Source organism: Ambystoma mexicanum, chromosome 2q (genome assembly GCF_040938575.1).
Source record: "Ambystoma mexicanum isolate Mex_15411 chromosome 2q, UKY_AmexF1_1, whole genome shotgun sequence".
Taxonomy (NCBI): Eukaryota; Metazoa; Chordata; class Amphibia; order Caudata; family Ambystomatidae; genus Ambystoma; species Ambystoma mexicanum.
In genome coordinates, this window is record NC_090924.1 from 492161429 (window position 1) to 492738144 (window position 576716).

The 576716-nt window shown below is 45.7% G+C and overlaps 1 protein-coding gene across 3 annotated transcripts; it reads right to left on the bottom strand.

The window, feature by feature from the left end:
• Positions 1-206711: 206711 nt before the first annotated feature.
• Positions 206712-485714, bottom strand: CHST12 (carbohydrate sulfotransferase 12). Of its 3 annotated transcripts, XM_069647613.1 has the most exons (3): positions 462423-462608; positions 227267-227384; positions 206712-208425 (listed from the first exon to the last, which is right to left on the bottom strand). In XM_069647613.1, exon 3 carries the CDS (start codon positions 208334-208336, stop codon positions 207062-207064), a length of 1275 nt encoding a protein of 424 aa, XP_069503714.1. In that variant the 5' UTR covers positions 208337-208425; positions 227267-227384; positions 462423-462608; the 3' UTR covers positions 206712-207061. The 3 variants fall into 3 exon arrangements, with proteins under 3 accessions (XP_069503714.1, XP_069503715.1, XP_069503713.1); XM_069647614.1 differs by lacking the exons at positions 227267-227384; positions 462423-462608 and adding an exon at positions 485121-485714; XM_069647612.1 differs by lacking the exon at positions 227267-227384 and having other exon boundaries at positions 462423-462628.
• Between the last annotated feature and the right edge of the window lie 91002 nt (positions 485715-576716).

The window sequence follows — 576716 nt, forward strand, 5'->3', positions numbered from 1 at the left end:
AACTTTTTGCTGCTGGAAGTACATCTCCCCTACAATACTTCCACCCACTTCAGAATGGTGGTGCTGGAAACTGAAGGGGAGACTATCATATTTCCAGTGCTTTAAGTGGGCTGGGGCGAGCCGGGGCTGGGCCTCGGCAGTCTCCAAAAAGTGGGGCTTAGCAGGGGCCCTGCTGGGGCCCCCCAGTCTCACCACACCACAGCGGGACACATTATCCGCCACAGCCACAGTCGCCTCTGGAGATTGCGCCCGCCATTAAGTCAGGCAAGCTGACAGAAGTTCCAGGCAGCCAGCCACAGCATGGCTCAAACAGTTTGAGCTACGCTGTGGCTGGCTGGCACTTCTCTCTGTCACTGTAACCTCCTCTGGTGACCTCTCGCACGAGGGGTCACCAGAGGAAGTTACTGTCCTTTTGTTTCCACACCCCCTTGCCAGGTCACCGAGGCGTCTTTAACCCTCAGCGAACCTGGGGACTCTGTGACAGGACATAAAACTATGTTACATATTTCTATGTTTAAAAATAAAGGCTTGAAAAGTGCACAAACCATAATAAGATACGCACACAAATATATAAATGCTATATATGTGTGTGTGTACCTAAATATGGTTTGTGTACTTTTCAAGCCATCTTGAAATACATAAACCATAGTAAGGCAGCAAACAAATATATAAATGTAAGCATTTATATATTTATGTGCGTACCTCACCATGGTTTGTGTACTTTCCAAGCCACCTTTTAACATATTTCTATATTTATAAAAGATAGCTTGCAAAGTACACAAACCATAGTAAGGTACGCATACAAATATATAAATGCTTACATACATTTATATATTTGTTTGCGTACCTTACTCTGGTTTGTGCACTTTTCAGACCACGCCCCCAAATGAGGGCCCCTCAATGTCTAACCCCACTTAAAGCCCTGCATATTTCCACACTCTTTTTATCATGAGCTCAGAATCGGCCCCTGGGTTGTTCGCGCAACCGCAACAAAAGATTCGGTGAGATCTTGCAGCAGGAAAGCACGGCCGCACCCTTCCAATCCTTCTACCCATCTTAGAATGGTGGTGCTTAAACTGGAGGCGAAAATGTCGGCTTTCCACTCCAGTTTTCGCCACAGATGAGGATTGGGCCACCACTGGTACTCATTTTAATCGATTTCAGATGATGCCCGTACTAGTCAGTTCAAGTTCAAACCTGTGATTAGCAGAATTATGTTGCCAAGGTTAATAATGAAAAGATGCCAATTGAGTTTTAAAACCGCGCTGACAATGAACCACGAAATGTGTCTATAAGCACCTGTGCGCGCAAAAGCAGTGTCATATAGTCCCACGTCAAACTCCTTATTTAAAGAAGACGTGTCTACACTGTGTTCTTGTGCACGTTTGGCCTGAAGGAAACACTAACTTAATCTCTACTCCATTCTGAAAATATTTGACACATCATTTTGTATGGGGGGGGCAGGAACCATGAAACAAATTCGCTTTTTCCTCCCCCCTCAAGCGCAGCAGGTTTTTGGCGGCAATATAGAGAGGTGGCAGGACTCAAAGGCTTAGCAGCCAAGTCTGGCCGAGCTCTGCGGCCCAGGCATTTATTCACATCATCTTTTGGATGGAGCTAGTACGAAGCCTGCCCAGAAAGCAGTGCGTGCCACATCAGCTAAGGGGGAAAATTAGGCTGACACCCTAGCACACTTAAGATGTTACATACTAGGGGCAATAGTGGTTTGCGTACTTTTTCATGTCCGTTGTAAACAAAAGTACATCCCGTGCCGCGTGCCTAATTAAATACACGCATCGAATTTAGTCAGTAGAACGCTTTCACAGACAAATACTTCCCGGTTGTTTCATGTATGCTGAAAGAAGATGTAAAAATAGCCGAGATCAGGATGTCTGGTGTTAGTTACTTTTGCTGAGTGACTGCTGGCACGTGGGAAGTCTGCTGGGATCAAGTTGTGGGGAGAAGCAGACTATTGCTTAATTAAATCATGCATTTATTTTTGACAGAGGGAGAGAGGTGGCGACAGTAAAGCTCGCCTAAACATTTAATGCGAAGTGCGGCTTGAAAATCGGGTGCGGGTTCCCTGAATGGGGAATTACCAGGCCATTCCGAGTTTGGAGGGCCCGGTAATTCCTCCATCAGCGAACCCGGGCCCGGTCCTTTCCCATTCCCATTCCCATTTGAGCCCCCATAGGGCTCAATGGGAATGGGGAGGGAGCTAACAACAGGCCCACTCATAATGGGCCCGTTGTTAGGCCCCTGGTTCCCTCGAGGAACCCGCTATGGACGTCTGGATAAACCAGATGTCAACAGCAGGTCCCTCGAGGGAACCTAGTAATAGTGCGGAATGCGTTTAACGGCGCCGGCACCATTACCAGCGCCATTAAACGCATTCTGCAATAGTTATAATGAGGCCCATAGAATCGGGATTACAGGGGCCAGCAGGCAGGTACTATCAGACAGGTGAAAACAATGCGATGTCATGGCACCACCCGGATGCCCCTTCGAAACGAATTACCAGCACAATATGCTGGGCCAGATTGCCAAACCAAGCCGTGGAGAAGGGTCAGGAAGTGTGTGTGTGTGTGGTTCGATGAGCCCTTTCCGCACAGCCAGGAAGTTGTTAGGTGTGACCCTCCCATGTGTATTGCCCCTTCAAGGGGATGTGTCCCTCCCACGTTTATTGCCCCTTTAAGATGAGCCATGACAAAAAGGAGCCCCTGCAGGCACGTGAAAGAGAACAGCTGCAGACTCCAGAAGAGGAGGTCCTGAGTCTGTGTCTCATTTCATGTATGCTGCAGGCCTACACGTGGAGGCCCAGGTGCTGTGGGACCGTGGTGCCAGGACGGTGGCAGAGGTCCGCATGGTCACGGGCCTGGCAGGCTGTACCCCCAACCCCGATGGTGCTGATGCCCCATAGCACCGGGGTGCCTGCCGGATGTCCATGGCATGCCCCAACCCCCACAGGCTCTGGGCCTGACATGTGCTGAAGCGAATAGCACCTGGGGTGTCTGCCGGATGTCCATGAAAGGCAACCCCCAACATTGGTGATGAGGAAGTCACCTACTCGATGCTGAGAGGAGAGGTGACGACGAGCCCGTGGCGTGCAGTCCCTGCCTGCGGCTCTCGTGTGAAGGAAAATGTGCGCACTGGGGGAGAAGATGCGCTGCTCCCACGGCATCTGCGTGCGATGGAGGAAGGAGACAGCCGAACCCCTGCTGCACCTGCTGCGAAGAAAAGAAAATATCTCGGGCCTCGCCTGCAGCCCGTCCCGTCTAGAGGTGCAGAAACAAGACCTGCTGCCCCGAGGTATGGCAGTGCTGGCGGCGCTGCCGCGACTCCAGAAAGATCTCTCCCACCCGCAGAGAGAAGATGTTGCGTCCCTGTGGGCAAGCTGGAGGAGGTGGGTGCCCAGCCCGCCCAGGAGGAAGAAGTACCCTTACTGTGGGTCCTCCCCGGCTACAGCCCTCGGTGAAGAGGGTGCTTGTGCGGCCTGGGGAGGATCCAATATGTTGCCCCTGCGGCATCTGCCGTGCTGGAGAGCAGTGTGCGCCTCCCCAAAAGGGAAAAGGTGGCAGCCCCTGCCATGACGCAGAGGTAGGAGCCAGCCCGCAGCAGTCCCTCCCACCCCCGCAGCAGAAGAGGATGATGTGTCCGCTGCTGCGGAGGATCACCGCACCCCAGTTGAGGACAGAGCAGTGCTGACCCGCCCCCAGGCGAGAGGCGAAATGAAGAAGCACCCTTTACAAGGGGTCCTCCCCGGCCGTGGCCCTCTGCGAGGAGGGTGCTCGTGCAGTCTGGGGAGGACCCAATCTGCTGCCCCAGCGGCATCTGCCGTGCTGGAGGGAGTGCGCCATATTGGAAAAGAGAGATGCTGACAGCGCGGGTCAGCTGTATCAGCAGCCCTCCTCGAGATGCGGGGATGCCGGGCGCAGCTGGTTTTACGCTCCATTCCGCAGCGAATATCAGGGAGTGGATCCCTCCTGTGGGTGGCGGCACTGACTGGTGTTGTGCCGCCGTTGAAATCCACACAGTGACCCCGGGCCCGGCGGTGCAGTGGGATGTTCTGGTCGGGAGCCTGAGAGGAAGAAAGCACCCGGGAAGAACACCGGGCTGCTGGGGGTGAGTGTGGTTATGCCCCGGCAGGGCCAGAGCGATATTAATATGTGCGCGTGCTCCCTGCCAGAGCGAATCAAGAAACAGCAGATGGCCCTACGAGAGCCAGGGCCGCTCAAGGAGCGACGACAGAGTGCTCTACCCACAAGCACGGCAAATGGGCCCTCAGCATGATCCTGGGCCCGACTGTGAGGGCCAAGAGGTGCTCACCCCTGGAGCAGCAACAGGACAGGTCTGCCATGATCCCGGGCAGACAGGCGGTGAACTGGAAGCATAGTGCCCCAACCAGAGAGGCATCAGGGAGAGTGTGGGCCCTGCAGTGGTGACATCAAGAAAGTGCTCCATCCATTCTCGAGCACTGCCCCAGTGCTCCCGTGGGAGCAGAACGAACACCTGCCGGAGCCCCCTGCATGATCTCGGGCCCGGCGGTGATGGAAAAGGATAGGGAGCCGGAAAAGTCTAGAGAGGGGCGCGGTTTAAGGAACTACTCAATAGCCGAGTGCTTCGTTCTTCAAGGCTTAAGGCTGTATCCTACACTTGTTAAGTCTCTGTGACAAATCGCCACTATAACATAAGGAATACAATGAAGAGAGCCCAAATTTCACGATTGTGGAGTCCTATCTTGTTTTTGGGACTTAAGGTTACACAAGACTCGAAAATATAGGACTTAGGGCCTCATTACACGGTAGGCGGTGAGCCATGGCGCTATTAGCGCCATGGCTCATGCCGGTAAAATACCGGCACCGCCTTGGCGGAAAGGGGATTTACCGCCCCATCCCAAGGTTGGAGGGGCGGTAAATCCCCCTTCCGCCATTGCCCTTCCCCATTCCCATTTCTGCCCCATAGGGCTCTATGGGAATGGGGAAGGCGCTAATTACGGCACCACAATTAGCTCCGAGGTCCCTTAGCGGGTTGGTTGCAAAAAGCAGGCGTTAAAGCTCCAACCCGCTAAGGGACCTCGTAGTAAGGCGGCAGGGATTTACCGGTACCGGTAAATCCCTACCGCCTACCGTGTAATGAGGCCCTTAGTCCTTTATCAACAGTTATCCATTCATCTGAATGCCATTGGTTAATTCAAAAAGTACAAATTTTAATGGAGATAGCAAAATAGTCTAAAATACATGATTAAACCCTCTAAAAAGATACAAGTGTATCGTGTTGACAAAGACAAACATTAAGAACATACAATTCTAAAAGATCTTAGAGATAATGACTTTCTAATCTCTAATTCTTCTATTCTAATTCTATTCAATAGTTAGGATTAGATTGTCCCTTCATTGGAATTTTCAATTCACTCAGACAGTTTAACTAATTAGACTGACAAAAAATTCTCGACATGTTTCAGTCCTCTGTGTAGGTCTTGGGACTTTCTTCAGGACTGGTCAATAAGGGGGGTTTAGAATGGGCTTCAGCTAAGTATGAACTCTTCTGGCCTCTTCTTTAAGATGATAATAACTGTTGATAAAGAAACATTAAAAAAGAATCAACTTATGTTTCTTTAGACACGTTTAGAGGTGTCAAAAAAGACTACAGGGTCCATTTAGTTACCTGGTCTTCTTAGTGTGGGGGCTTTCTTGATTAGCAGGCGAAAAAATGTCCACATGTGTTGGGCATAATTTTCTTGGGAGGAAGGATATTCCTACCGAATCTGCAAACAACAAATTATTTTATTTACAAGAAAGTCTACTCCAGCCTTCAGCTTAGAAAACACAAAGCATTCTGGTAATTGCAGTTCCTCTGCGAGGTCATTTAATTTGGAGAGGAGTGGTGTCCTTTCTTTAGTAGTTGGTTATGGTTTCTATATATTTTAAACGTATTTTAAACATAATGGCGAGATCATAATAGCTTATCCCTTATGCATGGGTTCTTAGAAAGGTCGCATTTTAGTCAGTTTACCAGTAGTTTAGTCAGAAAACTCTCTCTGTTCTTTTCCTTGCCGCGATGTTTTGCAGATGTGTTAATGCAGTTTTAGCTTCTGTGTAGAGGCTTCTACAATTGGTTTCTGAAATACACCACACGGGTTGTATCCGTTAGTTCTAAATGGATTCCTGTTTCCCATTGCTGAAAACAGTTCGAAAAAAGACTTCAGTAAAACTGTTCTCCAGCTATTCTTAAAGCTAGAAAAGTGCTAAAAAAATGCTAAAAGGATGTTAAAAAATGCAAGTCAAATGCTGAGTTTAAATCTAAGTGCTATGTTACTTCTCTGTATTTCAATACTTTGCACAGGCTACCGTGTGTATCATGATTTACCTGTTTCTTGGTCTCTAGTCATTCCCAATGGTGCCACTACAGGGTGGAGTGGTATCCCTGTGGGCTGGTGTCTTCTATGGGCTGATTTTAGCTCCTTCTGTAAGATCCTCCTTCATGAGTGCCTGCGCCTGTTCTGGTTAGTATCTATGTTTGGGCCGCCATTTTGAGAGGTCTATATATAGCTCTCTAGTAGTCCTTTTTTAGTGTTTATGTCATTAAAGGGCCTCTACTTCAATTGTGTTCTCTGGCTCTGCTATTAACAGTCAAAAAGAAGGTTGTGCCAATGGTTATAAATTATACATTAGGGCGATCAGATTTTTAACCAATCTGTAGACTCGTTGAGTCCTATTTTGTCACTTTTAGTTAAAAAAATTAATCTCTGTTCTTTTTCAAGTAGGATTCTATTTTTTGTATTGTGATCTCTCCCTTGTACCATTAGTAAAACGGTCCAGCTGAAGTTTTCATAACCATGTTGTGCTTCCCCAAAATGTTTTACTAGAGGTGCGTTAGTGACTTTATTTTTCAAACAGCTTTTATGTTCAAGCATCCTGGTTTTTACCTTCCGGTTTGTTTTCCCTATGTAGTGTTTATTACACGGACATGTGATCATGTATACTACATATTCAGAATTACAATTAGTCATTAGTTTTTGTTTCCAAGGGGTGAGTAACCCTATGTCTATTTCTTTGGTTTTTTGGGTTAATTTACACATTTCACAATTAGTGCATGGGTAATGTCCAATTATAGGTTTAAGTCCCCAGGATTCAGGCAGGCTCAGGGTTTTTGTTGGTTTTTCTTTGAGTTTGTTACTACTCACTCTGTTCCCAATCGTCTTGGATTTTTTGTATGCAAAAAGAGGAGCAGGAATCCCCATTTCACTCTTCTCAAAGATTTTCCATTGGGTTTTTACTATTTGGCTAATTTTCAGACTCAAATTAGAGAAAGTGTTAACACATACTAGCATATCTTGTTGCGGTTGTTTAATTTTTGCTTCTAGGAGGGCTTCCCTGTTGTTGTTCGCCGCTCTTTTGGCTGACTTTTTGATCAGTTGTTTAGGGTATCCTCTTTGTTTTAATTTGGCCGTCAGATTTTTTGCTTCTCTTTCAAAGTCTGCATTTTGGCTGCTATTTCTCTTGAGTCTTAAAAATTGGCCGTATGGAAGGTTATCTCTCAGGTGTTTAACATGATGACTGGAGTAATGTAAGAGTGAATTTTTTTCTGTTTTTTTATGGTAGGGTTTAACCAACAGGCGCTCGTGCTCATGAAAAATGGTGAGGTCGAGGAAATCGATGGATGTTTTTTGAATATTAATGGTAAATTGAAGATGTGGGTTACAATTGTTGAGCCAAATTAAGAATTCCTCTGCTTTTTCTATTGTCCCTGCCCAAATTAACAGGACATCATCGATATACCTCGCCCATGACTGTATATGTGCTTCAAAAGGATTTGTTGTGTAAAGGTATTTTTTCTCAAAAAATTCTACAAATAGATTAGCTAGGCTGGGGGCCATCGTAGCCCCCATCGCTGTTCCTTCTATTTGTTGAAAGTATGAGCCTTGAAACTCGAAATAATTTCGTGTAAGAGCTATTTCTATACACCACATAATAAAAGAGCTGGGTACTGGGTCGTTGTCAAGTCTATTGAGTAGAATTTCGCTGATGGTTTCAAGTGTAGCTTGTTGAGGGATGTTAGTATATAGGGATACAATATCTAGACCTATAAGGAGTGTTTTCGCGGGATCATATGGGAGATTTTCATATTTATTGATCACATCTTTGGTATCTTTTAGGTAAGATCTCATTTTCTCTACATATCCTTTCAGGTAGTGATCTGCATACTTAGATAACGGTTCTAAAATAGAATGAATCCCTGAAACTATGGGTCTACCCGGTGGTTTAGTCAGCGTTTTATGGATTCTGGGTAGACAGTAGAACTTGGGTGTTGCTGGTTCCTTTTTATTCAGAAAAGCCCACTCCTGTTTGCTAATCCATCCTCTATCACAAGCTTTGGTAGTTTTAGTTTCAATTAGGTTTTCCAATTCTTTTGTGGGATCTGTAGGTAATCTCTTGTAATAGTTCTCATTTTCTAGTTGTCTGTGGCATTCTTCTATGTATTCTGTCTTATTTAGCAACACTATAGCTCCCCCCTTATCTGCTCTTTTAATAATGATCTTATCATTGGAAGCTAGTGATTCGATCGCTGTTCTCTCATTAGTGGTGAAGTTTTGATACATAGGGATGTTTTGTTGTTCCAACTTGGCTACTTCCGCCAGAACTCTTTTTTCAAAAATTATTGATTCTGGTGAGTAAGTGTATGAGGGGGGGACAGAAAGTAGAGGGATTTTTGAGCCCTGACTGGTTCAGAGTGTCGGGTTCTCTATTTGTTTCGTTACGTGTATCAAAGAATTCTTTGAGTTTTATTTTCCGCATAAATTTAAAAAAATCTGTGCGGAACAGAAAAGGATCATGTTTGTTCGAAATAACGAATCCTAGGCCCTTTTCCAGAACTTGTTTTTCCATGTTAGTAGGCGTATGCGTGGATAAATTCACTAGAATTGATTTCCGCTCCTCAGGTATCTCTGGTTCCCGTTCCATTGGCCCCGATTGGGCCCTTGGTATAAAAAAGGCCGTGTCCCTTGATTCCTATTTCCTCTTTTTTGTCTATGATTGGGGTTTCCTCTTCCACGATTTGGTGGATTTTGACCTGGGTTAGTATTATCTGGATCGCTACTTGAATTGCTTGAGCTGTATGATGTCGCCCTGAATCTAACTCGTCTGTTGTTTCGTGGTAGTCCTTGTATCTGAGCCATCTGTGTTTTATATCCTTCTTTAGTGTAGGGATATGCCTTTTCATGTGAGTATTTACTCAGATCTTTTTTTAATCTTTGAATTCTTTCTAATGTGTTAGTTTGTTTGAAGTCTTTCATTTCTTTCTCTATCTCTTCCAGTCTCTTTTTGACTACGTCTAGTGCAATTAGTTTTTTAATGTCATCTTCCAGTTTTTTTAGGTCGATTTCTATTTTGCTAGATGTTTCTTTGGCTGTATCTATTATTAATATCAGCCAATCTCTCCCACAACGGTTAGCTATGTAGCTCCATTGTAGGATGAATTTGGCGTTGTCTAAGAACAGTCGTGGCTCATTTGGAACCGTTAAGTCTTGTGGTAAGGCTTTGTTCTTTAGGTATTCCAACATTATGGCGCCATGTAATTCTGTCCTTATCAGTCTTTTGCGAAGTTGGATTATTTCATCCCATTCGTCTGATTTATCTGGGATATCGCCCAGTTCACTGTTATTGATGATCGAGATGGCGTTCATGAGTGCCGTTGCATAGTCATCGCTATAGCCTAGCGTTCTGTCTTCCGACATATTAGCTTTTTAATATGTCTGGATAGGGAGCCGGAAAAGTCTAGAGAGGGGCGCGGTTTAAGGAACTACTCAATAGCCGAGTGCTTCGTTCTTCAAGGCTTAAGGCTGTATCCTACACTTGTTAAGTCTCTGTGACACATCGCCACTATAACATAAGGAATACAATGAAGAGAGCCCAAATTCCACGATTGTGGAGTCCTATCTTGTTTTTGGGACTTAAGGTTACACAAGACTCGAAAAGATAGGACTTAGTCCTTTATCAACAGTTATCCATTCATCTGAATGCCATTGGTTAATTCAAAAAGTACAAATTTTAATGGAGATAGCAACCCTCATGCTCATCGAGTCTCCAAGCCAGGACGTTGGAGCGTCCTGCGATCTGCCCACTGTACACCGCACTAACGGTGCCACCCTTGAGGCGCTGCATGGGATAAGAGACATTCTGCACTACCGGGCACTCTGAGAAACGGGTATCATTGCGCACCTGCTATGCCAGTACTGTCCAGCAAGGGATGCAGCTTTAGCAAAGAAGGACGAGGTAAAGGCCCTCCAGCACTGGGGAAGAGGTGCGATGCGCTATCAGGTGATTCGAGAGGGTGGTTCGCACCACGCACCTGTGACGCCAATCCAGCTCAGCGTTGGCAGCCAGACAAGAACTGGTACACCGTTACAGCAATCGGAAGGGAAGGCCAACCAGCATAGAAGTGATCATCTCCAGGCACAGCGCCATCGGAACACAAGCCACCCTGCCAACCATGTTAGTGGCCCTGACTGACTGCCACTGAGGACACCCTGCACGCTATGCCATTGAAGAACCAGGCTAAACGGGGCTTGGGGGAGATACCTGCCGGACGCCCTGAGTTCAGCCGACAACTTGTGTCCGACCAAGTAACCAGGCAGCCCTAGGCACCAATACCAAGAATCAATACATCAGGCGAGAGATGGGTTGCAGCTCATCATGAGTGCTTGTGCGCCCCTCCTGTGCTCCTGGAGGGAAGAGACGTGCCAGATCGGGAGAACATCGCCAACGAAGGGGTGTGTTAAACGGAAATCATATTGTGCCTCCTTTTGATTTATATTGCCCTAAGTCTAGTCGCTCTATGGGGAAAACCACGTTGCAAAGTTCCGATTTTGGATCAACTTCGCCGCCATTTTAGGATCATCCGCCATTTTGATTTCTGTTCGTACATTCTCTGTTCTAAAATGGTGGACTGTGTTTTCAACTTGCAACCAAGCCTCCCGACCTTTGAGTTCTGTTAATGGTTAGACTGTCCAAGGGCTGACTGTTTAGACTAGGTAATGAGGCCTTGGTACTATGCATGAACTGTTGCCCTAGCATTGTCTACGCTAAAAAGACTCATCCACAAATACACATCTGGAACAATGCAAACTAAACGCCAAGCGTGGACATAGGCTGAACTCGATTGAATGCACCTTGTAAAGGGAGCTTGCTGTAGGATTTGGGAACATATGTTGTCATTGTATCACTGTGGAAATACACACATGTATAATCCTTTGTAAAATATTATGTGAACTGAATGTGAACTAGGCACGAACTCTAAACTGCAGATTATTACCGTGAAGAGGGGCTGGACAATGTTACTCAAAGCTGTATAAAAGCATGCATGTTTAGATGTCCAGCACTCTCTCTCCTGCGGGGTTGCCTGCCGGATGTCCATGGCAGGCAACCCCCAACAGAAGTGGCATGAGGTGCAACAGAGATGAGGCACACACGGGGGCTTATCAGAGTGTGGTGAATTCGAAAATACGCCAGATTTCCACTGGCGGAATGAAGGATATTTAAAGTTAACACTCCCTATTGGAGACTGGCAGACTTTCCGACAGATTTCCACCGGCGGAAATCCAGTTTAAAGCTGGTGGAGTGCCATCTTTAAATATCCTTCACTCCCCTGGTGGAAAGCAGCTGGTGTATTTTCGAATCCACCACATTGTAAATAAGCCCCACAGTGTTTCACTGTTAAGGGTTCCCCTTCTGTATGTGCGTCTGACCTCAGGTGCACGACGTGCGAGCGTGATTATCGGAACGAGAATGCGACCTAGAAAATGGTCTGCACCACCGCGTACTTAACAATGGACTCTACCTCATCAGGTCCCTCACATACTCATAGCCCTGCAACCTGCTGGGGGCTGGGCCATTTGGCAGAGAAAACATTGAGAGGTCTGAGCTGAACCCATGACAGGGAACTCACCAGCTGGGGACACGTCTTTGTGCCCTAGTGGGGCAGCAGGTCTGGGCTCACCATTGGAGACTCATGATTTGAAGACTCCTCAGGGCACTGCTTTCTGGGGCATCATCTATCTCACTCTCCTTTTCGGGGTCTCCACATAGTCTTTTGAACCATGGGATATTCTCTGAGTTACTTGTGACCATCCTTGGGCCGCAGTTACCATCATGCCATTTCTGGCGACTACCTTCCAGGGCTGGGCTTCATATGGGATCCTGAATTTTCAACTGGGGTTACAGTCTTTGATAAGAAGACCACTGTATGTTATTGGGAGGACTGGGTGCCCTTTCGATTACTCTTTCAGTGTTTGTTAATCTTCCTGTTCCATTCAATGTCTTGAAGGCAGGGGCTTGTAGGGCTCCATTGGGAATGATTGCGTATGGTGCCAGTCACACGACGGCCAAGAAGAATGGCCACTGGAGAGTTTTCTGTGGATGTGTGCGGGGTGGTTTTATACTCTTGTAGAATTAATAAATAGCAAGTCCATCCGGACTGGCCTGATTGCAGAGATCTGCAGTCTTATTGATGGTTTACATGCACTTTTCAGCCTCATTGTTAAATTGATGCCAGCGAGGCGTTCTTTTGTGATGTTTGATGCCTAGTTATTCCAGGTGTGCTTGCCTTTCCCAGGCTTGGAAGGAAGGGTCATTGCACGTCATAATTTCATTAGGATGTCCATGCATGGGAAATATCTCATTGAGTTTATCCAGTTTTGGAAGGACAGTCTCTGCTTCAGGATACAGTGAGTGTTCATGCATTTCAGCCAGCAGGTGGTGTCTGTCTGGACATCTGTAGACATCCATGCTGACCATTTACCTGGATGAGGTGTTGAGTGCGTCCAAAAGGATGGGGGGTTGGTACAAGTCTCCACTCCCTGTGATCTGGTCGGGGACACATCAAGCGACTTCTGCATCCACTCCGGTGTGAAGAAACAGGAACAATGTTTTTTCTCCCTTATTTGATCTCGCATCTCCACAATTCCTTAGTGAACCACATGAGACACTTGTAGAGCTTGTTGGGGGGAATCTGTGGGGAAGTTTAAACCTAGCATTGCGGAGAAGGATGCCATCTTCAGACACCAATTGTTCACACCTGATGTTGCGCACTTCTATGTACTCGTGTCTGTTTCTGCCAGGTTAGTTTTCCATCTTCTCGTTAGGTAAGCCACCAGCAACCCCTAATTTGTACTGCCTGGCTGCCTGGATCTCCTCCAAAAACAGCGCCATGGGGCAAACACTCTCTACCATCAGCTGTATGTTCTGTTCGGGCTAGTTGGCTTCTCTTTCTTTGTGGCCTGCCGAAGATGCCTCAACAGGTATTCTGCTGTATTATGCATTTTAGTGCAGTATTTAACAATGTATTGATATTCTTACAGCCAAAGAGCCAATTTCTTAATCTAAGGGGAAGCCGTGGAGCAGACACCATGATCACCTCACTTGATAGAGTCTTTCTGATATATTGGAAGGCCCCTTTGTGTCGTTCAGGCCAAATCAATTCAATGTTCTCTGGTCGCTCAGCTTCTCAGTGACAGTGACCAAGTTGGGTATGAAACACCCACAGAACATCACCATACCCAGAAAAATGCATACCTCTGGAATATTCTGTGGGGCCTGGTGCTTTTTACATCCAGAACTTTGTTTGGGCCGGCAGACACCCCTGACTAGAAAACACATGTTCAAAGAACTCCATTTTGTGATACATTGAGCGCCTGAGTTCTGGGGCACCTGATGGTACCCGGTTTTTATGCCCAATTGTGTGAACCACATGGCACCATATTAGTCAGTCATGAGATCATCCATGATGGGTGTTGTCTCCCTCTTGGCAGATGGCTTTGTTGGGGAGCCTTCTGTCTATGCACATTCGGATTTCCCCGGGTTAGTTTCTTTTCTTAGTCATCACAATGGGGACACCATGGGCATAGGCCTGTTAACCTTCTTGATGATTCCCTCTTGCTAATTAATAGCTCGATCTCTTACTAATTTTCCAGATTTGGAAAGGTATTCTGCTGTGTGTCAAAACACCAACGGCGCTGGTTTGATCTAAATGAAGTGCCTTTCAGGCAAACAATGACATCAAGCGGTGTCAAAGATTCCTCTAGTAGGTCATCACATGTACAAATGCTGTAGGCAAAGTGCACAAGCTGCAGCTTCTCTGCCTTGGTGCATCTGAGTAACATTTTGGTGCCTGTGTCCTTCAAGAAGATCTTGGTAACAACATCTTGTTGACAATGCTTGATTTCCCTTCTAAAGCTACCCCACAGTGTACTTAGAATCAGGGTATCATATGCATATATGTTCGTAGACGTCGACTTGAGTTTCAGTTAAAGCTTGAGTTGCAGAAATTGTTCTTTCACCATAAGGTTGACAGAGTGTCAGGCATCTATCAACATCTTGATCGGCAGGCCCAAAATGTAACCTCAGCACTTTGGGTGGGACAGTCACTTGCTCGATTTCGCTTTAGGCATCGAGATTTTGCACACCATGGCCTTTTCCTTTTCACCCTCAGATGTGGTGCTTTCCTGCAATGACGCTGGATGTCTGGTGGCCTCCTTTTTGCTGGGTTTCTCGCCTTACTTGGTGTAGATGAGCAATCTTTGGCATAGAACACCAGCATAGCAGCTCTGACCCTCGGCTGGAGACATATCTTCAATGCAGGAGCAAACCCCTGAGGTGACCATGGGGGTCATTCCGAGATTGGAGGCAGCCATGGTGCTATTACCACCATGGCTGCCTCCAATACCCGGTCTGGTCTGGCTGAATGTGGACATACCGGGTCATTCCGACCCTGGAGGACCCGGTAAATCCCCATTCAGAAAACCATTCCCCATTCCCATTTGAGCCCCGATAGGGCTCAATGGGAATGGGATAGGCGCTAATAACGGTACCGCAAATTGCGGTACCGTTATTAGCTCCAAGGTCCCTTAACGGGAACCGCAGAGAACGTGTGGTCAGACCACCCGTTCTTGCTTGGACCCGCTAAGGGACCTCGGAATAGGGCGGTAAGGGTTTACCGGCATCCTTACTGGTGCCGGTAAACCCTTACCGCCCAACTCGGAATGACCCCCCCAAATTACATTTTGGATCTCCATGTGTGTCACTTGCATATGCAAAAGTTTGTGAGCTGTCCCCAGCTTGATACTATTGTTTAGTGACATTCCTGTTTCTCTGAGAATAAGGTATCACAATTTGGTTGAGTAACATCCTTGTATTACCTACGCCTTTACCTCATCATCAGGATAATTTGTGGTGTCTGAACTCACCAATTCTCTCAGCCGTGAGTAAACAGCTTTGATGGATTCTCCAGCGGTTTGATGTGCCTGTCACATTATGAACAATTCATAGTCAGCATTGACCTGTGGCTGAAAGTGGAAATTGCGGGGTGCTCCCATTGCATCACATTCAACTTCACTTCCAGCCTTGGTCAGGGTTAGGAATAACTGAAGCACATCATCCCCTGGAAAGGTCTAGTTGTGTGGAGGATTTTGCAGCTGCATAGTATCATTGTATGGCCTTTTTGAATTTGGCCTCCATAATTTCCACCGTGGAACATTTGATGCAGGTATAGGGTTGGGTCACAACAAGGGAATTGGCAACATGGACCTGGCCTGTATAGATCTAGCCACTGCCTCCACCAGAGCTGCCTCATTCACCACCAGTTTGTTCTTCTGGTTTTAGTCTTATTGCTATTTTTCTTTCCTCACTGTGTGGGCTGGGGATCCCGCTACTTTGACTATGTGGCGTTGCGTCTTCGTAGCAGGAGAGGGGTGGCAACCTTTGGAATGGGCGGGAAGTATAATTTTCTGGCCCATATTGCAGTGGCCTAAACCCACAATGAACTGGCTCCAATGTCTAGAAAAGTAAACACAATACCAACCTCTCCCCTCTCACACATTCTCAAGTATATACAGTAGAAATTATTGACTTTCCTTTCCTTTTAGAGGCACTAACCACAAGAAACTCTGCCCTGTACCAAACATAGTAAAATGATTTCACCCGGATAATATAATTGGCGAAATCAGAAAACTGGTACTTGAGCCCAGGTTTCCTCGTGTCCCAGTTTGCAATTCTACAGGAGTCTATATCTCCTCTCATCCCATCTGATGCCATTTATAGTTTTAGACCAATGTAAAGAGGTGGGGAGGCTACAGAATTAATTAGGAGAGCCGAACCATTGCTGAACCTGAGGCCTGGTATCACTCTCAGATCCATATGAACATGTAGAGATCCTCATGTCTGTGGCCTGCCTCTTAAAGTATATTTTACTCAAAAGACACCTTGGGAAAACAAATATACCCTAAGACATTCGGTGGTATTGAATAAGTTTCACTATTGTATTATTAAGTATACATTTTTTTAAACAATAAGACATTACTAACATTGGTGAAGTAGAATCAGAACCAATAAGTGCATACATACCCTGACTTACATATATACAAATGTCTTCAGTTCCACAATTGACGTGAACAATTGAAAAATCACAACATTCAAATGAGTTCTTATTGATGTTACGGCACCAATCTCGAAAATGCACAGCCTAAATATGTGCACGATAGTTTTACTGTACAATTCCCTTCTATACTATCTACTACTGTGGACCCCTGTCCGCGGTGTCCTTTTTTGTTCTTAGCTCTACCCTACATGTTTCAACCCTCCACTTTGATCAAGGGCTTTTGTTCAGGGGCTTATAAATTGTTAGAGGTGCAAACTTGACCTGATTGTTGAATTGGGGAGTCACCTGTAGTATTACCATTTAATCTAAACAGGTCACACTTCTTCATACATTTAGTCCCCCCCAATCCTCTCGATTCTCTACCCTTAAGAATGAGAAGTTCCGGTAAACTACAGATAGTTCTCCTACACCTTCTTCTTCATCATCCTCCTGGCACATACATTTTAAATCCTCTGTGCAAATTACCAATGCGGACGGGCATGCTAACATCCATAAGAGGAGATATGTATCTAATTCCCTCCAAATGTCAGTGTCCTCCACAGTCACAGGGTTACTTACAATATATGTTGAATAAAAGCATATTTACTATTGAATTCTTACTACTAGAACATACCTTAGTCACTAAAATGGAATCGACATTTGACTTCCACTCATCCAAGGACAAGCTCATATCATTCCTCACAGCCAATAAGAGGCATCCAGACGTCCGATCTCTTGCACCCTTCTTGGCATTTGTATGTGGGTTGTAAATCCATCAGCAAGTGGTATCCATGTTTCCTGGAGAAACACAAATTCACACTCCTTAATTTCATCCATCATTTGCACATAAAAAATAAAAAAAATAAAACCACTTGTATTCCAACATAAGAGTGAAACTTCCTGATGGTTAGTCCCAGGCCTGAGTCCTCTATAATTTGATCATGTGCGAGGCAACCAACCCCAATCAGCTTTTGCTACCAAAGACTAAGTCACGATTAGCACCCGTCTCTTGCTTGAGACATCCACATTTAATTGGACATTCACAGCCTCCATTTGTTTAAACCATTGCCTCAACCTTCTAGGACATCATTCCCAGGCATATAGCTTCCCTCCAGTTTGGTGACAAGTGTATCATAGCCTCTTATGATTAAGGTCTCATGTGCCCCCTTTACAACACCCCAAGCAAGTTCAGAATAAAAATGCACAGGGCAGTCATTGTACAAATCCTCCTCATTAAGTTCAGTCCATTTTAAGTCACTGGATGAAATACCTGACGACGAGGGAATACTTTTCAAAATAGCTATAACTCTACCTCTATTCATACGGCTTTCCACTTCATCCCAAAATAGAGATACATTTAATACACAACTGATTTAAACCTCTTTGTACTTGACCCCTCCACAAAATCCTAATATTAGTATTATCAAGTACTTCCCTCGTTCTCTGAGCTTCTGCCAGAGTAAGAGATATATCTTCACAACTCGAACACAAATCATTCAGTCCCATCTCCACAGTAGGGGCCTCGTGGCCGTCAACACAATTTACCAAAGCCTCACCTTCCTGTAACAATGGGCAGTCCACCTTTTCCACTCTTTCCACCAAATTCCCACACAAGGCGCTTTCCAGTGGAGTCAGAAAAAACCTCCAATATCCTTAATTTTCCTTCTAAATGTATTGTATTCTATTGTATTTTATTTATATAGCGCACCGAGCCCTGAGGCAACTGGACACATTTCTTGGGTACATATGAAATACATCAATTACATTATTTACAGTTACAGGCAAATCAATCAGTGGAATATATAATTACGCACATAGATTATACAATTTACAGATGGTTACTATGTGATACAGGAAATATACATAGTGGGATCAGCAGTAATTTACATAGTAGAATTAGAGGTAGGAAAAAGTAGTGAGTGGAGAGTGGGCAAAGCCCAGGAGCAGCATGATCTAGTTTTCATTCACGGTGAGCCAGGTTCTGGCATCATTCCTGAATTTATGGAATGACGGTGTTAGTCTGATGTTGGGTGGTAGGTCATTCCAGATTTTAGCTGCTAGGACTCGGAAGCATTTCCCTCCTGCTTTTTGCAATTTGTACCTGGATATGATAAGGTAGTTGGATAGCGAGGATCTAGTTTGTCTAGGTGAGTTGTGGAGGTTGAATTTATCGCCGAGGTATTTGGGTGCTTGGTTGTGTATACATTTGTGTGTGAGGGAAAAAGTCTTAAGCTTGATTCTTTGGTTGATTAAGAGCCAACGAACACTACGCCTCATTTCTGAGATGTGCAGTTATCTGGGGAAGTTAGTTGCTGCTCTGAGTGCATTGTTTTGAAAAGATGAAGATTGCGTAGGGTATGCTGGCTGATGGCTAGGTATAATGCATTGCAGTAATCTAGTTTGGTTAGTACAAGAGCCTTGGCCAGGATGATACAGTTGACAGGTGTTAGGAAGGGTCTACAAGCGTTAATGAGCTTACATGTGTAGGCTGTAGTAGATTCTGTGGCATTGATTTGTCTTCGCAATGTAAGAGTGGAGTCGATGTACATACCTAGCGTTTTGATGTCTTTAGAGACTTTGATGTTATTGCTGATCAATGATGAAGGTGTTAAATTTATTTGTCATCAAGTTTGTTGATTCTAGCTTGGATGCCTACCAGGAGAAGCTCAGTCTTGTCGTCGTTAAGGCAGAGACCGTGTTGTGCCACCCATGCTTAGATGATGGGATGAATGTCATTGAGTCGTTGAGTCTATGTCATGGTTGCCTGTGATGTGAATGAGGATTTGTCTGTCATCAGCGTAGTTAGAGTAAGAAATGCCTGGGCAGTCAAGTTTGTTGAATAGTGGTTTTGTCAATATATTGTAGAGTGTAGGGGAGACACAAGATCCTTGTGGTACTCAGGTGACAGTCGATGGAGATGCAGAAGCTGTAGGTGCAAGCACTCTAGTTGTTCTATTGTTCAGAAAAGATTGTATCCAGGCAACGGCATCGTTAGAGAAATGTGCTGCAGTGGACAGATGGTTGCAGAGGGTTTTGTGGTCGACGAGGTCAAATGCCGCTGAAAGATCTAAGAGCAGGAGGGCGAGGTTGCCTGAGTCTTTAATTTATTCAATTTGGGTTACTATGTCTACAGGGCAGGTACCATGCCATGTCCTGTTCGGAATCCTGATTGTCTTAGCCCTAGCAAATTGTTATTTTCCAAGTGGTGCTGGATCTGCAAATAGGCTGCTCGGTCAATGATTTTCAGGAGGAAGGGTACTGTAGTGATTGGCCTATAATTCAAAGGGTTTTTAGGGTTGAGTGTTGGTCTCTTGAGAAGTGGCATGACCCATGCGTCCTTGAGGTTAGCAGGGATTGTGTTGGTCTTGACGGTGGCGTTGATTAGGGAGGTGATAAATGTAGCGATCTGATTTGCTGGCTCTTATGATAGGTGCAGGGCAGGTGTCACCCATGCATCTGGATGGTTTTAAGCTTAAGATAATATCTTCAACTTCTTTGACACTAAGTGGAGTGAATTTGAATAATTCAACTTGGTCGGGAGGTGGTATGGGCGTAGTAGGTACAAGGGGGGTTATAGGCAGGCTAGCCTTTTTGGACTCAATTTTTCTTTGTAAGAGCTCAATTTTGTCTGGTAAAGCTTTTTGGATGTTCTGACACCAGGTAAAGTCCTTGGTGCAGGTTGGAGGGGAGGATGGAGACTCTAGCTCTCTAAGTATAGTAAATAATTATTTAGTATTGGATTTGGCGTTGAGGATACAGTCATTATACGAGTCAGATTTGGCTAGGAAGATTGCAGATTTGTATGTGGCTGAGGCTACTTGGAAGTTTTTCTTGTTAAGATCTGATGGGAGAGTTTTCCAGCTCGATTCTGCTGCTTTTTTAGTTTTTCGTAGCAATCTCAAATGTGGGGTAAACCACGTATTTAAGTGGGTAGATGGTTTGGTTTTTCAAAGCTTTTGCAATGCTATTTTGTCAATAGAGGTGGTATTGTATAGGTTAACCAGCTTTGTAGGGTCCTGATTGGTGGTGGTGTCACCTGTAAGAGTGGCTGCAGGAGTGGGAGTAGCTTAAGGGCTGTTATATTCTTGGTAGTTCTAGCTGATCTTGGTGGGGCTATTGTTTTCTCTTGGGAGGGGGGACTTCTTGGAAGGGAGAAGAGGATGGCATGATGGTCGGTCCAGGCGAGCGAGCAGTTAGCAGTGATGGTGGTGTTACAATTGCAGTCGGCTATCCAATCTAATTGTCTCCCTTTAGAATGCATGGGTTGTGAGAGTTGAGTAAGGCCTAGTTCAGCGATGCTGTTGCTAATTGTTAGTGCATGTTTGTCATTGGTATCGTGGAGGCCAAGGTTAAAGTCTCTGAGGAGGAGAGTTTGTGAGCTCGGTTTAACATTGTTGGTTAGAAGTAATGTGATGTCATCTTCGAAGGAAGAGAGAGGGCCCGGGGATCTGTAAATTAGATGGGTTGTGATGGTTTGTGATGATGATAGTGGCAGTTTAAATGTTAGGTGTTCTGTGGATGGGAGTGTTTGGCTAGGAACCTGTGTGAGGTCTAGGGCGGTTTTGGCAATAATGGCAACACCACCACCTTTAGAGGAAGTTCTGTCTTGTCTGATAATTGTGTACTGGTCTGGGATGGCTAGTGATAGGAGGGGGCCAGAGGCTGTGTGGAGCCACGTCTCTGTGATGGCTAGGAAGTCTAGGTCATTGGAGGATATGAAGTCATTCATGTCTAGTGCGTGGGCTGTTAATGACCTGCCATTAATGAGGCCTTCTTTCAGGGTCGCTGGGGTGTTGGTTAGTGGTAGTTGGTGGCTAGTGTTTTTAGATGGAGTGTTAGGTGAGGTGTGTAGGTTGCTTGGGATGTGCACTATGTTCTGGTCAGCGTTGTGTGGCTGTATCAAGGCATGGTTAGGAGGTGCCTTAAGATGTCTTTTAAAATGTCTTTTTCTTTTCAAATAACAGCAATTGTTTAATGTGGATCTGAATAGCCTTAACTGCTTCATTTTGATCCTGGACCATAGAGTCAACCTGAGTCCCTTCATATACCTCTTGAGAGTCGGGAATAGACATCACGTCTATGGAGTCAAGGATTTCAATAGCGACCATCGTAAGAGCAATGGCATGTATATTTGCAGGGTTCCCACTCTTCTGAGAAGCCGGTCCACCTCCAGGAAGGGCCACACTTCTGATTTTCTTACTTCTTTTATAGAGGAGACGGTGATCTTTTTTTGTTGCTCTTATAGTTTTTTGAGGCTACAGGAGCTGGATTGGGTGCAGTAACTAAAATAAGCACAAACCATCCAGGACAATCTTTGGCCCTACATAATGCTTCAGGTCTTTAACAAGAAGATGGTCAAAAATTCCTTTTAATGATTCCTTTATATTAGACAGAGTAAGAGATTGCATCTTGACATTGTGGCTTATATTGTCATGCATCCTCACTAAACCTTGCAGAACTAGATTTAAAGCAGCAAGTGTGCGCCAAGCCAAACTCAAGGAGTCTAACATTTGAGCCCCCCCCCTTTATCAAACCTGCGGGGGCACAAACTAGGATGTTGGTTGTCCATAGACACATAGCATCCCTAACTTGTATTACTATGTGTATATGTTTTAGATGTGTTTTTACTCTGGTATTGAGTTGTTTCTAGTTATTGGTCCTCTTGTTTGCTGATAATTATAATCGATTCGATTTTGACTCTTTGCATTGTGTGGAATGTGTTATTAATAGACATTTGCTATTTACACATTCCAATTATTTCTGGGTCACTGTGGGTTTCCCCGGTCAAGTGATCCCCTTCACTCATCTAGGGATACCCTCGAGTCATCCTTATGTTTATCATCGGGATTTATTACGATCGATTTATTTCCCGTTGATATCACCTCGAGGTTCACAACTGGCACTAGCACTTTACCGCAGTATGCACTTTATTCTTTTTCTCTTTAATTGTACGATACAATTTCGTGTATTGCACAAGTACTGTAGACTATTTAATCCCTTTTTAAACTTTTTGAAATAAATTTATAAGAAATTTAATAAACATGTTATCTTTTATCATGTGTTGATTGACGTATGGTGATCTGACTTATGACCAGCAGTGCTGTTTCTATTTCTTTAACGCTAGGACGATGTCCTTGAAGTGAATTAATATTTTGGTTTCCGCTGACTTGACTCTTGTTTACTATGGTTGTCCATAGACATGTCATCACCATTCCCTGATATATCCCGCCCGAGCTTTTTCAGAATACATAAAAAGTCAGGGAGAAGCAGTCAAATTTGTGTCAGGCATAGTGAGCTCCAGTATTTCGTCCCTGAGGCTTAAACACGCATCTAGTAGAGATAGGTTTGCGTTATTAAGAGGCACTTTTCATTAGCCTCATCCAAAGCTCCTTTAGGAAGTTGCAAGCTGCCCAGCTCTTTATTTTCCAAGGCCCCATTCCCCTTTCCCCTTGGTGGCTACTTAACAACATGGCAAAAACCTTTTGGGGTTGCCTGTGGAAAAAAAGCTCTTATTTTTGAACGAGGCACTGTATTCCGGGCCAGATTTGAATTGGCTTCTTCCAATACTCGTGATACTTCGTTGTCCAGAGGAGTCATTTCACTGCTCCTCAAATTATCAGTCACTCAAAAAGTTTTATCCGGTAATTTTTACCATCATCATACACAATTAATTGTGTAATTCACAGTAAGGATTAAAACAACCTCCATGGTGATTCACATAAAATATCATAAAAACCTCTGGACATCAAAATAAAATCAACCATTAGATACAATCATCCTACGTAACCAGGCGCGATATATATATATTTGGCAACAACATAAATGTCATTAGCTGATACAGTGGACAGGTATAAGGCAACCGCTTCACGGCTGCTTCAGACACATTCTCTCGAACATTGCACTTAAATACATTTTCCTCAGACCACAATAGCATTTGCAAATTAACTGGAAATGCATTTCTGATTCAGCGGCAAGGCCACACGTTGGGCAAACCGATGAAGAACCCCCCCCATTCAACCGCACATTAATGTTGCCACCTATACAGTGATTAATATACAGGGTACGACTGTAGGCAGAGGAAATAAGGTCCAGGTAGCGTTCTCTATCCAGGCTAGGCTTCGAAAAGGAGATATTCCTGTCCGGACTTCAGTTTTAGGCATATACAGACAAGATGTTCCTGGGTATTATACCTTATAGTGCGCTTCACATCGGTTTTTGAGCCAGTAGACATAAGAAGAGGATTGTTCCAAAGATCTTCCAGACCTCCCATTACTAATTGATGCTTTAGGTGGCACAGCCAAGGAAGAGACCAACCACCCGGATAGTTCAACAGGACGGTAAGGGCTTCCCAATATTTACCAAGCTCCGGGGAGCTCCATAACCTGATCCAGTAAACAAAACGGTTTCCACATTAGTTGACAAACCACTGGAACCAAACCACACTCCGTCATTAGTGGGGCACTCTGGGTACTATACGGTAAACTAAGGAACTTCTTTAAAAAATTGTGCTCAACCACTGTTAGGGAGAATTCTCATCTATGGCTAATTTCCCTCACCTAGTGAGTCCCCCACCAGCTTTGCTGGACTTCTGGAGTTTATTTTTTTCCACTTGGTAAGAGTGAGAGCTTTTCCCCCACTCTTACCTGTGTTTTGCTATGTGTTTCCATCTGTTTTTGTGATTGTGGACTCTGAAGTACACCACTCCAGTAGCCCCCTTCTTTTTGTGGCGCACAACACCTTCAGTGCCGTGGCACAGGGTTGTCTTTGTGACTTCCCTCAACTCCATTTCTAACTTTACTTAGTCAATCTACCATAGAGCCAGTACACCCCATCTTCCATGGAGTACTGGAAAGGGTTAAATCATAGCCCATTTTATCTGTACCTCCTAGAGCATTGTTTCGCTCTTTTAACATTTAGACTTGGCTGGTGGCAGTGGTATCTACCCTAACTTTTCTACCGCGATTATATTCGATAAACGTGGTACTGTTCTGGCTATTATATTAGCCTCAAACATAAAGCTGCTTGACCAAATCGTCTTTCTTTTGGCTCTGGTTGGGTTTATTCACCATTTCTTTTTGTTAAAGTCCTTCTTGTGTTTTACTTTGCGCGGCAAACTAGGTTCGCCTTCTTTGTTCACTGTCTTTTGGCAGGCTTCTGCTCAGAAGCCCTCCTCAAGGCGCCTGGGTGTCTAGGTGGGCTGAATGTGAGGGAGGGGTGTATCACCCCTTGCATAGGGTATCCTAGGAAACCCAAGTCGCACTTTGTCATGATTGGCCAGGGTAGTTGTCCGGGCTGGACAACCACCCTGCTAGGTGATTGACAGCCAGGCTGTGTGAATGGGGTTTTTTCGCATAAAAGGCAGGTCTTTTGGGCTAGAAGTCAGAGAGTGTCCACTGGAACTACAAGGAACCGAAGAGAAGTAGAAAGAACAACGGCTGCTGCAACTACCCTGTCCCGGTGAAGCCCTGCTGCAGTCCTGAGCTATCTTCCCTTCAACGACTTAGAGAAGATCCAGTCCGGAGTCTTCTTCCCTTGAGCTTGGTGGGGATAACCAGCTCATCTTCTACATCCAGAGGATCCTCTTCCTTGGTCGAAATCGTTGCACGCTGCTGTAGTGGTCCGGATAGCCACCTGTAGAGCCTCTCCTGTTTTTAAGGAGAGCACCTTTTATTCCTTGTCGCTGCTGCCAGCTTCATCCCTGTATGGTGTAAACCCCCTTCAGACGTCCTCCTTCACAACGAAGCTCCAGGAATCGTGGGTCTGCGGGAAACCAACAGGAACAACTGCCAGGGCACCAGCTGCATCATTGGAACAAGGTATTGTGTTCTGCTGAGGAAACTGGGTGAATCCCTTTTTCTTCTTTTCCAAGGCTTGCCCTGGTCTTCCCTCCTTCTTATAACTTTTGCTTCCAAACATTGACAATATCGAAGTACTTTTGGCTACGTTGAATCGTGAACTGTCCGACTGTGTGATCTTCGGCAACAGGCCCTGGTGTTTTTCGATCCTGGCTCCGGCCCTTTTTTCTTTTGAACTCCTGTCTCTGAGTGTTTCTCGATTCTGCCTGCCTAACCAAAATATTGCCTGTGATTTTTGCCTCCAACTCCCTCTGGGTATCTCAGGTGCTAAGTGTGTTTCTGCCCCGGCAGCATTTCATGTCACGGATACGCGTTTATTTAGTAGACCGAACTGTCAAAAAGTGATCGCAATTGTGTTCACTGTAACGTGTTTTGTGCCTAACACCGGTTCATTCAAACACAGGGTACTTACCTTGAGACATACTGTACAAAGTGAATTGGTTAGTTGTAGTATATTTAACGTGTGGTTTTATTGAAGTTTAATAGAAGTGTTCTGTTTATAACAAATGGTTTAAAAATAAATGTACTTATATTTTTCTACCTGAAACCTTGAGTCAGTGTTTGCTTGAGTCACAGTAATTGTGGTCCCTTTGTGTAATCTCTGGTGCTGCTCATATACTCTTGAGATAAGCCTGGCTGCTCCGCCACTGCTAGTAGTACAGGCTTGTACCAAAGGTAAAACGTGTATTGCCACCTGTAGTCTTAATTGTGTGTAGTGGTCCCTAAGGGCACTGCACAGGATTCTGCCTAACACACACCCAAACTAGAGCAGTTAGAACAGCCCCATATTTTAGCTCCAATTTTATCTTTCCTCCTTCGTTTTAATTACGGGAAAAGAGATGATTCCTGAGAAATACACGTTAACGTAAATACACAATATGGGCCTGTTCCCCCAAAAAGGTCTAAATGTTTCCACATGCTTACTTGGCGAGGTGATTCCTAGCAAAAACACGTAATGTAATTCTTAATGCACAGGATGACCCTGTTCGCCAGAAAACTCTAATCGTTACCACACACTAGCACAGCGAGCCAAGTATATGTTCACCAGGCACACTAAACTGGACGTTACGGCTTAGAGAGGAAGGACGGCCTCCAGTCCCTCATGTCTCAATCTGTTTTATGCATCCTATCTTAATCCAGCAGTAGGCATGAGTTGCAAAATCAGGTAGCTATTTCTCCACTATGGAGCCGCAATCATGCTTGTCTCAACTGCACTTGCCTGCACTTTTCGTGCCGCCGGCTGTAGTTATATTCTGCATCTGCCCAATGTCAATCACCAGTAGCTGCCAGGGACATCGGGAAAAATAGCAACGCAATGCTCTCAGCAAAGCCTGCAGTCTCGACTGCACTTGCCCACACTTTCACTTGTCCGAACACATAATGTATGAAATGTGGAAGGTAGGGATTTGAGCTCTGTCTCCCAGGTTCCGCAGTTTCCAATTCAGAGAGTAAGGGAGACTGGCCAAATTACAAGTTAGGCAGTGTGGGAAGAAACTGGCGGTAATTCAGTTACTGACACTTTTTTTGGGGGTAACAGAATTTCTGCTGCTTTTCTCACACTGCAGAATTAGAAATTTTGAGGTAAAGTGGAGGATTTACCTCCAGCAGCAACATCGAGTTAAAGCCACCACTTTACCTAAACAAAATCAGCAGATTTACCACACAGTAAATCTGCCAAAAATACCCATGGAATCCTATGGACTCCAAAAATGTTGAATTACCACCACTTGTAATCCCGTGGTAAATTTGCAGGACCAAGTTGCTTCAACGGTGATCGAGTTTGGCGATAATTTGAAGGATTAACGGCCGCATTACCAATACACATATAATGAGGCCCTTAATCCTCTCCTATTCCATCTTTCATATTAGAACCACCAAAAGACTTTCTGCAAAGTTGTTATTCAAGGGATACACTAGTACACTATTCAATAAATCTGGATTTTAAAGCACCAATATATCTGCAGCAGGGAAGCCTATTAATTGTCCGTATCCTGAGGTAAAAACATCTCAGAGTACGTTCGTCTGTACAATTGTGTGTACTTCCAAAGCACCAAGTCAAATGATAAAGCAACTCTTGATTGAAACATATGTTCTTAAAGCAGGTTTGTCAGAGAAAAGAAAGGGTTCAAGCCAGTCCCATAACAGTGTTCCATTTGATTTTAACGAATCACAAAACAAATGCATTTTTTTACGAACCAAAAACACATGAAAAAATAACCATTTTATTTCATTGTTTTGGGGGGTACCCTAACCAAATCCCCCACCCCACTTTTTAATTCATACTTTTCACATTCCTCCTAAAACTACCATTCCCAACCATATATATATTTATATATCCTTTTTTTAAATGTGTTTTCTTTTTTTAGGTGTTTCAGTTTGTTAAAAATTCCATTTGTTATTATCCATTCGTTAAAATCACTGCCTACCCCTCAAGATCTAGTGCAATGGCATGCAGGTCAGGAACAGATCCAGTAACAATCAATCCACCTGCTGACCTACCTTTACAGATGTGTACCTCTGTATCATTTACCCTGTTTTCCTTACCCATCACCCTAAGGTGTCCTTCCCTTGTTTCACATTTTTTTATTCCCTTTCACTCTGTGTTTCTTACAATGAACTTTCAATCTTTCACTGCCCTTTTGCTCCATCATTTAATCCTTAACTCAATCCCATTCCCTTGACCACATTGCAAAGTCACCAATAACTTGCCACTCCCCCCTGCAATTGGCCATCACACTAAGCCCATTCCTTGCCACTCACCCCCTTCTGTTGCTCTGGCTCACATGTACAAAGTATACTCCCCGTCAGCCTCTGCTAGACACGACACCAAGCTGTTATCCTGGTCTTGCTGATCATTGTGGCTGTGGGGTGACAATAACAAGTGAACGCCATTAAGGGGACTTGCTTTACCAACTTCGTAGGTGGTGATTCTCAAATAGCTTTGGAGGTATTTGTAACACTTACCTGGTCTCCACAGGAATGTAATGATTCCCCGAGCCTGTTGATTCCCTATACTGATGCTTAAAGGGTTTTCTCCTCCCAGGCAGAGAAGTAATAAGATAGGAGGTGCTGTAATTGGTAAGAATGGTGAAAACTACTAGATATCTGTGTCTACCTTTCACCCAGAAAATGACTCCCCTCTATTTCTAAAACCACACTCGTCTCACCTGTGTTTTGTGTTTAGAGAGCTCTCAGTCCTGTTATCATACACGGGCCCATTGATGTTGAGGTTCTGAAGACTATGATGCTGTTGAACTCAGGAAACCTCTGGAGGCAAGTGTCTAAAAATGTAATTGAGTCTCTTGACAGAATCAAGATGAAAAAAGCTGATGTATCTGAGGAATAAACGTTTTTTCTAAGTTGGAGAAATCTCTCTTTATAACTAATTATTTCTTCTTTCCTTTTTGCAGATTCTCGGAGGAAAAAGCTTTAACAGAAGAGTTTGGGCTTTCAAGAAAAAGAACGTGAAAGTCTTTTCTTGTGGGAAGTTGGCACGCTTGCTATACAGAGCTTCAGGTACGTATGCACGTAGAAATGATATCTTCACTCTTAATTCTGTAATGTTCATTTTTTAACTAAGGTACCTTTGTATTGCAGGTCTTCGGATACAGCGATAAAACCTCAGACTGCTGCTGTGGCTGTGAAAGAAAACTGATGACTGAAGAGGAACTGTGACGGAAGAAATTTCTTCTAATGGAAAACTGCTGCAGCGAAAACTTCGGTCATGTAATTCTTGTCTGTAGTCAATACATATTCTGTGAACTATTCAAAATATTACAAGCATTTTTCTTTGATTTCGCAGGCTCTGTGAGAAGAAGCGCCGGTAGCGTTACACCGCTGTCAGCGGACCAAGCGCGAAGGGCGCGTTACTGCGGGGCTTAAGTAGCTCTCAATGTTCAATGTCTAGTTCTCTGCTGAAACTTGTCCATGACCCACTGGGCTGCCATCTTGTGGTTATTTAATGCTGTGAATTGTGAGAATGCTAAGTGTGCCAAGCTAACACCTAACTAAAACCTACTTATTTATACAAAGAATCCCGCCTGGCCTGAACCACTGAATCTAGGCTATGAACCCTGGATGTGATCATGACAGTATTCGAGAAATACCACCTCTGCTAGTGGTAAACCTTTGAGTGGATTTTCTAAATTATGACCAGCAGAGGTGGCAACTTTCTCCAGCAATATTTTGTTAAAAAACATCCACTTAACTCTGAATTGCCCCCTTCATTTGTAGGCTACTAATAACCAATACCTTAATGTTACATCTTTCTGTGTGCATTTTTCAACTGTGCCCAAAAGTGAGTACCAGAAACTGTCCAACAGCCATTTCTAGAACCACCCAAAATCCATAGGTGATATTCAGGGCACTACTAGCCCGTTTGTAATGAACTCACTAGTGATCACGAAATTCCCTACAACACAAGTGATGCATTCTTAAAGAGTGTCACCCAAGAGAAACTTTAATAAGATATTGACCCTTACTTCCTTGGCAAGTAGGAGTCACAATAAGCTGTTGTTGCTGACATCAAGTCTAGAGTATTGCAACATCTACACAGAAGTAAAGTGTCATATGAGCACATTTTGGACCACCTTAATAAGCATAGCGTTCTGTCTAAGTGGCAGTCTGCTCTGAGAAACCTGAAGGTGTCTTCCGGGGAGACAAAGGTTCTCTTCCAGAACCATGGTGAGATCCCATTTGAACTACATCATGGGGACAACTTTGACCAAGGGATTCTTGAAAAAAGCTTGATTTCCTAATTTTAGAGAAAGTGAACCAGAAGAAACGGAGACAGGTACCTTGGGTTTTGGGGGAGCAGATGAACCATCGAGCACTGAAGAGAAAAAGGGAGAAGAGCCCAACATAGCCTTCACCCAGCGAAATGACCCAGCTCTTGCTGAGGCTTTCTTACAAGCAATTCCCGAAGGAGACAGGGTGTAGAGAAGGGGAGCCCTTTATTCTCCTTAAAGCAAGGATTGCTATATAGAAAAGAAACCTCCACAGAAGGCTGGAGTAAAACCCAGTTAGTAATCTCCAAAACCCACCGAAAGATCGTGCTAGAGATTGCAAATTCCCATATGAGCGGGTGACACTTAGGTCATTCTAAAACACAGACACACATTTGCGGGAAGTTTTACTAGCCAGGTATGCATGCTGATATAAAGAACAGCCTAGAGGACAGCCATACCCTGTCACCAACTTGAAGGTCAGGCTCAGGACTCCGTTTCTTGTCAGCCTGTTCCTTCATACGTGCTTGTGCCACTGCCAAGGTACCGGCCGCCAGACGATGGTGATCGCGGATCTGAGTCACCAAGGCATCTGCGGACGGTACAGTACTGGTAGAAGTAGGACGAGCAGGTAGTAGCTTGGGATGTAATCCGGCAGAACAGAAAAAGGGGCTGAGTCCGGTAGCGGAATTAACAGCATTGTTGTAAGCCACCTCCGCGGTGTCCAACCACTCTGACCAGTTGTCTTGAGTGGCATTGGCATAACAACGTAGATACTGCTCAAGAGTTTGGTTGGTATGCTCTGTCTGCCCATTGGTCTGGGGATGATAACCAGAACTCAGAGCACGCTGAATGTCCAAATGCCGACACAGTTGGTCCCAAAATGAAGAGATGAATTGAGACCCACGATCCGACAGAATCTTCTCAGGAAGACCGTGGAGACGATACACCTCGTGAAGGAAACGTCGTGCCATCTGGGAAGCGGTGGGCAGTTTAGGAAAGGGCAAGAAGTGAGCCATTTTGGTGAAGCAGTCCACTACCACCATGATACACGTGTAACCACCAGAAAGCGGCAAGTCAACAATGATGTCCGTAGCAATGGTATGCCAAGGGTATGGAGGCGTAGGCGTGGGTTTCAGGAGACCAATGGGTTTCTTGCGAGGAATCTTGGTCTGGGCACATACTGGACAGGAATCCAGGTAGAGCTTCACCATCGTGGCCCAGCCAGGCCACCAGAATTGCCGCGCGACCAGTTCTTGAGTTGTGCGAACTCCTCTGTGACCACAAACTACGGAATCGTGACAATTTTGCAGAACGATCCTCTGTAGCTCTAAGGTGGGAACGTACAGACGATCCCTGAAAAACAACAAGCGGTCACGTTCCTTGATGTCAGAGCGTTGCAGTATCTGTGACCTGGAGGGATCCGTCCGTGTGGCTTCTAACAACTGTTGAAGCTGGGGAGTCACCATCGACAGGAAATGCTTCGAAGTAATCAGAGGTTCCGGGTCCTTGGCCCCTTCGACGTTGTTTTCCAGGGACCGGGACAGGGCGTCGACCTTCATATTCTGGGAACTAGGGATGTACGTAACCGTGAAATCAAACTGCGAAAAGAAGAAGGCCCAACAAGCATGCCGGGATGTTCCGCATTGCAAAGACCGTAAGAATTGAAGATTACTGTGATCCGTGCGAACTTCCACCGGATACCTCCCACCCAGCAAGTGATGACGCCATTCCTCGAATGCTGCTTTTATAGCCAGCAATTCCTTTTCAATCACAGCGTAGTTTCTTTCACTCACAGACAATTTCCAAGAATAGTAAGCCACCGGGTGTTCTGCTTCCATAACTGGATCTTGCTGTAGTAAGACCGCACCAATTGCATAGTCCGAGGCGTCGGTTTCGACTACAAACGGCTTTTCATCATCCGGATGTATCAAAACAGGAGCCGACATGAAGGATTTCTTCAATTCCTGAAATGCCACCTCAGCCTGTGAGTCCCAGAGAAATGGTACTTTGGTGCTGGTCAGGCGGGTTAACATGTTGGCAAGGTGAGAAAAACGTGGTATGAAGCGTCGATAAAAATTAGCGAAGCCCACGAACCTTTGTAAAGACTTAACCCCGTGTGGCTGTTTCCATTCCTGTATGGCTTGCAGTTTCGCGGGGTCCATCCGCACTCCCGTGCTGCTGACTACATAGCCCAGAAATTCCATACTCTCCAGATGGAATTGACACTTCTCAGCCTTGGCATACAGGTGATTGGCCGTTAACCTACAGAGTACTTCCTGCACGTGTGCAACGTGCGCAGTGCGAGTGTCAGAAAAAAACAGGATGTCATCAAGGTATACCCATACTGATATACCAATAAGGTCCGAAAAGATATCGTCCATGAACCGCTGGAAGACGGCCAGGGCATTGCAGAGCCCAAAGGGCATTACTCTGTACTCGTAGTGGCCAAAAGGCGTCTTGAAGGCCGTCTTCCACTCATCCCCCTTCTTAATCCGCACCAGGTGATAGGCCCCTCTAAGATCCAACTTGGTGAAGACCTGCGCGGATTTCAGGGATTCGATGATGTCCCGGATGAGTGGCAGTGGGTATCTGTCTTTCCTTGTGATCTCGTTTAATTGGCGATAGTCGATACAAGGGCGCAAAGTACCCTCTTTTTTCTTGACAAAGGAAAGCGGGAATCCTGCAGGAGACTTGGACGGCACGATGTAGCCCTTGTTGAGGCAATCCTTGATATAATCCTGTAGGACTGCCTTTTCGAGTTGGGTTAATGAATAGATCTTGCCGTGGGGAATGACAGCATCAGGATATTGATGGAGCAGTCAAAGTGTCGGTGAGGCGGTAAAGGAATGTCCTCTGGCTTGAAGAACACCTTGAGGTATCCGGCATACTCCTGAGGTACCGACTGAGTGGCACATAGACGGTCAGATACATTTGCAGGATTAAGAGACTCCAACATCGCTGGGAAGGAATCGTGAAGACCACAGTCCAGAGGACAACGTGCCGAAGTGAATACCAGGGATCGAGCAGTCCAGTTGACCTGAGGATTGTGATAAAGCAGCCAAGGCAAGCCCAGCACCACCGGAAAAGAGGGAGACTTGATGACGTCCAACGAGATTCGTTCAAGATGTCCTTCCACACAGAGCCACAACGGATCGGACCGTTGGCACACCGGACCCGAAGACAATGGAGAGCCGTCGATCACTTCGACCACTGTAGGCCGTTCTTTGTAGTGTAGACTGATCCCATTGGAAATCGCGAACGAGGCATCGATGTAGTTGCCCGACGCACCACAATCCAAAAGGGCCTGGGTCTTCATACACTTCCCTAGCCAAGCCATACCAACTTCCAAGACCAACAAGGGTACCGGGTTCATGGGATGAAGGTCTGATTCAAGGAGGCGGCCCGTCGTTGCCTTCACACCAAACAACGGGCCTGTTAGTTTTCCTGCTTCCTCAGAGGACGTAGCGGGCAGGTGCCTAGAAAATGGCCAGAACCACCGCAGTACAAACACATGTTTTGCTGCCGTCTTCTTTTCTTTTCGGCCTCGGACAATGGACCTCGGATGGCACCCAACTGCATGGGTTCTGGGCCCACGTCGGTTGAGGTAGCTGGCCCGGATGATTGTACTGGAAGGGCTGGGTGATACTTGTCAATTCTGCGACGTTCACTCCGTCGTTCCGCTAACCTGTGGTCGATGCGTAAGACTTGTTCCACCAATGCAGGCAATGTTTCCGGCTCCGGAATGTGCAACAATTCGTCCTTGTATTCTTCTCGCAGACCCCGACGAAATAATGTCTTCTGAGTGATTTCAGGCCATTGGGAATCGGTTGCCAGTTGTCGAAACCGACTGATATACTGGATGATATCACCCGATCCCCGTTTGATCTCCATTAGTTGGTTCTGGGCCATGGCTGCCAAGTTAGGTGGTTAAAAGACATCCAAAAAGGCTTTCTCAAAAGCGGTGAAATCACCCAGCAGGGGACTGTTAGTAGAGACCAGAGGTGTGGCCCAAGCAAGCGCGCTACCGGTCAGGTTTCCTAGAATGTACCCGATCATGGCCTTGTCTTGACCGAAATGACTGGACCTAAACTGAAAATGGATCCTACAGTGGGTACAGAACTCTGCCACTCGACGCGGGTCTCCATCAAACTTCATGGGAGTCGTGTAAGCCATGGTGTTCTCAGGCGGTGGAACTGGTTATGATAGTCCGCCCATACCCCGGCCCATCGCTTGTCAAAGGGTGTCGTTCTCCTGGCGAAGTGTAGTCATCTCGAGGTGCATGGCACGCATTTCTTCACGTAGTTCCTGCATGTCATCCATGTCGAGGCTGGAGGAAAGGCGTCTCAATCTGTTAAACGAGGTTTCACGGGATCGCTGGTTACCTTTTCTTCCCGGGGTTCGTGGAGTCGAGGCAGCCAGTCTGTCGGAGCGACAATGCCGATGAAGCAGTAACGCGGGAAATTAACCCAACACTCTCCTGACAATAAATGACAGGATAGCACTGAACCAACTCCCAACGCCACGGGTGGCACTTCTCTGCATTAACGTGACGTCGGGACAGTGTTTCCACTGGCAGAGAAGGCGAGTGAGTCCTTATAACACCAGTAGATGGATGAGCTGTTCTTCGGGACTTCCAGGAAGGCAGTAAGGCACGGGTACCGGCAGGAGAAGGGAAAAGGTCAGGCAGCAAGGACAGGGAGGACTGATCAGGGAATACCCACGGGACAGGAGGCAAGGAAGGCTAGACAGGCAACCCAGACAAGACCCCTCCAAACCCCAAAACCAGAAAGTAGGTAAGGTCAAGACAGGGCTGGGAAACCAGGAACTGAAGGTACCATGGAGCAGAGAAGGAGAGGAAGGATGGTAGGCAGGACAAGGCAGGGCAAGACTAAGCAAAGGGTAACTGGAGAGACTGTGGCACAGGTAAACAGGCTCCAGCAGCACATACACGGCAACAACCGCGTTGAGACGTGTTGTCTCCGTGTATGCAAAGCCCTTTTAAGGTCCGGGGCCAAAGCGAGGCCTGGGACGCAAGTCCGTCTTACTGCGCATGCGCGAACGTCGAATACTGACGATCCGCGCATGCGCAGAACATGCAAGATGGCTGCGCCCACGGACCGCGGAACGGCGTGGGGAAAGACGCCACCGCGGATAGAGTCTCCATGAAGGAGGAGACTGCCGAGGCCGAGGACCCAGATCCCCGTAGCAGGTAAGTGGCGCACGCGAGCGAGCGCACGGCGTGACACTAAGACAAGAGCACCAGATCTGCAATGGGCCTACAGTGTGTATCTCATAGTGGAACATAGAAAACCTAGTCTTACCGTAACCTATTGGCAAAATGATATTGCTGAAAGAACCTTAACAATAAACTTTAGATACTAGAAAGGTTTGCAAGATAATTTTCTATAGGTGGCGGTTTAGCACACCAAATGGCGTCTATTATATCCCAATTAAGACACACCACTAAAATATGTTGTACCATTTCATTACCCTAAACAAATCATATTTCTGCCCAGTATCGGTATAGTTTTCCTTCATTATCTGAATCCACAATTCTTATGAAGAAATGTCATAGTTCTGCATATCGTTTTCTGCACAGTCATGGTCAGATTTAAACGTTATGTTCTCTTAAGGCCTAGAGATCCCGCTCCTACTCAGTCCTGACGCAACCACTCCCAAACTGACCCAGAAGGCACCCACAACGATTCTGGATATGTAGTTGAACAACAAATCGAGCCCAGGCAGCTAAAAGATGTGCCTTCTTCCACTTACACGTTTGTGGAGCAGAAGCGGAGTGCACCGTTGCTCAACACATGTACATTTTGCCTGGTGATGACAGGAGACTTCCAGCAGCCTTCTGCTGAAAGCCTCCCTTTGAGGAAGGTGCAGTTCTTGGCCTGCCGCTTCTTTTGTTGCATGTTCCCTTCCTTAGAGTTCTAGGCCTCTTTAGCATATGTCCTCTTGACAATAATTGAGAGGTGACACAATCTGGAGACACTGTATAGCCCTATTTGTTTCCCTTTAATTATATAGTGAAAGGCGCTATATGGGCTTGCCCTTTAAATTTAGAAAGATCAAAAGGGTTTATCTATAATGCTTTGCAACCTTATTCTCAGCCATTAGCCCTTCATCCCCCTTCCTCATTCTCAAAAAGGACCCTGGCTTGCCGAGAAAGGCAGTATGCTACTTTAATTAAAAAATAACTAAACCTTTGTCGATAACCCATACTGGCTAGAGGAACGCTACAATATTGCGACCATTCCATCAATGAGCCTGTCTTGGTGGGTTCTAAGCTGCTGCTTCAGATCCCGTATGGGGTCTAGAGGACAAGCACTTAACATTCAATTTTTCGCAGTTTCCCTTTTTCTACCTCGGAACCAGTGAAGAATTGTGGTCCTCTCCGAGTCAATGCATTGCTCGAGGGAGTTTACACCATGTCATTCGCTGTACTTGAAGGGTGCAATAAGCATCCATCTCCTGTTACCATATTCCTTCCAGAGTGGCACACTGCTCCCCCTTGCAGTGACTATGGATCAGATGAGGTCCTTCACTGTGGAAAGGATGGATCAGCAAAGAGCACTTCAAAGGAGATGAAGGATAATGGGGGGTAGCAGGACATCCTCAGCCCTGCAGGTGACTCAAGAAATATTTCAGTTCCAATGCAACACGTGCCAGCCTGTTAGGGAGAATTCTCCAGAATGGCTAATTTCCCTTCCCTACTGAGTCCCTCAGCAGCTTTGCTGGAATTCTAGGATTTCTTTTTTTCACCTGGTAAGTGTGTGAGCCTTTTTTCCCACTCTTACATGTGTTTTGCTGTGTGTGTTTAGCATTTTGTGTGTTCATAGACTGTGGAACCTCACCTACTCCATAGGCATCATCTTTTTACTCTGTGTTACACAGCACCTTCAGTGCAGTGGCAAAGGGTTGTCTTTTAAGACTTCCCCCTTTAAACTCAATTTTCTGGGACTGACTACCGTCTCCCAGAACATGTAAAGTTGCCATTGACTTTATTAGTCTTTTTAAATCCACAGACCCAGTACAAACTATCTTAGTTCTGGAAAGGGTCAATAGTTATCCCTTTTTGTCTGTTTCTCATGGAACATTATTTTGTTCCCTTTTCATTAAGATTTGGCTGGTGGCAGTGGTATCTACACTATTTTAGTAGCCTCGAACTTAAACCCGCTGGACCACAATTACTTTTACTTTTATTTGGTTCCGGCTGGGTTTATTCGCCATTTCTTTTTGTAAAAGTCTTTCTCGTGTTTTACTCTGTGCGCCAAATCAGGTCCGGTTCCTTTGTTTGCCGTCCTTTGGCGGGCTTCTGCACAGAAGCCCTCCTTAGACGCCTTAATGTCTGAGGGGGACAGGATGTGAGGGAGGGGTTTGAGACTCCCTGTACAGGGTCTCCTTGGAGACCCATGTCGCACCCTGTGTGATTGGCTGTGGTGACTGTCCCGCCGGGACAGCCACCCTGCTGTGTGATTGACAGCCAGGCTGTGTGAATGTGGGAAAACTGCATAAAAAGCAGGTCTCTGGGACTGAGAAGGCATAGTCGCCACTGGATCGAGAGAACCGAAGAGAAGCTGACAGAAGAGGACCTCTACCAGAACTGGACCTCCCGGTGAAGCCATGCTGCAGGTCTGAATCTCCAAACTTCGACGACGGGGAAGATCTGCAAGGATTCTTCTCTTCTTGAGCTGGTGGGAACAACCAGTTCGCCAAACTGCAAGCCAGGCCTCCCTCCTCTGGTCGAATTTGCTGTGCACAGCTACAGTGAACCGGATAGCCAGGAGGACCGGATCCTGCTTGGGTTTTAAGGAGCGCACCTTTTATTCGTTGATTTGCTCTGCTGCTGGTTTCTTCCCTGGGCAGTGGAGGACCCTCCAGTCTTCCTACTTCGTGTCAGTCTGACAGTCGCTTCAGGAACCATGAGCCTGCAGGACCTGCCAGGAACGTCCGCCTCAGCTACAGCCTTCTTCGCCATTTAAGGTACTGTTCAAATCTGGATGTTCGTTCTGTTCCGACCGCAGTAAAAGTGCTTAAAATCTTTTGCCAATCTGAGGGCTTGTCCTTCTCCATTCTTTAAACTAATTTTTCGTCCAACCAACTTGGTTCTGAACTTTTGGCAAAGACTTAACCGCAAACTACTCTGAACTGTGTGATCCTCTGCAAAGACTTTGGTCCATTGACTTTGGTCCAGGACTCTTGATTTGATTTCCTCACTGTTGTTACTTTTCTAGATTGCCATGCTTACTTACTTGTTGGTGCTGCTCAAGTTTTGTCTAACTTTGTCTTTCCCTCCTTTTTAAATTACTGTAGTGCCATTTTGCTCACACTTCATTTTGAGCTAAACCTGTCCAGAATCTATTGGGTGTGGTGTAGTGTATTAAGATTGTGATTTTTCAACTGCTTGATAATAGTGAAATGTTTTATAACTGATGTGTACATAATTGTATATTCTTTTACTCAGAAACCTTGAGTCAGTGTTTGTTTGAACCATAATCATTGCTGTCCTTTGTGTAACTATTGCTACTGCTCACTTTATTCTTGAGATAAGTCTGGCTGCTCAGCCATCGCTACCACTTTACTGTGTAGTACGGGCTTGTACCAGAGGTGAATTTGTACTGTCACTTGTAGTCTTAATTGTGTGTGGTGTTCCAAAGGGTACTGCATATGATTCTGCCTAACATAGCCTAGCAAGGGAGGGACTGAAGTTGAGGTTTGCCAGTAGATGCAGATGGTATGGCTTCCACAACTAGGTAGGTGATATGCCTGTCTCGATTTTAAAGGCTCCATTCACACTAGTTGCTGTGTAGTGTGCCTGCTGGGGAGCGCAGAATAAGCAATATCTTGGCTCAGGATTGGGATCGAGCAGTGGCAGGGAGTAGAAACACAAAAGCAGGTGCTTCTGCCGCTCTCTCTACACCTCCATCTCCAGTACTCACCTCTTTGGCCAAATTCAATTTGGTTCAATTTTATTTTTACCACATTATATTTAACTTTTTTTTACCACAAATAGGTAGATGGTGGGTTTGGGTTAGGTATATAGAAAGAGGGGTGGCTAGGGAAGGGAAGGGGTTCTCGACCTCACCCCCTGCATCCTGCAGTAGAAAATGTAGTAAAGAAAATTCGGCCAAATTAAATTAGGATAATTATTTTCAGTGTTCTAACATAGATCTGTATCTCCAACACCCACAAGCCTATTTGCCCCTACACTCACAACCTCATCTCAGAAGAACTACTCATGCTCATTGTGCTAGACCTGTCACCAGTATTAGAGGTCCCAGCTGACCCCAATTATCATGGACATGTTGATACCCAAATGGAGTGAGCATAGGTTGCAAATATTTGCGGAAGGAGATTGTTGTTAAAGTTACTATGCACCTCCAGGCTAATCTGGGACTCCTTGTTCCTGGTGTTGCTGTAGAGTCCATCTCTTTGGTTGATATATATTTGTATTTATTTATATCTATACAGGAGAAACAATTCCCTTTTGATCACAAAAGAACGTACAGTAGAGAAGAAATCAGATTTGACGGGAAACATTGAGCTTCGTACAATGGGGTGAGTTTGAGGGACATTCTGACTAGGTTGTGGTTAAGGACGATGAACATTGGACATTTTTAAGTGCATGTAGGCGGTAATGCCAGCAGTACTCAAGATGCAACCATGATGGATGAAGTGCTAGTGGGGAGACAGAGGAACTGAGACACAGTGGCAGGTTAGAGGCAATGGGAACATGTTAACTGGCATTCAGATGAGAAGTAGGTTAAGAGGGTAATTCAGAAGCGTGGAGGTAGGCTTTTAGTTTGGTTTTCAACAAATCCATGTGGACTGTTTCTTGACTGTCAGGAGGAAGAGATTTCCATGCAAGTGGGGCAAGAAGAGAGAAGGAGTGGATCGAGAGGATGCATCGGAAGGCGGTAATGCCAGCAGTACTCAAGATGCAACCATGATGGATGAAGTGCTAGTGGGGAGACAGAGGAACTGAGACACAGTGGCAGGTTAGAGGCAATGGGAACATGTTAACTGGCATTCAGATGAGAAGTAGGTTAAGAGGGTAATTCAGAAGCGTGGAGGTAGGCTTTTAGTTTGGTTTTCAACAAATCCATGTGGACTGTTTCTTGACTGTCAGGAGGAAGAGATTTCCATGCAAGTGGGGCAAGAAGAGAGAAGGAGTGGATCGAGAGGATGCATCGGAAGTGTGAGGAACCACAAGGGTAGTCGATGAGGCAGAGTAGAGATTACGAGAAGGCTTGTAGAGTTGGTTAGATACAGAGGTGCCTTACCACGGATAGATTTGTGAACCAGGATAAGACATTTCAATCTGGCCCTGTTCAGCATAGTCAGCCATCCAGCATGTTGATGGTATGAGGAAGTAGGTGTAAAGTGAGGGAGTTCAAAGAGAGTCCTGGATAAGAAGTTAATGATTTTGTCGAGAGTGCAGAAAGCATAGTTGGGGAGACCAAAGAGGATGATGGCACAGTAGTCCAGTTTAGAGAAGACAGGAGGGGTTAAGAGATGATTGTCTGTCTTGAAAGGAAGGATGTGCCCGATTTCCCTAATATTTAGAAGTTTGAGGCAATCTGCTGTTCCAGTTTTGGAGATGAAAGTAGAGAAGTTGTGAGAAGGGTCATAGATAATGCAGAGGTTCTAGCTAAAGAAGAGCAGGGGAGAGTGTCAGGTAGAAACTGGATAGGCAGAGAAAGAGATGTGAGTTTTTGGCGAGGAAGAATAGCACCTTTGTTTTGGTGGAGTTGAACATCAGAGAAGGTGAAGCCATCCTATATTTAATGGCAGAGAGACAATTTTGATAGAGAGATGAAAGAAGAGTTCAGGAAAAGAGAAGATGATTTGGGGGTCATCCATGAAGAGTTGGTATGAGTACCCAAAGGAGGAGATTAGTGCCCCAAGAGCAGAGGTATTGAGTGTAAAAAGGAGTGGACCCAAGAAAGAGCCTTGTGGAACACCAACAGTTAGAGGAGTTAGTTGAGAGGTGTAGTTGCCCCAGGAGACAGATAATTGTCAAGGTGCAAGGTAGGATTTAATCCAGGCAAGGGCTTGATCATGAATCCCAAGAAGAATGAGAGTAATAAGGAGATCAGAGTGATTGACAGTGTCATTGGCAGCAGACAGATCAAGGAGAATTAGGATAGATGATAAGTTGGAGTGATTAGCAGAGGCGATTAAGTTGGATACATTCACGAGAGCAGTTTCTGTGGAGTGGCAGGAGCGGAAACCTGCTTGTAGGTGGTCTCAAAGGTTGCATATTTATTTATGTATTTATTGTTTGCTTGTTAGGCACATATACAGCATATACAGCCAGTATATTCTGTTTCAAAGCACCCACAGGGCAACAGGGAGCGAACACGGGAGTAAGACAAATTAAAGTACATCAAAATATCAAATACCGTGGGGGTTGGAGGGGCGAATCTACTATACCTTGAGACCTTGTGAGAATTCAAAACGTGCAAGTGCAGCAAGGAAGAGGGAATTGGGGGTAGGTGCTGGAGTGTCCATGCATGTGGGTGAGCCACACATGAAGTCCAAGGTAATGTAAGCAATACACGACCTGGAGCTGCATTGGGTGCAAGTGCGAGCCTCAAGGGTGGAGGGGTGCCTAGGCAAGTGCTGAAGGTAGGCAGAAGCTGGGGCGATTGGGTGTGGGAGGTCAAGGGTCCCGAGGATGCATAAGGGCCAGGACACCAATCACAGCAACTTTGAGATTAGCAGAGAGAAGAGGGGAAGGAGGAGGTAAAGAGGAAAGTCTTGAGGAGTTTACAGAATTTAAGAAAGTCCTGCTCAAGACGCAGTGGGAGAGGGAGGCTGTTCCATAGGAGGGAGCCAGCTGAGGGAAGCGATCAACCTCCTGCCCTCTGTTTATTGAAATGCTTTACACACAAAGAGTTAGTGTCAGACGAGCGTAGAGGTCTAGATGGGGAGTATTTATTGAGAGTGACTTGAAGATAGTGTGGTCCCTGGCCATTCAATCCATAAACCAACCGGGAGCCAGTGAAGACTTTTTACGGCAGGAGAGATGTGGTCCCTGAGCTTAGGCCATGGATAAGTCTCTCTGCCCTATTCTGGATTAGCTGGAGGGGTTGCATAGTGGAAGAAGGTACATTCATGAGGAGGCTATTGCAATAGTCAAGCCTAGAGAGGACCAGGGCTCGGGAAACATTGAGCTTCTGGGGGAAAATGAGAAAAGGTAGAATTCCTTTGAGAAGGAAGAGCAGAAAGTGGGACTTCTTGGCAATGTCCTGAGTGTGAGGGAGGAATAAGAGGGAGGAGTCGAATATGACGCCAAGGTTTTTGGCTTCCGGAGAAGGAGCAGGGGGAGAGCTCATGGATGAAGGCCAGAGTGAAGGGAAGAAGGAGGGAGCAGGGGTCCCAATGGGAAGGATCTCAGTTTTACTGGCATTGAGGCAGAGATTGTTGGAAGTGCACCAGGACTGGATGGCAGATAGACATTCAGGGATGATGGAAAGTGCAAGAGGGTCAGCAACAAGTTTGAAAAATAGTTGTGTGTCTAAGAAATTGGTAATATGGTTGAACACAACCCTTTTGAGCATTCCTGCTCTGAGAATATAATACCCCCCAAAATCATATTAGAAAACAAGGAAATCTTCTCTCTAGTTTTGACCAAAATAGTAAATGCCTCATTCAAGGAAGGCACCATTCCCAAGTCCATTAAGGCAGTTACCATCACCCCTCATCAAGAATCCAGGTCTAGACCCCAAGGACCCAGCTATCTTGCATCCCATTACCAACTGCAACTTCATACTTAAGGTTCTGTACAACATAGCAACAGTCCAACTTCAGAAGCATGTCGAAGCCAATTTCATCTTGCATGACCAACAATCAGGATTCTGTGCTGCACACAGTATGGAGACCGCCATGCTGGATTTACAGACATTTATGCTGAGTGTCCTAGATAGGGGCAAGACAGGGCTTTTGATGTTATTGGACCTGAGCGCGGCATTTGACTTAGTAGACCACCACCTATTGCAACAGGTCCTGGATAAAATGGCTGGTTGCTCTAAGGAAACATTGGCATGGCTGATATCATTCCTGGCTGACCATGTGGCAAATATCCATTGGGGGGAAAAATTCCCTAAGGCAGACCATATAAGCTATGGGGTTCCACAGGGAGCTAGCCTATCCCCCCTTCTTTTCAATGTGTATATGCGATATTTGGGCGAACTACTGGAAAGCGTCAGCACATTTTTTACAAACTACTCCAACGATACCTAGCTGGTGGTAGAGCTGGAGGGCGACTATCTTAAGGAAGGCACCAACATTTCAACACTGTACAACATCATAGAAAATTAGATGGAAGGTAATTGGATGTGCCTCAACAGTAAAAAGAGAGATGATGATGATTCTCGGTACCCATCAAGCCCGAGCTAAGCTTAGTGAGATTATGAGTCCTTTTACATTAAGGACTCATGTATACATGTGTCAGAGCAGGCTAAAATCCTCGGAATGATCATGGAGGCATCTTTGGGAGCTGATGCGCATGTTCATTACCTACACAAGAATAATTCGTACTATCTCTGCCTTCTCAGATCCATTCGTCCATTACTGAGTGAGAAGAATACTGCTACATGTGCCAGGACAACTATTCTGTCCCGACTGGACTATGGAAACTCTCTAATGCTTGTGGCTACTAAGAACTGAATAGAGAGATGCCATATCATGGAAAATAATGCTGTACGTGTTATCAAGGGTATGAAGAAAAGAGATCACATGTCTATGGAAAGAAAAGCACTGCACTGGCTTAAGATCAAAGATAGGATCCAGTTCACAACCCTGATTTTAGCGCACAGGTGCCTATATGGCACCATGCACGCATATCCCAAGAAAAAGATATCACGATACATCCCGAATCGTCCACGGAGATCAGAGGCTCAAGGTAGGATCACAGTGCCCCCCCTAACGCCGAGCAACGGGCTCAGGTAGAACCTTCCCAGCTCTGGCAGCAAAGCATTGGAATAATCTACCCCTAACTCTCCTACTTGAACCAAGTTACTTGGTCTTTAGTAAGAACCTTAAAACATACTTATTTAAATAGAATATTTTAGATTCCGTCTGCTAGCCATTTGAGGTCAGAGCTTCTTAGTCCTGTTTGTCAGTTATAGGTTTTATGTTGCGGGCTTTCGGCACCATATACGCATATGAATAATACAAATAATAATAATAATAATAGTAGTGCCAAAGGAGAGCGACAGGGTGAAAGGTAGCCGGTAGTTTCCGGTCAGTCCCTTGCTTTTCTAGGAGAGGGATGACCATGGCTGTTTTGAAAACAGAGGGGCGTTAATCAGAGTTGAAGGACAGGTTGAAGAGTTCAGCTAGGTGAGAGGCCACTCAAGGGGCATTAGACTTGAGGAGCAAGAGGGTCTGATGGGACACAAGAGGGGTTAGCCTTCATCAGTAGAGATAGCACTTTGTCCGTATTAGTGTGACTAAAGTGGGATACAGAGGCAGAGGAGGATGATAGAGTAGGCGGATTGTGAAATGTAAGAGAAGGGTGTATGTGGAAGATCAGGGGAGTGTCTCTAATTTTGGAAACTGTTGCAGCGAGGTATTCAGCTAGGTCATTAGCTGTGAGAGCGGAGTTGATAGTCAGACTTAGGAGGAGTTAGGAGCGAGTTTAGGGTGCCCTGTAGCTGGCGAGAATGGTTGGAGTGAGAGTCATTGAGGGTTAGGTAGAATTCCCTTTTCGCTCTATCAACAGTGGACATGAGAGAGTTCAGGGAAGAAAGTTTGAGTTGCAGGTCCTCATATGAGTGGGTCAGTCTCCATTTGCACAGTAGCCAATGCATGTCTGTGCAGAGAGAGCATATGAATGGAGTGACCCATGCTTGAGGATGATGAGGCTTAGGGATGAAAATTAGCAGTGGGAACTGAGAGGAGAATGAATCATGTAGTAGGGATTGGAAGCTGAAGAAGGCAGTGTTGGTGGAAGAGGCATTGGGTGTAAAGGAAGAGAGTGAGGACTGTAGGTCATAGTGAAAGAGGGGAATGGCAGAAGGTTTACATTTACTTTCAGTAATAGGTGAAGCAAATGGTGAGGAAAGGTCAGAGGTTGGAAAAGAGACAATGGTGGAAACAATTCAGTAATCCCATGTGGATGGTGTGACAGTAGTATTAGTGGCTGAGAGAGGGGTGGAGATGAATAAGAGATCCAAATAGTTACCCGCTGTGTGGTTAGGTAGGTTATGGAAAGAGTGAAGAGCATGGACACTAAGAAAAAACTGAAGTTCAGATTTCTGAGAAGTGGTTGGAGAAGGGAATGGCAGAAGGTTTACATTTACTTTTAGTAATAGGTGAAGCAAATGGTGAGGAAAGGTCAGAGGTTGGAAAGGAGACAGTGGTGGAAACAATTGAGTAATCCCATGTGGATGGTGTGACAGTAGTATTAGTGGCTGAGAGAGAGGTGGGGATGAATAAGAGATCCAAATAGTTACCCCCTGTGTCGTTAGGTAGGTTATGGAAAGAGTGAAGAGCATGGACACTAAGAAAAAACTGAAGTTCAGATTTCTGAGAAGTGGTTGGAGAGGGAAGGTTAAATGACCTGCAGTAGATACAAATGACTTCCTTACTGCAGTCATTCACCCCTCAAGAGTGTAGGACACATCATTAACAAAATGAAAGAACCCAGAATGGATTCATGTGCAGTTTCCTGAGACACTAAAAGTAGACTCCATTAACCTTTTTCTTTGACACACTACAGTGACCTCTGAGTATGCAACCCAATCACTTAGAGAAGAAGGTGGAGATGGCTGTCATGTGAGTGCATGGGCACAGCTCTGCACTCAAAGCAGCCATATACTCGATAAACATTTGACACTCGAAATTCGACAATCACTCGAAAATCACTTCTCAATGGTGTTTTGAGATGCTGGAAAGAGCTCTGCTTCTGCAGCACTCTCATATGCACATCCAGAAGCCATCTTGGCTTCTGTGTTCTTCCTTTCCCTGTCCTGGAGGCCTGGCACTCTTGCAGTGTTTCTGTGACAGACATGGACTGTGGATCCTGCTTGACAATTCGGTGATAGTCTTGTTTTACAAATGGAGATTCCTCTTCTGCATTTGACCGACTGGGTCCCACAGCAAGTTTCTGCTTCCTTTCTCCCACTCTTGCAATCCCTCTTGGCATTAATTTTGATTTGGAGGGTGGGAGATAATGTTTATGGGAAGTTTTAGACAAAGCCCCTTTTACTTGGCTGTATTTGAATTTTGGTTTTATACATCACAGATCTAGCTAGGAGGCAAGGGTGCAGTGTACATTCCGTTGACGGTGTACTGATCTTGCTAAACGAACACGTTAAACTCCCCAATCACCCCTCTTGCGTTATTGGTAGTGCATCGTCTGGAAGCTTGCGGTGGGGGTTGGGGGGGGTTCTTCATTATCAAACACATTAATTTGTGTAGGAATCAGAATCTTGCTCTGCAAGTTCATATGCCCCAAATCTCATTATCCTTTCCGCTGAGTCTACGGTGGCTATAGCATGCCGGAGCTGCGGACCATGATCCTTCTGGGGTTGGAGGATTTTGTTTATCGGCTGTTTGTAAGAGAGTGACAATGCAATGCAGTTTTAGACACTCATTTGAACTTCCTTGCTTTTTTGGGGTTCTGTTTTTCTTTGAAGGTATTAGGGGGTACTGCTACCTTCTGTCATTGTCTAACTGAACCCAAGCCCATACTCTACTTACAGTCTGTCCCTTTGCAAACACCTTCTGAGAGGGGTGGATGGCGCTCTGTCTTTGAAGCCATTATTGAAGTTGATGGGACCACACAGATGGAATGTCTCAGCAAGCAGACACCAGAACCTCCTGTAATGGCTAAGTGGTGGTTTGCTGATTATGAACATTGCAGGACCTAGATTCCTGAGATAATTGGCTAGTTTCTTTTAACCTGTTACTGTGTGCATTGTGGAGTAACACATCTCCCATGTTTTATGTGTATTATGGGCGCTAAATATTCTCTGCCTGGCTCTGAGTGGTCTACTTGTTTGCCTCGGTGCACTTTTGGTCCAATTACAGATGTTTGGCTGTGATCTACGTGCACTGATCCCTGTGTTATCTCCATGAGACATATGTCTGCAGTTTGGCACTACAAGACCCATCATGCTTGCCTTTTCCCTGAATCATTTGAACTCCCCGCTCTGCATGGTCTCCAACCTTTTCCTCCGTTCTGGTTTGGAATAATTAGCTCAGACTGCTGAGTCACCTCTGATATTATCCTCATACAGTCTCCATGAGATATTGAAGGTCTGATAGACTACGCTGGTCTTCATGCTCCATACTTTATTTGGATTCCTTTACATGATCTCCCGTTTAGCCCGGTTTGAGGAAACGTTAAATACACTCTTAGTTTTGTGAACTTCATTTGGAGTTTGGCAGTATGGGAAAAAGTAGTGGTAAAATTTAGATTTCCTTTACTTTAATGGCAAAAGTGGGAAATTTACTGTGGATGGGATTACCTCCCAGGCTAAATCTACCAAATCCATGATGGAATACAATGGGCTCCAAAAATGGAGATTAGCACTCCATAACCCCACTGGTAAGCCAGCAGTAAATGACCTGTCCGAGTGGCTGAAACAGTAACTAGGTTCAGCAGTAGTTCTGTGGCAATACTGCAAGAAAACGGACAAACTTGCAGTTAGGTCCCATGTCTTTATTTTTGTGCATTTACATCTTTTTGCACTTACATGGGTATATCGGTACATTTGCACCTGCTAATTTGCATAATAAAAAACAAAACATTGGGACAAGCCTCCTTAGCCTGATCCATTTTCGTTTTTTCTAGACACCCTCACCAATTTCTACATGTTTGCTTGTCCTCTGAAAAATGAGTGAATATCTCTGATGAATCCTCACAAAAACCATACCTAAAGTCTCCTCCCAGGTGGCCAAGGGCAGGCAGATACCACCTCATCCTGACCCTTGGGGTGGTATTAGCTTGGAGGATCACCTGGGAGGAGAAGGGGGACAGGAGGACTCCATCAGGAGAGACACAGTATTCGTCTTCCTGAGAGGAAAACATTTCAGTGATGCCAGAATATGTAATGGTTTGATGACAGAGGGGAGGTTTTCTTTCTCAAAGCAAATTATTCTGACGGTCGTGAAAGCTGTCACAAGCAATCATTTATTGTGAGTAAACCCACCCTCCAACACCCAAAAAAGTCACCCACATTTATGATGGTAAAGACTCTGAAGATTCACATGGGAATGTTAAATCCGAAACTCAGAACATTAACATTTTAAATTCTGGATCTTCAAAATCTCAAGTAAAGCAGAACCACTCAGCTAGCCCTTATGATACTTCTTTAAAAAAGGTAATTACGGATAGAAAGTATATGGGGATTTGTATATAAAGTGACTGGGGCCTTTTGTCCATGACTGTAATTCCATCAAGACTGAATCCTTCTGGCGCTACTGCATCAACTCTGGACATAAGTCAATGCGAATTGCTCTCTACAATATTTGGAAAGACATTTTTAATTAGAAATTTAAGTGAGGTAACTTGTGCAAATTAAATATTATCGTATTGGTCTAAGATATCTTATTACCAGTGAATTTCCCGACTGGTCTCCTTCCAGATTGCTAACTTAAGCCCCACCCGACATCCTGATACAATGCAATGAATTATATATATGATCCATAATGGAGTTATCACTCTGCACGTATAAACAACTATTTTTAATTAGTATTTTATGACTGTATCTGACTATTGTATATAATGATGGTACTTCTTGATACGTCTTATCTTTTACCTCCCTTCTGAACCGTAACTGTATTCTACTATTTATTGCATTGTAACTACTTGCTATATGTATTCTTAATTGTATTTGTATTGTATTCTATTCGTATTCTATATGTATATTATGATACCGCTCTTCGAGTTATAACAATTATAATAAATAAAATAAATTGATAATTTATTATTGCTGATGCACATATATTGTGAACTGTGGTGGAGCCACCCTGACAAAAGCATTTGTGTTGATACAGACGAACTGTGCAAGTATACTTATTTTCTAATAAGAAGTTATGTTGAACTCTCTCTCATAAGTGGAGAGGTAAAGACTTGTTGAATATTTTGAACTGTTGGTCAAGTCCAAGGGAGAGACTTGTTGGAGCAAGAAGAACTTTATTAGAACTTTGTTACAAGATGGAACCTTCCTATTATTAACTGTCGATTGAAAATCCTGTTGGATCTGGGGGAGGGGAATTCATCCAGGTTACAAGGAGAAACAGTTATCAGGTTTTGAACATAACTGTTATTTCTGTGTATTTGAATTGCCATACATTACCTTGTTAAGTTGTTGTATGTACAAGTGTGAGCGACAGATTCCTTTTGTTGGAGTGTTTCCTTTAGTTTATTTTGACAGGCAGGGAAATCCTTGTAAGGGTTAGATTTATATTGTTAGATCTATCGGCAGCCTTCGACACTGTCGACCACTCCAACTTTGTGTCGCGCATGGCATTAGCAGGCCTCTCTGGCCCGTCCTCACTCGGTTTTCATCTTTTCTATCTGATAGGGGCCAATCCCTTTCCCTCCCCCCCCCTTTCTGTCCTCTGTTTGTTCACTTTCTTGTGGTGTTCCCCAGGGCTCTGCCTTGTCCCCAATGGTTTTTAACATTTATATTCAACCTAATCCACTCCCACTGCTTCCATTGCTACTCCTATGCCGATGAAACCCAAGTCCTGGTTCGTTTAGGCCTGGCAGCCGTGAGGCGCTGGATGGGCAGAAACTGGCAGACATTAAATGGGGACAAGACGTAGATCCTGATGGTGGGTTCTCCTCTAGATTCTTCTCTCTGGTCTTCATCTTTCTGGCCCTCTGACTTCGGGGTCTTATGCACTACTGTTACGGTGGTCAAGAACTTGAGGGTCCACCTCACTTCGTCACTATCAATGATGGCTCAGGTGTACGCAGTTTGTAAATCAGGAGACTCCCTTCTGCAGGTACTCCGTGGGATACTACCCTATCTTCCTATCATTCTTTGCCCCCGGGTTGTCACTGCAGTGCTCATTAGTCATAATGACTACTGCAACACCCTGTTCCTGGCCCAACCATTGGGTGTGATCCTTCTGATGCAACGTCTTCAGAACCTGGCTGCTAGGGTGGCCACTTCCACTCCCAATATGGCTCACATTAGCCCGGTACTTTGTGCCCTCCACTGGCTCCCAGTGGCAAAAAGGATTGATTTCAAATCCCTGTGGATGGTGCACAAAGCATATTATCACCAAGGGGCTGATTATCTGCAGGACAAATTCAAGCTCTATGTGCCAGGGCGCTCTCTCTACGATCAGGTGATGCTCTCCTCATGGCCATACCCTGGTTTCGTCGACAGAGAATTGGGGGGCGTGCCTTCTCTTTCACGGCGGCTAAACTTTGGAATGGTCTGCCTACTCCCCTCAGACAGGTTGAGAACCATCTTAGTTTTCGTCAGCTACTTAAAACCTGGCTCTTCTAAAGCCTTCCGGTGGCATTGATATTTTGTGTTTCCTCATGCCATGATGCCTTCTGGCAACCGTGCGTGTTACAAATGTTTTTAACATAACATAACAGGGTCGGGATAGTGAGGCATTTATCAAACCTCTTTTGAGTTAATAAATTGCCATCATTTGAAAACTCTAAACCAAGTTGTCCGCCTCACATTTCTCATCCATCACAATGCTTCTATGCACGCATACCAATGCAAATGCATTACTGCAAAGACACATCACTGAATTGATTGAGGCAATTTTGGGCTTTGTTGGAGTTTGCGGTGTACTGCAGATGCAATTGAACTGCCCCTTATCTACTAGGGTTAAGAAACTGAATAGCTCTTCATTTCTTGTTTCATATTATTACAGTCACAATAATGATCAGAATTACTGATAGTTTAGTCATAAGTATGCCCCCATACCCCTTTGAAATAACTGTATGATTAGGGAGATATTTTGTTGTTTGAGCGATTCCAGCGTATATGATTGTCCAAAAAGTGATTTCTTTGTGCGCAGTGGGAAATTACTGTTGTGCATGACAGTTTCTCTACAATCTTTGAAAAAAGCAAAAAACTTGTATTCCAAAAAGAGATCCCTCAATATGGTAATTGTGAGGTCAGTCATATCTAACCTTTTCTTTCAGCGCCCAACTAGCTCAGTTGGTACAGCCTGGAACTTCAATCCACAGAGACATGGACTTAGGCGCCATGTTGAGGAGAAGCATGAAACACGTGCATACTTCAGTCTAGTACACCTCAATTGGCAGAGCAGTGAAACGCCAAACTAAATGTTTGACGGTATATGGTATCCATTAATTAATGAATTTCAACTTTCAGTTTCCAGGGATGAATTTCTTCATGACCTGGCCCAATTGTTCTTTGCTGGTCTTTTGGTGTTGTGACAGATATTATCTTGCTGATATCAACTGATGTTTCCCCTCCCGCTATTCTGATTGTTCCTGTTTGTTTGTTTGTTTTTATTATTTGTAAAGTGCGCCTAACCCGTGGGTAGCAGGTCGCCAAGCAACAAGAGGGGTGTACAACTTAAGTTACAGAGCACGCAGTAAATGAATCCAAGTAGGTTACAGTGTTGGAAGCATCAAGCATTAGGACCGATACATCAGAGTATAAATTATAGGTGCATATACATAGTTTACAAGTTATAGATATAACTGAGCATAAAGGTGGTAGGATATACAATTTATACACAATTTACAGTAGGTGCAGCAATGGAAGAGATGTCATAGCATTAGGTGTCATGTTCCTTGATCCAGCGGATGGTATTGGATCTGAATTGTGGGTAGGGAAGGTCTTCCCTGAGAGATGGAGGTAAGGAGTTCCAAAATTGTGCCGCTTTGACAGGAAAACTATTCCCTCCAGACATAGTACGTTTGAATCTTGGGACAAGGAGGTTTGAGTTGGCCTTTCTAGAGGGGCGGCGGGAGGTCGGTCTGGTGAATTTCGTTATCAAATATTGAGGGGCCGCTTGGTGTAGGCATTTATGAGTCAGAGAGACCGATTTAAGGAAAATTGTATCTTTAGTAGTGAGCCAATTGTACTATCTTCTAGACTCTGAGGTATGAGCTTTCCTCGGGAGGCTTAGGGCTGCTCTTAAGGCATTATTTTGTAAGGTTTGAAATTTATTTGTAATGTATTTGTTGCTGCCTACGTAGAGCGCATTGCAATAATCCAACTTGGATAGGATCGATGCTCTGGCTAGAGTGATGCAGTTATTTGGTGAGAGAAATGGTTTGGATGCCCTAATGAGTTTGCATGTATAAAATGTGGCGGAAGCCACGGCGTTGACTTGTTTTTTGAAGGTGAGCGTTGAGTCGAAATAGAAACCTAAGGTTTCAGCCTCCTTAGCTACGGTGATGATATTGTTATCGATGACAAAAGAGGAGTAGTTTTGACCTAATTTATTGAGGTTAGGTGCGGTGCCTAGGATGAGAAGTTCTGTCTTGTCATCATTTAGACATAGGCCATGAGAGAACATCCATGCCTGGATGATGAGGTACACCCGATTTACAAAGGCCAAATCCTTGTCATAATCCCCCGTCAGCGGGATGAGGATCTGGGTATCATCAGCATAATTCGTGTAGGTAATACCCAGGCCATCTAGATCATCGAAAATGGGCTTTGTAAAAATGTTTTACAGGGTGGGGGGGACGCAAGAACCCTGTGGCACACCACAGGTAATGGGCATAGGGTCAAAGGCTGCTGAAGGGGAAAAAACGTGCATAGTGCGGTTGTTGAGGAAGGACTGGATCCATTTGGTTGCCTCCAGGGAGAAATTAGCTGCCGACTGTAGGTGTGTGCAGAGGATCTCGTGGTTGACCAGATCAAATGCAGCTGAGAGATCGAGAAGTAACAGAAGTGCTGTCTTGCCCTCATCTCTCAGCTCATCTATCTGTGCCTTAAGATCTATAAGCGCAGTCTCAGTTCCGTGCTGAGGTCTGAACTGCTTCACATGATTGCTGTCTTTTAGCCAGACCTCTTTTTTGTTCTGTTGCTTCATGTTTTAAGAATTGTGCCAGTTTCCTTTAAATTACCATTTCATTCATGGTTTCAAAAGAAAGTCCATACGGCCATTCCTAGTTATCATCCTCTGGGGGCGTGTGTAGTGGTTCTCTAGTTGTATTTTATGTTGGTTCTGGAGTAGATTGTTTCCAGGTTCTACTGTCGCATGTGACCAAAGGTTCTGATCATCCCAAGAGAAGTCATTCTTTTCACTACTATTCTTCCAAGTTAAATGTTACTGCTTTACGTGTTTCTAATTCTTCTCTGGATTTATAGGTTGTGACTTGCTGTATGATACTACCTGGTAGGCGCCTCTCCAAATTCTCTAACAAGGTCTTGTCAGTAGATAGTGGTTAGGCTATTATTAGTTTTTGATTATTCCTAGCAAAAGTTCACTATTTCCCCCTTCTTAATGTCTGCCATATGACGAGGGTGAAGCTTTTGACTCTGTCTACAGAGGTGTTCATTTGCCTGGAGTCACCCTCTGCCAGAGCCCCAAAAGCTCAGGTATGTTACGGTGAAGAGAGACTGAGCTAGCACCTTGAGCTTTTTAAGCATTACCCAGTCCTTGGGTACGCAGAGCATGGCCAATCACATACAATCCAGACCATTGCTCTAGCTTATCAAATATGATGGTGTGTGCATGATTCTTTTTAGACCTTATTTCGGTATGGGGGGGGAGGGTGCTACAGAATAAGTCTGTTTGCATGGCTCTTTGTCGTGTCTTGTGAATTACACTGTTTTGCCATGTAACTGCTGGTCTATGGTTTCTAAGAGTGAACATCTGTTTGGTTCCACTTGCTGTATCCTAATTGAGCAAGGTCTGGGACAGGCAAAAGGGAAAAAGGAGCAATGGCAATATGACTTACTGGTGATGATCCCCACACTCTACTTTATCCCAGGCCCACATACTACTCGCCCACTCTGAAATGAAAGGCCCTTAAGATATTAGTGGATATTGATCAAATATGTATAACTCTCCACTAGAGAGAGAGGCCAATAGCAAGAAAGTTATTTTCCTCATTAATGCTCTGAGGTTCCTGTTTCTGGAGGTTGGGGTAGTCCTTGAGTAATGACTGGGGCGATGATAGGTAGGGCTCAGTATAATGAGGATTAGTGGTAAGTAATTGAGGCAATTCCCGCTATTTCACAGTATTGCATTTCACGTTCCACATCTCCCAGTCAATGGGCAGGCGTCTCTGTCTCCAGCACCTACATAGAAGAACTAGCTCTTTATTAGTGATCCCCGCAACTGTCATAAGCCACATACAATATTACTGGTGGGTCACCCACAAGGCTGTAAATAGGGTAGCGCTAGTAACTGCCATCAGGAGGGCAGGTATCAGATATTTAGGTGATTGAACTCATCAATAGAGAAAGAATTGGAAAGGGATTTCCTCTAACTAACAAATGACATTGTTTGTGGGAGTTTTACAGGTATCCACTAAAGCTCAGGAAGGGAGAACAGGTCAACCACAAGGAAGACAAACAGAAAATATGTTAAGAGGCTGTGATGCCTATGTGTAGTTACATATAATTATTTATTTTATAAAAATATGTTTCCCAATGATCACTTTTCAAGTTCTTCATTCTAAATGCTATGCATTGACTTTGCAATACTTTCTTTTGAATAATTTGCTTGGACAGAATTGGAGGCAAAAATCACAGGCAATACTTTGGTTGCAGACAGAATTGAGAAACACTCAGACAGGAGTTCAAGAGTCAAAGGGCGGGAGCCAGGGTTAAGTGACACCGGGGACCTGTTACCGAAGATCACACAGTCAGACAGTTCACGGTTCAACATAGCCAAGAGTACTTCGATATTGTCAATGTTTGGAAGCAAAAGTTATAAGAAGGAGGGAAGACAAGGGCAAGCATTGAAGATGAAGAAAAGGGGTTCACCCTGTTTCCTCAAGCAGAACATAGTACCTTATTCCAATGGTGCAGCTGGTGCCCTGGCAGTTGTTCCTGTTGGTGTCCCGCAGACCCACAGTTCCTTAAGCTTCGAGGTGAAGGAGGACGTCTGAAGGGGGTCTGCACCACACAGGGATGAAGCCGGCAGCAGCGACAATGAATAAAAGGTGCGCTCCTTAAAAACAGGAGATGTTCTTCAGGTGGCTATCCGGACCACTGCAGCAGTGTGCAGCGATTTCGACCACAAAGGCGACCTCTGGCTGAAGAAGATGAGCTGGTTATCCCCACCAAGCACAAGGGAAGAAGACTCTGGACTGGATCTTCTCTAGTCGTCGAAGGGTAGATAGCTCAGAACTGCAGCAGGGCTTCACCGGGACGGGGTAGTTGCAGCAGTCGTCGTTCTCTCCGCTTCTCTTTGGTTCCTTGTAGTTCCACTGGCGACTCTCACTTCTAGTCCAAGAGACCTGCCTTTTATGTGCAAACCCCCCATTCACACAGCCTGGCTGTCAATCACCCAGCAGGGGGGGTTGTCCAGCCGGGACAACCACCTCAGCCAATCATGGCAAAGTGCGACTTGGGTTTCCTAGGATACCCTGTGCAGGGGGTGACTACACCCCTCCCTCACATTCAGCCCACCTAGACACCCAGGCGCCTGGTGGAGGGCTTCTGGGCAGAATCCCGCCAAAAGACTGAACAAAGAAGGCGAACCTAGTTTGCCGCGCAAAGTAAAACACAAGAAGGACTTTAACAAAAAGAAATGGTAAATAAACAGACAATTTGGTCAAGCGGGTTTATGTTCGAGGCTAATATAATAGCCTAAAACAATACCACGTTTATCTAATATAATCGCGGTAGAAAAGTTAGGGTAGATACCACTGCCACCAGCCAAGTCTAAATGTTAAAACAGCGAAACAATGCTCTAGGACGTACAGATAAAAAGGGATACGAAGTAACCCTTTCCAGTACTCCATGGAAGATGGGGTTTACTGGATCTGTGGTAGATTGACTAGGTCAAGTTAATGGTTACTTTACCCTTTTCTGGGGGGCTGTAGTCAGCCTCAGAAATGGAGTCGGGGGGAAGTCTCAAAGACAACCCTGTGCCATGGCACTGAAGGTGCTGTGTGACACACAAAAGAAGGGGTCTACTGAAGTGATGTACATCAGAGTCCACAATCACAAAAACAGAGAAATATACCTGGCAAAACACTTGGTAAGAGTAGGGAAAAGCTCACACTCTTACCAAGTGGAAAACAATAAACTCCAGAAGTCCAGCAAAGCTGCTGGGGGACTCACTAGGTGAGGGAAATTAGCCATCAATGAGAATTATACGTAACAGGCTCAAGAGGCAGACAGCAGGCAAGATGTTGTCCAGTCGGACGAGCAAGCAGCATCCAAAGTAGTGGCGTGACCACGGACATCCCATGTTGGCCGGGCACAGCAGGGCTGAGAGTGGCACCAGATCACAGGGAAAGCCGTACAGTGAAGGCAAAGGCCAAGAGGCACGCCAGACCAGGAACGAGCGAGAAACCAGACTGGAGAGAGGCAAGTGAGAAACCAAAGTGAACGGACAGTCGAGAAAGATGACCAAGGAACCTGATTGAGTGTCGAGCCCCACAAGCATAATCCCAATGAAAACAGCTACCAGGGTATGCTGGAGTGGCAGAAGGCCACCAGGAAAAATATTACCGAGTTGGGATGATAAAAGTCATAAATGTGATAAAGGAAAAAAAACAGGTCACTGAGACATCAGAGGAAATATTCAAGAGGAATGATGAGTGTAAAGTATTAACTCAGAGGAGAAAGACATTTGGGGTTATAAGCAGCCCAGAGAAAACTCAAGGAAAGTTACTTGAAGACAAATGGATAAGCCATTTAATAAAGAGTGACAAGACACAAGGAGTTTGCTGGTTGGAATTAGTGTGCCGATAATTCCCTTTACCGGCACGTTTCCACATCGCCAAACTCCAAGTTTGCCGGTGGGGTGGCCAGAAGTACCTCCAGCCAGGAGCTGGAGGGAATTCCACCACCCCACCGCAAGGATTGTTGGTATTACCAGTGCCGGTTCTACCGGCAACTCCCCCCATGGAGTTAGTCCTAAGGCACTCCATGGATTTGGGGGTAACTACCCTTACCGGCACTTGTAATCTGCTGCTAATTCCGGCAGAGCAAGTGGTGGTAACGATAATTACATATGGTGGTATCCCACTGGATTTACCGGTGGGATGCCAGCAAACTGGTAATGAGGCCCATAGTGTGTAATAAAAGTGTTGAGTGAAATAAAACAAGACAGCTGGGATATATTAAAGAGTTCCCAAGAGTGGAGAAACCTCAAAGTGTTTAAAAAGCTCAAATAATAGACAATAAGAGGAAGAAGGTGGAGCGCATACGTGGAAAACGTTAAGGACAAGAGTCATGTGAATTGGAGCCTAAGATGTACAGCCTCATCACGAGTTGGGCAGTATCCCTTAAATGCAATCGTAACGCTATTACCGCCACATTTAAGGGTCTGCCCAAACATGAGTCTGGCAGCATTAAGCCCCAGCTCCAACGGACCCAATGGGGAATACCCATTACCGCCAAACCCTTGATCCAGCGCTAATAGCGCCAGACCGGATGGCAGTAACGCTGTTAGTGCGGGCGGTATCCCGGTGGTGACACCACCGGGATACTGCCCAACTCATGATGAGGCCCATAGTGACTCCTGAAAAGAGTTACAGGAGCTCCTAGATCAGTCCTCCCGGTCTTACTTCAAAAGAGCACACTAAAGAGACCAATTTAGAAAGAGAGCCATTTGTATTTGCATGAACATTGTTAAAAGAAGAATAGGCCACAAGGCAAAAATGCAGATGGGAGGCCACATAACCGGAGACATTTGTCTGGCTCAATTTAGTTACCGGTTAATAGTGGTAGGGATAGATAGAGATTGGTTTGGGCAGAGGACATTTCTGTTATTGATTTCCTAACAACATACCTTTAGTTTAGTTGGTGAGGCAGGGAACTACCCCATAGCAATAGGCAGAGTTTGGTCTGTTTTCCTTATCATTTAAATGAAATAAGTGACCATGTCCACCTTGTGTCCATATCCTCCTTCTAACCCACCACATATGATGTCAGAGGGGGGATGCTAATGGCCCAATATAGAGTCAGGCCCGATATCCACCAAGTCTATCCTTCTTCTAATCCACCACAGCAACACTAGGAAGTATGCATATAGCAGCGAGACCCAGTGGGAGGACCATGGCCATGGGATAATGCTATCCACAGCTGCCCATTACTATGCAATGGTTTAATGTCAGGGAAACATCAAGCAATTTTAATGTAAGGGCTGACCAGGTACCAGGAAAACAGTCTGTAGAGCTTACCAAGTTGCAGTGCATGCACAATACAGGGTGTTGCAGTGGCTACCGGGGTGTTGTGAAGGACAAAAAAGATTATGCCCTTCCTCATGGCTCATCCCACAGAGACATGTTGCCAATGGCAGCACGACAAGCTTCAGCTGTGAACTGGAGTTTGAATTTGACATGCCAAACCTGGCGCTGAGCAGGCCGCAAACCACAGTTGACAGAAGTTGGTTACTATCAGACCCAGATGGCTGATGTTATCATTACACCTCACTAATGGTGCTTTGCTGTCATATTTTACTGGTGGTATCCAGCTTGCAGACATAAAATATTCTGCAACAAAACTCCTCCAGCTTTCTAATCGTTCATACATGTCCAGGGTGGGAAAAGACTGATTATGCGTGCCCCTTTGACAAAGGCTCAGTGGCAGACTGTGCAGAAGTAAAAGGATGCTGAGAACCTGCAGACTCACTCCTGAGAGAGTTCTGTATCTAGGAGTAGCATTTGTCCCAGTGCCATGCTGTTTTCCGGTGTTGTTGCTCTTCTGCACTTTGGAACTTTGGCCTGCTTCAAGACCTGGTGCCTGGATAATTTGGATTTGGTATTTTTGGTGATCACCCGGTATTGGCTTATCTTTCCTTCCAAATTGATATCCCTTTGAGTTGTCCACTGCCACTGTGTTGAAACATCTGTTGTTTACACTCTTGGCCTGGCTCCTGACTTCCAAGTAAAAGGAAGGGTCATTGTTCTCCTATACTTTCCTGGAATCTTGAAAACACCCCCAGTTTTTCAGCTCACACCCGTGTTCCATCTGGCTGCCCCTCACAGGAGCATTACCATCCACACAGACAATTGCCACCTTCTTTAGCACTCATATTGCACTGCACAAGCAACAGAATGTGTTACCTGCTATTTGTGTTCTCGGTTAAGAAAACTTAAGTATACTGACTAGTGTCGATATCCTACTTTAGCCTGTGTAAATTAACCCTCACTATGTGATGGTGACCGGACAAATAGATCTAACCTGATCGGTCAGGGAAATGTCCTGCTTAAGCTTTAACTTGAGCAATTTTAATTTACCTTATAAGGGGAGAGCAACATTGTAATATATTCTTGGCCTACAAAGGATTGTGGGTATAGAAATACTCTTAACACTACTCATCCCTGGCATTGCAATACAATAATTCAGAAATGTACAATGCTTTCCCGGTAGTCTGCATATTTTCAGAATTTCATTAGGCATAGACTTTAATGATTAGGCGGGACAAAGACTGATATGCAAATGGTTATTTCCCATCTGTGAAAGGTACAGTGAACAAAAAGCGTGTGCTGCAAACGCTCATCTCAGAACAGGTTATCATGCCATTTTCTTTCTGGAGAGGAGCGCCTGCTACCTTTTTTGAAATATTTGCAAGGAACTTGGGGTTGGTCACCCGGAGTTACCTGGGGGCAACCAGACGTGGACTCCCTGCTCACTGTGCTCAGAGAGACAAAGCTTCACCTCACTGATGAGGCCCAACAAGGCTGAAACACATGTATGGGGTTGCTTTTGATACTCTTGTTCAGAGAGGAATTGCCATAGCATTTCGGTGCTGGACTGCCCATATGGGCGGGACAAAGACTGATATGCAAATGGATATTTCCCATCTGTGAAAGGTTCAGTGAGCAAAAAGCGTGTGCTGCAAACTCTCATCTCAGATCAGGTTATCATGCCATGTTCTTTCTGCAGAGGAGCGCCTGCTACCTTTTTTGAAATATTTGCAAGGAACTTGGGGTTGGTCACCCTGAGTTACCTGGGGGCAACCAGACGTGGACTCCCTGCTCACTGTGCTCAGAGAGACAAAACTTCACCTCACTGATGAGGCCCAACAAGGCTGAAACACGTGTATGGGGTTGCTTTTGATACTCTTGTTCAGAGAGGAATTGCCATAGCATTTCGGTGCTGGACTGCCCATGTGGGCGGGACAAAGACTGATATGCAAATGGATATTTCCCATCTGTGAAAGGTACAGTGAGCAAAAAGTGCGTGCTGCAAACTCTCATCTCAAAACAGGTTATCATGCCATGTTCTTTCTGGAGAGGAGCGCCTGCTACCTTTTTTGAAATAGTTACCTCTAGTAACAGTCTAGGAAACTGCACATTCTGATTCTTTTCAGTGCTCAGCTGCTGAGGCTTTTCAGTATAATCATGCATTCTATGTTTGGAGCCTCTAGTATTGCGTCTACCTTGTTTAACTGCTAACAGTGAATTTGAAAAGAAGGGCCCTTAGTGACAGAAGAAGGTACTGCATCAGTTATACATATCAGCAGTGCAGCAATTATATGCCACACCTATGTGATTTTGTTTAAGGGAATGCCCTCAGTGAGGTTCTTATTTTTTTAGATTGTGACGAGGCAGGGTGGGCAAAACAACCATAGGCCAAATTCTGTGCCAAGTCATTTAATTCCCTATGACAGGGTTACACGCATGGAACGAAGATAAGATTTTGAAGAGCATTTTACTATCTATTTTTCTGAATTTTGGAGTACAATGTTTTTCAGACAATAACAAGTATTCTACTTTGCCACTGGTGGTACTTTATAGGCAAGCGGAAATATATTTAACATATATCTTTTTGTAATCCATACTTCTTTCCACCTACTAATTCATTCCAATTAAAAGATTCATCTGTCCATTAAAGTTTCTCTTCATAAAAGGCAGGAATATTATCAGAGCTGTCACTTATGCCACAGTGCCACTGCTCTGCTTGTACCAATGATCCAAAAATGTCAGTGAAAGGAGGGTGGTAGGCCGCTATATGTCTATTGTTTGTACTCCCCATTTGTCTTTTGTGGAATATTTGCCTGTTTTTAGGTAGTAAAAGTTTCTGATCCTCCCACTTATCTGTACAACTAGTTATGAATAAGTATTCTCACTGCTTTTTCTCAGGGCAATGGATTGTTGATGGTAAAGAGTAGAACATATGTTACTTTATGCTTATATCATTGCTTTAGCGCAAACCTAGCTTGAGCACTCAGGAGTGCTTTACAATGGGAGTGTGCTGGCATTGGGCATGGCATTTTATACAGTAAATGAGTACTGTTAATGGAGGGATTTTTATTCGTCCAGCAGGTATTGCTAAAAGAGACACAGTTTTCATTTTTTGAGGAACTGGAAGATGTTGGGGGCACCTGGAACCTCTTCCAGGATTGAGTGCCAGGCTTGCTTGGACTCTAACCTTTTGATAGATTCGCTACATGAGTCGAGAGATCCTTCAGAAGTGTGGAGTCAGACGCCCATTATGTTGCTGTTGTGTTTGAGACTTCTTTTTGTACATGATACAAGCAGTTTTTAATATGAACCTGGCGGGGAGCCAGAGCCAATGAAGCTTTTGCAGCAAAGGCGAGAAACAGGCATATTTGGGAGCACCTTTAATGAGGAGGGTTGTAGAGTGGTATACTGCCTTGAGAAGGGGACAGTTGTGTGGTTGGAGGCCCAGTAAGGAGGGTGCTCCCCCGTTGATATTTTAGATCACAAGGGCTTGGAATGCCATGCAGAGGCATTGATTATGCATTTTGAGTGTGGAGATCTGTATCCATGCAGTCTGTTTCCTTTTTGGCTATGTGCTTTGGGAAGGAAAGGCTACTGTCAACAATGAAGCCTGAGGTATTTTGGAGATTGACAGCTGCTGAGCGAATCCTTCCAGGTGCATATTGTACAGCCGTTACTGCATGATTTGTTGTTTGGTGAGAGGGTCAATGAGGATACATATGGTCCTGGCGGGATTCAGTTTGGAGTAGGCATTAAGCATTCATGTTTGGATGGTACCCAGGCATTCGGAGAGGTGAGCGATGTCCTCTGGGCAACTGACCCTAAAGGGCAGCTTAGTGTTTGAAGTGTACTGATGGATGGCAATGTTAGGAATATTTAGGACAGTTCCTAAGGGTTGCATCTGCAGATTGAAGATAATTGGCAGATGATGGATCCTGTGGGCATTCAGCACATGATAGAGTTGGTTGGCTCTGAATGAGCCCATCTGTATACCATGTGTAAGGAAGGCATGGTAATAAACAGTAAGAAAGACACAAGTGACCACAGTTCAAGGGTGTTTATTGAACTTCAGAAAGGGTGGGAAAAACTGCTATCTAAACCTAAAGCTAAATATGGGAGCAAGCTAAGACCATAAAATAATAATAACGCAGTTCTAGTAGTGTCTTGTCAAAATAAAAGGGCCTATATTAATAAACCTATTGCCAATCCTAACCTCTAAATACAAGTAGTGTCAGAAACAATGTTGCCAAAAAGAAAGAAGTGTTCACAAAATGGTATGTCACGATGTTCAGGCTGTTGGCCTCCCTACCCCACGTTTTTAGCATGGCACAAGTCGGTATGCTCGAGTTTAGCACAGTCTCTGGCTTCTCTATCATAAGAATACAGTTCAATCATTAGCATCAGGGCCTTCCGTGCCCAAGTCTCTGATATGACAAACAAACGATCAGTCCTTTTCCTCATTCAGATTTTCACAAGTACTCAATTTCTTAGTCGATTCACTATTCACCTTGGATCCCCCTCAGCCAGGCTCAGATCCTCTCAACACAATGTTCGTACATTATTTATGCATACAATTTCTAGTAGGATATTCTTTCTCGGGTGACTCATGGTTCACCCCGGAACCACCTCAGTTGGCTTAGATCTTGGATCCCCCTCAACTGGGCTCAAATCTCCGATCCCCCTCAGTCGGGCTCAGATCCCTTTTAACCCTCCTGCCAGGCTCGGATTAATTCTAAATCTAACTTTACACAAACTTGTTTTAAATTCTTTTCATTAACTATCAGGGGTTTTGCTTGACCCGCTACAGGACCACTTCGATTTCACAATTCTTTATCACTCGTCACATTTGCCACCTTTCAGCTGGTTACCTAACAGAGACATTTGAATGTGGACCCACGTGGTGCCGGACCACTCTGTCTATGGTATCGAATCTTGGCTTCAAAGTTCAATCATTTGTCTGCTGCTTACTTGTGTTAGCGTTGCTTGCCACATAAGCTTCATACACTGGACTCATTAGTTTTCACTATACAATGTTGCCATTTGCAACCTTGGCTTCAACACAAACCAGTCTGGTATCAGTCTCCCAAACTAACCGGCTGTGCTGACTTCACTGGCACTGCTTTGTTGTAGGAGCCAAGGACAGTACCACAATGGCAAACGATTCTCCCCTCCTTGACTATCGACGCAGGAGAGCCCCGGTTACCTCCAACACACAATGCAGGATCCTTCAGCCTTGATTCCTGGTCTTACGTTTCCTATTCTAGAAGGTTCATGAAAGTAACACTCTTTATTTGAAAAGGTCAAGGGCACTTCCCTCCTTGCAATCCTCTGTCTGTCGCCTTGTACTAATCTGCCATCTTGGAACTGCTGTTTCCTCATGTGCTTTGCCTTCCTCAGAGTGTGCTTTTGTGCTCCACCTTTTATCCGTGTTGGGAAGTGTGTGTAATGGTCAGCAGTAATTCCCTGACCCTACCTGCCCATTGTATTGGGACATGTCAGGTGTGCGGCTCAGGTGTTAGTCTGTTTTCTCTGGTAGTGAGCTGTCCGTGAGGAAATGTTCATGTTGGGAAAGAGGGGGGTTGAGTTTGATTTGATTTGAAGGATTTATAACACGCTCAAAACAGACTGAACCATATAATGGCGCAGATGACATTCACAAAGACAAATTACCAGAATTGTATAGATACCCTGCATCCTGTCCTAAAGGCCAAACAATTCCAGACAGGCCTGAAGAAAGCTGTGCCTTAATTTAAACAGAAATGTGTTTAGGGCTGCACCGCTTACCTTGGGACTCTGCGGGAGCGTAATGCCTTTTCAGCTACAGGACCTGTTATCTGGGCTCTTATTCTGTGGAAACAACAATTATAACAATAGAACTGCTGAAATTCCCATTCGCAAACAAAAACTGTGGTGCAGTGTACCTTTGATTAAACCCTCCCTTCTCACCTATGCTTATGTGTTTTAGAGCTCTGCATCCTGTATTCTACATGGGCGCGTTGGGTTGATAACTTTTAATCTGAGGGGCTGTGATGTCGGCAGATTCTTTACTGAATTATGTCCTATCCTCTTCTAGAGGTATCTTGGGTAAGTCTTATGGAGAAAATATAATTATGTACAGTTCATCAGATTCTGAGTTGTCCTACGTTGGAGAGATCTCTCTTAGTAAAATTCTCCTTTATTTTTGCAGGTTCTAGGTTCCCAGAAAAAGGGCAGGTGCTGCGGTCTGGCTGCAACTATACTCGGTTTGAGGAATCGTTAAATAACGTAAGTTCGTCGAATCAGAGTAATAGTTGCCTTCAGTGACAAGCGCAGTAATAATTAAGCGAAGAAAAGTCTTGCATAGACTTCAGGTCAGCACATATGTAACTTCTTCTTTCTTTTCACAAGTTCATTCATTCAGTAAAGACCTTTGTTTTGCAGGTCTTCGTAAAAAACTGTCGATGAGAATACCTTTGGACGATGCAGAGGCTGCTGAGGAAAACTTTTGATTGAAGGCATGCAACCGCGAACAAAGGCTGCTGAGAGACGAAATGCTGGGGCTGCGACAGAACTTCTGACAGAAGATGCGGAGACTACAAAATAACAGCGGACTGAGGAAAAGCTTCGGAAAAACTTTGGTTCGGTAACTCTTTACAATTATACTGGTATTCTATTGGTTTGCTGTGGAAATTAATATCTTTTAACTCGTTTTTCTATTGACAGGTTCTGTCAGGAGATCGCTGGTAGCGTTACCCGCTGTCAGCGGAGAAGACGCGAAGCGAGCACTCCAGCGGAGGTGGGGCTTAAGTATCTCCCTCCGCAACAGGTGTAGCATACACGCCGAGTTAACTATGGACTTAGCAGCAGCTGTGTTGAGTGTAGGGAAAACCAATGTAAGTGCAATGAGTTTATGGGTGCAATGCGAAGAGTGAGGCAAATGCCTTTTGCGCAAGGCTTGAAGCCACTGTTGACCCACTGATTGATATGAAGTTCCTTGCTTCCCTAGTGTTTCTGAATGGGATCTGTATTCCTTTGCTGGGATCATAACAAGGGCCTTGCGGAACTTGAAGAGTGAATCAAGGGTCCTAATTTACCTAGGTATACTATTCCAGAGTCTCGGGCCAGGCACAGCAAATCTTCTATCCCCTCTTGATACCAATGCAGATGTAGCAATAGCCAGCAGAGTTTGGTCCCTTGATCGTAGACATCTGGTCCGCTCATATTGCTTGAGCTTGTCCTTCAAGTAGTCAGGTTCTAGATTGTACAAACATTTGAATACTAGACATGCTACCTTAAACTTAATGCGATCCTCAACCGCTAACCAGTGGAGTAATTGACGTGAAGGAGAAACATGGGAAGTGTTGTTTAGTCAGCAGATCAGCCGGACTGCTGCATTCGGGGCCTTTTGAAGTCTGTAAAGTTGTTTTTTTGGAATGCCCTTCAGTTGGCTGTTACAATAATCTAAATGGGCATTCGTAAGTGCTCCCACCACGAGCGCATGATCCTCTTCCAGAATATACGGAAGAGTCTGCCGAAGAAGTCTCAGAGAATAAAAAAATGCTTTCACCTTAGCTCCAATCTGACTTTTGCAGCCCATATTACCCTGCCAGATACAGCCAATGTTTTTTTTACTTTAGCAGAGAATTTGGGTTCCACTCCCAATAGATAGGGAAATTACTGTTTTTTCATGGTGGTACAAAGATGTTCAGGACCAAACAAGATACATTCTGTTTTTGCAGCGTTGAGTTGCAGTTGATTGGAAGCCATCCCCTTGCTAATCTCTTGGAGGCATTCACTGATCCTGGCAAAGGTTTCCTCGTCATTATCAATTGAAATGAAAATCGGAGTTTCATCTGCATACGATTGGAAGCTCATTCTGTGACAACTCAAGATGTCCATCAAAACTCGAAGATACAAATAAAAGAGAAGCAGCGATAACGACAACCCCGGTGGGACGCCACATCCCATAATACTAGGGTCTAAAGTAAAGGCCCCCAGCCTAACGCATTGTTGGCGATTCTCCAGGAAGGATCTGAACCACTGAATGGTGTGCTCCGAAACTCTACCGACCAACCTCAGTCGGTCTAGGAGAATAGCATGATTAACTTTATCAAAGGCGGCTGACAGGTCAAGCATCACCAAAAGTGAAAGCTTGCCTGGATCAGCCACCCTCAACAGCTCATCATAAACCGCCAGCAAAACCATCTCTGTGCTTAAGTAGTAGGTAGAATGGGGTAAAGGTGTTACAGGGATGGGGTAACTGCATCACGCCATCCAGTGTCCCTCTTCCACTCCCAGAAAGACCCCTCACCCAGGTGAACCTCCCACACTGGCCCTCCCCCAGGAACTGGATCCAAAAGCAATGGCTGTGTCCTGGCCATCTGGATGACAGAACCCTGGGAACTAGCGGGTAAGACACCTCCAGGTTCCTCTCACATGACCTCTGCCGGGTTAGACTGGTAATCGTGGAGGAGGCCAAGCTAGTTGATTTTGGCAAGTAGTGGGGTCACAACTACACTCTCAATAAGCTTCCTGATTAACAGGAGGCTTGTGTTGGGTCTGTAGTTGGCTAGTTCATCTGGGTCAAGGGAGGAATTTTTAAGAATGGGTAGTATGAGTTCTGTCTTCAACACGTCTGAGAATGTAAATTCACTGATGGAGGCATTCACAATACCGAGGACTGCATTGAGCCATGGGCCAGTACATTTGTTTAATGAGGGAGGCTGGGAGGTAGTCGTCCATGTAAGTAGTAGTTTTATGGGTGCAAGTGTGTCTGAGAGATTGTTGGGAGAGTGGAGGGTGAAGTCGGTACAGTAGGACAGTGCCAGGGGTGGAGGGGGATGGGGGAGTTGGACCGAAGGCGGGACTCCATCTGATTTTTAAGGCATTGATGAGACCTCTGATCTTATCAATTTTGGTAAGGAAAAAAGGTATTGATCAGTTGCATTTCTCTTGTGAAGCTGGCATCTGTGGGTTTGGTGCAATACTTCACTACTTTGAATAAGGCGTTCCTCCTGTTAGAGGCTGCCTCAATGGTGGAGGTATAGCAAACCAACTTAGCCATGCAGAGCATGTGTCTGCATTGGTTGCATAGGGGTTTCAGGGATGAGAAATCACCTGGGCTGTGGTCTTTGCACTGGTCAGGCATTTGTTGGCGGCATGCTTGGATGTGTTCCAAGTTGCAGACGGTTTGACTTTGGTGCGAATAGAATTTATGGGCATGTGGGTGTGTACTAGTTCTTTGGTGAAGTGTTTAAATGTATCCAGAAGTGCAGAGGATTTCCATGTGGTGGGAAACATTGTGAAGGCTGCCTCTAGTCTGTCTAGTGGGAAATTCTGGAATTGCAGCGCTCAATCAGCAGGGCTTTAGCCTGGCCTTTGTGGTAAATGTGTGTGTATTACATGAGAAGAGGAATTGCGGCACGGTAGGTCCAGTCAAGGAGCAGAGAATTTGAGCATCAGAGAAGTGGGAAGGATGTGAAAACAAGGTCATGCCTTTGGCCTTTGACATGCGTGGGGTGGGGGGTGCGATCAGTTTAAGGTCCATGGAATCAGTTCAAGAGAATAGAGAGTCACGTAGGTGTGTTGATGTTTGGAACTCTGGGACCTAAATTGTGAATCTCATACTCTGTAGTGCAGACATTTCTTTTTTTAAATCTTTTTTTATTGTAACAGTAACATTTCCAGAAAAAGGCATTGCAAAATTAATTGCAAATATTCAAGAACACATTTTAAAAGGGAATGAGTACACTTTCAACTGCTGCAATATGCAATTAAAAGATTAAAATAACACATCAACATCAAATAAGTAAGGTCTCATTTGTCGATGGCTGCTTACTAAAGTGTTACTTTAAACATGCCCAAATGTCCTTAGGTTGGGCGGCACAGTGTGACAGTTCCCTACAGGTATCTTTATAATTGCACATTCCAATAAGTTCACGCATCCATGCTGAGCGAGTGGGAGGTGTTTTTGCTGGTATTAGCATACTTGGTCAAAAAACATTTGGCCTTTTACTTTTGACCAAATTCTTATTCGTGTTTTTTTTGGTCGAAATTTGATCAAATCTAATTAAATATTTATGGGGTGGGATAGGGGAATATCGAGCAAAAAAGAGCAATATAAATCTGGTCAAATGTGAAAAGGTCAAATGTATTCAACCAAGTAGACCCAAACCGTTTTGCTCATCCAATGATTTGAACCCTGTTTGCGGGCTAATACGATTGCTAAATTGACAAATCTGCCATGGTTTTACCAACAGTTAGGGGTATGCTCAGAAGACATGCCAAAAGAGCAGCCTGTAATGGCTTTCTTATAATGTTGCATAGCTTTGCCACAACAGACAGCTTAGATTTGCTCTAGTGCACACACTTTCCCATTTAGGACACGTCCCTGTAGCAGATGAATCAAATGTACGCACCTTTAGTGGTGTATAATAGGTTTGGTGCAGAAACTTCAAGTGTAAGGCGGGGTGCTCACGGTTCATTTATGTAAAGCGTGTTTGAGCGCATATTTTGGATCAGTTATATTTCTCAATGTATGTATTTAGTGCAGACTCCCATTTGCGCCTAGCAGCGAAAGTACCATCTTTAACCCATCCCATCTCTAGTTTGTATAATGAAGAGATGGCCAAAGAGGTAATGCCAACAATGGTGATGTATTGCCTAACAGTATTAATTGCAGGTTCTTTGGAGAATACTGCAAACTTGGCAGCTATCTCTCCCATAATGCAGTGATATAACATGTGAAGGAAGGTGAAGCCACCCAGGTCACAATGTCAAAGGGCAGAGATGAAAGATCAATGTGTATATGTATCAAAGTAGATCCAGGCTCCCTGCGCCCATACAACCTTCCTAATATCACTTCAATCAATATTCAATTGTAATTGACAGTCCAACACTCTTGTGTTTTTCTTCAAAGGAAAGTTTATATATTCATCTATTGTTAAAAAAAATCCAGCCACAGCAACACGTGTGTTGGACACTTCTTGGCCTTCCTCAGTTCTGTATTGTTAAGTAAGATATCCACAGAGCTGGTAAATCTTCCTTTCCTGGTTCAACTCCAGAACTTTTTGCTTTTCTAGTGGGATATTTTTCATTAATACCTCAGTGAGTGGAAACCTTTTTCCACACTCACCTAATCTTTAACTCTTTTTTTGGGTGTCATTTTTAATACTCTCCATAGTGTCTTTTTAAAATGATCATGTCTAACAACTTATTGGCAATAAGTGGCTGTTGCTGGGTTGCCATAGGGGCTCCCCATTTAACTTTCTTCCGCTAACCTTGAGTGAACTACAGTTCCTAAGGGTAGAAAGGATCTTTGGATCCTTTTTACATTTTATTCTGTGAAACCAGCACACCCCACCTTATGTGGAGTGCTGGGGAGATACAATGTATCCCCTTTCACATTTAAACTGTAACAATTCTATTACAGTGACAAGCTTACCTTTAATGGCTGGTGGCAGTGATACCTTTTACTAATTTGGTGCACCTTTACCGCGGGCTGTAATCACAGCTGCAGTAAAGGTACCTAAGGGTGCTCATTTTACCAAAATGGCCCCTGTCTTCTTTTTCTGCCATTTTAGTGTTTCCTGTCGTTTCTTGTTCCTTCCCCTGACATCCAGGGTGGGAAATTCCTTTGTTTGAGTTTTGTCTTTGGCGGGAGTCCCCTGGACACCCCGCCCAGGCTCCGCTCAGTCTGTAAGCACAGGAAGTGGGGGAGGAGTCCAAAGCTTCCCCCTCCTTTGTCTCATGCCTTCCTTCAACTGGGCCAAATCCCAGTGGGGGTTGGCTGTCCTGATTGGACAGCCAAACACCCCTTTCTTGTAAAATGCGGGGAGAGAATGCAGAGGTTGTGTTGCAGTTCCTGATAAATACTGGAAACCTGGAAGCTGAAGTCATGTCGACCACTGGAACAGAAAACCCAGGAGGATGACGAAGGAAAAGCGGTGGGAATGATTTCCAGCGACCAGAGAGCCTGCTGTGTAACCGGAGCCTGCTGTACCCCTTCCTTCCGATCGACTTGGGGTCTCCGAAAATGACGACCCGAACCCAGAACCTGGTGAGACCCACTAGACTCAAGAAGACCTGCATTTTGAGCCATTCCATGGGTTGCTGCGACCTTGCAATACCCCAATACCCTGGGACCTCCAGCCACTGTGCGGTGCACGGTCTTCCGAATTCTGAATCTCACTGAAACTTCGTGGGCATCCTGGTGTATCTCCAGAGACACGAATCGAGTCCAAAAAGTCCCCCCACAAGCGTACTGGACCTTTTAAACGACGAGAATTCAACCGTGATTTTCTGTCTTCTTCTGTGCTCCTTGAAAAGGCGCCAAACCCGCAGAACCGCATTCAGCCACGAGAGAAATCTTGCCTAGAGCCTTCGCCATCGATACCTGCTGCAAAGTCCCTTCTGAGGTCTTGTGTTCAGTCTCCAGGACAAGGAATCCAATGACCATGTATTTGGCTGCAGTCCCTGAAGTTCTCCTGCTGCAATCTCTTCTTCATTGCTGAGGTACTGTGTTGGCTTGGGTATATACTTACCTTAAGCCTGTTGGGATTTCTGTGTAGTGCTGGGGTGTTTTCTGTGATTGGGAGGTCCCTCGTCCAGTACACCCAGTCCCACTGCTAGAATCCTGCTGGGGTGTCTTCTGTGAAGCCCCTGGACCCCCTATTCTAACACTAGAAGTAAAGTACTGACTTGTTTGCCAGTTGTCCTAAGGTAACTCTGACTTTTGCTACTAAAGAACTTATTCTAACACTGCCTGTTGGTCACTAGTCCTAGTGACCCCCTTCTGCCACTGAGAACACTCATGCTCCAAGGGAAAGACTTTGAAGGGATTGGGACTTCTGCTTAGAAAAGAAATCAAGTGTTTTACTTACTTGTAAAGAGTTGGTTGGTTGGTAACTGTAATTCTAAGAGTGAACAGTTACAAAAGTTCTTACTGATCTTGAAGGTGTGATGCACTATTCTTAAAAGTATGGTTAACATCTTTTCTTCCTTAGCCACTGTTTTACCAGTCTAAAGGAAAGTAGATGTGAAGGTATTTTACTCTCCTGTGTTTAGGTTGTGCCTCTTTACAAAAAGTAATGTGTTGGTTTCACCAGAATATTCCTGTAGGGTAATTGTATGAGTGTCCTCCAACTGTTGGTATCACCAGGTTAGTCCTGTTAGGATAACTGTATGAATGTCCCCCAACTGGGTCTTGCTTCCCTTGACTTGCTGCTAGCCTGTCCTTAATACGTCTACATTAGGTTGTTGCCTACCTAGAATAATTATTCAGTAAAGTGTGACATTGGGTTTTACTTTCCCCTTCATTGTGAAGTTAAAGTAAGTGGGTTTTACTTGCCTTGTGTTAGCTGTGTGCCTTCCAAAACAAGTTACCAGAGTTAATGCTTACCTCAATCTGGGGTTCCCTGATTTCCAAAGCATCTGTAATTGTACATTACATCCTTAGGGTTTACTCACCTGGTATAACTGTGTGTTATGACAAAAGTAGTTATAGGTTTTTACTGCACCTAGAATAAGTGTTTCACTTTTCACCAAAAGTATATTGACGAGTTGACTGTTTATGTGATTTGTTCCAAGAGTCACTGTACAACTGGAAGAGCCTACTGTCCTTATATTACCAAAAGTAATCTAAAAATAACCATTGGTCTTTTACTCCCAAAGAATAGGCTTGGCCTATACTAAATGTGTATAAAAAGGTTTTGACTTCCCTAGAACTACTGTTAGGTGTTCCAAATAAGGTTTACACTTGGGCCTGTGTGCTTTCAAGTATAGTGTTGTGTTTTATATTGTGATTTCATATAATGTGTTAGTACTTACTTAACCCCTAGATTTATCTTGGCCTACCTGTATTTAAATAAATCCTTTATTTTTACAATACATAGTGTTTCAGTGTTTCTTTGGATCATTTGTATTACAATTTTCACTTGTACTGTATCTACTGCCCTCTCTCCCTCCTAAAATAAGCCTGGCTGCTCTGTCTACGCTACCCCGAACTCAGGTGGTACAGCCTTATACTAAGAGTGGAGTCTTTTACTGCCTCAGTAGAATGGTTTTGCTAAGCCCTTAGTTGGACTTCAGAAAAACTGTCCTAACATGTATCACAAGTATTTATCAAACACAGTAAATTACACATTTGTCAGACAAATTATCAAATATAAAATGGTACAAGAACAATAGATCAAAAAGACAAAATAAAAAGGGGGAAAGGGATATTCCAAATACAACAGACATAATAGACATTAACATTCCATGTAATCATGTTCTATCATTTCCAAAATATTCACAATAAAAAACGTTTTATTTTGTTTGTGGTCACCTGCACGTAATTATCACTTTTTATAAAAATGAGCCTGAATGATTGAATTTCTTATATACATAGTATGAGAGCATTTTATTTACTGATATTTATTTACAAACTAGGACATAGAGATACATTTACAATATGCCGACTGGATACAAACCAGACCACCTCAGACCATGCCGAGTGACCCGGAATACCTATTTGCAGGGTCTCGTGATTTATTGTTTGGGGCCTGCTGTTTCCTTTTTAGGCAATTGCCATCACTATTTAGACCATTCCCGTTGTTAGAACCCCCCTCAATTTCACATTTACGAGATTTTTCTTGTGTTACCATACAGAATCAGTTGTAAATTGTATGGATTTGTACCCCCTTCTTCTAAATAATGGTGAAAATTCACCATTTCAAAACATTATTTTAAACATCTTCTCAGGTGTAATCTGCCTGCGTTACTTAGGGCTCACTAACTACGCTCAGTCACTTGAACTAATTTTTGGGAGATGTTAATGCCCCATCCACTAAACATATTCACCCTCCGCCTCTGACCTTGGAACGTTTAGAATGTCAAGGACCGCACAGCTGCTGCCAGCCCCCATTAACTAAACTTGCCTCTGCCATCAGCATATGCATAATCATTTTACTGGCTGGGCACAGGGGTGGCTGGTTTGTTTCAACAATGAGGGCAGGTTACGCCCCACTCGTTTATGTGCCAGATGAAAGATGTAAAACATGATTTCATATTTCTCCTAGTGCAGTGCATGGCATGCCTCTGTGGCAGCATGATCATCTGATCATACGCACTGCGCATGCACGATTGCCCAATCTGTGGTGCATTGTGCACTTCTTCAAGCTTCTGGGGCACCTGCAGCAGGGCTTACAGACCACCCCCTCATTTTTGTGTTACGACACTGACACACAGACTTTAATCTTAACTGGACTCCTGTGCTGGCCTGGCAATAACACTGTTATGGTGATCTTCCTTTCATCATGATGCCTATGGTCACCTTTTGATGACCATTTCTTATGCTTTGACTGCTGCAGTTCACTATTACTTTGCACACTTTGTGAGCTCGCCAGGTGTCAGATGCTGGCCTCTACCACAATGTCAGGCCACTAAGCCAGAGAGAGCGAGACAGTATCAGTCAGATACTAGAATGAGGCAGAAGAGAACTAAGCCAGCCACAGCCCACCCAACATCCACAATTGAAAGAAAATCATCTCAAATTTTACACCCTACAAAGCACAGCCTGTGCTGAGCAGCCCTCTTACTGGGTTCAGGGTAATGATGGGATACAAACAAATGCTTTACTTCTTCTCAAAAGACCTTGTTCTTTTCTACAGTATTGTTTTATCTGTTTTAACTTCCCGTTTCTCCTACTGCCCCCGAAACTCATACCTATAAAACAAAATACTCACAGTCCAACGACTGATCGGATCATGAAGCAAGACTGGTAGGATAATAAAGCACTGTTGGGGCTAGGTCCTAAATAATCAACGAGATTGGGCTGTGGGAAGTGCATGGAAAGTGATGCTGATGAATATTGGGTGGGAGCCATCGGAAAGAGTACAGTGAGCAGAGCAGGACAGATGAAAATGGATTGATACCAGGGAATATATATCAGGAAACAGAGTGTGCACCTCACCTTTGGATGAAATCTCTCCAGCGAGGGAACAAAGGATGAATGTGCATGAATATAGAACTCCTCCCCTGCAGAGGAATCTATACAATAATATTATATTTATTTATTTATTGCTTGCAACACGCCACAGCCCGCAGGCATCAGGGCACGCGTGAAACAGGAAGAACAAAACAACTCACAACACTGACAGACGAGTTTGCTAATAAATCAACATAAGGAGACAGAGATTCTAATTGAATAGTAAGGTCTTAAGCCGCTTACGAAATCGGGGGACACTCTTCTCTTTACGCAACTCGACTGGGAGCCCATTCCAGGCCAATGTTGCTAAAACCAGAAATGAACGTCCCTTACCGCTTGTTCTCTTAAACTTCCGGCATATGAGCTGGAAGGTATCGCTAGATCTTGTTGATCTTCCCTGTGGTTGTAGGTTGAGACTGCTTTTGAGATACACCGGTGCATATCTATGCAGACATTTGTGTGTCAATGTAAGGATTTTCAAGGTAATTCTGGACGTTGCAGGAAACCAATGAAGTTCCTTCCTAGCGGGGTTATGTGGTCCCTTTTAGAAATGTTTTTGATGATTCTAACCACATTATTTTGAAGAATCTGGTGCTTATGTATGCTGTTCTTACTTGCTCCGCCAAAGAGCACATTACAATAGTCTATATGAGGCATACTGATGGTTTTTACCAGAGTTTCACAGTTCTTACTGGTGACGTAAGGTTTCACTAGCCTGAGTAGCCTAAGATGATATTGGGATTTTTTAATAACATTTTCCACATGAGCATCAGCACCTAGTGAGTGATCTACTATAACTCCCAGGGTTTTAACTTTATCTAAGATTTTAATGCAGTGGCTGTCAATTGAGAATTCTGAATCCAACTTAATTCTTGCTTGAGGGGACCCAAAGACCAGTAACTCCGTCTTCGGACTATTCAGACAGAGCCAGTTAGCCGTCATCCAGTTTTTGACCAGTTGGTAAATACTTTGAATGTTCCTTAAATCCTCAGCATAGTCCCCACTCAGTTCGATCAGTAACTGAGTGTCATCAGCGTAATTCATGAATCTGGGTCCTACTCGATCAAGACTATTGCACAAGGGGCACAGGTAGACATTAAAGAGTGCAGGAGACAAGCACGCTGCATGCAGAACTCTGCAGTTAGATGTTCTTTGAGTGGAGGATGCTTGTCCCCAACACACTCTCGACATCCTGCCTGACAGAAATGACCCCATCCAATCAAAAGCTGACGGTGAACATTGGCCCACAGAAGATAATGTACCAATAGTTTCCTATGGTCTAGAAGGTCAAATTCTATCGATAAATCGAGCAACATCAGCAATCCTGTCTTAATCATATCCATGCAGTCCAGCGAGTTTTGAAGATCTAATAATGCACTCTCTGTGCCATGATGCGCTCTAAATCCAGACGGTCTGGGGTGTAAGACATTGGCACTGGCGAGATGTTTTTGTAGTTGCATAGTAGCCACCACGATCTATTACTTTTAAAAGAAATGGAACATTTGTAATGGGTCTGTAATTGTTCATGTTTTTTTCGGTCCAGTCCTGCCTTTTTTAGTAGTGGCGTAACCACTGCCTTCTTAACGTCATCCAGAATGGGCCAGGAATTTCATTGACCTAACATCAAAAATCAAGAGTGCACATCTATAGAGAGTGAGACCAAAGAATGGGTGATCAGGTACAATGAACAACCTCAATGTAAGGTCGCCATAAAGAAACCAAGGACACATGACTTTTCAATCCCCTTCGTGAACCTTTCAAAGTGAGTTAGGCATCCCCATGCAATTCCCATACATGCAACTAATTTCATTTAAGGTTGTGTTTGTTAATATGGATCTTAATTCATCTGCCAATTTCCTAAACTTCATTCAGGTCTAGAGATTATATTGACAGATCCCCATATTCCTGGGCACAGTTCCGACTCCATAAACTCTCAGAGAGGGGAAGTTCAGTTTCTTTGTTAAATCCTGTGTCCTTTTCTAGTCTTGCGGGACCAAGCTACTATTGGAGATGAACAACTTTGCTTGCCTGCTCGGATCCATCCTGCACTGTGGGTGAAATGCTCTGCATCACTGGGCTAAACACTTCAACCGATCCTGTCTTGGAGAGGGAGCATGTGTATCCCTGTGACAGTACTGTGGACCTTCCGGCCTCTGAGATCGAAGGCTATGTACCTATGTGTAAAATCCATAGGACTATTTGATTTTGAGAGGTTCTCTGCTACAAAGTTAAAACGCTGGTTCTGTATAGCGAGTCCTGCTGCTTTTCTGCAGCCTCCAAGTCCTGTGATAGTGGGTGTTATTTATAGCCACTGTAATAGCATTCAATTTATAAGCATCAAATTGGTGAAGGGCTGAGTTGGACTTGCTTGGCTTCGAACCTATGCTCTGTAGAATAAGTAAAAACACATGTCTGAAGCAAGTGCTTAACTCAGCAAGCGAAGGCTTAATAACCAGAAACCATTATTTCTGCATGTGACACTTTAGATTTCTCCTGAATGAATACTTAGATGCACGTCCTGCACACAGGCACATTCTCCTGTCTCTGGAGGGAATACTGAGTGTTGATGTTCTGCAGATGATCCGTTCTCCTTCCCTGCATGAACTCACCCTTTTTAATATCAACAGTTTTCCCAGCAGAGCGTACTCATAGAACCCACCTTTGCCAGAGTTTACCGGTTGTATATCCCTTGGTGACTTCCCAGAACTTGTCCCTTCTACAGGTGACATGTTGTCTGTCCTTGGTTGAAGACACAGAACAAGTTGACGCAAGGACTCTGCTGCTGTGGGCTACCCTGCTGTTCAATTTTCGCCCACAGGACGCCGTTGGAAAGCGAAAGCACAACGTCTGCCGCAATACGGACCGTGGATTCTATTTGGAGACATTTAATGAACCTGATGTGAAAGGCAAACGAACATTTGTACCTGTGCTGGCTGTGGGAGAATAGCGCTGGGAGTTTCCTTAACTCGCACCTCACCGACACCCACTTCCTGGAGGGGGAGGAGCATCGTGACGCTCACGTGACTGCTCACGTGACACTGCCTGCCATTGAAATCAGGGTGAGCGCAGCCGAGCGGTGCTGACTTTCTCCTTGCAGTGAACCTGATGTGAAAGGCAAAAGAACATTTGTACCTGTGCTGGCTGTGGGAGAATAGCGCTGGGAGTTTCCTTAACTCGCGCCTCACCGACACTCACTTCCTGGAGGAGGAGGAGCATCGTGACGCTCACGTGACTGCTCACGTGACACTGCCTGCCATTGAAATCAGGGCGAGCACAGCCGAGCGGTGCTGACTTTCTCCTTGCAGTAAACCTGATGTGAAAGGCAAACGAACATTTGTACCTGTGCTGGCTGTGGGAGAATAGCGCTGGGAGTTTCCTTAACTCGCGCCTCACCGACACCGACACCCACTTCCTGGAGGGGGAGGAGCATTGTGACGCTCACGTGACTGCTCACGTGACTCTGCCTGCCATTGAAATCAGGGCGAGCGCACCCTTGCGGCGTTAAGCCCGTTAGGAGTGAAGGCCACCGGCTGTTGTGCGGCTGTTCGGCGCTGGTAGAGCCTGGGGGAGACTGCAGAGGAATCACCTCTTTGATCCCCATATGGTATCCTGCCAACACTTGTGCTATTGAGTGAAGTTGAGTGTTGCCTGAGGTGCAAGGCACACTGCACATACTGCACTCACCCTCCGAATCTCCAAAACTACCGTCCTCTCAAAACCGAACATCGATTGTGCGTTTCCTGAAAGACGAATGAATGAGCCAGGGCCCTCGGGTCTCTTCCTGACCGAAGCGGCCGCAGTACTACCGGGAGACGATGGAGGAGTGCATCCGCTTACGAGACAGCAACGCCGCTGCTAGGCTGCCACTGCCTATGGAAGCACGCCAATGGAACTGAGAGTGGTACCGCCGGTAAGCTGTAGCAGGTCCCGCAAAAGGACCTGTGCTTCTATTCCTTCAACTAACTCTGAAACTTTTTTTGCCTGTCGAGCCAGTAGCTCTCCCTTACTTGCTTTGGCTATAGCCCCCCCTACTCCCTTCACCCCCTCTACATCTCAGGCTCTCTCAACAATACATACAGCGAGTGACATAACTGATATAACCCACGAGACAAATGACGAGAGAGTAAACAAGAGCCCTGTTATGCCTGAAGTATTCTCAGAGCTTGTTATTGACCTTGCTACTGACGATAATGTAGGAAACAAAGAAATTCTTAGTGACACACAAACTCATCAGACCATCACTGCCCTTAATAAAACTGGAGCTTATGAGACTCTATCACGACTTTCCAGTCAAGGGTTCACTCTTTAAGTGACTGTAAAGTCAGATCTGGGGAGAGTGAGAGAGAGAGTGAAAGTGAAGAGAGCCCTAATCGATCGCTTGACGAGGATCCTGATGAGGACACTGAATTAGGCCGTAAAGACTCTATTACATCAACCCACCTTGTCCAAACGCAAAGCGAAAGGTGCATAAATGACAATTTACTTAATCCCAGAAGTGAACTGTTAGCAGCCGGCACAACTGGCTTACAAAACAATGTGATGTGGTCTAACCCAGCTTGTCTATCTGACCAACTAGCTTGTATCACTAGAATCGACGCAGTTCGATCGCTGCTGTGGACAAAGTACTAAAAGATCTAACTCAAATAAATACTAGAATGGGAAGTAAGTATACTGCTCAAAACAAAGCGGAAGCAAACTCCACTGAATTACATAAAGAACAAGAAGTCGAGCCCCAAATGGAGCTCCGAGTGGAAAATACGAAGAATATTGTGAACTTACGATCTGAAATCCAAGAATCCCATGAAAAACAGAACCTGTGGCTTAAACCCATGCCTAAAAGGAAAAGACTTGATTCCTTAGGTGATGACCATAGAGACCAGCTGTTCACATCGCAAAAAAGACATGCCGAGATGCGAGAAGCAGCGGTTCTGGATTGTCCTGGACTTGAGTCATACTTTGTGCCGCTTTCTGCTGATCCCCTTATACAAAATTTCTCCACAAAGGATGATACACAACAACAAATCAAACTTCCAAACACAAAATATGGCAGAATGCCTATCGAAAGAAATATCCAGAGATCTGAATGCACTTATAATGTCCGCACATACCATATCCATGGTGCCGTATATGAAACTATATGAACAACTGAATGAGACCTTAAGAGATCAAACAACACTTTTAGCTATGATGAACACAAAAATGATCAACGTAGAGCAAAATCAGAAAATTACAAAAAAAAGCACGGCAAGATGACCACTTAAGAGCTGAAACAAATGTGAAAATCATACTGGAACACACCAAAAACAGTGCTCTCGACAAACGACTATTTGCAGAAGTAGCAAGAGAAGCGATCGCCCTGTTAAAACAACAGAAGTTGAATCCCACATCCACCGAGATGGAACTAAATGAGAACAGAGAGCAACTGGACGACAGTGTGAAAATAACATTGATTACTAATTCAACTGATCCTAATATGGAATCCGCAGTCCCGAAGACGGGAAAAGCTGTAAAGACGAACCAACAAGAATTAAGCAACTAAATGCAAACAAAAACTGAAACGATTAAATGATACAACTAGTACAACAAGGCCGTCCAACCGAGTGAGAAACCTGGTGTAATAAATGGCGCTCTTGCAAGTACTGGAAAGAAAGAAAAGTTGAATTTACCTCGATCACAAGTGATGTATCCTAAAAGTTTGGCTGTTCCAACACCGCTGCCACCTGGAAATGGAGGTTCAGTGACTAATCAGAATAAAAGTGCGGAGAGTGAAGCTGCCCTAGATGCTGATCAATTGGAAGCCAATCTGGCTACCAAGTCTAAAGATAATCATAACCTGGAAAACTGTGAAGAGAACGAGGTAGCGGATGTTATGTCAAAGAAAGCAAAAGCGACTTCAAAAGAAGTGTTCGCAATTTTTGACCCAAAGAGAATGGAGCCAGAAAAAAATCTTAAAATAGTGGGATCAAAAGATGAGAAACAAATGAAAACCATGAAGAAAAGGAAAATGCGAACTAGAGCAATTGTGCGTTCGTTTCTAAGGAACATCAAAAGCTTTAGCTTCACAACTTCATCTAAGCATGCAGCGGGTCCTTTGGTAAAGGCCAATATTGCCACTCAAATAGCTTCTGCAAATGTCAACCAAAGGGATAACATTGAGGCATCAAATGATGAGCTAATGGCCGTTGAGAGCCCTACCGAAGATCTATTAAACTTCTCGACGTATGATGAATGTGAAACAGACAAAGGCAGCTTGACCGAGATCCCTGATTTAGTACTGAATGAAGAACGTGCACCTACTAATGGCCTAATTAACATCAACCTCACTGCTCCATTAGATGAAGTTATAACATCTGCAAAAGAGACTATGCCAAATATGCCACCAATTGGTTCTGGGAATGGAACTAACTCCAACTTAAGCTGTATCCCGAGTGTGAAACTTGTAAACCTGCAAAGAGGTGTAACTATAGATCCATCGAAACATGATGGTGATTCGCCACTCTTAGCAGTAGACTCATCTAAAAAATTCATCACACTTGAAGCTAAAAGAATATTACTATTGACCTCGATGAAACGAGATCAATCTGACATGAAGTCCACTACTCGAAATACGAATTTGTGGAAATATGAGCAAGAATTTGGAGCACTTGAGGCAAAAATGGCTTTAATGGATGTTGGCTTAACCAAAGCTCTACCAAAGATTGAAGAAAGATGTGGAGCTCTGTACATGAACAAATCTGAATGCCACTCTCAGAAGCTGTCTAAAGATCTATTCTCGCAATCAAAGAGACCATGTGACCATCCACAACCATTGTCAGAGACTAGGCATAATCACTCAAAAAAGAACCCTGATATCTACAACGATTCTGACCGTCAATATCGTCAAGTGAGAAATAACAAAACAAAAGGGAAATATCTTTTGCGACTTGAGCGAATAGTAAGAGAAAGAGATGGACTCTTACTAAACAGGAAAAATGTGATGAACCTATTACACCACATACCACAATTAAGAACTGTGGTCTCTGAAGACATCCAAGTGGTAGAATTTGAAAAGGAAAAAATGAACGACTGTGTGATATTGCACATAGCCTCAAAAATCATTTGTGACTCACTATTAAACGTGGGTACGATCTTGAACTCATTGGGATTTGACATAAATGAAATCTGGAATCAAAAAGAGAAAGAGCGTTCGAGAGACTTAGAATCTCCTCCGAAATATGAAACAATATCTAACTATTGGCCTCGACACCAAGGCGAAAATAGTAGCTTAGAGAGCAAATTTGTCTCCGTCACGAGAACAAACAGTGATGAAACACAAAATCAGATCATCGACTGCAATATAGTAACAGATGTGAACATAAACACTGAAATACAGAAGAATACCAGTTTACAAAACGAAGATCTTGACTGGACCTGGGTCGCTAAAACGATCAACATCACTAAAAACAGCTAATGTCTAAATCCCAAGGATCCTGGCAATACATGCGTAGCCTCATGGAACACGCGAGGGCATACGCATCTATTTGGAAACATACCCAAGGAACTGCGGGACGTAGATTTACTTTGCCTGCAAGAGACCTGGTTAATGGAACCACCCATTGCAGGAGGATTTGAAATTGCGTTTAACCCAGCGATCAAAGGGAATAAAGGACGCCCCATGTCAGGGATGGCGATCCTTGCAAAAATCAAAAGTGGCATACGTATTTTATCATCAACTCATGTATCATCGTATGTACAAGTATGCAAAATCAAATTCCCGGTGAGACATGGCACAGAGGAGAACGTGCTAATACTGGTAAACATCTACTGGCAACATGCTGCCATACAAGTGGAAAATTTCATTGAAACAATTTCGGAAATCATCTGCGAAATTAAAAGACATGAAAAAGATGTACACATTTTAATATGTGGCGATCTCAACATAAATTGTTTCCAAGATAAAAACCATAATGAGCACAATGAGAAAAAAACCAAAGATGGACATGCGGCAACACTCTGGATGCTAGAAATAAACGCATGGAATCTACAGATGCTAAACGGACAGACAACAGGAGATATCCCCGCCCAACCAACATGGCGAAGAAATGAGTCAAGCTCAACAATTGACTATATGTTCGTAAATGGAAAGCTAAGAAGTGAAGTAAAATGGCTAAAAATCATCAAAATGAAATCTAGTGATCACAGCCTAGTTAAGCTGTATGTGAAACCACAACAATGCGGGAGAACAAGCGATGCAGTTAAAACTGCTCTTGAAGTGGGACCAGGCCGCAATAGACTACGACTAAATGCGACCCAAATAATCTCACTGCGGACATCATTAGAAGCAAAACAAGATCCAGATAAAATTGAATACACTACTCTCTTGGAAACTTATCGAGAGAAGAAAATCCACAAAAATAGATCTGATTTTTCACAACGTCATATATGGGATGCTGAGCTTAATCTAAGGAAAAAAAATTGAACAAAGACCTAAGATTGATAAAGAATAAAACTGATCCAACCAGCAAAAGCAAAATAAAACAACTGAAACAAATGTATAAGAACTGTCTAATCAGCCATAAACACATAATGTAGCAAAGAGATGCAGAAAGCATGATGACAACGCTTGCTAATCGAAATACTTTTGGGCATACCTGAATAACATCTCAAGTCCCCAAGGAGCAATTATAAAATCCATAACTTCGGAAGAAATTTGGATAAAACATTACACTGAAATTTTTTACAACGACACCGCCAAAGGAATTGTACCATCCACTGCAGAGTCTGAGTGGTCAATCGAAATAAAGAAAGAAGATATATATTGCAACATCAAAAATCTGAGTACATCAAGAGCCCCTGGGCCGGATGGTTTAACAAATCATCTCTTAAAACAACATCCGGAACTCTGGGCAGATTTATGCCACTCATTGTTTAAATCGATCTTACAGAACCGATTGATTCCATCGTCCTGGCAAAGTGCTATTGTCGTACCCATCTTCAAAAAGGGAGATTGCACAGATCCAAAGAATTATCGGCCAATAGCCCTGCTAGATGTGGTGGGGAAAGTTTTTGCCACCCAGCTTCAAAACCAACTGTTAAAGTGGATCCAGGATTCCAAGAGATACGATCCACGCCAATCCGGATTTGTGAAGGAGGTTGGCTGTGGGCTGAATTTAACAATCCTAAATTTCATAAAGATGGAAGCTATTCGCCAAAATAGAAAAATCTACGTGGCTTTTGCCGATTTGTTCAGCGCTTTCGACACCATCGATCGAGAGATGCGGTGGAACAAGTTAATGAAATGGAAATGTCCGGATAACCTACTTCAACCTATAAAAGCGCTCCATACAGACACGGAAATTAAGGTCAGATTAGACGCCTGCGGAACCTTAAGTAAATCAATAAAAACAAATCAAGGTGTGAAACAAGGCTGCCCATTGGCAGCCACGCTATTTGGCCTATTTTTGTCAGATATTGGAGAAGATCTTGAAGCTGTCAACTCTTTCCCACCAAAAATCAACAGGATGATTGTAAACTGGATGCTCTATGAGGACGACATCGCATTGTTGGATCTAACCCCCATTGGTCTAACATGAAAACTATCTGCTCTTGAAGGATATGTAAGAAAAAACAAACTAAAAATCAACCCTGCAAAGTCGGAAATAATAATACTCCAAGATCTATCTCGAACCAACAAGAGAAACATGAAATGTACACCAAAATGGAGATTATCTAACGAAAATCTGAAATGCGTAAGTAAGGCAAAGTACCTAGGTACTTGGATCAACAGTAACATAATGGATGCACCATGGGTCAAAAATGCTAAACAAAAATGTAAACAACTTGCATGTCAAGGAGTAATTATAAACAAAAAATTTGGAAAATTCTCCCTGTTACCTGTGTTAGCCCATTATAATCAAAAAGCGACACCAACATTGATCTATGGCGCTGAAAGTGCCCTAGGAGTGTCAGCAATGTTGTGGCCAGAACTAGAAAACCAGTACTGGAGGCTAGTACTACACCTACAAAAAGGAATCTCGAGTGCTTGCGTACGATATGAACTCAATCTAATATCTATGCAAGCCCGAGTGTTATGGAATATGTTATCCATATACAGGAAAATCATCCTAACAAACTGCACTCCTCAATTTAAGATCTTACAAGATGCACTGCAAGGCAACCAAGAAGCGCTTTTTTGTAAATGGGCTACTGAATGTGACAATCAATTAATACTCCTGGGTACAGATCAAGTCACTTTGAAAAATAACCCAAACTATGTAAAAAAAAAAAGCTATGGGAGCTCCACTGGTGCACCACGATTGATGACCAGAATCGTCACAAGCTCATGGAAGACGCAGCAATTGAGGCTAAACATCGTAAGCAACCGCTGCAATACCTGATGAAGTCAGCTAATGGAAAACATCGAGCTATCTATATGAAATTTCGACTAAATCTCTTTAACACCAGGGTGAGTCAAGCAATCAGGGCGCGAAAAATGACAGCGACCTTGAGCTGTCGCTTCTGTAACAGACAGCAAGAGACTCTCAAACACTTAACTCTATATTGCGAAGGCTTGAAAGATATGAGATCTGTGCATTTGGGAGACCTGGTGCGATAATATTCTACTCTATGCGGCGATGAACTCTGGCAAAAATTCTACAGCCCGCGTGAAAAAGACATATGGGCTGACCAACTTTCTACAATCTCTAGAGCCTCTGCCAAAATCCCAATAAGAAAGGAATGGAAATCATACAGAAACTAATACCAATGTGTCGGAGATGAAGAAGTGTGAACTTGCGTCAAAAGCAGTCTTTTGATGCTGAATCGGTGGAAACAAAGTTAGTTGACTGAACTAGAAGGAATTAACGAGAACCATAAGACAGTTAAGACCCTAGCCGCGGTAAAAACTCTGTCCTTATGCACTGTAATACTGCCAAAACTTGCCTCTGCAAGGCCCTACGACACATTATAGGAGGAGGGATGATGTAACCTTTTCAAAAAGTTTGTATACACTAAATGAAATAAAATTAAAAAAGAACAAGTTGTTCCTCATAGTGACATGCTTTATATCCCTGGGTGAATGAATCTCAGAATCCATCCTTCCTATTGGTGACAGAATGAATTCCCTGGGCTAATCACATTAATCAATTATTGATTTTTCACTTCTTAATTCCATTGTAATTGAAGGCCATTATTCCGCTGAAACATCTGGCAGAGGTCTTCAACTCGCTCTAAGCTACCCATGTGTAAGCAAGGTGTGCTTTGCGGGGGACTTTGGCCGGTCTCTGACTGTGGTCGGTTGAAAAGAGTGCTGTGGGAACTCTGCTTTTCTCACTAAGCTTACAGCCACTCTACCAATTTACTCCTCACAGGGTTCAATTCTCTGACTAAATCCACAGAATCCGTCCTTCTTGCAAGTGTCATATTTGTTTGATGCTGGTGAATCCCCAAAACCCATCATTCCAACACTTAAGCAGCTGATTATGCTTGATCCACTCCCCATAGCCAACCTTTCCTAGAAGTAACTTGTCTTGTTATAGCTGTTGCTGGCACAGTTTCACATTTTAATGACAGGTTCTTTGTCCTTGTGCTGAACCCAACAGCCCCATTCTTTTTACAGGTAGAAGTTTATTTGGCTATCAGCTAAAACACAAACCTATCCTTCCTACTGTTGACAAGTTCTTTGTCCATCAGGAACCCCAGAACCACTGCTTCCTAACAGGGAACGGTTATTATCCTTGAATACATTCCTAGAATCCACCCCTCCTACAGGGGACCTATTCTCTATCCCTCAAAGAATCATTTCAGCCATCCAACCATCAATTAATATAGATCACCCTTTGTTCCTCGGGAATGGAAATTCCTCACAACTCATTGTTTCAACAGATAAGCAGGTTACACATCCTTCCTTCGAGTGAGACAATGCTCAGACTCAAACAGATGAAATACAGTGCTTTGTCCTGGGGTCAATGGGCAGAAACTATACTTCGTAAAGGTGAATTTTAGTATTTTGGCCCAGCACAATGTTCTGAATCCATCTGCCTCTAAAGGTGAAAGTTAGTTGGTCCATTAGCAAATGCCCAGACCTCATCCACTAAAAATAACAATTCTCTTTCCATAAATCCATCAATCATTGAGGTCTGAGACCATCGGGCTTGATGAATCCCCTTCGCTCATGCATTAAAAAACACTTCTCCAAACTCATCCTTCCTAAGTGAAAGGCTGTCCTCACTGAATCCATCAAACAGAAAACAGGTCCCCTGTTCCTTCCTGCAGGCTGCACACATGTTGCCACTGCAGACAACTAATTTAGTTTGCAAAGATAACTATACAGAAATTGTGCATATAAATAAAGCTGTTATACCACTCAAACACAACAATCCTAAAAGTGCATGTGGCAGTATTGCTCTCCCCCACCCTTTCAACGCTGGTTGCTGCCCTAGTAATCAGTGTACATATCCCCACTATCCCACCGACACATGGCATACTTCCTGGAATAAGGCACACCCCTCGCTAGTGGACCCTGGAGGAAAGAAAGCCTTGCTTTCAGATTGAAGGCCACCCATTCTCCAGGTGTATGCCGCAGGCCCAGTGAATTTCCATTATCAAATTTGGAAACTATAACAGCCTGTGCTTCCAGGAAACCATGAACAACTGCGACTTTCCTACATGCATAATGTATGAAGTGATGGAAAACTAAATTATTCAATACATAATTGGTTACTTTACAAAAAAACACAATGTGTCAGTACTATGCAACATCAAAGCTATTTGTTTTGCACAAAAGCAAACTACGCAAAGAGCACCTTTCCTGTTAATCACTCATTTCAAAGTTGTGGACAATTAAGTATACTTGTCATTATTAACCGTGGGTCCAAGGCATATTGTGGCATTATTTTTAATTAATTATCGCTTGGTGTGCTTAATGCGCGTAGAAGTTTTACTTAGTATGCACCTCACTAGCTGCTTCAAATGCACACAGGTGTCACAAGCCTGCTGCCATCGTCCATATGGGAAGCTGAGGTGATGAATGCCCAATAGGGATGGTCCTCCAGAAAAGTAGCCGGCTGCTTCGAAAACCTGGATCATGGTGGCTTGCGCGACCCCTGTGGCCGGCATTTGAAGGTGGAGGATTAGGGCGAGAAGAGCTGACTTTCTTAGGGTCTTGTGTAAGGGAATCTGGGGCTGTAGGCTTCTCACTTGGGAGCAGAGGGAATTGCATGCTATGAGTGGAATCATAAGAACCCTGTATTATTGATTTAGTTGTAGAAACAACTTTTCAATACATTTCAACATACAAAACAAATTAACATAAAATCAAATATAACAACGCAACATAAAATCAATCAAATATAACAATAGCGATATAGTATCTTATCACAATAATGGAGTAATCAAAATCTTCCAAAAAAAGAGGACTGGTGCTATGTACAATGTGGTGGAATACGCAGAACACCTTGAACTGTATGTTTCTATCCATAGGCAACAAGTGTTAAGACCTGGGAATGCTTGAGATGCGATTCTTACACTGTATTCTGGTAAGCATGCGGGCAGCGGCACATCACTACTGCGGGTCACTTTTCTGAAAAAGCTAGCACTATAGGTGGAAAATAACCAGTGTGATGACCATCTGGACTTGATGTAGTAGGCCACCTAGGCAAAGATCTTTTTGTTTGTGCTACTTGTTGGTAAAGAAACCAGTTACCTGGTGTTCGAGGGAACAGATGACCAGGTGGTACTAAGTGAAGAAATCAATTTAAGGAACTATAGGTGGAAAATAACGAGTGCGCGCAGGGGCTGACAGGCGCGTCTGGTGCCGGAAGAGGGGAGTTTAAGTGTGTGCATGTCTGTCTGCCTCTTAGTGTGTCTGTGGTGGGGGTTACAGGAGAAAGGCTTTTGGTGGGGAAGGGGGAGGAGTGGGAGGAAAGGGGGGCTCGGATGGTGAAATCCCCCTGATTTACAAAATGATCTCGCCTGTGTTGGAGGGGTGAGGATAGGCGGAGGACCGGATTCGTGGGTTGGGGTAGGGTTGGTGGTCATGTAATATCATATTTCTGCATATTGAGGGCTGCACAAAATCGACCGGAAAAAAATAAAAATCTGTCTTTTTGTGTTCGCTCTTCAACATGCAGAAATATTGCATAGAACCGTCCCAGTTTCTCGCCACTTGAGAGGGTTTGGAGAAAGCTTCCCGGGGCTGCCAGCCAAACCATGTTACTAACCTGCTGGTGGGCTTGATGTGTGTAAGGTTTAACTTTTAGAAGTCCTGCCCCTCCATTGTGCCAAAAAAATTTGATATGGTATCAAAGTTACAGACGTAATGGAAAAACTGTAGGCTAACACATCTAATGAAGAAGCCAAGGTATCAAAGATACTTATGAAATAGAATGCCAAGTCAGACCCAAACCCTGCAGAAACTCACATCTTAAAGTGATTGTAGTTGGGGAAAGTGAGACTCTGAGCCCTGACCTAAGGATATAGGACAGTCCCAAACTCCTAATCCAGAAGTGCTTGAATTGAGGCAGCAGATTGTCCTGGAAGCCATTAAACACATGGAAAGGGAACAGAGGCACTTTATAAAAGCCCCTGGGTCATTCAGGGTGTTGATTAAACACCAACACAAAAACCCTTGGTTTTCACTACATGCTATAAATAGCCCTGTGGCATATCGGCCAGCCCAAACCTTCCCTTAATTTTTCCAGGACGATAAAACGAATACTACAAAGTGCGTAATAATATCCTCTATCACACCGCTTAGAAGCGTGAGGAATAGCGGTGTCTAAAACCAACATATTTTGATATCTGGCCCGTGGCTTGAACGATGATCCACAGCCTTTATCATCTGGATTCCAAGGCAGGGATGGATGGGAGGGATGGGCAGTCCAGTGAGGCAGGCTGCAGGAAGTTGGATGGGAGGGATGGCCAGTCCAGTGAGGCAGGCTGCAGGAAGTTGGATGGGAGGGATGGGCAGTCCAGTGAGGCAGGCTGCAGGAAGTTGGATGGGAGGGATGGGCAGTCCAGTGAGGCAGGCTGCAGGAAGTTGGATGGGAGGGATGGGCATTCCAGTGAGGCAGGCTGAAGGAAGTTGGATGGGAGGGATGGCCAGTCTAGTGAGGCAGGCTGCAGGAAGTTGGATGGGAGGGATGGCCAGTCCAGTGAGGCAGGCTGCAGGAAGTTGGATGGGAGGGATGGCCAGTCCAGTGAGGCAGGCTGCAGGAAGTTGGTGAGGCAGGCTGCAGGAAGTTGGATGGGAGGGATGGCCAGTCCAGTGAGGCAGGCTGCAGGAAGTTGGTGAGGCAGGCTGCAGGAAGTTGGATGGGAGGGATGGGCAGTCCAGTGAGGCAGGCTGCAGGAAGTTGGATTGGAGGGATGGGCAGTCCAGTGAGGCAGTATGCAGGAAGTTGGATGGGAGGGATGGGCAGTCCAGTGAGGCAGGCTGCACAGCGGGCTGCCTTCCATTGGTAATGACACCGGTTTTATGGCAAACCACCACCATCAGAACAATCCCTGCAACTGTGTACAGCTCCAATATCTCTGCTGGACGAATTCGCGGGTATTCTAGCATTACACATCAAACCTCTACAGCAGTGGTTTATTTAAAAGCTCTGGAGGCGAGGATCTGCGTTTAAATGCTACATGCCTGGTGGTGGTAGTGGGCTTCTCCTTTGCTGCCAATGAGGGCATCCCATTGAGCTCTTCTTTCTGCATTTGTTGATGTTGAACTTAATTAATTGAGATACGGGGTGACCTGCTTGAGAGACTGCAGCATATTTTGACATCTTGCTAATGCTGGATTCATCGGATTCCACTGGGAAGGATTTTGCACTTGCTACTAAAAATATCATACGTTTAATTTCCAAATGTGCCACATAGGTTACAAAATCTCTCGAAAAAGGTTCAAAATATAGCATACTACCTACCTGAAGCTCATTTAAACTGAGCTTGAGGGCTAACATATGCCAAAGCACCCTGACCGTAAACCTACAGGTTACTGGAGAGATAGCCATCTTGAATCTTTGATTCCTGGAGGAACTGTCAGATTGGAGTTGGATCACAATCCCAAAGTCTGCACTCTTGCTGCAAGCAACAATCTTTGGAAGGAGGCCCAATGGTGATCATATGCCCGCAAAGTTGAAGAACGTCAGGAGGCATGGATCAAGACAGGCAACACTCGGGAGGGAAACAGTGTTAGGAGGCATTCCCCTCCAGCCTCCTTGTCGACGAAGGAACAAATGTCATGGCTGGATCAACAGAAGGGTGGCACTAGTATGGACTGGTTCATCCCCACACATACTCATTCAGTGTCCTTGCCACACACCAGAAGAAAGAGAAAACCAGCAATCTACCCGAAAATACCAGAAGCCTTTCTGAACACTCCCTCCTGGATTTGGCTGAAACTATGGGTATTTGCTGGAAAGGGAGGACACCGTACAGCAGACCACATGACAAGGTCACATGTCATCCACAGCCAACCATCCTCCTACTACAAGCATGAGCAAAATGGAGGGAGTAATGACTTTTCCCATGGATAGTAAAGTGGTCTGAGACAGAAGTCCTGAACAGTAACATAATTCTTCTGAATATACAGGGAAAGAGGCATACAGAATAATGAGACTGTTCCTGTGCACAATGTGATCTTCCTGCTTGCTCCTTCCTCCTCCAATCTCCTGCTCCTCACCATTCTGTTAAGCAATCTCCAACCACATCCATATTTCCCCTCACCTTAACTAAGAAAAAAGCCCTTTGTATCCCTCTCAGACCATATACATTCTCCCGGATTGGCTGGGCCGGCCAGATGATCTTCTGCCCTGATCTGATTGGACCGGATGCTTTTCATTCCAACACTCATGGGCAGGTCTTTAAAAGAACAGGCAGTCGTCTTAGATATATACGCTTTGGCTGGAAAGATTGTCCGTGAAGAGAGAGAGAGAGAGAGAGAACCAAATCTTGGTCCAGTTTCCTACCCTTTCTCAAGTAATAGACTGTAGGTGGTCTGAAGTTCCTTCTTCGGCTGTAGAATTTTGAATTGGGCCCCAAAGCTGTTTGTAGGAAACGATACGTGTTGATAAGAGGCATGCCCTGATGCTAGCTGTAGAGTGGGAGCTTCTCCCCTTCCCTATTCTGGCTGTTAGGGACACTTGTGGGGAAAACCTTTCTACCTTTCCTGTGTATGGAAAGGAGCTTCAGAGAATGTTCCAGTCACTACTATCTCTTTCCCTAATCTAAGTGTGAGTAATACTGAATCCATTCTAGCTTTTTGGTCTGAGGGATCATTGCGTTCTTGGCAATGTAGTGGCAGACATTCCAATACTGAGATGGTCTTTTGGAACTCTGGAATTGTAGGACCTGGAGTCTTAGCTAGGAGGGTTCTGCTTCTCAACCTACTGGGGTGTCCCCCGTCCCCTGTGCCCAAAAGCCCAAATGAGGTTCTCACTGCATCTAACATAGGGGTTTATGAGTCCTTGGAAATAGTCTCCTCTCGCCTCTATTTATACCACAGCAGAGGGCAAAAGGATACCGGTGGGGGGCATATATTGTTTTAGGGGGCAGGCATCACAATCCGATGAGACCCCACTCCCCAGTGGTAGTCTCACCTCTACTACCTGGCCTTGACAATGTGACTTTGCCACAGGGCTGAGATCCCAAAGAGGAGGATAGGTGTAGCCCAGTTCTCAAGTTTGCAGATGAAACAAGCACAAATAAGCTTTCACCTGGGAAGCTGCTAGAGGGTCTGGAAGAATTCTGCCTACACAGAAAGATGGTGATAAATGGGGTAAATCTAAAATTATGGCAGGCAGCACTTGGTAAACAAAGGTCCACACAACAAACAGGCTCTTGTCATTCATCAGGAAAGAGGGGTGTCCAATTATTGTAGAGTCCCTGGACATATGTAGGGCTGGAGTAGTCTCAACTGGCACCTATAAACCGAGCAGAAGTTTGGAAAGCAAAAGCATTCACTGGTGCAGACAATGCATACCCACTTTGTGAGTGCAAATATGGGCTAACAACTATACAGTCTTCTATCACAGGACAAGCAAGGATGCAGATAGAAAGAGCAGATGCAGTGCCTAGACTCATCCTGGTCAAGAGTGAAATGTGAAAACTGGGATTAGTGGAATACAGGGGGCACCCCAGGCCCCTCACCAAAGGCACAATAATAAAACAATAAGAAAAACTCATGGGCACAGTAAAAGATTGGCAAGAGGTGGCTAGGGGAGCCAGATGTGCTTTGTATATTTCAGGCTAAAAACGGTTGAGAGCTTAGAAGAGTTTTGACATATGGGCTAGGTCACTTGTTGCAAGACCAGGACTAGCATTGATAGGATGGTGGAGAAACCTCGAAGCTCCAAACAGCATGTGCAGACTTGTGATCCCGGGGGGTAAGGATTAGGGGAATGGTGGAGACGGTGGCATACTTTGGCGTACCCCTTGTTCTTCTGCTCCATTAGTTATAGCTTAGAGCAGGCTGGATGAAGCCTATATTACAGAAGATAGCGCCACGCTATCTCAGAGGCCCTGGCCATGTCCCTCTCCACCTGAAACCCAGTGAAGGTTTTTGCAGTTTGATAATATCGGAGGAGATCCTGAAGCCAAAGTTGGTGCCTACTGTGCAGGTCAGGGAGAGGAGGTTACCCTCTTACATTGACAAGTGTTTTTATAGAACCATTTCAATGCGGTTGTGTTTTACGAAATGTATCCAAATGTTTTAGAGTAAACCACAATTTTAATGCATGGGTTTGTTTGATTTTACAGGGTCCAATTGTCCAATAAAGATTGTGTATCCAACAAAACCTCAAAATAATTATCTTCCAACAGCTCTGGGGTCACGCGGGGAGCCGAACCACATCATGCACAAGACACAAAATGGATTTATGGACTGAGACAGAGGAGGGGGTCAGACTCAACACACCCAGCCATCAGCAACATGTTACAGAATAACACAGACAGGGACACACTAAGCTCTTTGTTTTGGTTTTAAGAAGATTAAATAAGCGTTTGTAAGATTTGCTTTAGAGTAATGGTACTATCATTACATTCGAACCATCCACATTTATTTTTATATATGCAGTATAGTGACCTGCATTGGTTGTGGCTCCTGTGTGGTAGATTATACCTATTGTTGTGATGGTTTTTTTACCAAGTGATACTTGACGATGTGTGAATCCAATCAGCTTGTAGTTGTTTTTGGTACCATCTGCATTGTAACGTAGAAGCATTAGTATTACGTATTTACTATATGTTTGTATTAGTAAGGTGGAGCGATTATCCGAATTGCAGGTAGTACATAATCTACCATGGTTTGCATTTTGTACAAGTTGCTGAAATGGAACGGATTCACAATTAGATATTGATACATACACAAAGCGCTCATTTGTTCTTATGTCACATTGTTGCACAGAGTGCATGTATGTTTCCACATGTATGAAATCTGGAGATTTCATTTATAGGTATGTTTTTGGTTTCCAGTACTTGTAGTAAGTACATTAAAAATGATTGTGGATCTTCCTGTGAGTTTATAGTGAATTTCACCATTCCAGCACAGTAGTCCAATTGTTGTTTTATTCCATAAACACTATACGTGTTGTCAGGATTGTTTGTTGCGTTTCTATGAAGTACTAACATTTACAAACACAATTGGTCTGTACTGTGTAAGTAAATGGTATCAACTATTGGTGGTAATTGAAATAGAATATTCATTGCTACATTTGCGTAGCAACTTACACCAATTACATTTGAAAGTATAAATGGACCAGGTAGTTCTGTATCTGAGTGCTTTTTTTGGAGTTTGTCTTCCTTCTTTGAAGAAGTACCTGGTTTACTTTCCCTAATAGGTTCTTTTTTGATTGTGGTACTTGATGAAGTATTAGTTTCTTTTAATCTCTTTGGAGGATTTGCAGTGACTTTCTGTTTGATTTAGTTTTCTTTTAGAACATTTTACTTTTTGTGGAATAGGATATGTTTTTAGATGGGGGGTGTATAGTGAACGAAGTCTATTGTATTCAGAAATGCAAGGAATATCAGCGTTTACTTTCATCAAAGTTGATTAGAAATAGACCGTCAAGTGTACGTAAGCGTGATAGTACTACGTAGCTCATGCCTTCTTCAAAAGACTGTGTTACCAATGTCTATCAATGCTTTGTCTAGGGTAGGACCTTGTGATTTATGAATGGTGACTGCGTATGCAAGAGTTAGAGAACATTGTTCTCTTCGTACATACATGTCTTTGAAGAGAAGGAATCGAGCTGTTGAGCGTCCTTTCCTTTTCACTTCTGAAAGTATGTCAAAGAGAATATTGACAAACTGAATGTTGTCAAATGGGTATGTTTGAAAGCCAACAACTGTACCCAGTGCTCCATTAACTAGTCCTTGATCCACGTCAAGGTTACGTTTAAGCATTACTCTGCAATTTAAGGATAATTTTAATATTTTTCCAATCCAGCTGTGTTGGAGATTGAATTTTCTAAAGTATTTAGTTTTGTTGTGGCTTGTTCACACATGGGTAGTGTCATACCATGTATTGTATGTCTAGTTTGTCTGTGGCGCTAATTTCAATTATTGGTTGCATTTCTTTTTTAACATTGTTTCATTGAATTTGAAACAGCTTGCAAGAGTTGGCATTAAGGCCATACAATTGACATTTTTGTGGGCTAATTGTTTCATAACATCCATAGCAGATGCATTATCACCATAAAGTGCATGAATGTGCCAGGTTTTGAATATTGCTTGTGCTTCTTAAGATAATATATCAACTCTAATACTTTTTAAGATGTTGGCATAAGTGAGATCTGCAGATTGCAGCATGTTTTCTGTTAATTCTCTGTATTGGAAATGTTGCCAAAGGTTGACATTTCCAATGCCGCCAACAGTTTGTGTCCTAAGGTTTTAAAAATAGGCTCACCTTTCACTGGTATCAACTGAAGAAGATCTCCGAAAACAATAATGTGTTTTCCTCCAAAGAGCTCTTCGTAGTTTGTTTTGAGTACTTCTTGTAATCGGAGGTGAATCAAGGCCAACATTAGGTTGGAGACCATGCTCACTTCATCCATTAGTATCATTTTCATTTGCTTTAATACTCTGCGTAGTTCCTTTGCAGCTTCTGTAGAAAGTTTGTAATAGTCTAATTTGTTTTGGTGTTCTACTGGCAGGAGTAGTAATCGGTGTAAAGTGACACCGCCTATGTTGTAGGCAGCTAACCTATGGGGGCAGTGACAACAGCTGACAGTTTGTGGTTTGTCAATTGTTGAAGGAATTTACTGATGATTTTGATTAAGAATGTTTTGCCAGAACCAGCTTCACCACTGACGTACAGTAGTATAGGTTTGTAATTTTGGCAGGTGCATTTCTTTTGTTACTTCTTTAAAAAATGCTACGTTGCTCATTGTTTAGTTTTGATTGTAGTATAGTTAACTCTTCTTAACATGGTGTTTTCTACTTCTGTCATAGCTTAGCTAATTCTGCCTCATTTGTTATTATTGGCTTTCCCAATGGTTCTAGGCTTCCTGTTACAGAAGGTTGACTACTGTCAGGAGTGTCCTTATCTAGTTGGGCCTTCGTGTTGCTGTTCATTGTGCAACATTGTTTTGTAGTGTGTAAAGTTTACATCAGTTATAGTGCTTTCATTTGCTTTGAAAGCGTCTTCATAGGAGTCATAGTTATATAGTATTTCTTCTTCTTTTCTCCATGGTTTAAAGAGTTGTAGCAGGGACATGTAATATAGTTCTTTAAGTTGAGGAGTCTTAAATGACAATTTGATATGATTAATTAAATTTGGTTTGGTGAGTTTAACTAAGCTGCCTTCACAATTTGTCACTCTGTATCTACCTTTTTTTTCATCGGGTTTTATATTATTTTTGTATGTGAAGGTTTGGGCTATGTAGTATAGACACATGGGGCCTCATTACAAATCAGGCGGTCCGGAAATAACGGTGGCTGTAAACCCGCCGCCACCGTTGTTTCCGGACCGCCTGATCCTGACTCCTGCAGGCGGGAGGTGATGTTCCCACCAGGTTTGACCTAGCGGGTTTAACACCGCCCGCCTGCAGGCGGACGAGGAAACACCGGCAGAAATAAGAGGTGCTGCTGGTGTTTCCATGATCCCCATTCCCATTGAGTCCCATAGGACTCAATGGGAATGGGGATTAACACTATTCCGCCTCCGTGATTCCCGGAAAACCAGAGTTGTAATGCCCCGGTAATTCTGGGAATCACGGAGGCGGAATGGTAATACGAGTCCGGCGGTAACCAGGCAGATTTACCGGCTTGGTTACCGCAGGACTCGTAATGAGGCCCATGGTTTCCAAAGTGGTACTTCTGTTGGGTAGTATGTGTCCAGCAAATTGTTTTTTAAAATGTCTTGGCTGTTAGGATCGTGTTTGGCTATTTTTTTCTATATCTTCGTATGATTTTAGAACTCTTTTTCTAGATTTAGCAGGACCAAGACTTAGCCATACTATATTTTCAGATTTTCCATACAAAGCAGTACCTGTTAAACGATCTGCTGCTTCATAGGAGCCACATTCTCTATGGGAGAGCATTTTTATGCCCAAGCTGTATAGTTTCTGAGACAGTGTTTTGACTGATGACGGGTCATTCCAGAGCTCTTGTAGCTCCTTTTTTTCTGCTTTGGTAAAGTATGCTGTAACATATCGTGCAACTGCAGTGGAATTGTCTGCAATGTACTGCACATCTATGTTTGCATTCCATAAGTGGGTAATGATTGCATTGTAATCATTGATATATTTTTCTTCTGTTCTTTTTATGTAATATGTATTTTTAGGTAATTTACTACACTATGGGCCTCATTACAACCCTGGCGTTAAGGGGTTAACGGCGCCGTAAAAGGCTGCAGCGCCGTTAATCCCTTAACGCCTGATTCACACTTTAACGCCTGCTTTTTGCAGGCGTTAAAGTCCAACCCGCTAAGGGACCTTGGTGCTAATTACGGCACCGTAATTTACGGTGCCGTAATTAGCACCTTCCCCATTCCCATTGAGCCCTATGGGCCAAAAATGGGAATGGGGAAGGGGCCATGGTGAATGGGGATTTACCGCCCCACCAACCTTGTAATGGGGTGGTAAATCCGCCATCCACCATGGCGGAATCCGGCATGGACGATGGTGCTAATAGCACCATCGTCCAACGCCAGAGTTGTAATGAGGCCATATGTCTAACTGAAGACATGAAACTGTTCACTTGACCTGTTTTTTGTAACCGGTCTAGGGAAACCAAAGCGGCATTTGGTGTAGTATTTCCCTTTGTTTTTGTATTTGTGATGACAATATTTGCCACATTTGTGTCTTTGAAATAGTAAAATTTGTGCATGAAGATCACCATTTGTTGCTTCTGATGGAATTTGACTAGTGACATATTTTTGAATAAACTGTAAAACAGTAGCGTCACTGTCTTGACCAAATTTAGGAGCATCTTTAATCCATAAAAGCATGTGGATATGTGGTGCTCCTCTGGCTTGCTATTCTCTTCTCCAAAAAGAAGTGTTGCACTTCTCCAAGGGCAGGAGCAGTTTTATTACAAATAAAGTGTAGCATAGCAATGAAGCGATGGTGAAAATATCTTGAAACATTAACAGGATCTAGAGAACAAAGTTCTCCAGGTGTTAGTATATCAATGTTTGTTTTGTTTTTGTTTGATATGCGTAGGAAATCATGTAAATCTTCCCATGCATATTCTACACAACTTAATGTAATAAACCAAGTGGGTGGGCCAAGGGTTCTTATCATACAACGTACATTTCCATGACGTCGAAACCAGTATTCTTTAGTACCACGCATATTTGCTAATACATTTGTAATATTTGATTGTAAAACCTCATCTTTTTGTTGCACTTTTTGTAATAATTGTGTAGCTGACATATTTTGAAAGTGGGATCCTGATTTTAATGTGTGCAACTCCGTAGCAAAGTTGCTAGTTCACTTTCAAAGAGTATAGGTGGAATATGTATTCCACATTTTGTCTAAATCTGGGATCTTCAGAATACTTCCGTAATGAGCGATATTCTGATGCTGTTATTTGAATAGGTCTATCATCGTACCTTCCCTCCCTTGCCAGTAGGAAAAAGTAGAGGAAAAGCATGTGCTTCTATACTTTTTTCCCATATGCTGATTGGTGATCCTTTTGTTTGACGCATTTGGTACGTTTCTAGTGCATCTTCTACGGTGTCATTAGAGTGCAATGGGTGAATTGTATAATAGTCTAAAGTATTGGATATTGTAGCAGGATCTAGGAGCTCAAATTGACCAGCTTCTTGCGTCTCTTGAATTATTTCAGTGGTATCCTTCAAGTTTTCTTCAATATTAATTTCTTTGTAGTATTCATTATTGTCTTTTAGATATTGCAAGGCTTGTCTAACTCTAATTAAAGATTGCTCCATTGGATGTTGCACTCCTAGAGTGTGCACATTTTCTTTTAGATCTAATGGTAAATACACTACTTTTCCCCGAATACCTTTCACTAATTCAGAGGCAGGTAATTTTGCTGTTTTTGGTTGAAGGCGTATTATTGCTTGAAATGGGTGCACTGTTTGAATTATGATGCTTTCATATAAATTCAGTTGTTGTAGGGGTTTTGGTAGTGGAAATAATTCCAAATTATTTGTGATAGCACCTGAAGGAGTTTGGTTGTTGTCAAGTTTTGGAGTGCAGTAACTGCAAAGTATTAAGGGGTCAGTTATTTCGTATTTGTTTTCTGCTATAAGGTAGAGAGCTAATTCAAACCATTTAGAATCTTCATTGTCTTCTATTTTGTATGTTAGGTCTACAGTTTGTGTTACTTTTATAAAAAGTTCTACGGCAACATACATATATGGTTTGTTATTTCAGCAGATGTACTTTTAAATTTCAGTATTTCTTTTTTGTATGTGTGTAGTAGAAGGTTGCCATGCATAGAATTGTTGCTAATTTGTTGTAAAGCTATTTCATTCTGTAAGTGGCTTTCACTTCCAAAATATTTTTTCTGGATATAGTCGATTTCTTCAAGTAGGTCTTTTGCTGTACCATGTAGAAGAAAGGTATTTAAATTTGCTAGTGCCAAAGCAGGACTTTTAGCATAGTACAGTTTATAGACTAGATTTCTTATAGTTGAATGATGTGTTGATATCATTTTGATATAATGGAAGGTGGTTTTGCAAGTAGGTCCTGAAATGCAGGCCAATTAATGTCCTTGTAGTCCTGTGTACTTGCGCACTGGACAGGTATCCATATTTTGCAGTAGTTTAATTTTGATTTTGTCTTTGCCTTTCACATATTGATTGAGGAATTGGCTTAAAGACTTGAAAGATTCTTTGGGAATGTCACACATTGACGTGCATGGCCATTTGTATACTAGATGTTCTGATTCAGTTGAATGGAGAGGTCATTCTAAGTTTTCTGGGGATATTTTTGTAAGCAGTATTTCTTGTTCCAATATGGTATTAATAACTTTTTCATAACCTCGTCCACTGCTATGTATGGCAATTGTATTTGTTTGCTTTTGTTTGTATGCTTCTTCATTAAAGTATGGTTCTGTGCTCGTAGTGTGACTCCATTCACCTCCACAGATACTTAAGAAGTTATTTAAGAAGTTATTTCTGTTGACATTTTGTTTATTGAGAAGTCTTTTTTTGTAATTTAGTCATTAGTTTTGTTAGTAGTTTCATTTTGTTTAACACTAAAATAAATAACTCTCTTTTGAGAAGGATTGCACTGTCTATCAACGTTTCTAAGATTAATTTCCTACGATAGGTTTTAAGGGTTCAGTTTGATTTCTCTCCTGTTTTTATAAGATTTTGAAGGACTCTGACGGAACATTTTTGCTAAAATACTTTTTTTGTATGCTTAGTTTGCACTATATCTAGATTTATAGGAGCAGTTTTATCTGTAGTGGTAGCTGATTTTTTGTTAATTGTTTTGTGGTTTGTTTTACATTTTGATAGAGGAGGCAAAGTTACTGTACTTGAAGCTTGTTTTGTTTCGCTAAATGACTATTCGCTGTTTTGTTTTAACTTTTTTTACAAATTCTGCTAGAGATGGATGCTCGTTTTGGACACTTCTATTTTCATTTGCTCTGCTTCTGCATTGCTTTCTACGGACTTTTGGTAGGCATTCTTTAGGGTCTGTTGAAAAAAATAAAGAAGGTATGGTTGGGGTGTTCTTAATGCATGTGTGCTGTGTGCATGAGTGTGTGAGTAAGATAATAAAGATGTATGTAATGGCGTGTGATTGTGCATTGGACAACTACAACTAGTTGGGATGGGTATTCTTGAATTTATGTGCTACTAAACTGGGGTTCAGATGATAGTAGAAAGTAAGCTGGTGGTGTGGAGAAGTAGAAATAGTAAATTTAATGGTATACAATTAAAACAGTTGTTTGTTCTATAATATCAAAATTCTAGGGGTTGAGTTGGGTTATTTGTGTGTCGAAAAATAAGAAATTGTGCGTCAAATCTCTGTTTAAGAAATGGGGATTTGTAGACAGAATGGTGCACAATCTCTATTTTTAGACACAGAAATAGCATGAATTAACCTTACACTGTGTTTGAATAATAGTACAAATAATATGGTGGTATTCAACTCCATTTTTTTCTGAAATGAGCAGGTTACTTCTTAGTTGTTCTTTGTACTTCAAATTCGGCTGCTTCTTTTCAGGAGAATGGTCTTCACTGCAATTGTAAAGGAAACAAATAAGGAATTTTGTTTGTATATAGCATTGTTTTTAATTTAGACATTGATTTTTTTAATTGACATTGACCCTCAGCGCCTTCCTCAAAATCATGAAAACTATCTTATTCACATAAGATGTGTCGCACCAGTTGAATACATATCATATGTTCTTAATGCATAAACTGTATTGTAATGACTAACTGTACCAACCAAAATATCATTTGTATGCCTTGTGGAATTCATAATGTACCACTGAATACCACTATTTCTGTAACTAAGCTCTTCTAAGTAACAGAGCCTCAATGCCATAGGCTGCTTGTGCAGTATATGAATACAAGTAAATAAAAAATAAAAGTATTGTTTGATTTTTGAACATGCTGTGTGCATGCAATTTTGTTTGAGTATGTTAACTCTTCATATTGTACTTTAAATATGTTAGTTCAGCATGCTTTGAAAATGTGTGTGTAAAAAGAAATTAAATAGCAGATAGGTTTGGAAGTGACAGTTGATTTTAGGAGTTGGAAAAAATGACGGTAAATTCATTTTATAGATTATACAAGCTAAAAGTCAGTTAATCTGTTTATATGAATCTATAAATATTGTACATGTACTATATAGAAAATATGCATACCTGTAGTTTGTGTTCATGCATGCAGCTGCAGGCAGAAATCTTGGAGACTTGTACAGTATTTCTGGTAGAAGGTGCTTTCCAATGATATGACACTTGTACTCAGATTAACAGTACATTTAATGTGCTGATCTTTGAGGATGCAGTTAGATGTAGAGGTCTTGGATGTGATTGGTGGATGTTCATATGACTTCTTAGCTATATCTAATGAAGGAATGGCACAGAAAGTGAAAAGGAAATAGTAGAAGGACTGTCCATGTTACGATATGTCCGCGGACATCAGGTGTTACATCCGGGGATTTTTGGGTTAGGGAGCCATGCAAACGAGAATGAGCAGAGAAAGGGATTGGTCGGGAAAGTTTAGTGGTGTGTTGTGCCAGATGAGAGTTTCTCAGATACTCTTTTTGCTGGGAGAAGAACAGATAGCTATGGCTGTGTGTTTCAAAAAACAGATTGTTTGGAGTTTGGGAGACTCGTGGATACATTGGTTGAAGGTGCATGCAGAAAGCTGTGGAGTAGCTGTAGATCTTGGATTCCCACATGTGGAAGTGCACTGGCATGCAGTATGTGGAATGAAGTGGTTGGACTTGCTACCTCTCTGTGCTACTTTGGAGACAGAGCAACATCCAGACATAATTGTAATTCATTGTGGAGGGAACCGTTTAGGACATGTGTCTGGAATTTCTTTGCAATTTGCAATGAAAGAAGGACTTGGAAAGGTCATGGACATGTTTCCAAATTCTCAAGTTATTTTTTCACGGATTGCGCAGAGACAAATGTGGCTTCGTTCTTCATTTGGTCCACAAATGGAGAAAGCAAGGCGCAATGTCAATAAGGCTGTTTGTGCCTTTCTAAGAGATTTTGGCATGTCCCCTTTTCACAATGAAAATATTATGTTTCGTAGTACATACATTTTTCGCAGAGATGGAGTCCATCTTACTTATGCTGGCAATCAGATTTTTTTGAGAAATGTACAAAATGCATTGCGACCTTTTTTGGAATTACAGCATCCATTTTATAGTAGGAGTTGAGCATTTCAAATTTTTCAAACACAAACACCACCAAAAGGCTCTTTTCAGAGCCACCACTTCCTCCCAGATAAAACTGGAATGGTTATGATAGGGTAGCACCCCAAAATTTTAGATGTCCGCAGACTTCTAAAAAATACACAGGGACCTTCTTCATTTATTTTCACTTCTATTTTTTAACTGTAAAAGGCGGCTCTAAAAAGAGCCTTTTTTTTATTTTTGTTGTTTTAAATTTTTTTTGTTTTTTTATACAAGACACACTAGGAGAGGAGGGGAAAGAAGGGTAAAGGGGGGGACACCAACCACAGGGATAAGAAAGGGCGAGCTGAGAGAGGAAGATGTAGAGTGGGTTTCACTTGGGTAGTGGGCAGACCTTCTCGTGCTCTGAGACGATAGCCTCAAAAGCACTACAAAGTCTCTCCTCCCTGCACAGTACTGCATCGCAGTACATACACACAACTGTGACCCTCGAAAGGTAAGGGTCATCAGCATTGCGTATGGCCTGTGAGGCAGCTTGAGGAATACGCTGTCCCACAGGAGTGTTCCTTGTGGTGACAGGATCGGAAACGGAGGATGAAGTAGACAAAGTCAACCTGCTACGCTCCTCGCAAGGTACAACCTTGCGAATGGCCCCCGAGTGGAATGACTTTAGAGGTGTCGCTCCATGATAGTTGTCCCAAAACTATATGAACCATGCCTCCCGCGACTGAGTACCATTTTGCACTCGTTGCAGGTGACTTGGTTCCCAAGCGCTTTAGGACGATTACCACAAATGGTAAATAACCGCCACACCCAAGACTCACGCCGAGTGCTGGTAGTAGGGACTTCCACTAGCTCATTCTTATCATCCTCTTCATCCTCCTGTGCATCCTCACTCCTGTTCCCATCTTCAGGCCCTTGGGGAGGTGGTGGTGGTGGTGGAGGGGGTGGGAGTGGTGCTGAGGCAGATGCAGCACCAGGTGGCATGAGTGGAGCCATGGAAGCCATCAGCTTGGCATTGAAAATCTGCAAATTGGCAGCAAAAGTCGCTGTGCTCTCTAGGATAGCCAGAAACACAATGAGAATGAGCTCTAGGGCGTGGTCTTTTATAGGGGTGCTTGTGCGCAGTTCGCGGACATGCGCACTGTCCGCGGACAGATCGAACAGAAAAAGGTTAAAAAAGTCACAAAAAGTATGTAGAAACTCAGGATTACTATGTGGGACTTGTTCTATGGTGAGTTTTTATTGGACAATATTGTAGATTACTTGAAAATGTAGTTTTCAATTGTTCGGGGACACGAACATTGTTCGCAATCAGAACATATGCTGATCGTGGGCGCGGTCACATGATAGGTTCGCGAACATGTTCGCGAAGGGAGCGGGTGTCCGCAGGACACCAAATGCACTAAACTATTTTGCGCATGCGCGTTGGTGTTCTACGGACACTGTTCGGGTCCTGAAGTGATTAAAAGTATGGCACAATTGAAACTAACAGTTATGGACAGGCGTTTGTTCTTAGAACAGTTTCAACTTGTCTGCGAACAATACGGACAGGCAAAGCGTCCTCAGGACACCCCCATTTCGTTTATTTACGAAAATTTTAGGACACAGCCTGTGTTCTCAGAACAGTTTCAACTTGCCTGCGAACAATACGGACAGGCATAGCGTCCTCAGGACTCCCCCATTTTGTTTATTTATGAACATCCCAGGACACATGTGGTCTAAGAACACTTTCATCTTGCCAGCAAACAATACAGACAGCATCCTCAGGACACCCACATTTCATCCATTGACGAACATTTGAGGACACAGCTTGTGTTCTTAGAACAGTTTCAACTTGCTAGCGAACAGTACGGACAAGTATAGTGTTCTTCGGACACCTCCATTTTAATTTCTTCACAGACATTCCGGACACCTCAACTGCTTTTTTTTTTTTTTTTAAACATGAAATAAATTAGGACACAATATAATAATTTTACTTTATTTTACATGTATGTTAAATTTATGACAGAGAAGGTGAGGCAGAAACTGAAACAAAAACAGGAGAATTGGGGGTTTCAATAGGATTTATATGAGGTGAAGAAGGGATGGAAGTCTCATCAAAACGTTTTGGGGATAATTGACTGGGATATGGTGATGGGGGACAGGTACATGTGGGACAATGGTATGTAGTTGTTTGTTTGAAGTGATCTTCCACAACGTTTTTTAAATTATTAAAATTTGCCAAGAGTAGGTCCATTTTCTCTTCTATGTGCTCTAGAGTCTTATCCAAAACAGCTTTTTCCTTAGAATTTTCAATTTTTGTATGGTCTGTACAAAAAAATATATATATGTTAAATGTATATAAAATAATATGAATTAATTGGTTTATATAGTAAAGTGTCTAACATTAGATTCAGCATCTTCTGACATTTCCTCACGTGGGAAATGCTCCTCTAACCACTCCGGAGTACTAGACATTTCTGTGAGAAAAAAAAACAATTTTTTTTGCATCTAATACAGAAAGTTTACAAATATATGAGTAAATTGCAGTACACATACTATTTCAGGTAAGGTGTGTTCTGAGTGATCTGTAGATCTGCTGTTGCTCTTAGTTGTGGAGTTTCTGTGAGGTAATCATGTGGGAAGCCTATCTTTCTTCTTTTGGTATATTCCATTTTAGAAAATATTGTATTTAAATGAATGGTTAGTGTGTTATATATATGGGTTACAATTCTTATTTATTACTACATATAATGTGTATGTGTGCTGGTTTGTAAATTTGTAAAATGTTCAAATGTTATGATATAACAATTAAACATACCCCCCAGACTTTTTGGGTGGTGGTGCTGTTGTCCGAACATGTCCGCAGACATTAAAAGAGTTTGCAGACATCAAATTCAATAGAGGGGGTTCAGTATGTTCCATATTATATGTACATAAAGTCAGAGTTATTATTGTTTAGTTGCGCTACTAAAAACGTATGAAATTCAGTGAAAAAACTTTGTTAAAGGGATGTTATGGTTCCAAGTAAAACCGAAAAACCCCTGAAATTCGCCAGTTATGGTAAGCTAAGCAACCATAGCTCGCGCCATCACCGTGCACTGCTAAGACTAACATCACATGTGCGTTTACTTTTCATGAAATGTCTGTACAAAGGATTCTTATTATAAAAAAGTGTCAACGATCATTGGAATAAATATCAAGAGCTAATTAGTGCATTAAGCGATGCATTGATATAAATGGCATTCTATTATGAAGTTCTATCCAGTATACTAAGGTACTCATGCAGAAACATAGGGATTGTGTGCAGCATACATGAAGGTATAATATTCATAATGTTGATATGTTGAATAATGAAATAACAACTGTTTTCTTATTAGAGTTTCGTGTACTGTGAAATATGTAATAAGTAGCTAATAAAACCCACATATAACATAATTGCATTATTACAAACAAAACACAAAGACACAATAACACATACAAATATGGATATATACAGGGAGAGTGAAGTAAGCAAAAAAAGCAGAAGTAGTAGCAGAAACAATTCATAACCTAGCTGATTATCTTTATGCAAATAAATGATTGCTCTGTTTCAAAGCTGCTATTTACCCTATGTACATGTATCACATGATGTGACTGGACCCTTAGGAAAGTAGTGAGAGTACAATGTATAGAATTATGAGCATATACAGGGAAAATATAGTAATAGAAAACAGAACTATCAGAAAGTGCTGATAACTCTACTGATTATCTTCATGCACCGAAAGAATTGCTGTCTTTCAAGCTTGTATCTTCCCATATGTATATGTTTCATATGATATGACTGGACCCTAAGGAAATTACTGTAAGAACATACTTGAAGGATAAGTCTACAAATATAGTACGTTTACAATTTTTAGTTCATGACTGTTACTGAAGAAAACCATGTGGCCTAGATATGTAGTAAAGGAAAAAAGAGGGAGACAGACATGTGATGTCATCAGTGATGTCATCAATGACATTTGTGATGTCATCTTTGATGTCGTGGGTTTTAGTCTTAGCAGTGCACGGTGGTGGCGCGAGTTATGGTTGCTTAGCTTACCATAACTGGCGAATTTCAGGGGTTTTTCGGTTTTACTTGGAACCATAACGTCCCTTTAACAAAGTTTTGTCACTGAAGTTCATAGGTTTTTAGTAGCGCAACTTAACCATAACGTTTCCTTTAACAAAGTGTTTTCACTGAATATATATATATTCTTTTTTTTTTTCATTCTTTCATAACCGCTAGTCGCAAAGGTTCAGCCCCTGGTGTGGTCTGATGTTCTGTTTTCAATCTAGCTAAAATGTCTATAAAAGAATCAACGGAGTAGCCCATATCCTGGGTTGATGTACTTGATTTTTGTTTCAGGAACTTCCTTTATGTTTATAATAAATGTTTCACTGCTATGTAAACTGTGTGGAAAAAGGCTTCCATTCCAGAGGAAAACAATTCTTAGTTGCAAGGATTTCCAAGTTTTCCCGAAGGATTCAAGATACTTATTGAAGCATATATACTTTCTCCATTTGTTTTTTGTGTTGCATGTTTGTGCAAAAAATAAAAATGTGTTTTTACAGAGTAAGTAAAGGGAAGTCTTTGTACAGCATACACATTGTTTAAGATCAGAGCCACAGGATCATTTGATTATAGGCGCATAAGAGCCCCAGGAAGTCTAGATGTATGGTACATTTCTGGGGTGCTCTTAATATATGGAACATAATATATTATTGTAAAGTGAGCCAAAAAGAGAGTGGGTCTGAATTCTAGGTCGAGTGGTGCGAACAGGATATAAACTGCAAGCTCTCCACCCAGCCTTATTCATCTTGCAAATATTTTCACCAAGTGGACCTGAGTTGGAAAGAAAAAAAGATGCTGGCAGAAGCAGACGCGCACATGGGGACAAGGTGTCCGACAACAACTAGCTGGCTTAGAGCACAACTGTGATGAATTGGCATCTGGCAAGGGTGTGAAAGCCCCAGGTTTTTAAATGTTTTTATTAATGAATACAATGATGCGGGTAATTCCAGCTCTGAAAGGGAAATCTGCTGATCCAATTACCCTTTCATAAGCTCCATGCCAAAAGCATAGTGTGTACCGGGAGGATAGCACAGCGGCAGCGTGCGCGTCTTGGAAGCAAGACGACACAAAGCAACAACTGGTTCGATCCCCGGGTCCGCGCTTAGAAACCTCCGAGTGTGTAAGCGCGTTGTAAATACGTAACTAAGACAAAGAAAAAACCTAATCTTAATCTGTGTTTCCTCTGTAACAGCGCCTCGATGCCTCATGGGCTGCAAGTGCGCTTAACAAATGCAAATAAATAAATAAAAATAAAATATCTGTGCCCTGTTGCATCAGTATCCGATCTGCAGCCTGCTCTACCAGTGGCACAGAGCAAGTCCAGATGTCAAAGTTGCCCATTTGACAGCTGTAGTGACAGCCAAGTCTCTGCAGCATAGGGGCTGCATTTAAGATATGCACACCTGCACCAAAACTATGATGATCATAAGTAGCCCATGCTGGTGGCAGGGTAAACTCTAAATATAAGCTATGCCTGGGTGAAGACATGGTGCATGGCACTAAATCATTACAGACAAATCCAATTTGATATCACACATGTGTCAGCTAGCTCCTGTGAACCAGCTGAGCTGTGGAAAGCGATGCATATTCTGTCCAGAAAGGCTAATCATGCCAAAGTGACAGAAGAGGAACCTGAATGGCCATGCCTCTTCTTTGATATCTTTGGGAGGGTAACATCCTCCTCCAGAGACAGCCACATAACATGCAGCTCTCCTGGGCCCAGCCATCAAAGGAGCACACCCATTCAAAGGGTGTAGCCTCACACCATGGTGCTACATTTCTTAAGTTATTTGACCCAAAAGGGTGGGCAAGGGATGGTATTAGAGTAGACAATAGACCTCTGTACAGCAGAGGACTTCCACCATTTTGTTTCTCTCTGCCTCCACCTCTCCTTCATGTTCCTTGCACTTCCTCTAGAGCAAAGCACTTTGGGTGTGATGTAAGAAGGGAACAGTCCACTTCTTTCAGGAACATGGATTGGATAACTAATGAAGGCTCGCCCTGCTCCAATCACATGTGGACTTTTACAAAAAGAAGGGGTCTCCCACCACTTCTTGGAATCCTCTCTGGAGAGCAACCGGTTGCAGACACTTGCTTTAAGAAGCCTTAGGGGACATCAAAGCACAAGTAGTCATTGATCCAAGTACGAAGGTGTAAAGCTCTTGCTACGATAGAGGATGATGCCAAAGCGTACACATGGTGGTGTAACGTACGCCTGTTCGACCTGCCATAGGGTGAGCAGGAACTCAGCACAGAGTCCTTTCTGAAGAATTCAATACTAAAAGCACTCTCCCAATTCTTCAGATTGGAGAGGTGGCAGACTGCCGAGGTAGCTCGGCTGCCACTTTGAGCACTGTATAAACCTACACTTACAAAGCATTCACATTTCAGGGAAATTAATGCTATTTTGCAAGCAGCGCACAGGAACAGTCCCATTCAATACAGCAAAACAAATGGCATTCTCTTCCCACATAATACTAAAAACATTGAGAAAGTAACTCGGGAGAATAGATGTAATATCTCATTGATTTGCGCAAACCTTACGTTTTTGATGCATGGGAAATTCAGGTTGTCCCCCAATCCACTAGAGGCACAGAACTAGGCAGCAATACAGAGTGGCTGCGCCGGCAGGGGATGAGGTGGCAATGGGAATGTGTGGGGAGACAGGAGATTAACAGCTGGGTGCTTGGAGGGGAATTTGGACAAACCTGTCGGGGAAGCTGCAAAGCATTGGAACAGAGCTGGTGCTGGGAATATGGCCCTCACAGACAGATGGTTGCTGTACAGGAGAGACGGCGCATATTTTCAGTGTGCAGTATGAAGATATATAGAGAGATGAGAATAATAGCAAATATTTAATGGTCTCTTTTCAAAGCTAGAACGAGTGGGAGGAACTATGCTGTGTAGCTCATCATTCTTAGCAGTAAGGAAAACATGGATTACAATTATGTAATGCACGTTTGATCATGCATGCATGTTACGTGGAGACAATACAAGGCGTAAAGGCTCAGACAGGAGGAGGCCTGCCGGCTGGGTGCTAAGTGGTTGAAAAGGTGCAAAAGGACAGTGATTGGACTTTATTGGAGGTAAGCCTCAGCTTACCGTAAATTAATCAAGTTGGTTGATGACTTACTCTACACTAAATCAGTGGATTGTGCGATATCACTAATTACCTTATACTGAATACCAGAGTGTGGCAGTGTTGTGCTGGTGATACTGCCACTGGATTGAGCACTTGGGTTCTGGATAGAGAACACCTCTACGCCAGATTAATCAGTTGGGCTGAGCCCACTGAAAAAGGAAATAAGGTATTGTGCTCTCTTCCTTATAGAAAAGGGGTCTGCAACCTTTGGCTCTTCAGATGCTTTGGACTACAACTCCAATCAACCCTAGCCAGCATAACCGATGGTGAGTGATCGTGGGAGTCATAGCCCAAAGCATTTGGAAAGCCACAGGTTGCAGATCCCAGTTATAGAGGGAGTAGACCAGGATGATTTTCTGCTCGTTCAAGTTGTGTGTGTGCGTGTGCGTGTTTTCCAATGCAAAATATATCAAATGTTGATAAGGAGGCTTTGGGGCTATGGTTAGAGCAGGGTGTCACATGCATGAAATACCTGAAGCTAGACGGCAAACTAAAGAGTTAGCAATTAAGATAAGATAGGAGAGGATTTAAAAACTTGTTCAAAAGGATTCAAATTCTCTCATACTTCAAGTGCAAGAAGATTACAATGCTGTTACAAGAGTCTCTCATTTAGTGCTTATAGGGTGAATTAAGTGACTATCTGTGGGGGTGTAATGCCACAGAATTAACTGACCGGGTAGGGATATTTATTTATGTACTCAATGTGGCTCTAAACAAATCGACTCTGAACAATTGGACACTTGGACAAGTGTCCTGTAGCAGACTGAAAACTCTACTGGAGAATTGGTGTTTGTGAACTAGAGGGTGCAGCACAAAAGTCATAACTTAACTACTTAACTTGAACACATTTTCCCACTCTGAATGTGTTGCTAGAGATTTCTGATTATATATATATATATATATATATATATATATATATATATATATGAATAAAGCATGGGCAAACTATATACTGTTATAACTAGGTATACATTAATAAACCATGGGTAAACTATATACTGTTATAAATGTCAGTCATGGTGTAACATTTTAAATACAATACAGTTAACTGTTTGCATACACATCTTATGGTGCTGTTAACTGTAAGTATAAACATGTTATGGGATCTGCAGTTTTCCATTGTGTATTTGGTTATCTAGTTGCTTCCCATGCAGCTAGCATAACAACCAGTGGTGGCTGGTAAAATTATATAGTGGTGGTGTGTAAATGGTAATTTAGAAACATGGGGTTTTACTGTGCACTTTACTGCATTATTTCACACAAACATTTACTACAAATCATTAGGATTTTGGTGAAAAGCGCCAGAGCGTAGAGGGTTATCACAGCAAAATGGTTTTGACTGGATTCCGTTACTGACCAACTTTATTTTAGGTTCAGGTAACCACACACACCAAGCAGCCCACAGTACCAAGATGTCATACAAGATGTTTAAAAAATCTGTGGTACCTCAGAGTGCTTAACATATTGCAAATTGTGATTCTGCAAGCCCACTTTACAAACTCAAAACTTCAAATGAAATGGCAGATTGCTTTGTTAATGATTTAAAAAAAAATGCATTGGTCTTGTGTCTGAAACACAGAAAAGGTAAATTATTTAGAGCTTCAGTCATAATAATCTGAGACTAAGAACAAAATGTGTGTTTTTATATGCACTGTATGTTTTTGAGTGTTAGGGAGAATTATCAGTTCTGTGCTAATTCCCTTCAAACTTAGAGACCCGGAGCTCTTTTGCTGGACTTTAGGACTTTTTCATTTCAGCCCTAGAGTGAATGTAACCTTTTTCGCACTCGCTCATGTATTTTGACCTGATTTGGATTATAGGTCTGTTTTTGGAGTCTGACAAACTCCATAGACATCTACTTTTTGTATGGTGACACACAGAACCTTCATTGCAATCCTTTAGATTTCTCATAAGGTTTAAATACCTTTTCTTGTGTGAACTACTGTTCCCAAGAATAGTAAAGTGCAATTGACTTTACTTTCCTTTTCTATCTGTAGGTCTAGCACACACCATCTCATGTGGCGTGCTGGGGGTTACGTAGTAGCCCCTTATCCTAAATTCTCATGTAACATTTTTTATGTTACCTACATTACTTTAAATAGCTGGTGGCAGTGGTTTAATTGTCCTACCATTGTGCTTTTCTACCACAGGTTGAATCCTCAACTGCAGTATAAAATTCATGGGTGGCTATTTTGTCAAAAGAGCCTCATTCTTCATTTTTTGCCATTTTCTGTTTGTGAGGTCTTTCTTGGGTTTTACTCTGTGCGTTGAGGCTGAGTTGAGCCCTTTGCTCGTTTTGCCTTTGGCAGGTGTCAGGGCTGAAGCCTGCCTCTGGCTCCAGTGTATCTGGAAAGGCAGGATGTGAGGGAGGTTCCCGAAACTCCCCTATCCTTTGTCTTTAGAAGTGCATTAATGCAACCAGTCCTGATTGGCTGGCTGTCTGTCCTTTTAGGACAGACACCCTGCTGTGTGATTGACGGCCTAGCCTGTGCATGAATGGGAGAAACCTGCTTAAAAGGCAAGGGTTTTGGGACTAGAGTCAGAATTGCCCACTGGGAGAAACACCTGACGAAGAAACTGTGAACGAAGCTTGCTGCATCCTCCTGGACGTTTGAATTGCCCGGTGAAGCCCTGCTACTGTGCTGAAACTCCTTTTTCTGATTGACAATAGAAGCTCCGGAAGGGACAACTTCTTCCCTTGGGTTACTGGGACCAACTAACCCAGAGACGAACTCCACTGGACCATCTTCCCTGATTGGCTGTACTTCTTCGCTCCTGCAAGAACTGAGTGCCTAGGGTCGAGAAATCTGTAGTTGAGTGCAACGTCTGCAAACTGTCCAGAAGCTCCAGGAGTCTTCGAAGGACACCTCAGAAGCAGGACAACCAGAGCTCGAGTACCCTCACCAGAGTGCAGGACCCAGGGAGTGAAGGAAGCCCAACCGGTATCCGAGACCCGCAGTGGTGCTGTTTACCGATCGCTGATACTGTGAAGTGCCGCTGATCTGAAAAGAGACCGTAGATGTTGATGACCTCCAAATTGCTGCAGCAGGAGACCTCCAGACATCCTCCCTCTTGTCCCCACGACTGAGGCTCAGGAAAACAGGGTCTTCACCGCTGCAACAGGACATAATCCAGCTAGACCACTCTTCTTCAAACCAGGGGTACTGTTCAGACTTGGGGTACTTACCTCAGTGTCTTTGAGTTGTGCTTTTCTCAGTTGAGACTGGCAGTGGCTTAGGCTTAACAGCTTGTGACCCTACAAGTGATTTTTCTACAAACTGTCTAACTTTGTGCTTAGATAACTTGTTATCTAAGAAGTGCCTCAGCTCCATAGACTGTGTTTCAATTGACTTTGGCTGACTTGGCTCCCTGCAGACTCTTCTAGCCCATTGACTTTGATATTGTTTGTCGCTCCGAGGTGGTAACTTGTTTCAGACTCTTATTGCTGGTAAAGACTTGTCGAGATTTCGGTGGACGGTTTAGTTGTCCTCACATATATTGAGAACCTGTTCAACCTTTTAGTTCCTTAAACTTTTCCTTTCTGTAACCTCAGAATCTGCAAAGTATAACTAGTGATATATAAATGACATTACTGTCCTTGTGAATGAAGTCACCTCCGGGTGTAGGTTGTGTGTAAAAAGCATATCCAACGTGTATCCACTGACTTGTGCTGATTCTGGAAAGGTATTTTAAAGGATATTTGATTGTAACATATCATGCCCTTTTTAAAGAACGCATATTTAAAAATCTATGTTAAATAAATGACTATTCATAAACAGAAACCTTGAGTGTAAGTGTTACTTGGTTACTTGTATTTGCGAATTTCATTGCTACAGCTCTACTACTCACATTTACCCCTCTTGGTCTGGCTGCTCAGTCACACTACCAACTTGTGTAGTACAGACCTACACCAAAAGGTGGGTTACCAAATACCAAGCAGATAGTGTTGTGTAGTCTCACACAGTGTTACTACACCAATTCTTACCCAACATTGGTGCCACAGAAAAAACCTGGCATTGCGAGTCTTCAAAATAGAGCAGACTTTTCAGTTTGGAAAATAACTTTGTTGGCAGCCATGCAAACTGTAAAAAGTCTGCTTGCAAAAAGACGCAAATTACCTGAAATACTGTTAGGCACATAAAACACGAAGGGACTGGTCTGCATCAGTTCCAGCAAGAACCCGAATGTGAGTGAGGTATTCCAAGGATCGGATACCTCAAATTAATTAGCTCCACAAACATTTTCTCAATCAAAGCGTATGTGCTCTAGAGGCCATGATACCATCTTTTTCCAGCACCTTTGGCCCTGTTCCTGTGTCACTCCTCTCTATGTGGGCCTCAGCCAGGCATGGGATTGGACCATACGGGGAATGCTACTCCATGCTAAATGCTGCAGATCTTTTAAACTGGTCAAAGAAAGATACATCCATATTATTTGTTTATTTTTTCATTTATAAAGCACGCTAAACCCAGAGGCATAAAGGCACGGTTACAGTTATACACACGCAGAGTTCAAAGTCAGGTCAGTGGATCAACAGTACCAGTTACGCACAAGCAGTGTTGAAGGTCATAACAGTGGATAGACACCGCCACAAGTGCAATTATGCGAACCTACCGCGTTTTCAGTGATCTCCTGAACATCCAGTATGATTGTTCAGCTCTCAAGATGAGCAGGAGTGAGTTCCATTGTTTTGCTGCAAAGGTGGGAAAGCTTGCACCACCAGCTTTTATCCATCTGAATTTCGGTTGTACAAGTCTGTTAGTGTATGCCACTGTAAGGGGCCTGTCCGATCGAGCTCTGGTGATTTTCTGAGACTAGGTAAGCGGGAGCTGAGTTGGAGAGGCATCTGTGTGATGGACAATGTCTTGAATATGATTCGTTCACGAATCAGAAGCCAGTGGGCAGCTCTTCTTGCGGCTGAGATGTGTTCACATTTTGGAATATTGAGAGCAGCTATAATGGCGTTATTCTGTATCAACTGCATCTTCTGGATGTTGTGCAATGAGGTCCCAGCAAACAAGTCTAGTCCTGACCCGATGACAGTTTGGGCAATGGGAAGGCGGCTATCCTGACAGAGGAAGGATCTGGATGCATTAATCAGTTTTGAAGTGTATGTTGCAGATGGCATTCACTTGGCACGCAAGTAGGAGAGTAGCGTCAAAATATACTCCCAGCATCTTCACTGAGGAGGAAACCAGGATTTGCATGCCGCCAAAATTTAATGATGCTTATTGGGCATTGAGCTTCTTGATCAGTGTCAGGGCCCCTACCAGAAGGATTTCTGTCTTTTCGTTGTTCAGATAGAGGCGGTGGTGGCCATCCAGGCCTGGGTCATTGTGTACACTTTGTTAGTGAGCAGGTGTCAACAAGATAGTTGCCCGACAGGGGGAGGAGGATTTTGGTGTCATCAGCATAGCTGGTGTATGAAATGCCGATGGAGACTAGCAGGTCAAATAGGGGTCTGCTGAATATATTGTAGAGGGTCATGGGATGCACAAGACCCTTGGGGCACATCACAGAGGATGGGTGCTGGGGGGCCACTGGCGTTCACAGCAAACACACTCATGGATCTGTCCTCTAAGAAGGATGCCACCCATGAGAGACTTTGGGTGAGAAGTTGGCCATGGTCGTGAGATGGTGGCACAGGATCTGATGGTCAACCAGGTTGCAGGCAGCTGAGAGATTACATAGGAGGAGGAGTGCAGGTTTCCCCTCGTCTCCGATCTCAAAGAGCTGGTTCTTCCAGTCGAGCAGGGCATATTCCGTACCATGGCCAGGTCAGAAGCCAGACTAACGTGGCCCAAGGATGTGGTGTGACTCCAAGAGTTGTTGAATCTGGATGTAGGTAGCTCTATCCAGGATTTTCAGTAGAAAAGAGTCTGTGGTGGCGGGCCGATAGTTGTTGGGGACAGAGGGGTCAAGCGCAGGTTTTTTTTAATCAGAGGGAGTACCCAGGCATCTTTGAGTCTGGAGGGTACTAGACCAGAGGAGGAGGCGGCATTAATGAATCTGGTGATGAAGGGGTTCAGAGCTTCTGAGCAGTCCTTGATGATACTGGCTGGACAGATGTCGCCTTTGCACCCTGAGGGTTTCAAGCTCTTTAGAATGCCCATAATGCGATGGCATACAAGAACAGTATTGAATGTTTCACTCTTTTTACAATCACTAGAAGAGGTACCTAACCATTAACAATTGGAGCTGAGGCAGGAAAAGGTCAGCTAGGGTTTGAAGGAAGGTGTGAGATAGACCTGCACCCTCATTGTGTGCGTGCCAATAAGTTTGCAAATGAGAGATAAGCTGATGTCCATGAAGGATAATTGTGCTCTACACAATAAGGTCTGTAGAAGCCTATCCCCTGATCTATACTTGATCAATGCGAGATCTTGCATTAATGCATGCAGCAATTTAAAATTGTTAAATTTGATCTACAAACAGAGATAGGGGGCTGGGATTGGTGCATTAATATCTATCACTTGCTCCAAAATCAGCAAGCAGCAGCCTGTAGCAGAACAAATGAAGATGTAATAGTGTTTATTTTATTTTGAATGCACTAAATGATGAAGCCTGCTCTACTTGGAAAGCCATACTGCCTGTCTGCACATTCCTGAATTGCTTTCGAATTTTATGAGGCCAGGGCAGGAGAAAGTGAGACAAACAGCCATGTTTTCAAAGTATCTGCAGCCCGTACCATCGTCCTATACCTTGACAGCTCTGTGCGATTAGTGTAAAAAACGGATTACGTCAGCGCCAATACAGAGGAGCCACTGATCACAAAAACATGTTACTAGGTGACTATGGAAAAATGTAACCATCAAGGGTTCCAAGGTGTTATGTTATAAGGATTTATAGAGCACACTACTGCCACAAGGCATCTTGGCGCTAGGGAACCACAATACGGTCCACCTCATCCTGCTCTAGAATGGAAAGGTTTTCAGGGACCGTCTAAATTCCAGATGGTCTGTGATCTGTTTAATGCGGGTGGCATGCCATGCCACAATCTGGCCACTGCCACCGAGACTACTCGGCCCTCCATGCTAGCACGCTTATAGGTGGGAATCACCAGAAGGCCAGCTGTCCGTGAGCATAGATCGCACTTCAGGCAGAAGCAAACACATTTTTCCTGCAGGTAGCCAGCCCCAAGACCTAGCAGGGCCTGGTGAGCCAGACACAGTGATTTAAAGTCAATGCGCTTGAACACTAGAAGCCAATGCAAGCGTCGAATGGTGGGGGTGATATGGGCTCCAAAGGGGGAACCAGTGGCCACCGGTGCTGCCAGGTTTTGCAGCCGCTGTAGTCGCTGGATCACGCCCTTTGGCTGGCTAGATAGAGCGAGTTACAATAGTCTATTTGACTAAGGATAAGGGGAGCTACCACTGGTGGACGAAGATGGGGAGGAACGAAAGGGAGTACCTTACGCAAAATCCTAAGTTGGAAATGCCGCAATTTACAAACTGCTGCCACTTGCGGAGTCATGGACATGAATATAGACGTTAAAAAGTATCAAAAACAAGGCAGAACCCTGCAGGAAACCACTGGAAAGTGAAGAGAGGAATGGAGGCAGAGAGAGATTTTTTGGTCCCTGTCAGCCAGGAAGAACATAGACCAGGCCAGGACAGTGCCCTCCTGTGTATAAGGCCTGGTGATTATGCAGGTTGCGAGATGCAGTCTGGCCAGGAGGGCCTCCTTAGGATATTAAAACAATCTTTCTTACCTGGATTCTTGTGGATCCTTCTTCACAGCAATAGCAATGAGATGAACCTCTGGGTGGCCCTACTGGTTATATTTTGTAGCCCTGCATGGTGTTCTATATTTCCTGTCTTCTTCCTGATTCAGCATCTTCAGGTCGAGTTTGTCACTTTCTGGCCTCAGCTTCCAGTGCTTTCTCCCTCTTGCAAGAGAGGTCAGCTCTCCTGGGTCCTACTGGAAAGAAACCACTCCTTGCTGGATTTTTACAGTTACTTTTAGCTCTGTGTGCCACTCCAGAGCTGTAAAGGAGAAAGGGACCTGTTCTTTCTGCTCGCGGTCAATTGCCTGCACCTTAACCAACACTGGAAGCATAGTCGAACAGCAATTGCTTTGGTTCTTCGGATTCAACGTGGTCTGTACTGATCCTGGGAGACGTCGCCTATATACGGTGGTTACTGTGTTGCTCCAGACATCTGCGCTAGAAGCATAGCGACAAAGCAGTTAGTTTATTGCTCATAATGGCTGCGCTAGAAGTGTACCTACAAGGCTCCCTATGCTGTGGGCACAGTGACACACTCCTAATGATCTTGGCTGTCCCAGCAACTACATTTGTCCCGTAGCACTGTGCTTTGGATAATAACGTCCTCTGAGTGGGGTGTTCTATTTCTGGAACTCCTACTGTTCCTCGATTTAGTTTCCTGCATTACTGGTTCCACGCAGGTTCCACATATCCTACCTTCTTTCATCTGGCAGTGCCTCATCTACAACTAATTGGAGTAAACTCCCTACGGTTTTCTGCATGGGTCACTCTCAGCCCTGAAAAGAACATTTGCTGTACTCCTCTTAAAGTGTTCATTTGGTCTACTATCCCCTTACACACAGTTGTGCTGGTATCCTCACCTGTCCCTACTGTAAACACTTAATATTTATCACTATGAGTAACCAGCCTCCCCAGTGTCTTGCGTTCCCTGGGGAGCCAGTAGAGCCATAGGACACATGGGGGGATAACTTTTTATATTATGTTACTGCTATCCATGGTGAAAATTTTAACATGGAACGCCCCTGAGCGCTTCTCATGCAAAGCTTGCGGTATGAAGGCAGGCGCATCTTGAAAGGTTTACCTGATCTGGTCAGCAGCACGCAAAGATCTGGGGATGTTTCAATTGCGTACAATGTCATAATAAGGAAACTGGACAAACAATATGTAAAAGAGTTAAGCATTATTCTTCAGCCTTATCACATTCGTATTAGGAAGCATGCCATTACTGCCCTCAGGGAACTTGCCAATAAATGCAATGTTGGTTCATCTTATGATGAACACCTCAGAGACCAATTTATGTTAAAGGTGAAGGAGGCAAAAATAAGAGAAGACATTTGGCCAACTGGTGACCACAGTCTGGAGGAGGTACTGGATATTGCAAAAAGAGATTATAACATATGTTGGCTTGTGTGAAAGAGCTAGACTGTAAGGAGGACAAGGATTTCATTAACGCTTTGCCTATGCACAAAGGCAACAACCCTTTCAAAAAGAAAAACATTGACCCTACCAAACAGTTTTAAAAAAGAGATGAGCGTGATGCGATGCCAGACCACTGAAAAGGATATAAGTCTTCACCCAGTTTCAGTCCCAACAAATGCTTTAGATTTTCCTGGCCATCATGCTCAATGTAACAAATATAGTAGAAAGGGTCATTTCACAAAATGTTGTCAGAACATATAACATAAAGTAGTAAAGGAGATTACTGAAAATTCTGAATTTGAATGCATAGAGGATGCTTGTTCGGATGGTGAGGCATGTGGCGTAAACTAGTCAGTGTGTGTAGTGGGCCCAACTAAGTGTTTGGATAAAATAAAATCTCTTTCTATTGAGTTGACAAACGGCATAGGGGTCAGAATGTTAACAGACTCAGGTTGAGAATATACCATCATTAATAGAGAAACATGACAAAATAAATTTGCTAATATTAGTTTGCGGCCCTCTCATATCAAAGTGAGTGCATATAGTGGTGCAATAATTACCATGGTGGGTTGCTTTCTAGTGATAATTGAACAAGGTCTGGGGTGGGAGGCACAACTGTAGCCTAGTGTTCACTGTATGGTAATTTGACCAAGTTTTCTAATAAGGTTCTGTGTGGTTAATTCAAGTTAAATTTCAGGTGCAGCAAGCAGGGAGAACCTCAAGGCCACTCAGGGTTCAAAAAACAAAAGCAAAAAGACATACACCCGCAGTTGCCAGCTGGTAGCCCTAAGCTGCACTCCTAGTGGGGCATAGACCCCAAGATAATTTCCACCTTGTGAGTCCAATTCAACTTCAAGTGGGAAGTCTATTGTCTCACAATGGCTCTTTCAGTAAATATGGTTCCAATTTAATGTGTTCCACATAGATTGAACAGTATTCACTTAATAGACAGTCTATAATAATCTCTGTCGGTCTGCTTGTCTACAGACAGGAACCACAAGGCTGAGACAAAACAGGCATTAAGCAGATCATGTAGTATTTCATATTAGCAGCAAAGAACAATTGATACCACACTATTCGCATTTAGTGTGGAATAACGCTTCATCAAACATTTAAAGTCGTACAATTCAAGGGACAATATTAATCATACAATTAAGCTGAAAGCAACGCTCCCAAAAACCGTGAAATGTAAGCAATAATGCAGTTTATGCACAAAACAACTCATTGGTGTAGGTAATCAAAAAGAGAGAATTCATTTTTGACTAAGGAGTCACGTTAGCATGTTAGTCCTTCTGGGCAGTATAATTTATTCTGCTCAGAATTTCCTAAAGGCACTCCTATGTCAAACATGTATGCCAACGCGTTTCAGATTAATCAAAATCCATCTTCAGGGCAAGGTGTGTTTTAGTTTAAACAGTGTTCAGTTTGGATTCCTAAAACAGATAAAGATAAACTAATTAGACCTCTGGGGCAGCAGGGAGATTTGTCAAGTAATTTTCATAGAGTAAAAGTCCACCAACTTTAATTATTGTGAAAGTAGAGAATACTGACAGTTATCTGTGAAATAAATGCAAAACCCCACAAGTTGTAAGTGTCCATTGTAAAGCAAAAGTCTCGTCCTAAAGAGATACTATAGTTGTCAACTCTACTTACCCGGTAGGAAGATCAAATCCTCTTCCCGGGTAATAAGAAGATGGCAGGCTGTGGTTTCCAGTGTGAGGCGCTAAAGGCACGGGGAAATGCGGAGGGTCATGTATAGTCAGATTACACCATCATTCTTGGATAAATCTAAGAATCAAGATTTGTGACTCAATTAGGCTCAGGTGGAATCAGATGGATTTCGACTGAGGTAACTATATAGTAAAGAAACTAAACTTCATAGTTGTTTATATAATCAGTGATAAAACGCTAGATGACCTCTTGACACGTTGCTCTCCTTGACAAGTACGCACTCGTCTACAGAAGAACACACGCGCTCTTATATTGTAATTCCGTCCGTGTACGAGCGGCGGATTCCGAGCTCAATGTTACTCGTTACGGGCGCTTACCTACATGAACCTAAATCCAGCAGTAGAGAACACGCAGCCCGTTGTTAGGACGCTTCACTCGCTTCTGGTCTGCTCATATGGTTGCCATGGAGGCGGCACACACGCACGTCCCTGCTCCTGGCACCATCTTGGTATGGGATTTTTCAATTTGGAAGACGTAGATATTGCAATAGTCGCCACATACACAATGGTTTTGTGTCTGTCCCAAGATGTGCATCATAATATGAAGCAGAGAAATTAAAAACATCCTGTGGGGCGTTGTTCATACATCGCGTGAATATAGAGGAGGAGAATGCTGTGTGTATCAAACCAATAGGGAGTGATGAAACAAAGTAGAGATCTGTTCAACTGAGTCATAGCTTGTGTCAGAGTCTGAATCGTGGTAAGAGACTTACTGTGTAATAAAGAGAGTAATACTAGCGCTTAATGAAATGTAAGAACCGGGAGGCGGGGCATCAAAACAGTAGAACACTGCACGGTGCCCCTACCTTCCGCTGACTATTCTGGAAATCATCTGGCCAAGGTGGGTTATTGACACTAATCATGGACATAACCAATGAGAGGATTATTATATTTCAAGAAGATTAAGTGCGGGAGGAGGGGCACTGCAGCAGTAGTCATACTACACGGTGTCCCTACCCCCGCTATGATTTTGGTGACCTAATGGTGAGAAAAGGGGCATAGATTGGCATTCAACCAACTACTCCTTCTCCCTAATGGTCACCAATATGGATAACTAAATAGAAAAGGATACCATATTCCTGGTCTGGATTCAAAAACACCTAGAGGCTTTTGGGTCTCCCTCAAACTCTTATATACACACCATCGTTACATGTAGAGTTTTAGTCTCCCGGTGTTAGAGCCGTTCACATTCTGTATAATTAATGAGCTTAGCAGATAATTCTCTCCAAGCTAAAAAGCTGTATTAAAAAGTCATAATGGGACCTCTCGGTTCCAAAGCCGCTCACAATCTGAAATATCCCAGTGGAGCCTGACCACTAGATCATGTTTAGGTACATTACAATAAGATCATGTATTGGCAAACATATGTTCTACCAAATTTTGACAACAGTTCTTGCTCAAGATCTAACCTCAAGCACACTGTAGTCGGTGCTGTGGGATACACTGTTAAAAACACTACAACAAAACACTAGAACCAACACTATAAAAAACACATTTTATCAAATTCACAGTTCATCCCTCTTGGGTTCAGACAGTCCAATAGATTGATCCAAGCAATCTCCCTCTGGAGTAGTTTCCTGTGGACATCCCCCCTCTTGAGCCCACCTTCACTTGTTCCAAAATCATACATTTTAGTTGGGCAATAGAATGTCTTGCTTCCACAAAATGCGTGGACACTGGTGATCTGAGACTTTTTGTCCTAATGTTCGATTTATGCTCAGTCCAACGTTATTTAGCCTTTCTCATGGTGATCCCCACATGGTAAAAGCCACAAGGGCATTTGAGGGCATACACTACATTTGTGGAATCACAGGTGCATGAGTGCATGAGTGTGATCGGCTTCCCTGTGTGTGGATGTGAGATTGTGTTACCTGGAAGGATATTACCACAATGCTGGCAGTTATGGCAAGCCTGTGTCCCCTTGTACCTTGTGGCTGTCCCTTGAGGCAGAGCTAAATCTGATCTAACTAGACTATTTCTTAGGGCATTACTATTTCTGTAAGCGACAATTGGTAGAACATATGTTTGCCAATACATGATCTTATTGCAACATACCAAAACATGATCTAGTGGTCAGGCTCCACTGGGATATTTCAGATTGTGAACAGCTTTGGCACCGAGAGGTCCCATTATGATTTTTTAATACAGCTTTTTAGCTTGGAGAGAATTATCTGCTAAGCTCATTAATTATACAGAATGTGAACGGCTCTATCACCAGGAGACTAAGAAACTCTACATGTAACAATGGTGTGTATATAAGAGTTTGAGGGAGACCCAAAAGCCTCTACGTGTTTTTGAATCCAGACCAGGAATATGGTTTCCTTTTCTATTTAGTCATCCATATTGGTGACCCTTAGGGAGAAGGAATAGTTGGTTGAATGCCAATCTATGCCCCTTTTCTTGCCATTTGGTTACCAAAATCATAGCGGGAGGTAGGGGCACCGCGCAGTATGACTACTGCTGCGATGCCCCCCCCCCGCACTTAATCTTCTTGAAACATAATAATAATTCCACTCATTGGTTATATCCATGATTAGTGTCAATAACCCACCTTAGCCAGTTGATTTCCAGAATAATCAGCAGAAGGTAGGGGCACCGTGCAGTGTTCTACTGTTTTGATGCCCTGCCTCCCGCTTCTTACATTTCATTAAGCGCTAGTATTACTCTCTTTATTACACAGTAAGTCTCTTACTACGATTCAGACTCTGACACGAGCTATGACTCAGTTAAACAGATCTCTACTTTGTTTCATCACTCCCTATTGGTTTGATACACACAGCTTTCTCCTCCTCTATAGAAGTTCACGGGATGTATGAGAAACGCCCCACATGACGTTTTAAATTTCTCTGCTTCATATTATGATGCACATCTTGGGACATACACAAAACCATTGTGTATGTGGCGACTATTGCGATATCTACATTTTCCAAATTGAAAAATCCCATACCAAGATGGTGCCGGGAGCCAGGACGCGCGTGCGTGCCGCCTCCATGGCAACCATATGAACAGACCAGAAGCGAGCGAAGCGTCCCAACGACGGGCTGCACGTTCTCTGCTGCTGGATGAAGGATCATGTAGGTAAGCGCCCGTAACGAGTAACATTGAGCTCTGAATCCGCCGCTCGTACACAGACGGCATTACAGTATAAGAGCGTGTGTGTTCTTCTGTAGACCAGTGCATACTTGTCAAGGAGAGCAACGCGTCAAGAGGTCATCTAGCATTTTATCACTGATTGTATAAACAACTATGAAGTTTAGTTTCTTTACTATATAGTTACCTCAGTCAAAATCCATCTGATTCCACCTGAGCCTAATTGAGTAACAAATCTTGATTTATAGATTTATCCAAGAATGATGGTGTAATCCGACTATACATGACCCTCCGCATCTCCCCGTGCCTTTAGCGCCTCACACTGGAAACCACAGCCTGTCATCATCTTATTACCCGGGAAGAGGATTTGATCTTCCTACCGGGTAAGTAGAGTAGACAACTATTGTATCTCTTGAGGACGAGACTCTTGCTTTACAATGGACACTTACAACTTATGTTGTTTTGCATTTATTTCACGGATAACTGTCAGCATTCCCTACTTTCACAATAATTAAGGTTAGTGGACTTCTACTCTATGAAAGTTACTTGACAAATCTCCCTGTTGCCCCAGAGGTCTAATTAGTTTATCTTTATCCGTTTTAGGAATCCAAACTGAACACTGTTGAAACTAAAACACACCTTGCCCTGAAGATGGATTTTGATTCATCCGAAACGCGTTGGCATACATGTTTGACATAGGAGTGTCTTTAGGAAGCTCTGAGCAGAATGAATTATACTGCCCAGGAGGACTAACATGCTAACGTGACTCCTTAGTCAAAAATGAATTCTCTCTTTTTGATTACCTACACCAATGAGTTGTTTTGTGCATAAGCTAGATTATTGCTTACATTTCATGGTTTCTGGGAGCGTTGCTTTCAGCTTAATTGTATGATTAATATTGTCTCTTGAATTGTACGACTTTAAACGTTTGATGAAGCGGTATTCCACACTATATGCTAATAGTGTGGTATCAATTGTTCTTTGCTGCCAATATAAAATACTACATGATCTGCTTAATGCCGGTGTTGTCTCAGCCTTGTGGTTCCTGTCTGTAGACAAGCAGACTGACAGAGATTATTATAGACTGTCTATTAATTGAATACTGTTCAATCTATGTGGAACACATTAAATTGGAACCAGATTTAATGAAGAGCCATTGTGAGTCAATAGACTTCCCACTTGAAGTTGAATTGGACTCACAAGGTGGAAATTATCCTGGGGTCTATGCCCCACTAGGAGTGCATCTTAGGCTACCAGCTGGCAACAGCGGGTGTATGTCTTTTGCTTTTGCTTTCTAGTGAACCTTGAATGCAAAAACAAATCCACCAATGCAAAAATATATGCATCAAATTGGGGTAGTTGCATTTTGGGATGGTTCCAGCAAAGTGACATGGGGTTAGTGATTGACCCAAAGACTCCTGACAGCGTTGCAACCATTACTGCAGCCCCTGAAAGCAATATTTCTGATGTTTTCAGAGAGAAGCTTGGATATCTCAGAGGGAGGTGTCACAGAATTAAGTTGAAAAAGGTGGCTGTACCGGTAGCAGCAAAAATGAGATGTGTGCCTCTTGCTCTAAGGGAAGACGTGTCTAAGGAAAGTAAAAGGTTAGCTGGGGAGGACCTAATTGAACCAGTAGAGGGTGCTAAATGGTGCTCCCCCTTTGTTATAGTTAGGAAACCCAAAGGTAGTGCTCGTCTGTGTGTGGATTTGATAACACTCAAAATGTGATTGTTGATCGGTATACCAAATATAGGGGAACTTGTTAGTCTCACTTCCGGTGCCTAAGTATTTTCTACTTGAGACCTGGCATCAGCGTATCACCAAATCATCCTTCATCACGAATCTAGGGACCTTACTACGTTTATTACCCACGAGTGCACATTCAGGTTTAAGAGGATGCTGATTTTGGCAGCTGCCTTTTTTCAAAGAGTTATGAAGGATGTTTTGGGTGATGTTAATGGGGCGTTTTATCAGGACGCTAGTCTGGTTATGGTGTCATCAGTAAAAGATCATATCATCAACTAAAGAGTGTATTAGACAAACTGAACAATACAGGTTTGACACTACAAAATCCAAGTGTTGCTTCTGGGTTTCACAAATGGACTATTTGGGGCACAGTTTATCTAGTGAAGGGGTGTCACCAGGGAAGGCATAGTCAGTGCTATAGTGCAGATGGTTTATAGTGATAATACCGAACGCAAAAATCTCGAAAACAAAAATATCGAAGAAAAAAGGCCGAAAACAAAAATATCGAATTTTTTTTTATGACGTTTTTTTTTCGAAATGGGGGGGGTTCCCCCCAACCCCCCTTTTATTCTAATTTTTTTATTTTAACCCTTTTTTTTTTTACTTACCTGACCCCCAAAAACACAAATAAATAATTAAATTATTCGATATTTTTTTTTTCGAGATTTTTGTTTCGAGATTTTTGCCGTTCGGTATTATTGTTTCGGCCTTTTGACTGACCACCAGTGCGGTTAGTTCCGCCTAAGGACAAACATGATGTCTTGTCCTTCATGGGCGCAGTTGAATATTATTCAAAATTTATAAGAAACCTTTCAGATAAATGCAAAGACATTAGGGCCTTATGTAAAAAAGGGATGTGCATTTGAATGGTCCCAGGAATATCAAAGAATTTGCTGACATCAAATAAGCAATCTCCAGTGCCCCGGTCCTAGCTGTGCTCGATTCCTCCATAGACACGTTTATAATGACAGATGACAGCAATATGGGTTTGGGGGCTGTTCTTATGAAAAGGGATAGGAATGTTTAAAGGTTGTAGCCTTTGCATCACGATCTCTTAAGGATGCTAAACTTAGATATTCAGTCATTGAAAAGGAGGCACTCTGTGGTTTTGGGAAATAAAGACATTTAAGACATTATTCTGGGGCAGAAGATTTGCTGTACTAACGGACCATGAACCACCTGCAGCTGTTTTCACATCAAAAGGTCTTGATGGTGTATCTAGACGCATAATAAATAGGCTAACTGCAGTACATGGTCATGAATTGGACATTAAATATGTGGCTGGCAAAGAAAATGTTATTGCGTATTTCCTATCCAGAAATGCAGTCTGCAACCATGATACTGTGATGCTGTGAAGAATCAATACAGGATGTGTTTTGGGTGTGTGAGGATTCTGTCTCGCAGAATGAGTGGGACATCCCCCTGAGAGAGGATCAGGAACTGGTTAAAGTCAAGGAGTTTATACTGAGCAATTCGTCAAGTTGGTCAACTGAGATGGGGCTTGGTGTTTTTCACAGTGTGAGGGATGACTAAGGTGTGGGAAACAGACAGATTTTACATGCTGGTCGCATTGTGCCTCCTGTGGGTGAAAGGACAAAGTTACTGGATTTGGCTCACATTGTGGACCTGGGTATTTCTAAAAGCAGAGGCAGGTTAAGTGTTGACTATTGGTGACTGGTTTTGGATACTGAGGTGGAGGAAATTGTTCGGGAATGTTCAGTGTGTGCATCCTCTGATAAAGTGATTAAAACTTATGTACAACCTCTCAAGCCATTTGAGTTTCCCAAATTTCCATGGGAATATGTAGCTTTGGGCATTTTGGGTCTGTTATGGTCAAGAGGCATCAAGAAGTATATACTAGTATTGGTGGCTTTATACTCTAAATGGGTAGAGGTGAAGTGTGTTCTTGAGGCAGATTCAAAGGCAGTGGTAAATGTATGGATGGAATATTTCAGAGGGAAGTTGTGCTGCTGAAGAGCTTAACAGCTAATGGTGTTCAATTGACTTCCAGGATTATCAATAATTTTCTTAAAGACATGGGTGTAGAACACCACAAAACTGCTCTCTTTCATCCTTCCACTAATGGCACGGTAGAGAGATTCAACAGGACGCTTATGCAAGGGGTGCGCATGGCAGTCAGTTCTGGTCGATGGTGGTAGGAAGACAGAGAAATTGGTTTAGGTTACAGATTAGCACCACACTCAAAAACAGGGTTAATTCTGTTTGAAGTTTTGAGGAGAAGAAAAAACGCCACTTCAGTGTGGCCTCCATGGTTGGGAAGGATGCGTTTTGTGGAGGGGGATGAGGGAGTCCCGAGAGAAAAGATGAAAAAAAAATGATGACATGAACAGGGTACATGATAATAAATAGGGTGCTAAACTTACTAGAGTGGAGTCTGGTGATCAGGTGTGGGTGCAGAGACCATGTAATATTCTGAAAGCGGAGAGCAAGTTTGTTGGTCCTATATACTCTTATAAATACATATGAATCAATAAAGCATGGGCAAATTATATACTGTTATAAATGTAAGTTAGTCATGGTGTAATATTTTAAATACAATACAGTTTACTGTTGCTGTTAACTGGAAGTATAAACATGTTATGGCATCTGCAGTTTTCAATTGTGTATTTGTTCATCTAGTTGTTACCCGTGTAGCTAGCATCACAACAACATGTTAATAAGCTTCAGCCGGTCAAGTGGCACAGCGGGCCAAACTCAGCCTTTCATCCTTCCGAGGTCGATAAATGAGCACCACACACCATGGGTAATAATAAGCAGCGCTCAGATGCCTGAGGGTTCGTAGCGCTATTTAAATGCCAAATTATTATTATTATTATTATTATGGAACCGCCAAGGGCTCCAAGGTGCTGTGTATATAAGGCCTGGTGATTGTGCAGGTAGAGAGATATTAAAATCTTATTTCTTATCTTGACTCCTGTGGCTCCGTCTTCACTTCAGTTTCTGGATCATAATACACTAATCCTAAAAGCAGAATTCGGGCAGTCACTTGAACCCATGACCAAATGGTGGCCACATCCTGGAGAGGATGCAACCTTTGGCTCTCCAGATGTTTTGTACTACACGCCCCATCCGCTCTAGCTAGCATAGTCAATGGTTAGGGATCGTGGGAGATGTAGTCCAAAACACCAGGGCAGCCAAAGGTTGCAGACCCAGGCTTAGTTTAATAGTTGTTAAATGGGGGCATTTTTCAAGGTCTACAGGATAGTCATGGTCCAGAAGCATTTATGGTAATAGAGGGTTTTGCTAAATGATGCCAGGCAGAGAGGTGAATGTCTTGAAAGAGCATTCAAGACATAAGAGAAGACATTTGGCCAATGGCTGAACACACTCTGGAGGAGGTACTGGGTATTGCAAAGAGATTAGAACATGTGTTGCATGTGTAAAAGAGCTAGACTGTAAGGAAGACAAGGATTCCATAAATGCTTTGACTGCACACAAAGGCAAACCCCCTTTCAAAAAGAAAAACATTGGCCCTACCAAACAGTTTTTTAAAAAAAGAGGAGCGTGATGCGATGCCAGACCACAGAAAAGGACATAATAAGTCTTCACCCAGTTTGAGTCCCAAGAAATGCTTTAGATTGTCCTGGCCATCATGCTCAATGTGACAAATATGGTAGAAAGGGTCATTTCATAAAATGTCAGAACATATACCATAAAGTAGTAAAGGAGATTACTGAAAATTCTGAATTTGAATGCATAGAGGATGCTTGTTCGGATGGTGAGGCATGTGGCATAAGTTGGTCAGTGTGCGTAGTGGGCTCAACTAAATGTTTGGATTAAAAAAAATCTTTCTATTGAGTTGACAAACGGCTTAGGGGGTCACAATGTTAATAGACTCCGGTTCAGACTATACCATCATTAATAGAGAAACATGACAAAATAAAGTTGCTAATATTAGTTTGCGGCCATATGAAAGTGAGTGCATATGGTGGTGCAATAATTACCATGGTGGGTTGCTTTCTAGCGAACCTTGAATGCAAAAACAAATCCATCAATGCAAAAATATATGCATCGGTTTGGGGTGGTTGTATTTTGGGATGGTTCCAGCAAAGTGACATGGGGTTAGTGATTGACCCAAAGACTGATGACAGTGTTGCAACCATTACCACAGTTCCTTGAAGCATTATTTCTGATGTTTTCAGAGAGAAGCTTGGATGTCTCAGAGGGAGGTGTCAGAGAATTAAGTTGAAAAAGGGGGCTGTAATGGTAGCAGCAAAAATCGGATGTGTACCTTTTGCTCTAAGGGAAGAAGTGTCTAAGGAAAGTAAAAGGTTAGCCGAGGAGGACATAATTGGAGCAGTAGAGGCTGCTGAATGGTGCTCCCCATTGTTGGAGTTAGGAAACCCAATGGTAGTGCTCGTCCGTGTGTGGATTTAATAACACTCAAAATGTGATTGTTGATCGGTATACCAAATATAGGGGAACTTGTCAGTCTCACTTCTGGTGCCAAAGTATTTTCTACTTGAGACTTGGAGTCAGCGTATCACCAAATCATACTTCATCAAGAATCTAGGGATCTTACTACATGTATTACCCATGAGTGCACATTCAGGTTTAAGAGGATGCCAGTTGGGCTCATTTCGGCAACTGCCTTTTTTCAAAGAGTTATGAAGGATGTTTTGGATGATGTTAATGGGATGTTTTATTATCAGGACGTTATTCTGGTTATGGGGTCATCAGTAAAAGAATGATATCGGGGGCGTGGCTTGGAGCTGCCGTGATCGGCATGACTTCGTAGAAGCTCATGGATGGCCTGATGCGCGGAACGTGATATCGCCGTCTCCAGACCCTGTTTTTCGCCAAAAAAGGACCGCAGCGTGGGGGAAGCTCTGGAGCTGCGGTACGGAGTGGCACCCTGATCGGTGCCCAGCCTGCCACGATCGGACGCATTTAGAGCCGGGGATCCCCCGGCGGCAAGATGGCAGCCGCTCCACTGAACCTCGAGAAGCGGCGGAATGGGGGAGGGGCAGCTGTATGAACACGACAAGGGCTGCCAAGGAACTGTTGACCCATGCGGTATCGTAGTGCCGTAACAAAGAGTGCCGTGTGCCAGCAATCCTCCAGCCAGTCCCGGGAGGCTGCGGGCACTTAATATCTCGCCGACGGAAGGCTTCTGAAAGACACTCAACAGCGGAGCAGTGAGGATTTCTGACAGGCGGGGGGGGGAGGATTCGAGAAGCCCTGGGTTCTTCCCTCGAATGTCGAGGATCCTGCCCGAGCATTAGCCCACATCCCTGGTCCGGGATGCTTGAGGGGGGGGGGGGAGGAGATTTAAAAAAAAAAATGAAAAAAAAAAAGCTTGCGCTCACGCTTCCCAAGGCAGCACGGAGGGGATCGTGTCTATGCAGACCTCGCTGGCCACATGGAACTGTGGCACGTAACCGAGCCTCATCCACAGAGGGGGCACTGCCTGCTCCGAGGCAGGGATCGGAGGCCGTGGCGAACGGCGTGACTACGAAGCCATTGCACTACAAGTTAGTGCGCAGGAAAATATCAGCCTCGCTGGGCCCCCCGCAGCCTTGGAGATTGGAGGAATAGAGCGAACACAGCAGTACTGCAGAGACAGGGTGAGGAGTAGGGTATTGAACGCAGCGATTCCCTCCTTCGCATGGTTGAAGAAGGCAGAGGCAGGGAATCAATACCCCGTACATCACCCAGAGGGACCACTCTCAAAGCTATATCGTACAGTGATCACCAGCCCAAAATCACCAAAGAATCCGCTCGCTCTGACACCTGGACCCCTCTGGCTCACTGTCGCCCCCCCACCCGGCAGCAGAGTAAACAAGCGTAAAGAGCGCCAAGGGGGTGAGTCGGAGTCTAATCAGGGGCAAGGATGTCTAGAAGTGGGAAGATGTTAAAGCAAACAGATATTGCAGCATTGATGGCCAATGCCCCGACCGAACGCTCCAAGAAAGGGGAAACGCCCGAGACTCTCAACGGCAAAAAGAACCCCGCCAACGAGGCATCGGCGAATAATGCAGCACAAATGGTAACTAAGAATGACCTGCAGGAACTGCTCGCAGCACTGACGAAGGAAATTCATAAAAGCACAGAAGAAGTAACCCAAAAAATAAACTCCCTGGACAAGAGAGTGATTGAGGTGGAGAGAAGGACAGCAGAGCTCGAGTCAGAAGTCTGCGACCAGCGGTTTGAAGGTGAGATCGGCAGGGATAGAATCAGAGCTCTGGAAGAAGGTGTGAACTCTTAGAAGCGAAACATGAAGATGCCGAAAATCGATCGCGGAGAAACAACATCCGCATCCGGGGGATACCAGCATCCATACCGGACACAGAGCTAAGAAACTACGTCTCCCAACTGCTCAGATTCATCATAACCCTGCCGGTCGAGGCATCCCTGGAGTTGGACCGGGTGCACAGGGCGGCTCGGAGATCAACTTCCAACTTCCCCCCAGATGTCCTGGTAACAGTCCATTTCTACCAAATCAAAGAAGAAATCATGAATGAAGCACGACAAATGGGCCAAATAACGTTCCAAGGACCCAACATAACACTCTATCAAGATTTGGCCAACTCCACGCTCCAGAAACGCCGAGCCATGAGAACATTCACACAGTGGCTGAGGGGGAAAAAGATTACCTATCATGGGGGATTCCCAACGTCGGTCAGGTTCATTTGGGAAGGGACTCAGACAAATCCGTTCACAGAAAGAGGCCGACAAATTCATGGGCATCGGAGAAACAGGTGGAGGATCAGACTCTGAGGAACCGTCCCAATCTCAACACAATAAACCTTCTGATGGAGAGTGGTCAAAACCTGCACGGCGACGCAGATGCCAAGGGCCACCTACAAAAAGCTAAGTCCCTGGTTGATATCTAATCACGTACACCCATCCAAATCCCAGATGATAGAGCTTTTACAACAAAATGAGCTAACTGACAATGGGCAAGATGGACGGATCCTCGGGTCCAAATGAAGATAAGAGTCTCACGTTGGAGCACGCGCTCAACAAGGCACAGGAATCGACACCCCAAGAAGGGGGGGCACGTAGCATTTCTTCCCTAAGTTTACAGTTGACTCGGCGGCCCAGTTGGCCAAGATATGCGCATCGGCGCCACCAGTTCCCGGTGGCAGTAGGACAATGTTCATTCTACAGGTTTGTTCTATGGGGGGTGGGGGGAGAAGGGATTTTCGAAAGACAAATGGAGACCCTGGGTCTGGAGGCCCCAGCTGTTCAGCCCGGGACTCAAGATCACATCACGACATGTCAACAACAGCAACAACGAAACATTACCAAAACATCGTAGTGGCTTCAGATATGGAGGATCATTCTCAGCAGACGGACATGAGCTCATTCTCAGAAGGAAAAAAGGAATAAGAGAATATGGCTGAGACAAGTGCAATAACAATTCTCTCATCGAATGTGTAAGGGCTCAACTTACCACGGAAGCGGAAATCCGTAGAACACAGGCTGGGTCAACTAATGGGAGACATTGTGTTGCTTCAAGAAACTCATTTACTGCAGGAAGACGAACACAGAGTAAGATTTTACAGGTACAAAAAGGCATATTTTGCCACCTCGGGCTTAAAAAAAAAAAAGGGGAGTGGCAATACTCTTAAGCGATAGGATACCCCTATCAAAAGTCACTATAAAAAGAGATCCAAATGGGAGATTCCTCCTACTCAAGGGGATGTTTGAGGAGCTCCCAATCATTATAGCGTCAATTTATGGCCCCAACTCTGCTCAAGCTACCTTCATCGCAAATTTAATCCCAACCATTTTAACATTCCAAGAAGGGCATCTGATCATAGGCGGAGACTTTAACTCAATGTCAAATCCCCAGATGGACAAGACCCTTCCGCCTACTAAAACTGACTATACACAAGCACTCTCACTAGCCAAGCTATTAAGGGAAACAGAAACAGTGGATGCCTAGAGGCTCTTCAACAGGACCTTAAGAGACTACTCCCATTATTCTCAGGTGCATAAAGGCTTCTCAAGAATCAACCTTATTTTGATCTCGGGGGTCATTTACCCATGTTTGGAAGCAACGGCAATACACACCTGTATGATCTCGGATCACGCCCCAATGTCGGCGAAAATAGCTATATCGGGGCAAAAGTTCCCGGACCAAAGACACTGGAAACTGAATGACGCTTTGCTACTGGATGAATGCATTAAGATGGAAATAGAGAACACAATAGTCAACTACTTCAAAGAAAACACCACAGAGACCTCGCCCATTATCATCTGGGATGCAATGAAGGCAGTTGTCAGAGGCTCTCTAATCAGTGCAGGTGCGGAACAACGAAGGGTCTCTAATATAGCCGCAGCCAGATTGGAGGAGAGGGTGAATCACCTGGAGACCGACCTGAAAAGACGATACTCCAGAAAGGCTGGAAGAGAGCTAAGAAAGGCCAAAACAGCCTTAGAAATGCACTGCGCCGACCGCACCGCTAAATCCTTAGCCTTCACAAAACAGTTTTATTACATGAAGGGGAACAAAGCAAATAGAGTATTAGTACAAAAATTGAAAAAGACTCGAGCCAGAAACAACATCCTCACAATAACTGGAGCGGACGGCAAAGCTCTCTACACCGAGGCGGATAAAATGGAGGAATTATTGAGATACCATTCAGAAATCATGAGAGGGTCACCGACAGTGCTAGACAACTTACCCATGTATCTACAGTCCATACCCAAGCAGAACGCGAATCAGCTGGAACACCTAGAGAGGCCTATTTCAGCGGAGGAAATAATCGACGCCATCAAATCATTGAAACCTACGGCTCCCGGACCTGATGGCTTATCCGCATCGTTTTATAAGAAGTTCTGTAGGCTCCTGGTCCCTCAGCTGGTGGAATTATTCAACTCTTTCCTGACATCTGGCTCTGTCTCCAGATCTATGGCGGAATCATTGACCGTACTATTGCACAAACCCGGGAGGGATCCTGAACTAGCTGCCTACCACCGCCCGATCACGCTTATGAACAATGATGGTAAGATTTTTGCTAAAGTGCTGGCGGGCAGGTTGGGCACGGCTCTTCCGGGCCTAATTGACAGTAATCAGACAGGGTTTATATACCTGGGAGAGGGACGCATGACAATATTCGAAGAACAATAGACATTATTGAACATGCCCACAGGTCTGGGGACGGAATGGCAGCGATTTCATTAGATGCTCACAAAGCATTCGACATGATTGATTGTTGGTACATGCGGGCAACCCTGGAACATTTCGGATTCGGCCCAAACTTCACCAAATGGGTCATGGCCAACTACCAAATTACCTCAACACAATTAAGGGTTAATGGCAGGAGATCCGAGGCAATACAGATATCAAGGGGCACCAGACAGGGGTGTCCACTATCCCCACTGATTTTTGCTCTATCTATGGAGCCCTTTGTCGCCAAGATTAGGCAGAATACCAGTATAAGGGGGGCTCGGAATATAAAATTGCGCTATATGCGGATGATGTTTTAATAACAGCATCGAACCTGGCAACATCCCTTGATTCCCTATGGAAAGAAATTGACGAATTTGGAGTATTATCAGGGTTCAAAATTACCCTAGATAAATCATCAACCCTAGCGATCAACGTCACTAAACTGGAAAGAGCAGCCCTCCGCCCGTTAATGTCTATTCCATGGGCAAAAGAGGGGATGGATTACCTAGGGGTAAGAATTACTAAGGACCCGGCCCAACTATACGCCGCAAATTTTCCACAACTAATTACAAATCTTAAGAATGACCTAAAGCCCTGGTCCTCCAAGGAAATTTCCTGGTTCGGCTGTATTTCGGCCATAAAAATGAATATTATCCCCAGGTGGCTATACTCCTGCGCCGCAATACCGACCCGTATCCCGGGCCCGGTACTGGTGGACATGCAAAAGAAACTGCAGGGATTTGTCTGGGGTGGGAAAAAGCCGTGCATCAGTAAACGAATAATGATGCAGGACAAAAACCAGGGGGGACTCGGGGTCCCAGACATAGCCAGATACACTCTAGCAGCTCAAATATCACATGCCTTTTCATGGGTGCAAGAAGAGGATCCCCCAAAATGGACGCAGATAGAGGAGACCTGGTGCCTGGGCAGCCCGGCGGACCTCCCGCACCTGCCAGAAAGGAAAGGGCAGGCTAGCACAGGCCCTCTGGCTGCTACAATCACAACAGCCCAATGTTGGAAAGCAGCGGCTAGGAAGTGGGGTGGTAGGGGCACGCTGGGCCCTCTATCCCCGATTTGGAACAACCCAAAGTTTTCGCCAGGCTGTAGCCCCAATAATTTCCTGTCTTGGAGGGAGGGCGGATTATTTAAAACGGGTGACTTTCTGGAGGAGGGCGTGCCCATCACATCTGAAAGGTGCAAAGAGAAATTTGGGATGGAGGAGAGGGAAAGATTTCATTACACCCAAATAAGACACTGGTTATCCAATAGGGCGGTTCACGAGAAATGCTCGAGAGAGCTAATGGCTCTGGAAAGCACTCTTAGAACCCCTACAAAAAGAAGCAAAATCTCTACACTGTACCGTCTCCTAGACAGGGTGGACCCCACGAAAAAAGAAAGATACATGATTGAGTGGGAGAGGGACCTGGGACGGGAAATAGAGGCGGAGGAATTGGCAAAAATATGGACCAGGCTGCATAAAAGCTCACAATGCATTACCAACAGGGAGGGGGGCTACAAATTGTGCTATAGATATTATGCGACCACGGTCCAAATCAACAGAGCTAATCCACATCTCTCGGACCAATGCTGCCGGGGATGCGCCACCCCCGGTTCACTATTTCACATGACATGGGCCTGCCCAAAGGAGGAGGCATACTGGAGGGAGGTGATTAAACACATTAAGGACATTACGGGACTCACTATTCTTTGGGACCCAGGGATCGTTCTCCTAGGGGAAACAGGGGGAGGGGCATTGCCGATTTCAGGTCACATACCTCGTTTGTGTACGCACTTACTCCTTGCTGCGAAAATTGCCATGGCCCGTCTGTGGAAACATGAGGAGGGACCTTCAATAGCATTATGGTGGCACAAATGTTGGGACATTGCAGTAGCAGAAAAGGTGACCGCGATCCGGAACAACTCATTCACCAAAAACATGAACATCTGGGATCCTTTCATGGACTATCCAACCAACGAGATTCCCGGCCCTGTCCAGAAGGCCACCACTCACCAGATGGCTACAAAGCAGCCCCCTATACTGACCAACCCATAGCCCTCAATCACAGTCACCCTTCCCAGAACTCTTGACAACTCTGCTAAGTCCAAATAAAATATCGGACATTCGAGCTAGCTATGCCATCCACAGACTATTTTCTTATCCTCCATATGAACTTATATTTCTGAAGATTGCGATTATTGATCAAATTCTGTTGTTGATGTATCGATGACTTTGTACACCTTAATAAAATGTTATGAAAAAAAAAAAGATAATGATATCAAACTAAAGAGTGTATTAGACAAACTGAACAATGCAGGTTTGACACTACAAAATCCAAGTGTTGCTTCTGGGTTTCACAAATTAACTATTTGGGGCACAGATTATCTAGTGAAGTGGTGTCACCAGGGAAGGCGTAGTCAATGCTATTGTGCAGTTAGTTCCGCCTAAGGACAAACATGTCTTGTCCTTCGAAGGCACTGTTGACTATTATTCAAAATTCATAACAAATCTTTCAGATAAATGCAAAGACATTAGGGCCTTATGTAAAAAAGGGATGTGCATTTGAATGGCCCCAGGAATGTAAAAGAATTTGCTGTAATCAAATAAGCATTCTCCAGTGCCCCGGTCGTAGCTGTGCTCGATACCTCCATAGACACATAACGACAGATGACAGTGGTATGAGTTTGAGGGCTGTTCTTATGCAAAGGGATAGGAATGTTGGCAGGTTTGTAGCCTATGCATCACAATCTCTTAGGGATGCTGAACTTAGATAGTCAGTCATTGAAAAGGAGGCACTCTCTGTGGTTTTGGGCAGTAAAGAAATTTAAGACATTATTCTAGGGCAGAAGATTTGCCGTACTAACGGACCATAAACCACCTGCAGCAGTTTTCACATCAAAAGGTCTCGATGGTGTATCTAGACACATAATAAATTGGGTAACTGCAGTGCATGGTCATGAATTGGACATTAAATATGTGGCTGGCAAAGACAATGTTATTGCGGATTTCCTATCCAGAAATGCAGTCTGCAACAATGATGAAGATGTTGAAGAACCAATACAGGATGTGTTTTGGGTGTGTGAGGATTCTGTCTCACAGAATGAGTGGGACATCCCCCTGAGAGAGGATCAGGAACTGGTTAAAGTCAAGGAGTTTATACTGAGTAATTCGTCAAGTTAGTCAGCTGAGATGGGGCTTGGTGTTTTTCACAGAATGAGTGATGACTTTGTTGTGGGAAACAGCCACATTTTACATGCTGGTCGCTTTGTGCCTCCTGTGAGTGAAAGGAAAAAGTTACTGGATTTGGCTCACATTGTGCACCTGGGTATTTCTAAAACTAGAGGCAGGTTAATTGGCGACTATTGGTGGCTGGTTTTGGATACTGAGGTGGAGGAAATTGTTAAGGAATGTTCAGTGTGTGCATCCTCTGATAAAGTGATTAAAACTTATGTACAACCTCTCAAGCCATTTGAGTTTCCCAAATTTCCATGGGAATATGTAGCTTTGGGCATTTTGGGTCTGTTATGGTCAAGAGGCATCAAGAAGTATATACTAGTATTGGTGGATTTATACTCTAAATGGGTAGAGGTGAAGTGTGTTCTTGAGGCAGATTCAAAGGCAGTGGTAAATGTATGGATGGAATATTTCAGACGGAAGGTGTGCCGCTGAAAATCTTAACTGCTAATGGTGTTCAATTGACTTCCAGGATTATCAATAATTTTCTTAAAGCCATGAGTGTAGAACACCACAAAACAGCTTTCTTACATGCTTCCACTAACGTCACGGTAGAGAGATTCAACAGGACGCTTATGCAAGGGGTGCACATCGCAGTCAGTTCTGGTCGATGTTGGGAGGAAGACAGAGAAATTGGTTTTAGCTTGAAGATTAGCACCACACTCAAAAACAGGGTTAATTCCATTTGAAGTTTTGAGAAGAAGAAAAAACGCCACTTCAGTGTGGCCTCCATGGTTGGGAAGGATGCGTTTTGTGGAGGGGGATGAGGCAGTCCCGAGAGAAAAGATGAAAGAATGATGACATGAACAGGGTACATGATAATAAATAGGGTACTAAACTTACTAAAGTGGAGTCTGGTGATCAGGTGTGGATGCAGAGAACATGTGGTATTCTGAAAAGGGAGAGCACATTTGTTGGTCCTATATACTCCTATAAATACATATGAATCAATAAAGTATGGGCACTCTATATACTGTTATGAATACTGTTATAAATGTCAGTTGGTCATGGTGTAATATTTTAAATACAATACAGTTAACTGTTTGCATAAACATGTTATGGTGCTGTTAACTATAAGTATAAACATGTTATGGCATCTGCAGCTTTCAATTGTGTATTTGTTCATCTAGTTGCTACCGGGGTAACTAGCATCGCAACATGTTATTAGGCTACCAGGGAAACATGGAACCACCAATGGTTCCAAGGTGCTGTGTATATAAGGCCTGGTGATTGTGCAGGTAGAGAGATATTAAAATCTTATTTCTTATCTTGACTCATTTGGATCCTTCTTCACTTCAGTTTCTGGATCATAATACACTAATCCTAAAGGCAGAATTCAGGCAGTCACTTGAACTCATGAGCAAATGGTGGCCATGGCCTGGAGAGGATGCAACCTTTGGCTCTCCAGATGTTTTGTACTACACACCCCATCCGCTCTAGCTAGCATGGTCAATGGTTAGGGATCATGGGAGTTGTAGTCCAAAACGCCACAGCAGCCAAAGGTTGCAGACCCAGGCTTAGTTCAATAGTTGTTAAATGGGGCATTTTTCACGGTCTACAGGATAGTCATGGTACAGAAGCATTTATGGTAATAGAGAGTTTTGCAACATTATGCCAGGCAGAGTGAGTAATTTGCTGGGCAAAGAGTTGAATGTCTTGGAAGAGCTTTCAAGACAGTAGACAGAGGCTGGGAATCCAGGTGCCAGACGGCAGAGGGTTAGGGTGCATAATTGGCTTCATCAAGCCTACTACAGATGAATCCACCAACTTTAGTCACAATGCTACATTTGGCATGGCAACACAATAGATAGGGCGGGCAATGAGGGCCAGCCACGGTTGAGCCTTGTATATCGGTAGAACAAGATAGCTTGGTCCTTGTAGGAAATACCACACTAAATGTGTCAAGTCCACCGACATCTCCATGGAAACAGTTGGGAATCCTCAGAGCACACATCTGTCTCCAAATCATCACGAGTCCCCACACTTGAAGAAGTAATGGGTGTTAGGCTGAATCCTGTGCAGTGCCCTTAGGGACCACTACACACAATTAAGACTACAGGTGGTGATACAAGTTTTAACTTTGGTACAAGCCTGTACTACTATGTCATAGTGGTAGCAGTGGCGGAGCAGCCAGGCTTATCTCAAGAGTATATGAGCAGTAGCAGCGATTACACAAAGGGACCACAATTACTGTGACTCAAGCAAACACTGACTCAAGGTTTCAGGTAGAAAAATATAAGTACATTTATTTTTAAACCATTCATTATAAACACAAAACTTCTATTAAACTTCAATAAAAACCACACGTTAAATATACTACAACTAACCAATTCACTTTGTACAGTAACTCTCAAGGTAAGTACCCTGTGTTGGAATGAACCTGTGTTAGGCACAAAAACACGTTACCGCCGATATGAATGCCATCACTTTTTGACAGTTCGGTCTACTAAACAAACCCGTATCCGTGACATGAAATGCTACCGGGGCAAAAACACACTTAGCACCCGAGATACCCAGAGGGAGTTGGAGGCAAAAATCACAGGCAATATTTTGGTTAGGCAGGCAGAATCAAGAAACACTCAGACAGGAGTTCAAAAGTCAAAGGGCTGGAGCCAGGGTCGAAAGACGCCGGGGCCAGTTGCCGATGATCACATGGTCTAACAGTTCACGATTCAACGGAGCCAAAAGTACTTCGATATTGTCAATGTTCAGAAGCAAAAGTTATAAGAAGGAGGGAAGACAAGGTCAAGCCTTGGAAATGAAGAAAAAGGGATTCACCCAGTTTCCTCAACAGATCGTACTTACCTTGTTCCAATGGTGCAGATGGTGCCCTGGCAGTTGTTCCTGTTGGTTTCCCGCAGACCCATGACTCCTGGAGCTTCGTCGAGAAGGGAGGACGTCTGAAGGGGGTCTGTACCACACAGGGATGAGGCCGGCAGCAGCGACACGGAATAAAAGGTGCGCTCCTTATAAACAGGAGAGGCTCTTCAGGTGGTTATCTGGACCACTACAGCAGTGTGCAGCGATTTCGACCACAGAAGAGGATTCTCTGGCTGTAGAAGATGAGCTGGTTATCCCCACCAAGCTCAAGGGAAGAAGACTCCGGACTGGATCTTCTATGAGTCGATGGGCAGATAGCTCAGGACTGCAGCAGGGCTTCACCTGAACGGGGTAGTTGCAGCAGCCGTCGTTCTCTCCGCTTCTCTTCGGTTCCTTGTAGTTCCAGTGGCGACTCTCTGACTTCTAGCCCAAGAGACCTGTCTTTTATGTGAAAAACCCCCATTCACGCAGCCTGGTTGTCAATCCCCCAGCAAGGGGGTTGTCCAGCCCGGACAACTACCCTGGCCAATCATGACAAAGTGTGACTTGGGTTTCCTAGGATACCCTGTGCAGGTGGTGACTACACCCCTCCCTCACATTCAGCCCACCTAGACACCCAGGCACCTTGAGGACGGCTTCTGGGCAGACGCCCGCCAAAAGACAGTGAACAAAGAAGGCGAACCTAGTATGCCGCACAAAGTAAAACACAAGAAGGACTTTAACAAAAAGAAATGGCGAATAAACCCAACCGGAGCCAAAAGAAAGACGATTTGGTCAAGCGGGTTTATGTTCGAGGCTAATATAATAGCCAAGAACAGTACCACGTTTATCTAATATAATTGCGGTAGAAAAGTTAGGATAGATACCACTGCCACCAGCCAAGTCTAAATGTTAAAAGTGCGAAACAATGCTCTAGGAGGTACAGATAAAAAGGGATACGAGTTAACCGTTTCCAGTACTCCATGGAAGATGGGGTGTACTGGATCTGTGGTAGATTGACTAAGTAAAGTTAATGGTAACTTTACCCTTTTCTGGGGGACAGTAGTCGCCTCAGAAATGGAGTCGAGGGAAGTCTCAAAGACAACCCAGTGCCACGGCACTGAAGGTGCTGTGTGACACACACAAAGAAGGGGGCTACTGAAGTGGTGTACTTCAGAGTCCACAATCACAAAAAACATATGGAAACACATAGCAAAACACAGGTAAGAGTGGGGGAAAAGCTCTCACTCTTACCAGGTGGAAATAAATAAACTCCAGAGTCCAGCAAAGCTGCTGGGCGACTCACTAGGTGAGGGAAATTAGCCATACATGAGAATTCTCCCTAAAAATGGTTAAGCCTGAAGGGGCTGGGGAGGGCGAGCAGGGGCTAGAACCTACATACACACAGGTAGAGAAAACAGGAATGGACTTCTATCTTTCCTTAAACAAAACTGTGTGCATTTGCACACAAAATCTTACCAACTCCCAAGGACCTCTCTGTCTAAAAGATGTTCAGTGTTTTCAATTTGTATAATTATTTTGTAACCATGATATGGAAAATGAAATATACATGTAAATATTGTGATAATCAATACATATAAAAAAATAACTATATTACAAAGCACAATTCATGAAAAACAGGAACTAGTTCAATTTCAACTCTAAAAACGTTATTTGGTGGGTAAATATGGTGATCCAACTTGAAACAATCCATTTCAAAACCATAACATCTTCATCCAATAATCTTCTTTCTCATATGTCAGGTGAAGCTATTGCTCAGTAAATATGGTTACAATCCATGCACTTTTCATCAATACCTTTTCACGTCGTGCTATTCATTTAATTATACCTTTCTATACAAAGAAAAGAAACAATGAAACCCTTTGCACTATCTTTCAAAAGGAATGAGTCAAAAACAGATTAAAAATTCAACTAGCGCGATCAGTCAGAAAATCTACTAGGTATAATACAGATCCTTATGGACGGAGTTAATCCACCCCGATATGATCCAAAATATACTAAAATAAGCCGATTTCTCATATCATAAGTCATTTTCTTTAATATCTATCAGTCTCAAACCACTTACTAATATTCTATTATACAATGACTCAAATATTCCTCAAGCTCCAGTTGGATCAGCCGAAGATTTGAGGAAGCATGCCTTCAGCTCTAACAAAAAAAAGACAAATGATATCAGTATTTTCATAAACTGTCTAGATAGTACTTTAGTTCATGGATGTTTCTTCACTCATTCATGTCATTTATTTGCTACCAATTTGCCCACAAAAACTTACAGCGCAGGAATCCACGAAAAACAATGTGCATGCAAAAGTACAAACGCTACATTCATGGCACTTTAGTGGCCATCTTACACATTGTTTTACTTTTGATGTTGAGCATGACACATACTAACCAATTCAAGTATATGGCTGTACCAAAGCCATAACTATGTATAAAGATATACTCTTCTGTAACACTAGCATCCTTTGTGTCTACATCATACTGAAACCATCCCATACATGAGGCTACTGAACTATCCCAGACTTCCAATGTCCTTACTCCAGAATATGTAAGCATAGCAATATCACCATCTTACTTAGGCTAAACTTATTGCATCGCTATTGAATGTAAAACATATTTGCACAACTGTGAATAAGTGATGTGTTTACATTCAAACTAATCCATACTTCTATTGGATATAGGCTAATGCGTATTGCAACCTTGCATCAGAATGGGGATATTGTCATCTCCCTGGCCACCTGCAGCACTTCAGACCACTTTCTGAGGCTCCTCTAGTCTCACCTTTGCTCTGCCTCTGCTGCAAAGCCAGGCACTAGAGCAAAGAAGCGGACAATGACTCTGCTCGAGGAATTTAGACCTTGGTTGGTTTGGCACCTAGGTAGCCTTTTTCTTTTATAGAGACGCAGCATTGCAGGCGCTGCCATCACACGCAAACACGGCCGCAATGTCTCGCATGCATTATTTAGTCATCAAAAGTAACGCGCAACCTCCCATGTCTAGTTGCTGCCATCGTACTTCTTTCACAGGTTCAAATGCCACAGTAGTGCATCTCTTAAGCATGGTATATCATCAAACGCGAAGTGCAGCCTTGCGCGTTTGGTTGCTGCGATAATCTACCAAGTGCAGCATTCGATTGCCTCAGTGATACCATCCATATTAGTTAATGCCTCACATGCACGGTATAACAATCTGTGTTCTCATACAGCGCTTCATGCCAGATTCCCCCACTTCTTAGTGCTGTACAACGCGTGCAATACCCAATTTCCAAATTCTTAAAATGATGGAAGGCTAAATCGGCAGTGCAGGAATAATTCGCACTTGCAAAGTGCAGACTGGCCCCATGTAAGAGGCGAGCACTTTAGTGATCGATCCAGACAGCACAGATAGTTACTGTGCAGCCTCACATGTGAATGTAATCCCATCACATGCCAAGCAAAGCCTTAAAAGCCATACTAATGCCACCCAATGGCAGTTAATTCCTCATATGCATGATTCTGGCCCAACCTGCCTTAAAACTAATGGTATTAAAATCATTTTCTTAAAACGTCTTTTTGAATATGTCCAACGCCTGCGAAAATTGTTTCTTTTTTAAAAAAATCCCATAATATTTTTGTTTAGTGTTGTGGCTCAAAGTACTTTACAGAGTTTCTTTTTCAAAATGATTCCTTGTGGTGATCTCCCAAACCACCTTACAAATTGAAAATTGCACCCTTTAATGTATTACGAGCGATACTTGCCTGCGTGCTGTAAAACGCACAAGCAATCCAAAATCCTTGGGTAGAACCACTAAGCTCTTCATGATTTGGTATTTAAAGCATTTGATGTTTTAGCTTTATTACTTGCTCAATGTGCTTTTAAGAGTAGCTAATTATTTTCGGGGGTCATGAAACCCCATCATGGGGAGAGAGTCCCAAAAGGCTGGGGAAGAGACAGACACACCCAGGACTCTGAGAAGAGAGAGACCCAGAAAGTTGTTTGAGAGCAAAGGGCCCAGGACATTGACGGGGAGATTACCGAGTTAGCTGTGGTTAAGGCGGTGTGCAAATAAGAGGTGGTGAGATAAGCTGAAAAGGAGGCAGTGAGAGGTTAGGGGGATGGGGGTTTAAGAACCCTGTCTGTAATATGGTGGTGTCCAAAAACGAGGTGCCTAAAGAGAGGAAAGTGAGGAGACTATTAAAGAGAAGCTTGAGCAGATTGGAGAGATGACGTGAGGAGAATCAGCAGGGGTGGTGTAAGAAAGGAGGAGGAGGAAAGGAAAAATCGGGGGAAAATAGAAGCGCTGCAGGAGGAATATGAGACAAAGAAAACGCAAGGGGAAGCCTGGGACAGGTGGGGAAACCAGCCTGAGGCAATGCCTGAAGAACATACAGGAGGAGCACAAGGACAAAGGGAAGAAGGACGCATTAAGAGATGGGCTCTCAAGTATGAGCATGCAGCAGGACATCGGGAAGGAGAGTGTGTTTGGGTTGAGAGGCTGTAGCACAAGAACCCAGTATGAGGAAGGAGGTGAGAAGTGTACAGGAAGACTCTCTAAAGAACATGGGTTTGCCTCCTGTGTTACTGTGGCTCTGGTCCTTTGTTTAAGACCAACTCAAGCGTGACAACCAGGGCCGACCTTAGGGCATGGCGGGCGACTGCATGGGGCACCATGCCCCCCAGGGCTCCATAAACCCCCTAACACGCCAGCTCAGGGGAGTCTTTCAAGGGCTCCCACGAGCTGGAATAGTGGGAGAAGGCACCACAGGCGTCCTTTTGTTATTAAATGTGCCCGCAGTGGCATCCGCACCCTATTCAGATGGTTACCTCCCCGCTCCGACGCGGGGATGAGGCGGCTTTCATTGTAATAGGGTGCTCATGCATTATCATGAGCGCCCTATTCTAGTGATTAACTCCCTGCCAGGCACTGGAGTGGGAGTTAGAAATAAAATGTGGCACTACTGCTACACTCACGCCGCCTCCGCCCCACCCCCTGTTGACCAAGGGTGCGCAGGGAGGGGAGGTGTCAATACGTCCAGGGAGCTGCTGCTGCTAAGGCCGGCCCTGGTGACAACTGCATAACTACCCGTCTGCATCGTCAATTTAAAACCGGAGAGGAGGAGGCCTCCCCATCGTCCACAAAGTGCACAATAACATTGATTAGGAGACTATGAACACCAAATAATCTTCTATTAACTGGAACAAGATGGTACACATTTTCTTGGAATTGTGCATGCTTGATTTGGGACACGGAGTATGTCCCTTCAAAATGTTTTGTGATGTTGTTGCTGGGAAGGACGTAACTAGCCCTAATTAGAACTGAAATAACATTTGCGTTGGACTGGTCTCAAAGCTGTACAAGACGCTGATTTTCTTGTCTTGGGCACAACTGTCCAAACTATGTTTGAGTTACTTTAAAGTACATTCCTAAAAGAGGTGATAGGAAACATGGTTCTATGTGAAAACGTCCCCAAGAAAATGCAGTCATGTGAAAATGTAGCCAGCAAAAAGTAATTTAAAAAAAATTAGTCATTCAATACAAAATGTGAAAATGTCATTAATAAGGTCGCTAAAAAAGCTGTTATTAAACACACAAAAGTACAAGGCTATAACCCTAACAATGCCTCAAATCTTTAATTAAAATCCACAATCACCCTCACTCCATTCCTAAGCCATCCCCTAACTCCAATTACTACCCTGAACTCTTTCAGAACACGAACCTTTCAGCATGCGAATGCATTTGATATCCTAACCCCTATTCTACACCGCCATCATCAGCCCTCCACCATCTTCCCTATCCTTTTCTTTAATACTTACCCAAACCATTACTCTATTAGCCCTAGCCTCAACATAACCCCTACTCTAAACACTAACACTGGCACTTAATCTACTCTAATGACTAACCAAACCTCAACATCACCAGCACTGCAGAATCCACACTGACACCAACTCTTACCATAATTCTAACCAAAATCTTTACTCTAACCCTAATCTCTAACCTTACCCTAACCCCCATCCTAACCCAAGGGCAATCACAATCCCAAAACAGCCCCCTTAATCCTAACAATTACCAAAGAAGCACTACATTTTTGGCTACTTCATGTTTTGACAGCTTTTTGCTTGACAACTTTTTTCACTGCAGAGGTATTTTCACCATGGCTTTTTGACCGACTACATTTTTGCCAGTAACATTTTCACTGGATACCGGAAACATAAGTCACAGCCTGTGCAAGTTTGATCCTTATACACCAACCATGGGCAGCTTGCCCATAATCGGTGAGGGGGCATCGACCCAGCTGAGCCACTCATGGGTGTTTTTTCTATTCGTATGCAGACACACAACTTATTTTGAGAGTGGATCAAAATCCAGCTGGCCTCTTTCCAGGTGCCGGAGAACGTGCCTTGTATTAATCAGTAGCTGGATGAGTGCCAATTGGCTTATGCTCAATAGCGAGAAGTCCGAGGTTATGGTCATTGGCCCAATGGCTCAGAGTCAGGCTTGGATCTCAGACTTCTGGCCTACTAGCCTAGGGAAGATGAGCGTGCCTGTTGACTCCCTAAAAAATCTTGGCATTAAAATCAGTTCTTCTTTTTCTACCGAGCTTTAGGTCAGTGTCACTTGCAAATCGGGTTTTTTTAAACTCAAAATGCTTGGGAAGGTCATTTCCTTCCTACCCCAGCACTATCAGGGCCTTTTTATTGCCACAGCAGTTTCGGGGGTCCTCAATTATTGCAATGCGATTCTTCTTGCCATGCCTATATACATCTGTATGCTTCAGATTTTGCAAAATCTGGCGGCACGTTTGGTGATGGGTTGTGTCACTTCTCCCATGCCTCAGCCTATTTTGACCCAGCTTCACTGGCTACCCGTTGAATGCTGCATTAAGTTTCATGTCTTTGTCTGGCATACTGTGCGATGCGTAGCGGCCTATGTCCCTACTAGGGCTCCTCGCTCGGTAAGCCTTGGCTTGCTGGTGGTTCCCCGTTTTAGGAAGGCCACAGAGGGCAGACCAAGCCTTTTCCGTGGCTGCACCCCGCCTCTGGAACTCCCTTCCTCCTTTCCTTAGACTAACCAAGGATTTATTTAATTTCAGGTCATTTCTTAAAACATTTCTCTTTGATCACTGAGTCGCTTTCTGTATATTAATCCCTTTCTCCTCACTCTTTCTTTCTTTAGCTCCAGTACCAAGATCCCTCTGTGTGATAGCACACTATAGAAGCAAAAATGACAAAATAGAAGATCCAGTCAAGACAAGAGAGGACATCCTTAGGAAGTAGGAAAGATAAGGAATACGTTACTTACCTGTAACTCCTGTTCTCGAGCATGGGTCTTACATGGATTCACATGCTCATAAATATTCCCTGTCGGCTTTAAAGCTAAAAACTGCTTGTCGCTTCTATAGCCTATTGCTGTCACTTTAGGTCATACTGCCCCAGCCAATGACATTCGTTCCCTCTAAGCTCCACCCCTGGTGGCCTTCTTCAGATTTGGTAGCTCATGTAAAGAGGCAGTAAGAACCAAGACGACCCAAGGAGGGATCCATGCGAATCCATGCAAGGCCCATGCGAATCCATGCAAGGCCCATGCTGAGGTCTTACATGGATTCACATGGTCTTGAATACGATTAAACAGCAGTACGCATACATAACCATGGGAGGTGGCTGGCAAGGCTCAACAGAAGCAATGAACTTACCACTGGAACAGACGACTCACCTCGTGCAAACAGGTTGAAAAGCACTGCTTGGCCAACTCGTGACTCCTCCCGGGAATCGCTGTTGGCACAGTAGAATCTCATGAAAGTGTGGGTGGTCCTCCGTGTAGCAGGCCAGCAGATGTCAGGCAGGGAAACACCAGAGAGAAACGCTGTAGTTGCTGAAATGGCTCTGGTGGAGTGGCTTCTCGGTCGGCCTGGTAGAGGTCTGTGTGCGATACAGCCAGAGAGCCACGTGGAGATGGAAGCCCTAGACTAGACAGGGCCTTCCCATGTCCCATAGGTCAGAAAGCAATGACAAGCTGAGAAGTCTTTCAAAATGGTTTGGTGCATGCCACAAAGTATTTCAAGGCACGCAAATCAACCAGCGAATGCAACACCCTTTGTGCCGGTGAAGATGGGTTAGCAGAGAAAACCAGCAAAACCAAAGGTTCATTCAAGTGAAAGTCAGATGGAACCATAGGCATAATGGACAGATGAGTCAGCAAACCCACTTTGGAAGGATGGAATTACAAATACGGAGGCTTATATGAGAACGCCTGAATTTCCCAAACACGCCTGGCTGAGGTGATAGCCACTAGGAAGGTCGTCTTCCAGGAGAGAAACTTCAAACATGCACGATGCATTGGCTCAAATGGTGGGGCTATTAGCTTCGACAAAACCACATTGAGCTCTGATGCTGGAGCTTGAGCCTTCACCTGAGGGAAAGACCTGAAGAGGCACTTGAAGAATTCCTCCACAAATCTGTGAGAGCACGGGGGGAGCTTGCCAGGAGCCAGAGTATACCGGGATATGGCAGCCAGATCCATCCCGATAGATGCATGGGCCAGGCTGGACTTCGCAAGCAGGAGTAGATAAGGATGAAGCTGTGGGGCTGTGACTTGTGGAGAAATCCTTTGAGAATGCCACCACACTGAAAAGAGTTTCCACTTGTGCTTATAGCAGGAGAGTATTGATGGAGCTGTGGCTGTTTCTAGAATGTTGTTGTATTTTAGAGGTATCAAGTAGTGTCTGCATTCTAGGACTGCAGTAGCCAGGACGCTAGGTTCAGCAACTCTTGGTCGTGGTGTAGGATTGACCCTCCTTCCCTGGTGAAAAAGTCTGGAAGAGGAGGCGGCTTCACCCCCAGGAAATCTCCTACCAGCTGGCTGAGCACATGTTGCAACGTGACCAGCCTGAATTTTTGGGACTTGAGAAATGTGTTTAGGCGTGATAAGTCTATAATGGATTTCCACCCTCTTGACTTTTTTCACACCAAAAGTATCTGGAGTACACTCCGGAGACGCAGAGGCACAATTTCTATTGCCCTTTTAACATGGCTTGAGCCTCCTTTATCAGCTGCAATATCGGCTTTTCTTGTCTGGAGATGGACGGAATGTAAGGACATTTGTCCTGAAATTCCAAGGTGTACCCCTGTCGGATGACTTTGCTCCACTGGTTGACAAATTGAGATAACCGGCCACTGGGCTGCTGAGGTGAGGGCACAGGTCCTGGGTCGGGTTAGGTTTGCTTTGGCATCTGCGGTTTGGATGCTGGAGTGAGACACTCCTGGGTTCTGCCTCTGTAGGCTTGGGCACGTCCCCTATAATCCTCCTGGGTGTTGAAATGGGAGGGCTGACGATCGGTTGAGGCAAACCCTTTTGATGACCTCGACACATTCCCTTTAGAGTAGCGAAAGGACTGCCTCCTCTGTTGGAGTGCAGAACTAATGTGCCGTTTCAGTGTCCATCTTTATGGACTTCAGGGTCTTGTTGACTGGCTTTCCAAAAATGTATCATCATCGAATGGCATGTCCACCACTTTCATCTGAACATCCGGGCAGAAGTTGGTGGCTTGGATCCAACCCTGGTGGCGGTGGGCCACTAGAATCCCCATTTGCCTAAAGCCTGAATCTGGATGTCCAGGGCGGCGGTTATCAAATAGTTGGAAGCTGCCCCTTCTTCATGGAACAAAGCTAGGGCTCCAGCCTTCCTGCCATCCGGGAGGAAATCAAGGGTGAAGCCCAACTTATACCAAAGCTCTCCGTTTCCTCTCAAGAAAATGGCTAAAGCATTGGCGGCTTTGATAGTAGACACTGCAACTGAGATGATGCGCTTCCCAATCCAATCCAGCCTTTTACCCTCTTGATCGGGAGGAACCATAGAAGGGTAAGATGGTTTGGAGGGGCTCTTTCTAGCTACAGCAGAGACCATAGAGTCTGGCGATGGTTGGGATCTGAGGCCCTTCATGCTGTGCCAGGGACCCAACACTTTTTCTCCAAGCGGTGCTATTTCACAGGGACCGTGTTTGGTGCCTTCATAACTAGCATTGCATCTTCCAAACGTCATCCGGAAGGGGATCTGAAACCATAGTCTTCCTGGAGGATTCGCCGTTTAAAGAGGAAGCCTTCCTATTCTTTTCTTCAGGAATGAGGTTAACAGTTCCACAGCATGCAAGATCATGGTATGAAACAAACTGAAATCATTCGGCATAGTGTCCCTGGAGTGCATCTCAATATCAAGAGGTTCCCCAGTCAGCAGGAACATAGTCAAACTCATCAGTCCCCTGTGTACCTTGGGTCATAACAGTATTGTTATTGGAGTCTTTCTGAGATGCCTCTTCCACCACAGGGGGAGTTGCAACCGCCAATTGCTGAGAGGAAACCGGGGCTGGAGGAGATGGAGACAGTCAGGCACAGGAAGGCATAGGGGTACTCCCTGCTGGAGCAGGTATGGGTGGTGTCGGAAAAGGCTGCTGGATTTCTGACACTGATGTGTGAAGAGTAGCTAAAATGTCAGTGGACAAATCTCTAGGTGCTTGCAGAGCCCACTCTGGGCGAATGAGGCCAAGAGCTAGCTGGCCAAGATGGCGGAGCCCCTTGTCTAGGCACTGGCGGAATGGGAACAGGTTCACTGTGACCGTCTTCTCGGTCTGAGTAGAATCCTCTGGGAGGTCCTCTTCAGAAACACTGGATCATTGGAACTGTGGATGGCACCCTGGGGGGATTCAATGGAGCCAGTGGCAAGAGTGGTGTGGCCTTGGTAGGTTTTAGGAATTTGAGAGCTGGAGGCACCTCTCTCTCCAAACTAGTGACCCTATAAAATGGGGCAATCACCAGGGCCTGTATGACAGGTATTGGTGCTGCCACTGATGGGGCCAGTGCCGGTATATCCGACACAGCCGACGGATGCCTTTGCGGCAGGGCCACTCTGGGAGTGGTAGTCGTAGAAACAGTGACTGTGGTGGACGAGCCGGTCTAGGTAGCAGTCTTTGCGTACAAAGTCGTTGCCTACCCTCCAGAAGGCTTTTTTCAAGAAGACTGGTCTTCCATGCCAACAGAAGACCAGTCTTCTTGGACAAAGTAATCCGTGGGGTAGTCGTCAACGAGGTAACAGTCTTGGTGGATGAGGTAGTTGATGGAGTAGCTTTGGACGGTCCCCTCAATGAGGTATGTGATGACGCAGAGATTGTCGATGGTGAAGCCCTCAACAGGGTCTGCGAAGACGAAGATTTATGCTTATGGCGTCAACGATTTTCTCGCCAATGGAACATAGCCGCTCAACGGTAGACTACCCGTTGACGGGGAGGGCGACGACAACCTGCATTTCCCAGACTGGGGGCACACCTCAGCCACGGTGCTCGTCGACGGAGCAGTCAGTAGGTTAGACGCTTAGCCTTTTTATGGTACCTTCCCCCCTGGAAGAGGCATGAATTTGTAGAGAGGCCGAGTCAGAGGCCCTGCACTCCTAAATTCAAGCCACTAGCCTTCTATGCCATCTCTACTTGCATGATCTCAATGGCACCTGGCCTAGTAGGATCGTTGTCTGTCTTCCCTCCGTTTCCCTTCTCTTGCCTGGTCGCGCCTTGAAACACTTGTGTACAGGAACGTTATAAAAACCATATCATATCATATCATATGGCAGTCTTTCCACGTTTTAGAAGAGAAGGCCTGGCAGATGGAATATCCATCTGCGTCGTCGTCTGGATCCAAGCAGTAGATGCATTTGAGATGCTGATTCTCAACGAAAATGTTTTTCAGGCTGAATTTTGGTACGATACAGGGAGAGTGCAAGAGTAATGCTGAAGCTGCTTGACTAGTCATGCAAGTGGCAGGTTACAGAGGGTATGGATGGACATTGGTATTTTTGACCCTCTTTCTTTAGGAACACATTGTTGGTATTTAACCATTGTACAAGAAATCCACAGTCAGTGGATTGAGAGTATGGCACTATCCCCAGTGTAGAAAAGGACTGGGAACACAACCCCAAGAACTAAACTAAACATACAACTGAGTCTCCGACTGAATTTTCTAGCCTTGATATTTTGAACTTCAACACCACCAGTATAACCGAAGAACATGCTAAATGTATCTCTGGTTAGAAATTGTTCAATTAATGACTTGGCAGACACACTCATAATTGAAAAACATATATTTTGAGATAGACCTGAAAACAAGACAATCCAATAGGGTGACCTGAATGAAAACCAACCATATCTGTACAAATTGGTTCAGGTATCCTGGACAGGCGAACAGAAAGGGGATGATTTTGTGCCTCCCCATCTTGCTCAGAGGCTTGTAACCACAGCTTTCTAGAAAGTTCCCCGAAACACAAGTTCTTACAGGAGCCTGGGGCAATGTCCCTACATGGCTCCAACATTCCCAGGATAACGATCATGCTGTCAAATCTAGTGAGCCAAAGAAAGAGTTGTTCTACTCAAGTATTACAAGTGAGAGCATGGGATTTAGAAACTACTGAAGTATTGTTCAAGTAGTTCAAGTAATTAAAGAAGCACTAACAATGCCATGTAAGTCAAGAAAAGACTAGCAAATTATCTCGAGCCAAGTACTGAAGTACTTACAAAAGGACACCTAGCAGCAATAATATTGGTAATAAAAACAAGACTAAAGAGAAGAATTCCTTGCAAAACGTGGTTATCCAACTACTTCAGCAACTTGGCACTGCCAGCAGTTAACAAAAGTAATTAAAAGGATTCAGACACATTTTAGTTATTGAGGACCAGACCTTTTCCTGGTTCAGTTCAGGAACATTGACCAGGGCATTACATTCAGAAGAGTCTATTCTGGGAATTGGGTTCCAGGCACTCAATCCATGCAAGCCGGTAGTACTAAAGAGGATTAAGCTCATTTCAGTGAGAGGAAGAGGCACTGACGTAGATATGTATTTTCACAGATTGTTGCAAGCCAGAGATGACGATATAAGCATAAGTATCAGATACCCTGCATTTCTAGAGCACTTCAAATGACTGAGCCTAACAAAGACTGAGAAACATGTTGAACTTACCGTAAGCGAAAAAATCATGGAGCGAAAAAAATAATACGCACTGACTATTATAACGTTGTGGTCTATCTAACTTGTTATGAACATAGCACAGCACTTTAGATCACAGAATACCTCCGCAGCATTCCAGCATGCTAGCTAAGGTGGTGCTGACTGTAAAGGATGCATACAGTGTGGCTTATTGAGATGAGATATTTCTGCTTTCAGTTCTAGGTGAAAATATCACCTTTGATACTTTGGGAGATTTCGATAGAGGATACAGACAGCCAGTCTTACTACCAGGCCAGTATTTGATTTGCTGTCTCAATGGCATAGGTCTGCGACCTTTGTCAGTCTTGAAGTGGGAGGGGGAAGAGCAAGAAGAGGGTGTGAGCCTCTCTAGATCACAATCACAAGACAATCCTAGAGTAAAAAGTGCCAGATTCAGGATTCTCTTTTGGCACCAAGTTATTGAATGTTTGCCGAGGGCTACGAGTCATACTTGAAGTTAAATGTAAGGAGGCAAGAAAGTACTGTTGATTTGATATAGGAATGCCAGAAGGCTTCACAGATAGAAGGTAAAATTATGAGACAGTTATCTAATTTTAAGTAGCAGATAAGACAGTAGTTAATCATTCAGAAAATGGTTGTGGACGGTCTACAACTTGTTATTGAATGAAGCACGATGATTGATCGGAGGGGGCGGGGGGTGATGCCATTACTAACCCATGTCAAGTCTGGAAAGCAAATAAAATGAAATCTCCAATTGCCCTACTTTTCTCTACTTTGCCTGAGGTATTTGGAGCTGGGGAGGGTTTGGGTTAATAGGTATGGCCAGGCATTTAAATGGCCAGCTTGAGAGGGGGATTGTAGCTTTCATTTTCTTAGAAAACGATTTTTAATATAAATTCCATTGAGTGCATTCCTTGAGTGCATCCCGTGAGTGCTGTTAGCTGCCCTGTTCTGCTATGCCTAGAATGCCAATTGTCTGCTGCGTATAGCAGAGGAGATAACATAGATTCTTTTGTATTGATCTTGGTCCCGCCTACCTAAACCGGAAGCAGTTATTAAAGAACAAGGGTGAGTGCATCCGCGCGTGTGCATCCTGTGAGTGCTCCTGCGAGTGCTGTTAGCTGCCATGACGTGTGCTGCTCTGCCTGGAACGCCAATTGTCTGCTGTGTACAGCTGAGGAGATAAAGATTATTTTGTATTGATCTTAGTCCCGCCCACCTAAACAGGAAGCAACTATTAAAGAACAGGCACGTGCGCATCCCACGAGTGCTCCTGCGAGTGCTGTTAGTTGTTTGCGGGTGGTGGGCAGAGATTTTCAAGGAAAGAGCTACATTAAGTGGAGACAGTTCGTCTCTGTATTTTGGAATACCACCAATCCCATATGCTCTAAACTTAAGTGTGATAGTTGTTGTAAATCCTGTACTTACAGACAACACACACTTGCTTACAATAAAAATTCAACCGCCATATAGAGCCCTCGCTCTCCCACTAACTCCTTCTCCGGGTGAAGGAGAGAGCGGGCCAAACAGTTTTCCAACGAGTTTGAAAGTATGGTGAGGGTAAACAACACCACAAGCAACAAAGTCGTAATGAGCTCTCCCTTATTATTAGACACCCTGAAGAGCCAGACTTACTATCCCAAGAAGCTTTCAACCAGAGCCCGGCTCAAGATAAAACAAATACTTTCAGACCCCCCTCCACCAGCAAACAACTCCTTCCCAGACACCCCCCTACCTTTGCAATGGGAGAAGTCTGCCTATTAGCCCTATCTGAACATCTGGATTTAGGAAATGGCTGAGAAGATGTAAGCTTTTCGGCAGCCCAAAAGCAGCCCGATTCTATTCTGGAAGTAGTAAATGCAACCACGATTTCTCCCATGGTTATTCAAACTATGCACAATAATATATACAAGGAATTGCAAGACCGCATCAAGAATTTAAAGCTAATCTGCTTGAATATTGCTAGCCTTGTGCGGCTCCTCGGGTGCGAGGCAAAGATTTTAAAACTTGGTCTCTGGGGCCACCGAAGACTAATACCCAACTTCAGATATAAAAGGCCTTACACAAGCAATTTCCTTTAACAGACAATATGATCCCGATACTCATAGATGATGAAGAAACATATAAGGCGGTGATTGATCCAAATATGGTGATTATAGAAGAGACTTTGCTTCGAGTAGGAGATACAAGTTATTTAATAAACAACAGTGAGAATAATATAGGGGAAAAAACAAAGAACAGAATAACAATAATACAAAGAAAATGTTAGACACATTCAGGCCTTTAAATAAAAATGTGTGCACATTTCTCCGACCCTTCACAAAGGTAGATATAAATGAGATGGAGTACAAGTACAACGTAGACTGTGAAATGGAGGACTTTGATAGAGGCTATATGGATGTGACAAGCAGTAAAGGTTGCAGTTAACCTTGGGCATGACAAAGTAAATAAGGGGGAAGACATTGAAAGTCTAGAACTTTTCAGGGTGGAATTACAGGGACAATCGGATGAAAGACTGATAGATTCAATGACGCAGAAAGGTAAGAACAACAAAGATAAAAGGGACAAGGAGCCTTTTACGATATCTTTAATCAGACAAATCCTCAGACTAAAGGAATGACAAAGGGAGCAAGAAATTGTCTTGGCAGATGGTAATGAGTGATTTAATAACATAAATATACCAATAATAACTGAGAGAATATTAGAATGAAGACCAAAAATGCTCCCTCTCACTGAAGAAGGAATCCGAAAGACTGCAAAGAATATTTTAGATAAAGATAAAAGGAAAAACCAGGATGTAGGAGTGAATGTGATGGTAGGTTAGAGAATAGTTTAGCACATGTAGATGGTCTCGAAGTTGGTGAATACAATCTACCCGTTTTATATCTTTAGAAGTGATGAGTCTTAATTTTAGAATTTCCTTTAGGAGGGCCATAACTTATGTTCTATTTAATGATTCTTGTCCCGCATAATGGTCCCACATAATCGAAGATGTATTAAAGAATGAGGCTAGGCTCTTTCGTAAATAAGGGCTCCCTTCGGCATGATCCATGAGCTTTCTCATAGTAGTAATCTTCAACGTGTTATATCGTATTTGTCTTTGCAGATCCTTATGGGAATGATTATTCTGAGAAGCTGGGCACATTTCTCTCTCTTTGAGAGAGAGAGTGTTGTTTTAATGGGCTATCACTAAAACTCAGAAAATCTTTTAGTTTATTCGACAGATAGTTGCATACTTCATTAATACCTTCTTGTTTTGTTGAATCCGTGGCTCCTATTTGCCCTGTTTCAAAAAGTAACTTTAAAGTCCACTTTTGTTAAAGAACATGTGTAAAACAACACAAAGGAACACATGTTAGGACAAGCATTTGAACAAACTCACAATAAGGAGTGAGACAATGAATAAAGAATAATCATTACACATTAAATCAACACATTTTGAACTAAAGAGAAAAAGATAATGAATAAAGAACACTCATTACAAATAATAAAGAAGCACGTTTCCAAGGTGCTTCTGAATGTGCCAATTTCTCAAATTTTTGAATTGGCTTGTTAATCAATTGCAGGTCTGCCTATGTGTGTGTGTCAATTACAAATTGATTTACAAACAGTTCTGAAATTAAATAGACATCTAGAACATCAGTTACACCCAAATCAATTTGAACGACAGCACCTGAAGAAATCAGGGTAGATGGCTTAGTGATTTGTAGTTTCCTCTTTAGGGTCAACATTTTCCGTTGGGGCCCCTGGCCAACCCCCAGGTGCAACCAGAGCCCTGGCCCATATACAGGGAGTGATATTGGAGTCTCCAAAAGTTCTGCTGCATTTCCCTGATCAGACTCCCAAACCAATGGTGCTGCAATAATGGGAGTATGGAGTCTGTCGGTGCCTCTGAAGAATCTTTTTCAGTTTTTACCGTAATACAGTGTGCCCGGACATTAGGCTACAGCCAACAGTTACGACCTTTTCAGCAGTTAATCACACTGTGAGAACCAGGGGGCGTTGCTCAGATTGGTCACAGGAAGTAAGGGGTGCATATCCCCCTCAGGTCTGCTAACACCCCCAGCGAGATGCGAACACCCTGTGCCCTTGACTCCCCGCGGGCTTCACCATTGCGGGGGAGGCCAGGAGCTCTTATGGCAGTGAGCAGACAGAAAGTGGGAGGGGCTTGTGCCAAGCAGCAACAGCAGCAGAAAATGCTGGGCCAGCGGGATGCCAACACCCTGCACCCTGGACTCCCCGCGGGCGGAAAGGGGCCGTTCGCAGCCAAGCCTTTAGGTCGCACTACAGATACCACCTAATGGATGGGGCGTGGCATTTCAGGAAGGGAAGAAAGAGAAATAATACAATGAACACATGTGTTTTTATAAAAATCCTGAACAAGAAAGCCAAGAGCAAAACACGGGTTGATAGACTCTTAGCAACAGGTTGGATTTAAAAAAAAAAAACAAGCTAACATGGATGTTTGTGTTTGATTATGTCCTAACCTTCAATTGAAACATTTGTTCACCACTGTATAATGAGAGATTGATTGCATTATGAACCGTACAACTTACAAATATGAAACTTAGAAAACGTTGCACAAGTCCTCTTTTTCTGATCTATACACACCATTGCCAGCACAGTTTCTCATGGGATTCCTACAGCATATGACAGCCACAAGGTGCAGAGATGTAAGAGTAGGCCAGTCCATTGGATGAATGGAGCAGCTTTGGGAACAAGGGGCTCATCTGTTCAAGAAAATCAGTTTGTAGAACAACACATTGGAAATGCTGTGCACAGTCAGGAATTTGAGCCCCAAAGCCGAGCAATACCATGTGAATGCTTGAGAAAGGCAATGTACCTAACTTCACCATAATCTTTCTAACACTGCAACTACCGGATATGACCTCTAGCATCTGACTCATGTATACACATCTGCTTGCCCTATAGAGCCCCATATTTATTTATTTGAATTTGTATAGCGCACACATCGGCCCAGGGGCGTGGCTATGTTGGGCCCTGCATTTACCCTAACCTTATTTCGACTTCCGTACTTGATGTAGCCCCTCACAACATGAGGCGTGGCTTTACCAGTGTTTGCATGTACTCCTACTTTGACTTACCAACCCTACGCTGTGCCTGAATTTTACCTACCTGCAACTACCTAATGTGACCCACCCAGCCCTGTGCTGTGCCTGAACTTTACCTGCCTGTAACTACTGAATGTGACCATGCACTTTCTGTAACTAGCGCCTAGATGCCTCTGGGTTTTGTGCGCTGGATAAATGGAAAAGTAAATAAAATACCTGGGCGTCCGACTATTTAACAATTGTCTTATATTTACAAATATGCTAGGGGAAAAGGCAAGTGTATCACACCGTACAAAAGTAAAATATTTACTAGCAACATCAGTTCAGAGGTAGACGCAAAACAAAACACACCTGCAGAGGAACAAAAAATATATCAACACCTACAATATTTCATGATTAAGCACCATTTCACAAGGTTTAACTGTGGTCGAAAGAAGCCGGCTGCATCCACCAGTTTCATCAGCCTCACATGAAGTGCTATTCTGTCTTGTACTTTAGGGATGAAAAGAAAAAAAAGGGGTGTAGAAAAGTGGGAGAACACCAGTGGAATGGAAATTCAGCAGTAGGCGCATCATGCCTGGAATGGACAAGAGCAAGCACTGTCCGCTGAAACTTGTAGCACACACATATTGTTAAAAGAAGGCAACTTGAATTGACAGTCCAGCTTGGAAAAAGGTCTTCATGCTCCAGGATTTCGAGAGGGTTCCTCTTACAATAGGATTCTCCAAGATCACCTTCCATCATGCACACAAGCACATACAGTTCCTCCAAACCAGCCACCGAAACCATAATGACAGCTGACAAACTATGTGCTGCAGAATCTGTCAAGATAAGTGCAAGCAAATGCAGCAACCACAGTGATAAGATAGCTGAAGACTGACGAGCAATGCCTTGACGGACCTCACTTGTCTGCCCAAATCTGCTAGGCAGAAACCTGTGCAGTTCCCTTAGGGACCACCGCAAAAGGTTTAAGACTACAGGAGTAAGCAGTAAACCCAATTGGTAGCAGTCTGCACCACCCAGATTTACCTGGTAGCTGTGGCTGAGCAGTCAGAATTCTCTCAAGAAGAGTTAGGCAGTATAAAGAGTATACACAATAGGGCTAAAAATACAGTAGAACAAACAAACACTGACCAGAGCTTTGGTATAAAAGTATATCATTATTTATTTAAAAACACACTTATGAAAATACACTGGCACTAATATATCAAGCAAGTTCAAACACAGTCACTATAAGTATATACACCTCCCTAGTTAATTATTCGACAAGTCTAGGTTAAGACACCACTTATTTAGAGGTGAGCGCGTAACCGTAAATGGCACTCCAATAATTTGTTTTAAAAGGGAGAGAAAAGCAGGAAAATAACACAGAAATAACACAGTACCAACACTTTTAAGAAACCACAGCAAGTCAAGAAAGGCAGGGTCTACTGTAGAGCAAAAAGTTCATAGGCCAGGCCCACTCTTGGAGAGAGCAAGGCGGAATGTGCCCGAGACCACACATTGGAAATACACTCAAAGTCTTTGCAGAAAAGTCAAAAGAGGTTGGATCAGTTCAGATAGGCAGAGTTAGCAGGTCTGAGGTCAACCCAGTTAGAAAGTCAAGGATTTACGGGACACCTTGGACAATCTGTTGCAAGGGAGACCAGGCGGGACACAGTACCTGAAATGGTGAGAAAGCTCCAGCAGTGGCAGTTGTTCCTGGCAGCAGGTGCAAGTCATGGCTTCAACCAGAGGAAGAGATGATCTCGACGAGGAAGAAAGCTGGAGGTCGTTGCACTGCCAGGGAAGAAACCAGCCGCGGAGTTTCCCGATTAAAAGGTACGACCCTTTTATTCGCGGTAGTGGTGAAGCATGGCTATCCGGCCGCCGGGGTGCTTGGCACGGGCGATTCGACCACGAGACGATCCAGGAAGGTGAAAAAGGCGAACTGGTTGGTCCCACCAGCTCAAAGGAAAGAAGACTCTCCTGGAAGAATATCTCCTCTGTCGTCGGGGGAAGTGGTGAGTTCGTACAGTAGGGCTCCACTGGTGGTGTCGTCGTTGTAGATGGCTCAGCTTCTCCACTCTTCCGATTCTTTAGGTCCTGTGGCGACTTCTGAAGTTCCAGTCCCCAAAGCCCAGCTTTTATGCAGAAAACCCCCATTCATCAGCCTAGCTGTCACTCAAACATGCTAAGTGGTGAGCCCGGGGACTCACCACTGGGCCAATCACACAAGAGTGTGACTTCAGTTGCCAAGGCAACTCAGTCCAGGGTGCCTAATCCCCCTCCCACACATCCTGTAGACCCCAGACAGAGTGGGACCATTTGGAGGGCTCCTGTGGAGAAGCCTGCCAAAAAGTGGAACAAATTGCTCGACTTGGGTTAGAGTTTGAGGCGAACACAAACGCCATTTTAAAACCGAGTCCTGGCAAAAAGACCCAACCGGGGAATAAATATTAAATAAATAACCTGGCGGTATCTTTCACATTGCACCAAAAAGTGGTGCGTTTAAAATGAATGGGAAAATCCCATAGGAAATATTCCGGGGGAATATTTTGCGTGGCATCCACTGCCACCAGCCAGAAACTCGACAAGGGGGGACTGGACAGTACCCCCTTGGAAAACAGACCCAGGGGCAATCAAATTACCCCTACCAGTACTTCCACAATATGATGGTTTGTACTGGTTCTGTTCACAATTTGAGACTAGTAAAGCCAATGGTGACTTTAAATGCCCCGGGAGACTGTAGTCAGTCCCAGGGTATGGAGTCTATGTTTGGGGGTCCCTATGACACCCCTGTGTTACTGCACTGAGGGTGCTGTGTAACACACATACCAAAAACAAATGAAGCCCTATGGAGTAAAAGACCCCATGGCCCATAAAACACATTTACTGTCAAAGGACATACTCAAATCATGCCTAAGAGTGGGAGAAAAAGAGTCTCACTCTTAGCAGGAGAAAAAAATAACCCCCAAAAATCCAGCAAAGCTGCTGGGGGACTCACTAGGTTTGGGAAATAAGCCTTAACAGAGAATTCTCCCTGACATTGACATTCCGCGTAATCTTCTTGTACTCCTCATTTGCAAGATTTGCCTTAATATTTTCCAACCGGGCCACAAGTTCTGGATTTGCTATCATGCAGCGTCCCTCGCAACTCCCGCAGGGCTTTAAAGGACATCAGGCTGGGTCCGTCTCCAATCAGCACAGCTCTGGGGAAAGGCAGGCATTGTCCTCCTGCAAAAGGACTCACGCAAAGCACTTGAAACTCTCGCATATCCCAAAGCAGTCCTCTGATCTGGACTACCTATGCTAAGACGCCACACAGGATATGCAAAATGGTATTGAAAATTGGCCTGACCAGAATGATAGAATGTACGCCTCAAGGAGGTAAAGAGTTTCAAGGCCAAATTTGGAGACAGAAAGTAGAAAATTGGGGACTATTTTTGGTAAATGATTTGTATTACTGAGGAAAAGGAAGTTTAATAACATGGTCCAATGGGTACGCATCTTCATGCATTGATTACATCTTTGTAACAGAACGCTTATGAGATTTGGTAAGGGATTTCAAAGTGGTGCAGAACGAATTTAGTGATCACAGAATGCGATGTATGAGTTTGAGTGGGATGAAATCTATACTAAAGTCGTCCTATTATAGTACACTATTAATGACTAATGCAAAAGGGAATCGTATGGTTTGGCACGAGGGCAACATTTAAAAATCCAAGAGGCTTCTGTTGGGAGACTTTGAAAGCTTCTCAATGGAAGAAAAAATAGGCACATAGAGGAAATAGGCTTGAACAATCCTTAAAAACAGTGATGGACCATTAAAACATAATTAAAAATATGGAAAAAAGAACCCACAGACATAAGTTTGATGTGCAAATCCAAGAAATGAAAAAGAAGAAAAGACGACGCGAAAGTTGCTACAGCATCTAAGCAAAATGCCAATGGACAGGCCTCTAAAGTTGGGGATGGTACAGGTGGTGAAGCAAAAACAACACAATTGGCTAAAATCCTACAAATATATCGTACATCAAAGAGATGGAGAAGCCATGATGGATGCCTTAAGAGATCGCAATTCAAGAAGTTTTTGGACTCAAATAAATGGCCTAGAAATTAACCAAACAGGGGTTCATATAAATCACATTTCAAAAGACTCCTGAGGTCAGCACTTAACACAATGTTATAGGCCAGGATGAACAGCTGATACATAATTCAATCTTGAAAGGTCCCCATGGTCTTTGGAAATATTAATTGAGGCTATAGAGAGAATGATAAGAAAATCTAGTAGATCCAAAGCAGGACTAACAAACTCACTAATGTGATTCTAAAAAGGAAATGTGGAATTATGGGTTGGGATTCCATTGGCTATGTTTAGGGAGGTGATTACATCAAGAGCAACACCACCATCATGCAACAGCTCTATAATAATCCCAATTTACAAAAAGGGAAATAGATCAATTCCCTTGATCGCAGCTCTATTAGATGTAGACTCAAAAATATTTGTGTCTTTAGTAAAATTGAAGAATGGCGTGTCTCTAAGGAAATCCTATGTCCCTTTCCGTTAGGCTTCAGAAAAAAACATAGGTACGGATAGTGGTGGCCTATTCCTTGCAGAGTCTAGCCTGGAGGCCAAATGCAGCCCCAATATATATTGCATCAATAGATTTATCACCCAATTTATTATCAATCCTAATACATCTACATGAAAGGTCGAGGTTGCAAGTGAGGCTAAATAGTGAAGGGCAATTAAGTATACCCATTTGTACTAAAAATGGATTGAGACAGGTCTGTATATTGGCCCCATGCCTATTCAAAGCTTATGTGGTGGATGTAGGGCATTGTCTTGGCAGCATGCAAAAAAGGCAGCAGGCACCCCTCTCTCGAAAGGGTTCCATTTAATAATGTCCCTTTAAAAAAAAAAAATAATTCGGCCAAAAATCGCCGCTTTTTTCCGGGGATATTACTACATGTAACATGCGACACCCCCGCAGCCCTAATATATATATGGTCACCTATATAATGTTGTAACAACTTTTTCCCAGCGTCACTATATACGGTGACCATATATATAGGGATATTATGACCTCATACCCTCGAGAGAATATGGCATGATTACCTTTCCTGTGGTTTTTACCCACTGTGAAAGTCCGCAGGCATCGCTTTTAGCTTGCTGTACTTTTCACAAAGGAGGAATATCAATTTGCATATCGGTCTTTGTCCCGCCTACAAGGGCAGTCCAGCACCAAAATGCCAGGCAAACCACCTTTGAACAAGAGTACCAACCACAACCCCATACACGTTTTTCAGCCTTGTTGGGCCTCATCAGTGGGGTGGTGCTGTGCCTCTCTGAGCACAGTGAGCTTCTTTTGCACCCCTGAAGATAGGGGTATATGAAAATAGCCTGGGCCCCCTATGCAGATGATTTAACTATTTTTCACCATACACCTATAGGATTCCAAAATATATCCAAACAAATAATCAGTAGTCAATTTCGCTAAATCTGTAATACCAAGGTTGACCAGGAAAAAAAGCCAGATAAAATCTGCTTGGTTTCTAGATGACACCAAACTCCAGATAATAATGCCAATGATCTATTTAGGCTTCCCTATCATTTCTTCCCCAAAGAAAAGCTTTTATTGAAGTTATCTGAGGGAAAAGGTATTAAAATCAATTGCACAAATGAAAAAGGATTGATAGAAAATACAGGACATTTTCTTTAGTACCCATTATAACATTTCACATCGTAAAGTGATTCCTCGTATAACCTACGGTGCTGAATTATTCCCAAATTGGATGATCCAAGAATCGGGTAAAATGGAAGCACTAATCTGAAGAACAATTTGACATGTTATGTTAAATGTGTTATGCTACCCGTTTTAAGAGAGGAATTAGGATTGCAGTCTATACAAAGTGTCTTTGAAAGAAAAAGATTGGCTCTTTTCAGAAAATGTTACACCTCTCAGGAAGAAAGTCTGTATTATTGATTAAGTAAGGGAGTGAGAGAAGGCAAAACCCAAGAGGAATTTATTGTTGACCTACAAATTGAATGCCTAGATTTATGAATTAAGCACCACCCAGAAACACTATTGGCTAATCCCTTAAAGGTTAAAAAGATATTGCAAAGATAGGATTCGATACGTACCACTGATGCAATTTTGAATTCACAGCTGTATGCACAAATTGTTTCTCCAAAACCATTAGGAGCCAAGGAATTTTAGCTTATGCAATTTCCAAATGGAAAAATGAGAAACAATTTCATGCGGTTTAGATTACATGTGGTACCTATCAATGTGATTCTAAGTATCAGAGACGGGACAATGAAAGCCTCGCCAAAATGTAATTTCTGTGAGAAGGAACAAGAAAAAGAAACTCTTCCTCACTTGATTGTGCATTGCGAAGGCCTTGGAATCACAGAGAAGAGAATATTTTAGTCAATTTGTGACTAATGTAAACTGGGTGTTCACTGACCTTTTGGGGCTTAATATTAAACATAGAAAATCCGTTGTGCTGAGCTCAGCTGTACTGAGATTATTAAAAAAAAGTATGTAAATGGTATGAATGATTTGATAGATTTGATGTGTTCTTTTCCTGACTATCTACACAATTTGTCATAGTGTGAGAAGGTTTAATTTGGCAATTTGGTTTGTTTTCTTGTATTTTTGTTTTACTTTGTAATATTTATTTGCAAACTTTTTGTAAAGGTTTTAAACAAACCAATACAAATAAAATAAAAGAAATTCCTTTGTCCTCTTTTCACTCTGCAATGTGGAATTCGATGTTTGGACACTTCCCAGTGAAACAGGGCTGCTTGTACCCTTCTAGGGAAAGGAAGGAGCTGTATGAATGAAAAAAGGGTCATGTTTGCACGGTTGGAAGGTTGCAATCTGACAAATCTTTTTTGCCCTTGGAGAAGGCTACGGCAGTAAGAAACCTCCATTTAGATCCTCCACCTAAAGTTTAATTACCCAAGCATTTAGGAGAAGGTTAAAGTAGACGTGACACTTTAAGTAGAACCCCTTTATGTTTTCAGAGCCCCAATGGTTGGACCCAAAACCAATTTAGGAGTGGAACCAATCCAATTGTTTATTTTGCAGGTAAGACTCTGGATTCCTAAAAGAAATTCGCCAAATCAGTGATTGTCTTCTCATATAGTCCCTGCCTACCTGACCCTGCATGCGGTTCTTGAGCTCCTGAAGCTGCGCACACAGCTTTTTAGTTTTGTACAAGGCTGACTAAAGGGGCTCCAAAACACAGAGTGCAGTGTAAAAGCTGTTCCAATGTTCCCACGGGAGTGCACCAGGATTTCTACAGCCTGAATATGCATGTGGCTAAGGTCAATATTCAGTACCATTTGTTTTTTGAGGGACCACCCTGGTCCTGGCCTGCACAGACTGCATCCTCCATTGGGCATCTGTCATGTAGGGGAGTCAGTGAGCAGTCCTGTAAGAGAAAAAATGAAAAATTCAAATACTTCAGGTCACCAACAATACAATTCTATCTTACTAAACAAAACAACAAAAGGGAAAATTTGCTTCGCCACATCATGATGCGTCCCTCAGAAAACGGTGAGCCCCACAGAAATAGTGGATACACAGCACAGGTACAGACATAGTGCATATTCGAAACAGCATCTAAGTGTGCCGCTGCCACCGCCGCCGCCACCACTACCACCACCACCACCACACATAGGTTGAAAGAAAGGACAACAATTTAAAATATAGTCGTAGGAGATTTATCATGTTATGCACAACACTGAGATCAAAATTGATATACTAAATTACAATTAGTTTCAAGGCAGCAAAGTTACTGTCACCAAATGGTACCTTACTTCCAAAGTATGCCCGAGGTCAAACAATTCAGGGTGCTAGCAATTCTAGAATGTTCAAGTCCAACTCTGTCAAAGATAATGCTTACTTCACCATGCTATTCTCAAATACAGCACAGTTAGGCTCAGTGTGAAGCCAATTTCAAATGACCACAGTTAAACCTTGGTGTAGCATGGCCTCTATATACTGTGGTGGAAGTACGGCCAAAAGGGAGTCTCTCTCCCTACATACTGCCACAAGTATGCCCACTGGCCCATCTCTAGCATGAGTGAAATGCTGTCCCAGCCCTACATTGATTACTCGAAGTATGTGCATGTAGGTGCTGCAGATTTACGGTCTGTACCTGCACGATAGACCCTGTAGCACAGACACACTGCTTAAATCTGTGCTGTCCAGCTTTGCTTGAGTACACAGCACTCTGCTTTAAGTCAGGCCCGAGACATGACTTTTCCATAACGAGTGGCAGGGCCACAATCAACACCCATTAAGAAGAAGCAGTCAATGTTCAAACCTGTACTGTTTGGCTTTTTTACACTGACACTGCTAACTGGATCGCCCGGTGAGCTTTGACGAACACAGAAGAATTACTGACCTCTTGTAAAACAACTGTGGACAAAGCAGGATGTGTACAATACGGCACTGCATACAGTACATTAAGAACTAGGTCTGTGGTACAGGGAACATACGTCCAAATCCACACATTGCTATTTGACAAAACTGTGTGATGCTGACTCTTCCCCATTTTCCTTATGGGCACTACTCAACATGCTGGCAGGACCTGGGATAAGGTGTGAACACCGGTCACATGTTCACACTATCCAATATTGTGTGCACTACTGCGCATGCTAGCCAGATCCACCTGGCATATGGAAGTATTGGTATGCCTAGTGATACTGATATTACTGGAAAATCAGCACACAGGCATACAAGCTGCCAACCAGTCTACAGTTTCCGGGGGCAGAAAAGATGCAGAGTTCTGAAATGCCACATGTGGCCTTCATCAAATATGGGATATCTTATGTAATTGTAATCTCTCAAAGTGAATAAGAACAAGATTTACTATGGCGTTATCTCAGGAATGTTTGTATACATTGTGATGAAAACACATTTCCCCTTTACTGGCTATATTGGTTTGATGCTGCCACAGAAAGACAGATCCTTTCTCAATTCACATGGTGGGCAAGGACCTTGGAGAACCAAGCACCTCAATTTGAAGTTCACCAGATGCCCCATGCAACACTGAAGTTAGGGGATCCAGGCAATTAAACGTTTTTTCGGGCAGGTAGGAATGTTTAAGAATGTTGTGAGACAGCTAAGGAAAGCCACTGTCTAGTTTGCATGGACGTGTTGGCTGCTTCAGTGTTGAGGCATTAGGAAACAAAGCATTCTGCTCATTAACAAAAGTTCCCAAAAGATTAGCCTAAAAAATCCGGCAAGATACCCTGCTGAAGAATAATTTGAAATGCAGACAAAGATTCTCCAGAATGCAATGTCTGTAATTGAAGTGGCGACTTTGGCAAGCCATGATATTGCTCATTTGCCAGCAAAAAATACAAATCCTTTCTCAAAAGAAATACTTATTAAGGACTGTTTCCTTAGATCTTCAAAGAATGTGTTTCAACAATTTCAAAACAAAGAATGATTTCAGGTGGATTCACACTCCACACATTTACTGTAGAGTTAATGATATTGTAGAGTGGTTAGGCAACCAACCAATTGGCTATGACTAAAGCGACAGAGGCATACTGTGAAGCTCTGGATGAATCCAAAGCCAACAGTGATGTTTCCCAACATTTTAATTCCCTTCGTGGACAGAAGGTTAAGTTTAACTGAAGACTATTTTGGAAAAAAAGGATTACATGGATTTATATAGGGGACTGACTTTTTGTAAACATTAATTTATTTCTTTAAGATGCATGCTTTGCCACAAGATAAAATATCTGTCGCAACTGATGGTTGCCTTTCTATACTTGCTATAAATCAAGGATTTACAGATGCATCAAGTTCAGTTTAAATACAAAAACTATAGCCATATGGCATTTGGTGCATCAATCAAATAAAATATCTAGAACATAAGCAAAATGGTTTCAAATAGTAGGGAGAAAAAGAAAATGAGAAAGAGGGACACCCAAAACATAAAGACAGTCAGTCAAGGAAAAGGTACTTTTGCGAAATAGACAGTGAATATTCAATAAAAAAAACTCCATAGAAAGGTGAGATGTTGCAGAAACAAAACCCACCAAGTATTTTTATTATATATTACACAAACAAGAGTGTTGGAGTGTAAAATAACACATCATTCATTGAATTCTCCAAGTTTATAACAAGGTTGAAAGAACAGCAGGCATTCTAGGCTTCAAATGCTTGCTCTGAACTGGGAGTGGAATTCTTGCTAAGCAAGCAGATGGCATATATGCATAGGTATCGAGAGAAGCAGGGGAGAATATAGGCATGTCAAGTAGGGTAAGTATTTTGTAGGCCGTGTAAACAAGTCACATTTTGCTTATATGCTAGGATGTTGGTCACTCAGGTGTGGGTTAATAGTGAGTGGATCAGATGACCATTTGTAGCTAAGACCGGTGGATCAGCTCTCTATTCAGGCGCAATTATTCTGGAAGATTGTTCCGCAACCAATGATGATGCAACCCATTTTTGTTTGGTCCCATTCCGATATCTGCACCATTGTTAACCTCCTCAGGTTGCAACCTATTACACTTGATCAGACCTTTCCTGGAAGTCAGGCAAGGACTTAATTCCACAAGACCACCCATGGTTCTACTTTTTCCACCTCAGACTCATTGTGATGGATTGCCTGGTAAGAAGATGGGAGTTATTGCCTTTAGAGGGTTTTTAGTTTGAAGTTCTTCAAGCAGTTTTTACATCACTTTTGCTAGCTCTAATTGTTGGGGATTGGGCATTGACATTATCTTGGCTTCAGGTTTAGATTGAGAATTTGTGTTCACAGTAGGTGCTCACAAGTGAGAGGAAAGACTGGAGACAGAGGTAGGTGGAGGTTTTGATGTAAGTTAATTATTGTGTTTGTTCATCAGCTGAGAGGTGTGCAGTGCAGCTCACGGTTTGTTTTTCTTTTGGGACAAAGATTCTGATTTGCATCCAGGGGCAGAATTAGTTCTGAGCTCCTCCTTTAGTATACAGATGTACTTTTTTGTGCTAGCACGATTAAAAGTAACTCATCACATTGATATGAGGGACAGAGCCTCACCCATAGAGATTTCCACGTTTTCTTCTCTTTGTTGCTCAGCCTGGAATGTGGACTGAGTGGTAAATCTGGCCATAAGAATCCAGGCTACAGACCAGGTTTCATTCTGCTCCATCGATAAAGGTGAATTTATCAAGAATGTTTGACCCTCTGGAGTCTGTTACTCAGCTCCCTTCCTACTATTATCCAGCATCGGCTGTTTTCTTTGCTCACTTATTTCAAATATAGAGGTAAAAAGAAAATCTGATAATCCAGCTTAATCGCCCAGATTTCTCAAATTACTGGCGTTACCTTTGGGCTTCTCTTGAGTGCACCTGTTCTCAATAACCATTATTGATGCATCACCTACAACCCCAGAAACCATCAACCTATGGTTTGTGGATACAGCTGGCACTAGCTCTAGGGGTCCATGAGCAGACAATGCATTTGTCCTGCCATCTGACTCACCTTGACGAATCAAGGTGAGAGTCGTCCGTTAAAGACTCACTGCTCACTGGACATCTGCCTCAATTGCTGCTATTGCTTTTTCCATTGCTAGATGCCTTACGGTATGGTGGCTCTAGGAATAGGGCCACCCCAGAGGTAGCTCCTGCATATAAGCATCAGTGAGCTTTCCCTGACCTCTTGTCTGAGGACCTTTAGCCACAGTGTTAAGTATAACTGTGGTCGAAGGGCTTCACTGGTATCCCTAAAAGGGAGGGCAGGGATGGACTTATCCGCCAACTCCTGCTTTTGTCCTGGAGATTACCGTGGCAATTTTATCATCATTCATCAACAAAAGTCATTTTAGTAAGGTTTAGTTCTGAATGTGAATAAGTGTAGGAAATTGTTCAAGTTGGGCTTCAACAAAGTCAAACAGTCGAATGTGGGGAGTCAAGAATTTATAAATGAGCATAAGATATGAAAATGGAAAGAGTTGTGTGGTATAAATATGTATATATCTGTGGAGATGGAAGTGAATAGAAGCAAAGTGTTGTGGACGAGAGAACATTCTGAGGAGTGGTGGTTCAGTGAAAGTGAAGGAAAGGAAAGAGAAGCTGGTGGGGCGCATAACATGCAATTTGCCTTAGATGCCTGTAGAGAATTAGGAGTGCAACCGCCTCGTGTACTTAATGACATTGGTGATGAGAGGCAACCTGGGTAACCCACGCAGTGGCACGGATACCCATGATCCGTAAGTCCTTTGGATGTGCATGCAGTAAAACAAGGTGTCCCGCAGCTCAGCTGCTCCAAAGCGGAAAGTGAAGAAAAACAAGGAGAAACGCAGCATGAGCACATACGCTCTGGCAGACCATAGAGGAAAGGACTGCAAAGCGGCGTATGCAAGTTCCTGGCGAAGTAGACGCATGTAGCAGTCGACTGTTGCATGTATTTATGAAACCGACACAGGCAATACTGGAGAGATCTTCTATTTTCACTAAAGACGTGAATGTAAAGTAGCAAATTTTCTGGAGAGGCCTCCTGGATGTCTATTTAGAACAAAACGAAAATAAAAGGGTGGGGGGCGTTTTACATTTCCTTTTTTAAATTAAACTTTTCCCACATTATTGTTGGTCATAACACCTAAATATGATCATGCACTCTCCAGGAGTCCCTCAAGTAAAATGATGCCAATGGAAAAAAGGCTTCATGCACTACATACGTGCCATATGGGGAAGTGGCTTTGCCATTGATGGGAAGGCGTCACTGTTAATGCACTTTCTTGGGTGTGAAGTACAGAAAATGAAGGATACTTTGACAGACAATTCAGACAATGCGTATAATGTGGATGAAATAAATGAACTTAAAATGGCTTTACAAAGCTTGATCTTTACTTCAACCCCAAGACAAGCACTATATTGGAATGCCTTAAGTTTGGCAATCGCATACAAGATCAAGGTAAAACCATGGAAGAATGTGTCACGGCTCTGAGTCACCTAGTAATCACATGCAATTTCGGTAGTGCACTTGATGAACAAATACGTGATCAAGTTATGATACATTGTTGCAACAATCGTATCAGCACTATGGCTCAAAGATGATCCATCATTAGATGAAGTTCTGAAGATACCAAAAACATTCAATGACATGTATCGCTAAATTGAATAAGGTGGAACAAAAAAGCCCCTCAACTCAAATTTTTTAAATAAAGGCAGAAGAAAGAAAACCTTACGAGAATAAAGAACAAAACCCTTTAATTGATAGTACTGCCCAACATGGAAGAGGTGGGGGATTCCAAAGACGAGCCATTCATAGTGGAACCACAACTGATTGATTATGTTATTGGTGTGGTAGTAAGAATGACCTGGCTAGTGTTCCTGTGTGTGCAGCGAGGAAAATCATGTGCACAAAATGCAAGAGATGGGGTCATTTTGCCAATTACTTTAGAAACTTCCAAGGAAATCCAGGATACATCAAAAAGAATATAAAATTTGTAGTAAAATGTTCCAGTACGTCCTCAGAAGATGAAGAAAATATAAAACCGGAAGTGGTTACAGTAACTATAGTTGAGTGTGATGAGGATGATGACTGTGAAAGTCCAATGACAAGTGTTTTAATAAATGGAAGAGCTTTATGGATGATGGCGGACTCTGGGTCCAAGGTGACATTAATAGAAAGAAATGTATTCGAGAAGCAATTGGTAGGGAAGGTGGAAAGTGTAATAACTCTGGACAACAAAATAGGGAGTTAGAATATGGATTGTATCAAGCTTCTAGTAAACTTTATTGGACATTTCAAATTAATTCAAAAAGACAGAAACCTTTCCTGAAGTTTTTCTGCAACAGGAAAAGGTGCATCTCTATTGGGCTGGAAAGATCAAAAACATGTGCATAGGAAACTGGATCCAAACACCAAGGAACAAGTGTTACATGTGCAAACAAGTGAAGAAAATGTGTTTTGTACAAGTCAGAGATTTCCAAGAAAATTGAAAAAACGAAAAGGAAGGTACATCAGATTGTTCTAAAAGAGGGAAGTGTCCCCATTGCATCCACAGTTCGACCCATTATGGTGGCAAAGAAACCAAATGGAAAAATCAGTCTGTGCGTAGACCTCGGGCCACAACAATGTGTTGCTGTGGAAAGACATCCTCTACCAAACACAGGGAAATGTTAAAGTATGATTGGGAATGTGAAAGCTTTGAAAGTTGGATTCATCATCTGCGTATCACCAGATTGTTCTAGAACAAGAATCACATAGGTTTGCAGCTTTAATAACCCACAAAGGATATTTCAATTTTGCAGGAAGCAATTTGGGCTTGTGTCAGCCTCATCAGTTTTCCAAAAGGCAATGCATAGGTTATTTGGTGAAATGCGAAACGTACTATGCTTTCAGGACGATATATTGGTAGTTGGAGAGTTCATAGAGGAACATGACAATAATTTAAGTTGGTCTTACAGGTGTGAGAGGTTTGCCATTGAGCAAAGAGAAATGTGCTTTCAAAAACAAGTGGTGGAGAATGTGAGACATGAAGTGTTCCAAGGAGGTGTTAGACCAAGGGGAATTGGTATACGGTATTAAGAAAGTAAAAGACACCAGAGAATAAAGGAGAATTTCGCTCCTTTCTAGGTACAACAGAACTTAGGACTTTGCAGAAGTAGTAGAGGTGAGGAAGTTGTTATGCAAAAATGTGGCATTGGAATGGAATTGGAGTTGTGAGAACAAATATTGCATGATAAAGGATGAAATAGACTTGACGGTTCCTTTAGCCAATTTGAAACATGGAAGAAAACATATCACAGTGGATGCTTGTGATGTAGGACTTGGAGCTGTGTTTACTTACAAGTGTGAGAATGGAAAGGAGAAAGTTATTGTGCATGCTTTGCATGTATTGTTAGGTCTGGAAAAAAGATATTCTGTAGTTGAAAAGGAAGCTTTAGTTGGTCATTGGGAAGTAAGAACATTTTGAATATTTGTGTGGGGTTCTGATTTTATCTTGCGCACTGATCATCGTCCTTTAAACGTGATTTTTGAGTCAAAAGAGTTAAAGTATCTAGAAAACTGACAGGATTGGGTGACAAATATGCAGTGTCATTCATTTAGCGTGGAAGTAATAGCAGGCAAAAATAATGATTGTTGATTGCCATGTTTAGAGGGAAAGAAGTTGAAGAGAAAGAATGGTGTGAGCAAGTGTTTGTAACTCATGATGGAGTTAAAGGTCGAAAAGAATGGATGGAAGCAATGATGCAGGATACAGACATGGTCACATGCAGTTGTTGCAGACACAGGCCACAGAAAGCATTGGGGTGGTCGATAAAGGTTTCAATAAGAAAGAAGGGTTCATGTTGCGTGTGCCATTTTGGTGACTGTTGCCGCGTTGTTAGAGCGATGTTGCAAATTAGCATGTAGCTAGTGGGGTTAATGAGAATTGGATGAGTGTTACTATCGGTGTTCTTTGTGTATAGTGGATACATTTTAAATGTGCACGCACATAGCAACATAATAATAAATCTGCTGATACAATGTAGTCATGTGGCGTGCTACGTAGTGCCTAAAAATGGGAAGCAAGGAGCTTTATATGCACACGTAAGAAAGGTGATTCACAGATGGAGGCGGTAGTCTTGAACATAGCTGCACAGACATATATACACACACTAGATTCCCAATGAAATTGCTTTGGGACTGTTTGTGAACAAGGGGGTACATGGCCAATACACAAATCTGCATATCGTGGGTCCCTTATTAGTTTGGGTTTGTGTAGGCTGCAAAAACCTGGGGTGGCAAGATAAACTCTGGGTGATTGGGAAGCTGGTTGATCGAAAAAAAAGGATGGGGGAAGGTGGCTAACTATATCCAGGCAGCTGCGATAACATCAAATGGTCCGTTACTGCCAGGCAATGGTTTACGACTTAGTGCTATTGTGGAGAGGAGATCTAATGGGAGTTTCTTATTCAGTGACCAGGGAAGTCCGGCCACCTGGTAGGGTCAACTTGGGGCCAGGTAATCAACCCGGTGCAAGGGGTGCTTAAGGGCAGAGTTGGGCAATGGTTTAAGGGTGGTGATTAAGTTTTCAGGGAAATTACCAGGATGTGGCCAGAGGCCATGCTTGTGAAAACAGTAGTCGTTAGCGTGAAATGAGAAATAGCAGGAACGGCAGCAAGTCTGGGATAAGATGGCTATAATTGGTTCCAAAGGGAACTTGTTTGTTTCACTTCCTCCTCATATTGTTTAAGTGTCCTAGCAAATGCCATGTGCATCCTGACCGGGGCTAGAGGTTCCCGACTAGATGGAACTTGTAATAAATTAAGTTGGTTGTGCGAGAATATGTAACCATGGGATGATACGGAAAGATCAAGAAAAGGGGTGTGCTGTGAATAGGAGTTAATACAAATGTGTGTTGAAGAGTTGATGATTAAGTGAATGTATCCAATGAGAGTGTGGGAACTTGGGGGGATAGGATTTCCTTGTATAGGGCTAACCAATTATGTTGAGGGGATGACTTTGTAATAGAATATGTGGGAGTGTGTCAAATGTTGCAAAATGTATAGAATGTCTAACCTTTGTGTGGTTCAGAGAGAATCGGGTTAGTTTGGACTCTAAGGTGCAGTCTAGCCCCACCCGGCCATTTTTACAATTAACTTGGTTTATGGACAAACGTGTACTCGCTTCTTAAGGGGTGGGCCTATTTTTGAGTAAGGAGATTGGAGGTACATCTCCACATTTGGTGACTCCAGTGTGATCTCCAGGCTTTCCGAGACGCTGGGAGTTTACGGTCCACACAAATCGGCTGCAGCGCTTCTCTGCAGGAACCAGTCCATAATGCACGTTAAAAGGAGGTTTACAGGTGCCATATTGGTTAAAGGCCTATCTGCTCCCTTAAAGTGTGGTGCCGCAATCTAGCTATGCAGGGCGAATTAAAGGAGCACCACTAAGGAGGGTTTCGGGGGGGGGGGGGTAAAGCAAGGGGATGATGGGGGGAAAAAAGAGGGCTTTTCTTTGATCATGGGGTTTTTATGGTAAGGGTAAATTAGGCATGTATGTGTGGAGTCAGACCAGGTTAGGTGGGCTGAAAGGGTGAGATTTGGAGGAGTGGATGAACTGTTCTGTAAATCCCTTTTCAATATATTTTAACAAGTCTTTTTTACAAAGAGGAGCAGGGTGGCATCTTGATATTAAGTCCTTCTGTAGATATCCTTGTGGAGTGTTCCCCAATGCCCTTCAATTTTCTTGTCTGGTTGGCTGGAGCCCTCACCCAGGGAGGCATCTTTATGGTAGGTCCACAGGTAGATACCTTTCTGGAGGATACACATGACACCCTTCATTTTGCTTGTCCACACAGCAGGAGCTCTTGCCCCGCTAAAGCGATGTTTTTACCTAGTTTGTTATTTCCTTTTCATGGTTAGTCGAAGTACTGAAGGGTATCTTTCTATAGTAAGAAAAGGACAACATTGTAGTTGAAAATGTTGTAAAAGAGATGAATACAAAGTGATGAAGAATTAGAGTATTTGGGCCGGCATTCTGTTTTCGATAATATGCTGTCTTTTGTGTAAGAGTGAGAAGTATAATTAAAATTCAATAGTTAGTGAGGTAATCATGGTGAAAATAAATGAGGCGAGTGGCTGCAGGGAAGCTTTACGGAATTGGGGAGGGGAAAAATGTACGTGGTTCTTTGGTTTCGAATTTTTGTTTCATGGGTTTGGCTTCTGTGTTTAGATTGTTGATTTTCAGAATACAGTTGTTAGATTTAGGCTGGTTTGGAGTATGGAGATTCCTCTCGACTGCTTGTGTCAGTTGAGTATATGGTAAAGATAGTGAAATATCAACGAGAATAGTTGCAGGAAACTTAAGGGTAAAATGCTTAATTCTTGGCCTGAAGAGGGGGGTTTATGATAAGGGTATGTTGCAAAACTTGTATACCTTCTTAGTTACTAGATATAAGGGATCAACATAAGAGAAACGTTTCAATATTTTAGAAATATGAGGAGGACAGAAAAGCCCAGAGTGTTAAAATTGCGGCGGAAGGGCCAAGAAAGGACGATGCAGAGATTCCTTCTGCTGCGTCACCATACGGACGCTATCCTTAGTCCCCTCCAGAATGGTGTACTAACCTGGAGTTCGAACACCCATTACCTCCAGCGGCCACTCAAGTGGTTATGAGACGGGACACGAGTAACGCCTCCTTCAGCTATGGCTTCTGAAAGATGGGGTACTGCGAAAAGTGGAAGGGTAACTCCTTCAATTGTTAGGGCCATAGAGGGATTGAGAACAGGGGTGAAAGCACAATAACTCCCCCAACCATTAGGCTAGCGGAGAGGAGCGAGAGAACGTGAGACTGCCAACCGCAAGTTTAGGTGAAGGGCGGAAAATGAGTAAGAAAGGGGGAACCATGCCTCCTACCGCTAGAATAGAGGATAGGTTGTGAATGGCAGTGGAAAATCAAGAGCGGAGGAATCTGGAGGCAGTATTGAGACTAGCGGAAGAGGAGGCAATTCTGTTGCAGCAGCAGAGAAGTGAAGTACAGGAAGAAGGGAATTGGCAGGTATAAGATGTAGAATATAAGTGGAGGCATGGACAAGTAATCTTTGGACTCAATAGGTCAGTCATCAAGGATGTCCACGTGGACCTTGAAGAGGAAAGTGTTGCTTTGGGTACAGGTCTTTAACGAGGAGAACGGGAACTGGCATTTAATCCTTGCATGTGTCAAGTATGCTTCCATGCCCATGCAAAAGCCAGGTGATGTGATGGTAGGGGAAAAGAAGGAGGGGGATGAATGGCGAACGGAGAACAGGATGCAGCAGTCTCACCTCCCGCTCCAGCAACTGCAGCTACAGAAATCACACCATGGGGTTGTGCTTGTATGGGGTGTCCAGTGAAATGGTCTAAAACAAAGGATCGAATGACCATTTGATCGGCAGTCAAATGGTCGGAAAAAAAACGTAGTATTTTTTTCTTTATTTATATATTTTTTAAAGTTTGGGTTGGTAGAAAAATGTTTTTAATAAAGAAAACGGGGGGTTAGGGGGCAATCCCCCCATAAAAAATAAAAAATAAAAAAATCGACCCTTTTTTTGATCATTTTACTGTTGATCAAAAGGCATTCGATCCTTTTGTTTTCGACCATATGACCTACAACCCTTATATGGCTGTGGTAAGAAGTAAGGGAAAGACTGGGAGAGCCCCAGTAAAAGCAAGAGTAACTCAGTATCAGTTGCTTCAGAAGAGACAAGGAAAGGCATATGTCCTGTGGTCAACATAGACCAGCATAATTGAATGAAGACACACACTTCGCTCACGGCAGGGGCGAGGAAGTGGATTTATGCATTGGAAAAACAGACTGCTGGTGTTATGTTGACCATAGGGTACATGAATAGCATATCCAATGGGGGAACAGTCAAATGAACCATGGAGGTGATCGAGGTATCCAGGAGTTCAGTCAGATACAAACACCCACGATGGGCCACCCTTTAATAATTACGAGGCACAGGTTTGGGAGCCATGCGGCTTATGTACCCAGATACACCAGATATAAATTAGATCCTGGCTCAAACAATTAAATTAGATGATGATCCTGCTGCACATATGCAGCTGAGACATGATAAGCATGGGACAAAAATGTGGCTATTTTCTACCACATGTTAAAAAAAGGGGCTTGGCAAAGAAATTCAGCATGATTTAGATAGGGTGGTGGGAATGGAGCCCAAGAGTTGTCCATAAATTCAGGCAAACACTGCATTTTTGTAAGAGAAGGCAAAGGAGAGTACTGAACAGGCACACACAGCAGACACAAAGCTTATTCAGAAAAAACAGACCAAGATCAGTTTAGGAGGAGTAGTAATTACCAGCTCCACGGAAGGACAGTAGAGGCATATTGAACCAAGCATGGCACAGGGTGGGATGGATGGGTATGCTCCTGATAAACAGCAAATAAGAGGGTTTCCGAGGGGAAGAGAAGGCTGTGGATCATTTGGTGCGTTCGGAGGAATGAGGCCTGGTTTAATGGGCCAATGGGAGATAATTAATGAGGACTGTATAGGAACCAGTGTTGGTCGTGCAGAAAAATAGGACATGTGTCAGGGTAGACCACAGTATTTTAACCAAGGTGCTGCTCAGCAAATACAACCCCGACCATGCCATATGCCCCAAGTTCGGTGCAATCACAGCAGGTATGGATTGAACAGAACCCAGCGCCTTGAGCTGCACACTCCTATACGTTTCAGCCAACCATACCAGCGCAGGCACTGGTACAGGCATTGGAAAACATTCTTCTACCCCAAGGAATGATCACTCTATTATACTGGAGCAAGTGTTTTTGGAGGGAATCCTTTTCCGCTCCCAGGTACTAACAGGTTTACGGATTAGGACAGCCTACAGAGCCCTCCCATGTGTCCAGTCCGGTCTGTTACTGCCGATCCAGAAGAGGTAGGCGATCGAACGTTTTCATTCATGATCGATACAGGGGCTATGAAATCTTGCATCAAGGAAGGTCAGTTTCCCTTGTCAGGCAAAACGATGGACACAGGGATTCTCTGGGGCTGTACTGTTGGTTTCTTACAGTGAGGGTCTAAGACTAGGTAGTAGGGTAGGTAATCAAAATGTATCTGCTCCCTTGTTATAATATACAGATACCCTAGCAAACCTCTTGGGCAGAGATTCTCCCGAGTAAGCTGAACATGGCGATCGCTTTCACGGAGGAGGGTATAGTATGTCCGACTTAAAGTTTGAATCCGGTTAGAGAATCATTGCTTTTGCATGCATGTTATAACGACAGCAAAACAAGGGGGGGGGTGTATGTACATTCAGCTTTGTTCCTTTATGGAATAATGGTTGTGTTAGGTTGGGTCCCGGGGATCAAAGATCAGACATGGTGGATAGCAATAGATTTTTTGTTTCGCCCTGCTGTCACAGGAGGTAATGTCAGGCACCATTGCTAAGGCTCTTTTGGAAGCAGTGGTCATTAAAAAGAACAGAGTGGTTCTCTCCTGCACGGATGAGGAAGGAGGTTGGTGCAGTGTCTTGTGCATCGATCCAACCTTATCGCTAAGGGATGTGTCCGACAAATTGTTCGAGGATGCTGAAGATACAGACAAGCTGGTTTTGAGATTGCGGTGCCTTGCCAGATAGCGATAGAGCAAAGGGAAATACCACAGACCATGTTCATCATTAGGACTACATTCCCATATTCAAAGGAAGATTTGGGGAAGGTGCCAGACCATTTGTGGATCAGCAATCCTCATGATGGGGAGTTGTTAAAGAGTGTTGGAGCAGTACAGATAAAATTGAAACCTGGTGCAATATTACCATTTGTGAAGCAGTAACCCATGAGACCACTATGGTATTGTGAAGCAAGGCATAATACAACGGTTAGGCAGAATTATATGCAGTACCCTTTGGGAACACTACACACAATTAGGACTACAAGTGGCAGCACAAATTCACCTTTGGTATAAGCCTGTCTACACAGTAAAGTGGTAGCAATGGCTGAGCAGCCAGACTTATCTCCAGAGCAACTGAGCAGTATCAGATAGTTACACAAAGGACAGCAATTACTATGATTCAAACAAACGCTGACTCAAGGTTTCCAAGTAAAAGAATATACATTTATTTACTTTTTAGTTGTGTAGCATTTCACTAAAGTAAAGCAGTAACAAAATCACACTCATAATACACCACACCACTCCCAATAGTTTCCAGACAAGTTAAGCTCACAAAATGAAGTGGGAGCAAAATGGCACCCTGTTAATTAAAAAGGAAGGGAAAGACAAAGTTAGGCAGAAACTGAGCAGCACCAACAGGTAAGTAAGCAGGGCAATCTAGAAAGAGGAACTTCAGTGATAGGATCAAATCAAATAGGCTTAAGGCCAAAGTCAACAGGACAAAAAGTATTTTGCTCAAGATCACACAGTTCAGGGGAGTTTGCGGTTAAGTGTTTGCCAAGAGTTCCGGACAAAGATGGTCGGCAGAAAAGTTAGTTCAAAGAGTAGAGAAGGACAAGCCCTCGGATTGGAGAAAGATTTCGCACACTTTCACCGTGGCTGAATGAAACGAACAACCGGATTTTGAACAGTACCTTAAATGGAGAAGAAGCTGTAGCTGAGGCGGACGTTCCTGGTAGTTCCTGCAGGCTCACGGTTCCTGAACCCACTGTCAGACTGACAGGAAGTAGGAAGACTGGAGGGTCCTGCACTGCCCAGGGAAGAAACCAGCAGCAGAACAAAGCAACAAATAAAAGGTGCGCCCCTTAAAACCCAGTATGTTCAAATAGGTAAACAAAATCCCTATTCAACAAATTCCATCTTTCTCCACTAACAGGGAGGTCAATATATACAATAAGATAAAGAGTAAGATGATTATTTCTCTCCGCTCACATCATCCCACCAAGATTTAAAACCTCTGTTGGATCTTCCGGCACTACAAGTCCTCAAAAAATGGACTGAGTGCTTTGATTCATTTACAAAATATTTAATCAATATGTTTCAACAAATATTAAAGCGTAAAAACAACCCTTACATGATACAGTGCAGTTTCTGATAATAGACAAAACAAACTCTAAAATATAAAACACAATTCATACAGTTTTACAAGACACAGAAGATATCACATAACAAAACACAAAAATCTCAATGCATCATCAAAATCTCAATCCCAACATGTTTCTGTTCTTCACTGCCCATCTAGGGCGAACATTCTTCAGGGGATAATCTAAAACATCCAAAAATCTCAACACCGTGGTGACTGGGTTGTTTGTTTCTGGCAACCTCAATGGCCAAAATACCAGGGCCTGTGGAGGAAGAACAGAGGAACTATTAAACACCAGGGGAGGGGAGGGGGAGAATACTAAAAGTGGAGAGATGGGTGGCCTTTAAATGGGCCAAACTCTAAAAGTTCCAAAGGATGGAACACAGAGATTTACCTTCAAATGGTGAACCTTCTGGGAGCGTCTAAAGATGACGAATAGCCCTTCTCTCACCAATGGGAAACCAATGAATCAATGGGCGTCACAGTCCGCCAAAGTATCACAACACCTAAAGAGACAAACCACAGACAGAGACAACATTCTCTGTATCAGACCCGAATTAACATCACACTGGCATCACATCATTGGAACCAGAAAAAGTGTGGGGTCGCAAAAGGCTGGTCAAAATTACCTAATCCGATGAAGGAACGGGTGCTGTTGAAGGAAAATGCACCCGATGGACCAATACGCGGCAACACTATTGCCAACAAACAGTGTCAATCTGTAAAGCAAATACAGAAATCAAGGCATCAGCGGGAAGCCGAACCACGACATACAGGACCCCCCCCCCCCATCAAGGAGTGGCACAGCACCAAACACCATTGACTTGCCCCTATTAAGTCAGTGACTTACCCTTCAATGCACGGCCGTACACCCCAGTGTTAATAGGTGACGGACAAAGGTGACAGGTAGATAACAAAATGCCCCATGATGACAACACATGCAACTGGACATGCCCCTAAATAGCTCAGTTTGGAACTTCCACGAACGCCGTAGCAAGTTAAATAAACCACAACAACAGTCTCCATGGCACCATGCATAAAGCCCGGATCAAATGCCAAGTCACCTCATCTGCACGGATGACCACGGCAAAACGCCAAAGCAATCGTCACTCCCTAGGAAACTTCAAAGACCCGGCATACGTGCACAATAAAAACATACGCAACAAGTCAAAAAATCTGACGTGTAGCAACACGTTTATCTGTAAAACGGGCTAGCTCTGTCCACAATTCAAACTATACGGCGGTCAACAGCCGCAAGTCTTCCCTCCTCAGGTGCATACACGCGAGAGACGCTGTTCGCCTAAACATATCCCAAAGGTGGATGTGAACACAAAGGACGGACTAGTCTCCTAAAACGTTCTACAGGGCACCGAAAAAGCAGAGCCATATTTGAATGAACCAGCTAACATAACAATGGCCAGCCGCACAGACTGTGTTTAGAAAAGTAATGGCACATCAAATGAAAACTGGACAAATATTGACAAATAGATGTACAGAAGATAAAGATGTGTACATCCGGCACAACAGCATAATGTAATTTGAACGGATTTGGTATTTAGCAAAAAAACACTGAATCGTGAGCCAGTACAATAACACATTACCTAAATAATGGGAGCTTGCAGCAACCTTGGCAAAAAAACATGCATGTGATAACATCTCGAATACCCAGAAACTGGCAACACTCAAAATTGTGTAGATGGACTGACCCATGGGCTTACAAGGTGGAAAAATGCACAAACACTAGTTGAGGCTGAATGTATGCACAATACATTCTAGCTTGGACTATTGTAACAGCCTCTTTCTAAATCTACCTGCCTCTACTCCCCGCCCTCTGCAACTAATCCAGAACAGGACTGCGAGACTTGTCCTTGGCCTCAAGCCCTTTGATGGTATCTCTCCAGCTCTGAAATCTCTCCACTGGCTCCCAGTGGATGCAAGGATTAAATTCCAAACCCTCTGGATTGTCTACAAGGCTTTCTGGGGCCTGGGTCCAAAACACCTTCAGCTATCCCTCTGCAAATACCTCCCCTCTCGAGCTCTTCGCTCCTCTACCTCCAACTCATTCGGGGTCAGTCGTTTTTCTAAGAAACAAGCTGGGGGTAGATCTCTGTCTTCGGCTGGGGCCTCCCTCTGGATCAGCCTCCCTGCCACTGTAAAACTTGAGGAGAACCATCTCCGGTTCCAGAAGAACCTCAAGACCTTCCTCTTTTCTTCTGCCTTCGCTCCCCCTGTCCCCTGCTGATCTGTTCTCTCTTCGCACCGTGCACCTGGCCACCCTCTGTCTTTTGGGCCCAGGTACCTGCTCATCCTGCCACCCTCCCGCACTGCCTTCGGGCCACCCCTTGCACTGGGGTCTGTATCTGTACCCATACAGCCCCACCTTTTTCTTCCTGCACTTATCAGACCTAACCTGTCTGCTGCCTTAAACCTAGCACTTGCAAATTGCTGGCTGCATTACCACGGTTTGTTGCCTTTATTATTTTTTATTGTTATTTATCTATTTCTCTTCTGCTTCGCACTTTCCACTTCTCCCCCCCTCCATGCACTTTTCCCCTCCCCCCTCTCCCATGCACTTGCGCGTTCTCAATGTCACTGGGCCTAGTAAGATCACCGTTTTGTTCTCCCCTGTTCCCCTCCCTTGCCTTGTCGCGCTCTGAAACACTTGTGTAAGAGCGCGATAGAAGAACAAGTTACTTCTTACCTTGTAACGTTCTTTCGACGGGATGTTCCTCCGACGTATTCCTTATCTTTGATAATACGTTTCCAGCTTGCTGGCCTCGGAAATTTTTTCTGTAGAGGGCGCTGCGCTCGACGTCCGCCGAGTCGATGTCCCTCGACAGCCACCGTATCGGCGCCGACGTAACCATGCCCATAAATGGCCACACGCGGCATCCGTTGCTCAGTTCCGTTTTGTAGCATAAGAAAGGTCATGCCTGAATTGGTTATTGACCTTGAAGGAGTGCAAGCTGCAACCACAAGGGAAGTATTACTGCGGGGATGGATGGGAGGGGCGATAAGGAATACGTCGGAGGAACATCCCGTCGAAAGAACGTTACAAGGTAAGAAGTAACTTGTTCTTCGAAGGGATTGTGTCCTCCGATGTATTCCTTATCTTTGATAGACTCCCATAGCAGTGGCATGCAATTGGAGGTGGGACAAAGAATGTTATGTATCCCATTAGGGATGGACCGAATGTAATACGGCCTTGCCAAATCTGGTCTCTTGACTAGTGGAGGAATCCAGGTTGTAAAATGTTGTGAATGTATGTGCGGACGACCATGTGGCAGCCGCACATATGTCTCTGACCGGTACCCCTCTTTGGAGAGCCGAAGAGGCTGCGATACCCCTGGTTGAATGAGCCCTAAGATTTTGGGGTGGCTCTTTCCCTGCCAGTTTGTAACATTCCAGAATGGCCAAAATAATCCACCTAAAAATGGTTTGTTTTGTTATGGGTAGTCCCAACTTGTGACCCGAGTATCCTACAGTTGGTCTGCTTGCCCGATTCTAGCCATTCTGCTGATGTAAAAGCTGAGAGCTTGCCTTGGGTCCAGCCTATGTAGCCTTTCTTCCTCTTTCCCCGGATGGGGAGGAGGGTAGAACGAAGGTAAGGTAATTTTCTGAGTAAAATGAAATTCAGAAACCACCTTTGGGAGGAAATTAGGCTTCACCTGTAGGACAACTTTGTACTTGTGGAAAATTGTATGTGGGGGTTTACAGGAGAGAGCTTGTAGCTCGCTCACCCTCCTAGCAGATGTTAGTGCTACCAGTAGGACAGTTTTAAGCGTGAGAAATCTCAGCCAACAAGAGTGAAGTGGTTCGAATGGAGTGCCCATTAGGAAGTTTAAGACCAAATGTAAGTCCCATAAGGGAACTTGGAATGGTTTTGGAGGATAAACATTAGTTAATCCCTTGAGAAATTGTATCACTAGAGGTAGTTTGAAATACAATGGTTCCTCCGCAGAGCACTTGAAGATTGAAAGCACTGCGAGATAGCCTTTTACAGTGCCAACTTGAAGGCCTGAGTTTGCCAAGTAGAGTAGAAACAATAACACCGTTGGTGTACCACATGAAAAAGGGGCGATATTCCCTTCTCTACACCAGCTGCAAAATTTGTTCCAACGGCAGCAGTATAAAGACTTTGTTGCTGGCCTTCTGGCCGAAAGCAACACCTCCATGATGTCATCAGGGAGATCCCAATCCTTGTACCTCACCCTTTCAGAAGCCAAGCGTGAAGGTTGAGGGTTTTGATGTCTGGATGGAGAACCTGACCTCCCTTCTGCGAGAGAAGATTCTCTTTGAGTGGAAGATGGATTGGAGGGCAGATGGACATATCTAGAAGGTCCGGGTACCACGTTCTCCTGGCCCAGTCCGGGGCAATTAGGATCATGGTTTTCCGGAAGCTTCTCAACCCTCCTGATCATTTGAGGAATAACAGGGACTGGTGGAAACGCGTAAAGGAGTGGAAACTCCCAGTCCACTACGAACGCATCTCCTAGAGCTCCTTTCGGGGGAAATTCCCTTGAACAGAACAGATCGCACTTCTTGTTGGTGCTTGTGGTGAATAGATACACCTGAGGGGTTCCCCAAAGGGCGAAGATCTCTTGTAGGATGTTAGGCAGAAACCTGTGCAGTTCCCTCTGGGACCACTCCAAAAGATTTAAGACTACAGGTGTTTGGCAGTAAACCCACTTGGTAGCAGTCTGTACCACACAGATTCACTTGGTAGCTGTGGCTGAGCAGTCAGACTTCCCTCAAGAAGAGTTAGGCAGCATACAGAGTATTCACAATAGGTCAAGGGAACACAATAGAACAAGTAAACACTGACCAGGGCTTGGTGTAAAAGAGAATTATTTATTTAAAACCACATCTAGAAAAACACACAGGCACTAATAGTAAGCAATTCAAAAAAACGGTCACTAAAAGATATACACTCCCTTAAAAGAATATTAGACAAGTCTTAAGTAAAGCCCCACTTATTTTCAGACAGCGGTGAGCGCTTAACGTAGATGGCACTCCAATAATTGGTTTTAAAAAAGGGAGAGAAAAGCAGAGAATAAACTGAAACAGATCCCAACACTTTTTCACGAACACAACAAGAGAGGAAGGCAAAGTAACACCGTGAATTCAGAGTCAGTAGGCCGGATCCGCTTTAAGAGGATCAAAACGAAATGTGTCCAAGGTCACACGGTTGGAATGCACAAAAGTCTTGTAACAGTTCAAAAAGGAGTTGGACCAAAGAAAGGGAACAGTTAGAGGGTCAAGGTGACCAGCCCAGTCCAGAAGGTTAAGGGGTTATTATTACCTTGTAGCAATCTTTAGAAAGGGAGGCCTGGCGGACACGGTACATTAAAGTGGTGAGAACACTCCAGCGGGGGCAGTTGTTCCTGGCAGCGGATGCAAGTCGGTGCTTCGTCCGGGGGAAAAAGAGGATCTCGTCGGGGAGGAAGACAGGAGTCCGTTGCACTGCCAGGGAAGAAACCAGCCGCGGAGTTTCTCAGGTACAAGGAGCAGTCCGTTGATTCGCGGTTCAGTGGTAAGTGGCTATCCGGCTGCCGGGGTGCTTGGCACGGGCAGTCCGACCACAAACCGGTCTGGGGTGCGAACAAAAGAAGGTAAACTGGTTGTGCCCACCAGTCAGGGGAAGAAGCCTCTCCAGCCGGGAGATCTTCTCTGTCGTCGGGAAGTGGTGAGTCGGTTCTGCAGGGCTCCACCAGTGGTGTCGTCGTGGTAGGTCGGCTCAGCTTCTCCCTCGTCGGATTCTCAGGTCCTGTGGCGACTTCTGAAGTTCCAGTCCCAAAGCCCTGCTTTTATGCAGCATACCCCCATTCACTCAGCCTAGCTATCAATCAAACATGCTAAGTGGTGAGCCGAGTGGCACCACTTTTGGAGGCTTCTGTGGAGAAGCCCGCCAAAAAGTGGAACAAAGGGCCCGACTTGGGTTGGAGTCACAGAAGAGAACAAACGCCATTTTAGAATCGAGTCCTGGCAAAAAATACCAACCGGCGAATTAATATTAAATAAATAAACCGGCGGTATGTTCGAGGCTATGAGAATTAAATAATTAAAGTTGGTAGCCTCGAACAATGGGAGAATCCCATAGGGATATATTTGCGGTCAAATATAAAAATTAGTATCCACTGCCACCAGCCAAAACTCGATAAGGGGGGGACGGAGACGTGCCCCCTCGACTAACAGACCCCGGGGCAATCGAATTGCCCCAACCAGTACGTCCACAGTATGATGGTTTGTACCAGTTTCTGTTAATAATTTGGGACTAGTAAAGCCAATGGTGACTTTACATGCCCTGGGAGACAGTAGTCAGTCCCAGGCTATGGAGTCTATGGTGGGGTATCACTATGACACCCCTGTGTAACTGCACGGAGGGTGCTGTGTAACACACATAGTAAAAACATGAGACCCTATGGAGTAAAGGACCCCATAGCCCAGAAAACACATTAACAGTCAAAGGAACACCATAAATCATGTCCAAGAGTGGGAGAAAAAGAGTCTCAGCCTAAAGATAGAATTCTCCCTAACAAAGGACTTCCTGAGCTAGCTCCCACTCACGGGAGCCTGTGCTCTGCCTGCTCTGAGCGTCCGCTGTCAAGTTCTTCTCTCTGGCTAGGTGGACTGCCGATATTGAGATTCCTTCTCGAATTGCACAAAACCAGAGCTGCATTGCCTCTCTGCACAGTGGCAGTGACCATACGCCTCCTCTTTTGTTGAGGTAGTGCATGGCCACCGTGTTGTCTGTCATTATCCGGACATTTCTCCCCTGTACTGATGGCAGGAAAGCTTTCAGCGCTAGTCTGTCTCAGCTCCAATAGGTTGATGTGTAGTCTGGACTCCGATGGAGACCAACGACCGCTGATAGTCAAGTCGTTGGCATGGGCTCCCCACCCCGTGAGTGAGGCGTCTGTGACTACTGTTATCTCCGGCCATGGTTGCCAAAACAGTTCTCCTTTCAAGATGTTCTCTGGATAGGCCCACCATTGAAGGTCATGGCTACTTTGTCCGGAATCCAGAGATCTGTCATTATCCCTGAGAATTGCGACCACTGAGTTCTCAGTGCCCACTGAAGAGATCTCATTCTCAGGCGAGCCTCTGGCACAAGGAAGATGCAGGATGGCATGAGGCCTAGCAACCTCAAAAAGTCGAAGGCTGGGAGACGTTGGGCATTTTGAAACTTGTTGATCATCTGCAGAATATTTTGAGCCCTCACCTCTGGTGGCAAGGCTTTTCCCAGGGAAGTGTCCAGGACCGCTCCAATGAACTGGAGTCTCTGTGATGGTATCATCTGTGACTTATTTAAATTGAGGGAGAAGCCCAGTTTGTGAAGGAAGTGGCAGACATAATCTAGCTGGGTCTGAGCTTGTTGCAAAGATACAGCCCTGATCCGCCAATCGTCTAGGTAGGGGTAGACGTGGATCCCTTCCCTCCTTAGACTTGCAGCCACTACCGACATTAGCTTGGTGAAGACCCTCGGGGCAGAGGTCAGCCCAAATGGCAGAACTCGAAATTGATAAGGAGAGTCGCCAATTGCGAACCTCAGGTATTTCCTGTGTTTGGGATGGATTGGCACATGGAAATAAGCATCCTGAAGGTCCAGAGATACCAGCCAGTCCTGGAGCTGGAGGGCCTGAAGGATCTGAGAGAGAGTTACCATCTTGAACTTGTCCTTCCTGAGGAACTTGTTCAATTCTCGTAAGTCCAGGATGGGTCTCAGTCCTCCGTCCTTCTTTGGTATGAGAAAGTAGGGAGGAGTACCAGCCCTTGTTCCTGTCCGCTACAGGTACCGGTTCTATGGCACCTTTCTCTAGCAGGTCTATAATTTCCTGCAAGAGGAGCGGATCCGGAACTTTTAGAGAGCTGTTCCCCGGTGGATGACTGAGGGATGTGTAGAAAGGGTAGGCAGTAACCATGGGCAACTGTCTCCAATGCCCGAGCATCTGACGTAATAGCCTGCCATTCCGTCAGATGGTGAGTTAACCTGCCCCCTACAGGTGTCTTGTGTGGAAAGACCTCAGAGACGTTTGGGGGCGGCGGCTGATGCAGATGCCGAGGGTAAAGAGGCACCTGCTGCTGCTGCGGCCTTACTACCTTTGACCCGTCCACCTCGGGTGGATCTCCTTTGGCCTCTTTGAGCCAGCTGTCCTCTGCCTTTTCCGAATGCAGAATAATAGCGAAAGGACTTTCCTTTCCCAGAGGTTCCTGAGGGGCGAAAAGGAGTTTGGCGGATAGCAGCTCCTAAAGATTTTGCTGCTGCTTTAGATGTCTGCAACTTTTCCAGACTGTCAGCCTTTTTTCTGAATAATGAAGAGCCGTCAAAGAGCATATTCAAAAGTCTGGCCTGTACATCTGGAGCAAAGCCAGACTTTCGCAACCACGCATGCCTGCGGATTGTTGTACTTGCCGCCATGGCCCTGCTGATACTGTCAGCGGAATCAATGCCAGTTTGAAGTGACTCCCACATGGCATCCTTGCCATCTTTAATAATGTTAAGGAAGGCTTCCTTTTCCTCTCCTTCGGGTATGCAGTCAGCCGTGATGAAGCACACTCACACAGTGTGTGACTGAACCTGGCGAGCGTACAGGTGGCGTTGATGGACTTCAACACCATACTACAAGCAGAGAAGACTTTCTTTGCCATAGAATTGTACCTCTTGTCATCTTTATCCTGTGCGACAGTAGGGTAAGCAGTCCTGCTGCTTGATGAAGTTACTGCTTGGACCACCAGACTCTCTGGAGTCGGGTGTTTCGATAAGTATTCAGGGTCAGCAGTAGCTACCCTATACTTGGCTGATAATCTTTTGTTGACAGCAGGGATAACTTCAGGAGTTTCCCAGTTAGATGCAATTTTTCTTTGTAAGGCTGTATGGAAGGGGACCACAGGATCCTCCTGTGGACCCTTGTCTAATAAGTCTGTCAGGTCATCATGTTGAAAAATAGGCAAAGGCGCAGACCAACCCATGAATTCAATAATTCTTGCCATCAGGGTTCTAAAGGGTGTTGTTCCGCTGGGTCTGGCTTAACAAAAATCACATGTTCCCCTGGGTCTGGCTTAACAAAATCCACTTCTGGGGAAGTGTCCAGCCCACTTGCCTCATGTAATGACTCCTGTAGGTCTTTCAACCTTCTTTCCTCAGATGTGAAATCCTCTGAAACAGGTAGTGTGGTCCTCTGCAACTCGAAGGTTTCCTGGTCAGAATCTTCCCCTTCTTCATAAATTGAAGATAATCCAGAGTACTCTGACCTCTGAAATGGTAAAAAACCCATTTCTAAGGCAGAAGGAGCCAAATTTGTCATTATTGGGTGAGAAAACATCGATGTCGTTGACGCCGATGTGACAGGCTTCGAAGGCGCCGAAAACGGCATCGAGAAAACCGGAAGAGGCCTCGAAGAACTCGAGAGGATCGGGATCCTACTCGAGGACATAGACGACGGTCTTGGCGTTGTGTCGGAGGCTCTTGGAATCACCGTGGTCTTCTCTTTCATCGGCGTCGATGTCGGCATCGACGATGGCGTCGAGTTGATCTACCGATGCGTTGAAGAACCCTTCGACAACTGTGTTGATGGCGCCGATCCATGCGTCGAAGAAATCTTCGACGACGGCGTTGAAGACGGTGCCTTTTTACCCATTGGCCCGTGGCGCTCTTGGGTGGAATGTTTTGCCGGGTGCTGCGACTCAGGGCGTTCATCCGGGGTATCACCATCAGCTGTCTTCGAGGGGGACGAGGCCGCTTTCTCGAAGACGCTTAACATTTTCTTCCTGAATTCCTCCCACTCAGCCTGAGAGCTGTATTTTGTGGGGCAAGAGACCCTTTCTGGGGAAACAGAAGACGAGCAAGGGGATCTTCGACATGTCTTCTTTGAGTGTCTTGATCTCGACGAATGGTGGGAGCTACTTCGAGATCTAGAATGGGAATGTTTGACGGCGAGGAGACTAATGCCTCGACTCGGCCGAAGAAACTTTCGAGGAGGTTTTGACGGACTTACCTCTCTCGAGCTTCCCCTTGCGCTCCTTCAAGGCTTTCGCCATCATGGACATGCAGTCCTCACACTCCGAACAATGGTGCTTGGCTTCCAAGCACCACAAGCAGATCCTGTGTGGCTGCGTTATCGACATTTTTTTTACCGCAGTCTCGACATTTTTTAAAGCCGGATCGTGGCGTTGTCGGTTCCGATGAAGATTCCAATCGAGAACGAGTTGGTATATTTCGAGTAGATGTAAATTAATTATCTGACTGAACTGAGCAACGATGTTCCGAGGCCCCACGAAGCGCAGAAAAACAGAACTGAGCAACGGACGCCGCGCGTGGCTATTTATGGGCATGGTGACGTTGGCGCCGATACCGTGGCCGTCGAGGGACATCGACTCGGCGGACGTCGACGCGCAGCGCCCTCTACAGAAAAAATTTCCGAGGCCAGCAAGCTGGAAATGTATTATCAAAGATAAGGAATACGTCGGAGGACACAATCCCTTCGAAATAAAATATCAATCAATCAATATAAATACAAAAATTGTGTTCACGTTTGACCAACCATATGCCAATCAATGTTCTCGTTCAGCCCCAACACATGATTTTGTAATTTAAAGATCATTTTCTGATCCAAATTCATTCATTTTTGGTCCGTGTCAGCTTTGTTACGACCATACACCTTGTTCAGTATGAGCCAGGTAAAATCATTATGGCCATGCTTCATTTCAACAAAATATTTGACTAACGGGGCCATAATTACTTGATTTCTGATGCAGCTCTGATGTTCCACCATTCGTACTTTACATTGTCTGTTAGTCTTACCCACATAATGTAAGCCACAAGGACACGTGATCAAATACAAAACATTGGAAGTATTACAGTTCGTCATTTCAGAAAAAACCCACAAGACATTTGGCAAAATCTGTATAGATTTAATTTCTTTCGTTTGGACACGCATGCTGCATTTGCCACAGGGGAAAATGCCCCTTTACTTCCGGCAAACCCCATAATCTAGTTTGCCTGACGGGTGGTGTATGCATTTCTGTCACATCATTTCTGATGAGCATGGTACGTAGGCTTTAACTTTTCTTGAAAGCCAACAGTGGGGGCAAAACCTCTTTGCCTCGGTATACTTTCTTCCATGTTTTCTTGATAATAGTTTTGATTTTGTAGGACAGATTAGAAAAGGTATTCACAAACCCAATACGAATCTTTTTTCGCTGTTTTGTTGCTTTTCTCTAATAAAGCCTCACGGTTATTATTGTAGGTTCTTTTGGACGCATTTCTGATCACTCTGGATGGATAGCCTTTTTCTAACAACTTATGGGTAAGTGCATCCACACTTTGACTGTAGTCCTCTTTCAAGCTACTATTGCGTTTCAACCTCAAAAATTGTCCGAAAGGCAAATTGGTTTTCATATGTTTGGCATGATGACCATTGAAATGCAATAGTGAGTTCTTGTCGGTGATCTTGTTATATGGCTTAACTTTCAATAACCCATTATGATGAAAAATGGTGATGTCCAAGAAATGGGTCTCTAGGTCACATATCGTTCCTGTAAATTTCAGAAACCTGTTCTGTTGATTAAGCCAAGTCACAAAGCAATTGGCCTCTTCCCTCGAACCATCCCATATGATCAGAATGTCATCTACTTCAGCCACTTTCTCAAATGATGAATATAAGGATTCGTGGCAGGGTATATCACCGCTTTCTCAAAATACTCCACATAAAAAGGAAGGGTCCCAGTGTTTTACATTTTGCCGAAGGTACATAAGAGTCTAGTTATGCCTCCTGGGCGACCCATAGTATCTGGAGTCAATTCCATCTTGGAACCCCTGTCTAAATTTGCAGATTTTTATTTGAGACCGTTTGTTGTGAAAATGCAAAGCTACTTGAGGGATACTACTGATGCTATTAATAAAATAGAGAATGTAGATTTTATTCCTGGTCACTCTCTATTGATAGGGTTGGATATCCAATCCTTATACACGATGATTCCCCAAAGAGCGACGCTAGAGGTAGTTGAAGAAATACTACTCAGCAGAGAGGACGGACATCCCGTCAGTAATGCCTTCATTTTATGGTGCACAGAGTTTGCCCGGACGCAGAATTTCTTTCAATTTCAAGGTGTGTTTTTCCAACAAATTGAATGGACGGCCCTGGGGGTGGCATGGCCCCTAATTTGGCCAATCTTTATGTGGAATATTTTAAGAAAGCGGTGATATATCCTGCCACAAATCCTTATATTCATCATTTGAGAAAGTGGCTGAGGTATATAGACGAAATTCTGATCATATGGAATGGTTCGAGGGAAGAGGCCAATTGCTTTGTGACTTGGCTTAATCAACAGAACAGGTTTCTGAAATTTATAGGGACGATATGTGACCTAGAGACCCATTTCTTGGACATCACCATTTTTCATCATAATGGGCTATTGAAAGTTAAGCCATATAACAAGATCACAGACAAGAACTCACTATTGCATTTCAACAGCCATCATGCCAAACATCTGAAAACCAATTTGCCTTTCGGACAATTTTTGAGGTTGAAACGCAATAGCAGCTTGAAAAAGGACTACAGTCAAAGTGCGGATGCACTTACCCATAAGTTGTTAGAAAAAGGCTATCCATCCAGAGTGATCAGAAATGCGTCCAAAAGAGCCTACAATAATAACCGTGAGGTTTTATTAGAGAAAAGCAACAAAACCGAGAAAAAGATTGGTATTGGGTTTGTGAATACCTTTTCTAATCTGTCCTACAAAATCAAAACTATTATCAAGAAAACATGGAAGAAAGTATACCGAGGCAAAGAGGTTTTGCCGCCACTGGTGGCTTTCAAGAAAAGTCAAAGCCTACTTACCATGCTCATCAGAAATGATGTGACAGAAATGCATATACCACCCATCAGACAAACTAGATTATGGGGTTTGCTGGAAGTAAAGGGGCATTTTCCCCTGTGGCAAATGCAGCATGTGTGTCCAAACGAAAGAAATTAGATCTATACAGATTTTGCCAAATGTCTTGTGGGTTTTTTCTGAAATGACGAACTGTAATACTTCCAATGTTTTGTATTTGATCACGTGTCCTTGTGGCTTACATTATGTGGGTAAGACTAACAGACAATGTAAAGTACGAATGGTGGAACATCGGAGCTGCATCAGAAATCAAATAATTACGGCCCCGTTAGTCAAATATTTTGTTGAAATGAAGCATGGCCATAATGATTTTACCTGGCTCATACTGAAAAAGGTGTATGGTCGTAACAAAGCTGACACGGACCAAAAATTACTGAATTTGGATCAGAAAATGATCTTTAAATTACAAAGTCATGTGTTGGGGCTGAACGAGAACATTGATTGGCATATGATTAGTCAAACGTGAACGCAACTTTTGTATTTATATTGTGCATACATTTAGCCTCGACTAGTGTTTGTGCATTGTTCCACCTTGTAAAGGCATGGGTCAGTCCACCTACACAATTTTGAGTGTTGCCAGTTTCCGAGTATTCGAGAAGTTATCACATGTACGTTTTTTTGCCATGGTTGCTGCAAGCTCCCATTATTTAGGTAATGTGTTATTGTACTGGCTCACGATTCAGTGTTTTTTTGCTAAATACCAAATCCGTTCAAATTACATTATGCTGTTGTGCTGGATGTACACATCTTTTATCTTCTGTACATCTATTTGTCAATATTTGTCCAGTTTTCATTTGATGTGCCATTAATTTTCTCAACACCGTCTGTGCGGCTGGCCATTGTTATGTTAGCTGGTTCATTCAAATATGGCTCTGTTTTTTCGGTGCCCTGTAGAACGTTTTAGGAGACTAGTCCATCCTTTGTGTTCACATCCACCTTTGGGATATGTTTAGGCGTACAGCGTCTCTCGCGTGTATGCACCGGAGGAGGGAAGACTCACGGCTGTGACGTATGGTGAAGACTCACGGCTGTTGACCGCCGTATAGTTAGAAATGTGGACGGAGCTGGCCCGTTTTACAGGTAAACATGTTGCTACACGTCAGATTTTTTGACTTGTTGCGTACGTTTTTATTGTGCACGTATGCCGGGTCTTTGAAGTTTCCTAGGGAGTGGCGGTTGTTTTGGCGTTTTGCTGTGGTCACCCGTGCAGATGAGGGGACTTGACATTTGATCCGGGCTTTATGCTAATGTGCCATGGAGACTGTTTTTGTGGTTTATTTAACTTGCTACGGCGTTCGTGGAAGTTCCAAACGAAGCTATTTAGGGGCATGTCCAGTTGCATGTGTTGTCATCAAGGGGCATTTTGTTATCTACCCGTCACCTATTAACACTGGGGATATAATGTGTACGGCCGTGCATTGAAGGGTAAATCACTGACTTAATAGGGGCAAGTCACCGGTGTTTGGTGCTGTGCCACTCCTTGATGGGGGGTACTGTATTTTGTGGTTCGGCTTCCCGCTGATGCCTCGATTTCTGTATTTGCTTTACAGATTGACACTGTTTGTTGGCAGTAGAGTTGCCGCGTATTGGTCCATCGGGTGCATTTTCCTTCAACAGCACCCGTTCCTTCATCGGATGAGGTAATTTTGAACAGCCCTTTGCGGCCACACACTTTCTGGTTCCAATGCTGTGATGCCAGTGAGATGTTAATTCAGGTCGGATACAGAAAATGTTGTCTCTGTCTGTGGTTGGTCTCTTTAGGTGTTGTGATACTTTGGCAGACTGACGCCCATCGATTCATAGGTTTCCCATTGGCGAGAGACTGGCTATTCGTAATCTTTAGACTCTCCCAGAAGGTTCACCATTTGAAGGTAAATCTGTGTTCCATCCTTTTGAACCTTTAGAGGTTGGCCCATTTAAAGGCCACCCATCTCTCCACTTGTTGTAGTATTCCGTCCCCCCCTGGTGTTTAATATTGTTCTCTGTCCTTCCTCCACAGGCCCTGGTATTTTGGCCATTGAGGTCGCCAGAAACAAACAACCCAGTCACCACGGTGTTGAGGAGATTTTTGGATGTTTTAAATTATCCCTTGAAGAATGTTCGCCCTAGATGGGCAGTGAAGAACAGAAACATGTTGGGATTGAGATTTTAATGACACGTTGAGATTTTTGTGTTTTGTTATGTGATATCTTCTGTGTCTTGTAAAACTGTATGAATTGCGTTTTATATTTTAGAGTTTGTTTTTTCCATTATCAGAAACTGCACTGTGTCATGTAAGGGTTGTTTTTAACGCTTTAATATTTGTTGAAACATATTGATTAAATATTTTGTAAATGAATCCAAGCACTCAGTCCATTTTTTGAGGACTTGTAGTGCCGGCAGATCCAAAAGAGGTTTTAAATCTTGGTGGGATGATGTGAGTGGAGAGAAAGAATCATCTTACCCTTTATCTTATTGTATACTCCTTAAAACCCAAGCAGGGTCCGACCTTCCTGCCTATCTGGCCCACTGTAGTGCTGTAAAGCGAATTCGACCAGGGGAGGGAGTCCTGGCTTGCAGTTTGGGTGAGCTGGTTGGTCCCACCAGCTCAAGGGAAGAAGATTCCTGGAGGATCTTCTCGGTCGATGGATTCTGACGATTCGAACCTGCAGCAGGGCTTCACCGGGCGGTTCAGTCGTTGTAGGGGTCCTCTTCTGTCAGCTCCTCGTTGGTTCTTTCGTTCCAGTGGCTACTCTGCTTTTCCAGACCCAGAGACCTGCTTTTAATGCACTTTTCCCCCATTCACACAGCCTGGCTGTCAATCAAACAGCAGGGTGGCTGTTCTGGCCGGACAGTCGCGTAGCCAAACAGAAATGCGACTTGATTTTCCAAGGGAACCCATGGCAAGGGTCCTAAGACCCCTCCCTCACATCCTGCCTACCCAGACTTTCAGGTGCCTAAAGGAGGGCTTCTGTGCAGATGCCAGCGAAAAGACGGTGAACAAAGGAACCAAACCTGGTTTGGCGCGTAGAGACGAACACAAGAAAGACTTTTCCAAAAAGAAATGGCAACTAAACCCAGCCGGAACAATATTAAAATCAATATGGTCAAGCGGGTTTAAGTTCGAGGCTACCAAGATAGCCTAAAATATACCATGGTTATTTAAGATCACTGCGGTAGGAAAAATAGGGTAGTTACCACTGCCACCAGCCAAGTCTTAATGGAAAGGGAGCAAAACAGTGCTCCAAGAGAAACAGACAAAAAGGGATAAGGATTAACCCTTTCCAATACTCCATAGAAGATGGGGTGTACTGGGTCTGTGGTTTAAAGAGACTACATAAAGTTAATGGTAACTTTACATGTTTCTGGGAGACCGTAGTCAGTCCCAGAAAAATGGAGTCAATGGGAAGTCTGAAAGACAACCCTGCGTCACTGCACTGCGGGTGCTGTGTAACGCACATTAAAAAGATGATGCCTATGGAGTAGGTGGGGCGCCATTGCCCAAGATCACACAAAAAGGTAAAACCCACACAGCAAAAACACATGTAAGAGTGGCATAAGAGGCTCACACTCTTGCCAGGTACAACAAATAAATCCTAGAACTCCAGCAAAGCTGCTGAGGGACTCAGTAGGTAAGGGTAATAAGCCATTTTGGAGAATTCGCCCTAACAACAACCTTCCGTGCTCTGATGCAACCCAACCATCTATCCAGTAAAGAAAGCAAAGGGGTCCAGTTTGAGGATGGTTCAGGATTTGTGCCCTCTGAATAAAATTGTTGAGGCAGAGTTTCTGGTGGTGCTAAATCCCACTACTAATCTCTGTAACATCCCTACTGGGTTGACCCACTTTACTGTGATTGATTTTAAAAATATGCATTTTTCTCGGTCTCCTTGCACCCAGATTCTCAGTACCTTACAGCGTTTACGTATCGTGGTCAGATTTGAGCACACAAGGTTGCCCCAGGGGTTCTGTGAATCTCTGAGTATCTTTAACAGGGTGGTTCCGATGGGTTTGGGGAACTTACATTTGTCTAGTACACTAATCCAGTACGTGGACCATTTACTAGTCTGTAGAACTTCAGAAGAGCAGTATCAAGGAGATTCAATAATGCTCCTCAACCTGCTTGCGAAGAGGTACAAATTGCACAAAGAAAAATTGCAGTACTGCCAGACAGAGGTAGTATATTTGGGGCAAGTGATATTGGGCGCAGGAAGAAAGGTAACGCTTGAGAGAGCCACTGCAGTTCAGAATACAACCCAGCCAGTTACAGTCAAACAGATGCAGTAGTTCTTGGGACTAACTATTGTAGATCATGGATCAGACTGTGGTTGCTGCAAGTACTTAAGGGAGCACAGGAGGTGAAAGGACCAATTGAATGGTCCAGCAAGATGGTGACCTGCTTTCGGGAGCTCAAGGCTGCGATCAGCAATGCTCCCGTCCTGGTAACCCTGGATTACCAAAAGCCATTATATTTATTCTCACACTCAGATGGGCAGGTGATGACAGCGGTCCTGACCCAGATAACATCATTATATCATAAACCTTTGTCTTACTACAGCATACTCCCATACCCAGTTATGCAAGTCCAGTTTACATGTGAATACGCTCTAGCGGCAGAGGCTTTTGCAAACCAAAAGTCTTTGACCATTACTATGGGTTGCCTGGGGACATTGTATGTGGAGCATGCAGTTTTTGCGATTTTGGTGAAGTCCAAATTGACTCAGACAAAGCAGAGTTTCTGGGTCTGAAGTTATCCTGTCAAATGCTTCCATAAATCCAGTAAGGAGCCACCTAGTCAATCCTGTGACATTTGTGTAGCTGAACCAGTGAAACCTGATGACATTGTCCATGACTGTATGACTTATTAATGGGAAGAGGAAGAGAGGATGAATGTTAGGGAGGATGCCTTAGAGGGAGGCAAGGTACTCTTTGTTGACAGTTCTTCGACACTTAATCAGGACACTGGTGAGACGCATACAGGTGCCACCATTGTGGGCCTTGTGTATGGGGAATACCGGGTCAGGATGAAGAAAGGGTTGACTTCACATTACTCCATCCAAGCGCAGAACTAGTGGCACTCAGAGGCTCTAGAAATGAGTAAGGGGAAGGTACTCATTTTTTATTCTGACTACATATGTAAATGCCACGATATAATCAGGCTTGTCAAGATGGCAGAGAATAGGGTTTGGGAGATCTGACGCGACCCCTGTCCGGCATGCTGCTCTGCTATACAAACTAATTGAAGCGTTAATACGGTGAAAGGATGTAGGAATGCACTGCGCATATTCATCATACTAACTCAAAAGCACTTGGAAATGATGCCGCGGAGAGACCGGCAAGAACCCAGAAAATAAGATGTTGTGGATATGATACAAACATCTAATAATTTTCGATATCTCATTGTGGTGGTTTCCACCCCCCCCCCCGATGGCTTCAGGCTGGTCCCTGTGTAAATCCTTTTGCAAAGTCTGCAGCAAAATTTGTGAGGTTCTGACAATGGGACACACTTCTTTAATGCCCCGTTTTCAGAGATTACTTTGCTTTTGGGAATCAAGCACAGGTTGCGTTTGGTGTACCACCCTCCAGCCAACAGAATCGGGGAGCGTTTGAATGGAATTCTTAAAGTTCGATTATCAAAATTGTGCAATGATCCAAGTAAGAATTTAAGAAATCAGCCAGGGAAGGAACACCATCTCAGTCTTCATGAGATAGGGATAGGGCGAGGATCACACACACCATTATCACCTGCATGCACAGTATCAGATGCACACAAGTCAGCAGAGATTCTTGTTGAGGAGTTTAGGAAATACATGAGGCCTTTCATCAAGAGTGACAGACTTATTTCTTTATCGGCTGTGTTCTTTAATCAACAGTTAACAGGAGAAACCGTCCAACAACCTGATGATCTACATCTTTTGCAGTTGCTCCCCAGGGACCTGGTTTTCATCCGTTTCTTTGTACGATGCTGGAACAAGAGGCATGTCCATGGGCCACACCGAGTGATTGTGGCGACTCTGACTGCTGTGAAGGTTTAGGGCAACAAGAGTTGGATTCATATCAGTGACGTGTGAAGGGAAACCGGCACCCCTCCACCGGCACAAGAGCAAGTTCAAAGTTAAATATGCCCTAAGATTCAAAGTTTGTTACAGTCGAGAAGGGAGGTGGGAAAATAAAAACCAGAGACTAATTGTAAATAGGAAAAAGAAATTTGGTCATAAAAATGAATGTTAGGATGTTTCAGTATGTTTTTCTAGTTTCCCTTGTTATTTGTTTTATGAGTGACAAATAGTGTAAATGTAAATATGTTTAACTTGTCTAGTGATGAAAGATTTGATAAACTTATTTAGATCACAAAGGAGCAACGATGCAGAACTCATGAAAGATGACAATGTAAATGTATATGAGATAGTGTGTACACATGGCTTTGCAGCAGATGTTTGCTATCGGCATGCGAGGAGGGTGGGTAGAGCGAGATCTGTAGGGTCTTGCAACATATGCTCTCTGTGCTGTAAATATGAGTTCATGCAAATGTGTGCTGAAAAGAGTTGAAGATTAAGTGAATGCATCCAATGAGAATGTGGAACTTGAGGGGTGGGGGGGGGATTAGATTTCATTGAATAGGGCTAACCAGTCATTTTTGTGGGGATGACTTTGTAATAGTATATGTGGGTGTGTGTTAAATGCTGCAAAATGTATACCTTTGTGTGGTTCCGAGGGAATCTGGTTAGTTCTAACTGTACGGGTTGTCAACACCCCCCTGGCCGTGTATACAATAAACTTGTTTAATGGACAAACATGCACTTGCTTCTTAAGAGGTGGGCCTATTTATGAGTAAGGAGATCAGAGGTCCACCCCCACAACACATAGCATGGTCGGAGATGTAAGGGCCTATTGAGAAGTTTGAGAAGAATTGGATATTGAGAATGGCATACTTTATCATTCCGGGAAGAAAACTGTTGTCCCATCTGGTGGATATGGCGCATGTTGGAATTCTAAAGACAAAGGGGGTGTTAAAGACAGACTATTGGTGGCCAGTTTTGGATAGGAAGGTATAACGGATGTTAGAATTGTGTGTGGAGTGTGAAAAGAGTGAGAAGATGCTTTGTGCAGGATGGTATGTTCGGATGTTCCACATAATGCATGGGAAGAGTTACAGATGGATATCTTGGGTCCACTGGATGTTGGTGGTGGATGTGGAAAATATGTTGGTGTATTGATAGTTACATTACCTTGGTGGATTGTGATAAAGTTTGTCCGGGAGGCGAGTGCAGGAACAATTGTGACATTTCTTGAGTATGTGTTTGGAAGGGAAGGATATCCAGCATTTATATCGACAGACAATGCAGTTTTGTGGAAGGGTGATGGAAGAGTATTTTAGGACATGTAGGGTTAAGCATAAGAAGACATCATTGTATCACCCTGAAATTAATGGATCTGTGAAAAAGGATGAATAGATGTATAATGGAGGCCATATGAATGCCAGCGTATGTGGACGGGGGAAGCAGGATATGGTGGAGGCAAGAATAAAAGCGTTCATAATGTCTGCTCATGCTGTAATGGGAGAAGTAGCTTTTACGCTGCTAAGGAAGAAAGGGAAATTCTCATGCATGTCCAACATGGTCAGGGCGGGCTAAGGTTACGGATGCAGATTTGGGAGCAGTGAGGAGAAGGTGTATGCTACACAAAGAGCCGATGAAAGAAGAATGTGAGGCCAGGAGAGTTGCAAAAGAATTGGAAGTGAGGAAGGGGGATTGGGCGAGAGTGTACAAAAGAGTGCTGAGGAGAAAAGGAGAAGTACTGTACAGCAATCCCATACAGGAGGAAAGCATATGTACACGGGCTGTGCAGGTGAATGGTGGAGAAGTGTGGAATCTTGGAAGAGTGGTGAAGGTGCGAGGGCCATGGGTGTGACGAGGAGTGGCTCAATAAAATAAAGAAGGGATGCTTGTGCTGTAAATATGTACACATCTTTACATGGGAGATAGAAGTGAGAAGAAGTGAAGTTTCTAGAAGCGTGGAGCGTTGTGGACGAAAGAGCATTGAGCTCAAGCTGCCACAGGCCCCAAAGTCCCAATGAACTGCATTTGCCAACCCGAGTGAATTTAAAACACTAAACTCTACTTGGGCAATGGCCGTCCATGGGGATGGCTGTGGACCGCATGCCCTGAGGGGCAGCAGAGCTGCACACTCAAGTATTCAACATCCAGGAGTAGGCAACATCCCACGTGGGAGAGATGACCAGCTTCTCTATCGGGATTGCAAATGCTTTGTATGCGGGTACGCCGACGCTACCGCTGTCCGTCTCCACTCTACCACTCAAACTTGATCACAGGAACCACCTTTATTTGGGGCTCACTGTATTGTGCAATAGGCGGTTCTCTAGGCAACGTTAGGGTAGCAAAATAGGAAAGGGACTTTTGGACAAGGTGGTGCAGATGGTTAATCTTCAGCATGGCCGCTTAATCACCACCAGTTTCTAGAACTGATGAATTAACTGGATACCAAATATTAAGATCTGATTTGCTGGGTAATGTTCTTGAAAGAGTCACTGCCCTTTTTCCAGTCCACTGTCAGTTCCCGATTTAGAGTTCACATGCAGACCCAGAACTTGGACAGTGGTTACTTATTTTGGCCATACCCACTGATACCACAGATCTGAACATTTCTGTAAGGGGTAAGAATCTATCTGTAATGTTGGATCGACTAAAATCTCCTGATTTTGCACACTTCCCCACCTTAAAGAAGCACGTTATCACAAATCTCAGATGTCTGCCAAGCAGAATAGTGGGCTTAGAGCACCTTGACATGTTTACAATGCTCAATGGGTGCTTTGAAGGGTATTCTATCATTACATCGCAGAATATTTCAATGAAGACCATTACATTGAATGCTTTTAACACATTTCGTCGCAATGTACATGGGAGAGGGGTTGGGTTAGGGTATTAAGGTCGGGGCTCTGGGGGAGAGGGGTTGACTGCGGGAGGTCTCCCCTGCATTGCGGTGAAATGTGTTAAAAAATTATAATTCAATGAAATCACGTAGATCCCTTTGAAAAGCAATTTGCTCTAGTTGATATGCCAAAATCTTTCATTTACGTACTAACCAAACCATTTAATTTTAGATTTGGTAGAAGTGCACTTCTATGTGAGAAACCTGGGTTTGAGGAACAGCTCATATGCAATCAGTGAATGAAGGCACAATTCACAATCCTAAGAAATCAAACAATCCGTGAATTTGGAAACAATCGCCAGGGCCTTTTCTGCTGCAACATGTCACACAGCGGTTACCTATTTTGGTTTCATGTACACATATGAGCAGTCTTTCACAGGGTATACAGAAACAAATATAAAATGTCAATGCTGTATCTTCCATCACTGGTTATTGTTAATATTTATAGACAACCTTGCTGCCGGTTTTATTTCCTTTGCATAGGATTCCAGAGCCGAGCAGCGGAACCAGAGTGAGCACTAGAAAAAGGTTGTGCATGTCATGTCACCTTAACGGTGAACGGTCTTACCACTGGTAACACTACTTACCAAAAATTGAAATTATATTCTAAGAACCAAGTGGCGTTTTATCTTTGGTGAAAGGTCACATTTTGAGTTTTAACAACTGCATATATAAGGTGCTGCTCTTTTGAGAGTTCAAGGGCAGAACATATGTGCCGTGGATACCCATTTTGTGGATGACCACTGCTACAAATTAAATTTAGCTGTTAGACAATTTTGTGCATGGAGAGCCGACTGCTGAGATCTGTGTGTGATCTTCCAGTCGTAAGTTTCAATCCTGACAATGGCACCTTTTGTCTCAAATTGATAGGGTAATAATAATCACAATTGTAAATGTTTTACGTAATTAATTGTGGTGCAAGTGCCAAATGAATAAGAGTTTGCCCTTGTACATTAGCTTCAAGAGCAGTTAATCATTTGCAGGATGGCTGTAGACTACAACACCATCATCGAAGGAGATCTGCAGGCAAGACTATACATCAGTCCCAGACCAACCCAGACAGGACATCCAATCTCATCTTCAACATCTCTTTGCAGAAGGACCAGGAATTTGGTGGATCATGACACTTGCACTTGGAAAAAAGCGCATGCATATTCTACCATTAAATATATTGGATTCTAGGACACCGAAGAGGTCAAAACATGGATGATTTGCTCCAAAACATAAGTTATTTTGAAGTGTCCCTTACTGCAAACTTCTATTTTTTTGTGCTAAGAGGCTACAAGAACTACACCACAACATGGTCTAATGCTGTTCATACTTAGTATGCTAACAGCATTTTTGAGACCATCGTCTAAGCGAATAGGCTGTGCGGGAGAAACATCACAACTAAGACTGCCTTTTTGTTCCATCAGCAACCCCTGAGCACATCTAGAGGACTGTGTGCCGAGGTGTCAGATAGTTGGGGTTGTCACCCTTATTTGACACTAGTGCAGCAGACAAAGTGATAATGGTCCTTATCAAAAGAGTGCTGGGTGACAAAAGAGCAACAAAAACTAAGTCTAATGCCAGGTAACTCTAAACATGTAAGGCTAACACTCTACAAGCACAATTCCTACTTCCAAATTCCTCCAAAAACAAGTTACATCAGAGTAGCAAACGGCGACGCAGCCACCAAATACGTGTTTATGGCCACATTCACCAGAATGAGGTACTTCATTGGTCGTGGTTGCCACTTACTTTTGCAGGCATCACATTGTTCTAGTGACAAATTCCCACTTCAGCTAATCAGAAAGGCAGAGACAACAAAAGTAGCCTAACCAAGTAACTATTTAGGCAAGAATCCCTTGAGAGTGACCATGTTCAACATTTTTGTATTGTCCTTGTCTCCAATAAATATTTAAATTCCCAACATCCCAGTTTGTTTATTCCAATATCAGTTGCAATTTCTTTCCAGTCTGCATAATTTTATTTTCTAACAAAGCCTGAACAGTTTTTTCATTTAATTAGAGTGATTCCCTATACTCTTGATACTAGAAACTGAATTGTATCGGGGAGATACAGCAGTTGAAATCAAGCGCCAAGCAGACAAGAAATCTCACTGGAAGAGTAAAATGTCAAAGAATCGGCTTAGAAAGTGGCTAAAGGCACACATTGTGCATTGTAGCATAGTTCAAATGATAAGTTGGATGTCCCTTCTTCTGACACTCCCAGGTTTATGAACATCAGCAAAAGATAGATCACCTGGTCATAGAACTTATATGGACAATACCAGTTGTAGTTCCTACAGAAAGTGAGAAGTAATATGCCATGGAGACATAAGAACAGTAAATGAAGAATCCTAAAGTGAAATCCTGTGCACAATTCCATTCACATGGCAGAGGAACAAACAAATGAATATCTTCACTAAGTGAGGCATATCATCAAATCTTTCCTGGAGCCTTTGCTTGCAGAGACCACAATACATTCTAACAGGTAATACTAAAAGAAGATAGCATGTGGAAGATATACAGCATCCTTTTTAGAAACAAGGCCAATTTTCTTGACCTTGTGTACCTACATTTAAGGCAGAGTACCAGCCAGAAGAATACAATACTTATTTCTTGTTAGAAGAATTACTGTACAGCTTTGCAAGTTTAGCACTGTGTGGCCTCATCAGGACTGCAATGAAAGCCATACCCATCACTGCTAGCACATCCGACATGATCAAGTCCGATGTCGTTTGGTCAACCAGAATCTACTGTGTTCTATGTAAAATACTAAAGTGTTGCTGACTGGGTAACGAGGGGTTCATCCGCCTTGACTCTGAGACCTCGAAGTTTAGCATTATGTTATTGTTCATTAGACTACTTGCTTGGGCTGTGGTGGGTTATGCTTCACTCTACGGGGAAGTGTAAGGCTCTGCAGCCGTGCAGGACCCTTCGCTTGGCAGAGAATAGACAAAGCAGTCAGGGATAAATGACAATGCTGACAGACTTGACCTTTGAGAACTCACATCTGGTGGGGGTTTTGTGTTGCTTAAGTGACCATTTTAAATATACCCCAGGACTAAAACGCAGCCACTAGGCCAAACCCTGGGGCTCTCTCACCCAGAGGGAGAGAACTCCATAACATGACAGACTCATTAAATTGCAGGCTCCAAACCCTCTGAAGTAAATCATCCAGAAGAAGATTGTCATTGGTTCAGCCAAAGCAGAGCACCTGGCGGGACATTGGTACCAGACAGCAATGGGCAGGATGACTTGCTGACCAAATGACAAGTTGGATGATAAAGGTAGTAAAATGTGTTCTGAGCAAAAAGTGCACATAACCTAAATCAGAGCTGTAATGTCAAAGCATGTTCTTAAGCTACTGATGTGACCATGAGCTAAATGCTCCCCCCCTAAAGTGTGCCACTGCAGAGTTAGTGACATTTAGGTGCTGGGGGTGGTGGCAGGGTTTAGCCAAGGCCCCCTGAAGGTTCAAATATCCTTCGCTAATGCAGAGTATTAGCATTGTGTGTCTCAGTCATTTGCTTGGTTCGGCAATACAGGCACACCAAATATCATCCTCCTTTTGAGGTAGACCTTTTTAAGCAGAGAGAGAACTGTCAGGCCAGCACTGTAGTTGGTTTAGGTGCCCATATTTAGAGGCTGTATTCTAAAGAAGGTGCTCTCACTGAATCGGAGTCCATAAGAAATGAGACATCACAAATCCATACGCAACAAGAATTCTGATCACCAATGTATCTACAGAAAACTGACAGAAATTACCACCACAAGTGTTGCAAAGCAAAATATTTATATTCAGTTGCATCTTTTCCCACAGCAAACTATGTATTAAATATTTTAAATATATTAATTTAAGACAATACAAATAAAAGCAATTAAAGGAGATGGGGCATGTCCGACAACAACACTCCCCTTTGTAAACGTAAGTAAATAAACTGTCTATTCAGATGTGGTAGGAGGAATGAATGTATCGACCCATCCACTGTTCGTCAAATGTATCCATAATCGTTGCATTAACTAAAAACAAAGAAAAAAGCAGTAAACCAGGTACATGTGAGCCATCATAAAATATTAAGGAAGGCAGTGAAAGAAAGAATCGATTTTTTTGGTATTTTGGAGCGTTTCAGTCTTCAAGCAGGTTTTCTGGCTTTGGGTATCCGAAGAGAACAAAATCAGCCTCATAAAGCTTGTACAACTGCTGTCGCCATGCTACAGGAATTTTAGCAAACCAGTCCTCCTCCCAGCTGCTTGCAGTCCGATTTCTATAGCTTGGAGGGAACTGCAGTCGCGTGTCCACATCAAGCAATCGAAGCAACTGAGCAGCATCCTCATTCAATGTTTCTAATTTACCAATAAAGTCATACTCAATCTGGCATGGATGGCATAGACGGTATACTTGTCGCCAATGCTCATTAAATGGTTTCTCCTTTTCTGTCTGCGAGTCCAAAAGATACTGGATGAACTGGTTAAAAGAAGGTATCATGCCTGAAGAAAAAGCTTCACTCACGGTGGCTGGGAAGTCTGTGTGGTTGGAAAAGAGTTTGAGTATAGGCACAGCAAAGCTGCGATAAAATTCCTCATTCTCCAACAGAAATTTACTCCGAAAGGCGGAGATGAGGCGCACAAAAGGGTCACGAACAAATAGAAACTTGGTGTACTTCTTCAGCTTGATCTTCATCAGGTGGCGTGAGAACTTCCCATATCGACGCCAGAACTTGTTGAATGTTAAGTGTGTGCTTGAGTTATGAACGTCTTCCCTGGGGATCTGGAGGGGATCGCGATACGGGATTCCATGTCCACGTTCTGTGAGAGACTGACTCAAAACAATCATCACTCGCTTCCAGTTTGTGCAGGCCACCTTGGGCACATAGCAGTAAATAATTCCATGGCGGTCATCCACAATCAAGTGGTCCAGCTCTTTATTTGGAATGTCATCAAATGTGCGGTGCTTTGTTGCGAAGGAAAAGCTGGAGTTGGCGCAGAAGTGACGGAGTGTTTCCTTTCTTGCTGCCTGCTGCATTTCCTCATCCAATGGTTCTTTATTGTCCTGAGAGGTCCAATCGTATCCCCTCACATTTTCTTCCAAACTGGCCACAATTGCCCGGCTGGAGCCCAATGGAAGTGTCTGTGCAGTCCTTTCATTCACATTATTAGTTTTTGTCATGCTAGAATTCAGAAACATGTCTAAAAATTCATCTACATCTGCCATGTAGGCAGTTTCCTCATTCCGGATTGTGGCAGGTGGCTTCTCTGTTTTCTGAGGCGACACTGGTCTGGTGTAGGACGTGTGAAGGTAAGACTGAGTGGTCCCACCATTGTCCCAAAACACAATGATGAAAATAATCATGAAGATGGACCCCAACACAAGGGAAAGCCGAAACATCCGTGATTTGGTCATTCTTCCACTTGATGTGGGTACCACTTCACTTGCTCACGTCAGCTTCATGCAGCTACCCCAATAGTCCATGATTGTATCGCTACAGGAACCTGCAAAAAATAAAACACATATGTAAATCAATTCAGGAAAAAGAAAATAAATTGGAGAAAAACAATCTAATGAATTCCCAAAAGAGCATTCCAAGTTTTAACGTATGCATGTCTATGGATATTTTTATTGGGATTAAATCCAAATATAACATTGTATGTTTGCACAATATGAATCCAGATTAGCTTTGTCACTTGAGCATATCAAAGGTTAATTCATTCAAAAATGACAACACACATTATGGTGGCAACATAAAAACGATAACAGAAGTAGCCTTTTCCTGATCACCTGCCTGCCCTTTTTCTGCACGATATGGCCTTATACACTTCACAACCTGGTGGCCTTAAAAAATAAAATATTTTTTTTTAAAAAAAATCATACTTATCCATCATTTCCATATGCTATGGGACCAAAAGGTACCATTGTGAAACATTCTAGAGCACTCCCAAATATTTAAAAGATCTGCAAACCTCCATGATTGCTGACATTTAACGGTCATCAAAAGCATTCTATTTAGATGTAATAACGCTTATGGGCTACACTCTTTAAATTATGGCGACCAGTCGAAGCAAGAACCTGGATCAGGGATCTATAACCTTTGCCTCTCCAGATGTTTTGGACTATGCAAGCACGACCAATGGCTATGCTAGCTTGGGCTTATGGTAGTTGACCCCTGACCTAGATTTATATACCTACTCCTCTTGTCTATATATTTTAATTCAGGTGAACAGCGATTAACAATTTTGCCTATGCACGCTGAAATTACGACTGTGTAAATTGTCAAGCAGACAGCAGTATCCATACAACTAGTGGTGGTACAGGATGCTCCACTCGACATCAAATCAGGTACAGGCTACTACTGAAGATTTAAGATATTCTTGAAGAATAGGAATGATTCTGAACTGTACATCATCATCCTATATAGATTCCCTATGTACATTCACGATCAGTATGGATCTGCAAGTACCCCATTTGCAAGAGCCAGCTTCGCCTCACTCTGCTGGTAGGGAGCTTCTAACTAATCTTATGACCGGTCCACTTGGGGGTTGATGAATCATATCCTAAGCTAACCCGCGTCTACAATATATTCCCTCTTTCCCTGTATAGTACTTTATATGAAAGTCAGAAATAAATGTGGTGAATTAAGCCACCCTGTTCTCCCAACACAGGTAAACAATGGGAAAAAATGTTCTCACTATATTTTATCTTTAGTCCCAATGATTCGCTTTGGGCTCATGCAAGGAATAACTGGAGAATGACTTGCATTCATTTTTCAGTAATAATGCATCAAACATGTGGATTATTGTTTAACACGACCCATCAAGAAAGAATAATTAATGTGACTAAGAGAGGACTCTACGTGTTTGTTAATTACCATATGTTCAAAACGTTTGCATGTATTGTTTGTTTGCCAGCATGTTTTACATGAATGATGCGAATAATAAACGCACTTTGTCACATGAGGACGTTTCTTTGTCCTGGATCTTTATAAACACTCATTTATGTAAATTTGCTTTATGTTATTGATCTTTCTTAGGACATTTCTGTGGTATATTTGGACAATGAAACAAAGTCATTTTCCTATGAATATTTTAAATAAAAAACATACACAACGTTCTATCTGGTGTCTTTTTGAAAACAGGTAGGGCCATCAATTAACCCTTAACCGAACAAACATTAAGGTCTGATTTGGTCACAGAAAGAAGAAAACCCAAAACTGAAGCAAGAGGACACAGTAACAGGTCAATCTTCACTTTGGGACACCAGCTTGAATCAGATATGACTGGACTTCGTGGACTGGCAGCAAGCTAAAAGCCTAACTTCCAGAGCTTACTCACGCATTCCAATTATAGTACCCCAGCCTCTCAGCCAGACACAAAGGTTCACGTGGCTGGAGCTGGGGTGAAGTATTATTCTGCAAGCCTGCAACAGCTATTCCTTACAGGGTATCCTCTAGAATTCCTAGGGGGATCCCAAGCACCTCCTGACACTCTCCATGGGAACATTTCCTAGAGCAAAATAGCTTGCACTTCTTGCTCATGCTGGACGTGAACAAGTTAACCTAGGGAATGCCCCACTTGCTGAACTCCTCCACAATTTTTCTATTCATTTCCCATTTTAGTGAGACCAAGAAAGCTGGACTAGAGCATCCGCCTAATATTCTGCCTGCCGATCAAGTGAGCTGCTGAAAAATCGATAACCAAAACCAGATGAGTATGGCCATCCCTGCACAATAGGAGAGACCCTCACAACACCCTACTTGTTGATATACACCATACTGGTGTATTAGAATTGTGCATGATGAGGGGAGTAAAGACCTGTCTGCCAACCCCCGCCCTCCACCCATCTTCTTGGGCACAAGGAAGAATGGGCAATGCCAGCAGCCCTGAATCTCGGATACAGGAACAAAATATCCACTGTTCCTTTGAGCAAAAGCAGAGATATTTCCTCTGGTAAGTGTAGTTCTGGAGATGAAATGGGCCCACCCTTGGTTAAACAGTTATATACTGTTACCCAGAAAGGAGGAGGGGTGGGGGGTGTAGGTTCCAACACAATGCTGATTTGGCAAAGGAGTGTCAGATAGGACAGAGGAGGAATAATGCCCTTGGCTCACTTGTTTGCCAGTTTGTGGCAAAGGTAGCATTATGTGGTGGAAACTGCTGCTCTTGAAGGAAGGACCTTGGCTGCTAGAAAACCAAGCAGGAATAAGGTCGGGAAAACTGTCTGGAGGATGACATAGCAGATGAAGAAGAGAGGGCAAGACACCTCCAAAAATGATGCAGTAGAGCTCTGAAGGTTTTAGATGTCTTCAGGCTATCATCAGTACTATTGAAAAAAAGGTTCACCCCATCAAAGGCATGTCAAGGAGTTTCCATCTGATAATTGTAAGAACTGAGATATCTTCATCCAGAAATGTTTTCTTACAGCTGTTGCCAAGGCCATGGATCTTATGATGCAGTCAGTCAGTCAGTAGTGTCTTGAATGGTTATCAATGTTGGTTTTGTATAGTTTCCTTCCCATCCAGAACCACATAATGCAAGGGTTCCTGCATATAAAGAGAAATGAACAAGTTACATACCAAACTGGTAAGATTCTTTCGATGGGATGTTCCACCGACGTATTCCACATCTATGACAGTTGTGTCCCACAGCTGTGAACTTCGGAAACTTTTCAGCAGAGGGTGCCCTGCATCGATGGCGTCGAGCCGATGTCCCTCGAGGACGTCACCGGATGTTATAAATAGGACGCACGGCGCCCTTAGCCTCAGTTTATTTTTTTCCCCCAGAACGTGTGACACCAATCTACTGCCAGTATAACTGCCTACAGCCTTGCGTAAATAGAAGCTGTAATCACAAGGGAAATTCTCCATAGGGGCAGGCTGGGAGGGCGATGTGGAATATGTCGGAGGAACATCCCATTGAAAGAACTTTACCAGTTTGGTAAGTAACTTGTACTTCGAAGGGATTGTGTCCTCCGATGTATTCCACTTCTATGACAGACTCCCAAAGCAGTACCACACTGTGGAAGAGGGAAAGAATTTAGAATGTGAAATTTAGAGTACCCAATCAAATGGCTGAATAGAGGACTGCCTTACGAAAGGCCAAATTCCACCCATGGATGGAGTCCAGGGAATAGTGTTTAACAAAAGTATGGACAGAGGCCCATGTGGCTGCTTCACAAATATTGCGAATAGGAACACCCCTGTGTAGAGCAGTGGTGGCAGCCACACCCCTAGTACAGTGAGCCCGTAATCTTACCGGAGGGTCCTTCCCCGCCAAATGGTAGCATTCAGTGATAGTCAAAACAATTCATCTGGACAAGGTCTGTTTGGAAACAGCCTGAACTAAGCGGTGTCCAGCATTACCAACAAAGAGATGATCGTCCACTCTGACCCGGGACATCCGTGAAAGATAAAAGCTCTCCTAGGATCCAACCTATGGAGCCTCTACTCTTCCTTATCAGGATGCGGAGGAGGATAAAAAGCCGGAAGAACCACCTTCTGGCTCAAATGAAATTCAGACACAACCTTCGGAAGAAAAGAAGGTTGCACCTGCAGGACAACCCTGTCCTTATGGAAAACAGTAAAGGGTGGCTTGGCAGAAAGTGCCTGTAATTCACTTACTCTGCGTGTGGAAGTAACCGCAACTAAAAACACAGGTTTAAAAGACAACAGTCTCAGAGGATAAGGGCTCAAACGGAGTTCCCATCAGGAACTTTAAAACCAAATTCAAATCCCAACCCGCCACCTGGAAGGGGGAAGGTGGAAACACATTAGACAGCCCTTTCAGAAACTGTGAAAACAAACGGAATCTTAAATTAAGAACACTCTTCAGACGAGCGCTTAAATATAGAACGCGACGCCAGGTAACCCTTAATGGTACCCACTTGAAGACCCTTGTGGGCTAAAGATAGCAGAAAAGACAACACTGTTAGGCAGAAAACTGTGCAGTTCCCTTTGGGAACACTGCAAAAGATTTAGGACTACAGGTGTTAGCAGTAAACCCACTTGGTAGCAGTCTGTACCACCCAGATTTACCTGGTAGCTGTGGCTGAGCAGTCAGACTTCCCTCAAGAAGAGTTAGGCAGTATGCAAAGTATACACAATAGGTACTCAGATACAATAATACAAGCAAACACTGACCAGAGCTTTGGTATCAAAGTATATAATTATTTATTTAAAAAACACACTGTTTGAAACACTCCAGCACTCTTATTGTAAAACACTCTAAACACAGTTACTATTATAATATATACAACCCTTATTCCTTATCAGGTAAGTCTTAGTTAACACCACTTATTTCCAGACAGAGGTGAGCGCTTAACTATAGATGGCACTCCAATAAGTTCATGAAGAAGGGAGGGAAAAAGACAGAATATGGAAAGATACACCACTCTAAGATTTAGGAACACTTTTAGCAAGGCAGAAGAGCAAAAGTCACTTGTGAGCCAAAGTCCATAGGCTGGGCCCATTCTTCGAGAGAGCAGAGCACAAATGCGCCCAAGATCACACAGTTACACTAGGCTTTGAAAGTCTTGCAGAGAGTTTGAAAAGAGTTTAGAGAGGCTCAGAAAAGTTTAGCCAGGGTGTCCCAGGCTAACCCAGGTTCGAAAGCCGGGGGATAAATCTACCCCATACAGTCAGTGGCAAGGGAAGCCAGGTGGAACACGGTACCTTAAGTGGGAAGGATCCTCCAGCGGTGGCAGTTGTTCCTGGCAGCGGGTGCAAGTCTCGGCGTCGTCCAGGGGAAGAGAAGATCTCGACTTGGAGGAAAGCTGAAGGTCGTTGCACTGCCAGGGAAGAAACCAGCCGCAGAGTTTTCCGGTTAAAGGTATTACCCTTTATTTCGCGGTCGTGGTAAAACGTGGTATTCCGGTTGCCGGGGTGCTAGGCACAGGCAAGGCGGCCACGAGATGCGTCGGGAAGGCGAAAAGACGGTGAAACTGGTTATCCCCACCAGTCAAAGGAAGAAGACTCTCTGGTGGGAGATCTCCTCTGTCGTTGGGAAAAGTGGTGAGACGGTCCAGCAGGTCTCCACCGGTGGTGTCGTCGTGGCAGGTCGGCTCAGCTTCTCCCTCGTCAGATTCTTATGTCCTGTGGCGACTTCTGAAGTTCCAGTCCCCAAAGCCCTGCTTTTATGCAGAAAACCCCCATTCACTCAGCCTAGCTGTCACTCAAACATGCTAAGTGGTGAGCCGGCCGGCTCACCACTTGGGCCAATCAGGACGGAGTGCGACCTGAGTTGCCTAGGCAACTCAGTCCAGGGTGCCTAAATCCCCCTCCACCCCTCCTAAGTACCCCAGATAGAGTGGCACCACTTTGGAGGGCTTCTGTGGAGAAGCCCGCCAAAAAGTGGAACAAAGGGCTCGACTTGGGTTGAAGTCACAGAAGAGAACACAAATGCCATTTTAGAACAGAGTTTTGGCAAAAAATACCAACCGGAGAATTAATAATAATTAAATAAACCGGCGGTATGTTCGAGGCTATCGTAATTAAATAAATAAAGATAGTAGCCTCGAACAATGGGAAAATCCCATAAAGAAATATTTGCGGTTGAATATAAAAAGTAGTATCCACTGCCACCAGCCAAAACTCGATCAGGCGGGACGGAGACGTGCCCCCTCGACTAACAGACCCCGGGGCAATCGAATTGCCCCAGCCAGTACGTCCACAATATGATGGTTGGTACTGGATCTGTTCAGAATTCAAGACTAGTAAAGTCAATGGTGACTTTACATGCCCTGGGAGACAGTAGTCAGTCCCAGGGTATGGAGTCTATACTGTGGGGTCACTATGACACCCCTGTGTTACTGCACTGAGGGTGCTGTGTAACACACATCACAAAAACACATGAAGCCCTACGGAGTAAAAGACCCCATAGCCCATTAAACACATGTAGAGTCAAAGGAACACACTCAAATCATGTCCAAGAGTGAGGGTAAAAGAGTCTCACTCTTGGCAGGAGAAAAAAAAATAAATCCCAAAAAATCCAGCAAAGCTGCTGGGGGACTCACTAGGTTAGGAAATTCAGCCTAAACAGAGAATTCTCCCTAACAAACACCATAAGAATGGAGCATTGGAAAGGATCCACATTCTGACCCCTGAACCAGTCGCGGAACTTCCGCCAATGGCAACAGTACAGGGATTTTGTTGCGGGCCGCCTGGCCGAAAGCAACACTTCCATCTGGGAGGTCTCAATCCTTGTATCTCAACCTTTCAGATACCAAGCATGAAGGTTGAGCGACCCGACCTCTGGATGGAGAACCTGACCCCCCTGTCATGGGCGCTACTCCCGAGGGGCCAGGACTGGCCCAGCGCCCTCGGAAGCAGACCCGTCTTCCACTACTCCGGACCCAGCAGACCCCTACAGGGGCCCTTTGGACCGTGTCCTGGCGCCTTTGGCGCCAGGCTCATGAAGGGTTTCAGTCCCGGCGCCATAGGCGCCAGGCTCATATTGATAAACAGTGTAATAATGCTTGGGTGGACTTACCTGAGGCAGACCATGCTGCATATTTACCCAGAACAATCCAGTCTGGTTGAAGTCCCCAGCCATCAGGGCTGGGAGGAACTATTCCCTCCATTCAGGAACTCTTTTCTTACCTGGGTGGAACCGGTGGAAGAACACACACTGGAAGCACTTCTCTGCTATTTAAACCACACCCGATGGAAAACACGTGTTTCGCGTTATTCTGCAGCAGGACGCTCACCGAGTCGGCTCCTGCATTCCAGGTCCAGAGTCATCTTCAGCTTTCGCACAGCAACCTGTGGATGAAGAAAGACACAGAACAATACTTACCAGATCCCGGAATCCAGTCACCGGCAAAACCTGCAAAGAATAAACATAAGGTTAGAAAAGTGCAACTCGCTCGCAGCCGCGCCCGCTTACCTGATCCATCCGTGATTGCAACGGAGCTAACCGCGGCCTTCTCTTCGGCAGCTTCTCTGCACCTGAAAGGCAAAGGACATAATTAAAAAGGGGTTCGGGTGAAGGCAGTCGCATTCTTCTTAACTTACCAGTTTTTGCACGCGCAGAAGCGGCCGCATCAACCGCAGCATCCCGGCACCTGAAAACTAGAAAAAGGACATTATTAGAGGTGCCATTAAAAGCGGCCAACGATCATTATACTTACGTGCATCGGCACGTGCAGCGGCAACGGAAAACTACGCCCACAGCATCCCGAGGCCTGAAACAAAGGAAAAGGGACATTATTGAGGTGCCCATCTTTTAAAGCCTAAAGACTACAGTATACTTACAGGCATCCGCTCGTGCAGTAACGGCGGCATCACTCTTCGGCATCCCAGCACCAGTGCCACAACTAAGGCCGCAAAAGACTTGAGCCTCAACACTGAACTCGTCCAGTGACGTAACTGGAATCCACACACCCCTGCACCAGACGCAGGATGGAGAGCTCAGCATTTATACGCCTAAAGTGAGAGCTCGCCGAGACAAGTAGAAAGCTAGGTTGTGGGAGAAACTGGCGATTGGTGGGAGAAGGAATCCCATCAAACGGTGATTAACCCTTTTTCTTCCACCTGCAGAAAACTTACCCTGCAAGTCAGACATTCGATAAGAGGAAGCCCAGTCCTGAGAGTCGTCCGAGCTCTACGCTTCTCAATTGAAGAAACGATAACAGCCCAGCCGGGATCAGCACCTCCGTGGGAATCAGGTGAGCGTTACACCCCAACCCCTCCCGTAGGGAAGATGGTGTGGAGGGCAGATGGACATGTTGAGAAGGTCCGGGTACCACGCTCGCCTGGCCCAATCCAGAGCAATGAGGATCATTCGGGAACCGAACCTCCGTAACCTCTGCAAAACTTGAGAAATGACGGGGACTGGAGTAAGGCGTACAGCAGTGGGAAGAACCGTCCCCCAAGGTTCCTCTTCGGGGAAATTCCTGTGAACAAAATCTCTTGCACTGGTGGTGAAAAATATCCACTTTTGGGGTTCCCCAAAGGGCCAAGACCTCCAAATGGACTTCCTGAGCCAGCTCCCACTCGCGAGAGACCGTGCTCTGCCTGCTCAGAGCGTTCACCACCACGGTTTAGTTTACGGCCAGATGAACTGCCGAGATCAAGATTTCCTGTTGTATGGCCCAGAATCAGCTGCACTGCCTACATGCACAACGGGAGTGACCCTGCCCCCCCCTTTTTGTTGAGGCAATGCATGGCGACTGTCTTGTCCAGAACAGTCTTCCCCTGCACAGACAGCAGAAAAGCCTTCAGGGCCAGCCTGATGGCTCTCAGCTCTAACAGATTGATGTAGAGTCTGGACTCCGACGTTGGCTGTTAACTTGTTGGCTTGAGCGCCCCATCCTGTGAGGGAGGCATCCGTTACGATAGTCACCTCCAGCCATGGTTGCCAAAACAGTGCCCCCTTAATCAGATTGCCTTCATCGGCCATAGAATATCCTGGGCGACCGAGATCTGAATATGAACGGGATCGGACATCTTGCCAGAGAACAGCGACCATTGCATCTTGAGAGCCCACTGCAGGGATCTCATCCTCAGTCTGGCTTCAGGCATCAGAAAAATGCAGGATGCCATGAGGCTGAGCAACCTTAAGAATTTGAAAGCCGGGAGACTCTGGGCACGTTGAAACATGTCCACCATCTGCAGAATGTGATGAGCCCGCACCTGGGGAGGCGAACACTTGCCCAGGGACGTGTCTAGCACTGCTCCGATGTATTGGAGCCGCTGGGAAGGTGTGAAATGTGACTTCTCCCTAAATTTAAAGAAGTCCAGCTTGTGAAGGGAATGGCAGGTGACGGAGAGGTGATCCAGGGCTTGCTCCGGAGAGCGCGCTCTGATCAACCAAATCGTCCAGGGAGGGGTAGACGTGAATCCGCCCTCTCCTGAGGTACGCTGCCACCACCACCATTAGCTTGGTGAAGACCCTCGGGCGGAGGTCAATCCGAATGGCAGGACCCGAAACTGAAAGTGCGAGTCACCAGCCGCAAACCTCAGGTTCTTTGTGTGCTTAGGATGAAACGGCACATGAAAGTAAGCATCCTTGAGGTCTAGGGACACCAACAAATCCTGAAGTTGAAGGGCCTGGAGGATTTGAGATAGAGTGACCATCTTGAACTTGTCCTTCCCGAGAAGCTTGTTCAACCAACGCAAGTCCATGATGGGTCTCAATCCCCAGTCTTTCTCTGGGATCAAAACATAAGGGGAATACCATCCCTTGTTCCTCTCCGCTACAGGCACAGGGATAGGATTACCTGCGCAAGGAGCGGATCCGGACGCTTAAAAGAGCTTCCCCGGTGGATTGTTGTGAGGCTGCTGAAAGAAGGGAAGGCAGTAGCAGTGGGCTATGTTAACCAGAACCCACACATCCGAAGTAATGGCACGCCATTCTCCAAGATGCTGCGCAAGTCTGCCCCCAACCGGCGAACCATGGGACATGGCCTCGTGACTGAGCTGGCACGGCTGCGGCAGTGCCTCAGGGCAAATAGGCAACTGCCCGAATGGCTTTGGCACCCTGAGTACCCTGTTTCCCACCACGGGTACTCTTACGGTGGCCCAAATGTTTGGCAGCTCCGCTCGATCTACCAAAAGAGGAGTAGAAACGAAAAGGAAACTCCCCTCCATTGTTGTCCCCTAGGGCGAAAAGGCAGAGGGTGACGTACTGCAGCGCTCAAAGACGTCACTGCAGCTTTGGAGCTCTGAATCTCTCAAGGCTCTAGTCAGCCTTGCTGCCAAACAAATGAACGCCATCAAAGGGCATGTTCAGAAGATGGGATTGCACATCAGAAGCAAACCCCGACTTCCGCAACCATTCAAACCTGCGTAGTACGGTGCTCGCAGCCATGGACTGGCTGACAGTCTGCCGTGTCCAACCCCGACTGAAGGGATTCACAGATAGCAACCTTGCCGTCGCGCACAATGGCTAGGAAGCTATCCCTTTCCTCCTCCTCGGGAATATGCTCAGTCGCGTAGAAAATACAGGTCCACAGAGTGTGTGTAAATCTTGCCAGGGCACATGTGAAGTTGACAGCTTTCAGTGCCATGCCCCGTGACGAAAAGACCTTCTGAGCCCATCCGTCAAATCGCTTGTCGTCCCTTTCCCGAGGGATAGTAGGGTACGCCTGTTGTCTCGAGGTGGCCGCAGCCACCTGAACCACCAAACTCTCAGGAGTGGTGTGAGTAGACAAATAGCTGGGGTCGCTAACAGATGGGTGGTACTTTTTCGCCAAATTCTCATTGACCGTCGGAAGCGATTCCGGGGCCTGCCAAGCCAATGACACCCTTTTTTGCAATGTAAGATGGAAGGGCAATACCTGGTCAGAGGGGGGACCTTGGTCCAAGAGGTCAGTAAGGTCATCCTGAATAAAATCCTCAGGAGGACTGGACCACCCCAGGTATTCGCAAACCCTAGACATGAGCCGCCTGTAGGAAGAGTCTGCATGAGCCCCCGGCTCAGGCCTACCAAACTCAACCTGCGGAGAAGTATCCAGGCCACTGGCGTCATATGTAGGGACTGCCTCAATTCCTCCAATGGACTGTCACCCAACAATCCCAGAGCCTCATCCTGAGAAACAGGATCTCCAATGTTTGATCTTTCCTCCTCTTCAAAAATGTCAGACAAAGGCTCGGAAAACCCAGCCAAAGTGACAGAAGAGGGCTTGGAGCCCAATGCCGGCCTTCCAGACATAGAGGAAGCCCCAAGAAACTCCTCAGACACAGTACGCCCAAAAAACGCTGAGGGCGCCGAGAGCCTCGAGAACATAGACGTCTAGACCCCCCCCCCCCCCCCAAGGACTTTGATGCCGGAATCCGCCCCAATGGTATCGACGCCGAGACCTTCAGCGTTGACGCCAGAACAGGCGTGGGTCGATACAGAACAGCATCGTCCGAGTCTCAGTGGACCGGCGCCGAACAAGTCGACGCTGGCGTCGGTACCTCCACAGGCTGCACCGGTCTCGCTGGGGATGAGGACCGCGACCTGGATGCACAGCTCTTGCGACTGCTCTTGTCCGCACAGGACCTCGGGGGCTCCCGGTGTGAGTCTCAGCACGAGCCCGAAGGCGTGCAAGCCACGGATCGAGAGTGTTCTCTACCGGGTTTGTGAGAAGTTGCGACAGGAACCGTGCCTTGCGACTGGAATATCGCCATCATTTGCTCTTTAAACACCGCCCACTCCTCCGGCGTCGAGGACTTCGTGGGACAGGCAACCATACGCACAGAACCATTCTCTGAAGAGGACGGGGAAGGTGGCCGGTGTCAGCGCTTCCGAGAGTGCTGCGAAGACAAGGAATGGTGGGAACCTCTCTGGGTCCGAGAACCTAGAGCTTCCTCCCGATGCAGAGAATCGCCCCTCGAGTCGTCGGTGGAAACCCTAGAATTCGATCCGGTGTTACGGGACTTTTTCGATGGCTTATCTGCACGGAGCTTCCCCTTTCATGCAAGACCTTGGCTGTAAGAGACTGGCCTTTGGAGCAGTTGTCGGTGTCCTGCGACTCACCCAGGCACCATAAGCAAATAAGGTGCTGGTCGGTCAGCGACATCTTGGACTTGCAGTCCCGGCAAGTCTTGAACACCGACCTTGGAGTCGGAGGGGTCAAAGAAATAGACATCCTAAGCGATTCAAAGAATCCACAAGGCGCGCCGAGTTTTACTAAGCTAACACATTTGCTGTCGGAAAAAACAGAACTAAGGCTACGGGCGCCGTGCGTCCTATATATAACATCCGGTGACGTTGACCCTCGACGGAGGCCCTCGAGGGACATCGGCTCGACACCATCGACGCAGGACACCCTCTGCTGAAAAGTTTCCAAAGTGCACAGTGCAAAGTGCTGTGGGACACAACTGTCATATATGTGGAATACGTCAGAGGCCACAATCCCTTCGAAATGTTTGCTGCATCGCTAGCACAGCCCCAGGGGAGAGGGTGTGAAGCGCCATGTTAATGGATGATTAAGCCAGGTTGCTCAAAAGGGAGCGATTCTCATCCCAACTTTCTTGACGCGCTGTTAAGTGGGATGGTTGGAAACACCACTGGGCAGGCCTTTGCTGAGAATCTTGAACTAATAGGCTCTTTAGGGAGGATAAACATTTTCACCAGTCAAACAATGTTGGGTATAGCCGGGTGGGCATCTGCCAAACTGACAGAATGGTAAAATGGTGTTGTTAGAGGAAGCTAATTTGTTTCCAAGAGACCTGCGCCACCACAGCTATTAGCTTACAAGGTTTTGCTTCATATGTCATTTTTGCTAGTAAAGGACACAAGGGTAGACCGCTTGTGTAGTTGGGTAGATCCGGCGATAGTTAAATCAGTTGATGCCATGGACAGCAGGAGTATTGATGTGCAAGAATTACACATGGTTCTTAAAAATGGAGAGTTTTATTGATTAAAGGAACCTGGTTTTACAATGTCAGTCTGTTCCCCATGCTCCACTAGGAGGCCAATGTTGTCCACTGGTCTGACCATCACACTTCTTAATGAGCCAAACCTTTGATACCTAGGCATGTTGCCATAACAATCCCTGAATCAGTGGCTTTATGAAGGCTGATGTTGTCCCGAAGGCCTTCAGCCAGCTTCCAGATTTTTCCATGTGTGTACTGCAAATTTCGGTTGATGGGTGAGGCAGATCCTTCTTGGCTCCAGTTGGCCCTCTTGCCCACAAACCTTGTGCATACCATCAGCCTCCCCTCACCCCCACACCAATTTCTGAAAGGGGATACCTTAGATTAAATTAGATAAATATTATATACCAGCATTTGCCATGATTCATTAATTGCCTTATGAAGAAATGTTTCCATGGAGCGCTGGCAGAGATTAGTATGTAGAAAGGGGCAGTGATGCTTCAAATTGGAGACTGCATTTTCGTTGTACTGCCCATCCTAGTCACCTCACCAACCCTTTCTTTCTTTCACTGTCAGCATGTTTCTCTTCTGCAGCCCGGCACCTCTTTTGGCCAAGATATTCAGATACCGAAGTTATGGAAATGCCACAAACAACAAGAGGTGAAGGGTGGCGGTTGGGGACAGAGACGGCTTGGGGACATTTTGGCTTGTGGCTGTGTGCACTGTGCAAGAGGAGTGTATGGCTTGTGGGAGGCACTGGGGTTGAATTCTGGGACAAACTAAGAAATTCTGTCCTGTCCTCTGCCTCAATCGCAAAACAAATGCTGTTTTTTACTCGGCCACGGAGCACAGCGCTGAGCAAGTCACAGTTCAGCAAGTCATAGTAACCAACATAAGGAAGGCAACATGGGCACATAGGATTCTAATTTTCCAGGCAGCAAGGTCTATGAACCAAGCTTTCATGCCTCCCATAAATATTGTATGAAAAAAATAAAACTGGGGATGAATGAATATAGAACCCATTTTGAGCACTTCCTGCTATGTTCATTCACCTCAAGTTTTTTTTCGTGGCTTTTTTGCTGAAAAGGTTTACCTGAAAAATACGACGGCCACAAAGGAGAAATACTGTGAGTAGGGGGAGCAGGCTGAAATTATGTGGCACCATAAACCAACACACCTGAGCCAGCAGGTAAGTTAATGTGGGTTTATTAAGCAAGATAGTTCACAGGAAAACTGGCACGTCCCTCAACGCCAGCCAATCCTCTCCAACTGTCCCACTTGGAACACATTCAGATAACAACACTAACACTCCATGTGACATCACAGTATAGCGTCCACTCCACACCGACATCACCATACTCACAGAGCAAAAGGGAGACATACATATCAACACCTCTCCCTCCTTATACTTCTGAAAACCCAGAGAATTTGCAGCAATTAGTACCTTCCTACACCAATACACCCAATCCGCCCTACAAATACGTGTGGCCATCATGTACCTGCTCCAACAACCCAGGAACCCCAAATGGACCCGCAACCCAAACCCTCAGGGAAACTGTCCACATGGAGCATCACACACTCCACAAAACAACACCAAAGAGCACCAACTAGAATATCCTACAACAACCATATCACACTAAGGACGGCTGAGCTCAACAATAAACCCCACACGGCACCCCAACGGTTCTATACCCAAACCGTGCTAAGAGATACAAATGACATGCACCCTAACCGTGCCAAACAATACATTATACTCCACTCCATCCCCACAACACCACTATCCAAGAGGAACCTAACGAAGTAGAATAAGGCCTAACACCTCCCCTCAACCTGAACTGGGAAACACTTGAGGATCAAAAACAAAAAACCATGCACTCCACCTGTTTCAAGCTGCCCCTTGAAACCTAGAGCCTGCCACGCCCCAGCGTCCCACAAAATTACATTACACTAACTATGAACACCCCTCTGTGCACCAACAACCTTCCACCCTGGTCTGCACCCCAGGGCACCAGGGCTGCCACCCCCGGGCACTGTCCCAGCTCAACAGAGCAACAACAAGCACACACCCTAACTTCAGTCCATACAGCTCTCACACAGAGAACACACACACACACACACACACACACACAAGAAAACCAACCGGAAACACTGTCAAGCACAACAGCGATAAACCATGCGTCACTGAACCACAATGCCACAAGACCCCCCTAGTCCCTGACAAACTGCACCTGAAGTACACCAACACTGCACATCCGGGACCCCTAGTCCCTGCCAACTGCACCGCAGCACCTACAACTGCACCTGCAGCACACTAACACCACACACCCAGGAACCGTAGTTTCTGCCAAAACGTCACTGCAGCACACATATATCAAACAATGCAGTACACCTCACAACACCCCGAGACCCCTAGTCCCTGCCAACTGCACAAACGCAGTGCATCACCCGTTGCCGTAACAGAACACTACCAAACTGCCCACTATTGCATTTCACCCTGACACCACGGGACCCCTAGCCCCAGCCAGACTGCAAACACAGTAAACACCACAACCACAAATATGGGATGCCTAGCACAGGCCAGGCTGCCATCACAATCCCCCCTCTCCCCCCCAACATGCACAAGGGACCATGATCCTAGTAACCGTAACAACAACGCAAATGTCATCAACGCCAAGAAATATGTGAAACCACTAGAGGACCCGGCCGGACTCCCGCAGAGCGAGGACACACACTACCCCACTCGGTATTCAGCACCCTACCTCCCAAAAACAACACCTTACCGCAAACTCTGCACACATGCACACCATACAACCCCGACACAGAAGACAACAAATGATTGGATAACTCTAATCACAACGCATTATGTCTTCACCATAATAGTAGCACACTAAACAGTGCTTTAACATTTCCGTGAACAACGTATCTCTTTGTTGTACAACATCCATATTGAAGTATCACGAACGTAGGCAACCCAAACCGAAAACTTATACTAATGCAGGATAGAAACACAGGAAAAAGAACAGTTGTGATTTGTGAACAGATATCATTTAGGTTAATATTCCCACCTGCAAAGTGGTTTAGATACAAATGAGCAATCCTACACCAATATGAGTAATCAGAAGGTATTCAGACATGAAAAGACAAGGTCTAGAGTTTATAGGCAATCTTCCCTCCCCAAACAAGAGAGAAAACCGTTTTTGTTAAATGACACTTTAAACTGACAGATGAAAATGGCTTTGTAAAATACTGCAAAAGGGTGCAAAATGGTTAATTGGAGAAATGTTCAAAGGAAAACAACACTAAACATGTCAAACAGAAAAAAAGACGCATGCAACTTTGGCAAAAAAAAAAACGGGTCAAATACACTGTTCTGCAATGTTTTTAGTTGTGGATGTAGCTAAGGGTCTTAGGTACCCGTGAGAGTTGAAATTGTGTTTCTATCGTTAAAAGTGAAGAAGTTATAGAGGATTTAGTGAGAGGCGTTTTTGCAAAATAGGCAAGAAAAAGAAAACAAATTTTATTTAAAAAAAATGACAGATCGGTTTTCCTATACTATATTAATGACTATGAAAAAGAAGAGACCACACATTAATCTTCACGGCTACGTGGCCGCGCAACCATTCACGTGATGGATCCTCAATTTCTTCTGGGATTTACTTTAGTTACTTAAATCATTAAGGAGTTATGGTTTCGTAACCGATGAGACAAATCAGTGCAAGGAGGATTCTAACAATACTAGGGTTCTGAATTAAAGATGGGATGGGTTGAGATTGGGATAATACAATGCAGATATACTATGGGTCACTGTTCTTCCTGTTAATACTTAGTCATTTATAATTAAATTGGACCGTCAGCTCTGGTCAATGAATCGGGTCAGGTCTACCAGCAGCAGGGCACCTCTGGGGGAATTGGATCAGCGGTGCGGTTCTGGTCAATTTTGGACTGCACCTCAGACTGGATTTGGAAGAGTCCTTCTGGTTACTGGACACGGTAGACAGCAGGATGCAAGTTTCAGCGGGCAAGACTTAATGGTAGCAAGCCAAGCTGAATCAGAATTATTCTTTTAAATTTTGGAGGTTTGCAATTGGGTCAAGCTAGCAAGAATTCAGCAATGCGAAGTCTGGATTCTGCAAAGAAATCTGGATCTACATCTTGTAGCTGACTCCAGAATTCTTCAAAGAGTTCTGGAATAAGGTGCTGCGTGGACATCTGGTTGGGTTCTGGAAGCAGTGTGTATCTATTAGTAGTGAAACTCCTATATTTATACTGTCAAATGCCATCCCCCCAGTTTATGGTGTGGGTAGAATTTCAAAAACACAACCCCACATCTGTGAGTGGCTGCAGGCACATACTTTGTCCTGGTTGGCGGTCTGAACGGAACTGTCATCTTTACGATGGGATTTAGGAACTCCCACATTGATTTTTACCAAAACATAACTGTTGCACAAATGTACATTTCCAAAATTGTGTACCCTAATAAAATTATGTACATATTTTATATTCGATTTTCTACATCCACATTCACTCCCCATCTTTGTGCGAGCTGTCTTTCTCATTCTACGGATTTGTATCACTTTTAACCCTAACAGTTTCGATTACTCATTTCTAATTCGGTACCTCTCTGGGGGCTGATCAGTGGATCATGTACATACAATTTTAAGCCTGCAACATTAATAGTTTTGCCACAGTGTTCTGTAGTAAGAACGCTTACCAAATCTTCAACTTCCTAGAATGAGTTCAGATTAAAGTTTGTATTTTTCACTTGTCTAATTATTTTGAATGCCCTGTTAGATGTCAAAGTTCATTTCCATTCAAAATCCAGGCCAGGTTTTTTTTTACTTCCCAAGTGAGCAAATGGCCAGTCCTTTGAAGTTCACTGAGAAACCTCTGCCACATCCTGTCCCCCTTTTAGGAGGATGGGTGTCCAAGCCTTTCTTTGTCCTTGGGTTAGCCCGAAGACAAAAGTCTGAGGCTCTCTTTGTTTTCATTATGCAGGAATCATTAAGCAGCCATTAGCCTCCCTGTAGCAACTGAGTGTCAAGCTGAAATGTGAATCTTCCCAGGCGGGGCTGTCAGATCAGAATTAATAGTTCATTAGCTCCAGACTGGGTCCCTTTACATTAAAGTCTTCTCATTTCACATATAAAATACAATCACAGTTTATAAAGGGATTTGGACATTTTAAAAGAATTAGCCCTTCACAAACATGCTTAAATAGGTGAATTTTGCCATTTTAATCAAGAAACAAACAATTTTAAACTGGGTTTGACAGCTAATTTTCAGAAGCACCCGTCAGTCAGTGAGGCCTGGATTCCTCCGACTGCAATGGAAAATCTATGAATTGAGGATCCAGCCCACTTTCTTTTCAATAATTCACTGGGGAAAATGACTGAATTTAGCACCAAAACAGCACTTTGAAGGTTGCCATCGATTAGGAAGCTGTATTTAAAGGGCATTTTCGGATTTTAGTCCACTTCTGTGGCATTGATTCATGTGACAGGTAACAGTAGACAGGTGACAGGTGACAGGTGACAGGTGACAGATGACAGATGACAGCAGCAATTCCGGTTTTTGCACCACTATGCCTGTGTGTGGCAGGGTGTGCAGCTCTTTTGTGGTTTGTGAACCATGCACAGTTTTGCAGATTTGGCGCACACGGGGGTTATCGCCTCCATTTTTGGAAGTTTTCTTTCCCCATTGGCAAAGGGGTGCAGTGTGGTGCATCTGTGTGGATAAAAATATTCCACAGTGTGATGATTGCAATTTCACCTCTATCTCAGCTAATCTAAGTAATGCTTTATTGCAATCCTGCCATGCCTATTTAATGCGGACATTGAGAGGTTTTGATGAACCTTTGTGACAATGCACTATAATGAATGCAATATTCCTCAGGTGACTTTAAAGTCGAAGTACCACCCACAACATGAACAAATAATATTAATCACTGCATTAACAGGAAGAGGCCTTTATGTGATGCAATCAGTTCATAATGGCACATGAAGCGCGTTGCCAAATAAACACAGGACAGGTCTGCTTACCGGGTTGGTTGCCCCCTTCTCGCATCCTCCGACGCAAACCAAGTTGCTCCCATCTCGTCAAGCGCCTGCTGACTGTGTCTGCTGAGTGCAGATATGCTTCTGTGCCACACGTCTAGGACTGCTCCCGGGAAGCAGCGGGACAGTGAAAAAACCTATTTGTCAGTACACACTTACGCGCACTCAATATTCTAAATGGTATACATATGTTTGGCATGTTCATGTATGACGTTTCCGCCCACAAATATTGATTATAGTTTGATTCAGCAGAACTGCACAAAAATAATGTATTTGGTACCTCTGGCTTAAAGCATGGTTTGAATTTGCTGGAAGCTTTTTAAACACCTACTTGTGACTAGAAAAGCCTAGACAGCTTAACAGCAACAGCTAAAAGGAGCTACCTCTGGCTCCCCAGGCAAAATGGTGCCATAAAAGCACACAAGTGACATTAACTCTGTTTGGAACAGTGTATAAAAGGGCACAAATGTTATAGTTTGCAACTCATCTGAGAGGTTAGTGTATTAAATCCTCTTTCCCCAGAGGAAGCTCCTTCTTATGAGGGGATGTTCAATCCCATGAGATGCTTTCAGGGCATGCTCAAAGAATCTTTATTTCGATCCCTGCCCTGCAACTACTGCTGTGTCAGAGTGTGCCCCTTTGGGCAAACTTGATATGATATGGCATTTGTAACGCGCCTATTCGACAATGCATTACTTACCGTAAAAGCATTTCTGATGGTTGTATCTGCTTAGATTCACATGCTGTGCATAGGTCCGACATCCAGTGGTCACTGCGGAGTATTGCATTTTGTTTTTCGTAGTCGAAAAGGGGCCGTCGACAAGGCGTGTCTGTAACACTATCCCTATAGTGACGTGCGTTGTACCCACAATCCCCCACGCGTCGAGGTCCCTCTGTTTGTATTTTTCTGCCCTGAGGGAGCCTTCTAGACGTGAGTGAGTACAGAAAAGAGAGAAATATAGAAAAGGATGTCTATGTTCCTTCCATCTGAGCGGGGAGGAAGGGTGGGCGCATGTGAATCTAAGCAGACTAGCGAGCAGTACCCGGAGTTGGCGGTGGGTTATGAGAAGGAACAGTAGAGAAAAGATGTCTTAATACTGCCTGTCCCACCTGGGAGTCAGATCTAGAGTGTGCATCTAGACAGTAGTGTTTTGTAAAGGTGTGCACAGAACTCCAGGTAGCCGCTTTGCAGATGGACTCAAGGGGAACATTTGCAATGAATGCTATGGACGCCCCCGTGCCTCGAGTAGAATGTGCTCTTGGCCTAAAGGGCAGTTCTCTCTTAGCAAGAGTATAGCAGAGAGTGATGCACTGAACAATCCATCTAGAAATAGTGGACTTTGAAACTGCATCCCCTTCTCTTCCTGCTGCCACCGAGACGAAGAACTGATTAGTCTTCCTCAGTGGTCTGGTTCTTTCCATGTAGAACATGACCGCTCTGCGGACATCTAGTGTGTGCAGAGTCCTTTCTCCCAAGTTGGAAGGATTTTGAAAGAACGCTGGTAGTTCTATATACTGGTTTACGTGGAATTTTGAGATGGATTTCGGAGCAAACCTTGGGTGAGTGTGTAGAACCACCTTATCTCTGTGAACTGTAACAAAGGGGTCTAGAACAGAAAGAGCCTGTAGTTCACTTACTCTCCTGATGGAGGTGATAGCTATTAGAAAAGCAGTCTTAAGAGTGAGGTGTTTAGGAGATGCTTTGTGCATGGGTTCAAATGGTGAGCCCATGAGTCTGGTAAGTACCACATTAAGGTCCCATCCGGGAGCTGGGTCAGCTATCGGGGGGTGTATTCTCTTTACTCCCTCCATGAAGGCCTTTATAACAGGGATCTTCCACCACGACACTTTGAGTTGGGAAGTGGTGTATGCAGACAGTGCCGCTAGGTGGACTTTAATGGAATTGAACACTAGACCTGAATCCAATAAATGGGTCAGGTATAGAACAATATGTGTGGGAGAGCAGTCAATTGGGTTAATGCTCTTTCCTCTGCACCAGATGACAAATCTCTTCCACTTGCTAGAATAGCAGTGGCGAGTGTTAGGTTTTCTGGCTTCCCTGAGGATGTCCATGCATCTCTGCGGGAGCTGTAGATGTCCAAATTCTATGATCTCAGGAGCCAGGCTGCTAAGTTCATGTTCTGGGGGCATGGATGCAGAGTCCTGCCCTTGTCTTGTGACAGCATGTTGTACGGGCAGGGGAGTTTCACTGGGGGAGATTGAGACATCTCCATCAAGTGAGCGAACCATGGCTGTCGGGCCCACATTGGGGCCACCAGTATCATGGTTACTTGTTCCTGGTGCATTTTGTGCACCACCTTGTTGAGAAGGGGAGTCGGGGGAAAAGCGTAAACAAATTTCCCTGACCATTGAATCGACAGACCGTTCCCCTTGGATTGGTTCTGGGGGTACCTGGAGGCGTAACTTTGGCATTGTGAGTTCTCCAGGGTTGCGAACATGTCTATTTCTGGGAATCCCCATTGCGTGAAGACGTCGAAGACGATGTCTTCGTGCAGTCGCCATTCGTACTCTTCGGGCAGGGGGAAATCCCTGCTGAGTTTGTCTGCCAGCAGATTGAGTTCCCCTGGTACATGTTGAGACAGTAGGAACATATTTTGTTTCAGAGCCCACTTCCATATATTTTGGGCCAGTTTGGACAGTCCTGGAGAGTGGGTTCCCCCCTGCTTGTTGATGTAATACATGGCTGTGGTGCTGTCTGTAAGGACCATCACTGTCCTGCCTTGTAGGTGTTCCTGGAAGGCTTTTAGCGCCTTGAACACCGCTAGTAGCTCCAGAAGATTGATGTGTTTGGATGCTACGTTCGGAGTCCACACTCCGTGAGCAGTCTGATGGGATAGGGGAGCCCCCCATCCTGTGAGGGATGCGTCTGTGGTTAGAGTGGCTTCCGCCGCGGGTGTGGCAAAGGGTTTCCCTTTTTCCAGGTTTTCCTTTGTCCACCATCATAGCGAGAGAACTAAGGCCTGCGAGACCACCACTAGATCGTCCCATAGTCCGCTGGCCTGACACCACTGGCTGTTGAGCCACTCTTGCATTGGGCGCATGCGCAGGCGCGCGTGAGGTACCAAATAAATACACGACGCCATCATGCCTAGCAAGCGCATTGCTTTGCGTACCGTCACCTCTCGACCGGTCACATATTGAGGGATCTGAAACAGCATGTTTTGGACCCTCTCTTTGGAGGGGAGGACGAGGCCGTCCTTTGTTTGAATTAGAGCCCCTAGGAATTGTTTGATTTGGCTGGGGTCTAGGCTGGACTTCTTTTCGTTGATAGAGAAGCCCAACTGGAACAAAAGGTCTACAGTCTTTTGGGTATTGGAGAAGCATGTTTCGTAAGAATCCCCTGTTATGAGCCAGTCGTCGAGGTAAGGGTAAACTGGGATGGACAACCTGCGCAGGTGGGCCGCTGCCACTGCCAGCACCTTCGTGAATACCCTTGGTGCAGATGCTATGCCGAAGGGTAGCACTCTGAACTGGTAGCGTTTGCCCTCTATCATGAACCGGAGGTATTTTCTGTGCGCTGGCAACATTAAAATATGAAAGTATGCATCTTGTTCGCTGGGCGCAGATCTAATACAGGGCGCATGGTTAGATTCTTTTTGGGTACAAGGAAGTACACTGAATAAATACCTTCCGTTACCTGAGATAGAGGTACGACCTCTATGGCTCCTTTTTCCAGCAGTTGTTGTACTTCTTGGAGAAGGATGGCAAGATGTTCCGGTGTCATGTGACGTCCCCTCGGGGGTTTGTATGTTGGGGAACTGTTGAATTCGATGCAGTATCCGTGGGCTACGGTGGAAAGTACCCAGCGGTCTGACGTTATACCCTCCCATGCTGGAAGAAAGGATGTTATCCGGCCCCGACCGGTGTTGCATGGGAGGGGACGCAAATCTTCGTGTCACTTGGTGTTGTTAGGGGCTTGGGAGCCTCTGGGGGTGGACCCCCGGCCTCTTCCTTTGCCCCAGCGCTGGCCTCTTTGGCTGTACTGGCCACTATTGGTCTGGAAATTGGTGGCAGGGTACTGTTGCTGCTGGTTTTGTTGTTGGCGTTGGCCACGAAAAAAGCGTTTGTTGCCATAGCCGCGCCTGGTAGAGGGCTTAGAGATTTGGTCAAGAGTTTTGATAGTATCGAACTCTTTTTTAGCCATCTCCAGAGCCTCATCCACCGCTTTCCCGAAGAGGTTTGAGTCTTCAACAGGTTTATTTATTAAAGACGCCTGTGTCTGCGGTTTGAACCCTGAGTTGCGCAGCCATACGTGGCGTTTTAGGATTATTCCCTGAACTAGGGAACGTCCTGCTGTTTCTGCCGCATCCAGAAAGTTCTTTACAATACTCTGGTTGACCTGGGTTCCTTCGCCAATAGTTGTAAGCAGGCGTGTACGTAATGGTTCCGGTGCTTCTTCGGCGTCTTTGCGCAGTTTGGCCCACTGCGCGTCCGCATAGCTAGCGAGCAAAGAATTGTTGGTCAAAATTCTTGCCGAAAAGGCAGCCGAGGATGTAACTCTTTTTGCAAGGGCATATAACCGCTTGCCCTCCTTGTCAGGTGGTGCCTCACTGGTGGAAAGTGGTACCCCTGCCCTCTTTCTTGTGTTGGTTACTACCAGGGAATCCGGAATGGAATGTCCCCTGATGTACAGCGGGTCTGAGGGTGAAGGAGTGAAAAGTTTTTCAATTCTAGGATTGACCCCTCTGATTAGTGCGGGTGAGGACAGCGAAGGGATGATTCTTCTCTTCACCGAAGCGAGGAGGGGAATGGTCTGACTGACCGGGGGTTTCTCCTTAATTACTCTTTCCACAAAGTCTAATTCAGGAGAGAGCTCCCCAGTGTCCAGTTCGAAATGTGATGCTGCGCTGCGCAACAGGGCATTAAATGTGGGCTGATCGTCAATGGGAGAAGTGTTTCTAATAGGTGAATTGTCAGGAGGATTTAGGTTCAGGACATCAGTGTCGGAATATATTGATGGGGATTGCCAGGGGTGAGAAGGTCCTTCTTGTGGATCTTCTCCGAAGCCTTCTCCTACCAAGTCTGGGCTGTCTTCCAGACCTTTCTCCTGGTTCCGTCCCTCTTCCTCGTCCATAAAATCCTCCTCTTCCTCAAAATAATGTTCTTCCCCAGTGAGGTCATACACACTATGGAAGTCTGAGGCTGTGTCCTGGTGGGGATTGACTAGTCTCGGAATTTTGTCCCTGGGGCCCTCCTGAGGCCCTTCTCTTATTCTCTTGGGAGTGGGAGGGTTCTGGGTATTCATAAACCTCTCCATTCTTTCCATGCAGAGATGGAGCCTTTCCATGGTTTCATGGGGTACCCCTGAGCGGTCTAGCGGGGGAAAAATGGTGTCTTGTAGCTGAAAACGGCTCGACCTCTCCCACAACGTCAAGGAAAGTGTCCCGTCGCCCTCCGAAAAGCCTTCAGGTGTGTTGGGAATCCCTTCGACTGAAGGAGATCGTCCCTGCCTTTCTTCGGGCATTTTCGGCGTGTCTTTCGACCTTTGCGTAGCGCTCGACGTGTCTTTCGGTGTACGCTTGTGGGCGTCGGCTACCACGATCCTCGCCAAGCTCTCAGCGACTCGTTTGTCAGCGGAGGGCAGTGGTTTCGACGTTATGGGTGTCGATCGCTCTACGGCGGCATGCGCCTTCTGCTGATGCGCGCCGGCCGATGATTTGGGGGCGGCGCCCTTATTTGCCGAAAGCCCAGTCGCTGGTCGCGGCTGCGGTTGCGAGAGGGGCTTCGAACCCGAACGGTCCGAGGAGGCCACCGGTGGAACCTGCGTCTCCTTGGGCGCTGATGCTCTCTTCGCCTTCGACGAAGAAGAGCCATGGGTTGTGTGCTTATGTGTGGTCTTGTGTGCGTCAATGTCGCCGGGGTGTTCATCCCCATAAGCAGGGCGTGAGCCGAGCCCCTCAGGGCCGGGGACAGACGACGAAGCGCGTGTGCGCTCTCTAGGGGCGTTTTCGACTTCCGTAGCGGAGGTCGTGGTATCACGTTCCTCGTCACTGTCGGAGGTAGCAACGGTGGGTGGAGCGTCGGCCTTCGACATAGCGTAGGCCGCCCACCTCTTGACCCTACGGTCTTTTAGAGTCTTCAGCTTAAGAAGCCGACAAGCCGTGCAACCTTCCTCTTTGTGATCGAGGGGCAAGCAGCGGTTACACCGTGAATGCTTGTCCTTCCAAGTAAACTTGCCCTTGCAAAGCGGGCAAAACCTAAAGGGTGTCCTCTCCATAGCCGAGGCAATAAATCGTGATAACCACCCCAAGGGAAAGGAAGGGGAAAAGGAAAGGCATTCTCAGAAAAGAACTAGAGATGTCCCACGACCCCCACTCTCCCTACTGTATTTGGCCTGCGAGGCCAGGCCACGTGTTCGGCGACGCCGAAGGATCTCCTCTGCTCGTCCACTCCGTCGAAGATCTTGCTCAGCGGAGACAGCTTCACAACAGCGTCGAGGGGGGGATCGATATGTTCTATATTAATATAGGAAAACGACCAAAGGTCGAGGAGATGAAATCTGCAATGTCTCTCGAGGAGCTCCGCGTAAAGGCGACCAGTAGCTGGGCGGAAAAAAACAATCTGAGGGACCTCGACGCGGGAGGGATTGTGGGTACAACGCATGTCACTATAGGGATAGTGTTACAGACACGCCTTGTCGACGTCCCCTTTTCGACTACGAAAAACAAAATGCAATACTCCGCAGTGACCACTGGATGTCGGACCTATGCACAGCATGTGATTCTAAGCAGATTAACAAACATCAGAAACAAGTCGAGGCGCGACGAGGCAAGGGAGGGGTAACAGAAGGAGGACAGACAACGATCCTACTAGGCCAGGTGTCATTCAGATCGTGCAAGTGCAGGTAAGAGCAGACATAAGTGCTGGTAGGGGACTGTGGGGATACAGAGCAACAGTCCCCAGGTGCGGGGGTTGCCAGGGAGGCACTGCAGGTGTGCAATAAGCGGGGCCATGGCCCGAAGATCAGAAGGGTGGCCAGGTAGCCAGTGCAATTAAAGACAGGAATTCAGCAAGGGAGAGGGGGAGAGAAAGCAGAAGCAAAGAGGAAGGTTTCGAGGTGCTTCCGGAACTGGAGATGGTTCTCCTCAAGTTTCAGGGAGGCAGGAAGGCTGTTCCAGAGGGAGGCCCCTGCCGAAGAGAGAGATCTACCACCAACTTGTTTCTTGGAGAAACAACTGACCCTGAGGGAGTTGGAGGCTGATGAGTGAAGAGCTCGGATAGGGAGATATTCGGGAAGAGAGTGTTGAAGGTATTGCAGCCCCAGGCCCCAGAAAGCCTTGTGGACAATGCAGAGGGTTTTGAACTTAATCCTCGCAGCCACTGGGAGCCAGTGTAGAGATTTCAGTCCTGGAGAGATACGATCCCTGGGCTTGAGGCCAAGGACAAGTCTCGCAGTCCTATTCTGGATAAGTTGCAGAGGGCGGAGAGTGGAGGCAGACAGATTTAGATAGAGGCTGTTACAATAGTCCAGTCTAGAGAGAACCAGAGCTCTGGAGACGGTGAGCTTCTGGGGGAAGGAGAGGAAGGGAAGAATACCTCTGAGGAGGTGTAGCTGGTAGTGTGACTTCTTAGAGACGTTGGAGATGTGAGGAGAGAAGGAGAGTGTGGAGTCGAAGGTGACTGTTACGCTCACCTGGACCCCACAGGGGTGTCGATCGGACCCGGACAGCTGCGGTCTCCTTCAACGTGATGCGTAGTGCAGAGATGACTTTATGGACTGGCCCGCCTAGTCTTGTCTGCTGGACCCGAAGAAGTATTTTCCTGCAAGTGGAGATAGGGATTAACCACCTGTGGGTTTTAGTGATGGCCTCCCAACTGTTCTAGCTCTCCCCCACTAATCACCTCCGATATCCCCTTAGTAACCTCACCTTATGTTCGTAAAAGATGAGCACTCCATCCTGCGTGTCTTGCAGAGGCGCGTAGATACCAGTTACTTCACTGGTTTGAAGGCGTTGGGAGAGTTCCGGTAAGTATTGACTCTGAAGTCCCTGGCGGGATTGATAAGTATCAAGTTCAAAGAGTTCAATGTGCCCGATGTTCACTCTTGTCCCCTTCCTTCCTTAAGTTGCAACTGAGTTTGTGAGAAGAAGGTCTCGTAGCTACTGCTGGCGTTCAGGTAAGAGTCTGTGTTACCCAACGCTGTCCGGTAACTATTGCATGCGTTAATGTGTTTTTCTCCCTCTTTATAGATGCGGCATATGAAAATGTGGAGAGTTATGGAATAATACCGCCTGTGGTGAATCAGGTAAGTCTATGGTGGTAAGAGGTTGTATTTGTTGATTCCCTTGGCTCACCTTGTTTTTTCTTGTGTCCCCTAAGTGCCGGATTACGGCGAAGAAATGATGGAGACAGTGCCCGATCGAAAGATTCAGTGGGAACTGGGGAGTATGGCGCCGTGCTGGAGCTGGCGAAGCGACGCGTGCAGGACTGATGTACTTTCCAGGTCCGGAGATGAAATGGTTCCGGAATTAGGTGAGGAATTTGAAATAAGTTCGTTTTCTAACCTTGTCCTTTTCCTCTTCTTTATTCTAGGAGCTCTGGATTCGAGGCAGGCGTGGCAGAAGACTGGATGCTGGCTGCAGGCACGCGGGCTTGGCAGAAAACTGGATGCTGGCTGCAGGCACGGTGAGCGTCACGCTGCTGGATGCAGAATAACGCAAAGCATGTGCTGCTGTTCTTGTGTGGTTTAAATAGCCTCCAAAGTAGTTCCAGGTAAGAAGTTCCCTAGAGCCACGCCCGAGTACAAAATAGTCCCTGTAACAAAATAGTCCCATCCAGGCCTCATGTAGGCTTGGACTCTTTTGCAGCATGGTCTGCATCAGGTAAGTAAAGTTTATGAGCCTGGTGCCTAAGGCCCCAGGACTGAACCCAGACAGCCCCTAGCCGGGGCTGCTGAGGTTTAAACGAATGTCTGGATGCCTGCTCCTGGATCCGAGGGCCTTGGTCCCGATGCCCGGCGGTAGGCATCATGACAGTGACCAAGGTTTTTTGCCTTGCAGGTGGGAGCAGGAAGAGGGCCAAAGGAGGCCAGCCGGAGAGCTGCAGGGAAGGAGGGCGTGGGTGTGCCAATGAGTACAATCTGAGTCTTACTGGCATTAAGGCAGAGGTCATTGGTGGCAGACCACTCCTGGATAGCAGACAGTCGGAGATGAGGGAAGGAGAGGAGGAGGCTGAGGGTATCCTAAAAATGAGCTGGGTATTATCCGCATAGCACTGAAAATTAGGGCAGAAAGCAGCGATGCAGTGGGCTAGGAGTGCCAGGTATTGGTTGAACAGGCAGGGAGAGAGGTTAGATCCCTGGGGGACACCACAGGTAGAGAAAATGATAGAGAGGAAGGACCCCAGTTGGACCTGGGAGGGTCGGTCAGAGAGGAAAGTGGTCAGCCATGCCAGAGCCTGGCCAGTGATAGACAGGTTATCACAGAGACGGTTGAGCAGGATGGCATGGTTGACAGTATCGAAGGCGGAAGAGAGATCAAGCAAGATGAGGACACAAGGGGTGTTGAAGTCAAGGTTGGAGAGCAGGTCTTCACGGATGTTCAGGAGAGCAGTTTCCATGCTTCCGGCAGCTCTGAAGCCAGACTGATGGTCGTGAAGACAACCAACAGATTCAGTGTGGAGATTCAGCTGGGAGATGTGGGCAGTTTCTCCAGGAGCTTGCCCAGGAAGGGAGTAATGGAAATTGGACGATAGTTGGCCGGGCAGGAGGGGGTCGCCAGAGGGTTTCTTAAGAAGGGGGTGCACAAGGTGCTGATGTTTAGACTGTTCATAATGGAGCATATGTTAACGGGCACTTGACTACACACTTCATCAAAGAAAGGGGAGGAGCCAGAGGAGGGAGGCGATGTATGGAATGAGGACAGTGTTGATAACTGCAAGTAACTGTGGCAACATTTCCGAACTGTGCATTTTCTGAGTTTCACAGTAAATGCAGTTGTTTGCAGAAAGTCTCAGCAGCAAGAGAAGATTATTTTGTATATGTGCTCAACAAGTATAGGGAATGTAACAAGAGCGACAGGAAGGAATAACCATGCCAAGACTGAACTCTGGTTGAACTACTTTCATTTTAAGGAAGAACACCACAGAATGGACCAAATCAACAAATTGGGAGATATAACTATAAATCAGAAAATCATGGGTGTAATATTATTGGTTAGGCTCTCTCGGATTGCCTGCAGTCAGGCTAATTGAGGGCTTTTTCAGGTTTCCTGTGGTTTGTACCCTCGCAGGCAGTCTTCACGCAGTCTAAACTAGAGGTTGAAGATTCCCTGCACCATTCCTCTGTTTGCTCCCGAGTACGTTCTCTGATTTTAGGCCAGTTGTAAAAACATTGCTACAGCTTTTAACTTTGGTGTGCTTAATTACATTCCCCGACACTTTTGATTGATTGGTTATTTATTATGCGCCTATACACAAGCGTTTCAAGGTGCAACCAGGCAAAGAAAAGACAAAGGATCTTAATAGCTCTAGTGTCATTTAGATCGTACAAGTTCGCAACAGGAAGTGCAGGGGAGAGGCTACAGTGGGGGGGGGGGTGAATTGCAACCAGAGCAGCAGGGCTTTGAGTTAAGTGCAAGGAAGGCTGGGGCTACAGAACAACCCAGCCAGGTAGTGTACGGTAGGCCAGGCGGCAGTGCAAGGTGGGCCAGGCGGCAAGCGCACAGGGACTTGTCGGGGTGTGGGAGGGCATGGTGCCCTGTAAGACTCAGAGGAGACCAAGCATCCAGTCAGCAGATGAATCTGCAAGGAACTTGCCAATCCTACTGCAGTCTCCTCTCTCGCCCTCCCTCCCAGGACCTCTACTCTGCACTGGCCGCTCACTTTTCCTAAAAAAATCTGCTCCCCCTCCCCAATCCTCCCTTCTCTTGCCTTTCTTGGCACCCCCTAACCCCCATACTCTCCGCTTTCTCTCCCACTGAACCAGATGAGATTTCTAGAGTTGTCCGCTCTATGAAAGTCTCCTCTAAATAGGTGCTCCCCTGCTCCTCCAGAACCATCAAGGACAACATTGTCTCTCTGGCTCCTGCCTTGGCTGACCTCTGCAACCACTCACTTGCCACAGACTCCTTCCCTCAAAAGTTAAGCACTCTTGTGCACCCTCTCCTAAAAAAGATGTCTGCTGATCCTTCTTGCCCAGGCGTGCTGACCTTCTTGCCCGGCTAACTATCGCCCTATCTCCATCATCACTTTTTTGGGCAAACTCATGGAGAAGCTGTCCATTCCCCCAACTGACCCTGCACACCGAAATGGCTAGCTCCCTCCATGACCACCAGTCTGGTTTCACGGCAGCCAGAGGCACGGAAACCACGCTCCTGAACACCTGTGAAGAGTTACTCTCTAACTTGGATTCTAATACTTTCTCTGTTCTGATCCTCCTCGATCTTTCTTCTATATTTGACACAGTCATCCACTCCATCATCATAAACCGTCTCTGAAACCGTAGGCATCACGGACAGGGTACTGGCGTGGCTGACCTCCTTCCTTTCAAGTGCAAATGGGTCCTTTTCTTTACACCACCTCACCCTCTACCTGTGGCGCCCCTCAGGGCTCTATCCTATCGCCATGGCTCGTCAACATCTACCTTGCCCCTCTGGCCCACCTGATCTCCACTTTCTCCCCGCATTTCCAGTGTTCTGCAGACGACACAGCTCTCTTTCAAGCTGCCTTCCCCTACATCCTCCTCCTCCTCCCCCCTCATACCAGACTACCTGACTACTATACAGGCATGTTGCTCTGCCAATGACCCCTACCTTAATGCCGGTATGACAGTGATCCTTTTCAATGGGATGCCTGCAACCTGCAACTTGTTTCCCCCACTCTGGCCAGACTCCTGGGGTCCTCCCCCCTCACCCACTTGTGAGGCAAAATAACTGATTCCTCTCCCTCTTTCTCTCCACACATAATGGACCTTGCCAAGAAGTCCAATTTCAGTTGCACCTCCTCAGGGGCATTCTACTTTTCCTAAACTTCCCTCAGAAGCTCAACGTCTCCAGAGCCCCAGTTCTCTCTAGGCTAGACTAGTGCAACAACCTCTTCCACAACCTGCCCCTTTCCTCCCTTCAACTAATCCAGAATAGGACTACAAGACTTATCCTTAGCCTCAAGCCAGGGAACACATCTCTGCACCCCCAAAATCTCTCCAATGGCTTCCAGTGACCACAAAGTTCACTTTCAAGACCCTTTGCATCATCCATAAGGCTGTCTGGGGACTGGGACCTTTTTACATCCAGCTTTCCCACCCTAAATGCCTCCTGGCCAGAGTCCTTCAGTCTTCTGGCTCCCAATCTCTGCAGGTCAAATGTTTCTCCAAGCAGAGAGTGGGAGGTAGATCCCTTTCCTCTGCTGGCTCTTTTCCCTCTGGAACAGTCACCCCCCCCCCCTGACTTGGTCCGAATCGTCATAAATTCCAGAAACATCTCTAGACTTTCCTTTTCTCCTCTTCCTTCTCCCTCCAGTGCTAACTCTACATCTGCATCTGTGACTGGGGCCTGGTCCCTTCTGAGTCATACAGGGGCCAGACCAACCCCTACCAGTCCCCCTAGCATCATTTGCCAGCACTTGCCCTCGGGCTCCCGTTCCTGGGACTAGCCCAACTTGGTCCTCCCTGTCCACCGCACTCATCCTCCCACCCCACCCCCCCCCCGGCACCTGCCGCCTTCGACCACCCAGCACTTGCCTTGCCCGCCCCAACCCTTGGGGTACCCCACTCCTGCACTTCTCTCTCTATCCCCTACCCCCCTTGCACTTACCACCTTGTCATGCACTTGCACGGTAGGATTGTCACAAGGCCGAGATAACAGTTTTTTGTAGTTCTACTTTCTTGATCCCCATGCCCCCCCCTCTTGTCTTGTGGCGCCTGGAAACACCTATATATAGGTGCCATACAAATGTCCAAAAAATATATAAAGTCGCCACTAGGAGCTTCCCATACAAAAGAAAAGGTAGTAGGTACAACAAAAAATCAGCATGCTCCTAGCGAGCTGAATGGTGTTACCTCAAGATGCAGCTGCCATGTCTCATAATTTCTAGTGTCAAGTCCCAGTCTTTACAATTCTTGGGAGGTTGTACCACCCCCATCTACTCTAGCGTTACAGGCTCACAGGATTCCTGAACTCTCTGGTTGGTTCTAGGTGCAGGCTTTCAGGGCCCCATGCCCCTGTACTACTGCAGCTCCCAAAGTTCCTTAGTGTCTGGGTCATTGGTCATAGCCGACAGGGAGAGCTAGATAGGAGTCCATTGAGTGGACATTAACCGCCCGCCTCTCTGTAAGGGCTGTACTCTTCCTGGCTCACTCTCATTACTCCTCCTGTGGTCTAGTCCTCCCTAGTGTACTGGCCTGCCGGAACCTGCTTATTCTTCCTGGATAGACCATGATCGTCCTCACAGACTTTCTGGCTTCTCAGGTTCGTTGTATTTCTTCTTTACACTCTCCCCGATGGTTACTAATGGTTCATTCTCCCTCCCGCACTCTGGTAATCTCTCCTCTTTGCCTGCGACTCCTGTCACTGCCACTTGATATTCTCCTTTACAAGCCTTAGCTTATAAACAAACCACTCCTAGACTGCCACAACTCTTAATGCTCACTCTTTACCGCCTCCATCCTTTCAAACATGCTATAACTACTGCCTCCTTCTCCAACCTTGATATTACTACCGCCTTCCCTTCTGCTTCTGTTAGTACCACCTCATGGCTCGTTCGATTCCTTTGTCCTTGCTTTCCACTCCTGGTATCAGCTCTTTGCAGCCCACTCCAGAGTTTACCTCCACCTCCCTTTCCTATGCAATTGTTATCACCACTCCACTATTTCTGGCATTACTCATTCTGTTAACAACAACATCAAATCACATCCAGGTATTACCTCAATTCCATTCCTTTCCCACTTCCTTTCAAGCCATTCCTGGATTTACCTCCTCCCCCACCCCTTATACTTCGGTTCTTAATAGCTGAACTCAAGATGTAACTTCCTCTTCTCTCTTCACTGCTTCAGCCTTCACCACAACCTACTCTACTCCTTTGTCATCACCTCTACAGTTTCCCCTCACTCTTGCAGCCTCCTGGTCTTGCTCTTCGTTCCATCCTTCACCAACTACAAACCACTCACACTAGGCTGGGGTGGGGTGGGGTGGCAGGGTTACATTACATAACCCTACCACACCTCCCCCCACAAATCCCACCAGGTGGGACTCTGGTAAACGACCTGCAGCTGTGGACCCTCAGTGTTGAAGGGATGGGATTGGCTGTGGGTCACAGAATCCTGTGAAATAGAATGAGGCCGACAGCACGTGTCCGAGTTTATTTTACCCTTGGTGGCCACTTAAGAAATCAGATGTGCATCTGCTGAACCAAGGACAGCCTTCTGTGTCTCAGAAAAACCTGTCATAGGGCCCCCGGACAGTAGAGAGAAATGTAGATGGTGAGGGGTGTTTATTATTAATCTCATGTTCTGTGTAGTGTTTTTTTACATTTGCAGACTGTGTACATGTGTCTGCAGTCCTGGACAAGCACCTGAATTTTGGGGTACCTGCAAAAGGTAAGATGTCTGCCTCCTACACTCGGAGTTGAAAGGGGCTCATCCAGCAGCTCAGAAAGAAGGTGTTTTGAAGGGCTGTTTTTTTGGGTGGGGGGTCTTGGTTTTAGTTGGTCTTTGCAGAAAAGGGGGTATAGGAAAGCAGTGGTCAGTCACAGTAGCTAAGTGGGCCAGACAGTGGAAGAGTTCCCCGGGTATCCTCACAATTCCAAGCCCATTCCCTGGGCTGAGAAGACACATAGCCCCCCCCAAGGCCACTCTCCCATCTGCCTGCAGGGCCAGGAAGAGAACTTTGTCACAGGTCTCATCGCTCTCTCACCTAGGGCGCAGATTACTACCTCTTTGTCCCCTCTGCTACTGCTCCTAGCATGGCTCTCCTTAACTCCACACCACATGCTCGTTCCTCCTCCCACACTGGCCAAACAATGTTCAGGTAAGGGTCTACCCTGTACCTCCTGTCTTGTACGAAATGGGCCCTCACAAACTTTCCTGTTTTGGCTATATTTCCAACATACTCCTCACTTTCTTCTGCCACATCCGTATGAAGCTTTTCATCCTCTTCCACACCTTCTCCCCCAATCTCCAGCATTCTTCTCTCCAACCTCCTTCTCTCCAATGTATTCCTAACTCTGGCAAACTGCTCCTTCTCCAAACACCCACATTCCGAGGGCCTGGGTTTATATATCCCTGCAACCCATCTCCTTGTGCTGAACGTTCTGCAAGGAGCTAGATCAGAGAATGTACATGGGTGAGGAGCTGTGATTTGCTACAGCTAGAGTGTTCATCTAGGGTTAATGGGGCCATCTGTTGGTAGACACGTCTTTAAAAGACTGCTGCACCATTTTGGATTTCTCCTTCCCCCTTGGTGGTGTCTGTGCGGCTTTCCTCGCGGTTGTGCTACTAGTCATAATCGGTAAGGGGGATGAGAGGAAGAGTATTTCGAAATCTACCACCTTCACAGTGTTCATATCTCTTCCAAAGTAAGTGCTGCAATATTGGGAAACAAGCCTGTAACCTGCAGTTTACACAAAAACCTCATTGGCACATGTCTGTTAACGCCAAGCGAGCTTCATGTTTTTGCTCGCTCCCCGCCCTCTTTCCTGCAGGTCTTACCACTCATTTTTCCCCACAGTTCCTTCTTCCTCTTTCCCTCCAGACACTCTTTTTTTAATGTTTAACAAAAACGGAACTACTGCCATTGTTAACTCTGTTTTTAACTGGGGAAAACGAGGATTAAAAGTCCAATTTACAGAATCCACTTGTGTGGTTCGACAAGGAAATAGAGATACTTACAGGTGAATGGTGCATTTTTAAAGCACATTGTCTCAGTAACATGGCTCAAACCTTTGCTGCTCTCTAAAGAATATAGAAGCACACGAGTGCTCAATTTTGCATTTTAGAATCAATTGAGACGGAAAAAATTGGAAGAACTGGTTAGGATTTGAAAGCCACTTTATAGCTGTTTGGGTGACTAAATCGGGTACATATTGACTGTAAAGCATGATTAGGTTACTTTGGTAACACTTTACATAACCACATTCGCCAAAATGTTGATTCGGATCTTTCAATGGGCTGCTGACACAACCATTGGCAAATAGAATCTGCATGTGTGCTCTGCTTACTCATTCTAACTGGTGAGATATTCATTCTCTCTCTCTCTCTCTCTCTCTCTCTCTCCCTCTCCCTATCCCCCTCTCTCCCTATCCCCCTCTCTCTCTATCCCCCTCTCTCCCTATCCCCCTCTCTCCCTATCCCCCTCTCTCTCTATCCCCCTCTCCCTCCCTATCCCTCTCCACCTATCCCTCTCTCCCTCTCCCCCTCTCCCTCTCCCCCTCTCTCCCCATCCCTCTCCCTCTCTCTCTCCCCTATCCCTCTCTCTCTCCCCTATCCCTCTCTCTCTCTCCCCCTATCCCTCTCTCGCCCCCTATCCCTCTCTCGCCCCCTATCCCTCCCTCGCCCCCTATCCCTCGCCCCCTATCCCTCTCTCCAACAGTGGACATGGTGCTACTTGGACACTGGACTTTATAATATAAGCATTCTCTTCCTGAACACTCAAACAGTTGTCTCACGCTGGAGTTTACACAGTACACCTCATCCATTTGCACTGCTTTGTGGCGATGCATGCATTTTATGAAACATACCATTTTACCTAGATATACTTCTTTATTGAACAAAGTAAATCAAATATGCAGACTTTCACCTTCTAAAATGCCCTTTTATTAAATAAAAAATGTAAATAAAAGCTAGGCCACATTTTATTACTTATTCCATGGGCGCTTGGCTAATAAATACAAAGGAGAAGTCGCACCAAAAGTAAATTTTCCAGGCTGCATCCCAAAAGAATGCATGGAATTGACATTTTTTATTCGCTAAACAGGAAATTACTAGATAACCTGGTTATGCACCAACACTAATGATTTCCAATTATGTTTGGAAAAATTAAGTAAATAAAAATCACCATATATAGATAAACACCTTTTCAGACAAGTAACCTAATTCAGGAATGGATTTTCCTAAGCAGTTGAAAGAATAAAAACGTAAATCAATAAGCCTTCCCTCTAGACCTAGTAATAACATCGCCACAAATCAATATGGTGTGATGAGGAATCGAGATAAAGTAGGCAAATATGACAAATAAATGTAATGACATGCAACGGAGATAACAGGTAGCATGGAAGTTTCTATTTACAACACATAGAATGTATCCCTCCTCAAATGCCAGCAACAAGGACCACACTATTGAGTGTGCTGTACCGCTAGTTGTTCCTCATAGATGTTGCTTAAGTGCCAACTATGAACCGAAACAAAACATACAGCGTAAGTATACATCACTGTCAACATCTCTTCAGAACATTGACATGCTTGTGGCGTTCACCCCCAATTTGCTTTACTTTTATAGGTGGAGGGTTTTTGTATCATCGGGCTCCTACCGTGATTTTCAGTACTTTATGTGTACTGTAAAAGCAAAACAGCCTCAGTGGTCCAATCTACTCATCATAGGAAGGGAAACCGAAATGGAGGCAATGCAGCACAGACAACAACAACTGAAACAGAGCCAAACAGAATGCTGTGCAGTTCCCCTTTATATAGTCACCTGCGAGCTCCCGCCGCACCAAGAAGGTGCTGAGACTTATGGAGAAGGCACTAATGACCTTTTCATACCAGTTACCGAAGCAATGTGAATGCTAGAAAAGTCAGTTACCAGAGTAACTTGGACATTGGCAAACACTCGTCTGAGGGGGCAAGGTGAAAAGTGGCAATACTCTGTCAATATGCCAAATTAGATTGCAGTATCTGCAATGTGTAGAAATAACAATCCCATTCGTAAAATTGTCTTCACATATTTACATTATCCTGCCCAATAGTACTGATGGAATGAGCTTTAAAACAAATGCACAGCTTCACATTTTTGATAATCATTCTATGACACTCTGGACCCTCCACCAGGGCTCTATTCGGTGATAGGTGACTGTTGTCAAAGTTAGTGGCAACAGTCAAAATTCGAGGGTCGCTAAAGAGTGAAGATCCCCTAGGACACAATGCTTACGGATGGTAAGGACTCGAACACTATTAAAGCTTGCGTAGGGGGAATAAAGGGGAGCCTGTGGCACAGCTAGTGTCCAGTTTGTACACATCACAAAGAGAAGCTGGAATACATGTTTTACAGGTGGTTAAATCGTGCAAGAGCCCAAAATGCTCTGTCCCTTGCGAGGTGGGCAGCACCGCATAGTTGTATGTTCCCAATAGAGGAATTTCTTGTCCTCTGTTGTAGGGAGGGCCATTGTGTGAGTTGCATGTGAACCAGGTTTCTAGGAACAACCTGAGTTTTAATGGCTGATGAAATGTGCATGTTTGTTTCCAGTTTCACGCAGGCACTAAGGTCGTGTGGTGGTGCAGCTGTCACTCACTCCTATCTAGATGCGGGGTTAAATTATAAATTAAACCCTGAGCAGTAATTAAAAAAATAATTAACCCTATATTGCAAACATGTTTTCACGTGATCAGTAAAAAGATGAGACAAAAACAAATCCAAGAACGACAGTAAACATAAGTTGAATCAGGTACAAAACCAAAATACTAAGATATTTAAGAACTACTACTAAACCGTGTTAAAATAGTTTTCCACAGCTTTTTTGCTAAGCGTTCAGAGATGTACTAGAAAGAGTTGCAGGAAACTGTCATGATTTAGAGGTGAACGTAAGATCCAACAGTAACACATTTCATTCTCCCAGCCCTCTTCCAAGAAGTAACACCACTGCTATAAAGTGAAGATTTCTAGTTAAAACTTGCACTAGGCCGCGAGTACACTAGCAGCTCATCCAACGCTTCTCCTGGACAAGGAGTGCACTGTACATTTAGTGATAAATAAAGTACATACATCAAAACAGCATCTTCAACACATGCAGCTTCTTCCTCCCCCGGCCCCTGGCTTTATCCGCCAGGAACTGAACGCATCGGTTTCACTAGAGAACATAGAAGGTAAAACCCCGCCACCCACCTCATGTCCTAGTCTGGAGAACTGAGCACACTGTGCCGCATATACTATGGCACTTTAGAACCCGGAAATCAGGCACTTTATGCTCTTGGAATTATGCGTTCCCGCTAGTCATACTTGCATCTTTTCAAAAAGACCTACAAGTAAGTGTAGGTCGTCATCATAGGTCCCTTCTTCATAATAATAACCTTATGAAAACGTATTGAGTTGTGACGGTTCAGGAAAAAGATTCTTTATTTTACATTAATATAACAAACACAACGTTTCTTAAAAACAAGACCACCACTTCAGAAGCACTGCACTTTTAAGTCTAAAGGTAGCACCTCTCTCTAATAAAGCAGAGTTCACATTTTTCAGAAACTTTGTAGTGTGGCATCTGTAAAGTGTTTTTTTTAAACTGTTATTTCACACTGTTGTCCAATTCTGTGAGGGATTTCCAACTCCCTTTGGAGACTTGGACACTCCTTTTCGAAAGGACGCGGTCAAAATGTGGGTTTCATGTCATTTCATCGCGAGATGTTTTTTTCGCGGGATTACCGTGATTTAACAAAAAATCCCATTGAATTTTTGTAAATTTATTTTTGGGGGGTCCCCTTCAACCCCCCCATTACATTTAATTGTTTGTGTATTCACAAACACCCACCCCCCCATATATTATTTAATTGTCTAGCCCCCCCTAAAAAATTCGATTGTTTTTTTCGTTAAAAACTTCATGGTAAAAAAAACCACAAAAAAACATCCCAAAATGAAAGGACGTTGTACCAAAATGGGTGAAAGGTCATCATAAACAGCTCGGGGGACATGGCAAGTGTTCAGGGTAGAATCAAATACCCATAAGCATTACTGCGTTCGGTAACGGGAGCTACTGTTCTTGAAGAGCCAACAGACCTCAGTGTCTGGTAAATGAGTAATATGATTTCTGCGGCTGCCCTCATTTGATGAACCGCAGCCACAAATACCTTTTGTGATCCGCAGATTTTACAGAGAAACCATTTGCACCAATACAAATGTGGCTTAAACTAGGGTAATAGTTTATGAATTGGGCACAATCGCACAACAATACTGTTAAGCGTATTTAGGATGGAAAGAATAGTTTAGATTGTTTTGCCGCTTTTGCCCAACAGAGCTCGATCTTATTGTTCATTTTATATTTTTTCCGTCTTGGCCTATTGGAAAAACGAATCAACGCAACCTACTGTTGCTTTTTGGGAAGTTAAACGTAAGGAAAGTCCTCAGACCCTCCCATTTCATGTGGGCCCTGACTTTTTGTAACTTGGACACTGACGAATCAGGACTATTCGTCCCTTTACCCAGAAAGGAGACACCCCCTTTGAGGCTAGGGAGGTGAGCCTGCTAAGCAAGACCCTCTCTAGGGATCTGGGCAAGTGGGAGCTCACTGAGAGGGACTCCTCTCTCTGTGACATGGACTTCCATTCTGGTTAAGGAACTCCCGGTCCAGAGTATATTGTTTGCCTTCATTGGAACTGGAACGACTGTTACATCTGTTTTGAATCCACCAAATAGGGACATTTCTTCAATCTCTTGGCCACAGGCAATGCTGGATCCTACCCAAAATCCTCAGTCAAAGAGAAACACTGCTTTTGGTTGTGATGATGATGTGAGCCTCTAGCGGGAGATTCCTGGCGGTGCAGAACCACGCTAGACCGACTTAGGCAGTGGTAGTGTGGACGAATCGCTAGAAAAACGCCAGAAAGGCTGGTGTCCCGAATGCCCAAGGCGTTACCACACGGAACCAGTGGAAGGCTTGGGACCCATTAACTCATGCCAAGATCATACCGCAGGGGAGGGATCGGATCCCAGCGCTCTGAAGTGCAGTAGCTGCCGAGCAGCTGAAGGGAAGCAAATGTTCCTGAAGTGGTAACGCTGCGGCGAGGGGCGAACATTGATAACAAAGGCTAGGAAAGACGCATGGGTTACGGGAGTCAAGAAAACCCGAACGAGACCCTGCTAACGTTGCCTGACAGAGGGCCAGAAGACTTTGGGGAGTCCTGGAACACGAAACATGGTGAAAAGAACTGGGAGAAGGTACAACCTGGAGGGTATCAGTTTTTAAAAAAACAAGACAAGGACACCGTTGAGCACCAAATGGGAAATGGTGGAGGCAGCCCTACAGATAAGGGGTGTATCAGCCACTTTTACCTGCTAAAAATAGGCAGTAAAGACACGTAGAACCCTGAGCACCTGCTTTCACTCACAGAGTTCCAAATATATATTTGGACCAGTAGTGCATAAAGTACCACTGGAAGAAACTACGATTCGAAATGCCTGATTGGGAGAAGTAAACCAGTATCTAATGATGTCCAAGAATAACTAGGTGCCAAGAATTAATTACTGCAAAAACATTTCCATTTTACAATTAAAACATTTTTACCCGCATATATGGGAACTGGACTTCGATTTTTACTCCACAAAAAATAATTTTACCCTCAACTTTAAAAAAACAGGGAGTAAAATACTCCCACTTCCAAATCTTATCTGGTGCACTGGGAGGTGGGTGGAGGGTGGAGTGTGTTGAGAAAACCTTGTCTTTCCTGAGAAAAAGGAAACCGTATGGAGTGTATGTAAAGACTTAAAAACATGGCATAGAGAACCTGCAGAGAATCCCAAGTACTGTGTTGCAAGACATTGATGGACTTTGTGGAAATACAGAAATTTACGAACTTTTAAAATCCTCTTCTGAGAAAAGGCATGAAGGTGTTGGGCCAAGCAGAAGCCACGGACCGACGGTATTGATGCAGCCTCCTCCTTTTTGATTAAGTTTTTCTAAGTGGTAGCGCCAGTTAGCTGTTAGTATTTGGACTAGGCACTATTTGCTTTGGACTTTGACGAGCACCCTTACTTTCAGTTCGTCTTTCAGTTCGTTGGGGAGGGAGTTTCCCCTCATAGGGATGAGGCTAGCTGGGTGTTATCTTTTTAAATAAAAACCCTTGACAACGTAACATCTTAGTTTGACTCTTTGGTTTGGACAGCACTTTTATAATTTCTTTGTGTTGCTCTTCATACGAGGAAAAAGATTGCAGCATAAAGTAGTATTGTAACCTTTACTGTATTTATTTGCCAACAACACTTTTGAATGTTAATGTTGTTTTATGCTATTCTTCAGTTATTGCTACATTTGCTTTTATGGAATGATTTTTTTCTGAAATAAAGTTGGGATTGATGGAAAGAGGCAGGGTGGGTCATGTTAGTCATCAGAATAGCACAGAGGGAAGAAGGACGTTTGCAGCGCTCCTTACCAGGCCCTTTTCATGGCATCAACCAGTTAATGTGCAAACATTACAAAGTAGTTCCAAATATTTACGCACCACTATATGATTACACATCTATGCAATGCACCTGGCTTTTATTATAACAACTTCTAAATGTTTAGTTTTCCATGCAAACAGATTTGCATTTGGATAGGCATTGTCCAGTCACTGCTATCGCATGCCTTCGTGTGAATATCATTACCAATCATTCCCACTGAAAGTCAGGTATTGACAACATTGTAGTCGAAATGGGACACAGATTGTCCCTGTGCCTCACAGTATCTGCAGAATGTCTGAAGTTTAAGTTTATATGGTCTGATCCTGAATTACTCATTTATAGGTCTGCTCATTGCACCACAACCAGACACTCACACAAGAGTTAAAACAAGATGTTTACCAAGTTAAAATTGAGTCAGGGCTTTCTGGTTTGTGGCGGCAAAGGTTTCTCGAGCTTGCTAACTAAAATGGCAATCCATCTTTTATAGACACCTTAAGATATAGGTGTTTCAGCAGAATTGAAATAGTTCGGTTTTACAGCGAGTTGTGTAGGCTTCTGTAGACTTCTTATTTACCTGGTTTTCGGGGTCCGGCCTTGGTGCCACAGGAAAAAGGTCCATTCCCCTCCCCCTCTGCTTGGGTGGGGGACACATTCGTAGGCCCCTTACCCCTCTACCCTTCTCTTGTGTGGGGTTCTCCTCCCACAGCCCCGATCTCTCACTAGGCACTGCTCCTTACCAAACGCCTGTCCAACGTGCCCTCCTCCAATATGAAACCGCACCTCCCCTTACCCCTTACCTCTTGCAGGTCCTACACCACTCCTTTCTGCTTCTCACTGGTAATGCATGATAAACTCTAACAGGCCGCGGTTCGAACAAAGCACCTTTTGGGAAAACGCATCTGGGGAAAATGGGCATTGACAATAAAGAGATTTAGGGCAAGTCAGAATAACAAGGCACTGAATGCAAATGGGGCTGAATGTATCCACGTTGGGGACGGTTGCCAGGTGACCCGAGTGGTCCAGGGGTAGTTGGGGCATCACACATGTGACCAAATACTTTTAGGATAAGTGATAAATTTCAAAAAGCAGAATGTAAATTTCGCTGACTTGGGTAGTCACGGAATTGAGTTTACCACTGTTGAATTGATGAGCTCAAATTCACGGAAATGAACCAGAGCCATCTAAATAGGAGGCTTGCAGACAAACAGGGTGGTTCTGCTGTGATAAAACTCTATGGGCATGCGCAAGTGAATTTGGAACCTTTGTAGCTCACCCAACATGAGCTTGTCACAAACTGCAAACATATATGGGAATTTAGAAGTCTGGACCCTTGTACATGTGGTTACTGCTAGGGGTAACAGTTACAGAAGGGAGTTACGAAATACCTGCACAGAGTAAAGTCTAATCTTTAGCTTTGCAAAAGAAAACACTGTTGGCCTGGCTCTGTGACGTTTGCATTTTCCATTCTAAAAAGATTCATATAAATGCCGGGGGTCCTTAATGGGAAGATACGAAAAGGGATGTTTGGGAACATATATCTTTAAAAATCTTGTGACAGGGAAGTTGAGTATTAGGTGGAGCAAGACCCGAAAAACGGACTAGTCTATGTATTGAGGGTTGAGATGCCTAAATAAATTAATGAACATTCTGAAGAATTAGGGAAGATGCAGCCGCTTGTCATCTGCATTAAAGGCTCTCAAAATATAAAACTTTCCGACTACAATGTTTACACTCCTAAGGATGTCTGATCTACAGGTGTACAATTCGTAACCCATTACGTTTGTAACCAGAACAACGAGATTGCTAATCTACAAAAGCAGACAGTTAACTGGATAGTTGGGGTGGCGCGCAAGTGTTCGCACCATTGTTTAGATGCACATTTGTGGACATGGAGGAACTCTTGGCCTTTATATTGACAGACGTAAAGAAATACAATACAACTGTTAACGTGTCGGGCTCATTGCAATCCACAGTTAATTGCAAAAAAAGGCCCTGCTTTGCATAGAGTTGAGTGTTAGAGCCCTTTTGGATAGCACGCATGAAACGGATGAGATGCAGAATAACCCTGACATCAAATAATCGAAGCAAATCAGGAAGATAGCAACTTTCTTTATGTTTTAATATCAATTATCTGAAACAGGGAGTTACAACAAGTTTTCGCTAAGCATTTCATTAAAAAAAGAATGAAAAAAAAAAATCACACTTGTATAGTAAAACATCGTTATACGTGACATCATACTACATGGCAAACTATGAAAAACCTAAGAGGGAATGTGATACGCTCAAAGGGAAAAGCTAAGTATATTTTCTATAAGGAGTTGGGTTGTGATTGGATATCTACTGTCAGGGGAACAACTTATGCCCACCTCTAGTGCAAGTCATCATTATTAAGTACACGGTGCATCATTGGCTCTCAAACTACAAGGCCCTTAGTTATATGGCCCTCTAGAATTGGTTGGCATGCTTGTGCCATTCTGGAACATTCAGCTCACTAGCAGCACGTAAGCTCATACTCCGGTGTCAGGAGGTGGACATAACTTTACATCCCCGCCCAATTAGCCAACGTATCTCATTACCCATGCCTTCTGCCACAAAGATTGTCTTTGAACTAGGCCTTCCAGTGTATTCTCGTCCAATAGAAGGGAGTATAAGCACACACTATCACAGTTCTGGAACTGCATGCCCAACTCTATTTCCATCCTTGGGTCATGTGACAGGAGACCACAATTCAGCCCATTTTGCAGCATTGAATTGTTTTAAATGAATAAAACGTGGCACTCATGGTGTTCTTTCTTTGCACCTTAACAAGGGATGATTCACCATCTCACGTCCACTGCCTTCAATAATAGATCACCAGTCTTGGCTGCTTCGGCCTTGACACCAGGCCAGACAGCCCTTCCTGGCTCTTCCACGATCTTAGCTAATTCTTTGCTGCGGCACAGCTTTTTGGTCTTTCTTCTCCATGGGTTTGAACTTACTAAATTTGTGACATCGACGTCCAGCTTCTATATAATGGCGGCATCGCCTGCAGTCTATTCACTACTTATAGCCAGCTTCTAAGATTACTTGATATACTTGCGATTCTGCTTCTGTACAGTTATTGAATAGCTTGCATTTTCCGAGACCAGGTATTTTGGCATCATTTTATTTACCACAATTTAGATTGTTTGAGAATTCTTCATTACTGAGTGGATCGTGTGCTAGAATGAATGTATCTTACTGCTCTTGTAGAGATCGCCCTGATGAAGGACTGAACAAATTAAGATTAAAGAGAACATTTTCATATAAAATATATTTTTTAATGTCATTTTTCTACACTTAATATGTAATAAAATAGATATGATATGTTACCAATAGAAGTGTTTACTACCACCATTGGCGTTACAGGTCTGGTGAGATTTTCGCCAGACATTTCTTTTGTTTCTGGTATTAGAAGCAGGTCACTTAAAGAAATACTTATTCAGACCATAGTGACATTTCTGACAAAAGGTATTTTACAAGCATTTACCAAATAGGTGCAAGCCATTCTAACTACAAACTGAAGCGTGAACTCCAGTATAGACTTTGCAGAAGAATACGTCAAGCAGGTCTCTAAATCAATATCAGGTGCAACAAAAAAAACACAAACACAGAAAAGACAACTATTTCCTGGAGAAATTTGCAAACCAAAGAACGGAGATCCCGCAAAGTGATCACTTGGAACGCACAACACTTTGGAAATGGTGTGGCAGATATATCTCCGGAAAAACCATGCTTTATGAGATTGGGGTGCAATACTAAAGAACAGGTACCATATCACTTCAAGTATATTCAAGTTGCGGGGCAGGAGGGAAGTCAGAACACTCTAGAAACATTAGAGAGGGAGCATGGCATGCCAACAATACAAAAGGCATCTGGAAGATGGAAGGGAAGAACAATGGATTATCGATAAATTGGATGTATGGGTTGTAACAAATTGAAAAGAAGGATGTCAAGTCAACATGAGTATTAACATGGGGAATACTAAGGCTGTTGTGGTGTCCCCCAAAAGGGTGAAGTGCCCTAGTTGTGTTACCAGTTTGGGGGAAGGTCGACTACATGGCATCATGTCCATTTCTGGGACTAGAAATGAGTGCCAGTACAACATACACCCACATAAAATCTGTTAATATGGCTTAGGCTCGACGCACGACCACTGATTGTCAATTTCGCAAAACAAACTGCTGGGTTTTCTTTGGAAGCATAATTGCCCTATACAGCCAATGCTTTTGGCCCATGGATCTATATGGCTTAGAGGTCTTGGCCATGGGGAACTTGCATTGGCTGGATTTGATTGAGGGTTACTTTTGGAAGCACATTCTGAGGCGAAGCCCCTCTACCACAGTTGAATATCTCGATTTTGAAGCTAGGCTGGTTTCCCTTAAGGGCCAGATGTTGACCAGATAGGGACTACTGCACTTCAAAATAAATACAGAGGCGAAATGCTGGTTACTCTCGCTGCTGGGGTCAGACCAGAGTCCCTGCCACAGATACAGGGAAGAGAAGTTGGATATATTAATCGCCAAGTTATTTAAGAGTTTTGGATGGTGTCCCGATTTCAACAGAGGAACTAAGCATGTTGTTTTAAAACATATTTTCAAACGTAAATTGAAGCAGTGGGATTGGATTAACAACTATGCCCATTTGGCTACCCTATGTACCTATACCTAGGTTTCAGGTGTGGTGCACCAATTTCTCCAATCTCAGAGATCTGAGGCATTGCCCTAACCCAGCGGTGCAGTTTCCTACTGAGGCTTTGGATAAACCAGTTGCCATTGTTTATTTTTCTTGGTGCCCCACTTGGTTTAACCATCCAAGATAGAGGCTGTTGTATATGTAAATTGCCTGGCATATTGGAGACGGCAAAGCACCTTTTCACCGAATATGCAGATCTGGGCAATGTATACATGACCATCTTGGGCAGCTTTGTACACAATTTTGAGTCAAAGTAGGAAGCATTATGGAACCAATGACTCAATACTGAGACCGAAAGCATGCACATTGCCTTGTACCAACTTGGGTCCTTCCTCTCCTCCATCTCCATCTCTACCTGGGGTGTTCCCCAGGGGTCCAACCTCTCTCCCTGGCTGTTCAACCAATACCTGGCACTTATTGCCCACCGCATTGCCGCTCTCTGCCCCAACTTTCAGTGCTATTCGGATGTCAACTCTCTCAATCTCCCTTCTGCCACCTCTTGTCCTTCTCTCATCTCGGACTGCCTGCCATCCAGGAGTTGTGTGCCGCCAATGATCTCTGCCTTAATGCCAGTAAGACCGAGCTTCTCCTCATGGGTACACCTGCTCCCTCCTTTCCGGTCACTCTGGCCGGCCTCTCTTGGCCCTCTTCCTGCTCCCAACTGTGAAGCTAAAAACCTCAGGGTCATCTTCGACTCCACACATCTCCGACGTCTCTAAGAAGTCACACTACCAGCTGCACCTCCTCAGAGGTATCCTTTCTTTCCTCTCCTTCGCCGAGAGACTCACTGTCTCCAGAGCTCTGGTTCTCTCTATGCTGGACTACTGCAAAAGCCTCTTTCTAAATCTGCCTGCCTCTACTCTCCAACCGCTGCAATTCATCCAAAACAAGACTGCAAGACTTGTCCTTGGCCTCAAGCCCAGGAATTCCATCTCTCCAGGACTGCAATCTCTGCACTGGCTCCCAGTGGCGGTGAGGATCGAGTTCAAAACCATCTGCATTGTCCACAAGTCCTTCTGGGGCCTGCGATCTCAATACCTTCAACTCTCCATTCCTAAATATCTTCCTTCTCAAGCTCTTTGTTCATCCGCCTCCAACTCCCCCAGAGTTAGTCGCTTTTACAAGCAGCGAGTTGGTGGTAGATCTTTCTTCTGCTGGGGCATCCCTCTGGAACAGCCTCCCTGCCTCTCTGAAACTTGGGCAGAACCATCTCCGGTTCCGGAAGCACCTCAAGACCTTCCTCTTTGCTTCTGCTTTCGCTCCTCCTCTCCCCTGCTGATCTTCTGGCTGAATCGGAAACTGCACTGGTTACCTGGCTACCCAATGATCTCGGGCCCAGGTCCCCTCCCTGCCAGTTGCACACTTGCACTGCCCCCCCGGCAACCCTTGAATTCAGGGACTGTTTCTGTATCTCTACAGCCCCTACTAGCACTTCACACCTGATGTCTGCACTTACCCTTGCACTTGCCACCATCTGGCCGCACTTTTATTTATGGTCTTATTTATTTTACTGTTATCCTATGTACTGCACTGCCCCTCCCCTTTCCCCCTGCACTTTTCCCCTTGTCCCCTCCCCTGCACTTGTGCGATCTCAATGTCACTTGGCCTAGTAAGATTGTGGTCTTTGTCTTCCCTCTGTTTACCCTCCCTTGCCTCGTTGCGCCTTGAAGCACTTGTGTATAGGTGCGTTACAAATGCCATATTATATCATACCGGCTGTGGTGTATCATCAAAAAATGCCTACCTAACACCTTTTATGGGGTCAGTTCATGATGAGCTAATTATTGTCTATTCTAATGTAATTTTATTCATTTAATGGTTTATATACACTATCTATATAGATTATGCATGAATATGGATGAGCAATAGTGATTTTAGTTGGTTTGCAGCTACACCAGTTGTGAGACTTACACGTGATCTCGAAGCGAGAAAAGTTAGAAAATTCCGCAGAGATACATATGATTATTTGAATAACGAAGTATACACATGGGCAGACAAATATACACAAGCCAACACGAGGACAAATAGACCAACTAGTGACAACAGCAGTTCAGAATCAGACGCAGAACCAAGACCACAGCAGAATACTGATAATCAAACAGCGAGTAGTTCAGGAACAGTCAGAAGACCATTACAACAACCCAACCAAACCACTGAAGGTTTTTTAGATCAAAGAGGAAGAGGACGAGGAGAGGAAAGAGGAAGAAGGTACCAAGGGGTCCAGACCAGACAACAGTCCAGTCGGAACTAGTAGTAAACTTGTCTCGAAGAACTTTATCCAGCCAAGAAATCCGTACATTGGAGAAAGGCTTAAAATTCGTACCTACCCACAGCACGAATAAGTTCCAGACTAAAGTGGAAATATATAAATTAATACGGAAACTAAAGCTTAAGACCTACTTTGCTGAAACATCCAACGCACTAGTTCCAGAGGCAACAAGTGAATACGTAGAGTTCAAACTCAAAGCACCTTCTGTGCACCTGTGCATGTACCAGCTATAGACATTTTTGAAAAGATGTTCATGAAAGATGTATCACAAATTCAGTTTAAAAATCCTAAGAGATATAATCTGAACAGAGGGGAGCTTTCTCGGATTAAAAATATGTTTTCAGACGATTCCATTACCATTAGACCAGTGGATAAGGGAGGCGCGATTGTTATATAAGACACCGAGGACTACCACACCGAATGTTTAAGGCAATTGGCTGATTGTAACACTTATAAGGAGTTAACACACAATCCTACAATGGAGATCAAGAAGGAATTAGAATCACTTCTTGACGAAGCATTAGAAAACCATTGGATTACAGAAAAAACGAAGTCATATCTTTTTACAGTATTCCCCAAAATGCCACACCTATACATCCTTCCCAAAATACACAAAAGGATGGAGAAACCACCAGGAAGACCAATAGTGGCAGCAACTGAGAGTATACTTCAACCACTAGGGACGTACATTGATTACTTCTTGCAACCCATTGTACAAAAAACATCCACCTTTGTTAAGGACACCACACACTTTCTACAAATTTTGAATCAAATTGTATTGGATGAACATGATATTTTGTTCACTATAGACGTCGTAAGCCTCCACACAAGTATACCTCACGAACAAGGTCAAGAGGCAGTAGAAACCATCCTATTACAAACTGGGGAGATTGGAGCAAATAGGGAGTTTCTAATGATCCTACTGAAATTTATCGCCACACACTCTATTTTCGAGTACGGTCAGAAGTAAATACATCCTGGAAAATGCCAGATGGAAGCCTCACTTGAAAACATGGGTGAGGTACATTGACGACATCTTTGGAGTATGGTCTGGAGAAAGAGAAGAATTGGATATGTTTTTGATATACCTGAATGGAATAGATGCACGGTTACAATTCACCCTAGAAGTTGGTGACCCTAACGTACATTATTTAGATGTGCAAACAGTAATCAATGGAAACAGGATAAACACTACACTGTATACAAAGCAAACGGATCGAAACAACCTACTACACCGCATGAGTTTCCACCCGCCGAATTTGTTACGTAATTTACCATTCGGGCAGATGCTGAGAATAAAGCGGATCGTTAGTGACACAGAAGACTGTGAAAGGCAATTGGAACTACTTCAAGAAAGGTTGAAAGTAAGAGGTTATCCTCAAACTGATTTACAAACAGCAAGAGAAAAGACTAGTACACGGACAAGAGAACAACTGCTCACTAAAAGAACCGAATGAAAAAATCCAGATTTGGTGTTTATCACCACATATGCGATACAAAGCAATAAAATCAAAGATATTATCAGGAATAGATGGAGTATACTCACAAGCGATGCACGAACCAAGGATCTGTTTCCCCAACCACCGGTCTTTGCCTACAAGAGAAGCAACAACCTATCCAACATGTTGGTGAATACGAGAGACAAGAACTCTAATAGAAAACCAGACAAACATCCGGGCACGTATCCCTGCATGAGTTGCAGCAATTGCAATAACGTGATCAAAGGCAACTGCATTACGCATCCCAAAACTGGAGCCAAAATCAAGCTTAGGTACCATGCTACTTGTCTATCAGAAAACGTAATATATGCAATTAAGTGCCCATGCGGTATATATTATGTGGGAGAGACATCACGGAAAATAAGAGTGAGGATAAACGAACATAAATCCTGCATTCGAAACAACAACTTGACTTCAGCAGTAGCAAGACATTTTAAAGAAAAAGGGCACTCTGTGACGCAAATGAAATTCGCAGTACTAGAGCTACAATCCACCAGGAAGTGTGACAAGGATATGAAGAAATGGAGGGCTCAACAGGAAGCTTTTTGGATTGACAAACTGGATTCCCTAGCACCGGATGGAATTAATGAAGAGTTTGATTTGAGTTGTTTTTTGTAATTGTATCCATGACTAATTTTTCTTTCATTATGTACATTCACATGACAGATTATGCAGAACCGCATTCTACACAATAATGGAGTAGACCACTTGTCAAATATAGGGTATTCAGATTTGGAATATGCTTGAACCAAATTTATCAGATAAACTAATGGTTTGAAGCAGGATTTGTGACATAAATTAACATAAAAAGTGTAGACATACACATTGTTAACAGAAGTTGTTTAGAGAAATTAACCACAGTACCGGTCACTATATTTATAGTAATGACATGTTGCATACTTTCATTTAAATATAGAGCGACCCGCAATAGTGGAAAGGTAATCACTAGGCTGCTGTGCTCAATTGTTTTACTGACCGTTTAAATGATCGAGTCCATTACAACATGGCCGCCGTGTGCACCGGCGGTTCCTCCTTGTTTAACATGATCAAGTTACCATGGTAACTTTTAATAACTGAGCATACAGAGGAACGCGCGCACCCGCGATTCTCTGTAAGTTTCGTGGCACTGTGATTTGACACAAGGTAAGCGAAGTACAACGCTCCGCGTTGTTCTTTAATGCTGAGCCATTAGATAGGCTAAAGATACTCGTTCTTATGTCTTCTATAGGATTTGTGATGAGCACGAGTCTACCACGTACTCACAGACCAGATTAAGCTGAGCGATTACACGACTAGCGAAACAAACGCTGACATACAAGTTCACAAGGAAACCAGGTCAGATTTAATTTTCCTTGTGCTAGAACGGAAGATAAACACAGATAGCGTTTAATGTAAAGAGTGATTGCTAACTCTTGATTTCCTTTCGTTTTGTTTTTTCTGATCTTGCTTATTGTTTCCAAATCGCTGGGCTGTCTTTACACACTTCCATCGTTAACCGTATGTACTTTTCTTTTGTACTTACATGCTGATATAATGGAATTTCTATGGAATGCTTTACCTAATGATATATATACACACGCGCATTTCTGAACTGTGCTCTTATATGTGAAATGTATGGGGTTCTTTTCAATCTGGTGCATAATGGATATACAACCTTGGGTCTAAAATGGGGGTTCTCTTTAACTCTTTGGTGATTTTTCAACTTAAATGGGTGTTGCATTGATTTTTACCAAGCCCTGATGAAGGAATTTATTCCGAAATGCATTGGCCACCCGTATAGGCATCTGCAGGAATAAGAGACCTAAGATCTCGTGAGAGTTAAGAATAAAATACAGCCACACTTGAAAAGAGATTCTTTTTGTTTGTCTTTTTGAAAGATTACGTACCTGAAGTTTAAAGACTCCACTTACTAGTGGCTATAGGAGTGCAGCCCGCACCGCTGGCTTCACGGCCAAGGTCATTGAACACAGACTTACACGTGATGTCATGAATTGAATACGAGTGTCTAAACACGAGGCAACGAAGTGCAAAAACCTGTGTATAATAAGATGCGTGTGATTGGTTTAATTGATTTTAATGTAATGTTGTGATTTTTAAAGTTCTTCTGGAACTAAATACAAATAAATAAATATAAAGTCAATTCAAGAGCCGTAAATCAAGACTGCAAAAGAAGAGTCTATGATGTTCCATAACATGCCCCAAAGAAAATCATTTAAAAAAAAAATAAAAAGGAGTGGCCGTCAAAGGGGAGCAGAGTAAGACAACTGATGGGTTTACAGCTATGGGCTGAAAGCAAACAGGAAACGATTTTTTAAGTAAAAATAAAACCCACCAGAGTCCAAGTCCCATAGTCTAATAACAAAGCAATTTCATAAAAAGTCTCTCATAGGACACCTGCTTAATTCCTTTAGATTGTAAGGTGACAGTTGTGTTTTTCTGGTGTGGATTTACTAGAGAATAGTTATTAGCCAATAAATATGTTCAGACATACAGGAATTGATGTTAAGATGCAAGCTGAGAAGTCTGCAGAGTCACAGCGCCGGGAGACTGCCCCTGCGTGGTAGTGGTGTGTGGTATAAATCAACATTGGATAACAAATGACCAATGAATCTATGTTTGGAAGTCCCTCACAAGCAGAACAGACTGGTGGGAGGCAAATGGAACAACATAGTTTAACTCATTGAAAGGGTTGTTTTCAGTTGAATAACACTAGTTGCCAGGGACCTGCCCAAAATTGCACATGAAAACAGAACAGGGTCTCGCACTTAGCTATGTGAGCACCATGGAAGAGTAACAGGTTACACTGAGCCAAGAATCAGTGAATGACTAAAAATAAAGTATTCAGAGGTGTGAGAGACGTAGTAAAAAAAACTAAGGCAGATCCGTACAGGGGTGGTGTAAAGACAATGGTATGTACATGGAGTAAACGAAATCGAACTGACTGCTGGATCATGTTAAGGAAGAGAAATCAACACTAGAGAAGGCAAAACTGAACAATACTGGGCTGTTAACTGAGGCACTCTGGCCGCTATGTTGCAAAGCAAAGTAAACACTCTCAGAAAGTAATAAACCCAAGTTATTCGATTTATTCAGTGCTGGTGGAGGGTGTGGATATATGCCCGCCCCAGGAAATGTTACAGATTCTACATTTTTCGTGGTTTTTTTTTCCCCGCCCTCATTTTAATGGAGCGGTTGCTACTTAGCGTTTGCTCCTTAACGCCATAAACCAGCCCATTGACATCTCTCCCCCAAACACTCACTACAACCGCCAGTAAACTACCCCAAGTCTGTACCCTTCCTATGTGTGTGGAAATTTTGTTTTTAATCACAAACAGCATATTCGTGATATGGGATATTTTACGCCACATCCTTGGTGAAAAACACAAACACTCTGGGATATTGCAGGCACAACACTAAACAGTACATTTAAAAAAGGCTGGGGTAGTTTCTGTTTAGTAAACTGGCTATCACTTTACACCAACATAAAAAATGTGCAATAGCATGAGGACAAAAGTATCCCCTAGAAAACCGCAGAATGTTCAATGATTGATTGTGGTTTGGACAACGATGGATACTAGAGAACATTCAGTGAGCGCACTTTGGCAGAAACAAACAGGGCAGCAAGCAAGTCGAGTACTGCGACCTGCAAGGAGCAGGCTAACAGAAAATTAAAGGGAAATACTTGGGTGAAGTGGTGCAGGCTGCAACCAGGAGTACACCAAATTAAGTGGAAACTAGGAATAGGAGCAGTCGGTGGTGCCCTTTTGGCAAAGGCTAGAGGAAGAAACTGGCACTATGCCAACAATAAAGTACAGAGAAAAGGCAGAAACTGAAGGAGACTGGAAAAACAGCCAAAAAGTGGCAGCACCTTGATGGTACACATAGAAGGCTGAAACAGACAGCATCTCTATGGCACAGGAAATATGAAGAAAGGGGAAGGCCCTGATGGCACAGGAAAAGCAGTAGGACCAGGCTCGTGAAGTAACAGGAATTGCTAGTAGCAATACAGATCTGGAGCTGACAGGCAGTTGGTTCACAAGTGTTGCGTAGTGAATACGCCAATGTACGCATGCGCGAGCGGGATCGAGGCTCGCGCATGCGCAGTTGAGAATAAAGACGGTCCCCCGTCACCGGGGACCCGAGCAAGTCACACGTCTCTGGCGTGGCTCATTGCGTGAGTGTGTGAGCGCATGTGTGAATGCCGGCAGGGGCCCCTGGCTCACCCCCGCCAACATAACATTGGCGACGAGGACGACTCCGGAGCAGTTCTCTGCTCCAACGGCGTCGGAGGGAAAGAACGTCGCTCCGTGTCGGCACAGATCCACGCGCACGGCCGGCGGCCATCTTGCTTCACAGGCAGATTGCAGTGGTTGCAGCCCGTAAGGGTGCTCGTGCACCAGCTGCATTTCATCTAACTTTTTAGACCAGTTTTTGGAACTCCCACGGCCCTAGCTGCCGCAGGGCTGTGGCATCAAGAAAAAGAAAAGAAAAGTAGTAGTGAAGGAGAGCAGGAAGAGGACATTGTGTCGCGAGTGGGCCCATCTGACCAGACCACCTCGACACCCACAAGGAATAACATCCTCCTGTGAGTACCATACACCACCATGGGTGAGGAAGAAGAGCAAGAGGGTGCTGTTACCCCAGTACCACGCAGGATGCACAGTACTCTGGCTCCTATGCCTGAATTTGATACCACAGGCTCTCCATCCAAATTAAGACCGAAATGGCTCGCATGGGTCAAAAAATTAGAAATGTTTTTCAGAGCCTTGGGGGAAACAGAGGATGAGGCGAAGATAGCCATCATGGTATACTCGGCAGAGACGGAAGTTCACGGAATATATGACTCTCTCAACATCCCAGTAGTCACATATGACACAGTGAAACAAGCACTCCGAGACCACTTTCTTCCCATGGCAAACGTAGACTTTGACAGGTTTGTCATGGTCGCCGAAAAACAACTGGAAGAAGAATCGCTGGACCAGTTTTGTGCATGGCTTAGGCATCTAGCAAGCTCCTGCAGGTGGGTGATTGAAGAAGAAATGGTTCGTAACCAGATGCTGCAAGGGTGCAGTTCGGGGAAACTGAGGAGACAAGTCCTGAGAGAACCTGGGCTGACTCTACAGCAGATTTTGGACACGGGGGAGAGCCTACGAACTGGCTGAGGCCAGGGGGGCAAAAATGGATGCAGCCACACACTCTAGAAAGGAGGAGGTGTCATTTGCGATCGGACGTTCCGGTCCAGTCCAGGGAGAGCGAGATGGACACCAAGGAGTGGAGACGGCCCCACAGCACTAAGCACTGCTCCGTCGTGCTCCTACTGCGGGTATGACCTGCCGCACGTGGGAGAGTGCCCAGCCAAATCGAGAGTCTGTGGCCGGTGTGGCACACCAGGACACTATGCTAGGATGTGCAGGGCAGCGACACCAGTAGCAGCCTTGAGAGGGCCTGAGAGAGTTGGCAGAAGCAACGCTCGGAGAGTGAGGGGTGTATCAGCTGTCGAACAGGGCATGCAAGACCTCAACATCGCAGAAGAGGAAGAGGAAGAAGAAGAGATCTTCATTTCAAGCATTGCCAAGGGCCCTGGCGGAAGTCGACAACCAACATGTACAGTACTCATCGGAGAAGTCCCTACTCCAGTCCTCGGACCCCGGGGCGTCTGTGTGCTAGCAACCGAACACTACAATGCACTCCCAGGCCCGCCAGGTTTGACAGAATCCATAGCATGGATATACGCATTTGGAGGAGACGCACCCCTTCCCATCCAAGGAGTGTTTGTGGCTCCAGTATCTCATGGACAGAACAAAATAAAAAGTGAGATTCTTCGTCACCAGCGTAAGCCCACATTCCCTTTTAAGTTGTGCTGCATCAGAAGCACTGAACATTGTGCACTTCACTTTGGCGGTGTATCATGCTGATCTAGAACGTCTGTTACAACGCTTTGAGATGATTTTCAACGGCATAGGGAAACTAAACGCCGACCCCATATGGTTGCACATTAAGCGCTCAAACATCGCTGCATCCCGTTCCATCTGCGGGCAGAGGTGGAAAAAGAGCTACAGTCACTGGTCGACTTAGACATTATTGAGAGAGTGGAAGGACCTACCCCTTGGGTCTCCCCAATTGTAGTGGCCCCAAAGCCCAAACAGCCGGGCGCAGTACGCATCTGTGTGGATATGAGGCTGCCCAATGTAGCAATGAAGAGAGAACGTCACCTCACGCCCACCCTAGATGACATTGTTGGCGAACTTCAGGGAGCAAAAGTCTTCTCAAAACTGGACTTGAGATCTGGCTACCACCAGTTGGAGCTCCACCCCGAGTCGAGATATATTACTACCTTTACAACTCACGAGGGGCTATACCAGTACAAAAGGCTCAGCTTCGGGGTCTCGTCCGCAGCAGAGGTCTTCCAAAATGGCATCAGGGGGGCCCTGTCAGGACTCAAGGGGGTAATCAATATGTCGGACGATATCCTGGTCTTTGCACGATCGGAGGCTGAACATCTAAAGCACCTAGAAAACACCCTCGAGAGATGCAGCCTCGGTCTGACCCTGCACAAAGAAAAGTGTGAGTTCTTGAAGGACAGGCTGGAATTTTTTGGATTCACATTCCATGCTGGGGGCATCATCCCAGATCCCGAGAAGGTGAAAGATATTCAAGAGGCAGCACCGCCAGCGTCCCCAGCAGAAATTAGAAGCTTCCTGGGGATGGTCAACTATTGTGGACGATTTATTCTTGACCTAGCCTCCTTGTCAGAACCCCTGAGGGCACTTACCAGAAACGACGTAGCGTGGATCTGGACGGGGAAAGAACAGAGGGCATTCACGGCCATCAAGAATCCCCTATCCGGACAAGAGACCATTGCCTATTTCAACCCGGACCGCGAGTCAGAGATCGTGGTCGATGCCAGCCCGGTGGGGCTGGGAGCAGTCCTCATGCAGGCAGACCATCAGGGGACTATGCGACCCATCGCCTACGCTAGCAAAGCTCTAACCAAGACAGAGAGGAGATATTCACAGATTGAACATGAGGCCTTGGCCATATTGTGGGGGTGCAAACACTTCCGGATCTACATTCTAGGGAAGCCAGTTGTCGTCGTGACAGATCACAAACCTCTCATCCCAATTTTGTCAGGAACCTCATCCAAACCACCACCTCACATAGAAAGATGGATGCTATCGCTCATGGAATATGGGGTCAAGCTACTCTACCGCCCAGGGACACAACCCGGCGGACTACTTATCCCGCCATCCGGGTACCGGACGACCTAGGGACTCACAGGAGGTGGCAGACTGTATGGAGGCTATACACCTAGTGGTGGAATCGGCATTGCCTGTTGCCCTAGCGCGCCAAGAGATCGCGGACGAATCCAACTCAGATGAAGCATTCCTGAAAATAAAAGAAGCGGTGGCCAGTGGCGTGAAGTCCTCCAGAACAACTCCCGTAGGAACGTGGGGGCGCAAAAAGACCTGCAAGCGCTCTGGAAGGCGCGCCATGAGCTGTCGGTAGCAGAGGACGGTCTCCTGCTGAGAGGCCACCAGATCGTGATTCCAAGAACACTGGTGGACAAAGTCCTGCAGCTCACCCACAAAGGTCACCAGGGGATGGCTAAGACGAAAGCATGTCTTAGATTGAAGGTCTGGTTTCCTGATCTGGAAAGCAGGGTCGAAGAATTTGTGAAAGCTTGCATCCCCTGCCAGGCAGCGAGTCCCGCCGGGGAGGGGGCTGCCCATTCAGGCGATGGAGGAGTGACCTCCCATGGGGGACGGTGCATGCTGACTTCGGGGCCACAGGCCGTGGAACACACTTTTTGGTAGTGACAGACCAGTGGTCGCGCTATCCGGAGGTAGAGTTGGTTGAATACACGGCGAAGCACCACACCATCCTACCCATGGAGAAGATGTTCGCCACACATGGTTTTCCCCTAGAGATATGCTCGGACAACAGAGCACCATCCAAAGGACAGCAATTTGCTCGCTATTGTGAGGAAAGGGGGATAAAACATCGTAAAGTCACCCCCCTCTGGCCAAGAGCGAACGGAGAAGTAGAATGCTTCATGCGAACGCTCAAAAAAGTGTTCCGCATATCGCTGAATGGGGGGGGAGGGGAAGACCTACGGTGCAACCCGTTTGACTTAATCCGAGAACACCGCACGACCCCGCACCAATCCACAGGGGTCGCACCTGCGGATGCCCTTTTCAAACAGGTACCAAGAGGACTGTTACCTGAAGTTGAAGGTCGACGTCCGGGAGAGATCGCCAACAACCATGTGCGAACAGAGAGGGCCGCTCAGAACGAGAGAGAGACAACACGGCGAGGATTACCAGAGAAACATTGCAGTGGGAGACATCGTGCTGGTGCGGGTCCGGAGATCGGAAGGGAAGTTGTCGCTGCCACATGAAACACAACCACTGGGAGTGACACACGTCAGGGGGTCTATGGTCACCGCCACCAATGCACGAGGGACAGTCACCAGGAACGTATCGTTCTTCAAGCGCATAGGAGCTGCGAACTTGGAAGAAGTCGTCATGCAAGGCCCAGATCATGACACAAAAGTGCCACAGGGAAGCGATGGACCGCCAGAGACTCCTGGGACACCAGAGGCGCCCAATGCTGAGACACGCAGGTACCCGACCCAGGCGGGGCGCAAGCCGCCGCAGAGGTTCCAAGACTTTATCATGGACCCTACCTCGTAACCAGTGACACACTGTCAGTTGCAATTTGAATAGAGCACTGTTGATTCTAATGTTTGGTAATGTTTATTGTTCAAGGGAAAAGGGAGGGATGCTGCGTAGTGAATACGCTAATGTACGCATGCGCGAGCGGGATCGAGGCTCGCGCATGTGCAGTTGTGAATAAAGACGGTCCCCCGGCAGTTGACGCCGAGGACCCGAGCAAGTCGCACGTCTCCGGCGTGGCTCATTGCGTGAGTGTGTGAGCGCACGTGTGAATGCCGGCGGGGGCCCCTGGCTCACCCCCGCCAACATAACAAGAAATCCCAGGAAAACAGATCAGCGGTTCAAGCAGGTGGGGGGCAAGAGTCTGTCAGCACAGCAGTTGCAAAAACACAGAATTGTGATATGTCAGTGCTTAAGTAGTGCTTGCTGAGATACACCCAGAAGATGTATCGAATAACGGCTTCCACTGCTTAGTTTAGGGCAGAGGTCTTCAAACTGTGGGCCGCATTAGATTGAAGGGGCAGCTCAAATGGTCAGACTGGATCATAAAACAGTCTTAGGCACCAATGAAAAAATGGCCAGCAGTTGCAAATGGATATTCAGTCCTTTAGTCACAGACTGTTTGAATAGTACCCAAGGGGTTGTTTTTTGTTCAAATGTAAACAAATTGTGATATTTAAAGAATATTTATTCAGAAACAATGGTCAAAACTACTAGCTGCATAGTGAAGTAGCTCCTCAAACTGGCCCACATTGGCCAAAAAAGTGGCCCATTTTGACTGGCCTACACCAGCATTTTGCATTTTTGGTTACGGTCATCGCCCTATTGCCCTATAGGCCAGTCCAAGCCTGCCGGCTCATCCATAATGGGTGAGGGGCATCCACCCACTGGCCACCTCACCCATTATGGAGGAGCTGAGGAGCCAGCCCAGTGTAACACTGAGCACTCCCTCAGCTGCTTTTTCCAGCTGATGGAGTGCTCCTGGGCTGGCTGAACTGTCAAAGGGAGACACTATTTCCCTTTGACAGTTCATTTCCCCAGCCGCACATGATCACTGAGCCATGCAACGCTGGGGGTGTTTTGCTTCGCCAGCCTTGCATAGCTAATTGGAAATGCTGGCTGGGGCACTGCATGTATGTATGTGCGAGGGGGTGCTCCTGCTCCTCCTCGCACATACGGGCAGAGCAACCTGGAGCGGGGCATTTTAGCAACCACGCGCAGGCCCCTGCAGAAGGTACGTTTATGGTGATTTATTTTTTATTTAAATGTGTATGGATGTGTGTATGCTTGTGTTATGGGACTGTGGTGGGAGCAGAATGGGCGGCAGCACTGGGATAGTGGTGGGAGTAGGGTGGGGAGAGCCCAGGGTCTGTACTGGGAGTAGGGTGCGGTGACGTTACGCAAAAGTTCATAGCGATTTCTACATACTGTCCATCTGGCACTTTTGGGGGGGCCCGGCCTGCCCAAACTTTGCTCAGGGGGGGCCCAGGCCAAAAAGGTTTGAAGACCACTGGTTTAAGTGTGTTTAATCAGAAAATGCACTGAATGTTGGACAGGGCAAAGCACTGCTATCCTTTGCATGCAATTGTAAAACAGCAATCTGGGAAAGACAGGCTACCCTGATGAATTCTCATACATAAATTTCTGCACAGAGCACTTCCATATAGGTTAGGTATATACCAGCATGCGTGGGAGTTGGTCTCAAAGCTGGAAACTTTAGTCCTAATTCTAGGGCGTTAGGGTGAATTCCCAGAAATGTGCTAATTCGCTTCTTCCTTAGAGACCTCCAGTTCTTTTGCTGGACTTGGGACTTTTTCTCTCATGTAATTTTTATGTGATTAATTTTCGGTGTTTCTTTTGACTTTGGAATCTGACAAACTCCATAGGCATCATCTTTACATACATTGTGTTACACAGCACCTTCAGTGCAGCGGCACAGGGAAGTCTCTTTGATAGCCCAAAGGTTTAAATACCTTCTCTTGGCAAAACTACTGTTTCCAAGACCAGTAAAGTGAAATTGACTTTACTTACATTTTCTAACTTTCTAGACCCAGCACACACTATTTTACCATAGGGTGCTGGATGGGTTACTTTGTATCCCCTTTGTCTAGTTTCTCATGTAACATTTGTATGTTACCCTTTTTTACACGTAATGGCTGGTGGCAGTGGTTTACTTTTTACTACCATTGTGTGTGGGTACCGTGGGCTGCGTTTGCAGCTGCAGTAAGGCACCCATGGGTGCCCATTTCATCAACATGGCCCGGTCTTCTTTTTTCACCATTTCTTGTTGGAAAGGTGATTGAGATTTACTCTGCCTGCCAAACCAGGTTTGGTCTCTTTGTTTGTTTCGTCTTTGGCGGGATTCACGAGTGAAGATTGCCTTGGGCTCCAGTATGTCTGGCAGGGACAGGAAGTGAGGGAGGTGCCCGAAACTCCCTGTGCTTAATCCCCTTGGTTACAGGAATGCACCCAACAGGCGATTGGCCGGCTGGCTGTCCGGCAAGGACAGCCACACTGCTGCGTGATTGACAGCTAGGCTGGAATGAATGGGAAAAACCTGCATAAAAGGCGAGGCTTTTTGGCTTGGGAGGCAGAATCGACCACTGGACGAAGGAATCCAAAGAAGAACTTGGAAGAGACACCTGCTGCAACTCCTGGACTGTTTGTTTGCCCGGTGAAGCCCTGCTACTGTGCTGAAGCTCTGAATTCGCCTCGACTAGAGAAGCCCTGCAAGGACGATTTCTCCCTTTGAGTTGTTGGAACCATAAGCCCCTCTGGACATCCTCTCGAAGCTGGTTGTATTTCCACTGATGCTGGAACCGAAGAGCCAGGGGGAGGAACACCAGATTGTGTGCGCTGCTTTTAAGTCGGACCCGAGCGTTAGGAAGATCCTCCGGACTTCTCTAATGCAGGACTGACCAAGCCTGAGCCACCTCAACAGAGTGCTTGACCCCAGAAGCAAGGAAAGTCTGAAGTGGTATCCGAGAACCGCTGTGTTGCTATTTGCTGTCAGATGCGAGGAGCTGAAACACAGAAGGACCGCTGAATTGAAGTTTGCCTATTGGTGCCGCTGACCATCCCATTGCAGAGCAGGTGTCTCCAGACGTCCTCCCTCTTGCCCCCACGACTGAGGTCCAGGAACAAAAGAATCTGCAGAGCTGTACAGGAACAGATGCCAGTTGGAACCATTTCTTCAAACCAGAGGTACTGTACAGTCTAAGAGAACTTACCTCTTGTTGTGTAGCATTACTTGCTCTCAGTTGAGACCCGTCTTGGTTACCTATCAGAGTTGCTAAAGCTTTGCCCTTCACAAGCCTCCCAGCTTGTGGCCCTTCAAGTGTTCTATTTTCTACAAACATTTCTAAAAACACTGTGCAAGACTTTTTACCTACGTGCAAAGAAGATCTCCAACTCTGCCTTGACATAACACAATTAACATTGGCTGTCCTGGCTCCCTGAGAGACTCCTTCTGACCTGCGACTTTGTGCTTTGGCCTTTCCCCCAGGAAAGGATTGATTTACTCTGCTTTGGAAGGTTCTTAAAAGTATTTCACCGTTTATGAATTGTTAACCTGTTTTATTCCTCTATTCTATCTTTTGCACCAAACTCAGAATTGCTCTAAATGTACCAGTGATAAATCAATGTCCACAGTGTCCTAGCTATTTAAGTCACCTGAGGGTGTGGGAAGTGTCTGTGTGCCATCCCCAATGGGTATCAAATGATTTGGAGAAACTAAGAGCGTATTTTGGAAGTGCATTTTACTTCTCACATATATTGCTCCCTTCTGAAGAAGGGCTTAGATAACCAACTGTTAAATAAATTGATAATTGTTTAATCAAGAAACCTTGAGTGTAAGTGTTTATTTGTCTGGTGAAACTCTGTCTCACAACATTACTGCTCACATTGACCCCACTTGAGATAAGCCTGGCTGCTCGAACACACTACCAACCTGTGTAGTTTAGACTTATACCAAAGGTTGGGTCTCTATTGCCAGGAGGTCAATGTTATTGTAGTGCACCCAAAGGGTACTGCATACAATCTTGCCTAACGTAGGATTCCGGTTAGGAATCCCCCACCCCCACCCCACAACATCTGTTGGATCAGTTCCTGCTAACATTATAGAGGGAGAAAAAAAGAATTATAAATGTCCAGAGAGGAAAATGGGAACTGGAGAAGTCCCGAGCAGTTTTTATTGCGATTTCTTTTTGCAAAAAGCACATGCCACACTGACGATCGTATGTTGCAGGGTTCTTCCCTCGTGATTTCCTGGGCTCATTGGCGTTTGTTGGCTGGAGGAGCGGATTTGGTGCTGCTACCATGCAGGTTTATTGAGCAGGCCACCAGTTTACGCTTTCTATCCGTTTTTTCAAAACAGAGGATACAGAAGCCCGCGGGTCGTAAGCATGCAGTGAGATAGTAGGGTAAAGAGGGGATGGATGAGGTGTGACTTGCAACACCTGTGGTCTTTGTGTGCTATACAACGACGACATAGCTGCTACATACCACCAAACTACATTGTATTGCATATGTTTTTATTAGTACCTGTTGTGTAGTTTGCGCTGTCCCTAATGAAATGGGCAGCAGGATAATCAGGGAGAGGGAGGAAGGGCTTGGATTTCGGGAAGGTACAGACCTTGACGAGGTGTACTGACTAGATGCCCCCCTCCATTTTGGAGAACCATGGTAACCAAGGCATCATCAAGATGATGACCTGGAACATAGTGGGGGCCCAGAAACATTTGGCTGTCCCAACCTGATGTGACTTCATCAGGGGATTTGGTTCCATTTTCCTCCAGGAAACTTGGGCATTGGAGGAATTGGTGTTCCAAGGGTTCAGGGTCTATTCCCTAAAGGCCTCAAAGTGTGCCAAGGGTAGACCCAAGGGAGATCTCACTGTGTGGATACATTTAGCCTTAAACTGGGCAGTGACAGTATGTGAGACAGGCTCACTGCACCTGCAATATCTAAAGACTTAAACTAAAAAAAAAGAAATCACACGTCTTAAAAGTGTTTTCATATCTACAAACGCTCTGAGCAAAAAAATTAAAAAGATATGACTTCTTCAGAGATCTGACAATAAATGAGGGTGTTGAAATGATACCACATATCCTACTTGAAAGCGACTTTAACCTCCAATGCAAACCGCTTCATGACCTTGCAGGACTTTGGGATGACCAAGACGAGGCTTGGGACATCCAGACTCTGGTCTCCAACTTTCCTAAGAGGAGTTACCCAGAAGCAATTGATGCCGCAGGGACACTGTATGAACTCGAATTAAGGGCATGTAATGGCCGATAACCAAGCGACCAACCAGCAAGGGATACTTACATTGGAAACAACTGTTCATCCAGAATAGATTTGGTTCTCTTGCTGGCCAAAGATTGGGGGTTGGTTGTTGATTGCAAAGTTCTTGCACGCCTTGAAAGCGACCATAGACTGATCAAGGTGAACCTTAAAAACCCTAGTGAAAAGAAAAGTCCAGTAATGGGCAACACAATGCCAATGGCAATTGATGTCACATGCATCGCAAGACGCACTATCAAATGGGCCAAGCTCCTTCCCCCCTCATTTAAATCAATACTCTATGGGAACCTTGCAGCACATTTGGAAGCCTTGTCCCCAGTGGATCTAGTTGATAAGGCAGTTCTTGTCGAATTTAACATGGTGGTGAATCGCCTCTTACCACTAGTAACCTGGCCTATGACCAGTATAAAGAAAAATAACATTAAAAGGGAAGAATGGTTCGACCAAGAACGTAGGGTAGCAAAACTGAACTAATGGAAAGTTTGAGGGCAGTACCTAAAGTCAACCCAATTACGGTGTGACAAAAACAGGGCTCATTCAAACCGCTCATTAAAACAAAAAAGAAGCCTTTTGTTAGGCTAAAATGGGCCACCCTACGAGAGGCAGTGGAACGAGGAGACACGCAGAATTTTTGGAAACTGATTAGTGACAATGGTATGAAAGAAGGGAATTGTCTAACCTGCAGTATTACCCCCAACTGCTTGTTGGACTCATTTTTTAATAGCTCTATGGTAACGATCTGGGTGATTCCGCCTCCAATGGAAGTTACTTTGCCCTTGAAGGCCAAGTAACTAGAAAGAATACTGGTGATTCCAGCTTTGATATCCATCAAAGGGATGTGGAGGATGCTATACAGTTGTAATAAGGGGGGGGTGGGGGGGGGGGACTGGCCCAGATCTAATTCCAACAGACCTGTATAAAGATGAAATAGTGGTATGGGGTCTTATTCTATGGCGGTTGTTGAACACGTTAGTCCACCAAAAAAATATCTACCATCCTGGAGGAATGCAATATTGTCCCCATTTACAAAAGGTGGTAGGGCTGAACCAGGAAATTATAGGCCCATATCACTATTGGACAGTGCAGGAGAATGTTTTGCAAAGGTCACCCTGAAGCACTTACAGACCTGGGAAGAGACCAACAATATTATGGACTCCCTGCATTGACCCATGACTCAGACTGCAACACATTGTCCAAAAATATGTCACTTTGAGGAGGTCTAGATTATATGCCGTTTATATAGATTTCATGACGGCTTTCAACAAGCTACCTTGACGTATTTTGTGGCAGGTGCGGTTAAAAAGGGGAGTCACAAATGACATATTGTCTATTATCCAGCAGTTGTATACATCGAACACAGCACCTGGATGTTGGGACTTTAGGGGAGGGCACCACCAAACCCTTTTTGGTAGAGAAGGGGGTGAGAGAAGGCTGTGTGTTTCCCCTTCCTTTTTCTATATATATCAATGAGGTCATAGGAGCACTTAGCACAGATTGCCTGGACCAGCAAAATTGGGTGAGGAACGGTCCTGGGATTATTTTTCACAGATGACGCATTGCTTCTTTCCACCACACCGATGGGACCAAGGGCAACATTGAACAGCTTTTGGGACAAATGTAAGGAGTTGCATTTCGAGGTCAATATTGGGAAGACCAAGGCGTTGGTGTTCAGATCCAGATTTTCCAAACCTTCCAAACTTTCGTTTAGCATAAACAATTGTGTTCTGGAACAGGTAAAACATTAGGACTACCTTGGTGTAAGAGGTTTTGAGAATGGCCTCTGGTCAGTGCAAGTCAAAAAGACTTGCCTTGTACTCAGCAAACATAGTGGGGCGACCTTGAAGTTCTTTAACTCCCACGGGAGAGGGGCAGTATTACCAGCACAAACTCTATATAGGAGCCAAGCATGTGCAGCTTCCCTTTATGGCGCTGAAAGCTGGGGAAATGTCTGCCTGGGTAAACTTTTTCTATTGAAAACTCCTTTTTAAAGAAACTGCTTGCCCTCACATCCAATTACCTGAATGCATCGCTCCGTTTGGAGCTGGGCCTTCACCCAATTGCATTAGAAGCGAGTTTTAAACCAGTTTTGCATTGGCTGAGGATTTGGAACACACCTTCATTAACTAAGATTTGGGCCTGGAGTGAGGGAGGGCACTGCCCTGGCTCCACCATGTAAAATTGGCACTGCTTGTATTGGGGTTCGAATCACTGTGGACAAATCCACACACATCTCAATAAAACAGACTTGTCGAACGTAAAAAGGATTGCAGCTGACTATGTTTTGAGGAAACTATGTGAAGCCTGCAATTCACTTTTCACGGGCCACGAATACTTAGTGTGCAAAAGGTAACTGTGTTTAGAGGCATATCATCATATGTTCAGTCCTCACATTGCACAAGCACCTTTTCTCAAGTTGAGACTTAAAATGTTTAATGTTGCCACTTTTACTAACCGCTGTGTATCGGGAAATGACTCCTTGTACCCAGTTTCCGGATATGTTTCTTAAACACCAGCCCACATTTTGCTCTTGTGCAGTGGTTATAAAGGTACAAATAAAGATCAAGAATAGCTGCAATATAAACAAAGCAATGCACATGATAAGGCAGTCATTTCATATGTCGCTGGGATCCCCAGTTATTAAATATATACATTGTTCATGGTTGTACAGACTTGAGGCCCTCTCTGCATAAAGGTTTTTTAAACTGCATGTACAATTTTTCATAATGAACCCATTTTAATATGGCTGATGCCGAGTAATAATGTATTTTAATGTCACCACATCGGTTTTATTCATCCAACAAAACTTAATGAAATTTGTAGCTTTGTATTTTGTTGCTTTCATGGCACTTTTGCTGAATAAAGCTTGTGTTGACTGAGTGATATTTAGCTATGGCACTTTATCTGTGTCCCCAATATTGCCACTACTTGCCAGGGCAGTGGAGGTCCCAATGAACTTCTGAACCTACCTGACAGTCACCTGTTCAAGTTTTGAAAAACTCGTCTTTCGAACTGCGGATCTGGAAAAGTTGGAGGCCGTGGATTTAATCAGCCTGACCCGGCTCCCCAAGTGGCGAGTTTCCAATTGAATTAAGGGCGTGCTTGAGAAGAGCTGCAAGTCGTATCTGAGGCTTTTTGGAGGCGGGCTTTGGTAGACGCGGGTATGAACCCGCTGATTGTACCCTCAGTTATAGCCGTTTGTATTTTGGTGCAGTGATCATATTATTTTATGTTTTTTTAGCACAGATGTTTAATTGTCTTTCTTTTTGGATGTTCGCGCCTCAAGGCATGTGCGATTTCAATGTGAAACCTTTGCAATATGCGTTTTTTCAGGGCATTTGAAAAAGGTGTACCCGTGGCTATGGGAAGGTCCTCTCAGTGTAACCGGGGTTATAGTCGTGGTTATGTAATTTGTCAATTTAAATAATAGTTTTAATTAATTGTATTTCTAAATGTTCTACAAAGTATTATTTAAAAGGATTGTTTTGGGGTTTATTGACTGTTATAGGTTATGATAAAAATGTATTTGGCATTTTACTTCTTTGCTTTGTACACTGCTCTTTTTGTGTTATTGATTTCTGAAAGCTATGAAAGGAACTTTCTGTGAACTTTTGACATTCTGATTCCAGAACTCAGAGTGTGCACATGTTCTGTGTTTGGCTATTGTGAAGATCTATTCATTATTTGGAGCAGCTGAAGGCGAGTGATTGTTTCTATAGTTCATGTAGAACATGAATTGTTGTTTATATAAGATAAATGAAGTATGTTTAGGTTTCTGATTTAGTCAAGTTTGAGTATTATTTGGAAATTAGGGTTTCCATATTTTACTTCAGTGTTTTTAGGAGCGTGATCAAGCAGTACCACATGTTATGCTACAGTTATGTGTGAGAAAAAATATATTTCCAATTAAAGGTTGCCTGACTGACATTGGAAGATGTGAACCGAATGGGGGTGCGTACGAAACCCTAGTGCCAATCAAGCAGCACAGCTCCATCTACCCTTCACGAATATTGCAGCTGTGTATGTGCTTTGTAGTTGGATATCAAGGTGTTTCCTGTATTCCTATATTAGTGACTTTCTATTGTGTTAGTGTTTGAATGTGGCTTTAAATTGGAAAGGTTTCATGAGTCAGTGCACCTGATGAATGCTAACTTGGTTATGATGTTCACCAATGTTCTTTTGCTTATTTGTGGATTCTGCCAGCTTACTGGGAAAGTTAATTTCAACGGTTAAGTTTGTAGTGAACATTTCCTCTCTTGAGAAGTGGTTTGGGAATTGTACTTTGTAATTATGGCTAGAGTATGCCAGGTATTATTAAACTCTTTTTGCGTTTCAGGCAGAATTCACCAGATAAATGGTTTCTGAGAAATGATGAAGCAAAGTGAAGAAGGTGCATTCATAGTGGCTAAGTAGCTATGGCCTCATAGATTGCATTTCAGCTTTTCTGCAGTAATCCATTAAAAAGCCATCAAATGTGTTTGCCTCTTTTTATATAGTTATGACCTTGCAAATCGCATGGTTTATGCATAATTTTCTCTTAATATGTGCTTGCTTTATCATGAATTGTCAGTTATAAAAGAAATGGTTACTCTGGCGTATAAGATTAGCTCACTTTTCATTTAGGCCCATCATCCAAAAAATGTACTGTGCCAACCAAAGATATATCACAACCCTACAAACTCAGTGCCCACCTAGTGAAACTCTACTTTGCACATCTTATTTACGACATATGAGCTGCTCAATATCATCCCACATTACTCAAGCACTTGGAGCAGGGGTCTACGTGGATCATTTTCTTTAAAAATACTGCAGTATTTCCACTCGCATCTAATTCCATGTCAAGACAGGAGGCAAGCATTATGCTTTTCTTTCTTTATTGCTGCAACTTCAGCACTTCAAAACACTGAACATTTAAACTGGCAATTTCTTTATAGTTTTGCTCCGTCAAACTGAGAAAAAATAAAACCAAAGTTTAAAGTTAAAAAAAAAAGCAAGAAAATCAAATCTTTCCACAGGCAACATAAGCCCCATGATTCTCTGGGCTCTGGTAGTCCTGGGCTCCTCCTCTTCACCTATCAAGAGCCTGTGCAGGGTATAGCACTAGGTCCCTTCCTCTTTTTGCTGCCAAGAGATAAGTGACTAATTTACTATTGATGGTTTATGTAATTGCATGTGTATTCAGATAAGTAACACTGCACTAGAGAGATTAGTTTCCCCAAGCGCAAGCTCCCTGCCTGGAGCATGACCATACGATATGCAGCTAGCGTTTCCTAATAGTAGTGGCACACGCACATAAGCAATTGTCAGTCACCTTCAGTATTCCGAAGCATTCAGAAGAGGCGGGGCCGGAGCCACAAGCAAACGCGCTAGTATTAGGTTCCCGGCCCCGCTTTTGCATTTCCACACGTTGACACAACGTTCTCCCTCATAAAGCACCGGTGAAAGCAGCGCGCATTAGGACCTGGGGAGAGCAGGAGGCTTGTAAGCTTCCCGGCCTCCCCCGGAAGTTTGTTACAGTGCGAATAACCGCGGATTAACGCACAATACCAAGGGGAAGAGATTAGACAGCGCAGCAGGAATATCGTTATATACTGCTTTCCCAGCTTGGAAGGCCCAGAGTGTTGCCATTCAGCTTTTACTCTGGTGAGAGCCACATTACTCTGCCGACAATTCAGAGGTTGGCTCTGCCAACCACAGACATCAATGGCTCGCTATGGCAGTCCCAAAGGGTCTCAATCCACAACCCCAGAGTGGAGTGAAGAGAAATGGGAGGAAGAACCCATGCTACAAGAGACCGAGTTGTCCCTCAGTTTTAAAAAGGTACTGGGAGACTCCCTGTCTCAGGCAGTCTTGCAAGGGGTGCAACCCATAACTCAAAGGCTAGAAGTGCTAGAGGCATTGATGGAAGAACAAAGAGCAGCTAGCCTCCAGAAGAAGACGGGCGCAGAGCCCTAGAGAAGGAACAGCAGGACACCCCCAAGAAGGGGTTGAGCAAAGGGGGTGTAAAGCTTGAAAGAGGAAAGACTGACACCCCTGAGCAATGGAGAAAAGGTTGAAACTGTCCCCCATGGAAATGACGACCCTGTCGCCAGACTGAAGAAAGCCTTCCTTGCAAACGCCAGGTGAGACCCCCCCTGCCCCAGGGGTGAATAATTCAGGGGACAATGATGAGGGCTATTTGCCCAATGACTAAGGGGGAGAAGAGGAAGACTCCCCCAGAGAGCCCGTCATAGAGAGCGCTGCCCCTTAATGGTGCGGTACATGGCGCTGCCCCTTAGGAAGAAGACAACACAGGGGACAGGTTTAATTCTGAAGCCATTAAACACCCTAACTCTTTAGAATGGGTGCGATCGCCTAGAATGGTGCGGCACATGGCGCAACATATGAAAGCCTCCAGAGTTGCCTGGCAAGTTAGTGGAAACTCCAGACCTGGACCTGAAGATGGTCACCTTTGTGACCAAAGCAGCAAGAGACATCAGAAAAGGCGTGGACCGGGCCTGGAGATGGTGCCAGGATAAGGTCCCAGACCTTGCCAGACCCTTGGTGAAAATAATGGACTTGGCAGAGAAAGCCAAAGACACAGGAACACCAGTGGATGCCCAAGCTCTGGGTAACTGTGCACAGCACGCAGAATGCCTATTAGGCAATGCCATCTACACCCTCTCCTAGGAAAGGAGGAGAGGAGTGTTGCTGAAGATAGATGGAAAACTCAACGATCTGGCCTCCTACAAGGCAGGAGAAGGCGCTAAAGGAATTCTGTTTGGAGCAGCATTTGCAAAAGAAATGTTGTAGTTTGTCGAGACTTACTTGGCTTTGGAAAAGGCACAGAGCTACATTAGGAAGATATTAACGGGGCAAGTGTTTGCCAGGACCGAACGCCACCGGGGTCGGTCGTCTAGTCGCTACAATTTCCATCGCAGACCCCAAGAGCCACGGCTCCAATATTGGGAGGGACGACAGCCAGACACCACCTTCCCAGCCAGAGCAAGATTTCCAAGAGGTCGTAGAGGGAGAGGTGCCTACCGACAACCAAATGCCACTGGCGGGGAGTACAGCATGCAAGCAAGTGGGAGGGAGAACCCTCCGCTTTTTGAGCAAAGGGCGAGCTTTATCCAGTGATGCATGGGGGCTCCAAGCGGTAGCAGGCCTCAGTCTAGAGTTTATAGGCAATCCCATACAGAGGGTATAACCTCACCCAATACATATGCCACAAGAAGAGGTAGCACTATTGCAAAGCGAACTGCTAAAACTAGTAGACAAGAACGCAATAGAGTGAGACACACAAGGGGGAACGGGATTCCTCAGCAATATGTTCCTCGTACACAGGGGGGTGGGGGGTTTAAGGCCAGTTATAAATCTAAAGGGTTTAAATGGATGGCTCACGTACAACCATTTCAAGATGGAGGGCATCAGCCTGCTTGGCTAGCCCGGCTGGATCTCAAAGATGCGTACCTTACGATATCTTTGCTTCCGATGGAACGGGAAAATATGGCGCGTCACATGTCTTCCATTCGGCCTAGCATCTGCACCTTGAACCTTGCACCTTTACCAAACTAATTAGACCCCTAGTCGCGGCCATAAGAGAGAGGTATACGCATTATTATTTACTTAGACAACATTCTGATGCTGGGTCCAGACAAAGTAACGCTCAGCAGGAATGTACATTGGGTCTTCAATCTTTTGTCCACGCTAGGCTTCTTAGTCAACCTAGACAAGTCTCAGCTTCAACCAGTTCAGAGGATAGAATTCCTGGGGTTCATGATAGATACTGTGAAACCAGGTCTCGCAACACAAAATGAGAGGGATCAAGAAAGAACTCGGAGAAGTTATAGCGATGACAATTATTTCTCTTAACAACCTGGCCAGGATAGTGGGACTGCTCGCAGCCTCGATTCAGGTGATATTTCCCGGACCGCTCCATTAACAAGCTCTCCAGAAACTCAAGATCAGACATTTGCAAGGTGGCGTAGGTTACCATCAGCTAGGGACCCTCGATCACGAAGCGCTCACAGAGCTGCATTGGTGGCTGCAGAATATGGAAGCCTGGAACTGCTGAGCGATTTTCGGCGACGTTCCACACTTAGTAATAGAGTCAGGCGCGAGCACATAAGGCTGGTGAGCCAGATGCGACCAAACCGAGACAGGAGGGAAATGATCAGAGAAGAATTGAGATTACACAAACTGTCTCAAACGCCTAGTAGGTTCATTCACAGTACGCAAGTTCACAAAAGACAAAGTCAGATGTGCCCTGCTCAAGATGGACACCATTTCAGCAGTACGCTATATCAACAAGGTAGGAGGAACCAAGTCCAAGATTCAAGCAGAGCTAGCGAAGGACTTCTGGCACTACTGCCTTCAACACAAGATCTCAGTAGCGGCATAGTACCTGCCAGGGACTCGGAACAGAGTGCCCAAATGGAAATCCTGCTATCTTGCAGACTGAAGCGATTGGAAACTACATCCCCAAATATACCAGCAATTGCAGCGGATTTGGCGTTCCCCTTGACACAGATTGCTTTGCATCCTGACTGAACGCGCAAACGCGCAGGTACTTCAGTTGGAGGATAGACCCGGGTTCAGCGGCGACAGACGCTTTCCTATACCCATGAAATGGGGCAGTGCACTATGTCTGCCCGCCGTTCATCAAGCTCATGAGGACTCTGGCAAAAGTGCGCAGGGAGGAAGCAGAGCTTGTGAGGATACTACCATTGTGGAAGTCCCAGGCCTGGTTAACAGTAGCGATTAAACTTCCTTCGGATTTTCTGAGGATAGTTCCTCATCGGCCAGACCTTCTTCTCGACTCGATCGGCCAGCCTCACCCATTGATAGAAGCGGGGACGCTACACTGGATCACCTGCAGGGTTTCAGGAAGAGATGGGAGTTGCCAGGCATGTTGCAACTCGCTGCAGACTGTATCAGGCTCCTGGGCGCCTTCCACCATTAGGAGCTATGGCGCTGCATGGGACCATTTGACCAAGTGGTCCGCAGAACATGACCTGGATCCCTATTTCAGCCCCTGTAGTTCAGGTCCTCAATTTTCTAGCGACTAGGTTTCAAGACGGTTGCGCCTATAGAACACGGGAGTATACCGATTAGCAGCGTCAACAAGGCACGAGAAAGTAGAAGGGGATCCGGTAGGGCAACACCCAGCAGTTGTACCTCTTCTCAAAGGGATAAAGAGGCCACCAGAACCCAAATATGCAGTGTTATGGGACATCAGGGAAATTTTCCGCCTCTTCCTCCGATGGGCAGAGAACAATAGCCTTTCTCGCTCTCAGTTTTCAGGAAAGCTAGCAATGCTGCTGTGATCTTTAGCGGCATGTCGAAGGGTGTCGGACGTCAAGGACCTAGAGATAGACAGGGAGATATTCTATCCAGAAGGGGTGGCCTTTAGCATAGCGAAGAGAACCAAAAGTGATTCGAGAATAATTTCCTATCCTTACTTCGCAGAGAAGAAGAAGATATGTGTAGCGCAATGCATTAAACATTATGAGGCTGCAACAGCTCATCTTAGGCCGCAAGGCGTAACACAGCTGCTGAATGCGCATAGGAAACCCCATGAAGCCGTAGCTACAGCTACCATTGCTAGGTGGGTGAGGGAATTGATGCAGTGGGCTGGGATAGACTAATCTTTGTTTGGCGCGCATTCTGCGAGAGGAGCAATGGCTTCCAGAGCTTTCGCGGCAGGTGTATAATTTCAAGATATAATGAAAAGAGCAGACTGTTCTTCTGAATCTACCTTTAAGACATTTTATTTCAAACCTGTATTTGATATAACAAATAGGGTGGTAGCCAGCTTTGAACAAGCATAATCCTCGCCTCCTGTCTTGACATAGAACGAAGATTGCCAAGGCTTACAGCGCAGGGTAGTCTTGATTCTATTAAAGACACAGAGGCGAGCATGATATCCCACTCAGAGTGGCAAAAGCCTTGACGTAACATGTAAAGTATACTGTGAAAAGGCTTTAGCACATTCCCACCCTCAAAGTTGCTTCTCCATTCCTCACAGGAGATGACCAGAAGACAGTCTGAGGGTGGTTGGAAAGACGCAGAGTGGAATCAGATGCTCACACGTTGTCCCCTTGGACCAGAAAGGATTTGGCATCAGGAGATCGGTTGAGAGCTCCGCTCATTGGAATAGCTTGCTTGAGAGCAAGTTAGATGTTCAAACTGGTAGTTCATTGAACAGCAAAGAAAGATGAAGGGACCTGGGCTCTTCTACCCTGCACAGGCTCCTGATAGGTGGAGTTGAGGAGCCCAGGACTACCAGAGCTCAGAGGATCATAGGGCTTGTAGTGCCTGTGGAAAGACTTTTTGAACTTTAAACTTTGGTTTTATTTTTTTCCTCGGTTTGATGGAGCAAAACTATTAAAAATGCCCAGTTTAAATGTTCAGTGTTTTGAAGTGCTGAAGCAATAAAGAAAGAAAAGCATAATGCTCACCTCCATGTCTTTAATAAAATCAAGACTACCCTGCGCTGTAAGCCTGGGCAATCTTCATTGTTGCATTATGTAGCTCCACTATGTAGTTTCCTCACAAACAATATATATGAAATTGAGACTAACATTTCAGTCACAGATTTGAAAGTAGATTCCATCCCTGTATTGTATGTAGAACAATATGGGTACTATAATGTTCAGCACCAATGCATGTCTAACCTGTGTGGTAGACAAAACAAAACAAAAGGTTGGTAGTAATTTATAAATGATAATCGGCAACCATATTTGGCAGTTTCACAATTTTCTTGGAAATCGTGTGCTTTGGAATTGGGTTTCATGCTATGCAATCACATACGTTCCTACACAAGGCACAGACATATGGAGATGTAAAATGAATACGGGTGCACAGTAATTTCTATCATTAAACAAACAGCATACTTCCACCCTTGAAAAATATTGCAGCTGTGTTTGTGCTTCGAAGTTGGCCATCAAGCTCTTCCCTATGACCCCCCATATTTGTAACTCCTTTTGTGTCACATTTGTGGAAGCTTTTGGATGTGGCCTTAAATATGACAAGTCTTATGATGGAGTGCAGCTGATCAATGCTAACTTGGTGTTGATGTTGGCAAATGTTATTTTCCTATTTGTGGTAATTCATGGATTTTGCCATCTTACAGGGAAAGTTAATTTCAACCGGTAAGTTTCCAGTGAACATTTTTTCTCTTTATAAATTGTTTGGGAATTGCACTCCGACGTTATGGTTACACAATGGCAGGTATTACTAAATACATGTTCACTGGGATGGGGGACAGGACATTGTCTAGGTTTGCTAGGGTAGCTTTCTGGGGCTCCCCAGGGCACTTGGCCATTCAAGCCCTAGTGAGAGTGGGGATGGCCAGTGGAGGGGACGACATACATGGTGATATATTTTGTTGAGTAGCAGTAGTAGTGATTAATTTGTAGGTGAAATGCAGCTTAGCGGGCCAGACCATTGACTCCATGATGCCTGAACAGGTATAAACAGGTGAGGTGCTCGTTTTAGCACACCTTTGATGAGGACACCCAAGGAGGACCGATTAAATGGGTGGTGGGAGGAGCACTTTACTGGAAGTCTGCTCCATGCGGTCTGCCTGGAGCTGGTCTACAGTCCTTAAATATAGGCTTGTAAGGTGTGAAAACTGGAGTTGGGTGGAGGAACTAAGTGGCAGAGCATTCATTACCTTGCAGCTCTCCTCCCTTATCACCGTCCTCATGAATGGAGGACACACCAGAGATTCATGAATGATAGTTTGGTACATAAAGCCAAAGATTATCTTGCAACACCTTTATGTATGTGAATAAACAAGTTATGCTAACTTATGCCATGTTTAATGTGCTCAGGACTAAGATGCCCACTTCCACCTTCAGATTATAGTGATCAATGAATGTAGAGGGAGAAGACCATGTGCCCTTCCTTCAAATTTCTGGTGAAGGAATGCCTTTTGCCCAATAGGCTGACATACTTAGTTTATTTATTTGGTATGGCGCGCAAAACCCAGAGGTAATAGGGCGCAACATAGAACAGGAAGGTATGATTACATAAAAACTTAGTTGCAGGATAAGATACACATGAAAAAGAGGCATAGCATTACAATGCGAGGAATGTGCATATATACATATAGTTACATATTTACATTTTTTGTGTTGTGCCTATAGACAGTGCGGTTGAACTTACATATTTACATATTTAATGCTGTGTATAACAGTCCGGTATGAGCAAAGGCATGGGCAGGTGAGATGGCCGGGTTAGTCATAGGCATCTTTGGACCGCAGCCAGGTGAGGATGTTTCACCTGAAGCTATAGTAGGATTAGTCTGTCCTAACGTTGAGTGGGAGGGCGTTCCAATGTTGGGCTGCCAAGACAGGGAAGCAGCTGCCGCCGGTTTTCTTTTGTCTAAAGTTGGGTACCTGCAGCCAGTAGGAGTTGATCGATCTGGTGGGGCGGGTGGAGGTTTTTTTCTTTATTCTAGATGCGAGATAGGGGGGGCTGCGTTGTTTAAGCATTTGAAAGTGAGTGATGCCGTTTTGAGAGAGATGCGGTCAGAGATTTTGAGCCATTTGTGTTCTCTCCTTTTGTTGGAAATGTGTTCCTTGGAGGGTAGGTTGAGGGCTGTTCTGAGGGCGTTATTTTGTAGTGTTTATAGTTTGTTGGTTATGTATTTGTTGGCTCCTAGGTACATGGCATTACAATAGTCAAGTCTGGATAGTATTAGGGCATTGGCAATGATGATGCAGCTAGCTTGGGTGAGGAAGGCTCTACTTGCCCTGATTAGCTTACATGTGTAGGCAGTAGAGGATGCTAGTGAGTTGACTTGTTTTTTTAGTGACATTGTTGCATCAAGGTGGAAGCCTAGCTTTTTCATTGTTTTGGCCACTGGGATGGTGTTGCCATCAATGTTGAAGGCCTTATAATTGGAGCTGAGTTTATTTAGATAGGTGTTGGATCCGAGGAGCAGGATTTCGGTTTTCTCATCATTCAGGCATAGGCCGTGTGTGGCCATCCATGCCTGAATGATGAGATATATTTTGTTTACCAAGGCCGTATCTGAGTCGAAGTTGCCCGAAAGGGGTATGAGATTAGCCTAATATGATTGGAAATGATTGGAAAGTGTGTGAAGGAGTGATTGTAGTGTAAATATGAGCAAAATAGAGTTTGAAATGATGGTAATTGTGTTTCTCAGTTTGTGATGCATTCGTGGATGGTACAGTACATTTTCAAGATGCTAAACCTGAAAGAAACTTGAGCTAATTGTATTGTAGATCATAGTGACCATTTGTTTTACAGCCTTAGAATTCACGATAAGGAAAGCACATATGAAGTGAAAGATATGCACCAACTATGGGATTTGCGAGGTCATTTCTACAGAAAAAGATGCAAGGACATTTGATATAGGAAATATATTTTTCTCACACATAACCATAGCATAACACATACTACTGCTTTGCTTGAACCCTCGTCAGAAAACACTGTACTAAAATATGGAAAACCCTAATTTCCAAGTAATCCATATAAACTCTACTAAATTAAAAACCTAAATTCCCATAAACAATTCATATTATAAATTGAAAATATTTGAAAAATACAATCCCTGACCATCACCATCCCAAATGTTTTCTTTACAGTTTTTTCTAAGATGCCATCAAGCAAGCAAGCAACAGCGTGCCAGAAGGAAGAATCGTGTGCAGGTAAGTAAAGTTTTACAATATAATAGTTTAAAAAGTAGTGTTTTCAAATCTGTAGATACAAATACTGTACATAATACAATACCCATTATCGATAATATTTTTAAAAATCTGCAAATTCAAATAGGAGATGTGCGAACTGAACAAATTAATGGAACCCAGAATGTTTTTAATGAAAGTAATAAAAGAAAAAATGTATCAAATCCGTTAGCAGTAAGTAAAAAAACAATAGTCTTTAGAAGTAAAGATAGCAAATGTGAGATATATATATATATGATACATTACTCACCGTGATCGTATTTCTGATGCTTGTATCTGCTTAGATTCACATGCTGTGCATAGGCCGACATCTAGTGGAAGCTGCGGAGTATTACAGTTTGTTTTTCGAAACTCGAAAATGGGCATCGACACAGGGCGTGGCAGTAATACTATCCCTAGTGTGACGTCCACTGTACCAAAGATCCCTCACGCGTCTAGGATCCTCAGATTGTATCTTTTCTGACATGAGGTAGCATGAGGAGTAGCGCGAGTACAGATAATCCAAGCAGATAGACAGAAAGGTAAGACTACAAGCAATCATGCGCCTTCTCTCGGAGGGGAGGAAGGGTGGGTCGCATGTAAATCTAAGCAGATACAAGCATCAGAAATACGATTACGGTGAGTAATGTATCCCTTCTGAGGCTTGTGGAATCTGCTTAGATCACATGCTGTGCATAGATTAGCGAGCAGTACCAGAAGAAGGAGGTGGGATGTGAGAAGGGTCATGAGCAAATAAGTGTCTAAGAACCGCTTGTCCCACTTGTGTATCTGCCTTGGAATGGGTGTCAATGCAGTAATGCTGAGTAAAAGTGTGAATAGAGCTCCAAGTAGCTGCTTTGCAAATGGTGTCAAGGGGTACATTTGCAATGAAAGCCAGAGTGCCCCAATGCCTCTAGTAGAGTGGGCCCTTGGTGTAAAAGGCAGAGTCTTTTCAGAGAGTGAGTAACACAGCTGGATACAGTTAATAATCCACTTTGAGATGGCACCTTTAGAGACGCGATCCCCCTCTCTGCCTGTAGCTACGGAGACAAACAGTTGATCTGTTTTCCTTAGCGGTCTGGTTTTATTTACATAGTAGAGGACCGCCCTACGCACATCTAGGGTGTGTAGTTTCATCTCAGCCGAGCTTTGCGGGTTCTGGAAGAAAGCCGGAAGCTCGATGGACTGGTTTACATGGAATTTTGATATAAATTTAGGTGAGAACCTAGGGTGTGTGCGTAAAACCAGTTTGTCTTTATGGATAGTAAAGAAGGGATCCTGCACTGACAGAGCCTGACTTTCACTGACCCTTCTTATAGAAGTAATAGCTACTAAGAAGGCCGTTTTATAAGTCAGGTTTTTGAGACTGCTTTTATGCATGGGTTCGAAAGGGGGGCCCATGAGCTAGCACCACATTAAGGTCCCACCCTGGTGGTGGGTTTGAAATAGGAGGGTGAAGTCTCTTTACTCCTTCCATGAAGGCTTTAACTACTGGTACTTTCCACCACGAAACCTTGCTATGGGAAGTGGTGTAAGCCGAGAGGGCTGCCAGGTGTACTTTCAGTGAGTTAAAAACCAATCCTGCATCTAGCAGGTGGAGCATGTATGTAACAATAGTAGAAGGAGTGCAATCAACTGGGTTGATTTGTCTACTCTGGCACCAGATAACGAACCTCTTCCATTTGTCAAAGTAACAGTGCCTTGTGTTTGGTTTCCTAGATTCCTTTAGGATGTCCATACACCTCTGTGGTAAATTGAGGTGTCCAAACTCTATGACCTCAGGAGCCATGCTGCAAACACTGAAAAGAGCAGGGTAACTCTAGCCTCTGGACCAGAGTATTATAATAACATCAAGAAACAGAAAAGATATGTCCAGAGCAAAGTATATTTAGAAAAAATGTATCCAAATTTATTAAAGAAGATACAAAAATTGAAAACTGGTGAATAAATCACACAAAATTATTGTACACTAATCATTTTAACATAACAAAACAGCAGCAACAATATGCCGAAAATCGGCTAAAACTTCATCACTCATAATCAACATACCCAGTTCATTCATACGCACACAACTCATCATACCGTGGCACTCATCCAAAGAACTAAAAAACACCAAAAAACATGCTAAAAACCAATGGGGAAGAGGAATTCATAACTAATCCCCATAATAACACACATTATTGCGGTGTTTTACAAACAATAGAAATAATTCACAACCAATCTATTGTCAGGGTGGATAGAAAAAACAGATGCAAAGATCACATCCCTGTAAAATTTTTTCTCTCGACCGGTTTCGACGTGTAGTAATTTTTAACTGAACGTCTTCTTCAGGAGGTGGATGTTACCATTCTGATGAAAACCTTACTACTGCAACAATCTATGCAGTGTAGTGTGGCCAGTCACACGAAACAATTCAGGACTGAAACATAACCTGAAGGGCGCCCCATGCAGTTTAAGATGATCCAGCAATACATGTATTTGAAAAGTGAAGAGGCAGCGCCACTTAGCCTTCAACGCCGTCTGCAAATCACTGCAAGACGGTTGTTATATAATGAAATTGTGGTTATGTTTCAGTCCTGAATTGTTTCGTGTGACTGGCCTGACAATAGATTGGTTGTGAATTATTTCTATTGTTTGTAAAACACCGCAATAATGTGTGTTATTATGGGGATTAGTTATGAATTCCTCTTCCCCATTGGTTTTTAGCATGTGTTTTGGTGTTTTTTAGTTCTTTGGATGAGTGCCACGGTATGATGAGTTGTGTGCGTATGAATGAACTGGGTATGTTGATTATAAGTGATGAAGTTTTAGCCGATTTTCGGCATATTGTTGCTGCTGTTTTGTTATGTTAAAATGATTAGTGTACAATAATTTTGTGTGATTTATTCACCAGTTTTCAATTTTTGTATCTTCTTTAATAAATTTGGGTACATTTTTTCTAAATATACTTTGCTCTGGACATATCTTCTCAGGAGCCATGCTGCCAGGTTCATTGAGTTGGGTTGCTGGTGCACTGTTTGACCTTGGTGCTTGGACAGTAGGTTGTACCAGGCTGGAAGTTTGATGGGCTCGCACACCGCCATCCTGCGTAGGTGTGGGAACCACGGTTGTCTTGTCCACATGGGAGCAACTAGGACGAGCGTCATCGACTCCCTGTTCATCTTGTTCACTACTTTCCTGATGAGAGGAGTTGGTGGAAAAGCGTACGCAAACATCCCTGACCAGTTCATCTGCAGGGCGTTCCCCTGGGAGTCTGGTTGGGGGAATCTGGATGCAAATCCTGGGCATTGTCTGTTTTCGCTTGTGGCGAATAAGTCTATAGTGGGGAAACCCCACTGAGAGAAGAGATCTTCTACGACCTCTCTGTGAAGAACCCATTCGTGTTCCTCTGGGAGGGAGTCTCTGCTCAGAGCATCCACTAGGGAATTGAGCTCCCCTGGAACATGTTGTGATGACAGGAAGATGTTCTGTCTGAGTGCCCATATCCAGATTTTCTGGGCAAGCTTGGACAGATTTGGCGAGCGAATCCCTCCTTGTTTGTTCAGGTAGAACATAGCTGTAGTGCTGTCTGTCCGGATTTGCACTGACAGGTTTAAAAAGGTAGGGTTCGAAAGCTTGAAGCGCTCCGAATACTGCCAGAAGTTCTAGAAGGTTGATGTAATTCTTGGCCACTGCGTGAGACCAGAGACCCTGAGCTGTGTGGTGGAGATGGTGAGCTCCCCACCCAGTCAGGCATGCATCGGTTGTGACTACCGCCTGTATCTCGGGATCGTAAAAGGGTTTCCCCTTGGACAGATTCTCTCTTGTCCACCAGTGAAGGCTTTGTACCAGTGTTGGCGAAACGACCACTAGATCGTCCCAATGACTACTTGCCTGAGACCACTGTTTCGCCAACCATTGCTGCATGGGACACATGCGCAGGCGCACGTGGGGCACCAGGTAAATACACGACGCCATCATGCCCAGCAAACGCATTGCTTTGCGTACCGTTATCTGGCGACCGGACTGGTATTGCGGGATTTGCAGCAGTATATTCCGAATTCTTTCCTCTGAAGGAAAAGCCAACCCCTCTCGAGTGTCTAGGATAGCTCCTAAGAATTGTTTGGATGTGCTTGGCGCTAGACTTGACTTTTTCTCGTTTATTGAGAAGCCCAATTCGAAGAGGAGGTCGATAGTCCTTTGAATGTTTGCTCTGCAAATTACTGGGGTTTCCCCCGTGATGAGCCAATCGTCCAGGTAAGGGTACACTGGGATTGCCTCCCTGCGTAGGTGTGCTGCCGCCACCGCCAGTACCTTGGTGAATACCCTTGGGGCCGAAGCTATCCCGAAGGGCAGTACCTTGAACTGGTAGTGCCGACTGTCCAACTTGAAGCGCAAGTATTTTCTGTGCGCTGGGAACATGGAAATATGAAAATAGGCATCTTTCATGTCCAATGTTGCCATCTAATCCCCCTTTTTTAGGAGGGGGGGGATTACCTCTTGGAGAGTTGTCATGCAAAACTTTTGGGGCTTGACATACTTGTTGGCAGGCCGTAAGTCCAATACTGGGCGCATTGTCAAATCTTTTTTTGGCACAAGGAAGTAAGTTGAATAAATACCCTTGTTTACCTGGTGTCCCGGTACTATCGCGGCCTTTGCTAGCAGATTGACAATATCATCTCGGAGGATCTTCTGGTGTTCCAAAGAATGTATTTCTTGTCGTGGAGGATGGTCTCGGGGACGCTCTAGTAGTTCTATACAGTACCCCTCGGATACTGTTGACAGCACCCATCTGTCTGATGTGATCCCTTCCCAAGCTTGGGTGAAGTTGGAAATGCGTCCCCCTACTGGGGTTGCGTGAGAAGGGACCCTGAACGGAGCGTCACTGTTTCGGTGGAGGCGTGCCGCCTCCTTTATTGGGGCTGCCTCTACCTCTACCACGTCCTCTTTTATTCCCCCTGCCATAACCCTGGGTAGACTGCTGGTTATTATTGTTCCACTGTGTGCCCTGCCCCTGGGAATAGTTAGAACCTCTTTGGGAATTTTGGCCGCGTGGGCGATGAAAATTGCCATTCCCTCTCTGATTAGGGGGTTTAGTGGTTAGCTGGCCTAGGGATTTGAGTGTTTCATACTCGTCCTTAGCATTCTTTAGTGCGTCCTCAACCGCCTTACCAAACAACAGATCCGGCTCCACCGGTTTGTCCAATAGTGACGCTAGTGTTTCATCCTTGAAATCAGACTGGCGTAGCCAAGCGTGTCTCTTAATAACAGTTCCTTCTGTTATTAATCTGCCTGCGTTATCAGCGGCATCAAAGGTTGCCTTTAAAATGCAACTGGATACGGCTCTTCCCTCCGCTGAAACTCGTGCCAATTGGCTCTTTAAGGGATCTGGTGTGGAGCCTATGAGTGCCGCGACCTCTTCCCACTGATGGCAGTTGTAGCTGGCCAACAGGGTGGTGGAGTTGGCAATCCTTGCCTGGTAGGCAAAAGTGAAGGCCACTTTCCTGCCTAACCCGTACAGTCCTTTGCTCTCCTTGTTGGGAGGAGCCTCGGACGATGAGAAGGGTGTTCCAGCCCTCTTACGGGTGTTAGTAACAACCAGAGATTCCGGCTTCAGATGCCCTCATATATAGTGGGTCTGATTGGGCTGCCTTGAAAAGTTTTTCAATCCTAGGGTTCACTGCTCTGGTGAGGTTAGGATTGAGGAGTGACGGGTCTATTCTCCTTTGAATAGATTTTAGGATAGGGATGGCCTGAGCAACAGGCCTCCTCTCCCCCACTAACTCTTCTGCAAAGTCTCTTTCCTCCTGGGCACCCTGGGTGTCGATGTGGAAATGTTCGGCTGCTCGAGACAGCACTTCATTCAGGAGTGGCTGGTTGTCGACAGGGGAGTCGGTAATGGGGGCCTCTTTTTCTACTGGGGAGTCTACCCTGTAGGGGTCTTCTTCCTCATCATCCCCATAGTAGCCTGTCCTAGTTTGTTCCTCCACCATGCCCAAATCCGGATCCTCAACAAAGGATGTCTCTCCCTGGTAATGAAAGTAGGGCTGGACGTAGAAGGGGTCTGAAGACCCTGTTGGTGTCTCAAAGTGGGACCTTGCACTTGGAGGTATAGGATCCTTAGAGCCAGAGGGTGCTGATCCGTCGGGAGTATAAGCAAGAAAGTGTTCTGGGTTTTTTGCATAAAAATCTGCCAAAGATGACATTCTTGACATTATCCTATCTATGTCAACACTGCTCCATTCTCTGGAACTGGGAATGACCCTTTTTGGGAGTTTTCCAAATTTATCCTGGCTAGACCCGGTAGCCTGTGCAGGGGTTTTGGTGTTATTAGAAGACGTGGACTTGTCCTTCTGTTTTTGAGGAGTGGAGAGTTCTACGGGCTTGGAAGTGGGTAGAGACTGCTTCCTTTGCTGTTTCCCTCCCTCCCCGTGACTGGAGGAGTGTTTCCCCATGTGTTTTAGGGCCCTCTGAGCTTTTCAACGCCTGGCGTCGAGGTTCAGAGGTCTTGACCCTATCCGTCGAGAGTGGAGGTAGGGTTTCGGTCTGCGGGCGCCGGCACTTGGAGTGCGGCCTGAGGATGGAAGTCGGCTTCGTCTCCCGACGATCGAGCTTCCGTGACCTTAGGGAGCGAGGCACTCTTGGCAATAGTGGCTGCTTGCCTGGCGATCTAGATCGAGAGCGCCCAGAGGACGCCGATTCGGACCGCTCTCTACGTGCCTCTTTCCGAGAACTCGACGTGCGCATCGAGTCTCGGTTGGACTTTGTGTGTTTTGTGAAAGTGTCATGGGAAGCGCTCGTGTTGCCGGGGGTGTTCCCCATAGCCGGCCTGCCGGTCGGCCTTCCGAGGTCGGGGACTTGCGCTCGGCTGTCTTTCGACGCCATAAAGTCCTCGCCGTCTGAAAGTATGGCTTCGCTGAAGGCGCCCTCCGCTGCCATGGCCTCTTGACGCCTGGCGTGGTGGGCCCAATGCTTAATTGAACGGTCCTTAAGTGTTTTAGGCTTAAACCTACTACAGGCTCTGCAATTTGCCTCGGGGTGGTCCCTCGGCAAGCAGAGGTTGCACGTGGCGTGCCCGTCGACCCAAGGGTATTTGCGACTGCACTTGGGACAGAATTGGAAAGGGGTACCCTCCATACGCACCTTGTGGCAGCGGGCTGGTAAGTGTAGGAATATATACGAGTGTCTATATATTACAAGAGTGTAGAGTATGACCACCCCCACTCTCCCTACTTGCAGGGCCTTGGTCAGCGGCCCAGGCCCGGGCCGAGACGGAAGCCTGGAGGCCCAAAGTCGTCGTGCAGTTAGAAATGCGGTATCTCGACGTTGGGGTGGAGAAGGGGTAAAATTATCAATATTTTGCAAAATTATGGCTTAGTGCCAGGAACTCCGCGAAATGCTTCCGACCAGTATGGCGGAAAAAAACAATCTGAGGGTCCTAGACGCATGAGGGATCATGGGTACAGGGGACGTCACACTAGGGATAGTATTACTGGCACGCCCTGTGTCAACGCCCATTTTCGAGTTGCGAAAAACAAACTGTAATACTCCGCAGCTTCCACTAGATGTCGGCCTATGCATAGCATGTGATCTAAGCAGATTCCACAAGCCTCAGAAATATATATACACATATATGACAATGCATTACTTACCGTAAAAGCATTTCTGATGGTTGTATCTGCTTAGATTCACATGCTGTGCATAGGTCCTACATCCAGTGGTCACTGCGGAGTATTGCATTTTGTTTTTCATACCCACAATCCCTCACGCGTCGAGGTCCCTCCGTTTGTATTTTTTCTGCCCTGAGGGAGCTTTCTATACGTGAGTGAGTACAGAAAAGAGAGAGAGAGATGTAGAAAGATGTCTATGTTCCTTCCATCCGAGCGGGGAGGAAGGGTGGGCGCAAAAAATTTTACACCTAGATATAAATGTTTTTGTAAAGTCTGGTGGGGTTTTCATAAGAGGGGGCTAAGTTAGAGGGGGGGTCTCAACATTTTTAGATTGCTTATAACTTTGTTGCCGTTTGATGAAAGTGGTCCAAGGTTTTTAGAAAGATTATAGACCCAACCTTCAATGTTTCTGTAAAGACTGAATGGATTTTGTCAAGTGGGGGCTAAGTTATATGATTATTGTAAGTACATACATTTTGAAAAAATTAAATGTATGGATTTCAAGCAAACTCACATAATGAGCATTGGCAAGGACCTTAAAGCATGGTTTTGCAAATGTGCCTGTGTTTTATTTTTTGACAAGTGTCATAAAGTAGGTACAAAAAAATAGTGATATACCTTTGGTGACTGAAGTATAGCCTGTGGTATAAGATCATGGCTCGGATAACCTGGCTACCGGCCGTGACCACGGGTGACGAAAAATGGTCCTAAAGTGGCCACCTGGGACCAGCTATGTGGTAAAGTTATTCGAAAGTAGGATAGGTTTGAAAGGGAAAATAAATTTGCTTGTTGTAATATGGTCACAGGGTTCAGACTTCGCCTTCTGCAGGCTGCCATGGAAAGGGAACAGGGGCTCTGCCTTCTCTTTCCATGGTGGCCATCTTGGAAAATTATTTTCCTTCCTACAGCGGGATGCCCGAGGCGTCCCGATGTAGGAAGACAAATCTTTATTTAGCACCCTGGGTGCTAATGGCCTTTATCTCCCATTGCAGGGGCTGCAATGAAAGATAATGGACCAGAGCCCTCGTTATTTATTTATAGCGTGCCAAAACCTGCAGTCATCAGGGCGCACACAGACACACTTTGCTTGTGCCGATAACTTGGGCTGCCTGGCCGTTGTCTCCTGTTGCGGTCCCTGGAACAGGGGATGAACGTCACATTATTTTATTAGCATAACACAAAATGCTAATGGAAATGTTGGAAAAACGTATTGCGTCTATGTACTTTACTGAGAAACGTAAAGTAGATGGAGTCTAAGATTTTTTTTAGTCCTATTTTCAACTGTGAAAGGTGGTTCCTAAAGGAACCTTTCTTTTGTCGTTTAAAAAAAAAAAAATATTTGCATGAGAGGTTAGAATGTAAAGTGAGGAGGGAAATGCGGGAAGAGGCACCAAGCACCAATATGGAGAGACCGGTGGACATGGGAAGCTGTTGCACTTGTGTTACTTAGTGCACAGTGTTTCTCATGCTCATTCATTACAGCTTAAAATGCACGTCGAAATTGCTTCCTCCTACAGAGTGGTGTGTTGAAGTATATACACAGAGGGCTGTTGTCTTCCAAAGATATGTCAACAGCCTCTTTTATTGGTTGCAAGGTAGCTGGTGGGATTTTGTGTCCCACAGAAATAGGTTGTGTGGTTGGTTGAGGAAGATGATGTGGAGGAAGACATCCCACTACTTGCTAAGAAAGGAACAATCTTTCTGAGAGCATTGCGGTAGTTGGATTGGGTGTGGCGGCGCATGGATGTGGTCCCGTAGGAGTAATGTCCAGGTAGTCTGTGACTAAGTACAAAGTTGCACTTCGTGCATTTCACTTTTGTAGCTTTAGCCTTTGGTACAGTCCCAAACAGTGGTAAAGAACAGCCCTCCATCTGGTGGTGGCTCTTGCTCCTGGGGAGGAGGGATGGCAATAGCCGATACCATTTTTAAAATAAATAGCAGTTTTGTTACTATTCTTCCAAGTATGTGCTTTGTAGTAGACTGTGAATCGATAATGAATAAGAATAGGTGTAGGAGCTGTACAAGGGTACATTTTGAGCTTGAAAGTTCATAGATCAGTAGAAAATGCAGTTCCGAACTGTCGTCGAAGCATTTGTGATGTCAACTTTGATGTCCTGGGTGTTAGTCTTAGCAGTGCACAGTGCAAGTTATGGTTGCTTAGCTTACCATAACTAGAGAATTTCTGAGGTTTTTTCTGTTTTACTTGTTACCATAACGTCCCTTTACCCACGTTTTATATATATATATATATATATATAAAAAAAGGGGGGGGAAACAGCGACGCAGTTGGAGGTGCAGTGGCACGCCAGCGATGCTACCAAAAAACGATTCTGTTCACATTTTCAGCTGCAAAATTGTGTCCATTATTGAATTGGCTCTGTGAGCAAATGAGGGCAGCAAACAAAACAACACGTTTCACCCTGCACGGGCTTCGTCGGGTTTGTGTGTGAACAATGCGCTCAGGTCATATTTACATGGCCAGTCCTTAGTGTTGCCGCTGCTGGCCGATTGATGGCACGATCCAATTACTTGTTTGGTCTTGGTTGGCAGACATCTTGGAATGTGGTCAACCAGATAGAACGGCAAACTTGCACATCAAATAATGTCTATTGGCCATTGCTTAACATATTTATGATCAAACAAGACATTAATCTGGCATGGTAAAATGATGGACATAGTAAAAGTGATAGCTGGCACACTGATATTCAGCATTAAAATTGTTGCCACAGTTGAATCATGCCACATAAAAGTGCAATTTTCTGTGCGAAATACAATACCGGTAGCATTCGTATTGATATAATAATTATTGTCCTTTTTACCCAAAATGCCTATGTCTACTGCAATTTAGCAAATTTCATCATGCTCGGATTATCTATGTTTAGGTGTAAAGTGCAGTATGCTGTGCGAATGGCTGGTGCTAAGTTAATATATGACATGCTATGCAAGTAGTCACAAGGCACTAGCAGTATAACAAAGTGCAATGTGCAGTGCAAATGTTTAATTCCGCTCACAATATAACGTAAAGCGCAATGTGCTGTGAAAATAGCAAGTGTAAATTCTTGCATGCATAAGTAGCTAGTGCCCAAGTTGGGGCATAACATACTGCAAAGATTGTTTGTTTGTTTACTTTATTTATACAGCGCTCCAGACCCAGGAGTAAATGGGCGCTTAAGGAAAAGGTTACACATGTACAATATATATAGCGTATGCAATTATACATTTGGAGTTAATATACAATATATACAGTCAAAGGTAGTTAGCGCGTACATTTAATTTAAACATTAGAATGGTATGTACAGTAAATATAGTAGAAGGGTCTTAGGCCCGCTTGGTATTGGTATTATCCAATAGCCAACCAATGGCTATTGGATAGCGGCAGGGCTCCGACGATCTAACACAAGGTGCAATGTGCTATACAAAGAGCAAATTAGATCCCGGCATATATGGCATGGAGTATGCACATGGCAGTTCCCCGGTTGAGATGTTACATGCAGGGAAAATCATTCCTGGCTCTAATCCCGCTATTAAGTTATTGAATATATACCTAAAATGGTTGATAACTTTCTCAATCCCTTAGGAAGGTCTTCATGATAGTATGGTACAGTCCTGTTACATTGAAATTAGTGGCACCCAAGTGGGCGCAACATGGTGTGCCAATGTCATGAATTGCCACATAGTTGTCTTCCATGTATCTACATCAATGTGGAGGGAACGTCTAGTTACATACTTTGGTATTAAACACCCACATTTATTGAACCCCACGTGCCTGAAATACCATAGAATGCCACCCATTATTGTATTGTCATACCAAAATATATCTAACCCCTGCATTGGTTTTTAAGGCTACCGAAATTGAATATTGGCCCTTGGGACTATTATGTGTGTGCCTATGATTATTTAGGACACCGCCCAGCAAGCAATTCTAGACCTGACTATGCATTGAACATATAAAAACATAAGTGCAAGAAGAAATAAACATTAACACAGTAAAAATTATGTGAAAGTTCAACTACAAAATAGACTAAAGTGCATCAGATAATGTTACTTTTGAAGGTGTCCTGGTGACCAAGACATATATCTCAAGTGGATGCAACCAAGCATGAAACATAGCTGTACCACAAATGGACATTTGGGCGAATAGATGTAAATGCCGGTGATGTTCAATCGCGCAAAAAGGTATACAGCTCTTCATCTCTAGTGACGGAAAATTGGTATTATAGTTTAATATGTAGCAGGATTCCATTTGTCTCAGCTTCCTTAGTCTATTACCACCTCTAGGATGTGCATTGGTAGTGTCGATCGCAAAGTATTTAAGGCAGGATATGTCTCCTTGATGTGCGTCCTCAAAGTGCTTGGCTAATGGATAAACCAGATTGCAGTTTTTAAAAATCGCTCTCAAGTGCTGTAGAATTTGCATTCTCACCTCAAGTTTGGTACTACCTATTTAACATAAATTGCACTCGCAGGAGATCACGTAGATGACAGATTGTGTGGAGCAGGTGATTACTTCCTTAATTTGAACCTCCTTCCCTGTACGGGGATGAGTATATCTCCTTGTGATAGATCCGAAGCGGCATGCATTACATTTTGGGCAAGTATAAAATCGTGGCGATTGATTTGTTAGCCAGCTTCCGACGGTCGGGACTTTGATGGGCTGGAACATGCTTGGTGATAGTTTCAATTGTATCGATGGTGGTTTCTAAAAGGGACGGTTGCATTAGCTTGTAAAAGATGACTGATATCTTTGTCTCTTTTCAGCAGACACCAATATTTTCCTAGAATTCTTCTCACTTAATTTGCTCCTTGATTGAACGGTGTGATAAATCTGATGTAGTTGTCACATTTTTCTTTGGAAATCAGACTTTGGTTGCGGTTCTTGATGAGGATATCATTTCTTGACTGCAGCTTTTATCATAGGCTTTATTGATGGTCTGCTTGCGATATGCCCTTGCCAGAAATCTGGCAGCCACTGTTTTTGTATTTTTCTCCCATGTTTCATTTTCACTGCATCATACCATTTGCTACTTTAACTTGAATATCAAAATAGACCACCTGAGCTCTATTATGGTGTTCAGTGAACTTCAGGTTATCTTGCTCCATGTTGAGTACCTGAAAGAATTCCGGCCACTCTGCCTCTGTGCTGTCCTAAAGAATAAAAAGGTTGTCAATATATCTTCGCCCTAGAATGACCTTATCGATGTAGGTTTTCTTGTCATTACTGGCGAACAGATTCTCCTCCCATGCACCCAGATACACACTGGCGAATGTCGGGGCAACCGAAGTACCCATGGCGGTACCGCATATTTGATTATAAAATTAAACATAAAGGAGTTGTCCGGCAGACCGAAGGACAACATTTCAAGCAACATTTGGGAATGGTCACGATGGCTAAGGGATCTCGTTGAAAGGTAGTGCTTGGCTGCTTCAATACCATGGACATGGCAAATTTAGGTATAAAGTGAAACAACGTCAAGTGTCACAAGGAGATAGTTTTGGTTCCAAGGAATTTGATCAATTTGATTTAGAAAAGCTGTAGTGTCTTTTGTACAAGTTGGCAATGTCTCAACAAAAGGGAAAAGGAATTGGTCTACAAATTTCGACGTATTTTCCAGCAAGGAATCTATTGAAGCCACAATGGGTCGAACTACGGGTCTTGTCATCAGTTTGTGTATCTTGGGGATGAAGTGGATTATCGGAGGAGTGGGACAGTCCTTTGTGAAGTACATTTTTTCATCCGAATTGAGGAGGCCTTCTTCGAACCATAAGTTTGGCATCATATTCTTGCTTATATTGTGGGTACGGATCTGTAGACAGTTTGGCATAGTTGTGGGCATCTCCAAGTTGTCGCATTGCTTCTGCTTGGTAATCCCGGGTATTTAAACCCATTACATTACCCAATTTGCCTGAGGATTTAACCACGATTGTTTGATCCGATCTTAAGCTCTCCATTGCTAGCTGCTGTGTGTTTGTCAAATTGGACTGATCTTTCTCTGTCCTTGGTTTTATCATATATATATATATATATATATATATATATATATATATATATATATATATATATATATATATATATATATATATATAATACATTACTCACCGTAATCGTATTTCTGATGCTTGTATCTGCTTAGATTCACATGCTGTGCATAGGCCGACATCTAGTGGAAGCTTCGGAGTATTACAGTTTGTTTTTCGAAACTCGAAAATGGGCGTCGACACAGGGCGTGCCAGTAATACTATCCCTAGTGTGACGTCCACTGTACCCAAGATCCCTCACGCTTCTAGGATCCTCAGATTGTATTTTTTCTGACATGAGGTAGCATGAGGAGTAGCGTGAGTACAGATAATCCAAGCAGATAGACAGAAAGGTAAGACTACAAGCAATCATGCGCCTTCTCTCAGAGGGGAGGAAGGGTGGGTCGCATGTGAATCTAAGCAGATACAAGCATCAGAAATACGATAACGGTGAGTAATTTATCCCTTCTGAGGCTTGTGGAATCTGCTTAGATCACATGCTGTGCATAGATTAGCGAGCAGTACCTGAAGAAGGAGGTGGGATGTGAGAAGGGTCATGAGCAAATAAGTGTCTTAGAACCGCTTGTCCCACTTGTGTATCTGCCTTGGAATGGGTGTCAATGCAGTAATGCTGAGTAAAAGTGTGAATAGAGCTCCAAGTAGCTGCTTTGCAAATGGTGTCAAGGGGTACATTTGCAATGAAAGCCAGAGTGGCCCCAATGCCTCTGGTAGAGTGGGCTCTTGGCGTGAAAGGCAGAGTTTTTTCAGAGAGTGAGTAACACAGCTGGATACAGTTAATAATCCACTTCGAGATGGCACCTTTAGAGACGCGATCCCCCTCTCTGCCTGTAGCTACGGAGACAAACAGTTGATCTGTTTTTCTCAGCGGTCTGGCTTTATTTACATAGTAGAGGACCGCCCTACGCACATCGAGGGTGTGTAGTTTCACCTCAGCCGAGCTTTGTGGGTCCTGGAAGAAAGCCGGAAGCTCGATGGACTGGTTTACATGGAATTTAGATATAAACTTAGGTGAGAACCTAGGGTGTGTGCGTAAAACCAGTTTGTCCTTATGGATAGTAAAGAAGGATCCTGCACCGACAGTAGCTATTACTTCTATAAGAAGGGTCAGTGAAATTCAGGCTCTAAGAAGGCCGTTTATAAGTCAGGTGTTTGAGAATGCTTTTATGCATGGGCTCCAAAGGGGGGCCCATGAGCTTGGCTAGCACCACATTAAGGTCCCACCCTGGTGGTGGGTTTGAAATAGGAGGGTGAAGTCTCTTTACTCCTTCCATGAAGGCTTTAACTACTGGTACTTTCCACCACGAAACTTTGCTATGGGAAGTGGTGTAAGCCGACAGGGCTGCCAGGTGTACCTTCAGTGAGTTAAAAACCAATCCTGCATCCAGCAGGTGGAGCATGTATGTAACAATAGTGGAAGGAGTGCAATCAACGGGGTTGATTGATCTACTCTGGCACCAGATAACGAACCTCTTCCACTTGTCAAAGTAACAGTGCCTTGTGTTTGGTTTCCTAGATTCCTTTAGGATGTCCATACACCTCTGTGGCAAATTGAGATGTCCAAACTCTATGACCTCAGGAGCCATGCTGCCAGGTTCATTGAGTTGGGTTGCTGGTGCACTGTTTGACCTTGGTGCTGGGACAGTAGGTTGTACCAGGCTGGAAGTTTGATGAGCTCGCACACCGCCATCCTGCGTAGGTGTGGAAACCACAGTTGTCTTGCCCAAATGGGAGCAACTAGGACGAGCGTCATCGACTCTCTGTTCATCTTGTTCACCACTTTCCTGATGAGAGGAGTTGGTGGAAAAGCATACGCAAACATCCCTGACCAGTTCATCCACATGGCGTTCCCCTGGGAGTCTGGTTGGGGGAACCTGGATGCAAATCCTGGGCATTGTCTGTTTTCGCTTGTGGCGAATAAGTCTATAGTGGGGAAACCCCACAGAGAAGATATTTTCGACGACCTCTCTGTGTAGAACCCATTCGTGTTCCTCTGGGAGGGAGTCTCTGCTCAGAGCATCCGCTAGGGAATTGAGCTCCCCTGGAACATGTTGTGATGACAGGAAGATGTTCCGTCTGAGTGCCCATATCCAGATTTTCTGGGCAAGCTTGGACAGATTTTGCGAGCGAGTCCCTCCTCGCTTGTTCAGGTAGAACATGGCTGTTGTGCTGTCCGTCCAGATTTGCACTGACAGGTTTAGTAGGTGGGGCGCGAACGCCTGAAGCGCTCTGAATACTGCCAGGAGCTCTAGCAGGTTGATGTGGTTCTTGGCCACTGAGTGAGACCAGAGACTCTGAGCTGTGTGGTGGAGATGGTGAGCTCCCCACCCAGTCAGGCATGCGTCTGTAGTGACTATTGCCTGTACCTCGGGATCGTAAAAGGGTTTCCCCTGTGCGAGATTCTCTCTTGTCCACCAGTGAAGGCTTTGTACCAGTGTTGGTGAAACGACCACTAGATCGTCCCACTGACCACTTGCCTGAGACCACTGTTTCGCCAACCATTCCTGCATGGGACGCATGCTCAGGCGCGCGTGGGGGACCAGGTAAATACATGATGCCATCATGCCCAGTAAACGCATTGCTTTGCGTACCGTTATTTGTTGACCGGACTGATAATGCGGAATTTGCAGTAGTATATTCCGAATTCTTTCTTCTGAAGGAAAGGTCAACCCCTCTTGGGTATCTAGGATTGCTCCTAGGAATTGTTTTGAGGTGCTTGGCACTAGGCTTGACTTTTTCTCGTTGATTGAGAAGCCTAACTCGTGAAGGAGGTCGATAGTCCTTTGAATGTTTGTCCTGCAAATTCCTGGGGTTTCCCCCGTTATGAGCCAGTCGTCCAGATAAGGGTACACTGGGATTGCCTCCCTGCGTAGGGGTGCAGCCGCCACCGCCAGTACCTTGGTGAATACCCTTGGTGCTGAAGCTATCCCGAAGGGCAGTACCTTGAATTGGTAGTGTCGGCTGTCCACCTTGAAGCGCAAATACTTTATGTGCGCTGGGAACATGGAAATATGAAAATAAGCATCTTTCATATCCAAGGTTGCCATGTAATCCCCCTTTTTTAGGAGGGGGATTACCTCTTGTAGCGTGGTCATACGAAATTTTTGGGGCTTGACATACTTGTTGGCAGGCCTTAAGTCCAATACTGGGCGCATTTTCAAATCTTTCTTTGGCACAAGGAAGTAAGTTGAATAAATACCCTTGTTTACCTGGTGTCCCGGGACGAGTTCTATCGCGTCCTTTTCTAGCAGAATGGCGATCTCCTCGAGGAGAATCTTCTGATGTTCTAAAGAGTGTACTCTTTGTCGTGGAGGATGGTTCCGGGGACGCTGCAGTAGTTCTATACAATATCCTGTGGATCCTGTTGACAGCACCCATCTGTCTGATGTGATCCCTTCCCAAGCCTGGGTGAAGTTGGAAATGCGTCCCCCTACTGGGGTTGCGTGAGAAGGGACCCTGAACTGAGCGTCACTGCTTTGGTGGAGGCGTGCCGCCTCCCTTGTTGGGGCTGCCTCTGCCTTTACCACGACCTCTCCTATTACCCCTGCCGTAACCCTGGGTAGACTGTTGGTTGTTGTTCCACTGTGCACCCTGCCCTTGGGAATAGGTAGATCCTCTCTGGGAATTTTGGCCGCGTGGGCGACGAAAATTGCTATTCCCTCTCTGGTTAGGGGGTTTATTGGTTAACTGGCCAAGGGACTTGAGTGTTTCGTATTCGTCCTTGGCATTCTTCAGTGCGTCTTCGACCGCCTTACCAAACAACAGATCGGTTTCCACCGGTTTGTCCAACAATGATGCCTGGGTTTCTGCCTTAAAACCAGACTGCCGTAACCACGCATGTCTTTTGATAACAGTGCCTTCCGCTATCAATCTGCCTGCGTTGTCCGCGGGGTCGAAGGTTGCTTTCAAAATGCAACCAGACACGGCTCTACCCTCTGCAGAAATCTGAGCTAACTGGCCCTTTAAAGGTTCAGGAGCAGAGGCTATGAGTGCCGCGACTTCTTCCCACTGATGGCAGTTGTAGCTGGCCAACAGGGTGGTGGAGTTTGCAATCCTTGCTTGATAGGCGGACGTTGAGGCTACTTTCCTGCCGAAACCGTATAGTTTTTTGCTCTCCTTGTCGGGAGGAGCTTCGGACGATGACAAGGGTGTTCCAGCCCTTTTACGAGTGTTGGTGACAACTGGGGAGTCTGGCTTCATATGTCCTCTTATATATAGAGAGGATCAGACTGGGCCGCCCTGAAAAGTTTTTCAACCCTGGGATTGACTGCTCTGGTGAGGTTTGGGTTCACCAGGGACAGATCTATTCTCCGCTGAATGGATTTAAGTATAGGGATGGTCTGGGCAACAGGCCTCCTTTCTCCCACTAAATCTTCTGCAAAGTCCCTTTCCTCCTGGACACCGTGGGTGTCAATGTGGAAATGTTCTGCTGTGCGTGCGAGAACCTCATTTAGGAGGGGTTGGTTATCGACCGGGGAGTTGGTAACCGGGGCTTCGTTCTCTACCGGGGAATCTACTCTGTATGTTTCCGGGTCCGCCTCTTCCTCTTCCTGGTCCTCATCATCCCAATAGTAGTCCGTCCCGGTTCGCTCTTCTATCATACCAAATTCTTGGTCCTCACAAAAGGAAGCCTCTCCTTGATACAGTGAGTATGGTCTTGCGTATGGTTGTACCTCGAAGGGTCCTGACCTCATCGGAGTTTCAAACCAGGGCTTTTTACTCGGGGGGATAGGATCAGTAGAGCCTGAGGGTGTCGCCCCCTGTGGATCATACGAGAGGAAATGTTCTGGATTGTTATCATAAAAATCTGCCAAAGAAGACATTCTTGACATGACCCTATCTATGTCTTCACTGGACCATTTTCTGGAACTGGGAATTACTCTCTCAGCAAGTCTATGGGATTTATATTGAGTAGCTTTGCTGGTTTTAGACATATCAGCAGACCTGGTCTTGTCTGTCTGTTTAGGGGGAGTGGTGTGTTTCACAGGTGTGGAAGAGTGCAAAGGTTGTTTCTTCTGCTGTTTTCCCCCCTCCCCGTGAGTGGAAAAATGTTTTCCCTGTCCTTTAGTGGCTCCGGAGTTTTTCGACGCCTGGCGTCGGGGATCGGGGGTGGTGTCCCTGTCCTTCGAGCGTGGGGCCTCGCTGGTTTTAACTGCGGGCTCCAACTCCTGGAGCGTGGCCTGGGGGTGGAAGTCGTCTTCGTCTTCCGACGATCGAACTTCTGTTAGCCTAGGGAGCGAGGCACTCTTGGCAAGAGTGGATGATTGCCTGGAGTCATGCAGCGATCTCGATCGAGAGCGCCCAGAGGACACCGAATCGGACCGTTCTGTTTGTGCCTCTTTCCGAGAACTCGACGTCGTCGAGTCTCGGTTGGACTTAGTGTGTTTAGTGTGTGTAGTATGTGAAGCGCTTGTGTCGCCGGGGGTCTTCCCCATAGCCGCCCTGCCGGACGACCTTCTGAGGTCGGGGACCTGCGCTCGGCTGTCTTTCGACGCCGTAATGCCCTCGCCGTCCGAAAGTACGGCGTCGCTGCCGTCGCTGAAGGTGCCCTCCGCTGCCATGGCCGCCTGCCTGGCGTGGTGGGCCCAATGCTTCGTCGAACGGTCCTTAAGTGTCTTAGGTTTAAACCTACTACACACTCTGCAGTTCGCTTCGGGGTGGTCCCTCGGCAAGCAGAGATTGCACGTGGCGTGCCTGTTGACCCAAGGGTATTTGCGATTGCACTTGCGGCAGAATTGAAAAGGGGTACCCTCCATACGCACCTTGAGGCAGCGGGCTGTTAAGTGTAGGAAATGTATAAGGTGTACCTATATACCAAGAGTGTAGAGTATGTACAACCCCCCACACTCCCTACTTGCAGGGCCGAGGCCAGAGGCCTTCCAAGGCCTGGGCCGAGGCCAGCAGCCTTCCGAGGCCCAAATCCGTCGTGCAGCAGCCGACGGTCGATTTCTTCTCCAGCCGGCGTCGAGTGTCGAAGTTCGACGTTGGGGTGGGGAAGGATGTCAATAGATTATTATTAAATTTTTAGCAAAAGTATGGCTAAGGCCAGGGGACTCCGCAAAATGCTTCCGACCAGTATGGCGGAAAAAAACAATCTGAGGATCCTAGACGCGTGAGGGATCTTGGGTATAGTGGACGTCACACTAGGGATAGCATTACTGGCACGCCCTGTGTCGACGCCCATTTTCGAGTTTCGAAAAACAAACTGTAATACTCCGCAGCTTCCACTAGATGTCGGCCTATGCACAGCATGTGATCTAAGCAGATTCCACAAGCCTCAGAAATATATATATATTTCTGATGCTTGCATCTGCTTAGATTCACATGCTGTGCATAGGCCGACATCTAGTGAAAGCTGCAGAGTATTACAGTTGTTGTTTTCGAAACTCGAAAAGGGATGTTGACAGGGCGTGCTGGCAATACTATCCCTAGTGTGACGTCCACTGTACCCATGATCCCTCACTCGTTGAGGTCCCTCAGATTGTTATTTTTCTGACATGAGCTAGCATGAGGTGTAGCGCAAGTACAGTTGTATCCAAGCAGTTACGTATCATACAAGCTCAAAAGCATCCATGCGCCTTCTCTCCAAGGGGAGGAAGGGTAGGCGCATGTGAATCTAAGCAGATACAAGCATCAGAAATACAATTACGTTGAGTGATGTATCCCTTCTGAGGCTTGTGGAATCTGCTTAGATCACATGCTGTGCACAGATTAGCGAGCAGTGTTAGAAGAAGGTGGTGGGATGTGAGAAGGTTCATGGGCGAACAGATGTCTTAGAACTGCTTCTCCCACCTGTGTATCTGTCTTGGAATGAGTGTCAATGCAGTAGTGCTGAGTGAAAGTGTGTATTGAGCTCCATGTAGCTGCTTTGCAAATGCTGCCTAGAGGGACATTTGCAATGAAAGCCAGAGTGGCTCCTGTGCTCCTTGTGGAGTGAGCTCTGGGCGTAAACGGCAGTGTTTTGTTTGATAGGGAATAGCACAATTGTATACATCGGACTATCCATCTAGAGATGGCATTCTCTGAAATGCGATCACCTTCTCTGCCTGGCGCTATGGAGACAAACAGTTGATCTGTTTTTCTTAGCAGTCTGGTCTTGTCTACATAGTAGAGGACCACTCTCCTCACATCTAGTGTGTGGAGTTTTACCTCAGCTGAGCTGATGGGTTCCTGGAAGAAAGCTGGTAGCTCAATAGACTGGTTTACGTGAAATTTAGAGATGAACTTAGGGGAGAACCTAGGGTGAGTACGTAAAACCAGCTTGTCCTTGTATACAACAAAGAAAGTATTGTGCACTGACAATGCTTGTATTTCACTAACTCTTCTTATGGAAGTGATGTCCACTAAGAAAGTAGTTTTATAAGTCAGGTGTTTGAGACTAGACTTATGCATCGGCTCGAAAGGGGGTCCCATGAGCTTAGCGAGTAAAACATTCAGATCCCATCCTGGCGGCAGGTGGAGTCTCTTTGCTCCATCCATGAATGCTTTGATGACAGGTACCTTCCACCATGAGACCTTATTGTGGGAAGTGGTATAGGCTGACAAAGCCGCCAGGTGGACCTTTAAGGAGTTGAATACTAACCCTGCATCTAGCAAGTGGAGCATTTAAGTTAGAACATGAGAAGGAGTACATTCTATGGGGTTAATTTACAAATTACAAATCTCCTCCAATTGTCAAAACAACATTGCCTAGTGTTGGGCTTTCTTGATTCTTTTAAGATATCCATACATCTTTGTGGCAGATTAAGATGTCCAAACTCTATGACATCAGGAGCCATGCTGCGAAGTTCATTGAGTGAGGTTGAGGGTGCACTGTTAGTCCCCCGTGCTGAGTGAGCAGATTGTATGGGCCCAGGAGTTTGATGGGATCGCACATTGCCAGTTTCTGCAGATGTGGATACCAGGGTTGTCTTGCCCACATAGGAGCAACTAGGATGAGCATCACCTGTTCCTTTTGGATCTTGTTCACCACTTTCCTCATTTGAGGTGGTTGTGGGGGGTGGCGGGGTAGCGTAAGCAAATTTCCCTGACCAGTTCATCCATAGGGCATTCCCCTTGGAGCCTGGCTGGGTAAACCTGGATGCGAAGTCTGGGCATTGTCTGTTTTCACTTGTAGCGAACAAGTCTATTGTGGGGAAACCCACTACTACTGCGTGCAGTTGCCGCATGTTCTTCTGGTAGGCTCAATGAGTCTGCAAGAGTTATGATATGATAGGTTGTTTAACACGCACTTAATACACAGAGGTTTCTAAGAGCGGACCCGGGGATCGAACCAGTGTCGCTTCATGTTGTCTTGCTTCCAAGGCGAGCACGCTGCCGCTGAGCTATCCCCTGGAACGTGCTGCGATTTGAATATTTTCCGTTGCCCATTTCCAAATTTCCTGCACAAGCCTGGACAGATTTGGACAACGTGTGCCCCCGTTTGTTGATGTAAAACATTGCTGTAGTGCGGTCTGTCAGGATCTGCACAGGTTGGTTCGCTAGGTGAGACTCAAATGCTTGACAGGCTTTGAATACTGCCAGTAATTATAGAGATTGATGTGGTTCTGTGCTGCTGTGTGAGACCACAGACACTGAGCTGAGTGGTGAAGGTAGTGAGCCCCCCCCACACCCAGCGAGGGAGGCGTCCGTCGTGACAATTGCTTGTACTTCTGGATCGTAGAAGGGGTTCCCCTTCAACAGATTTTCTCTTGTCCACCAGTGAAGAATTTGTACTAGTGTTGGCGAAACAATCACTAGATTGTCCCACTGACCACTTGCCTGAGACCACTGTTTCGCCAACCGCTCCTGCATGGGTCGCATGCACAGGTGTGCATGAGGTACCAGGAAAATGCAAGATGCCATCATGTCTAGCAAACACATAGTTTTGCGCACCCTTATCTGGCGGCCGGCCCAATGATGTGGTATTTGCAGTAACATGTTTTGGACTCTTTCCTCCTACAAAAAGACCAACCCCTCTTGAGTGTTTATGACAGCTCCTAGGAACGGTTTGGTCGTGGTTGGCACTAGGCCTTTTCTCTGTTCATGGAGAAGCCCAATTGAAAGAGACTGTTGATAGTTCTTTGAATGTTTTGTCTGCAAATTAGGGGAGACTCCCCTGTAAATCAGCCCGTCATCCAAGTAAGGGTACACTGGGATTGACTCCCTGCGCAGGTGTGCTGCCACCACCGCCAGTACCTTCGTGAATACCCTTGGAGCAGATGCTATTCAGAAGGGCAGCACTTTGATTTGGTAGTGCTGGTTCGCTATCTTGAAACGCAAGAACCTTCTGTGCGCTGGGAACATTGAAATATGAAAATAGGCATCTTTCATATCCAGTGTTGCCATGTAATCCCCTTTTTTAGGAGGGGAATTACCCCTTGTAGCGTAGTCATGCAGAACTTTTTTGGCGTGACATATTTGTTTGCAGGGTGCAAACCTAATACTGGGTGCATTGTTATATCTTTCTTTGGCACAAGGAAGTAGGTTGAATAAAATACACTTGTTTACCTGGTTGGCCAGGACAACCTTGATGGCATCCTTTAGAAGAAGCGTGGCGATCTCCTCGAGGAGGATGCGCTGGTGTTCCTTGGAACGGGTCTTTTGTCGTGGTGGGTTGTTCTGGGGTTGTTCGAGGAGTTCTATATAGTATCTGCCTGTTACAGTGGACAGCCACCATCTGTCTGTGGTGATCCCTTCCCATGAGTGGGTGAAGCTGGATATGCGCCCTCCTACTGGAGAGGCATTGGAGGGCACTTGGAGCGGATAGTCGATGCTTTTGAGGTGGAGTGCCACCTCGGGAGGAGTTGCCTCTACTGCGTCTGCGGGATCTGCGCCCTCCTCTTGGATAATTCTGGGAGGACTGACCCTGATTGTTTCCCCAGTTAGTACCTTGGCTTTGAGTGTGGACTCTTTATGCTTAAAAACTAGTCTGAGTGCAGAGAGCACTTTGAATATCCTTCTGTTATATAAACCACCTCTTATAATGCATGATTTTGTTAAAAATCTCTCAAGGTTTTTACATACCTAAAACAAACACTAAATACTTGATTTTGGGAGACTTTAATCTATGGTATAACCATATGGGAGATAAAATTGCTCTTGAAATGAAAAAAACTGCATGAATTAGGCTTTATACAACGTATCCAAGAGCCCACACATTATCTGGGCCACACCCTAGATTGGGTAGTTAGTCACGAAATCAGCATTGATAACATACTGGTTTCACCCTGTCCTTGGTCTGATCATTTCTTTGTGAAGTTCAATGTTCTTATCGACTTCCCCACTAAACCTAAAATTCAGATTCCTGTTAAAATACCTTACCAAAACTTAAAAAACATCAAAAAGATTAAAGTGGAATCAATTCTTAATACCATAGTTGATCCTATAATGGACACTTCGGAAAACCTAGAAAAAGGATCTCTTACAACTTAGAATGTGTTGCTAATTCCTTGGCACCCATAAGAATGAAAACACCTAAAGCTGATAATAGACGTAACGCATGGTTTACGCCTGAGCTGCAGTCCTTGAAATCAATGACCACGAAATCCTATTATTTGTGGAAAAAGCATAATACCCCATTGCTCCTTAATCAATACAAAGCCACTATTGGCACTTACAAAAAGGCTATTTTTAAGGCCAAATCTAGTTTCTTTAATGGCCGCACTCAAAATGCTCAGCACGACACAAAGGAGCTCTTCCGTATCCTGAAAGAACAGGAAAGAACCAACCACTCTACGCCAGCTAGAACTATTGCGGACGATGCTACCTGGTGTAGTGTCATGCAACAAGCCATGCACAAAAAGCTATGCATGATTAAGGAAGATATACTGAAGAAAAGTACTAACTTAAACTGCTCCGAGGTCTTATCTACTGACCGGCCATATCAAAGATCACCAGCTATTCCTATTTTTAAACTAGCGCCCATAATGGATAGGAACTTAGAAGTCATCATTACCCAATGAAAAGCCACAAAAAATAAGAATGACATTCATACTACCATGATAATCAAGACATGTGCCCCTTCCTTAATCTCATCCATTTGTCAATTTGTAAATACCTCCATTTCGACTGGTATTGTCCTCCAGGAACTTAAGCAATCATGGGTCATGCCAATCTTGAAGAAACCAGGGCTTTCAGTCGATATGCCAAATAATTATCGACCAATAACAAACACAGCATTCCTACTCAAGATTCTTGATCGTATGGCCTACATCCAAATTGCAGAACACCTAAAGACTCATCCCATCCTAAATGAACATCAGTCTGGATTTCGGGTTGGGTATGGCACTGAGACTGCATTACTTGAACTCAAATCTAAATTGATGGTCCGTATGGACAACAAGGAAGCATCCCTACTTATGCGGCTCGATCTTTCTGTGGCTTTCGACCTGGTGGACCATGACATCATGGCCACCAGGTTGTGTGAAGCGGCTAATTTTCTCCTTTGGCCTGCAAATGGGTATTGTATTTCCTTAATAATCGAGACAGTAGAGTCTTCTGCGGTAATGCGGAATCGGAACCTATTGTGACAACTTGTGGCGTTCCACAGGGTGCTTGTACATCTCCCTGTTTCTACAATATATTCACAGCCCCCTTGTTTGCAATGCTCGACTCCGAGAACATAATTTTCACTAAGCGGATGACACGCAATGTGTCATCCCACTTATTGGTTGTCATAGGGAAGATGAATTAGTCATTAACAGAGTTTTTACTCTCATTGAGGCCTGGATGGTCCATAACAAACTAGCACTGAATAAATCAAAAACGGAGCTACTTGTTATAGGTTCACCACACACCATTAATAGAATGGGATCAGAGTATGAGAACTTCCAATTGGGAGGAGAATCCATTAAGCCCTTAAAAAAGGTGAAAACCCTTGGAGTAACTTTCGACCAACATATGACCATAAAACAACATGTCAGCAGCCTAGTATCCTCTTGTGCATACTACATCAAATTGTTAGCACATCTAAGGCCATTGATCTCACTGGAGAACGCTGAGACTATTGCGAGAGCAATAGTAGGTTCTAAAATTGACTATTGCTCTAGCCCACTCATGGGTATCAGTAAATCTGATTGTAATAGGTTGCAGGTATGCCAAAATGGGGCCATCAGAGCTGTTATGAATCTTAAATTCAGAGACCATGTCACACTGGCAAGACGTGAGCTACACTGGTTGCCATTGACTTCCAGATTCCTTTTCCGCACTCTGACCATTATACATAAGTGCAGATCAGGAATTATGCCCAGATACCTACAACAGCTGCTATTCACAAAAAACAATGTGCGAACACTAAGGTCAAATAATCAGCACTGCTTGGCTGAACCAATAGGTCACACTGTCAGAGCAGCCAATTCAGCCTTTGTCTTCAACAGACCTAGGGTCTGGAATGCTCTTCCTCTAAATATAAGATCTATTGATTCTCTTGATTTGTTTAAGAAGAGCTTAAAGACATATTTATTCAATTAATTGACCCTCACACAGCTTTAACTTCTCCTCTCCGTAGCGACTCTGCTTTTCGGACTCTTCTACTTGTTACTCGTTGTTGGCGTCTTGTAGTGCCCTCATGCCTTCGGGTTCATGGCCCCGCTATATAAATGTACTAAAGTAAAGTAAAGGGGAACCCCTATGTGAATTCTGGCCGTGCAAGCAACAAAAATTCCCATTTCCCCTCTGCCCAGTAGGTTTATTGGTCAGTTGGCTCAATGATTTGAGAGCAACGTATTGTTCTTTGGCTGTCTTTAAGGCGTCCTCGACAACCTTGCCAAAGAGCACATTGGGCTCAACTGGCATGTTGATAAGGGAAACTTACATAGTTGGTTTAAAACCTGATTGGCGCAACCAAGCGTGACGCTTGATAATAGTCTCTTCTGCTATTATCCTGCCTGCGTTGCCCGCGGCGTCAAGATTGTTTTTTAATAATCAGCTTGACGCTGCTCTGTCTTCTGCGGCCACCTGGGAAAGCTGAGACTTAAGTGGTTCCGGGGCCGAAGACAGTAAGGCCGAGACCTCATCCCATTTGTGGCAGTTGTAACTGGCCAACAGAGTAGAATTGTTAGCAATCCTAGTCTGGAATGCCGCAGAGGAGGCTACTTTTCAGCGCATCATGTAAAGTCTCTTGCTTTCCTTGTCAGGTGGGGCCTCAGAGGAAGCTAGGGGAGTACCAGCCCTCTTCCTTGTCATAGTGACAACTAATGAATAGGGCTTCAGTTGCCCTCTGTTATACAGCGGGTCAGAAGGGGCAGGTCTAAACAGTTTCTCTATGCGGGGGTTCCCTGCCCACGTAGGATTAGGGGTCTCCAGCGATGGCTGTATTTTTCGCTGAATGGACTTTAGGAGAGGGATAAACTGCATAACAGCCTGTACTTCCCGAGTCTATCTGAAAATGCTCTGCCACCTTGCCGAGCACTTCATCAATTAGGGGTTGGTTGTCAATGGGTGAGTCCATGACCAGGGGATCCTAATCAACAGGTGAGTCCATGGGATACATATTTGCCTCAGGTTCACCTCAGGGTCTTCATCATCCCCGTAGGAATAATTAGGGTCTGCTGCCTCTTGAATAGAGAGGTCTTCATGGTCGAAGTCCAGGTCATAGAGGTCAATGACTGTGCCATGCACTGGATTCTCAGGGTGAGACCTCTTAGCAGGGGGTTGAGCAGGTTCAACAGGTATCTGTGACCCAGAGGGTGCTGAAGTGGGGGTGCGAGGTGGAGTGGAAACTTTTGAAATAGGCACGGTCCTTTTCTTAGAAGTTGGCCATGAAGGCTATCCTCCTCATGACCCTGCCTATATCCTCAGCCGACCATTGTGCAGAACTAGGGATTACCAATGGTTCAGAAGGGAGCCCTAAATCTTCATCTGTAGGAGGAAGTAATACAGGTTCTGTTAGCCTAGCCTCTTCAGATTTCTCCCTATGAGGGGTGGGCCTAGCCTCCTGAGATTTCTCCCCATGAGGGGTCTTATCCCTGTGAGGGGTCTTAGAGGACTTTTTTTTGGACTCATCCTTCTTACCCTGGCCCCCTGAATCGCGTTTCCCTCACTGTTTGGGGCCTAGTACCTGACGAATTTCGGGTGCGGGCTGAACCGGAGCCTCGTCCGCAGACGATAGGCCCTTGGTAGGAGTTTCTCACACGACGTCTGTGCTGTCCTTCGACGGCCGGGACCTGTCATGCAGTGATCTCGAACTAGAGTGCCCAGAGGACGGATTCCACAGACCTTTCCCTGGATGTCATGCGTTGCAGTCCACTCGATACGCGTGTCGAGTCTCGGCCTTGAGTTGTGTGCTTAGTGGTGGATGAAGTGATAGCGCTTCAGCCACTGGGTGGTGTCCCCATAAAAAGGCTGCCGGCCTGTTTTAGGGAGTCCGGGACCTGCGCTTGAGTAACCGGAGCTACCCTGTCACTTAAGCATTTGAATACCGCAGCATTGCTGCCTTCGCTGAAGGCACCCTCTACTTCCATGGCCTCAAGCTGCCTGGCGTAGTGGGCCCAGCGTTTAGTAGATCGGTCCTTCAAGGTCTTGGGCTTGAAGAGCCTGCACGCTCGACAAGAACCCTCGACGTGGTCTCGTGGGAGACCCAAGTTACAGACAAGGCGTTTATCGACACAATGGAAATTTCCTAATGCACTTGGGGCAAAATTTAAAGGGGGTTTTGTCCATAACTGAATGGCATGGCAGCTAGGCGAATGTAGTGTAAGAAAGGGGGCATATACATTCTACAATGACCCCCCCCTCTCTCCCTACTGTGTGGGCGGAAGCCTGGAGCAGCCCTCCAAGGCCGAAATGGATCCATCACGGAAGTCTTCCGACGGTCGTTTTTCTTGTCTTCACTGGCATCTGATGTCTCGATAGTCGGTGATATAAAGGATAGTAAGAATAAACTATTGGTAATTGAACTATAGTGAATGGCTATAAGCCGAAAGAGGAACTCTGCTATAAGCGTTTGTCTAGAATGGTGGAAAAAAACAATCTGAGGGACCTTGACGCGTGAGGGATCATGGGTACAGTGGATGTCACACTAGGGATACTATTAATGACACGCCCTGTCGACGTCCCTTTTCGAGCTTCAAAAACAACAACTGTAATACTCTGCAGTTTCCACGAGATGTCGGCCTATGCATAGCATGTGATCTAAGCAATGAAAAAAAACTTTGTTAAAGGGACGTTATGGTTCCAAGTAAAACCGAAAAACACCTGAAATTCGCCAGTTATGGTAAACTAAGCAACCATAACTCGCGCCACCACCGTGCACTGCTAAGACTAACAACCAGGACATCAAAGATGACATCACAAATGTCATTGATGACATCACACGTGAAATACATTTTGATGAAAAGTCTCTACAAGGAGTTGTGTTTATATTATTGATAACAAGATGTCAGTGTCAGGAGTGATCGAGAGACCTATCATGAACTACTTAATCTATTAAAGAATGTACTCGTCTAATATCATTGTATTGGAGTGCTGTTGTTAATAAAGAAACCTAATCATATATAAAAATAGGCAATGACTGCAGCATGCTGCAGCCCGGTGTAGGGAGGAAAATCCTTTTCCAGGATGGCCACCATGGAAAGGGAAGGTGAGGGTTCCATACAGGGCCCCTCTTCGCTTTCCATAGCAGCCTGCAGAAGGCAAAAAGAGAACCCTATGACCAGATTACCACGAGCACATTTTTCTTCCCTTTCAAATCTAACCTAATTTCGAATAACTTTACCAAAAAGCCAGACCCACGTGGACATGGCCACTTTAATCCTATGTTTTGTCCCTTGTGGTCATGGCCAGTAGCCAGATTGCCTGGATCATGACCCGGACAATCTGGCCACTGCCCATGGCCACAGGCTACCCCCTCAGTCACTAAAGGTATACCGCTATTTTTTTGTAGCTACATTATGACACTTGTCAAATAATAAAACACTGGCAAATTTGCAAAACCATGCTTGTAGGTCCTTGCCAAAGCTCCTTACGAAGGTTTGCTGGAAATCCACCCGTTTCATTTTTTCGAAAGTGTCAAATGTATGCATATACAATCGTCATATAACCTAGCCCCCACTTGACAAATTCCATTCAGACTTTACAAAAATATCTAAATCTAGATCTATAATCTTTTTGCAAACCTTTGTGTAGATTTGTCAAAGGGCACCACATTTATAAGCCTTTACAATATTTTGGGACCCCCACTCTAATTTTGCTCCCTCTCGACAGAATCCCCCAAACTTTGCAAAAACATGTATATCTTGATCTATTATCAGTTTGCCAAATGAAGTGTAGATTCGTCAAAAGGCACCTTATTTACAAGCCTTTATATTATTTTGGGACCCTCCTCTAATTTTGCCCCCTCATGACAGAATCCCACCATGCTCACTCAGAATCAGTCCAAGAATATACATGCAAAATTTCATGCAGTTCCATTAAGTGCCGCCAAAGTTATAAGCCATCCAAGAACCCTGTAATGATGAGGTGTTCGCGAACTTTTCAGGACTGTTCGGGAACATCCGAACTGTTCGCGGACTTTTGCTGCAAAAAAAACACCCATTTTTTTTCCTTCTTGCAGCCATATCCCATCCCATCCTCATCACCCCTCACCTCCCCAGAGATTATTTGATACTTTTGACAAGTGGAATGCTGGGTTTTTTCATACGTTTTTTACCACGATGTCCGCAGACATAGGCTGCTGTCTGCAAATCCAAGATGACGGGCGTTTCCAAAAATCTGACGCACTTCACGCTCTTTATCATCCAATCAGCGAACATGTTGTTACATGACGCAAGCCGATTAGCCAATCAGAACACTGTCCCCCGAGCGAACAGGGAAGTGTGTCTGCGGACTAGACATAGATATCACTAATTTTTTGTGACCTACTTTTTGGTCATTTTTTAAAAAAACTACTGGATGGATTTTCACCAAATTTACAAAAGCGCGCCTTCGGGACCAACCCGCTGCTCCTGCTGCAAATTTGGTGAAAATCCGTCCAGCGGTTTGGGCTGTAGGCGTGAGCAAAGTTTTTTCCCCATTTAGTCTATGTGAAAAATACATTTTGGGACCCCTCCTATAACTTTGCCCACCCTGGACCAAACTTCACCAAACTTTGCATTAAAATTCAGAGTGTGCCATATACTTTGGTGAAGATTCGTCCAGGGAGAGCGAAGTTATAAGCCACCCAAAAAGTGCTCTTCCTATGGGATTAGCAACTTAGCCATAACTACATGCAGTATACGCCGGTCAAGTGGCACAGCGAGTAGAGCGCTCACTTTGACATCCGTGCAGAGCCTGCTAACGCAGGTTCGAATCCCGGCGGGGCCAAACTCAGTCTTTCATCCTTCCAAGGTCGATAAATGAGCACCACACAGCGTGGGTAATAATAAGCAACGCTCAGATACCTGAGGGTTTGTAGCACTATATAAATACTAAATTATTATTATTATTATTAATTATCACACGGCCACTACTGCCGTGTGTATAGTTTATATATAAATACATTTAACATAATAAGCAACGCTCAGATACCTGAGGGTTTGTAGCACTATATAAATACTAAATTATTATTATTATTAATTACCACACGGCCACTACTGCCGTGTTTATAGTTTATATATAAATACATTTAACACTCTTGAGTTTTTACAAATCTTTGGATAAGTGTGAAACCAAAATCTGAATATGTTGTAAAGCGTTTTTTGCAAAAGAAAAAAGTAGAAGTAATAATTAAAAATGTTTTCCATATGAAAATTTGTTCATTTTGTATTGAAATTACTTAAGGTGACTACACCATTCCATAGAAATATAAACAGCTCATGTACTTGCACATGACCCCTTTTGCGACATTTCTGACGGAGAGTGGAAACACTTCTCATACAGAAAGATTTTTCAATGAGATGCTGCCTGCACATCATACTAAAATTAGATACATTGTAGTTAAACTATTTGAGTGAAAAACACCAAGGGCCTAATTCACAGAAGCGTTTTATACTGGCAACATCCCATTGGAAAACGCTCTATGAATTAGGCCCAAAGTATGTCCCTTGCACTTTCAAATCAACACTTTTGACTGGAACTGTAGAAAGTTTTGTTTGTACACTGCAAATGATAAATATAATGCATTTAAAAGAGTATGTGTACGCATATGAAACACTTACAGGAAGCGGAAATGCAGGCTTTCAAAGGATCTGATTTTTCAACAGTATAAAAACAAGTATTGCAATGTTTGAGTTGTTTCCTACTGAAAAACCTGGCATTGTTGGTGTATCTTGTCGATGAACTTTTTATAAGTCTCAAGTGCAACTAGTGTACATTTAGGAAAAAATTAAACAGGGTGTAGAAGATGTTTGGACAGAACTTTATTTGTGTTTGTAGAAGATTTAGCCAGTCAAGTGGCACAGCGAGTAGAGCACTCGCTTTGACATCCGTGCAGAGCCTGCTAACGCAGGTTCGAATCCCGGCGGGGCCAAACTCAGCCTTTCATCCTTCCGAGGTCGATAAATGAACACCACACACTGTGGGTAATAATAAGCAGCGCTCAGATACTGGAGGGTTCGTAGCGCTATATAAGTGCCAAATTATTATTATTATTAAGATTGATTCAACACAAGTGAGCCACTATGTTTGTAGAAACAGTGTTGGGTTTTTATGATTAAATAAGTATTCCTGTAAGAAGTGTCTTGAATGACAGGTTAGTGCCCGATATCCCTGTTGTGCTTCAAAAATGTAACATGTTTGAAGCGATTGCATTACAAAATGTTTATCCTTTTCAAGTTATTATACGATTGCAAACAAAAAGACTCATTAGGGCAAGCTGTGAGAGGCACAGTAGTTTATTTAGCTCTCATTTTGGATGTAAATGTCAATACTAGAAGTGAAGCGTGACATTGCAGATTCTGTTTGTTTTAGTAAATTGTGTTGCCACTAAAGATAAGAACATTTGGCAACAGCTTATAGATATTGGAAAGGTGACAAATGCATTGGTGTTCCTATTGGAGAACAATGATTTAAACAAAGGCACTGTGACTGTACCAGACTTGTCTATGCTTGATGTTGAGTTAACAAACAAAAGTAGTGAAAGTCAGTTCCAACGTCTCTCTGTTGCAAAAGACAATAGTCTGTATGAACATTAAACTATGCAACCTCTACAATCATGTGAAGTCATGGGCGACAGTTTACAATTGTATCAAATGAAAGCAAATAAAGGTTCACCAATCAGCTTATCCTGGCTACACCCGACCAACAGAGAAATTCAACCACCAAAGAATGCACTGTCGTGAAGAAGACCCTACCATGGCCAAAATGGTATGTGGCAGAAAATAATATAGCAGCTTGGGAAGAAGAGAGTCGACCATACATTGAGAGGGGGAGCTTGGCCCAGACCTTCAGCTTTGCGGCAAGATGCAGTAGATATTCAGCAAGACATTAGCCCCGAGGTATTTAAAATAGGAATCGACCCACTGGAACCGTAACAGGTCATAAGTGGTCTAGGGGGGTGGGCTAGGGGTAGTATCCATCAAGGGGAACAGCTCTGATTTGGCCCTGTTAACACTATATCTCAAATACCTAGTGAACTCAGACAGCGTCCATTATGGGACTGAGATTTACCTCTGGGTTGAGAACACAGAAAAAAATGTAATCAGCTTACAACAAGATCACCTGTGGTGGCCCAGTCATGCGAATGCCCCCATGTCCATACCTTGTCCTGAAATGCACCGCCAGTGGCTCCATCGTGAGCACAAAAAGTAGACGAGACAGTGGGCATCCTTTGCACGTCCCTCGTCCCAGATATATATGATACACTGCTATTGGTGCAAACTCTTGCAGTGGAATGAGAGTAAAGGAGCTGGACACAGCTGAAGAAGTACCGGCCAAACCGAAAGCGCTTCTGGACCCCAAACAGATATTTCCAAGACACTGAATCAATGACCTTCTCAGTGTTCAGTGAAACTGCCACTGTACTGGCGTGACAATTAATTTGGGACATGAAAAATATCTCCTTAGGTTCAGTGCTGTGGACGGGAATCATTTCCGACTGATCAGGATGCACCAGCGCTGTCATGTATGGCAGGAGTCTAGTCTAGACAAGAGTTCTTCCCACACATGTAAAAAGTACAGAGCAAGGGTGAGTTTGTATTCTATATAGAGCTCCACGCCCAAACCATCTGACCCAGGTGCTTTGCCAGACGCCAGTGTTGCTATAGCAGCAGTTACCTTCTCAACAGTTATTGGTGAATAAAAACCAAGGCGTGCTTCTGCTGAAAGCTCCGGAATATCTATACTATCCAAATATTCTGACACATTCTCCTCAGAACACGTGTCCGCATTTGCATATAGCTTTGAGTAATAAGTATTAAATGCTGTGTTAATGTTTCCCTCGGTATTAAGGGTTATCCTTGCTGGTGTTGGGATTCAAATTATCGTGTGTCCTTTACATTCCACTCCAACTGCTCTAGCTAGGGATCTACCTGGTCCATCTACCTCTCCATTTATCAGGCAAGCACTGACCTAGACATGTACAATGCCTCCTTCTCTGCCAGCTCCTGGAATTTTGATAGATTACCCTTGATCAGTCCCAGCAAAGCGTGGTTATTCGTCACCTCTGAGGAACTTGAGGGCATCCTCACCTCTTCTTCCCTGTGTTCCTCCTCTCAGGTGGCCAGGGAAAGGCAATCGCTCTTGGATCCCAACCTTGGGGGTGGATATGCAAGTGAGGATCACCTGGGTGGAGGGGAGTGGGGAAGAGGATGTCTTTGGGGGAGACATGGTATCCACCTTTCCCTTGTCAAAAGGAACCCTACCTTCCCCCTGCCTTTGTAGGCTATTATCAATCTGTGCCTTTTTATTACACACAAAATGCCCCACAGCCATTTCATGTTAAGACTGGGACAAGGAGGAGGCAACGGGGAGTTATGAACACTTCCATTCATTCACACCACTTTGGTACTGAGACAGGGGAGAGGGCTGTGGATGAGTACCATTTTAAGGGCCAGGCATGTCCAGGTAATAGGCTTAGCTGAGGCAACTGAAGTAAAGGACTTGCACCTTCAATCATTTAACAAGCCATAGTTGTATAAAATGAGTGAACGCACAGCAGAGAGGGGAATCCGACCTGGAGTTAAGGACATGGCTCACCGAAGTGGAGCGGGCTGGAAGGATGCCATGCTGAGCAGGAGTGTTAAAAGGGACGCCAGGGCCATTGCTGGCCACGAGAGGGTTGAGTAGTCGGCAGTTCTCCATGCCCTTTGTCCACAGCAGGAGCTGTGGGACACTGAAGTCTCCCGATCGCTGCAGGCCGCTGGTAGCATCTGCTAAGGAAGAGCAGAGCTACGTGCAGCGAGATTCGAGGACGGGCAAGTGCTGTTCGCTGAAGCTCCCATATGGCAGAAGAGGAGCAAGAGGAAACAGGAGAAGAGGAACAACATGCCCGGAGAAGCCGCAGCATACTGGTGAGTGTAACGAAGGGAACACTCATACCGGGGCGTTCAAGGGGCTGGAAGCAGGCATCCTTAAATGCCGAACAAATGGAAAACCATTACAGTGACTTTGAAAGACCCAATTAAGGGTGTTTTTTTTTCAACACTTATTTTAAGAGCAAAAAAAAAACAAAACAATCCAAGCATATTCATAACATCAGTGGATTACATTTTGAGTACATAGTTCTTACAACATCAAATAACCTATTTACTATAATAACCATATTTACATTATCTAATATTATCCACTATAACTAACCCTCTATATTACTACAACAATCCTACACATCCAACACAACCAGACAACACGCCCTTGACAAACATCGGAAAACAAGTAGAAGTTCCATATTAGTCACCTCTCCTTTCACGTCATATCCTCCACCTATAAGTCCTATAATGCTAGAATCGATCATACAGTTCCTTGAATGGTGCCAATACCTCAGAATAAGAGTCCTCCTACTTCTGTTTTTTTAGTATAACTTTCTCATAACTAGACGTCATTCACAAGTCCAACAGCCATCCCTCCACTTCTGGCTTTTTCCTAGACTTCCACACCCTTAGAATTTGCTTTGCCGCCGCCACCACCACAAGCACTCTGTTAATCCACCCACTATACGCTCGAGTCACCACACATCTCCCGGTATTGGATAGTAGAATTGTTGAAGATGGTGTTCTTGGTAGTGCAACTCCCAGTATTAAATCTAGTCTGCTCAGAACATAATTGCAGAAAGAATCCACTCAGGGACATTCAAATAGCATATGTAATAAGGTACCCCCATTAAAGCCACAGCCCCAACACGAGTCATCAGTCATACGTGCAGAGGTCCAGTATAGGCAACACAGATTCCTTTGATGCACATATCGTAAATTCAAATCCACCTTCAAGTGTGTGCCAGTTCTCATCAGGCTATCCCACTCCTTTCCAGATATACCCTTACCCAACTCATTCACCCATGCCTGCCGCAATTTCTTCCACGCATTCACACAGGAACTATCCGACAGCATCATTTTCAGGTAACTCGATACCATAGACGGAAAGGAGTGAAAAACGCTGCAGACCATTGGTCTCTCTTTCATAGGGCTATCTAACATCCCCGGTCTTTACACTAGGAGGGACAACAATTCTATATAACGTCTGTGCTTTTTTTTCCCTAGTCTGATCTTTCCCGAGTAACTCAAAAGGAATCATTGGACCATCTTTCCACACATCACATACCCTTAAAATACCTTTCTTAACCAAGCTTCGCCAGCACAAGGTTTTATTTCCAATCTGCAGCCCCACATTGTACCACAACGATGCATCATAATGAATCCAAATACTTTCCCCTCTTTTGGTCATAAAGGTTCTCAAAGCATCTCCAGTCGTTCTTATAGTAGGCAATTTGGTAATTAGATTAGGCATCTTCCCCATTGTATATACATCTTGCAGAGTATATGGTAAAAATGTCTCTTTCTCTATAATCTTCCATAACTGTATGTCATGATCCCTCCCATCAAAATATATTACTGACTTCTTCAGTACAAACCCCCTACAATAATTTTCTTAATTTGGGTACCCAAAGCACCCCTCTCGTACTGCCCGTATCAGAATGTACCGTGGAGTCCTAGGTCTCTTGCCTTCACCCAAAACATTTAAGAAACACTTCATCAATGCGTCTAATAATTGATTTGTAAACCTTAGCGGGATAGACTGAAAGACAAAGAACTTTGGGCAAAGGTATAATTTTTATTGCATTAATCTTTGCCCAGACACCAAGTACTAACCAATCCCATAGTGCCAAGGACGAGCTATCTCGTCCTTGACATTACCTCTGTTGCCAAGGTCGAGATAGCTTGTCCTTTTAGGCACTCTGTTTTGTGCGATCCCTGCAAAGCAGTGCAAAGCAGGGATTGCACAAAACTAATCCAACCATCGGGCTATGTGAGAGGGAGGTCCCTCTTCACGGCCCGGGGGTTGGATTACCTTCAGTTTCAAGTCGGCATGCGTAATGCACACCGACATAAAACAAAGTAATTTTTACTGCGGCAGCAGTGCAAATGAAAGGTGAGTCTCCACCTTTCTCACCCTCGATCTGAACGGCTCTTGTGCCGTTCAGATCGAGGGAGGTGTTGTGGAAAGGGGAGAGTCTCCCCTTCCAAATGACATCTTTTTTTGAAGCATTGCTGTGCACGGATCGGGCACAGAGCGCTCGATCCGCACCCAGCAATGCCACTAGACCACCAGGCATCTGTTTGTGATGTGGGGGGGGGCTGCTTACAGTTAGTAACCCTCCCCCAGCCCGGTCCCCAAAGCATGGGACCTTAAGTATTGGGCCCCCTGGGGGCAGGTGAGTGTCCATCTGACCCCAAAGGAAAAAAGAAAATACAATATAAAGATTTGGGTGCGGGCTAGGGGGTCCCACTAGACCACCAGGATTTTATGTCCCTTAAAAAGGGGGGTGGCCCTCTCCTCCCACCCTAAGTGGATGGGACACATCATGGAGCCCTCGCTGGGGGCAGATATCTGATCCTAGGAAGGGACATCTGACCCTAGGGAGGGCTGCATCAGATGCCCCCCCTTATGTGCCCCCAGGGAGGGTTGCATGAGATGCCCCCTCCATTTGGGGTGGGGGGGGAGAGGGCCACCCCCCTTTACATTAAGTAATTCCCTGGTGGTTTAGGGTGCCCCTCAGTCTCCCTAAAATGCATCCTACCATTTTCCAATTTTCTTTTTGTTTGCCCAACTTCCCTTGGGGCAGATGGCCATATTAGTGTGCCAATCTGCCCCCAGGGTGCCCAAAACCTACTGCCCCATCCATTGGGGGGCCTGTCCCACGTTTTGTGGTGGCCCTCTCCCACCCACCCCAAATGGAGGGGGGGGACCTCATGCAGCCCTTACTAGGAGCCCCAGGGAGGGCTGCATGAGATGCACCTCCCATCCATTTGGGGTGGCAGGGAGAGGGCCACCACGAAAGGTGGGACAGGCCCCCCCCAATGGATGGGGCAGTAGGTTTTGGCACCCTGGGGACAGATTGGCACACTAATGTGCCCATTCGCCCCAAGGTAAGTTGGGCAAACAAAAAGAAAATTTGAAAATGGCTGCATGCATTTTAGGGGGGCAGAGGGGCAGCCTAAACCACCAGGGAATTTTGTAATGGAAAGGGGGGTGGCCCTCTCCCCCCCACCCTAAGTAGATGGGGGCACTTCATGTAGCCCTCCCTGGTGGCAGGTTTCTGCCCCTGGAAGGGGCAAATGTGTTTTTACTAGCTGGTGAGGGTTAGTAGACCACCAGGGATGGCTTGAAAGGGGGGCCGTGATCGGAGAGTAGTAGTGAGGATTTGTTTTTGCTGGGGTGACCGTACGTAACAAATGTTTTTTGTTTCGTTTACAGCTTTTTCTAAGCGAGCAGCTGCAATGTTATGCGATTACTGTTTTTTACTCTACAGTTAGGGCAGATTGTCAATGGGGTGGGTGAGACTGAGGTTGGATTGTTGGTGTGGGCGGGAGTGGGCAGGCTGGTGAGATATTTTGGTGGGCTGGGACACAATTGCAGGATCAGGCCACAAATTTCCCCCCATGGCAGCAGAACATTGGTGTTTCCCTGGGAGCAGATGTCTCCCATGTGGGTTGACCGTCCGCAAGCCCAGGCTGCACCTCTGGCTCTGCTACGTTACAAATGTTACCTCTGTGGAGCAATGGGGATCCTGCCAAGGCTCCCTGGGACTGCTGCTGCACTTGGGGATGGTCAACCCACATGGGAGACAGGGGCCCGAGGCCAGGTACGTGATCCCCCAACCATCCTGGTATTTTGGCTGGCCTGCGTTACAGCTTCGCCCTCCGGGAAAGGACAGGGAATGTCCTGGGCCTCCCGGGAACCACCACTGGGTTTGAGGACGTTCAACCCACACTAGGAGTCAGCCGCCCAAGGCCAGGGATATGACCCCCCTACCACCCTGGACCTCTGGCTGGGTTGCATTACAGTTTCTCCCCTCTGGGAAAGGACAGGGACCCTGCCTGGACTCCCTGGGACCGTTGCTGCACTTTGGGATGGTCAACCCACATGGGAGACAGCCGCCCAAGGCCAGAGACATTACCCCCGAATTTCCTGGAGCTCTGGCTGGCCTGTGTTACAGCTTCTCCCTCTGGGAAAGGTTGGGGACCCTGCTGGAGCTCCCTGAGATGGTTGCTAGGCTTGGAGACAGTGAAAACACATGGGAGACAGCCGCCCAAGGCTAGGGACATCAGCTCCGACCATCCTGGAGCGCAGGCTGGGTTGCAATACATGATTTATCCTTGGGGGAGGGAAGGGGACCCTGCTGGGGCTCCCTGGAGCTGGCGCTCTGCTTGGGGACGGTACACCCACATGGTAAACGGATGTCCAAGGCCGGGGACTTCACCTCCAACCATCCTGGAGTTCTGGCTGGGCTGTGTTACAGCTTTTCCCTTCGGGGAGGTATTGGCACACTGCCAGGACACCTTGGTGGGGAAAAGCTGTAGCTGTGGGACATTACTGTCCCACACCATTTTGTATTTAGAAGTAAGGATTGCCAATAGGTTTATTAGCATAGGTCCTTTTATTTTGACAGACTCTACTAGGACTGTGTTATTATTATTTGATGGTTGTAGCTTGCTCCCACCCTTAGATTTAGGTGTAATGTATGTTTAAGCTTAAGCATTCCATAAGCCATGGTCTGCAACCTTTGGCTCTCCAGATGTCAATGACTAGGGATCATGGGAGTTGTAGTCCAAAACATCTGACCCCTGCAATAAGCTTTATCCATGTCCACAATACGATCTTGACTTTACAGCACACATGAGCTCACCCCTTCATGAGCATACTACTCTCAAGTTCAATGCACAAAACCACCATCTACCATTTTCCAATTCGTTGTTGATATACAGTATCTAATACACCCAAAACCAACAGGACATAAAGGAGGGCCTGTGCAGAAAGATTGAGTGGGTCAAGAACTGCCACTTCTTGCCTGTGTGGTCTACTGATCGCATTCCTTGCTACCTTTCTCTTTGGCCCAGATTAGCCTAGGTAGTGCTGTGCTCAAATTTATATTAAAAAAAATAATAATAATAAAAAAAATTTAAAAAAAGAGAGTGGCTGGTTTTAAACAACAATGCATGGATTTGTTTTCAAAAATTGATAAGCAGAGTTTGATAATAAAAATTGTATGCATTAGCAAATAAACATATTTGATTTAGCAATTTTTTAACGAATATTTTTAATATCACCCGAAGTACCCAAGACATAAAATGAGCAACAATACATCATTTTTGTGTACTGATGATGCGAGACATTAGTGAGATGAGGGTCTGTAAAATGTAAAGGCTAGCTGCATGAATGGACACAAATAAATAGATCTAAACAGGTTTTCAGTGCAAGGCTCGGCGCAATTAGGCCCAGTCGGTGTTGCACAGAGCAGCGTCCCATATATATTGTACGATCCACATGATTGACCCATCATTTGCTCTGCAAGGAGAAGTTTAGATGTTTTATGAATCAAAAAAGGTCACAATGTGAAAGGAAATTCATAGCCTGGGACTAAGGGCCTGATTCACAAAACGTTTTCCAATGGGATTGCACCATTGTAAAACACTTCTGTTAAATCAGGCCCTGTGTGTGTGTGTGTGTAGTTGGATGTTGCGGGAGGCAGGGCAATTGTCAACTTTAGGTGGAAAAGATGGCCCTTTTTCTATATAGCATTAAATACCACTTTCTAGGGAGGGTAGGGCTGCTAATAACCTCAGGCCAAGGCGCATCATTCAAGCCCTATACACTTGTCAAAGTGATATTTATCACCATTAGTACTCTGAGCCACCATCTGTGGTACTGATACTTTTGTTATGGCTGTCATTTATTTTAAATATTTATTTTCATTGAACATTAATATAAAACAAAATAACAATAGGTAGGTGAGACAAAGTAGCCAGAAGTCATTAGTAACGTACGTTCTGAACAAAATTGCATCCAATTCCTACAGAATAAACCGAGGCACAATCTAGAAGCTCCCACGATTCAACCATTAGAAACCTACTTGTCTCCTAAATTCGCAAATTCTGGAGACAACCCCAGGATCTACATACCCGCTCCTACATTAGCATGCAGTTATCCAGATCTCTTTCCCATTTGGACAGTATGGGGTGTACATGGTCCCATAACATTGTACTTTTCCGCTTTGCCAGGGCTAGCGCAGTAGTTCAGGCCGGTTTGTCATAACGAGAGTTATCAGAACCTCACCAAGCATCCAACAGAGACCTTTTCAGATCAAGGGCCAGTTCATGCTCGAATATCACTGACAAATGATTAATAACATCACTCCAGAAGAGTTGGATTAATGGGCACTGCCAACGTATATGGTAAAAAGTGCCCTTGGAGGCTCGGCAGCGTAAACAGTCCGGCATCACGGCCCGACCAAATTTAAAGAGAAAATCGCATGCATAGTAAACCCAGTGAAGTATTTTCAATTAGACTAGCATAAATCGAGCTGAGATGGCCATCTCAAGCAGGGACATCAAGGCTTCCTGCCAATCGTCCAGTTCCAGTGTACCCACACCTTCTTCCCACTTCTGCTTAAGTTTTAAGAAGGAATGAAGCTCGAAGTTGAGGATAACCGGAGAGTGACCGACTTGGGATCGGCTCATTGTTAATGTTGGCCTCTATCAGGGACTGTGCCGGAATATCCCACTCCAGAATTACAGGACCATAGCATGTTTTAACTGTGTATACAAGAAACAATCATACGTTGATAGTGAAAACTGCTGGAGCAGTTCAAAGGACATGAAGCATTTCTCAAAAATCACATTGTTCAGCAAACAAATGTATTTCAGTGTCCACCTCCTAGCGAAGTCCATCTTACGAATTTCTGGGAGATCTTGATTTCCCCATAGGGGGTCATTTAACGTTACTACTCCTCGCCATCCAAGAACTCTTGTGGCTGCTCGGGACATTGCCACTTTTAAAAGTGGAGGACATTATTACTGTTGCACTCTCTCTCAATTAGCCCCTTTTAACTTGCAGTGGACAGGGAAGAGAGGGTGGGGAGATGCCCAAGGGCAAGGGAGAAATGCAGGCGGAGCTGTGCTTTAATTGAACATAGTAATTTAAATAGAAAGCTGTACTACACAAGTGTTAGTTTAATTAGCAAATCTACAAAATTGCATAGCAAATTACTATGCGAGACTGCTTATTTTATGCCTTGGAAGAAGGCTTGCTGTGGTCGAGGCCACACCAGAAGGCTATCCAAAGCTGGAAAAGTGGCAATACAGCTTCGGGGGGGTTCTTACTGGAACCAAGAAGGCGTGAATAAAGCTGGGGAAGGGAGCTGGGTGCTTGTAAGCAGATTATTTCAGTGCTGAGACTGTTGAAGTTAAGAAAGAAGCAGCCTGGAAGCAAAGGCAGATTATGCAGGTGGCAGTAAAACAGACAGAAGAGGCAAGAGGTTGCCCTTTTCCTGTAACACAGGAAAGAAGAGTGCCTTGCCTACCTATGGAGGTCGAAGAGGCTTATCTTTAAGTTACCCAACAATCATAAAGTACCACGTTGAAGCAGAACTAACTGAACTGTGGTTGTCTATAATACAGTCAGTGAATGTTGTATTAAAGGTGGCTAAAGCAGTGGCATAATGTAGAGCTAAGGAGCCTACCTCCACATTAACAGTAGTAGAAGTGAGTTGTTAAAAGGGAAGTAGCTTGCTAAAAAGTAGCATTCTGACAAATTATACTAAAAGACACTGCAACGGTTACAAATACAAGGACAGTTGTTGAAGTAGAAGTGGTCCTTTTTTCTTTGAACTGTGTCAAGTCCATCCTAGGAAGAGGATATCCAGGATTACGAATGGTGCCGTTTTCTTTGCTGGAATTGGAAGGGAACATTTTCAACAGACGGATAAAGAACTGTTACCAGTGGATTTTTGTTTGGGCAGATTTTTGTTTCTTTTGGAACCCTCAAGAACTTCAAGACTTTACTTTTCTTTACAAACAACACTTGGAGAGACGGACTTTGGACAATCATGGGAAAGGGACCTACCCAGGACAGGGTAAGGTTATCGAAGTCATTGGTTATTTGGTAATCACGTATTTATGTTCATGATTTATTTTGAATGCATTGTTGTTTAGTGTGAGGGCCAGTTTTGTGTATGCTAGGAGAATTTCCCTTAAAACCAAGACTAGGTAGGGAACTCCCTGGTAGAGAAGGTTAAGTTAGATTTTCTTTGCAGTTTTTGTTAATAAAATGTCTAACACTGAGAAAACTGCAAGCAATTTTCCACCTTGCATTACTGACCCCTCACACCATACAATGATATGCATAACAGAAGTGGGGGCAAGCAGTTCTGTGTATTTTGGGAGTGCAGAGGTTTTATGTTTTTTGTGTCAGATTTATCATTCTGTGTTGCTAGATCTGTCTACTGTGCAAATACTGATACATTTGTTTTTATTTTAAGTTGGGCTGATCTGATTTTCAGCGTGAATCAGTTCAAGATAAGGACCACATTTGTGCCAAAAATCTTGAAAATTAAGTTTACAATTTTGAGATTGAGGAGAATCTATGGTAAAAAGGAGGGGTGTTGCTAGGCCTGGAAAAGATCCAGGGCTACGCTAATGCCAGGACGGTTGGGACCCTGGGCAAGCTAACCCTTTGCTTTTATTCCCCGAGTTTCTATATGGGGCTACAACCAAAGGACTCAGGGCTATAGCCCCCTCAAGCAACACCTCTGATAAAAAGTGATATTTACAATATAAGAAACTATTTTTAACAATCTTTTAGGGCATGAAAACTTTAATGAAACTTCACCTAATCTTTTATGAGGGTTTGGATCTGGCCACAATAGTTGCATGTCTAGTTCACTAGATAAAAAGCTCCCCTAGATGGGTTAACTGTATGCAGAAGATTGCACATGTTTAAAAGAAGCAAACAGATCATTGTGACCTATTGAATGCCAAGTGTAGATCTAGAGAACCTTAGCCTTACCCGCCCATCGCTAGAATCTCTGGTAGATGAAAACAAACCTCACACAATTCAATAGAACAGCGACAATCAGTGGTGTCCGAGTGGCCTGCAATCAGCTTTGTTCAATCTATACAATTGTACATTTAGAGCATGCATATTCGTGGTGGAAGGAGAAAAACGTGGGGGGGGGGTAGGGCAATGAAATGTCTTTTCTCAGTGGTTTAAAAGGATTTGTATGTTTTCAATGCAAAACAGAACATAAAAAAATAAAGAAGACAATAAGAATAAAACCTTTTGCCACTGCTCCATCTGCCATTCAACCATTTGTCAACCTGGATCTGTTCTCTTTTTTTCCCTTTATATTGATTATGTAGTCCAGGGTCTTATTTTGCCATGGGGCATGAGCCTAGTGCAAATCCCATCAGGCTAGCATGAAGTGACAGGAACTTGCATAGACACAAAGCTATCAGCTGTTTCGGCAAGGACTGCATCCTACTCTCCTTCCTTCCACAGGTCCTGTAAGAGTATTGGGGCAGAAAAGAGGAAGAGCTAGAGCCACTGGTTCTTTACAATTCAGATTGGCTGCACTGCAGTATAGCAGAGATGGGACTGTAGTAGCTCAATTTAATGCAAATATCAGATTTGGAGCTAGGCTACTCCGATATGATGTTAGGGATGGATTGGGAAGGTAATTACATTTCAGAGGACGGTCGGTCTTACTGAATTCTGTGCTGGAACCCACGCCAACAGATATAGCAGCATGCTTGCTGGAACAGAAGGGTGGGTGCAGAGCACTGAAGGAGCAACATATATCCGGATCCTCTACATGTAGACAATAGTTTACAAAGGGCGCAATGTGTGCAAACACTGATGGCTAATGATATTGGACTCTTGGCACATGAGAAATGGTGTGCTGTGTGTATGTACAGAATTGAGGTGGCAGTGACTTCTTTATATAGCTGACTAGTAGCATGAAACTTGAAATTTTGCACAATGGTTCACATAACAATTACGGTAATGAGCCTTGTCAGTCTGGGAGAACAGGCTGCACCTTAAGTGTAAAATTGCAAATGACAAAGTTCTTCTAGAAAGTTACAATCATAGCACTATTTCAACTTTAGTTTATGAAATAACTTTTTTTTTTAAGTATTCTTGTGATTAAATACCTACTCATGTACACAAACATGTAAGCACTTGCTTAAAAGATGTGAAACGGTGAGTTGTTCTATGGAACAAGTTACTTACCTGTAACTGTTGTTCTCCAGCATGGGTCTGGCATGGATTCACATGCTCATGAATATTCCCCGTCGTCAGGCTGGGAATCCTCGGTAAAGAAAAAACCAGTATCAGTTTCGTTTCTGATCTGTCTTTCGTAGTAGTAACCAATCACTGGTCTCTGCGTCATACTGACCACAGCCAATGACTGCCCTCTACCTAAGCACCGCCTCTAGCAGCCATCTTCAGATTTGGAAGCACGTGAAGTGGCAGTATGACCAAGTGAAGAGCCGCACAGGGGTAGGCGGGAGGGTTTGCATGTGAATCCATGCCAGACCCATGCTGGAGAACAACAGTTACAGGCAAGTAACTTGTTCCTTCTCCAGCATGGGGTCTGGCATGGATTCACATGCTCATGAATAAAGAATACATAGCAGTACACACATGCACAACCACGGGAGGTGGCAAAGGCTCAACATTAAGCATTACATCAAACTCAACATTAAGCATCTTACCTCCTCACCAGGCTCACCTCAGGCGAACAGGTTGCGCAGCACTGCTTGGCCGACCCTGGACTCCTCCCTGGAATCCCGATCGACGCAGTAGAATTTCGTGAAGGTGTGCGTCGACCTCCACGTAGCAGCCCTACATATGTCCAGCAGGGGCACACCAGAAAGGAACACGTGGTAGCTGCGATCGCTTTGGTGGAATGGGCTCTCGGACGGCCAGGCAGCGGTCGGTTTGCCAACCGATGACAGTACATGATACAGCCGGAGAGCCATCTGGAAATGGAAGCCTTCGAGAGAGCCTTCCCCTGATTGACAGGTCCAAAGTTCACAAAGAGTTGTGACGTCTTCCGAAAACACTTCGTGCAGTCCACGTAGAACTTCAGCGCTCTAGCCACATCCAGCGAGTGCAAAGTCCTCTGAGCCGGCGACGAAGGCGACGGGAAGAACACAGGCAACACCAAGGGTTCGTTGAGATGGAAGTCCGACGGTACCTTGGGCATGAAGGAGGGGTGTGTCCTGAGCACTACCCTCGTGTCGTGAAAAGTCAAGTACGGGGCCTTGCAGGAAAGGGCCTGGATCTCTCCCACCCGTCGTGCGTAGGTGATGGCCACAAGAAACGCTGTTTTCCACGACAGAAACTTCAACGGGGCCGAGTGCAGAGGCTCGAACGGAGGTCCCATGAGCTTGGTCAGCACCACGTTGAGCTCCCACGCCGGAGCCGGAGCCTTCACCGGCGGGAACGATCTGAACAGTCCCTTCATGAACTCTTTCACCAGACGATGAGACCACAAGGACGTCCGCCCCGTGGTTCTGGTGTATCGGGAGATCGCAGCAAGATGAATCTTGATGGACGCGTGTGCCAGTCCAGCTTTGGCCAGCCTCAGCAGGTACGGCAGTACCTGGGGAGCCGTAATCCGTAGAGGGTTAATCTTCTGTGCGTGGCACCAGACAGAGAACCTCTTCCATTTGTGTCCGTAGCATTTAAGAGTCGAGGACGCCCTGGCCTTTGCAAGAACCTCTCTACAGTTGGCCGGTATGTCGTATCCTCCAAACTCTAGCGCTGCAGGAGCCAGGCCTGCAAGTTCAGCGATTTCGGGTCGTGGTGGAGGATGGCGCCTCCTTCCCTGGAGAGTAGATCCGCGTCCACCGGCAGCTTGATTGGCGGGGACGTTGACAAGTCCAGAAGGTCCGGGAACCATATCTGCCTCGGCCACGCAGGTGCGACGAGGATCATCCTGCACCGTGACCTCTTGAGCTGGTTGACGAGCCGGATTAGCAGTGGCAAAGGAGGGAACGCGTAGAGGAACAGGCCCTCCCAGGGGAACGAGAAAGCATCGCCCATGCTCCTCGCCTAGGGAAACCTGCTGGCGAACCTCTGGCACTTGGAGTTCGTCGCCGTCGCGAACAGGTCGATCTGGGGTGTGCCGCACCGTCGGAAGAGGCGATCCACTAGATCCTGCCGTAGTTCCCACTCGTGGCACGAGCGCAGCTCCCTGCTGAGTGAGTCGGCGATGGTGTTTTTTATCCCTGCCAGATGAAACGGCACCAGAAACATCCTTTGGGCGACGGCCCAATGCCACAGGTCCTGCGCCTCCTTGGACAGTGCTGGGGACCTGGTTCCGCCCTGTTTCCTGATGTAAAACATGGTGGTGGTGTTGTCGGTGAAGATCCTCACCACCTTGCCCTTGAGGGACGGAAGGAAGGACCTGAGGGCCCAGAACACTGCACGGAGCTCCAGGACGTTGATATGGAGGGATTTCTCCGTCGGGAGCCAAAGGCCTCTTGCGTGCAGATTTTCGGTGTGCGCTCCCCACCCTTCCAGGGAGGCATCCGTGGTCACTGTCTCCTGGTGGTCTGGGGTCTGGAAGTCCATGCCCGCCGTCAGATGCGCGCGGGTGCCCCACCACCGGACCGCTCGGCGGAAACTCTCGTCGAGTGTGATCCTCTCCTCGAAGCCGCCCGTCGTTTGGATCCAGCGCGCGTCCAGGAACTCCTGCAACGGGCGCATCCGGAGCCTGCACATGGGAATGAGGTAGATGCAAGAAGACATCATTCCGAGGAGGGACTTGATGGACCTCACCTTGGCCGCGTCGGAAGCCAACATCCGCTGTACCTTGCCCAGGATGGACCTGGTCCTTTCCTCCGACGGGGAGGCCAGAAGGGACACTGTGTCGAGCTTCGCTCCCAGAAACAGTGCGTATTGCGCGGGTACCAGGTGGGACTTGGCGTAGTTCACGGAGAATCCCAGGTACGTGAGAAGTTGGACGGTCATTACCGTGTGCTCCACGGCGAGCTCCCTCGTCTTGGCTCGGATGAGCCAGTCGTCCAGGTAGGGGTAGACGTGGATCCCCTCGCGGCGCAGCTGCGCCGCCACCGGTGCAAGGCACTTGGTGAATACCCTGGGTGCCGACCGTAGTCCGAAGGGGAGGGCTTTGAACTGGTAGTGACGCCCTTGGACCACAAACCTGAGGAATTTTCGGTGCCCCTTTAGGATGGGAATATGGAAGTAGGCATCCTCCAAATCCAACGACGACAGGAAGTCTCCTTCCTCCAGCTGACCCAGGACGTGCTGGAGGGTGACCATCCGGAACTTCTGCACCTTGATGAACTTGTTCAGACGTCGCAGGTCTAGGATGGGGCGCCATCCTCCCGTCTTCTTCTTCACGAGGAAGTATCTCGAGTAAACTCCGGAGCCCCGAAGCCTCTTTGGGACAAGTTCGATGGCGCCCTTCCTGAGCATCGCCCTTACCTCCAGGAGAAGCTGAGGGACGTGAAGCTCTTTCCTGGCCACGGGGGGGACGCACGGGCACCTTCTTTGAAACCCGAGCGCGTGGCCCCGGGCTAAGGCGTCCAGCACCCAACGGTCGGTGGAGATGGACTCCCACACGCTGACGAAGCTCGCCAGCCGGCCTCCCACCGGGGTGCATCGGTGGGGGCCCGACCCCACGGCCGGTTCAATCCTGTTTCGACGAGGCTTTGCCGCCTTGACCTCCTTGGCGACGACGGCGGGGTCCGCCAGACTTGCCTCGTCCTCTGTAGGCCTCCTGAGACAACGAGCGGGCCGCTTGACGGTAGGTGGAGAAACCGCCGCCGGAACCTTTGGAGGCGCCCTTGCCTCCGCTGCTCCAAAAGGGCGTCCGTCGTTGCTGCAGAACCCCAAGGGCCCGGGCCGTCTCAGTGTCCGCTTTAATGGCCTGAAGGGAATCGTCCACTGTTTTCCCAAACAGGTTGTTCCCATCGAACGGCATGTCCAGGACTCTGGTCTGTACGTCTTGACGGAAGTCCATAGCCTTGAGCCATCCACGCCGCCTAAGGCACACGCCGTTGCCCAACTGGCGAAACCCAGTGTCGGCGATGTCCGTCGCAATAGTGATGGCGTGGTCCGACGCCACCTCACCTTCCTGTAGGATCTCCAGGGCATCCGCCCTCTTGTCGTCCGGTAGGAAGTCCAGCAGGGGAGCCAGTTTGTACCATAGCTCCCTGTCGTAGCGGGCCACGATAGCCAAGGCGTTGGCCGCTTTAATCATCGTCGCTGCAGACGAGATGACCCTGCGTCCCATAGCGTCCAATTTCTTTCCCTCGCCATCCGGTGGGGAAGTCGATGTGGAGGCCGCACCCCCCCCCCCCGCTTTCTTCCTGGCCGCCGCGGAGACGACGGAGTCCGGGGTAGGATGCGTCCGGAGGCACAGGGGGGCCGCGTCCGGGACCCGGTACTACTTCTTGTACCGGTCTCTTCTAGCTGGCGTCGTGGAAGGGTTCTTGAGGAGGGCGAGGCCCTCATCCCAAATGTCGTCCAGTAGAGGCACCGCGAGGACCGTCTTCCTCTTGGCCTCGCGCCGTTGATAAAGGAATCCTTCCTTTTTCTTCTCCTCAGGGCAGAGTTGGAAAAGCTCGGATGCCCTGGCGATCATGGAGTGGAACGATCAAATCTCGTCGGGCGGAGAAGCCCTGGTGGGAGGCGACGACGGTAGATCCTCGTCGTATACCTCGTCGTCCGTACCCGTCGCTGCCGTGTCAGTCCCCGTATCATCCCCTCGGGTGGACGGGGAGGAGGGCTGGACGGTGCGCGACGGCTGAAAAGGAGGTCGAGGGTGAATCCTTCTTTTCTTGGGCGGGGGAACACCAGAGGGTCCCGGTTCAGGATCCCCCGACGGGAGAGGTTCCTCCGTCGGCAACGGTAGTCTCGTCCTTATCTCTGAGCATAAGGACTGTATAGCCAACAAAATGGCCGCCGAGTTGTCTTGCGGCGCTGGCAGAGGGGCATCCGACGGGCGATCAGGGGCCCCGTCGGCACCCTCGACGATGTCGTCGTCACCTGCGTCGGGATCCATCCCGACGGGCCAGTCTTCTTCCACGCCAAGGCCGTGGCTTAAGACCTCGATCAGCTCTTCCTCCGAGGTTGAAGCCGAATCTACGACGACGCCCTGCCCCCCCTTTTTCTTCCCCGCCGGGGATTTCACGGGGGTCCTATCGATGGGCACAAAAGAGGACTCCCTCCGAGGTGGCAGGGAGACTCTGAGCCCCGAGGTCGCCACCACTGGTGTAGCCTCCACAGGCTGAGCCAGGGCCGCCGCGACAGTATCGATAGAGGGCTTGGCCGGATGGATTAAGGCCTTCACCACCTTAGGTGTGCTCACCGCCTTATCCTTGAGGGGTGGGCACTGCCTCGCTCCCCCTACGATGGGGCCTTCGAGCTCGACCGGGGCCTCTCCAGGAGCTTCGCCGGGTGCTCGCCCTTCCTCTTACCCGACCCAGAGCGTTGGCTCGTGGCTGAAGGTGCCGGGGAGGGTGCGTCCTGCCTGGCGCCCGTAGAGCCCGACCGTTCGGCGCTCCCGGTGCCAGCGGACTCGCGGTGCTTGGCCTTGTGTTGGACCCCCGTCGCCGGGGCGTCCTCAAAGGTCTTAGAAGACCGCTCGGATTTCTTCCTCTTCTTCTCGCCTGACGGGCTCTTCCCTTCCAGCCAGTTGGCGAGGCGTTGATGGCGGTCCTTCATGGTCCGCTCCGACATATTGCTGCAAAACGCACAGTCCTTCTCCACGTGCGTCTTGTCCTCATGTAAGCAGTAGAGACAAAAGGAGTGTTCGTCCTCCTTAAAGACGTTCTGCAGCTGGCATCCAGGGCAGACCCTGAACAGCTTTCCGGGCGTCGAGCTTCCCTTCTCCTGGGCCATGTCCGGGCCTGAGAAGCTTCTGGAGTGCTCCAAAAGCGTAGCTCGACGAAATCTTCACCCTTGAGGGGCGCAGACGAATCCGACACGGGTCCCCGTTGATCGGATGGAGAGTCGGTGGAGCTTGAGGCTCTTTTGACCGAAAAAACGAAGTTTTTGAGAAAAAACGTGAAAAAATAGCACTAACACTCGAGAGCAATAGCACGAGGATCCCAACACATGAACGTGCGGTAAAAATCTGAAGATGGCTGCCAGAGGCGGTGCTTAGGTAGAGGGCAGTCATTGGCTGTGGTCAGTATGACGCAGAGACCAGTGATTGGTTACTACTACGAAAGACAGATCAGAAATGAAACTGATACTGGTTTTTTCTTTACCGAGGATTCCCAGCCTTACGACGGGGAATATCCATGAGCATGTGAATCCATGCCAGACCCCATGCTGGAGAAGAATGAATCTTCAATTCTGTTTCTTCAGGTTATGTTTGCTCTCATCTATGCAGGTTGTCCTGCGTAGGCTTCTCCCATGTCTGCTAGCTAACCGTTTGAAAATCTTGCAGAGTAAGGGCTCGGATCCAACTGTACACCTAGGTGCTTCATTATTGAACAGATCATTCTTCTGTGTGCGTCTAAACTGCACATGTGTGTGCGCGTCTAAAATGCATGTGTGTGTGTGCATCTAAACTGCACGTGTGTGCGTCGAAACTGCACGTGTGTGTGTGCGTCTAAACTGCGTGTGTGTGTGTGTGCGTCGAAACTGCACGTGTGTGCGTCTAAACTGCATGTGGGTGTGCGTCTAAACTGCACGTGTGTGTGCGTCTAAACTGCACATGTGTGTGCGTCTAAACTGCACGTGGGTGTGCGTCTAAACTGCATGTGTGTGCGTGCGTCTAAACTGCATGTGTGCGCGTGCGTCTAAACTGCATGTGTGCGCGTGCGTCTAAACTGCATGTGTGTGTGCGCGCGTCTAAACTGCATGTGTGTGCGCGCGTCTAAACTGCACGTATGTGTGTGCGCGTCTAAACTGCACGTGTGTGCGTGTGCGTGCGTCTAAACTGCACGCGTGTGCGTGTTCTCCTCTTCTCTCATAGCCTCAGCCAAAACTCAAACTTAATTCTTACTCTCTCCGTTCCCCCTACCTCCACTCCCTGCACCCACACTTCCCACACCAGATGCTTCTGTTCTCCAATGATTTGTAATCTCACCTACACTCATCTACCAAAAAAACACCAGCTCCTCACCCCAATGTTTTACTGATCTTTCACGCGTCCTTTGACATGCACAATAACTCTGCAACAAGTCTTCGCACAGCACTGACAATATGGTCTCTTATCACCCTCCTCTTTCACTTCTTGCCATCACAGAAACACAGATCTCCACATACAACTCTTCTGAAGTACTGGCTCACCACTCTGTCGCTCCTATTTTCTCCCATAGCTGCTTGGAAGGGTGATGGAGTGGGATTCCTGATCAATAAGGCCATAATCACCGTCTCCCTACCCCCTCTGAAATTAGCTCTTGAATAGGTCACTATTCAACTTCTTCGTCACATTCCTCCCACTATTATGGCTCTCCGTTGACCCCCCTTATCCGCTCAACTCCTTCTTCCCTGACTTTAACCTTCTCTCAGAGTCACTTCCCACCGACATACCTATTGTCATGCGGGGGGAGCCTTCTCCTTCCCAAGCCTGGAGTGGCCAACCGCCTTGAACTCAACTCCCTCCTATCTGACCACTCCCTCTACTTTCTCCACAAGGCGCCTAATCACTCCAATCGCTCTACTTCCGTGTCCTGACCTCTCCCCAACCCCCTTTCCCTCCAATAGCTCCACTGATTACTTTAAAATCTGAGTCCCATACACGCCTTGCTCCTCTTCACCCATTTTCTATGACCAAGCAGGAATACAGGCAAGACACTCTTGTCCCTTACCTTGATGCAAGGACATTTTATGCACACATGCCTAGTGTGTGAACCATGCTTTTTCAGAATTTCATCACGCACTTCTGACTCCCTTTGACCAACGCTATCCTGCATGCAGACTGACACCTTCCTGTGCCTGTCCACAGCCTGGGATCAACTCAGATTCAGACCCTTAAACACAGATATGCTATGGCCTAAGATGCTGGGACACATACTGGTCCTCCACCCTACACCTAGCCAGTATAAATGCACTTGCTGTGCTCTCCTCGGCAATGGATGCTGCCAAATCCCCTACTTCACAAACTTCATCCCCTCCCTTCACAAAAAATCCTGTCAAACTCATCTACCCGGTACGATGTGCCCACACATCCCTAGAAAACATCCAGTGCCGCCTCCCTCTCTAAGGACTTTGCTCACAACATTTCCTCAAAAATGGGTGACTCACAGCCCTGCTCACCACGCCATCTCTCAGTCCACTACCTCTCACTCCTAACCCTTAATTCCCACTACTTCTTATAAGGATTTAGAACCCACCCTTAAAAGTACAAGATGGGTTGGTGCTGCAATTAACCTGGTGGCCCTTCAAACCATCAAAGACTTCATCCAATCACCAGCCTTTATCTCTCCGAGTTGTGTGGGCTTGGTCCGTATTTCAAGAATAGTCCAAAAAGACTGTACCCAAGACCCCACCAAAAGACCTAAAACACATACCACAAAAAGTTCGAACTACCAACAGTTTTATCTTTTTGTGGTATGAGTCTTTTGGTGGGGTCGGTAAAGCAAAGAAACAAAAGGCTCCCGCAACACCCTGCTCGCTATACTACACTATACAGTACAGTTACCAGAGTTTGCAGGGGACACCACCGTAGCTCACTGATCAAAAATAAATAAATAAAGATGTTTAAAAAGCACCCAGCCGCACAGGCTCACGATCACGGAAGTGAAAAGGTACCGGCACTGCACGTCGAAGGAAAGGTAAGTAGGGGTGGAGGGTGTGTTGGGGGTGGGGGTTTGGGTAGGGGTTTGCACACATCAGGAACTTTCAGGGTAGAAATGACCAAAGATTATTTCGAGCAAATAATCTTCAGTCATTTCTCCCTCAAACTTCTCCATTGCAGACAAATCACACAGGTCCGTATTTCACATGTGGCTGCACAAACTCCTCTCCTCTATAGCCAGAGTAAATGTAAACAAAGAAACACTTTGGTGAAGCGGTTCTAATTTCTAGTAGTAAAGTGAAAATAATAGTGGATTGTAAGGCTGGAGATAATTCGCCAATGTTAGTGTCAGCATCAATGATCCTCTATGCTTGAGCGCCTCGGGTGAAGCTACCAGTGTATTATCAGAGTAGTAGTACAGGATTTGAAATTAAGATCACAAGGGAAGGAGCTAAAAGCAGCTCCTGGGTATCCCACATTAATCAGTGACCAGGAGAACCACCTGGGAACAAAGAGCTAGTACAGCGCTTTCTACAACTACAACTTCCACGTAAGATGAAACCTATCATTGTCTCCTATTATTTATTACCCTTTAAGGTATAAATGTTAAATAGCTGTATCCCAATGTTTATGAATAGATTGTCCCAAACGCACAGAGTTACCTTCACATAGGTTTGTTTGTTCGCATTAGTTGGCCTGGGGATCCAAAATGTGCTCCTGGCTGTTGTTAGTATCAAGCTTACCGGGCTCTTCTAGGATACAAGCAGGAGCTAAATATCTCCCAGCTCCCCTCAATTTCGAACCCTGTAGTAATCTATTGCACAACCCTACCCTACCCTACCCTACACTCATAACTCCCATTCACAATCAGCACTTGTTCCCATCCCTTACAATTAGTTTTGCACAAATGCAGAGAAAGTGCTGCTGCGTGAAGTCACAGTAATACTACACTCGCAACCAGCTCTTAACATTGCAAGCTTAAGGTTTGCTTTTTCTCTACTGGTCACCTCCAACCCGAGGTAGCTCAACATGGTCTAACCCAGTACATAAAGTTTTCTTTGCTCAATTTGTAATTGGTTCCGTTACCCTCCGATCCCCCTGACTGCCATTTACCACTCTGCACTCCATCAACCTCACAATACATCTGAAATGGATTCCTCCTCATCCCTATCCTGACAACCGCCTTGTACAAATATCCACAGAGGAGACATGCCCTAGAACGATGTATGCTCTACAACTGCCCCCAAAGCAGAGCATCTTGCAGAATACACTCTGGTGGTGCAAATTGCAACGTAAGACTAATGCCCCAAAATACAGCATTATAAGAATAAGTCTCCACAAGCCTGCCACATAATTTTGAAATCAATGAGGATGCCCCCCTGCCCCCCTCCTTCCACCCCCACTGCTTCAGGACTACACTGCAATCACTCTTAGCTTCATATGATGGCTCCATATGAAATGGCCCATAGTGCATCTGCCTATGAATGGAGTGCTGGTTACTGCTAGTGATGAAGTACATTCAAAGACCTAACGTCAATGCTTCCAAGCCATCCCATCCAGACTTACATTGGTTGAGGACAGGGGTGGCTGGGTCAGCGACTGGAAGGCTTTAGACGTACCGACTCGAACATTGAAGGGAGGAGATGGCTAGCTAGAGGAAAGGTATATTTTAAGCTTTTTCCTCCTTCCTTCTCACTCTGCCACACAGAAATCTACATGGAACGATTGCATATGCTAAACCCCCAGTGAAACGGTTACCCTTATTTTGGGCATTAAACAAGTACTTTTTTCTAGATGCATTAAGGCTGGTTAAGAGCTGAAGCTCCCTTCCACTAGATTTAAAAATCAACGAACAGCCCCAGGTTTACATGCATAGAACTGTAGAAGTCAAAGGTCTCGGATGCCAAATACAGGCCATGTGTGACAAATGCTTCCCTTGTTCTTTAGCAACAGAGATGGAAACTCTCACTTTGCCCCAAAAAGATGGGAACAGTTTGTGTTTATGACTGCCAACTCTGTTATTGGAGACGAAACACCATTGACTTAAGGTACTTACCTGCACTGCACTATTGGCAATTAAGTGATATTGACCGGTATCGGGAGACCCACATGGAATGCTGAATTTAAAAAAAAAAGTTAACTGAGGAGTCCAAAGGCACACAGCTGGAGAGGTAACTTAGCAGGTGGAGGGACTGTTGGAATCATGTGTGTTCACAACTGCACGTTAATATATGGCTGCTGGGGGGGGTGGCCAAACCGAGAACCAGACCAGTGGTAAAGCCTGATTCAGGGCTCACCTTCCGACCGTGCAAAAGGGCAACAGATATTGGCACACAACTACGAGGCCTACAATCTCCGCTGCGCCGAGGCCCTCAAAAGTGAAATCTCTCGCAACTATATTCTTTCACCAATGGGGCACACAACCTCCCCCATGGCTCTTCCAGGATTTGATATCAGCACTCCTGAGGACCCATCCGCTTATACTCATCAGCAGCCCCAGTGGTACGGGCAGCGTTGGCAGCCGTGGTGGGCACTTCCTCACCAGCACTCCATCTGTTCACAACAAAGTTCCTGGTTGCTCTCGCGGGCATGGGTGAGTTAATTGGCCACTGTTATCTTAATCTGCAACGTTAACCCACACTCCTCCTCTGCTGCTGCTGCCACAGCCGCATCACACAAACTTAATCTAATACACACACACACACACACACACACACAGCTAACAGCTACAGAAGGAACTGTATCCCCCTACCACATTACATTGACTGCTATTACATAGATACATATGTACGAGAGCTCCCCAGTACTCCTGTATTAAGTATAATAATGGCCTTTTCTTCATGCAACCCCTGGTGCAGCAATGCTGGTTCCCATCACTGCAAACAGGGCCTGCCCGTGGACCTGCTCTAGAACCCTCAACCAGATAAGTGGTCTTACACCAATTATGTTCCCGAGGTGAAAATGGCTGCCAAATCACAGAAAAGCAGCAACAGAGGGGACGTACTGTCCCCAATGCAAAATCTATAAAAGGCAGATATTCTGACCGTGGACCTAATCGATTTAAGCCTGGAAAAAGAAGGGGACATAGCGTCTGCTATGAAACTGGACCTCCTCCAAATGCTGTCCGAGATCAAATAAGAAATTTAGAGACCCATTACAGAGATAACTTGGAGAGTGCCGTGATCAACAAGTGAGTAAACTCAGCTGAATCCTGCATTGAAGACATGGAAAGCACTATAGGCCATCATTACAAGTTTGCTGGTCCAGAAAGAAAAAATGCTGGTAAAAGTGGCTTTAATACAGTGACCAGCACTTTTCCCAGACCCGCAAACCAAAAATACAGCTGGTATTTCCGGCACCGGTATTACCAGTGCCGGAAATACCAGCAGTCACCTCCATGGAGTCCTATGGAACTTCATGGAATGGGGATTTACTGCCCTTTCCGCCACCTGTAATATCCATGTAATTCTGGAATATCAGGCGGCGAAAACGGTAGGTCAGTTTGCCGGTATCCCGCCGGAATTACCAGTGGGATACCGTAATGAGGGCCTATGTGCAAAAACTGTTAAGACTTCTCACAACTAGCCAACACTAAGAGGCTTGAATGACTTTGCTACAACTGCAGGAGGCGGATGGTGAGAACAGATCTAGAAGGAACAACATAGGTTGGGGCAGTATCCACCTACAAAATTCAGTATTCCAAGCTGAAGGACTACGTGCAGGATTTATTCAAGACCCTCCTTCATGAGCAGGACGGGAGTAGTTTCTTACCTGTAACTTCATTTCTCCAGCGTTGGTATCTTTCATGGATTCACATGCTTAGAATATTCCCCGTCGTCAGGCTGGGAACCCTCAGTATATTTATTAAGACGTTTTCCATAGGAATTCTTTTTTTTGACACTTGTGTCCCCTATCTAAGTCGTTTTGGGCTGCTTACACATGACCCAATAGGACTTAGGGTATAAATAGCCCCGCCCCGTGGCTCCCTTCAGATTTTAACCACCAAAGTAATAGGGGCATAAAAAGTCTGCATTCAGGGGAGGCCGGCGGGCGCATGTGAATCCATGAAAGATACCAACGCTGGAGAAATGGAGTTACAGGTAAGAAACTACTCCCTTCTCCAGCATTGTATCTTTCATGGATTCACATGCTTAGAATAGATCATGCAGCAGTACTCCTACTTTGGAGGTGTGCAATGCAAACCAATATTATCAGAGCCACACACGCAGTTAGCAATACAAAACCCCCAATCATGGTACATTGATAGTAGTCCCAATCATGGTATATTAACAAGATAATAGACCCCTCTGTGGGGCTTACCTTACTGAAACAGATGTCGCAGGACTGCTCGCCCCATCTGCACATCCACTGCATGCTGTTGCTCTAGGCAATAATGCCGAGTAAAAGTATGCGGCACCGACCAGGATGCCGCTTGACAGATGTCCACCAGTGGGATTCCAGACCACAATGCCGCTGATAACGAGGTGGATCTTGTTGAATGAGCCTTCGGACGTCTCTCCAGAGGCTTCCCTGCTTTAGAGTGGCAGAAGGCAATAGTCGACGGCACCCAGTGGGCTAGTCCTTGTTTCGAGATCGGTCTTCCCTTCACTGAAGGCCCATAAGCCACAAACAGTTGTCTTGTACGCCTAAACTCTTGAGTACGACTGAGGTAAAACTTCAGAGCTCTCTTGACATCCAACGTGTGGAGAGCTTTTTCCACGAAAGAAGAGGCTGTCGTGAAGAATGTTGGCAGCACAATTGAAGAATGCTTGTGGAATGTAGTTGGAACTTTTGGTATGAAATGAGGATTGGTTGCCAATACCACCTTGTCCTTGAAAAACCGCAAGTATGGGGGATCAATGACCAGTGCTTGCAGTTCCGAAAGTCTTCTTGATAGCCACTAAAAAGGCAATTTTCCACGACAAAAACTTTGATGACGACGCCATAGGCTCAAAAGGAGCCTTCATTAGTGCCGACAGTACCAGGTTGAGACTCCAGTTGGGCAGAAACTTTTTGGCTGGAGGAAAAGTACGAAATAAGCCCCTCAGGAAATGCTTAACCAGTCGATCGCTGAACAATGGAGTTGAATGTCTTTTACGAGTAAACCTTGAAATGGCTGCCAAATTAACCTTTATGGAGGAGAAAGTTAATCTTCTTTCCACCAAGTGAAGCAAATATGGATGTTCTGACGCGATGTTTAGGGGATCCACACCCGGTTGATCCCTGCACCACACACAGAATATTTTCCACTTGCATGCATATGAAGTGTTCGTGGACGGAGCTCGCGCTGCCTGTAAAATTTGTCGACACTCCAAGGAAATGTTCAGGGCCCCAAACTCTGAGAAGCCAGGAGCCAGGCTGTCAGGCTGAGGGCATCCGGGTTTGTGATGCCAAACTGCTCCCTTGTCTTGAGATAGATTCGGAATCTTCTGGAACCTCACTGGTTCTGTTATCGACAGCTGGAGTAGGTCCGAAAACCACGACTGCCTTGCCTAGTAAGGAGCCACTACAATTACACGACACAGGTATTTGTGAATCCACTGGAGGGTCTGTCGGATGAGTGGAAACGGAGGGAACGCATATGCGAACCTGCCCGTCCACGGGATGGAGAATGCCTCCCCTAGAGAGCCGGGTTGTGGCCATCTGCTCACGTAATTTTTGCACTTCTTGTTCTCTCGGGTTGCGAAAAGATCCAGGGGAGGATGACCCCACTTCTTGAAGATGCTTGCCAGTTGTTGATCGTTTAACTCCCACTCGTGCAGTTGATTCATCTCCCTGCTGAGAGAGTCTGCTTGTACATTGTTTACCCCAGGAAGATGGTAAGCCATTATGCTTATATCCTGTTCGAGGGCCCAACGCCATATTTCCTGAGCTTCGCTCAAGAGTGTCCTGGAGCAAGTGCCCCCTGGCTTCCTGAGGTAGAACATGGTTGTATTGTCCGTTAATATTCTTACGACTGATCCCTGTATGGGTGGTAAAAAAGGATTGCAGAGCCCAACGTACCGATCTTAACTCCAGCACGTTGTTGTGAATAGTTGACTCTGCTGAGGACCATTGACCCTGAACTTGCAGGGATCCCAGATGAGCTCCCCATCCCTTCAGCGATGCATCCGTTACCACCGTCGATTGAAAATCCGGTTCCTGCATTCCTGTATTGGTCTCATGAAGAGGCGACAGTTGTTCACGAATGGGATACACGACGCCATGGCCCCTAGTAGTGACATGTATTTCCTGACTGACATTCTGGTGCCAGTTTTCCACTCCTTTGCTTTTTGTTTGAGTTTTTGAACTCTCTCCAAGGACGGCTTCACTGGCCCTGACTGAGTTCGGAATTCTGTGCCCAGAAATATCAAGCTTCTTGAGGGAGCCAAGGAGGATTTCTCGAAGTTGATTGCAAAGCCTAACCGCCGTAGAAGTTGGATGGTGGCCTCTAGGATTGCTTGTGTTATTCTCGGCAATGAGCCCCTTACCAGCCAATCGTCCAGGTAAGGGTAAACATGATGACCTTCTCTTTATAGCCATGCTGCCACTGGAGCCAAGCATTTTGTGAACGTTCTGGGAGACAAGTTTAGTCTGAACGGAAGTACTTTGAATTGGTAATGACTCTGACCGACTACGGACCTTAGAAATTCTGTGTCTTCGACGCATGGGTATGTGGAATTATGAGTCTTGTAGGTCTAACAACGCCAGAAAATCTCACGGCTGTATGGATCGGATGACCTCCTGAAGCGTAAGCATTTTGAACTTCAGGCTTTTCAGAGTCTTGTTGAGATCCCGAGGGTCCAGAATGGGTCACCACTTGCCGTTGGGTTTCTTGACCACGAAGTAATGGGAGTAAACTCCCTGACCTCTCTCGGCCACCGGAACAAATTCTATAGCCCCTTTTCACAGCATAAGCACCACTTCCTCTTGTGATATGTGAAGATGGGGTTGCGCCGAATACACAGGTGGAATTTGTGACGGCGTCTTCTTGAACTGCAGAGAGTGGCCTAGTTTTACTGTGGGGTATCCACGTACTGGACCATAAGGGTGGTCAAATACCCAAATCTTCCCTTGGATATTGTGTCTTCACGTTAGGATTTGGGCAATTTTATTTATAATAGTTCCTCAAAAAACAAAAAGGTTTGAGTATCTCCGGGCACATGCAGCCCCAATGGGCCTAATTGTAAGAATAGAACCCAGAATTTTTCATGAGCAGATACAATTTCGAAAAGACTGGTCATATATACCAAACAAGTGTACTAGAGACTGGCTTATCCTTATAATTAGTACTGCAAAAACTGTATCAGAAAAGATTAAAGAAATTGAGGAGAAACAGGAAGGTCTAAAAACAGCACATACCAAGGCATCACACAAAAAAGCATTGAAGAATTGGATATAGCCATGAAAGACTTTAAAGAATTCAATCTAAATAAAAAAGTCACAAAACTGAGGAAGGACCTAACGAGTTTCACACAAGAAAAGATCTACCCATACATCCCTGATGCATATTATGAGGACCAAAGCCAAGCTCAAACACCAGCTGGTCAGTTTTTCAATCAATACAACAAAAAGCGCATACAGCGCCCACGGGCAAGACCACAAAATTGGACCTTCGAGTGGGAGCTCAGGTGGAAGCAATCAAAGCTTTGCCAGTACAAGCAGTGCTCTACCAACATCATCAAACATGAATGCCCAAACTGCACCACAGTTTTTTCACAGAGGACAAGCAAAGTCCAAAAACAAAAACAGAGGCCAATGGATTCAGCCATGGCAGAACCAGTCCTCCTGGGTCACAAGGAGCAAAGGACAAGGAGCAACATTAAATCTGCCCTAATGAATAAGAAAAGAACAGTCACTTGGGGAAATGTGGAAACAACATTGAGACCAGAAGCCACAACCAACATCATCCCGAACACTCTGATTGGTGAACCTACTCAATTGCATAATTCTGAGCAAGAAATGCTAGATGAACCGGCAATCTCTCTAGTAATGAATCTCTCTCAATAAGGACCAATGTACACTGCTTGAAAAAGGCTTGAGTTTTGTACCGACCACACGGCACGATCCTTTCAAAACCTGCATAGGAGGTGGCCCAGCTGGTCAGGAAGATACGTCTCAAACAGTATTTCAATACAAAAACACAAAGGGACGATGAAAAATCTGCGACCAATTTGAAGAATAGATCTACCTTCTATCCACCACCTAATGAAATTTCACCTGAATCTATTACTTTTGAAAAGGCTCTCATAAGAAAAATTGAGACCATGGAGAAAAAGGAACAACATACATTCAATAATTTCACTAAAAAAAGATCGCCTAGCCCTAAAAAGCCTGACAGAAAACGACAGAATCACAATAAAATCAGCCGATGAGGGAGGTGCAACAGTGATTCAAAACACAGTAGACTATAACAAAATGGTGCAGTCACTTCTAGATGACCACACTAGTTACAGACAACTTGGTAAAGACCCCACAGAGGATATACGGAAACTGATTCTACCTATTATAGAGGAAGCCATGATTGAAGGTCACATCATCTTGAAAGAATATGAATATCTGAATCCAAAGATACTGAGGAAACCCGCTTTTTATGCACTTCCAAAAGTGCACAAAGGCATAACGCCGGTACCAGGAAGACCTATTGTATCTGGTATAGGATCCATCTTAGAGCCCTTATCTGAATTTGTCGATTTCTTCCTCAGACCTATGATAAGCAAAATGAAATCACACCTAAAGTATACAACAGCTGTTTTGAAGTTACTAAAAGACCTTCCTTTCGATCCAGGACAACAGATACTAGTGACTATGGATATTGAGGCCTTATATACCAAAATCCCACAAATGGCCACTCTACAAGTTGTAGAAAACATATTGAGAAATGCACAACCACCTGTCGAAACACCTGTTACTCTGATTATGCAACTAGCGGAACTAGCACTCACCAAAAATGTCTTCCCGTTTGAGAAAACATTCTATGAACAGACCTCCGGAACTGCAATGGGGGCAACATTTGCTCCTGGCCTAGCAAACCTATATGTAGCCGATTTTGAGGACCAAAAGATCTATCCATCAACGAACCCATGGCTGGACAAAATAGACCTGTGTAAACGGTACATAGATGACATCATCATGATCTTTAAAGGAACAGATGAGGAACTTGCAGCATTCCTGACATGGCTAAACCAACAAAATCCTTACTTATCCTTCACAGAGACACATAGCCATACATCTCTACATTTTCTGGATCTGCGACTCGAAATACGCAACACTGCCATATCCTCTGTGGTATTTAACAAACCTACTGATAGGAATTCCTTGCTACAATTCAATAGTTACCATCCAGCAAGCCTGAGAAAAATCCTACCATTTGGACAATTTTTGAGATTCCGTAGGAACTGCTCACACGTAACAGACTATGAAAAGAAGGCAGACCAACTAAGCCAGAAATTGAAAAATAGGGGATATCCGAGGAGGATTATAAAACAAGCAAGAAAAAGAGCAAGGAACATCCCAAGGGACATGACTCTAGAACAACACACCAAAGGGACAAGCTCCTTGAATGATAATATCACAGCCATCTTCACTTACTCCCCTTTAACCAACAAAATAAAAAGAGAAGTGTTAAAACTCTGGCCGATGCTAAATGTGGGTGAATCCCAACTCCAATCCCCAAGGTTTGCAATCAAAAGAGGGAAAAACCTCAAAGAGTCACTGATGCACACCTACAAGGAACGTTACTCCATTGCAGATAACATTCCCACAATTCCATTATAGCCTGCGATACGCGCGTCAGCTCCTCCCCTTGCAGGGCCGCACGTAGCCATGCACGCACAGAATGCGACGCACGTGTTCAGTAAACATCATGTGATCTAGATCACAAGCTATTTTCCGGCTGCCGGCTCACCGAGGTTCCTGTCTCGGCGCCACAACCTGCACTGCAAACGAGTCGCTCACCCAGCGGAGGCACACTGCATCCGAACAAGCACTAAATAACCAGGTAAAAACCCCAAATTTAATCACAAGGGTCACGCTCGATTTCGTTTTTGCTTAAATGCGGCTAGGAAGAGCCCGCTTACCCATAACGCATTGTTGACCTGTGCATACTTATTGCAGTTTTCTATTCTATTCCATCTAGTGTGGTGCCCCTTTTGGTTGAATTTCTTCGCCTAAACTAAGCCGTGAAAACATTTTCAAATGACTCGCAAGCACAACTAAAGGGGCCAACAGGTTAGTTCAGCCCCACATCTTAAAAGCATTTGTTAAGCTGTCACTAATTTTTTATTTTTAGTGTTATCCACAGTCACTCACCAGTTTAGCAGGATGTGTTCATTGTATAGACTTGCATTAGGGTAAAATACCCCTGTGTCAGCCACTTACTGGGTATGGTATAAGGTACAGATAAAAACACACATAACTAGAGATGTGTTGGTACTTCCTGTTCCCTGGGAACTCTGCCTGAAGTAATTGAAGAGGCTGCTTAAGTTATGTCATAAAAATGGATACCTTGACCTAGTTACTGACCCTAATCATATTTCGGTCCACATCTAGGTACCCTGTGCAGAAGTCTGATTCACAGTGGCATCTGCAGTAGGACTGAAGCCTACATCCATACATCTAGGACCCTCCCAAGAAGAGAAGACCCCAAATAATTGGGGGGTAAGACACTCACCACACCAGGTGAAAAACAGACAAATGATGTAGCCACAATATCACTCATCATCGTGTCGTCTCTCTTCTTCCCCTCCACTTTTCTCCCCTCCGTCCCCTCCCCGTTCTGTATCCATACAGACTGGTCCGCATGCATGTAAGGAAGCTATTTCTAGCCCTAAAAACACCAAAAGCAAAATAAATGGTTAAGCTGTTTTCAGCCCTAATGAACGTGGTCTCCTACCACTGAAACCGGTCGGCTCATCACAACACTGTACCTGCATACTTGAATGCAATGTGTCAGAATACAGTACGATCAACCCTAATGAAGGGCTGATCAAGGACCATTACTGTGTATAAAACACACAGAAATATAGGAACAACTTTCGATATTAACAACAGCAAGACAAAAGAAAAAAACAAATAAAAAAAGAAGCCGACGCGAGGACTGTAGGTCCCAAGATATACGAAATCTACCCACCTCCCAGAAAATACATTAATCAGGGATAAGTGGGGGTCTTTTAAAGAAAGAACCTGCCCTCAAGGGAAAACCTAATAAAGTAAATGTTGCTTCATCTTGAGGACAGCCTTTTATGACAAAACAACAGAACTAGTTTTACTGTGTCCAACACCCAACGGTCTGATGTTCTTCTTTCCCACTCGTCGACGCGACGGGACACTCTGCCTCCCAGGACATCCTGAAGCTTGCCATTGTTTGGACTTTGACTGCTTGCTTTTTGTGGATAGCGAATATCCTCCTCTTCTCCTCGAAGCCTGGTAGTCTCGGCCTCTTCGCGTTGCTTGGACAGTACGCCTATAGCCTTAGGAGGAGTATGATGGCCTGCTGAAACTCCGGTCTCTGGATGTGGTAAATCGGGAATTCCCTGATGCTCTGCAGAAAGGGCGAAAGGATCAAAATGCTCTCCCGCTTTGTAGGGCTCCTAGCGACCTTGCCATGTCCGTATCCTCTTTCATACCTTTTAGGGCCTCGTCCACCTTCTCCCCGAACAACTGCTCACCCTCACATGGCATATCGAACAACTTATGCTGGACCTCCAGTCTAAAGTTAGTACATTTCAGCTAGGCTTGCCTTCTCAAAACCACTCCGTTGTTTATTTGCTTGAACCCGGATTCCGCCAAGTCCACAGCGATGTTGAGCGAGTGGTTTGATGCCTCTTCCCCCTCACGGACCAGCAACATGGCTGATTTTCTGTGCTCCTCAGGGAGGTGTTCAAGGATTGGGGCCAAACGATGCCACATCTCCCGGTCGTTTCTTGCCAGGATAGCCAGCGAGTTAGCGAGTTAGCTTCCTTAACCATTGTTGCTCCTACCAACAAAACCTTCTTACCAAAAGCGTCTTGCCTTCTAGCCTAATTGTCCAGAGGTGTTGTACACATGCTGTAATCTAGCTTTTCTAGCAGCTGCCGCCGACACTACCGACTCCGGGGAGGGCTGTGCAGTCAGACATTTAGGAGTAGAGTCCGGGGCCTTGAACTTGTTTTCTAATCTGCCCTTGATTGCTGGTTTCAAAAAATGTATGGCGCATGGTTCGCACGCCTTCCGGCCAGACGTGGTCTAGAATGGGAACGGAAAAGACTGATTTCCTCCTATTCCCCATATAGTCGAAGAAGCACTCCTTTTCTTCTTCAGGGGTCAGACCAAATTCAATACAGGCTTTGCCGATCCTCGCGTGAAAAGAGCCGATGTCATCTGGCAGCAACGGCTGAGCCGGGCTTCTAGGCGCTTCCACTTCTGCCTCTGATTCCCACGTAGGATCTCTCGAAGGGGACGGTGAAAAAAATCTAAGAGTCTCTAGGCGCTTGTTCTGAATCTGAATCTTGCAATTCCCCTTCTTCCGGGTGTGAACGAGGAGGCTCCTCGCTAACTGGACGGGAGGTTGGCATCCCTGCCGTCAACCGTGGAGAGGGGCTTGGTTCGTCGTCGGCCGGCATTGCTGGTATCCCTGTAGGTTTGTTTGTTTGTTTTATTTAGTATAGCGCTCCAGTCCCAGAGGTAAAAGGGTGCTTTGGTACAGGTTACAAAGGTAAATTACATATTGTATAGTTCTACATTATACAGGGGATCCACCGTCAACGACGGCAATGTAGGCCTCGATACCAGACTGTGTGCCGATCCTACCTCCGATGAAGGGTAGGTCCCTTCATTTAGCCATGTCACCAGACGCCTATTCCGATCTCTCAGCGTCTTCTGTGAGAAACCCTTACAAATCTCACAACTGTCCGCAGAGTGATGCGGGTGTAGACAGTACAGGCAATCCATGTGCCCATCTACTTCATAGACTTTCTTCAGTACGCACGTGGCACACGGGCGGAACAACGCCTTTCCAGACATTGTAAAAGAAAGACTTGTAAGAGTAGAATTCAACCTGTACAGAGTAGAAAAAACACGAGGTGCTCCCGCTACTTTGGAGATGCTTAAAATCTGAAGGGAGCCACAGGGATGGGGCTATTTATACCCTACGTCCTATTGGGTCGTGCGTAAGCAGCCCAAAACGACGTAGATAGGACACACAACTGTAAAAAAAAAAAAAATCCTATGGAAAACGTCTTTATAAATATACCGAGGGTTCCCAGCCTGACGACAGGGAATATTCCAAGCATGTGAATCCATGAAAGATCTAATGCTGGAGAAAATAGGGAAATAGAACTAAATCAAATGCAAATGCACAGAGTATACTCGTCTGTCGAGCTTGAAAACAAAACACTAGAAGTTCTAACGAGAGTCCATTATTATTAAAGTAAGACTAAAAGTAGATTTCATGACAAACGCCAGGGCAAAAACGGATATTGTCTTTATGGTCTCTCGATTACTGCTCCTGTAGGATCTTTCTCCATCCACATTCTCAAGAGAAAAACCCTGTCCAATTTTACATTGAAGTGACGCGAGGAATGAATCAAATACAAATGGAGCTTCCCTGCGCTGCAATATTTATCTTTGAGCGGGATCCAAGAACAATCTCATCAATGCAGAACACAATGTGCTTAATGCATACAGATTCTCCAGCACCCTCACCATCTTTATCGGCCCGGGCTGGATATTAATCTATTGTTCATCCACCTCAGATTGAGGCCTGGACTATAGCAACCAGATCAAAAGGACGTAAGAGAACATGCAGCAACAGGGGCGCATGCCACCTTACTCCCAAATATATCCATCTCGTTGTTCGCCTCTTTGCACATTTCTAACTCGGAATTTTGTTCTATTAATGTTCTACTCGACAGAAGAACAAGTTACTTACCAACTGTAACGTTCTTTCGACTGGATGTTCCTCCCACGTATTCCTCATCTATGATATATTGGTATCTCGCCAGCTTCGCTGCTTTGGAAAAAATAATTCTAGGCAGAGGGCACTGTGCACGAGGTCATGACATCGATGTCCCTCGAGGGCCGCCGTGGCGTATTGACGTCACTAGTAGTACAAATAGCTTGTGCCGCGCCCGTTGCCTTCAGTTCTGTATTTTTGTTGTATAATTTGAGGAATCATCCAGGTGTACCCCAGATCTCAAGCTCTTCGGAAACGCAAAGTGTAAATCACGCAAATGGTACAGCCAGGTAGGTTGGGTGGGGCGATGAGGAATACGTGGGAGGAGCATCCAGTCAGAAGAACATTACAGTTTGCAAGTAACTTGTTCTTCGAATGGATTGTGTCCTCCCACGTATTCCTCATCTATGATAGACTCCAACGGCAGTGAGAATTTAGGAGGCGGGAGTACTATTTAGTTTTATCAGGGATGGAATGAAGTAGTGCCTTTGCGAAAAGGCCTTCCTGGGAAGAAGAAGAGTCTAAGCAGTAATGCTCAACAAAGGTATGGCTTGACGCCGAAGTTGCAGCTGAGAAGATGTCAATCACGGGGACTCCACTCTGAAGAGCTGCAGAAGTTGCCATGCCCCTCGTGGAATCAGCCCAAAGCCCTTCAGACAGTTCCTTTCCCGCTAGCTTGTAACACTCCCCAATAGCTAGAGTAATCCAGCGGGATATAATCTGCTTCGTCATAGCCAAACCCTAATTTAGGGCCAGTATATCCAACAAAAAGTTGATCATCCTGGAGTCATTTTGCCATTCTCGCTATATAAAAACTCAGAGCCCTTTTTGGGTCTAGTCTATGCGACCTCGCCTCCTCTTTACCCAAATGAGGCGGAGGATAGAAAGTTGGGAGTGTTACTTTTTGTGACAAGTGAAAGCCAGAAACTACTTTCGGCAAGAAAGATGGTTTAACTCTAAGGACTATCCTTTTGAAAAATAGTATAAGGAGGTTTGCATGAAAGAGCTTGCAACTCACTTACCCTGCAGGCTGATGTTAGCGCCACAAGATGGGCAGTTTTCAGTGTTAAGAGCCTTAATGGGCAAGAATGTAAAGGCTCAAAGGGTATACCCGTTAGAAACTTTAACACAAGATTTAAATCCCAGGCAGGGACATTAAAAATGGTATTGGAGGGTACATGCGAGTCCCTTCAGAAATTGGACAATTAATGGAATCTTGAAATATGAAACCTCCTCAGAGGAGCGCTTAAAAATGGAAAGCGCGGCCAAATATCCTTTTATTGTTCCAATCTGCAGCCCCAGATTGGCCAGATGCAATAGGAAAGACAGCACCATAGGAGTGTCACATTGAAAAAGGGTCCACATTCTTGTCCTTGCACCAGCTACTGAACTTATTCCAACGACAAATGGTACAAAGATTTGGTTGCTGGACTTCTGGCCGAAAGCAAGCTCTCCATTACGTCATCCGGGAGGTCCCAATCCTTATTTCTCTGCCTCTCAGACACCATCCGTGAAGGCTGAGTGTCTTGACCTCTGGATGGAGAACCCGACCTTCCTCTTGCGAGAGAAGATACTCTCTTTGGTGGAAGACGTATTGGAAAGCAGATAGACATGTCGAGAAGGTTTGGGTACCACGTCCTCCTGCCACAATCCGGAGCAATTTGGATCATGGTGTTCCTGAATTTTCTCAACCTCCTAATTACATCAGGAATGATGGGGACTGGAGGAAACGTGTACAGGAGTGAAAATTCCCAGTCCACTATGAACGCGTCCCATAGAGCTCCTCTCGGAGGAAATTCCCTTGAGTAATACTGTTCGCATTTCCGATTCACCTCGGTCGCAAACAGATCCACTTAAGGGGTTCCCCAAAGGGTGAAGATCTCTTGAAGGATTCCTGAGCTAGTTCCCACTCCTGGGAGATTGTGCTCTGTGTGCTCTACCTGCTCAGAGCATCCGCCGCCATGTTCTTCTCTCTGGCTAGGTGAAATGCTGACAGAGTCCTTCTTGTATTGCCCAGAATCAGCTTCATTGTCTCTCTACACAGTGGTAGCGACCCTACACCTCTTTTGTTGAGGTAGTACATGGCCACTGTGTTGTCCGTCATTATCAGGATATTCTTTCCCCGTACAGAGGGCAGAAAAGCCTTAAGCGCTGGTTTGTTTGCCCTCAGCTCTAAAAGGTTGATGTGTAGTTTGGACTCCGATGGAGACCAACGACCACTGATTGTCAGATCGTTGGTGTGGGCTCCCCACCCTGTGAGTGAGGCGTCCGTCACTACCGTTATCTCCGGCCACGGCTGCCAAAAAGATTCTCCCTTGAGAATATTGTCCTTGCAAGTCCACCATAGAAGGTCTTGAGCCACTCTGCTCGGAACTTGCACAAGATCTGACATATGCCCCAAAAACTGGGACCACTGATTTCTGAGGGCCCATTGAAGGGACCTCATCCTCAATCGGGCCTCGGCACCAGAAAAACTGAGCAACCTCAGAAAATCGAAGGACGGTAGACGCTGGGCATTTTGGAATTGTGTTACCATCTGCAGAATGTGTTGAGCTTTCACCTCGGGAGGCAAGGCTTTCCCCGAGGAAGTGTTCGAGACCTCTCTGATGAACTGGAGGCTTTGGAATGGTATCATATGGGATTTCTTTGTAATTGAGAACGTGTCCTAATCAACCAATCATCCAAGTAGGGGTAGACTTGAATCCCCCTCTCCTGAGACTCGCTGCCAATGCACCATCAGTTTGGTGAAAACCCTCAGGGCGGAGGTCAGCCCGAATGGCAGAACCCGAAAGTAATAATGAGAACCACCAACCGCGAACCTCAGGTACTTTCTGTGCTTGAGATGGATTGGCACATGAAAGTAAGCATGCTGAAGGTCCAATGATGCCAACCAGTCTTGAAGTTGGAGAGCCTGAAGGTTCTGAGAAAGGGTAACCATCTTGAACTTGTCCTTCCTGGGGAATTTGTTCAAATTGCTCAAGTCCAAGATGGGTCTCAATCTTCTGTCCTTCTTGGAATGAGAAAATAACGGGTATACCAACCCTTGTTCCTCTCCGCTACAGGTACATGTTCTATTGCACCTTTCTCTAGCAGGGTTAAAATTTCCTGCACAATGAGCGGATCTGGAATTTTGACAGTCGGTCCCCGATGGATTATCTGAGGCCTTTTGAGAAAAGGGAGGCAGTAACCTTGAGCTACTGTTTCCAGTGCCCAAGCATCTGAAGTAATGCCCCACCATTCGTTCAGATGCTGGGAGATTATGCCCCACACTAGTTTCCTGTGTCCCAAGGCCTCGGAGTGTGCTTAGAGGCAGCTGCAGCAGTGGCTGAGGGCAAAGATGCCGCTGCTGGGGATGATTTAGCACTCCATCGTCCACCACGAGGGAATTTCGTTTGTCCTTTATGTGCAGCCTGTCCTCTACCAAATGAGGAATAGTAACGAAAAGGACGACCTCTCCAGGAAGATGAGCCTGAATAAGGTTATTGAGGTAGCCAAATCGAGGCACTAAGGGACTTAGCCGCTGCCTTGGAGGTCTGCAGATTCTCCAAACTTTCATCTGCTTTGCAGCAGAACAACCTCGAGCCGTCGAAAGGCATGTTGAGAAGCCTGGCCTGCAAGTCCAGTACAAACCCCAACATTTTCAACCACGCAAATCTGCGCAGTATCGTGCTTACAGCCATGGATCTGCTGATGCTGTCAGCAGTATCCAGCCATGCTTGGAGACAACTCTCCCATCACATCCTTGACTATATTCAGAAAGCCTTGCCTCTCTTCGCCTTCTGGAATATGTTCAGCCGCCATCTTGACACAGTCCCACAGGGTACGAGTAGGTACAGGTGGCATTAGTAGACTTCAGGGCCATACTGCCTGAGGTAAACACCTTGCAAGCCCAAGCGTCCACTTTTTTATCCTCTCTATCTGCGGGAATAGAGGAGTAGGCTGACTGTCTGGTGGCAGATGCCGCCTGGACCACCAAACTCTCAGGCGTAGGGTGTTTCCCGAGATAATCAGAGTCAATGGTTGATGGCCTATCATTTCTGTCAAAACTCTATTGACAGCTGACCCAGATTCTGGAGTCTCCCAGTTAGCTTCTACCTTCCTTTGGAGGGCCCTATGGAAAGGTAGAACTGGGTCTTTTTGGGAACCCTGCTCCAGGATGTCCGTCATGTCATCCTGCTCGAAGGTTGGTGAGGCCCTACTCCAACCCATGTAGTCGGTGACCCTGTTCATGAGGTTCCTGTACCAGTAATCTGCATGTTCTGATGGGTCAGGTTTAGCAAACTCCAACACTGGTGATGTATCAAGACCACTGGCAGGGTGGAGGGAGTCGCAAAGATCTTTCATTTTTGACTCAGTGTCAATTAATTCTTCAGGTACTTCTCTAGAGCCATATCTGACTCCCAATTATCCTCCTCCGAGGCACTTTACTAATCAAAAATAGAGGACATTGACTTAAAAAGTCCTTTACTACATTTTTTTCCTGCACCGGAATTTTCCTCGACGGTTTCTTCGATAAAGGAGTAACTGTCCCCTTTGACTTCAGCGCCGAAGCAATCGGCACCGATGGCGTCAATGGAATCGTCGAGTGTTTCGACGTCTTATGCTTCTGACAAGTCTCAGATTTACTACTTGCCAAAGTAGTTTTTGACCTTCCTGCATGGTCCAGGGGAGAGACCGAGGTCCGATTTTTGCAAGGTTCTTTTGAAGGGTTGGAGGCCGCGTTCTCAAAAATGTGCATAATTTCCACCCTAAAAGTATTCCACTTGCTGGGGGAATCCGACCTAGTCAGGCATCGTATAACCTCTGTGGAGGTTTCCAAGGCCAAAGAGGGAAACCTCTGGCATCTCTTCTTTGCCTTCTTAGTAGAAGACGAAGATTGTCTCGATCGACTCTCGATCAAGACCTCTGAGTGTTTATGGCGAATAGAGTCTTTGAACTCACCAGATTTTTTATATTTCTTCGAAGAGCCCTTCGAAGATTCCCGCCCCACCGCCAATTTACCTTTGTGTTCCCGAAGAGCTTTTTCAGTCATGGACTGACAACCGCGGTCGTCGGTCCGATGACCAAACACCAAAAGGCAGACATGGTGAGGGTCTGTGATCGACAGTTGTGACATTTCTTAAAACCCGACTTAGGGGTAGAATGGGTCAAAGATGAAGACATTTTTTTTCTTGAGTAAAAAACGAAGCGCGTTGTTATCTCAAGCGAAGCGATCGAAAAAATGGAACTGAAGCCAACGGGCGCGGCACAAGCTATTTGTGCTACTGGTGACGTCGACACGCCATGGTGGGCCTTGAGGGACATCGACGCCATGACCTCCTGCACAGCGCCCTCTTCCGAGAAGTATATTTTTTTTAACGAAGCAGCGAAACTGGCGAGAGAATATATCCTAGATGAGGAATACGTGGGAGGACACAATCCATTCGAAGTTACGTTTTGCAATACCAAAAGGCGCATTATCATTACTTTCAAGAGGTTTCCGAGGATTTTTTTATGTCTTTGATATGATCTAGACTGGAGTTGTATTTATGGGGCGAATAGATAATTAGCAGGGCTAGCTTGCAGCAGGGGCAGACTGGGCCGATACCGCACACCCAAGTCACTTTAGCATTTGGCTTATTCTGATTACTTATGACTTAGTTTTCAGAGGAGTGGTATATTATGGTAGTTCATTCTGAGAGACCATTTGATTACTTTTGGGATTGTTTCACCTGTGTAAGCAGCCTTACAGTTCAATGCAGACTACGCTTCAAACTGGCATCCTTTTCCAAACAGTTCCGATTTAAAAGTATAGATGGAAATACTTCTAATCCCGACCCTAAATGTCCAGGGTTTAAACACTCCTGTAAAGAGGAGATAGTTATTGAGGAGAGTCAAGACACTAGATGCTAACATTGTTATGATGCAAGAGATCCACCCAATTATACAAAAAGAACATAGGAATGAGATTAAAAAGTTACCCCAGGCAATATTTTGCCTGTTTCGGAAAGAACAAGTGATATGGCAACATTAATTTCCAAAGATACTCCATTTCATTACATCCCAACAGACGAGTCCTTTTTTCTTTTTAAAAGGAAACTTTTCAGCCATCTTATGACAGTTTCTTTATATCTCCCGAATGATGATCAGGAGGAATACCTAACATTGGCTGCATTCACAGAACCGCAAGTCATCATTGGGTGCGATTTTAGTCCCGGACCCTGTCATAGATGTGAAGCTTCGAGCTTCCTCAATGGATTTTAAAAATGCCTTTGCAAGAGTCTTGCACATCAGGTCTCATAGAGGTCTGGTGATTCCTACATAAGAAAAAGAGGGATTTTACATACTTTACTCATGTTCACAGGGGATTCTACCATCTCCTCCTACTTACAGCTTCTTTAATTGCATAGGTCTAAGGATCCAACATTGGCAAGAACACTATTGTCTCAGACACATTACGATTAGTGAAAACACAACAGCAACCTTCACAAGAGTGAAATCCATATGATAACGATAAAGACATTACCAGGGACCTTATGGATCACCATGAGGGTGCATTAATTTTTCTTCAGTTTATTTTAGGAGAAAAAAAGCCCAGGAGCATCTAGAAGCTCTTGTGCATGAAAAGGAACTGGCTAACAGGCAAACAGGTTCTCAGGAAGCCTACAGAGAACCTAGACTGGCTAGAACAAACCTAGAAGCACTACATGTGACTGATAATGCTACTTCCTTGTTATGCACAAAACAATATTATATGCAGAGTAATAAGGCAAATCACCGGCTGGAACGGACCTGGAGAACTAACCCTACTACTCAAAACAAAACCGCCCTAGCAAGACTAACTAAGACCTACACATTGGAAATCATTAAATAAAAAAAGCATTCTATGGGAACAGAATCTTGAATCCTTGTTACCCAAGCAAGGAACTGCATAGAATCAACTATGAATTCAAACTGCCAGGCTGCTCAACCCACCCCCATTCTCCAACTCCCAATCCCCATGTGATGCCTCATCAGAACATTTTCACAACATCACTATCAACAAACATTCTGCCATCATTTCAAAAATAGAAATAATGGCTCTACTTGTTCCCTGCCCTTCTCCCATTCCCTGTCTAAACTCCCTCCCGATGCAAACCTTCACTTCGGTCTCCTCGATCTCACACCAGGAGCTCTTACCAAAAAGCTGCCTGTCAGGATTCTCCAAGGACCCTTGCCCGCTCTCCTCAAAAACATCCTATCCTCAACCTGTGCAGGCAGTATCGCATGCTCAATCCTTAACCACTCCCTAACAACATGAATCTTCCCGGAAATATTAACAACCTTCTTCATCAAACCCTTCCTAAGAAATCTGGGCTCAAACCACTTCTTCCCCAGAACTACTAGCTCATTTCCAAAACCCGCTTTCATGGCCAAACTCATGGACCACACAGCATACAAGCAACTCACCCACTTCACTGTATCCAACAACCTCTTTGACTCTGCCCAATCAGGCTGCAGATCCCTCTGAGGAACAGAATCATCCCTAGTGTCCGTTTGGGGCAACCACAAAAGAACAGCGGACGATGAAGGTTGTGCTCTACTCCTCCTCCTTGACCTCTCTGCCTCATTCAATACCATTGACCACACCATTCTCCTAGAGTGGCTACTCTCTTTAGGAATCAAAGACACTGCTCTCAATTGGATCTCAAAAATGAGTCAAAAGGTGCCCCTCTGTGAGAACGAACACGGCAGAAAATGGCCTGTTCTTTGGGAAGGTACCTACTGGAGAGTCTGTAGCCTCACTTGTACCTTTCACAGATAAGTAGTATCAAATTGCATATCAGTCTTTGTCCCGCCCACATGAGCAGTCCAGCACCAAAATGCTATGGCAATTCCCTTCTGAACAAGAGTACTAACAGCAACCCCAAACACAAGTTTCAGCCCTGTTGGGCATCATCAGTGAGGTGGAGCTGTGCCTCGCAATTGGATCCCCTCCTTCAGCTCCAATCGCTCGCAAATCATGTTCCTCCACCCGTTCACCTCTGCATCCCGCCCAGTATCAAATGGGGTCCCACAGGAAGCATTCCCATAACCTGTCTTCTTTAATATCCATCCTTAAAATCCCCACATCATTGGGCTGCACCCGCCCAACTACCAACCAACTCTTCCTCAATCCTGGGAAAACAGAAATCCTCGTCTGTGGGAAAGCCATGCTCCTTCCTCAACCTATTCCCTGGCCTCGCTCTCTAGTTACCCTCACTGGCAACCTCCACCTCAGTGAAACACCTTGGATGCATGCTGGACGTGCATCTTTCTTTCACCTACACATCCTCAGGCCTATCTTCCCAGGCTCACATATCCTCACAGATTCTCTGCCATCATCTCCATCATCCTCTCCCGCTTAGACTATGCAAACTGCCTTTATCTAGGCGCACCAGCGTTCAAGCTAAGGAAACTGCAAAGAATCCAAAAAACACTACAGCACACCTGCTCATCGGCCTCCCTCCCAGAGAACACATCAGCCCTACAGTAAGAGCCCTCCACCGGCTCCCTATTGGTCGACGAACTACCTTTAAAACTATGTGCATCGCTCACCGTGCCATCCACAAAACTGGCCCGAAATTCCTCCAAGACAGGCCCACTCGCTACCACCCCCCCAGGACACTCAGATCGGGCACAGTATCCCTCCTAGTTGCCCCCCATTAGAACAGGACCAGACTAAGTGGATCCTCCTTCTCTGTCCAAGTTCCGACGACATCGAAGATGAAGTCCATGAGAGCTTACTGTATGTATAATTTGCAACCACCCATGCACTATAGAATGCAGCTATGGCTATGCAACAAGCAGCTCGCATAGCAGTCCATGCTGAAACACATGACGTGCCTCAACACCTCTGCCACTGGTATACAGTGACAACCTACGAAAAATGTCGGTCTGCAGGGTTCGAAATTAAGGGGAGCTGGGAGCCATTTAGCTCCTTCTTGTTTCCTAGGAGAGCATGGTTAGCTTGACACCAACAGCCACCAGGAGCTACATATGGCTCCCTGTGTGAATTTAATGTGCATTTCGGACAATCTTTTAAAAAAATAATAATAATAATTGTTATAGTGCATTTAGTTCATTTTTCAACAAAGAAAAAACTTTTTTGCACATTTAAAAGAAAAAAGCAAAATCATGTTTTACAGAGCAATAAAGAAAAGGAAAAGAAAAAAATAAATCTATACAAAATCATTAAAACAATCGTTAATACAATAAGGTTACAACAAATACATGCAATTGCCTAAAGCATTACCTGCTTCCATATATAAAAAGCTGCAGCATTCATAACCATAGATTCCGCCCCTATCAAAACAGTCCATAATTGATCTCTACTTATGTTCTCTATAGATCTCACAAAACACCCCATATCTTTTCACATATAAAGGCTTCAATACAGTACACAAGGTAAGTATAGGTCTGCTTAGCTCTGCTTCACTGAAGCAATGCCTCCAAGTGTCATCTTGCTCTGTTTTTTTCAACTTGTTTTTTAACTCTGTCCCTAATATGTTAAAAAGGAGTTGCATTGTGAATCGTCTAAAGGCCAGGGCTAGACCATTTTATTAAATATGATCAGGGTTTGCCCTTTTTGAAGCCCTGAAAAGAATATTCTCTGTACCTCTTAAGACTATGCAGTCCGTTTGTCACGCTGACCATGTCCATCTCAATTGTTTTGTTTTTAATGAGAGTTATACAATCAGGGGACTCATGTATTGCATCCACAGTAAATCCTAATTTGGACAGAAAGTCTTTCGTGAAGGTATACAAGTCTTCAACAAACTTATTTGGGCAACATTTATCCAAATCTGTGTCCAGTAATTGTAGAAGATTATTTGAACAAAGGGCCAATTTATCTAGTTTAAGAGATAGAAGAACCCTTTTAATTGGACAACATGAGAGCAGAGGTTATAAACCATACTCCAATCTCAAGGCCTCAACTCGAACCACGCTGGGAATGTTCATAATTTAGCAGAGCAGTTTGGCCTCCAATTTATCAAGCTAAGCTACTTCCACGGTTGACAAGGTCTCGTATGGCCGGACATATGCTAGTTTTATATATTTGGATATATCCTTCTATATTGCTACCACAGCTATGTTCAATGTAGTTTTTTATATGGCTGCCAAACTCCTCCATATTTTTGAGCTTATGTGACCCTCATATTGAGAGGCAGATGGTCTGGACCATATAGGGAAGCCCAAATAGAGAACTTCTTTAACAGTGACCAAGGATGTACCGTCCAAATGCCACTGTGATTTTCTAAGCTTAGTTTGACAATCCCTCAGACACATGGTTCTTGTTTTAGTTATGTTTATAACCATAACATTTTCTTTGGCATATGGGTTTAGGGCAGTTAATGTGCGCTGAAGACCAATCTGCGTTTGGGCAAAAATGTGGATGTCATCTGCATTTGACAAACTAATAATTTTGACACCATTTATGTTTGGAGGAAAGTTTCTAACTACCTTGAATGCTTGTTCCATGTCAGCCGTATAAAGATTGTAGCGAATGGGGCCCAAGGAGCAGCCCTGTTTGAGCCCTGATGTGTGGAGATATATTTTGAAAAGGGACCCCTCTTGGTTAAGACGGACTGCTACCAATATATTTGTATAGAGTGTTTGGATGTAATAGAGCAAGGCTGGATCAATGCCCCAGTCTTTTAATTTTTTGCCAAAGGCCACTTCTGGAGACCAAATCGAAAGCATTCTAAAAATCAACATGGCAACAATAGAGCTTATTCTTCCCTTTGGGCCGTAATGTCCTCAGGTACTGTAGTGCGGCTATGTTGGTAGTTGTATTGTATTTTTTCCTAAATCCCGTTTGGAATATACTCAGTATGTTTGAAATATACTCAGTAGGTTATTTATTTCCATCCAGGTATTTAGTTGTCACAGTAGTACCTTGGTAAATAATTTCTGGCTTGAGTGCATCATAGCAAGAAGGCGATAGTTTGTTGGTATAAGTCTATCCCCCTTCTTTAGAATAGGAACCAAGATAGACTGACGCCAGCTCGCAGGTAATTGGCCGCTCTTTAGTATTTTCAAAAAGTATAGTTCCAATACTATAGCCCAGAGGGTTGGATCGGTCTTAAATACAAGATTGTGGATGCCATCCAGCCCCGGAACGCGAGAAGCTTTAGATCTTATTATTAGCCTTTATAAATTTCCTGCCGTGATCTCCTCTTCCAGATTTAGCTCTCAATAGCAAATCTGCATTACACCAGACCATTGGCACCCCCAATTCGGTCATCGGCATTACACTTCCAGGTGGAGAATACAGATCTTGTATGTGTTTGGTCGAAATTTCTTGTGAAATTGTATTTAATTCGATCTGAGAGGAAGAATTTCTAAAGTTTTGAAATGATGCCAGACTTTGACCTTATTATCTAATCTCAACCATAGGAACAAATTCAGCCAATTTACAGTTCTAATGGATGCTTTATGTGTTTTGTGCCAGTTTCTGTATTTTGTGGCCAAATTTGTCCCCATCTTCTTTTTGGTATTGGGAGATATCTCCCCATTTCTTTTGACAGCAGCCTTGTCCCTACGATACTGTCTCTTTCTTTCCAATACAATTACATCAAAGGGCTTATGAGGGAAGTCATGAGGATTAGGAAGCTAAACTTTAGTATGAATAGCGTGAGGTGGAATCATCACCCTAATCATTTCCTTTAAATTCCATGCCGCTATTGTTAACAAGTGCCCAAATTCCAACATTTTTAGTTAATGTGTCATTCACGAATTTGATGTCACTATGTGCCCATCATAGTCTATTGCCAACTGTATTTGTTGTTACTTTGGCGCATTTCTGAGGTGCCATAGGCATAGCTTTTAAAGTTGTTGACCCACATAATGTGCCATGGTCACTAGCCCCATTATGGATTACCGCTATTCGGCTACTCAACAAGCGCATTTCCCGGTCTACTATAACAATCAATTAATGATGGTACAATCCCATTCATCCATGTATATTGTGGATCAGTATCATAATTTGGCAAGTGGTTACAGATGGAAGAATTCAAACAATGTCTGCCAAGAGTGATTCTGCCCCAGATTGTTGCTATTAGATATATGTAATAATCGTCTATTAAAGTAAACAGCCAACACCACGTGGCCTGAAGATGAAATTTCCGACCATTGGAGTATCGCATCTGTTATTAATGTCTGTATTGACTTGGTCAAAGAGCCTCCCAGTGGACCGTAAATAGTAATGATTAAAGTTTCAGCAATGGGGAAAGATGAAGTCTGCAATATAACCATCAGTACATTTGGTGATTGGTTTTCCTCAATAGGTGTCGAAAGTCTTAGGTGCATCCTCGCTCCCATGGCAAGGCCACCACTCGCCCTCCCCCTCTTAGGCTGTGTGACATTGTTGAATAAAATTTGAAATCCATCAATATGAAAGCTCTCGTTACACTAGGTTTCTTGCAGCAGAAATGTATCTGCCTCTTTCAATAGTAACAGACCTTTAGGATGTACCAAAAATGAACGGTGCACTCTTGAGTTCCAGGACACCCAAGACAAATTTAAAGTCCCTAGCCCTGGTCAGTTAGCCCCATTGTATGTGCACGTTGGCATCCAGAGGAAAGAGGCCGCTGTTTTGTCTCCTACGTGAGAGCTATGATTTTGCATTGCTCTTGGTGCTGCTCTCTACGTAGACTGTGTTACGGTTGGTATGGTTTTCACTGCATTTTCCTCAAGGACCGGCTTGTGAGCTGACATTTGCTGCCATGTTACTATTGTGTACCCTGCCTTCAGAAGTTTCTGCATGTGTTTTCAACAGGGCAACCATTAAAGGTTATGCAAACTCAACCAATGCCCAATTTGTGCTGCTGGTCCATCGTGGTAGTTCGATTTTCAATATATCTCTGGACTGAATGAGCTCCAGATGTGTCAACTGCTTAAAAATAGACAGTAAAACTGATCTATTTAGAAACGGGCTGTAATGCATTGGATTAGTCCCTTCCAAAATGACCCAAGTGCCCCCATCTTTTAGGGCACTAGGTAGGATAATTGGCAATACAGTATTTGTTTCTGTTGGGCGCAGGATATTGTGCGATCCATTTTCAAGCTTTTGCAGGGCTTTACTTACCCCAAAAGACTGTATTGGAGATGGTGAAGCAATTGGAAATTTGTCCTCCACAGGTTACCCTTTTTTTGGGTGTAATTGTTGGTCTACCATTTTATTGATTGGGTCTTTGTCTTTCGCCCCATGCAAATGTGTTTGTTTCCGGGCCCTTCAGCATCATGTTTTTGGAATCCCATGCCCTTACACACACATTGCTTTGACACCTTTTGGTTTAGAGGTGTCTGCAGTATAGTCAGTGTGTATGTTTTCTGAGGAGACCGCTTATTTTTTTTAGGGCTTTTTTTAACAGTGCAGGGGGAGAAATATGAACTTCCTCAAAATCCCAACTGTGCTTGGGTTTCCCATTGGGCCCACAAACAGTTGAAAAGTACGAGATCCCCACGCAAGGAAAATCGTCTAAGATGAGGTCCGTGTTATTCAGCTCACTGTCTTTTTGTTTAACTCCGGAGGTTGTAATACTGTCCACTTTCCTAGACAGAGCTGTAATTATGTCTAGGAGTTTCAATGAAAGTTTTTGACTACTAGCTCCAAGTTCGTTCATTATGGATGCCAATATTAAAGTTTGGGCATCCATCTTACACTCTAGTGCAACCATGTAGTTCTTCATTGGAGCTTCCTCAGCCAAATGTAGTCCACCAGCAAGGACTGTTTCAGCATCAGCCCCAGATTCTGTTCTATTAGAGAAGTCTGAATGTGAGGCAAGTACTGTCATATCTGGTCTGTATGGCAGGCTTATGGCATCATTAGTTTCAGGATTTATTGTATCCAGCAAGAATTTTTCACATCTTAAGATTTATGACAAGATTCAGTAATGAAATGTTATTGTCAATTGAAACAGCCAGCAACTTTTCATTATCCTCTGCCAAAGTTTCAGAGGAATGTCTAATCGCATTGGCTATTTTTGACTCCAAAAAAAGCAGTTATTTTAACTTGAGGGGAGGTCTAATTTTGAGCTTTTTATAGCAATATACTTGTTGCCACTGCATAAATTGGAGCATTTATGTTGCACACCGGCGTTCCGCAACATCCCCTTAAATGTCATTGCCCAATTGGTAAGTTCAGGAAGCGTTTCTTGAATTTATCGATGCTAAAGGTCCTGTTGTAATTCCTGCGTTCTATAGCCCAACAAAGTTAGGAATAATTGGGCAAGCAGGCAAGTTGCTTGGCCATAGGAGTGCTTTGCAATGTTTTTGGTCAGCTAGTGTTGAACAGACTTCCCAATATACGTAGAAAGCACTAACCTGTTTTTTTCTTTTCCAGATCTCAACTCAACACGCAGGCAAGGTAACAAGATAGTAAATAACCTTTTTTCAAATAGAGCACACCCACTCATGGCAGCTTTCCTCGTAGTTCAGTGGTCCGGTGCAACCCATGTACAGAGGCAGTTTCTTCAAGTTGTCCACGCCAAACTTCCTCGATAGTCATGCATGCGCATCCCTGCGTCCACCCTAACACCGTAACACAATGCCACACACTGCTGCGCTCCGCCGACACAGGAGACTAAGAGCAGCAAGCACCTGAAAAATTCAACTGAAAAAAGATTTGCTTAACCTTCCTACTCTGTCACCACCCAAGGCTACCGACATGCCCCAGTCTAGCAAATTCTCTTTCACCAAAACTACCACACTAGAGATAGAAAAAAATCATCCTTACCCACAAACCATCTAATTGCAAAGGTGACATCTGCCCAGCACAGCTAATAAAAGACGCTGCCAGAGATTTATCGCCTTTTATTTCCAAACTTGTCAACGCATCCTTCTCCACAGGCATCATCCCAGCCAATTTAAAACAATCTTGGGTGCTCCCGTTGCTCAAAAAGCAAACTCTAGACCCTCTCATCCCTACCAACTACCGTCCAATCACTACAGTTGCATTTCTGTTGAAAATCCTGGACAAAGTGGCCTACATACAGATTCAAAAACACCTTGAACTGCATAAACTACTAGGATCTAGACAATCTGGCTTCCGCCCACTACATGGAACGGAAACAGCCCTTATTGATTTAAAGACCCAAATAGACGAATTGAGAGATCAAGGTAAGACAGCCCTCCTCCTCCTACTAGATCTCTCAGCTGCATTTGACCTTGTGGACCACAAGGTGCAGACACTTGGACTCTGCCGCTCACTTCTCCACCCAAGCTATCAGTTGGATAGAATCCTTTCTGAGTGAGAGAACTATGAGAGTTTTCCCCCCCCCCCATCGGCAGCAGCAGACCCCATACCCATCACCTGTGGAGTCCCTCAGGGATCCTGCGTCTCCCCGACTCTATACAATATATTCACCAAACCTCTGTTCGATGATCTGGACAATCTTGGTATCACCTACACCAACTATGCAGATGATACACAGATTCTCCTCCCACTTTCTGGGGATCATAGCAAGGACAGGGAGTTGGTGAATAGAGTGTATCTCATCATTCAGGCATGGATGGCTACTCATGGTCTCTGCCTGAATGATGATAAAACAGAGTTGATAATTCTGGGTACACAAGCCAATATTAACAAATTGGGCCCGGACTAATCAGCTTTCAGCATAGATGGAAATGTTATCAAAGTCTCGAGGGAAGTAAAAACACTCGGTTTTTACCTTGATTCTACCTTGTCTTTCACTAAACAGGTCAACTCCCTAGCTTCCACTACTGCCTACACCTGTAAATTGATAAGAGCAGGCAAGCCCTTCCTGTCCAATACCAGTGGTCTAATCTTGGCTAGAGCCTTAATACTTTCCCGACTTGACTATTGTAATGCCCTATACAGTGGTGCCAATAAAGCCACTACCCAAAGACTCCAAACTCTACAAAACAATGCTCTTAGAGCCGCATTAGGCATAAAGAAGAGGGAGCATATCTCCTCTATTAGGCGGCAACACAAATGGCTCTCCACGGATAATAAAATCCACCTAAAAATGATCTCCTTGACCCATAAGGCCCTAAACAATGCTGCTCCTAGTTACTTGACGGACAAAATAAAAAGAAAAAACATCTAATAGACCCTTGAGACTCGCCAACTCCAATTGCCTGGTAGTACCCAGATTTAGACTTGCTAAAATCAGTGGTGCAAGCTTCCCTGTGAGAGCTGCCAACTTGTGGAACGCTTTGCCACCCAACCTAAGAGTAGACCAACCCTTCCCACACTTCAGAAGGAACTTCATCAAACATATTAACGCTAACAACGACTAGACACCTGAACCTTCACAAGTGTAGCCCTACTTAATGCACTCAGATGCGTTAGTAACCCTTATGTTTATAACTGCTAACTCTGTATATTTCTAACTGTACATTCATGTAAATACTGCAACCGCTAATTGTACATTCATGTCATTTTGTAATATTGTAAATTCATTCATGTAACATTGTAAGTCTCGCATATACTTGCTGCTACGCCCGGTAACCCAAGGGTCTGGAGCGCATTATAAATAAATAAAACAAACAAACAAACCTACCTCAGGCAGCAGAGTCTCACCAACACTGTAGACAGACTCTAGCAGAGTCAGGCAAAAGATTTTCAAATCCCACCCCATTTGGGACAATCTATAATACCCATTAGGACAAAACATGAGCACTTATAAATTATGGACAAAAGTATATGGTTACATCGTATGTGGAAGTTAGATTTGGGGAACGTTAGGTACTCGCTCCTTGTTCACCAGTGGTAGCTCCTGGTCACTGGTTAATGTTGGATACCCAGGAGCTGCTTTTATCTCCTGCTTATCCAGTCTCAATTTAAAGCCCTAGTCTAGCTGGGCACAGAGTCACCCGCACTAGCACTCTATCCTAAACCACCAACAGCACATGCCCACGGGCCTGACAGCCAGGCTGCTTAGAGCCTAGCCAGCCCTTCTAAGCCCTGACCTGGCAGAATGCACACATGCATCTTAAGTTAGCTCTTAGCATCTCTCATACACAGACGTCAGTCTCTGAGGGCGTTCCAACCACAAAGCGCATTGAGGCCGTACAAATGGGGGAAGTGGTGCTATATAAAATGATGAATACAATACTGGCATATTAACTAAGTCTACAAAAGACTAGTACTCATATTACCTGCATCAGAGACAGGAGAGGCACTCTACAATATACTGATTACAGGGAGGAGGATTTTTTTCAGAATTTTACCAAAAACCACTAAATGATGAGGGATAAGCTGCCAGCAGACACACTGCTTACCTCAATGTGGCCACTCTCACCCACTGTCCCATTCAGCCTGTGATCAATTGGAGCAATGCGTGAAGGAGGCCATTCAATGTGGATGGTATCACCCAATTACTCTCAACACACATGGCAAGATTTATTCCAAGGTATTGGCATCCAGACTGATGGGGGCCCTTCCATCACTTATCGACCATGACCAGACTGGTCATGGTCGATAAGTGATGAAAACTGCAGATGCATCACTGACATAATCGAAACCTGGTAAAGGAACAAGAGCCCCATGACTTTGCTGGCACTTGATGACAGGCTCTTTGACCGGGTGGTTTGGGGCTTCATTTATTCTACGCTCCAGGCTTTGGGCTTAACTTCATTAATCTCATTATGGCTTGCTATAAATATTCACTATTCAGCCTTCAGCCCCAATTCCGGAGGGACTTGTCAAGGTTGTCCCTTGACCTCCCGCTCCCTGATCTTTACCTTAATAATGGAATTGCTTGCTAGGAGAATCCAATAAAGCAGCACTGGAAGTGGAAGAGATCTTGCTACAATGTCCAATACCGATCATCACTCCCAGCCCTATTAAAGGGGCTCACGATTTTAAGGATGCCTCAGGATTTTTGATAAATTTCGAAAGATCAATGGGACTAAACATGTCAGAACATCGATTTTATGTATTACGTTCTAAGTAAAAACAATACGTTTTTATTTTAAAAATAGTGACTCATTTCCAATTACTTCTGAAAAATTGACTTTAAAAAACCCATGGTTTGGACCAATTATTTTTTGTAATCTTGGATGGGTGCCCCACACCTTGCCTCTTCCAAACGCTATGAAAAGAGTTTCAGATCTCTGCTTCTCTTGGTCAGTTACATATGTTAAGAGGGTAGAAGGTAAATTTGAGCCCCGTAGTGAACAGGCCACCCATGTTGGCTTGTAAATAGAACATTCACTTTTCTAATGAGAAAAACCTTTAGAATTTTTGGAAAACCCGACATGTTTCAATGTTTGGTCTGTGCTCGCAGACTAAAACTGAAGGAGATTGTGGCACCACTCTTGATTTTTGGAATGAAAAGGGAGGCTAGGGTAAAAACACGACATTGTAAATAGCACTATTAGTTGTATTAATGGTCATCATGCAAAAAGGTCATGAAATTCCATAAATGTAGTGAACAGAATTTGGCATGGCTGGGTAAATGCTTGAGAGCACCTGCTCTATTACTTTTTAACACTAACACAGTGCTTTCAGTCATTGAGCAATTGAGGGGCGAGACGCCCGAGGCATGGCCTAAAGAGTACTGTACCACGTCTCCGGGCGGGGCTTGAGAGGGTGGTCAGGGAGCTTAGATTGCCTGCCACAAATAATACATGATGAGACTCTGCAAATTAGAATTTTGGTTCAATCAGCATGGTCTCAGGTGGTCCTGTCTGCATATTGTAAATAGATCTCTCTGACTCACTTTGTAAATACAGAGATGTCTATAAATCAATCACCTTACTCATTATACCAACAATTCAACACATTCTATAAATAAATAACCGTGAAGAAAGGGAAGGTGGGCAAATACACCAATGTGGGTTCCCGGCTGCTTTGCATAAAATGAAACGGCCTTTTGGGAACAGAAGAAAGGCCATAAATAGTTTTGTTTCACAAATGGGCCTGTGACATGGATACAAGAATGTAATCCTGGTCACATAATACACACTAGGTTTGGTGCTCACTGTCTTGATAGGATAGCTCAGGAGCAACGTGCTTTCCTTGGAAGCAAGACAGCGTGGAGCAACACAAGTTTGATCCCCAGATGCACGCTTACAAACCTCTGGGTATTAAGCACATTATAGATAACCAATTATAAAAGAAAAACGTCTGCAAATCACAAATACTCATTTGAAAGGCATCAGCTCTTAGAGATTAGACTTGGTGTGTCCTGCATCAGAGGGCAAGATCTTATTTCTCTACATGCGTCTCTCACTGCTTGTAAATTGCTTGTTGTGCACATGCAATTCTTAAGTACCACATTGGACGCCCCGACTAAGGAGTACTTTTTGGGGGCGGTCGAGGCACTGCCCTAGCTAGCCCCGCCCACTGAAACCCTTGGCTATCAGAGAGAGTAGATTCAATTCTTACACACCATCGACATGGAATTCACTTTTGCATTCCTATGAAGCTTAAGGATAATGAGGACATTCTGGGTGTGATCGTGTGTCAGAACCTCGAGATAAGGGAGCTCTTTTGTGCAAACTAGAGTAGCATAAAGCTGGTCCCCCCAGACTTTCATCCCGTGAGCGTGGAACTCGCAGTATGATGGTAAAGCACAGAACGAACTGCTGAGTCACCACGAAAGAGCAGAACAAACCCTTTGGGGAGCATTACAAAATGCTTTACCTCAGACCTGTACAAAAAAAAAACAGATAAAAAAGCGGTCCAAGGGGAAGGAATGGAGGAAAAGGGAGAACTTGTGCCATTACTGCGCACTCGTCCTGACAATAGTAAAGCTACTTACACTAACATCACTTACAAGGTCATTCAGGAGATCAGAAAGCAGCCCACTTACAGAATAAATACCCAGAGGGGAAGAGACCCTAAAAACCAACTGCGACATGAAGTAATCCATGTCTAATTAACAAGAGGTTGCGGTTTACACTCCATTAAAACACCAGTGTTGTTCAGCTCTACCATGCCCTGGTCTGCAATCCAGAAACTACATAATGGAAAATGTATGCAATGTAAATTGGAGTCGATAAACACAAAATAAAATGAATATGCTTTCTGCAAAACCTGTTGAAGTACTACACTATATTTTCGTAGTAATCACACTAAAATTAACGTGACAAGACACTTTACATAGGAAATGCTTTAACTTTTGACTCAGACTATGCCATAGAATTTGGCAAAAAAATAAATTCATTGTCCACAGCCTAACACTAAAAGAGGTAAACTTACAATGACGTGGCATGTACAAAAATAATGCAATTTAACACATTGGGTTTTCCACCAACTTAACAATAAGTACGTTAATTTTAAAAATGAACAAATAAAGCTGTATCAGGGTCGGGGATGCAAGTTATAAAATTAGCATGTAAGCCGATGTTGTCCTGCTGTACGTCTCAGATTGGCTGCATCAGTCTGCAGTGCCCTCCGGATACTGGACGACTATGGGCGGGTATCGGGATTCCAGGTTAATGGGAGCAAGTCGGTTCTCCACCCGCTGGGAAGGGAAGCAGTTGAGAACAGCGGGGAGAGGGGTGACCAGGCCCGTTTCTTGGCCCGGGCGAGGCAGGCAGCTGCCCGGTGCTCGATTGCCCCAGTCCCTGCCACTGGCTGGAGGGGATCACATGTCTGGGTTTGTGGCGGCGATTGCCGAAGGCAGAGAGTTCGGCAGCACCGTAGCAGGTGCTGGCGCTGCCCCTTCTGACTGTAATGTCACGTTGTTAGGACAGTTTTTCTGAAGTTCAGTTAAGGGCCTAGTAAAACCATTCAACTGAGGCAGTACAAGACTCCACTCTTAGTATAAGACTGTACCACCTGAGTACATGGTAGCGTAGGCAGAGCAGCCAGGCTTATCTTAGGAGGGAGAGAGGGCAGTAGATACAATACAAGTGAACATTGTAATACAAATGATCCAAAGAAACACTGAAACACTATGTATTATAAAAATAAAGGATTTATTTAAATACAAGTAGGCCCAGATAAATCTAGGGGTTAAGTAAATACTGAAACATTATATGAAATCACAATATAAAACACAACACTATACTTGAAAGTACACAGACCCAAGTATAGACCTTATTTGGAACACCTAACAGTAGTTCTAGGGAAGTCAAAACCTTGTTATACACATTTAGTATAGGTCAAGCCTATTCTTTGGGAGTAAAAGACCAATGGTTACTTTTAGATTACTTTTGGTAATACAAGGACAGTAGGCCCTTCCAGTTGTACAGTGACTCTTGGAACAAATCACATAAACAGTCAACTGGCCAATATACTTTTGGTGAATAGTGAAACACTTATTCTAGGTGCAGTAAAAACCTATAACTACTTTGGTCATAACACACAGTTATACCAGGTGTGCAAAACCTAATGGATGTAATATACAATTACAGATGCTTTGGAAATCAGGGAACCCCAGATGGAGATAAGCAATAACTCTTGTAACTTGTTTTGGATGGCACACAGCTAACACAAGGTAAGTAAAACCCACTTACTTTAACTTCACAATGAAGGGGAAAGTAAAACCCAATGTCACACTTTACAGAATAGATATTCTAGGTAGGCAACAACCTATTGTAGACTTATTAAAGACAGGGTAGCAGCAAGTCAGGGGAAGCAAGACCCAGTTGGGGGACACTCATACAGTTATCCTAACAGGACTAACCTGGTGATACCAACAGTTGGAGGACACTCATACAATTACCCTTCAGGAATAATCTGGTGAAACCAACACATTACTTTTGTAAAGAGGCACAACCTAATCACAGGAGAGTAAAATACCTTCACATCTGCTTTCTTTTAGACTGGTAAAACAGTGGCTAAGGAAGAAAAGATGTTAACCATACTTTTAAGAACAGTGCATCACACATTCAAGATCAGTAAGAACTTTTGTAACTGTTCACTCTTAGAATTACAGTTACCAACCAACCAACTCTTTACAAGTAAGTAAACCACTTGATTTCTTTTCTAGGCAGAAGTCCCAATCCCTTCAAAGTCTTTCCCTTTGAGCATGAGTGTTCTCAGTGGCAGAAGGGGGGTCACTAGGACTAGTGACCAACAGGCAGTGTTAGAATAAGTTCTTTAGTAGCAAAAGTCAGAGTTTCCTTAGGAAAACTGGCAACCAAGTGAGTACTTTACTTGTAGGGTTAGAAGAGGGTCCAGGGGCTTCGCAGAAGACACCCCAGCAGGATTCTAGCAGTGGGACTGGGTGTACTGGACGAGGGACCTCCCAATCACAGAAAACACCCCAGGACTACACAGAAATCCCAACAGGCTTAAGGTAAGTATATACCCAAGCCAATACAGTACCTCAGCAATGAAGAAGAGATTGCAGCAGGAGAACTTCAGGGACTGCAGCCAAATACCCGGTCACTGGATTCCTTGTCCTGGAGACTGAACACAAGACCTCCGAAGGGACTTTGCAGCAGGGATCGATGAAGAAGGCTCTAGGCAAGATTTCTCTCATGGCTGAATGCGGTTCTGCGGGTTTGGCGCCTTTTCAAGGAGCACAGATGAAGACAGAAAATCACGGTTGAATTCTCGTCGTTTAAAAGGTCCAGCACTCTTGTGAGGGGACTTCTTGGACTCGATTCGTGTCTCTGGAGATAGACCAAGATGCCCACGAAGTTTCAGCGAGATTCGGAATTCGGAAGACCATGCACCGCACAGTGGCAGGAGGTCCCAGGGTATTGGGGTATTGCAAGAACGCAAGGTCGCAGGAACCCGTGGGATGGCTCAAAATGCAGGTCGTCTTGAGTCTAGTGGGTCTCACCAGGCTCTGGGTTCGGGTCGTCGTTTTCGGAGACCCCAGGTCGATCGGAAGGAAGGGCTGCAGCAGGCTCCGGTTACAAAGCAGGCTCTCCGGCCGCTGGAAATCATTCCCGCCGCTTTTCCTTCATCATCCTCTTCGGTTTTCAGTTCCAGTGGTTGACATGTCTTCAGCTCTCAGGTTTCCAGTATTTATCAGGAACTGCAACACAACCTCTGCATTCTCTCCCCGCATTTTACAAGAAAGGGGCGTTTGGCTGTCCAATCAGGACAGCCAACCCCCCACTGGGATTTGGCCCAGTTGAAGGAAGACCTAAGACAAAGGAGGGGGAAGTTTGGGACCCCTCCCCCACTTCCTGTGCTTACAGACTGACTGGAGCCTGGGCGGGGTGTCCAGGGGACTCCCGCCGAAGACAAAACTCAAACAAAGGATTTTCCCGCCCTGGACGTCAGGGGAAGGAACAAGAAACGACAAGAAACACTAAAATGGCAGAAAAAGAAGACAGGGGCCATTTTGGTAAAAATGAGCACCCTTAGGTGCCTTTACTGCAGCTGTGATTACAGCACGCGGTAAAGGTGCACCAAATTAGTAAAAGGTATCACTGCCACCAGCCATTAAAGGTAAGCTTGTCACTGTAACAGAATTGTTACAGTTTAAATGTGAAAGGGGATACATTGTATCTCCCCAGCACTCCACATAAGGTGGGGTGTGCTGGTTTCACAGAATAAGATGTAAAAGGGATCCAAAGATCCTTTCTACCCTTGGGAACTGTAGTTCACTCAAGGTTAGCACAAGAAAGTTAAATGGGGAGCCCCTAGGGCAACCCAGCAACAACAGGCACTTATTGCCAATAAGTTGTTAAACATGATAACTTTAAAAAGACACTATGGAGAGTCTTAAAAATGACACCCATAAAAAGAGTTAAAGACAGGTGAGTGTGGAAAAAGGTTCCCACTCACTGAGGTATTAATGGAAAATATCTCACTAGAAAAGCAAAAAAGTTCTGGAGTTGAACCAGGCAAGGAAGATTTACCAGCCCTGTGGAAATCTTACCTAACACACGTAGTACGCAAGTACTAGCCCACCCCCTTCCTTGACTGTCGCGCCACTTGGGGTGGGGGTGGAATGGGGTGGGGGCATAAAAAGGCGCCTTTCCTGGATGGCTGCCCACCTTTGCTGCAAGCTGTATCCTGTGCTCGAGACGGCTGCGGTCCTTTCTGCGTTCCTGGCAGAAACATTTCTTTGCAGATCGGACTTGTTTGTGTGCACGGTGAACCGCTTCATCAGAAAGAAGGTAGGTGCCATGTTTATTTTATTAGGCTTTGTTCTTCTAAGTCCTTGACCCCTTTGTTCGTGTTTTCCCTGTCGGAGCCGTACTATGCATGATTGCTCTCGTGTGCGTGTACTGAGTGCGTGTTTGTGTCTGCGTGAAAGTATGAGTGTGTGCCCCCACTGTGTCCCCTTTTCACACTGTGTGCCCCCACTGTGTCCCAATGGTCCCCTTTTCACACGGTGTGCCCCCACTGGTCCCTGTGTCCCAATGTGTGCCCCCACTGGTCCCAGTGTGTGCCCCCCACTGGTCCCCTGTGTCCTAATGTGTGCCCCGATTGGTCCCTGTGTCCAAATGTGTGCCCACACTGGTCCCCGTGTCCCACTGTTGTGCCCACACTGGTCCCCTGCCCCCAGTGGTCCCCGAGTCCCACTGTTGTGACTCTTGGTCTTACAAATCTTCTCAGAGGATAGAACATGGTAGGCATATCCAACTGGCCTATTGTAGAGGTTAGTTATATTCACAATCTCATTGTTGTGACTCGTCTCATGGCACACTGGAGGTCTTGAGTGACACCTGGAGATGGAGCTTTTCCTGCCGCCCTTCTAAGAGAGACCCAGAGCTTCTCATTCTTTCCGTTCTAGCCTCCTAATTTCAGTCCAGAACCGTACTGCTGATCTCTTGCTCCAGATTGGTGAAGACTTTTCATTTTAGATACATTTTTGATTACCACACACTACCACCTAGAAACCTTTGTTTGTAGGAGCGGTAACAAAATGGGGCCCAGGTATGGACAGAGCCCCCACCCTAACTATGCAAAGCCAGCAATAATTTAGAAATCTTTCTTTGTATTTCTCGGGCGTGGGGGATATGCATTTCAAATGCACAGTGGACACGTACTTACTCTTGACAAGGTTAACTCTGAATACTCTCCTCCAGGGCCTTATTAAGCACAACACACTGCTGACTTACTTGTGAAAAATCCACATGCAGAGAGGTCTGAGAGACGCGCCGGTCAGGCCTGGACATGTCCCCTGACATGCAGCAGATGTGGAAAGCCAGGCTTAAAGAAGAGAATGTTCCATCACATCCAACCATGGGGTCCGATGAGAGATTTATGTGGACAAACTGTTGTATGCATAGTGAGAGTACGTACCTTACGAATGTGAGTCTATACACACACATGTAGCGAGAGCCAGCCACATGGGAGAAAGTTTTTTTTTCCATGCATGGTCGTTTATTATGAAACCCTTAAGGAGTTCTGGTGAAATGATTATGAACCAAGAGGGCAATAGGCGAGATTTAAAGCAGGTGAAATGTGCTATACACTTAGAATGTTTGTGGATTCCGTGATATTTGCAATTCACTCACTCAGCATTGGCCCCAGTGATTTATAATGTCAAGTGAGATGGACTCCTTGATGGCGTGTTGGACCACAGGTGACGGTTAAAAGCAGTCCTTTGCCATGTCCATGGACTGCAGATTTTGAAACCATTTTAAACATGAGTAGTGCATAATGTTGAAGCATTTGGTAATTGGGAGGCACTGGAAGAGAAGGTGTTATACCTGGGACTGCACAGTTCGGGTAGGTGGGCAGTCATAACTCAGTTCTACAAAATCATCAGCGGGGCGCTTAACCATTAGACCCCCAAAGTAGGGAAGAGGAGGAGAAGGTGTGAACGTTGGTTGGTCATGGCCAAAGGGCTGTGGCTCATTCCCTGTGTCCCACTGTTGCAACACACCCCGCACGAGCAGCTGTTGCACTGGAGCACTTTCCTTTCCCAGGTGCAAAGCAATGCGACAATTCCCCAGATACACAACAGAACACGTTCACGCTGCTCATCAAGCAAGTTGGCAAAAGTCAAGCCAACCAAGTTGCTTGGCAATCGATGCATCATTTAAACTGAAAACCCTTTTTAAAAAACGAAAGAAAGAATATTGCAACATGGCTATCAGCTCTTGCAATGCTTTCGATTGAGAGTGAACTTGTTGAAAACATTGATTATGCAGCAACAATAAATGCTTTCGCAGCAGCAAAGTTGAGGAGAGTGCCCTTAACAGACTAAAAATGGACACAAAACTTTAAAAGTAGTATATACTGTTTATGTACTCTGCTTCGTCCAAGGAGTTACTTCAAAGTTATTGAATCATGATGTAATAAAACCGATTTCATTTGTTTAGCAGTGTTATATTGAGTTTGGGAGTGGCGCGCAGTGGGAGTGGGGTGCGGTGGGTGTGGGGTGCGGGTTGGGGGGGGGAGAGGGGGGAGGTGCATTCGTAGTGTTTCGCCCTGGGCACCAAATGGGCTAGAAACTGCCCTGTGGGTGAACTAGGGATTCCGATAGAAGGTGAATGCATAAAGTACTTGGGGTAAAGATACCAAGAGACCTGGTAAAGCTATACGAAATTAACTTCCCTCCGTTGTTGCATAGGCTCTTTGGAGATCTGGAAGCACGGTCGAGACTTACAATATCTTGGCTGGGCAGACTGAACAGCGTGAAGATGACGATGCTCCCCCGAGTTATGTACCTGTACCAGGCAATGCCAATGGAGATGTCCGACATCTATTTTGCGGAATTAAAGAATAGGATTTGTAAATGTATATGGCATGGGGAGAAGCAGAGGGTCTCATACAGAGTGTTAGTGCAATCAAAGGAGAGGGGTGTGGGAGAATAGGGCTCCCAGATATGCATACTTATGACAGAGCAGCTCAATGTACAGCTCTGATCCCCCACCTTAGGATGGTCACACTGGGGGAATGATTTTGGGTGCCGCAGAAGGAGATTCCAAGAAAGGTAAAAGCGCATCGTGTTATGGGACAGCTGTGGCGGGTCAAGAAGGAAATGATCAGAGTTACGACCTGGCCGTCTCCACTGAACCACATATGGGCCACCCCGATACGGGACTACATCCCGAACCATGCCAGATTTCAAGACTGGTTTGAGGCAAGGATGGAGAGGGTGGGACAAGTGGGACAACTGGTCAGGGGGTGGGGGGGATTTGTAGATATGACAGAACTAGAGGAGAGCATGGGCATAGGCATCTAGTATATAAATATTTGCATCTTTATGGAGTATTAATGTCCGGGAGATGGAAGGAGGAGCTGCAGAGGGAATTGACAGACACAGAAATGGTGCCGAGCACAGCAAGGGGAACGAAGGGACTAATATCAAAATTGTACACGGCCCTACTAACGGCACAGGGAGGGAAGATAGAAGAGCACAAAAAGAGGTGGGAAAGGGGGCGTGGCCTGGAGCGCCAGCGATGATGCAGCTCCATTGATTGCCTCTGCATGGGTCCGCAGCTAAAAGCCGATATCTCCCGGTTCCTGCTATGCCCGCCATGAATGCCGCCAGATTGATGCAGCGCAACATCCCCAGACCCATCGCCTGCAATCTGGGAGCTTAACACCCCTGGGCTCGCCATAAACGCGGCGAAAGAAACGTTCCTCTGGCGGCCGGCGCCGTATCCAAGATGGGGGGCGCTGATGGTCCCTGCTTCCGCCTGCTTGCCAGTTACACTTCATTCTGGAGCAGCTCGTAGGATCCGAACCTGCGCCCCGCCATTGGCCCACCATCAGCGTGATCTGTGTGCCGGTCCCCCGGAGGCCTGAGGCGAGGAGCTGGGGGTGGCCTAGCCTCCTGAGGCTCGCAACATCTGCCCCCCCCCCGGCGGCCCGCCGACCCAGACAAAACCACACTGTTCCCCGGAGTGTGACGCTTACCCTGCTTTCCTGGGGAGCCCCGGCCTACCTCCCCTCTTCGCCAGCTGGGGAGAACCTGCTCCCTCCAGCCACATTCTGAACCCCGCCGCAGAGGGCCGCCTGGAGCCCCGTGGCCTTTGCGGCGACCCAGTCCGCTTCCTGAAGGCCTGGAATTCTTCCCACCTCCTGGGGCGCTCCGGCCCACTCCACCCCCAATCGCTCTCGCCATTTTGGATCCTGCGCCATGTGGATTTGGGGACAGACCCCCGAAGGGTGCCCCTAATCCCGAAGCCATGTCCCGAGCACTGAAGTCCTCCAAATTGGCTGACATTTCCACCATGCTACAGGCTGCGGATAAAGGAAAGAAAGCAGATTCCTCCAAACTTACACCCCAGAAAGCGACCGACGACAAGAGGATACTCGCAACAAAAGAAGACCTCCAGGCCTTCATGTCGGACATCAAGTCAGAATTTAGAACCTGCATGACGGAACGCACTGCTAAACTGGAACAAACTGAACAAAGGGTCGTGAGCATAGAGCAGAGGATGAGGGAGGCCGAAGACCTGGCCAGAGATCACTCTAACTCGTTATCAGCCCTACAACGTACCGTCCAGATGCTAACGGAGAGGACCGAAATTCTTGAGTTCAAACAGGAAAACATGGAATACCGCTCCCGCCACAACAACCTGCGCATCCAAAGGGGTACCTACCTCGGTATCTGATAAGGAGCTCCCCGGATATGTAAGCACTTTCTTCCAGTCCCTCCTGCCGGATCTGGACGAGGCCCAACTCCTACATGATCGGACCCATAGGTTGCGCCCTCGTCGGGGAGTGGATTCCAACTCCCCTCCAGACATAATTACAAGGATCCATTGTTACACCTCTAAGGAGGCCATCGCAGCAATGGGCCGATCAAAGGAGGAGCTCTCCTTCCAGGGCGTCCCACTACAGATCTTCCAGGACCTCTCCCCTCCGACTTTCCAGAAACGTAGGATGCTTCGCACGCTTTCGCTATTTCTCCGAGACCAGCAGATTCGCTACCGGTGGTTCTACCCCGCGGCGCTAGAATTCTCCTACAAAGGCACTTCCCGCACCATCATTCACCTCGATGACGCAGCATCTATTCTCCGTCCGGACTCCCCCGGGACATTGGATCCATCCCTCCGGGGCCAAACCAGCCTGGCCCCAAACTCCAGCTCCCCAAGGCTGAATGGGGGCCCTTGGTCAAGGGTGCAGAGAAACCGCAAGCCCAAATGACGTGCGTGGATGCCTGCACAGGACACTTAGCACTGGAACCACTTGAGCCGCTCGAGCTCGCCGCGGACCCTATGCGGTCCATACCCTCCTCCAAGGTGGATGCCACCTCTTTACCCTTGGAGAATTTCCCAACCATGTTGGTTCTGGCGGATGACAGCCTGGGCGGCCAGGGACCATGCTGATAGTTTAAAATCGGCCCCCTTGGTCGCAGTTTGTACCTCCCGTTGGAGGCAGTTGTTGAACTCTCATATCTCCCGTTGGAGACCAGTCTTAAAACCCTCAACCACAGGAGAATCTGAATTAGCTATGCTCTCACAGCCATGGCTGATTTAACCCCCCCCCCCACTCTCTCCCCCAAGCAAGTGCACTCTTTACGTTCACCACCTTGAACGTTAGGGGTTTGAACTCCCCCCCCCCCCCGAAAAGGAAATCCATTCTGCAGAGGCTACAGGACGATGGGACCTCAATCGCTTTCCTGCAAGAAACACACCTAATCACATCAGACTTCTCTCGTTTGCAAAGCAGACTCTTTCCGCTACAATTCTTTGCTTCCAATGGAACGAAGAAGGAAGGCACCGCTATTCTATTCACGAAAGACCTGAATCCCCAGATCCTGGACTTGCTACGATGTCAGGATGGTCGCTTTATTGCAATAAAATGCATCATCCTGGGCCAGCTCTACACCCTCATCTCGGCCTATGCCCCGAACGAACACCAGGAAGGCTTCTACCAAGACTTAGAAGACTCCCTCCTCCCATTCATCGAGGGGCAAGTATCATGGGAGGGGACTTTAACGGGGTCCCGGACCCCCTCAAGGACAGAGCCCACCAAACCCCCCCCCCTCCCCCGACATCCAGGGATTCGAAGTTGGCCACTGGCCTGCTCCATCTGTTCCGCACGCTGAACATTGTGGACTCCTGGAGGGCATTGTCCCCGGACGAGAGAGATTTCACTTTGTACTCGTACGTGTATCGCACCTTCTCCAGGATCGACCTACTCCTGACCTCCCCCCAGATCCTGACCTTCACGGACAATGTGGTGATTGGCCCCCGGATCCTCTCCGACCACGCTCCAGTCACCCTGACCCTGCGGTCTCACGACCCGGATCCTCCTCCTCGCCGCCAGTGGAATCTATATGATCCTATTCTGGGAGACATGGCAGTGAGAGACTCAATCACCAGGGCAATAAAAAAACTTATTTGCAGAAAACCGGGATGAGGATACTTCCCCGGCCAACACCTGGGATGCCATGAAGGCAGTGCTCAGAGGGGAACTGATCGCCCAAGGCGCCGCATTCCACAAAAGAAGGCAGGCGACCCGTGCTGCCCTGGAAACCAAGGTCCGTGAAGCTGAAGATATTCACAAAAGAAAGGGCTGGGCCCCAAAATCTTATAGAGTCCTGCAAATGGCAAGGAAGAAGCTTGAAGCGCATTACGCTGAGTCTACTGCAAACAATAACTAGAACCAAGCAATGGTATTATGTTCATGACCATAAGGCCAACAAATTGCTGGTTAATAAGCTGGCCAGGGAGAAGAGCAGGAATTCCATCCTGAGCCTCTGCGACCCGCGGTGGGCGATCCACTACGCGGACCACAAGACAGTATGCCTGGCGGCCGCCCACCGCTCAGAAGTAATGACGGCGGCCCCGAGGGATCCGGCCGAGCAGCGTGCGTACATCCAAGAGGCGGCACTCCCGCACCTGACCCCGGCGGGCAGGGAAGGGCTTGAAGCGCCCATTACAACCGAGGAAGTAGATGCTGCCATCAAAAGCCTGAAATCTAGAGCCCCAGGTCCGGACGGTTTTTCCACCCGCTTCTACAAACTCTTCCGGCCCCAACTGGTGGCCCCCCTGGCTCGACTCTTCAACTCATTTGCGGCCTCTGGAACGGTCACTCCAACGATGCAGGAATCCATCACAGTCCTCATCCTTAAGCCTGGAAAGGACCCCCAAGAAATCAGTTCATATAGACCCATCTCGCTGCTGAATCTGGATGAGAATATATATTCAAAGATCCTGGCCAATCGTCTTGCACCTATCCTTCCGAGCATCATAGACCTAGACCAGACTGGGTTTATAAGTCACAGGTCGACGAAAGATAACATTCGCAGAGCACTGAACCTGATAGAGATCGCCAACCGGGACTCTCAGCAATTGGCCCTACTGGCGCTGGACGCAACCAAGGCCTTCGATAAGGTGGACTGGTCTTACCTACGCCTCACTCTGGAGGCCTTTAGCTTTGGTCCGACCTTAGGGAAAATGGTCTTCGCGAACTACCAAGCCCCTAAGACTAGGCTGAGGGTCAACGGCCGCCAATCGGATCCAATCCACCTCACATGCGGGACGAGGCAGGGATGCCCTCTGTCCACGCTGCTCTTTGCTCTGGCCATGGAGCGGTAGGCCCTATGGATTCGGAAAAGCCCCTGGATCAGTTGCCAGAGGGTCGGCTCCGAACAACATAAAGTGGCCCTCTATGCAGATGATCTCCTGTTGACCATCACGAACATTGAAAACTCCATGAGGGTGGCCCTGACTGAAATCCACAACTTTGGGAGGGTATCGGGGTTCGCCATTAATTTTCAAAAGTCAACGGCGCTCGGAGTGGGCCTGACCTCAGCCGAACGGGAGACCCTAGAGAAACTAGGCCCGTTCCAATGGAGCACTCACTCGATCCCATACCTGGGGGTCCAGATTTCCTCACTCCCAACAAAAGTCCATCAGGCTAACTTTCCGCCGCTCTTCGAGGAATTGGAGAAGGACCTGGCCCGCTGGCAATCGTAAGAAATCTCCCTGTTGGGTCGCATCACGACATGTAAAATGAACCTTCTCCCCTGCTTCCTCTACGCCTGCGCCTTCCTCCCAGACCTAATTCCGCTTCCCTCCCACCCCCCCCCCCCAACAGTGGCTTCAAAGAAAGATGGTCGCCTTCATCTGGAAAGGGAAGAAAGCATGCATCCCACAAAGATCGATGATGGCCAGTACGAGACTGGGTGGATTGGGGGTGCTAGACCTCGGAAAATACCAAATTTCAGCATAGCTGACCCACCTTCAGGCATGGGGGCTTGCCACAGGGCGGTCAAAATGGGTGGACATTGAGCAATCCTGCCTCCCTCACCCCCTCCGCTTCCTCCCGTTTCTCCCCACCGCCCTACACCAGAGCTGGCCAGGAGTCCCGACGGCCACGAAACAGTCAATAAAGGCTTGGAAGTGGGCCCGCAGATATTGTGGCGTCCCTGAGAATCTTCCTCAACCCAGCGTTCTCCCCTGGAGCCTGTCCAAGGAACTTTAAGAATTGGGTCGCGGGAGGCCTTGAAACCCTGGGGCAACTCTTTGTTGGGGACTCCCCCCTAACCTTTGAACATTGTAAAGCGGCATTCCAACTAGCGGAGACGGATAGATACTCCTATGCCCAATTCAGGCACTGGCGCTCCCACCCCCAGACCCGGGCAGCGGCCACAAGACCCCTTACTTCGCTAGAAGTAACATGGGCGACCTGCCGGCCCGGGGAAAGATCTCAACTCTCTATAAGCTGCTAGAAGAGGACCCCTTTCGTTCCAGGCCCTCCTATATGTCTCAATGGGAGGCGGACCTCGGGCACGCCATAGAAGACCACGCGTGGGTGGACATTTGGTCCAGAACACACACAGCATCCCTCTGCATCACCAACCGAGAGTGCGCCCATAAACTGCTCCTGCAGTGATTTTACCCTCACCCCCTCCACCTCCATCACTTCCAATGGGCCCTGAACCCTCACTGCTGGTGTCTCTCTGGCCTCCCAGGATCATACTTTCATATGTGATGGACCTGCCCCAGAGTAAAGGACTTCTGGACTCATTGCCTAGCCACTATAAAGGACATCACCCAGGTGGCCATTCCACTCGCGCCTGAGCAAGTCCTCCTGGGGATCCCGCTACCAGACGTGTATCCGAGATCGGGGAGGAGAGCGGCCCTGATATCCCAGTTCTTGCTGGCAGCCAAAATCACAGTGTGCCGCACTTGGAAATCCGCGGATGGCCCCCTGATTACCCTCTGCTGGATCAAACTCTGGGACATACTGATCGCCGAGAGGGTCACAGCAGCTAAAGCAGGACTGCTCCACCGATTCATGGACATTTGGGCTCCGGTGCTGGACTATGACCAGAACTTTCCGGCCCTGACATTTAAGCCACGCCTGATTGCGAGAGTCCTTCATTCTATGGACGATCCGTCACCACTATTGGACCAGGCCGACTAGGCCTGGATACAGTGCTCACCGAGGGACTCAAAGGGGAGGGAGAGGAGGAGGGGGTTTTGTGCCTTATATGTCTTGAGATGCTGTTGAGTTATAAATAAACAAATAAAAACATTTAAAAAAAGGAGGTGGGAGAAGGATGAGAGTAGAGATGGACGAAGGTCGGTGAAGAATGTTATGTGAAGGCGCTCACCGAACATCGATTGCATGTCAGTACAAGCTACACAGCATCAAGCTACTGTATAGATGGCAGTGGGACCCCAGTGAGGTTATCCAAGATGTTTGCAGAGGAGGATCCCCTCTGCTGGAGTAAATGCGGCCAAAGGGCGGATTATTGGCATATGTGGTGGGCATGTGGGGGAAGTACAAAAGAGGTCCTGGGATGGATAAAGGCCCTGGGCAGCGTGGAAAGAAGCCTCAACCCCTTGCTGGTGTTGTTTGGGGTGGAAGTGGTGGAGAGAGAATGCAAGACTGCCCCACATGCCCCTCTATTGCTGTTGGCGGCAAGAGCATGTTTGGCAAGGGGATGGAAGAGGCAGATCCTTTTGGTGAGCAGCAATGGGCCTTGAAGGCCAGGTATATATATATATATATATGTGATGGAGCATTTAACTGGGCAGCTACACGGCTTCACCCCCTCGAGGGAAATGGAATGGTCTGCCTTCCTCAATAAATATGGACCGGAGAGGAAACAGTCAGCGGACAGCAATATAAAAATTGGGAATGTTGAAGGATCCAGTGGCCAAGGACAGGACACATTAGGCATTGGAGTTAGCAATTGAACTGTTAGGGCAATGCATAGGATTCTGCCTTAGGGACCACTGCACAGAGTTAAGACTACAAGTGGTAATACGAGCTCACCTTTGGTACAAGCGCGTACTACACAGAAAGAGTGGTAGCAGTGACTGAGCAGCCAGACTTAACTCAAGAGCAAATGAGCAGTAGTAGAGATTACACAAAGGACTACAATTACTGTGACTCAAGCAAACACTGGCTCAAGGTTTCTGGTTAAAAAATAGAAGTACATTTATTTCTCAACCATCTGTTCACAAAACACTTCACTTCTAGTAAAATAAAACCACACTTCAAATATACTACACACAACCAATTTCCCTTGTGCAATACAATTCAAGTTAAGTACCTTAGGATTAGACAGACCGGTGTTATGAAACAAAAGACGTTACCGGGAATACATATGCGATCACTTTTTGACAGTAATGACAGTTCCGTCTTACTAAAGATATGCGTACCCGCGTGAAGAAATGTAACCGTAGTCAAACACACTTAGCACATGAATTAACACAAGAGAGTTGGGGATAAAAAAAAGAAATCATAGGCAATACTTTTGTCAAGGCAGAGGGAATCAGAGGGCACCTTCTAACACGAAAATAAAAGTCAATAGGCCTGCGCCAGTGTCAAGTGGAACAGGGTCCCTGTTGCCGAGGATCACACAGTTCGAGATTCAAGGTTGCCAGGAGTACTTAGATATTGTCAGAAGAGGAGGAAACATTTATAAGAGGGAAGGAAGAAAAGACAAGCCTTTGGCGAGGAAGAAGGGTTCACCCCAATTCCTCGAAGTCAGACACAGTACCTTATTCGTTGAAGAACGCAGGTGCCACGGCAGTTGTTCCCGGTAGTTTCCTGCAGACTCACGGTTCCTGGAGATCAGTCGTGGAGACAAGAAGGAGGAGGTCTGGAGGGATCTGCACTACCCAGGGATGAGGCGAGCAGCAGCGACGGTGAATAAAAGGAGCGCTCCTTTAAAACAAGAGAGGCTCTTCAGATGGCTATCCGGACCACTGCAGCAGTGTGCAGCGATTTTGACCACGAAGAGGATCCCCTGGCTGTGGAAGATGAGCTAGTTGACCCCACCAGGCTCAAGGGAAGAAGCCTCCGGACTGGATCTTCTCTGGTCGTTGAAGGGTAGATCGCTCAGGACTGCAGCAGGGCTTCACCGGGACTCGGGGTTGCAGCAGCCGTCTTCTTCTCCGCTTCTCTTCGGTTCCTTGCAGTTCCAGTGGCGACTCTGACTTCCAGCCTAAGAGTCCTGCCTTTTATGCGAAAATCCCCCATTCACACAGCCTGGCTGTCAATCACTCAGCAGGGGGGGTTGTCCGGCCCGGACAACCACCTCAGCCAATCACCACAAAGTGCAACTAGGGTCTCCAAGGAGACCCTGTGCAGGGTGTAACTATACCCCTCCCCCACATTCTGCCCACCTAGACACCCAGGCGCCAAAGGAGGACTTCTTCGTAGAAGCCCACCAAAAGACGGTGAACAAAGAAGGCAAACCTGGTTTGTCGCGCAAAGTAAGACACAAGAAGGACTTTAACAAAAAGAAATGGCGACTAAACCAGACCGGAGCCGAAATAAAAAGTATTTGGGAAAGCAGGTTTAAGTTCGAAGCTACCACAATTGCCTGGAACAGTACCACGTTTATATAGTATAATTGCGGTAGAAAAGTTAGGGTAGATACCACTGCCACCAGCCAAGCCTAAATGTTAAAAGAGCAAAACAAAGCTCAGAGAGGCACAGACAAAAAGGGGTAGGAATTAACCCTTTCCAATACTCCATGTAAGATGGGGTGTACTGGGTCTGCGGTTTTAAAGTGACTATATTAAGTTAATGGCAACTTTACATGTTTCTGGGGACAGTAGTCAGCCCCAGAAAAATTGAGTCAGTGGGAAGTCTAGAAGACAACCCTGCGTTATTGCACTGAAGGTGCTGTGTAACACACACAAAAAGTGGGGCTCATGGAGTGGTGTGCTTCAGAGCCCAAGATCACACAAACAGTAGAAATACACATGGCAAAACACATGTAAGAGTGGGAAAAAAGGCTCACACTCTACCAGGTGGAAAAAATAAACCCCAGAAATCCAGCAAAACTGCTGAGGCACTCAATTGGTGAGGGAAATTAGCCATAAATGAGAATTCCTCCTAACAGCAATCCACACAAGTTGCAGGAGAATGTGAAATGGAATACTGAACCCTAGACCGGACACTGAAAAAACAAAAAAACATAAGAGAGAGCCAGACTCTCACCATACAGCGATGAAAATGGGATGGCAGAGTTTGTAATGTGGACCTTAGGGGACACGCGGTTTGGCTACCCTGAGGGGCGGTCGAGGGGAGCTTGACGGGTTTGGGGTGGGGGGGAGAATGTCAAATGTGTGGATGGACACGATGTATGGAATAAGTTATGGTTGTGTTTGACTTCAGTGTTATAACTGGGAATAAAACGGAAATATTTTTTTTTAACAAAAGAACAAAACAGACACGTCATTGCGACGCATCTCTCTAAACGGTGTGCTACAATCTTAAAGATCTTCGGCATAAATCTAGCCCTTACCAGGATTAGATGCCCACCTCAAGAATGTTAACAACCAAATTTGAAAAATTGGATCTATGTGAACACTGCGCTGCCCATGATGTCAAAAACAGACTACCATTACGGCACATAGATCACTGTGCCTCGCATCTCACAAACTGCCTCCCCCCTACCCTACTCTACCCTACCCTTGTACCTTGGCAGCAGCGAACAAAGAAGTGTGCCGCCATCTCTCCTCTATCCCTGCGGCGTCAGTTCTCTCAACGTGGGTCCAAAACTGGCGCTTCAAGGTCCTTTTTTCTTCCACCTAATGGAAGCAGGGACATCCCTGCAACCCTCTACCCACACTACGCTAAGGGGAGCAGGGGACACACCCGCAACCCACACTCGCCTTACTCATAAAGTGAGTCGCAATTTTGGGACTGCGCAAAGATGCAGTAATAGTACTGGCCGCAGTTTCTTTAGGTGACATTTTGGTACTATCCCGAAATATCACTTTGTAAAATCAAAAAATGTATCTTTAATTCAAACCAGCGCAGTAGTCATGGCTACCAAAAGAATATGCGTGTCTGCACATAATACATGCATTTTTAATCACAAACACACAGGACAGCTACAATAAAATGCTTGGAATAGAAGTAAGCAGAAACAGTACACTTGCGGTAGGCAAACAATATGCTTTGAACTGGCATGCACAAACCCACAACTCCACGCCCCCACACAGTCTGACAAAAAGCCAGTCTCTTCAAGGCATCAGCGTAATTGAAGGACTAGGGGTTCTTTTCACAAGACAAAATGACACCCCCTTAACATCGGAATTGCAACATTATATCATTTTGCTTTTCAGAGACCACGTTGCCATTATTTTGAGCTCTGCTCCACTCTGCTTATTTATTATAATATACATTAGAGACTGCCTTGTGAAAACACCCTGGCATCAAGTTAGAAAGATTTGGAATGAAGACAATGATCAGAGCATCATAAACCTCTAAAACGTGCATCTTTTATTTATTTATTGTGCATTTGTTGTTAGGCGCTTATACCACAAGAGAATTGTGTTTTAAAGCGCCCACAGGGAAACAGGGAGGGAACATGGGATTGAAAACAATTTACACACTGGAGGATAAAAACTGACCTACTAGGCCCTGTGTGCATTCAGAGCGTGCAAGTGCAGAGAGAGAAGAGGAGATAGTGGTGGGTAAGTGCTGGAGTGCCTGTGCTCGTGGGTATTGATATTTTATTTGTATTGCACTCGTAAACAAGTTTCAGAGTGCGACGAGGCAAGGGAGGGGAACAGGGGAGAACAAAAACCGTGATCTTACTAGGCCCAGTGGCATTGAGAATACGCAAGTGCATGGGAGAGGGAAAGCGGAAAGTGCATAGGAGGCAGGATAAAGTGGAAAGTGCTGAGCAAAGGATTGAACATAAATAATAAAAAGCATCAAGCAGTGGTGGTTCAGCCAGCAAGTGCTAGCTTTAAGGCAACAGGGACTATAGGGTTACAGTTACAGATACAGATCCCAGTGCAAGTGATTTGCCAGGAGCCAGTGCAAGTGGGTGGAAGAGTGAGCAGGTACCTGGGCCTGAAAGTCACAGGGTAACCAGATGCACAATGCCGAGACAGAACCGATCAGCAGGGGAGAGGAGGAGCGAAGGCAAAAGCAAAGGGGAAGGTCTTGAGGTGCTTCCAGAACTAGAGATGATTCTCCTCAAGTTTCAGAGTGGCAGGGAGGCTGTTCCAGAGGGAGGCCCCAGCCGAAGACAGATCTGCCCTCGGCTTGTTGCTTTGAAAAACGACTGACCCTGAGGGAGTTAGAGGTGGAGGAGCAAAGAGCTTGGGAGGGAAGGTATTTACGGAGGGACAGCTGAAGGCATTCTGGTCCCAGGCCCCGGAAAGCCTTATGGACAATGCAAAGGGTCTTGAATTTAATCCGTACAGCCACTGGGAGCCAGTGGAGAGATTTCAGGGCTGGAGAGATACGATCCCAGGGCTTGAGGCCAAGGACAAGTCTTGCAGTCTTGTTCTGGATCAAAGGGCAGAGAGCAGAAGCAGGTAGGTTTAAAAAGAGGCTGTTGCAATAGTCCAACATATAGAGAACCAGGGCCCAAGAGACAGTGAGCGTCTGGGAGAAGGAAAGGAAAGGCAGTAGGAGGTGCGGTAGGACGTTCGACTTTTTAGAGACATCCGAGATGTGGACAGAGAAGGAAAGCATGGATTCAAAGATGATCCTGAGGTTCTTATCCTCGCAGGTGGGGGTAGGAGGGCAGCTAAGGGAAGCTGGCCAGAAAGTGAAAGGAAAGGAGGGTGAAGGTGTGCCGATGAGGGGGATATCCATCTTGCTGGCATTCAGGCAGAGATCGTTGGTGACACACCAATCCTGAATGGCAGCTAGGCAATCAGAGATGAAAGAAGGCGAAGAGGTGGCCGAGGGAAGCCTGAAAATGAGTCGAGTGTCATAAGCAAAGCACTGAAAAATGGAGCAGAACATGGCAATGCGGTGGGCGAGAGTTGCCAGGTACCGTTTGAAAAGCCAGAGTAAGAGGTTAGACCCCTGGGGAACACCGCAGGTAGAAAAGGAGATCGACGAAAGGAAGGACCCAAGATGAACCTGGGAGGGTTGATCAGAGAGAAAAGCGATCAGCCAGGACAGAGCCTGATTGGTGATACCCAGGTTTTCACAGAGACTGTTAAGCAGGATGGTATGGTTGACCGTGTCGAAGGCAGAAGAGAGATTGAGTAGGACGAGGAGAGAGGAGATGTTAAGAGTCAAGGTTGGAGAGCAGATCTTCGCGGATGTTCAGGAGAGCAGTTTCCATGCTTCTGGTAGCTCTAAAGCCAGACTGATGGTCGTGGAGATAATCAACAGAATCAGAGCAAAGGTTAAGCTGCGAGATGGACAGCTTTTCCAGGAGTTTGCCCAGAAAAGGAGTGATGGAGATTGGGCGATAGCCGAGCAAGAGGGGTCAGCAATGGGTTTCTTCAGAAGAGAGTGCACAAGAGAGTGCTTCAGAGGGGAGGGAAAGACTCCTGAGGTAAAGGAGAGGTTGCAGAAATCACCCAGGGCAGAAGTGATGATGTCAATGTGGTCCTTGATGGTTTTGGAAGAACAGGGAGGAACCTGATTTGACGAGACTTTCATAGTTCAGACTTGTCTAGAGACCTTGTCAGGGGAGAAAAGGAAGAGAAAGAGGGAGGAGGTGGCTGTAGGAGGGTCAGAGATCACAGGAGAGGGAAGAAAAGGGGGAGGGGACGTGAGGGTGATCAAGATATCCTGGGTTTTGAGGTGAAGTGAGAGGCAAGGGCCTTGCAAAGTTGCAGATTTTAGAGAGTTCGGCCGAGTTGTTGGATGCCGCAGAGACAGAGTTGGTATTGCCTTTGGAGCAGGCGACAGACCAGTTTGTCAGAGGATGAACAAGAAGCCCTCCAGCTCCTCTCAGCCACCCTACAATTACGTTTAAGTGTAGCTAGGTCCAAGTCATACTAAGAATTGCACTTGGGATTCAAATGGATACTCATGGCAGGGGCAAGAGCATTAAGAGCATCTGAAATGGAAGAGTAGAGCATAGAAAGGGCTGTGTTGGGATGTGAGTCAGCCCTTAGGGAATACGAGAAGGTGGCACCGAAAGCCTCAACTGACACGCTTCATGGGCCGGATGTCCGAGAAGGTAGGTTGCAGTATTGAGGTAGGCTTGGCCTGGGGGAAAGAGGGAGAGAGGGGAGGAGGGGGTAATCGCTCCAGGTGAGAGGAGTGGTCAGAGGGATGGAGAGGGGGAGGTCAGAGGAGATCAAGACATCAAGTGCGTGCCCTCCAGAGAGGGGAGGAAAGAAAGGGAAAGGAAATCACAGAGGTCACGGAAGAGTACAGAGGAAAAACAAGGAGAGTCTAAATGGATATTAAGGTTACCAAGAAGAAGGAGTTGAGAGGTTGAGGCCAGGAGGAAGGAGGAGAGGTCCACCCACTCCGAGAGAAATGAAGAGATCTGACCAGGATGCCGGTAGATAGCCATGGTAAGAGAGTGGCTAGGAGAGAGAAAGCCTGCAGACAAGGCATTCGAAAGAGGAGCATGTCTATGTGGGAATGATCGAGGCAGGAATCCACTCAGGAAAGATCAGGGCTACACCCCCTCTGGACCGGATGGATCTGGGTGCGAAGAGGATCTTGTAGCTATCAGGGAGGAGAGTGTCAAAGCTTGTGATAGAGCTAGCCGTGAACCCTGTCTCAGTAAGACCAAGGACATCGAGGTCAAGTTCTTCCAGGAGGTGGCAGATGTCAGCAGAGTGTTTGACAGCAGAGCCAGAGTGGCAAGATGAAGAAGGTTGCCAGCCTTAAAGGCCTTCCGGGGAGGGGTACAAATCAGAGGTATGCCCTGTGGAGGAGAACAGAGGGCAAGGTAGTCAAGGAGGGAGAGGAGGGGACAGCAGGAGATAAAAGGAAATTGATGAGGCGAGGGAAGCGCCCATCAAAGAAGAGGAGGCTGGCCTGAGGGCCTTGGACCACGACGGTGCCATTGAGGTAGACATTAATGATGACTTTAGAGGAGTCGAAGGGAGCCATGAGAACTTGCCAGCAAGTGCCACCATTAATGGGAGAGGAGGAGACAGGACAGAGCACCGAGATCGTCTGGAGAGTCCATATATCTGGAGAAGGAACGACAAAGAGGATGTCAGTGAGGGTCTGTCTGGGGGAAGCGCTGGAATAAGTGTCCGCGATAGGGAGGCCAAGATATCCTTTTTGAGCTTGTTCCTACCAGACTTGGTGAGAACGGAAGGTTAGTCAATGGAGAAGCAGTTGGAGAAGATAGGAGAAAAAGAAATCCCCATTGGTGTGGTAGCGAGGAAAAAGGAGGGAGAAGCAGGTAAGAGTGGATCAAAGAGAACAGTGAAGTCACTGGGCCGGCAAGGTGCACAGAAGCAACAATACAAGCAAGGTGCAGGGCAGGTTAGCAAAACGCAGCAGGATCAGACCTTTAACCAAAATGCAAAACACAGCAGGATCAGACTTTCAACCAAAATTCAGGATTTGGAATTTACAACAGGGTTCAGATGCTAGCAGGGTGTGGGGGAGCAGCAGATGCAAGTGCTCAGTGTAGTAGCTGCTAGGGAGCATTGAGCTGCAATAAGGAGGTAAGTGCAGGCCTACAGCGGCGTAGGCCAGTGGATGCCAAGGCAAGTGCTGTGTGTGTGTGGACAGAGGCTGAGGCAATTGGGTGTGGGAGGCCAGGGCCCGAAAGGACAGGTACCTGATCACCAATCACAGCAACTGTGAGAGTAGCAGAGGAGGGAAGATAGGAAGGAGGATGTGAAAACTAAAGACTTGAGGAGATTCCGGAATTTGAGAAGGTCCGGCTCAAGACGAAGAGGAAGGGGGAGGCTGTTCCATAAGAGGGAGCCAGCTTTTGTCCGATTCACAAAGACAAAGTGGAGAACATTTGCAGCACCTCCGGAATCCACATGTGCAAATACCCTGCACAAAGTTTTATTACAAGCATCTTAAATCAGATTCATAAAGATGTGCTCCGATTTTAGGATCTGTGAATCAGGTATGAGATATAGCAGGGGCAAAAAAGAGATGTTAATGGTAGCCGTTGCTGCAGTGCATATCTTTGTAAATCAGACCCTTTGTAACCAGATCAACAAGTTAGTAATTTACAATATAATAAAGGTAATTTTTCTCTAGGCTTACATAGTCTTCCTAATCACATGTTCTGTATATTCTCTTTCAAATCACCACTATAAAAAGGCATAGAGCAGAAGGAAGAGGGCTACGCACTGCCATGGGGAAATAAAATTGAACAAAACAATACAATTTAGTACTACTTGTTGCAAAATGCATTGGAGAATAATCAAATTGAATTATGTACACATTAATTGTGCATACACATCTAAAAAAAAAACAAACAGAGCAAGAAAAACGTCACTATGTACTCTCCTCGATAGTCCCTTCAAAGCTTTACTTTTTATTAATTTTATTTGTATAGAGTTCTTAAACTTTTAAAATTTAAAAACCTCAAAAAACATGTATACACATGAAAATAAAAATGACACAGGCTAAGATAGAAAACTAAATTATCCATATTACATACAGGGCAGTAAAATGTTACAGATAAAACAGGCAACTCCTTCCCACTTGTCACCAGTCATTTTAAATGCAGCCAGGTTCATCTAATAGCAGTGTGTGGGTGAACAGAAGTCATAGGGCCTCATTACGAGTCCGGCGGTAACCAAGGCGGTAAAACTGCCTGGTTACCGCCGGATTCATATTACCATTCCGCCTCCGTGATTCCCGGAATTACCAGGGCGCTACGACCCCGGTTTTCCGGGAATCACAGAGGCGGAATGGTGTTAATCCCCATTCCCATTGAGTCCTATCGGACTCGATGGGAATGGGGATCATGGAAACACCGGCAGCATCTCGTAATGCTGGCGGTGTTTCCTCGTCCGCCTGCAGGCAGGCGATGTTAGACCAGGCGGGAACATCACCACCCGCCTGCAGGAGTTGTGATCAGGCGGTCCGGAAACAACGGTGGCGGCGGTTTCACCGCCACCGTTATTTCTGGACCGCCTGATTTGTAATGAGGCCCATAGTCTTTCAATTCGTGGGTGACAATTACAGGTATTGATATGGATTCCCACTGCAATCACTGTCTTTAATATATATAAATTTAATATCTTTCAAATTATAAATGCTAAAAGTGCAAATCAACAAGGACTAAGCAATGCAAATTAATTAAAAGTAGTTAATAACTGCTACGGGGAGTCCTTGTCATTAGTATCTATTATGATGTCACACCCAGGTTGGACCCACAGAAATCCTTAGGTAGTAATTTCTTAATGATACACCACAGTCTATACAAAGCTAACTGTACCCTTTCGCTCTATGTATTGAGGAAAAAGGTGGTAAGGCTAGTGCCACGTTTTAAAAAAATGGGAGTCCAGCTCATATTTACATAAGGCTTATTAATAAAGGAGAAAATGTTAGAAGACTTTGAATGGTGAAATACCGAAATCACCAAAAAAGGCCTTGGCACTGGGGGGGGGAAACCCATGGCATTCAATTGTTAAATTCATTCCCTTTGGGCAGCCTCCCCAGACCTGTAGTCGTCCTCATCAAGGCGAGCATTTGGCATTTCGGGCTGACATTAATTTTTAGCTGTAACATCCCCCGTTTAGTCATTGCCTAACCTTTCAACGATACAAGGCCTAGTTCCAATATAAGGAACTCAATTGGAGTCGCTATGCACAATTTGAGTGTCCTCTTCCAAGAGTAACCCTCAATTTTATCAAGCCACTGAAAGTCAACCATGGCGAGGGCATCAAGGCCGTAGAGCACCATAGGACACAGACACTACACAGGGTCCTAATCCCTTCAAGTGAGTAGCCTGCAGTGTGATTAGCAAACCTTATCAGGTGGGTTAAGTGTTTTGCTTTTTATACTTTGTTTCTTTTATATGAAAGCAGGATCTGGATGACCTCATTTCCAGTCCCAGATACGGGTACATTTCCACCTTTGCTAATACAATCAAGCTAGTGGCAAAGTCTGGGCATTTGATCTTCTTGGGGGCAATCACCATAACCTTAGTTTTGTCCATGTTAATACATACATCGTTAGCCACAGTGTACTCGACCAGTCTCTCAAACATTGCCTTTGCTCCACTGAATGTGTGATTAAACAGTACTAGGTCATCTACGTACAACATAAGGGACATTCCGCCCCCCAGCTCTAGGAAAACATCCTGCTGCCTGATTAAAGAGCTGGCGGAGGTTGGAAATATATATGTTGCACAGCAGTGGTGCGAGGGTACAGCCCTGCTTAACCCCATATAGGTCAGCACTAGGAAGGTTAAACCACCCTGGTCATCCAGTTGCACCCACATCGACCTGTCATTATGAACGCCTTTGAGGATACTCAAGAGCCACGAGGGGCACCCCCGCCGTTCCATCTTAGCCCATAACTTCTCACGGCACACTCCGTCAAAGGTCGCCAGCAAGTCCACAAAGATGGTGTACAAAGTAGACACCCCGAGGGAGACTTAGCTTTCCTATGTAGAGTGTACATGAGTCTAATGTTATGAGAGGTGCCACACCCCGGACGAAATCCCGTCTGAGAAAACCTTTAAATGTTAGCTTAATCCATTCAGTGTTGCAAGGCCCCTAAAACAAAAGTAACAAATCATTTTCCAGTGGAGTCTAAAAAGGGATAGCAACCTATATTTAGCAGGCATTGCAATGTCCCCTTTTTTTGTTTATGGACAGGTATTAACACCGCCTGTTGCCATGATGTTGGCATCACCTTGGTGGAGCACATTTTATCAAACAGAATAATTGCCCACGTCTTGGGGTTCTGCTGCAGGACAACATTTGCCAGGCTATGAGGTCCCCGGCCCTGGAGTTGTTTAAGTTTCTTCATTTTATTTTCAATTTCATCTTCACTAAGGGCCAAACCCCAGTCAGAAATTGGGGGGCAGGGGTGAGACCCTGGGTGGGGTCCCACTATTCCCCCTAATGAAGTTGAGTCACTCTGACTCCTGGATGGGATTCAGGATGTTTTCCCTACTGTCTCCTTTAGCTTTATTCGCAGGGACCAAATACCCTTCCCTTTCCCCCGTGCCATAATCATATTTTGCCAGTGTATATTTTTTGTAGAACACTTCCAGCGCTTTTGCCAGACCCTATAATTATTCTTAATCTGCCTCAACCGTCGGTATTTCTCCTCAATAGTCCCAATGGACACGTGAAAGTTCTAATTTCTCTGCGCATGGCGAGCTTGGCGTCCCGAATAGCCCGGTCGTATTTTTTGTTGACGTCAACAATCGCCTCTTAGGGCACGTATTAGTTTTGTTGACAAGTTACTTTAGCCAAACCTCGATCCCATTACGGTTAAGGACACAAAGGGACTCTAAATCTGCGCACTTTAATGCATTGAATATTGTCCCAATTTTTGTCAATTCCTGCTGGTCCAACATATACAGCCCCCTCTTTCGTTTAGTCAAAGGTTTTTCTGCTGTTTAATCATCACGATAACCACAAAGTAAAAATTCACATGTTTTTATCCCTAGGTTTGACAAGATGATTAAACGGGTGCAAATGTAGAACAGTCTTAAACTTTCCGTTTTATGGGACTTGAGTGAAATGAACGGTTGGAACGTTGTTTAAAGATTTGTGAATTCATGCGATTTGTTTTAAGGGATTTTAGTGTAAAGTGAAGGTAATACCGCTGTTTAATACATTGAGTTTTGTAATCATTTTAGATGTGTTGGGTGTTAGAAATTACTGCTTTAAAATGTTTTTTTATCATGGAGGAACAGAACAGAATCGTCATCTTTTAGATCAATTAATTCAAAAATTTGATAAATAATTGAAATTGCACACACTCAACACCAACGCTATAACTTTTCAAGAATGGCACAAAAAAACAAAATCCAGATTCCCATCACAACATCCAACTAGTCTAATCAGATGCAGGCCAGAACGGCAAAAGAAACTCATGGCTTTAACTATGCTCTCTTTGTGGCAACTGCCAGAAAAATCTGAGATCCCAATAACAATATACAAAAAGAATTGGCTAAACCAATAGTTTTTACTATTACATTACATTACGAAAACAAATTCAAAGCCGGCAGTGGCATTCAACGTTAATAAAAACGAATTTAGAGCCTGCGTCAGCATCGGGAATCCCAATGCTGCCGCAGGCTCGGAATTAGTTTCATTAGCAGTCCCACGTTACTAAAACAAACTGAAAGCCGGCGGCAGCATCACTAAAGCAAAACCGCTGCTGCCAGAGAAGAAGTTTCACTAATGTGGAAAATAAGTGCCGGCTGCGGGTTAACAACGTTAATCCTCCGGCACACATTTCTATCATTAATAAGAAAACAGCCCTGCGTCTCTAGTACAACGTTCAGCAAAAAAAACACCCCACACAGCTTTCAGCTCTCTTCAAATGTAAAAACAAAATGGCTAACTGGGAACAAAATGGCTTACTTGTACAAACACACACGCACATCCAATCACATCACTTACTGCACAGCCAATAAGGTGCTCCTTACATCAACAACACTGGACCAATCCCCCATAAGTCACTAGATGTACATTTTCCAAGCCATTTTAAACCAAAACATAACTCTTACAATACTTGGCTAAATTTTGCTTAAAAACACTTTGAAACGTGTAACGTGACTTAAAAGCTGCAGTAAATATATTGAACCAACAATGAAGTCGTTGACTTTAAAATAGCATTAACAGATGGGGGCTGCCATTCTGGAAGTAAAAATGGCTGACAAATTCACCACACAGTAGAAAATCAGCCAAAGAGTGCAAAAAGGCGTATGTTGTGGGAAGCGATGGCTGGGAATGGTAGGAAAACCCTATAGATTTATCTTGGCGATGGGCGTTAAACGGATGGGACACATGGCCAAACTACCTAATATTCATCCTCATACGTGAACCTGGATTGAAAAGCATTACAAACATGCATCCAAAGCCCCCCCCCATTTCAAGCTCTCATGTTAAAGCTCTCATTTAAATGACAATATCGGCTTTATAGATAGGTTATAGCCAAAACTAAAGAGAGGAAGCTACCAATAGCACGGAAAACGTAGTAGACATATAGCATTAAGCAAAGTAATCATAAGATAGTAGAAACTCAGAGGAAGTCAATATGGCCCACAAGACAAAGTACAGTCAGAGGAATACTTTGTGCTGTAAGCAATGGGATTTCCCAAAAGAAGACAATATGTACTAAAACCTAAAGTCCACAATTACTTTACAAAAAAACAGGTGTTTTTAATGTAACAAAATATGGCCATACACTCATACAACATAGACCCCTCCCCCAAACACCACCTTCCCTATTTTTTTTTTTTTAAAAAAAGGAAAAACTGAAAGAGGCATGGGATTGCATTAAAAATATGCATTGACGTTTCTACATTAAAAAAGATAGGTAGAACCAATAGTTGTAAAGTGGCACAGGCTAGATGTTGAGTAAAAATCATTTTTTAAAAAGACAGTAAAAACTCCTTCTTTTGCAAGGTCTTGTTGGCAATCCCATTCTGTCTCTAATCCAAAATTGCAAATACAAAATTGCCAGTCAAAATTATGTAGGGACTGGAACATATTTGCATTTAATAACTAGACCCTAGTTGCATGTTGATAAATGAAGTCAGTGGCGGTTAGTTATCAAATTTGGGTGGACATATTTGCTGAGACCAGTCTTGCTTTTATGTATTGTTATAGCCAAATATAATGGGGTGGGGGAAGTTTGTTATGAAGGATAGTTTCAGAAGGCGGATGTCCCATTATTGTAATTTGTTGCTAGTATGGGCTTTTGTGAGGCTTCAAATTTGTCCTAGCCCCGAATTACATCTGCTCACTGCACAAGAATCTTTTAGATAGTCTGTATACATTGTTTTTATATACTGCTTTGCATGTAATTGCTATCAACATATTACTCCCTTTCTCCGCTTCTCACAAGCATCTACTGAAGCCTCTGTCCTCTATGCCAGACCCCACTAGCCGGCCCTCACCCAGCCCAAACTGTTTGTGGTACACCATACTAATTGCCTCAAAGTATTAACGTATATCCCGCTACCTTCTAGCCTGCCTGTCCACGCCACACATTGTAGGTGAAGCTTCGGACCACTGTACCAAATTCTACCAGATGGCCTGCACACTGTTATTTATTGTTTCACCTGGCTTGCACGTTGTTTCAAGTGTCCTTAAAATAGCAGTCATTGTGCCTCAGCACAGCGTGATCTGCACCACCATGGCCCCATGGCCTCCTTCCTACCATTATTCCACATTATCGCCCCCACCAATTTCCTTCCACCAATAAAAACATCTTGACAGGTGACTCCCTCACTGGGATAGTAGCGCATCGCACTCCACTTATCCCTTGTCCCATCCACATTAGAAACGCAAGACTAGGCTCTCGCTTCTCCAACCACAAAGTTATTCCTAGGACAAGCACTCAACACATCATGCCCTCTCTAAGAAAACGTCACCCTACCACCTGTGCAGCAGCAGCACCCAAGTCACCTAATCCATCTGCCACTTCCATCACCACTATCCTGCCTCTACCCACTTCTGCCCCGCCTTCACCGGCAAACCCGAGCGCAGGAGGACCTACAGCCACCCCTCTGCCACCTACCATCAAAGGAGCACTCATCAACGCTCACTCACTTGTAGCTCACGCCATTGAGATTGCCGACCTCCTCACAGCCAACCACCTGGATTTCCTGGCCATCACTGAAACTTGGCTCCATCAAGCAGCATGCCCTGCATTCTCATTAGCCCTGCCAGAGGGATATACTATCATCAGGTCCGACAGAAATTCTGGCAAAGGAGGAGGAGTGGCATTCATTACAAAAACCCACCTGGGCCTCAGAATCATCTCTCAGTCCAGCCTCCCATCTGCTGAACTCCTCTCAGTCAAACTCACACTCTCGCCCACCCAAACTATACTTATGCATCTCATCTATCGCCCCCTGGCCCGATCTCTTCCTTTGATGAAGAGATCACCAACCTTCTACCCTCCCAACACCAACTTGGATCCCAAATCATCCTCCTGGGGGACCTTAACCTAGGTCTATAGGAACCCAACGACTCAAACACCTTAGCCTTGGAAAACTCCATCGCCCAATTGGGTTTCAAACACAGAATCACAGAACCAACACACACCAAAGGTCACATTCTGGACTGGGTGTCCGACCTTAATTGCTCCATCACAATTCTCCAGAATGAACCAGTTGTCTGGTCTGACCACCACTTCATCTCGTTCGCTATCCAAGGAATCACCCCCCCCAGCACCACCATCGCACCCGGCCACCTTATCCAGAATGACCGAAACATCACAATCTCCAGTCTCCGGCCGCTTAACAACATCCTGGGCGACTCAAAGTACAAGAATTTGGACTCAAACAAACTAGTCGACCTATATAATGCTACACTTGAGACAGCCTTAAACAACGTCGAACCTCTCAAACAAAGAAAAGCCAAACCACGCGCCCATCTCAAGAAGTGGTTCACGGCCGAGTTAAAAATCCTAAGACATTCCAAAAGGATGGCGGAAAGCACATGGCGTATATCACCCACCAGTCATAACAAAATCTTGTTTACCTCTGCAGCTGCTACCTACAAAGCGGCCATCCTATCTTCTAAAAAAGAAGTATACAACACCAGAAGCCACAACGCCAAATCAAGTTCCAAAGACCTCTTTAGGATCTTTAATAAACTAGAATCTCCAGCACCTCCCACCCAAGACTGCACTAAATATGCAGCCTGGTGCACCAAAATCCAGTAAGCCTTAGCTGATAAAAATCGCCTTATTACGAAACAAGTTTGAATCCAAAATGATTAACCTCTTGAGCTGCCAGAGTCATAAACCTGTTCGAGAAAACAAACCTCACAATGCACACCTTTCGAGTTCCCTCATTTTACTCCTGAGGAAGTGGAAGACATTATTAAAAGTCTGAAACCTTCTCATTGTCAAGGCGACATTTGTCCAGCGTCCATAATTAAGGAAGGAGCTAAAGATCTGGCCCCCTTCATTGCCACACTGATAAAACTCATCCTTTATCTCTAACCAAGTCCCCAACAATCTCAAAGAGGCCTGGGTCATGCCCCTCCTAAAAAAATAAAATAAAAAAAAAACCTAGATCCCAACTCTCCAACAAACTACCGGCCCATCAATAATGTCCCCGATAGAGTGATAGTGTTGCATATCTACAAATTCAGAAGCACCTAGAGGAAAACGATTTATTATGTCTCGGACAATCCGGCTTCAGGCCAAGACATGGAACAGAAACAGCTCTCCTAGACCTGAAAATCCAAATGGATGAGGCGAAGGACAAGGGCAAGCTAGCGATCCTTCTGCTCCTAGACTGGTCAGCGGCCTGCAACCTTGTCGACCACCAAATCCTAACTGGGCATCTCACGACAGCAGCAGCAGCAGCCTTCTCCTCCAATGCGTCCAATTGGGTCAATTCCTTTCTCTCCAATCGGACCACCAGAGTTTTCTCAGCCTCAGCCTCAGCAGACCAGAGCCCGACACTTTGCAGAGTCCCTCAAGGATCATGCGTGTCACCCACGCTATATATCATCTTTATGAAGCTCCTCTTCAATCGCCTAGACAACTTGGGTGTCATCTACACTAATTACGCAGATGACATCCAAGTCCTCATCCCGCTCACAGGTCGCTATGACGAGGATTCTAAGCTACTAAACAGCATCTACCTAGAAATCCAGGCTTGGATGGCCACCAACAGTCTGTGCATGAACGATAAGACCGAGCTCCTGATTGTCGGCACTCCGGCACGTCTGAATTAACTTGACCAAAGGTACACATTCTTTAACATTGACGGCAAAGTGATTAAAGTTGCTAAGGAAATAAAAACATTGGGAGGGGGTCTATCTTGACTCAACACTGTCCCTGAAAGAACAAGTCAGCTCTGTTGCGGCCTCCACAGCCTACACCAACAAGTTAATCTACAGCTGCCTGTCTACCAGCAGCTGTTTCACGCTCGCCAGAGCATTAGCACTATCAAAAATTGATTATTGCAACACACTCTTCCTAGGATCCTCTGAACTCAACCTAAACAGGCTACAGGTACTCCAAAATAATTCCCTAAGAGCAGCACTTAACCTGCCTAGAACTTGCCACATTTCAGCTCCTAGACAGAATGTCAATTGGCTGTCAGTTTGGGACAGAATCACCCTCCGTACCTTGGTAATCACGCACAAATGCCTCGCAAACACAGCCCCCAAATATTTGTCAGATACATTTTGCAAGCTACAATTACCCCGTACCACCAGATCTGCCCTAACACACAGCCTTGCAGTACCTAGGTTCAACCTAAAAACTGCGGGAGGAGCCAGTTTCCCACTCCAAGCAGCCAAACGGTGGACCTCTATTCCTCTCCCCTACAGACGACAATCCTCCTTACTGACCTTCAAATCCGGAATAAAAAGCTGGTTGAGCAACAAGCCTCTCCCTTAAGGCTCCCCTTGTCCTTCTTGCCGCCACACCGATCTTCCTCATTTGTTTTACCTAACTAATTTGCGCTTATTTACAAATGCTTCTTAACTTCAGACCAATCTGTAACCATTGGTCTTCTTCACTATCATTGTACCTTGTTCGGTATATGCATGTATGTAACTCTTAAGTTTTCCAGTGCCCAGTTACCTCAGGGTTCGGTGCGCGATACAAATAATAAACAAATACAAAAGGAAATTATAATTACTTGCATTGAAGATTTGTTAAGTGTCAATTTAGATGAGTAGCAAAGGAGCCCTGTACAAGAAACAGGTAAGGTTAAGAAGAGGGTACAGGGTGATGCCCACAGAGGGAGCTTATTCTAAATCACTGAGTCATTGCTGAATGTGTGAGAGATGATCGCCAAAAGGTGCTTTACTCAACAGGTCCATGTACGTAGAATGCCTAGCGAGGCGGAAGTGTGTAGATTTTATCAGATAGTTGGGTGGTGGTGATGTGGAGGATTTAGGTGCCCGTTGTCTAGAAGAAATTCTAATTGGCATTCACCAAAGGGCATTTTCTGGAAGCAAGGGGACAGTAAGAGTTACTTCCCACTCCAACTCCTAGAATCTTAATCCTTCAGCCCTATCATTGTGAAATCCAGCGGTAGCAGAGGAGGTAGAACACCACTTCAAATTTGTAAACTTGGCAGTGACTGACCGAGTGCCAACTCCAACATCACTCATATAGCCATTGTAGGCTCCTCGATTTAGGCCTCTTTTCTACCCCCAGGAGGGGAAGTGAGTTATGGATGAGACAGAGTCAAGAGTAAGGAGATTGGGACACAGCTGGAAGGAGGGACACAGCTGGAAGGACTAAGAATTACAACTGTGAGATAACCATTGCTCCCCTCTGTCCGATGAATGGGACAATACCCAGCATTACCTAGAGCCATGATGTTGTAAGAGGATTCAATTCAACACTACAGCTAAGTCAACGCCTAGTCTATAATACTGAATGAAAACCCTTATTGATATAACTTTATGTCCAGTTCATGCGTTCTGGATGACTACCCCTATATAACACCCCTCTCTTGGAATCCTCCTGACCCCACTGAGCCAAGAAGTAGTTCTGTTTTGCAAGTTTAAAGGTTTATTTGATAACTTAAACAATATATATTATATCACGCTTTATAATAAATTAATAATTGGATATCACACTTAATCTGGTATGATAAAGATTAACAACGGGGAATCTGGCACTAGCACACTTCTTGATAATCACTAAGGAGTTGACATGAAATGGATAAGATAGCAACAATACTTTTATAGTTTCAAATGGATGCAATGTGGAATGAAATGCAGTAAAGATAATAACTTGATAGGATTTCAGCAAAAGACAATGTAATCACTTTCTTGGACAATTCACCCCCCCCCCTTTTATGCAATGCAAGGAAATGGAAGGAAGCACACAGTTCTCAGAAATGCAATTCAAACGTAATTCAGTTCACCCCAGCAACTTAGACTACGGAAGTTGAAAACACAGGCCCAAATGCTTTTAAATGTGCTGGAAATGAAGAAAAAATATGCTAAAATGCTTTTAATTCCCTCTAGAGGTTCAGGGTGAGTGGTATCTAGTTAATATTAGCTCAGGCTCACTCTAGCAGTGATGCAGGGATAGTTTTTATGAGGCAAACGATTTTTTTCAGAGGAAAGCAAAAGCAGCTATCTTTTGGCAAGTGGAGAACTTTTCAAATCGCGGCAAAATTCGCGAATGCGTCTGGCGCGATTACAGAGGAACTACAAGGGCAATATGGTTTTGGGGTCCTAGGAAAGCCTAGGATCTCAGCTTCCAGATGAAAGTTACTGCAAGTCTCTAGCACAAACGGTCGCGGAGATATGAGCGATTGAATAAAGGTCGTTTTTCAGATTTGAAATTTTAAAGTTCAAAAAGACAAGTGCAGCTTGCAAATAGAAAATGACAAGTGACAGCTTTACAAATGACAGGTGACAGTTAAGAGACAGTTCTACTTAGATTAAAATAGGATTGAATTATATTATTTTAACTAAGAGATTGGTTCTGCACAGTTTTCTAGGTACTCACACTATATTCTTGAGTGAAATGGGCCTCACCATGGATCTGGTCAGGTTTTAGACGGGACTCTGGTCTCTGCACTTCACAGTGATCTGGGTCTGCTCTCTCTGGTTCTGCTAACAGTGGTCTGGATCAGCTCTCTCTCTGGATTCTGAAGATTGAGGGATTTAAAGTCTGGATCTTTCTGCACAGCTTTCTCTAAAGATTGATGGAGGTAAAGTATGGATTTTCCAGCAGAGCGTCCCGCAGCAAATGGATTTGAAGGTCCCTATCTGTCCTGTCTCTCTGCTTTTATGTGTTTTTAAAATGGGTGTGTGTGAGCAGCATCACTAGCCAGCCCCTCTCCACTTATCATTGGCCAAGCTTTCATTTCTCCCCTGATTGGGGGAGCTAAGTTGTGTCAGAGTGATGTCATTTTACAGCCTGCAGAAAGTCCACTCCTCCTGTCAACTTACACACAAATCTAGATTTGAACCAAATACATATTTGCAGAGGTACATATTGTTTTAAAATCATATGCACCCCTCACATATCACAGGAGGTATCTCCTGTTCAAACTCTGCTCTTCCTGGGAGCTTGCATTCAGAAATGGTAATATTTTGCACTTTTTAACTGGTTTGCAATTCCGGACATTACCCCAAATTTACACACATGTGCGCAAGGAGTATGGACATTAATTGATGAAGTGTCAGATTTTTCACATGCACACATTTTGAGTAATATCCTCTTTTCCGCTAAAACCCCCCTGAACATGCCACCGGTTCGAAAAACCTCTTAAAATGTGGGCAGAAAAATCACAAGAATTATGGTATCATTTAAATAATTTTCACAAGTCCGTACTATGAGTTATTCATCTTTTTCTAAAACCATATTCTGGCTATAGAGGTGTGTCTTTTCAGGTCACATGGTACAGAAACCAGTCTTTCCAGTTTCTGCCAAGCTCAGAGACCCTGCCACTCCCAGCTTCTGCCAAGAGGAAGCTGTTTTACGACATCTGCAATAAAACATTTGCCTGAGTCAGGACAGGGCTTTGTTCAGAGCTCCTGTATTCTGTGGGGCTCCCCTTAATTCAATTATCAGAGAGATGGCATATCCTTAGTGTGGCCAGCAAAAGACAGATAGGCCTGGGAACACAGCTGTGACTCAAGTTTCACTCCTGATGGGGGTGGCTGGTGGGCAGAATCCAGTTCCTTAAGCCAAGTTTCAGATAAAATGTCACTTTTTGTTCCCCAGTTTCTGCATTCAAATAAAACTAAACATTTTTACATATGCAGCTAGAATGCTGATTCTAAGTTTAAAACTATGACATTTAAACAATTTCAACCTATGTGACACTCAAAAGTAGGTCACTCAGTCAATTTGAACATTTAGATTTGTAGTGTCTTTCAGTCCAAATTTACTTAAACTGCTGAAATCCACAGCTCAGCCAGTCTTGTTATACACCTTCAAGTCACTTCAGAATATAACTTTACATTGGATCCACCTCTCAGTAAGTCTTTCTTTGGCTTGCTTTGGGTTCATTTATTCAGTTTTCTACAAAATCTGGTGGTTTTAAAACGCCGGCTTTTGGATAGTGGTGAGTACTGGTACTGCATCCCTTTTTGGGATTTAAGAAAATGAATTCCCAACAGTTATGGGTTTGCTTTTGGCAATCAGCATTGCCATTCCCAATGGTTTCAGACTACTGTGTGGGTAGTCCAATGGTGGTTTTAGGCAGTGTCCTTCTGTGCCCATAACATCGGCAAAAATGAGTGGCAGCCTATTCTTCATGCATTTCCCTGTGCATTTTCTGGGAAGCTCTGGCCATCATGATGTTTTCCATGTCAGTACTGCACAGTTTTGAGGTAGGGCTCGGATGCATGGGTAAATACATCCCACAAGCCCCCTTCTTGCGGTGGCCATCTGATCCTTCACTGGTGGGACCCGCAAGATCTGGGATGTTTCCTCATCTTCTTCCAATAAATGGCACAGTTCAGCATCTCTTCCTTCATCCGGTGGATCGATCGGTCATCCTCGCCGGTCCTGATGGGAATATTGGGCGGTACCCCGGGCCCATTGGATCTTCGTTCCCAGTCTCCGGATCGTCCTCCTTGTCCCGTCTCCAGGTTTTCTTTCTCCTAGGACGACAAAGGAAGAGCGGCAATACCTATTCATAGACATTTTTCCACCACTGTTGAGATTGTGGGGCAGCATATGCATTTCATCATAACAAAACATTACATTCTTATTTTGAAAAAAAAACAGTATAACTAAGAGACAGTTTCATGCAAATCACAATATTTTAGAGACTAGATGTGGTATGTTTTATGGTTGGAACTGAATTAATCTGAGACAGTACCCGCTAGGATTCCAGAGGATTCCTCCAGTTGTTGCAGAGTGTGCCTGGGATGGCAACATTTCAACTGGTTTATGTGGACCCACTTGTCTTCCCCCGCTGCCAAAGGACCTTTGGGGATGCGGATTTTGTAGGCCACAGGGGAGATCTTGTCGATCTCAAAGGGTCCCTTCCATGTAGGCAAGAATTTGCGCTGCTTGGCCTGGTTCCTTTGGAAGTTGTATAGATAGACCCGGTCCCCCACCTGATATTCCTTCCTGGAAGTTTTGAGGTCATAGTGGGTCTTCATGCTATCAGCTGATCTTTCTAGATTCCGCTGAGCGTAAGCAAAAGCATGTTGAAGGTGTTTCCTTAAATTCTCCACATACTCATGAGTTGTGGAGGCATTTATCAGTGTCTGCTCTTGGGTCCTGTAGAGCAAATGCTGAGGAAGCACCATCTTGCGCCCAGTCATCAACTCAAATGGTGACATTTTGGTGGCAGATGAAGGGGTAGATCTGATGGCCATTAGGACCAGAGGTAATCGGATATCCCAACTTGGCCCAGAATCTGCCACAAACTTTTTTAAGATGCTCACAATTGTCCGGTTATATCTCCCTACTGCCCCAGAAGAAGCTGGCCTGTAAGCAATATGCAACTTCCTTTTGACCCCCAGTATCTCCCGCATTTTTGTCATTACTTCACTGGTGAAGTGGCTACCTCTGTCTGACTCAATCCTTTGAGGTAGACCAAAACAGGAAAAGATGTGGTTAATCATCAAGGCAGCTGCCGTTTCTGCCTTGCAATTTGGGGCTGGGAGACATTCCACCCACTTGGTAAACAAGCATGTCACAGTCAACATGTACTTATTCCCCCTAGCAGAGCGAATCACAGGGCCTACAAAGTCGATTTGTAAATCTGACCATGGCAGTGTCATCCCCCTCTTTTGGAGGGGTGCACGGTGCGTGAGGGATGATGGCTGAAATTGTGCACACACAAGACACCCCTTCAAGTATTGGTCGAGGTCCTGCCCCATGTGTGGCCAGTATGCAACCTCTCTTAAGATTTCCAATGTTGTGTGAAACCCCCTATGACCGGCAGTAGCCGCATCATGGGCGTGACTTAACATCAGGCTTCGGAATGAGGTAGGAACCACCCACTGGTCGTGGCCAGCTTTGGATTTCCTTACCAACAAACCGTCTTGGATCCGGAACATTTTTGGACACTTCATCAACACTCTTAGGTCCTCTTTCCCAATGTAATCGGTATCCGTCAGGGGAAAGTTCTCAGGGTCCTCAAGGTGCTGGTAAAATTTACCAATTATTGGATCCCCCTTCTGAGCGGTAATCAAATCAGCATCAGGGGTCTCCTTACTCCATTGTGCAATTGAAAGGTCGTTGTGAGCATTTGTCTGGGACCTAGTGATGGCAGTGACCTGGATTTCCCCCAACAGGGACTCAATCTCAATTAGATCCCCTTGGATGGCCCCGGTTTTGGCCAGCTGATCAGCTAAGTCATTTCCAGTTTTGTCTGGTCCCTCTACTTTGGAATGACCCTTGATCTTCTTCCAATAGATGGTCATTCCCTTCGAGGTGACCAGATCATCAATGTTTTGGATCAACTTCCCATGTTTCAAGGGTTTGTTGTTAGCACATAACATGCCTCTGGTTTTCCAATTAACCAGGTGCTCCACGAACCCGTTCCGTACATAATCCGAATCTGTGATTATGACCAGTTCGTGGAGTTGATGCTGGACAGCAGTGAGGATGGCCTGATGCACAGCCATCAATTCTGCCACCTGACTACTTCGGGGACCAATTTTGTATCCAGCGGAGGGTTCTGGGGACTCATTCACCCATGCATTCCCTACGCCAGCCACCAGTTCTTTCTCCCCGTTGTTGTCAACATGGTACGAGCATCCATCCACATAGACAGTGGGCATTCCCTCACACTTGTCCTCTTCAAAGACTTTGTGTGGGGAATTAAGGTATGCCTCCATGTTGTCCTTGATTTTTAGACTTTCGTCCTCAAGACAGTTTTCTCTGGCACAATCATGCAAGTCAGCCAGACCTTGCGCGAGGGGACTCTTCTTGTTTTGGCCATATCTGACCTCCACAGGAAAGCCTTGCATTGACAGAATCCAGGAAGTAATTCGGGAATTACTCACATTTCTGGCCCGGATTCTGTCACTTTGGAGATATTGCAGAGGCTGGTGTGGAGTCTCCACTATGATGTGCTCCCCCTGGATAAACGGGCGGTAATTCTTCAATGCCCACACCGTTGCCAGGAGTGCCTTCTCACAATCGTTGAATTTTTCCTCCACAGAGGATAAAGTTTTGCTCGCATAGGAGATTACTTTATTGACCTTTTCATGCTTTTGGTATAATACTGCCGTCAAGCACGTATTAGAGAACCCCGTCTCCAGGAAGAACTCCTTGTTTCTGACAGGGTAAGCTAGGCAAGGCGCTTGTGAGAGGCTTCTTTTGAGTTGTTTTACTGCCTCGGCTTGTTCTGGACCCCATTCCCACTTGACCCCCCCCTTCAGGAGATGAATCAGGGGTCTGGTGATCTCTGCGTAGCCCTCAATGAACTTTCTGCTGTAATTAGTCAGTCCAAGGAGGCTCCTTAGTTCCCGCAGAGTTGTGGGGTCTTTCAATTTTTGGAGGGCTTCCACTTTGTTTTCCTGGGGACAGAGACCCTGAGGAGTAATCTCATGCCCCAAGAAATTAACACGGGTTCTACACCACTGTGCTTTCTGAAAGGAAAGTTTTGCTCCGGCGGCCCTCAACTGTGTCAGAACATAACGGATCTCCGCTATGTGTTCCTCCACAGATGAACTTTTGATGAGGACATCATCTACATAAGCCAGGTTACCCCTCGCACCCAGGTCGGGCATGGCCTTATGTAGGAAAATGTTGAACTCATTGCCGGAGTTGAGGTATCCGAAGGGAGTCCGGGTCCATGTGTACTGCTGGCCCCCAAAGGTAAAAGCCAGTTTGTATTGGTCCTCCCTACTGACAGGCACGGTCCAGTACCCATTGGTCAGGTCTATTGCAGTGAATACCTGTGACCCCTGGATCTGGGCCAGCCCTTGGTCAATGTAGGGCAGAGGCCATCGGGAAGTATGGACCCGTTTATTGAGCTCCCTGAGGTCGGCGCAGAGTCTCCACTGGCCGTTTGGCTTTAATATTCCCAGCACCGGATTATTGAAGGTGCTGTGGACTGGACGGATTATTCCCCGGGACTCAAGGTTCTTAATTATTTCAGTAAGGGACTCCATGGATGCGAGAGGCAAACGATATTGCTTCACAAACACTGGAGTCATGCCAGGGTCCGTGGGGATTGTTGTTGTGTGGATGTCGGTGCGACCACAGTCATATGAGTCTACCGCAAAGAGATCTTGGAAATCCAAGAAAACTTGTTTCAACTTTTGCTTTTGTTCCAGAGTCACACAGGCGTCAGCTAGGTTGACTCTCTCTTCCACCATCTGCCTGAAGCCTGGAAAGACTTCTGGTTTGGCTATCTCCGCGGCCTCCTCCAGCTGGGTGGAGAAGTCCCTGGTCAGAGTGCTGATTTGGACTGGAGGCTTCAGGTGGGAAAGGCAGCCCTCATGGACCTGGAAAATCACCTCATCCCTCCTGAAGTCACAAGTCACATCTTCCTTACCATAGGGGCAGGAAGTGTACACCAGGAAGTTCCCCCCATGCCGGGTAAAGATCCTGTCTGGTGTTGCGTTGTCATCCCTGTCACTGTCAAAACAGTTCTCGGGGATTGGTCCTAACAGTTCATTTCCTAAATCAATGGAAAAATGTCGGTCATCAACCGCCATTCCAATAATGGTGCCTGCGGCTAGAGTAATACTCTTTAAGTCGCTGTTATCCACCTCTATTAGAATGGTGTCATGTTCTATGTTGACTAATGGAGTTGGGTTTACCCCCAACCCTTGCTGTTGGAGAGAAGCATTTAGATGTATGTAAGCATCAGGGTTTTTCAACTCTTGTCCCCTTTTAACTTTCACTTCCAGGGAGAATTGTCGGGTCCTTTCTGGGATGGTGACTTCCTCTTTGATCTGAATTTCAACTGCATAAGGTAGCAATTGAGCTGACCTAAATGCTTTTTCTGGATCATCAAAGCCCATGGGATTATCCGCTAATCGGGACCAAGCTTTGAAGTTTATTAGGTCCAAACTAATGGCAAAGCGATTGAGAATGTCACTGCCTAAGTAAAAGGCGGCAGTGACGTCTCGCACGACCCAACAATTGTGGACTATGCTCTTGTTGCCAATGGAGATTTTGAGCATACACCTGCTTGGCAGGAGATGTTTGGAATTAGGCGCTTCCAGGTCCATTTCCCATTTCTCTATCAGTTTGAATGTGGGAATGGCTGGATCTTTTGGGAGTTGGCGGAACGTGGCTTCGCTGATGAAGCTCTTACCGTTGTTCACACACACTCGAGCGAGAACAGAGTCCTCCCCATCATTTAACTGAACAGGGATGAACAACTGCTCTCCAATTTGCTGAATCTCAGCCAGGCTCTGACCTGATTTCACATCTTTCTGGACTATAGGAGTGGGAGTTTCAGATCGTGGATTGGTATAGAATTTCAGAGTGTTTCCTTCCAGCGTGGAATACCACTTTAGACTGGAAGGAAGGTTGATTTTCAGAAATAGAGAGGACCCCCCATCACCAGTCTGTTGTCCTACTGCTATTACTGTCACGTCTGGAATCTGGTTGTTCTGGAAGTGAATTTCTACTTGGTCAGATTTTTGTTCAACCATGTGGCAGGTGCCGTTTAAACTAACATGGTTGACACTATGTTTTGATTTTATTGGTCGGCTAGTCCTCTGGGGTCACAACTATGACCGGGTGTTTCAACTTATGTCGCCCAATTTTAATGTCAAAATCTGCCGTCCCCTCGACGGGAATTTCCTTCCCGTCAAAGTTCTGGAGTTGCCCAGGAAGAGAGGTGAGAGGAATTTGGTAATTCTCTCCCCTTCCTGCATTCAGTTCGTCAAAGGCCCTTCTGGACAGAAGGGTAGCTTGAGATCCAGTGTCCACCAGTGCCAAAATTGTACCCTGCCCCTGTACTTGTACTGGGGCAGAATATCTTCCCTCCTTCTCCTCAAGGGGGCACAGATAATGTACATTTTTGGACAACTGGTGGGCTAATTTTCTGGTTTTGGACATCGCTAGCGAAGAGATTTGGGCAGAATTCTGTGGAGAGCCTTGGGAATCTGAAAGAAAAATTTGGCAACTGGAGATCAGAGCCATTGTGGGTTCCCCTGGCTCCGGTTCTGGGCCGCCCCCCCCTTTTTGGAGGCAGTCACCAGGATGGGTTTGAACCAGGGGATTTTCTTGCTGTTGGTTCTGGGATAAGATAGTGGGCGGCGGTAGCTCAGTCTCCACATCTCCCCAGTCTGGATTTGCATCCCTAGGGACCCATTTTTCTTTGGGAGGAGTTCCCCCCTCTCTGAAGGAGAAGATCCTTTTCCCAGGATCCTCTGAGGATCCCTCTCCCTCAAATTGGAATATCTGTACCTCCTCCTCAAACTGAGTCTGTTTGGGTCTTTTGTTTCTCCTACCCCCCCTCTGCTCCTTAGGAGGCAGACTTTCAGGGGCAAGAGATTTTGTTTCCGGTTCCTGGGTTTCCAGGGGCTGTTTACAAGTGAGGAAGGAAGCTTCCTCCAAGGCTTTACACCCCCCTTCCCTTTGTGCCTCCTCCCTGGGAACCGGTGAGTTATCGGGGTGCTGCCCCCGTCATTGTTCTGGGGCACCAGGCCCAGAGTTGGGTGCGTTCTGCGCCGGCACGCCGATCTGAGGGTTCTGCTGAGCCCTCAGTATGTGACCCAGATCCCGCGCCATGTTTTGAACCTGGCGCTCTAACTGGGAAACCCGCTCAGGCTGATACGGGGCCCCGTTTTCTCCCCTGGGCTGATCCCGGGAAGGGTAGCTGTCCCTCCTCTGGTAATACCCCGGGTTGGGAAGATTTGGGTACCCCTCCACCCTTGGCCTCCCCTCTCCCGGATTCAGTGGTCTGGGCTCAGGGAATTGGGGAAAGAAGGATGGATGGTTTTAGGGCTGAAAGTCGGGTGGATATCTGGGGAAAAAGTTCTGCCCAGGGTTTGGTAAATTTCTGCCCTCCTGTGGAAAGTTTGGAGGGAAGTTCCCTGGGTTCGGTGCTCGGTTGGATCCCCCCCATTGGGCTGGGGGAGTCCACACATAACCCAGGATGGGTCGATTTCCCTTGTAACGGGGGCTTACATAATCAGGAGAGCGAGGGACCCCATTTGTGGGGCTGCCTCCCTGGCTCCCTGTCTGTGACTGGCCCGAGGACCTTCTGGGCCTAGCATTATTAGGTGCAGGTAGGTTTTTAGGCCCCCCCATCTCCAAATCCAAAACGGGGGTGACCTTTACCTCTGCCACCTTGGCAGCAGCAGGGGTGCTGTTGGCTTTGGGGTTTTTCTGGGCATTACTTTTGCTATCTACCGGTTTCTGCACCTCATAGATCCGGGTAGCCTGTTCAATGACCCAGTCTAAAGATCTTTTCTCGTGAAAATCCCTCACGAGCTGGGTCATTATGTATTTGGGCAAGGCATGAAAAAATGTATTGATGAATTCTCTACTGTCTGTGCGCACCCTTCTGGTGGTCTGCGCAAAAGCACGTTTCAGTTCCTGCACAAATTCTTGTGGGGCCTGATCCTCCCCGCATTGTAAATTGTAGGCTGCCTTGCGAGCCTCTTGAGGATTTCTATGAATGGAAAAATGTTTCAAGATGGCCGCCTTATAGGTGGACCATCTTAAATGATTTTGGTCCTCCAGCCCCGCAAAGAAACTGGAGTATTCCGGGGAGAAGGTCCACTTTACATATTGAATACAGCTTTGGCTGTCCTTCAAATGGAAAGTCTCCATCATTTGTTCAAACAACTCTAAGTGCTCCCAAACAGAATACTTAGCGTTCTTATGGTAAGGCGTGATGACGCTCCTGATCGCCTTAATCTGCTTTAAGGGGTCCTTAAGCAAGGCCCTTTTTGCCTTATTGGCTTTTTTGGTTCGGGTAACCCTTGTCCATTCGTCCTCGGACTCAGAGGCACTGCTCCCAGAGGTTCCCGTCTGTTCTTCCAGGTTTTCCCGGATTCTGCGAGCCTGGGAATGGCTGGCAGAATGTGGGGACCTGGTCTCCTGTGTCCTGCGCAGTTCAGAGGAGTCTTCAGATTCCTCCTTGCTGCCAGGATTTGATGGGTACCCCCTCCACTGACCTAACTGGGCAGAGGTTTTCAGGATGCCCTTAATGGGCCTTCTCTCCTGGGGTTCCCCATTGAACTGTACTGTACTTGGGTGCCCATACCCGGATGCCCACCCCTCCATTCCTGAGTGGTACTGGCCTATGAGCCCCATACTCTTAGCTGGATAGTAATCTGCCATCCCTGTGGCCCTGTGCTCATGTGCGCCAGGGGACATGGGGGTGGTAGAGTCCAGGGACTGGGGGAGATGAAGGCCCCTGATGTTAGGGCTCCTGCGGTTATGGTCAGGAGTCTCTCTTTCCCAGCGGACCTCATCTCTATCCGCCCCTGCTCCCTGTTGCAATGCAAGAGCCTGCATTTGTACTTTCAGTTCCTCAGTCAAGGCCTTACTAGACTCTAGCAGTCTCTCCTGCATCGCTACCTGTTGTTGGAGCCTATCATTGTGTTGACAGAGGGCCTCATTTTCCCTCTGCGCTTCCTGGTTGGTCCTGGAGAACTGGGCCAGTCTTTGCTGCAGGAGGTTTACCTCCTGAGTCCCATCCCTACCGGCCTGCTCCTTTCTTGCCAGAGCATCTTCCACCCTTCTGGTGTGCTCTACCAAGTTCTGGTTTTCTTTTTGGAGGTCACCCAGCCCCTGGAGGGCCAGGTGATTTTCTTCAATTTCCTTTTTTAAGTGGCAGACTTCCTGGCCTAAAGTGTCTCTTTCCTGACTGAGATCCTGCATCTGTGCTGCCAGGTCGTCCCTCTGCCTTTGAAGGGCACCAGCTTTCCGGCGCTCTTCATCAAACTCTGCCTGGGTATCCAGGTCTTTCAGAATCAGTTTATTGCTTTCTGCCTTTTCCCTATCTAGGTGGCCTTGCAGGGTGACTACCTGCTCAGCACATACCCTGTTGAAGTCCAGTTGTTGCTCCAGCTTTTTCTGGCTTTGCAGTAGGGAGTCCAAACCTTCTTGGTGTTCCTTCTGCAAGGCCCGAAATCTGGTATCCTGTTCTGACTTTTCCTTTTGCAGCACATCCATATCCTCCTTTATTTTAGTGATGTACTGTCTGGTCTCATTTTCTGACTCCTGGCTTCTGTGCAGCCTTTGCTCAGAAGAGTCCAGATCAGATTGGGCCTTCTCTAACGCCATCTGTTGCCTTTTTGCCAGATCATGGCCTTCAGCACATGTATTCTGTATGGCTCCCATATATAAATATAAATATGCCGCTATCCTAACAATCTTGTCGTGTTCATCTTTGGCCTTAGGAGCCATATATAGTTCACTCAGGGCCACATGTAATGGACCCTGATCTCTCCATAAGTCTGACCCTGTTTCAGTGGCCTGTCGCGTGATGGCCTGCAACCAGGCCTCCTGGCCCTGCTCAGCCCATTCACCTCTCACAAATAGTTTATGTAAGAAGTGCTCTCTGGCTATTTTCGTATCTACCAAGGTCGTCATTCTAGAGATTGGTCTCTGTCCTGACTTACAGAAGTTAGTATTTTATTTTTGCAGAACAGAACTTTTCTTGGAGTGTCCCTTTTGAGGAATGCTTCACAGCGTAATGCAGCGTGGTGATCCGACTGGATGTATGTATCCCGTCATTTAGCACACTGTATTAAGCTGCACAAGTGGTATTCTAACCCAGACGTCCGGCACGAGCCCCCAATTTGTAAGAGGATTCAATTCAACACTACAGCTAAGTCAACGCCTAGTCTATAATACTGAATGAAAACCCTTATTGATATAACTTTATGTCCAGTTCATGCGTTCTGGATGACTACCCCTATATAACACCCCTCTCTTGGAATCCTCCTGACCCCACTGAGCCAAGAAGTAGTTCTGTTTTGCAAGTTTAAAGGTTTATTTGATAACTTAAACAATATATATTATATCACGCTTTATAATAAATTAATAATTGGATATCACACTTAATCTGGTATGATAAAGATTAACAACGGGGAATCTGGCACTAGCACACTTCTTGATAATCACTAAGGAGTTGACATGAAATGGATAAGATAGCAACAATACTTTTATAGTTTCAAATGGATGCAATGTGGAATGAAATGCAGTAAAGAAAATAACTTGATAGGATTTCAGCAAAAGACAATGTAATCACTTTCTTGGACAATTCACCCCCCCCCCCCTTTTATGCAATGCAAGGAAATGGAAGGAAGCACACAGTTCTCAGAAATGCAATTCAAACGTAATTCAGTTCACCCCAGCAACTTAGACTACGGAAGTTGAAAACACAGGCCCAAATGCTTTTAAATGTGCTGGAAATGAAGAAAAAATATGCTAAAATGCTTTTAATTCCCTCTAGAGGTTCAGGGTGAGTGGTATCTAGTTAATATTAGCTCAGGCTCACTCTAGCAGTGATGCAGGGATAGTTTTTATGAGGCAAACGATTTTTTTCAGAGGAAAGCAAAAGCAGCTATCTTTTGGCAAGTGGAGAAATTTTCAAATCGCGGCAAAATTCGCGAATGCGTTTGGCGCGATTACAGAGGAACTACAAGGGCTAGCAATATCGTTTTGGATCTCAGCTTCCAGATGAAAGTTACTGCAAGTCTCTAGCACAAACGGTCGCGGAGATATGAGCGATTGAATAAAGGTCGTTTTTCAGATTTGAAATTTTAAAGTTCAAAAAGACAAGTGCAGCTTGCAAATAGAAAATGACAAGTGACAGCTTTACAAATGACAGGTGACAGTTAAGAGACAGTTCTACTTAGATTAAAATAGGATTGAATTATATTATTTTAACTAAGAGATTGGTTCTGCACAGTTTTCTAGGTACTCACACTATATTCTTGAGTGAAATGGGCCTCGCCATGGATCTGGTCAGGTTTTAGACGGGACTCTGGTCTCTGCACTTCACAGTGATCTGGGTCTGCTCTCTCTGGTTCTGCTAACAGTGGTCTGGATCAGCTCTCTCTCTGGATTCTGAAGATTGAGGGATTTAAAGTCTGGATCTTTCTGCACAGCTTTCTCTAAAGATTGATGGAGGTAAAGTATGGATTTTCCAGCAGAGCGTCCCGCAGCAAATGGATTTGAAGGTCCCTATCTGTCCTGTCTCTCTGCTTTTATGTGTTTTTAAAATGGGTGTGTGTGAGCAGCATCACTAGCCAGCCCCTCTCCACTTATCATTGGCCAAGCTTTCATTTCTCCCCTGATTGGGGGAGCTAAGTTGTGTCAGAGTGATGTCATTTTACAGCCTGCAGAAAGTCCACTCCTCCTGTCAACTTACACACAAATCTATATTTGAACCAAATACATATTTGCAGAGGTACATATTGTTTTAAAATCATATGCACCCTTCACATATCACAGGAGGTATCTCCTGTTCAAACTCTGCTCTTCCTGGGAGCTTGCATTCAGAAATGGTAATATTTTGCACTTTTTAACTGGTTTGCAATACCGGACATTACCCCAAATTTACACACATGTGCGCAAGGAGTATGGACATTAATTGATGAAGTGTCAGATTTTTCACATGCACACATTTTGAGTAATATCCTCTTTTCCGCTAAAACCCCCCTGAACATGCCACCGGTTCGAAAAACCTCTTAAAATGTGGGCAGAAAAATCACAAGAATTATGGTATCATTTAAATAATTTTCACAAGTCCGTACTATGAGTTATTCATCTTTTTCTAAAACCATATTCTGGCTATAGAGGTGTGTCTTTTCAGGTCACATGGTACAGAAACCAGTCTTTCCAGTTTCTGCCAAGCTCAGAGACCCTGCCACTCCCAGCTTCTGCCAAGAGGAAGCTGTTTTACGACATCTGCAATAAAACGTTTGCCTGAGTCAGGACAGGGCTTTGTTCAGAGCTCCTGTATTCTGTGGGGCTCCCCTTAATTCAATTATCAGAGAGATGGCATATCCTTAGTGTGGCCAGCAAAAGGCAGATAGGCCTGGGAACACAGCTGTGACTCAAGTTTCACTCCTGAAGGGGTGGCTGGTGGGCAGAATCCAGTTCCTTAAGCCAAGTTTCAGATAAAATGTCACTTTTTGTTCCCCAGTTTCTGCATTCAAATAAAACTAAACATTTTTACATATGCAGCTAGAATGCTGATTCTAAGTTTAAAACTATGACATTTAAACAATTTCAACCTATGTGACACTCAAAAGTAGGTCACTCAGTCAATTTGAACATTTAGATTTGTAGTGTCTTTCAGTCCAAATTTACTTAAACTGCTGAAATCCACAGCTCAGCCAGTCTTGTTATACACCTTCAAGTCACTTCAGAATATAACTTTACATTGGATCCACCTCTCAGTAAGTCTTTCTTTGGCTTGCTTTGGGTTCATTTATTCAGTTTTCTACAAAATCTGGTGGTTTTAAAACGCCGGCTTTTGGATAGTGGTGAGTACTGGTACTGCACCCCTTTTTGGGATTTAAGAAAATGAATTCCCAACAGTTATGGGTTTGCTTTTGGCAATCAGCATTGCCATTCCCAATGGTTTCAGACTACTGTGTGGGTAGTCCAATGGTGGTTTTAGGCAGTGTCCTTCTGTGCCCATAACATCGGCAAAAATGAGTGGCAGCCTATTCTTCATGCATTTCCCTGTGCATTTTCTGGGAAGCTCTGGCCATCATGATGTTTTCCATGTCAGTACTGCACAGTTTTGAGGTAGGGCTCGGATGCATGGGTAAATACATCCCACAATGTGGAGAACAACATCCATATCATGAGCTTGGCAAAATACTGTTGATGGGTGTGAGACAGAACTGTAGGTCAGCCCGGCAATCCAACTAATACCATTTATATAAGACGACATTTGGAGTGGCCCAGAAGATGCTTCCTAACAGATATTAACAGGGACCCCTTCCTTGAAAGATCATTTGTCCTTGGAAGTGTGAGCATGAATGCCTGTTACAAACTGAAGTCTCTGGATATATGTCAAAGTACTAAACACCTTTACTAACACAGTAATCTTTTCTAAGAACGGTGTTATTGTAAACACAGCATTAGGCTCCTTGGCTAATAAAAAGCTGGTAGCTCGATAATTATGCACAGAAGTCAAAGCTACAATAAATAAAGGTTGATTTCCATTATTAATTTGATAGGATTTTTATGGTCTCTAATGCAGAATACCTAATTGAAATAAAAAATATAAATAAATAAAATCAATGTTAAAGCAGACTTAAGCAGCAAGAAAATAGAACCATAAACTCTCTCTAGATTTGCAGATCATTTTACCATAGTGTTTGTTCATGGTTATAAAATAATGTTTTTCCAAATGTGCAGTTTTGACTGGACTGACAGGTTCAGCAACCAAATCTACCCTACAAGATTTCAGAGTCACGAAAATCACTCATGCTGCCCTGAAACTCCGATGCACCACACAAGTTGGAATCCTTACAGGGGGGATAATTATTTGACAAATTGTCAAGAATGGAAAATCAATTAATACGTTCGGGAAGCTCTGACAAACATTGATGAAGTGAAAAAACAACGACAATAATAGAACAGACAAATGCAGATTGTCAAATTCAATCTTTAGCGTAAGGGTTTTTTAATGCTCATTTTTGACTTTAGAGATTTGTCTGCCACTTCTAGTCTGGGCTCAAGAAGCCCAGATCTCCATGTTTTAAAATAAGAGCAGGGCAAAAGATTACAATCCACTCGAACATAAAGACAGATGACAAGGTGGCCCATTACAAAGTTCACAAACAGGGCCCGCAGGGATTCCCTCAAAAAAGCTTGTTGCTCGTATTCCGACTTCTACATAAATATTTACTAAGCTCAGATGTGCATTTCAATTCTACATAGCTGGCTCTCTGCATCTGCTTTATCTAAACCCTGTTTTCTAACTTGAATACATATTTTTCTCATTGCGGAACTTATTTTTGGAAAATACTGCCTTTTCCCAAAAGAGCAGCACCATAAAATGTTAATGTTGTGCTGGTCTCTCATGCAGCAGGGTATTTGAAAACTAAGCTCCATATTCTCTGGAAAAAAAACATTTGCTGTTGAAGGATTCTCGGTTGCACGGTAATTACTAATTAAAATTGGATGCAGTTGCTACAAAAACTGTAGAAGAACTCACTGCACCCGAACAATAAACAAAATCAGACAACCTTCATCTCCTACAGACTCCTGTTTGTGCATCCCAGGCCATGAAATCGTCCCTTTTCACGGCAAAGAAGAAGAATATTTTCCAAGTTTTCAACAAACCATTAATTTAAATTAAAAAAAAAGATGGGGAGAGGTGTCACAAAATCTCTCAATGTCATCCATGATAAACAGTTTTGCTTCATTCCACATTTTGCAAATTTGTTATATAACAAAGCACATCAACCTATTCGTGGTTTCCATACAGACATCGCTCCATCATTCGCTTCTTTCATGTTTTTGTCTGCATTTGTATTTTATTGCGCAGAGTCGTGAAGCAGAGTCAGTCTGCTACAGTCGTGTGCTACAGTCGTGTGATTCTGTTTTTTTTCCGTTTTTCGGAGGAGCTGTAGCGACAAGGGTTTGCCTGCCAAAAGACACTGTGCCTTTAACGAAGGAGGTGTGCCTATATAATCTCGAAAGCAGCACGGAGCGGAGTTGTGAAGCAGAGTCAGTCTGCTACAGTCCGCTGCGGGCCCCGGGCCCTGTGCCCTCTGCCTAACGCACACCTGACTTTCAGTTTGTTTTAGATGACCTTAAACACGCGACCCCTGACAAGAAGGAAGACGCTCCAGGATCGACGAATGTTAAATCCCTGGACTGTCTTGAAAGCTGCCACGGGTACTATGCCGCCAAAGGGAAGCGGGCGAGTGGAGGCGGCCCCAGATTTGGGAGGGGGTCTTGGCAATTCTGATCGCTCTGCCCCTGATCCTAAGAAGACAGTGGCGAGCGAAACACACAATAAACAGTCTCCAAGTATCGTTGGGCTCGACTCAAAACCCACGGTACCAAATGAAGTAGGCTAGGGGGGGAGGTGGTGGCGTAAGTGAGTGTAAAGTCAATAAAATGCCTGAACGGGTTTCCCCGGCTTTGAGATTTAGCGGTTTTCTTATCGCTAAAAGGCCTGACCTCTATTCAACTAAACCAGCCGCCACTGCCGAGTGCAATCGCCCCCCAGAAAAAAAAGAAAATACTGGATCAAAGGAGTGCTTTGGCAACAAGTCCCGAGGTCTTTTACTCCCCTTTCTACCTAACAGATATGGAGTTGATTGAAGCCGTGAATACAAGTTCTGCTTTCACAAACGTGCTCATCCACTACCCAGATCATCCACATGAATCATTATGCCCACTTGCAAATTAAGACGCTTTCAGTGTGGTTCAACACGCCCGTTCACTGCCTCGTGTGTGGCAACTGAAAGCACCATCATTGATAGCAACTTAAATATGGATGTAAATGGGAGACAATGCAGCGGCCCATTGATAATGCCTGAGACGATTCCAAATCAAGCTCTGCCCTCGTCCACGTTGGAGCCAATGAGCATGAACACAGACCGATTTCAATGGGGGCCTACCATTGACTTGCATTTAAATCAAAAACTGTCAAATCTGACCGATGCCACTTCGTGCACTCCAAACGATCATTCGAGACTCCTGAAACAACAACCTCCAGGTAGGGAAGTACAACTGGAGGGAAATGAGGTCTTGGTCAAAACGTCGAACAGAGAGCACCCCACAACGCATAATGAGTCCAACGCTGATGCTCATGTTGCCAAAAATGACAACGTTGGTCTGTCTAAATCAGCACGTGAAATGCGTTTGATGGCACAATTAGACACCAATTATGTGATTGCCAAGAAAAAAATTGATAGCATATCACAAGCAAAGGCAACTCAATAGAAAATCTCCAGCGCTGTTGCCAAAACTATCTGAACAACAAGATTTGGCATTGACCGCAAAACGACCAAATGTTGCTGGCAGGGATTGAACTGCACAGACAGCGGTCTGACAAAGCTGACTGTGCCTCCAGCACAGCACACAATAAAATTCTAATTACGAACTCCTTGATGAGCATGCCTGAGAGCTCACAACAATATAACAACGTGTCAACAAGCACACTGCGAAATCGGCCAGCACAAACCAAAAAACAACTGCCGGCCAAGTATACAAACACACATTTGAGTGAGCAACCTTCAGCGTTCGAGGACACAGTGTCCAGTTCGCACTCTGGATCAGATGGCGCTTCTGCCTCAATGCAAAAAAGTCTTTCCGCTGCAGCAGCAACTCAACTGCATAACAACGTGCTTGCAGCATCCTCTATGGCGATGATTCCCTTTACAAAACTTTATGAATCTATACACGAAGTTCATAAAGATCAGACAGCCATCATCTCGACTATCTAAAAAAAAATGGAAAAAGTAGAAACTTTTAAAACTTTCTCACAAACCAGATCTCCCGAGAGGCAGATCTCACCTTGCGTTGGCAAGACCGCCTGACTGATCTAGCCATGCGACATCATTGCCAAAACGGCACCCTGTCGGAAGGCCTACTAGATGCCTTAAAATGGATGCGCCACAATGCCGAAGTGGTTACATTCAAATCTGTGTTGCCTCTAACCAGCGCCGACAAGGAGATAGGATGCTCAACGTCTACGACGACAATTCAAGTCCCCACTGTGGGCATGTTTCAACCTTCAACCAAGCCCCACTCAAAAGGTAACCACAGAGGCCTAGTGTCAACCGTGGTGCCCCAGCGAGGACAAAGACTCAGTAAAACAAAATCATGCTCCACCGTTGGTGCTGCCACGCCTAGCACAAAGCCAAGCTATCCCAACAATGTAGAGCAAATCTCTTCAGCAAGACTTCCAATAAGGCCCTAAGTGAGAAAGAAGCAGTTTCAGAATTAAAACGGACCGTAGAGAAACCATCAACTGTGAAGACTCAGTCAGCTGCGAAACGGTCTATTCGGTGCCCGGCCAATTCCTTTGGCATTTTTGAAGGCACGGCAAAATCAATAACCATTGCTCAGACGGGCGTACCGTTGGCAAATTCAAACTCAGTGAAGCTCCCTGACATCAATTGCTCGCATGAGGTCAAACGACCTCGAATAACAAAAGGGAAAACCAAAGTAAAGAAGTTCATCACAAATCTACCATCACCGAAGCACTTGGGGCTGTTCAATCGAGTGGAAAAATCAAAAGCAGTCGAGGAAAAAAATAATGATTTCAGAAGCTGAAAGTGACTCACCTCAACCTCATTCAGCCCCAGCGACAAATAAAAGGAGAAGAATTGAGTCTGACACTGGTAGTGTTGAAAGCTCTGCCACTGGATAAGAGATAAATCTATGCGATCTATCCACTCATTCTCACCAAGGTGAATCAGTTGATGGCTCTGAAATTACAGAACGTGAAAATCTACACCATAATTCCAATCCCCTTCCTAGGGTAATGAAAACGATAATCAACCAACGGCCCAACACTAAAGTTTCGGTTCCCCCAGGTGAAAAGGCAAACATAAGAACTTGCGAGCTACCCAACTTGAATGCCGAGCACTTATCAAGATGGAATCCAAAATTCACCTTAACCCAAAAGAGAAAACAAGTGCACTACTCTTCAAGGGTACATCAAAACCTTACAACTGCTCCATCTAGTCAAATTGGGAAATTACGACGCCAAAATATTCAAAATGACGACAATGATGTTAACTTAAATCAAAACAATGTCATGAAGTTATGCATTCCATCCTTACGTACTATCATGTCCAATGACATTAAGATTGTGGAATACCCAACAGAACGCACAGCTGATCAAGTTCTATTACATATCGGATCTGCCTCAGTTCGCAGCACAATTATGAGCGCCTCTGAAGAACTACTTGCTTTTGACTTTGATATTATGACAGATCCCTCGGAGCGGATAAAGTGCGGCAATAGTTTAAGCCCAACTCTCTCAAACAAGAAAGATGCTATCCTGAGTCGCTAAGACCTACGGAAATCGTTTGCAGACTCATCTACAAGGGAAAATCAAACTGCCCAAAATGGCCATAAGTCTGCGTGGGTAAAGAATAGACCTAGTCCCCACAAAGAGATGCAATAGCAATGACCCACAGTGCGTATGTCCTGGTGCAAGTTCCTATCTTGGAATACGAGAGGGTTAACGCATCTTTTCAATGAGTTTGATATCGATTTACAAAAGGTTATTGTAATCTGCCTACAAGAAACGTGGCTTGGTGAGGCCCCGATAAGAGATGGCTTCGTAACCCACTTGAATCCAGCCGTGAAGAACCCACAGGGTTGACCCTATTCGGGCTTCCTGACACTGATAAAAATAAATGCTTGGTGGAAGACACTGGCAATCTTCAATCCAAATCCCTTCATCCAGGGAATTGTTCTGCAATCACTGCAAACAAAAGTGGAAGAGCGCCAACACCTGCTGATTATGAATGGATATTGGAATCCCAAAAAAAAAAAAATCAGCACAGTGTCCTTCATAAAGGCCACTACTCATCTCATGGAAAACGCCCTAATAGCATACAGAAATCTATTTATAGTTTGCCGTGGCGATTTAAATTGTACGTGGTTTAAGTTTGACACAGATCGAAACTTAAACATACCCTTAAATGAGAACGAGATCACTAGTCGTGGCCAGGCCTGGCTGACTGCACTAACAAATCGTAATTGCCAAATGGTGAACAGAAATGCTAAAGGTGATCAACCACTGGCTTCCACTTGGCATCGTGCCGATTCACACAAAAATGTTAGATTACTTTTGGGTATCACAAAACATGGCTGAAAAGACGACAAATTTGAATGTCCATAAAATGGTTAATAGTGATCACGATCTCTTGCGCTTCTCCTGTATGATGGAATGGGTAAACCAAGATGCACGATATGAAATACCGATAACAGTAAATGCCGGGGGAAATCGGCTACGAATCAATGGAGCACAAATTCAAAAATTAAGTGAGAAGCTATTTAAACATTATGAAGATCAACAAGTTAATTATGCCCAGTTAGTTAGTGAGTCTGTTCAAGACTTCAATGGCCTTGTCACGGTCAATGGGCGTATTTCACAAGCATACGTCAAGCACAATTATCTCAGCTCAAAAGAAAATCATGCAGCGAGATGTAAGACGGCTGAAAAAAAAATCCTGGTTCCATCAAGACGCCGGACGATTTAAGAAAGGAAATCAAACAAAGACGACAAATGTACAGAAACTGGTTAAAATCTCATGAAACCATTATTCAACAAAATAGTGCAGAGGAAATGATGAAAATCTTGGTGACTAAAAATACCCGACAAATATGGGCCATCTTGAATGCAGGAAACTCTCGATGCCCTGCCATAATTTCAAATGAAATAAACAGTGGTAAATGGGAGCACCACTTTGCTGAAATACATCGGAAACCGCAAAATGAATTGAGTGGTTTAATAGAGGAATCCGATGCAATCTGGGCGGTAAATATCGTTTCACCTGAAATTGAGAAAGCAATCAAGAAGTTAAAGAACTACCACGCTGCTGGCCCAGACAGGATCATCAACGTGATGTTGGAAAAACATGCCCCACAATGGGCAGTCTTGATTGAAGCCTTGTTTAAGACGATCTCCATCACTAAACAAATCCCCAACTCATGGTTGGAGGCAATAGTAGTCCCAATATACAAGAAGGGAAATCGGACAGAGCCGACTAACTATCGCCCAATCGCCCTACTCGACACGATTGGAAAGATCCTGGGCTCCTTTCTGGGACAAAAACTGGCCAATTGGGCATGTAATGCCAAGATTCCGGACATTCGTCAAACTGGCTTCACTTCAGGAGTAGAAGTGGAAGTAAACTTGCTCATCCTAAACATTCTAAAGCTTTAAACCTTAAAGGCAAAGAATACATTGTACTTGGCCTTTATCGACATGCGTCAAGCCTTCAACAAAATTAACCGTGGCTTGGAACTGCCCACTATCTATATTGGAACCGGTGCAAGCACTCCATACCGGCACATCGATTCGGGTTCGTATAAATAACCAGGGTGATTTGAAAAACAAGATTCTAACCCATAGAGGTGTTAACAAGAATGCCCTATGGCGGCGGAGCTATTTAAGCTCTTTATTTCAGATGTGCTGGAGCATTTGGACAAGGTTCTTTGTTTTTTCCCCAAATTCAACACCACTCAAATCAAGTGCATAATGTATGCGGACGATCTTGTTTTGATTGATCGTACACCAATTGGCCTACAACGGCTACTGGGGAAAACTTCATGAATATCTAAAATCCAATGATCTGGAATTGAATGTCGAAAAAACTAAAATAATGACAATCGGACCCCTAGGAGCCCGGAAAGACAAAGCCTTTAAATGGAGAATCGACAATGAAACTTTGACTCCAGTAAACTCCATTCGTTATCTTGGAGTCATGTTCAATAATTCCCTAAACAAGCATCATTGGAGGTTGGATTTAGCCGCCCGCATGAAACAGTTTGGAATTCAAGGAGCAAAGATTAACAGCGAGTACGGGAAATTCAGTTTATCACCAGTCATCATATTCTACTCGCAAAAAGTACTACCGGTGATTACTTTCGGAGCCGAAGCCGGATGGAACTTGGATGCGCAATTGTGGCATAAACTCAAAGCAAAATTTTGGAGCCGTGTTCTGAGACTACCAACCTACGTCTCGGTAACAGCGATTCGCTATGAACTATCACTGAACTCTTTACATTCAGTTGTAATTTCTAAGTGCCTGGCGTAAAATGTGCGTATCACCTGCAATCCCAGCATATAAAATATGTGCCAAGAAACCCAAAGAAAGTTGCAATAATTTGCTAGCTGAGTGGAAGTCAACCCTGGCAATTCACTTGCTAAAGGCCGATATAAAGTTCGAAGACTTGATCAACTTCCCCCAGCTGGTCAAAAAGAAATTCGAAGCCTGGTCCTGGATTAGCAACTCTGAACAACGTGACAAATTGAAATCGACACTGAAAGCTGAAACGTGTTTCCACAGATTGAAGAAGCCATGTAGATACTTGTTAAAGTGTCCCTCACGCTACTATCGTGAGCAATTCTTGAGGTTTCGTCTAAATGCAAAGCACACTAAAGAAATGATGTGGCAACGCAAGAACAAAGACATATCGGACAACATCTGCCAACAGTGTTGGAGCGACATAGAGTCACTACAACATCTGGTCACAGTGTGCCCATGGTTGAGTACCCAGCGATCATGTCATCTTGGGTCGTACGCTCCCCAGGATAGTGATATGGCAAAGTGGTGGGGACGTGTGATCGCAGGGCACGACATAAATCTAACCTATGCGGTGGTAAACCTTTTAGACTCCATTTTGAAGAAAGTGGTCATAAGTAACCAAAGCCAGTGAAGTCAGCCGAATTAACTTTGTTTGTTCCTTTGTCTGATCCATTTCTTTCGTTTCTTCGGCTTCTTGTTTTTTTCTATTTTCCTTTCAGAGCAATGTGGATATTTATGTCGTATGTGATAATTGATATATCAATTCCGTTGATGTTGTCTAGATGTGAAGTCTTTTTTCTAACAAAAGTTGGGCTTTATTGACTCTCTAGTTGAGATTGCCAGACTGAAGTTTCAATAAACTAAAAAACAATGTTTTTATTATTTATATGGTGCTTCACACCAAGGCGCCTTACAGCATAACAACCAAAATACATTAAACATGGAACATAGAAGCAATAAGATAAATAAACAAGATTCAAACCAGAAAAACAGCATGTAGAACAATTATATTTGGGAAGGAAGAGGAGAGGTATGGGAAGGAAGAAAGGGAAAGGGGAGAGGGAGTAGAAGGGAGGGTGGAAGTCAAAGGGGGGAGACAGGAGGAACAGGGAGGAGGAGTGGGGAGGAGAAGGAAGAGGAGGAAGGGGAAAGAAGTCAGGGAGGAGGGTGAAGAAGGAATGTTTTTAAGGAGGAACGGAAGGAGGAATAGGTGGAGATGGAGCGGACAGAGAAAGGGAGCGAGTTCCTATGTAAGGGGGCAAGGAGTTGGAAAGAGCGGAAATGAGAGGAGGCACAGGGAGGGGGGACAGAGTAAAAAGTGATCAGCGGAGCGTAGAGAGCGAGAGGGGGCATAGAAAGAGAAGAGAGGAGATGTAAGGAGGGGCAAGGTCATGAAGAGACTTAAAAACGAGACAAATGAAGTGGTATTTAAGTTGGGAGTGGAAGGGAAGCCAGCCTAGGTTGGTAAGTGAATTGGAGATGGAATCATAGGGAGAGAGAAGACAGAGGGTGCGGATGGCAGAGTGGTAAAGGAATTTACGAGGGGCGAGATGGGAAGAGGGGGGACCGAAAAAGATAGAACAGTAGAAAAGATGAGGGAAGAGATTTGTAGCATGGAAAATAAGAGAAGAACAGACTTTACGGATATTAAAGAGGTGATAGCGACAAGAGCCAGCAGTGAGGGAAATGTGATAAGTGAAGGACAGGGAACAGTCAAAGTAGATTCCTAGATTCCTCGCATGTGCGGAAATAGGAAGATCGGCAGGGGGGGGGAAGAGAATGGAAGAAAGGGGGGGTGAGGAGGAAGTGTGTTGTAAGGGAAGAAAGGACTTCAGTTTTGTCCGTATTGAGAGAGAGAAAATGTGATGACATCCAGTTTTTAATGGCAGTGAGACAAGAGGAGAGTTTAAGATGAAGGTCAGGGGTGAAGGAAGAGAAAGAGGAACAGTTGAGTGTCATAGAAATGGTGAGAAATTCCAAGAGAGGAGATGAGGAGCGAGAAGTGAAGTATAGAGGGAGAATAATTAGGGTCCGAGGAAGGAACCTTGGGGAACACCATAGGTTAGAGGGAAGGTGGAGGAGGTTTGACCACCCCAAGAGACGGCGAATGAGCGGTTGGAGAGGTAAGAGGAGAGCCAATTAAGAACCGAGTCTTTGAAGCCAAAGGAGGAAAGAGTATTGAGAAGTAAGGGGTGATCGACAGTATCAAAAGCAGCAGAGAGGTTGAGGAGGACAAGGATTGAGGATTGCTTAGCATAGCGAGTGGTCAGGAGAGAGTTCAGGACATAGGTGAGGGCAGATTCAGTGGAGTGTTTGGGACGGAAGCCAGATTGAGAGGGGGAGAGGGGGAGAGAGCGGTTAGAGATAAAGGTCGAAAGTTGAGAATGGGGAAGGCATTCGAGTAGCTTAGTGAGGAAAGATAAAAGTGATATAGGGCGAAAGTTAAACACAATAAGGGGATTGGCAGAAGGCTTCTTATGGATAGGGATAATAGTGGCATGCTTGAAGGCAGTAGGGAAGGTAGCGGTAGAAAGTGTTAAGAAGGAAGTTAGATAGGGGATGAGTAGGGGGTAAACCTTAGGAATAAGAATGGAAGGAATGGGATCAGAGGGGGCGGCAGTGGGGTGGGATTTAGATAGGAGGAGAGAAATGTCAGATGGAGAGATAGGAGGGAATACAGAGATGAAAGTAGAGGGGGAGGACAAAGAAGGGAGAGAGAGAAGGAGAGCAGATAATCTTTTGACGAAGAGAACTCATTTTTTCAGAGAAGAAGTTAGCAAAGTCAGATGGAGAAAGAGGAGACGTGGTAGAGAGGTCAGGAGAAGGAGGAGAGAGGAGGCGTGATAGGGTTTGGAAGATACGACGAGGATGAGAGGCTTGGGAATGAAGAAGGTTAGAGAAGTAGGAGCGTTTAGCAGAATTAAGGCAGGAATCATATAGCGAGTGATAAGAAAAGTAGGAGGTTTGGTTAGTGAGAGAAGGGGATTTGCAAGTCTGCAAGGTGCATGTCTGCATGCACCAGGCAGTGGCTTTTTAGTAAAAAATTAATTAAAAACACAAAGACGGGCATTACGTATGCATAATTAATACAGCAAGAAATGTGACATGATTGATATCCAAGTCAGCACTTGATAAATCGGAATCTCAAAGTAATTAAAAAAGAAAACGAAATCAGTAATGGATACACGGATGGACAGCTACTTGCTAGCGAACACACCGAAGCACAATTTCTCCTGGTCTCTGTCCCACCTCGTGCGAGGAGACCTAAATCAAAACCATTTTCTATAAATCTACATGCATTTTCTAAGCTTGGCTGTGTGAAGTGTTTTTCATATTTTCAATAAGCCATCCTTTGCACACTTAAGAAAGGTAGTGGCTGACCTCATGAATTCTGTCTGTATTCTGCTTCAAGTCTTTATGTTTGGGCAGCGTCAAACCTTCATGTATATCTCTTGGTTTTAATGTTTTACACTATTAAAAGGCTCCCAGATATTTTGAAGCGTCTTCTGTTGAATTGTAGTCACACACTGGATTTGCGTTTTCCCTTAATTTGGCAGTGCCTGTGATTTTCATTGCAACATCCATTAGAGCACCTCCTGGTTCCGGATGACTGTTATTTTCACCTTTGATTGGGCCCAGGCTGCAAAAGATACAAATCCTAGTTTCTCTCTAATCTGTAGTCGCTAACACTGCGGCTGGTTGTCATTTGCCTGAGTTCACAGCTTTTGCAGTCTATAGACGTTCTGAAAGGTTAAAAACCTCATTTGATAATATGCAACATTTTATTTTGTGAAATGATTGGAGTTTCCCAGTACGTTTTACAAGGCGTGTTCAGATTGTTACAAAACGGATACATTCCTAGGTTTTGCCATTTGTTTCTGTGAAACAGACATGCTTATGGTTTTTTACCACTAAAGTGGTGGGAATAATGTAACTTTCAGCAAGATTTGCCCAGAAGGCCCAGGGTGAGAGCGTGTGAATGGTGTGGGGGCAGGGGGTGAGATCAGTGGAGGATAGGCAGGTGTTTGGAACGGGTTGTGCTCCTGAAAACTTTAATACAAGGCAATAATGTTGAGGGAAGTGAGTTTGGTGTGAAACATCCTCGAATGGTAAAGGCTTTCTTTCCCCCTCTCAATCATAGAGGGGCATATACAGGTGGGAAGAAAGGCAGGTGCCATGGTGCTTTTTAAAGTCGCAGGGCATTGTACTGTGGATTTCCATCAATGGATTGGCCTCATTGCACTCAGGGATTATTAACTTTCTGTAACTATTGGGTTTGCTGAATTGCCACTCGAATGTTGTGTTGTGCAGGGAAGGGAGGGAATTGCAGAGCTTCAATGCTTATAAAGGCTCTGCCTTGCAATGTAATAACGAAGCATACATACACACTACTTTAGGAGTGGTCATCGATGTTTTCAATTATCTGGCAAGTAAAGGATTTAAAGGTGATCCATCGACTTTGCTGCTGGCAACTTAAGTGTGAAACTTCCCAATAGAGGAGGGGGCTGCATTTGCTGCAGAGATAGCAGGGGAGTTTGAAAGCTTAACTCTGCAAATGTGGATTATTTTTTTTTTTTTATGATGATTTAGTTTATTTGTAAACTTTTTCATCATTTCCGTCATTATCTGTAAATGGTAAGAGCTAATGATTTAAATTGTATCTCATGGTGTTCTTTTGTTGAGGTCCAATATAGTACTTAGAAAAAGAGTGATTGTATATGTATATATATTTATTGTTATATCCACCGAGTAGAGCGACCCATCTTTCTTGAGTGTTCATTTGTTGCGCTGAAAGTTGGAAGAACGCTCCAAATTGTTTACGCCGAGACGAAAGTGATTGGCATTCCATGACCAGATGAAATATGGTTTCTGGGATCGCTTGATCCTTACAGAATCGGCAGTAGTTGTTTTTGATGTCAATCTTCCTCGTTATTGATAGATATGAGTTTGTAGGTAGAATGTTCAAACTTAAGAAAGTTGTTCTAATGCTCTGGTCTGGGTAAATGTGAAGGCATGGTGGTAGCACATGAATTTTCCTGTTATCTTTGGTGCATTGAAGATTTTGTTTGTAGACGTTCTTTTTTTGAATAGTTTTTATCCAATCATTCTGAAGAAGTTTTATTTTTGCGTGTTGTGGGCGTAGAGTTAGCTGTTCTTCTGCGATGTCTTCATTTTCCATTTCCTTCCACATTGACAGTTTACATTTTTGTAATACCATGTTGTTGAAGGTGTTAGCTTGGGCTTGGAGGATTTGAATAGCTGGGGTTTTTTGGTCGGAGAGTATTTTTCGGAAAATGTCTAGTCTTTTCCACAGAACAATGGATTCAATTGACTGGGTTGACATTTCATATCGAATTCTTGGCATTGGATATGACTAGGGTAGGTGGAGAATTTACGCCACAATATTGCTTCAAATTTCTTCCAGTTTATTGTACGGGCGTTCAGCATTGCTTCCGTTCCATATGTTAGTATCGGGATGTACTTTTGTCTGTAATAGGCTATTATGGGTTTGAATGAAAACTGGCCGTATTTCCTGTGATGTATACATCCTTGTCTTGCTAGGGTTTGTGCCGTTTGTTTTATCGATCCATTGCTCCTCCGAGTTTGATTGGTTTATTAGGACACCAAGGTATTTGAAAGTTGTCACATTTTCTATTTGGTTGCCGTTGATATTGAAGCTCGCTTGGTATGATTTTTTTGTGAATGGTTTGGTTAGAGTCATTGTCTTAGTTTTTCCGATGTTGATCGTTAATTTGTTTTTTTCCATATAGCTACTCAGAGCTGTTAGAGATGCTTGTAGTCCAGTGGGTGTTTTGTCCAACAGAACGATATCATCTACATATGCCATGGCAGGAACTGGTGCAGAATTTATTTTCGGTGGAATAGTTTTGTTGGATTTTAGGTGTTCTTCGATGTCCGACGTGAACAGGTTGTAAAGGGTTGCTGCCAAGGGGCAGCCTTGCTTTAGACAGTTTATTGTTGGGATTGCATTAGTGGTGGCTCCTTGTTTTGATAATCTCACTTTTATGGTGGTTTCTGAATAGAGGAGAATGATCGGCTCGAGGATGTTCGATGGGCAGTTCCATGCTCCGAGTTTTGCCCATAGTTTGTGCCGTGAGATTGCATCAAAGGCCATCTTTAAGTCGATGAATGCTGCGTATATAGTAGTGAGAGAGTTAATGGCTTCATGCTTTATTAGATGGAGTAATATCAGATTGAGATTGGTTCCGACATTGGCAGTGAAGCCCGTTTGCCTGATCGAATATTTGTCGTTTTCAAGTGCCCATGTAGTTAGTTGTTTGAGCAGTACTGAGGCGAATAGCTTCCCAAGCTGGTCTAGTAGGGCAATTGGGCGAAGTTTTGGGGTTCTTCTCTTGGTCCTTGCTTATGGACTGGAACAATTATTGCCGACCTCCAGGAGTTTGGTATTCGGTTAAGTGTGTTTACCAGAGTTGTGATATGGCAAATGAAGTTCGCCCAGGCAGACGGGTCTGGTTTGATGACAGCATTAGATAGTCCGTCAGGACCAGGCGCTCTAGACGTGTTCAGGTTTTTGATGAGCTTGATGAAGTCTTCAAATTCTGCATTTACGTACCATTTCGGTTTGTTTGTGGGCATTTGAATTTGAGGTTGCGTTTTTCGTGCTCCGTACATGGTCGAGAAGTGCATGATCCAAGTTTCCTGCGCAACGTTGGCTGTTAGTTTGTGCTGCTTTTGCGGGTTATCGTTGAGCAAATTCCAGAGCCCCCTCGTGTTGTGAGTCTTGTGTAGTTTCATTATGTTTTCTGCATCTGCTTGCTGTAGGATTTTTTGGTGAGATTTTCTCCAGTTGGCGTATTTCTGCTTCAGATTTTTGATCCATTTCATGTTTTCCGTGGATGTTGTTTTCTTTAGGTGTCGTATTAATCGATTTAGGCATTTTTTCTTGTCAACTATTTCTTGGTTGTATGTATGACGATGATCTTTATGTGGGCGGTTTTTTCAGCGTTTGCCGGAATGGGAGTAGAATCCATTCATAGTTGAGTTTCTCAGAATCTGTCAGGATGGCATCATGAAGTTTCTTCGGTAGGTTTGCCATGGCTGGTTGTGGAATCCTTAGTCTTGATGTTGTGTCGTCAAGTTCTACGGAGACTATTGGTACTGGTTCGCTTTGTTGAGTTGATAACCGGGAGTGAACAGTGAGTTGGTTATGATCACTTTTATCAGTTATTATCGTTTGCGCTTTTGTGACTGATTCATGTAGGTTGTATGATAGAAATATGTAATCAATGATTGCATTTGATGATACTCTGGTCCAGGTTGGCGTATATGCTGCGGAGTTGTTCTTTGTGTGATTCAGGAGGATGAGATTTCCAGTTGTGATTTCAGTCATCCAACTGCTTGCTTTCGGGCAGAGATGTGAATGAGTTTGGAGAGATCCATTCTGATTGTATAGCTTGATATTCAGGTCCCCACAGATTATTATTTCTGGTAGTTGATGGGTTGTCACGACCTTGTCAATTGCCAGGAACAAATTGTCGATGAATGCCTCTGTTGATATTGCTGCAGGGTTCCAGTAGAGGTTTAGAATTGCAAGTGTTGTGTCATTTTTTTGTTTCCCGTTTGAGTGGATCTTGGTGTACACTAGTATTGTTAGTTGGGTCAGGGGATTGATATTTTCAGTGCTCAGGACTGTGCAGTGGGGATTTATCTTGATTAGGGTGAGGAGCCCGGATGCTGGTCTTCCTTGTTTTTTGACAATCGCAGGGTTGAGGAAGGTAAGAAAGCCATCACAAGCCGGTGGTTCACTGAGCCAGGTTTCCTGAAAACATATGATTTGAAATTGTTCTAGGTCTTCGGGGGGGTTTGTGAAAAGATGCTCATTTCCTCTGGTATTCCACCAGCAAAGTGACCACGTGTAACCCAGGTTCGTTGATTGTTATGAGCGGGAGATCGTTAAGTCCTCTAATGTGGATTATTGTAGTTTTAACTTCGATTGAATTTCATGACAGAAGGTTTCCATATTTTGATTTTAAATAGTTTCCTAAATTAATGCATTGTCCACAGCTGTGGGCTAAGAATGCTATGGTTGGCTGCCCACGGGTTGCGAAGTAACGCATGACCTAAAAACAGCCCTTTCTGAAGGATCCATAACTTAAAGTGGCTATATGATTTATATTGTTAAAGCCGTATACAAACATGCAGTACTTAATGTTTTAGGACTATGTGACTGCTTGCATTGTTCTTGTTGACTACTTAGTCATAGTTATTGCACCTTCTGATTATGGTGAATCTAGTGAAGATGACAGTAATTTATCAGATGGCAATCGCTGGCAGTACTTTTTCACTATAACTGCATAGTGAAAATTATTGTATCTGGTAGTTTAAAATATTGAATCTCCAATATTATATCAGATTTAAAATTTAAACCTACATGATTAATAGCACACACACTCGACCGCTATTGAGAAAGAGGAGGACTCTACAAGGCCATCAGACACAAGCAAGGTAAGGTCTCAAGAGAAAAAGACCAATTTACTTTGACCAATTTTCTTGCAATCGGCAAACCGTCATTGTAAAGGTCTTTTTCTCTTGAGACCTATAAAATACAGTTTTCCCTTTTTTTAATGTAATGTTTCATTCCCCAAACCCCCCATTGTTCTTACCCTCCCCACCCCACTCTCTACCCCTGCAGGATTTTCGCCCCAACCCACTCCCCCCCACTCTCTACCCCTGCAGGATTTTCGCCCCAGCCCACTCCCCCCACAGGATTTTAGTCCCAGCCCCCCACAACAAACAAACAAACAAACAAACACACACACACACACACACACACCTCCTGCTTCCCCTCCCCTCCCTCTCCGCCTCTGTTCTTCTCGCCCTGCTCTTCCTGGTCCCACAGAGCCAGTTGGCCCCTGTGCGCACTCGTGTGCGGCAGGGGCGTGACAGTTCACAGAGCAGTCTTTCTAAAGCGACCTTTTAGTGAAAAGATCTTTATAGAAAGATCTTTTCACTGGTAACGCTTTAATCTACTAAAAAGGTTGTCCTGCTGAGCAAGGAGATAGTAATACAAAAGTGTAAGCAAACCCCATGTTGAAATAAGGGATTTTTCCAGTAACGCGTCACTGGTTTCATCTACTTTACCAGCACTTAGCTATGTTTCATTGGCTTACAATTTAAAATAATTTGCCAAAGATAATAGGATTTGATTAAGTAAGAAAGCTGGACGATAGATATTTTAACAAGATGTTATGCTACTTGGATTTATAATGTGCACCGCTGCCATTTGCATGTTTGCTAGGTGCTCTAGTAGATCTGAAATTGAGGGGGTCGGTAAGGTTACTGCGGAGAGAATTAAAATGTGAGATGGCTTTGCTGTTGTGTTGATGGGTGCAGTTCAGGTGTAGCCAGGTCTATTTGTAGGTGGTCTGTGTCAAGGGTATAAAAGCATTTATTTCCAGATTGGTGCCTGGTGTGGACATGGTGCTACAACGCATTTGCTAGTGAGGTAGTATGTAAGTGGGGGTGTACATGCGTAGCGTTCTGAGGTTTGATGTTTGCAGGGAGGGGTTGTTGCATGCAAGTGGCATAGGTGGTCTCCCTAAAGTGTGTTTGGGCAAGAAGCGTCGAGACATACAATTCATACCATGGGCAAGACGAGGATGCCAAGAAGCAATATAAAGCTAGCTCAAAGAAGGGCAGGGAAATGGTAGGGGAAGCATTGGTATTCGTTTACAGTGGTCAGGGTGATATTCACCAAGTTAGCTAAACAGGGAAGCCCACAACCAACCCAAGACACACCTCTGGGTTGGGCGACCTTTAAGTCCCACCATTCTATTCCATATTTTGCTTGCACTTCCTGCCTACATTAAGCTTGCTTTTAATGAGCTCTCCAATTGTAGCAGATAATCTAATAGAGGTATTTAGAGACAATTATTTTCTTTGGAGCCGAATATTGACTATACAGGAAACTTGGAGAGTCCAACAAACACCCACAGGACAACTGCACTTTGATTTTCAGATTGCAGTCAGTACGATGTGCGACATCAAGAATTCTGAAATGCCTAAGGTTATAAAATCAGAGGGAACAAAGATCCTTTTCGATATCCCAAACTAAAACACCTTCCTCAATCCCAAGGGTACAATGTAAAGGAGTGTGAAATGTTGTCTTCACTAAACTATCTCACTCTGTAACAGCTAATTCTCTTAACCCCTCTCTCAAGAACTTTAAGTAAATTAACTTTAGTTGAAAAACCTAACTTTGTCGGAGGAAACTACAAGTCCAGGAATCCTAGAGGGATTGAGACGAGGAAGAGGGCCGAGGAGGCATGGAGCTGGAATGTTGGCTGGAGTGCAGGGTGCAATAGTGGAAGCAGAAGGAAGACACAAGGCTGGAAAACCAAGCAGAAGTGGGAAAACAAGAGACCATGGAACGAAGGAACAGCAGATTTAACCTGCATATTCTGCAAGAGTCCTGTCCTCCCAAATTATGAAATGCAGCGGCTGTGCAACGGAGGACGTGCTGGAGAAACAGTTTTCCCCATGTGAGCCCGATTGCAGTGGTTGCCAAGCTGTTGGTGTGTCGAGCCATGAAGCAAGAAGCACTTGTCAAGTCGAGGGTCCTGTAAGCAGAGAAAACACCCAAGACGTGTGGCTGGACTGGAGAAACCTGTTCAGGGGAAGGGTGCCCCCCCCTAGCAAGCCAAAAGCAGCAAATGTTGTAGTTGAAGTCAGGGAAGCAGTGCGACCCACATAGAAAACACATCAGAAGCCGGTGAGTGAAGCACAGCGTTCTTAAGCACACTGGTGTAACAGGGGCCCCTGCAGAGCTTTGGTCCCCGCCAGCACATGTACTGGGAGGGGGTGGCCCCCAATTGAAAAAAAAGTTTTTTTTTTTGAGAAAAAAAAAATAAGAAGCTTTGTTTTTGAATTCACTCTGCATTAATAAAGCAATTATGTCTGTAACAGAAATAATTTCTTTATGAAGGCAAGAGTGACTACAAAATGAAACTTTCTTTTTGAAGGCGAGGGCTCTCCCCAACCCATGACATGGAAGACCCTAGGCTGGAGGGCTCCATGTCATGGGGTGGGGGGCCCTATGTTTCAAAAATAAATAGTTTCTTTTTGAAGTCACTATGCCTTCATAAAGAAATGATTTCCGTTATGCTTCAGTTGTTAACTGAATAATTTCTTAATGAAGTTAGAGTGACTTAAAAAAGAAACATGGGGCTCATTCTGACCATGCCGGAACGGAAACAACAGTGCTGGTAATATTACCGGCACGGTTGTTTCTGGACTGGCATAATACAGGTCTACTTGCTGGGGCCGCTGTGCCCGACAGGCCCGACCCTGCCGGGACCAGCGGCCATGGTAGCCAGACCTGTCACGGAATCACCAGCACCGTTTAAAACGGTGCAGGTGCTTCTGCGTCCCCAATCCATTGGGATTCCAAAGGAATGGGGATTACCGAAATTACCGGCGCCTGATTTCCAAGCCACCGGGCTTGAAAGAGCCCAGTGGCACTGAGAAGTCAGGCGCCGGTAATTTTTTTATGGGTCTGGCAGCAACCCGCTGGTGCTGGGGAGTGCTGAAGCCCAGTTAACTCAATGGAGTTGCACCACTACTTGTGTTTAATGCCTTGATTAGTCCTAGCCCTATTCTTCCTTGTCCCAGTACTTATGTATGAGGCAGTACTGGTATACTCTGCCTCATACACAAGTACTAGGATGAGGTAGAGGTACATGGAGGTAATGCCTGACTTAGCTACCTGTAATCTCTACTCCTAGTCCCACTCTTCCTCATACCAGTACTTACCTATGAGGCAAGGAGCCTCATACGTAAGCTCTGGGAGAAGGAAGAGGGACGTGGAGGTAATTCTTGGCCAAGGAGCGGATTTTGGATGTTGGGGAAGGGGGAGGGAGGGAGAGGGGATGTGTGGGGGCAGGGATTGTGCGATAAATCATAATGGTTGTCCATGTCCAGGCTATGCAGGCATGATATGTGGTATTAGTGGCTAGAGAGCATTTTGGTGCAGCCAGTCTAGCCATTCCTCAGTTTGGTATGACTTTCTTTTAACTGAATTTCTGATAAAGCAGTCCTACCAAGTGTAATTACCTGGCTAGATTGGCATTTGGGTACTGCCAGTCTAGCCATTTCTTATTGCAGCATTGTATATTTTTCTGGACATCTGTGATAAAAATGATATGATAAAGGTCATTTATAACGCACCTGTACACAAGTGTTTCTATGCATGACAAGACAAGGAAGAGAAGATAGAGGGAGGACAAGACAAAATCTCACTAGGCTTTGTGTTATTGTGAGAACGAGAGGTGCAAGAGGAAAGGAGGGGGTGGGGGGAGTGCAAGAGAGGGGAGCGGGAAAAACAGGGCTGCAATGCTCTGAGTAAGTGCACCAAGAGCAACCGGCTATGGGTAGTGCAAGGAGAACAAGGGGGTGCAGGGTTACAGTTACAGCCCCTAAGAGAATGGTAGGCACGGAGACAGTACAAGGGTGACTGATCAAGAAAGAGCCTGGACTCAGAGAGACTGAGGGTATCCAAGCAACCGCTCGGTGCAGCAGACAGGTAGGTCAGCAGGGGAGGGAGAGAGAGAGAAAGCAGAGGAGAAAAAGAAGGTTTTGAGCTGCTTACGAAACTTCAGATGGTCCGGCTCAAGTTTGAATGGGCAGAGAGGCCATTCCAGAGGGAGGCACCAGCAGAGAGAGTTGGAGGTAGCTGAGCGAAGGGCTCGAGAAGGAAGGTATTTTGGAAGAGAGCGGTGGATGTAGTGCCAGTCCCGGCCCCGCCCCAGAAAGCCTTGTGGACAATGCAAAGGGTCCTGAACTTGAGCCTTGCAGCCACCGGGACACAGTGGAGAAATTTCAGGGCTCGAGAGATATGATCCCTGTGCTTCAGGCCAAGGATATGTCTTGTAGTCCTGTTCTGGGTTAGTTGCAGATGACAGAGAGTAGAGGAAAGCAGAATGAGAAAGAGGCTGTTGCAATTATCCAGCCTAGAGAGAACCAGAGCTCTGGAGACAGCGAGCTTCTGGTGGTAAGTGAGAAATGGAAGAGTCCCTTTAAGGAGTAGCAGCTGGTAGTGGAACGTCTTGGTGATATCCGAGATGTGAGGAGAGAAAGAGAGAGTGGAATAGAAGATGACATCAAGATTTTTGCCTCGCAGGAAGGGGAAAGAAGAGGGCCCAAGGCGGGCGGCCAGAGTGAGAGAGGGAAAGCTGGTGCCAGGGTCACAATGAGAAGGATCTCCGTCTTACTGGCATTAAGGCAGAGATTGTTGGAGGTGCACCAATCCTGAATCACAGACAGACAGTCAGGAATGAGCGAGAGAGGAGAGGAGGCTGAGGGGAGCCTGAAGGAAAGCTGAGTCATCCACATAACACTGAAAGTTAGAGGAGGAGGTAGGGATCAGGTGGGCCAAAGGGGCCAAGTAGAGGTTGAAAAGCCAGGGTGAGAGTATAGAGCCTTGGAGAACGCAACAGGTAAAGAGAGGTGACAGAGAGATTGGGACCGGTTTGGACCTGGGAGGGGGTGGGGCGGGCCATGAGGACGGAGGCCAGTCACTCCAGGGCCTGATCCGTGATGCCCAAGTTCTTACAGAGTCGATTGATCAGGATGGTGTTGTTGACTGTGTCGAGAGCAGAGAAAAGAAGGAGGCTGAGGACAGAAGGAATGCTGGAATGAAGGTTAGAGGGCAGATCTTCATGGGTGTTCAGGAGATCAGTTTCCATGCCTCTGGCAGCTCTGAAGCCAGACTGATGTCATGGAGACAACCAACAGATTCAGTGTGGAGAGTGAGCTGGGAGATGGCAAGCTTTTCCAAGAGTTTGCCCAAGAAATGGGTGATGGAGATTGAGCAATAGTTTCCCAGGCAGGTAGGATCAGCAGGCGGCTTCTTGAGGAGTGGGTGGAAAAGGGAGTGCCTAAGGGGAGAGGGGAACGTTCCAGTGGGTAAATAGTGATTACAAAAATCGGCCAAGCCTGGAGCAAGGGTGTCAATATGGTCCTTGATGGTTCTGGAGGAGCAGGGCAGCACCTGTTTGGACGACGCCTTCATACATCAGACTTGTCTAGAAACCTTGTCAGGTGTTGTCAGATAGCAAGAGGAAAAAGGAGGGGGAAGAGGTACCGATGGCCAAAGGGCGCTGAGAGAGGAAGAGGAGATAGAGGACAGGATGCCCTGCGATTTAGATGAGAAGTGAGAGGCCAGAGCCGTACAGAGGGCCTTGGAGAGATAGAGACTGCAACAGAAATTGACCAGTTCCTTGCAGATTTTAGAGAGTTCAGCAGTGTTGGTAGAGGCCGCGGAGATGCAGGCTTTAATGTGTGCTCTCTTCTTGATGAGTGTTATTGCTTTGACTGGCATTTTGGTGCAACCAGTCTAGATATGTCTAAATGTGGCCTGGCATGCTTTACTGTAATGTTATTACATGTCTACACTGGTCTACATTGTGCAGCCAGTTGGACATGTTTTCATTGTGGCATGGCATTTTTAATAGCAAAGCATTAATGTTCCTGTGCACTGTTGGTGACTTAAATGTATTGGATTGGTGTTATCCTACAAAACAATTGCAGACACTGTGCCTTTATAGCCAATTTTTCTCAGAAAGTGTGCTGTATATTGCATTAAAACACATATTTATATCTTTCTCCTAGTGCAGTGTGCGACATACCTTGCCGGTAACAGTAACCACCTCCTTTCCCACTCGTATAAGACTTTCAGTGAGTTGAAGTGGATCACTATATTCAGAATACCTTGAACAATGGAATTGTAACACAAACGTATAAGGCTTCTTGCTTGCGTAGGAAGCAAACGTTGTTAAACCCATTAGTCCCAAGCATTTATTAGTGGCGGTATGTGCTTAATCAAGAGAGGGGAACGCTGCTAAGACCATTACAGAACACTTAACGCTGACAATATCAAAGTTACAATCTTTACCGTGGGAAAACTACATTAATGAATGGTTGCATGTGCCTTATTGTGATTCTCCAAGGAGTCCTGAACTCCATCCTTTGCTTCGATTGGGAATACAATTACACAACCACTTTTAAAAGCTTAAAAACAACATCAAAGAGTGGCTGTGTATGCCCAATTGTGGTTTTTCCTGAAAAACTGAATCTTATACTTTGTATAAAACTGACATGCCTTTTTATTCACAAGAGTAAAAACGATTGAAGCAAACAAGCATTGCCTGAAGCCAATAGGTACCCCATACGGATTGTGAGGCTGAGCCTTTCACGGAGGTTAAACCAATCCAGCAATACTGTGAAGCTACTGACAGTACATTGGCATAAACCAACAAGTATACCACTATTACCTGAGGCTAAGAGAGCGGGACCAAGGCTTCTGGGTAATTGTTGGGCTAATCGCTGGCAGAAAGGGGTTGGTAAAGTCAGGGAAGGTGCATTGGCTGCTTGTAAAGAACATGCTTGAAGTAGACTCAACCTGTAATGCCCAAGACTATGGAGATCAGAGAGAAGTGAGTCTTGGAGGCAAACACAGGTTACCATTGTTGACAGTTAGACAAGAGAGGCTGAGAGGCTGCCCCTTTGAAGAAAACTGTTTGAAGGAAGAGTGCCTAGCCTACAGGCAGAGGCTGAAGTATTACATCTTGTCAATTTGTTTAAAAGACATTGAAGGTGTAGTAGTAGTTGAATTACTGTGGGACAAAGGTGACTTTTCTCATGGTAAAAACAGAAGCCAAATAATTTTTGAAGTCGAAGCAGCAATATTAAGAGATTATCCTTGGCTACAGAGGGTATGGTCTTTTGTAGCGATGGAGAAAATCACGTATAATTTACAAGGGGCACACCAAAAATGTCTAACAGACTGGGGAATCGTAATAGAATATTTGCAGAGTGACTATATGTTACAATGGTGCCCACATAGAATACGAATATTGAACATGTTCACTGGTTGAGACAAAGACTCTAAGGGTGAAAAAAGGGAAACATAACATAGCAGCCGGTGGGACGGGGCGGGGGGAGAGGAGAGGGACAATAAAAGTCCCAATGTTAATGTTTATGAAAATGCGAATAATAACACCTTTAAAAACATAAATGGAGGTGGCGCTGTTGAGCAGCCCAAGATGGCTGCTTAGCTTTCTGGCTCCGTCGAACGTCGGCTTTCATCCGTTTGCATCTGCGGACTTAGGAGATCCTGTCCCCTATAACTTGGTCCAGCTGCTGCTTATCATTCCTGCCCTACGCCCTGTGAGTTTGGGCCAGCTCCATACATCGGGTGGCTTTGTATGCCGTGTAACTGCCGGCGGCTGGGTCGGCCCGGCCCCCTGGGGCTGCTGCCTGCGGCGCGGCGGCGGCTTGGAGCCGGCAATCCTCGCCTGGGGCCCTGCGGTGAGCGACGAGGGGCTCGGCGGGCTGGTGTGTGCTGCCCCCGTCGGTGCCGGCTGGGCTGCGGTGCCGGGGAGCGGCGGCTGCTGCCGGCGATGGGACGCGGACCGTGTTTCCCTCCCCCCTCCTCCACCGCACTCAATTGAGCTCCCGCCTCCTCCGGGATCGCGAAGCTGTGGCCTGATCCTCGCTTGGCTGTGGCCCGGCCGCCTGAGGGCGGCGTCCCTTCGGCCCTGCGCACCGGTGGAGGGCTCCGTGTGACGACATCATCTGGACCGCTGTGCCGGGGGACGGCGGCTTGCCTTGCGCTGGTGCGCCGGCCGTACCTCTCCCCCCTTCCATCTGCGGACCGCGATGGAGCACAGCTGCTGATGTGTCCCTGCTGCCTCCGGGGGCCGCGGGGCGGTGTCTGACTGCTCCCCGATTACCAGGTGAGGAGGTGGGGGCCTGCTCCTGACGGCTGCGGCCGTGCCTGCGCGCAGGGGGGGCCTGCCGGGCCTGCCGCCGGGCTGACTCCATTGAGGGCACCAATTTTATTTCTCGGAACGGCACCTACCTGCACTGTGCCCACCCGGGGTGATCCCGCTCCCATCAACCGACGGCTGGCGCACGCCATTACTTGCTAACATGTCAATACGGGTCACGAGGCACTGACATGGTCCACCTGGGTATTGCGGCCCCATCAGCACTACTTTGCACACTTGCCTGGCAGTGATCACTTGCCTTCGCTGAACCCCCATTCAATATTACCAATCCGCTCTGCCGGGACTGTGGCCATCTCTCCATTGCCTCCTCCAGCTATATCCTGTCCGTTTGACTTCCACATAGCTGACTGTGGCCCCTACCCGTATACAGGACGTGTGGTGTCTGGTCCGGCACCTGTGGCCCTTCCTGGGTCCCCCCTTCGTGGAGCGTCGGCCGCAGACCTCCTGCATCATCAGCCTAAGCACATAATGTCGAGTAGAACCAAGGGGGGTAATAAGGGGGGAGCCATGGACAGGTTTGCTAAGTCTGTCCCGAGAGTTGAGACTGACCGGGTGTCACCCGATCATGAAGAGCCTGAGATCGCCCCTCACCCCGCTCCCCAGCTGCCGGATCTCACCACATTGATGGAGTCAATGGCCAAAAACTTTGCTGCCTTTCACGAGAAGTTGGACGACATCAACGCCAACGTCGCCTCGCTCAGGACACGAGTGGACCAGGCCGGAACTAGAATCACGGAAGCTGAGGCTAGGGTATCGTCCAATGAGGATAACATACACGTACTACAGGATACGGTCGCATCTCTGACCCGTGACATGAAAAATGTGAAAGCGAAGTGCGAGGATTTGGAGTCGCGCTCCCGCAGGAACAACCTGCGCATTATTGGGGTCCCTGAAAATGCCCTTAAGGGACGCATGGAAGACGCAGTCGAATGTCTACTCAAAGATCTCCTAGGGAACCCCTCCTTGTCATCATTCTTTACAGTTGAGCGAGCGCACCGGGCCTTGTCCCCGCGCCCCAAACCTGGCGATATACCCAGACCCATCATTGCCAGGATCCTTAATTATCGAGACAGAGACCTTATCCTGCGCCTGGCGAGAGAGAAGGGTGACTTGCGCTGGGAAGCCCATGCGATCAGAATCTTCCCGGATTTTTCTGTCGGAGTGCAGCAAGAGAGGAGGCAATTCTTAGGCGTCAAGAAACTGCTTAGAGAGCGCAATGTTCCCTATGCCATCCTGTTCCCAGCGAGACTCAAGATTACTCACAACGGAAAACTTTTTTTTTTCACTGTCCCTGATGAGGCAACGAGATTCATCGAGGCGCAGATCCCACTTCCTAACCCAGCGGGGGCCCGCCCCAATAATGCATAAGCATATCCCGATCTACCTGTCTATGCTAACCCTATCTGGTGATCCTATCCACCCAACGTGAAGATGGCAACCTCGCTTTTCAATTAGCAAATGTTGATCCCTGTTGCCAATGACTGGGCTGCCGGCTCTTGCCCCAATGCTTGAAACACACAGTGTCACTTGTCCTCGTGGCAATTGTTCGGCTGGCTGCCCTGACCACACCTGCTTCCGTACTCTATTCACTCGGATTGGCCCACAGACTACAGGGATCATGTACTGGATCCGCCCTCCGCAGAAACCCACCTTGGACAGTACTCTGTCCACTTCAACAGTTCACAACGCCGACTACACGGCAACGGCGCACCTCTCTGCAGCTGCAATGTTATTTTTTGTTTTCACCTTGTTGCCACTGTTTCTGGGCCCCCGTTGGGCCACGGTGGGGACACGCCCCCGTTGGGTGCTGCCCGCCGACTGTTGTCTGGATGCGACCTCTGGCCCCGCTGGAGACGCCTGGACAAGGGGAACTGATGGCACTTGTGTTTGGGAAGGGGGGATCTACACTGCAAGTTGTGGGTGGGCAGTGAGGGAGGGGGGCACAAAAAAAGGGGATTTTGTTAATGGAAAAGGCATGGAAGAGGGGTGCACGATTGCAGCACTATGTGTGTGTTCGGCAATGGGCTCTGTTACACTGCACGTAGGAGTCTATCGCAGTTGGGATGTCCCATAACACTGCCCTATGTCTATTAATATTATGACATGGAATGTTCGGGGGTTGAGCAACTTTACCAAGGCACGTAGAATTACTGCATACGCCCAGAGACATGCAGTTAAGGTACTCCTTTTGCAGGAAACACATGCTTTAGGGCGATTAGCTGCTTGTCTTGCCCCTAGCTGGGGTCCTACCAGATACTATACAAAATACTCCACTCAGTCTAGAGGAGTACTCACTTTGGTTCATAAATCGGTCCAGTTCCTGCTGCGCACTAGTCACATTGACCCTGAAGGCAGGTATATAATACTCCACTGTCTACTGGCGAATAGGGAATGCCTTTTGGTAAACACATATGCCCCTAACTTTGATGCGCCAGATTTCTTTGACACAATCACCTGCGTTTTGTCAAAATATGCAGGGGTCCCTATCATATGGGGGGGGGACATGAATCTGACACTTGACACCGTCCTAGATAGGTCTGGGATTGCTCGTAGGGCTGTCACGCGCGCGGCCATTAGGCTGCGCACACATATGGATGCACTAGGACTCAGGGATGCATGGAGAGTCCTCCACCCACAGTCAAGGGAGTATACCTTCTACTCTTCGGTGCACGACAGTCTATCGAGGATAGACCTATTCCTCATATCGAGCGAATTGGTTGGCAAGGCCGCAAATACACAGATACACCCGCGCACACTCTCGGGCCACTCCCCAGTAACGTTGCAAATCACACTGGAGCGAGACCAACCCTCCCGCTCAACATGGCGATTCAAATCTGAGGCCCTCCAAGATATAGTCTTCAGAGCCGAAATTTTGGCCGACATCAGCACTTTTTTTGAATGTAACAACAGACATGACACTTCTGATGGAGTGCGCTGGGAGGCCTTTAAGGTCTTCATTAGGGGGATGTGTATTTCCAGGGAAGCTGGGGTCCTCAAAGCCATTAGAAACAGCTTGCATCGGTCGGAGGGGAAGCTTAAGGACCTCGAAAAGCAATATGCCTCCACCCCTTCCCCGATCATATTGGCACAAATCAGGTCGGAACTTGAAACATTCGAGGCTCATGCCCGAAGGGAGCTACAGTACCATACCCGCCCGATGGCTGCCCGGAAATATGGCGAGGGGGACAGACCCGGGAGGACACTTGCCAGACTGGCCCGTGCAGAGTGTGGCAAAACACGCATAGACTGTGTCCATGATGCCTCCGGAACTCTGGGCTGGTCTGACCAACACATTCTAGAAACCTTCACCGCATTCTACACAGCCCTATACGGTCCCCGACAAGAACACAGTCTGCAGGACACTGACCTCCTTCTTGATCTAATCCCCATGACCCTCATCATCCACGACACAAGAAACCAGCTAGAGGTCCCGTTCACTCTTGATGAGATAACCACCGCCATATCGAGCTGCCCCAAAGGCAAAGCACCTGGCCCTGACGGCCTCACCTCAGAGTTTTACCAGGAACATGTAGCCACCCTGGCACCCAGACTCCTTGAGGTCTGGAACGAATCGCTCGAACTAGGTACGCTGCCCCACTCTTTACGTGAGGCTCTCATAACCGTACTCCCCAAACCGGGCAAGCCGCCGGATGAATGCGGGTCTTATAGACCCCTTTCCTTAATAAACATAGACACAAAAATATTTGCCAAAATCATTGCGAGCAGGTTCCTCCCAATAATGTCCTATCTGGTCCACCCGGATCAGAGCGGATTTGTCCCTGGCAGATCCACGTCTCTTAACATTCGCCGACTGTTCAATGTCATGTCCAGAATCGATCCCGATGCCCATGCCGTGGCAGTTACTCTTGACGCCCAAAAGGCGTTCGATATGGTGTCATGGCAATATATGTGGGCAGTTCTCCACAAAATGGGAATTGGCCCGCGAATGATATCATACATTAAGCTGTTATACACAGACCCGGTGGCCAGAGTTCTTATCAACTCTAAAGTCTCCCCCCCCTTCGCGCTGTATAGAGGCACTCGCCAGGGTTGCCCGTTCTCCCCAATACTCTTCGCACTCGCTATCGAACCTATGGCCGACAGTGTCCGGGACAAACATGCTCGGAAAGGCATACGTATGCAAGACACCCCAGAGATCATCTCATTATATGCAGATGATGTACTCTTATACATCAGAGACCCAGCTGCTCACTTAGATCCCATTCTCCGAGATATAATTAAAATAGGTACATTCTCAGGTTTCACAATCAACTACACTAAGTCCGACATCTTCCCACTCACGGCGGCGACCCCCCGACCGGATTGTGAGTTCCCCCTTCGCTGGTCGCCCGAGGGCATCGGTTACCTTGGAGTGCGGGTTTCCCTCGGTAAGCCATCATTGATAGCTGACAATTACACAGCTATGGCGCACCTAATGGAGTCCCGGCTGTCGAAATGGCGTGATCTGCCGCTGTCCCTGTCGGGCAGGCTCTCTTTGATTAAAATGATTATTGTCCCTAAGCTGCTCTACATTTTCGCGAATGTGCCGATCTGGCCCGGAAGGCGATATTTCAGGGACCTCTACGCGGCCTGCGCCCGCTTTCTGTGGCATGCGGGAGCGGTGAGGAAAAAGTGGCAGCATATGACTCTCCCTTATGAGAAGGGGGGCTTCACCGCCCCGGACTTCGCAAAGTACTGGATCGCCGCACAAGCACAACACGCCTCACACTGGTACACATTTACGGACCCTCCCCCACATGTGAAATTAGAGACACTGGCATGCGAGGAAATCAACCCCCTATCCCTCATTCCACACCACACATTCCGAGCTGATGCCCCTGCCGACCCGGTGGCGGCCACAGTCTTGGCTTGGAGGCGATTGCTGCAGGCAAACACCGGCCACCACCCATACTACAAATGGCTACCCATTTGGCAGTTCCCGGGTCTCAGCCCTACTCATGATAAACTCCTAATTGAACGCTGGGACAGCCTTGGTTACCGAGCGTTGACCGACCTTTTCCCTGATGGGAAGTTCATTACCCCGCAGACGTGGAGACCCGGTCACTCCGGCTCGGCACTCGAAATGCTGCAGTACTTCAGGTTAAGAGCAGCAGTTCGGGCTTGGTGGCCCTCCTACCCAGATGAGCCCCCAGACTCCCCTGAAATCCAATATATAGCCAACTCGGCCGGAGCTAGAGGCATAACTTCATCGCTATATAAATCACAGATGGCTAGCATTGATGAGGCATTGCAACCGGCGCGTGACTTGTGGAGTGATGAACTGGGTGTCCCCCTTTCAGATGTATTGTGGAACAAGATGTGTTTGCACACACGTAAAACCTCCCTCAACGCTAGATATAGATGCATGCAGTATAAACTCCTAAACCGTCTATACTACACGCCGCACAAGGTGGGACGGTTCACACCAGGCCAGGCTCAGTCGTGCCCTAGATGCAAATCCACTGCTGCCGATCACATACATATGTTTTGGTCCTGTGTGGCCCTGGGCCCATATTGGGAGGCCATTGTTGCAGCGTTATCTGAAATAACAATGACCCAAATCTCTCCTGCACCGCTTGCAGTTCTGTTTGGTGTGTGGGACGAACCTGAAGCTAGGAAGATGGCTAGGTTTCTGAATGTTGCTACCATGGTAGCTAAAAAATGTATCCTACAATGCTGGAAACGCCGCTCTCCCCCTTCATCCGAGATGTGGCTAAAGGCCCTCACCTGGACTCAGGCGTGCGAGGAGGACTACATTAATACCCTCCCATTGTCTTCCCGCCCAAAAAACGTATGGTCAGAGTTCTGTAGCTACCTGAACAACAAGGAAGACACTGTACGGGCATCATCACCTCTACCTGATGAGTTAACCCCTGCTGCCAATTAAAAACTCTGTACTGTATGCATGAGCGCTCAGCTCCCTGTTTAAGACTCACAAGATGTGTAGTGTCATACATGTAACTGCATTACCAGCTGATATGCGCACTGTGTTTGTAGTCTGTACTCTTTCTATGCCAATAAAGAAAAGTTTAAAAAAAAAAAAAAACATAAATAAAAGAGATCATCCTGACAAGTATACCATTTTGACTGTTGAAACCATTTTCTTTTGAACTGTGGCACTTCTTCCTGCGGGATTGACAAAGCATTGTGGCCAGAATTACCATTGGGGCTATTGTGCTTGAAATGAAAAATTGAAAACTTCACCCAAAAGGAGGAGATTTGTTGCTAGTGGAACTTTTGTTAAAAGAAGAAGCATTGAAAGTTTTGTTAATGAACATTTTCTTTAAATGTTGCCTTCTTAAGACATTTCCTTTTCAAGGTTGAACATTTTTATGAAGTGACTTTAAATCCTGGGGAAGGGAAATCACCCAAGACGGAAGGCCATTTAGGAAAAAGTACCTTCGATTCATGTTATGGTGAATTGCCATACCTTGTCTTTATAGGTTTACCATTTAGTGTGAGGGCCAGATTATCCTGTGTTAGTGTGTTCCCTTCGCTTTTAGAATAGGCAGGCAATTCCTTCCCATAGTAAGTGAGGCATTTGCTACATTTTCTTTTCAAATAAAATGGCATAATTTGAAAGAACTTCAAACAGTTGTCCACCTCGCATTACTGACTCCTCACAAATGGTGTCTGGAGTGGGATCGGAATCAGCTGATAGTAACTGGGGAGCCACAATGTACTTGGCAGACTCTGATCAAACTGAAGCGGAGTCAGATAAAGGTTGTTTCAGCCTATTTCTCCTACGCTCGCCACCTGTACATCCCATTCAAAACCTGGTTCTCATACTTCCCTTCTTAGAGAGGAAAACCTTTTTGATAACATTTTCATCAAAGGAACAGGGGGAATAAGAGAAGTCCCTTGAAATCAGTGGCCTCTTAAGATGAATGTTGGCATATCATGTTTCCAAGGTCTCAGACCAGGTTATTCTTCCTAAGAGACCATATGTTGACGTGAATGTGTATCATCTATATTTCCCTCAGAATCATGTGATTCCAGGAAAGGATACATTAACAGGCTACTGCAGGTATAATTTCCCATTTATATATCTGCCTATATTATACCTGAACAAGGACCCATATTTAAGATCCATCTTCTTATCTCAAGTGGAAAGGAATCGAGACTTATGGTTCTCAATTTTTCAGACACTACCCATGAAATACACTGAGTAGATAGATTGGGCAGGATGAAGTAGCTTGGGAATCATGGCAACAGGAGAAAAATCCCCCTGAAAACACTTCTAATGACCCTGGAATAATAATAATTTAGCATTTATATAGCGCTACGTACCCTCAGATATCGGAGTGCTGCTTATTATTACCCATGTGTGTGGTGCTCATTTATCAACCTCGGAAGGATGAAAGGCTGAGTTTGGCCCTGCCGGGATTCGAACCTGCGCAAGCAGCCTCTGCACAGATGTGAAAGCGAGCACTCTACTTGCTGTGCTATCGGAACGGCCCGGTTGTTTCTACCTGCGAACTTAGGATACTTTTCTAGTAAGATAGAAAAAAGAAAAATGAGCAGAACACCACGTTATACAGTATGGAGAAAGAGTTGCTACCCTGACCGTGAACCCCTTTATAAGGCAAAAAGGGAAAATTCTCAGATTACCATGTTAGACTGTTTTGAGAAAGAGACCTCTTGCCCTGAACTTGAACCTCTTTATCAAGAGCAAGCAAGTGAGTGATACTTGGGTTATAGAAAAAGAGAAACACCCTGATCCTTTTGGAGAAGACTGTCAGATTTTTTAGTTATAGGAGATTACACGTGTGTGCTTCTTCCCCTCCAAGGATAAAGATAGAACCTTACCTCCAGGTTGTGATATATCTCAGAAATCCATTTCTCGAAGTTCACAGGAAAACACTTCCCATTTTAAAGATCTTGGGTGTTCTGAGAAAGATGCATCTCATGAGGCAAGGTGGTTGAGATGTGGAAGTTTTAAACAACATGAATATGGATGTATTTGGGCACAGTTAGACACTGGATTAAAAACTCAGTTATACAAGCTAGCCTTCTTCCCTCTAGTTAGAAAACTATGGGATACAAAGAAATACATTTTGTACGTGGTCAAACCGAAAACAGCCCATAACCATCCTTGATCGAAGGATCACTGTTCCGCTCATCTCTTTGCAAAAGTCTGCCCGGTCTGCCAGGGTCGCACCCAAACACGGGGTGCGTAAATAAGGGGAGCTGGGAGCAATTTAGCTCGAGTGTGTTGCCTAGAAGAGTCTGGTTAGCTTGATACCAACATCTACCATGAGCTACTTTTGGCTCCCCAAGCCAACTGATGCTAAACAAAAGCATCTACATGAAATTAATTCTTGTGTGTTTGGAACAATCTATAAACATTAGGGCACATATATACACAATTTAAGGCATAGGGGAAGATTAATAATGGATAAAATTATATATGTCTGCATCTTATGTGGAAGTTAGATTTGCAGACTGACATTCTAGCTGCCCCTACCCCAGTAGTAACTCCTGGTCAATGGTTAATGCTGGATACCCAGGAGCTACTTTAGTTCCTACTTATCCGATCTTAATTTCGTTCCCTGCAAACATCTACCAATTCAGAGCTCATCACCCACACAGAGGTGCCCATCACCCACCACATGGCTTGAAAAAGACCCAGGAGGGTCGCAACACGTGTTGGATAAACTCTTGTCATTAAACCCACACAGTGACTAACTTCGTCAGACCGGTTTGAGATTTTGTTAACCAAATAATATCACCACAATTCACAACCACTGAACAAGCACCTGTGTGATTAGGGTTCCAACCAACTTTCATCTGTAAAATATGCTTTCATATTATTCAGTTAATTTTCCTGATCGATTGACCAGATGTAGTTGCCCAGATGTAGTTGCCCCCTTTCTTGAGCAGTAGGCACATGGATTTGGTGTACTCAGTGAAGGCGCAAACTTGGCAGAGTATTCTTCAAGGAACAATATAAGATAATTGTTATTTAAAGGTTTGGTTGCTTTGTTGATGGCTTTCATGAGACTCATTTTCAGCTAAAATCACTTCGTTAATGATGGTACAGCCTAGATATTCTGCTGCCTTTGATGTAAATACACATTTCTCTTTCTGGAGTTGAAGGAGCACATTTAAGGCAGAGTCACGATCTGAGGCATTCTTTCTGTAAACTGTCACCTTGAAATTAGAGAATGTTGTCAGGCCCATTTATTATCCTTTCCATTAGCGTAGAGGCTATGCAGACGACAGTCCGAATAGCATTTGTGTGTATTGGAGAGTTCCGTAGGGAGTTATTAACTCAGCGAGATGCCTAAACTAGTAATGTATCAGAACCTGGTGGTATGCATCACACATGTCCTGCTTCAAGAAAGTACTGCCATCTTGCAGCATGAGAATGCATGAGGCAATACTCAGTAATGGATAACTGTCTTGTCACTATCTTGGTTAACATTGAGAAGGTCGACAAAAAAAGTTTCTTCCATGTTGTTTTCTTAAATCAAGCCCACTGGTCTGAGAAATTCTGATGCCTCGAACGGTTCAATTGTGCCTTTCCTTCAGTTGTTCCAGCAGTGCTGGTCTGGCTGCAGCTGGCACAGGAAGTGGGGTGGACTATATGCTTGAGGGGCATGGCACTAGACTTTAGTTTGATATGAATAGCCCAAACAATAGGAAAACAATGTTCTGCATTCATTGAACAGATTTTCTTAAAAGGAATCTGTCTTCATCTAAAAAACAGACTTCGATAGCCGTATGGAGTGTTTCTAATTTTGCCTGGTGATCCTAAGCTAGTACAGCTAGGCCATCCTTTGTAAAGTATACCTTTGTGATTACTTTTCTTCATGTGAATTCTACGCAGCATTTTTTGTACCGTACAAGTTCAATCTTGAACACGCAATATGCTGTGGGTTCTACATTCACTCCTGCACTTGCACTTTTACCTTGTTTGACCATTTACTTGTATGTGTCGACATGTATGATGGTCAGATCTGATGCCGAGTTGCCCATTAGTTCAATCTCTACGCATCTATCCATAACTCACAGTGCAATTTAGGGCTTCTACAACTCGTGCAGTTGGCCATAAGTATCGTTAGACACTTTTACTTGGAAGATATTTATTTCTTTTCAAAATGTGTCAGGTCGATGCTTGTAATTTTCTTGTTCATTTGCCTACACACTATAAGCAAAGTACCCCGCCTTGCCACGAACAGCGCAGACTTTGTGTCTGCTTGGACATAAAGGGTCAATCTCCAAATGCCACTAGCTGCTGCACCTATAGCATCTCATTCCTTGTATTGGAACTCATGGTTCCATCTCAGAGTATCTGTTTCTATTATCTCTTTCGTGTTTATTTTTCATTTGAACAGGCTGATTTCTTGTGATACTCTGTATATTTAAATGTTCTCTCCATCAATAAGTGGTTTCTCTTGTGGCTCTTGCTACTTGTATAGCTTTGTCCAATAACAACTCTTTCTCTAGTACTCATCTTGTGCCTTTTTGTTGTTGATATGTACTGTCAGCAAGTCTGTCGCCTTGTCTTAAGTCATGGTGCAAAATGTGCACTCGCCACCAGCCATTGGTTAGTGATGTTTGACTCTTAGCGAATAAGAAATTGTGTGCTGTGTGTATGTTTAGAATTAAGGTGGCGAGTGAGTTTTTGTATGGCTGGGTAGTAGCTTGCAACTTGAATTGTTACCCCTTGTAAGCTCTTTTGACAAAAATTGGACGTTATATATCCTTGCAACAGTCATCTACAGGCTCTACTTGACCCTGACTTCTCGTGTAAAAATGAATATGATGGAGCACTATATTTTCTTCGCTTTCAAAATTGGCAGCCATCCTACATCTCACTTCTGCATACACACATTGTCAGTACACGACTCACCTGAAGGAGGGGACGGTTTTATCCCTGCATACACACATTGTCATTACACGACTCACCTGAAGGAGGGGACGGTTTTATCCCTGCAAATATTCTGACTGTCTACACAGAGCATGTTCAGCGGCATGGCTTTTTTTCTTGATGCCCGTTGGGCACAATTATATGCAGTACCCTTTGGGAACACTACACACAATTAAGACTACACGTGACAGTACAATTTCACCTTTGGTACAAGCCTGTACTACACAGTTATCGTGGTAGCAGTAGTGGAGCAGCCAGATTTATCTCAAGAGTAAGTGAGCAGTACAAATAGTTAGACAAGGGACAGCATTTACTGTGGTTCAGGCAAACACTGACTCAAGGTTTCTAAGTAAAAGAATATATATTTATTTACTCAACAGTTGTATAACATATCACTATTATAAGCAAGTTAAAAATCACAATCATAAATACACCATACCACTTCCCTTAAATTCCAGGCAAGTTAAGCTCACAAAATAAAGTGGGAGCAAAATGGCACTCCAGCAATTTAAAAAAGGGAGGGAAAGACAAAGTTATTAGAAATTAGGCAACACCAACAGGTAAGTAAGCAGGGCAATTGAACGAGAGAGACTACAATGTTAAAATCAGATAGAAAAGGCTTAGGGCCAAAGTCAATGGTTCAAAATTCTTTTGCTCAAGATAATAGGTTCAGTGTAGTTGGCGGTAAAGTTCGTGGCAGAGATTCCGGACGAGGTTGGCTGGTAGAAAAGTTAAAGAGAAGAGAAGGACAAACCCTCGGATTGGAGAAAGATTTCAAACACTTTCACCGCGGCTGAGCGAAACGGACAACCGGATTTGCACAGTACTTTAAACCGGAGAGGGAGCTGTAGCTGAGGCGGACGTTCCAGTGGTTCCTGCAGGCTCACAGTTCCTGAAGCAACTGTCGGACTGACACTAAGTAGGAAGACTGGAGGGTCCTGCGCCACCCAGGGGAGAAGCCAGCAGCAGAGCAAAACAAGGAATAAAAAGGTGCACTACTTAAAACCCAAGCAGGGTCCGACCTTCCAGGCTATCCGGCCCACAGTAGCTCTGTACAGCGAATGTGACCAGAGGAGGGGCCCTGGCTTACAGTTTGGGCAAACTGGTTGGTCCCACCAGCTCAAGGGAAGAGGTTTACTGGAGGATCTTCTCTGTCGTCGGATTCGGACCTGCAGCAGGGCTTCACTGGGTGGTTCAGTCGTGGTAGGGGTCCTCTTCTTCCAGTTCCTTGTTGGTTCTTTCGTTCCAGTGGCGACTCTGCTCTTCCAGTCCCAGAGACCTGCTTTTTTTTCCAGTTTTCCCCCCATTCATACCACCTGGCCAGTCCCCTTAGCCAATCAGACAGAGTGTGACTTGGGTTAACAAGGCAACCCATGGCAGGGGTCCGAAGATCTCTCCCTCACATCCTGCCTACCTAGACTATCAGGTGCCTTAAGGAGGGCTTCTGTGCAGAAGCCCGTGAAAAGACAGCGAACAAAGGAATCATCCCCGGTTTGGCGCGCAGAGAAAAACACGAGAAAGACTAACAAAAAGAAATAGCGAATAAACCCAGCCGGATCAAAAAGAAAGTATTTGGTCAAGCGGGTTTAGGTTTGAGGCTAATATAATAGCCTAAAACAATACCATGTTTATATAATATAATATAATCGCGGTAGAAACTTTAGGGTAGATACCACTGCCACCAGCCAAGTCTTAAAGTTAATGGGGCGACACAAGGCTCCAAGAGGCACAGACAAAAAGGGGTCAGAATAAACCCTTTCCAGTACTCCATATAAGATGGAGTGTACTGGGTCTGCATTTTAAAAAGTGACTATATAAAGGTAATGGCAACTTTACCTGTTTCTGGGGGACAGTAACCAGCCCCCGAAAAATTGAGTCATTGGGAAGTCTCAAAGACAACCCTGTCACTGCACTGAAGGTGTTGTGTAACACACACAAAAAAGTGGTGCTCTGGAGTAGGTGAGGCTCCAGTGCCCAAGATCACACAAACAGTGAAAATACACACAGCAAAACACATGCAAGAGTGGGAAAAAGGCTCACACTCTTACCAGGTGGAAAAAATAAATCCTAGAAATCCAGCAAAGCTGCTGGGGGACTCTTTAGGTAAGGGAAATCAGCCATTTATGAGAATTCCCCCTAACAATGCTGCATATGCTGAGCCTCCAAAGGCCTACAGGTATTTTTTAAATAGGTGTCCACTGATTCCATATAATCGACGGTTTAATCGGAGTGGGTAAACCCATCACTCATTGCCAGTTGAGAACTGGCAACTGGCCTCTGGCCTCAAGAGAACTCCATTCAACCAAAACTTGGCCCTCGGCCCAACATGCTAACAACGTATATCCCCCAAAAACACATCTCCAAAACCCATCACCCTCATTGTGCGTTCCAAACAAGATCTGTTTACCCTGTCGAAAGCTTTCTCAGCATCTAAAAACACCATCGCAGGTAGATCCCCCATGCAGTCCCAAACATCAATGAATGTCCGAATATTATCTTATCAAAATTTTTGTGCATAAATTCAGACTGCGTCCGATGAATGATCGCCCAATACACTTGTCCAGCCTGTTCGTCAGAACCTTTGTGAATAGCTTCAGATCAACATTAAGCAACGATATAAGACAGAAATGACCACATTTCGTGTGGTCTTTACCAGGCTGTATGATTAAATTGATAAGCGCCTCTTGCATAGAAGGGCATCATTCCACAGCAAGAAATGACACAGCTCACACAATGAAGGTGTCAATTGAGTTTGAAAAACCTCATCAAACTCCCCCATAAAACCATCTAGACTTACCAGACTGAAGCTGAGAAATAGCAGTTGTAACCTCCACCTCTGTAATATCAACCTACAAGGCATTTTTACTGTAAGGAGGAGGCCTGGGGATATTAATTGTCCAAAAGAGGGCATCTAATTCATGCTGCAATGGGAAGCTATCCTCCTTATATAGAGCCTCGTAAAAGGAACAAAAGTGAATGTCAGCATTCTTCATCAACAAAGCCCCCTGATCATTTTCCACACTTTTTATAAGGGTTCTCTCTGCCATACCCTTCAGTTTATTCGCCAAGAACATGCTACATGTATCCCCACTCTCCCAATAATTATTCGTTTGGAAGAAGAGTTAACTTTCCATCGGAGTATTAAGCACCACCATCAAAGAATCAGACACCCTTTGCATTTCCAGCCTGTACCTTCGATCACAAGATAGCGCATATCTAGGTTGGAGTCCCAGAAGCCCATTTTCCAATGGTCCAATCTTTGCCAACCCGACCTTCCTCATGTGCCTCGTATGACTAATCAGTTCACCTCTCATTGTGACTTTAACTGTCCCAAACTACTAACGGATCAGCCGAACCGTGATTCTCTGCAAAGAAAAACCCAACAAATGAACAAAGTGCACCAACCAACTTCTGATCACCCAACACCAGTTTTTCACCACCTATTTAAAATTCAACTTTCCTACATCCAAATTGATTCCTAGAGAAACTAGAGTGTGATCAGAGATTCCCCTCTCCTTAATGTTTGCATTTACAATCTGCTCAATGAGTTTGTAATTAAAAACAAATCTATCCTTGAATACGAATCATGTACCGGGGAATAAAAGGAGAATTCTTTATCAGCTGGGTTCATAGTTCTCCATGCATCAACCAAATTAAAGTACCAGCCATACTGTTAAGTGTTGCCTTTGGACCTGATCAAAACTGCTTAGTCTCACACCATTTAGAACGCATTGCTGTCCAGCGGTAGTTTCATACTCTGGCACCAATGAAAAAAAGTGTCCCACAGTCGCAAATATATTCCTTTTGTGACAGACTGTTTGTGGTACACAAGACAGTGGGAGCATACGGTTTGGTAAAACGTGCTGCAAATGGCACATGTTAAAGAACAGTTGTTCAGTACCACCGGGCAACACTACTAGCGGCATAGTGAAGTAAATCATGAAAGACGGACCCACTTTTAATTAAAAAAATGGCATGCATTAGCATGTTGGGCTTAACGTTTGGCAATGTTATGTTAAAGTTTTTTTCTACTGCACACTATCAACACCTGTGTGGTCCCTTGTCGCTCTGGCAGATCTGTAATGCAAGAGGGTATGTGGAGGTAAGTTAGTAGGACTGAGCAGGAGTAAAGAGGTGTGATGTGCTGCTGGCAGCTTCATTTCGGTTTACACCATTCACTGAGCGCCATTGTGCAAGGCTATGTATGGTTTGTTTCATTGTTGTGGAGTAGTGAAGTCTGTGCGGTTTATTTTGCTGTAGAGGTATGGTTGCATTAATTTCAGAGTTGGAGAAGTATATGCAGAAGAATTTGTTTTTCAGTGGAGTTGATAAGTGTCGATACCTTATCGAACCCCCTCAGTTTTGGCACATATCCCTTACCCCGTCGTTCATTATGGTGTGCTACAATTCCCAATCCTATGCCCCGTTTCCTGTAGGCCAGTGTGAGTCTGTCCAAAGGCATTTGATTATATAGCCTCCCTCCAACACCCTCCCTCCAGTGGTGGAAAAGGAAAATAATTGGTGGGGATCCCGCAAGGGCCAGGGTGGGTGGAGCTGGCAATTGACCTCCGATCTAAGGCGATGTCCAAAATAATAGTTTAAAACGGCGCCATTTCTTTCATGCTGTTTCTTTTCTAAACTATATATCAATTCCACTTTAAACCACTTCCATGGCACTGGCGAGGAGTTACTTCACGATGCAGATAATGGTTTTGACCAGTGTTAATATTCTTTAAAATGTACAATTTTCATCCCATTTTATAAAAAAAATAATAATAAATAAATAAACTCTCCCTTGGGTACTATTGAAACAGGGTGATTTCTGTTTGCCATAAGCAACGTTTTCTTTTACTTTAACCACACCCAGCACAGCTCGTGCAGCTCCCCACTGAAAGCAGTTGGGTGGCTGCATTGTGTGGGATAGTTTCTATGTTAATAGGGGTATTTATGTACTCATGCAATGTTTGTTGGATACCTGTATATTTATTTATGCAATGTTTGTTGGATACAGGTAAATAAATAATCCGGGTCCATGTAGCAGACAAATAGTGCATAAATAAATAGGGTCGTGGCTGAGGACTGTAACTTCCTCTTGTGAACCGTTCGTTGCACGGGTCACCAGAGGAAGTTACAGTTTGCTAGCGGGAGCTTTCTTTTTTTTCCACCCAGCGCTGACTCTGGCAGGATCACGAGATCCGGCTGCACATCTGGTGTCGGATCTCGGATCCGGCGAGAGCCGGCCCAATCGCCATTTACGGAGGGAGACTCCCTCTGAATGACTTCCATCCCCAATGTAGACTCATGCAACCTGGCCTGCCTCGGTGCTGTTCCGATAAACCTTACAGTTTCTTATACCCCAGGGACAGTCCTTAGCCCTCTTAAAACCCGCACGATCAGTCATCGCCCTCTCCCCTTCTGCTGACCCTTAATGCCCCTTACAAGCACAGACAGTGCTAAGAGTCCCTCGTAACCCCACTTTCATCCATCTAAGCCCCTTCGGACCACCTCTAACAGCCTCATCAGAAGCCCTTACAGTCTGTCTTCAGCCCCTTTCGATAATGTACTTACTGTGCAGCGAAGCGCGTGAGCATTTTATTCAGCTTCTGCTTCTCTACTGGCGTGCCGCACCTCTCGGAAACCGCTTCAGGCTGTGCAACGCCTCTCTTGGCAGACTGCATACATAGCCCGGGCACACGACTCCGCTGCTCGTAATTCGTATCGGTGCATCCCAAACACCGCCCCTTGGATGCGCAGACTTGCACAAGCAGCGCTGTAACTTGACGTGTGGGGCACGTGACTAGAGCAATATTGCTATGGTGCCCTTCTCTAAAGATGCCCACCAGTTGCCCCGCACTGTGTTTAACGCTGTAAAGGAGTGCGCTGCTTAAGGTCTTGGTTATGCTGCTCTTCTTGAGTCAGGCAAGGTGACGCTCAGCTCGCTAGATACAGAGAAGTCTACCGTACCACTGAAAGCCTTGGACGTAGGTTACTGGGGAGTTGGGGGTTGCTTTGACACTGGGCCATGTGTTCCTGGGTTTCCGTTCTCAGGTCAGAAAACCAGTTACAGCCTCGCATGCCCGGCGTTTGTCAGAGGAGACAGAGACATGGCCTTGAGGCTTGAGTTGTACCTGCAGATACATAGATGCAGGCGCAACTGAAGAATTGCTAGGGTCCATTTCAACATGATGGTTGGCCCCCTCCTTCCCCTTGCGAAGAAAGGAAAGAAGGCTAAGGCACCCGTAGGGGGCATACACAGGGCAGTTTCTAGCCAACTTGGTGCCCAGGGCGAAACATCAGAATGCGCCCCCCCACCCCCATCACTGGCACACGTCACTCCCAAACTACACCTCTGTCGTGTGACAAAGCCCTTCCTCAATATGAATTTAAAAAAATCTATATAAATGAAGCTGGTTTCATTGCGTTGTAATTCAAGTACTTTACAGAAGAATTCAAATGTGAAAATACAGCTGTTGCTGCCCAAGTAAAAGTTTTTTCTGTCACCTGCTCTTAGGGAAGGCATTGCCTGAATGCAGTTTCGAACTGTCTATACTGGCACACTGTGGTTGAACAGCCTACCGGGGCCTGAGTGCCCGCTGACCTGGCCCTGTGTTACTGGTGTTCCGTTCGTACCACCTCACTTGTATTTTGCAAGGGCCAATACCGGACTAACCATATGAATTATTTTCTGATAGGTTGTCATTCCACATTCTTATTGTAATCTTTCAAAATACCTCTCTGATAGTAGGAAAGGGTTCAAATAGCACCACTGAGGATTCCTGTATGCTTTGCATTAAATCACAGAGCATTTCAGAACTATAACAGTGATCACAGACCAATACATTTGATAAACAAGTCTGTGATAAAAGGATTGTATGTGTGAATCTCTAAATTCATAACTGATGCATGGCTTGGTGCTCACATCATGGTTCACAATATTCACCCTAACATTAAAATGTTTGTAAACATGAACCATACATGCTCATTTGGACAGCTTACGTTTTTGGATGCGAGTATAAAATTGTCAGATCTTCCTATGGATCTGTATTGGTGGAAAGTTGAACCTGTCGTGTAGTGGACAAATTCTTCCGACCAATGTAACTCTCAGGAGTACAAAGGGCCAGACTGAGAGGTCTATTGACTTTTTGAAAGATGGGTGGCTGCTCTGGAACCCACTGGCTGCAAAGCAAAACATAGGATCAGTACAGATCCAATGAAACAGTTGGTGAAGACAGATAGGTGCAACCAGACAAACTTGAGTTTGTGAAAGTCTCAGGACTTAATTACAGGGGTTGGTACAGAACCTCCGTCCCCAACCACGGGAGGATAACAAGTCAGACGACGAGTCTTAGTGCTGGAGTGCTGAGAACCCCAATGTCAATGCGCATAACATGCCGGAATCCCCCCTTGCAAATCGATTTGATCATCAAGCACATTGCACAGAGGCGAGTATTTGCAATATACTAACTGCATGTCCGACACCTGAGATATGCAGTGAGCAGTTTTTTAATGCTTGCACAAAGGTGAATAACAAAGATGATATGGTGTACAACGGACCAGTTTTAAACATCATGCAATCTGATGCTAAGCTGGCTAATGACTCACGTTGAAAGATCAAGAAACCTTTTTTACAACAAATGTTCCTTTATGTGATGACATGCTCCGTTCCCGAAATGTATTACGACAGTATTATTGAGAAGAACATGCGCTTCAATTTTGCAGATGCAGTGGCAAAGCAGGCGCGACTGGCTGAAAGCTTAAAATCTGACTTCCTACAGTTAAAACAAACTCTAATAGGCACCAGTGGAATTGTCTATCACAGAAATTTGCAGGATTGCGTGGCAATTGCAACGCCGACGGGGGTCACTGTGCCCTTCTGACAGCTTCAACTCCCGGATGTATAAGGAAACAGATTTCCTCTGCAATCAATGCCGGACCAACCCCTGCTGCCTTGACTAGTACTCCTTTGAATACTAAATTTGTTGCCTCATCGAAGACTGGTGAAGCTCAGAAGGGGCTGGACGCTACTCCTAAAATTTCTGTGCATAGTAGCGCAATGTATGGTGTGAAGGGTGCGAGACTTCGAATTCATCAATGCGCCCATTCTTCACCTTTAAACGAAGATCGTGAAACAGAGCTCTTAAACAAACAACATCTCTCAGAAGCCGCAGGCCTCCAGATTTACAATAATGTCCTGGCTGCCACATCAACAGCAATGATTCCTTTCATGAAGTTGTAGGAAGCAATTCATGATGATATGAAGGACCAAAATGCTTTGTTAGCGGCAGTAAATGTGAAGATTACGGCCCTAGAGTCACTAGCTGACCGTACTTCAAAACGCTTAGATGCGGAAGCAGAGGTATCTGCGAAATGGCAAAACAGGCTAAGCATGTTTGCTGAGACCAAATTCTCTCACAAAGCTGACCTTATTACTGCTGTGCTGGAGTTTGGTAAATGGATGCGTGTAAATCCCCATCAAACATGCACAAAAAAGGCTGTTAATGACGAGACGTGTAAACAAAATAGCATGGCAAGATCTTTGCCGCAGAAATGCTTGTGTTTAGAGCCAGCAATGAAATCTGCGGGGGAGACAAGATCGAATGATCAATCAATATTCACAAAACCACCAGTGCTAATTCCTTTGATAAAAGTGACCTCCGCAATTTTTATTTATTTGGATTTGTATAGCGCACATCTGCCCAGGGGCATCGTGGCGCTGAAAGCAATCTTACTTGTTACAGGCATACATGGTGCAATAGTAGCGTCTACTCACGAAGGTCACCTAACAGAGGAGGGTGTTCATCAGGATCAACTTAGATTGTCAAATAATCAGGGTGTCACTCTGTAAAGGACCGGTGGGGGGTGTCTGTACTTCTGCTCTCTATATGGTAGAAGAGAGGCACAGAAGACCCCAGCCAAGATTTTCTAGTACGGTAGCAATGGACGAGCAATCAAGGCCTAGCTTCTCAGGAGGTGATGCAGGCTGGTTCTTAAGTACAGTGTAGTCCCCAAGCCCACACAAAGTAATGTCCGCACAATGTATTGGTTAGAACACAGTCCTTATATAATCAATATTCAAGGTTATGTACACTTATCATAATAACTCACTTTGTACTTTGGAAAATCAACAATGGCAAATATATACAATTCTAAAGTGGTACCACCCTTTGTATTAGATCTCATTAAAGTGCATCAACAATACGGTAACAATGTCACACAAATCAATAGAGTGAAACCAGCAATAGAGAGAGGAGGGAAAATAAGATGGTTGAGCAATAGGCAGAATACTGGCCCCTATCACTAGACACAGTTCTGTGTGGAGATCCCCCCACCTGGGCAACCTGTAAAATAAATATATAGCACAAGCCCAGTCCATATATTGTTCTGCAAGTCTTATTCCCTCCTATAATGTTTTTACCCCCCCAATGTACCTGGTGGAGTCAAGTTCTTCGAAGAGGCGTCGACAGATCCTTCTTGAGCGACCCCCTTTCAAGCAGGAGTCACGGATCGTCGAGAGGCGTCGAGAAGCGTTGAGGAACCCGGCGTTCGGCGGCGGGGAATCGACGGCCCTTCTTGAATGCCTTCCCTTTCAAGCGGGAGACACGGGGCGTCGAACGTCCGTCGACAAACAGGGTAGAACGGCGTCGATGAGGCGGCAGCTTCGTCCGAGCGGTGCGCGTCGGAGCGTCGGCGTCCTGCAAGGCAGAGGCGTACGGGGCACCTCAGTGACAATAGTTCTGGACCGCAAAGATTGTGGAGACGGAGGCCCAGCAAGGGCGTCGAGTCGTTCGAGTCTCGGGTGGCGGGAAACCCACCGGCAGGTTTCTCCTCGGCGCGTTGGTCGTCCTCGAATTTCTCCGGCAGGATAAAGCGGTCGACGGTGCGGACGAGGGAGTCCTTCGATTCGAATGTTCTTAGGCAAAGGAGCGGACGGCTCCGGTCGTCGGCGGCACGGCGTCAAGTGGTTCCCACGGCTGGGCAACACAACTTCGATGGGCCTCCAGCGGTTACACAAACCTGCGAACCCTGGTCGACGGCAATGGACTTCGACGGCGTCGATGTCCGGGTGCTTCACTTCGATCTCCTCGGCGATCCCGTCTCGGGTCGGCAGCCTTTCGAGGGTCTGTCTTCCAGGGCGCTTCGGCGAAGATGGAGCGGTGCTCGATGGTCCCTCGGAGCACGGGAAGAGGGCGCCTTATCAGGTCCTCTCTCGGGTCAGTCTTCGACGATTTCGGCAGCCTTCGGATCGGTCGAAGCAAATGCAGCAGCAAGTCTTCTTCTTCCAGCTGGACGTCGAGGATCAGCAGTTCCAGTTACTCCTAGAGTGGAGACTCAGCTCCAGAACGCTTCTGAACAACTACCAGTGGTGAGAGGTTCCCAGATATACTATTCTGTCTCTCATCCACACTGCTGGCACACACTCAGCAGCCAATCATACAGAAGGGCATTCATGCAGTCAGTCAGCCAATCAGGCACACAGTGCATTCAGGCCACACTCCTCCCTTTCAGACACTCACAACAAGGAATGTGGATTGGGACAAGTACCCAGCCATTCAACACTACACACTGCATTCAGGCCAGTTCCGGGCAGGGCTGTCTCAGTCTTTGTCTCTCATGCCAGAAACCAGACAACCACAACAAGGAGTGTATATTGGTCACACACTCCATTCACCCAGGTCCCACCCACAGGAGGTACCCACAACATACAGTCACTGGGAAGGCTCCAGTCAGTCTAGCTGGGCCTTCACAACAACACCATATATGGAACTTCCACCCATTGGCCAGTCAGGGGGAAGGGACAGAGTCAGGGCTTCCCAGGACTTTGGGAAACAAGGTAACAGGCTATAGAAAGCAAGAGGCCACAGGGGCCATCTTGTTTCCTATCAGGAATCAACTGATCCCAATGGCAGGGCCTGGGTATCCCAAAATGGAGGACACCCAGAGCACCTGTCAAATTCAGCATGGAGCTGCCACCAGCCCATACCCTGCTCTGTGGGCCACACACAGGTGCCCAAAAACATACACTAGGGGCACAGGGTTGTACCCCCGCCCATGGGTGCCATAAGCGAATCCCATGGGTCTGTACACCAAATCAAAAGAGAGAGCTGCACCGCCAGGAGTCCAACATGAACTCCTGCATGGAAAACACAACAGAACACATGATAAAAAGCAGTAAAGGACAAGGATATGGAGGCCCTGTCTCTCCAATGCATTTCCAGCATCACAGTCGCCCCCTACCCCCCAGACTGAGGTTAGGGTGCCTAATCTCCTACGAGATAGACACCCGCATCCAGACGGTCAACATACCTTCTGGAAAGGCCATCTGCATTATCATGACTCTTCCCTGCTCTATGCTCTATGGCGAAGTCTAGCCCTTGCAGGCTAATGGACCACCTGAGAAGTTTTGGGTTTTCACCCTTCATCTGCATAAGCCACTCTAGGGGCTTATGATCTGTTAGGACCTTGAAGGTGGACCCTGTAAGGTAGGGCCTAAAACGCCTAATGCTCCAAACTGTGCTAAAACATTCCTTTTCAACAGTAGCCCACCTAAGTTCTCTACCCTTGAGTTGTCTACTGATGAATATGATAGGATGTTCCCTCCCTTTGTCATCTAACTGGGACAAGACAGTTCCAATTCCGGTATCGCAGGCATCTGTCTGGACGATAAACGGTCGGCTGTAGTCAGGCGTACACAACACAGGTGCCCTACAAAGACTTTTTTCAAGCCATCAAAGGCCCTCTGACAGTCTGCAGTCCAATTAACCTTCCTAGGCTGTTTGGGTGAAGTCAGAGCTGTCAGTGGTTCCATAGTCCGCCATGAAATTGTGATAATATCCAGTGAGGCCCAAAAAGGCTCTCGCCTGGGTTTGAGTAGTGGGAGTCTCCCAGTCATGTACATCCTGTACTTTACTGGGGAGGGGTTGTATTTGACCCCCTCCTACCTCATGACCAAGATACATGACTTTCCCCTGAGCTATTTGGCACTTGGTGGCCTTGATAGTGAGGTTAGCCCATTTCAAGGCCTGCAACACCTTATCCAGATGTGTCAAATGCTCTTCCCAGGTGGAACTGTAGACGGCAATGTCGTCTAAGTAAGCCACACAAAAGGCTTCCAGCCCACTGAGCGCATGGTTGACCAATCTCTGGAAGGTGGCAAGGGCATTCTTCAACCCAAAAGGCATGACCCTAAACTGGTAGAGTCCCTCAGGTGTTGAGAAGGCCGTCTTTTCCTTGGCATGGTCCGTCAGAGCTATTTGCCAATAGCCTGAGGTAAGGTCAAAGGTGCTCACAAATTTGGCAGCACCTATGGTGTCCACGAGCTCATCAGCCCTGGGCAATGGGTGCGCGTCAGTTTTGGTGACGGCATTGACTCCTCGGTAGTCCACACAGAACCTCCAATCTTTGGTACCCGCCTGGGAACTTGCCTTGGGGACAAGGACCACTGGACTGGACCAGAGACTGGTTGAGGGTTCAATAACACCCAGATCCAACATCTTGGCGACCTCAGCCTGGATGTGGTTCTTGACGCTATCTGAGATACGGTAGCACCTGCTTTTGACAGGCACACTGTCACCAGTGTCAATTTCATGCCTACACCACGGTGTAAGGCCTGGCGTCAGTGAAAACAGAGAGGCATACTGTTGGAGCAAAGCCCTGCAGGCCCTCTGTTGCTCTGTTGTCAAATCCGGAGAGAGATGTACTCCCTCCACTGAGCCATCCTGAGGGTTGCTATGCAGCAAATCAGGAAGGGGCTCACTCTCATCCTCTTGCCCTGAAGCTAGCAAGAGACATGAGACTTCTGCTCGCCGGTGGAAAGGCTTGAGCCTGTTGACATGGAATATCTGAGGGGCTACCCCAGAGGCTCCCATGTCAACCAGATAATTGACTTCGCCCATCTTGGAGATGATCCTGAAGGGTCCAGTCCACTTGTCTGCCAAAGCTCTAGGCTTCGTAGGCTCCATCACAAGGATTTCCTGTCCCGGAGTCCAATCCACTTGCGAGGCTTTAAGGTCATGCCAGTACTTATTCAATTCCTGGCTGGCCTTGAGATTTGCTGTTGCCTGACCCATCATCTGTGTCATCCTCCGTCTGAGGCCTAACACATAGTCCCCCACTTGCTTGGCGGGACCTGGAGGGGTGGCTTCCAAGCCTTCTCTGATCAAGGCGAGGGGCCCCCTCACGGGATGTCCAAAGAGTAACTCAAAGGGGCTGAAACCAACACCCTCTTGAGGTACCTCTCTGTAAGCAAACAGCAGGCATGGCAGGAGGAGATCCCATTTCCTCCTTAGGGGTTCTTCCAAAGCCCCTAGCATGCCCTTGAGAGTTTTATTAAAACTCTCAACCAGACCATTTGTCTGGGGGTGGTAAGAGGTGGAGAACCTGTAGGTTACCCCGCACTCTTTCCACATGGTTTTCATATAACTAGACATGAAGTTGGATCCTCGGTCAGAGACAACCTCCTTGGGGAATCCAACACGGGTGAAAATGCCCAGGAGAGCCCTGGCAACCACCTTGGCAGTAACAGTCCGAAGGGGTATTGCCTCAGGGTACCTGGTGGCATGATCTACCAAGACCAGGATGAACCGATGTCCACCCGAAGTGGGAGGGTCAAGGGGACCGACAATGTCGATGCCCACCCTCTCAAATGGTGTGCCAACCACTGGCAATGACACTGCCTCCAGTCTTGCCAGACAACTGACAAGTTGGGCAGGTCCTGCAGTGGGACTCCACCTCTACTCCCATCCGTGGCCAGTAGAAATGGGCAGAGAGCCTCTGCTTAGTCTTCTTGGTCCCAAGATGACCAGCCAAGGGCACCTCATGCGCCAACTGCAGTAGGAAGGGCCTGTAAACCTGGGGTACCACCAACCTCTTGAGGGCACTAGGTTCAGGCTTAGTGGGCTCACTAACAAGGAGCACACCCTCCCAATAAATCCGGAATGTCCTAGGCACTTCTCCTTGTGCCTGGAACAGGGCCTGTTTCCTCAGTCCCTCGAGAGAGTGGCACTCTCTCTGTCCCTTACAGAAGTCTGCCCAGGAGGGTCCTCCTTCAGCTAACAAGCATTGAAGGTCGGGATGATCCTCCGGGGTGAGAACCTCTCCCACAGGAGAGTCTTCTGTCTCTTCTCCCACAGGAGTTGAGTTTGGGTTTTCCACTGGACCCAGCCCGTCTGGAGCATGGATCCCAATGGGTGCTGTCGGAACAGCAGGAAGAGAAGGTGTTCCCTCCACAGAGGTGGCCTTCTTGGTCTTCCTTCTTCTTGCCTTAGGCCTCGCCTTTGGCTCGGGTACCTGACCCACAGCCAGACCCGGTGTCACCTGTGACCTAGTGACTGCAGCAGCAGTCATGGGAAGACCATCCGGGATCAACCCCAACTCAACTAGATCATTTCCTAACAGAATGTTAGCAGGGACATTGTCCTGAACCAGGACAGGAAGCTTTGCTGTCTTTTCTCCAATCATGAGTGTGACTAAGGCTACAGGCGATACTTTGGGAGGCCCACCAGCTAACCTGGTGGTTCTCAGAGGAGCACCTACATAGTCCTCTGGCTTGAGCAGGGTCCTGTCCACCACTGTCATGCTTGCCCCAGTGTCTCTCAAACCAGTAGAAGGCTGGCCATTCAAGAGGACACTTCTCAAAAACCTACGGGTGTTCTGTGGGATAGTCGCCAGTACTTCTGCATACTGGTCCTAGGCCCCAAGGGACACTAAGGAAATCTCTACCGGAGCACCAAATGTGATCCCGGTAGAGGAGGGGAGGACAGTGGCCTCCACCTCAGACACGGGGTAAGGGTAGGTCAGGCTGACAGCCTGTACTCCAAGTTCCTTACCTTTACACTTGGAGTCACCCCTTTTGTGATCCAGAGCCCCACAGTCCCAACAAGCGCCAGGAGTGCGGGGTACGGTACTGGAACCACTGGGAGCCTGCTTTGCAGCAGGTGGACCACTACTCTTATTCCCACCCACAGATGACTTATCCTCACTAGATTTTTGGGTCTTGGGAGAGGAAGGTGTAGGTTTACCCGACTGTGACTGCTTGTGGGACTCCTCAGCTTTCTGAGAGGCCCCCTTTTCTTTGTCTTTGTCCTTCCCACTGGAGTCCTTAGGGGACACCCGGTGGGAGACCCACTTGTCAGCCAACCTAGCCAGCTTAAAGGGGTCCAAAATGTTCTGGTCAGCCACATACTGACGCAGCTCTGTGGAACAGGCTTCAGAAAAATGCTCAAAAAACAAGAGGTGGGACAATTCAACAAAAGTCTTAACCTTGTATCCATCGATCCACCCCATCATGTTCATGTGCGCAGCACTCACCCAGTCAACCCAAGACACATTCTCTCTTTTCTTAAAATCCCTGAACCTTCTAAGGTATTGGGTAGGTATCTTGCCAAACTTGGCAATCAAAGCAGACTTCATACACTCACACTGACCCCTTTCTTCCACACTCAGCTTCAGAATACAGTCATATCCAGTTTGAGGCACTCTGCTTAACAAACACTTAGCCCAATCTCTTTTATCAACATCATGAATCGCACAAGCCATTTCAAACGCTTCAATCCATTGGAGGATATCTGAACCCTCCACAAATACACCAACCAAATCTTTCATAAACTTGGTGGCTGGCGACCTGACACTTTCACTGGTTTTAGCTGAAGTCTCCACTCTTGCTTTCTCTAGCTGGATTCTCTGACATTCAGTGTCCTGGCTCTTGAGTTCAAGGTCCTTATTTCTGAGTTCAAGATCCCTATTCTTGAGCTCCACTTGTTGAGCCAACTCCTCTTTCTTAAGTTCAGCATCTATTTCCAACTTGCGGTATTCAAAGGCCAATTTCATCCTTAATAACTCAAGCTCCAAGGAATTGCTGGGGTTTGGAACAGAGGCAGCAGGAATGGCGGCATTCCCAGAAACAGATTCAGCAGAAACCCCAGGGGCAGAGTCCTCATTGGTTGCATTCCCCCCCTCATCAAGAGTTTCACCATCAGTCTGGTAGTCCACCAGGGCAGCTATCAGCTCAGCCCTAGACTTATCCACAAAGTCTAACTTCCTGGCTTCACAAGCACTCTGGAGAGCCTCCAAGCTCATCCGAGTCAATTTGCCATTTGCAATAGACTCCATTGTTTGTAATGCAGTTATCTTGTACACAACTAAACCTTAATTTAATAAAGTGCAGATATCTTTTGTAAGTGGCACGGTTATACACTGATTCTTAAAACCATAAGCATCCCACCGCTGCCACCAGCTGTAAAGGACCGGTGGGGGGTGTCTGTACTTCTGCTCTCTATATGGTAGAAGAGAGGCACAGAAGACCCAGCCAAGATTCTCTAGTACGGTAGCAATGGACGAGCAATCAAGGCCTAGCTTCTCAGGAGGTGATGCAGGCTGGTTCTTAAGTACAGTGTAGTCCCCAAGCCCCCACAAAGGAATGTCCGCACACTGTATTGGTTAGAACACAGTCTTTATATAATCAATATTCAAGGTTATGTACACTTATCATAATAACTCACTTTGTACTTAGGAAAATCAACAATGGCAAATATATACAATTCTAAAGTGGTACCACCCTTTGTATTAGATCTCATTAAAGTGCATCAACAATACTGTAACAATGTCACACAGATCAATAGAGTGAAACCAGCAATAGAGAGAGGAGGGAAAATAAGATGGTTGAGCAATAGGCAGAATACTGGCCCCTATCACTAGACACAGTTCTGTGTGGAGATCCCCCCACCTGGGCAACCTGTAAAATAAAGATATAGCACAAGCCCAGTCCATATATTGTTCTGCAAGTCTTATTCCCTCCTATAATGTTTTTACCCCCCCAATGTACCTGGTGGAGTCGAGTTCTTCGAAGAGGCGTCGACAGATCCTTCTTGAGCGACCCCCTTTCAAGCGGGAGTCACAGATCGTCGAGAGGCGTCGAGAAGCGTCGAGGAACTCGGCGTTCGGCGGCGGGGAATCGACGGCCCTTCTTGAATGCCTTCCCTTTCAAGCGGGAGACACGGGGCATCGAACGTCCGTCGACAAACAGGGTAGAACGGCGTCAATGAGGCGGCAGCTTCATCTGAGCGGTGCTCGTCGGCGTCGGAGCGTCGGCATCCTGCAAGGCAGAGGCATGCGGGGCACCTCGGTGACAATAGTTCTGGACCGCAAAGATTGTGGAGACGGAGGCCCAGCAAGGGCGTCGAGTCGTTCGAGTCTTTGTGGTCTTGGGTGGCAGGAAACCCACCGGCAGGTTTCTCCTCGGCGCGTTGGTCGTCCTCGAATTTCTCCGGCAGGATAAAGCGGTCGACGGTGCGGACGAGGGAGTCCTTCGATTCGAATGTTCTTAGGCAAAGGAGCGGACGGCTCCGGTCGTCGGCGGCACGGCGTCAAGTGGTTCCCACGGCTGGGCAACACAACTTCGACGGGCCTCCAGCGGTTACACAAACCTGCGAACCCTGGTCGACGGCAATGGACTTCGACGGCGTCGATGTCCGGGTGCTTCACTTCGATCTCCTCGGCGATCCCGTCTCGGGTCGGCAGCCTTTCGAGGGTCTGTCTTCCAGGGCGCTTCGGCGAAGATGGAGCGGTGCTCGATGGTCCCTCGGAGCACGGGAAGAGGGCGCCTTACCAGGTCCTCTCTCGGGTCAGTCTTCGACGATTTCAGCAGCCTTCGGATCGGTCGAAGCAAATGCAGCAGCAAGTCTTCTTCCAGCTGGACGTCGAGGATCAGCAGTTCCAGTTACTCTTAGAGTGGAGACTCAGCTCCAGAACGCTTCTGAACAACTACCAGTGGTGAGAGGTCCCCAGATATACTATTCTGTCTCTCATCCACACTGCTGGCACACACTCAGCAGCCAATCATACAGAAGGGCGTTCATGCAGTCAGTCAGCCAATCAGGCACACAGTGCATTCAGGCCACACTCCTCCCTTTCAGACACTCACAACAAGGAATGTGGATTGGGACAAGTACCCAGCCATTCCACACTACACACTGCATTCAGGCCAGTTTCGGGCAGGGCTGTCTCAGTCTTTGTTTCTCATGCCAGAAACCAGACAACCACAACAAGGAGTGTATATTGGTCACACACTCCATTCAACCAGGTCCCACCCACAGGAGGTACCCACAACATACAGTCACTGGGAAGGCTCCAGTCAGTCTAGCTGGGCCTTCACAACAACACCATATATGGAACTTCCACCCAACAGCCAGTCAGGGGGAAGGGACAGAGTCAGGGCTTCTCAGAACTTTGGGAAACAAGGTAACAGGCAATAGAAAGCAAGAGGCCACAGGGGCCATCTTGTTTCCTATCAGGAATCAACTGATCCCAATGGCAGGGCCTGGGTATCCCAAAATGGAGGACACCCAGAGCACCTGTCAAATTCAGCATGGAGCTGCCACCAGCCCATACCCTGCTCTGTGGGCCACCCACAGGTGCCCAAAAACATACACTAGGGGCACAGGGTTGTACCCCTACCCATGGGTGCCATAAGGGTATCCCATGGGTCTGTTCACCAAACCAAAAGAGAGAGCTGCACTGCCAGGAGTCCCCCATGGACTCCTGGGCAGAAAACATGACAGAACACACGATAAAAAGCAGTAAAGGACAAGGATTCAGAGGCCCTGTCCCTCTGATGCATTTCCAGCATCACACACTCCTTTGATGGCAGTACTTCCTGTAAACAACAAAAGCACTACCGTTCCAATGGACATCGGAAAGTGTGGCAAGACCACAGTTAAGCCTGTTGGACATTCACCGCCCCGGCCAGTAATAAAGAAAGTGCAAAAGTGGCATTATTTGGAATATTCTCTGATGGAAAAAAATCCTTTACAAGCCTTGCAGACAATAAAATACATAAGAATCCATCTCGAGCAAATAAAGAGGTTCAAGGAAAAAAGAGTGGTAACACGCTGAAGTGAAATGCCTCAAAACGATTTATTAGGAATCTGACAACCAGTGCCTATGTTTAAGCGGCCGGAGAAAAGGAATTCCTTGTTCGAGAAAGAAATTTGAAGAGAGAAAAAATGACCACGAGGATGCGGAAATGTCTAAACGCCAGGCATTTAAACGGCCACGACTTGACTCGAATGAGCAAGATAAAGCTGACTCGTTCACCTCTATGAACTTAGTTAATCTTTCAACTTACTCGATGAAGGATGAGGAGAATGACGATATCGAATCAGTTTCCTCTGATGAGGACGAAGATGATCCCATCATTGAAGAAATAAGTGCTCTATCTCAAATGGCGAGTGAACCTCAAAAAACTAAAAGCAAGTCTAAAACGTTGGCATTTCACCAAATACCTCACCAAAGTGCGCCCAAGAAGTCATTCCTTGAAGTGCCTGCGAGGAAACGCTTGCATCAAGGCCTAATGCTGAATCCTATGTGTACGGCTTCACAAGCCAAGAAAGAAACTCTAGTGAGCAACACTCGACCTAATGATCACGAGACAAAGTGTTACACATTACCAACGTTGGTCATGGTGGCAGAGCAGGAGAATAGGAGGAACGGCTCATAATGTATTCATGCAGGCTCCCAAAGCGACGGTTCTTCAGGTAGAAGACAACGGTCGTGTTGTTTCACGTACATCTGACGTACCCGTACCTGTTCACGTGACTCCTGATAAGGAAGGAATTGTTACTAGCTTACGCGTTGCTACTGCTTTTACCGACGCTCCGTAAGTTCGCATCTAGGATATCCGCATTCTGATACTTCAGACTCTCTTACCTTCTTATTTCTAACTTCTGCCTTCTCTCTGCATCTCATACCCACAGGCATTTACTCTGGCCGTATTCCACATACACCATTAGTGTCATGTCGAGAGTTCCACCCTTGTTAGTGAGTACAACAAAACTATACTTCCATCCAGCTCTCTCTCTCCCGCCGTGACTCACACTTCACTCTCCATTCATGTTCGCTTTAGCACGACAGGTCCAAAAAACCGGAACAGACTCCTTTTACTTCTGGACATCTCCGAGAATATCTGGACTCCATTAAGGACCCCATTCCAAATTCCTTGTACGTTAAATCTCCTATACTCAGTGCTCTCCTTTCCTTGCAGTCTTTCTTGCTGGCACTTACCTGTCCTGTCTTGTTTCCTTGGTAAGGTCTTTGATCCTCTTCGCGTTCCAGTTCGTCTAGAGGGAACCGTCCAGACTTCTACCGTCCAGTCTGAAGTGTTCCAGCCACCCAGGGTTTTTTCCCCCAGGAGGGTTTCCCTGGGGGTTTTGCCTTCCTCCTCACTGGTATTCTTCACAGAGAGAGAGGGAGCAAGATTCCCACGGGGGATTTTCCATTTTCTGCCAGTTGCTTCCGTTGCGGACCGCACCCTGCCCAGGTTAGTGATATTTACATCGATAATTCAATATCAGTTGACAGATAGCAACGCCTTAAAGGTATTGGCTTGCCATGGCGGACGGTGATCAGCTATGGAACAACAGATGCAACAACTCATGGCTGCAATGCAGTCTATGTCGTTAGAAATGCAGACCCTAAAACAAGATAACTCACAATTGAAACAGCAGATAGGTTGTGCTTTTTCTGAAACTCCACCGTCAACATTTCACACTGAAAAGTTTGACGGAAACCCGCTCAAATTGAAAGAATTTCTAGACAGCTGTACTATTCAGTTCACATTTAAACCCAGATTCTTTCCCACAGAGAAAGATAAGGTGGGATTTGTGATTTCCCATTTATCGGGTCCAGCATTAGCATGGGCTACCCCTTTGGTTACCTCGGGAAATGCCATCCTTGATTCCTACCCTGCCTTTACTAATAGCTTGAGGACCATGTTTGGTCGAAAATAAATCTCGGTCTCCATACAAGAAAGTTACTCGATTTGAAACAGGGATCAAAGGACCTTATTTCATATATCATGCTTTTAAACAATTGTCCTCAGAGACCGGATGGCCAGATGATGGTCTTATCACTTTATTTCGCGAGGGCTGTTAGAAGAGCTCAAGGACGAGGTCTCGAAGATTCCTAGACCAGCAAATTTGGCCGAGATGATTTCTATTACTATGCAGATAGACTATCGGTTACAAGCACGCCATTATGAGAAGAAGAAGGGTAAGAGCCCTCGAGCCCATTCTGAGTTTCTTCCTGGAAACACAAAACCAGTCTCTACTGAAGAGCCCATGCAAATCGGAACTATGAAGGGTCCATTAACCAGCACAGAAAGGGAGAAGAGAAAGACCTTAGAACTGTGTATGTATTGTGGATCCTCAGTACACATTCGAAGAGGCTGCCCCCTAGTACCACCTCGTAGAAACCAATCCCAGGTTCCGCGAAACGCCAAATCCCTACCGTAGGGGGAACCACGGTAGGAGTATTTAGACAGAGTTCCCCTACTAGAAATGAATCTCTCTCCGGCATTGGGTTTGTTGATCAACCTATGGTAGTGATATCTTTGACAATCACCCTCCCGAATACTATTCTAAAAAACGTCCCTGCACTTATTGATTGCGGAGCGGCTGGGAATTTTTTGGACGATGACTGGGCAACCAAGAAAGGGGTTCATAGATTAACCAAACCACAAGTCACTCCGATTCAAGGTGTTGATGGGACTCCTTTGATTTCCGGCCCCATCCGGGAACGAACCATACCATTAAACTGTTCAGTGATTACTCACCCCAGACACCTTATTCGCTAAAGCCAAATTTGTAGCGATGATAACTGATTTTCTTCAAGATCTGAAACATACTACGTCACAGAATAGACAGACTTGTGAAGAACTAACAGGACTAAACCCGCTTAAGTTGACTCAAGGTTGCTACTTTCACAAGGCTCAAGTCTTGGTTCCCTCAGTCTCTTTACAAAAGGAGGTGCTCCAAATGTGCCACGACTCCAGAGCTGCCGGACATCGAGGGTTTCGAAACACCTTGGAACTGGTCTCTCGACATTTCTGGTGGCCTACAGTAAGAACTGATGTCCGCGATTATGTTTCAGCCTGTGTATTGTGTCAACAGTCCAAGACTCCTCGAGTTCCACCCTACGGCTTATTATCCCGTATGCCTATCCCGGATCAACCATGGAATTATATTTCTACTAATTTTATTGTTGATCTACCAATATCGTCTCAACATACCACTATTATGGTCACTATTGACTATCTAACTAAATTGGCTCACTTCACTCCTCTTACCAAGATTCCCGGTGCAAAACAGATGGCAAAGGTGTTTTTAGCAGAAATCTTCTCGCAACATGGTCTTCCGGACACGATTGTTTCTGATCGTGGTCCTCAATATACCTCTAAATTCTTGAGATATTTGTGTTATGAATTGGGAATGAAGAGATCCCTCAGTTCCGGGTATCACCCACAGACCAATGGTCAGACAGAATGTTTAAACCAAACGTTGGAAGGGTACCTTCGGTGCTTCGTGTCCGCAGGCCAAGATGACTGGTTGGGATTACTTCCATTGGCAGAATTTGCATACAACAATGCGTATCATTCCGCCTTGAACTCTACCCCTTTCTACTGCTCCTATGGGAATCATCCATCCTTTTTACCCTCCATCGCTCCTCCTTCATCGCATTGTCCGGGAGTTGACCGCATTGTTTGTGACATCCAAGAAGGTCATCAGTTGGCATGTCAATCTTTGAAGGCAGCCCAGGATCGAGCCAAACGATATGAAGATCGCCATCGCAGAAAGATACCTTCACTTCAGAAGGGAGAAATGGTTTGGCTAGCTCCCCGTTTTCTCCCCAAACCTAAACTGTCTCCTCAGTTTTTTGACCCCTTCAAGATCCTCTCCCTGGTAGGATCATCAGCGGTTCGGTTAGAGCTGCCTCGTTCCTGGTCTAGAATTCACCCAGTGTTTCATGATTCCCAGATCAAGTTATCTATTCTGGACCATTTTGCTCGGAATTCTAAGACTCACCCCCCACCAGTGAACACTGATACAGGTCCGGAATATGAGGTAGCCAACATCTGTGACTCGAGATACAGACGAGGTCGCCTTCAGTTTATTATTGACTGGAAAGGATACTCACCTTCAGAAAGGACATGGGAAGCTCCTTCGGGGGTTCATACCCCCAAATTGATGAGACAGTTCTATTGCTTTCATCCCGGAAAGCCGGGTTCACCTCCACTGAGGAAGAGTCATACTGTTACACATTACCAACGTTGGTCATGGTGGCAGAGCAGGAGAATAGGAAGAACGGCTCATAATGTATTCATGCAGGCTCCCAAAGCGACGGTTCTTCAGGTAGAAGACAACGGTCTAGCTGTTTCACGTACATCTGACATACCCGTACCTGTTCACGTGACTCCTGATAAGGAAGGAAATGTTGCTAGCTTACGCGTCGCTACTGCTTTTACCGACGCTCCGTAAGTTTGCATCTAGGATATCCGCATTCTGATACTTCAGACTCTCTTACCTTCTTAATTCTAAGTTCTGCCTTCTCTCTGCATCTCATACCCACAGGCATTTACTCTGGCCGTATTCCACATACACCATTAGTTTCGTGTCGGGAGTTCCACCCTTGTTAGTGAGTACAACAAAACTATACTTCCCATCCAGTTCTCTCTCTCCCGCCGTGACTCACACGTCACTCTCCATTCCTGTTCGCTTTAGCACGACAGCTCCAACAAACCAGAACAGACTCCTTTTACTTCTGGACATCTCCGAGAATATCCGGACTCCATTAAGGACCCCATTCCAAATTCCTTGTACGTTAAATCTCCTATACTCAGTGCTCTCCTTTCCTTGCAGTCTTTCTTGCTGGCACTTACCTGTCCTGTCTTGTTTCCTTGGTAAGGTCTTCAATCCTCTTCGCGTTCCAGTTTGTCTAGAGGGAACTGTCCAGACTTCTACCGTCCAGTCCGAAGAGTTCCAGCCACCCAGGGTTTTTTCCACCAGGAGAGTTTCCCTGGGGGTCTTGCCTTCCTCCTCACTGGTATTCTTCACAGAGAGAGAGGGAGCAAGATTCCCACAGGGGATTTTCCATTTTCTGCCAGTTGCTTCCGTTGCGGACCGCAGTCTGCCCAGGTTAGTGATATTTACATCGATAATTCAATATCAGTTGACACAAAGACCTACATTGATGACGACAACAACTCAATTTATCTGAACAGACACAACATCATGGAGTTGTTCAAATGCATTCCTGCTTTGAGACCGATCGTGTCTGACAATATTCAAATATTAGAATATAAATCAGAAAAGAGGTCAGACTGGGTCATCCTCCATGTGCAATCATGCTTTGTGGCTAATACTTTAAAAGCGCCAAAGAAGGACCTTCTGGCATTTGTGTATGCGGTAAGTAATTATGCAGAAGCTAGACCCCTGAAGTCCATAGTTTCTGCACCAAAAACGGCTGACAATGCAGTCAGCTTCTCAGAGAATGAAAATAGAAGAGACTCTCTACAGAGCCATGTTGGAAGCAGCCGTCCGGGCGCAGAGCTAAGAAATAATCTATCTGAACTGAGCTCTTGGGTTGCTGCCTCAACTGATTACTCTACAAAACAATATTAGCTTCTTGGTCAGACTAACTCCCGACTATGCTCACTAGTCTCATGGAACACCAGGGGTTTCCTTCATCACTTTCAGGACAACTAACTAAAAAGTGATGTAAACAACCTGATATGTTTACAAGAAACCCGGATGCGTACGGCTCCCACCTGTGAAGCTTATGTCGTAATTTTGAATCCTGCTTTAAAAAATGAGACTGGTCGGCCCTTTTCGGATCTTTTAACCTTGGTAAAAGATTGTTCCTGGTGGCATGTTTTGAGATCTATGCACCCTACTAGCTACGTCCAAGGAACTATTTTAAAGATCGCAGGGGAGGAATCTGACCCAGATGAGTTCTTACTGCTAGTAAATGTTTACTGGAATCCAGAAAAAATTACTTCCCTGAATTTTATAGCTTCAGTAACGCATGTGATTGACAGATTTATGCTTGAGTTCCAGAATGTTTCAATCATTGTAAGTGGCGACTTTAATTACTCTTGGATTAACGCTGAGGGACAAGTGAAAAATGTTAATGATGATCATTGTTCCAGGAGAGGTACCAAATGGTGGACTGAACTCGCCAATAGGAACTGCATGACATTAAATAGCCAAACCATTGGCGACAAGCCGGCAAAAGCAACCTGGCATTGTAACAATACCCATAAAACAATTGACTATATGTGGACATCTTGTGATTTTACTGCAAAAATTAAATCGCTGTAAAATCTTGGAAATGCGAAACAATGATCACGATGCAGTCCTTCTCCAGTGGGCCATGAAACAGTCTACTTCTGCAGCAATTTATGATGAGAAACTTGAAATAAATCAAAGCCTGAATCGGTTGCGAATTCGGCCTGCTGAAATTGCCGCCCTTACAACGATGCTTGGTTTAGGCACAGTGTTGGGAATAAAGTAAGTTGAATATATGCCCACGCTGACTCAATTCGCTGAAGTTAGATATGGGTTCAGGCATGATAATTCCAAACACAAATATCGGCATAGTAAAATAATCCAAGAAAGGAAAAACAAACTTCAGGAAGAGCTGCAATTATTGAAAGCCACCCATATGGAAGTGGATTTTTGCGAGGGAAAAAGGCTCTTACGTGAGAGGTACAGAAATTGAGTGCGTTCATTAAAATTTCAGCATGAACAAGAGCCAGCTGAGATTATGCTTAAACTGATCTGCTCCTGAAAAAGCCAGGAAACCTGGGCAATAATAAATGAGGGCGCTCAAAACCATATGGGTGGCTTAATGGTTGGAGTAAGCGCTGCTGATTGGATTAAACATTTCACAGCGGTCTTCAAACTTCCAAATCAACAGGTGGCAAAGACACAGATCATACACCAAACCACTTGGGTGGAGGAACAGAATAGGGCTGACATCGAAGCAGCAATCGACAAGCTTAAAAACTCTGGTGCACCAGGCCCGGATAGTTTGTCTAACTTGACCCTAAAAAAAAAATAAAAAGAATGGGCAGTCTTCATCGAATCCCTGTTTGCAAGGATAGTGGAGACGCAGACAATTCCGTCCTCGTGACAATCGGCGGTAGTTGTACCTATATTGAAAAAACCTGATCGTACTAATCCAGCCAACTACCGACCGATTGCACTGTTGGACGTGATTGGGAAACTATTTGCCTCCTATCTGCAAAAGCGATTGGCAAAGTGGGCAGCTGACCACAATATTATTGATGAAAGACAAACGGGCTTCACCAAAAGAGTTGGCGTTGAATTGAGTGTTTTCCTCTTGAATGTACTAAAGCTTGTAGCAATGAAGAATCAGAAACCACTCTTTCTGTCTTTTGTAGATCTACGTCAGGCCTTCGATCGAGTGAATCGAGCCACGCTGTGGGAGAAATTAACAAATGCACATTGCCTGGATGACCTACTTCAAATGCTAATTCAGCTATACACCAACACCACGATCAGAGTGTGGTTGAATGCCAATGGCAACCTCTCTGATGAGATTATAACAGAACAAGGATTGAAACAAGGATGTCCGCTAGTTGCTTTAATTTTGAAATTGTATCTAGCGGATATGCCGGCTGCCTTAAAATCTGCCAAATCTTTTCCCCCACAAATCAGTGGTCCATCTGATCAGCTGGGTCACCTACGCTGATGATGTAGTCTTGATAGACTCGACTCCAATAGGGCTACAGCGTCTTTTGTCAAAATTGGAAATCTGTCTACACACGCTAGGAATGGAGATCAATGCTGATAAATCGAGAGTAATTGTATTTGGGTCCCAAATCGGTGCCAAAAGCAGAAACTTCAAATGGACAGTTGATCGAAAAAATCTTTTACAAACCCATACCATTAGATATCTTGGAATTATGTTTAACAAATCCAGTAGAGAATGGAATTGGCTCGAAGATCTCATAGCCAAAATGACTATCCTAGCACTTCAAGGCTCTAAATTACATAGAGAATTTGGAAAGTTTACTTTAATGCTGCACATACAGTTCTACCGTCAAAAAGTAGTAGCCGCTGTTATGTTTGGAAGTGAAGCAGGATTAAATATAGAACCTACATTTTGGAATCAACTTGAAGCTCGATTCTGGAGGAAAGTGTTGAGGCTCCCGAACTATGTGTCCATTATTGCCATTTGTTTTGAATTAGGACTGCAATCCTTAAATGCTTCCATACTATGGAAGTCCTTTTCCATCTATCGGAAGATGATTTTGGGCCTCATTATGAGTCCGGGGGTAACCTGGCGGTTTTTCTGGATCGGTTACCGCCAGACTCGTTTTAACATTCCGCCTCCGTGATTTCCGGAATTACCAGGACATTACAACCCCGGTGACCTGGGAATTCAGGAGGCGGAATTCGGTAAATCCCCATTCCCATTGAGTCCCACAGGACTCAATGGGAATGGGGGCCATGGAAACACCGGCACCATCTCGTGATGGTGCCGGTGTTTCCACGTCCGCTTGCAGGACTCAAGATCAGGCCATCCGGAAACAACGGTGGCAGCGGGTTTACCCCCACCGTAATTTCCGGACCGCCGGACTCGTAATGAGGCCCACTGTCTGCTCCTTATCAGATTTTGAAGGAAGCCCCTAACAGACCTTTTAATGGACTTCTTAAAGAATTGACAGTTCGTGTGCTAAAAAAACTTGAACACGTGGGCGCCTCATCAGAGCTATTATGTAGGAACCCCTGTGCAGTCAAAATAAAACTTAGAAACAGCGAATAGAGCAGGACGATTGAAAATATCGACAAAAGTTAAAATCTTGTTTAGACCAGAGGTATGACATACGTGCAGTGAATCAGGTATCAACATCCATCAAGGTACCATCGGGACAAATATTTAAGGATGAGACTTAATATCTTACCAATAAAACAAACATTGTTTTTAAGGCATGACAAAAATACACACAATGACATGCCGCTTCTGTAAAGAGGAAGTGGAGTCGCTCTATCACCTGGTTGCAGAATGTTTGGCTTTAACTACACAAAGAACAGGAGCGCTGGGGAAGTTTCCGCCACCTAATGATGACATAAACGATTGGTGGTTTTCACTTATTGCTGATTGGAAATATATGCTATTATGTGCGACTATTGATTATTTAGAGGGAATAATAGGTCTATCGATGACCGTTTCGTTTTTTGCCGGGATATGTTGAATAGCCACTGATTCAAATGTATTGATGCTATGGGTAATTGATGAGATGTTTTATAGGAGACTCTTGTAAAAAAGTTTCAGTTGAAACTATGACAATGAAAAATAAATAAATAACAAGTAATCCTTTGGTAAATAGGTACCATTGGTAAATATCTATAAGCAATGGGACATGGATAATAGTATGGTGACGAGATCGACAGGATGATGAAGTCTTACCAGAGTGACCAGTAAACCAGTTCCTTGACAGACGTCTTCTTGCTTGGCATAGTGTTTTAACAGTTCCTCAATAGGCATCTTCTTTCTTGCTGCGGAGATGGTAGGTGCAGACTGAACCCGACGTCACGAGGACGCCTAGTGTCTATGAAAGTGCTTTAATGATAAAGTCTCTAGTCCAAGCACTTGTCTCCGTTTCCGCCGGCACGAGGACGCCTACAACAGGTCCTGGCTGTAGTACATAAATCCGAGAAGGCAAGCAGTAGTATGCAACGTCACAATAAATCTGAAATCCTGGAGCGAAAGGTGGGCAGTCTGTGTCAATGCCGTACTTGGAGATCAGGCAGAATCATGAAACGCAAGAATTGTTGTGAGGAGTCCCAGTTGAATTGAGAGTATCCTTACACAATCCAAGGGATAAGGCAGGGCAGAATCCAAATAACAGGCCAAAGGTCGAGAAAGACAAAAATCCAAGAAACGAGGTCCAAAACGCTACTGCTGAAACAAGTTGGTTCAGAAGCGCGGAACAGCGTTGAAGACGGGAATTTTTTGGAACAGCTGATACATAGTGAATGACGTAACCGCAGCCGTACAGACGTATTCGCAGAAAGATGTGTAACGTGCCACCGTCGCCATGGAAAACCCCAACGCGCACGAAACGACGTACCGCGTCAGGGGAAAACCCAGACAGTTATTGTACTGTGAAAATCCTCGCCTGTTTCTCCCTCACGGCCGATTGTTTTTCCATGACACCACCAGAGGGATACATGCTTTGGGTTGGGTAAGGCTGCGTGTTCTATGGTGTGATGGTTTCAGTTGCCGGTTCCTGACAAAAATGGCTAAAACATCAGCCACTCAAATGAGGTACAATGGCTCTTTTGTTTCTTGTTTCTGAATACATTTAAAAGGATTAAGGACTGGGTCTCAGTGTGGGCATGCCCAACCCCAATACAGAAACATCTTTAGGGAATTATATCTACAGATGGGGCAGGATGCTGCACAAGAGAGACTCAATAAACAATGCACAGAAAGGCTACACAGGAAGGATTGTACCTCTTTCAAACTTTAGCCTGACCAGTATTAAGCTGATGAAGCGTTTTAAACAAAACTAACTTCTAATGCATGGTAAAGGGTCCACAGTTCCTCGGCCACTACCTCCTCACTATTATGCAGGCCTCATTGGTTATTTCGGCAAAAAAGAGCAGGCCCATGCTTTATCTAACAGAGCTGGCATTAGCATCTCCGATTAGTGCTGGCCTGTAGCTAGTGAAAATCATGATGTGAAGAAAGGGTGTTTGGCCTAATGGATTTACAATTTGAGGCAACTTCTTTGATTACTTTATGTGTTTAAGTGTGGGCACAGTATCCATGCTCGTCAGAGCCACATACACAAAACATCCCAGTGTGCTGTTGTATGGACATTGGGCAGATCAGACAAAAACAGGCATATGTTCTGTTACGTAAGGGCACCACATAGATGCCATTAAACAACAGGGTGGTGACGTGGGCAGCACAGAAATCATTGCTGCAAACATATCACCGCATTGATTTGCCATGGACTACTGTCTGCACAGTGACACAGAGTGAACTCTGCATTCCTAATCAAGGTGCCAGGTGACATTGAGATGCCATCTGTTGTGTGCACTAGGCAGTGGCTGGCTTGTTTAGACAATTAAAAGACCTTTGATGCTGGGCAGATTCATTTAGTCCATATCCAAAGCAGCCACTAGAATACTTAAGTAAGAAAATTAGAGTTAACCTTCCCAGGGATGCACCATATGTAACTAAAAAGTAATGTATATAAAAAAACTTTGTGGTGTGTCAAATAAAGAGACATAATGTGATGCTGGAAATGCATCGGAGGGACAGGGCCTTCGTATCCTTGTCCTTTATTGCCTTAGCATGTATATTCTGACTGTTTTCCACGCAGGAGTTCATGTGGAACTCCTGGTGGTGCGGCTATTCCTGTATTGGGAACCCAACAGCCTGAGGTAAGGTCAAAGGTGCTCACAAATTTGGCAGCATCTATGGTGTCCATGAGCTCATCAGCCCTGGGTTTTGGTGACGGAATTGACTCCTCAGTAGTCCACACAGAACCTCCAATCCTTAGTACCTTCCTGGTAACCTGCCTTGGGGACAAGGACCACAGGACTGGACCAGGGCCTGGTTGAGGGTTCAATAACAACCAGATCCAACATCTTGGCGACCTCAGCCAGGATGTGGTTCTTAACGGTATCTGAGATACGGTAGCACTTGTTTTTGACAGGCACATTGTCACCAGTGTCAATTTCGTGCCTACACCACGGTGTAAGGCCTGGCGTCGGTGAGAACAAAGAGGCATACTGCCAGAGCAAAGCCCTGCTGCCCCTCTGCTGCTCTGTCGTCAGATCTGGAGAGAGATGCACTCCCTCCACTGAGCCATCCTGAGGGTTGCTATACAGCAAATCAGGAAAGGGCTCACTCTCATCCTCTTCTTGCTCGGAAGCCAGGAGGAGACATGAGACTTCTTCTCGCCTGTGGAAAGACTTGAGCCTGTTGACGTGTAATACCTGAGGGGCTACCTCAGGGACTCCCATGTCAACCAGATAGTTGACTTCGCCCATCTTGGAGATTATCCTGAAGGGTCCAGTCCACTTATCTGCCAAAGCTCGAGGCATGGTAGGCTACATCACAAGGATCTCTTGTCCTGGAATCCAATCCACTTGCGAGCCTTTAAGGTCATGTCATGTCAGTACTTGTTCAATTCCTGGCTGGCCTTGAGATTTGCTGTCACCTGACTCATCATCTGTGTCATCCTCTGTCTGAGGCCTAACACATAGTCCCCCACTTGCTTGGCAGGAGCTGGAGGGGTGGCTTCCAAACCTTCCCGGATCAAGGCAAGGGGCCCCCTCACGGGATGTCCAAAGAGTAACTCAAAGGGCCTGAAACCAACACCCTCTTGAGGTACTCTCTGTAAGCAAACATCAGGCATGGCAGGAGGAGATCCCATTTCCTCCTTAGAGGCTCTTCCAAAGCACCTAGCATGCACTTGAGAGTTTTATTAAATCTCTCAACCAGACCATTGGTCTGGGAATGGTAAGAGGTGGAGAAAATAACCTGCACTCTTTCCACATCGTTTTCATGTAGCTCGACATGAAGTTGGTTCCTCTGTCGGAGACAACCTCCTTAGGGAATCCAACACGGGTGAAAATGCCCAGGAGCGCCCTGGCAACCACCTTGGCTGCAATAGTCCGAAGGGGAATAGCCTCGGGGTACCTGGTGGCATGATCAACCAAGACCAGGATGAACCAATGTCCACCTGAAGTGGTAGGGTCAAGGGGACCAACAATGTCGATGCCCACCCTCTAAAATGGGGTGCCAACCACTGGCAACGGCTGCCGTGGGGCAATGACACTGCCTCCAGTCTTGCCAGACAACTGACAAGTTGGGCAGGTCTTGCAGTGGGACTCCACTTCTACTCCCATCCGGGGCCAGTAGAAATGGGCAGAGAGCCTTTGCTTTGTCTTCTTGGTCCCAAGATGACCAGCCAAGGGCACCTCATGCGCCAACTGCAGTAGGAAGGGCCTGTAAACCTGGGGTGCCACCAACCTCTTGGTGGCACCAGGTTCAGGCTCAGTGGGCTCACTAACAAGGAGCTCACCCTCCCAATAAATCCAGAACACCTAGGCACTTCTCCCTGTGCCTGGGACAGGGCCTGTTTCCTCAGATCCGAGAGAGAGAGAGAGAGAGTGGCACTCTCTCTGACCCTTACAGAAGTCCACCCGGGAGGGTCCCCCTTCATCCAACAGGCATTGAAGGCCGGGGTGGTCCTCTGGGTTGAGTACCTCTCCCACAGGAGAGTCCTCTGGCTCTTCTCCCACAGGAGTTGAGGCTTGGGTCCCCACAGGATCTAGCCCGGCCGGAGCATGAATCACAATGGGTGCTGCAGGAGCAGCAGGAAGAGAAGGGATCCCTTTCCCAGAGGCGACCTTGTTGCTCTTTCTTTGTCGTTGTGCCTTGGGTTTCTCCATCGGCAAGGGTACCGGACTCACAGCCGGACCCAGTGTGACCTGTGATCGAGTGACCGCTGCAGCAGCCATGGGTAGACCATCCGAGATCATCCCCATTTCTACCAAATCATTTCCTAATAAAATGTTAGCAGGCACGTTGTCCTGAACCAGGACAGGAAGCTTTGCTGTCTTGTCTCCAATCGTGAAACTGACTAGGGCTACAGGCGATAATTTGGAAGGCCCACTAGCTAACCTGGTAGTTCTCAGAGGAGCACCTGCATAGTCCTCTGGCTTGTGCAGGGTCCTGTCCACCACTGTCATGCTTGCCCCACTGTCGCTCAAACCAGTAGAAAGCTGGCCATTCAAGAGGACACTTCTCAAAAACCTAAAAAAACCTACAGGTGTTTTGTGGGATTGTCGCCACTTCTTCTGCGTATTAGTCCCAGGCCCCAAGGGACACTAGGGAAATCTCTACTGGAGCACCAAAGGTGAACCCAGTAGAGGAGGGGAGGACAGTGGCCTCCACTTCAGGTACGGAGTAGGGGTAGGTCAGGCTGACAGCCTGGACATCAAGTGCCTTACCCTTACACTTGGGGTCCCCCCTCTTGTGGTCCAGAACCCCACAGTCCCAACAAGTGCCAGGAATGTGGAGAACGGTGCTGGAACCACTGGGAGCATGCTTTACAGCAGGTGGACCACTACTCTTACTCCCACCCACAAAAGACTTATCCCCACTAAATTTTTGGGTCTTAAGAGGAGAAGGTTTTGGTTTACTCCACTGTGACTGCTACTGGGACTCCTCAGCCTTTTGAGAGGTCCCCTTTTCTTTATCCTTGTCCTTCCCACTGGAGTCCTTAGGGGAGACCCGGTGGGAGAGCCACTTGTCAGCCAGCCTGGCTAGCTTAAAGGGATCTAAAATGTTCTGGTCAGTAACATAGCAGCTCCGGTGGACAGGCTTCCGAAAAATGCTCAAAAAACAAAAAGGTTTGACAATTCAACAAACATTTTCACTTTGTAACCATCAATCCACCTCTTCATGTTCATGTCCAATAGCCTCTCTGTGAAAGTAGAATTTAGAAGTGCATTTAGAAGTTGAATGTAGAAGTGTGCCCAATAGCATCTCTGTGAAAAGTGCATTTAGAAGTGTGCCCAATAGCCTCCCTGTGAAAGTTGAATTTAGAAGTGCATTTAGAAGTAGAATTTGAAGTGTGCCCAATAGCATCTCTGTGGAAAGTGCAGCTAGAAGTGTGCCCAATAGCCTCTCTGTGAAAAGGGCATTTAGAAGTGTGCCCAATAGCCTCTCTGTGAAAGTTGAATTTAGAAGTGCCTTTAGAAGCTGAATTTAAAAGTGTGCCCAATAGCCTCTCTATGTGGAGGGGATGAGGGCGTGGAGGGGGTGAGGGCGTGGAGGGGGTGAGTGCGTGGAGGGGTGAGTGTGTGGAGGGGGTGAGTGCGCGGAGGGGGTGAGTGCGCAGAGGGGGTGAATGCATAGTGCGTGTGACGAGATAAAACAGACAAATGCGTAGAGCGGGTGAGTGAGCAAAACAGATGAATGCATGGTGCGTGACGCAAATAGTATGGTTTGGAATGCAGAGAACGTTTAAAAGAGCATGTAACTCATCATATCTCACCACCACGCTTACTCTCTTCTTTATACCACCACTCAACTAGAACACAGAGATACTATGACACCATTCGGTATAACTGTTCTCATACCAACATCCGCCGCTCACTCCACATCATTCTAAGTAAACACTGCTGGTTACACACCCCCCAGCCAGGCGTTCTCCTCAGGCCTAACGCAGCCACATTCGGTCTGGATAAATCCTGCCAGAATGAACACATACTACTGATCACTCAACCACCACACCTACCGCTAAAAAGCAGCTATTACACGTATACCGCACCAGCTGCACACATACCCGGTGCTCACATGCACCTGACTCTCTCTACTCTCTCTACTGACCTGAACTTCGGTTCCCAAGGGCGTTCCACCTACCAGCGCCTTCAGACCATACCAATGGTATATAAGGCGCTATATAAATGCAAAATAACATAACATAACATGTGTGCAGCACTCACCCAGCCAACCCAGGACACATTCTCTCGTTTCTTAATCCCTGAACCTTTCAAGGTATTAGGTAGGTGTCTGGCCAAACTTGGCAATCAAAGTAGACTTCATGCACTCATACTGACTCCTTTCTTCCACACTCAGTTTCAGAATACAGTCATATCCAGTCTGAGGCACTCTGCTTAACAAACACTTAGCCCAATCTCTCTTGTAAACATCATGAATTTCGCAAGCCATGTCAAACGCTTCAATCCATTGGAGGATATTAGAACCCTCTGCATACACACCCACCAAATCTTTCATAAACTTGGTGGCTGGGGACCTGACACCCTCAACTGGTTTCACTGAAGTCTCCACTCTAGCTTACTCCAGCTGAATTTTCTGGTGCTCAGTGTCCCTATCTTTGAGTGCTACTTGTTGTGCCAACTCCTCTTTCTTCAATTCAGCTTCTGTTGCCAACTTTTTGTATTGAAAGGCTAACTGTTCCTGTTGTAGCTCCAATTTTAGAAGTTCAATCTTCAGAGCGTTTCCCTGAAGAGCATTGCTGGGGTTCGGAGCAGAGGCAGCAGGATTGGTGGCGTTCCCACAATCCGATTCAGTAACACCACCAGGGGCGGAGTCTTCAGTGCTTGCATTCCCCCTTGAAGAGCTTCATAATCAGTCTGGTAGTCCACCAGGGCAGCTATCAGCTCAGCCCTAGACCTATCTAAAAAGTCTAATTCCCTGGCTTCACAAGCACTCTGGAGAGCCTCTGAGCTCATCCGAGTCAATTTACCATTCACAATAGATTCCATTGCTTGTAATGTAGTTTTCTTGTAGACAACTAAACCTCAATTTAACAAAGTGTAGATATTTTGTAAGTGGCAAGGTTATATGCTGATTCCTAAAACCATAAGCATCCCACCACTGCCACCAGTGTAAAGCAAACGGAGGGGGGTGTCTGTACTCCTGCTCTCTATACAGCAGAGGAGAGGCACATAAGACCCCAGCCAAGATTCTCTATTACGGTAGCAATGGATGAGTAATCAAGGCCTAGCTTCTCAGGAGGTGGTGCATGCTGGTTCTTAAGTACAGTGTACTCCCCAAGCACCCACAAAGGAATGGCCACACAATGTATTAGTTAAAACACAGTCTTTAAATAAATAAGGTTCAGTGTTATATACGGTATCACAATAATACACTTTGTGCTCCGACAATTCTACAATGGTAAATATATACTTTCCTAGGTGGTACCACAATCACTCTGATTCCATTAAAATGCATCAACTGTACTCAGTTCAAATAGCATATGAATCAACACAGCAAAATGATATCAACCATAGACTTAGGAGGAAGACAAGTTGGTTAGACAATTGGCAGAATACTGGCCCCATTCCTTAGACACAGTTCCGTGTGAGGATCCCCCCACCTGGGCAATCTGTAAATGAAGATGCACTACAAGCCCAGTCCATATATTGTCTACTAAAGTCTTATCTTCTTCTACAGTTCTGCAACCCAACACAACTTGATGCTTATTCTCAAAGCCGAGCCGGGAAAGAAGGAGGTGAACCACTGTTCCCTTCCGTGTAATCTGACAGCTGCTGTGTCTTCAAGAACTGATCCAAGAGAGGACCTGGCAAGGCAAACTCTCCCCGAGCTACGAGGGACCATTGTGCACCAGCTGATCTTTGCCAAAGCTCTCTTGTAGACAGACCTATGAAAGGCTGCTGACCGGAGAAGGCGACCGCCAAGGAAAACAAAGAGAAGCACCGGACAGCCATCCACCGTTGACGACCGCTGTCACTAACCAGAGCCGCCTTGCTGGGCCAAAGTTCTTCACAAACTCTTTGCGGCAACGAACCATCGTTGGTGAGGTGCACTGCACGCCTCACCTGTTGCAGGACGTTTTCGATCACTCGTCAACGAGCATCGCAAGCACCAAAGCTGGTGCTTCAACAACAACGTTCACCTTTCTTCATCTTGGAAGTTCGACGACCCGTGGCTCCCGCTTAAAAGGGAGCACACAAGGGATTCCAAGATGTCGGCCAAGCCGAGTGGACGTGCGTGAGCGGAGCTCCATCCCTCAGCTCGGGCCGCAACAATAAAGAACCACATTTAAGCACACACCGTGCCCAGCGGAGCGCAGCCTCCCTCCAAATCTAGGCGAGGAGAGAAGTCCCGAGAAGTGAGGACCTTGCATGAGTAGCTGAGCCCCTCCAGAGACTCCGACACGGAGGACGGGCGAGATCCAGTAACCCGGCCCCGGAGCAGTCCAGAGACGCAGAACAGACGGGGAAGCCAACAGCTAGCGGAGCCCCTCCACACCCCGCCAGCAGCAAGGAGCGAAGACCCGAGCGACAAGAGGAAAGAGCGTAGGCCAGACGAAGAGGTCCACCTCAGAGGACCCAGGAGCGGCTCCAGAGAACTCGCAGACAGATACGGGGAGGGCGCCAGCTCGACACAGCAACCCCAGCCGCGGATGACGCAGCAATCCAGGCGGAGTCGGAGTCGGGACCCGGACAGAAGAGGCCGCCATCGAAGCGGGAGAAGACCAGCTCCCGGACGATCCCGATTGGAGGAACGAGGAGGATCCGCCCGCGGCAACAAGCCTCCAGAGGACGACAGGGCTCTGTGGAAGCGCCGAATCTCCGGACACTCAGGTACGAGGTGGGGAGGAGAGAGTCCAGCATCGGCCGACCACCCCCCCCCCAGGAAAATATTTGCAGCGCCCCAAGGCACCACACGGGAGCACTTAGCGGGTTGGGGGAGCCAAGAAGCAAACGACCCCGACGACACAAAGAGGGGAGAACAAGGCCCCAATTCCAAACACGCATACTATGCGCAACGGCAGGCCGGGGGCCTACCCCGCATTGGCAACACCGCTAGGCCTCGACAACCCATCCCCCCCGCCAGACTCATACCCCTTAAGCACCGGGGGGTGTCGGCCCCTCACACCGCCAAACGAGGGACATTTTTAATAAAATAAAGTCACAAAGAGAGGGACAAAACAATATGCACAAACCCCCAAATAGAAGAGGCAGCACCGAGAAGCAGACTCGCGAGGGATCCCACCGACGCCCTCGTGAGATCGACAAGGGAGCTCCCAACAAGCAATAAAGAACCCCCCCAGACACATAATAGACCTACAGCGAGATCACTGAAAATCACGCGCAGATCGCAGGAAAATCATAATAAAGGGCCACAGCAGCGGACACCCCACAACCGCAAAGGACATCACGCGGTGCGACTAAAAAACACGCAGACCAGCGCGGCCTCACTGCAATTCAAATGAATACAATACATACACGAGACAAGCAGCCAAGGGCCCCAAGAACACATACATGTCAAAAGTCAGGACCAGACACAGAGCTCAGGCAGCAACTACGAGCAATAACAGAACCAAACAGGCCCAGGACCTGATCCAAATCTGGGGCGCAGAAGAAATAGCGCCTAAACAAACCGACAAACAAAAAAATAAGGGGGAAAGGACACCAGAACAAGAAGAGAAAGCAAGTATGGCCTCGAAGGACGATATGAAAACCTGGTTTAAGGAATTTCAGGAACAATTCATGTCCACAACGCAGGCACAATTCGAGAACATGAAGGGGGAAATGAAGCAAGCGGTCCAAGAATTGAAGAGGGACATAGAAAACCTGGAGGAGAGAACGGACACTTTGGAAAGGGCGGTACAAAACATAGACGAGGAAACTCTCCAACACGCAGAAGCACAAGACAGACCAGCGCGATTGGCACAGGAACTAGAAGCACAATGTGAAGACATGGAAAATAGATCCCGTAGGTCGAATATAAGGATAAAGAATATGCCGGAAACAGTGGAGGACAAAGACCTAAGCACAGCAACACAACAGGTTTTTAAAAACATACTCGCAGAAGACACCGGGGAAGAAATCCAGATAGATAGGATACACAGAGTGGGCCCAAGAAGATCGGGCGAACCCGGGACCCGCCCGAGAGACGTTCTAGTGGCAATGACACAATATATGCAAAAGGAGCAAATCCTCAAGAAGGCTAGGACAATAGAACAAATAAGAATGAACGGCAAAGAAGTACAGGTATATCAAGACCTGGCACAATCCACACTCAGAAAGAGAAGAGAGATGCTCCCAGTAACAAAACTCCTAACGAAAAAACAGATACGATACAAGTGGACCTTCCCGTTCGGTCTACTATTTACATGGGAAGAGCGTCAACATCGCATCATAACATGGGAGGAAGGCCTCAAGATCCTGGGATGTCAAGAACACGAGCCAGAACCTCTAAATGATGGAGAAATAAATAGAAGAAGGAGAGAACCGAAGGGATGGCAGTCGGAGAAAAGAAAGACAAGACTCCAATCCCGCAGATAAAATAAAAAAATAATAATAATAGAAACGACCTCGGCCACGGATGGTAGACTCAAGAAAGGATGGAGGGAGCCTCAAGGGGAAAAATGTAACAAAAAGGAAATAGACCACCGTCTGGGCAGGTGTCCATTCAAGGATGCGGCAGAACGGGGGGACACCTTTGGAATCCGCAAATCAAGCAGGGTTTAGGACTCCCTGCAGAACTATACACCTGAGATGTTAGAGGGCATAGGGCGAAGGCTGAACGCCCGAGTAACCATAGGGCCCAGAGCCCTCTTCAGGGAAAAAGTTGGGGGGGGAGTTGTTGGGAAAGTCCAGAGGGGGAAAGGCACAATCACCGGAACCAAAGCACAATTCTGCGACCCGCGTGAAGAGCCCCATATGAAGTTGCGACCCCAAAAGAAAGGATGGGGCTAAAAATCCTGACGTATAACATCAGAGGCTTGAACACGCCAGTAAAAAGGAAAAAAACGGAAAACTTCCTGCACAGAGAAAAGTTTGATATAATAACACTCCAAGAAACACACATACAAAAAAAAAAGGAAGGCCCAAATCTGCATAAGAGGTTTCAATCAAATACTCCAATCCAATGACAGAGAAAAAAAAAAGGAGTCATGATAGCATTTGCCAACCACCTCAACGTACAAATCAAAGAGACAATGGCGGACAAAAATGGTAGATACCTATTCACAGTGGCCCAGTTGGACAATCGACTACTAACCCTAGCAACCATATACGCCCCAAACACGGGCCAGGATGGATTTATCAAAGAAACGATTAACAAATTAGAAAACTTTGCAAAAGGTGAAGTGATACTAACAGGAGACTTTAACCTTGCATGGAATCCCCTGGTAGACCGATCAGACCCCAAACACACCCACAAAGGGACTCCTTCACCAGCGCTAAAACAGATCATGAACAGGATGGCACTTGAAGACGTTTGGCAAAGACTCAAAGGAACGACCAGTGGCTACACATACCACTCGCAGGTACATAATACAAGCTCCAGAATAGACTATATATGGGCCTCAGGAAGCTTAGTTGGCGAGATCCAAGATATAGAGAAAGGACATACATCAGTGTCAGACCATGCCCCATTATGGATCACACTCCCCAAAATACGTAAACGGCAAGGTCTCTGGCGCTGGACGCTCCCCAGAGACATCCTACAAGACCTGGTCCTGAAGGAAACAATAAGGGAAAAGATAGCGGACTATTTCGAACACAACGACACCACAGACCTATCACCAAGTACTATCTGGGAAGCCTTTAAAGCAGTGATAAGAGGTCACATCAAAGCACTGAAAGCACAAAAAGACAAACAACTCTACAAATGGGAAAGCGAATTAGAAAAAAAACTAGAAGAGATAAGAGAAGAGATGACTAAGAACACATCCCTCAAAATAAAGAGAGCATACCGACACGTCCAGAGCCAGATAGACACACTCAGAACTAAAAGAGCAGAAGCGCAACTACTCAACACAAAACACTGGTATGCGATGAAATCAAATAAGGCAGACAAACTACTGGCGAGACAACTAAAAGGCAAAGAGCAAAACCAAACGGTGCAAACGCTAAAAGACAGGTAGGGTTCAAAGAGAACTTAATCAAAAGATATCAAAGAAATATTTAGAGACTATTACCAGGAACTCTACACATCACAGAACCTGAACGAACAGGAACAGTCAGCCTTCCTAAAGGAAGTTACGCTCCCAACCATAACACCAGACGAAAAAATAGCACTGGACGAACCAATAACACCAGAGGAGGTTGCAAAGGCAATCAGAGACCTACCCAGGAATAAATCTCCAGGACCGGATGGTTTTACAGCAGCCTTCTACAAAACATATGCGGAAACACTCACACCTATCTTGACGAATCTCTTCAACACCTTTAGAGACACGGCCAACATTGCACCCTCCATGAACGAAGCAAAGATCCTAGTCTTCCACAAGAAAGGGAAAGACCCAGAAAGCCTGAGCTCCTATCGCCCAATTGCCCTGATCAACATCGATGCTAAACTCTATACTAAAGTGCTCACCAATAGACTTTCACCCTTACTCCCGAAGTTAATTCATCAAGAACAAGCAGGATTCATCCCGTATAGGAAACCCACAACAACATTAGACGAATAATTCATCTTATAGAGAAAGCCGGAATCACAAATATCCCCTCAGCAGTACTATCAGTCGATGCGGAAAAGGCCTTTGACCGGGTAGAATGGACAATGCTCCTCGCGACACTGAAGAAAATGGGCATGGGCAATTCATATATAAACATGGTTCGGACCAATTACAACTCACCAATGGCCAGGATAGCAGTGAATGGAGAACTATCGGACCCGATCTGAATCGGAAGGGGCACCAAACAGTGTTGTCCTCTTTCACCACTGCTCTATGCAGTCTTCCGCGAACAACTACTGGCAAAGATCAGAGAGACACCCGCAATAAAAGGCATGGAAATGGGCGGACAGACGCACAAGACAGCAGCATATGCGGACGATATGATGATGACCTTAACAGATCCAATTAAGACACTCCCTCTCCTCATTCAACAAATCGAGGAATACGGAGCAATTCAGGCATGAAAATAAACAGACAGAAATCATCAGTGATGGCCCTGGCACGAGACAAACGAGCAATCTACAAAAAGACGAAGGATCTCCACTTGCAGACGGCGGAAGACGGGGTGAAATACTTGGGAGTCACCCTAACGGACTCAGTAAAGAACCTCTACGCAGGAAACTACACAGAGCTCATAGAAAAAGTGAAAAGAGACCTAAACAGATGGAACCCGTTAGCAATCTCATGGTGGGGCAGAATAACAATACTTCCAAGACTTCTCTACTACTTCCAAGCACTCCCTATTCGGATACCGCCGACATTCTTCAAGACCCTCGCCAAAATCGTCACGAAATATATCTGGCAAAACAAAACACCAAGACTGTCACAACAGGCGCTCACAGCACAGAAAATAGCCGGGGGCATGGCACTCCCTCACTTCAAGAAATATTACGAGGCCGCCCAACTATGGGTGCTGAACGAATGGATCACCAACACTTCAGACAAGTGGTAGGAGGCGCAGGATAGAGCTGTAGCGAGATCAAATCCACGCCACCTACTATGGACCAAACCCGAGCACAGACACCAAAATGTCAAGATAAGTGAGATCATGAGCTCCGTTATGAACATATGGAACAGAACGACTAAGAAAGGAAAACTCACAATAGATCCAGCCCCCTTCATCCCAATCCTAGACAACCCGGACTTCCCCCCAGGTATGGGAAAAGGAGCATTCCAGAAATGGCGGGAGCTCGACTGCACAAAATTAGGAGACATGTTTGACGGACAACGAATTGGAACATTCAAAGAATGTTAAGACTTACTGGGCCTCACGGAAAAGGACAGATATCAGTACGAGCAACTTAATCACTGGCTCACAACTTCAAGAATAACATAGGCATTGACAAGAACGCTGACACCATTTGAAACGTATATAATGTCCCAAACCGGCGAAAGGAAATGTGTCTCCACCCTATATAAGTTCCTGAACGCCCAGACGGAAACCATGATGTGGCAATACATGAATAAATAGGAAAAGACCCTAGGGAAACAACTAATGAGGGAACAATGGATTTACATCTGGCAAATAATCCCCAAATGGACAAGGTCGATCCAAACAAGAGAAGCTTGGACAAAAATAATGATACAATGGCACCATACCCCGGAAAAACTCCACAGAATGTATCCCTCCTCGCAACCAAAATGCTGAAGGGGATGCGACGCAGTAGGGTCCAGGAGACACATATGGTGGGACTGCACCGAACTGCAGCCATTCTGGTCAGAGGTAAAATCACAAATGCAGAATCTCTTCAAAGAAACGGCAAACATAGGAGGGGAAGTCTGGATGTGCGGCATGTGGGACCCTCACAAAGACACAAAAAAGGAACTTTATAGGATTTCTCATAGCAGCATGGCTTGCGATAGCCCAACACTGGAAACGAAAATCACCCCCAACCAGTCAAGAATGGCTACACAGGATATGGACATATGTGGCAATGGAGAGAATCACATACAATATACAAGGGGACAGACAGAGGTTCGCAACAGACTGGGGGGAAGCGATAGAGTACCTAAAAAGCGATTACATGCTCCAATGGTGTCCACATAAACTCCGAATACTGGACTTGTTAACAGGATAACTCTGAAGCGGGAAAAGAGACTCAGTGGGACACCCAAGGACGATGCGGCCGGTACAGGGGGAGGGGGGAGGGACGGGAGTTGATACGGGACACTGTTGAGTCCCCATGTTTATGTCTAAAGAAATGCCAATAAAAATATCATTAAAAAAAAAGGGCACACACAAGAAGGGCCTATCGATACCCCGACAAAGAACTCTACAACACAAGGTACATTTGGGTTGCAGAATTGTAGAAGATAAGACTCTAGTAAACAATATATGGACTGGGCTTGTAGTGCATCTTCATTTACAGGTTGCCCAGGTGGGGGGATCCTCACACAGAACTGTGTCTAGGGAACGGGGCCAGTATTCTCCCAATTGTCTAACCAACTTGTCTTCCTCCTAAGTCTATGGTTGATATTGTTTTGCTGTGTTGATTCGTATGCTATTTGAACTGAGTACAGTTGATGCATTTTAATGGAATCAGAGAGATCATGGTACCACCTAGGAATGTATATATTTACCATTGTAGAATTGTCATAGCACAAAGTCTATTATCGTGATAGTGTATATAACATTGAACCTTATTTATATAAAGACTGTGTTTTAACTAATACAGTGTGTGGACATTCCTTTGTGGGTGCTTAGGTACTACACTATACTTAAGAACCAGCCCAGCCCGCATCACCTCCTAAGAAGCTAGGCCTTGATTACTCGTCCATTGCTAGTGTAATAGAGAATCTTGGTTGGGTTCCTCTGTGCCTCTCCTCTGCCGTATAGAGAGCAGGAGTACATACACCCGCCTCCGGTTGCTTTACACATAAAAATAAAGAAAATAGTTTAAAACATTTCTGGGCGGCACGTAAATTGTCTTTGAAGAATGCATGGGTTTGGTCAGCTAACTGATACGTGTGCTGGCCTGGTGAATAAAAATGACCCAAGTTCAGTTCTTAACACTGAATTGTTAAGCATATACTGTGTAAAAACAATGGCTTGTTAAGTGAGCCATCACTTATCAATTGCCCCACTTGAAAGGCTATCAGCACAAAGAATGAGGGGCACAGGTGGCTCCAGAGCACATCACATGCTGCGTTTGGAAAATGCATTCCTTTGTTCGCATATTCCAAACGCATGCAGCCATCCACAAGTCGGCAGTGAGCAGCAGCCGCACATCTGCTTAATCTGCTGTCCGGCAAGCTCAAAAGCAGCTTTCTGGGTGGGCCCCTTACTACGCCCACCTAGAGCTATTTAGTTCTGCGACCCGGGCGGTCGCCTGCTCCGCCCGTGCCAAGAAACAGGGTTGAGCATACATTATAATGGAGCTAAGATAAGCTTAATAGCCGCCAGCAGGTAGCTGAAACACTGAATGCCTGCTGAATAGCTCTGGATCCTTCTTTATAAGCAAGTGGCTGACGTGGAACCAGTGTACAAAGGCCAGGAGGAGATGAGGCTTATGTTTCCTCCAATGGAAGTGACGGCTGGACGGGCTGCAGCAAAAGCAGAATGTTTTGCTAGCACTACAAAGTGCATGCTGTACGCCCCAGAACGTAATATGTAAGGGAATATATTGCTGTATTTTTAGACTGGCAATATGGGGGCAGTTGCTGGGAGCTCCCCTGAGGCTCGAGGCCCCTTTCATTTGAAAGGCCTTGACACCGTCACTTCGTAGATGGTAGCGAAAGCTATCCCCACATCTGCTCTTGATCGTCTTCTATTTCCCTACCAAGATAGAGCTGATGGGGGCTCCTGCTGGGCTGGGCAGAAGCAGCCTCTTGGGTGACTGTGCCGCTGAAGGTGTCTTGTCCTCTATCCCACAACAAATCCCTCTCATGTCAACCACACTACAAAACAGCATCTCTGATGTCTTTGTGATGCCGGCACCCATGTCACATGAGAGGGCAGCCCTGATCACATGTTGGGTTGGGGGCGGGAGTCAGGCAGTGAATAGAGAGACACAGTAAAATAAAGACGTGTTTAACTCTCTCTTGTGTCTATTCCTCTTTGCCAGTGTATGCACTGGGGAACCGGGTGGGTAAGGGTGTGGAGCGTGAGCTCCTCACCCTAGTGAATACCAAAGTGGCGACAAGCTGTTTGACGCACTTGCGCCTGGGCTGGTGTTAGAAGTTCCAGGCTGTGTGAGCGGGGTCGGGAAGTGGCCAAGCGAACGAAGCCGAGTGGCCCATAGGGAGAGGACTGCCGGTGGAAGAGCAGGCGGGTGATTGGGAGCCATAGAAGGCATGTTGACAGACAGAGCGGCCCTCATTACTGTGAAGAAAGGTACATGCTGGGAGAGAAGGCCGGACTGCCCAGCAGGTGGCTTACACTCACTATGAAGAGTGTGAGGCCTACAAACTCTGTGCAGCGGGTATTTCTAGGTGGCTGTCACACGTGCATGTGAATGAGCAAAAAGGGCACGGACAGCAGCGCATATATCAGACCAGGAACACAAAGGAAAATCAATCGAAGGAGTGCATCCCAGTGAGGAGGGCCAATAGAGAAACACTTGGAAGCAGAGTGGGAGGACACAGCGGGAAGAGAGCAGGTGACAAAGCACCTTCTGTAGTTGTTTCAATCACCCAAAAAGAATTTGGAGAGCCACCCTAGCTAAAGGCGACCATCAGAAGCAGTCAGCCTACATTCAGGGAGAGAGCGCAGCCCAAGTCCCACCACACTGATACCCACCAGACCAACATGTCGGAGGAGGGGGAACTGACTGTGCCTATTACACCACCAACAACCCTTCCGTCAAGACTACAGGACAATCTAATTACAACTCATTTTGACTTAACAGAAACCAGCAGTCTGGGCCCCAGGTGGAAGAGATGAATGAAGGGTTTCGGGGTTTACATCAAAGGCATTGGACCCCTGGTGGAAGAAACACAGCCTCCTTACCTTGTCCATAGGCCCCAATGTACGCGTCATTGGGGGCAAATTTCCGACAGGTACCACAGAGACCTGCAACAGTCTAAAAATAGCACTGTCCGACTACTTTCCACTTCACACAAATGTGTATTATGAACGACATGTGTTCCACACAACAGAAGAGCAGAAAGCGGAAACTATAGACTCATATGTCATGCGTTTACGCATTCACCTAAAACACTGATTTCAACAATTACTCAAATGATGAAGCACTACGTTCCCAGCTCATCGCAGGGTGTGAATGTGCTGTACAGAAACCTCAATCCCTGGACGAGATCCTACGCCTGGCGAGATTGGATGAGACCCTTGCACTGCAGGTCGAAGTTCTGAGTGACATCAAAATCTCACATGGGAAGTCAGAAAAAGTCCACAAGCTTGAGAGAATTCAACCAAGCAAAGGCAATGGAGAACCTTTTTGCTATAGATGTGGATTCGAATTTCCTCATGAAGGCACCTGCCCTGCACTGCCATCGTACAACAATGCACAGCCACTTTAAAGCAATGCGTCTCATGGTTTATAGTGAGTATTTCGAATGTCACTTTTTCGAATGCCATTTTGTCGAACCAAAAATGTCGGAAAAATGTTTTTCAAATGTTTTTTTTTTAATGGGAGGGTTCCCCCCAAACACCCTTTTTTTCTTTACACTTTTTTTTACTAGCTAAACCTAAAAAACATATAAAATGAAAAAGCCTTCGTGGAGATAAGGGCGCGCTGTTGTCTGCTTCTGCGGCTGGGAACTGCTCCTTCTTTCACTTTTGCTTACCTTGAGACTCTGTACCCGGAATCCATCACACGCTCCAAATCGCGTTAGACTGTCAGCTGACAGCAGTTGAAGTGAGCGAACATTAGACCAGAGCCTCGTACCTTGTCACGTGACTGGCATCACATGGCCCTGCTGTTGTCTGCTGCTGCGGCTGGGAACTGCTCCTTCTTTCACTTTTGCTTACCTTGAGACTCTGTACCCGGAATCCATCACACGCTCCAAATCGCGTAAGACTGTCAGCTGACAGCAGTTGAAGTGAGCGAGCATTAGACCAGTGCCTCGTACCTTGTCACGTGACTGGCGTCACATGGCCCTCGTTGAAAACTCCCCCTGATCACCGGCATATAATCACAACAGCGCGACCCTTGCGGCGTGAAGCCCGCGTGGAGATAAGGGCGCGCTGTTGTCTGCTGCTGCGGCTGGGAACTGCTCCTTCTTTCACTTTTGCTTACCTTGAGACTATGTACCCGTAATCCATCACACGCTCCAAATCGCGTAAGACTGTCAACTGACAGCAGTTGAAGTGAGCGAGCGTTAGACCAGAGCCTCGTACATCGTCACGTGACTGGCATCACGTGGCCCTCGTTGGACACTCCCCCTGATCACTGGCATATAATCACAACAGCGCGACCCTTGTGGCGTGAAGCCCACGTGGAGATAAGGGTGCGCTGTTGTCTGCTGTTTGCTGTTGGTTTTCGGCAGTAAGTGCTTGATTTCTTGAGGTGATTCTTGTAAATCAGATATATCAGAGACTCGTCTGCTGTCTCTGACCGTAATATCATCTATGGAACCGTCTAAACCCAGAACTAGACTGCAAGTGAAGTTAGAGGAATCCACAGCCCAAATGAGCAAAATCCCCATTTATCACATGACACCCGGAGAAGTCACTCCAATAGATGATCGCCCCAATGAACCAATTAGAACTGAAGGCTGTAAAGAAATACCAAATTTAGAAACCATAACTAAAATTGTAGATTCTACTGTACTGTCACCTCGGAAATGTCTTTCGCCGAAACAAGATATTCTGATGTCAAATCATGTAATATAATTGAACAACACAAGTGAAAATAACACTATAAAATCTATTAAACTGATTGTTTCCGCAAAGGATGTTCCTCCCCTCCAAAACAGTTGCTCACTGAAATCAAAGCAAATGGATATAGTTAACAACATGCAAGACAATTCGGCATTGTTTCACACAATTCCTTCTGCGGCTATACTACTGCCAGTGCAATCTATACCTAAAATACCTCAAAAACCAACAGACAATGACAGTTGCTTCACGCCATCGTTACAAGATCGAGCAAAAGCAGCAAAATTACACTGGCAGTCAACATACTTACCAACGGTCTGAAAAAGCAATGATCATAACAAACCTATAGCAGTCAGAATTGCTCGTCTGTCTCTTGATATCACGGAGATAGACGCTATTATGGATTCTCAGGAAAAAAGAAACGAAGTATTTAGTGGAGTATTCACACCGAACCCAATAAGCAATATTGAGACATCTACGCCAATTGTACAATCAAGATCTTGTTCTCCTTTGAAAGAAAGTACAATTCCCTTGAATAAGCTGCCACCCAAACTTAAAACGGAAAATATGGATTACTTTTCCTCAAGCATGAAAACTGAAGATCAAAATGATTCTTTGAAAACTCAAAAAAGACTGCCCACGACAATGTTAGACCTACAAAATACACTAGTGGCGGTATTATCTACTGCAATGATTCAATTTCTAAAGATTCAAGAATAAATGGTCAATTCCACAAAAGATCAAGCAACGTTGCTAGCGATGATAATGACTAAACAAACTTACCTGGAAACTTTTACAAACACCATCCAGGAATGCCTAAAACATGAAGCAGAAACATCTAGAATATGGCAAATGCGATTAGCAGAACTAGCAAGAGTGGATCGAGTAGATAAACAGAATCTTTTGGAAACTGTTTCATCAATTACCAAAAAATGGATTAATGACAAAGCAAAAAAAAACAATTACAAACGACAGACCAAAAACAATATGCAACAAATCAAACACAAACTGAGATTTCAAATAATGCAGATGTTATGAAATTGGATCAGAGCACACAATATGAAATTCAGTCAGTTTTAGCTGTACCAAGTATTTTGACAATACCGACACTGCAGGTTAATGTTGAACCACCTTCTTGTACTCCGTTTGACATCTTTGATCTTTCAAAACGCGGGATAATCGGTCAAGAAATAACAAATAAACCAAAGAATAAGAAACTTACAAAAAACCCTCAAAACAGTTCTCGTGCATTCCTCAGGAAAATGCAGTCCCGGAAGGGTCAAAAAAGAACAATGACCAAATTGCGAACAAAATAAAGTGTACACAACAAAGGTCTCAAAAATTAAAAATGTCAAATGCACAAAAAAATGTCGCTATTGTTGATAAGCAAGCATTGTTGGAACCATTGGACGCGCTGTTGGAGGTAATCAACCAAGAAACGCTTTGCGATTCGGTAAATTCTATACCAATGATAGATTTATCAACTGCCGATGATGTAAGTGGGTGTAACTCAATCTCATTAAACTCACAAGATGCCACTTTGATCATCGTTGACAAATGTCAAGACATAGTGACAGATCAATCTCAAAGCAAACATGACGAAGAAGATGTTTTAAGTAACCTCTCCTTCGAATATTCAACAGTATCCATTGACAACAAAAACCCTACGGCTCATTCAAGTTCTTTATTAGTTAGACCAATTTTCCAAAAGCCGTCGAAGGCTTCTTGTGCCTATAGAATAGCAGTATTTCCGACTACATCAAACACAGAAGAGCCGGTAATAATGAACAGATCTAATATTCTACGATTGTTCAAAGCTATTCCTCAACTGACTAAAATCAATTCTGATGACCTAGAGTAGTATTGTTTCCAAATAAACGATATATGGAAGAAGCACATATTGACTTTTACAAACAAGACACAATGGAACGTGTCTTAGCAACCAGACATCGGTTGCTAACATTGGGTTTTGAAATAGAAGAAATCTTTGTGTCAAGACTTGGCACTTAACAACAATCTAGAACACAGCAAAGTGATAAGATCTGCGCAAAATGCAAATAATTCAAGAACAAAGTTGCAGGCACAAGATCAAAGAAACACCCAAATTCTATGGCGTGATTATCTTGAGACATCACAGCACAAAACAAACTTGACGGTTGATCAAAGTGAAAGGAAAACTTACCTATAACTACGAAATGGTAATGATTTCCAAGAGAGTAAAATATCTTTAGGCTCTTGGAATACGAGAGGACATAAACATCTCCTTGAAAAACATTCATCAATCTTGGATGATTTGGATATAATCTGCCTCCAGGAAACTTGGCTGAGTGATGAGGTAATATGCGATGGGTATAGTACCTTAATGAACCCATCAATACCCTCACAATAGAGAAGACCAGCAACTGGAATGTTGATACTAATAAAATTACTTCCGCGTGGAGAATAATCTCAAGTAAGAACATACACCCATGGGCACAATACTTAACTATTAGAATGTCAACAGAGAATAATAACGAAGTGTCTTTGCCTAAGGCTGTTGATCTTATATCCATCTTTAACATCTATTGGAATCCAAACGCTATGTCAGAAACAAGATTCATTGATTCAATTTGTGAAGAAATTGACAACCTGGCCTTTTCCAATACTGGAATTGAATTCATTATAGCAGGAGACTTCAATTTTCATCTCTTTAATAAAGAAGGTGATAACTTAGCCGAGATGTCAAGTAGAGCTAAAAAATGCACTAAATAAGTAAATCTTCGAAACATCTTTCTGAGTGAACAACCAGTAAATAGCAAAGGTAAACCACTACCGACGTGGTCATGAGAAAAGTCCAATTCAACTATTGATTATATTTATATATCAGAAGGGATTCGAAAAGTAATAACGTCCACTGTCAACTCGATGCAGCCGGACAGTGATCACCATTTGATACAGATTGAATGGGCTATCCACGCAATAAATGACCAACGAATAACTCTACCTGAACTTGAACTTAACAACGGGCTGAATAGACTCTGAATAAAACAACATCAAATATCGGAAATAGTCTCAATCTTTGAAGACAAACAGACATTGAATTATGGATGGATCTTAGAAAAATATCAACAAGTGGGATCAAACCAAAGACAAAAACAAACTCATTCCCATTATTTTAACATGGAAATTCAAACGATAAAAAAGCAACACCATAAATGCTTGCGAAAACTGAGAAAAAAGAGGGAATTAAACTTTTAATTTGAAATAAACAAGGAAACACACAAGTATTCCAATGCAACAAAATCAATTAAAGCCTCCATAAAGCAGAATGATGCAGAAGCAATTTTAAAAGCACTGAATCAAAAAGATACGCGGCAACTATGGTCCCTGTTGAATGGCTCAGCCATATCACAAAATATGATTCAAGAAGTAGAAGTAGATAGATGGGTGAATCACTTTTCAACTGTAAATGTAAAAAGACTGTACAAACAGACACAAATGAAATAGAAAAAGATGATGATCCATGGGATCTTAATTGGGATATAGAAGAGATTATTAGTACTATCAAGTCACTCAACTCTTTGCGAGCCCCAGGCCCTGATTGCTTAGCAAACATTAATTTAAAAGCGGCGCCAGAAGAGTGGGCTAAATTCTTTGTTTTCCTTTTAAGATTAATACAAAAGACGAAGAGATTCCTCATATGTGTACAACAGCTGTCCTGATACCGATCTATAAGGCAGGAGATTGAAAAAATCCAGCTAATTACAGACCGATAGCCTTATTAGATCCCCTGGGGAAATTATTTGCTGGTTACCTCCAAAAAAAACGGAATGCATGGGCAATAGATCACAACAAAAAAGCTAAAAGACAAACAGGCTTTGTAAATAGAATAGGCACAAATGTCAACCTTTTGTTGCTGAATATGATAAAACATGAAGCAATGGCAAAATCATACCAAGTATATGCAATCTTTATAGATTTAAGGACTGCTTTTGATTCAGTCAATAGGCAATTACTATGGTTTAAGCAAAGATCTTGGGGATGCCCTTTAAATATTCTAAATCCAATAAAACAGCTATATTCGAACACCTCGATATGCGTACGACTCACGAAGGATAGAAGAGTGACAGAATCCATTCCTACTGGGAATGGGTTAAAACAAGGGTGTCCCTTAGCCGCGTGCCTCTACAATCTCTTTACCTATGACTTTGGTGATAAAATTCAAAATAACATGGCCAATCCGCCAAAGCTCAACAGTGAAGCCATTCAAACATTAATTTATGCTGACGACATTATTATTCTAGATAAAACTGTGAAAGGACTTCAACAAACAGTGAACAAAGCCCAAATCTACATGACAGAGAATAACTTACAAATTAACATCGACAAAACTAGAATAATGAAACTTACTACCCAAAAAAATAAGTTCCAATATAATATAAAGATTCAACTAGAAAATAAAGTGGTCATGGCAACCAAAACAATAAGTGTTTTAATTAATCCGTCAGCGAATGAAGCAGAATGGAAACAACATATTGAGGAGAAAGCGAGTTCTCTGGCAAAACAAGGACTCTTCTTTCACTTAAAATATGGGACATATTCAGCAAAGGCCACAATTTTGCTCTATAAACAAAAAGTAATTCCAATCTTGACATATGCGAGTGAGTCACTCATTAACCAACAACTAATGAGATGGCCCTATTATAAAGCAATATTTTGGAGGAAAACCCTTGCACCGCCTAATGCATTTCCTATTCATAGAATACAATCTGTCCAATCCATAGTACTGTGGAAACAAATGGATCTGTTAAGAAAAATAATTTCTGAGGAAAAAATACCAGCTTTGGAAATCTTGAAGGAAAAAAAAGAAACATTTCAGACATCTGCACTCTTGAAATGGTCTATTGAGATCAAATCGAAAATGATAAGAGAAGAGATCACGGAAGACATGTTGGTTAATAGACCGCAATATGCAAAACGGAAAGTTCAAATGAATGACTGGATAAGAACTGTAGAATAACAGAAAAAATATAAACGGCATCTTCATGCAGAAACTGAAGTAAGAGCACTTAATGAATTACCATCATACCTGTCACAGTTTCCGTGTTGTCATACCCGTGATCTTTTTTTATGTTTTTGATTAAATGTACTGCCTACCCGACACTAGCTATCTTTGATATATAAAACAGACACCAGGTCCTCGGTTTGTCGATTTTGCAAACCAGAGTGGAAACTCTATTTCATTTGATTATGGTTTGTCCAGCTCTGAAAGCAAAAAGAGAATTATACAGAGACTTCTTCAAAATTTCTGGAAAACAGTCGACAACCGAGGAAAGATGGGCTGAACTTCTTGAAGGCAAAAATCAACATCTTATATTCACGGTGATTACATTTTGGAGTGATATCACTAAAGAACCTTAGATGAACAATAAGAATATATTTTTGCTAAATCTTTTGTAAAAGTGTATGTAAATATAAATGAAAAGATTGTCAATCAAACAAAGCATTTAAAAAATAATTAAAAAAAAGAAATAAAAAAAAAATTTCGGCACATTTTTTTTCAACGAAATGGCATTCGAAAAAAAGTTTTCAACAATTTAACTGGATACCGCATGTATCGCAGCCAAGCTCAAGGTGAAGGTAATGGTGGGAGGTTGCCACAAAACAGAGAAAGACGCATGCCGCGTCCTACAGGGTCGGAGAGCCAATCATACAAGCCTCCTCAACGTAGACAGAGGGACAAGATAGAGGACCGGAAGACACAAGACAAATCATCGGCGATGAAACTGGATGACACTTTCTAGATCAAGGAGAAGACCCAAAAGATATGTTCGCTATCTAGTTGAACAGTCGCAGTCAGACAGCAGGTCCGGTGAATCCTCAGAAGGAGGTTCCAGAAGAAAGGAAATGCCCTGGGAAGAGCCACATAAAAAAAGAGGTTACCTCTACGCACTGGGAAACCCGAGAGCGAAAGAACAAAGTCTGATACTGCTTCTCCAAATAAACAACATGGCGGCTGAATTTCTAGTGGACACCGCAGCTACGGTAAATGTCATAAGCAAAGAGGTGTACAACAACCTCCCAAAAGCTCCTTGCCTATGCAAACATCTATCTTTATGGATCATAGTCTGCTAACCTGCAAAGTTTACTTCATGGCACAGTACAGATACAAAACACAGACACAATGAATACCCATGCATGTACTGAAAGCTGCCACGGACAGCGGATGCATACTAAGGTCTAAAGCTGCCATAGATGTGGGCCTCATACAGACTGTTGGCACAGACTCTTGGCACATAAATACTTGGATCCATCAGCCAAGATAGAACACTTCTTCCCAACACTTTTCAAGGGCCTGGGAAAACTAAAAGACCGACAAATCAACTTGCACATAGACCCACAAATACCGCCAGTAGCCCAACACTATTGTGGCATCCCAATGAACATCCAACGGGAAGTAGAGGAAGAATTACACAAACTCCTGGACGCAGATATCATAGAGCCAGCAGTAGGCCCAACTCCGTGGGTGTCACCAATAGTTTCAATGCCGAAAAAGGACTCGCAGGACATTACAATATGCGTAGACATGCGCTTACCAAACAAGGCCGTACTGAGAAAGCATCATCAAGCCCCGAAGATTACTGACATGGTCCACCTGCTAAACAGCGCCTCTGTGTTTTCAAAGCTAGAACTTAACAAAGGTTATCATCAACTGGAACTTAGCAAGGAATCAAGGTTCATAACCAGTTTTGTCACCCATTTGGGCCTCTACAGGTACACACATTTAAGTTTCAGGCAGAAATACATAATGGGGCCTCATTACGAGGTAGGAGGTATGGGAAAAACGCTCCGGTCTATTGCGACCCGCCTACCCGCTATTAGCGGCACCGCAAAGAACAGTGCCTCTAATAGCGGCAAAGGCGCGGGCACGCGACCCCTCATGCCGGCAATAGCGGCATGGCGGAAATAGAAGTACATCACAAGTCAGGCGGACATGCAAATAGCGGCATGAATCAGGCCCAGAAAGCGGTTACCGGCATGGTGGAAATACCGCCATCGCGAACCACCTATAAAGGGCCATGTGCAGTGTTCCCAACTAGGGGTGTCACGGTATTAGTTTTATGATGGTACAATAACCTTCTTGCCAAATGACGGTATATCATGGTTATTGCGGTATAGCAGGTGGAGTTAACTAATCTTAACAAATATTTTCTAAAAGGTCATAAATTGTCAGATTTATCATCACAAACAAAACCATGCACCCAGGGCCAGAATTGGGCTTTTCAACATACTTTCCACTGAAATGCCACCCCTTGCTTGCACCAAACACAAACGCACGTGTGGAGAGGAGGGGGAGGTGGGGCCCTGCTGTGACTGGCAAAGCAAACTGAATAGCTTTTCTTAAGTGGTCATTTAGGCTTTTAGCTCCCCCACTGGCTACTGGTGAAGATGAACATGTTGCCATATTGATAATCTGCATGCCACAGATCAATGAAGTCTGATGGTAGTATACGCTTGTGCGCATACACACACACACGCACTCTCTCTTTACGTTACAGCCTTTAGTTTACTTCTGGGCCAAAAGGTGTTCAGTAATCACGGACATGTTACCCTTTGGTATGGCAGCAGGGAATACCCACAGAGATGATTAAATTTCGCAGTGTGACTTATTATATGTAAATTCAATGATAGAACCAGGGAAATCCGCCATTGTCATATGTTTAGAAAACATTATCCATTATAAATATATAAACCCCAAAGCCGCCAACCCAAAGTCCCGGGAGGATAGCTCAGCGGCAACGTGCGTGCCTTGGAAGCAAGACGACGCAAAGCAACACAGGTTCGATCCCTGGGTCCGCGCTTAGAAACCTCTGGGTGTTTAAGCACGTTATAAATACGCAACTAAGACAAAAACAATTACGCAACAAAATAAACAAAACCAATTTCTTTAACAGCGCCTCGATGCACTGGGTCTGTGTGAGCGCTTTAAAAAAATATGTAAATAAAAAAAAGTGAACCCCTTTCCTTCTTGGCACTGTATTTATTCTTCCTATTGCTAACATGTTGATTTTGTGTCAGGCACGTGTGGTTTATGGAATGGCATTAAAAACTGCTCAAACTGAAACTACTTGGCAGACGGCACATCCAACAGTGCAAGACCAAGACTGCGCAGAACTTGCTTACTGCAGCCTTTCCAAATCAGATTGAAAAGCACACTTAACGGTATGAACGGTATACCGGTATAAACAATGTGGCGGTTATTATTGTTCAATTAAGTGGTTCACGGTATCTTTAACGGTATACCGTAATACCGTTACAACCCTATTCCCAACTGCCACAGGTGCACACAATCAGCACAGGTGGAGGCAATGTAGACTAGGCCAGCACAAAAGGAGCACACCACACCCCTTCCCACATCCATTCACACACCAAAAAGATTCCAATACTAGTAGCAATCCTGGGGCTGGAGGACATGATTGCATTGCAACAGCAACAACAACAACAGGCAGCACAGAGGAGTCTCAGGAGGAGAAGGAGGGCGAGACAGGCACAGCGTACCCCACCAGTTGAGGCAGTTGTACCACAGAGGCAGCCACCAATCCCCAGAATCAGAGCTAGTCCATGCAACCTAACCCCTGAGCAGATCCACACCCTGTACCGTATGGACCAGGATACCCTCACCACCATTGTGGACATGATACACAATGACATTGTCAGCCTCATAGACATCTGTACCGCCATCCCCCCTCTACTGAAGGTGGTATCTGTGCTCCACTTCCTGGCCCAGGCACCTACCAGCACACGGTAGGGCAGATGCATGGCATATCACAACCAGTATTCTCATGCACGCTGAACCAGGTGCTCGATGCCCTCCTGAAGCATACAAGTGAACACATATCCCTGCCACGGACTGCCCAGGAGATCTCTAACACCAAAGTTGGCTTCCATTCACTGGCAGGCATCCCAAGTTGCATCGGGGCCTTCGACTGCACCTATGTGGAATTGGTGGTCCCACATGCCATGGAGGCAGTGTACCGAAACCGAAAGCAATACCACTCCATCAAAGTGCAAATGGTATGTGACTCTAACAAGATCATAACACATTGTTGTGCCAGATATCCCGGATCAAACCATGATTCAATGGTCCTGCGGAACTCAGCGATCCCACGCTACATGGAGCGACATGCCGGACAACGTTCTTGGCTACTCGGTGAGTAGCATGGCAAGCACATGGCAGTGTGATGTGGGGAGTAGATTTGGGGGGGGATGCATACTCCAACTGGGTGTGATTGGGGGGGAGAGATGCATACTCCAACTGGATGTGATTTGGGGGGAGAGATGCATACTCCAACTGGGTGTGATTGGGGGGGTGAGATGCATACTCCAACTGGGTGTGATGGGTGGGAGATGCATACTCCAACTGAGTGAGATCAGTTGACAGACTAAACAATGCCCATACTGAAATACACCACTGTCCCCAAGGCAGGCCAGACTGAACCTGACACAAGAAAACAATATGCAAGACGTAAGCTGCACAAAAATGGCAATAAGCCATTACTGCAACCATGCCATATCCATCCACATGTACACTGCACATCATCAGACCGTACCCTCTACAACACAATGCAGCAAAATGCTGCCAATATGGACAATGCAAATGTCCGCTGAACAGCATCACAACGGAAATGCAACCTTGAGTGCATACAAAGGGATCACCTAAAACTAATATACGGAATCTCACCCGTACACCACAACAGAAGTGCTGCATGCCAGCATGGGGACATCAAGTTTGGAATGGCAGATCACTAGGAGTCTGGTTCCAACGGTGACAGGACCAAAGGATACGAATGACTACACATCACCTAGTTCATGGCAACAACTGCCGTAGGCATGCACAGTGAATGAACACTTACAAGGACTAGATCACCTTCCCATATTGCAGTTACTTTGATTACCTCCATGCATGTAGGGATATGTGGATGTCATCCGCAAATCAAAGTTGACTTGTGTGTGATAGGTACTGGTCCCATTTGATGTGATCACTTACACATATCCATTGTTGCACCCATGCAGGTGATGCTGGCTATCCCTTGAAGAGGTGGCTCCTTACCCCTGTCCGGAACCCACAGAACAGGCATGAAGAGGACTACAGTCGTGCACATACCCGTACCCGTGTGGTGATTGAGCAGACATTGGGCCTTTTGAAGACACAGTTTCACTGCCTCAGCAGTCGGGTGGGGCACTCCTGTACGGGCATGAGAAGGTGGCCAAGATCACCATGGCATGTGTCATGCTGCACAATATGTGCATCAGACGGAACGTGCCTCTGCCCCCTGACATTGAAGTGCAACCACCTGGTGAGGATGAGGATGAGGAGGGAGAAGATGAGGCTGCACGTCATGCAGGTGGCGATGTACAGGAAGGACGTGCTGTGTGCCAGCATCTGATAGACCAATATTTCTAATACACATGGATGAAGAGGGTGAAATGGATGTGGGACTCAGGGCACTGGGTGTTGTGGGGAAAAGAACACTGTGCACTGTCCGGCAATAAAGCACACATACACAATGAAGAATGTCCACTCATGTGATGTTTCATGACACAATGGGTGTATTAAGTATTATACGATTATGAAGTGCATGGACCCTCCACCTCAAACACCCTTTCCCCCCTCCCCCCACAACACACCCAAACACCCTTTCCCCCCTCCCCCCACAACTCCCCCAAACACCCTTTCCCCCTCCCCCCACAAATCCCCCAAACACCCTCTCCTCCTCCCCCCACAATTCCCCCAAACATGGCTTGCACTTCAGTGCAGCATTAGTTTACACGAGTCACCAACATCAGGCTGCCCCTACTTGCCACCTCCTCTACCAGCATTGGGTGGTTGCAAGTTTGTGCGCCACATGGCCCTCACAGACCTGCACAGGGGGCTGGTCTGCCTTGAGCTGGCAGAGGAGGAGGTGCTCGGTTGGTCCAGTCCCTGTGCGGGACGCTGGCTCTCCGTAGCATCTACGATGCGGGTGAGGACCTGACTCACAGATGATAATTAATCGCAAATGCGGTTGATGCTGGCTTCAATAGCTTGTTTAATGCCCTTGGCATGTTCCCTGCACTCCTCCCTCGTCAGGGCACCCGTGCTCACATGCTGGCCAACCAGCACAGTCAGCTCCTCCTGGCGCTGTCGAATGATGTTGATGCCATGGTCTCTGGGCCTGCGTTTGGTGGTTCTTGACGCAGCTTGTGGCATGTGTCCGCCATCAGGTGATGACTCCATGGGACTCCAGCTCCCTGCCACAAACTCACCACCAGACAGCTCATGGCTGCTGGCATTTGATGTGGGGCGTGGGCTGTGTCGGCTGACTGCTGCGGGCTGGGTGTGTGGTGTTCCACGGGTGTAATGCACGTTTCCTCGACATCTGCCGTGGCAGCTGCCTCGCCATTCGAGCTGTTTGCGGCAGACAGTGATCCTTCTGCAACTGGCTCCTGCGTGGTGGGAATGGCTGGTGTGGGTGCTACCACATTGTCAGGCGGCCTTTCACGCCTTGGTGACGTGGGTACATGTGTGGCTTTGGCCCTCTGCGGCAGTCCAGATTTCCCAGTGCCCCTCGATGTGCTGGGCCTGGTGCCTACTTCCATGCCCTTGGCCTGCTTCTTTGGTGTTGGGGCCTGCGTCGCAAAGTCACTGTCAGATTGTGAGCCTGTGGAGGACCAAGAGAGGGATAGCATCGGTGATGGGTCAACGTGCATCATGCATATCTTGTTGTTGCTGCAGTTTTGTGCATTTGGACTTCAAGTTTGGCCATACAGGTTGTTAGCCAGATGGGTGGGTCATACAGGCATGAGTCTGGGTGACACGTGTCAGAGGTGCTGCATGCATGTGGTTGTGTGGGGATGTGCACAGCATTTGGGGGAGTACCTCATGCTTTGCATTGCAGTGTTTTGTGTGGACACTCACCTCCATCTGACGATGACGGCACACCGCGCTCCATTTCACCCACTCCCTCAATGGATTCCATGCCAATGGTGCTGGCACATGTCTTCTCCCACGCTTGCATCTTGATTGGGGATCCTCCTCCGCCTCAGGTACCCATGGCCATGCTCTTGTTGGTTTCTAGTATGCTCCGTACACGGAGGCGCAGATCGTCCCACTGCTTGCGTACGTCCTTTACAGTGCGGGGGGTGGAGCCCACCACACTGTCTTTCCGTGCCACCTCTGCCCAGATCTCCTTTTTTTTATCAGTGCGGGACGCCGCATGTCGTGCGCAATAACAACCTCTGCGTTAGAAGCTAGTGTGTCTGCTAACATTGTCAGTTCCTCATTGGAGAAGCGTTCCTTGCGCTGGCGCGCTGCACCTTGCTTTAGGGCCTTGGGCATTCTCAGGTGTTGTAGGATTATGTTTGGCCAGCTGTAGTGTTGCTGCAGGTCCTGGGGGCAGAGGATGGCAATGGATTGTGTTTTTAAAGATGGCCACCGTGCTCTTTACCTTTGCTGTGCGATGACGCTACTTCCGGTTCCGCTTATTTACGGTCACCGCTATTAGCGGTCAACGCTTTTAGTGGTGACCGCTAATGCCGGATTCATGGATGGCGCAAGTGCTATCAGCGCTTTCCTTGATGCCGCTAAGGGAATTTTTGGGGCCTTTAACGGCATGGCGGTAGTGTCCTTAACGGCATGGCGCAAAGCCATACACGTTATTTGCGCCATGCCGGTAAGAACTGTTACTTACTGTCTACCGCGTAATGAGGCCCAATGTCATAAAACATATCCCTAACTGTTTAAATTACAGTGGCGATATTCTACTATTCGGACATCAGGAACAACATGACAACACCCTCACGAGAGTATGTATGGCACTAGAGGAAGCACACCTCACCCTAAACAGAAAAATGTGAGTTCAGAAAACACCCCTCAATTTTTCTTTTTTGGACACATATTTTCAGCACAAGGCATGACACCGGACCCAGAAAAAGTATCTGCCCTCACTGAAGCCGACCCCTCCCCCCCAGCAAATGTCTCAGACCTGCGATCCTTCCTGGGTTTGGCCAGCTACTGTACCCGATACATCCAGGATTTTGCATCTATAAGTGAACCCCTAAAACCTTTGACGCAACAGCAAGCAACGCTCGAGTGGTCGGTGGCATGTCAACAAGCATTTGAAACAATCTGTCACTGCATTACGGACGCCAAAAACATGGCTCACTTTAAAACATCCAGCGAAACAGAACTGGTCGTGGACGCCAGCCCCGTAGGGCTGAGTGCCATCTTGACGCAAATTGATAACAAGGACAGGGAGACACACCATATCGTCTCCTATGCCAGCAGAAGCCTGTCAAGGACTGAACAAGCCCATTCAAAGGCTGGAAAAAAGGGTTGGCTGCAGTGTGGGGCTGCAAACCTTTTCATCTATTCTTGTATGGTAAACCTTTCATGGTGGTCACCGATCATCAAGCACTAACATTCATCTATGGGAACCCCAAAGCAAAAATTCCCCCCAGAATTGCATGATGGGTGTTGAGACTCCAGGACTATAGTTTCTGCATCATCCATCGCCCGGGAAAGGAGGACAATCCTGCTGACTTCCTGTCGCGATACCCGTGCAAAAGGAACACGCCAACACCATCCATTGCAGACCAGTATATACACTATATAGTGCACGCAGCTACCCCAAAAGGAGTAACTCTGGCGCAAATAGCACAAGAAACGGAGAACGATCAGTCCATGCAAATTATTTGCAGATGTATTGAATCAGGGCGATGGGAACTGGCCAAACAGGTGGGTGAGCACACCACCTCAGACATTCCGCAGGATCTCAGCAGCTTGATGGCGGTGAGAGAGGATTTGGCCTGATCAGAAGAAGGGCTGCTATTCAAGGGAACAAAAATAGTAATTCCCAGGACATTGCAAAACAAGATTCTGGAACTTGCGCATGACAGACACCGGGGAATTGTGTCCACCAAGAGGATGCTACGGCAGAAGGTGTGGTCCCCACAATTGGACGGGCAAATGGAAACACTTCTCTGACAATGTCCCACAGGTGCGCTCATCGGTCCACACACACATCCCGAGCCACTATGCATGACAGAACTCCCAGAGAAAGCATGGAACAAAATAGCTGTCGATTTCTTCAGACCCCTGGAAGGAAGGGGGGGGGGCAACATATTTGTAGCGATGGATGAATATTCTTGGTTCCCGGATCTACAGCTGGTACTCTCCACTGCGCCTATCATACCATACCAGTGCTGGACAGAATGTTTGCTGCCTATGGGATACTAGGAGTCGTCAAGTCTGACAATGGACCTCCTTTCACCGGACAAGATTTCAAGACTTTTGCAGAATACATGGGTTTCACCCAAAGATGAGTCACACCCCTATGGCCACAAGCCAATGGCACGGTGGAACGCATTATGAGCTACATCAAAAGGAATGTGCAAATTGCACGCTTGACGGGAGAGCCTGTCGAGAAGATTCTATTCAAACAGTTGCGTGATTATCGCAAAACACCGCACAGGACCACTGGAAAGGCACCGTCTGAAGTGATGTTTTGGCGAAATATACGCACCCGAATTCCCCATGTTGGAACCCAGGGAGAAGAATATGTGGAAGATAGAGAAATGAGAGAAAGGGACAGGAGTGCCAAGAAAACCATAAAGGAACGAACAGATGTAACCAGGAAAGCTTGCAAAGATGACTTAGAAGTAAGGGATGTAGTGATAGTGCACCAGACGCCGAGGCGTAAGCACACCACCGCGTTCAATGAGGAACCATTGACGGTCTCACAGGTCAAAGTGTCCCTAATCACTGTGGAAGGAGAGAGGAGAGCATTGACTCAAAATTCCTAACATTTCAAGAAGATGCCTGGGGTCGTCGTGACAAGAGCATCGGCAGAGGAGGTCGGACCTCAAAAGTGGGATGCCCCGTATGAAGGTGATGGTGAAGACCCCAGTGAAGAACAGGTCAATTCACTGCTGCGGGACAATGTTAGTCACCCACAATCCAGTCAAATGAGGCGGCCCCAGCGAGCAAGCAATAGGCCCCAGAGCCTAATTGAAGAAATTAACTGAGTATAACGTGGGTTTAAGAAAGGGGGGAGGTTATGATGTCTTTGTGATGCCGGCACCCATGTCACGTGTGAAGGGTAGCCTGGATGAAGTGTTAGGTTGGGTGGAGGAGTCAGGCAGTGAATAGAGGGACACAGTAAAATAAAGACGTGTTGAACCCTCTCTCTTGTGTCCGTTCCTCTTTGCCAGTGTGTGCACTGGGGAACCGTGTGGGTAAGGGTGTGGAGCGTGAGTTCACCCCAGGGAACACCAAAACATCCTTTGGCAGAGCCGGCTCAAGGTGGGGGATATCGCACAGGGCGCTGGGGCTGGCACTGTCCTTTGAAATTGCAGACCAATGCACATGTTGTTTTACTCCAAACTGCCTAATTAATGGTACCCATAGGTTTTATGGTCATGTTTCATCCCATTCATATACTGGTATTGTTCTCCGTTCTGCTTGGGTCTGATAGTTGTGGGTGATTTTGATCTTTGGGTGGACAAGTTTAAAAATGCACAGAAGAGGACCCTCATGGATTTTCTTGTAATCCTCTGCTTGACCTAATTGGTATCTGCTCCCACCCACAAAGCTGGTCACATTTTAGACAGTATTTTTGACAACTCTGATTCTGTTGCTGTAGATTTACCGATTCCTTTTCAAAATCATACATTCAACCACTCTGGCAGATGATTTGTCCTGTTACTATCATAATTGAGAAAATATTTATACAAAGAATCTGCAGCCTTTATTGTGGGCACGGAATTGGTTCCTGTCTCTTCTGATCCATCTCAGCTTTTGGAAACATTTTATTCTGAAATTAATTAGAATTAATGGTTCTCCTGCACACTTCAAGCTGAAGAAAGCAAATTAGAGTCCTGGAGAGGTCCTGGAGAAAACTGATGAACAGGCAAAATGTGCATAAAAGCGACACCTGCATAAAAAAATGATCACTCAGGCAAAACTGAGATATTTCTCTGCTCGCATCTTTTCTAGTTCAAATATTGCGCAGAGCTTCTTTCCCCGTCGGCCTTAAAAAAGTCTGTCGCCCCTTCTCTACATTTTTGTGAGGAGATGGCAGAATTCTTTATAGATACAATCTCCAAAATCCAAGAGGATCCAAAGGTGAGACATCCAGTTTTATTTAGGTATTATACAGTTAACAATGTTAACTTTTAATACATTACCAATAAAATCACATCATATGTAAAAATAAGATCACAATTTTTACAACATAAAATTGGAGTTAAATGTCAAACCTGTAATTCAATCTCTTTAAAATATAAAAATACAGAGATTCCAAGATGACGGCCGGCAGAGGACGATGTGTGTAGGTGTCTCCCCACCATGCTGTTCCAGAAAACAAATACAATAAAGCATCAGTATGCAGTTAAAATCACTGCGCATACCTTTAAACCAAGGACAGCGACCCCCGACCGTGAAGAGCTCAGGTGCAGGCTGATTGTCAGGTCGTGGATTAGGGAGATACAGGTTTCTGCAATGCGATTCCACACTCGAGTCAGTGCGGCAGATTCAACTGGCACCACAGTAAAAGAGGCAGTATACCCAGCAAATACTGCGGCAACGGGGAGGAATAGAGAAACGAGTGCCCGGGCGAAGCAATAGAGCAAGCCGTGGTTGATCCGCAAATAAGTAAGGGCGGATGGACGCTGAGATATACAGCCCGCAGCGGACATCCATCCTAGCAACAACGAGGTAATCCCACCTCCAGCAGCGGAGGAGAACGCTGCAGACCCTGGCAGCACCGTGAGCACGGAGGAACTTGAGACCGGCTTTAGAGCAGGAGCAGCATTGACCTTGATCGCGAGCCGGGAACGGTAAACCGGATAGCCTAACAACAACTCTGCCTCCAGCTATGGGGAGAGTGCCACGGACCCTAACAACAGCACAAGCACAGAGAAAGTGGTGACTGGCTATGGAAGGAGCTGCAGGGCGCTTGGTCGCGACCCGAGAACAGCAAGTCTGCCCCCCCTTTTTTTTGCAGTAAACCTTTGACCAAGTGGGGGGACATACCCCAATGGGGGGGGGAGACATCAGATCCTAATTACCCAATAGAAGAAAAAGAGCAAAGTGAAACCCAATACAGGAGCCAGCTGAAGATGAATCTCCTGTTGTTGGAAGAGGGGGAATTAGAAGTCAACACCCCGGGCACAATAATAGAGCAAGGGATCGCCGCCAGACACATTGTGTGGCCCAGGTGATCTGAGGGTCGTGGGAGGCTGAGTAGAATGGGCATCATCACTGGGACAGCATATATGTCCAAATGCAGGACGAAAGCGGCGGCTCCAATGCAACAAACCCCCCAAGCCAAACATTCCAAGAGTATCAAACAACTTTGTAGTCTGGACAGCGCAATGCCAATCAGCAGTGTGGGGGCCGGTCAAGAACTGCCGCCCCAGGAACGTCGAGCGAAGGGGGGGCAGTGGCTAAGAGTAAGGAGGGCATGCAAGGTTGGTTTAAGGAATTTCAGAATCAATTCCTAACCTCCTTTCAGGAACAATTTAAAACCTTAAAAGAGGACATGAAACAATCACTTCAGGAAGTAAAAATAGATATTGTGAAGCTGGAGGAGAGGACCGATAACCTGGAAAAAGTAGTCCAACACATGGAAGAATATACACAAAAGACCGAAGAGGTGGTGGAACACTTGTACCGCCTCTCTACCAATTTAGAAATCCAATGTGAAGACCTGGAAAATCAGTCACGGAGGTCCAACATTCGGATCAAAAACCTCCATGAAACAGTGGTCGACAAAGACTTAGGCAATACGGTCCAAAAACTATTTGCAGAAATATTAGCGGAGGACCCGAAGAAGACAGTCTATAGGCTGCACCAAGTGGGCCCGAGGAGAATAATAAAACCAGGGTTGCGCCCGAGGGATGTACTAGTGGCGGTGACGTCATATGGTCAAAAGGATCAGATCCTGAGAATGGCGAGAACAGCAGGGCAGCTACGAAACAATGGGGAGGAAGTGCAGCTGTATCAGGACCTTGCACAAACCACACTCCAGAAAAGAAGAAGAATGGGCCCAGTAGTGAAATTCCTAGCGAAGAACCAGGTCAGATACAAAATGGACATTTCCATTCGGTCTTGTGTTTACACAAGAAGGGCGTCAGTATAGAATTATAACGTGTGAGAAAGGTGAACGGATTCTCAACATTCAACAAGAGGAAGAAGAAGACCGGGAGGCAACACAAGCGGAAGTGAAGGGCCTCAGGAAGCTGGAAGGTAGCAGTGAAATAGGGTAGAGGGGGACATAAGCCATGACTGAAAGGGCAAATAAATGCGTGAAGACAGAGGTAAAGATACCCGAAAAGGGGTGTGAAACTCACACACAAACAAAACAGGATGGGGCCCGAGGGGAAGGATATGGGGGGCAGACTTGGAATCCTAAATGGGCTTTAGAACTCCCACAAACTTTATTTTGAGGCAGATTGAGGGCCAGGTGCGGTAGACACATTGTCCAGACACATTGTCCGAGCTGTCCTAGGAACCTGGGCCCTCCTCAGAGGGAAGGGGATGAGAGGGGGATGGGAGACGAGTTGGGATGTGGGGTTGTTTGTTGGGGTAAGGGAATAAGGGATAGGGGAGGGATTAGTGGGGGAGGGAGGCAGTGGTGTAGAATCCAGGGTCGCAGGGTAAATGACCTTGAATATGGCTAAGGCTAGGACGCTAGGCCTAAAAGTTCTGACATACAGCGTGAGATGCCTGAATACCCCCATTAAGAGGAAAAAGGTAGAACAGTTGATCCCGAGGATGAAGGTGGCCATCTTAATGTATCAGAAAACACACATAAGGAAGGTAGATAAAACGCAGTTGAGAATTAGAGGATCAACACAAATATACCAAGCAAACGCAAGGGACAAAAAGGCGGGAGTCCTGAGAGGACTACAAGATAGACTTGATGCACAAGTCCAGAACTACTTAGCAGACACAGAAGGGCGATGTCTCTTTTTAAACGTTGCCATTGGGAATTGGAAGCTAGCGCTAGCGTCAGTCTAGGCTCCCAACACGGGTCAGGATGGATTCCTGAGGGGGGTCCTTTTAGTCCTAGAAGAATTTGCGACTTGGGAAATCATTCTAGCAGGGGACCTCAATATAGCCTGGGATAACCAGGTGGACAGAAGCTCCAAAGCACAGCAGGAAACACAGGCTTCCTCGAAGACCCTGAAAAACAAAATGGAGATATTAGCACTTCATGATGCATGGAGGGCCGTAAGAGGTCAAACACAGGGATTCACATACTACTCACATGTCCACATCTACCAGTCCAGAATTTATTATATATGGATTTATACAAGCTTGATAGGGAAGGTGAAAGATATCGACCTTGGTTCTATCTCCCTTTTAGATCACGCCCCGATTATGGTAACGTTTGCGTTGGGACACACAGGAGGAGGGTTGTGGAACTGGAGATTTCCTACAGATCTTTTGCAGGATCAGGTTGTAGCGAACGCCATAAAAGATAAGATTGAACAATCATTTTCAGAGAATGAAGCAGGGGACATGCCACAAAATATTGTGTGGGACGTTTAAGTCAGTATTGCAGGGAGACCTGATAGCTATAAAAGCGAACCGGGACAAACAGAGATGCAGGTGGGAAGAAATACAGGAAGAAATGTCAAAGAACCCAAATATGAAATTAAGATTAGCCTTTATGCATGTGCAAGGACAATTGGAGACGCTGCAAAAGTAGAAAGGCGGGAAAAGCACTCCTACACCTAAAACACTACTGCTACATAGCCGAGGCCAGGAAAAAACTCCAAATGAAGAAATTGGGGAAATCTTGAGAGACTATTACCAGACCCTATACATGTCAGATAACCCAAGGGTGGGCTCACAAAAGGAGTACTTGGAGAAACTTAATCTCCCCCAGATCTCCGAAGAAGATAGAGTAATGCTAGAGGGAGACAAACGGGTCGAAGAAGTCAAAGAAGCAATAAAAAAACCTTCCAAGGAATAAAGCACCGGGCCCGGACATATACCCAGATAGCTTTTATAAAAAATACTGGGAGGTCCTTGACTCCAGACTAACTAATCTATTTAATTCCTTCAAAAGTACAGGAAATATCACCAAATTAATGAATGAGGCTAAATTGGTTGTGTTTCCCAAGCAAGGTAAAGACCGGCTACTCCCAGACTCGTATAGACCAATCGCCTTAATAAACTTGGATGCAAAATTGTACATGAAGATTCTGGCAGCAATGCTCTGACAGTTAATGCTGACTCTCATAGCCCCAGACCAATCGGGATTTATACCAGCTAGACAAGCATCCGACAGCACACGTAGGGTGTCCCACCTGATAGAAAAAGCAGAACTGACTCAAACACCTGCAGTACTTGTGTCATTAGACGCAGAGAAAGCTTTCGACAGGGTAGAGTTGTCGCATCTCTTCAACACAATGGAACAAATTGGGTTTGGGGGTCTGTGTCCCACCTGATAGAAAAAGCAGAACTGACTCAAACACCTGCAGTACTTGTGTCATTAGACGCAGAGAAAGCTTTCGACAGGGTAGAGTTGTCGCATCTCTTCAACACAATGGAACAAATGGGGTTTGGGGGTCTGCAGGAAGATCGCTTGCTACTTGTCGTACACCCTGGTGTACATCACTTGTTTTGGTGCATTTATCTTGCGCAATCCGTGTCTTGGGAAGACAACACTGTGTGTGTGTGAGTGAGGCATGGTGTGAATGCTGGCATACTCAGAGGGCACATTTTAATGCTTGTCATCTCTTTTAGCTTGGACCATTGGAGAGAACGTTTCACAGATGTGCCATGAACTTGACTGAACTTCATGGACAAGACTCTAAAGAGCAGAGCTAAGTCTGCATGCAAATTGTAATGTCTTAAAAGCTGTGTACTGGTCTGTTGACGTAGGGCTAGATAGCTGAGGGGCGAGCTTATGTACAATTTGGTGCTTATGTAAAGTATTGCTAGTAAGGGTTGAGGACACCTGAAGTGCGCAGCAATCAACCTTACCCTATATTCCCCCTGTCCTGTCCATAACTTCTACCTTACCCTCAACCCGGTTTACCTAACTTCCCCCTACCTATCCAACCATCAAGCCCCTAACCCTCCTTCCCTGCTCTGGTCAAGGAAACCCATGTAAGCTTTGACTTGCGGGCTCCACGACCATAGTGGGGGTGGTTGGTATAACGTCGCTCCTGCGCCTTGGATCTGGATATCGTGCCAGACAATCTAGGACTGCCTAAATTATCTATCCAGAGGCTGCAGAGGGCACAATATGGAGCCACAAGGATTTTGCTGCATCTGTGGCACAGAGATTGTATCCTGTGTCCTTTGCTCTTTACACCTGGCTTTTCTCAGTAATATGCTACAAAGGTATCACCCCCCCCCCCCGACAGTGCTTTGCTCTGCCTCGGCATGCCTCCTGGCTGCCCCCTGAAATTTAGATTATAAAGATGGGGGCGTGGAGCTTAAATCAAGTAAAAAAGCTCTGGAACTCCCCGCCAGTAGCCCTTCGCGCCATGTCAAATCATCTAGACTTTCGACACTCGTTTCCGTCTTAATTACTGACTTTATTTTCTGAGGGGCTAGAGAATTTCTACGCTCTGGTTTCTTCTCTTGTTTCAGGGCAATGGTGGCTTTCCTAAGGTTTATGTTTGCGATAAGTGTACTTACCATACCAGCAAAGGTGGGAACCGTGTATTTTGAAACCGTTTTGCAGATGAGTTCTAACCAAGCTGTACCTCAGTGATCAGGATCAGAAAAAAAATGCCAAAACATGCCTGGCGTTGCGTTGCTTTCCCATACTGAGAGGACATTTCCTGGTAATTCATGCAGTTCAGCTATCATTGGTACTGAAAGGCAAGAGTTACATGTGCATGATACCCTGTAATTGTGCAGACCGTTTATTTTTAAAGGGATTTTGAATGTTCCACAGATCAATGCTTCTAGCTTTGATTATTTTAGAACCTTCCATCCAACATTTTTTTCATTTAAGTTTCTTCTTAAATGAGAGAGGGAGTGCCCGGACGTGGGATCCTTGATCACTTCGCCATTGGTGCTGAAAGCAAAGTTATTCTTCTGTAATTGCACAGACCATTTAAAAGAAAAAAAAGGGGTATGAAAGTTCCCCCAGATGAATGCTCCTTGCTTTTATTATTTTAGATCCTTCCAGAAGCGTTGCTAGGGCGGTATGCAGGGGGCGGGGGTGGTAATGGGGCGATAGCCCTGGGTCTTTTAGTTGTAGCCCTGGATAGAATCTCAGGGGCTAAAACTAAAAGGCTAGCTAGCCCCGAGTCCCGACAGTCCCACAGGATCGGTTTCCAGACCTAGCCACACCCCTGGATCCTTCCATCCAACATTGCTGGTTTTAGTTTCTTCCTAAGTGAGAGAGGGTACGTCCGGACGTGGGTCCCTAGATCTCTTCTCCAAGAGGAGGCAGGCTGCATGTGAAGCATTCTGGGGTTGCTTGTGTTCATGCTCAGATGATAGGCGATTTTGAGTTCTGGCTCAACTGCTTCGATTGGTGGCTGGGCCAAGAACTGATTTGCATGTGGCTGTTGCCATTCTGTAATAGCACAGATGGGCTGAAAAACAATGGAAGGGAAGTTTGCCCAGAGCAATGTAGATTACCCCTGCTATCTGCACAGGGAGTATTAATTCTATTAAAGACTAGGAGGCGAGCATTATGCTTCATCTTCCTTTATTTCTACTCTTCAGCAGTTCAACAAACATGTACAACAAAATCCTGAAAAGTGTCTTAAAACTAACAACTTTTTTTTTTTTTTTTTTTTATCAAAACTACAAAATCCATGATCCTCTGTAGTCCATGCACCCTCCACCAGTCACAATCCACTTCCTGTGCCTGGACTCCTCCTCTGCTTTTACTCGCTCTGAAAGTCTCTAACTGATCCTTGACAACTGTGCGAAGGCTCTCTTGGACTTTTAACTTAATCGCTGCAAATGCTCTGGGCTCCTGACTCTCTCTGCTCTGTCTTCACCATCAGTTATTCTTCTGATCCTCTCCTATGAAAAAGAGCAACAAAAGATTATGATAGGGTGGTGCCAACGTCTCGTACTGATACATAATAAATCATCGCCATTGTATACTTAGTACCAGACTCGGGTGGGAATTTAATGCTCGCCTCCTAGTCTTTAATAGAATTAATACTCCCTGCGCAGATAGCAGGGGTAATCTACATTCTATGACAAGACTGGAGGCGAGCATTATGCTTGTTCAAAGCTTACCCAACACCATATTTGCTAAACTTTCCGCTGGCTTAAAATAAAATTCTTTAAACGTCCTCTCGCTTGACCAATCTGCTGCCAGCATTATCTCACTCAAAGGCACTCCTGCTCTCACGGCGGACGAGGCCATGGCCCCCCTCACCGAATGAGCTCCATACGTGCTCACATTCAAACCTGCTGCATGCATAACCTCCTTGACCCATCTTGCGATGGTAGCCGATGCAACTGCGTGATAGGGCTTCCTACGCGCTATTAATAACTGAGTATTATTCGCTGCTCTATGCTCTGCCGTTCTATTCTCGTACTCCTTAATGCATCGTGCCACGCACCATTTCGAATTACTCGGGAAATACGGATAATGTACCGTAGACGTCCCTGTCTTGGTCCTTCTGACTATGGAGAATGTAACTCCCTCCGGCCCGAAGGATCGTCTGTTAACTTCTAGTGCTCTCACGTCCGATACTCTTTTGCAGGAGATCAAGCATAGCAGCATCGCTAGCTTTCCAGATAATTGCTTAAGCGAGAGATATTTATTGGTCGGCCAACTCGCTAGAAGACGCAGTACTGTAGACACCTCCCATGTCGTGGTATACCTGGGTTCCGGTGGCGCTTTGAATCTAGCTCCTCTGATGAGCCTCACCACCGCCGGATGTTCCCCTGCCGGGACGCCCTCTAATGGCATGTGACCCGCAGAAATCGCCGATCTGTACACTCCTATAGTACGGAAAGCTCTCCCGCTCTGTAATAAGTTCGCTAGAAAGTTCAGAATCTCCACTACAGGTGCTGAAACGGGATGAACACCTCTGTTCTTGCACCAGCTTGTCCATTTTGCCCAAGCTGAGTCATAGCTCCTCCTAGTGGATGGGGCCCAGGATTCCGCGATAAGCTGCGCAGCCTGCGCCGAAATTCCTGGCAAGGCCCACCGTTTCCGGATATCCTGCACGCGACTAGCGGGAGTGTCCCTCTCGCTCTCAGAGGATGACACGACCCAGCTGGGTCCATGAGTAGTCGCTCCTCGTCGGGGAGGACTCTCGGAATGTCCGACACTAGTTCCATTAAGGTGGGGAACTACACCTGAGACTTCCATAATGGTGCTACTAATACCAATTCTGCTTTCTCCCTCCGACATTTCGCCAATACTCTGCTCAACATCGCGAAGGGGGGAAAAGCGTAATGCGGACCTCCTATCCACTCTTGTAGGAACGCGTCTGTCCCCAGCGCTCCCGGATCCAGCCTCCAGCTGAAATATTTGCTCCTCTGCGTATTGAGCCGGGAAGCAAACAGGTCTACTTGTAATGGTCCCCATCTCGTGTCCAGTCTCTGAAACACTGCTGGATCCAGTCTCCAATCGCTGGAATCCGTCAGGTACCGAGAGTTCCAATCTGCTACTACGTTCAGTGTTCCTGGCAGGTACTCTGCTGTCACCGACGTCCCTGATTGTAGGCAGAAATGCCACAGGTCCTTCGCTAACTCTGCGAGCATCTTGGATCTCGTACCTCCCAAATGGTTGATGTAGCGCCCTGCTGATATGTTGTCCATCTTCAGCAGGACACAAGATTTCACTCTTTCTTTCGTAAAGGCTTTGATCGCGAATGATCCTGCCAGGAGCTCTAGGCAGTTTATGTGTAGACGAAGCTCCTCTTCGCTCCACTTGCCTCCGGTCTGTAAAGACCCACATCTGGCTCCCCAGCCTTTCCGACTGGCATCTGATTCTATTATCAAATCCGGTCTGTCTCCGAATATGGCTCGCCCATTCCAAGCGTCCATATTCTTTAACCACCATTCTAGTTCTGTAATCGAGTCCTGATCCAGCGGCACTTGTTGATGGTACCTCAGACCTAGCTGCAGATGCTTTATTTTCAATCTCTGCAGTGCACGGTAGTGCAGTGGCCCCGGAAAAATGGCCTGGATAGATGCTGCTAGAAGCCCAACTATTCTCGCTAATGTCCTGAGGGATACTTGTTGCTTCTCTAAGCATACTCTGATCTCTCTCTTGATGTCTCTCATCTTCCGAGCTGGAAGCTCTAAGGTCGCCTTCTTGGTGTCTAGAATGAATCCCAGGAAGTCTAACCTCTGTGCTGGTACGGTATCTGACTTTTCCGTGTTCACTAGAAATCCTAGTGAGGTCAGAAGGTCCTGCACCCATCTCGTTTGGTATACTAATACCTCCCGGTCTTCTGCCAGCAGCAGGAGATCGTCCAGGTAAATAATAAGCCTTATTCCTTTCTCCCTGATCGCTGCCGATACTGGCTTCATTAGCTTTGTAAATGCCCATGGTGCCGAAGCAAGACCGAATGGCATCGATTTGAATTGCCAGAAACGACTTCGCCAGCGAAAAGCTAGAAATGGTCTGTACTCCTCTAGAACGGGTACCGTGAGGTAAGCGTCCTTTAGATCTAGACGCGTCAACCAATCTCCTTCTCTTAGGGAGTCTCTGAGCTGATGGACGCCTTCCATCTTGAAGTGCCGATATATGATCCAGCCATTCAGCTCCTTGAGATTTATCACCGGGCGTACTTTCTCCTTCCTGTGCACTAGGAACATATTGCTCACAAACTTCGGGGCTGTCTCGCATTTCTCTATCGCCTGCTTGGTCACTAGCTGCGCTATCTCGCTGTCTAGCCATGCTTGTTCCGCTTGCGCTAATCTCTGGCTCCGCGGTTCGTATCGCTGCACTGGGGTCTCTATAAAATCTAGATGCAGACCGCTGACGGTCTGCAGTATCCAGGAATCGCTTGAAAGCTTGCGCCAATTCTCTAAATATCTGCGCGTCCTCCCCCCTACTGGGGGATACATAATCGCTCTCACCTGGCGTAAATCCTTGACCTCTTCCCGATCCTCTGGACCTTCGGCCTCTTGGGAATCTCCCCCTGGATGGGAAAAAGGTGTCTTGGCTCTTGTTCTCCCAGTATTGTGCCCTGGTGTTCTGAGGTCTTCTCCCTCCTTGGTAGCGACCGGCAGCGCGACCTCTGTAGCGGCCGGTCCCTCCAAAAACTCTGCTGGGGAATATCTTGCGAATAGATGCTTGGGCCTTCTCTAGTGATGCGAATGTTCTTACGAACCGGCCCATCTCCTTCCCGAAGGTCTCTCCGAATAGGAGGCCTTGTGCGCCTTCCCCTGCTTCATATGACGATAAGTCGCTCAATTTTGAGTCTATCTTGAGCAATAGGCCCTTCCTTCTCTCTGCCGCGATGGCACAATTCGCGTTCCCAAGCAGGCAGACGGCTCTCTGAGCCCACCCTGCGAGGGCTTCCGGATCAACCTCTTCACCCGTGTCCTTCGCCCTCTCTGCGAGGTCCATGATTTTTGCGAGCGGACCAGCTAAATCTAGTAACTTCTCCTGACAGGACTTCCAGGATCTATCAATCCCCTTCCGGGGATCCTTACTGGCCTTGGCTACAAAAGTCAGCATTTTTGGGTCGAGCTCCGGTGCTTCCGCCACCTTTCCTGGCAAATCTGGGCGCGGGCACTCTGCCCGTAGGCGCTGTCTCACTTCCTTGTCTAGTGGCTTGCGTAATCTTGCCGCCATATACTGGGTCACTCGGGGGGATGGTTGCCACTCGGTGGACCTCGGATTATGAATGCTGTCTGGGTCGAACATATCCTCCTCGTTTTCTACGAGGTGTTTCTCCTTCCTCGCTTTCTTGCCCCCACTGGGTCTAGGCCAGTCAACTTCCTCGCCTTCTTCATCTCCTAAAGAGCCTTGCTCATCTACTAGCTCTTCCTCCGAGCTAAGGTCCTCTCCCATATTGTCTTCCCCTGGAGCGGGGGTCGTGAGGTTCGGCACTGCCTGCTTTTGTAGGTACGCTTCTTTAAGCTTAGCAAAAGCGTCAGGCACCTCCGAGGCCTTTTCTATCGCCTCCTCATATGAGCCCCGGGGGTCGTCAGAGGATTTTCTCTTTAGGGCTTGTTTACTCCCCTTCTGCCCTTCATTCAAGGGTTCTGTGGGCGTGCGTTTATCCGCTTTGGTGCTGGTCTTTGGCTGGGAGAGTATAGCCTCTAACGTCTCCAGCCTCTCTTGTAGGGGTCTCACCCCTTCCGCCACTGCATCTATAAGAGAGCTACCCAGCACTTGCTTGAAGCTGGCAGCGAGGTCCTGGGATTGCTCCTCCTCACTCCACTCAAAGTCTGACATGTTCCTTTGTGCTGTGTGCCTAAAATACCTGGGACAGGTGTCTTAGCACGCCCACTCTCTCTTATGATGTTATTTTTTTTTTTTTTTTTTTTTTTTTTTTTATATATGTGGCTGCACCTTTGTCTTTTTTCAGCCCTCCGGCCTCCAATCCACTTTCAACTCTCCAACTGCCTCTTGGCAGCGTAGGGCTCCAATGCCCGAGTCTTCCAGCTCTTGCTGTTAAGTTCTATACACGGTGCTGAGGTCCGTGTCCCAGCTGATCGAGCTGCGCGCGATCGTCTGTTCGCTAGACTCCTTTCTCCTACTAGTTGGAGTCGGGAGGAAAAACTCCGTGTCCACGAACGCTGGCGAAGGTAATAAGCCTTCGCCGCTTCGCGATGACGCTACGCGCCTCAGCGCGTGTAGGCTCCGCCCACCCGCGGGTGGGGGCTATGTTGTTGGAGCGAGCCGCTCCGCGCTTCACGCGCTAGCTCCGCCCACCCGCGGGAGGGGGCTATGCTGATGAGGCGATCCGCCTCACGCTTTGCGCTCTGACTCCGTGCGCGACCTGCCTATTGCTCGTGAGGCTGACCGAGCCCCTGAAGTGTCGGGTATACGGCACGGGGCCGTCAGCCTCACGGCGGTCCCTATAGATCAAGGGAATTCCCTGGGGCCCCGCCGATACCCACTCGGCGACTGCTCCTGTATTAGGGAGAATTTCAAGCTTGACGCGCTCGCGCGTAGTGTGACATTTGCAGTGAAAACGTCTCTAAACTAATTATCTCACGTTCCCCTTGCAAACCACACTCAACATCTGATCTTTCCATCTACAGTTCCTCTCTTCAGTCAGCCCATATATCCACAGACATTCGGAGAGGAAAGGAAATAGTACTTATCTGCTTGAAGAGCAGTAAAAGAAGAGGAGGAGTCCAGGCACAGGAAGTGGATTGTGACTGGTGGAGGGTGCATGGACTACAGAGGATCATGGATTTTGTAGTTTTGATAAAAAAAAAAAAAGTTGTTAGTTTTAAGACACTTTTCAGGATTTTGTTGTACATGTTTGTTGAACTGCTGAAGAGTAGAAATAAAGGAAGGTGAAGCATAATGCTCGCCTCCAGTCTTGTCATAGAATTGCAATGGTTCTTCTGAATTCCAAACCTTCCTTTCATCACTTTACTTACCAGTTGATGGTGGACAGGGAGAGCGTTGGTCCTGTTGTCTCTTTGTGCAGTTAAGCTGTTAAACCTGTCATAGGAGGGAGCGCCTTTATAAAACGCGAGGACAATATCACCCTGTCATCCAATGCAGCAAAATGAGCCTCTGGCACCAACAGCTTCAACGCTAGTGAGTCTGCATTATTTAAGGGGGTCCCCTTTCTTACTGTGTTTACTTACTGAGTTTGCTTATTGGAGCCCGACTGGGTACAACTACTGAACGGCAGCTCTGCCCATCTACTATGTTTTTGCAGAGGATGGAGACTTATTCCTACGAGTGTAGCACTAGCCACACCAACCCTGCCTACAGGGAGGTAGCGTTCCAACAAAGTCACAGTTTGCACCCAGAATCCTTCTGCATGCAAGCAGCCATCCTCCCAGCTCCTTGTGCAGCTAGCTGCTTCCTTAATTACTGTGTGAATCGTGTACGTTGAAAGGCTTATTACACAATTGCAGTGTATCTACGCCACCCCCCGCCCATATATGATGCACCAAGTAAGTTCTATCAACTGAAGTCCCAGTCTCTCCATCATTACTGATCTGACTGCATCCCGACCACGGCAGGTGTTTTTGAAGAATTGAATGAAATCTCATATGTTCCTGGTCACTTACCTCGAAACTTTATACAACGTGATAACCTCGGATTAAGGGGCGCTGGGTAATGAGTTACAGGCCTGCTTAGCAGTACCTGCAAACAACATGCAACTGCTATAGCGGACACAATTAGCACAATAGTTCGCCTGTACTCAACATTTTTGCCAACTTCACATTAGTGTGTACACTTAGTATAGTATCTTGGCCATGTACGCATGATTCCTTTGAAAAGATGGAGGCACAACTTCTTCATTAGGCGCTAACTGATGACAACCAGTCCCCTCCCAAGAAAAAAGGCAATTTGCTTCCACCGTTTTGGCTCTAAGGCCCAGGGTGTGTCCAGGAGTCTTCTGCCTGCCTATTTCAACAAGGCCGTAATGCAATAAGTGTATTTAATTACAGTTACTCATGTACCAACCCTACTTGTCAAAGAAGAGCATTACAGTAACATGTCACACATCTTATAAGCAAAAAGACAAGGCCACGGAGAGCGAGTCGATGAATAATAAGGGCAAGACCACGTATTGCGCCTGCTGAAATAACCTCAGATTAACCTTTGCTTAACTGTAACCTCAAGTTGTGTCCTTCTGGGTAAATCGCTGTGTCACAGTATTCCCATGTGGCCAAATATTGGCCTGTAAAGCAAATAACAGTCTCCAAATAACTCTATTAACACAGCTGCCACAATTGGAGTGCTTATTTAAAGTGATCTAAATGTAGATGGGAAGTGCTAAAAATGAAATAGGATGGTGGAACCTCCAAATCACCCGACCCTCAGGTGTGGTTTGGTTGGTAGGCTATTGGCTTCCCCGCTTAACTATTGTGACGGACATCCTTTCCACTGTGACGAATCTAAGGTAGTCATCCCTTCTCCCCACCCCTAGGGGGAACCACCCCCTTTGGTGCTAAGGAGGGGAGCCTGCTCAATCAAACCCTCCCTAGTGGTTTGGGCAAACTGGACCTTACAGGGAATCGACTCCCCTTTAGGGGACAAGGATCCCATTCCCATGGTGGACTCCCCACTGACAAGATATCTGCTCACATGGGAGTAAGTAATCTGAACAACAAATCTATCTGGATTAGATGTCATGACTTCTACCAGAGGGATGGGACACCTTCCCATGAGGCCAATGAGGTAAGGCCACTACCCGATATTCCCCATGGAGGTGGTATAATGCGGGAGGATCTCATGGGGCGCCCCACGCCTAGGAAGAAGGACAACCATCTAGGGTATAGCCCTTGTGGGAAGATCACACCCCACACATTCTAGCCTCTTCTTCTTCTATCGACTTTGTAGACAGTTAAACTTTGTACTGTTTTAAAGTAGACTGCCTCAAGGACCTGGAAATTACTGAGACAAAGAAGAACATCAGGAACATAGTTAATCCAAGTACTGGGATGAGGCAGAACACAGAAGAGCAATACCAGGAAGGAACTGCAGAGATGTAGACTTCCGCTGAGGCGTGGGTCTGCTTACGCCATAAATAGCAAAGAAGGGCAGCCTGTCGGAGAAAGAGAGCCAACCAGGACGAGAGTCCGTGAACCCCAGGAAGCATGAAGGAGACACAGAGAAGGCCAGGATGGAGCCGAAAGCAGTCTGCTCCCAAATCAAGAGGACAACGGGACTCCTTTACATGACAGCATCCAGACGGTACCGGGAGGCTGGTAGACGGTGATGCGGGAGCAAGAAGCAGCATCCATACCATCGCTCTAAAGGCCGGGTAGGAGGTCTGTGAGCTGAAGGCATGAGACACAGAGACGCCCATGCAGCACACAGAGTAGGAGACCCCAGGAAGAATTAGACGTGCATCCAGGGAACACAGAAGGTAACGGAAGAGGGGCGTGGACCGGTATGGGCTAGAGGAAAAGGAGGCAAAAACCCTGTTCGGACATTATGGCAAAAACCCTGTATGGACATTATGAGCAGGACTATCTTGCTATCTTCCTCTTGTCAGTGCTTGGCAAGCAAGGAAGTCAAGCGGACATAAAGAGAGGGGAAGAAACTGGGTCGGGCCTCAAACCAAGAGAGTGGTACAAGTCATCTTCGCTGTGGCAGTACTTGTTAGGGAAGTGGACCAAGTGGGGCAAACCAAAGAAGAAGAGAAACAAGAGTCGAGGACCCAAACCAAGAGAGTGATTCGAGTCATCTTCCTCGTGGCAGTACTTGGAACGGAAGTGAACCAAGTGGGCCAAACCCAAGAAGAAGAGATACAAGGGTTGAGGACCCAAACCAAGAGTTCGATACAAGTCATCTTCCTTGTGATAGTACTTGGCAGGGAAGTACACCAAGTGGGCCAAACCAAAGAAGAAGAAAGAAGAAGCCAGGGTTGCGGACCCTAATAACATTCAGAGTTGGATGTTGCAAGTGTGAAACCTAATGAGGAGAATACCAAGGTAAGGGACTCATTGCCTCTGATTGTAAGGAATTGCTTCACAATAACCAGGAGAAGGGGGTCGTTCTCTGGGTAACTCGGACCAGGAGGAAGGTCCAATAGGCCTGGGGAAGGGAGTCATTACCCTGGGCCTTTTTGAGACAGACCAAAAGCCAGGAGAAGGGATGCATTCTCCTGGCCCACCGAGAAAGTAAATATAGTGTTGAGATTGAGATCGAACGCCAGGAGAAGGGAGGCATTCTGGCCCACAAAGCAAATATTATTTGGAACTTTGTGACTTGGGGAAGGTAGTCATTCCTCAAGGCCCATTATCTGGAACTTTGTGACCTGGGGAAGGGAGTCATTCCCCAGGCTGTTTGAGAATGAACACAAGGAGAAGGGAGGCATTCTCCTGGCACACCAAGGTAACATTGTGTAGAACTTTGAGCACGCCCCAGTACAAGGGAGGCATTCATTTGGGATCAGAACAGTACAGCTGTATTCCTTAGTTTATAGTGTAAGGGCCAGAAGTAGGGCTTTCTTGACACTGGACAGTGGACACCTTTACTTTAACAGACATCATGACAGTAAACTTGGATTTTTAGTTGAGGCAGGGAAACCCCTCTTAGGAATAGGGAAAGATAGGTTTTCTCTTGCTTTATTTACAAATAAAAGTCTAAAGCCCCCCGGCCGGGCCGCGTACTCGTGAGAGAGTGCGGCACCCGGGACAAAGAAAAGCAATCTGGTAAGCTGCGCACACACATCGGTGGCTGCCACAGGGGAGGCCCAGCAGACCCCGACAGCGCCATATAGCAGGGCAACCAGCGCAGCACTTAAGGCCAGAGGAGCGCACGCACTACTAGGCCCAAACGTAGACCTTGGGCCCCGAAAACATATGAAAGCCGGTGGCAGCCGGCAGAACTGCCCGGTGTGCGGTAATTGGGCCGCAGGCACGACCTGGAATTGACTGGCACCGGGGGACCGGCTGGAATATGTCCCCCATGATAAAGGGCCACATGAGGAGGACATAGGTGCCGGGTGAAGACGACACCCTCTAGCCCATGCAAGAGGGGGGGAAGAGAGGAGGTGTGAGGTGCACCCAGCGGACAGCACCGTAGAACACCACACAAATAAGCAGGCTGCACCCGTGACCAGACAGCACTCACGGCTGCAGAGCACCAAGCCCGCAGCGACACCCAGAAAGGTCCACGAGCACTTGGGGGTGCAGCCACAGACCAACCAGCAGGAGTCGGGGCATATGGATGAAAAAGCATTTTTAGCGCACAATTATGTGGGAGGACACAATCCACTCCAGGCATAGACTTGGTAGCATAAGAAAACCCCCAATCTAGCACATCCAGGTTCCATTGCCGACCGTGGAACAATCCGGCGGAGCCAAAGACCAAACGCTGTGGCGCTTGCATACACACGCACAGTAATATCAAGATGGCTAACAAACTGGCTAAAACAAAGGGCAAACAACCCACGCTTGAAGAATACGCCAGAACACCGCATGTGGCAGAAGGGGCCAGGAGCAAGGAGAGAACCCCCACCGCGGGCACTGACGCCACGAGCAAAGATCAGCAGATCCGTGCAGCAATTGCGGACCTGAAAGTGGCATGGGAAACCAAATTGGAATCGGCTATGGTCGAACTGAAGGTGGCACTGGAGCTCAAAGTAGGGGCAGTACAGGAGGAGGTGAATCTCCTCCGGCAAGACGTTAGAGTGCTAGCAGAACATACAGGCGACCTGGAGAAGGAAGTGGCCCCGAACACAGCTGTATGTGCATCCCACAAATGTGAGATCCATATTTTAGAACAATGCGTGGGCAACTTGGAAAGTATGGCAGAGGAGGCGGAGGGACACGCCCGGAGGAACAATATACGCATCGTAGGATTGCCTGAAGGAGCAGAGGGACCTAACCCCACAGAGTACATCGAAACAATGCTGCTGCAAGAGATAACCAGAGGGGTGCTGACTCAAGGGTTTGTGGTGGAACTGGCGCACAGGGCGTTGACGAGGAAGCCACCACCGAGAGCCCCCCCGAGGCCGGTAATTGCCAAGATCCTGAACTATCGAGACTGAGAAAAAATCCTAGAGCATTTCCGAAAGGGAGGAATGATACAAAGGGCATCAGCAAACATAACGGCATACCCGGATTACACCCTGCAGGTACAACACTGACGCATGAACTTCGGTGCAGTGAAAAGAAGATTGCGAGAAGCAGGCTCCAAGTACATGTTGATCTACCCTGCGAAACTGAAAGTGTTCCACAAAAACAGAGCACTGTTTTTCGATACTCCGGAGGATGCGACAGAATGGCTGGACACACAGAGCTGCCCCACGGAATCGGGTATCCAGAAGGAAGATGGCGCAGATAAGTAACATGGAGACTGCAGTACCCAGGGTGTTGCAGTCTCAGACACTGGGACTAGAATTTAGGACAGGACAAGGACTGTCGGAGCAGGGCGACCAGGGCTGCATATATTTGATCCTCTGAGCACAGGAAATTATTGAAAGGTGTAGGAGCCTAATGGAACCAGCCCTCACACCCCCACGAATAGACCAGTTAGGTTACCGGTAGATCGGTGACACCCTGCTGGGTTCCTGATCTTGGCATTCCAAGGCAGGACCAAATGCAGGGGAGCCTGAGATCCAGGGATGGAGCTGGGCACCAGTTGGGGACGGGTAGGGAGGAGGGAGGGAAGGGGATATGTGCAGTGTACATAGTTGGGAAAGGAGGGGAAGGGGGTTAGTTGGGGAGTTTACATTGAAAGCGGAAGGGATACGAGCCCAAATTCATGCCAAACTAGACTGGAGAGAATACCCAGGAGGGGGGAGGAGGGACAAACCATGCATGGCAATGGGAAGTCTTAGAATAGTAACTGAAGAGGAATAAGGTAATGATGTACTTGAGAAGGCTGAAGGTGGACATAGCATTACTGCAGGAAACCCACCTTACTAAGGAGAAACTAGAAGTGGTTAAGAAAAAGTGGAGAGGGACCACCACTGGAGCAACATATTCTGCTAATGCAAGGGGGGTGGTCACATGGGTGGCACCACATGTACTGTTTCAGTTGCTTCAGGCCACAGCAGACCCAGATGGAAGAATGATAGTGGTGCGTGGGATGCTGGAAAACAGAGAATTGAGCATTATAAACTCATATGACCCTAACCAAGACACGGCGGCCTATTGTAGGGCCCTATACGGTAAGATTAGCCCCCTGCTGGGTGGCGCAATGTTATGGGGAGGGGATTTTAACTGTACGTTACACCCCAAAATGGATAGGTGACATAGTAAACTAGATAGACCCACCCTGGCTGCGAAAGCATTACAGACGCTGCTGAGAGATTTTGGACTAGAGGATATCTGGAGACAGCTGCACCCGGAATACAGGCATTATTCACACTACACGGCCCCACACAATCTGAACACAAGATTGGAGTATATGTTTGTTGCCTCAGAGTTGGTTGGGAAAATGACAGGCTCGGAATACAAGGCCAGAATACTGTCGGACCACTCCCCCCTGGTCTTGGAGTGGAGGCACCAGCCCCCTAGAGCGAGAATCCCGACATGGAGGCTCAGAGCCGAGACCCTGCAGGACTCGGTATTCCGTGAGGATCTAAAGGAGGCGATTATTGAGTATTTTGTTACAAACACAGGGAGCGTTCAGTCAGAAGGAACCTTATGGGAGGCATTCAAAGTGGTACTACTGGGTGCAGCCATATCCAAATCCAGAGGACTCCAAGGGGCATAGAGCGAGAGCTACAGGAGACAGAGAGAGAACTGGAAGAAATGATGCAGAGGGGGAGCACCTCACAGGAGTACCTGAACGGGTGAATTTATTACAACAAACTAGCAGGGAGCACTGGGACAGACTATGTAAATTGAACTATAAAAAATATATCGAAAGGCAGCATGCAGGGGGAGACAAACCGGGAAGGCTGCTAGAATGGTTATACAAAAATGAGACACCAAGACCAGTGGTCAGAGAGATAAAGGGGGAAGAAGGCCAGACCTGGGACACCCAGGAGGGAGTTAACGAGGGGTCCTTAGATTCTACAAATGCCTCTATAAGGACACGGGGTAGGAGATGGGTCGGGAGATTCAGGAAACATTGGAAGACATAGGATTACCTAAATTAAACAATGAGGAACGGGAGGACCTGGATGCCCCAATTAGGATAGAAGAATTAGAGCTAGTGATTCAGTACCTAACCACGTGTAAGGCCCTGGGGTCGGACGGGGCTCCTAAGTGAATTTTACAAAACATATAAGCAGAAGGTACTCCCCCCGATGCTCGCTATGCTAAATGAGGCGCTCGAACGAGAGAGGCTGCCGGAGTCTTTGAGGGAGGCGGTGGTTATTCCGCTCCTAAAACTGGGCAAGCCAAGCACGGATTGTGGGTCATATAGACCCCTATCTATGCTCAACCAAGACAGGAAAATCCTCACAGCAAAGTTGGCAAACAGGCTCAAACGAGTTATTGGCAAACTCATACACCCCGATCAAACAGGCTACTTTCCAGGCAGGAATATAACCGACAATCATAGGAGACTCCACCACATCATTTAACAGACAGAGAAGGACCCCGGCGAAATGGTAATAGTCTCGTTAGACGCCATAAAGGCCTTTGACTCTGTGAGGTGGCCGTGGTTCATAGTGGCCTTGAAAGAATATGGGATGGGGCCGGGGTACCTGAGGTGGGTAAAAATGGTATATAGCGTCCAAATCACCAGGGTCAAAACTGGCGCAATAATCTCAGACAAATGGCAACATAGTAGGGGCACTAGACAGGGCTGCCCCTGGTCGCCCATGCTGTACATCCTCGCTTTAGAACCATTGGCAATCTGCCTCAGACAACAGTATGGGAGATAGCAATACTCACGAAGGGAGGACCGCACCTGATATAATTGTACGCCGATGACATATTGCTATACTTGCGCTTCCCAGAAGAAAACCTACAATATGTCCTGGAGGTGATGGAACGTTACGCCACCCTCTCGGGCATAGCGGTAAACCCCAAGAAATCAAGCATGTTCCCTCGGGGAGATATAGGGGGGCCCCCGCATGGGAACCTTCCGGTCTTGCCGATACCTTGGCAGACCAGGACATTCCGATACTTGGGAATTGACGTATACCACACGGCTGCGGAGGAACACAAATACAACACGGAAAGGGCAGTGGAAGGCATCAAGAATAGCATGGGGTTCTGGTCCAAGCTCCCCCTGGCCATGGTGGGTAGGGCGGCTTTGATTAAGATGGTGGTCCTGCCGAGATTGGTACACTTTTTCACGAACATCCCATACATGCTCCCCAAGCGCTTCTTCGTGAAACTCCACAGCTTATGGAGGGGCTTCATATGGCATAATTCCAGGAACAGGTTGGCCCTTTGGAAGTTGCAAAACTTGTGTGACAGGGTGGGCATAAACCTACCGAACTTCGAGATATACTACCTTGCGGGACAGCTCCAGAATGTGGCCAGATGGTTGTCTGAAGAAGAGAAGGCTGAAGCCAGGCTATTGTGCAAGGACACCGCCCCCTTTTTTCTAAGAGAAGTGGTGTAGTTGCCTAAATCAAAGATGCAAGGAAGATCGAGACTGCTGGAACTGGGCTGGAAAATATGGAGCAAAGTATGACAAATAGTGGGAAACCCGACCCCATGCAGGTGCCGCTAGTGGCGCTATGCGGGGAGGACTCGCAAATGATAAAAGGGATCTGTAGATACTGAGAACTGATGGGCCTCGCGACCCTCAGAGATGTATGGCAAGAGGGGGAGGTACTAGATTTCCAGAGATTAATGGAGGACACCGGGGTACATAAAGGCCAATATATTACATACACAAGACTTATCAAACGGGTGCGAGAAAGGTGGCCTGAGGCAGTGCTAGTAGAGCAACCCGATACGGTCATTGAGACGATGTACGATATCTCGGAGGGTGGGCACGAAATATCCCACATTGATGAACTATTGATGACCAGGGTGGGCAAGGAGTTGCTCCAACTGAGGCGGGACTGGGAGGAGGAGGTGGGAGAACCTATGCAGGACGGACAATGGGATAGGGGTCAAAGGTACCACAAGAAGGTGTCCCAAAACGCGAGGCTACAGCAGATCCAGTTATATGTTACTCACAGGGCATATATGACCCTTAGCAAAATTGCCAGGTTTGGAAGTTCAGTGACACAGAAATGCCCAAGGTGCAGGGAGGTGGAAGCTGGGATGATACACATGTTTTGGGCATGTCCGGAGGTGAGTAGATTCTGGACAGAGGTTAAACTACGCCTGACCGAAAAAGGGGGTGTCAGTTTGGGCATGCATGCTGGGGGGTTTTGCCAGACCATGCAACCTGAAGCACATTAGTAAGATAAAAGATCTGGCCTACATCCTGGCCAAACAGAGAATTGCAATGGGCTGGGAAGCAGCCCAAAGACCCAGAATAGTGACGTGGTGGGCCGACTTCCTGAAATGGGCAGAAGCAGAAACGGCAGCTTGGTATGAAGCAATCAGTAGGGGAGGGGAGGAGGAAGCGGGACCCCTGATAGCGTGGAGACAACTGGTGGCCACGATGGTGGGACCCTCCCAGGGCGAACTTAGTGAAGACGATACGAGTGGGATCAATGAGGGAGACAAACCCAGAGGCACGCAAGCAGGGGAATTGAAGTAGGGGCTTGAGTTAAGGAGGCGGGAGGGGGAAGGACTGTGACGCATAACATGTGAATATAATGATGTGAAGCTCATACGCGAATGTCCTAAATGTTTGTAATGTTTGGAGTGTTGTTAATAAAAATAATAAACACTGTTTAAAAAAACAAAATGTCTAAAGACCCAAACATGGCACTTCTGTGTCAGAGTCCTTTTTCTGCACCCTTACATAATTTTGATGATATCGCCATGTCTTTGCCTCGAGGTAATGATACACTTTCAATAGGCTTGACAACCTCTGCTGAACAATATACCCCTCTCGTTTCAGGTAAATGAATAAAAGAGTAACAAACCTTGATTAGCGGAAGGGAATCCCACGCTGAGGTGAGTCCCAGATGTGAGTACATCAGTATGGGGAGGAGCCGCAGCCACACACAACCGACTGTAGCAAGGAAGGAAGTGGACGCGCCAAGGAGAAGCCATCCACCCTCCACAGCAATGTGCAGGGCCTGCAAAATAGAGTCCACGCAAAGTGAGACATACCTGAATTGGAGTTCAGAAATGAAGGGAGGACTGGGTCCTCCTCTCTCATATTAAGAGCCAACAAGAAAGAGAGAAACAATATGGAGAAGCAAGCCTCCGATGTCAGTACGTCGGTGAGAGACGGAGCTGCATTGATCAGCACAATAGGCTGTAGCACAAAGAGAAGCCAGAGATGAAAGGAAAGGCTGCAGTCCTGATACAGACGTGTGGAGCCTTAGAAGCCAAGGCCGTCCAGAGCCAAGTTTATCTGGAGGTGCGACCACACAAAGAATGTGGTGGGCCTAGTGCCCGCAAACAAACACAGAGACCAGAAACCAAGGGAGAAGTGAGTTCTTCGCGCATCACGAGAGACCAGAAGGAAGAGAAAACGCCAAGACAAGTGGAACCCGAAATCCGATCGTATGCATTCCTGAAGAGCAGCTATCTGTGGAGAACACCACGGCTTCCGAAAAGATAACCCTCCCTGCAGACCCATCAATGCTGAAGGTGCGCAGGTTGCCAGATTTGAAGGGAGTTTGAGAAAGGAAAGAGTAAGTGGGGGAGAAGGAAGGATTGCCCTAACTCCATATCAGGGTCATAGAGGCCCAGAGAGAGAATGAACGAGATAAAGAAAACAGCTCCGGGAGCCTGAGAAACCTGAGCAGTACAAATCTCCGGAGGGGTTGCGGAGACCCAGAGCCACAAGAAAAGTGGGGTTACCGATACCCCTAAAATCCAAGAGACTCAGTGGGACAGATAAACACAAGGAAGCCAGCAGACCGGTACCCAGTTATTTTACCGAAAACAAAATAGAGTGGTGCATTTCACTGAAGTGCATAATACTGAAAAACACAGAAAATATTCATTAAATATATATGGGGTAGTTGGGTAAGGGGTTAAAATAAGTCGGGATGGGGTTGGGGTGGTGTTATAGGGTGGAAAGATAGTGGTAAATAAATAAAAATAATGATATTATGGCCATGATGAAATGTACCACTCTGAAAGTTGGGTCAGTAAAATCACATATAACCAGCAGTGCCCAACAAAGAAAGAGAAAAATCGGCCTCCCTATCTGAGCAGAGGGATCAGGCAAATATCCCTCTATCTAAAGACATTTTGATATTTTGTTTTCACTCGAACTTAAAGCTTTTTTAGTTTGAACTTGGGAAATTCTAAGGAATCTTGGCTTAGACTGGCAACAATTTTTTCCTTTGACAGGAACTTTTGTAAATTTTTCACTAATTGCTAACCGTTGGATTTAGACCCAGGAGGGATTTCTGGGACAACTAGAGGCACTTTTAAGGAGAGCCAAACCAGAGACACTTTTGGAGAGAAAGTTAGAGTGTAGGACAGTCTACATACTTTCGTTATGTTTTGTTAAGTGGTAGGGCCAGTTTAGTTGATAGGTTTGGACCAAGGACTATTGTTGATTTGGACTTTTGATCAGCACCATAGGTTAGTTTTGTTAGAAAGGGAACACCTTCTCAGTAGTAGGGTTAGTGATGTGTTTTTTTTATGTAACTGTCCTCCTGGCTCGCCACACCACCCTTAAGAAATACCAATGTTTCCCACACCATTGTGCTTCTTCAAGCCGGTATTGTTGCTCATGGCCTCTTTTGCAATCCACCAGACCACTATCCTTCCCTTTTCACCAGTTACCTATATCCTCCCTGCTTCAATGTAGGAATTGGCATCCCTAGCTAGTGTAATCATTGCCCCACTGTATGGTTTGTTTTCCCTAGTTAAACTGCTGCCTCGTATTTTGCTCCTTTGACGATCCTTCAGATGGCGTTGTGATGCTGGAAATGCATTGGAGGGACAGGGCCTCTGTATCCTTGTCCTTTACTGCTTTTTATCCTTTGTTCTGTCGTGTTTTCTGCGCAGGAGTTCATGTGGGACTCCTGGCGGTGCAGCTCTCTCTTTTGGTTTGGTGTACAGACCCATGGGATATCCTTATGGCACCCATGGGTGGGGGTGCAACCCTATTCCCCTAGTGTATGTTTTGGGCACCTGTGTGTGGCCCACAGAGCAGGGTATGGGCTGGTGGCAGCTCCATGCTGAATTTGACAGGTGCTCTGAGTTGCCTCCATTTTGGGATACCCAGGACCTTGCATTGGAATCAGTTGATTCCTGATAGGAAACAAGATGGCCCATGTGGCCTCTTGCTTTCAATCGCCTGTTACCTTGTTTTCCCAAAGTCCTGGGAAGCCCTGACTCTGTCCCTTCCCCCTGACTAGCTATCGGGTGGAAGTTCCATAAATGGTGTTGTTGTGAAGTCCAGGCCAGACTGGCTGGAGCCTTCCCAGTGACTGTATGTTGTGGGTACACCCTGTGGGCGGGACCTGGGTGAATGGAGTGTGTGACCAATATGCACTGCTTGTTGTGGATGTCTGGTTTCTGGTGTTTGACACAATGACTGAGACAGCCCTGCCCGAAACTGGGATGAATGCAGTGTGGAGTGTTGAATGGCTGGGTACTTGTCCCAAAACACATAACTTGTTGTGAGTGTCTGGAGAGAATTGAATGGCCTGAATGCACTATGCACCTGATTGGCTGCCTGCCTGCATGAATGCCCTTCTGACCGATTGGCTGCCAGAGTGTGACCTAGCAGACTGAATGGGAGATCAACTAGTATATCTGGGGGCCTCTAACTGCTAGAATTTGTGTTCAGAAGCTGAAGAGAAACTGGAGTTGAAACTGAAGCTTAACCTTGAAGCCCTGCTGGAAGAGAAGTCTTGCTGCTGCTCTACTTCACCAATCTGAAAGCTGCTGTGTCTCCAAGGACTGACCCAGAGAGGACCTGGTTAGGCGCCCTCTTCCTGAGCTACGTGGGACCATCGTGCACTGCTAATCTTTGCCAACGCTCCCTGGTAGACAGACCTACGACAGGCTGCCGACCGGAGACGGGGACTGCCGCGGATTCACAAGGAGAAGCGCCCGGACACTGTTGTCCATAACCGTCAACGACTGCCATTGCTGACCGGAGCTGCCGTGTTCCCTTTTGGCTAAGTAATATTTGATCCAAGGACGCTCTTGCCTGCACCGTCGACCGATTTGTCCCGCCGGAGAAAGCCGAGGCCGCTGACGCGCCGAGGAGCATCCGCCGGTGGCTTTTCTGTCACTTAAAGACCATAGAGACTCTGAAGACTCGACGCCCTTGCTGGGCCACAGTTCTTCAAAATCTTTGCAGTCCTGAACTATCGTCACCGAGGTGCCCGCACGCCTCTTCCTTGCAGGAGGCCAACACTCTGTCATCAACGAGCACCGCTAGGAACGAAGCTGCCACCTCATCATCGTCGTTCAACCCTTTTCCTCGTGGGATCTCGACGATCTGTGGCTCCTGCCTTAAAGGGAGCCGCTCAAGAAGGATCCGTCGATGACCCGACGACGAACTCTGCTATTCTAGGTACATTGGGGTGGTAGAACTATTTCAGAAGGAAATAAGACTCTTGTGAACAATATATGGAATGGGCTTGTATGATATCTTTATTTATAGGTTGCCCAGGTGGGGGGATCCCCACACAGAACTGTGTCTAGGTAACAGGGAACATATTCTACCAATTGTTCTAACCAACTGCTTTCCTCCTATGTCTATTGTTGGTTACCTCTATTAGTTGATTTGTGTGACATTTAACCAAAGTACAGTTGATCTACTTTAAAGGAATCTAATAATAATTGTGATACCATTTAGAACTGTATATATTTGCCATTATAGATTCACTGAGCACAAAGTGAGTTATTGTGATTGTGTACATAACCTTGAACTTAATTATATAAAGACTGTGTTTTAACTAATACAGTGTGTGGACATTCCTTTGTGGGGGCTTGGGGATTACACTGTACTTGAGAACCAACCTGCATCACCTCCTGAGAAGCTAGGCCCTGATTGCTTGTCCATTGCTACCAACAATAGAGAATCTTGGCTGGGGTCCTCTGTGCCTCTCCTCTACCACATAGAGGGCAGGAGTACAGACACCCCCTCCGGTCTTTACACTGGTGGCAGCAGTGGGATGCTTATGGTTGTAAGAATCAGTGTATAACCGTGCCACTTACAAAATATCTGCACTTTGTTAAATTGAGGTTTAGTTGTGTACAACATAACAGCAGTACAAGCAATGGAGTCTATTGCAAATGGTAAATTGACTAGGATGAGCTTAGAGGCTCTCCAGAGTGCTTGCGAAGCCAGGGAGTTAGACTTTGTGCATAAGTCTAGGGATGAGCTGATAGCTGCCCTGGTGGACTACCAGACTGATGGTGAAACTCTTGAAAGGGGGGATGCAACCAATGAGGACTCTGCCCCTGGCGTTGTTGTTGTATCTGATTCTGGGAACGCCTCTGTTCCAAACCTCAGCACTGCTCTTCAGGGGGAAGCCCTGAAGATTGAACTTTTAAAATTGGAGCTACAACGGGAACAGTTAGCCTTTCAATACAAAAAGTTGGCAACACAAGCTGAGTTGATGAAAAAGGAGTTGGCACAGCAAGTGATACTCAAAGATAGGGACACTGAGCACCAGAGAATCCAGCTAGAGAAAGCTAGGGTGGAGACTTCAGCTAAACCAGTTGAGAGTGGCAGGTGCCCAGCCACCAAGTTTATGAAAGATTTGGTTGGTGAGTTTGTGGAGGGGTCAGATATCCTCCTATGGATTGAAGCGTTTGAAATGGCTTGTGCAATTCATAATGTTGATAAAAGAGATTGGGCTAAGTGTTTTTTAAGCAGAGTGCCTCAGACTGGATATGACTGTATTCTGAAACTGAGTGTGGAAGAAAGGGGTCAGTATGAGAACATGAAGTCTGATTTAATTGCCAAGTTTGGTAAGACACCTACCCAATACCTTAAAAGGTTCAGGGATTTTAAGAAGAGAGAGAATGTGTCTTGGGTTGACTGGGTGAGTGCCGCGCACATGAACATGATGGGGTGGATTGATGGTTACAAAGTTACAACGTTTGTTGAATTGTCTCACCTTTTGTTTTTTGAGCATTTTTACGAAGCCTGTTCACCAGAGCTGTGTCAGTATGCTGCTGACCAGAACATTTTGGATCCCTTTAGGTTGGCTGACAAGTGGGTCTCACACTGGGTGTCCCCTAACGACTCCAGTGGGAAGGACAAGGACAAAGAAAAGGGGATCTCTCAGAAAGCTGAGGAGTCCCAGAAGCAATCACAGTCGGGTAAACCAAAACCTCCCTCTCTTAAAACCCAAAAATCTAGTGGGGATAAGTCATCTGTGGGTGGGAATAAGAGTAGTGGTCCACCTGCTGCAAAGCAGGCTCCCAGTGGTTCTAGTACCGTACCCCGCATTCCTAGCACTTGTTGGGAATGTGGGGCTCTGGATCCCAAGAAGGGTGACTCCAAGTGTAAAGGTAAGGCACTTGGAGTACAGGCTGTCAGCCTGAGCTACCCTTACCCCATGTCTGAGGTGGAGGCCACTGTCCTCCCCTCCTCTACAGGAATCACATTTGGTGCTCCTGTAGAGATTTCCTTAGTGTCCCTTGGGGCCTGGGACCAGTACGCGAAAGTACTGGCGACTATCCCACAGAACACCCGTATGTTTTTGAGAATTGTCCTCTTGAATTGCCAGCCTTCTACTGGTTTGAGAGACACTGGGGCAAGCATAACAGTGGTGGACAGGACCCTGCTCAAGCCAGAGGACTATGTAGGTGCTCCTCTGAAACCCACCAGGTTAGCTGGTGGGCCTCCCAAATTATCGCCTGTAGCCTTATTCACACTCATGATTGGAGACAAGACAGCAAAACTTCCTGTCCTGGTTCAGGACAATGTCCCTGCTAACATTCTGTTAGGAAATGATCTAGTAGATTTAGGGTTTATCTCGGATGGTCTACCCCTGACTTCTGCTGCAGTCACTAGGTCACAGGTGACACAGGGTCTGGCTGTGAGTCAGATACCCGAGCCAAAGGCGAGGCCTAAGGCAAGAAGACGGAGGAACAAGAAGGCCACCTCTGTGAAGGGGGCTCCTTCTCTTCCTGCTGTTCCTACAGCACCCATTGGAATCCATGCTCCGGACGGGCTGGGTCCATTGGAAAACCCAAACTCAACTCCTGAGGGAGAAGAGACAGAAGACTCTCCTGTGGGAGAGGTTCTCAACTCGGAGGACCACCCGATCTTGAATGCTTGTTAGCTGAAGGGGGACCCTCCCGGGCGGACTTCTGTAAGGGACAGAGAGAGTCCCACTCTCTTGAGTGTCTGAGAAAACAGGCCCTGTCCCAGGCACAAGGAGAAGTGCCTACGACATTCCCTATCTATTGGGAGGGTGAGCTCCTTGTTAGTGAGACTATAAGCCTGAACCTGGTGCCCTCAAGAGGTTGGTGGTACCCCAGGTTTACAGGCCCTTCCTACTGCAGTTGGTGCATGAGGTGCCCTTAGCTGGTCATCTTGGTACCAAGAAGATTAAGCAAAGGCTCTCTGCCCATTTCTACTGGCCTCGGATGGGAGTAGAAGTGGAGTCCCACTTCAGGACCTGCCCAACTTGTCAGTTGTCTGGCAAGACTGGAGGCAGTGTCATTGCCCCACTGCAGCCATTGCCAGTGGTTGGCACACCGTTTGAGAGGGTGGGCATCAACATTGTCGGTCCCCTTGATCCTCCCACTTCAGGTGGACATTGGTTCATCCTGGTCTTGGTTGATCATGCCACCAGGTACCCTTAGGCTATACCCCTTCGGACTATTACTGCCAAGGTGGTTGCCAGGGCTCTCCAGGGCATTTTGACCCGTGTTGGATTCACCAAGGAGGTTGTCTCTGACAGAGGATCCAACTTCATGTCTAGTTACATGAAAACCATGGGGAAAGAGTGCGGGGTAACCTACAAGCTCACCATCTCTTTACCATACCCAGACCAATGGTCTGGTTGAGAGATTTAATAAAACTCTCAAGGACATGCTAAGTGCTTTGGAAGAGCCCCTAAGGAGGAAATGGGATCTCCTCCTTCCATGCTTGCTGTTCGCTTACAGAGAGGTACCTACCTCAAGAGGGTGTTGGTTTCAGCCCCTTTGAGTTACTCTTTGGAAATTCCGTGAGGGGGCCCCTTGCCTTGATCAGAGAAGGTTGGGAGGCCACCCCTCTAGGTCCTGCCAAGCAAGTGGGCGACTATGTGTTAGGCCTCAGATGGAGGATGACACAGATGATGGGTCAGGCGACAGCAAATCTCAAGGCCAGTCAGGAACTGAATAAATACTTGCATGACCTTAAAGCATCGCGTGTGGATTGGACTCTGGGACAGGAAATCCTTGTGATGGAGCTTACCAAGCTTAGAGCTTTGGCGGACAAGTGGACTGGACCCTTCAGGATCATCTCCAAGATGGGCGAAGTCAATTATCTGGTTGACATGGGAGTCCCTGTGGTAGCCCCACAGGTATTCCATGTTAACAGGCTCAAGCCTTTCCACAGGCGAGCAGAAGTCTCATGTCTCTTGCTAGCTTCAGAGCAAGAAGAGGATGAGAGTGAGCCCCTTCCTGATTTGCTGCATAGTAACCCTCAGGACGGCTCAATGGAGGGAGTACATATCTCTCCCGATCTGACGACAGAGCAGCAGAAGGCCTGGAGGGCTTTGCTCTGGCAGTATGCCTCTCTGTTCTCACTGACACCAGGCCTTACACCTTGGTGTAGGCACGAAATTGACACTGGTGACAATGTGCCTGTCAAAATCAGGTGCTACCGTATCTCACTTACCGTTAAGAACCACATCCAGGCTGAAGTCGCCTAGATGTTGGATCTGGGTGTTATAAAACCCTCAACCAGTCCAATGGTCCTTGTCCCCAAGGTAAGTTCCCAGCAGGTACCAAGGATTGGAGGTTCTGTGTGGACTACCGAGGAGTCAATGCCGTCACCAAAACTGACGTGCACCCATTGCCCAGGGCTGATGAGCTTGTGGACACCATAGGTGCTGCCAAATTTGTGAGCACCTTTGACCTTACCTCAGGCTATTGGCAAATAGCTCTGATGGACCATGCCAAGGAAAAGACGGAGTTCTCAACACCTGTCATGATTCCTGCCCCTCATATCCCCAGCCCTCCAAGATGTGGGGCTGGAGCCAGGCCACGATCAACTACATGGCCCTCAAGGGCCTCTCCATCCCTCCAAAGACCCACTTGGAGTCAGACTTGGCGCTTGTGGCACCAGACTCACTCACTCCCCTAGGATAACATTGGGGATTGGACTTGTAGTGCATTGATGGGGACAAGATGGATGCCCCCACATATTTTGGTTCCCAGAACTGTGTGGTTCAGCCCAGAGACACCGGGGATACCCAGAGACTATTTAAGCCACGCCCAGGCTGAGAAACATGCTTTGTGGTTTCTGCACCTGCACCGTGACACTCACCGTGTTCGGATCGGTCTCCAGTAGGCCTGCAACTTTCTTCTGAGCTCAGCTCATGCAAGAACAAGAACACCGCTAGGAACAGCCTTACCTTGCGGTGCTTCTGTCCATCATTCATCGCTTCTTCTGTTCTGCGGGCATCTTCGGCGGTGTCATTCCCATCCCGCTTCCTAAGGAAAAGGGAAAAGAACAGAAAAAAGGCATTAGTAAGCATTCAGCAAATCTTCGCTTATTTTTAAAGACTGTACGAGCTTCAAACGCTTACCTGAATCCCAGCCACTCTGGGGTACTCTGTCTTTGGAACTTCTCATCCATCGGCAAGAGGGAGAAGACACTCCAGATTAGCGTGGAAACACTAGATGCACAGTATACCGCGCTTACTCACCTCATTTCTTCTTCATAACCGGCATCCACGCTGAAAACGTCGCAGCACCTAAAAGACATAGAAAAAGAACTCAGTTCAATACAAATATGCCGGACGCCGGCCATCATCTAAGGAAGGAAAGGAACAAAGTTAGAGAACTGTTCAAAAGACTCATTATACTTACCTGTCGGACTCTTGTCAGTGAAGTAACTAGGCAGCAACGAGCCCGCATCAATCAACGCGCCCCTGTGCTGAAAGCAGGACAGAGAGCACACTTTCCAAGAAAACAAGGTGAGCTGTGGATCAAAGGGAAGGGTTGGATCCCGGGGAAGAAGGGGTTCAAGCACACAGAGACAATAGGGAGTTAAACTCTACCAATCCTATGTTTCAGGCCCAGTCTCCAGTCGAGTAGACTCCAGGGAAGGGTTCGAGGTCGTACGAAGTCAGAACAGGCTGAGTGACGTCCCCGTGGATACCAGGTGAACGTTACAGAACACAAAGCCTCACATCAAAATCCACCTGGGCATCATGGAAACGTCAGAAACTGACCAGTTAGCCCACATGTTGGGGCAGCTACGTTCTGAAGTACATGCAGCCAGGCAAGAGACCAACACCCTGAGGAGAGAGCTGATAGTAGCCAAAAGACGCACTGATGATTTAAGCCGGCAACTTCTCCAGTCACAAGCAGGGCATGCACCATTGCCGGGAAGCATGCCCTCGATTCCAATCCCGTTCAGATAACCCTTCCTGGGGCAGTTCCCTTGGCCCCGCCCAAATGATTTACGGGGGATCCCAAGAGGTTTACAACATTCAGGAACCAGTGCCACCTGCACTTCCTTTGTAGAACAGGGGCCTTTCCGAATGACCAATCACGGGTCGCTTTTGTGCTATCCTACCTGAGGGGTAGCGCAGCGGACTGGTCTGTACCCTTTGGGGCCCAAGACGATCCTTTGCTGCATGACTTCAGGGGCTTTCAGCAGGAGATGGAAAAGCTGTTCCCCCGTCGTACTCATGGGCAGGCATTAGACAACTAACTTCTGTCCCTACGCCAAGGGAATCAAGACCTATTAACATACATAGCCATGTTCAATAGACTCGTAGTTGAAGCAGAATGGCCAGTGGAGAAGAGAACCATGTTATTTCATCAGGAGTTGCGGGGGGGAAGCTCAAGGATGTTCTCGCACAAGTAGTGAACCCCCCGAAAGACTGCTCAGAATTCATGGACCTTGTTGTTCAACTGGATCATAGGTTGCAGGACCGAAGAGCAGATCGAACCAGACCGGACCCTCGCCCTATGTATGTGCGTTCAAAGGACAATATTGCCCGCACAACGGAAGGTTCAGAAGAACCAATGCAAATCGGGGGGTCAGATCCCCCCTTGACTAAAGCAGAAAGGGATAAAAGGAGACAGCAGCAGTTATGTCTGTACTATGGAAGGTCACGTCATTACCTTAAAGAGTGCCCTGTGAAACCACCGAGGAGGACGGTAGGGGCCACGGACAAGGAAGCTACCATCAAGGAATCGGAAAACTCCCCAACCAGGCAAGTGTAGGGGTCCACTTGTCGAGCGAAGAAAGTGAACTACAGACCTCCCATTTTGCACTATCTGTGGTCTTGATCAATCACCAACAACCATCTCGGATGCATGCAGTAAGAGCGTACGTTGACAGTGGAGCCGTTGGGAATTTCATCGACCAGGATCTGGCGGCAAAGATGGGGCTTCCGTTATGCCCTAAATCAACCACCGACACTGTTACCACTGTTGACGGCACGGAAATAGCTTCTGGTCCAGAATCCCAATGCACTGCAGCTTTAACCCTTCTGTGCCAGGATGGACACCAAGAATCTATCGTTTTCGACCTCATTAAGGCACCACAGTTCCGGTTGATTTTGGGAATGCCATGGTTGGTAGCTCACAATCCTCGAATCGATTGGCGAGCAAAAGAATTGGCCTTTCCCGAGACTTGCGCCCACACATGTTATCGCCAAGAGAAACAACCAATAGACACCAGAACCTCCACGCTTGCAACTGTGGCAATCGGCACCCTACCAAGTGAATACCAGGACTTTCAAGATGTCTTTCAGAAAGAACAGGCTAATACCCTGCCACCGCATACACCATACGATTGCCAAATCGACCTGATACCCGGCGCACAAATCCCTTGTGGGCGAATTTACGCACTCAAGGAACCAGAAAACCAGCATGTGAAGGCCTATCTTGACCAATACCTGGCCAACGGGTTCATCCGTCCCTCAGAGTCTCCAGCAGCCAGTCCTCTATTCTTCGTACCAAAAAAGGAGGGGGACATGAGAACGTGCATCGACTATCATGCACTGAACCAGATTACCGTAAAAAACGCTACCCCCTACCACTGATCCCTGAATTGCTTGATCAAGTCAAAGATGCCCAAATCTACACAAAACTAGACCTGAGGGGGGCATATCACCTTGTTCACGTAAAACAGGGAGACAAATGGAAAACAGCTTTTCGCACCAAATACGGCTTGTACGAATATCAAGTAATGCCCTTTGGCCTTTGCAACGCGCCTGCAGCATTTCAATACTTCATGAACGATGTCCTACGGGAATTGATTGATGTCTGTGCTCTAGTGTACATCGACGATATTCGAGTATATTCCGCATCAAAGCAGGACCATGTTGAACACGTCCGATCCATATTGGAGAAACTCCGTCAACACCAGCTCTACACCAAGCTCGAAAAGTGCTCATTCCACGTCTCTGAGGTGGAATTCTTGGCCTTTATTCTCAGCCCGAATGGAATCCGAATGGATGTACACAAGGTAGATGCTATCCTGAACTGGCCATCCCCAAATTCATTCAAGGGGGTTCAAAGTATGCTGGGTTTGCAAACTTCTACCGCCGGTTCATCCCAGGATTTCCGCAAATCGTGCATCCCATCACGTCATTGCTAAGGAAAAGCAACAAAAAGTTCTAGTGGCCAACAGAAGCCGAGGAAGCTTTCCAGGAACTCAAAGCAAGATTCACATCTGCCCCAATCTTACACCAACCTCGCCCTGATCCCCCATACCTGGTGGAAACGGACACCTCAAGCATGGCTATGCGAGCCGTCCTCTCTCAAAAGGACCCCGAAACGGGCCAGTTACACCCTGTTCCCTTCTGGGCACGTAAATTCACATCCCCTGAACTCAATTATGCTATCACAGACAAAGAACTCCTGGCCATTAAGTCAGCCTTTAAGGCATGGCGGCACTATCTCTTGGGCGCCAGACACACAATCACCGTAATAACGGACCACCGGAACCTCCAGTACCTAAAAACGGCAAAGGCCCAATCCTCACGACAACTACGTTGGGCTCTTTTTTTGCTAAATATGACTATGTGATTACATTTCGACCAGGGGGGAAAAACGGGAAGGCTGAAGCCATTTCTCGTATGGGGGTGGAAGAGCAAGGGTATCAGACCCCTGACCCAATAGCAATCATCCCAAGTGATAAGCTCCTAGGAATCACAGCAACCATAACTCAGAAAGAATTACATGAAGAAATCCAAAACCTGATGAGTCTGGAGCAATTACAAGCGTGGAGTGCACAAGGAGAACATTACATGATAAAGGATCAGTTGCCTTACTTCAGGAATCATTTATTCTTACCAAACCAAGAACTACGAGAACAAGTCATGTCCGGTTATCATGATTCCTTGATCGAAGGGCCACCCCGGAATCGCTAAAACCCTAGCCAAGGTAAAACGAAATTATTGGTGGCCCACGTGGCGTAAAGACATTATCCAATTCATCCTATCTTGTGGAGTGTGTGCTCAAAACAAGTCGTCCAAGCAGAAACCGGCTGGGCTATTACAACCATTGGAAATCCCACCAGCACCCTGGCACACGTTGTCCCTCGACTTTATTACTGACTTACCACCCAGTCAAGGGTTTAACACTATTCTTGTGGTCGTGGACCTATTTTCAAAAATGGCACATTTCATTCCTCTTAAGGGGCTCCCAAATGCTTCCACTCTGGCAAAGCTATTTCTTGAAGGCATCGTACGGCTCCATGGGTTTCCTTCAGTTTTAGTCTCAGACCGAGGTACTCAATTTGTATCTACCTTCTGGAGAAAATGCTGCCCGATGGCCCAGATCGACATCCGGCTATCCACCAGTCACCATCCCCAAACGGATGGTCAAACTGAGAGGACAAATCAGACGCTCGAGCAGTATCTGCGTTGCATGTTACACCAAGCTGAAGGAAGCTGGTTCGACCTATTGTGGATAGCTGAATATGCTTATAATAATTCCCTACACACCAGCACTGGGCAGACACCCTTTTATACGATGTATGGCAGGCACCCACGTACTTCTGAGGTGGACGTTCCTACAACCCTGGAAATGCCAGCAGTCAAAACCTTGCACACAACCATTTCTCAAACCTTTAAAAGGGCAGCTGAACGCCTACTTCAAGCTAAGAATCGCCAAAAGAAGTTTGCTGATCAACACCGAGCAAAGGCCCCCAACTACCAAGTGGGAGACAAAGTCTGGCTGGCGTCTAAACACGTGTCCATTAAAGGAACCCGAAATTTCCGTCCAAGATACCTGGGTCCATTCACCGTCACCTCCGTGATAAATCCTGTGGCGGTCAGACTAGCTTTGCCGTCAAACATGCAGATTCATCCTGTGTTCCACGTGTCTCTCCTTAAACCTGTTCAACCTGGGACCCGAGTAGCAATGCCACCGCAGCCAGTAGTAGTCACCGGGGAGCCAGAATTCGAAGTCAAGGACATCCTGGATTCAAAGTACGCCAGATCCAAATTATACTACTTAGTAGCCTGGAAGGGGTATGGTCCACAAGACAGGACATGGGAGCCTTGTGAGTACATCCATGCACCTCGCTTGCTTAGACGATTTCATCAAAACCATCCAAACAAAACAGGACCAGACAGAAGAGCCACCTTGAGAGGGGCTTTGGGGGGGAGTGCTGTCATGATTCCTGCCCCTCATGTCCCCAGCCCTCCAAGATGTCGGGCTGGAGCCAGGCCACGATCAACTACATGGCCCTCAAGGGCCTCTCCATCCCTCCAAAGACCCACTTGGAGTCAGACTTGGCGCTTGTGGCACCAGACTCACTCACTCCCATAGGATAACATTGGGGATTGGACTTGTAGTGCATTGATGGGTACAAGATGGATGCCCCCACATATTTCTGTTCCCAGAACTGCATGTGCAGTCTAGTCTTTTGGGTGTGGTTCAGCCCAGAGACACCTGGGATACCCAGAGACTAAGCCACGCCCAGGCTGAGAAACATGCTTTGTGTTTTCTGCACCTGCAGCGTGACACCGTGTTCGGATCGGTCTCCAGTAGGCCTGCATCTTTCTTCTGCGCTCAGCTCCTGCAAGAACAAGAACACCGTTAGGGACAGCCTTACCTTGCGGTGCTTCTGCCCATCATTCATCGCTTCTTCTGTTCTGCGGGCATCTTCGGCAGTGTCATTCCCATCCCTGCATGCCGCTTCCTAAGGAAAAGGGAAAAGAACAGAAAAAAGGCATTAGTAAGCATTCAGCAAATCTTCGCTTATTTTTAAAGACTGTACGAGCTTCAAACGCTTACCTGAATCCCAGCCGCTCTGGGGGAACTCTGTCTCCCGAACTTCTCATCCATCTGCAGGAGGGAAAAGACACTCCAGGTTAGCGTGGAAACATCTAGAGGCGCCGCATACCGCGCTTACTCACTGCATTTCTTCTTCATAACCGGCACCCACGCTGAAAACGTCGCACCTAAAAGACACAGAAAAAGAACTCAGTTCAATACAAATACGAAAGGGTCGCATTGCGCATCGCGCTCTCACTCACCTTCAGCGCTACTCATCTCAGCAGCACGTCGCCATCCCCGGACGCCGGCCATCATCTAAGGATAGAAAGGAACGAAGTTAGAGAACTGTTCAAAAGACTCATTATACTTACCTGTCAGACTCTTGCCAGTGAAGTAACTAGGCAGCAATGAGCCCGCATCAATCAACGCGCCCCTGCGCTGAAAGCAGGACTGAGAGCACACTTTCCAAGAAAACAAGGGGAGCTGTGGATCAAAAGGAAGGGTTGGACCCTGGGGAAGAAGGGGTTCAAGCACACAGAGACAATAGGGAGTTAAACTCTACCAATCCTGTGTTTCAGGCCCAGTCTCCAGTCGAGTAGACTCCAGGGAAGGGTTTGAGGTCGTAAGAGGTCAGAACAGGCTGAGTGACGTCTCCGTGGATACCAGGTGAGTGTTACAACACCAGAGGGACAGTTTAGGGTCATGCCTTTTGGGTAGAAGAATGCCCCTGCCACCTTCCAGAGATTGGTCAATCATGCACTCAGTGGGCTGGAGGCCTTTTGTGTGGCCTACTTAGACGACATTGCCGTCTACAGTTCCACTTGGGAAGAGCATTTGACACATCTGGATAAGGTATTGCAGGCCTTGAAAAGGGCTAACCTCACTATCAAGGCCACCAAGTGCCAGATAGCTCAGGGGAAAGTCATGTATCTTGGTCATGAGGTAGGAGGGGGTCAAATACAACCCCTCCCCAGTAAAGTACAGGATGTACATGACTGGGAGACTCCCACTACTCAAACCCAGGCAAGAGCCTTTTTGGGCCTCACTGGATATTATCACAATTTCATGGCGGACTATGGAACCACTGACAGCTCTGACTTCACCCAAACAGCCTAGGAAGGTTAATTGTACTGCAGACTGTCAGAGGGCCTTTGATGGCTTGAAAAAAGTCTTTGTAGGGCACCTGTGTTGTGTACGCCTGACTACAGCCGACCGTTTATCGTCCAGACAGATGCCTGCGATACCGGAATTGGAACTGTCTTGTCCCAGTTAGATGACAAAGGGAGGAAACATCCTATCATATTCATCAGTAGACAACTCAAGGGTAGAGAACTTAGGTGGGCTACTGTTGAAAAGGAATGTTTTAGCACAGTTTGGAGCATTAGGCGTTTTAGGCCCTACCTTACAGGGTCCACCTTCAAGGTCCTAACAGATCATAAGCCCCTGGAGTGGCTTATGCAGATGAAGGGTGAAAACCCAAAACTTCTCAGGTGGTCCATTAGCCTGCAAGGGCTAGACTTCGCCATAGAGCATAGAGCAGGGAAGAGTCATGATAATGCAGATGGCCTTTCCAGAAGGTATGTTGACCGTCTGGATGCGGGTGTCTATCTCGTAGGAGATTAGGCACCCTAACCTCAGTCTGGGGGGTAGGGGGCGACTGTGATGCTGGAAATGCATTGGAGAGACAGGGCCTCCATATCCTTGTCCTTTACTGCTTTTTATCATGTGTTCTGTTGTGTTTTCCATGCAGGAGTTCATGTTGGACTCCTGGCGGTGCAGCTCTCTCTTTTGATTTGGTGTACAGACCCATGGGATTCGCTTATGGCACCCATGGGTGGGGGTACAACCCTGTGCCCCTAGTGTATGTTTTTGGGCACCTGTGTGTGGCCCACAGAGCAGGGTATGGGCTGGTGGCAGCTCCATGCTGAATTTGACAGGTGCTCCGAGTATCCTCCATTTTGGGATCAATTGGTTCCTGATAGGAAACAAGATGACCCCTGTGGCCTCTTGCTTTCTATCTCCTGTTACCTTGTTTTCCCAAAGTCCTGGGAAGCCCTGACTCTGTCCCTTCCCCCTGACTGGTTGTCAGGTGGAAGATCCATATATGGTGTTGTTGTGAAGTCCAGGCCAGACTGGCTGGAGCCTTCCCAGTGACTGTATGTTGTGGGTACACCCTGTGGGTGGGACCTGGGTGAATGGAGCGTGTGACCAATATGCGCTTCTTGTTGTGGATGTCTGGTTTCTGGTGTTTGACACAATGACTGAGACAGTCATGCCCAAAACTGTTATGAATGCAGTGTCGAGTGTTGAATGGCTGGGTACTTGTCCCAATACACATAACCTGTTGTGAGTTTCTGGAGAGAAGTGAATGGCCTGAATGCACTATGCACCTGATTGGCTGTGTGCCTGCATGAATGCCCTTCTGACCGATTGGTTGCCTGAGTGTGACCCAGCAGAATGAATGGGAGATCAACTAGTATATCTGGGGGCTTCTCACTGCTAGAAATCGTGTTCAGAAGCTGAAGAGAAATTGGAGTTGAAACTGAAGCTTAACCTTGAAGCCCTGCTGGAAGAGAAGTCTTACTGCTGCTCTACTTCATAATTCTGAAAGCTGCTGTGACTCCAAGGACTGACCCAGAGAGGACCTGGTTAGGTGCCCTCTTCCCAAGCTACGAGGGACCATCGTGCACTGCTAATCTTTGCCAGCGCTCCCTGGTAGACAGACCTACGACAGGCTGCCGCCCGCAGATGGGGACTGCCGCGGAATCACAAGGAGAAGCGCCCAGACACTGTTGTCCATCACCGTCGACGCCTGCTGTTGCCGACCGGAGCCGCTACGCTCCCTTTGCCGAAGTAATATTTGATCCAAGGACGCTCTCGCCTGCACCGTCGATCGCTTTGTCCTGCCGTAGATTGCCGAGTTGCCGCGGACGCGCCGAGGAGCATCTGCCGGTGGGTTTTCCACCACCTAAAGACCACAGAGATGCTGATGACTTGACACCCTTGCAGTTCCATAGTTCTTCAAACTCTTTGCGGTCCTGAACTATCGTCACCGAGGTGCCTCGCACGCCTCTTCCTTGCAGGAGGCCAACTCTCCATCGTCGAGTAGCACCACTAGGAACGAAGCTGCCACCTCACGTCATCGTTCAACCCTTTTCCTCCTGGGATCTCGACGATCCGTGGCTCCTGCCTTAAAGGGAGCCGCTCAAGAAGGATCCTATGACGACCTGATGACGAACTCTGCTGTTCCAGGTACATTGTAGTGGTAGAACTGTTTCAGAAGGAAATAAGACTCTTGTGAACAATATATGGACTGGGCTTGTATGATATCTTTATTTACAGGTTGCCCAGGTGGGGGGAACTCCACACAGAACTGTGTCTAGGTAACGAGGCCAGTATTCTGCCAATTGTTCTAACCAACTGCTTTCCTCCTATGTCTATTGTTGGTTACCTCTATCAATTGATTTGTGTGACATTTAACCAGAGTACAGTTGTTGCACTTTAAAGGAATCTAATAATAATTGAAGTACCACTTAGAACTGTATATATTTGCCATTGTAGATTCATTAAGCACAAAGTGAGTTATTGTGATTGTGTACATAACCTTGAACTTAATTATATAAAGACTGTGTTTTAACTAATACAGTGTGTGGACATTCCTTTGTGGGGGCTTGGGGACTACACTGTACTTAAGAACCAGCCTGCATCACCTCCTGAGTGTCATGATGCCTACCCCCAGGGACCCAGACCAAGTCCAGCAAACCCCGGAAGCAGGCATCAAGTTACCCCAAGCAAGCCCAACAACCCGTGCAAGGGGCTATTTGGGTGCAGTCCTGGTGCCTATGGCGCCAGGCTCATATGGAGAGTCATTCCTGGCACCATAGGCGCCAGGCTCATAGATTAAAACTTACCTGATGCAGACCATGCTGCAAACGTACCTGATGCAGACCATGCTGCAAGAGCTCCAAGCCAAACAAGGCTTGGAAGGGACTATTTTACCTAGGGACTATTTTTTTACTCGGGTGGGGCAGGGGAGGAATACTTACCTGGAACTACTTTGGAGGCTATTTAAACCACGCCCGAAGAGCAGCACTCTTTGCGTTATTCTGCATCCAGCAGCGTAACGCTCACCGTGCCTGCAAGTCTGCATCCAGTCTTCTGCCACGCCCGCCTCGAGTTTGGAGCTCCTAGAAAAAGGGAGAAAGAAGGAGAAAAGGTTAGAACAAGAGCAATACCTTTGATCATTACCTGAATTCCCGATCCATCTCGCCTTCGAACTGGAAGAAAGAAGTTGTTTTATACGCGTTGCCTCGCCTTCTGCAGCGCCGCGCTGAACTCACCGGCCTTCGCAGCATCTTCACATTTCACTGCATCCTACTGCATGTTACCGCCGCACTCCGGCACCTAAGGAGAAGACAAGAACATCAAGGTGAGCCAAGGGAATACACAGAGGAATACCCCCCATAGACTTACCTGATTTTACCACCGGGGGTACTATTCTTCTTCACGGGTCGGCGCAGCTTCCACTGCATCCTAGCCGAACCCCGGCCCCTAAGGGGAAACAAAAGGACAGCAAGGTGAAACAAGGGACTAACAAGGGGAACCCTCCACACCACAAAAGACTTACCTGATTTTACCGCCGGAAGCATTATTCCCAGAGACTTCATACTTTCTCTCAGCGCCTGAATAAGGGAGAAAGCAACAGGTTACATATGGACATTATTTTATCGAACTGTGTTGGATAATACTAATCCTTACCAGAACCTTACCGGTTGCCACGAGGAACTCTTCAGTAGGGTCAAGCTGCAACCTGCAAGGAATCGGACAGGAGTGAAAGTCAGGCATTTGAACTCTTACGAACTACATACTTATGGCGTCTTGCCGGGAATATCGGAGTCAATATTGTCCTGGAACTCACCAATTCCTTTGAGCCAGTGAAGCAACTAGTTATCTACGCGCCCCTGCGCTCAATGCAGGACAGAGAGCTCATCTTTTCAAATCATCAGGTGAGACTATAAGAGGGAACATCCAAGGTGATCAGTGGGGAGAACAGCAGGGTGGGGGGATTTACGCTCAACTCCACGGGTGGTTAATTCCTTTTCTCCACTTGCAGAAGAATATTCCTACGGGCCAAGCAAACAAAGTTAGGTGGGCCAGTCCAGTCCTTCATCTCGGCCCTACGCGTCACATTGGTGGAGACCGCAGCAGTCCAGGCCAGATCGACGCCTCTGTGGGAGCCAGGTGAGCGTAACAGAATGCAAAGCCTACCCACAAATTCCCACCCGGGCGTTATGGATACCTCAGAGACTGACCAATTGGCCCAATTACTAGGGTAATTGAGGGCTGAAGTGCATTCCGCCTGTCAAGAAACCAATGCTCTTAGGAGAGAACTGATTTTGTCAAAGGAGCGAACTGATGATCTTGCTAGGCAACTATTGCAAAGCCAGGCTGGACAAGCACCCCTAACTGGTTCCGGGGGAAATCCAGCTCCTGTGTTATCGAGTAACCCTGTGCAAATAAACCTACCAGGACAAATTCCATTAGCCCCACCCGAACGCTTTGCTGGAGATCCCAAAAGGTTTGCCGTGTTTATGAACCAATGCCGCTTGCACCTTTTATGCAGACCTGGAGCCTTCCCAAACGATCAAGCCAAGGTAGCCTTTGTATTGTCATATCTCAGCGGCAGTGCAGCTGATTGGTCAATTCCACTTGTTACTCAGGATGACCCAATTCTTCGGGATTTTCAGGGCTTTCAAACTAGCATGGAAAGACTATTTGCCCGGCACTCCCAAGGACAGACCCTGGATAACAAACTTTTGTCCCTACGACAGGGTAACCAGGACCTTTTATCCTACATCGCGACCTTTAATAGGGTAATAGTGGAAACTGGATGGCCTGAGGTAAAACGAATCACGTTATTTCATCAAGGGCTTCGAGGAGAACTCAAGGATGTCTTGGCTCAAGTCGTGAACCCACCTCAAGACTGCGCGGAATATATAGACTTAGTGGTCCAGTTAGATCACAGACTTCAGAACAGAAAGGCTGATCGAGCCAGGTTTGAGAATCAGGTGTTGGTCAAAACCCACGCTAACCCCAAAGGAGCAGATGCTTCAGAACCCATGCAAATCGGAGGGGTTAAAGGACCCTTAACCCAGAAGGAAAGAGAAAGGAGACGGCAAATGCAATTGTGTCTATATTGTGGAACTTCTGGACATTTTCTACGGGATTGCCCTATAAAACCACCCAAGAAGGTGGTACGAACTGCTGATAAAAGCCACATGGAGTCAGACTCGGGAAACGACCACGCCCCACAAGCATAGGGGTCCGCTTGCCGAGCTTGAAGAAGGATACTCAGACCTCGCATTTCATCATACCAATGGTCCTCGTAGATCCAGGGCAGCCATCGCGTATGCACACAGTAAGGGCATACATTGATAGCGGGGCCATAGGAAACTATGTGGATTTTGAATTGGCTTCCAGGATGAATCTACCTCTCTGCCGAAAAACCACCTCAGATGTCATCACCACAGTTGATAGAACTGAAATTGCCTCGGGGCCTGTAACTCATTCCACCGCAGAGATGACACTATTGGGTCAGGATGGGCATCGAGAGACTATTGTGTTTGATCTAATCAAAGCCCCAGAGTTCCAAATAATACTGGGGATACCTTGGTTGGAAACACATAATCCTTGTATTGATTGGCGAGAGACGAGAATAACCTTCCCGGATTGTGCACAAACCTGTTACCCAAAGAAAAATCAGAACGCAGGCCTGGCCACAGTAACCACAGCAGTCATGCAAATATCTCCAGAATACTAAGAATTCCAGGATGTCTTCCAAAAGGATACAGGCAAACACCTTACCTTCTCACAGATCGTACAATTGTCAAATCGATCTCATACCTGGTGCACAACCCCCTTGTAGCAGGATCTATGCCCTTACGGAACCTGAGAACCTTCACCTACGACAATACTTAGACCAGTACCTTGCCAATGGCTTTATTCGCCCATCCAAGTCCCCTGCATCTTCAGCTTTGTTCTTCGTACCCAAAAAGGAAGGTGACCTCAGAACGTGCATAGACTACCGCGCATTGAACCAGATAACTGTTAAGAACCGATACCCGTTGCCTCTGATCCCTGAACTACTAGACCAAGTGAAGGACGCTTGTATATACACTAAATTAGATCTCTGGGGGGCATACCATCTGGTACGTGTAAAAGACGGCGATGAATAGAAGACTGCTTTCCACACTAAGTATGGGTTATTCGAATACCAGGTGATGCCTTTTGGGTTGTGCAATGCACCAGTAGCCTTCCAATACTTCATGAACGATGTCCTTCATGAACTCATTGACGTTTGTGTTGTCGTGTATATCGATGATATTCTAGTATACTCCTCTTCAATATCTGACCATGTGAAGCATGTCCGAGCAGTCCTTAAGAAATTGCGCCAGCACAAACTATATGCAAAACTAGAAAAATGCGTTTTTCATGCCACAGAAGTTGAATTCCTTGGGTTTATCCTGACCCCAAAGGGAGTCCGAATGGACTCACGGAAGGTGGACGCAATCCTTAAGTGGCCATCACCAAGTTCAGTTAAAGGAGTACAAATCATGCTTGGCTTTGCCAATTTCTACCACAGATTCATCCCAGATTTTTCACATGTCGTACATCCCATCACAGCACTCTTGCAAAAAAATAAATGCTTTATGTGGATTGAAGAAGCTGAAAATGCCTTCCAAGAGCTGAAAGCAAAATTCACGTCTGCACCTGTGTTAAAGCACCCGCGCCCTGAACTTCCATACATAGTGGAAACTGATGCATCCAGTCTAGCCATGGGAGCTGTCCTGTTTCAAAAGGACCCTGGAACTGGCCAGCTTCAACCAGCAGCATTTTGGTCCAGAAAATTCTCGGCACCCGAGTTAAACTATGCGGTTACCGACAAGGAGTTATTAGCCATTTAATCCCCCTTCAAGGCTTGGCCGCACTATCTTCTCGGTGCCAGGCATACCATTACTGTGATCACCGGAACTTACAGTATTTAAAAACAGCCAAGGCCCAATCGTCACATCAACTCCGATGGGCATTGTTCTTAGCCGAGTTCGATTTCGTGATAACCTATCGACCAGGTTGTAAGAATGGTAAAGCAGACACCTTATCCCGAATAGGGATGGGAGAGGCAGAAGTGAACCCAGAACCAGTACCTATAATTTCCGAACAACGGATTCTTGGCATGACTACTCTACAGACACTAGAGGACATTCAGGTAAAGATCCAGCAACTCTTTGATCCTAGAGCCCTGCAGGACTGGGTAAAGAAAGGCCCGGACTACTCTGTCACCAATGATCTGCCTTATTACCAAGGGCGGCTATTTCTGCCACACAAGGAACTACAAGAGCTAGTCATTTCCCGTTATCATGATACCCTAATGGAGGGGCACCCAGGTATTGCAAAAACTGAAGCCAAAATTAAAAGAGAATTCTGGTGGCCCACCTGGAGAAAGGATATTAAATCATTTGTGATGTCTTGTGGCATTTGCGCCCAAAACAAAAGTCAAAAGAAAAAAACAGCTGGACTCTTACAACCTTTAGACATTCAGCCTACACCATGGCACACCTTATCGTTATACTTTATTACCGATCTACCTCCTTGTAATGGGTTTAACACCATTCTAGTTATTGTGGATCTTTTTTCCAAGATGGCCCACTTTATTCCTTTAAAAGGACTACCTTCAGCCTCCTGGGCAAAGAATTCCTCGAAAACATTGTTCGCATACATGGATTTCCGTCCGTGTTGGTCTCTGACCGGGGCAGTCAATTCATTTCACATTTTTGGAAAAAATGCTGTCAATTGGCGCAAATCGATGTGAGGTTATCGACCAGTCACCACCCCCAGACTGATGGTCAAACGGAGAGGACCAACCAGACTCTCGAACAATACCTGCGTTGTATGTTACATCAGACGGAGAGTAATTGAAAAGACATTCTTTTGATCGCCGAATATGCATACAATAATTCAGTACACTCTGGAAATGGACAAAGCCCCTTTTATACCTTATATGGGCACCATCCTCGAACCTCAGACCTTGACTCACCCCAAGACTTAGAAATGCCCGCAGTGGACCATCTGCACGCTATGATTACACAAGCCTTTAAGGAAGCAACTACACATTTAAAACAGGCGAAAGAAAAATACAAGAAAGATGCTGATCGGCATAGAAGTGATTCTCCACAATACCAAATAGGGGACCAACTATGGTTAGCCACGAAACATATACCTCTAAAGGGAACACAGACCTTTAACCCCAGATATTTGGGACCTTACTCTATTACGGCCATTATCAACCCGGTGGCTGTCAAGTTGGACTTACCTGCTAATATGCAAATTCATCCCGTCTTTCATGTGTCACTTTTGAAGCCAGTACAACCAGGGACAAGACTAACCAAGCCACCAGATACCATCCTTGTAGACGGAGAACCCGAATTTGAAGTTAAGAACATCCTGGACTCCAAGCTGGTGAAGTCAAACTTTTTTTATTTAATTGACTGGAAAGGTTATGGACCACAGGAAAGGTCATGGGGACCTAGTGACCATGTCCATGCACCCCGATTGGTGAAAAAATTCCACCGAAATTTCCCAGACAAACCGAAACCACAGGGAAGAATGACTTTAGGAGGGGCCTTGGGGGGGAGTGCTGTCATGATGCCTACCCCTGGGGACCCAGACCAAGTCCAGCAACCCCGGAAGCAGGCATCAAGTTACCCCAAGCAAGCCCAACAACCCCCAATAGGGGCTATTTGGGTGCAGTCCTGGCGCCTATGGCGCCAGGCGCATATGGAGAGTCAGTCCTGGCGCCATAGGCGCCAGGCTCATAGATTAAAACTTACCTGATGCAGACCATGCTGCAAACTTATCTGATGCAGACCATGCTGCAAGAGTTCCAAGCCAAACAAGGCTTGGAAGGGACTATTTTACCTAGGGACTATTTTTTTACTTGGGTGGGGCTGGGGAGGAATACATACCTGGGACTACTTTGGAGGCTATTTAAACCATGCCCGAAGAGCAGCACACGCTTCTTGTTATTCTGCATCTAGCAGCGTAACGCTCACCGTGCCTGCAAGTCTTTATCCAGTCTTCTGCCACGCCCGCCTCGAGTTTGGAGCTCCTAGAAAAAGGGAGAAAGAAGGAGAAAAGGTTAGAACAAGAGCAATACCTTTGATCCTTACCTGAATTCCTGATCCATCGCGCCTTCGAGCTGGAAGAAAGAAGTTGTTTTATGCGTGTTGCCTCGCCTGCTGCAGCGCCGCGCTGAACTCACCGGCCTTCGCAGCATCTTCACATTTCACCGCATCCTCCTGCATGTTAACGCCGCACTCCGGCACCTAAGGAGAAGACAAGTAAAGCAAGGTGAGCCAAGGGAATACACAGAGGAATACCCCCATAGACTTACCTGATTTTACCACCGGGGGTACTATTCTTCTTCACGGGTCGGCGCAGCTTCCACTGCATCCTAGCCGAACCCCGGCCCCTAAGGGGAAACAAAAGGGCAGCAAGGTGAAACAAGGGACTAATAAGGGGAACCCTCCTCACCACAAAAGACTTACCTGATTTTACCGCCGGAGGCATTATTCCCCGAGACTTCATACTTTCTCTCAGCGCCTGAATAAGGGAGAAAGCAACAGGTTAGATATGGACATTATTTTATCAAACTGTGTTGGATAATACTAATCCTTACCAGAACATTACTGCTTGCCACGAGGAACTCTTCAGTAGGGTCAAGCTGCAACCTGCAAGGAATCGGACAAGAGTGAAAGTCAGGCATTTGAACTCTTACGAACTACATACTTACGGCGTCTTGCCGGCAATATCGGAGTCAATATTGTCCTGGAACTCACCAATTCCTTCGAGCCAGTGAAGCAACTGGTTATCTACGTGCCCCTGCGCTCAATGCAGGATGGAGAGCTCATATTTTCAAACCATCAGGTGAGACTATAAGAGGGAACATCCAAGGTGATCAGTGGGGAGAACAGCGGGGTGGGGAGATTTACGCTCAACTCCACAGGTGGTTAATTCCCTTTCTCCACTTGCAGAAGAATATTCCTACGGGCCAACAAAACAAAGCTAGGTGGGCCAGTCCAGTCTGTCATCTTGGCCCTACGCATCACCTTGGTGGAGACCGCAACAGTCCAGTCCAGATCGACGCCTTTGTGGGAGCCAGGTGAGCATAACACTGAGAAGCTAGGCCCTGATTGCTCGTCCATTGCTACCAACAATAGAGAATCTTGGCCAGCGTCCTCTGTGCCTCTCCTCTGCCATATAGAGAGCAGGAATACAGACATCCCCCTCCAGTCTTTACAGGCGTCACTTCTTCCCAGGGGAAAACTCCTTTCCATGAAGAAGACCCTAGAGAAGATCCGTGACCTGGGGTTAACCCTCCACAAGGAGAAGTGTGAATTCTTCAAGGACAAGACTGAATTCTTCGGATTTGTGTTTCACGCAGGAGGCATTTCCAGTGACCCGGAGAAGGTACGAGATATTGGAGAGGCGGCCCACCCCCTGAATCCCCTTCAGACGTTCGAAGCTTCCTGGGAATGGTAAATTACTGTGGAAGGTTTATCCGGGACCTGGCCTCCCTCTCCGAGCCGCTGAGGGCTCTTACGAGAACTGACACCACCTGGGAGTGGTCTGCCCGGGAGCAGAAGGCTTTCAACACCATCAAAGCAGCGCTGACTGGGGAAGAAACAATGGCATATTTCGATCCCAAGAAGGAGTCAGAACTGGTCGTTGATGCCAGTCCAGTGGGACTGGGAGTGGTGCTGTTACAGCCAGATACGCAGGGATAGATGCGTACGCCAGCAAGGCCCTGACTGAGACGGAAAAGAGGTATTTACAGATAGAGAGGGAGGCGCTGGCCATTCTGTGGATGTCATGACCACTGTGAGGGGGCACAAGTTGTGCCACAAGCAGGCTCCCACCAGAACCCTGCGGGCCTTAAAACCACTGCAAAAGGGCTCCTGAAGCCAGTCCTGGCACCTTTGGCACCAGGCTCATATGTAGGAAGGAAGGGCTGTTCAAACTAGGTCGCATTTATGTACATGGGCCTTTAAATCCAACATGGAAACACCCACACAGTCTAGTTCTAAGAACCAAACCATGCAGTCTAGTGTTTTGGGTGTGGCAGGCCTGGAAGGCCTGGAACTACTTTCCCTGGTACTACTTTACCTGGGCTATATAAACCACACCTTGACTGCAGAACACGCTTTGTGTTATTCTGCAACCAGCAGCATGACGCTCACCATGTCCAGCTCCTGGTCTTCAGCATCTTCAGGTAATCCTGCAAGAACAAGAACAAGATTATTCTGTTTTACCTGAGAAAACACCATCCAGCACTCAGCATCTCAACTGGGCTGCATTCTGTGAAAACCGAGAGAAGAAGAAACATCACTCACCTGTGAGTACTAGCTTAAGGACTTCCGGCGAACCGCTACCACAACTGTTGTTTGAACATTGCGACCTGCAATAACGAGAAAGGGAAAAACAATATTAGAACGCGCACTTCCAAAACATCAAATTCCATCAGTCTTACCTGAATTCCATCGCGCTATGCCACATTTCCATCCGGAGCACCATAGTAACATCTGCAAAGGAAAAGAGACATATTCAGGTTCGCTTTCAATATTAAACAACCGCACATCGCTGTACTTACCTTAACGGATTCCGGGGGCCTGTTTTTCATCGGGCTCTCATCGACTCGCAGCACCACAGCGGCCTGTGAGGAGAAGAAAAAGAAAACACAGGTTAGCTTTGAAAGACAATAAAAGCGCAGCTTTCTCTTACCTAGAAACGTGCCTCTCCATCCGGCACGCCAGCATCAAGACCTTCGCACCTAAAAAGAAGGAGATAAAGACATTAACGAATTCCCACCATAAACAGAAAAACGACTTACAATTAACAAACCTACCTGCCTACCAGCAGATTCGGGGTCACAGCAGGCCTGGGCCCAAGGAAGGCGTACTGCACCAGTGAAGCAACTCGGGCAGCTCGCCAACATACGTCAAGCGCCCCCGCACAAGAAACGCAGGACGGATAGCTCACCCTACAAATAACTAAGATTCATTATTCAGCACTGGGCAACTATGCATCCAGGGTTCCAGATCCCAGAGCCTTCCAGACACCCCCGGGGATATCAGGTGAACGTAACAGTGGGGCTGCAAACATTTTCGCTTATACATATTGGGCAAGCCAGTGTCGGTCATTACGGACCATAAGCCTTTCATCCCCATCATGGCAGGGGCGTCGTCCAAGCCTCCCCCACAAATCGAAAGATGGATGTTGTCCCTAATGGATTAAGGAGTGAAGCTTCAATACAGGCCAGGCACAAATAACCCAGCAGACTACCTGTCCCATCACCTCAGGGGTGGCCACGTGCAGGAAGGGCCAGCTGAAGAAGAGTGTGCCAAAGTAGTCCGTCACGTGGTGGAGACTGACATACCCATAGCGTTAACGTTGCCAGACCTCCTAGAAGCATCTATGGCGGATGAGTGTTTTCAGCTCATAAAGACTGCAATGGCCAGTGGAGACTGGAAGGTGATGCTGGCGAACATAGCACGCAGAGAGAAATGCGCGCAACGGGACCTACAAGCAATATGGCGCTCCCACAACAAGCTATCTGTTTCAGATGAAGGGTTACTGTCAAGAGGACGACAGATCGTCACAACGCGGATGCTGGTGGAGAGGGTATTGAAGCTGGCCCACAGTGGCCACCAGGGCACAGCCAAAACTAAAGCCCATCTGAGAGCCAAAGTGTGGTTCCCTGGCCTGGAACATCGGGTGGACGAGTATGTACAACAGTGCATCTGGTGCCAAGCTGCTAGCCCGGCAGCAAGAGAACCCTGCATAGAATCGATGGAGAGAAGTGACAGACCATGGGGCACAGTACATGGCGATTTTGGCTCTAAAGGAACAGGCATCTTCTTTCTGGCAGTAATCGACCAATGGTCGCAATACCCGGGAATAGAACTGGTTGAGTCCACCGCCAGTGATCACACCATTCAAGCACTGGAGCGAATCTTCGCCACCCATGGTTTCCCTCTTGAACTATGCTCAGAAAATGAACCCCCTTTTCATGGCCAGCAATTCTCACAATACATGGAGGAATGTGGAATAAAGCACCGCAAGGTGACACCACACTGCTCGAGGGCCAACGGAGAAGCCAAGCAGTTTATGCGCACGCTAAACAAAATATTCAGGAGTCAAGGAAGGGAACTATGAAGGAACCTATTGCACTTCCTCCTTGAGTATCGTGCCACTCCCCATCAATCCACTGGGGTGGCCCCAGCAGAGGCCCTAATACCAAAAATGGAAGGGCGAGACCCGGGTACCATCGGTGACTGCAAGACACTGGCGGAGCGACAGGAGCGCAACGAGCACGAAAAAGCCCGGAGACATCACCAGCCATCCCATATTGCAGTGGGGGACACAGTACTAGTGCGCAACCACCATCCAGAGGGAAAGTTATCCCTAACATATGAGCCCATGGGTGTAACAAATGTCAATGGATTGATGGTGACGGCCGCCGATCGAAGAGGAACGGTTACCAGGAACGCATGCTACTTCAAGAAAGTGGAGGCCTGTCCAGCGGGAGAAGGTCCTACAGAAAGTGAACCGGCGATGCCAGATGCCAGCCAGGCACCCAGGGACAGCGAGGGTGGAGGCAACCAGATACCCACAAACTCTCCACATGCGTTCCAGAGCGAAAGCCGAAGGTATCGAAGTTGGGAGGGTTGCAGATGCCATGCCAGGTTCTGCGACTTCATAAATTCTCATAGAGGACGGTATTGACCCATGTTGGGTCCCCATCTTGACTATATGTTTTGCACTAAATGTGGTAGCCATTTGGACCACTAAACGTTTATTCATGTTATCACTCTGTTTGTTCTTTATGAAAAAGGAGGAACGTTACAGAGCGAGGATAATCCCTGCACGCATGCGCAAGCCCAAACGAGAGCCATGCATGCACAGATAATAAAGGGGAGCCCGTGTGAGCAGTCACCACTGGGATCCCGTAGCAGCAAGACATGTCAGTGTGCCATTCCTTAGGTACTGTGGTTGTCTTAGCGGGAAGCCCCCGGCCCATTTAAAATACAACACACTGCAAGGGCCTGCATAGAAGAGAAAGTGTCCTTTGAAGTACTAACTTCAATGTTTGCTCCAATTATCCAGCTCAGTGATCCTGGACCTGGCCTCACATTTGTGTAATCCCCTGTGGGATTACTCTAGGGCTCTATGCCTAGGATTGATCTAAACAACCACACTTGTGAGAAAGAACCATTATCCAATATAAATCAACCATCACCAACTGTCCCTGGATCCACCGATGCAGCTGTCAGTGCCTCTGGAAGCAGATATACCCTGAAGACAAGAGTAGTTTTCTCAAAGTTTGCCATTTTTATTGAAATAAAAAGGGGTGAGATAAACGTCTATCTGTCCCTATCCTAATGCGAAGGTTCCTACCTAGCAAACTAAATACTATAGAAGGGTGACCTAGTGTCCAAATGTATCTGACCCTCACACTAACACATATAACCACAGTGTACAAGGTAAATATATCTGATTTCAATGCAACAAAACAGTTTGAAAGTGCAAACCTATAATACTCCTTGTTATGTTATGTTACTTGGCATTTATACAGCACTCTATATATTATTGGTATGACCTCAAAGCGCTGGTAGGTTGAACGCCCTTGGGAACCGTAGTTCTGGTCAGTAGAGAGAGAGATAGAGTCATAGGGTGCGTGGGTGCACCGGATATGTGTGCAGCTGATGTAATTGCCGGGTGGTAGCTGCATCCTAGCGTTAGGTGTGGTGCAGGAGATATAGTTGTATGTGTGCAGTCTGGTGGGTGGACACCTAGACTGGGTTAGGCCTGAAGGATGCATATGTGAGCAACTAGGCCAGATTGGGCTCGGCTAGCTGCATTTTATTAGGTTGATGAGGTGTTGAAGGGGTCATATTCGTATGTGAACGGCTAGGTTAAATGATGGTGTAAAGTAGAGAGTAAGCGTAGTGATATGATATGATTGTTATCTTTAAAAGCGCCCGTGAACAGGGTGGCAGGGAACAGAGTGACACATGGACATATACAAACAGGACTGGGATTACAGCCACAGGGGAGGGGGGATAAGGATATGTAGCAACAACATGGCAAAAAGGAGGGCAGGGTACACAGTGATACACGTGTGGGGCATGTTGACATTTACATTTGGATTTCTATCAGATGCAATTCACGTCAATGTTCACAGCTCCAAGTGTCGGGTCATGTCAACATCTGTACTTCCATCCAGAGGCGGCTCAGGTCAACGTTCACAATCCTGACAGGATCTTGTGCAGGCCAATGTTCACAGTTCATCCACTCCATCCACCTAATCCGCTCTGTCCACCGTGTCCATCCCGTCCACTCGGTCCACTCCATCCACTCCATTGAGTCCCTCCATCTCATCGATTTCATCCATTCCTTCCATTCCATCTGCCCCATTCATTCCGTCCACTCTGTCCATTCAATCCATTTCATCCACTCTATCTATTCTATCCACTCTGTCCATTCTATCCACTCTATCCATTTTATCCATTCCATCCATTTTATCCAATACACTAATTCCATCCATTCAATCCGTCTCACCCATTCTATCCATCTACTTCATCCACTCTATCCATTTCATCAGTTTCATCCACTCTATCCACTCTAACCATTTCATCCACTCTAATCATTTCATCCACTCTATCCATTTCTTCCATTCTATGGGGAGCAGGTGCAAGTGGATCTAGGTCACCTGGCCTAAGCCCCACCCACCTGGTGACTTCCTGCCTGCCGCTCTTTTTCACCACTTAGCAAGCCCCGCCCACCTGGTGCCTTCCTGCTTGCCGCTCTTTTTCCTACTTAAGGAACCCTCCAGCCTCTTTTCCTTTGCAGATGGGGAGCAGTTGCAAGTGGATCTAGGTCACCTGGCCTAAGCCCCGCATACCTGGTGCCTTCTTGCCTGCCGCTCTTTTTCACCACTTAGCAAGCCCGCACACCCTTTTCCCATCTCCTCCCCTTACTTTCTTCTATGCACTTACTCTATCAGAATTGTCCCTGGACCTAATATGATAGCAACCTCGTCTGTTTTCTCCACCCGCCCATTACTGTTTTTTTCCACCCCACCCCCCTCCAGCACTATCTGAAATGTCGTCATGTCTAGTATGATAGTCGCTTGTTTTATTCCTCCCCTCACTTTCTGCACTCCTCTCCCTCATCTTTTGTTTTCTCCGGCTCTACAAGAAATGTCGTCAGGCCTATTACGGTAGTCGCCTGTCTGTTTCCATTTCCTTCCCACTCTCCCCCTCCCTTCCTTATCTATGTATTAGCTCTTGCACTATCTGAAATGTCGTCAGGCCGAGTACGATAGTTAATTTCACATCCTTACTGTTCATGGCCTGTAAGAATGTCATTGTATTTTCCCTTGTTCCCTCCCTTGCCTTGAAGCGCTTTGAAACACATTGTGTATAGGCGCTATATAAATAAACGATCATATCATATCATATATCTATCCATTTCTTCCATTCCATCCACTCTATCCATTTCATCCATTCTACACAATTCCATCTAAGTGTGGCACATGCTACCATTCACGTGTTGGACATGCTGACAATTGCATTCTATCTAGATGTGACTCAACCTAATGTTCACAATTTTATCTAAGTGAAGTACATACTACCAAGTGTGGCACATGCTACCATTCACAATTCCATCTAAGTGTGGGACATGCTGACAATTGCATTCTATCTAGATGCGACTCAGGCTAATGTGCACAATTTCATTTAAGTGAGGCACATGCTACCATTCACAATTCCATCTAAGTGTGGGACATGCTACCATTCACAATTGTGGGACATGCTGACAATTGCATTCTATCTAGATGTGACTCAGGCTAATGTTCACAATTTCATCTAAGTGAGGCACATGCTACCATTCACCATTCCATCTAAGTGTGGGAAATTCTACCATTCACAATTCTATCTAAGTGTGGCACATGCTACCATTCATAATTCTATCTAAGTGTGGCACATGCTACCATTCATAATTCCATCTAAGTGTGGGGCATGCTGACAATTGCATTCTATCTAGATGTGACTCAGACTAATGTTCAAGATTTCATCTAAGTGAGGCACATGCTACCATTCACAATTCCATCTAAGTGTGACACATGCTACCATTCACAATTCTATCTAAGTGTGGGACATGCTGACAATTGCAGTGTAGGCAAGGAGGCCGATGGATGGGCCAATTACAATGCAGGGGCAGTCCGGGAGGAAGGAGGAAGTGGGAGCGGGGAGGAGCACTGGGGGGAATGAGAACACACAAGGGCTTGGGGGCACCAGAAAGGCACCAAAAACACAGGTCAAGTCCTCTGCAGCAACATGCCACACTCACCTGCTCAAGCTTGGATAGAAATGGCGAGCACGGTGATGTGTAGGCAGGGAGGCCGAAAGGGCAGTCCGGGAGGAGGGAGGAAGGAGGAAGTGGGAGCGGGGAGGATCACTGGGGAAATGAGAACACACAAGGGCCTGGGGCACCAGAATCGCACCAAAAACACAGGTCAAGTCCTCGGGGGGGTGGAGGGAGCAGCAACACGCCACACCCACCTGCTCAAGCCTGGATGGAAATGGCAAGCACAATGCAGTGTAGGCAGAGAGGCCGATGGGTGGGCCAATTACAGTGCAGGGGCAGTACGGGAGGAGGGAGTGTAGTATAATGATGCACAGCAGACTTGAGGGTTTCTGGTGAAACTGCTTTATTGTGGCTCCAACATCAGCTTCCTTAATGCAGATACAACTCTATCTTTAAACTGTGGGACAACAGGCCCTGCAACCAAACCTGCTGCATATCAAAGAATAAAGTCCATGACATGAATAGCTGTCAGTCTTTAAGAGGAGCACCAGGAGCTGAACTTGCTCCGTGCCCTCTGCTGCGGATTCTGGCGCTTCATGCTTGCGGGACCTTCACTTCCGCTTCTAGCGAGATCTCGCAAGACTTCTGGGTCCTGCGATATCTATACATGGAGGAAGGAGGAAGTGGGAAGTGGGAGCGGGGAGGAGCACTGGGGGGAACGAGAACACACCAGGGCCTGGGGGCACCAGAAAGGCACCAAAAACACAGGTCAAGTCCTTGGGGGAGCAGCAACACGCCACACTCACCTGCTCAAGCCTGGATAGAAATGGCGAGCATGGTGCAGTGTAGGCAGGGAGTCCGATGGATGGGCCAATTAAGTTACGGTGGTAGTCCGGGAGGCGG

What these genes read in the sequence shown, in the direction of transcription:
- CHST12 (XM_069647614.1), bottom strand. Translation starts at nt 208,336, where the DNA reads ATGACCAAATCACGGATGTTTCGGCTTTCCCTTGTGTTGGGGTCCATC.